This window comes from Delphinapterus leucas, chromosome 1 (genome assembly GCF_059928025.1).
Source record: "Delphinapterus leucas isolate spDelLeu-1000000601 "Yukka" chromosome 1, BTC_Dleu_Yukka2, whole genome shotgun sequence".
Classification (NCBI taxonomy): domain Eukaryota; kingdom Metazoa; phylum Chordata; class Mammalia; order Artiodactyla; family Monodontidae; genus Delphinapterus; species Delphinapterus leucas.
In genome coordinates this window covers 156919738-157407324 of record NC_143129.1, presented here as the reverse complement: position 1 = coordinate 157407324, position 487587 = coordinate 156919738, and the positions used below count along the sequence as shown (strand labels likewise).

The 487587-nt window shown below is 46.4% G+C and overlaps 5 protein-coding genes, 1 non-coding gene and 1 pseudogene across 23 annotated transcripts; 3 read left to right on the top strand and 4 right to left on the bottom strand.

Annotated features, from left to right (window-relative positions):
- The first annotated feature begins 425 nt into the window (after positions 1-425).
- On the top strand, positions 426-30658 carry CTPS1 (CTP synthase 1). Of its 7 annotated transcripts, none has more exons than XM_022575404.3 (19): positions 426-567; positions 3884-4062; positions 5995-6165; positions 8910-9010; positions 9780-9896; positions 12618-12701; positions 13183-13263; positions 16624-16775; positions 17875-18007; positions 20522-20610; positions 21425-21519; positions 22201-22263; positions 24125-24168; positions 25420-25516; positions 26457-26512; positions 26616-26712; positions 27268-27724; positions 27992-28083; positions 29771-30658. In XM_022575404.3, exons 1-18 carry the CDS (start codon positions 473-475, stop codon positions 28074-28076), a joined length of 2196 nt encoding a protein of 731 aa, XP_022431112.1. In that variant the 5' UTR covers positions 426-472; the 3' UTR covers positions 28077-28083; positions 29771-30658. The 7 variants fall into 7 exon arrangements, with proteins under 7 accessions (XP_022431112.1, XP_022431114.1, XP_089751253.1 ...); XM_022575406.3 differs by lacking the exon at positions 426-567 and adding an exon at positions 574-688; XM_089895113.1 differs by lacking the exon at positions 426-567 and adding an exon at positions 831-1292.
- Positions 30659-31703: 1045 nt separating this feature from the next.
- Positions 31704-37943, bottom strand: SLFNL1 (schlafen like 1). Its single transcript, XM_089895203.1, has 4 exons — positions 37402-37943; positions 35105-35611; positions 34852-34995; positions 31704-34210 (listed from the first exon to the last, which is right to left on the bottom strand). Exons 1-4 carry the CDS (start codon positions 37786-37788, stop codon positions 34088-34090), a joined length of 1161 nt encoding a protein of 386 aa, XP_089751329.1. The 5' UTR covers positions 37789-37943; the 3' UTR covers positions 31704-34087.
- A 6015-nt stretch (positions 37944-43958) lies between these two features.
- SCMH1 (Scm polycomb group protein homolog 1) lies at positions 43959-232102 on the bottom strand. Of its 10 annotated transcripts, XM_089895192.1 has the most exons (18): positions 231908-232102; positions 187945-188022; positions 177963-178031; positions 177499-177522; positions 168668-168738; positions 156579-156813; positions 138738-138826; positions 121281-121524; positions 114832-114835; positions 111342-111429; positions 92389-92404; positions 87188-87420; positions 83256-83382; positions 68205-68405; positions 65864-66055; positions 54250-54444; positions 46130-46260; positions 43959-45077 (listed from the first exon to the last, which is right to left on the bottom strand). In XM_089895192.1, the coding sequence occupies exons 2-18, from the start codon at positions 187967-187969 to the stop codon at positions 44952-44954; spliced, it is 2070 nt and encodes a 689-aa protein (XP_089751318.1). In that variant the 5' UTR covers positions 187970-188022; positions 231908-232102; the 3' UTR covers positions 43959-44951. The 10 variants fall into 10 exon arrangements, with proteins under 10 accessions (XP_089751318.1, XP_022431123.1, XP_022431124.1 ...); XM_022575415.3 differs by lacking the exons at positions 92389-92404; positions 111342-111429; positions 114832-114835 and adding an exon at positions 182352-182481 and having other exon boundaries at positions 231908-232097; XM_022575416.2 differs by lacking the exons at positions 92389-92404; positions 111342-111429; positions 114832-114835; positions 187945-188022; positions 231908-232102 and adding exons at positions 169678-169820; positions 176398-176595; positions 182352-182372.
- An 87186-nt stretch (positions 232103-319288) lies between these two features.
- TRNAG-UCC (transfer RNA glycine (anticodon UCC)) lies at positions 319289-319361 on the top strand. The gene has a single exon. It is a non-coding gene; the product is annotated as a tRNA-Gly (tRNA).
- Positions 319362-346081: 26720 nt separating this feature from the next.
- FOXO6 (forkhead box O6) lies at positions 346082-369578 on the top strand. Of its 2 annotated transcripts, none has more exons than XM_022575423.2 (2): positions 346082-346932; positions 365239-369578. In XM_022575423.2, exons 1-2 carry the CDS (start codon positions 346519-346521, stop codon positions 366502-366504), a joined length of 1680 nt encoding a protein of 559 aa, XP_022431131.1. In that variant the 5' UTR covers positions 346082-346518; the 3' UTR covers positions 366505-369578. The 2 variants fall into 2 exon arrangements, with proteins under 2 accessions (XP_022431131.1, XP_089751228.1); XM_089895102.1 differs by lacking the exon at positions 346082-346932 and adding an exon at positions 358304-359412.
- Positions 369579-459334: 89756 nt separating this feature from the next.
- Positions 459335-460908, bottom strand: LOC111175401 (large ribosomal subunit protein uL4 pseudogene; annotated as a pseudogene).
- A 10499-nt stretch (positions 460909-471407) lies between these two features.
- On the bottom strand, positions 471408-478863 carry EDN2 (endothelin 2). Of its 2 annotated transcripts, XM_030759995.2 has the most exons (5): positions 478729-478863; positions 478225-478387; positions 476510-476632; positions 475458-475556; positions 471409-473593 (listed from the first exon to the last, which is right to left on the bottom strand). In XM_030759995.2, exons 1-5 carry the CDS (start codon positions 478790-478792, stop codon positions 473500-473502), a joined length of 543 nt encoding a protein of 180 aa, XP_030615855.1. In that variant the 5' UTR covers positions 478793-478863; the 3' UTR covers positions 471409-473499. The 2 variants fall into 2 exon arrangements, with proteins under 2 accessions (XP_022430675.1, XP_030615855.1); XM_022574967.2 differs by lacking the exon at positions 475458-475556 and having other exon boundaries at positions 471408-473593.
- Between the last annotated feature and the right edge of the window lie 8724 nt (positions 478864-487587).

Here is a 487587-nt window from a genome sequence, read left to right as displayed (position 1 = left end):
CGCCGCGTGAGAGAGAGAGATGGGTTGGGGTCGCACCACCTTGCCCACAAGGTCGGACGGTTCAGGGACACGGTGTGATGGATCTCGCCTCTCCTAGAAGGCCTTTGCGGGGTAGGGGTGGGGGCTGGAGCCAGGCGATGGATTTGCCAGGTGTGAGTCAAAACATGGTCTCCTCCCCCTCAAAAGAGGAAGCCTGAACCACTGGCTGTGACAAAGGCTACAAGGCAAAGACGCCATGACCTGCCCCGTCTCGTACCTCTTGCGTCTGCCGGGCGACAGCAGCGCTGGGAAATTGATCCGGAGAAGCAGGCAGCACTACTAGCAAAGCACGCCGGCCTTGCGCCGGCGCACTCCGGACCCTGGCGCCGGCGCACCCAGGTCCCGCCCTGGGGCGGGCCCGCGCCCCCACCCCGCCCCCCGCCTCTGCGTGCGCACCGCCTAGAGCCCGCCTCCGTGAAAGACTGCCCGGCGCATGCGGTCGGGCTGGTGCACTGGCTGCCGGGGGCTCAGCGTGAGCGTCGCCCTCTCAGCTCTTAAGCCGACGGCAGGATTTAAAGCCGGCCTCAGGTAGGCTAACTCCAGGGATCCCGCGGGAGCTGTTCTTCCGTGCAGGAGTCGGAGGCAGGAGCAGAGCCCGGCGCGGGACAGCCCCACCGCCGGTGACAGACACAGCTCCCACCAATCAGGGGTGAGGTGGCCCGCCGGCCTGCCCAATGGGCTGCGTGCCTAAAGGGAGTGGGGCGGGCGGCCAGGCCGGCGAGGAGCCGGCTCCCGCGCACGGGGCCGCGTGGCCGGGCGCCGCCGGGGAGACCGGCCGTGGGGGGCGTGGGGCGGCGGGGGAAGGCCGCGCGTCCCGGGCTGCGGGTCCCGGCAGCGCCCATTTCAGCGCGGCCTGGCTCGCCTGACCAGGGTGCCAGGGTGGCTCGTGGGACGGAGAGGGCCGTAGAGGCTTGGGAGCCCCCTCTGCCCAGCCAGCCCCAAGCGGCTCGGCGGTCGCCGCTCCATTCGGACTGCCGCGGCCCTCGCCCTCCGGCGTTAAGGCACGGCCTTAGCTTCGTTGGAGGGGGATCAAGGTCCGAGCCACGCCCGCCGCGGTGGGGGATGGGCTCGGCGGCCTGGCTGCGGCCCCCTCCGGCGCGCCCGGACTTCGGCGGGCGGAGGGGGTCTGGGAGCTCGCGGAGCCGGACGGCCTCCAGGTGCTGGGGAAAGGTCGGCTTCTGCCCCACAGCTGGTCTCCTTACTTACCGGCCGCCCAGAACGAAGATGCTGCATTTTAAAGAACTTCACTACGTGTGCGTGGCGCACTTACGTCCACACTCATTATAAATTTGAATCCTCAGCAGTTATGTGACACAGGCGATGCGGAGATTCTCAACCCCGTTTAACGGATGTGAGGACTTGGGCTTCAGGCGGCTTCTGTGACTTGACAGGTCCCAGTACACAAGTGGTGGAGCTGGAACTGGATCTCGGCATTTAATAACAACATCTTTGTTGTTGTGTCATCTTTGATGAGTTCCTTTGATGCATCTTGATTTCTGTTACTTTTGTGCTTGAAAACCTTCCCATGTCTCTCATCACCTTCAGACTAAAGTTCGGATTGAGCACTCAAGTTGCCCCATGATTTGGACCCTTGCCTAAATTTCCTATTTATTTCCCACCATCTCCCCCTCACCCCCAGCCTCTTTCCTTGGCCCTCCCTCTGTGTTCTGTAGATAGCTGTACCTTCCTGTCCACTCTGTTCCCTTTCCCTTAAAGGCCGTTGCAAGTCTCAGGTCAACACAGCAGCAGCCATCTGGTTCCTCTCCTCCCTTCACTCCTCTCACCTTTCTCTGATGGGCCATGGTCCTTACCCTGGTCTTGCCACTGAAAGCTTTCTGCTCTCTCTTCTTTTCCATTTATACCTGTCACACATCATCCCTCTGCTTCCTACCATCACTGGATTACTCATTTATTTGTAAATGTTCTGTCTCTCTAAATGGACTGCAGCTTGAGCTGTGGGCCCAAATCTGAGTAATTTTTGTAGTCCCCGAAGTGTCTAGCACAGTAGCACTTATCTACAGGGTAGTCCATACTTGGGGGTGACTGGGTCCCATCAGCCTCTCCTGCCTGGCCTCTTGAGTACATTAGAATATTTATTGCAGGGCACTGTGGGGGACTGCAGGCATCTCCCCTAAAGAGAGGTGTTGTCTTCTTAGAGTAAAATTGGGGCCAATCAAATGCAAATGGATGAGATGAATCTTCTATAGAAGTAACCCACTCTATAACCCACGCAGGATGGCTGAGGAATTTCTGGAACATCCAAAATTTAGTCAGTGAGTCCAGGGTGTAGTCTCAGGGATATGCCTGATTAGGATGTCTCTAAAATGTAGCCAGGTCTGATGTTCACATGTCAGTAAGGCACTGTTCAGCTGTGAAGTGACAGAGCAGTGTTTCCCCCAAATATTAGGGACTTGGGGTCAAACAAGTTTAGGGAAACTGCTGACTGTATATCCCTTTTGGGAGATCACAGTGCACATTAGCTTATTAAAGGCTCCCAGAGGTCTTGCATTAAAGAAACCAGTTGACTGTTTAACCAGCATTTCTCTGATTTATTTGTCCATAGAGCCCTTTTTGGGTATCCCACATGCATTTTGACGAAACCGAGGAGCATGCTTTTGGGAGTGCTGCAACAGAGAATAGAAAGAGCAGGACCTGGTTGGGTCTTTTCCTTGCTGTCTGAGGGGGGAAGACATTCTGAGCATTCTCATCTCTATGCCAAGTATGTTTATTTCTGCCTTGGGGAGGAGCAGAGCGGAGCAGGGAGGTGGAATGCTTCAAGCAGAACTGCCCAGTTTCCTTGTTCCCTTCTTAGCTTATTTTTATTATAATTTGGCTTCACAAGAAGTGTTCCCAGAGGAGGAAAATGTCCCAGACCATATGCCAAAGCAAGCATTCTCTTCTCCTTGTGATTGTGTTTCTCATTTTGATCACATTTGGGTGTACTGACCAAATGCTATTTCTGAGCCTCCAAAACCGGGGCCAGTGATCAATTCTCCCTGGCGGGCCTGTCGCTGTCTGTCTGCTCACCTCTTGCCCCTGCTGTTCTTGCGTCCATCCATCTCTTTTATCTCTCATGAAGTCTGTTTCTTCCATTCCCTGCCACAACTGTCCGGTTCTTAGGATTTAATCTAATCTCCCCTCTCTTTGAGTCCTCTGCCCATTATGTGCTCAGACTGGTTTATTGTCGGATGTCCGTTTCCTCCAATATATATAGTCTCTCTTCATGGCATACCTGGGAGAGATTGCTGGCAAGGAGCAAGTTATTACATTTCAGAAGAGAGCTACCTTTAATTAAAAGATCTTTAGTTTTAACTGCTACTCCTTTTAAATGTTGAAGTTCTTTTATGCGGTCTTCCATAACCTAGAGGAGCTGTGTTTTCTTGGCGATAAATTTTAGTTTAGCCAAAGACATTATCTCTTTCATGGGGAATTGGAGTGCTCATCCAAGATTGAAATTTTTTTCTCCATGTAGGGAAAATAATGAAGCACCTGCCTGACAACCCAGTGTCTGGCGGCAGTGTCAGCCAGCATTGGGGGCATAATGTTCTATCAACAGAGCTGCCTTTTTTTTTAAATTATGTTGGCTCTCAAGGTTGTTAGCTGTCAAAGTTTTAAACAAAAGCTGCATTATTTAATTAGCAGTTGTTTTTCAAGTCATACTTGACTAAAGCCATTGAGTGATCCAAGAAACATTTGTTAGGATCCCATATAACAACCTTCCAAAGTCATGTGACAGATAGGGAAACCGAGGCTCCTAGAGGCTTCATAGCTGGTAAGTGGCAGAGCCAGGATTTGAACCCAGATCAGTTTGATTTGTTGAGGTATGTTTTTTTCTTTTTCCCAGGTCAACAAGTAAAATGAAGTACATTCTAGTTACTGGTGGTGTCATATCAGGAATTGGAAAAGGAATCATCGCCAGCAGTGTGGGCACAATACTCAAGTCGTGTGGTTTACATGTAACCTCCATTAAAATTGACCCGTATATTAACATTGATGCAGGAACGTTCTCTCCTTATGAGCATGGTAAGCAAAATGCATTTCTTTTTTCTTATTTAAAAATAATTATGTAATGTGTGAGAGAAAATCTCAGCCCCTGGAAATTGTGTGTATTTTGCATTCCATGACCTCCACTTCCTGCCTTCTGAGAGGGGTCCTTAGCATAGCGGAGTGATGCTTTTCTCAGTTGGACAGAGAAGAAGAAGAAATCTTAATAGGCAATGGAGTGATTAGAGTTCAGTGGTTTCTGTAATAGGAATGATATTTTAGGTAGCTGAATGAAAGTTTGTCTCTTCTCTTGAAGAAAGATATCTGGTGACACAGTAACTTTCTTCAGATATTTGAGAAGAGGGATTATGTTTATACTTTGTGGCCCCAATCTTTAGGAATAGGATGGGTGGATAGAAGTTGTAAGGCCATGGATTTTGGCCCAGTGTAAGATCTTTATAATAGTAAGTGCTCTCCAAAAGTGGGGTGAAGATTTTGTGAGTTCCCTTTGGTAGAGGTGTTCAGACAGAGGCCAAAGGACCACTTGCAGGGATTCAGGCAACAGATAGATGTTGAATTTCGATGATCTGCATGCTTGAGATTCTGTTTTGCTAACAGAGTTTGGATAGTAAAAACAAGCATCCTTCGAGGTGAGTGAAAAGGAGAAACCGTTAAGGTGGGGTAGGAAAACAGCACTATACTTCTTTGTTATTGCTGATTACTACCAACTGTGTGATGAGTAACTGTGTCTGAATCGCCTAAGAGTAATTTCTTAAAATTGGGGGTAGATGTACTATTGAGACATGTTAAAAAATACTTCTCAAGTATTTATTTATTTGTTTGTTTGTTTCTTTATTTTTGGCTGTGTTGGGTCCTCGTTGCTGTGCACGGGCTTCCTCTAGTTGCAGTGAGCGGGGGCTACTCTTCGTTGCGGTGCGCGGGCTTCTCGTGGTGGCTTCCCTTGTTGCGGAGCACAGGCTCTAGGTGCGCGGGCTTCAGTAGTTGTGGCACGTGGGCTCAGTAGCTATGGTTCGTGGGCTGTAGAGCTCAGGCTCAGCAGTTGTGGCGCACGGGCTTAGTTGCTCCGCGGCATGTGGGATCTTCCTGGACCAGGGCTCGAACCCGCATCCCCTGCCTTGGCAGGCGGATTCTTAACCACTGTGCCACCAGGGAAGTCCCTCAAGTTTTTAAATTGTTTTCATACTCCTACTTTCTAATGTGAAGTAAAAATCTATGAGTGTCATCAGAGCAGAAATCTTTATGTAATAAATAGTGTCAGGAAGGATGGAAAAAATTGGAGCAATATTTCAGCATTCCTGAGAGCAGAGGGTGAGGGAAAAACAAGACCATTTTTACTTTCCTATTTTGGGGCTTGTCTCCCATTGTGATGGTAGGAAGGCCCCGTTTGGGGCAGAATTTCTAGAATGACATTTCAAGGAATGATTGTTAAACAAAGGAATAGGAGGAAACTTGAGCAATTTCACACCTTTGTTTTGGACTAAAGTGTGGCCCAGAAGCCGGTTTTTATAATCAACACAACTGTAACATATATACCTTGTTTAAGTTTTTGGATCAAATCCTACTTTTATCACATTCAAACCTTTCTCTGCTCAGGTAGGAGACTTGAGACAAAAGTTCTTTTTCTTTAGGTGGCGGATGCCATACCATGTAAAGTTCCCTATGTCTTGCTTGGCTGTAGTTTCCTTCTGTTCATTCCATGCTGTTTCATGACAGAATCTTCTAATTCGGACTGAGTTTGGCGATAAACTGGAAGTATGGAGTTAACCTTTTGCAGAATGATTGGCGACTTTTCTTTCTTGTCATATTTACTTTTCTGGAAATAAATTTCCCTGCTTCCTGTCAAGTTAATGCAGACTTGGTTCTTTTCAAGTGTTTATATTTGGGAACTCAAGTTGTGCCGTGGTATTTGTATCTTTCACCCACCCTAACCATTATCACTGTTCACTGCAGGTGAGGTTTTTGTGCTGGATGATGGTGGGGAAGTAGACCTTGACCTGGGTAACTATGAACGTTTCCTTGACATCCGCCTCACCAAGGACAATAATCTGACTACTGGAAAGATCTATCAGTACGTCATTAACAAGGAACGCAAAGGAGATTACTTGGGGAAAACCGTCCAAGGTAACACTGGATTTGCCTTCAAGGTTTAAAAGTCTTAGCCAGTTTAATTTCTTTTGTGTATAAAAATGTGCCTTTTTTGCAATTTCATCATGAAAGTATCAAGGTATTGTTACTGAACTATGTCTTCAGTTGAAAATTCAGAGTTGCATGGCTGTTTAACTTGAGTAGGCTCCCGCCTCTCTGTGAATGGCACTGAAGCTGACAGTCCAGCTTCATGATTTGGGTAATGAGACAGGCGTTAATACCCGTGGATGAAGATGGCCTGGAGCCTCAAGTGTGTGTTATTGAGGTTTGTTGAGTCTGTTTGGAGCTCCGTGGTACCTGCGCATGTGACCAGGTGTACATTTTCTCCTCCTTCGTCACCCACCAGCAACTGATAAGCCAGTTGCCTGTGAAACCCTTGACCCTCCTAAGGGCAGCGTGGCAGGTAAGGGCACAGTCACCATCACGTGGAGTGGCTGCACCATCGAAAGCAATGCTTCGTTCATGCAGTTCTCCTTTTTCAGCATTTATACATTTGCTCAGTATGAATTGTACCGATAAGAGTGGCATGACGCAGTTTCGTCTGTCTCTTGAGAAAGTCAGGTGGCCCGACCTTCGGCTTTCCTCTGGCAGGGATGTTCATCCCTCTGAATGAGCCTGTTTTGGTTTTAGTTTCTGTTGTTTTCCACAGTGATGAGCGTGAAGTGATGACAGCAGCTAGGGGAGGGCAGTCAGCCAGACGGCGCATGTCGTGCATCTGGGACGTTCTGTGTATAGACAGGGAGAAGGAAAAGGACTCCCATTGTGTCCATTGGCCTTTGGGCTGGTCATGGGTTAGAGGGAGTCTGAGAAGCAGGTCTCTGGGTCCTCCTGAGCTTTCACCAGCGCAGCGCCTGTCTGTCTGCTGGGTGGAGGTTTTGCACAGCGATCATTTGAGGCTAGCGCTGCTTTTCAAAAGTGGGTGTTGGAAGGCCACAGGTCTAGTATGATGGCATAAGTCCAGATTTGGGGGCTTGCTGAAGAGTGGCTCTCATCTGAGTTATGAGAATAAATCTGCGTTTGACTTTGGACTTTACTGGACTGAAGGCTGAGGGTCACGCTGACAGCTGTCTCTCCCCTGGGGCCACCCTGGCCGGATTCTGGGCTAGGGGGTCATGTGTGGGTCTTAGCTCTGCCACTTAACCAGCTTTGTGAACATGGGCAGATTACTTTCCCTCTTTGAGGTCTAATTTCCTTTTCTGTGAAATGGGGATAATAACAGTACCTACCTATCCGGGTTGCTGGGAGAATTAAAGGAGCTCAGTCAGTCGAGTATTTCTCTTGAGTTCCCAACACACAGAACGGGATCAATTAGGAGTTGCAGTGATCTTGATCATACAGTTTGCTGTTCTAGGCCTCTAGTGTATTAATTCATTTATTCACTCATCAGTGATTTCTTGAGTGCCCAGTGTGGTCAGACCCTTGCTGATACTGGGAGTGTGCATGATGAACAAGCCCAGTGAGGCCGTTGTCCTCATGGAGGTTACCTTCTGGGAGAGAAAAAACCAAACTGGTGAAGTGAGTTGTCTGATAGGAGCTGAGAAGGAACTAAATAGAGTGAGGAGAGAGAGAGAGAGAGAGTGGTGTGGAAGGCAGTCTGGACAGGTGGTCAGGGAAAGCCTCCAAGAGAGGGCGTTTGAGCTGGGTGGCCAGCCCTGGGAAGAGCAGAAGGGGTGCTCGGCGCGGACCCAGGGCCCCGGCTGCAAGGGGGCTGGTCAGGGACCAGGAGGGAGATTTCCTGCACTGAGACCAAGGGGCAGGTGGGAGAGGTGGGCTGCAGCCAGGTTCCACGGGGCCCCCTGAAGGGCCACGGCATAGAGGTTGCATTTTACTCAGAGCCGTGGGAGGCCATTCGGGAGTTTAAGCCTGGGAGTGGTGAACCCTGAGTTGCATTTTAAAAGACCACTTGGGCTGCTGGGTGTGGAACAGGTGATATCCTGTGCTTGAGGCACTGCCGGTTCTATGCATAGCAAGTTAAACAGCAACCTCTGCCCCTCAGGAGCCGGCCTTCTGAGCCCACGACTGTGGTTTAAAAAGCGCTGAGCCATGGCTGGGGTTGATGAGCACCGTCACGCAGGGGCTCTGCTCAGCATCTCACCAGTGCTGTATCGCTACATTTCCATGACTTCAGGAAGTAGAAGCTCTTACCTCCAGTTAACGGATAGGGAGATCGAACTTACGAATAGTTAGGTAATTTGCCCAAAGACCCACACCTGACGAGTGGTGGAACTGAGACTTGAATCCAGGCATTCTGGCCCCAGATGCTGTGCTCCCGACCACTCTGCTGCACTTCCCTGTCTCTGCAGTAGATTATCTACCCTTGGGTAAACTGGAAATGTAATGGAACAGGGTCCTGGTGCTCTCTTGTCCTTGAAAAAGGGTGTGATATGCTCCCTCCCCCAGCACCCCCCCCGCCCCGCCCCCAGCCGTAAGCAGTAGGAGTGGCCAGAGTAGATTCTGCTTTGAGGCCACTGCTCTGGGGTGGCTCATGTCACCCCTCGAGTCCCTACTCTCCTGTGGGGCTTCTAGTCACAACCAGGAAATCTGGAAGGGAGGCCGGGGGTAGTGTGATTTGTTAAGGGCATTTGAGAGGGGTCTCGAAAATATTGTTACGACCCACTGCTACACTGCAGTTTGTTGTCACAAAGGGTGTGTCTGCCTCAATTGATGTGGATGGGACGGGATGGGACGTGTAGGTCACGTATGTCCTTTCTCTTCCTCAGTCGTCCCACACATCACAGATGCAATCCAGGAGTGGGTAATGAGACAGGCGTTAATACCCGTGGATGAAGATGGCCTGGAGCCTCAAGTGTGTGTTATTGAGGTTTGTTGAGTCTGTTTGGAGCTCCGTGGTACCTGCGCATGTGACCAGGTGTACATTTTCTCCTCCTTAGTCACCCACCAGCAACTGATAAGCCAGTTGCCTGTGAAACCCTTGACCCTCCTAAGGGCAGCATGGCAGGTAAGGGCACAGTCACCATCACGTGGAGTGGCTGCACCATCGAAAGCAATACTTCGTTCACGCAGATCATAAGAGTGGCATGACGCATTCTCGTCTGTCTCTTGAGAAAGTCAGGTGACCCGACCTTCAGCTTTCCTCTGGCAGGGATGTTCATCCCTCTGAATGAGCCTGTTTTGGTTTTAGTTTCTGTACTCCTGCTTTGCTGATCCTAGCTGTTGGATCTCCGTGTTCCTGTGAAAACAGGAGACTCAAAAGTTCCAGCAGTTGGTTTATAACTGCTTTTTAATATAGAAGTTATTTATGGCTAAGTAGATAAGATTTTGATTTCTTTGCTTTGTGACTCTTCATACAAATAAAATTCCTAGTGCGTCTTTCACCTGACCGTTTTCTTGAAATGATGTGGAAAGATCCATGATAACCTTGGGGAATGTTGAACCTATCATAAAAAGTAATCTTTTAGCACAAAGAAAAACGTCCAGTGTCAGTATGTTAAATGACATTTTATAGGCCCAGGGAGTCTGCATTACACTGTTACTGATCATTGAATTGAGATGACAGTATGGTTGTTAGACACCTGAACCACAAAAGGAAGGTTTAGTGCTTAACCTCTAAATTAACTTTGTTCTTCTAGCTTGGTGGGACAGTAGGAGATATAGAAAGCATGCCCTTTATTGAGGCCTTCCGTCAATTCCAGTTCAAGGTCAAAAGAGAGAACTTCTGTAACATTCATGTCAGTCTAGTTCCTCAGGTAAGGCATTCAGAGCTTTACTTTGGGGGATGGAGAGGAGGGAGGTGAGGATGGTTTTCATTCCTTATCTGTTTCAAATATTTGAGGTGCAGGAAGCAGGGAATAAAACACTTCTTTGTGAATTTTAAATTATTATAATCATACTTTTTGAAAAGATCAAATGGAAAACATTTGGAAAATTAATCAGGGAAATTACAGTTAAAGACAGTGGGTTGCATGTGTCCATTTGTCTTTACTACGTGATGAAACTCCACTACAACTGGAGTAGAGGGAATTTCTTTTTAAGGCAAAAATTCACAAAGATAAAATACTCTGAATGGAGTCAGTAGTGACAAAAATTAGGAAGGCAGAAAGCAGATGGACATGTAGAAATGGACTGAGCAGACCTGGGAGAGCTGGATTCTAAGCCTGCAGCGGAGAAAGCAGGGAAGCAACCCTGCTTGCCCTGCAGAACCCCAAAGACTCAGGAGTGGGCAGCACCGGGTACCTCTGGGGCTGGGGGTGGGACTCCTTATAACTGCCGTTTCAGAAGCACTTAGACCCTGGCATCCCCTTCCCTGTTATGCACAATTGGGCATCAGTCCCTCTCCCATCTTGGCAGAGAATGTAGGCTTTTTCTGGATGAGCAGGCACTAGGGACAGTGTGATTTCTGCTACTTGATTTGCAGAATCATCACAGCCAGGCAGGGACCGTCTACGTAGGAGATTGTAAGATTCTTCTTGGGGTATGCAACTAACCCAGGAGAAAACACACTGCCCTCAGAGGCTCCTCAGTGAAAACAGACCAGTCAGATTCCCGCAGTGAGGACCCTGGTGGACAAGGTCACCCACTCAGAGAACTTCCGGTTAGCTTTTAGAGTGAGCCGGCAGCCGGTGATCACCAGACATTTGGAGAAAGCATTTAGCGTGCAAGAGACCAGAACAACAGAAAAAACAGAGGAAATTGAGGCTCTGCAGGGAGTAGGAAAAGGAAACCTTAGAAAAAGAAAACAAAGCAACATATCATTAATATCCTCAGAATTAAGAGGAGATAAACTGCATCTGTTAAACAAGAGCTGGATACCTTAAGAAGAGAACATTCAGAGAATAGATAAGAATTCTTGGAAATTAAAAATTGGATAGCAGGAATGAAAAAGAAGTTTAAGGAAATACCCAGGAAGTAGAGAAGAAAGGTCAAGAGAGAGAAAATAGGAGAGAAAAGGCAAGAGAATTAGAGGCTGGTCTAGGAGTTCTGATCCAAATAATGGGATTTTCAAAAAAATAATAGAAATGGAGAGGGAAGTGTGATGTGAACCAGAGGTCAACAGACAGGCCAAATCAGCCCACCCACTGTTTTTGAAAATAAAACAGCTATGCCCATTTGTATTAAAACATTAATAAGAACCTACTGTATAGCACAGGGAACTCTACTCAATACTCTAATGACCTATATGGGAAAAGAATCTAAAAAAAAGTGGATATATATGTATATGTATAACTTTCACTTTGCTGTACAGCAGAAACTAACAACATTATAAATCAACTATACTCCAATAAAAATTAATTTAAAAAAAATCAGAGTTGGGTAGTTGTGACAGAGACTGTGGCCCACAAAACCTAAAATATTTATTGTCTGGCCCTTTATAGAAAAAGTTTTCTGATTCCTGATCTAAATAATTGAAGGAAATTTCCAGATAGGAGTTTCTAGATTGGAAGGGCCCACTGAACGCTCAGCCTATTAAATGAAAAATGACCCCCACCAAGGCACATTGTTGTGAAATTTTGGAATAATGGGGCAGAAATTCTAAAAAAACTCTAAAGAAAAAAACCAAGAGTCATTATGGCATTAGACTTCAACAGCAATCCTGAAAGCTAAAAGATAGTGAAGCTGTTTCCTTAAAAATTCTTAGGGAAAATGACTTCTAACTTAGAATTCTGTACCCAACAAATGTATCTTTAAGTGTGAGAGGAGAATAAAGATAATTTAGTACATAGAAAACTCAGCATATCAACAAAACAAAACCAAAAAACCAACCAAGGAAAACAAATAATTGGGCCAGAAAGGAAAAGTTATGGCACGTGGTTTTCATGGTACACAGTATGTAAATACTCAAAAGTATGTAAACACTGAAGAGGGATCATGAAATAGGGGTTGCATACACAGGGCAGGTGCGTGTAATGGGGGCAGGGGAATGAAAAGAGTGGATTCCTTACCCAACAGGAAGTCAATAGAAAATGCCTCAAACTGAATGTCAAAGAAGTAGCAGTAAAGCATGCTAGGAGGATCATCCAAGAGTGGGAAAGTGAAGGACCTACGGTATAGCACAGGGAACTACCTTCAATATCTTGTAATAACCTATAATGGAAAAGAATCTGAAAAAGATATATGTGTGTATATATATATATATATATATATATATCACTTTGCTGTACACCTGAAACTAACATAACATTGTAAATCAGCTGTACTTCAAATAAAAAAAAAAGTGAAAGAGTGGCTATCTCTAGGGTTTGGAAAGGGGAAAGGGTAGATAGGGCTGCTACTACTGCTTTTAGGACAAACCGTACAGAACTACTTGACTCTCAAATATATGCATGTGTAACTTTGACAAAAATAAAAACTAAACTAGGTAAATGGTCAAATTTTCTATTTCCCTATTATGAAAAGAGGTTTGGGGAAAAGTCACAGCTGAAAATTCCTTTTCATAGAGAAATTAACTTTTTTTTCCTTCTGTAAAATAGCCAAGTTCAACAGGGGAACAGAAGACTAAACCCACCCAGAACAGTGTTCGGGAACTCAGAGGGCTTGGGCTTTCCCCAGATCTGGTAAGATTTCCTGGTTACCTCATTTCAGAGTGATCTTATCTGTCTAATTAAGATCACGCCTCCATGGCAGCCAAAACCTTTTCTTGGCCCCCATTTAGTTAGCCGAGCCGATGGTGGAGAAGTAGGGTTAGTGCTGAGTGGACTGGGTTGTGGTTTGCAAAGATTTTCTTACCTGGTGTGTGTGAGGTCCTGTCTTCTCCTCCCAGCCAATCATTCATTCTCCTGTCCCTCCTATCCAAGAACATCGGTTGAGGAAAACTCCAGTTGGCTCATTAATCTGTCTGTCCTGCCACTCTCTCATGTTTCTCCAACTTGGGATTTAGGAATTTCAGTTTTGAAAACAAGTAACATTTTTACAGTTTATGTGCATTGTGCTAGGAGTTAACATTTTCATCCAGCTTGACAATGTGGTGTCTACTTTAATTTCAGTCACGAGAAAAAACCCAATTTTGTAACCCCTTGTGTCCATCCAAATGTCTAGGTTGTGTGCAGGTGCTCAAATCCTCTCGACACGTCAGTGAAAGAGAAAATATCAATGTTCTGCCATGTTGAACCTGAACAAGTAAGTAGAAATCCCATCTTCACATAACTTATTTTTTGCTGCTAATTATCCTAATGTCTCTTAGCCAGTTTCATGAGCCTTGTTGGTATTTCATAATTTGAGACAGTAGACTGTTCTGTAGAAGAACTGACACCCACCGGCCCTGTGATTCTCCATCACCTTATTTTCTGTGGTTCCATGAACATCTTTTACCTCTCCTGTCTGTCCCCGCTCCTCGTACTGTTTGCTCCAGCCATGCGGAGTGGGTGTTCCCCTCTCCCTGTAGTAGGCCTGGCAATCTCCTATTCATTTTCATCCTTTGGAGCCCAGCTAGGACACAGTATTGTCTGAGTAGCTTTACCTTCCAAACCTCCTCAAACCTCAGGGTTAATCTTCTCTGAGTGACCTGTGTGTCTCACAGGTCCTGGTGGTAAGCCTGTCATACTGCCCCTTAGTGTGTAAGTGTTCCTGTGTGTCTGTGTGTTCGTCCGTGTTTGTCTCTCCTCATAGACTGAGCTTCTTGAGGGCAAGGATCACTTCATTCAACTTTATATTCCTGTTGCCTGCTGTCTAAGGTGTTGTAGGTCCTAAACATATAGTCTTTTTTGTTACTTGTGCTAATGGAGGTTACCTATGGTACAGGAAATTCAACATTTTGGAACCTGTGATATTTCTAAGTGTGGTGCGTGTAATGGAAATTCCAGTGGTGGTAAGTTGGGATTGTGGCTTTGATCAGGTTTGGCTGAAGGAGAGTAGAAGGGAAGTTGAGGTCAAGGAACGTATGATTAGGTTATGGACGGTTTGTTCTACTGCTAGGTTATTTGAGGATCAGGAGACTAAGCGGGGAGCCCACCTGGCCTAGAGAGGAGTGGATGAGGGAGCAGGGTTAAAATAAGAGAAATCCGGGCTTCCCTGGTGGCGCAGTGGTTGAGAGGCCGCCTGCCGATGCAGGGGACACGGGTTTGTGCCCCGGTCCGGGAAGATCCCACATGCCGCGGAGCGGCTAGGCCTGTGAGCCATGGCCGCTGGGCCTGCGCGTCCGGAGCCTGTGCTCTGCAATGGGAGAGGCCACAACAGTGAGAGGCCGGCGTACCGCAAAAAAAAAAAAAAAAAAAAAAAAGATCTAAAATAAGAGAAATCCATTCACAAGGCTTCTAGGAGTATGGGAGAGAATATAAAACAATTAAAGTCATTGCCCTGGCATTAAAGTGAATAGAGCAAGAGGAAAGCCTTTGACTATTAGAAGCAGCTGTCCTCTCCATCTCCACGATGGCTCAAGCTTCAGGGTGTGAGGGTAGCCTGACACCTGAGATCAGTGTTCCTGGACACGATGCCTGAGCCAGGAGCCCATCAAAGGGATTCTGCTTCGTACTAAGTACATGGAACATCAGAATACTCTCATTGTTATGAACAGCCTTTTTTCATGCACTTCAGTTATTTTAGATATTTCTGTCCCAGCAAGTGAAGGTAATTCAATTCTATAATAGAATAGGTTATCATTAAAATTAGTTACTATTAAAAAATGTGACAGTTGTTTCTATATTTAAATTGGAACTTCACATCTTTTGCCTATTTTTAATTGGGTTGCTTATCCCATTGAGTGATAGGAGTTCTTTATATATTCTCAGTGCAAGTCTTTTATCAGATATATGATTTGCACACTTTTTTCTCCCAGCTTGTGGTTTGTCTTTTCATTTTCTTTTGTTTTTTTTGTCTTTTCTTTTTTTAATTGAAGTATAGTTGATTTATAATGTGCTAATTTCAGGTGTATGTCTTTTCATTTTCTTAATGGTGTCTTTGGGAGCATAAAAGCTTTTACATTTTGATGAACTCCCAATTTATTCATTTTTTTCTTTATAGGTTGTGCTTATGGTATCATATCTAAGAACTCTACTTAACCAAGGTCATGAAGATTTTCTTCTGAAGTTTGATAATTTTAGGGCTTAACACATAGGTCTAGGATTCATTATGAGTTAATTTTTATGGATAGTAACTTTTCAGTAAAATTTGCAATTCATCTTTTTGCATGTATAGATATCTAGCTCTTCCAGCTCCATGTGTTGAAAGAACTTTCAATAATATTCTACAATTTTCTTTTTAAAGGTGTTTTTTAGGCTTATATATCTTTGTGAATTGTGTTTTAAATTTATTTATAGGTATTCATAATTTTTGTTACTATGTGAATGGTGTATTTTTAAAAATTATATTTCCTGATTAAATAAGACCCATGTATAGGAAACCCTGCTGACTTCTGCCCATTGATCTCAAGCTTAGCAACCCTACTAAAATTGTTAGTTCTGATTAAAAAAATTTTTTTTTTACTTTTAATTTTTTTGGCTGTGTTGGGTCTTCGTTGCTGCGCAAGCTTTCTCCAGTTGTGTCGAGCGGGCTTCTCACTGCGGTGGCTTCTCTTGTTGCGGAGCATGGGCTCTAGGCCCGCGGGCTTCAATAGTTGTGGCTCACGGGCTCTAGAGCGCAGGCTCAGTAGTTGTAGCGCACGGGCTTAGTTGCTCTGCGGCATGTGGGATCTTCCTGGACCAGGGCTTAAACCCGTGTCCCCTCCATTGGCAGGCAGATTCTTAACCACTGTGCCACCAGGGAAGCCCCGTTAGTTCTGATTTTTTGCCTGTAAATTCCCGTGGTTTTTATGGGTGAGCAGTTATATTATATGCAATTAGTGGCAATTTTTTCTTATTTTCCAATTCTTGTACATTTTTTTCTTATCTAATTGTAATAGCTAATATCTCTAGTACACTGCTGAATAGAAGTAGTGATTAGTGACGAGTTTTGCCTTGTTTCAGACTTTAAATATTAAGCATTAATATTAAATATCAAACCAAATGATGTTTGCTGTGGGGTTTTTATATTTTCACATTTTCTCTAACACTCCTAATTTACCAGGAATTGTTATTATGAATTGGTTTTGAATTTTTATTAAATCTGCTTCCACTGAGGTGATTCCCCCCCCCCACTTTAATCTGTTCATGTAGTGAATTCCACTGTTAAATGTAAGTGGTGTGGGGTGCAGCATGGGCTTTTGAATTTTTAGAAGCTCTCCCAGGTGATGCCAGTGACAGCCAATTTTGAGAACCATTGTTCTTGGGACAGTTCCTACTTGGACATGATTTTTTTTTTTTAACTAATTTGTGGTTTGGTTTATGAACTTTTTTTTTTTTTAAGGATTTTTGCATCCATGTTCATAGGAGATTAGCCACTATGTATTCTATTCTTCTTGAGTTATATTTTTTAGAAAGTTGTTGTTTTCTTTGTTTTCAAATTAAAACAGTTATTTTTCCAAGGTCCTAAGAGCTGGTAGGAGTCCGTCAGCCCAGTTAGTTTTTGTTTGTTTTAATTAACTAACCTTTGCTCATTTTTAAACAGGTGATCTGTGTCCACGATGTCTCGTCCATCTACCGAGTCCCCTTGTTGTTAGAAGAGCAGGGGGTTGTAGATTATTTTCTCCGGAGACTTGACCTTCCTATTGAGAGGCAGCCACGGAAAATGCTGATGAAGTGGAAAGAGATGGCTGACAGGTTTGCTTCATAATAAGGAGCTGGGAGTTCGAGCCTTATTTCTTTTATTTTTGTAGGAGCTCAGGGAATTCAGCTCTTTCTTACTTGTGCTATCAACTCACACTAGAAAAGGCCTTCATGGTAAGGGGTGTAAAGAAAGGATCTTAGCCCTCATGTAGCTGCATCATGGATGAGGAAGTCCCAGTAGAGCTGGCCCGGGTCCCGGGTCTCAGGGAGTTCAGATCACACATCTATCACCCTTGTGTCCCACGCAAACAGGCCTCCTTGCGGTGGGTTGGCACTGGTATCCGAGGCCCACATGGATGGCTGGATGTGGCTGGAGCACTCCTGGCTGCTCCCAAATATCTGAGCTGTGTTTGGGAACATGCTGCTCACCCCATACTACAAAAGGATCGACAAGGGGGTCTGGTCTTTTCTTACTGCTGCTGTCAAAGCTCATCAGATTGAGAGCTGTCCCCACTCTGCTTGCCTCCTCGCTCTGTGATGCTTGCACAGCACCTCACAGATCTTCACACACCGCCTCGGAGCACTGGGCGTGTGGTGTCGTAGCTGCCGAGTCAGCTGGATGGCACTAACAAGCATTTGTAGAGGGAGCACGCGTGCTGTTGTTCAGCGATACTTATTTTCATTTTGACATTTTCCCTTTCAGTCTGTGTCCATTTGCTTGTATATCATTATGCAGCCACAGTTTTATTTTTGTGTTACTAATTATACTTTATAATGAAAAATTTTAATGAGTATGGACTCTTGTGTGGATGCCCCATAATTTGACTGTTCCCTTCATCACATTAACTCTTGTGAATTGTCTGTGTTTGTTAATTTTTTAACTTAAAAAAAAAAAAAAAGAAAACCAAATTTGGAACGGATTTTGAAGCTATCTCTTTGTAACAGGTTCCAAAATCCTACTTTCTTTACAAAGCCTGCCACGTTGATCTGAAAATTGCTTCCTCTTTACTGTTCAGTACATAGAACACAGACAGTAGTTGCTCCTATCATATTTTTCCCAGACATGTTTTTCTGCTCTTTAAAAGGTGATTTTGACCTCACGGGAGTATGTACCTTCTGAGTGATTTGGTGTCTCTTGACCTTTGTGTGATAGATATGATCGCCTGCTGGAGACCTGCTCTATTGCCCTCGTGGGCAAATACACCAAGTTCTCAGACTCGTACGCCTCCGTCATTAAAGCTCTGGAGCATTCTGCACTGGCCATAAACCACAAATTGGAAATCAAGGTGAGGAGGTGTCGCACAGGTACAGGGAGACCGTCTCTACTCTCATAGGTGCTGCGTGCACACCTGCTTTATATTATTGGAGCTTAGCATTTCTTTTTTAGGAGCCAAAAGGATTTGTGGTTGGCTCCTGGCTGGGAGAGAACAGCCGAGCATTTTCAGGAAATAAGAGAAGATGTAGTCAGAGTAGAACCCAAGAGAGTGAATCCTTGGATCTGAATGTCAGGTGACCCTGGGAATGGGGAGTCCTGGTGGCTAAGCATGCTGCACAATTGCTGGCACCTGTGCCAGTGTCCACCCCATGGAGCTGGGAGGTTTCTCAGGAATGTCCAGTCACCCAGCCGAGGCCGGGAACACGGGCAGCGCCTGGTGAACGGTAGTCACTGAGAAGAAGCTGAGCTGCTGGCATGTCAGGCTGGAGGCAGTGGAGTGTCGAGGTTCAGGGCAGGGGTTCCAGAGCCAGGCGGCCAGGCCTCCGAGGCTGTGTGATGCTGGGCAAGCTGCTTAGCCCTCTTTGGGCCTCAGTTTTCCCATCTTTAAAAAGGGTTGTCACAGGGCTCTTATGATAAGAATTGAATGAGTTCATATAAAGTGCTTAGAACTATACCTGGCAGGGAGGAAGTACCATATGTGTCAGCTCTTCCACTTGTCCCTTTATACCTTTTTCTCAGCAAGGTAGCTCCCTGATGGAGCTTATTAGGAAGAGATGGAAATTAGAAGTGAAGCTGGAGCTCAGTGCTGAGGGGTATTGACTGGGGGGGAGGGGGCAGAGCTGATGGCCCCGAGCAGCTGCCCTCGCTGTTGGCATTGGGGTTGGCCTCCTACTTTCCAGGGCTTCTCGGCATGAAAATGTAGCTTGCTTTATGCTGGTGAACAGGTGCCGAGAGGATGAGCTGTTATATGTGTTTTAAGAATCGTGGGATCTCATTACCCTGCCCTGACTTATTTTTTTGCTAGTTCTTTCGATCATTCATTTATTTTATCTCCTTGGAGGTAGCCTGTGCCGATCATGTGTTAGATGGTGGCGGCTGAGAGGGGAATCCGAGTCAGTGAGGTCTCTCAGGTGTGAAGGGAGCAGGCAGAAGAGGGGGCGAACCTGCCCTGGAAGACGTGTGAGGAGGGGCCCGTGGGCAGGTTGGGAAGATGGATAAGGCAGCAGGGAAGGGCATTCCCGACAGCAGGGAGCGCATATCCAAGGACTTGGAGGTGTGGAATGGTTGGGAACTCAGTGGATGGAAAAGTGTGAATTGGAGGGTGTCTGGAGACAGGCTGGCGAGGGCCTGGTCATGAATCCCCTCAACTGGGCCACTCCTGGATTTTGCCCTGGGGTTCAGGGAAGTCACCGCAGGGTATTAGTAAGGAGCAGGAAAAAAACGAACAACCTAATAAAAAAGTGGGCAGAAGATTTGAACAGACACTTCATAGAAGATGCACATGATATACACGAAAAGATGCTCAACGCCTTTAGTTGTCAGGGAGATAAATGCAGATTGAGTCTCAGTGAGATACCAACACCCACCCACCTGAGTGGCTGAGCGTGTCAGTGAGGGTGTGGGAGTGTAAACTGGTGCAGCTGCTTGAGGAAACAGTCTGGCGGTTTCATATGAAGGTAAACACACGCCTACTGTGTGTGACCCAGAAATCCCACTCCCAGATATTTACTCGAGAGAAATGAAAACATGTCCACCAAAAGAATCTATTTTTATACAAATGGACCAGTTAGTCATAACAGCCAAAATCTGGGGACAGCCCAGAAGTCCAGGACAAGTCGGTGGATAAACATGTCGTGTGGTGTATTCCTACAGTAGAAAAGTACCCAGCAGTAGAAAGGAATAAACTCCGTGGTGATACACAACAACACGGGTGAATCTCAGAGACATTGCACGGAGCTGAAGGCGGCAGACACAGAAGGCTGCACGCTGCATGGTTCCATTTGTCTGAAGTTCTAGAGGAGCTACAGCCTGCGGTGATGAAAGCAGAGCCAAGATTGTCTGAGGCAGGAAGCAGGGAGGACGGTGTTTGCAGGGGGCAGAGGGAACTGGTGGTGGTGGGGGTGACAGGAACTTTCTGGATCTTGATCGAAATGGTGGTCGTACCTTTGTGTGCGTGTGGGACAAAACTCATGAAGTGCACACTTAAAATGCTTGTGTTTCATTGTGTGTAAATTATACTTCAACACAGTTGAGAAAAGTGAGAAGTGACCTAGGGGGAAGATGGACTGGGGGAGACATCTTGAACAGAGAGGACTTCAGGGTCTGCGCTAGCGGACTGAGTGTAGAGTGGATGGACAGCCAGAGTTGGGAATTAAATGATTCGGGAAGGAAACTCATATTTTAAAATATAAGAAAGATCTTAAAGTTTATTTAAAAAAGATTAGTAAGTGTAAATACATTAAGGTTGTTTTTAAACTTTAGTTTAAAACTGGGAAAGATGGAGCGTTGGTAATACTGTTTAGAAATGGTGAGCGCTCAGGAGTCACGAGGCTGCTGCTTTTCTCTCCGCTCTGGCCGCTCCCAGTACATAGATTCCACGGACTTGGAGCCGAGCACCTTGCAGGAGGAGCCCGTGCGCTACCACGAGGCCTGGCAGAAGCTGTGCAGTGCTCAGTAAGCAGAACTCGCTACCTTTGCTTTCCAGGGGTTTGGGGTTTGTCTTAATGAACCAAGTGCTGTGCTTTCTTGTGCTGGTGGTAGGTAATCGGCTTGTTTCAATGTCTTTTAATTGCTGAAAGGACTACGTACATACTGGATGACTGAAGCCTCACAAAAATATGGCTTATCAGTTTCATTAAATGTGAAGAAGACGAGTTCTGATTTTATTGATAATGTTTACTGAATGCATCTGTGGATAAGGCTTATTATTTAAAGGTGTTTCACCCAGAACATTTGCTGAGTACCTGTCAGTCGAGTCTCATAAATAGTTCGTTTTGGGCAGCTCCTGTCTACAATAGTAAAAAATCAAGCCTGAATGTCTAGTTCACTAGAACAGCTGAATCTTACGGAGCCATACAGCCATGGTCAGTGTGGCATGCCGAACTGACCAGCAGAGGCCCCCTTCCTACTCAGGGGAGCACTTCAAGCCAAGAGGTAAAAAAAAATTGCAAACTTAAGGAAAGAATCCCTACCTGGGACAGATACTGTGCAGAGGTGGTATTACAATTATATACAACATCTTTTTTTTTTTTCTTAACTGGTTATAAGCATTTTCTGATGTTAGTAAGAAAGTGGATGGTTTTGTGTGCATTTTCTAAGTCCATAGTGTTTCTGCACAGCTCATTGGCAGTGTTGAAATCACAGTCCTAGCCCCAGCAGCCAAGTGTGTGGAGTGACTTCATGGCACCAGTGTCTTGGAAGTGACTCCTTGGAGGGTTATTGCGAGCTGGACTGGAAAGGGGTGCTTGTGGTATGCTCTCTTGCACAGTGGGGTGCTGGTTCCAGGAGGATTTGGTGTCCGAGGGACTGAAGGAAAAATCCAAGCGATCTCCTGGGCTCGGAAACAGAAGAAGCCTTTTTTGGGTAAGGAGTAGGAAAGACAAGAAAAGGTGCCCCGTGGGAGCCTGTAAATAAAACGGAGATCATCGAAACCAAACATAGATGCCATCTTTCCAGATAGCAACTCAAGTATAGGCCTTTTTGGTTCTGTTTTTTGAGAAATTCCAACTGGTCTTTAAAAGGAAAAATTTAAGCTTGAGCTCCACGTGGCTGTCATGGAATTTTGAGAGAATGAAATAGCAATTAGGAAATCTTGTCCATTTACTGAACCCAGCTGTTTGGCAGGACATGTGAGACTGCGTTTTATATGCTTATTTGGAACACCAGCTGTCTAATTGGGCAGAATGATTTTGGATGCTTCCTGGTGCTGTAAATTTTAGTCATTTCCAACACGACCAATCGTAACTGGGAACTTAATGAGAGAGGGTAAGAAGACTTGAATTTTAAAGTACTGAAGAGAATATTATTTATTTCTAAAATCGCATGACTTCTGAAACCTGGAATCATCATATACTCTTAGACCCCGTTTTTGAAATCTGGTACAGATAAAACATAGCAGGGGGTTGCATGTTTATAGCAGGGAATTACGAGAGTTTGTAATTGGAATTCTGGGAACAGTCAGGACACCAGGTCCACGTAGGCGGGTTGCAAATGTGGGAACTGACTTTTCAATGGAGTTTCATGTGTTTTTCCTCCACCTGCAAGGCGTGTGCTTAGGGATGCAGTTGGCAGTGGTTGAATTTTCAAGAAATGTGCTGGGGTGGCAAGGTAAGTAGGTGTCTACTTAAAAATTTGTTAAATTCTCACTTCAGTGTTTCTGGCAGCTGTCGGGTGAGGGGGAGCCATGGAGGCCAGGCCTGGTTTCTCAGTACCTCGCAGATGCAGCTAGGGGAGCTGCTGAATTTACCGAGGGAAAGCGCTGTCCTCCAAGGGAACCGCCGACCACCGGAGGAGGGGACACAGCTGAGCAAGTCGCCTGGCTCCGCCGCTGCAGCTGCTGCTCTGGCGATGCCCGCACTCCTGTCGTCACGGCCACCGTCCCTGAGCTGGTGTCCGGCAAGGAAACTAACTCTGGCTGGTGTGAGGCTGTGTGGTTATTATGAACTTGGGTGCTGGAGCTGGTCAGACCTGGGCTCAGATTTTGACTTTTATCACTCAGGATGGGTGATTTTAGGCAAGTTACTTACTTAGTCTTTCTGGACCTCTGTTTCTTCTGTAAGATGGGGGTCATAGTGGTACCTACCTCACATGGTTGTAGGAGTTGAATGAAATAGTGCCTATAAGTAGCCCCAGCACAGTGCCTGGCACTTGGGGAATACTCACTAATCTTGGCCCATGCTTCACGGACTGCATTACTGCGTCCAGACTGAGAACCCAGTGGTTTCCTGTTTCTCAGCACTCTGTGGGGTTGAGTGGACTGGCTGTGTGCTTTTCTGCTCCACGTGGTGTGTCTGAGCTTGTCCTGTCCAGCGGGGACAGGGGTTCGGTCTCATCGTTCACTAATTCAGCTGAGCTTCCTCACAGCGTGGCGACTGCCTGGCTCCCGAAATGACAGGCTTGCTCTGCCAGCTTTGACTGAGCCTGCTCGCGTCCCACGGCCGAGCCCAGCCAATGGGGCAGCGGGCCATACACGGCGTGAGCCCTGGGATGCAGTGGCCCCATCGGGGCCGCCAAGGGAAGGGCCTGCTACAGGACCCTTACGAGCTCTAAGAAAACTCAGCGGAGCAACCCGAGGAATAGAAAGACCGCCCAACTTTACCAGTATGATTCCCTGTGCCCAGCTGACCGTTAGGGCTGGGTTCACGTCACGTTTTTCACAGTAACCCTAAGGGAACGGTGGCTCAGTTCTGTAGGCATCATGCTCCCTGGTGCTGGCTTCTGAGCTCCTGGCAGGCACGGTCCTACCACCCGCCGCCCTAGAGGTGGCCCTTGGGCACCCTGGACCCCTTCACAGCCATGATCTCCTGCTGCTGCACCCACTGGGGTCCCCAGGTGGGTGAGTGACCTGGTGATGAGCTGACTCGCGTCTGAGGCCTGGCCCTCGTGTAGGCCCCAGAGGGGAACGATGTCCCGCGTGTCGCACAGAAAGAGCAAGCAGACGCGCAGTGCCAGGGACTTGGTTCTTTCCCTTTTAGTCTTCAGTGGTTTCCCTTATGGTTAGTCGGTAAATTCAGTAAAGGATAGAAAGGTTAATTTTTGATTTAGCTCTTGAGTGGGGCAGTTGGGTAGTGCTGAGGATGAAAGAAATGAAGAAACGGTATTTGCCCATTGAGGAGAGAGACAGTCTGAGACGAGAAGTGAAAAAACTGAGACAACGATATAAGCCGTCAAAGGGATGCACTGTCTAAATAAGGATTTGGAGGTTGTGCCGTTGGTTTTGACTTTCCGATTTCCCCGCTTTGTGCAGCTTGACTTCTCAGAGAGCTGCAGGTTTAATGGGAAAAAATTCACCTGTGTTTGTGTGCTGAGTATCTTATATCTTAAAAATGTCATCCCTGGTTTTGGTTCTAATCACTGAATAACTTTAAACTGAGGAGGGAAATTGTGATTTAGAGCTTAGGAATGAAACTTTAAAAAAAATCAGTTTTGTTGTAACTATTTTTATAACAAAGGTATTTTGGTTTCTCAGATGCCAATTCTACGGAGTTTGACCCTAACACCAATCATCCCGTGGTGAGTCCAGTGTCTGGAGCGTCTGGAAGGTGGTGAAGGGCCGTTGATGAAAGTGATTCAGGGTTGGAGGTGGGAAATGAGACCACTGGGTTCATTCCAAAGAACCCTGAGGTCCCGCGCTTTCAGACGTCCCAGATAGGGAGAACTTTTATTTTTCATCGTGTAGTCTCTCACTACTCTTCCCAGTCTGCCACAGAAAGTTTTTAAGACAGGTGCCACTGCAGCCTGATTAAAGTAATTCTCCACCCCTGCCCTCCTACCTCCCAGGAGCACTTTAGAACGATACTGTCATGAAACACTTAGGCAGGCACTTATTATGTACCAGGCACTGTGCTCACTGCTTTGTATATATTAATTCACTTAATCCCCAACAACCCTCCGAGATGGGTGTTTTTTTAAAGAACTGCTGGAATTTAGTACTGATTGTTTGACGTAGGCCCGAGCCCTAGGAGGCTGGAGCCCTAGGAGGCTGGCATTCCTCGTGTTATATTTCCCATCAGAGGAATGTGGCTCAGTTGGGGACAGACAATGCCTTTATTCATCTTTGAATCCCCAGCGCAGGCGTGACAGGCCTGTTCTTGATACTGAGGATGTTGTGATAAACAAGGTGGACAAGACTCTTGACCTCAGGGCACTTGAACAGCATTAGTATGTATTTATTGAGCCGAAATTGAACTTTGCTAATACTCAGACCTCAGGAAGAAAAGAGCAGAGGTTTTGAAGCGTGGGACCCTGGGGAGGTAGGGGAGCACAGAGAAGGTCTCCCAGGTCAGAAGGTGCTCGGGGGAGCGGGCAGTGGGCTGGGCTGTCACAGCTGGGGGGCCTCGGCCTCCGCGTCCCACAGATGTTCACCAGACTCTCCTGGTTCACAAACCCCAGATGAGCATCCCTTTCCTCTGAGCAGCTGTCAGTCTAGTGGAGGAAACGTGTGCGCACATGTCTGGTTTGGTATCCACGCTGCTGTGTTAGTCTTTATTAGAACAGGCACTTAGGATCCAAAGTGTCGGGGCAGGAACGGCCAGGGGAGGGGGCAGCTGTGTCTGGTCCTGCGGCTCAGGAGGACGGGCTGAGGATTAAACACTTACCCAACAAAGGTTTAAGAATGATCACTGGGAGGCCTTTTCCTCTGCAAGTGTCACTTCTGAGGAAAGGCTGGGCCCCCTCACGGGCTCACTTCGCTCAGTGCAGGCGGTCTGTCTCCTAACTGAAGCAGGGTTTGGTAGCACATGTTTGTTTTTGGAACGTCTCCAGGTCATAGACATGCCAGAGCACAACCCTGGCCAGATGGGCGGAACCATGAGGCTGGGCAAGAGGAGAACCCTGTTCCAGACCACGAACTCTGTCATGAGTAAGAGCTGCCTCCCACGGGCCCAGCCTGTGGCTGGCACGTCCAGGACACACGTCTTGGTGCTGTGGCCAGGCTGGCGTTTTTGGTTTTGTTCTTACTCTTGAAGTTCTTTTTTCCTCTCCTGGTGACACTCCTTAGGATGCACTGTAATAGCCAGAGAAAGCACTGTGGCTCTTAGAGAGGTCACAGGCAGTACAGCCGGGGACCTGGGGGACTTCGGGTGTGGACCCCTCAGCAGAATGAGGCGGTTAGGTGAAGTCCACTGCAGCCTTAACTCTCCTGTCCTGTCAGATGAAACTGCTGATCTCGGTGACTTTTGTCCCACAAAAATGGCAGTCTCATCCGGTTCAACCCAAATAGATTTTATTCTACAAGTACTAATATATGCCAAAGACGCAGGGGAAATTTGAGGAGGAAAATACTTAAAAGAACTCGATTGGATTTTCTTTTCTTCCCACTGGGAAAACTGTCATTGTTGGCAGGGCACCCGTGCATCTATCTGGGGTTTGGAGGCACCGTAGTTTGCATCACTTGAGCAGGTGGTCGTCCAGTCCTCCGGCTCTAACGTCCTGTGGTTTGGGGGTCTCACCTGGCTCAGGGAAGACACCCGCTGGCACGGGCCGCGCTGGGTCCCCAGGCACAGCAGGTGCCGTGCGGCTTTGGGTGCCGCCAGAGCGTTTTGTGCCTCTGTAGTCACGTGTGAGAGGTGGTGGTGAAAGTGTTTCTGTTAGTTTTCCTTGGTTGCAAAGAGTCAAGGCCCAAGAATTAGTTTGAACGGTGCTGCTAGAGCAGGCGGTGGGGTCGGTAGGAGAGTCATAGAAATAACCTTCAAAGGGCCTGGCCGGGTAGGATGAGAAGCAACCCGGGAAGCAAGATGTGGTTGTGAATAGCCTCCTTTGTGAAATCGGAAGCCTTTATGCCAGCCTGCTTCTTTTGCCAGGGAAACTCTACGGAGACGCAGATTACCTGGAAGAGAGGCACCGCCACAGATTTGAGGTGAGGATTTGAGCTCTGTGACCTTCCACATTTTCTCCTTTCTGTTACGCCGGAAACGCAGTCAGCTGAGAGCCCGGCAAAATTGTTCTTCATGCCTCGACAGGTGAATCCAGTCTTGAAAAAGTGTTTGGAGGAGCAAGGCTTGAAGTTTGTTGGCCAAGATGTTGAAGGAGAGAGAATGGAAATCGTGGAGTTGGAAGGTGATCGCTTGGGCCGTTGTGTTTAGTGGGGAACTTAGTCAGGCTTTCTTGGCATGTGGGGAGAACACAGCAGTATAAGTTGTTGTCCTTGACCTAACCACATCAGGCAGCAGCGCTGTCTGGGGGTCTTGGTGAGCGAGGTTCTGGGGCCCCGGGAGGCTCACCCTTGCGCTGCGGCCTTGCCATTTGACCTCTGGCTTCAGGTCCTCGTTCTCCAGAATGAGAGCTTGGACTTGGTTCTCAAGCCTAATCTCGCGTGACCTGCAGGACTCAATCCCGCGCAAGTCAGGGAGCTGGGGGTGGGGGGCGTGGCGAGGGGAAGGGTGGCAGGAACCTGGAGAGGAGGCGCCTTTGGCCACAGGGTGACAGCGTGCAGGTGGGAGAGCATCGGTTCTCCCGTGCTTTGGGGTTGCCTCTACCCAGGCTCCCAATAAGTTGTTTTCAAATCGTTTTAGGGTCTGCAGAAACGTGGAGCATTTAACCAGATTTTTTCCCCATCTTTCACATGTTATGCAGACACACAGTGAAGCTGGTTCTTTCGCATTTCTGTTTCAGATCATCCCTTTTTCGTTGGAGTTCAGTATCACCCTGAGTTCCTGTCCAGACCTATCAAGCCTTCCCCACCGTACTTTGGCCTCCTCCTGGCCTCCGTGGGGAGGCTCCCACATTACCTCCAGAAAGGCTGCAGGCTCTCGCCCAGGTGGGGTTACGCTCCCTTAGTCCCTCGAGTGGTCACTGATGCCTTCCAGCGGGCCATCATCACACCATCAGTGATGAGCAAAACCACAGGAACGGGGAGCCTTGCTGGGGCACTTCTCATGCTGACACGCAAGCTTCCTCTCCTTCTCTGGGGTTTTCTCAGGCTGCTTCTGTGCCACCCCTGGCCTTCCCCAGCCACCCGGCATGGTGGCCAGGTCTCCCCCTCTGCAGCATCTGGCGCCACGATCACATCCGGGACCCTGTGGTCAGTGGGGAACTGTGTTTCTTCATCGGGGTGTCGGCCACAGCCTGGGTGGGTTTCATGCCCTACTGCTACCTTTATCTGGAACCAGTCGGTTACCCTGTCTTGGTGGTTAGGGCATCATGACTGAAGTATAAAGCGAATGTGTATCTTTAACAAGAAGAAGAAAATGCCTCTGCAGCTTTCTGCTCAATATATAATGTCTCTGATTTCTGCTGTGTGCAGACAAGCATCCCTGTGGTAGTGGTGGCTATAGAATGAGGGAAGTGAAGCGAGTGTTTGGTGGGAGCTGATGGATAAACCATCTGAATTCTACAGGGACACCTACAGTGACAGAAGTGGGAGCAGCTCCCCTGACTCTGAAATCACTGAACTGAAGTTTCCATCAATAAATCATGACTGATGGTAACGTAAGTGATATTTTTAAGCTTTAGTTTTATTTTGTTTTCAATGGTGATAACAATAGAATTGTAAGGATATCATGAAAGTTTAGTGTTGAAAAGTTTCATCTGCCAGAGGATGTAAGTGGTCAGGTCAGCGTGGGCATCAAATGGGTGAGACCCCCCCCCCCCCCCACCGCCCCGTCCCAGTTACAGTACATCTACCCACCCTGCTTTGGGGACTCCAGCAGGGGGACACCAGGCACGGGGCAATTGTCTCCTTGCCGATTGCTACATTCAGGTGCCAATCTGACCAGATTTGGGGGAACTGGATTCTTAGAGCCATGTTATTTCATGTAGCTGTAAGCTTGGAGATCTTGAAGGAGGTGACAGGTATGAAAACATAGTGTCATTTCTGCAGACCCTCAAGCTTGCACCGGGAAGTGCTTTATTTTTAAAAGTAGTTTTAATTTTTGTTTTTTGTTTTTTTTGGCTGCATTGGGTCTTTGTTGCTGCGCATGGGCTTTCTCTAGTTGCGGTGAGCGGAGGCTACTCTTCATTGTGGTGCGCGGGCTTCTCATTGCGGTGGCTTCTCTTGTTGCAGAGCACGGGCTCTAGGCCCGTGGGCTTCAGTAGTTGCGGCATGCAGGCTCAGTAGTTGTGGCGCACGGGCTTAGTTGCTCCGCAGCATGCGGGATCTTCCCGGACCAGGGATCAAACGCATGCCCCCTGCATTGGCAGGCGGATTCTTAACCACTGTGCCACCAAGGAAGCCCCGGAAGTGCTTTAAAACCAATACATACAACACTTTTGTGTTGATTGCTGCTTATTCTTCAAATCCTTTAAAATCGGAGCAGTTATTGAACAAACTTGGAATATTTGTCTTTTGTGACCACGTAAGTTTATAAAGTGCAGTATCTGTGGGCGACTGCCGAGAATTGTATAAATTCCCATTAAGGTAACTGAGCGAACTGTCGGCAGAAATATACACTCAGAAGGGGGCTGGGGCATCAGCCGGAACTCTGTGGGGTCCAAGGGAGAACCAGGGGTGTGGGGGTCCCCCCACAGGTTAAGATGAGCTCCTGCCTCAGGCACGGGCAGGTGACCTCCCTGAATCCTGCACAGCTTGCCTTCTCCACCAGGGGGCCTCTTCACCCGCAGGTCTGCTCTCACGGGCCCATGGCCCCTAGCTGCCTGGCCTGTGATAAGCTTAAGCTTAGTCGGGTGGGCGACATGAAAAGTAGGTCTAAATCAGGAGGAGGGCGTTGGTTGCCTGCTCTGCCAGGTCAGCATTTAGCACTGATGTACTCATTAATCTTCACCAGATAGTTTGCTGTAGGCAGTTTGATAGTCTAAGTAACTGCAGTGGAGAGAAAGGAAACTTTGTAACAGTAAAGGGGTAGATATTTGGTCAATGATACGGAATTTCTAACTGCCTCCCCTGGAGCATGTATTCTCTGTCAGTGGCACTGTTAAGAGCCTGGTGCTGTGGAAAAGAACACTTGTATTGGGGTAGAGGTGGAGTCCATGTAAGATCTTGAAAATGTATAATTCCATAGGAATCAGAAATTTAGCTTCTCATTTATGTTAGGCTCCTACTACGACTGGTCCTCGATGAAAACCAGGCATAGTTTACCATAGCAGCTGACTACAAATCCTAACTTCTTTTACTTTAACATACATCATATAATTGCTCAATTTTTTTTTTTTTAAACAGGGATGATTCTTGAAGAGAGCCTTTGGACTTCAGGAGTTTACAGCTTTGATTTTACATTCAGCTTTTGACACTTCCTTTAAATTATGTTTTTATTAAGATGATTTTATTTTGAGGGAAGGTATTTGTGACTTGCATGTCCCGCCGTGTGTCCTGGCTCCCGCACGCTGTGCGGTCCGGTGTCCCGCACTCTCCTTTGCGGTCCTCCAGCCTCGGGCGAGAAGCAGGACATCCGGGCGGAGCGGGTGATGGCCAGGTGCCAGGGGAGCCCATCGGTCACCGCGCTTCTCCAGCCACCTTGCGTCACTGTGGCTTCGAGCGTGTAGCTGTTCCTTCCCCCGATGCCGATGCCATTATAAAAGGTGGGCCGTGCGGCCTGTGTGGGCAGAGAGGGGTGAGTCCAGCTGGTGCTCACAACCCAGTGCCGGAGCCCGAGAGCACTGCTTGAGCAAGAGCCGTGAAACCAGAAACAGAGTCGGCTCTGCCCTGTGCTGGAGGACTCGTTGTCCAAAAGGACGGTCAGTTTGGCGTCACACAGAACGGCAAGAACTCTGTCTCTCTGAAGTCTGAGTTTAGAATCCGCGTCCTCTTTAGAAGCCGCGCTTCTCTTCTCGGGAATCACTCCTTGCATCAAGGGGTCACTTAACAAAGAATCTTTTGGGGAAACTGCCTCTAAACCCCTCTCATATGGGGTTTTGCTCGAGGGAACTTTACAGCTTTGCTCAAGGGGACTTTTGCCTTCCAGAATGGTGTTACTACGGTTGAAATGCAATGTATGAAAAGCTATTTTCTTAATGTGGTATAACGACAGGCAGAGCTGCGTGCCCATTATATCCTGGCTGGACTCGGTGTATACTCTAACTTAAGAAATAAATAACGCAGAGCAAGAGACACACTTTGTTTGGAATGCTTGTGTCGCAGCCGGGTGGGCGCTGTCTGAGTGCGGGGCCGGCGTGTGTGCGTCCCCTGAGCCGTCAGTGCTGGGCTGTCCTCCCGGGGAGCAGTAGCTGAGGTGGGTGATCTGATTGTTTAAAAGCTAAGAGAGGAGCCTTTCTTTTTAATAGGAACCAGAATTTTCCAAAGAGGCTTCAAATTTAGGTTCTCAGCATGTAGAGGTACAAAGAAGCCTCACCGCCCCGTCCGCTCCCCGGCAGCCCTCCTGCACCCAGGCCTTCCGATTTCAGGTCATCGGCCTCGCTGGTTTTTCCTCCACAGTGAAATTCGAGATACTGAATCCACGCTCCTCGTGGCACGTTGGCAACATTGGGACCACCTGCCCGTGAGCCAGCTCCTCTGCAAAGTGTGTCTGAGGCCGAGGCTCAGGGCTCGGGCCGGGCTGTTTGTCAACGGTCGGCAGGCTTTGCTGGTTTTCATTTGGAAAGCGGGTGTTGGGAGAAAAATGTTTCTCACCATTTGGCGCAGGCCTTCCATCAGAGAGACCCAGAAAGGAGGCGGGCTCCCTCTTGTCCCTCCATGCACTGGTCCAAGGCCACCATCACGGCTGAGGCCCCAAAGCCCGTGTGGGAACACCGCTTCCTGACCCAGGGCAACCCAGCTGCCTCTGTCCGTGTTTCTCACGGGCTGAGTTACAATGTCTTCACTTACAGAGGTCTTCATACTTGTTTGGGTGCTTTGAATGTGGCTGACTGGGTGAATTCTAACCCCTTCTCCCATCTGGTGGTCCCATCAGACAGTCTTCAGTCATTTTTGTAAAAGCCATTCCCCAAACTGAGGACTCTTACGCCTGTTGGTGACAGCAGCTCCCTACGACAGTGGGTAGTTTTCAAAGCCTCACAGGGTCAGCTGTGCCCGCCCCTGCTTGGAGAAGGCCTCCGCTGACTGGTTGTGAAGTGCTGGCTGCTTGCATAACCTTTCTAGAAAAGGGACCCCCCCCCCGCCCCCCAGGATGGCTCTCCAGGGGCTGCAAAGCCCGACCAGCCTACCACCCTGGCTGTGGAGACAGGGCAGTAGCAGGGCCGAGGGCTGAAGCCGAGACTGCACGGAGGGTGGCCTTCACGCCCGGTGTTGGCTGCCCAGTGCCCGGAGGCTTCTCTTTGGGGAGTAAGCCTGGCCAAGTCCCCCCACCCTTCTCTTCAGCACTGGTGATCCGGATAGGTTCTGCCTTTGTAGAGCACCTCCGAGGGCTGCGGTGCCTGGGCATCCATGCGCCTGGCCCGAGGGGGGCGCTCAGCAGCGGGTCCCCTCTGACCTCTCGAGCTGCACATCCTCTGTGCAGTTTTTTTTTTTTTGTAATTTTACTTATTTATTTATTTTATTTATGGCTGCGTTGGGTCTTCGTTGCTGTATGTGGGCTTTCTCTAGTTGTGGCGAGGGGAGACTACTCTTCGTTGCGACGTGCGGGCTTCTCATTGTCGTGGCTTCTCGTTGCGGAGTACGGGCTCTAGGTGCGCAGGCTTCAGTAGTTGTGGCACGTGGGCTCAGTAGTTGTGGCTTGCGGGCTCTAGAGCACAGGCTCAGTAGTTGTGGTGCATGGGCTTAGTTGTTCCGTAGCATGTGGGATCTTCCTGGACCAGGGCTCGAACCCGTGTCTCCTTCATTGGCAGGCGGATTCTTAACCACTGCACCACCAGGGAAGCCCCTCTGTGCAGTTCTTAAGTGGCTTCTGAGAAGCTGGCTCAGGCCCTAAGGTCGGTGACCCCGAGCAGTTCAGTGGGTTGGTAATCCATCATGAGGTGGGCATCCATTACCACCTTAGGTCCCTATAACCAGTGTGTTTGGTAAATGGGAAAACCAAGTTTCAGAGCAGTTGTGATTGGCCCACGAGGGGTCCTCTGTTGTCTACTCCATGGATGTGGCCAAGGACCTCTAGGCTGGGGGAGGGAGAGGGGATCACTGAAGTGTGTTCCATGGACCCCCAGTCCTGTGAAATACCCTCTTCGACAAAGTTTCATGGTTTTCTAGTGCCTCAGGCCCCAAATTTAGGAGTATCCTTGATTCTTTCATCAGCAAATATTTACTGGGCATCTGCCACATGCCAGCTATGTTTTAGTTTCTAAACTTAAAGCAGTGGACAAAACAGACCAGAATCCCTGTCCCCATTAGCATGCATTCTAGTGAGGAGGAAACAACAAATAAAAGCTACAGTGTGACTGATAAGTGCTCTGCAGAAAGAAAAACATGGAAGCAGGGAAGAAGAGAGTAATTTGCAATAGAATGGGTAGGGAGGTTCCTTTCCTCTCCACTTGAGGGTGGAGCATTCCAGGCTTGGAAGCAGCCAGTGCAAAGGCCCTGAGGCCGGTGTACTCATGAAACAAGTTGGTCAGTGTAGCTGGAATGCAGTAGCAAGAGGCAGGAGGCCTTGAGGGCAGGTGAGCCAGGTCAGGGGGGGATTGTGTGGACTGTTAAGGCTTTGCTCTTGATGAGATGGGGAGCTCTTGGAGGTCTTTGAGCCCAGGCATGTTCTAGAAAGAACCATTCTTGCCTGGGTGCGGATGTTGGCTTTATAGAGCCTCTGGCTCCACTGGTGGAGATGACAGGGGAAATGGCCAGAGCAGGAATCCTCTCCAGTGGCTGGAGGGTGCATGGAATGGAAGTCAGACCCTCCCTGTGCAGGTGTTGGTGTGTGCTGGAGAGAAGCAGGGTGCCAGCTGTCCCCTGTTGTCCTGTAGATGAAGAAACTGAAGCAGGAGTATTGTGATTTGCCCTAAGGTACCCGTCTTCAAGGCGGAGATGGACTGGGACCCAACCATCCAGGCTCCTTACCCCACAGCTTTGTAGGGGGAGGAACTCAGGGCCCCCTGGACAGAAATGGGCTGGGCATGGGACTCTACCCAGCTGCATCCAACCAGCCAAGTGTTCTAGAAAGAACCATTCTTGCCTGGGGGCATGTGATTTATTACAGAGCTTTGACAGTCCCAAATCCCAGCAAGCCAGGGGTGGGTCTGCAGGGTGGCCTGTCCACCCTGTAACCACAGTTATCAATGTACTTTGCCATCTGCAGAGGGGCTTTCCCAAGGTGACAAGTCCCTTTCTGGACCTGCCTAGCCAACGGGAGTCAGAGACCCAGAGGGACGGTCCCTTACAGCTCAGCCCAAGGAGAGCGCTGGCCAAGTTTTTACACGTTCTTTCTGAAAGTAAGTTGCCTTGGGGATCGTGCTAAGTGCAATTTCTCAGCTACACAGATCGGGGTCTGCTCAGGACTGACACCACGTGGGGACCAGCCCGTGTGAGCACACTGTTGTAGAAGGAGCCAGCAAGTGCAGAGCTCCCATCCACCTCTGAGCAGCCCAGACTGGTTTTACTGGGGGGACGTAGGGTCAGTAGGACGGCCCTGCGTGTTCCAGGTAGAGCGCTGGGCCCTCACAGGACGCAGCAGGTGCAGGAGATGGGCTTGTACCGCTGGAGCTGCTGCTGGAGCTGCTCCTTCTCGGCTGTCAGCACCCGCAGCCTCTCCTCCAGCTTGCTCAGCTCAGCCGTCCACTTCTGAGGGGACATCAGAGAAGCGTGCCTAAGCTGACATCATCTCAGAACCGGGGCTGAACTGGTGGAGGAAGGGAAGGCCCAGAGAGCCTGGGGGACCTGCTTAAGGTCTCTGGGCACCGTACTGGCCCTGGTAGGTGGAGGAGCCAGGTCTCCTGACCAAGTCAGCCCTGGGGTCTCGGGGAGAGTCCTGCCAGCATCCCAGACGCTGGGGTGACCCGTCCTCCGCAGCCTGCACAGGTACCGGGGCGGGCTCAGGCTGGCAGCCCCCCGCCATGTCCTTCTCCCTCTCTGTCAGCCCCTTGGCCTCTTCTGTTTTTCTGTCACCTATGTTTCTCTCTTGAAAAGGCTTTTCCTTGGGACTGTGTCCAAGTGCTGTGTCCAGCACTCACTGCCTCCCCGTCTTGAGGGCCTCCGCCCAGTGCAGTACGCAGCCCTCTGGTTTGTCTTAGAACTTCAACATTCCACTCTGCCGGCGGCCCCAGCTACACCGCAGAGGAATACCGGAGGTAGCGGGGTTGTTGCAGTCCAGCCCCTGGGGAGCACCAGAGGAAACCCGACAGCTGCGAGCCTACCCAGTGGGTGGCCGAGGGGCCCAGGGCCAGCGTGGCCCCTACCCTGCCTGCCTGGCCTGGGCCACTTACCTGCCTGCCCCACTCCTGGATGGCGCGTACGGACAGGGGGCCCTGGATGCTCCCGTCCCGCCGCAGGAACACCTCCCCCTGGTCCGTCTCGTAGAGCTGCGGCTGGGCCTGGGCCTTGGGGGTGTGCACGCTCAGGCGGATCACCTGGGGAAGCGCAACGGCAGCTCTGCGGGCGCTGCACCGGACGGTGTGCAGCCCCAATCCCGTCTCTCTGGCTCCGGGGCAGCCTGGGGGCGCTGGGGGCAGGGCTCACCTTGAGGGGGGTGCCGGTGGCAGAGGTGCGGACCACAGGGATGAAGGTGAGTTTGTAAGCGTCAGGGAAGACCTGGGGGTTGAAGCCCTGCAGGATGGAGTCCACCAGCAGGCGCACGCGGTCCTCGTCACGGTGGCTGCAGCGGATGCCCTGCACCAGGCCACTGTCCTCCACGCCCACCAGCAGGCTGCCGCCCTCGCTGTTGAGGAAGGCGCACACGTAGCGGCGCAGGTGGTGCTTGAAGGCCTGGCTCAGGTACTCGCCGCCCCCCCTCTTGAACTCCACGTTGCGTGTCTCGCTGCCCAGGAAGGCGCCCTGGAAGAGGCGCTCCTGGCCCAGGATCTCTTGGTGCACGATGGCGCTGTCTGAGCGCGTGCCACTGGGCCGGCCTGGGGAGTCCTGCCGTGGGGTGGGGGCCTGGGTAGGAAGGGGTCTGGTGAGCCAGGCCAGCGGGGGGCTGGAGCCCAGGATGGGGCTGGGGCTGGGGCTCGGGCTGCTGTCTTCCTTCTGCTGGGGTGGGGGATAAGAGCGGGGCATATGGGCCCAGGCAAGAGCCGGGAGCCCTGACCTTGGCGGCCAAAGGAGGGACAGGCAGCCATAATCCCCCTGTCCACCCGCCCCATCCACCCAGGGCCCAGCCCACACGGGCGTCCTGACGCTCCTCCCAGGCAGAGGGGGCTAATTCTGCCCACCATCCCGAGGCCAATGTGGGAAACCCTGTTGGGTCAGGGGCTGGAACCAGCCAGTGCTCCCCTGAGGCTGCCCTCTGCCCAGGTGAACTATGGGATGCACATGGGTAGGAAGAACTGTCCTTCCCAGGTGGGACCTGGGACACCTGCAGCCATTCTTTTCCCACTTGGGTTACGGGTCGGCCTCTGAGGCGCAGGGTTGGATCATCCCAGGAGACACCTCGGCACCCTGAGGTCCCCTGTGACAGAGCTGCATGTCTCTGAATTGAGAGGGGCTCCCAGAGATGCCACCCTCTTCCTGATCTCCCTGAAAGCCTTGCTGAACCAGTCCTCCTGAATTTCCACTTTCCTCCGGCCCTCCTGAGTCCCTTTCACGGTTTCTGCTCTGTTCAAGGGCTCTGGGAGCAGCCAGCTCAGGGCCACTTCCCTGCTCTGGGCTTCACCATCGGACTCCCTGCCTCCAGGCTCTCCCCGTCCTATCCATCCTCTTCGCTGACCTCAGATGCAAGTCACACTGTCATTCCTCCCTTAAAACCCTTCCCTAGCTCCCTGCTGCCCTCCAGCCTCCAGAGGGGGCTTCCAGGGCTGGGAGCTCAGTGTGGGCTGGCGTGTAGTGATGAGAGGCACATCCCTACCAGCCCTGCAGCTCCCAGCGGAGACAAACTTAGCGGAGACTTGAGAAAACCACCAGCTATCATACAAACATGCCATCAGGCCACAGGTCTTGAGATGTAAGCCCCGTTTAGCTGTTTAGCTCTGCAACAGTTTAAATAGCGTGGAGTCTTCATCCCGAAGGAAAAGACAAACCAAGGTCACCCATCCTGCGGAGTGACTACCACCGCCTCAAAAGTGAGTTGACTCTTCCCTCCCACCCCCACAGAAGCCGACCTTTTGCTGCCTCTGCCCTGGTCTCACAGCCCTTGGTGGCCTGGCCCCTGCCCTCTGGCCTGGTTTTCTGCCTCAGTCCCCCGGCAGCCCGAGCTCCAGGGACAGCACCCGGCTTGCCACCCTGCAAATGCATCCATCCCCACCCTGTCCCCTCATATGCGCCACATCCCTCTGCTGGGGATATCCTTCCCCAAGTGCCTGTCCCATTGCCTAAGCCCCAGCCTGGATTTCACTCCCCGGGGAATTTGTCCCCAGAGAGCAGTGAGGACCCTCCTGGGCCCTCCTCCAGCTCCAGGTCTGCCCCCTCTTGGCTCATAGAAGCAGGGCTCCCAGAGGGCAGGGTGGAGCCTCTACTCTCTGCTGTACTGCCCGGCAGAGCAGGTGTTGGTTTTTGCAACTGAACCGATGAGGTCGGCCAAGGAGAAAGCCAGGACCCTTGCGTATCCTCGTGCCTGGGCTGACCCGGCCCAGAGGCCGGATGCAGACGGGCCCAGGGAGGGTTCGATACTCAGGTCTTCCTTCACGTGCTTCCAGGCTGGAGGCAAACTTTAAGGGTCAGTGTCCCTCCAGTGTCCCTCTGGGACCATAGTCATTTGAGTAGCAGCCCCCAAGTTTGCAGATTTGTCCCCAGTTTCTCCGAGACACCCCTCACCCCCACCCAGCACAGGCCATCCACACCCAGGCCTGCCGCGAGTGAGGCTCGGGGAAAGCCTCGCTCACCTCTCTGCGGTTTGAGGGCTCCCGGCCCTCACCCAGCACCAGCTCCTTCCCAGGGGCCACCAGCTCCTGGATGACCTGGTGCTCCTCCAAGGCCGTGTGTAGGCGCCAGGGCAGGGAGGCCAGGGTGTCCTCGTGGGCGGCCACCTGCACCAGTGCGTAGGCCTTGCGTGGCTGCCTCACCACCTGGATGTGCTCCCGCGCCACCGGCAGCTCCAGCCGCTCCAGGGCGTCTCGCAGCAGGCAGGTGAGCACGGGCACTGAGAACTGGGGGTTCAGGTGGCCCACGTAGAGAACATGCCTGCTGGGAGCCGCCTTGGTACTTGAGTCCTCGGACACGGACTCTTCTGCGGGGAGCTCCTGCAGGGGCCGCTTGCCTGGGGGCTCCATGAGGAGCTCCTGCACCTGTGTCGCGGTGATCTCTTCCTGGAGGTCTCTGGAGGGGTCTCCCTCGGAGGGGCTTCTGGGATTCCTCACCGCTGGCCACTCCTCCTGGGGCCCTGGGCTCTCGGGTCAGCCCAGGGCCTCCCAGGGGACTCGGAGGGGCCAAGGCTCCCGGGAGGTTCACAGATTGGCGGGGGCTGGGTGGAGCCAGAGAGCGAGGGTGGGCGGAGGGCCGGCAGGAAAGGGCTGCCACCCGCCCAAAGCCTCGGACAGGGAAGAGGAGAGTCAGACAGGGCTGAGCCAGAGAACAGAGCATGTGGACCTGCCGCTCCATCCCACAGGAGGGAGGACTGAGGGCCTGTGCTCCAAGTGGGGCAGAGGGGACCGGAACTCAGGTCTCTGAGGCACGCCTCCCCCCGTCCTTTCACGGGCCCCAGTGGGCCTGTCTTCCCTCACCAATCCACAGGCTGGGGCCTCCTAGATGCCTTCAGGGTTTCCTGCCCAGCCTCCAGGCACCAGAGAAACCTTTTCAAGGGGCCTTTGGAGAAGCAGCCTTAACCCAGGGCTTTGAGGACTGGTTGCGGCCCCCCTGTGCTTCTCCTTGCCTGCTCTGAAGCCGGGGTGAGCCCAGCAGAGGTCCTGAAGGGGTCAGGCTGGGTCAGCGGGTTTTAGAGCGAGGTTCTTCTGCTTTGGGCACACTGATGAAAGCTACAGCCCCTCCCCAGAACAATGGCCTTTGCATATATACGTATGTACAGTTCGACGAGGCTCATCTAGACCAGATCCTCTGGTTTGGGTCCAGAGAGCAGAAGTGAGGAGGGGCGGAATGAGGGTCAGAGCTGGACCCTCGTGTATGTCGCCCACCACCTCCCGCTAGGCCAGGGGTCCTCACTCCTGAGCTGAGCACACATGTGCACACACCAGCCCCTCCACTCGCCCCCATACACTCAGCCTCCAGTCTGCGCGGCAGGTACCGCTGGCCTGCATCTTTTCAGATTGGATACTTGAGGCAGTCAGGGCCTGGGTGCCACCACTGCTGGAGTGGGGACATTCAGGGCAAACGGGAATAGAAGGAATGGGGGGCCTGTGACCCTCATGTCCTGATGGTTCCTGGGGGAGAGTGGGAGGTGCCAGCCCTCCGCTCCCACAGACCCCTGCCCCCTGCCCAGCAGCTCCCCAGGGTGCTTGGGGGCTTGGCTCAGGGAGGGGGAACCAGGGCTGTAGGAAGTGGGTGGGGCCTGTGCAGCCACCTCTGTGATCTCAGGAGAGTCAACAATGCTTCTAGGCTTGGCAAGTGAGCCAGGAAAAGTCCTCCCTACTCCCCACCCCAGTGTAAACGGATATCTCATGCAGCTTCGTGTGGGGCTTCTTCGGGGCAGCTCCTAGAATCCAGGGACTGAAGACATACTTCCTCCCTCCGTCAGGTCTCTCCGGGCCCTCCTGCCCACGCAGGTCCCCACCTCAGTCACCAATCCCAGGCTCCCGTGAGCACGGACAGGGCCCAGCTGCTCCCAGAATGGATCAGAACGCAGCTGGTTCCACGGCTCCCCTGACACCAACCAGGCTCTTCTCTTTGCCAGAGATGGAGGTTGCTGTCCAGAAGCGCCCTGAGAAATAGGTCAGGCGCTGCCATGTCTTGAAGGACAGGGTTGTCACCTGCTGTTTGACCGGGGACCAGGACTCGGGTGATGCACAGCCTTTGTTAATGCAGAAATCTGTTCTTGGGTGGGTGGGGGCTTTGAAAGTGCTTTTCATGATGCAGATGTAGGTAGCACTTTCCCACACTGCTTCTGGAAGTCTCGATGGGGTGAGGGGATGGGGGGTGGTGTCCAGAAGCAGATACTGCAGACTGGGGAGGCTGCTTGACAGCATGGCGAGAAGGCCGCCTCTTTCTCTGAGCAGCCGTTCTGAAGATGCCGATGAGTTTGTTTCCCTGAGAGACGGAGGCAGAAGCTTGGGTGGGGAACTTGAGAAAGGAGACTGTGGCATGGAGGAAAGGAGGAGGCCCGAGGCCCCAGGTGGTGGCACTGAGGCTCGGGGGAGGGGCCCAGCAGCCAGGGCTGACCCGCCTCTGCATCCACAGCCGAGAGTTACGGAATAACGGCTCTAAGCTCTCCAGGCTTCCCCCTTTCTTTCAGGCCTCTCTGGACTCTGCCATCACGAGCTGCTCTCACAGTAACAAGTGGGGGCTGTGGCTGTCTTGGATGGTTAACTCGAGTCATGATGAGTTATGCAGAGACAGACAGCTGGCCGGGAGAGGCGCCCTGACAGATGAGCATACACGTGGCTGTACCAGAGAACATAGCGAACACGTGAACATAACATACTTCTCTAGGGGCCTCGCTATCAGGCAGCTGTTTGGCATGAAATTTCCCAGACTGATTTGAGTGCCAAATCTTTCCCCATTCTTGCTGGAAATCTCTTTAAACGATTGTATTACATATTTCCCTGGCTCTGTTAACAGCCTTACGTGAGCTGAACATCAGTTCCACTTCTTTTTTGGCGGGGGTAAAAACTGTCTTTCATTGTAAGCATTTACAAAATGATATTTCACATACTGAAACGCACCGCAGTGTAAACTGGGTTATTTACAGCATCTCAGGCTAACAGCCGGGTGATGGCGGACACGAGTTCAGCGTTGTGGAACAGCAGCCCCTTTTAGTCCTCTCGCTGGATGTCTGTGACCTTACTGACAACCCCTACTTGGCACTGGAGGAAGAAAACCTCTTGAATTTAAAGTTAAGAATGAAAGGTGGGTAGGAACTGCTGCACAGCACAGGGAGATCAGCTCGGTGGTGCTTTGTGACGACCTAGAGGGGTGGGATAGGGAGGGTGGGAGGGAGACGCAAGAGGCAGCGGATATGGGGATATATGTATACGTATAGCTGATTCACTTTGTTATACAGTAGAAACTAACACACCACTGTAAAGCAATTATACTCCAATAAAGATGTAAACAAATCTATAAAGTAAAAGAATGACAAAAAAAAAAAAAAAAAAAGAATGCAAGGTGGGCCCAAAGATGAGGGGCAGGGGGAGGCTGTGGATAGGGCTCTTCTCACGTTATCTGGAGAGTGTCCACTTGGTGGCGCCTGTGGCTGCGATCCTCCACACCGTAGCAAGCATGGGTGTCTGCGCAAACCAACCAGAGACCCCAGCTGAGGGGCAGGGGACGGGGCAGGGGGCGAGGGCTGAGCTCAGCCGTTAAGTGGGAGAGGACAGGCTGTCAGGAGAACAGACTGGAACTCAGGGGAAGAGTGGTGTGGACGCAGCCTTCGCCATCCGGGCCTCGGGACGCTCCAGCCTCAGTCTTGACTCCTCCCCTTGCCTACCAGCGGCTGCCTGTTGGTTCCTGCCCATCCTTTGACAGGACCAGCCCAGCTGCCCACAGATATCTCGGGCCTGGTGTCTGTACCCTGGGACCTGCTGGCCGCTGGCCCCTGGCAGCATCCTCGGTGGCTTTGGTGTTGGAGGACAAGCACACACACACACACAGTTCTCACGCTTGGCCTGGACGTTTCCAGCTTGGGAGCTTCCCTGATGGGATGGGGTGACTTGGGGCATTAAGGTAAGGAGGCTGCAAAAAAGCTGAGGGACGACAGGGGCGGGAGGGAGCGTCCGGAGTCTCCTAGGCAAGACAGTTTTCTGCGCTTTCAACTTTATCTGTAAGACAAGGGGCAAGTCACCTGTGGCTCTTCTGAGGAGGGGTCGTGGCATCGGGCACGAGGGCAGAAACTGTGTCCACTTGGCCCACCGGTGACACAGCCCAGAGAAGGGTCTCTGGGTTGTTCCACAAAGACGCTGAAGAGGGTGCTGTGGACACTTCCGCTTAGGACTAACAGCCTGGGCAACAGAGACACAGCAGGGCCCAGGGACACGGGCCACACAGCCGGCAGGTGGGGAGGGACCACAGGTGGGGACGGGGCAGAGAGGTTCCCCAAGGATTCAGCCCTGAGCGGAGCCTGCGCTCTTCTCTCCTGAAGTGCCTGGGTTTTTCCTTCCTGATGTTCCTCAGCACCGGAGTCCATGTCTCTCCTTGTCATGGCGATGAGGGTGGGCCCAGGAAGCTCTGTCCCCCAGTCCCACTTCCCCACACGCCTTCCCGCTTTGTGGGTGGCTGCCCTGTCGGGATCAGTGGTGTGGTCTCACCCACCGGACACCATTTCAGCTTCTTTGGATGACTCTGGGTCACTATTAGAAGGCTTGGCTTTGTGAAACAGTTTCAGAAGTCGAGGTTTTGGGTTTTTTTTTTTGCTTGTTCTCTTAAATGACGTTCAATTCTGACCCCAGAGGTTAGGGCAGCATGAGTGAAACGGTAACAAATCCTTTCCCCTTCTGCAGAATTTGACATCTGGTTACCCTTCTAGTTCTGTTCCCTTGGAAACCAGATAAAAATGGAATGTCAACCATTTCAAGGCAACAGTGCTTATGATAAAAATGACCCCTAATTGTAAATCACCTGGTCTAGGAGTGCTGTGCATAGACTGTAAATAGCCCTTCCTGCAGGGCTTCCCGAGCACAGGGACCCAGTAGGCACGTCCCTGATGGGGACCTGGAAGCTGTGCCTATGGCACTAGGGAGTTACTGGCTGCCCTGTGGCACGATGCTTCTAAACCAAGGTGAACCCCACTTCTCCCTAACATGTCTTATCCCCTTGCACCTGAGCTGTCACCTGGGCAACAAAGAATGGTCGTGGATGACTGTGGGCTCTGCGAGGACTGCCCCACCGGAAAGGCCTGCTTTATGCTGGCAGGGTGTCTGGTCTGTCTGCAGCGTGAGCGCCACCCCCAGTGTAGCCTGTGGGAGTCGAGTCCGCATGGTTAGCAGAACCCAAGACAAAGGCTGCCTGGTGGGTGTGGCAGGCAGTATGCTGTCTCGCACCCCTCATTAGCTGTGGAGTTTGGGGCAAGTATTATAACTTCACCTAAGCTTTAGTTTCCTCATCTTTAAAATGGGGGAACATGGTGGTTATCTCTGAGAGCTGTAAGCGAGGTTTAAGCGAGCTAACGTCCACAAACGACTTAGCGCCAAGAAGCCCTTAACGAGTGTTCCCTGGAAAGGTGAATGTGCCTGCTGACGAGGGACAGGGTGGGTGGGAGCCGTTTTGCTCCACAAGCCCGGCCTGGCAGCACACCTGGCCTGCCTGCATACGCCGGTGTCACCTTCACATCCAGAAGTTTGTCGCCAGGGTCCAATAAGGCCCTCTTTGGGAGTACCCTGAATGAACGGCACAGCCTACGGGACACAGGTCCAGGAGTCTGTGGAAAATGGGCTTCTTCTAGTTCGGCATCCCCCGACCCTGACTGCTTCACGGGGCCCGTGATTAGAACCTCACAGTGGCCAAGTGGAAAACACCACGTTGGAACTAGTCGCTGGTGAGAGCTGGCAGGATCCTTAGAGGTCTCCTCGTCGAACCCCCTCATAGCCAGACGGGCCCAAAGGAGGGAGATGACCCACCTGGAGCATCACATAAGGTAGCCGCACTGGCTGGAAGCTCGGCCCTGGCCTTGGAGTCAGATTCCTGGGCTTTAAATGCCTACTGTGGCAGTTCCTGGCTATTCGATCAGAGCTTCAGTTTCCTCATCTATAAAGTGGGTCTGCTGTGAAGATTACATGAGATCGTTCTAATTCAGATGGCGCAGCTGGTGGGGCACACGGCGATGTGTCCGTCGTGACCAGGTTATACTGCGCTGTACTGCTGCCCCACCCTTCTCCTCCTGGGGCCCTTTATAAACAGGGGAGTGAGGGTCTGGACTGGAGCCCTGGGCCCTGGACGGCGCACGAGGTGCCCTGCAGGCTGGCCTGCGTCTCTCCTCACCCCTGCCACTGAGGCTCCTTGGAGCTGTTGACCCCAATACTGTCCTTCCTGCTCGGCCTTCCTGTGGCTGCTTCCTCCACACTGCTGTCTGGCTGCACCAGAGCACAAAGCCCTTTGAGGGCAGAGAATGGATCTCATACCGTCTCCCCAGGGGCTACGCCATGCTGGGGCCCCAGTGGGCACGTGGCAGACAGCCTGTTCTCTAGGGATTGCTGGAGTCACGAGAACTCAGGGAGCATCTTGTCCAAGTTTCCTCATAGATAAAAACGAGGAGCAAAGACCAAGACAAGGGGAGTGACCTGCCCTTCGGAGGCACGCTGCTGATTATCTGTTGGCTGATTACAAAGACACTGGCATCTGTATTGTTTTTTATTTATAAACAAATTGACATAAAATAAGTCCAGATGGCAGCGGGGGCAGCTGTGCTGCTGACTTGCTTACAAAGGAAGCATGTGGACAGTGGAGTGGGTACAACCAGACTCCAGCCTAGAGACCCCTTTCTCCCATCCATTTTAGGGCCATATTGGCTTAAAATCATTGGGCCCAACCTTCTTCAGCAGAGATTCTGGCCAGGGCAAGGGAGCTGCGGTGGGGACAGTGCAGGGCAGGGTCTCCCATTCCCACAGATGAGGCCGAGGCTGCAGAGGGCCCAGTGGAGGAAGAGAGGCAAAGGGACAGGGACCCTAGGTAATGTCCTCTGAAAAGGGGCCACACCGCTCTGGAGAGGGCCTGTCTGGGGCCGGGGCAGGGCAGTCTCCCTCCTCCTGAAACCCAGTGTCTGGAGCGAGAGGGGTATGAACTGGAGGGCTTGCCCAAGTGCCAGAAACAATAAATTAATAAGAAAAGATCTTTTCTTAAAAAAGGTAGAGGTCTGCACCATGAGTTTGGAGTCCGCGGATCTCGTGAGAAGAAGGCAGGAGCCATGGGGTAATGGGGAGCCACACCAGGCCCAGCAGGTGGTGAGGGGACCGGGCACGAGTGTCACTTCAGGGCCCCATCTTCCGAGGCCTCAGGGGTCAGCCCCTTCCTCCATCACTTGGAAGGCGTTCAGTCTAAATTCCTGGGGAGAGGCCGGCCAGGCCTGAGCAATAAATACAGGAGACCTCAGAGCCGAGGCAGGGCTGAGGGGAAGAGCAGCGGTAACCCTGGGCCCCATGCCCGTCTCGGCCCTTCATGGAAGGACATACCATGGCAGGAGGGGCAGTGCTTGCAGCTCCACACAGCCTCCTGGAGTCCTGAGGCAGCCTCGGACCCCACTGAGGTGCCTGGGAGGGGGCCGATGGCCCTCCTTCCTGGGAGAAGGATGGCCCCTCTGCTCGATCCCTCGGTCGTCTAGGCTGCGTCTCCCTGTTCAGAACTTGCCCTGCTTCAGCCGGTCAATGTGGTAGCAGAGCTTGAGTGCAGGCCCCAGCTTCAGACCCATGTACTTCATCATCGTGTCGCTGCGCAGCAGAAGCAGGGCCTTGCCGTCGATCTCCTGCGGGGACGGAAGGAGGCGCCCTCAGAGGCCTGGGGGGTCCGACCGCCCCAGGTTCTGATTAAAGGCCACCCGGGGAGATGCCAGCCACGTGGCAGTGAACCTGCTGCGATGCTACAGCCTACCTGTTCTCCCCAGCTTCTGTCTCCAGCCACCCCTCCCCAGCGTCTACTACTGACCCCACCCCGCCACCCCGGGTTAAGCTCTTCACACACGTTTATAGGAATCTCCTTTCTCTGCTGCCCGAGAGGCAGTCTCCCCGGATCCCAAACCTCTGAGGTCAGCTCAATTCCGTCTCCTCCCAGGCGGCCTCCCCAGTCAGTGTACTTGTCACTCATCACGGACTATTTCTGTATCGCCCCTCAAGGTCTATCGGGTGAGTCACCTTCCTTCCTGAGCAGCAGGGACCCCTCCGTGTGAGCCAGGCACAGAGCAGGCACTCGCTGAGCAGCTGTGAGACCTTCAGGCCTGACCTAAGAGCACCCTCCAAACCCACCTGGCCTGAAGGAGTAAGTGACCAGTGAGAGTGTCCAAAGCACAGAGCAGCACCAGGCGGTAGGGGCTACAGGGAAGTGGGTTTGAGCCCCAGATGAGGAGTATGGTCACTGCAGGGGGGGTCAGCAGCAGCCCCTGGCCACAGGGCCAAATGGCCACTTGAAGAGATGGGGGAGGCTCAGAGTGGAGAAAGTAGAGGATGGGGTTCTGATGAGGTAGGAGAGTTGGGGGCCACTTGGCAAGAGACTCTTGAACTTGGCCTTAGACCACAGCAGGTAGCTAGGAGAGCAAGTGCTCCTAGGAGAGGACAGTCCTGCCCCTGGGACCCAGTAGGAGTGTGGCTGAATCAGATCCTACACTAAAGGAGTGAGCTGAATTCAGTGCCCAGGGGGGGCTGTTTGGGGCCCAAGATTCTGTCTCTAAGTTGGTATGGTGTCACCTGTGCTCAGTTTCAAGAGACCTAGAACAAGTATATAGCTCGTGCCCCTTTAAGAGTCTATAAGTTGTAGAAGCAGGACTCCCAGCGGACACAGGAGAGGTCAGGCAGGGGCACCTACGTGTTTGCGAAAGAGGTCAGCATGGGGTCCAAGCTGAGGATCAGCTTCCCGGACAAACTGCATCACGTCCTCGACTGTCCACGAGGAGGGGTCCCGGCCACTCTGTCGAGAGGCATCCCGGCGATCCGACCCTGCAGGACAGGAGGACACCAGCATAACGGGCGGGGACTGGTCTATAACTCCCCAGCACTCTCCTTGGCCTGTCCCAATGGCCCTGTGTGACCACTGAGGCTCAGCAGTGCCAGAGCAGAGGAACCAGAGGCAACCGGGGGAGGGAAGGGTTTTCAACAAAGGGACCAAAGGCCTGAGACCCTCTTCACTCAAATCTTAAGGGTAGGTCTGATTCTGGAAATGGTTTTTAAACTGAGGTTGTGATTCTGCCTGGACCTGAATCAGGGGTAGCAGTGAAGTAAGGGGATGACCTGGATTGCGGGCAGGCGTGGAGGAGCTGGCAGGTGAGGCTGCTTTTGCTTTGGCTCTGGGGACCATTTCTAGAGAGACCTCGGGAGCTGGGTTAGATTACAGCCAAGTCCTTGGGGCCCAGGAAGGGAAAAAAAGTGATGCCTCCTCCAAGGCTGTAGCAAAGTCAGCCAAACACTTGGAGGCAGAACAGTTTTGCCTTGGCTGCCAGGAATCTCAATGTTAAGTTAGTGGTCTGCTTAGAGCTTTTATCTCAATCTTGGCTCAAAAACAGCCCCTCCCATTTCCCCTGTGGGATCTGAGCTCTCTGTATGATCATCACCTGCACAGATCTCTGGCATGCTTCATCCCCTCTGCCTGGAATGTGCCCCCTTCTCTCCCTTCAATTTCTCCTTTTTTTTTTTTTCTGGCAAACTCTGACTTAGCTAAGCAAGGGTCGCCTTCAAGGATCAGCTCCTTTATGAAACTTTTCCTGTCTAATCCTGAAATAATTGGTCTCACAAAGCACTTCATGGATCTCTTGGTTACAGCTCAATCTCTAGACACTTTCCCCCATCACATCACTCTAATAATCTTTTCTCCGTAAGGCAGTCAAAACAACCTTTAAAAAGTAATTGGATTGGGCTTCCCTGGTGGCGCGGTGGTTGAGAGTCTGCCTGCCGATGCAGGGGACACGGGTTCGGGCCCCAGTCCGGGAGGATCCCACATGCCGCGGAGCGACTGGGTCCGTGAGCCATGGCCGCTGAGCCTGCACGTCCGGAGCCTGTGCTCCGCAACGGGAGATGCCACAACAGTGAGAGGCCCGCGTACCGCAAAAAAAAAAAAAAAAGTAATTGGATCATGTCAATAAATGCAATGGCCTCGAAATGCGTACCTGAAATAAAGTCGAACCCCTTACCATGGTCTAGAAGGTATCCCATCATCTGGCCCTTTCTATCTCCTCTCCCCCTTCCCCCCATCTTTTACTCACCAAGCTCCAGACACTCTGGCTTTCTTTCTGCCTCCTGAATAAGCCATGCTTTTATTCTTTGACCCAGACACACAACTTCCTCTGTCTAAAATTGTCTTTTCCCCACATCTTTGCACACCTGATTCCTTCTCAACACTTGGGTTTCATCTCAAATATTGATTCCTCTGAGAGGCCTTCCCTGATATCCTAATAAAAGTACTCAGTCCCCACATAATCACTCTCAATCCAGTTACTCTAGTTCCCTCCACCCCCAGCACATATCACAACCTACAGTAATTCCATGCATTTATGTTTATCTGTCTTCTCCTATTCCCTGCTATGTCCTTGTGATACTCTGATTAATAAGAAGAAACGTATGTATTTGTCTTCATCCCCTTTTCTGGCACAGAACTCCTAAAACTCTAGGAATTTCCTAAGTGGTCCGAGAAATAAAGGTGTCTTTTGCTAATCATAGCAAGTCCCTTTTATCCACACCTGGGTATGTTAATGAGGTGACTTTTAGAAAGCCCCTAAGGATGGAGGCCAGTTGCCAGAGGGACCAACCAGGTGACTAGAGGGTGGGAACTTTCAGCCCCACCCCCCAACCTCTGGGGAAGGGAGAGGGGCTAGAGATTGAGTTCAATCACCAACGGCCAACGACATAAGCAACCTTGCCTATATAATGAAGTCGCCATAAAAGCCCAAAGGACAGGGCTTCAGAGAGCTTCTGGGTTGGTGAACGTGTGGAGGTACTGGGAAAGCAGTGTACCCAGGAAAGGCACGGAAGCTCCATACCCCTTCCCCCATACCTTCCTCTACGCATCTCTTCCATTGGGCTGTTCCTGGATTGCATCCTTTTAATAAAAAACTGGTTATCTAGCAAGTAAACAGTTTTCCTGAGCTCTGTGAGATGCTCTAGCAGGTTAATCAAACCCGTGGAAGGGATCACAGGAACCTCTCATTTAGAGCCAGTCAGTCAGAAGCACAGGTAACAATGTGGACTTTGAACTGGCAGCTGAAGTATGTGTGTGGGGGGGTCAGTCTTGTGGGACGGAGCCCTTATCCTGTGGGATCTGACGCTTCCTCCAGGGAGCTAGTGTCAGAACTGAGTAAAACTGCAGGAGGCCCAGCTGGCATCGCAGAATTGCTTGGTGTGTGGAAACCCACACGTCTGCAGGGGAAGCGAAGCAGTGCTGAACAGAGTACTGAACGTAGGGAGACAGGCAGGAGGAGAGTGTTTTCCTTTCACGGCACATAAAAGAGTGCCCGCTCTGCCACAGCAGATGTTCAAACACGTTTGCTAAATGAATGAATGATCCTACGTGATAGTTCCATGTATATTTTTCTGTCTCCCCGCCAGACTAGGTCTGTCTTGAGGCAGGGACCCTGCCTTGCTCATGTCAGTATCCTCACCACCCAGGAGATGCCCAGTCAACAGCCAACTGTCAGAGGTGAAACACCAGTGAAAGTAGAAAGGCCCTACTCTTCAACCATGTCTTGCAAAGGCTAAAGATCTTCTCTCATATTCCTTCATTCCGGGTCCCAGGTCTAAAAGTCGAAGCACACTTGGCTTGGCACCCCTCCTGCTCCCTGGGGAAGAGACTGGAACATATTACCTCTCAAGCTTGTAGCTGGGCACTGACCAGACCAGAGAGAGGTGTGCTGGAGCAAGCAGGGTGATTAGCGCCATAGAAATTCCAAAGGCTTTTTAGAGGGGTGGTAGACAGGGAGTTGGAAAGGGCTGTGTGAGCCAGCCACTCCTCCCTGCCCTGAAAGTCCACTGTGATGCTGAGACAGAAACCAACTGCACAGATGATGGAGAGCAGGGAGCAGATACTACACATGAATATGTCCATCTTAGCTTCTTGGACCATCTTAGCTAATTCCTCTACCCAGGGGAGCTAGGAATCACACACACACAATTATACACATACTTATATAATGATATTATAAATACACACACATATATACTCATATATAATACTATTATATATTTACATGTTTGTCTGTTAGCCTACTCCATTAGAACATACACTCCATGAGGGCAGGAGGCAGGAAGTTGCTAATTTATACAGTGGTCAGGAGAGCATCTCTGAGATGACATTTGAGCAGAGGCCTTGAGCAGAAGACTGATTGGCATGTTTAAGGGTTAGCATGGAGGCCAGTGTGCTGGAGCAGAGTGAGTGAAGAGAACATGGCAGGAAATAACATCTGAGAGTATGTATGTATGTGGCGGGGCGGGACGAGTGGCAGGGCACATCACAGAGGACCTTGTAAGCCACTGACAAACCACTGGCTTTTCTGAAGGTTGGTTTTGAGCAGAGGAGTGACACGAACCAACTTATACTTTGAGTCTGTGTTGATAACAGTCATTAGGGGGGCAAGGACAGAAGCAAGGGAGACCAGTTGAAAAGGAGGCTACTATAATAGTCCAGGCAAGAGACGACTGGGAAGCACCGAATGTGGCGGAGAGTGGCCTGATACACCCAGAACTCCCAGCATCGTCAGCTCATTTGACCCTTAAAACAGTTTTTTTTTTTTTTTTGCGGCACGCGGGCCTCTCACTGTTGTGGCCTCTCCCGTTGCGGAGCACAGGCTCCGGACGCGCAGGCTCAGCAGCCACGGCTCACGGGCCTAGCCGCTCTGCGGCATGTGGGATCTTCCCGGACCGGGGCACAAACCCGTGTCCCCTGCATCGGCAGGCGGACTCCCAACCACTGCGCCACCAGGGAAGCCCTAAAACAGCTTTTGAAGGAAGTATCATCATCTTTAGTTTAGAGATGAGGCAACTGAGGCCCAGAGAAGTGAAGTGACTTGCCCAGGACCACACAGCTAGGAAGGAGAGAAGTTAGTGCCCTGTCTCTGTCTTTTCCTATGCCCGTTCCTGCAGACAGACTATACCAGGGGTCTCTCTCTCCACCCAATGGGTACAGCTGGTGGTCACTCTTCATGCAAGGCAGAGTGTCTCAGTCTGAGGATGACTAAGGAAGGTGGGGCGCATCCACAAGAGGCCAGACTGACAAACTGAGGCCCGACCATATGGATCAATGAAATAAGGAAGGGCATAGACTTGTCATCTAAATTCTTTGAGAGAAACAATGCTAGGGCCAACCAAAGAGAATTCTCTCGTAGCTTTATGAGGACCTTCAGGGTCAAGAGAGATTCAGACTGTGACTTGGCCAACAGACTCCCAGTGTATCCCAAGGGAAGAGTGGAGATGCCTGGGAGACAACAGTGGCATCTGAGGCCAGTGCCATGCGAGGCAGCCTATCAGTATGATGCCACGTACGTGTGGAATCTAAAATATGGCACAGATGAGCCCGTCTACAAAACAGAAACAGACTCACACACACAGAGATCACACTTGTGGTTGCAAGGGGAGGGGGCGGGGGAGGGAAGGACTGGGAGTTTGGGACTAGCAGACGCCAACTATTGTATATGTCAGTAGGGTTGGATAAACAACAAGGTCCTACTGTAGAGCACAGGGAACTCTATTCAATATCCTGGGATAAACCATAATGGGAAAGATTATATTAAAAAAGAAATGCCCATACGTGTAGAACTGAGTCACCCTGCTGTGCAGCAGGGACTGGCACTACGCTGTAAACCAACTGCGCTTCAGTAAAGAGAATAAAGTTAAAAAAGAAGGAAGCACTCCTAACAGAAACAGGGCTTTGGGGGAGAGAACACTAATAGCAACCCCCTCACACCTCGGGAATGATTTAGTTTCCAAAATGACCCCATATCCCTGCTTCCATCTGATCCATTTAACACGCCTGAGAAAAGAGCAGGTCAGTATCACCACCTCCTCTTTGTGTGTGAGGAGCACGAAGACCTGAGAGCTGAGGTGACTTAAGTCTCAAGGCAGGGCACCAACCCTCCGCTCTGCCTCTACTTCAGAGCTCCTTACGCTGCTCCACGTGGGGCCTTGCTGGGGTTAGGGTCGGGAGGGGCATCCCAGGCTTCTCTCCCTGTCTCGGCCTTCCTGAGAACCCCCTCTGCCACTGCAGGCCTTGCTTACTGGAGTCGTCTTATTCTTTCACACCTCATCCATCCCTGGACTGGGGGAGGCCACAGTGGGTGTGGAAATGGCATTCTCCTGTCTCCCCACTGCTGCTTTTAGACCATCTTCCGATGGAAGCTCGTGTCCTTCAGAGGCCAGACATGTACCGACCGTCTGCTCTTCCGGATCACTTTCATCTGCAGATCTCTGGGTTTCTGCTGTTTGTTAAATGAAGACTTTTGGGTACTTAACTCACCACCTTCTGTTCCACCCCAATTCCTGCCATAATCCTCAGAGGCAATCCATTCAACAGCTGCCTTGCCTCCAGAGACTTTCATCTCCACTGTACTTCAAATGCTTACTGCCAAGGTTACTGTCTGGTTCTTGCATCTCTTGGAACAAATCCACTTAGGAATTTTAAACATCCCCCTCTCTGACCCCAACATCCCACCTTTTCAGGTCTCTTGGGGGACCTATGTCCCCATAACCATTATGTCACAAAGACCTTTTTAGCACATCAAACTTACAGCCTCCCCATCCTTCAGCCTTCTCTCAGCCTTGCTTCTTCCCCACCCTGCCCAGATCCAGTGCTGATGATCTAAACTCCTCTTCTCCCAGCTCCACTGAGTACCTGCTCCCCCGCTCCCCGCCCCCTCCTGCTCTGCTAGCTCAACATAAAAACTTACCTCTCAAAATGTCTTTTTTCACCCCACATCTAGGTTTCTAAGAACCACACCAGAAAACCATAGCTCTTGTAAACTGGCAAACTAGCCTCCAAGCTCCAAGCATCGCTGGACCTTCGTGTTTCCTGCAAACCATCCCCTCCTCCTTGACCCATTTCCTCCTGTCTTCTTTATGGCTGGTCCAATCTCCTGGCACTCTGGAGCCCTTCCCTACTCAGCCCTCTCTCCATTCCCTCATGGCCACAGCCAATTTTCCCTCCAGTCTCAGGGAGCAAGGTGTGCCTCCTTCTGTCTTAAGACTGGTCCCTAATCCTTTCTACCACCCACAAGGCCTTACTTTCTCCTCTTTCCTATATTCTGAATTTCTTCTTCTTGAAAGGCTCAAGTTATCTGCTGATACACATGCCCAGCGTGCACCCACTCTAGAAGACCTTCTTTTGAAGGTCACCTCTTTTCTCATCAAACTCTCCTTGATATCCCCACCCACTGCAATCTGCCCTCACCACCCTCCAGCACCACTGAAGCTGCTCTTACTAAGATCACCAGTTACTCACTAATCACCATATCCAGAAGATATTTCTCAGTCCTATTTTACCGAACCTTTTTGGGTTGTACTCGTCTTCAAACACTCTCTGTACTCCCGGCCACCACAGTATCAAATTCTTATGTTCTTCCTCACATTTGACTACTCCTTTGTCCCCTTGGTGGGATCCTCTTCCTGTTCCCTCCTCCTGAACTTTGTTGGTCCCCAGAACTCCTTCTTTGGTCAACTGTTCTTTTCATTCTAGACATACTCCTGGGAGTTGGGGGTCATTCACCCTACAACTTCAACTTCCATCTATTTGCTGATGACTCCCAAATATTTAACTTCAGCTCAGTCTTCTTCCCTGAGCATCAGACCTGCACAACCACTGCCTGCTGGGTATCACCTAGATGACCCACGGGCTCCCTCCCCTTCTTTCTCTTCTATGGTTGGTTCCCTCTCTCAGTGAATGGCACTGGATAGATGGTCTATCCAGTCACCCCTTCTAGAAACCTGGGAGACATTCCCACTCCTTCCTCACAACCCTTGAATCTGACTCAATTTACCTCATGAAGAGTTTTCAAATCTATTCTCTCTTCTACAAACCTTCTACCACTGCCCTAATCTAGGCCTTTATCATTTCTGGTCTGGCCAGAAACCTAAGTAACCTCCTAAGCGGTCTCTCTACTCTTGTCCTGCCTCAGCTCCATCCACAACACAGTAGTCAATGATCTACTGGAAACACAAAACTGTTTAGGTCTTGCCTCTAAGTAGAAGTCTGCAGAGCTTCGCATTACCTACAAGATCAACTCCAAACTCTTTAACGTGGCATTTAAGGTCCTCTATGATACAACCCCTGACGCTTGCAGGCTTTTCCCTTTGAAGTCCCAGAATTACATTTTGTTTTTCAGCAATACCAAACTGCGTGTAGTTGCTGGTACAATCTGTGTTAGTTCTTATCCCTTTGCCCTTGTCCATGCTGTACTCTCTTCCCTGGAAAGCTCTCCCCCGCCTACCACTCCTAATACATTAATATAGTCAACATTTAAAATGTCAGACACTTTCTCAAGGAAGCTTCCCCTGGATACCAAGCTTGGGTTAGGTGTTCCTTCTTGCAGCTTTCATGCAACTCAAAGTGTATCTCTTTAGCCACACTCAAGATGTTGTTTTCAAGTTATCTATTTAAGTGTTTGTCTCTCCCACAAGACTTTGAGCTCTTTAAGGACAAGAAGTGATTGATTTTTGCGTCCCCATGACAAACACAGACGGTGTTCAAATAAATAGCTCATGAATGAATGAAGGACTCCTTCCCTGTCCCTTTGGCTCTAGGTCGCTGGCTCTTAGTTTCTGTTATTCTCAAGCTAATCCCAGAGCTTCAATTGCTCCCCAGGGGCCTGGTCAGGCACAATGGTAGCCCAGACCCCATTCCAACCTCCAGGCAGCAGGCAACAGAGTTAAGTCCTTTCTGGCCTCCCAGGGTTCAGGAAGGGAAGAAGGAAAGAATGAGAGAGGGCAGGAGAGCCAGAACTCTGAAAAGCTTACCCCTGGAGCAGAACCTGCGCACAGCCGAGGCAGTGCTCAGTGGGAGGCCACAGGATGGAAGCAAAGGCCGGTACCCAGGGTTTCGAAGATTTTGGGAGGTGCTGACAAGGTTGGTGGGATTCAAGGTGGAGTCCATTGAGTCTGAGTGTGGCTCCAAGGACCGGCCCAGACTATTTCCCAGGGCAAAGGTCTCACCTGGAAAACAGTAAAACCAGAGTTACAGCAGGGACTAGCCTGAAAGGGCTGCCAGGGCGCTGGCTCCCAGGAATCTGTTTGGGTGGAGTAAGAGGCAGCAAAGCAGAGAGCCCTGGGCTGGGTCACAGGGTGCCTGTGTACCAGTCATGGCTCTGGCTCTCACTAGGTGGCCTTAGTCAAGCCCAATGCCACTCTCTGGACATGGATCTCCTCAGAGACTTCCTTTTAGACTAGATGGTCTCTGAGTTTTCTTCTGGTTTGGATGTCTTAGGCTTTTTCTGACAAGGAGAACCTTAAAAAAAAAAAAAAAAAAAGAAAGCTATTCTGGGAAGAGTCTGCCCTAACACAAGATGCTAGAGCAGGGAATAGGGGTGCTGAAGAAGAGACACATTTGCTTAGAGGAGGGCACTTTAGAAGCTGACCCTCTTAGCCAGCAGGACACCTCAGAAATGCTTCTGGATGCCTGGCTAAAGGCCTGTCTGCAAAGGATCTGCTCCTATGTCTCCTCCCTCCTTTCACGTTTGCCTTGTGTTATGGAAACACTCCAAGGAAGCTGGGGTTGTACAGTAGTGAGAGCATGGGCGTGGAGCACAGAATCTGGGTTAGAATTTGACTCTGCCACTCAGCAGACAAGGTGCTTCCCTCAGGACCTCAGTCTCCTAACCTACAGCATGGGAGGCCCCTTTCTCCCAAGGGGTTTGTGAACATCAAAAGAGAATGGCTAGGAAAGCCTTCGTAAAGGGAACCCTCATCCTGACATTTCTACACCCAGGCCACGGCCCAACTCCACGCAGCAGCCCCTAATCCTTGCACTATAGAACCTGAAGCAGACTCCCTCTCATGGTTGGGTTCTACCCATACCAAGTCAGATCCTCTGGCCACTGCCTTCTCTGCTTCTGGGGGATGTCTTGGGTCCTGGACCACATCACACTGTCCTTTGTGGTTTTTCTTAAGAGATTAGGTGTTTAGGTAATGCTTGGGATTCATACAGGGCCTCTGATGAACGCTAAATTCAAGGAAATTGTCTGGTATACAATAAGACCTCTTTGGCAAGATGGTTTAGGATTTTAGGACTACTTTCTAATTCTCACCTAGAATTGCTTGGTAAACCATGGGATTACAGTCAAATCTAGCATGAGACAGCTATTCATCCATATCTCAGGAAATTTAACTGATGAAGCCCTTTCCTAGAAATGGTTCTGAAGAGAGAAGTCTCTGAGGCGCTCTAGGATACCTAAACCATATCCCACCCCATTTCTGCAGGTGAGGTTTCAGATTCCTATTTTCCAGGAGAGATGACTATAGCAATGTCCCGCTTTGAGACAAGGACAGGAATCCAATCCAGGAAACAGGATGCCTGGGTTCTACTTCTGGGCTCCTGCCTCTCACTAGGTATGTGATTCAAGGCAAGATATCTGTCTTTTCTGAGTACTAGTTTCCTCATCTGTAAAATGGGGAAAACTCACCCTCTGTCATGCTGAGAACATCAAATGAGAAAACAGAATGGGATGGACTTTACAAAGGTGGGGAGTTGTATTTTATTCTTCATTCAGAGTTAGAGTGTAAACCGAAGTTCTCTGCAATAATAGCTCAAGAAGAAAATGAACTCTAGTTTCTGTATTTATCAGCACAGTGATGACCTCACCTTTCTAGTACTCATTTTACTCAGCAAAGACCTACTTCACATGAGCTAACAGACGTGAAGAATAATTCTGATGACAATGCCAGGGGTTCACCAGATGCTGAGGCAAAATCAGTAAGTGTCTCTTCTCTTGCCAATGCTAAGGATGGTAAAAGAAATCTGGATTCTGGTTGAGAGGTCTGAAAATCTGGACTGGTGGCACCTGGACTAGGCAAGGTCATTAAATCTTATCCTAATGAGATGAAGAGGAAAAATGAAGCATCATGCCCAAGGCTCTGAGAGGTCCTAGTCAGCTTAAGGCTGATCAAATGAGGCCCTGGCTGCCTTCAGTAGGATGATGCCAGGGCAGAAGACTGCAGTGCTTTCCAACTGTGCTCCACAGAGCCCTGCAGAACTCCCAGCTCCTCGGTAGAGCCTCGGCCCCATCCCAGCTTCTATCGAAACAGCTCTGGTTTTAGCTTTTATATACCAGAGTTTCATATAATCTTACCTTTGCAAAAAAGGAGTTCTACTGCTAAAACAAAACAAACTTTGAAACCACTGGCCCAGGGATCAGAAGTTGGGGCTGGAACACTTGAGTTCTATTACTGGCATGATGATTAGTCAATGATCACCACGTTTTTTCTGGGATTCAGCTTGTGCATCTATAAAATGGAGATGAAATCCCTTAACCTCACAGGATCAACGTGAATTCACCAGTGAATGCTGGAGGCATGAGAACAATCAGCATGAGAGGGAGCTCGTTCATTCATTCAACAAACATTTGTTGAGCACCCTTTGTGTGCCAGCCACTGTGCTAGGTACGGGGTATGCAGAGGTAAACACAGACAAGGACCTTGCCCTTACACAGCTATTTTCAGTGAGAAGCAGATCTTCTGAGTATCACATTGCAAGGCTGACCTTAAAAACTAGAGTTCCCAGTGGAGGATGACCAGAACGGTGGTGAGAGGCCTAGAATTCATGGCAAAGGAGAAAGAGGATGGGCATATACAGGCTGGAGAAAAGTCAGAGGAGACAAAGACACCAAGGGCAGTCATGGGTAGAGAAGAGGGCTGGAGGTAGATTTGTTTTTTGGAAGGCAGAGAGTAGAGCAGGGGTAGGAGTTATAAGAAGGTAGATTTCAGCTCAAAAAGGAAGGCATTTGGTAATCAAAAGTATCGAACAATAAAACTGATTGCCAAAGGTGATTGTGAGCAACATATCATTAGGGGTATTTAAGCAGAAGTCAGATGAACACAACTGTCTGCTGGGTTAGATACTAGGTCATCTCTACAGCCATTTCTGCTTCTGAGATTCAAGGACTCTACACTCAGAAGCATGCTTTCCCCTTCATGGGGGTAAACTGAATGATCAAGAAACAACTACAGTTGTGGATCTAAGAAACGTCTTACACCAACACAGGACTCAGAGGCTAGCACAGTCCTTACGCATACTTAAGACAGACTTGTCTGTCCCATGTTAAAAAAATATCCTTCTCTGAACCACGTGTCCCACATCCTCTACTAAGTATCCTTTCATTCAACAAATACTATTAAATACTTACTATGTGACAGTTAGGGTGATGGATACTGAGAATGGTGAAAAAGATAGATTTCACCCTTCCCCTCATGGAATATTTAATTTAGTGGGAAGGATGACAAAATACAAGCTCATAAAAAACAGAAACTGTTGTAAGTATTCCTAAGAAAGGAATAGGGAATTAAGGCAGAAAATAACAGGGGGACCTTTTTAGATGAGGAGACCGAGAGGCCTCCCTGACAACTTGACAAGTTGTGCTCTGAAGAAGAGTCCAAGTGGAGGTGTGCCAGATAGTGTGCTTGGTTTTAGGGTTCAATGGAGGCCCTAAATGCATCCCAAAGCATTAGCTAAACAGTTGATTTCTAAGAAAAACTACAAAGGATAAGAATGTGGTCCGGGACTCAGGATACTCCCCACATGCAGAGAATTTTATGGGTCTGGGTAGATCACGGGAAAGGATCTGCTGTAGGTTCCCTGGTGCAATGGCTAGGGGCTGCTGCCTGGTCACATACAGAAAGACCCGGAGGTCTTTCTGAGCTTGGAATATTCAGGGAAATGGGGAAAAACAATGTAGCTAAAATGTAGGGAACAAAGAGATGAATTTGGAGAGGTAGGCAGGGGCCAGATCATGCAGGACACTGCAAACCAAAGTAAGACATCTGGATTTTATTAAAAGTGCATTAGAGGGACTTCCCTGGTGGTCCAGTGGTTAAGAATCTGCCTTCCAATGCAGGGGAAACAGGTTCGATCCCTGGCTGGGGAACTAAGATCCCACATGCCGTGGGGCAACTAAGCCCGCGCGCCTCAACCACTAAGCCCGTGCACTCTGGAGCCCACGTGCCACAACTGGAGAGAAGCCAGCGTGCCACAACGAAGAGCCCGCGCGCTGCAGTGAAAGACCCCGCATGCCACAGCAAAGATCCCGCATGCCGCAACTAAGACCCGATGCAGCCACATAAATAATAAAAGTGCACTAGAATACCACTAAGGAGTTTTAAGTGAGGGAGTGCCATAATCTCATTTATGCTTTAAGAAGACCATTTGGGCTATGAAGTAGATAATGGACCAGAGAGGAACAAGAGAGGTAGTAAGGGGACCAGATAGGCCAGAAAGGATCTCTCAGGCCAAGAGAGGGAGGATGATGGTGAAGGCAGTAGAGATGATAAGATATCCATGGATTCAAGATACATTCTGGATTTCCGCTGCTAGCTAAGGATCAGACATACCCTACTGCTTCAAACAGCTAAAAGAAAAGACAAAATATATAAAATAAGTTTTCAGACACTGGGCATTAGATAGTGCAGGATAGAGACTCCTGAAAGAAGGGAAACAAATGAGATGAGCCCTAGGCTTGCTCCCAGCTTACTGTGTGGAGAGCTTCCTGGCTACAGTGCAGGGAAGGGAAGATCAGACAGTGCCCAGTGATCTCCCTGAGTTGAGGAGTTGGAGCTGAGAGTCCAGGTAGAACGTGGCAGCTAAAGTTCATAGGCCAGAGTACTGGAGAGGTGATTATAACTGTATTTCATATGTTCAAGAAGGTAAAGCAAAGACTGAGTAGGTTAAGCAGACACTGAAGATATAAAAAGACCCATACTGAACTTCTAAAAATAAAAATACGTTTGAGATGAAAAATACATGGGGTGGATTAGCAGTAGATTAGACACTGCCAAAGAAAAGATAAGCTAACTTAACCATATCTGTAGAGTTTACCCAAAGTAAAACATAGAAAAAGGGCTAAAAAATATTTTAAAAGCATCAGTAAACTGTGGGAAAATTTCAGGAGGATTAATATATGTCTAATTGGAGTCCCCAAGGGAGATGTGACAAAATACATATGAAGAGCGAATGGCAGAAATTTTTTCAAATTCGATGTAAAAGACAAACCCTCATATCCAAGAAGCTCAGTTAACCCCAAGCACAAGAGGCATGAAGTAAACCTCACCAAAGTACAGCATCATCAAATTGCTTAAAACCAATGATAAACAGAAAACCTAAAAAGCATCCGGAGGGAAAAGACGAATGAATACAAGAGACCAAAGATATGAATGACAGAAGACTTCTCATCAGAGACAACGCTAACCAGAAGACAGTAGAGCCACATCTTTAGCATGCTGAGCAACAAAAAAGTCAACCTGGAATTCTAAACTCAACACAAGTGCCTGTCAAAAGCAAAGACAAGGGCTTCCCTGGTGGCGCAGCGGTTGAGAGACTACCTGCCGATGCAGGGGACACGGGTTCGTGTGCCCTGGTCACATGCCACGGAGTGGCTGGGCCTGGGAGCCATGGCTGCTGAGCCTGCGCGTCCAGAGCCTGTGCTCCACAACGGGAGAGGCCACAGCAGTGAGAGGCCCACATACCGCCAAAAAAAAACAAAAACAAAAAACAAAGACAAAAAAGACCTTTTTCAAAGCAACAAAAGCTGGAAGAACTCAACGACAGTAGACATGACTACGAGAAATGTTACAGAAAGCCCTTTAGGCAGACAGAAGATGATGGTATGAAATGGCTCTACACTAAAGAATGAAGAGTAGCAGAAATGGTAACTATAAAAGGGTAAATATAAAACAATTTTTTCTTATTTGAAAAAAATCTTCCAAAGGTAAAGACCTGTTTAAAGTAAAACAGTCACAATGTAAAGTGGGATTTATAAAATACGTAGAAGTAAATGGATAATAACAATAGCATAAAGGCCAGGAGGTGAGAAGCATACTGTTTTAAGGTTCTTATACTATATGTAAAGGGAGATGATTATTACTTTAAAGTAGATGGTGATATGTTAAAACAAATGTATAATACAAACTAAAGCAGCCACTAAAATAACAAAACAAAGAATTATAGCTGACAAACCAACAAAAGAAATAGAATAGAATCATTAAAAAACTGGATTAATCCACAGGAAGGCAGAAAAAAGGGAACATAGAACAGATGGAACAAATCTCTCCACCCACAGCTTTTCCCTTTGTTCTTTGAGTTGCTGAAAGTATAGATCTAGGCTAGCTAGTACTTTCTTTTAGATAATTACACTAATGGTTCTTTTGGTATGAAAGGCAAGGTCTGGGCATTGTGTAGAACGGGAAAGCTGAGACAAAAGCAAACAAAATTATTTTGCACCATAAATTAATTTGGAGTTGCCTGTTGATAGCTTGGAAGGGAGGAGGTATGGGATGGAGGGAACAGAGAAACCAGAGGGCAAAGGGAATTCCTCCAAATCTAGAATGGGTCGCAGAAAATGGCAATAGGCGGAGGCCTAAGGTGAAAGAGGCCAGTAAGGTATTTGCTGTAGCATCTGATAAACACTAAAACAAAAAGGTTAAACTGCTTCCTTTCCTTTGTGGTAAGTATCCTTCTTTCTACCCACGACTTCAGTACAAGTCTAGCACACCTAACAAACTTGTGTTGGTTTTTCCTTAGGGAAATGAAGGATGAGGAGCTGGATCAAACTGCTGGGGCAAAAACCACTGCAGGAGAGACCATCAACTACAGGAACTGACAGGGGAAAAAGGGATTAAGAACCGACTCAGAAGCAGGAATTCTGAGCTAGAAGTATGCACTACTACGAGGAAAACGTAACCTCATCCTGGGTTATGTGGGATGGGCGGGGGTGGTGGTGGTGTCATTTAATTTTATTTAGATTTGGATATCAAAGGAAAGGACAATCCCCAAATCTAGGAGGCCTTGCAGAATTCAAAAACCTCCAACTGGTCCCCCGGCCTACCTCTTGCTCTACTCCAACTATTCTCCCACACAGTAAGTACCCTGAGTGAGCTTTTGAAAACACAAATCTGATTATGTCATTTCCATAACACAGTCATGGCTTTAATACTTCAATGGGTCCTCACTGCTCAATGACATAAAGTCTGTAACCTGGTCAATTAGACCTTTTCTGCCTGGGCCTTTGCTACCACTCCAGCCTCACTGCTTACATTCTTTTCTACACTGTACTTCTGAAACAAGTCAGGTTTCCTCTTGCCCCTCACAGTCTCACACGCTCAGTCAGCAAGAACATCCTTCATCATCCCCTCTTCCATCTCTTTGGGTCTGTGGCACCTTTACGTCATTATCCTACTCCTTCAGGTCCAAGTGTATATATCATTTCTTCTGGAAGGTCTTCCCTGACACACCGGGTTTGAACTCTTGAACTCTGAACTTGTTCCATTAAAGCACTCATCACCATGAATTAATTTGTTTGCTTATTTGTTCATATTGTTTACCAGGCTGTAAGCTCTGTGGGTGTAACGACCTTGACTCCTAGTTTACAATGGAACCCTCTATACCCAAATCAGAGTTGTCAATAAATACTGGGTTGACTGACTGACTGACCGAATAATGGAATCACTACAGTTTCAATTAATTATAAACATTTGAGTGTTCTTAAAACTCTGACAGTTCTATGAGGAAACCTTGTGTGGGAATGAAGGGGCATCCTAAGAAATTATGAGTTCTTATCTGGCTTTTATTCCGTGATTTTTGGGGTTTTGTCAGGAGAACCACTTTATAACCAGCTTAGAAGACCTGGATGGAACTGGAAAGACAGGCACGAGGAACTCACTGTCATGGGACAAATGAACCACTTCCTTCAGCAGAGAGGAATCAGCAGGCCCAGAGGTGAATGCTAGGTGGATTTCAACTACAGCTAACATTAATAGTCACTGGGATCAGCTAAATTAATACAATCTCCTGTTTAATACCATTCTGGAGGACCAGAAAGAGCTCCTTCTCACTTAATCTTTATAGGCCTCGTACTTGATCCAGCCACGTGTGTAGTTCTTAAGAAGGGACCCTGAGCTGCCATTGCCTCCCTGAGGGATCCTTCCCTGACCTCTTCTTTCACCATACTCCCAGCTCATCACTCCTGGCTGGGCCAGAGTACCTTTGGTTCCATGCTCTTACCACATACATGTTTACCTGTATCTCCTCTCTGAGCTGGGAACTCTTTTAGAGTAGGGATTGAGTCTGTTTTCTCTCTGTCTCCCCAGAGCCCAGTATAGGATCTAGCACAGAGTAAGTATTTGATAAATGTTTGATGATCTGAACCAAAACAACTGGCCTGAATTCTTCAAAATGCCAATGTCATATCATGGAAGGTAGATAAAAAAGGCTGGATAACTGCTCTAGATAAAAGAAAACTAAAGAGACAGGACAACTAAACGCAGTGGATTACCCTTCACTGGATCTTGGATTAGGAAAAAAAAAAAAAAAGCTACAAAGGACATTACTGGGACAACTGGGGAAATCTGAATATGGACTATATATATCAGTTAGTAGATTTTATTAATGTTAAACTTCTCAAGAATGATAATAGTATTGTGTTCCTTGTTCTTAGGAGATACATACAAAAGTGTTTAAGGATCAAGTCTCTCATCTGCACTTAACTCTCAAATGGTTCAGTAAACAAACAAAAACTATACAGAAACGCATACATGTATATATACTTAGAGAAACAGATAAAGTAAATACTGCAAAAAGCTAAGTGGCAAATCTAGGTGAAGAGTACACGGCTGCTCACTGTACCACTGTACAACTTTTCTGTAAGTTTGACATTTTTCAAAATAAAACACTGGAGGAAAAAACTAAGTCTCAGCTTAGGTAAGGAAGCCTAATGGGATGTACACTTGGTGACTATTTGCTATACTGGAAATGTGTAGTCAGTTACCCTACTCAGAAATGGGTACAGGGCTGTAGGGAAGAAAGAGGGGGCTGGTAAGCTCCTGGATAAGAGAGGCGGTATCTTCAGATGTGGAACTAGCAGAAGCGTGTAGCCAGGCAGAAGGGTGGGAGTAATAAACACCAGATCCAAAGGGCAAAGCAAAAGAAAGCCCTTATGCACATCAAGCTCTTTGGCAGAGGTCTGAGTAACTAATCGGAAAACTGTAGGAAATGAAAAATGATCAGAGGTGGAGCAAAGGGTCAGTAAGGCAGGGAGGGAGGTAGGTAGGCAGGCAGAAAAGATAAGCGAGGGAGCACAGAAGAGTCAGAAATCTCGGCAAAGGTCTAGTTTGTCTGGGCAGAGTTAAAACATCTCAGGGAAGCAAACAGAAACTAGGGTGAGAGCAGCCAAGCTGCTGAGCACCCTCTATGAGAAACAGAGGTTAGAGATCATAGGAGAGCACAGAGAGCTGGCTGAATCTGTATGAAAAAGAGGGAAGGGAAGGGGGGCAGCCAATGCAGAAGGTGATAACCCTGGCCTTTGTCTCTTCTTAGTTGGTGAGGCAAGAAGGAAGAGTGGCTAAAGCCTGCTTCCTCTTGTCTGGTAGTTGAATCAGAGAGATGCAAACTGGAACAGAATTCCCAGGAAAGGTGACACGCCCCAATCCCAAACTATCATCACGACTGCAGGCCCATAATGTACACCCCTACCAGCCTCTGCATGCTGCTACCAGTGCGTTTCTCTTGGTTGTCAGCAGTGTTATTGCATTTAAGAATTCTGGGGCTTCCCTGGTGGCGCAGTGGTTAAGAATCCGCCTGCCAACTCAGGGGACACAGGTTCGAGCCCTGGTCCGGGAAGATCCCACATGCCGCGGAGCAACTAAGCCCATGCGCCACAACTACTGAGCCTGCGCTGTAGAGCCCGCAAGCCCCAACTACTGAGCCCGCATGCCATAACTACTGAAGCCCACGTGCCTAGAGCCAGTGCTCCACAACAAGAGAAGCCACCGCAATGAGAAGCCCGCACACTGCAACGAACAGTAGCTCCCGCTTACCACAACTAGAGAAAGCCTGTGCGCAGCAACGAAGACCCAACGCAGCCAAAAATAAAATAAATAAATAAATTACTTAAAAAAAAAGAAGAAATGCTTAAAAAAAAAAAGAATTCTGAGTTCCTATTTCTTTGAGAAATCTCTCTTTCTTTAGACTAGCAGCTACGCTCATGGACATGCTACCCTCTCTCGTGTATCTATTCTTCCAGAATCTCAGGTAGGGCTAATTTTAATTATTGAAGTGCAGCTCAGAGTTCCTGAATGCCAGCAACAGGGGATATGTAACAACCTGCCTTTGTGTGTACCAACTCCACCGTGCCCAGCCCAGACTCCCAGGGCAATATCCTAACTACAGGTAAGAATACCCTTTTCTGTTCTCAGAGTGTGACGCTGAAAGAAAGCAATCTAGAGTAGGTCAGATGAGAAGTTCCCTCTGAAGAAAAGGGTCAGTGAGAGAGTCACAGATATGTTTGCAAGGACCAGATGGTGGGGACCCCAGAAGGAGCGTCTGAAATTCAGGCATCTTTCTGCCCTGCCTGCAAGTCATATAAGCAATTCTCCTTTGGGTGCAGCAGTACAGATAGAGGCGATGGATGGGGGGTGATGGGTGAACAGTCACTTCCCCAGCACATTCTTCCACAAGTGGCACTTTTATCAGGAGTGATTCTGACAATGATGAAAAGACAACAGGGAAGACAGTGTGGGAACAAGACTTGTGCAGGTCAGAAGGGACCACCTCTTGGAGTTACGCTCCCCCGTCACCAGGCAGCACAGCCCCAGCGCTGACAGCACTGCCTCTCTATTCCTCTGGCCAGGGCAAGGTCCACAGGACTCTTTTAAAGAGCCTTTCCTCCCTCTCCCATAATGACCTACCTTGCTACGTTTAAGGCCAAGCTTCCCTTCCCTCCCTGTTCCGTGTCCTGTGCTCCAGATTAGAGATGCTGAGTTCCATTCACTCAAACCTCTCTCAGAAGTGCTTAGTCACTGATCCGGCCACGTGGCATCTGCTTTCCCGTTGTGGGTCTGGTATGTTAACTAAGAAAGTTATTTTCCAGCCTAGTTAGAAACAGCAGGAACTTGAATTGACTTGCTCGACTGGCGGTGCTGGAGGAGTTATGGCCATGTGCCAAAGGAAAGAGTGGATGGCCAATCACCGGGAGCAAATTTCTCAATCTGCAGCCTGAGACTAAACCTTCCCGCTGGCGAGGGAGTTCTATGTTAGGCCTTTGCTGCCAGATTCACACGGGGAGATGTCCTGTGACTTCACGGTGGCTCCACATGCAGATTCAGGAGAATCATGAACCACCATTTTTTTAGGGATAAAAATCCAGAGGAAAGAGGGTTAATCTTAAAGATAGCAGACAAGGTCCTGAAGAGACAGTAAAGATGAGAGGAGACCAAAAAGTGCTAGACACAGCAAAGTTAAGGGACAGAAAACCAGATCTTGGGGTAGTAGGTGCCAGGCTAGCAGGTCTGAGGGCTGGCCCTGGGCCCTCGCTGCTGCTGCTACTGCTACTACCCTGCCCCCCTTTCTTAGCCCAGACCCCGTCCCAGCTCCTACCTGGTAGGTACCTGTCGTGGCTGTGGCTGTACTCTGTGGTGGTGAGTGACAAGTGAGTCTGTGTAAAGGGCTGGTTGCCAAACAGATTGTCACTGCGAAGGTTGTGGCAGAGTTTCTCCAGGAAGCGGAGGACGTAGGTGATGCTGTTGACCGCTGGGAGGTTGAGGGTGTGCTGCTCACGGTCAAACACGGCTGTGGAGTTAAGCGGACAGGGCTGAGCGCGTCAGTTCCTCAGCTCAGCAGTGCAGGCAGGGCAGGAGGAGTCCAGCCCACTGCTTGCCTCAGGCTTCCCTGGTTACACAGAGGCAATCGGTGCCCAGGTTTCCTCCCTCCTTCCCCTCCCCTCCCTCCCTTGAGGGTTTGATTTTTGCCTCCAACTCCAGGGCTTGCAATGATGGGAGTGGCCAGGGCAGGTCTGTTGCACCTGGGGCTCTGGAATGATTTTACTTAGCCTGTGAAACAACTGTGAACATAATTCTATCTGCTCCATCAGTTGGCTGGGCCTCCCCCAGGAAATCTGTTCGTTTGGCGTTCCATTTCCATAAGAATTGCCCAAGAACAGAGAAGCTGGGCCGAAGAGGAGAATACAGCTATTGCCAGCAGTGGCTGAGGCATACAATCTGATCTGGATAAGGGCAACTAGAAGTTCGGCAACATTTGGAACTATTCCATGCCTGTTTTTCTTTTCAAGTCCCCACCTATTTCTATTCAAAATGTATCTGTATAATCCTTAACAAGCAAAAGGCCTCTACATCTGTCTCTGAGGGCAGGAAGGAAATGGGGAGATAGGTCATTCTCAGGAACCAATTTTGGGGCAGAGGAAGAACCCTAGAGAAGGTGTGGGTGAGAGCTGCTAAAGAAAAGTGGTAAAGAAAGCCGGGTCCCTGTAGACTGCTGCACAGAAGCAAAGGAGAGGCCAGGCAGAGGCCTCAGCCTCAGAAGGAAAGGGAGGCTTGATTTCCCATGCAGTTTTCAGCCTTTTATAGCAATTCCTTCCCTGCCTGCCCCCATCCTCCATGCAGCCAATTACTCCCTCGTCCGGGCTCCCACACCACCCTGCATGCATTTCTCACATATTATATAACACCTCCTACAGTTAGCTGTGAGCTAGTCTTTCTTTTCCATCAGGGCAGAGCCTGAACATGTCATCTTCTTTTCTTCCCTTCCCCTGGCCAGTGTCTGGCAATAACCTCTAACACAGAGTAAGGACTCAATGAATGTCTGCTAAAAGGTGGTATTTATGGGGTCTTCCATGTCAGCTGGGTTTCCTGAGGCTGGATACTGCAACTAGTTAGAGGGCAGGGGCAGGAGATTACGGAGTAGTGTACAGTTAAGACCGAAAGGCTGGGGCTTCCCTGGTGGCGCAGTGGTTAAGAATCCGCCTGCCAATCTCACTCTCTCACGGGTGAGAGCCCTGGTCCGGGAAGATCCCACATGCCGCGGAGCAACTACTGAGCCCGTGCGCCACAACTACTGAGCCTGTGCTCTAGAGCCTGAGAGCCACAGCTACTGAAGCCCGCATGCCTAGAGCCCGTGCTCCGCAACAAGAGAAGCCACCGCAGTGAGAAGCCCGTGCACCGCAATGAAGAGTAGCCCCCGCTCGCCGCAACTAGAGAAAGCCCGCGTGCAGCAATGAAGACCCAACGCAGCCAAAAATAAATAAATAAAATAAATAAATTTATTTAAAAAAAATAAAGATCGAAAGGCTCTAGATCAAGTCTTCACAGGTTTGGTGGGTAAGAATGGGGTTTTGGACTTAGGAAAACTGAAACAGAGCAGGGCACAGCAGAAAAAGTGACTATTCTCAGTGAAAACAAACGAACCAAAAAACCATACTCTGTGCAACTGACTCAAACTCTCATAGCAGGAAAGAGAGGGATGATTCTTCCCACTCTGCCCTGAGATTCAATTCCCCTGTATCAGGGCTGGCTTAGGACTGGGAAGCTAAGGAGTCAAAAGAATGAGTGCAGAGTTCTGTGGTTCCCTGAAGCCAGCTAGGAGGCTATGGCAGTCTGGAGGAACTCTACTGTTTCCACAATACAGCCTCCTCTGGATTTTTTCTTGTGATCATCTTTAAAGCAACGCAGCCATGTATTTTCTGTATGGGAGAGGCTAGGCAGGAAGACAGAGTCTGCGTGGGTATTCTACTTGGCAGCGATATGCAGAAGACCTGGAGGGGCTCTGGGAGTTGAAAATGAGGACTCTCTGAGAAATGGAATACTTTCATATTTCTCCAGAGCCTCCAGGTGTGAAGTAGAAACCAGGATGCCTTGCTAGAAATCAGCCAGTTGAAAAGGCCCGCTCCTCTGACTAGGAGCCATACCAGCCCAGGGGCGCTTACCTGAGATAACTGCACCACCGTGACCCTGTTTGAGGAAGCCGAAGACGGTTTTCTGGTGATAAGCACAGTCGATGCAAGCCTGCACAGCCTGCTGCAACACCACGGAGGCTTGGGCTGGCCCAAAATGGTCAGGGAGCTGCTGGACCTTCTTCTTATCTAAGTGGGGGCCTGTGCTGCCATTCTTGTTCAAGTAAATACAAACTGCAGGAGACAAAGAATCAAAGCAGCTTATAGAGTATCCAGGGTAGAGAAGTCAGACAACAGTGCTCTCGTCTTTCATACCCTGGCTCTGGTCTCTACAGGATTCCCAGCTGCTAAGCTGTGAAACGCCGTGGGAGGGGGTAGAGGGTGGCTGTACCCAGCTGCTGCCAGCCCAAACTGCATGACCAAAGCTCTGGGAACGCAGCCTGCTGGGAGAACAGCCCAGACCAGCCAAGGCACAGAACTTGCACTTTGTCTTCTGTACGCTGAAAAGAAGATCTAAGCAATTTTCCAGATGTATGTACTTTCACTTTCGGTCCTTGGTTGCCTTCCATATTCTTGGTCCCTCTTACATGCTCTCTGTGTATGGAGCTGGGGGCTCTGGCAATATTAGTGCTTGTGTGTGTTTGGCTTTGGACTTAGAGTGGTCAAACCACCAGTCACGTGCCTTGCCTTCCGTTCTGGGCCTTAGAGTCCCTTTGTTATCTTCTACATCAACACTCAGGCTCAAAGAAAGTAGTGAAAATAGAAGAAAACTGGAATAAAGAAAAACATGCAAAGGACCTGAGGGTCCCACCTATGTATTTCTCTGTTTCAGTACTTTCTCCTGTCAAGACAGCTGGGCACTCTCCTAACTGCAACCTCCCACCTGCCACTGTGCTAGGGCAGAGGCAGGGCGAGCACGGAAGAAAGAGGCAGTCCTACCCAGACTTGCTTCTTGGTCTCCAGAGAGGACCCGCAGCTGCCTGGCCAGCTACGGCATTCCTTCTGCTGACCTGACTTCTAGGCTTCCACTTGAGTAGGGGGTACTCTGCTTCTTCACACTGTCCTGGCTCACTAACTGAAGGGCAGGAGGGCAAAAAGTCTCTTTTGTTATTAAAGGCAAAAAGGTAAGAGCAGTAGCTGTGTGGGCTGTGGACGGACGGCTGTCCTCTTTGGGCCTCAGGTTTGCCATCCACAAAATGGAGGGGCTGAGCCAGATGCTGCCTGAGGATTCTTCCACCGTCGTCATTCTAAATCTAAGGGGAAGCAAGATGGAGAGAAGAAAACAAAAAGAGAGAGGCAGGATGTGGAAGGTGACGGCTGAAAAAGAAAGGAAGGAAAAAAAAGAAAAGGGTAAACAAGATGCATTGAAATATATATTTAACTCTTTTTTCTCTTAAAACCCACTAAAATGAGCCAGATAACAAGAAAGGAGACAAGTTAAAATTCTGGAAGCTGGAAAGCAGAGTGACAAAGTAGCAACTGACTCAGCAGACCCAAGAATGCTGAATCCTTAACCAAGAGTGCGGAATGATGAGAGCCAAGCTGCTCCATCTTTATAATTCACAAAAGGCCCAAGAATGGGCAGGGGCCCCTGCAGGTCAGTGTGAAGGTAGACTTAATAAAAGTCTATAAAGACAATAAAAAAGTCTATAAAGACAATAAAAGAATTGGCTGAAGCCTGTTAAGAAATGGTTAGAATTTCCATGTCATAATATGACTCTTTCATTGAAAACAAAACAAATAAAAATGAGGAACTCAAAGAGAAAAGAGTAATGAAAATAAGTGAAAACATTATGTCTGTGAGAAGACACTTATTAAAATGTTCATAGCAGGTTAGTCATAATAGCCCCAAACTAGAAGCAACCCAAATGTCCATCAACAAGAGAACAGATATACAAATTGTGGTATATTTATTTACTGGAATACCACTTGGCATTAAAAAAGAATGAACTATTGACGAATGCTTCTCAAAACATTATTTTGAGTGAAAGAAACCAAATACAAAATAGTACACACAATCTGATTCCATTTATACATGAATTTCAGGAACAGGAAAATCTAACCTATGGTGACAGAAATCAGAATAAAGGCGAGAGTGAAGGCTGACCGTAAGGAGGCATGAGGCAACATCCAGGTGGTGGAAATGACTCTTATCTTGACTGGCGCTGTGGCTACATGGCTGCTTACATTAATTAAAACTCATCAAATTGTATATTAAGATATGTACATTTCACTGTATGTAAATTTTACTTAATTAAAGCACATAAAAAGGAAAAAATATAACCAGTTCAGTGATGATTTAAAAAAAAAAATTCTATATGGATTAAAAGGGTGAAATACAAAAGCCAAAGGATAAAACCTTCCAAAGACTCTGGTTCCCAGATTCTTTGACATTCCTTCCACTGATCTCTGTGATACTTGACCAATAACCTATGGTGGAAATGACACTGTGCCAAGTTTCTGGACCCAGGCCTTAAGAAACTGGCAGTTTCCACTTCTTCTTTCTTGGGACGTTCACCCTTGGAACCCAACTGGCATATGTGAGGAGGCAAAGCCACATGTGGCGAGGTCCATATGGAGAGAAACCAACAGCCAGAGCCAACCTGTCAGCTCTGCGGTGGAAGTGGATCCTCCAGTCGGGGTCAAGCCACCACTGCTGACACTGCAGGGAAGAGAGACCAGCTGTCGCCACCCAGCACTGCCCACATTGTTGTTTTAAGCCATGAAGTTTCGTAGTGGTTTGTTATGTAGCAAAAGATTACTGGAACAGAATGTGGTATCAGATATAGGGTGCTACAGTAACAGGAGTCCAACACACATGACATTGGCTTTGGGACTTGGAAGCAGAAAGGAGCATAAAAGCCCACAAAAAGAATGTGAGTGAAGCTGAAAGGGCCTTAAATAGAAGCCTGTAAAACGTTGGGGTCTAAAGGATTCTGTACTAGTCTATTTTGCACTATCTCTGGCGCTATTAGTCTGAGGTGGCAATGCTTCCACCAGAATGAAACTTGGGGGGTTTTCTATGAACACTATTGAAATTTACTTCATTAGCTAAAAGCCGCAATCACAAATCTCTTGAAGATAAGACCTTCTCTACTTTGGGCTTCCTGTATAGCTGCTGTGAGACAATGCCCTTAAGATTCGTAAAAATCTTACTGTTTAAGAAAGAGTATCTGTGAGACTTGCCCTTACGATTTTTAGAGGGCCTTTTGGTCTGAAAGAGACTATGAAGCATAGTCTTAAATCATTCTGACATCTTAACAAAAGATTTTTATTGTCCCATTCTGGATTTGACCCTTTCTTAATTTAGGACTATTTGCCTTCTGGAGAGACTGGAAATGAGAAGCATTTCCAGACTGTGAGTCCTGGACTTTTTTATTTGCTATGTTTTTTTTTTTGAAGCTCATCTCTCTCATCTTACATTTTTATCATAGGCAGTGAGAAGCCAGGTGGCACTTCATTACTTTGTCTGGAAATCTCCTTACATTTCACTGAGTTCATCAGGTACATTTCCTAGTTCCATGTTACTGCAGGTGACAGTGTTATCAGACAGTGTTTCCATCACTACCTAGCAGGTGTCTCCTGTCCGCCATCTTCCAATAAGATTTTCCTCACTTTCCTTTAAGCCCTCACTGACAGCCTTCTTAAGACCTTTTAGGCTTCTATTCTCAAGTTTCTAAGAGAATCATTCTGGCAGAAGCATTGCTAGCTCAGATTAAAAGGGGCAGAGATGGTACAAAATGGAAAGAATTCTTTGAACCCCCAACCTTTTACAATCAGGAGGAAGACTGAGAAGGCAATCTCAGATTTCCTATGGAAAAGGAAGGATGATTCAGAGGACAAAACCAAAGAGCCATGGAAACAACTCCCAGAAAGTAGTATTGGATCTAACTAAGAAATTGGCAACATATGCCCAGCTGGATTTCAGAATTTCTATAAACCAGTGACTGTTATGTGCCTCCAGGTTTTTTCCCCTTTGAATGAATGTATCTATAAGTTATCCTATGCCTACCCCATCACCGTATGCTGGGTATGTGGGGAGTAGACAACATGTTTCTTTAGGTCACAGGTCTTTGGTCTGAGAAGAACTACACTCAAGGAGCTATATCTGAGAAACTGCACCTGAGAGGTCTCATTTGCACCTGGATCTGACTTAGATGATGAGATGCCAGATCTGGAGCCCAATGTTGTAAAGGGATGAGACCTTTAATGGGGAATCTTGCAAGGGGAAGAATAAATCTTCCAAGTGGTAAAAATGTAAATAACTTATGTCCAGAAAGTGGACTGATGTGGTTTTAAAATATGGTCCATAATTCTTTGACCCTCCTCCCAGCAAGATGTGGGGTCTACTCCCCTTCTCTTGAATCTGGGCTCTGTGACCGCTTGATCAATAGAATATGATATGGGAATGATGCTCTGTTGATTTGGGGGCTCAAGCCTTAAGAAAATGGTAGCCTCCACTTTCTGTTTCTTGAGACACTTGCTCTTGGAATCCAGTCACCCTGGGATGAGGAAGCCCAAGATACCTTTTGGAGGCATCCGTGCAGAGAAGAACCAACGGCCAGCACCAATTTTGTTAACCGCATGAATGGATCACCTTGGAAGTGGATCCAACAGCCCCAGCTGAACCACCTCAACTGATGCAATGTGGAAGAGAGATGAGCTGCCTCTGCTTTAATTATAGTACAGTCGAATATACTGATATTACCTTTTCCAGGAATATAAAGGTTATATACTTTTTCTAATTTATGCTTATTGTCTTATTTTAAAAATCCTTCCCAATCTTAAGGTCATAAAGATATTTCTGTATATTGTCATGTTTTGGTTTTCTACTACATCCATGATATCAGAATTAGAGGCTGAAGAAAAGATTCAGAGAAGGGTCCAGCGTGGAAGGAACTTGGAAGTAGCCACTTCATCCTGACAACAAGTAAAAAGCTGAACAACCTGCAAAATCAACTATCCTTTTTAGATCCATCAGAGAACTGAGGTCACAGGGCAAACTGCTGCCCCCCACCAAGAGACAGACAGGTGAACACAGAGACTCACAATTTACTAAAAAGAAACCGCCACAGGAACTCATGCAGAGGTAGGAAAATCTAAACTATAGAATTCCTACTGGAAGCTCTGTGTGAACAAGTCTAAGAGTTAAAAACTCCAGGGGGGATCCACTCATGGGGTGGGGGTGGTCCCACACTTTTGTGAGTTTTACCTCTAGAAGCTCGACCAGGTTCTCACAGTGAATATCGGAGAAAAATGCCCTCATGCTTCCAGCAGGGGGAGGGGAGAAAAGGAGCCATTTAAAAATATGCCAGAGCATTCTGTCCTTCTTAACAAGGCCTACCCTCAGGAGAACTTATTTTACCAGAACTTAATCTGCTGGGATTTGATCAGAGCTTAATCTACCTGGGGGAAGGGAAATAACCAACTGCAGCCCCCTCCAGCCATCCTGCCCCATCTAAGGGGCATGAGGGGGACTAAGAAACACTGGTAAAGTTCACAGTCCAAGAGCACAGTCTCATCGAAAGACTGAGACCTAATCATAGGACTATAGAATACTTCTCCTCCCCTCATATCTTACCATTATTACTAAAGGTCTATTTATAAGGTAAACTAAAAGGCAAAAAAATGAAGTTTGAAGAGACAGAGCAAGCATCAGAACTAGACTCAGGCATGGCAGGGATGTTGGAATTATTATTATTATTATTTTTTAAAATTTTATTTATTTATTTATTTATGGCTACGTTGGGTCTTCGTTGCTGCGCATGGGCTTTCTCTAGTTGCGGCGTGTGGTCTTCTTATTGCGGTGGCTTCTCTTGTTGTGGAGCGTGCGGGCTTTAGTAGTTGTGGCTCTCAGGCTCAGTAGTTGTGGCTCATGGGCTCTAGAGCGCAGGCTCAGTAATTGTGGCACACAGGCTTAGTTGCTCCACGGCATGTGGGATCTTCCCAGATCAGGGCTCAAACCCGTGTCCCCTGCATTGGCAGGCGGATTCTTAACCACTGCGCCACCAGGGAAGTCCCTGGAATTATTAGATTAAAAATTTAAAACAACTATGATTAATATGCTAAGTGTTCTAATAGACAAAGCAGACAGCATGCAAAAGAGATGGACAATGTATGCAGAAAGATGGAAATTCTAAGAAAATAAAAAAATCAATGCTAGAGATCAAAAACACTGTAACAGAAATGAAGAATGCCTTTGATGGGCTAATTAGTAGACTGGACACAGCCAAGGGAAGAATCACTGAACTTGAGGACATCTCAATAGAAACTTCCAAAACTGAACAGCAAAGAAAAAAGAAGACTGAAAAAAAAAAAGCCTCCACCCAGAATAGACTGGGTGTCCAAGAACTGTGGGACAACTACAAAAGGAGTAACATACACATAATGGGAATACCAGAAGGAGAAGAAAGAAAGGAATAAAAGAAATATTTGAAGCAATAATGACAGAGAATTTCCCCAAATTAATGTCAGACACCAAAGCACAGATTAGGAAGGTCAGAGAACACCAAACAGGATAAATGACACAAAAAAACTACATGTTAGGCATATTACATTCAAAAATGCAGAAAATCAAAGCTAAAAAATCTTGAAAGATTTCAGAGGAAAAAAACCATCTTACCTATAGAGGAGCAACAATAAAAAATTACGTCCTTAGAAACTATGTGAGCAAGAAGAGAAGGGAGTGAAATATTTAAAGTGTTGAGAGAAAATACCCACCCACTTAGAATTCTATCCCTTGAAAAATTAAAGTGAAGGAGAAACAAAAACTTTCTCAGGGACTTCCCTGGTGGCACAGTGATGCGCCTAGAGCCCATGCTCCGCGACAAGAGAAGCCACCGCAATGAGAAGCCCTCGCAACGCAACGAAGAGTAGCCCTTGCTCACCGCAACTACAGAAAGCCCGTGCGTGGCAACAAAGACCCAACACAGCCAAAAACAAATAAATAAATAAATTTATAAACAAAACAAAACAACTTTCTCAGACAAAGAAAAACTGATGGAGTTTGTTGCTTGTAGATCTGCCCTGCAAGAAATGTTAAAGGAATTCCTTAGAGAGAAGGAAAATAACATAGGTCAGAAACTTGGCTCTACACAAAAAAAAGAGCATCAGAGACAGAACAGGTGAAGGCAAAATAAGAACTTATTATTTTTTTTTAAAGATTTTTTTTTGACATGGACCATTTTTAAAGTTTTTATTGAATTTGTTACAATATTGCTTCTGTTTTATGTTTTGGTCTTTTGGTCACAAGGCATGTGGGATCTTAGACCCCCAACCAGGTATTGAACCTGCACCCTCTGCACTGGAAGGTGAAGTCTTAACCACTGGACAGCCAGGGAAGTCCCCTCATTCTTAGCTGATCTAACAGATAACAGTTTGTTCAAAATAAAAATAGCAATGATGTATTTGTGTATGCTTATGTATATATATATGTACATGCTTATACATACTTATGTCTAAGTGAAATGAATGACAGTAATCATACAAAGGATGGACAGGAGGAATTAGGATTCTTATTATATCTGTGAAGTGGTATAGTGTTATTTGAAAACAGACTTGGATTAGTTATAATATAACTATAAACTCAAGGATAATCATTTAAAAAAGTAAAAAAAGAAATATAACTGATATGCTAAGAAAGGAGAAAAAGTGGAATCATATAAAATGCTCAGTTAAAACCACAAAAGGCAGAAAAAGAGTGGAAGACAAATATAGGAACAAATTACAAAGGCAAAAAAATAGAAAACTAACAATTATGGTAGATATTTATCCAACTATATCAATAATCATTTTAGATGTCAATGGTCTAAATAAACTAGTTAAAAGAAAGAGATTTTCAAACTGGATCAAAAAACAAGACCCAACTCTATGTTGTTTATAAGAAACCCACTTTAAATATAAAGACACATATAGATTAAAAGTAAAGGGATGGAGAAAGATATGCCATGCTAACACTAATCAAAGGAAAGTGGGAGTAGCTGTATTAATTTCAGACAGAGCAGATTTCAGAGCAAGGAAAGTTATCACAGATAAAGAGGGGCATTACATGATATAAAGGTCAAATATCTAAGAAGACATGTCAGTCCTTACTGTGTATGCACCTAACAACAGAGTATCAAAATACAGGAGGCAAAAATTGATAGAACTGCAAGGAGAAACAGGTGAATCCACTATTACAGGTGGACACTTCAACATCCCTCTATCAGAAATGGACAGATTCAGCAGGCAGTAAGGACACTGTTAAACTCAATAGCACCATCAATAAACTGGATATAATTGATATTAGAGGCTACTTCACCCAACAACAGCAGAACACACATTCTTCTCAAGCTCACATGGAACATACACCAAGGTGGACCACATTCTGGGCCATAAAATACAACTTAACAAATTTAAAAGAGCAGAAATCATATAATATGTCTGTTCTTAGACCACCATGGAATAAAACCAGAAATCAGTAACAGAAAGATAAGTGAAAAATCCCTAAATACTTGGAGCTTAATCAACACATTTCTAAATAACACATGGGTCAAAGAAGAAATCTCAAGAGAAATTTAAAAATATTTTGAACTAAATGAAAATGAAACTATAACTTATCAAAATTTGTGGGATACAGCCAAAGCAGTGAATCGAGGGAAATTTATAGCACTGAATGCATACGCTATAAAAGAAGAAAGATCTAAAGTCAATAATCTAAGCTTCCACTTCAGGAAATTAGAAAAAGAAGAGCAAATTAAATCCAAAGTAAGCATAAGAAAAGAAATAATAAAAATGAGAGCACAAATCAATGAAATTGAAAACAGGAAGTCAACAGAGAAAAATCAAGGAAAGCTGCTTCCTTGAAAAGATCAATAAAATTGATCAGCCTTTAGACATGCTAATAAGAAAAAAGAGAGATGACACAAATTACTAATATCAGACATGAAAGAGATGGATCACTACAGGTCCATGGTCATTAAAAGGGTAATATAAAGAATACTGTGAATAATTCTATGCTGACAAATTTGATAATCTAGATGAAATGGACCAATTTGGTGAAAGACACAATCTACCAAAACTCACACAAAAAGAAAAAGACAATCTGAATAGACCTATATTTATTAAAGAACCTGAATCAGTAATTAATCACCTTCCAAAACAGAAAGCATCTGGCTCAGATGGATTCACTAGAATTCTACCAAACATTTAAAAATGCATTTTACCAATTCTCTCTAATCTCCTTCAGAAAACAGAAGCAGAGAAAATACTTCTTAACTCATTTTATGAGGCCAGCATTACCCTAATACCAAAACCAGACAATGACTTCACAAGAAAAGAAAATTAGAGACCGATATCTCTCATGAACATACACGCAAAAATCCTTAACAAAATACGAGCAAATTGAATTCAACAATATATAAAAAGAATTATACACTACAACCAAATGGCGTTTAACCCAGGTATGTAAAACTGATTCAACATTTGAAAATCAATGTAATCCATCACATCAACAAACTAAAGAAGAAATATCACATGATACCAATAGATGCAGAAAAAAACATCTGACAGAATCAAAGACCCATTCATGATGGAAACTCTCAGAAAACTAGGAAGAGAGGGAAACTTCCTCAACTTCATAAATAACGTCAACAAAAACCCTACAGCTAACATCATACTTAATGGTGAGAAACTAGAAGCTTTCCCACTAAGATCAGGAACAAGGTAAGGATGTTCCCTCTTACCACAAGTTTTCCACATTGTACTAGAAGTCCTAACTAATGTAATAAGACAAGAAAAGGAAATGAAAGGTGTACAGTTTGGGAAGGAAGAAATAAAACCCCCTTTATCTGTAGAAGACGTGATTGTCTATGTAGAGAATGCAAAAGCACTGACAAAAGAAAATTCCTGGAACTAATAAGCAGTTACAGCAAGACTGCAGAGTATAAGGTTAATACACAAAAGTCAATCACTTTCATATATAACAGCAATGAATAGGTGGAATTTGAAATTAAAAACAATACCATTTACCTTAGCACCTTCAAAAATAAAATGCTTAGGTATAAATCTAACAAAGTACGTACAAGATTTATATGAAGAAAACTACAAAACTACAAAACTCTGATAAACGAAATCAAGAAAGAACTAAATAAATGGAGAGATATCCCCATGTTCATGGATAAGAAAATACTGTCAAGATGTCCATTCTTCCCAACTTGATCTATAGATTCAAGGCAATCCCAATCAAAATCCCAGCAAGTTATTTTGTGGCTATCAACAAACTGATTCTAATGTTTATATGGAGAGGGAAAAACCCTGAAGAGCCAACACAATATTGAAGGGAAAGAACAAAGTTGGAGGACTGACACTACCCAACTTCAAGACAGTACGGTATTGGTAAAAGAATAGCCAAATCAATGGAACAGAATAGAGAGCCCAGAAATAGTCCCACACAAATACAGTCAACTGATCTTTGACAAAGGAGCAAAGGCAATACAATGGAGCAAAGACAGTCTTTTCAACAAATAGTACTGAAACAACTGGACAGCCACATGCAAAAAAAGGAACCTAGACATAGCGACTTTGCACCCCTCACAAAAATTAACTCAAAATAGATCACAGACCTAAATGTAAAATTCAAAACTATAAAACTCCTAGAAGATAATATAGGAGAAAACTAAGATGACCTTGGGTATGCCAGTGACTTCAGATATAACACCAAAGGCAGGATCCCTGAAAGAAATAATTGATAGGCTGGACTCATTAAAATTAAAACCTTCTGCTCTGTGAAAGCCAATGTCAAGAGAGTGAGAAGATAAGCTACAGATTGGGAGAAATTATTTGCAAAAGACAGATCTGATAAAGGACTGTTATCCAAATACACAAAGAACTCTTAAAACTCAGCAATAAGAAAACAAACAACCTGATTAAAATATGTGCCAAAGTTGTTAATAGACACCTCACCAAAGAAGATACACAACTGGAAAATAAGTATATGAAAAGATGCTCTACTCTACATGTCATTAGAGATATGCAAATTAAAACAACAATGAAATACTACTATACACCTATTAGAATGGCCCAAATCCAGAACACTGACACCATCAAATGCTGGCGAGAATGTGGAGCAACAAATGAACGCTCATTCACTGCTGGTTGGAACGCAAAATGATACAGCCACTTTGAAGACAGTTTGACAATTTCTTACATAACCAAATATACTCTTACTATGTGATCCAGAAATCGCATTCCTTGGTATTTACCCAAAGGAAGTGAAAACTTATGTTTTCACTAAAACCTGCACATGAATGTTTATAGCAGCGTAATTCATAGTTGCCAAAACTTGGAAACAACCAAGATGTCCTTCAGTAGGTGAACGGATAAATAAACTATTGGTATAGCCAGACAATGGTATGTTGTTATTTAGCACTAAAAAAAAAAAAAAAAGAACTATCAAGCCATGAAAAGGCACAGAGGAAATTTAAATGTATATTGCTAAGTGAAAAGGCCAATCTGAAAAGACTACATACGGAATGATTTCAACTTTATGACATTCTGGAAAAGGCAAAATTATAAAGACAGTAAAAAGGTCAGTAATTGCCAGAGATTAGTGGGGAGGAAAGAATGAATAGGCAGAGCAAAAACGATTTTTAGGGCAGTTAAATTATTTTGTAGGATCCTATCATGGTGGATACATGTCATTATATATTTGTCAAAATCCATAGCAAGTATAACACCAAGAGAGAACTCTAAGGTAAACTACGGACCTTGGGTGATAATGATGTGTCAGTGCAGGTTCATCAATTGAAACAAACATACTGCTCTGGTGGGGGATGTTGGTAATGGAGAAGGCCATGCATGTGTGGGAGCAGGGGGTATACGGGAAAGCTCTGTACCTCCTGTACTTAAAAAAAACAGTCCAGTAAAAAGTTCAGAAAACAAAAAAGAGTTCTTCATAGCCAATGCAAACATCCAAGAGCGGGTAAGCAGAGTGTAAGGCTTTCCTAAATGTATGTGACCAAGTTCCTAAATGTATGTAAAATCCTTTTATGCAGAGCATTTTGCAAGACTGGTTTTCTACCAAATACCCTTTGGAAAATGCCACTAGAGTAATAAATAATGACACTTTTACAAGCAAAATGCCAGGAACAAGAAACTCAATACAAAGTTTAGAGGACAGAGTTGAGGAAAGCTTGAAGAAAGTTGAGCAAAAAGACAAAGAGAATAGGAATAAGAATAAAGAGGGTCAAGAATATAGAGGACAACTTCAGGAGGGTCAACATCTGAATAACATGTATGCCAGGAACAGTGAATAGAGAAAAAGTGGGAGAAAATCATTGATGAATTTAAGAAAGTTTCAAGAAGTCAAATAATGGAATAGGCACATTATGTGTCCACATGGTAGGTAAAAATACATCCTAGGTGAAATTTCAGAATAATGGGGATGAAGAGAAGCTTCAAAGGGAATAAACAGGTTTCACACAAAACGAAAGATATAAATTTAAGAAAGATTACATGGGAAAATAAAGATGTGGGAAGGAGCAAACTGGGGATAACACAAAAGAGAGGTGAAGAGGTTGTCAAGGAACTCAGAAGGCTCCAGAAGAGATTTCTTTTAGAGTTTGAAATGGATAGAATATAAAACGTGCTTGAACATAAAGAAAGATGTATATGGCAGTAAGAGAGTTTAAGGCTGAGTTAATAAGTATATAGCAAAATAAACACATAACAAAGAAATCAAGATTTACTCTAAAACAAAATTTTGTACAATAAAGGAAAAGTAATCATAGTACTCTACAGTTCAACTGAAAATAGCCTATAACAAGTAACAATGCAAATGAATGAATTTCAATCTAATCACAATTATAATATCATAGTATTAAGATACACAAGCATGTGTGGGTGGGTAACGGGTAAGGAGATGAAGAGTTAAATCCTGGGTTGCCAAAAAAAAAAGAAAAGGAAGAGTTAAAGCGTGTTGTCAGTTGAAAATGCCTCAAGCTAAAAAAAAGAAAAAAAAAGCAATATAAACATTCCACTTACATATATGGAGATAAATAAAAGAATCAGCTAAATTAAAAGTGATTGCCTTTGGTGAGAAGTAAATGACAGGGGCATAGAGGGGACTGTTCATCTTGTTTTTGTAATAATTCTTGTAGGCCTATTGTTCCTTTAAACTATTAGCATGTATATAACTCTGATCAAAATAACTCTTAAAAAGTGTCGTGCAGTTAAAAGAACCCTGAAAGGTTGGTAATAAAGGATATAGTGTAGCACACAGCTTTCAATCTATGATAGCTTTTAAAAAAAATTAATTTTTGGCTGCATTGGGTCTTTGTGGCTGCACGTGGGCTTTCTCTAGTTGCGGTGAGCAGGGGCTACTTTTCATTGCAGTGCATGGGCTTGTCATTGCAGTGGCTTTTCTTGCTGCGGAGCAATGGGCTCTAGGCGCGCAGGCTCAGTAGTTGTGGCGCACGGGATTAGTTGCTCCCCAGCATGTGGGATCTTCCCGGACCAGGGCTCGAACCCATGTCCCCTGCCTTTGCAGGCAGATTCTTAACCACTGCGCCACCAGGGAAGTCCCTATAATAGCTTTTATTGTTAACATTTGAAGGGTCTATAAAGGTAACTTGGACTAATCATATCGTTGTATAGGTGTGGAAACTGAGGCTCAGAAAAGGAAGTGACATCAAGGTCACACAGAAAGAGCAAAGGTCCAACTGGGGTGGTGAAACAGTGATCAGTCAAGACTGTGATAGCCTGGCCAAGAACAGGAAACAGGGATACAAAGTCAAGTTGCCACTTTTCCTAGGCTATGAGATTCAGACCAAGGGAGGGATTGCCAGCTTCAAGACTGCCAGAAGAGATGGTCTACATCATTTAAACCGAAAAGTGAGGCACAGTCATGAAGCTCCCACTGCTATGAATCTTCTAGGTTTTGTTAAAAAGGCATCCAGGCACCTAAGTGATATTTAGAAGGATATGGAGTAAACCAAGCAGGTATGCAGGCACCTAGGGGGCGTGTCATGAGGCTGGAAAATGTAATCAGTATCTTCACCAAGGTGTTCATCTATCTTTACTTCCTCTTCCATGGAGCTTAGGGTCAAAGCTCCTAAGCTTTGTTCACTAATCTAATGACACTTTTGGACTAAGCAAACCCTGTAACTAGCTGGGGCTAGATGCATAAGATACATTTGGAGAAATCACATGATAGTACCCTGACTAGAGCTGGACATAAATGCCACTGCAGGCTCTGTTGTTTTCCAAAGGTTATTTGGGGAGGAAACTATAGCTGGCCTTCCCGTCAAGTGCTAACATTCTAGGATTTGGGTGGAGACAAATTCAGCTCCTAAGAAAAAGACTACCCTAACTTCCATGGGGATCATTCCAATTGCTTAGATTTCCCTAAGAAGATGGAGTATCTGCAGAGTAACAAAAGTAAGGTTTCACATATGTATCTTAGACATAAAAAATGAGTATTGTTCTTTTTAGTTACCCCACAGGGAGGCTGTATATCTATGTTTATCTATTCTAAAGGGGTAGCTCTTTTAGAGTTACCTCCATATATAGTTTACGAAATGGGAACAGGTACGCACAACCCAGGTGGTTACGCACCCACTTTAGTTACAAGATTTTGCTTTGAATCAAACGAGCACTGAAATACTTTCACAGCACCAAGATTTGCCACCATCAATGACGTTAAAAAAAAAACAGAGCAGTGTCATACATATATGAGTGGTGGCAGAATTATTATTGTGCTGGAAGGGTTCTGGAAGGGATCACTAAAGAGGGAGCACCCCAAACTGGAAAGGATGGGTATAATTACAAACTGGGCCAGGGAGCTCCTGGTGCTGGCCCCATGTCCACCCCACCCCCATGCCCCAGATCCCCAACACTGAGTTCACAGAACATCTACCCAAGTTTCTTTGATTGTTTTGACAGAATGGAGGTTTCTCTGAAGTTATTTCAAAGTTAAAAAAAATTTTTTTTTAAGATTCTGTTTAGATTTATAAATGGATAGGGGGCTAATTATTGGTGCAGTAAAAGAGAAAGTATAGACACTGGGGCCTGGGGCTTGTTGCAGCTAATACTGTGATCTGCTCTTACCTGTGGGGGCCTGCATGGCTGAGCTGGGGATGGTGGCAGCATCTTGGGGTACAGTGCTGGTATCCGGTTCAGGGGTGCTGGTTGTTGGTGAGGTGGGTGGTGGGTTCAGCAAAGTCCGAGGTTTCCTCTGTCAAAATGGATGGGGAAAAGTTTCTACCCATGATAGGTAACTTGTCTTCTCATTCCTCTATGCTTAGTACTTAATTCACGCGTGAAACTGAAATACATTTGTGGATGGGACTGTTTTAATCTTTTTTTTTGTTTACAGTTGATATATAGTTGATTTACAATGTTGTGTTAGTTTCTGGTGTACAGCAAAGTGATTCAGTTATATATTTATATATGTGTATTCTTTTTCAGTTTCTTTTCCATTACAGGTTATTACAAGATATTGAATATAGTTCCCTGTGCTATACAGTAGGACCCTGTTGTTTACCTATTTTATATATAGTTGTGTGTATCTGGTAATCTCAAGCTCCTAATTGACCTCTCCCTGCACTTCCCCCTTTGGTAACCATAAGTTTGTTTTCTATGTCTGTGTGTCTGTTTCCTAAAAGTGTTACAACTAAGTTCATTTGTAACATTTTTTCAGATTCCACCTATAAGTGATATCCTATGATATATATTTTTTTCCACACAGCGTCTTGCCCAAAGCTGCAAATACAGCAGATGTTTAATAAATATGTATAAGAGTCTGGGTTTCTGTATAGCCACAGCTTAATTCACTATCTTTTCTACTGTATTCAATATTATCATCTGAAGTCCAGGTTCTTTATTAGACAGAAAAAAGCAGAAAAAGGAAAAAAAATGCTGTGGCTTAAGTCTACTTTAACATTAGTTTGTTTCCCTCTGTTGAAAAATGGAAACCTCCCTTCCCCTAACTCCACAAACTACTTTCCCCTGCCTACCCCTTCAGCTTATTACCTGTCATTTCTTATCTTAAACCTTATACTCCAGTAATCTCTAACTATAGTAGTTCTCTCAAAACCTGCAGTTTTACCTGGTCCTTGCCTTTACAATAATAAACCATCCCTTTTGCCTGGAATACCCTTTCTTTTTTTTTTTTTCCTTATAAATATCTGTTTATCCAGGAAGCTTTTCTGGATAAGCTTTACTCTTTTGTGCTATTTCTGTACTTGGTATTGTTGCATTTATCACAGTGTATTGCCAATATATATTTACATACTGGTGTCCCCTATTAGCCTGGCGCTCCTTGAGGGTCTGATTCTGTTTGCCATTCCTACATGGTACTCGGCATATGATAAGTGTCAATAAATGTCTTTCAATGAAGCATACAGTATAGAATACCAATAATGGGGGAAGTAATAAAAATGATTTGAGAACAATCTAGTATCTCCTCTATGCTGGTCCAGGCAATCTCTGAGGGAGAGAGATCTCAGAAGGCTTTTTCCAAGAAACAATTTTTGTAAAAGCCTTTCTGAATGCAAGGAAAACATAACCATTTCTGAGATCCAGAAATCCCTTCCCACTGAATGTCACATGTAGGGTCCACTGTGGGAGCTGTATAAACCTGACTGACTTCTAGGATGGCTCTGCTTGTGAAAGCAGTCATGCAAACTCTTACAGAACATTCAACGCACACACAGGATATGGATATTTCCTCTCATTTTTTGATATTGCCACAAGTAAAAATCCAAATAAGCAATGAGTCAGGGAAGAAAGGAAATACCAGTTCAACTTCATTGAGTTGGTGGTAGGACTTCATGGGGTCCCTGAAGAAACAAACCTGGTGAGTTAGGTTCCCAAATATTGTAGAAAAAAGCAGAAAGATGTAAAGCTTTATTACCTTTTGAGATAGGTGCATTTACATGTATTATATCTGTTCATATGTTAACGCAACTCCATTTTAGTGGTGAGAAAGCTGGGGCTCACAGCCGTACTCAAAGCTTTCCCAAAGTCACACAGGTGGTAACAATTGGAGATGAGATATAAATCTAAGTTTGTCTGGCTTCAAAGCCTATGCTCTTGTCACAAGACCACTTGGCTTCAAAAATGAACATGAGGGTTATAAGTAAAGGTATATACACTTACAGGAATAGGCAAAAGGACAGGAAAGGGAATTAGGGAGTCAAATGCCATGCCATGAAGTACAGTATTAGATGAGAATTACTGCTATCAGGAGGATTGGAAAGAAAGAGGACTTGGGCTACTATGTTAGGACTTCCTGAGAAAGCAGAGCTGAGGCAATCAGAGAATCATAGTTCTTAGGTTTTGAAGGATCTTAAAGGTTACTTAATCCAACTATCCATCTAACACTTCTACTTTCCACTCCTTGAAAACATCCCTCCCAGTAGTCATCTGGTACCTGATGAAATACCTCTAGTGATGGGAGATCACTACTTGCATTTTGAAATAGATTTAACTGTTCCTTTTATGTTGAGACAAAGCCTGTCTGCTTGAGTTTCTGCTCATTGGTTCTCGTTCTGTCTTTGGAACCTCAGAGACAAGTTTTCTCTGTTTTTAATCTATCAAGGTGCCTTCACATCGTCAAAAGGATGACTTCTCTGGCCTTGGAATCTTTAGAGCCTTCAGCCTCTCCTCCACAACATGAGAATGAGAAGACCATAATGGACACAAAAATGAACACCTGGGTTTGGGGTTGGTGGTAATAGATCAGGAGCATTATGTGTTACATAGAAGGATTAGGATGTGACATCAAGAATTCAAAACCAATAAATAAGATAATCTCAATTGGAACATCATCACTAAAATCCATCCATCCATCCATCCATGCATGCATCCATCCATCCATCTTGCATATACTGAACATTTCCCAAGAGATTGGGATATAGGGCACTGCAGAAGAAAAAGAGAAAAAAAGACTAGATTCCTGACCTTGAAGAGCTTATATTCGAGAAGGACTGAGGTCAGCTGGAGCTAATAAAAAAAACAAACCCACCCAACCAACCAAACCTAGGGAGGAACTTATGAAATTAGAAAGGAATGCCTAGGGAGAACTGGGTATCATTTCTAAACTGGAACTCAGGTAGTCTAGTTTGGGAGGGAGTTGCAGAGAAATTCCCTGATAGTTAAGAAGTGAGTGGAGAAAGAAGGTGATGCCAAAGGAAGCCCTAGAGAAGCAGCTGAGTAGGTTTCATATCAATGGTTTCCCTAGGGAAGATACACATGGAGAACTGGTCATGACTAAAAGGTGATACTTTCAGTAACAGTGCTCAGTGAAGCTCGACCCAGCAGTCTTTTCCTACACCAGAGGTAAGTGTTAACCTCCCTCAGGAAATGTGAGAGAGTGAATATGTGGTAGGGCAGCAGTGACCTTAGAACTAGAAGATCTGGAGACCCATCTCTGTAGCCTTTGCCATTTATTAGCTATGTGACCATAGGGAAGTCATTTCACATCTTTAAGTCTCAACTTATTTGACTATTTAATAACATGAACACTACTCATCTCCAAGGGTTTTGTGAAGATCATGTGATATATAGTGGTGTCAGGTACAGAGCCTGATACTTACTAAATATTCAATAATTTTCTTTTTTTCTTCTTCTTTTCTTTTTTCTTTTTTTTTTTAAAAGAAGGTACAGGGACAGAAAAATAAATACATTTACAGAGTCACTTTTCTCTTTCTGTTCACATACCTGGGCATCCACTCTGGGTAGGTTAAAAACAATTAGGAGCAGGGCCTTCCATCTATGGAAGATATTAGACCAGAATTCCCATGAATGTAACTTTCAAAGTAAAAATTTATTTCTTATCCATACTATCTTATCTGTAACATTACCAACTCCCAGGTAAGTAGCTAAAGTAGGGATGACAATATAGGAGATTCTTCTTAAAAGCATACACAAGGTGGAGAATAGGGCCAGACACATCCCTTTCTAAGATGGATGGATATGGATGAGTTACCCCTTTAAAACCATTTATTCCGTGCTGGCAAACCCACATTTTTACCTACCTTACTGCCAGGTTTGGGACCCCTCTTCTTTGGGAATTTCAAAGGTTCAGCTGACTTGGACGGGGTAGAGATGGGATGGGGAATTAGGGGCTTGGGTGTCCGGCCCCGCTTCTTTCCTGGTTTACGCCCCCTCTGCCCTGGTTGAGGCTCCAAGGCAGTTTTGGTGTTGCTGTGGATGCTGGGCTTCTCAGTGTTCGCCTCGGATGCAGGATAGGGATTCTTTGGAATCACAACTGCAAGAAAAAGACTCATTCTAACACCCCCTCTTCCCACTTGCATTCCCATCCCAGCCAGAGGGAAAAAAAGACTTGCTACTTCTGCTTGGATAGTTTTATCCCAGGAAGCTAGTTTCTTGGCATCTGACCTAAATGTTAGAAAATCTCAGAGGAGAACTGAATTTTGATTGGCCAGAATTGGAAGTTTTAATTATTTCTGGCAGATGCAGAAAAAATTAAACTGTTCTCCCCAAGGAATCTAGTTAAAGCATATAAACACAGGCTCAGAGATGGAATGGATCTTACCTACAATCTTCTCCTGCTAAGAATGAAGATCTGAGGCCCAGAAGAGGAAATGATGCCTTCCCTAGGTTATACAGTGAGTTGGGATAAGGACTTACGTTTTGAAACTGGGCCCTGACAACCAAATCAGGGATTTTCTATATCAATCTACTTAAAGTTTTAGTGTGATTATTGCAGTGAAGAGTAGTGAAACACATGGAAATATATACATCTGATAGCATATTTCCTTACCTTAAAAATCTTTGCTCCATATTACCTTTAAGGTAAAGTCCAAATTCTTTATCCTGATATCCAAAGACTTTTGTGACTCTGCCCCTGCCTTGCTCTCCAGTTATGTCTGATGTCATTTCCTATCACCCACCCCCATGTTCTAGCTGCTCTGTTTTCTGAACACCAATTCGTTCATATATGTTGAGTTCTCTATTCTTCCTGGTCAGACATACATCAGTACTCAGTTTTCAACACTCAGCTCCAGGGCCACCTCCTTACTGAGGCCTTGTCTGACTATGTCCCAACTCCATGAGTATTCCACTTACTCCAAAACATTCTGTAGACACCTATGTTAGAGTACTTTCAGCTTTACTCCAATCATTCTTCTTCTCCTTAATTGAGAATTTTTCATGGTAAGGGGTATCTAATTCATTCCACAAAGTTATTAAGCACTTACTACAGCCTATGCACTAATCGAAGCACTGGGGGAGAACAGTGAACACAACAGACATAGTTTCCACTCTCACAGAGCTTACCTCCTGGTCGGAGGAGACAGAAAATAGGCAAGTAAGTATACAGTATAATGTTAGGTAAGTGCTATGATTGAAACTAAAGCAAGGTAAGGAGACAGAGGGGTGAGGAAAGTCCTCTTTGAGGAGGTGACATTTGCACAGAGCTCCCAAGTGAAATAAAGGCAAAGCCTTATGAAGATCTGAGGAACATCCAAGTAGAGGGTATATAACAAGTGCAAAGATTCTGAGATGGAAACATGTTAACGTGTTTGAGAAATGGAAAGGAGGTCAGTATAGCTGGAATTGAGTGAGCGAAGGGGAGAGTGGTGGGAGATAAGGTTAGAAAGGGAGTAGTAATAAGATTGTGTGCGATTTTGTAGACCATGAAAACGAATCCAAACTTATTTTAAGTCTAAAGGGAAGCCACTGGAGGGTTCTGAGCAGGGTGTGACTGGGTGTACTTAAAAGGAGCACTCTGGCTGTTCTGGGAGGGGACAAGTTAATAAACTATTTACAGTGGGTAGGTAGAAGATGGTATTTCTTGTGCTTCCAGGTAGGATGTTATAGATCATGACAGTGTAACATTGCTGATGCAACAACTAGACAAAGTCAGATAACTTATCTTTAAAAGACATTGCATTGTTGTAAAAATCGTGAGGGTTAGATGAACTGGAATTCCAGACCTGGGTGGAGAGGGTTCCTGAAGTAGCTGACACTGTTTACTTTCCTGAGGACATCTGCCAAATTTGGGCATGAACTGACAGTCAGGCTTGGCCTGTGCAGAGGAGCTCCACTGGAGGAAAGAAAAATCAGAGAGGCTCTGTGACAGATTGGAACTTGAGGAGTTCCATCTGTGTGGCCAGTTTTTCCCAAGGGACATTTCCTGAGTTCTGAGCCTGCACACTGGAGCTGCAAAGCTAGGCTGAGAGCTTCTAAAAAGGCAGAGTGAAAACTGCTATAATCTTGTGATTTCAGGAGACAAGGTTCCACTAGAAGGAGGAGGTCTACCTCTAGCACACCTGATCTCATCTTCAAGATAAATGCCATATTTTGAAATTGTAAGGACTGAAAAGTCAAAGAACCAAGCCCCAAACCTCTCAAGGGTAGGACAATCTCTTGCAGTTTTTCAGGACTATGAAGATGGAGACCCATTAGGTTCTCAGTCGAGAGCCCAAGAGGGCCCAGGTGCAAGGAACATGGATGTGAACCATAGGTACAATTCAGATCTGAACTAGCTCAATCCATGATTAGACTGAGGGGATCAGGCCCTTATCCTATTAGCCTAAAGGAAAGAGGAAAGGAAGAATTCTTTCTGATGGAAAATATCAGCTGGAGTCTCAACAGTTCTTTTATATAAAATATCCAGTGTGGGTGCATGCGTGTGCGTGTGTGTATGTATATACACATGACATCAAAAGAGGCAGAACAATGTGACTGGTAATCAAGAAAAATACAGACAATAGAAGACTTATGTATGATCCAGATAATGAAGCAGACTTTAAGATAACCATAATTAATATGGTTTTAAAAAGTAGAGGAAAAGATGAACAAAATGTAAGAAAAGATAAGTAATACTCACAGAAAACTGGAACCTATATAAAAAATTAAATGGACACACTAGAATAAAAGATACAATATTAAAAATTAAGAACTCATTGGATAGATTTAAGGGCAGACAAGACCCAGAAGAAGAATTACTGAATTTGAAGAAAAATCAATAGAAAACATGCAAAATGAAGCAAAAATATGGAAAAAACAGGTTACAGCAATAGAGACATGTGGACACAGTCAGTAGATCCAAAATATGAGTAACTATAATCCCAGTGAGAGAAGACAGAGAGAATGAGGTAAAAGCAATATTTGAAGACTAATGAAAAAAGAGCTCAGCAATCCACAAGCAGCAAAAATACAAAAAAAAAAAAAAACCCAAAATATACCAAAACACATCACTGTTAAACGGCTGAAAAAAAAATACATAAAATACAAGTGAAATGAAAGACAAAGATAAATTTTTAAAAGCAGTTAGAGAGAAAAGGATTACTCTTACAGAAGCAATTGACTTTTTAATAGAAACTATGAAAGTAAGAAGCGAGGTTTTTTTTTTTTTTTTTTTGCGATACGTGGGCCTCTCACTGTTGTGGCCTCTCCCGTTGCGGAGCACAGGCTCTGGACGCGCAGGCTCAGCAGCTATGGCTCACGGGCCTAGCCGCTCCACGGCATGTGGGATCTTCCTGGCCTGAGGCACGAACCCGTGTCCCCTGCATCGGCAGGCGGACTCTCAACCACTGCGCCACCAGGGAAGCCCAGAAGCGATAGTTTTAAATGATAGTTTTCAAGGGCTAAAATATAGAAATTGCCAACCTAGAGTTCTATGCTCAGTGAAAATACCCTTCAAAAATGAAGATGAAATAGTATGGAAACAATCTAAGTGTCTATCAACAGATGAATAGATAAAGAAGATGTGGTGTGTGTGTGTGTATATATATATATATATATATGGTATATATATATGTGGTATATATATATATGTGATATATATTCTATATATATATAGAACAGAATACTACTCAGCCATAAAAAAGTGAAATTTTTGCCATTTGCAGCAACATGGATAGACCTGGAGAGCATTATGCTAAGTGAAATAAAGTCAGACAGAGAAAGACAAATACTGTATGATATCACTTATATGTGGAATCTAAAAAATACAACAATCTACTGAATAAAACAAAAAAAGAAGCAGACTCACAGATATAGAGAACAAACTAGTGATTACCAGTAAGGGAGGGGAGGGGCAATATAGGGGTAGGGGGAAGAAACAGGGTTACCATGCAATTATAAAAAATCATCTGTGTGAAACTTTTGAAAATTGTAAAGCACTACAGAATTTAAAGAATCTTTCAAACAATTAAAATTTTTTAATAAAATGAAGGTGAAATAACTGTTTCAGAAAAATCAAAGCTGAGAGAATTTGTCACTAACAGACCTAAACTACAGGAAATAAAAACAAAGTTCTTCAGGATGAAGGAAAGTAATCACAGATGGAAAAAATACAACTGCAGGACGGAAGGAAGAGCATAAGAAAGGGTAAATATGTGGATAGATACAAGAGAATATTGACAATTTAGAAAAAGAATTTTAAAAATGGCTTGTAGGGTTTATAATATATGTATAGTTGACCCCTGAAAAACAAGGGTTTGAACTGTGTGTATCCACTTGTATGTGGATTTTTTTCAACAAACATGTACTACAGTACTGCATGATCCACAGTTGGTTAAATCCATGGATGTGGAACCACGGATAAGGAGGGCTGACTGTGAAGTTACATACAGATTTGACTGTACAAGGGGGTGGTGCCCCTAATCTGCGCATCGTTCAAAGGTCAACTGTATTAGTAAATTATATGAAAGCAACAGCACAAAAGATGGAAGTGGGAGGGTAAATGGAGCCAAAATTTGCTAAGAACTTTGCATTATTTGGGGAGTGTCTAGAGTGCTCATTAAAGATAAACTTTAATAAGTCCAGGATGTATAATTCTAACTAGTTAAAAAATTATAACAAGAATGTATCACTAAAAGCTAAGGAGAGAGGAATGGAATAATAAAATACACTCGATTAATCCAAAAGAAGGCAAGAAAGGAGGAACAAAGAAATGAGGGAGAACTTAGGCAAAGAGAAAACAAAAAGCAAAATGCAAAATGGTAGACTTAAACCCAAATAAATAATTACATTAAATACAAGTGGTTTGAATAAAACAATGAGAAAAAATTAACATACAGGACCAAAGCCCCCCTCACCGAACCCGATTATATCTGTTTATAAGATGGCATTGAAATAAGAAAACTTAAAATATGACGACACAGGAAGATAAAAAACAAACAGATGGAAAAATATACACCCTGTGAACATTAACCAAAGAAAGTGCAAGTGGCTATATTAATATCAGACAAGACAGTCCTAATACAAGAAGTATGACTAGACTAAAAGGGACATTTCCTCAAGAGAAAACAGTCAATTCATATCGCCAAAACGAAAAGGCAGTCTACTGAATGGGAGAAGATACTTGCAAATGATATATCCAATCAGGGGTTAACATCCAAAATATACAAATAACTCATAAAACTCAACATCAGAAAAACAACCCGGGCTTCCCTGGTGGTGCAGTGGTTGAGAATCTGCCTGCCAATACAGGGGACATGGGTTCGAGCCCTGGTCTGCGAAGATCCCACATGCCGCGGAGCAACTAGGCCTGTGAGCCACAATTACTGAGCCTGCACATCGGGAGCCTGTGCTCCACAACAAGAGAGGCCGCGATAGTGAGAGGCCCGTGCACCGCGATGAAGAGTGGCCCCCACTTGCCGCAACTAGAGAAAGCCCTCGCACAGAAACGAAGACCCAACACAGCCATAAATAAATAAATAAATAAAAATTAAAAAAAAAAACCAAAAAATAACCCAATTAACAAATAGGTAGAGGACCTGAATAGATATTTTTCCAAAGAAATATCACATGGAAAGATGCTCAACATCACTAATCATCAGGGCAATGCAAATCAAAACCACAATGAGATACCACCCACATTTGTCAGAATGGCTATTACCCATAAGAGAACAAATAACAGGTGTTGGCAAGGATGTGGAGAAAAGAGAACCCTCATTCACTGTTGGCGGGAATGTAAATTGGTGCAGCCATTGTGGAAAACAGCATGGAGGTTCTTCAAAAAATTAAAAATAGAACTGCCATACGATCCAGTAATTTCACTTCTGGGTATTTACCCAAAGAAAACAAAAACACTAATTCTAAAGGCATGTGCACACCAATGTTCACTGTATTATTGTTTACAGTAGACACGATATGGAAGCAACCTAAGTCCTCTGACAGATGAATGGCTAAAGAAAATGTGGTATATACGTGCAATGGAATATTTACTCAGCCATAAAAAAAAAATGAAATCTTGCCATGTGTGACAACATGGATGAATCTAGAAGCTATTATGCTAAGTGAAATAAATCAGACAGAGAAAGACAAATACTGGACGATCTCACTTATATATGGAATTTAAACAAAAGAAACAAAAGAAAACAAAAACAGACTCATAGATGCAGACAGCAAACTAGTGACTGAGAGATGGGAGGGCAGCGGAGGGTGTGGCAAAACAGGTGAAGGGGCTTAAGAGGCACAAAACCTCAGTTATAAAATAAGCCACGGGGATGTCACGCACGCATAAGAAATATGGTCAATAATGCTGTAATAACTTTGTATGGGGAAAGATGGTGGCCAGACTTATCATGGTCATCGTTTCCTAATGTCTGCAAATGTTAAATCACCATGTAGTTCACCTGAAATTAACATAATATTATACATCAACTATATTTCAATTAAAAAAAACTCCAGTTAAAGTGGAAATGAAATGAATTAAAATTACTTATAAATGATAATTATAGCAAAAAATAGTCAATTCAAAAGGAAGCTATAATAACCTTAAATTTATATGTACCTAATAATACAAAATATAAAAGCAAAAGTTTAAATAACTAAAAGCAGAAACAGAAAAATCCATAATTATGCAGTGGATATTTTAACACATTTCTCTCAGTAATTGATAAGTCAAGAATGTGAAAAACAATCAACAAGGATAGAAAATATTTGATAACACAATTAAACAACTAATAACATAAATAACTAATTAACATAGATAACCAAATAACAAATTAACCAACCAATGTAATTGACACATATAGGACACATTTTTATCAATAAAATGTTATATGGTTAGTAACCCTTTTGAAGGTCTATGAGATGAAAATTATTTTCATGATGCTAAAACATTATTTGCATTTTTCATTCTCATTCTCTCACAGTAGAGTTTTCAGGATGCTACAAGTGTGATATCACTCTGACAGCTAATGGTATGCGTGCCTGTATATTCTTATGTCTTAAAAAGTTCTAAGTGTTAATTTATAATATAGTGATATAGATAACCCACAAAATGAAAGCTCTTTTGGGTTAAGGATATAAAGGTTTCCTGATACCAAAAGGTTTGAGAACCACTGATCTATAATTATAATCACTTCCTTGCCCTTCTTTTTCCAACACATTTGCCTAGAAAAAACTCCAATCCAACTCTCTACCTGTTCCACACTTAAGACTGAGTAACTGAACATGCCAAATGTTTAACTTGATTAGTATAAACCCCAAGACTGCCCCATATACCTCCAGTAACAAACACGGAATCTGAGCTGAGCAGTGAGGAAGATGATTTACTTTGGAATTCCTAGCGTCACATGGTAAGGTGCTGAGATCTTAGTTGGTACCCAGCACATGTTTGTATAATAAGGAAGTCAACAGATGTAAAAGAAGAACTGAACAGGGCTTTAATTGGCTTTCTAAGTGTCGGAAAACAGTTTTTCTTCTTTTTTCCCTTAAGGCTAGAAATAAAAGTCCATGACACCAACGGGCAAAGGGGTTGCTCTCTCTGGCCTGAAAGATACAGACAGAAGAAACGAACCAATTATATTTAACGGTTCTGAAAAATCAGGGCATGCTGTTCATGTATGAGTAGCCAGCAGCGAGATTAAGCTTCATACTAATTTAAAAGCTTCTTAATAATGGATTTCTTAAGCTATCCTGAGGGATTCCAGGATTTTGAAGTTTTCCCTATCAGGGAGCCCTGTCCTGCCACATTCTAACTTAATTATCCTAGTTGGAAAAAAATTGAGTTGATGTCAGGGGACCAGGGGTCTAATTCTAGTTCTGTCCCTTATGGTGTGACATTGAGTTTGTCATTTAAACACAATCTTTTCTTATTTTTCCACATGCAAATAATTAAGTAATTTAATGTCTGTCCTACTTCAGAGAAAGATGAGAGATGGGAATATTCTCCAACACATTTTGATGCTACTAAGGTTGACGGAATTACTCTCTTAACCAACAATACTTAGACAAAATTCTTGTACACTTGTAATTTCATGTGGCCTTCATAATCTTGTGAAGGCAGACATTATCCTCTCCTTTGACAAGTAAGGAGAGCAAGCCTCAGAGAAGTTAAGAGTGGCAGAGCCAGGCATGATTCTAGTCTTAGGGGTCTTCTCTGCACACATTCTCTCATGTAGCTGAGGAGGAAGGAAGCAATCTCTCTTCCTTCAGGAGCCCAGGAAGTGGCAATTCAAATTATATTAATTAATTTGACCACATCAGTAAATTTCAGCTAAATTTTTCATTGAAAATTTAGAAAATGCTAAGTGTCAAGGCTAGCCAATTATCTAAGGTGAAAAAACCCAACATGATTCTTGTCCTGGAGGAGCACAATCTTGCCATGGTTAGGAGTAGATCTTTATACAATTAATCACAATTCATTGGGTATGGACCGGGATAGGGAAGATGAACCTGGAACACACTGGTCAGAAAACAATGATGGGGCCATGTCAAAAGGACACATGAGACAACTTCAAGGGGCTTCCACTGGCTACATCTGGGGCAATTTAAGCATCAAAACAAATAATGACAATAAAAAATTGTTACTGAATAAAATAAGAATCAAGAGTCCATAATTATGTAACTAAATGAATAAATTAAAAAAATAGAGAAGGAAAAACCCTTGCTTACAGTAGAACCCCAACTAACAAACGTAGAAGAAATGAGGGAATTATAAAATAGCCATTTGGGCAATAACTGATTCAAGCAACACCCATCAATGGATGCTAAAACTATCAGGTGAAAGTCTGAGGAGAAACAGGATCTTTATAGTCTCAGAGTATTTACCTGCAAGATTATTAACGAATTACAAAGGAATGAAGTGAAGAAACTTGGTAGATACTATGTGAACCAAGTAATCAAGGTTACTATCTGCAGTTAGGATAAGTGATATGTATCTCCAAATACAATGCTTTCAGAAGACTATCACTTGCAGAGCCTTCCTGTCAAAAATGTATAACCTGAATCTAATCATGAGGTAACATCAGACAAACCCAAATTGAGAACCAGTCTATAGAATAACTGGACAAATATTTATAAAGAAATATTAAGGTCATGAAAGACAAGGAAGAATGACAGAAAACAGTTCCAGATGAATGGAGACTAAAGAGACATGACAAGTACAACTCATGATCCAGAATTTTCTTTTCCTGAAAGGATATTATTGGGACAATTGGCAAAATATGAATAAGGTTTATTGATTAGCTATTGGTACTATACTGCCTTTAATTTTCTGGTTTTAATAACTAGAAGGTCTGTAGATTAGCTCTTAATACTATATCAATATTAATTTTCTGATTTTAACACTAGCACTATGTCTAGAGAAAAGTATGCCCTTGTTTTCAGAAAACATACACTAAAGTCTTTAATAGTAAAGGGACATTATGTATGCAAGTCATCGCCAAATGGTTCAGAAAAAATATGTATTATGTATTGAGAGAGACTAATAATGCAAATGTGATAAAATGTTAATAATTGGAGAATCTTGGTGAAGGGTATATGGCAATTCTTTGTACCACTGCTGCAATTTTTCTGTAAAGCTGAAATCATGTCAAAATAAAAAATTCCAGAAAAGATTCAAAATGTATACACACATCGGGTTATAAGAACCTGAAGGAGGGAGTGGCTAACTGCCAGGGAAGGACAGGGAGCAAAGGAGACAGGCAAGAGAGACTTGTCAGGTGTGATTTCAAATTAAGTGACATTTTAATTTTTTGGCTGCGCCATGTGGCTTGTAAAGTCTCAGTTCCCCGACCAGGGACTGAACCTGGGCCATGGCAGTGGAAGCCTGGAATCCTAACACTAGGCCACCAGTGAACTCCCTTAACTAATCTTTGAAGAATGAATGGTTCTTGCATTAGGAAAGGGCAAGGGTGGAGGGTGAGTAGGGTACTTCAGACAGAGGAGACAGTATGTAGAAAGGCATGGAACTAAAAAAGCATGGTTATATGAGGACTTGTGGGTACTTCTGTGTGCCTTAAGTCCACAGAAGTGAAACAGATGCTGGAGTCAGCTTGAGAAGAGTCCACGTGACATTTAAGGAACTTTCCAGCTCTAATACGTAAAGACTCTGCCAACAGACAAACGGTAGGTACCATGACTCTACATGTGGCAAAGGTAATGATGAGGTTCACTCTAAAGGCAGAAGCTCATCTAAGTTAGGGTAGTAGCACATAAAGATGTGTATAACTGATCTCCCCTCCTTGATAAACTTCTTCTGATACATGAGCATATGTGTATCTCTAATCTTATTTCCTTGGACACTATAATGATCAATAATGTCACTAAAGGGCAGACAGAAACTGTTAAGACCGAGAATGGAGAAAGGAAGTAGTTTACAAATGGGTGTCCCTTGATGATAGTTCCTTTAAGCAAAGTTACTCCAACATTTATTGAGCACCTACTATGAAGGTGGTGCCATACTATCTGCAATGGCAGTATGGACAATGATTACCGTTAATAAACTTTACTAGGGTGCATAAATAGTAGTATGTACTGGCAGTAAAACAATGAGCTCTGAAGTCCTTCCTATGAAGTGTATATTATCTCTACTTAACTGATGAGGCAACTTCAACTTGAGTAACTTGGCCAACGTCCCATAAGGAATGAGGCAGGTCTGAAACTTAAATCCAGAATGTCTAACTCTAAAGTCCTTGCTCTTTTCATCATATTAAGATTCCCTTTTACTAACTCAAGATCCATTCTTTCACTTACTTGTTCATTCATTCCTCCAACAAACATTCTAAATTGAGAATACATTATGTGGTAGGCTCTTCAGTATAATCCAGGAATATAAATAAATAAAAAGGTAATTTCAATGAATGGTAAGTGCTATGAAGAAAGTAAAAACAGCAGTGTGATAGAGAGTGACTGAGGGATGGTCAAGAAAGGCTCTTTGAGAGGTGACATTTGAACTGACTGGCATGACAAGAAGGCATTGGGCATGTGAGGATCTAGGGCAGAGTGCTCCAGGCAGAGGAGACAGCAGGTGTAAAGGTCCCAAGAAAATAATGAAATTGACTTGTTTAAGAAACAAAGAGACCAGAGAGACTGAAGCAGGGTGAAGAGAGGAAATAATGGCATAAGATGAAGTCATAAAAACAGGTGGGGTCAGATCATGTAGGGCCTTCTGAATCACAGAAAGAACATGATCTAATTTACTTTTGAAAAAGATCACCCTGGACGCTCTGTGGAGAATGGACTATAGGAGGGCAATAATGGAAGCAGAGATATCAGTTAGGATGCTGACTGTAGAAGTCCATGCAAGAGATGATGGTGTCTGAGATTAATGTGATAGACATGAGGGTAAAAGAGGTGAATAAATACAAGATACATTTTGTAAGTAGAGCTGACAGCACCACTAAACTAGATGGCAGAGGGAAGGGAAAGAGCAATTCAGGATGAATTTTAGGTTTTTGATCATTTACCAACATGGGGAAGACTAGAGGAATAGGAGGTTTGGGAGGCGGCAGGTTGGGTATCAAGAATCTGCTTTGGGGGCTTCCCTGGTGGCGCAGTGGTGGAGCGTCCACCTGCCGATGCAGGGGACACGGGTTTGTGCCCTGGTCCGGGAAGATCTCACATGCTGCGGAGCAGCTAGGCCCGTGAGTCATGGCCACTGAGCCTGCACGTCCGGAGCCTGTGCTCTGCAATGGGAGAGGCCACAACAGTGAGAGGCCCGCGTACCGCAAAAAAAAAAAAAAAAAGAATCTGCTTTGGCCCTATTATGTGCTAAATGACTTGTAGATATCTGGAGATAAGTAGGTAGCCAAATAAACGAGTCTAGAATTCGATAGAAAGGTCAAGGGTAGAGATATAATTTTGGTAGTAATTAGCATATAGACAGTAATATAAAGACATGGGACTGACTGAAATCATTTGGGAGGAGACAGAGCATATAGAAGAGTACAGGAGAGGGTCTAGGACTGAGCCCTGGAACACTCCAACAACTAGGGGCTAAAAAGTGGGGGAACCCAAGCCAAAGGAGACTGAGAAGGCATACTTAGTGAGACAGGAGTTGAAAATATACAGAGTGTAACATCCCAGAAACAAAGAGAAGGTAGTGTTTCAGGAAGGAGAGACTGATCAACTGTGCTGGAAGTTACGGAGAGACTGGGCAAAATGAGGGCAGAGCAGGCTTTGTCAACATGGAGGTTGCCGTGTTCTTCATAAGGGCAGTTCCTCTGGAACAGTGGGGCCTGAAGAGCAATTGGAGAGTTCTAAGGAGTGAATGGAAGATGGAAATAGAAATAGTGACTATAGGCCAGGTTTTTTTTTTTTTTTTTTAAGTTTTACTGCGTGGAATGGCCCTCCAAAGATGTCCACACACTAATCTCTGGAGCCTGTAAATATGTTACTTACATGGCAAAAGGGATTTTACAGATGTAATTAAGGTTGAACTCTTAAAATAGGGAGATTATCGTAGATTATTCAAGTGGGCTCAATCTAATCATGTGAATCTTTACAAACTGAGAACCTTCTCTAGCTGGAAGCCTGAGGGAAGCAGAAGCAGGAGAGCAGAGAGATTCAAAGTGTGAGAAGGACTCAACCTACTCTTACTGACTTTGCAGATGAAAGAGGCCACAAGCCAGGGAATGTGAGCAGCCTCTAGGAGTTGAGTATCCCCTGGCGAACAGCCAGCAAGAACATGGAGACCCAAGCCTACAATGGCATGGAACTGAATCCTCCTCCACCAACCTGAGTGAGCCTGAACGTGATTCTTCCTCAGAGCCTCCAGATAAAAGCTCAGGCTGGCTAACACCTTGATTTTGTCCCTGTAAAACTAGAACAGAGAAACGAATGATCTCACTCAGACTTCTGAGCTACAGAACTAATAAGTCTGTGTTGTTTTAAGCCACTAGGTTTGTTGTCGCTTGCTACAGCAACAACAGGAAATTAATACACTGTGAAATTCCAGAGACATGGGGCATTAGCTGGAAGAGAGATGCAAAGTCAAGGGAGAATTTTATCTTATTTTTTATTTATTTTATTTTTTTTGTGGTACGCGGGCCTCTCACTGTTGTGGCCTCTCCCGTTGCGGAGCACAGGCTCCGGACGCGCAGGCTCAGCGGCCATGGCTCACGGGCCCAGCCGCTCCGCGGCATGTGGGATCTTCCCGGACCTGGGCACGAACCCGTGTCCCCTGCATCGGCAGGCAGGCTCTCAACCACTGCGCCACCAGGGAAGCCCGTCAAGGGAGAATTTTGAAAGACTGGAGATAGAACATGTTTGTATGCTGACGAGGATGTTTCAGAAAGGAGAGGTTTGAGGAGGAAACTAGTGAGACAGATGAAAGAGAGGCAAGAGAGGATGAAATCAAGAGAAAAAGTGGAGGGGCTGGCCTTTGATAGGAGCAGGGACTTTTCATCTATTATAATAACAAGACTGGCACCATAAACTGTGCCACAGCCTCTGTATGCTGTTCTCCAAAACCTGCCTCTGGGCAATCAATGGCGATACTGGACCCTTCCCTTTGAATGTGTTCTGTTGGCCCCTTAAGTGCAATCCATTCAAATCCAAAGACCTGTTTGGAACATGGATGTGGGTGTGCACCTGATATTTTTTTAGAGCTTTCTTCACAGTTAATCATTCCAATTTAACCTGGGTCGATGGCTAATGCTTGTGCTTTGGAGTCATAAAGACTTGGATTTAAATCTCAGCTCTACCATATACTAGTTGCATGACACTGGGAAAGTCACAAACTCTCTGGGCATTTAAAAAAACTTGGGATTAATAATATTTACCCCAACACCGTAAGAAGCAGAATAATGTAAACTATCTTGCACAGTGCCTATCACATAGTAGATGCTCAGTAAATGGTAACTACCATAATTATTCTCCTACTCAGCCTGTTCTTCTATATGTTAGCAGCTCTCTTTTATGGTGCAAAAATATTGGCAAACAATAAATTGATGGATAGAGTCTAGTAAAAGACTGGCATGATTCAAAAGTCAGACTTAGTGAAAAGTTCGTGGGCTTTGGAATCAGAACAACCTGTTTTCCATCTTCAGTCTTGCCACCAGCAAGTGGTATGATTTTGTATAAATCATTTCACATTTCTGAGCCTACTGTCTCCTCTGGAAAATGGAGGTAATTTCATTCACAGTGTTGTCTGAAAATTATATGGGAAGTTATAGTAAAGTGCCCAAGACATATGAGCTCCACAACCAGTGTTTATTTCCTTCAGTTTTCTTAACCCTCAGAGCAATTAGACAAACATACACATGTTCTCATTAAATTTCTCTTGAGGTCTTGGACTTTTGATGAAATTAAATTGTTTTTTAAAAAAATTGCAAGCATTTCCTCTAGAAGAAAAGTGACAGCAGAGGTAGATAAAGAATTCAGGTCTCTTGATCCCTTGTCCAATACTCTTTCCCCACTCATGCAGGAGCATTCTCACTCAGACAAACACACTCTTTCCATCAGTATATTGGGTCTACATCTACTCTACTGCTTATTGTTTGACCTCTCAGTTCTGCCTGTTTCCTTTCAAACTCTTAGCTATTCCAAGTTTAATTTGCAGGATGGCCTCATGAATCTATTAGTATTTTGGCTGTATACTACATTAACATAACTTCACATCTTGGGGGACTAGGAGGGGAAGCTGTTCATTCTCTAATTATTTTCACTACTCTTAAGTCTTGTCTTTCCAACTAGCTATATAATTTAACGAGAGCATACTTTTTTAGTGCTAGGAGTACCATATCCATTTCAAACCTGCAATAGCAGGTCTGCTGGACCCATACTAGTAGAGCAATGTCTGGAAAACATCATCTGGGCTTCCTCCATGTGTTTTATATGTTCCTTGCAATTTGTCATTAGCCCTTGGTGGTTCTCATTTCTAACTGACTTTGGGTTCTAGGATTTGCTGATGCCTGATTCCTGTACTTGGCTTGCTCTGTGATCTACTCTCCAACACTTGGCTTTGGTGAGCAGCCTAGGGTTCCTAGGATCTGATCTTGGCTTGTATTTTGCTTTCAGCTATACCACTCTTTCGTCTATCTTGATATCCCAAAGGGACCCTATGCCCAAAGTTACATGGCATGTATCTCAGCACCAAAGTTCTGCCAAGCACGTATTAGTAGTTCGTGAAAACATATCAAATTGGTGGTGGTGGGAAGGAAGAAGAGAAGGTGTGTGTGTTAAAATGTGTGAAGTCAATGTGTGAAGTCAGCCCAAAGGTGGTCTGGAAACAGGGAAGCTAATCACAAATACTTTCCTGAGGAATAAGACATAAGGAATGAAAGCTTATAGCTGTTTCCATGGAAACATATGACAGCTCTCTCTGGCACTAAATAACCAGCAACAAATTAAATACAGCCAAGTATATTTGAGGAAAAGACCAAGAGACTTGGGGTCTTAGGAAAAATTATACATAAAGCCAGTCTTCTGGAAGATTCCCAAACCAAAAGATGAGAAGAAATCAGGGAAGGAAAGCATAAAATAAACCCCTAACATTCACATCCCAATGAACTGTGGTACAGTAAAAAGAACAGTGGCCCAGGATATAGCAAACATAATTCTGTTTCTGAAACTAAACTCTTATATCATTTTGGCAAATTTCTCTGTGCTCCATTTTTATGGTCTGCCATTCCTTCAACATGTATCTCTTCAGAATAATAAGGATACTATTCTATATAACCATAATACACCTGTCATACTAAGCTATAAATATTTCTGTACCCCCCCATAGTGATTAGTTATATTGGTAACAGGTCTTAGGAGAAAAATCATATGATGACTATCCCCATACATACTGAAAAAGCTTTTGACAAAATTTAACACTCAAGAAAATTAAGAAGAGCTGGTACTTCCTTAACAAGATAAAATACATATACCTAAAGCCAACATCTTTTTTTTTTTTTTGCAGTGCACGTGCCTCTCACTGCTGTGGCCTGTCCCGTTGTGGAGCACAGGCTCTGGACGCGCAGGCTCAGAGGCCATGGCTCACGGGCCCAACCGCTCCCTGGCATGTGGGATCCTCCCGGACCGGGGCACGAACCCGTGTCCCCTGCATCGGCAGGCGGACTCTCAACCACTGCGCCACCAGGGAAGCCCTACAAGTGCTTTTTCTCAAGGCAGCCACAGTACTTCAGTATGCAGCAGAACTGTTTTATCCATACTTCTCATTTCCTCACATAGAATATTAAAAAGATTGAAATTTGACAAAATGAATCAAACTTGATAAAACTGATCAAATTGCAACCTTTGAGTCTCCTCAAAGGTTGGAATATGATATAAACAAATTTTGCTGCTTTATCAAGGACATCTTTTTTTTTTTTTTTTTTTTGGCGGTACGCGGGCCTCTCACCGCTGCGGCCTCTCCCATTGCAGAGCACAGGCTCCGGATGCGCAGGCCCAGCGGCCACGGCTCACGGGCCCAGCCGCTCCGCGGCATGTGGAATCTTCCCGGACCGGGGCACGAACCCGCATCCCCTGCATCTGCAGGCGGACTCTCAACCACTGCGCCACCAGGGAAGCCCTATCAAGGACATCTTAAGCGAACCTGGCTTCTCTTTTCCCCCTGCAATGTATGCCAGTGAAAGATATTACTGTTACTACAGTTTAGTGTCATTGCTTTGATTTGTACCAAGTTGCCAGCAGTTTTACACACCATTGCTTTTATACCATCAATGTAAACAAAAACCCAGGGAAAAAGACAAATAGAATCAGTATTACTGTGAAAATTGTTTGACCTCAGATCCTGTGAAAGCGTCTTGGGGATGTGATCCAAGGACCACAGTTGGAGAACTGCTGCACTAAACACTCTATTGGTTTTGTGCACTTAAACTTGCATCTCCCTTTGCCAGGAAAGAACTTTTTTTTTCTCAGATATCCATATGGTACCATGGTACCTTTCAGCAATGCTTTTCCTGATCTCTCTGTATAAAATAATACCTCCACTTACCCCCTGCCTCCCATACCCCAACCCCTGGCACTTTCCATTTCCCTCTTTTTCCACAGAGAAATTATCACTGCTTACTTGATTATTTTCTGTCTCTCCCAACTAGCATAAAATGACAATGCTGTTATCTCCACCTCCTAGAATTTTCCTTTATACATGGTAGGTGCTCAATAAATCTTAATTGAGTGAATGAATGTAACCCATAATCTGGCATTTGATTCTAGAATTTTGGTTTGCTTAGATTGCTTTTTTAGTGGTTCATGTCTAAATTCCCTAGCAGGGTTAAAAACTCCAAGAACAGGCTAATCTACATTCCACATAGTCCCCAAAGTTTCTGGCACAGGCCTTGGACTACTATGTGCATTCCCTTCCCCAGGGAATACTTCAAGTTCCGTAGTCGACTCTGAGTAAAGCCTATTTCCAAAAGGCAGCACACATGTGGAATGGTAGAAAAGTGGCAAAATATTTTACCTACTTTTTTCTGGTTTGCAACAACTTCTATTGTAGGAACACTGTAATTGGTATATAAAAATGATGATCTCTTAGCTCCTTGGCTCTGGGTTTCCTATCCAAATACACGCTGGAAGAAAAAAAAAGTCATTCTGATGCTGTTTTCTGGTTGGTTTTAAGCAGAAGGTTCTTGGTTGAACACACAAATGTATATTTTAAAAATGAGCAGATTTGGCTCTGTGCAGCCAAGATCCTTAGAAGTATTCAATTTCTTTGACTTGTATTTCTGGGAACCTATCTTAAGGATAGGTTCCTCAGAATTGAAAAATGCTTAAATATTTTTTTCATAGCACTACTGTAAGAGAATTTTGGACTATCAAACTAAGGGAATAATTAGGCAAACAACTGTGTATCCATTCAACCAAATTATGTAATCACTAAAAATGATGGCCATAAGACTGTGGAACAGGGCAGATGATATAATGTTAAGTGACAAACAATATAAAATTTAACATATAGTGTAATTAAACTGTATTTCAAAGAACTATTTGTAAAGAATGAAAATCAGAATAAAATATACAAATTGCTAACAATGGCAAAGGAAACGGGGAAGGTGGGAAATTCAGATTAACTGACTAGGTCCAGTAACAATAGCAATTTTATGAACAAATAGACACTAACCTCTTATGCCTTTTCCAGTAGCTAACTGGATAATTTGCCCCAAACAGAATCTTAATATATTAAGAGCTGGAAGGGAGCTTACATTATCATCTAGTTTAATCTCCTTTTTTGGATAGATGGAGAAACTAAAGATTATAGGGAAAAAATACTTGCTTATGATCTTTCAGGAAGTTAATGGCTAAGCTAGAGCTGGAACCATGGACATTTGAACATAATGTGTGAGTCTGAGGAAGTTACTTCATTTCTTTGCAGTGCAGTTTCTTCATTTGTAAAACAGATAATAGTACTTACCTAATGTGTTACTGTCAAGATTATACGAAATAACAATATGGTGGGACCACTATGGTGCTGGCCACATAGTGGCCAACAAACATTAGAGCCTTTTCGCCTTTCTGCTGCTCTGTGGGAGGCAGAAGTGCAGAATAGATTGGGGAGGGTTAGAAAGAGAAAGGGAAAGAGGAAAGTGCCACGGGGTACCTAAGGCAGAACGATGTTTCTGATCCTGTTTGTTGTGGACCCTAAATCACTGTTCTAGTAGAAGATACAGCCAATGGGAATCCTGTCCTAAGACCAAAGTGAGCCCACTTGAGTCGCTAAAGAGTGTGGACAGGTCAGTGTCCTGTCTCCCCCTCCCCACATTTTGCTCATCCCTCTCATGCTAATAATTAGTATGAAACTACTCTGATGCTTTCCATTTCACAGGGGGTAATGTGGGCAGTATCTGGGACCAGCTGTGATAGGGGTTCCACACGTGAGTAGCAATTTCTAGCCTTTTAACCTAGTTTACAGTCTCTGTGATTAAAAAGAAATATGAAACTTTTCTTACTGAATTAGAATTAATATTTTTCTCTTGAAACATTTTCTAGTCATAGAATATATATATATATATACATATATATATATATATATTTATGGTGGTACTCTCTTAACATACATCTCTGCTACCCTTAGGATTCCTAAACAAATCATCTTTGTCATTTGATCATATTTGTTAAATAATTCCTTTGATTTTTCTTTATTAAAGAAAAATTTGAGCAACATTTAAAAAAAAGAAATGCCTATTTCTTCACTTGCTAGTTTTTAATCACTCTGAGAACCTTCAATTCTGCTCCAAAACTAGCAATGTGCAATATGTCTAAGTATACAAAAGGTAAGTATATATTAATTAAAATAATGGATGTGCAGTAGTTATTTCAGCCCTTGAAATAAACGGTGCTTGATCTGGAAATCAAGTTAGCTGTCAGAATCTGGCTCAGGGTACTGTGCCGTTTAAGGTTGGGAGAAAGTGTATCTTTCATCACAAATTCATCTGGACAACTGGTCTTCTTGATTTGCAGCTGTTGACTGATTTCAGATTTAGTTTCCTGGGTTTTATACCTTCCTATGTTTAGATATGGCACGTTCTGCTGATAATACAGTCTATCTCCAACTCTGCATTTATTCCATTTAGTTTATTCTAGTTTGACATCAAATCCATGGTTTCCTTAGCATCTCCCTAGCATTTTAGTCTGCTTGCAGTTCTAAGATTCTCTAACACTAAAAGCATAAAGGACTGTAGCTCAGAAAAGAAAATGCCTTTTCCCAGAGAATTGTCCTCTGAATGTCTCAAATTCATTTCTTTCACTCCAGCCCCACCTGCCACTACCTTAAGTCAGTAAGGTATAAATTGTACCTTATACAATTTTATAAGCACCTGTTTTTATAATACACAAAAACTTAAAACTTTTGAATACTACCAATGAAAAATTCACCTTACTTATCATCATACAAACAACATATCTGATAGCTAACCCAAATAAAACTTGATGAAGTGACTTACTCTTCCTGGGTCTCAATGTCTTTATTTATAAAATAACAGCTTTAGACTATAAAATGATACACATTTCTTGAGAGCTTAGTATGTGCTAGCTGTTGTTCTAATATACAAACTCATTTAACTCCTTACAACAACCATGTGTGTAGGAACTATTATTGCCTCCAACGCACAAATGAAGAAACTAAGGCTAAGAGAGGTTAAATAACTTGTTCAAAGTCACACAGCTAGCAGATCTCTAAAAAGGTCCTTCCATTTTGAAAGTTTTATGAGAATTCTATGGTTCTAAAAAATAAACAGGATGTAGAAGAAAGTCAAATGAGCAACTGCTTCTACCTTATATTTTATTTATCTATATCTCATCTCCTCTAATAAAATTATACTCCCTGCTGTACCTAGCATACTGGCCAACACACATTAGAAACTCAGTAAGTATTTTTGAATGAACTTACTGAATTCTCAATTTTTGGCATCATATATTTCACGGAAAGCCAGGTGTAGGCCAACAGATATTACTGGGAAAGATTAAAAAAAAATCCAATTACTCCTCAATGTTAATGTGGAAAATAAAATTAACAGTTTTTATTTGTTTTGACGGGGTTGGGGATTAGCTTCCGCCAAGTTAGTCAAGAGTGTTATTTTATTTGAGATACGTTAACATAATTTTGAAAACAAAAACACACATAAACAAATATGAGAAAAAAGAAAAAAAAAGGTGTGGTGATACATTGTCACTAAAAAGCACAAGTGACCAGACAGGCACCACAAGCCCCCAACCAAATAGGCTTCCAGGCCCGTATGAAGCAGAAAGCCAGACTACCAGTCGCTATACCAGCAGTAGGAAGAAAGGACAGAGAAACTTGCAGGTACTCCAACTATCCTTGGGGGGGGAGGGGTCCTACCAGTGCCCTTAGATGACTTTTCCAATCCCTTTTATTTCCATGAAGGTTAAATTTCCTACTAGGAATACCTCAACTGGCACAGTTGATTGAACAACTATATATACAGGTGTTTCCACTCAATTATGAATGACTTCTCCTGTGAGAACTATTGTATTTCATTTTCTATGACTGAACAGCTGGCAGTGACTAGCCTAGAAAACTGACTTTTCTTGTCCAGATGTACAGTAACTAGTTATTGGTGCTTTAAAGGATCTATTTCCCACTCTTGATCTTTCTCATTCTACTCCCAACACACATTTCAAACTCATCCAAATCCCCAGTTGCTGGGGTAAAGCACCCTGGAGTTTCTGGTAGATTTCATTATGCTTTTCCAAAATCACTGATGGAAACCCTTCACCTGAGAATCACACTTTAAAATTCTCAAAGTACCTTAACATTCATTAACTCACTCAATCTTATTCACAATTATCTCAGACTTATTTACCTACTGGTTATCTCTAAACCTCCTTTGAGGCATAGAGAAGTGAAGTGTGGTATAATAGAAAGAAAAGGACTTTGAAGTCAGAAACGATTAGGTTCAAATCCTTGCAAATCACTCAACCTCTCTGAGCTATGAGTTATTGTGAGGTTTAGCTGAGATAAAGTTTGAGGATATGGATGTGATAAGCACTGGTCTGATATGACCCAGGGACTCAACAAATTTTAGTTCTTATTCCTCCTGGGAAACTTCCTGAACCTCAGTCTCTTCATATGTAAAACAAAGTTAAATACTATAAACCCCACAGTGGGTTTGCGAGACTTACTAAGATAATGTATCAAAGTGTCTGCTGTATTTGAGACCTCGTATGGGTTTCCTTTCTCTTTTTTCAAAAATATTTATTTATTTATTTTTGTTTGTGTTTGGTCTTAGTTGCCGCACGCTGGATCTTTCCTTGCAGTGCGTGGGCTCTTCGTTGCAGTGCGTGGGCTTCTCTCTAGCTGTGGTGCGCGGGCTCCAGAGCGCGTGGGCTCTGTAGTTGCAGCGCGTGGACTTAGTTGCCCCTCAGCATGTGGGATATTAGTTCCCTGACCAGGGATCGAATCCACATCTCCTGCACTGGAAGACGGATTCTTAACCACTGGACCACCAGGGAAGTCCCTAACTTCTGTTCTTATTAAGATGGTGCTCATTAAACATCCTTCTAAAAAACATTATAAAAAGTAATTAGTTTAACATAGTACTAATACAAAAAAGCAGATACAAAAAAGGTTATATATTTTTGTGACCTATATTCCTTTTTTTGTAGAAAATTTACAATTGAGGTTATGATTTAAATCCAATCTTTAAAATTTTTAAAATTTTATATTGGAGTATAGTTGATTTACAATGCTGTGTTAGTTTCAGGTGTACAGCAAAGCAATTCAGCCATACATAGGCACATATCCATTCTTTTTCAGATTCTTTCCCCATTTAGGTTATTAAAGAATATTGAGTAGAGTTCCCTGTGCTATACAGTAGGTGTGACCTACATTCTTTTCCATGGAAAGTTCCAAATAATTCTGGCTATACAGTATACTGTGAATATTGACCACATGTACGTGAGTGAATTCAGCTCTAAAGGCAGGCTTCCATGTTTCTACAGAGTAGATACTATATGATTCTTACTGATTTTTTAAAAACTCAATTTAATTTAATTTAATTTTTTTTTTTGGCTGCGCTGCATGGCATGCAGGATCTTAGTTCCCCGACCAGGGACTGAACCCATGGCCCCTGCAGTGGAAGCGTGGAGTCCCAGCTTCTGGACCGCCAGGGAAGTCCCTTACTGATTTGAATGAAGAAAAATTATCATGGAGAAAAAAGAGGAATCCTCCTATCTGATGAAAACTTTTACTGAGGGAAATACTTGGTTTATCACAACTTGGGTACTGTCATAAAAGATAATTGTAAAAGCACTTTCTAAATCTTTTGAATTACCACCTTACCCCTCAGTACAAAAAAAAAAAAAAAGATTTACTAGAAAATCCCCTTACCTAACATGGCCATTATGTCCTGAAGTTTGGTTCAATTTGTGCTGAGACTAGATAAGGGGTAACATTAAACATCTACTGTGACCATTTGAGAATATAAAAATAAAAAAAATTGCAATCCCTTATCTTTAACAAGTTAAGTCACAGTATAGTTCCCTTTTAAGGGAAGCGGGAGTGCCACTCTATTCTGCACTAGCTGGACCATTCCCGACGTGTGGAGCTCGCTCTAGGAACAACACAGTCAACCAAAGCGGATCAAGAAGAGAGTCCAAGATGATGAGGACCTTAGAAACTATACAATCTCAGAAATACCTGAAGAAAAAAGACCTGGAGGAACAAGAGTATCAAGAGTCCTCTGAAAAGGTTTCAAGTGAAACGAGAAACAGAATTAGAGCCAACAGATAGATACTGGGGGAAAGCAGATTTCACCTCAAAATAAAAAAAAAAAAGAACACTTTTAGCCATTAGAGCTATCGCAAATGGAAGGAATATGCTCCTTTGGGAGGGTACATAGTCTCCCTGTCTCTGGAAGAATTCAAGTAAGGGATAGATGAGTATTTACAGGGGATGCTCTCAAGGAATTAGGTGGGAGGTTGAATTTGAGGACTTCTGAGGTTTCCTCTAACCCTGAGATTCTAGGATCCTGTGACTTTTTACTTTCCTGACATCTCATATTTAACACTAAGGCAACTAGCTGAATCTTAACCAAAGTCACTTCTAGATGGGAGAGGACATGGTAAAGAATGACTCTGAATTCTTTACATATTGGGAAGATGTTAAGCTCATGTTGGTGGATACAAGTTTTCCAAAATTCTAATATTCACTTGTAAGTTTAAATTTATCATTTACAGCAAATGCTTATATGTTGTCTTTTATATATATATATATATATATTTTTTTTTTTTTTTTTTTTTTTTGGGGGGCTGTGTCAGGTCTTAGTTGCGGCACGCAGGCTCTTTGTTGCAGTGTTTGGGCCTCTCCCTAGTTGTGGCGCATGGGCTCCAGAGCGTGTGGGCTCTCTAGTTTAGGTGCGCGAGCTCAATAGTTGTGGCGTGTGGGCTTAGTTGCCCCATGGCATGTGGGATTAGTTCCCCGACCAGGGATTGAACCGGCGTCCCTGAACTGCAAGACGGATTCTCAACCATTGGACCACCAGGGAAGTCCCAGGTTGTCTTTCTTAAAGTGACTGTCTCACTTAATTTTGGAGAGAGTGTCTGCCAAATATTCGAGTCAGTTGTTCTTTGAAGTAAAGATGATGTTCCATGAAAAACGTGGCTACTTCAGTTTGCAACTCAAAGAATCACAAAAGTGCCTCATCTCTTCCTGAAACAACCATTATATTTGGTTGTTTTAAGGATGGAGAAACTGAACTCATAGAGGTTAAAAGACTTGCAAAAGGACACACAGCTAAAGCTAGGATTTGAATCTAGATTTTTCAGTCTACAAAGTCCATGCTTTTTCCACTATGTTACTCTGAAACCAATAAACAAGAGAGTATCCCCAAATAAAGGAAAAGATAAAGAACTAAACATGCCTAGTTATAATAATGAAGGGCATCAGGGAACTGAGGACTTCTATGTCTCCAGTAATCCTTAGTTAGGAATCTTAACTGCCCCCAAAGAATTCATTATCAGATCTTTCCTCTCTGCAGCAACAACACAGCATATGGAGTTGGAAACTGATTCATAAAATATAAGTCCAGCTTGTGTGTGTGTGTGTGTGTGTGTGTGTGTGTGTGTGTGTGTGTCTACATGACACAGAACATGAACAATGGAAAAGAAAAAAAGAACAGGGGGAAATCCATTTGGTTTATCAGTTTCCTGGACTGGGATCTTGTTTCCATTCACAGCAGTGTATCCTTGGTCTTGGCATAGTAATTTAGAGGATGTGTTCCTTATTAGCTTTGCTCAACTTGGCTGGGTTCAGCTATGTATTGCCAGCTGGGCTGATGCCCAGGCTGAACTCCACTGCTCTAAATTCCAGTTCACGTAATAAAGCATGGGTTGCCTCCTGCTCCTATCCAGCTGAGTTAACACATTCAGTTCCCCATATCTAGCTCCTTCTTTCCCTCCTGACTCTTATTCCCACAGCATGGATAGAGGACCTCTGCAACTATAAAGGCATCTCATGTTTTCCTGGGGACTTCTCAGGCTGATAAATCTGTAGAGAGTGGGAAAAACAGAAGGATAAGAAAATCATGCATGATAGGACCAGAGCCACCTTCAAAAACCTCATATTACTGAAACTCAAGGGAGTGGCTGGGGCAATAGGTAAGAGGATTCAGGAACAATTTCAGCAAGTGGAGGGCTACACATTCTCAGAAGATGGTCTGCTAACGTGTCTGGTCAAGTCTAGGCCACTTGGATAGGTGGCATAAAAGCACATTGTGAGGAAGCACCTGCCAGTCAGCCATGCAGTCAAATGAATACACTCCAGCCTTCCTTAGCATAAGCCTATCTATCTAAAAAGCTTACAGTTAAACTCCTGCCTTCTTGCCATATGACCCTCATAATCTTCTGTTCTTCTCTGCTCTAAGAGTTTGCCCAGTTCCCCTCATCCTCCTGATATACATGAATGTTTACGTTTTGTTTGTCTCCTCGTAAGTCATAATCGAGATTCAGAAATTCTTATTTCTAACTGTAGTATCTCCTTAAAAAACCATCTAGCGAATTAAGGGGAAAAATGTTACACAAGGAGTTTACATTACTGGTTTCCAATATGACTTTATTAAGAACCACCTACACTTATTTAAAATAGGGAATTTTGCAAGTTGATATATATTGATGCTGGCACACAGTAGGTGTTAATAAAGGCTTGCCAAAGAAAACTACATGGGTCTAAGTATTCCCAAGAAAACAGCAGGTGTGGTCAAATTTATGAACTGCCTACATCACATCTCACTATTTCCAGGAGTTTGAGAGATGCCAGTTGTTTCATTATATGTGCCAGAAAATTGCTACCACTCTCAGGCATCTGTGGTTGGTGAAGGCAGGAGAGAGAACTGGGCAGAGCCAAGGGGCAGCTTAAGGAAGCTGGAAGAGAGACATGGGGTTTTACTGTCCCTTAAGCAGATGTAATTAGAATCAGTGAGAGAGCCCAGATCGCCTGCTTCATAACGTAGTGCCACTCATTCCATTTCCTCATATTCCCATTTCTAGCTATGTACCATCAGCATGCAATCAAGAGAAAAGCAGTTATGGGAGTACTAGTTCACCATACAAACCTCATCTCATAAATATTTTTCCTGACCAAAATAGAGCACTTAAGTGTCTCTCTGTGCAGTTCCCTTTTCTTGGGATGTCTAGACATCTAAATTCAGATATAACTAACAGAAAGGGGGCATCTACTCTGTGCTATATGGTTCTACACATTTGCACACCCACTTTCTCAGTTCAGTCACTCAATCAACCTGGGAAGTAGGTACTTCTCTAAAATCTCCACTGAACCTAGCACTGCTAATATGGGGCTGCTCTACAATTGTTGGGTAGATGGATGAATAAAGGCCAGAGTTTCTAAATGTGATTAGAATACAAGGCCAAAGCTAGAATAATGACAGAGAGACAGAGAGACAGAGAGACAGAAAGACAGAGAGAGAGAGAGAGAGAGAGAGTGTGTGTGTGCGTGTGTGTGTATGTGTATAGGGAGGGAATGGTATATTAAATAAAGGCAAGGCCTGGAACTAGTATGTCTGAGAGGGTAAAAGGAAAAATTGCCCAATAGCCAAGTGGCTGTCCTCATTAAGGGCACCAGAGAATTTGTTTCACTTATTAACCAACACCCCCCCCGCCTTTTCTGACATGGTTAGTACACAGCTTCTCAGGAGAGGAGAGGGGTATACTGGCCGCCAGAAGCTTCCTGCAGAGAGGACATTCTCCTGCTTGTTGTGGCTTAGCAGAAAAACAAGTTGGGTGGAAGAGCAGGGGGTAGTCCAGGTGTACATGTGTTTTGTGACAGAGACGTGAGTGAATATGGGTTCGAAGATATACCTTTCTGGCGATGGGAGCCCTCTGCCACTTTTATTTTTGGCCACAAGGTTTCCAAGATTTAAGAAACAGAAACAGTTTAAATAAATTTCAGTCTGCTGTTAAAATTGTAGTAGCACTCTCACTTTTGTACCTGAGTGAATAATGGCTTTAGATGATGAACAGAAATGGAATCAGAAAATACAGCATGACCTATTTTACTCAACAGATATTATTGAATAACTACCTATGTGCCAAGTGCTGGGGATATAAAGATGAAGTTAATAAATTAGTTCCACTTAACGAGGACTCCAAGCAGAAGTGAATCCTAACTTTCTAGACATGGTAGAAAGAAGAATTTTAGCTCCCTCATTAATCCTTATACTGAAAAACCAGTATTATTTTACAGGTTGCAGTGGTATAACTTTGTTAAATAAATAAAATAGTTGTGATAGGTGTTAAAATAAACTTTAAGAACTCACATTTTAGCTTCTTTATTCAAAGAATACTCCATGCCCCCCATCTTATCTTTTCACCACAATGTCTCTGCCTCAATTCTCCCTCTCACCTGAAATATAATAACAGCTTATTAACTGACACCTCTGACTCCAGCTTCTGGAAGCCACCCAGCCTTTTATTGCTATCAGAATGGTTCTTCTAAAACACAAATCTGACCTGTAACTCTACTGATTAAGTCCCATTCAATGGCTCTTACTGCTCTTAAGGAAAAGACTCAGATCCTTAAAATGGTCTATAAGGGAAGCTGTATATTTCCTGTGCCTTCCTTTCCAGCTTTCTTTCTTTCTACTCCTCTCCTTACATCCTACAATCTAATCATTTAAACATTTTTGAGGTCCTCAATCACACTTTATAAAAAATCTTGGGCTTCCACTCATCTTTCCCACTGCTAGCTACAACTCTTTTCTCAACCTCCCCATCCTTCATATTTCAGCTTAGATGTCACTTCATTTGAAAGCCTTCCCTGACCTTCAACTTCTAATCCTCCAATCTAGGTTAGGGGCCCTTCTGTACTTTATTACTGCAAAGTCATAATTCTCCATTGGTCTATATGCTCACAAAACTATAAACTCTAAAGGCAAAATTCCTTTCAATCGATCCAATGACTAGCACTTAGTCATGACTTTATATTTAGAACTTGAATGAACTGATGGCTGGCTGAAGAAAATCAGCGCATTAGTTGACCTCGTGACAGCCTTAGTTGTGTTATTCTTGCCTCTACCTAGTTTTTCCTTGCATAGTTTAGGATTACAATTTAACCAACCCTCTTTCTGACCCAAAATTCCAAAGTGATTACAGTATAGTTTCCTATGTAGTTTTCTAACAGAAAGAGACCATCCATCCATAAAGTACGGGACACACTTTTAAAAATGTTTCACAGAAGGGGCTTCCCTGGTGGCGCAGTGGTTGAGAGTCCACCTGCTGATGCAGGGGACGCAGGTTTGTGCCCCGGTCCGGGAAGACCCCACATGTCGCGGAGCGGCTGGGCCCGTGAGCCATGGCCACTGAGCCTGCGCGTCCAGAGCCTGCACGTCCGGAGCCTATGCTCCGCAACGGGAGAGGCCACAGCGGTGAGAGGCCCGCGTACCACAAAAAAAAAAAAAAAAAAAAATGTTTCACAGAAAAAAAAAATGGAAGAGATATTCTGAGTTTTGTTTTTAAGTATCAAATTCTTACTCTCCAGGTCAGAGAGAGTACTCTCCGGCATTTCAGCCACAGCAGTAAGTCAGATTTTGAAAATTTTCTCTTCGTATGATGCTGCAGGTAGAAAGGGTAGACTGAAAGGGTAAAGGAAGCCTGGCTGACCATTTACTCCAACAGGTGTGCTCAAGGGCTGCACCTCTACTGGACCATCATATTTGCAACAGCATAGAGAGCAGCCAGACCAAATTCACACTATGTGAAGACAAAAGAGACTGATGTATAATCCAGAATAATAATATATTAACACATAATAAAAATACAGGGACTTCCCTGGTGGTCCAGTGGGTAAGACTCCACGCTCCCAATGCAGGGTTCGATCACTGGTTGGGGAACCAGATCCCAGGTGCATGCTGCAACTAAGAGTTTGCATGCCACAAGGAAGATCCCACGTGCCTCAGCTAAGACCCAGCACAACCAATACATAAATAAATATTTTAAAAAAATGAAATAGCTTGGATCTCATTACACAGGAAGCTAAGCTATAATCTGAAACTGTCTTGCCCACCTGAACTCACAGCAAAGGAGGGGGCAGTTTAGTAGATTATTAGATGCCTAATTAACATTATAGTCATGCCAAGTGGACTGAACTCTTTATTTGGTTTTTTAATTTTAAAAAGTAAAGCTTGCCTCTGTTTTAGTTTTATTTTAAGTCACACACAAAAAAAGCGATCAGCTAAAAAAAAACCTTCAGCCTTTTATAACCAGTGCCCTGCATTAGTTGCAAGCTTGGCGTTTGCTGCTCATCAGAAGTGGCTTGGCCCAGGAGTTTAGGACCTAAAAAAGGATTCCTACTGGCTTAACAAAGGAGAAACAGCTAGCGTGCAGAGTCCCCTTAGAGAGGCAGAGCCCTGTGTGGGTGGAGTGCAGAGTTAGGTGGGAGGTGAGCTGATGGAACTGGAATCAAGTAGAAGACAGTCATAGGAGTCACCTGTTACCTATCCTCAAGGTCAGGAACCTGTACACTACACAGGGGTGGAAGGACCCTCAAGGATCATCTAGTTCAAACTAGATGACTTGCTCAAAGACAAGGAATGACTGGCTCAAAGACATAAAACAAGCTTGTGCCCTAGCTGGGGCTAGGCTTCATTTCAATTCTCTGATGTTACGCTACACTGCTTCTTTCCTATTTCATATCAGGATCTGGACGCCAAAACCCAGGGTCTCAAATGAAGCTTTGAAGAGAGCCCAAAGGAGAATGGGGAGAGTATACAGGAAGATGTGTGAAGGTAATATGGCTCAAAGTGATGGCCCTACTAAAAGATCTCCATGGCCTCTCCCTCTAGACTCAGCTATCAATAGAACCAAGTCACTTAATCTTTTGAACTTTGCTTTTCTCATAAATAAAATGTATCTGAAAATAATACCTAGTTCAGATTTAGCAGAAGATAAAAAGAAATAACGTGTGTAAAAGAACATCAAATGAATATTGGAATTTTTCCTACTTACTGTGGGCAAGAAACAATCGCATAATACTTGAATTTTTTAACATTTGCACACTAATGACCAGAAGGTAGAAAGGAAAGAGACAGTATGATTAGAAAGAGAACAGGCTTACACATAGAGAACATCTTGTTTTGTGAAATGAATTGAGTAATCACATTTTTTCCACGTTGTATCACTTGCTTCTTAGCCAGGACACTGAGATGGCCCAAGTTCTATTGCTGAAAGCTACATTATAAGCTCTACTGAGGGTACGAGGTGTGGGAGGAGGGAGTTGTTGCAGGAAACAACCCAGCTGCTGGAATGATGACCGAAGGACCTGGTCTGGAAATGCCAACTGGAAGAACCTCCTACCTTCTAAGCCTGGTCCTTCTGTTAAAAATCTAAGATCTCCAGAGATACACTGAAGAGAAGGAAAGAGCCAGCAAACACCTCTGCGATCGTCAGCCACATGGTGTGCCGTATTTCTTATCAGCATAGCATGCAGTCAGAAAAAAATACGTGTCCGGTAATTTCTGAACACAAAGATTCTCAAGCTCCTTTGGCTTTTGAGAACTGCCCAATTGCCCTAGGAGATTTACCAGTTAAAATAGCAGAGTTCTTTAAGCAAGAAAGTAAGAAAATCAACCTACTAACTGAATATACCCTGGAGCACCAAGGCTTATCCTGTTTTAGTCTCAAGAAAGCAAAAATGACTCCATTATCACTTTTAAGGCACTTCTCTTCCTGCTACTTCCACAGAGAGATTATCTCACAGAGTCTGCAGAGGGAGGGCAATGGATTTCTCACACTGACCCCAGGGCACTTGTTTCTGGAAGCATATAGAGGAGTAGCACTTTCCTGAGGCAGGAAGTCTGTCTTCTCTCCCCTACACTGCCCCCATCTCAAGTTCTCTCCACTCAGTGCCCCCAACCTAATCCAAGCAACCCTATCTTTTCCTCCTCTGCAGTTACCATGGCACAACCCATTCTCCATAAAGCAGCGCAAGTGATGTTTTACGTAACAGCTTTATTGACATGTAATTCACATACCATAAAATTCACCCTTTTAAAGTGCACAATTCAGTGTTTTTAGTAGATTCACAGAGTTGTGCAAACATCATCCCCATCTGACTTCAGAACATATTCATCATCACCCAAAGAAACCCCGTACCCATTAACAGCCACTTACCATTTCCTCCCCCTGCCCCGCAAGCCCCTAGAAACCACTAGTGTATTTTGTCTCTCTGTTTTTGCCTATTCTGGACATTTCATATAACTGCAAATGTGTGGTCTTTTGTGACTGGCTTTTTCACTTAGCATAATGTTTTTAAGGTACATCTATGTTATAGCATATATCAGTGCTTCACTCTTTTTTATTGCCAAATATTTCATATGGATGTAACACATTTTATTTATCTTTTTATCAGATGAACTCTTGGGCTATTTCAACTTTTTGGCTGTTATGAATAATGCTGCCGTGAAGTTCATGGTACATGTTTGTGTGGGCATATGATTTATATTCTCTTGGGTATATACCCACAAGTGGACTTGCTGGGTCACAGGTAACTCTATGTTTAACATTTTGAGTAACTTCCAAACTGCTTTCAAAGTGGCTGCAGCATTTTACAATCTCACCGGCAATGTATGAGAGTTCCAATTACTCCACATTTCTCGCCAACACTTGTTATGGTCTGTCTTTTGATTATATCCATACCCATGGGTGTTAAGTGGTATCTCATTGTGGCTTTGATTTGCATTTCCCTAATGACTAAAGATGCTGAGCATCTTTTCAAGTCCTTATTGGCCTTTTGTATATTTTCTTTGGAGAAATATTCAAGTCCTCTGCCCATCTTTTCAACTGCATTATTTATCTTTTTTATTGTTGAGTCCTAAGTTTCTTTTGTATTCTTGGATACAAGTACAAGTGATTTTTTAAAAAAGTAAATCAGATTTTGTTACTCCCTTACATAGTACCCTCTAATGATTCCCCACTATGTTTAGAATAAAATCCAAATTCTCACTCTGGCTTACAAGGTCCTACACGATTTTGCCACTTTGCCCCTCACACAGTGCATTGTAGTCAGAGCAGTGTTCTTTCTGCCCTTGAAACATAATAAACTCATTCGTGTCTCAACACCCTTGTAGGTTTGTCACATCTGCCTACTTGGAATTCTCTTTCCTTGGATGGCTTCTTCTTGTCATTGAATTCAAATATCTCTTTTCAGACAATTTTTCCTAAAAAAAAATTGTATCTAAAAAAGCTCCCCCTCCACAAAGAGGAACAAGGGAACTTTTGGGGATGATGGATATGTTCATTACCTTGATTATGGTAATGGTTTCATGGATATATACATATGTCAAAACTTTTTAAACTATATACTTTATGTGCCATTTATTTTACTTCAATTATGTTCAATAAAGCTGTTAAACAAGTAACTCTCTTCATAATCACACCTTTACTGTCACACTCTTATCATACTTTATTTCCTTAGGAGAAACTGTCTACCTGAAATCATCTTGTTTACTTCTTGACTTAAATGTTTATTGACTATCTCATCCCTCTAGAATGGAAGTGTCATGAGAGCACTTCATGAACGTTTTTCATCTTGTAACTGCTGTATCCTCAGCTAGGCTCACAGTTGGGTGCTACATAAATACCTGGCTAATTGAATGAGTGAATTTGATAGAGGTTTAGAAAAGAAACCCAAAGACGATAGGAAGGGTGACTTTCCATTCCCTGAGACTCACAAGTACTTGAGGGGATGAAATTCTTATTATTTATTTTCTTTATTAAGAGCTACCTCGGGCTTCCCTGGTGGCGCAGTGGTTAAGAATCCACCTGCCGATGCAGGGAACATGGATTCGAGCCCTGGTCTGGGAAGATCCCACATGCTGTGGAGCAACCAAGCCCATGCACCACAACTACTGAGCCTGCGCTCTAGAGCCCGTGAGCCACAACTACTGAGCCTGCGCTCTAAAGCCCATTCGCCACAACCACTGAGCTCGCGAGCCACAACCACTGAAGTCCACGTGCCTAGAGCCCGTGGTCCGCAACAAGAGAAGCCGCTGCAATGAGAAGCCAACGTACCACAACGAAGAGTAGCCCCCGCTCGCCACAACTAGGGAAAGCCCGCACTCAGCAACGAAGACCCAATGCAGCCAAAAAAAAAAAAAAAAAAAAAAGAGCCACCTCAAGCTCTATCCTGGATGATCTCCAACATCATGATCATTAGAAATATCACTGACTGTTCAGCTACTCTGTGGTACTATTCTAGTACTTTATATATACTCTCCCATAGGTAGTGGTTATTTTAATAATAGTATTATAATGATAATATAGCATATTATATAGTAGTTATAATAAATATATAATAACTATAATAATAGCAGCAGTAATACAGTAAAAACATTTGTTCAGCATTTGGTATTTGTCAGATATTATGTAAGCATTTTACCCATGTAATCTCATTTATTCTTCACAGTAACTTTATGAAGTAGGTATTCTTTTACAGACAAGGAATTTTGAAGTTTAGAGAGGTGAACTAACTGACCAAAGCCACACAACTGGCAAAAGGCAGAGCTGGACCTCAAATCTAAGTCTATCTTACTTCAAAGCACATGCTTTTTCCATTATGCTACCGTGCTTGTTAAGTATTTTTATATAATACAATGTTACTCCAGCTCATCTACAAAGCCAGATTGTGCACCTCAAGAATGATACTACTCAAACTCTGAAACAGGCTAGTAGTAAGAGTAAGAGAGATGAGAAGCTAGTTGCCTGAAAATAAGCCAAGATATTTAGAGCAAGGAATTTTTACTTTATGCCAAACTCCATGTCTAGCTTCACGTGACATTTAAATTCTTACTGTTTCTGATTACTCTTCAGTAGACATTGGTTTTTACCTAAGTTGCTGGCCCTTGCTCCTCCTACAGGTGAGGTTTATTGGTGAAGGTATGCTGACCATGAGAGATCTAGGTAGGCTCCCTTACCAACTTGGGTTCCAATTTTAAGAGCGTTTACCTTTAGTGCCAGGCGGCTGCAGGTTGTCTCCAGTCAAGGAACACCAGCCCACAGGGAAGATGTCCCGGGAGTCGAAGCGGCACCAGTAGTCAAAGGCCCCTCGCCACCCATCAAAAGTGACAAGCACCTCTGAGCCTCGCACCTCCCCAATAGTGGCTGGGCAAATGAAATGAGGGTTCTTCCTGTCCACAGCTTCCAGCTTCATTCCCATTTTGAAGAAGTTGTGAGAAGGTGATGGTGGTTCCTAAATGAGAGACAGAAATACACAGACCTAGACGCAAAGAGAGAGGCTATGTATGCCAAAAGACTATTTCATTTGGATGATTAAAAAATGACTGCTATATAGGATTTATAATGGAGCTTTAGTCTTTCTTTTAAATGAATTTCAAAGTATACCAAAGTATTACTTTGCTAATCCTATTATTTTGACATCTTTGCTTCAGATCCTTTTTTTTTTTTCAAGAAATAAAGGGTAACAGATAAGGCTGAATCCCCTTTTGTGCCCTTCCCCATGCATGTTTTTATACTTTATATGTACAAACCATTTGCATACTTTTAAATTTTATATAAATAGTATTATACTGAACATATCATTCTACAACTTGCTTTTTTTGTTCAACATTATGTTTTTGAAACATATCCATGTTGATAAATTTAGCTCTAGTTTATTTTAACTGCTAATAGTACTCCATTACATGTATATATCATAATTTATTCATTCTCTTTTGACAGACATTTAAGGTTGTTATGAATTGTTTACTATTTCAAAAGAGTTTTAATGGCCCTTCTTGCACTTGTTCCTTTGTTCACATGTGGCAGGATTTCTTCAGGGTGTATACCTAGGAGTAGAATTGGTGGGTTATAGGATAGATATATACATTTTCCACTTCATTAAATATTGTTAAATTGCCCTCCAAAGCAGTTGTAACATTGTACAGTCTCTCCAGTAGTGTAGCTAGTTCTTGGGTGCTGATCTGCAATGCAGTTGCATAGATAAAGTTTCCAAAAAAGTGTTGTAGACTCTATTCTGTTTCCCTTCGTCTTACTGTCCGATCGTGTACCAATAACGTCTTATTAAACGGATATCTGGCAGAAAAAGTCTCCCTACCTTGTTATTCTTCAGTATTGTTTTGGCTATTCTTTCTCCTTGACCTTTCATATGAATTTTAGGATCAGCTTTTCAAGTTCCACAGAAAAACCCTACTTGTATTTTGACTGGAATCCCAGTGAACTTCTAATTTGGGAAGAAATAACCTTTGTATGTATGATATTGAGCCTTTCCATCCAGGAACATGAGAGTATTTTCCATCTGTTAAGTATTCTTTAACGTAGATTTCTTCTTCAGTATAAGTTTAAAAATTCCTTTAAAAATGTCTCATGCTTTTTACAAACCATATTGTAATATTTTTTTCTGGCCGTATTGTAATTCTTTTGCTATCTTAAAGAGTACCTTTAAAAATTTTATTTTCAAACCACTTGCTGCTGTTAAATAGGAATGCAACTGATTTTCAAAAATTGATCAACATTTAATACTGATTAGCTTATGCTGATTGATATACCATTTTTTCTTGTCTGTTTGATTTATCAATTATTGAGAGATGTGTATTAAAATACTTCCTAATGATTGTGGATGTTCCAAATTTTCCATGTAATTCTGTCAAATTTTGCTTTTCCTACTTTGAGGCTATGTTTTTGAGGAGCATGTATATTTATAACTTTTATCTTCTTGGTGAAGTATATATTTTTTATCATTAGATACTAACCTCTTTAATGCTTTTTAGCACCAAAGCTTTGTCTAATTTCAGTATAGTTAACACCAGCTGTATTTTGATAAAGGTTTGCACGGTATACATTTTATATGCTTTTACTTTCAACGCCTTTCTGTCATTATTTCAGCAGTGTCTCTTGTAAACAGCATGTAGCTAGATTTAAAAACAATCTAATCTATGTCTGACTAAACTGATGAGTTTAAGCTAATTTCTTGTGATAACTGATGTATATAAATTTATTACAATTATCATACTGCCTACATTTCTATTTAACTTGATTTTTCAAGTTGTACCTTTAACTTCTTTTTTCTCCTTAAAAATCAACTGAATTTTCTTCCCTTTTTCCCTCTCCATTGATTCAGATTTAAAAAAAAAAAAAAATTTATTTATTTTTGGCTGCGTTGGGTCTTTCTGGCTGTGCGCGGGCATTCTCTAGTTGCGGTGAGCGGGCTCTAGAACGCAGGCTCAGTAATTGTGGTGCACGAGCTTAGTTGCTCTGTGGCATGTGGGATCTTCCTGGACCAGGGCTTGAACCCGTGTCTCCCGCACTGGCAGGTGGATTCTCCCTCCTCCCCTCCCTCCTCTCCTTCCTTCCTTTCTTTCTTTCTTTATTTTGGCTGCATTGGGTCTTCACTGCTGCACGTGGGCTTTCTTTAGGTGCAGCGAGCGGGGGGTACTCTTCATTGCGGTGCGTGGGCTTCTCACTGCGGTGGCTTCTCTTGTTGCGGATCACAGGCTCTAGGTGCGTGGGCTTCAGTGGCTGTGGCTCACTGGCTTTAGAGCGCAGGCTCAGTAGTTGTGGCGCATGCGCTTAGTTGCTCTGTGGCATGTGGGATCTTCCAGGACCAGGGCTCAAACCCGTGTCTCCTGCATTGGCAGGTGGATACTTAACCACTGCACCAGGAGGGAAGTCACTGGCAGGCAGATTCTCCTTTTTTTTTTTCAAATATCATGCCGTTACATAAGTGCATCTAAACATACAATAGCAATTTGCTTTCCTTTTTAGGTACAGGTATATAAAAAAGTTGAATGATCCGTCTCTTTTGTCTCAAACAGGAGTTTACAGATCTATTTTTTCTGTAAGAATGGCTTTTTAGGTGGTAACATTTGTACTTTTTTTTTTTAACATCTTTATTGGAGTATAATTGCTTTACATTGGTGTGTTAGTTTCTGCTTTTTAACAAACTGAATCAGTTATACACATACATATGTTCCCATATCTCTTCCCTCTTGTGTCTCCCTCCCACCACCCTCTCTACCCCACCCCTCTAGGTGGTCACAAAGCACTGAGCTGATCTCCCTGTGCTATGCGGCTGCTTCCCACTAGCTATCTACCTTATGTTTGGTAGTGTATATATGTCCACACCTCTCTCTTGCTTTGTCACAGCTTACACTTCCGCCTCCCCATATCCTCAAGTCCATTCTCTAGCTGGTCTGTGTCTTTATTCCCGTCTTGCCCCTAGGTTCTTCATGACCTTTGTTTTTTCTTAAATTCCATATATATGTGTTAGCATATGGTATTTCTTTTTTTCTTTCTGACTTAACTTCACTCAGTATGACAAACTCTAGGTCCATCCACCTCACTACAAATAACTCAATATTGTTTCTTTTTATGGCTGAGTAACATTCCATTGAATATATCTGCCACATCTTCTTTATCCATTCATCTGTCGATGGACACTTAGGTTGCTTCCATGTCCTGGCTATGGTAAAAAGAGCTGCAATGTACATTTTGGTACATGACTCTGTTTGAATTATGGTTTTCTCAGGGTATGTGCCCAGTAGTGGGATTGCTGGGTGGTATGGTAGTTCTATTTTTAGTTTTTTAAGGAACCTCCATACTGTTCTCCATAGTGGCTGTATCAATTTACATTCCCACCAACAGTGCAAGACAGCTCCCTTTACTTCACACCCTCTCCAGCATTTATTCTTTCTAGATTTTTTGATGATGGCCATTCTGACTGGTGTGAGATGATATCGCATTGTAGTTTTGATGTGCATTTTTCTAATGATTAATGATGTTGAGCATTCTTTCGTGTGTTTGTTGGCAATCTGTATATCTTCTTTGGAGAAATGTCTATTTAGGTCTTCTGCCCATTTTTGGATTGGATTGTTTGTTTTTTTGTTATTGAGCTGCATGAGCTGCTTGTAAATTTTGGAGATTAATCCTTTGTCAGTTGCTTCATTTGGTAATACTTTCTCCCATTCTAAGGGTTGTATTTTGGTCTTATTTATGGTTTCCTTTGCGGTGAAAAGCTTTGAAGTTTCATTAAGTCCCATTTGTTTATTTTTGTTTTTATTTCCATTTCTCTAGGAGGTGGGTCAAAAAGGATCTTGCTGTGATTTATGTCGTAGAGTGTTCTGCCTATGTTTTTCTCTAAGAGTTTGATAGTGTCTGGCCTTACATTTAGGTCTTTAATCCATTTTGAGTTTATTTTTGTGTATGGTGTTAGGGAGTGTTCTAATTTCATTCTTTTACATGTACCTGTCCAGTTTTCCCAGCACCACTTATTGAAGAGGCTGTCCTTTCCTGCCTCCTTTACCAAAGATAAGGTGACCATATGTGCATGGGTCTATCTCTGGGCTTTCTATCCTGTTCCGTTGATCTATATTTCTGATTTTGTGCCAGTACCATACTGTGTTGATTACTGTAGCTTTGTAGTATAGTCTGAAGTCAGGGAGCCTGATTCCTCCAGCTCCGTTTTTCGTTCTCAAGATTGCTTTGGCTATTCGGGGTCTTTTGTGTTTCCATACAAATTGTGAAATTTTTTGTTCTAGTTCTGTGAAAAATGCCAGTGGTAGTTTGATAGGGATTGCACTGAATCTGTAGATTGCTTTGGGTAGTAGAGTCATTTTCACAATGTTGATTCTTCCAATCTAAGAACATGGTATATCTCTCCATCTATTTGCATCATTTTTAATTTCTTTCATCAATGTCTTATAATTTTCTGCATACAGGTCTTTTGTCTCCTTAGGTAGGTTTATTCCTAGATATTTTATTCTTTTTGCTGCAGTGGTAAATGGGAGTGTTTTCTTGATTTCGCTTTCAGATTTTTCATCATTAGTGTACAGGAATGCAAGAGATTTCTGTGCATTCATTTTGTATCCTGTTACTTTACCAAATTCATTGATTAGCTCTGGTAGTTTTCTGGTAGCATCTTTAGGATTCTCTATGTATAGTATCATGTCATCTGCAAACAGTGACAGCTTTACTTCTTCTTTTCCGATTTGGATTCCTTTTCTTTTTCTTCTCTGATTGCTGTGGCTAAAACTTCCAAAACTATGTTGAATAAGAGTGGTGAGAGTGAGCAACCTTGTCTTGTTCCTGATCTTAGTGGAAATGCTTTCAGTTTTTCACCATTGAGGATGATGTTGGCTGTGGGTTTGTCATATATGGCCTTTATTATGTTGAGGAAAGTTCCCTCTATGCCTACTTTCTGCAGGGTTTTTATCATAAATGGGTGTTGAATTTTGTCGAAAGCTTTCTCTGCATCTATTGAGATGATCATATGGTTTTTCTCCTTCAATTTGTTAATATGGTGTATCACATTGATTGATTTGTGTATATTGAAGAATCCTTGCATTCCTGGGATCAACCGCACTTGATCATGGTGTATGATCCTTTTAATGTGCTGTTGGATTCTGTTTGCTAGTATTTTGTTGAGGATTTTTGCATCTATGTTCATCACTGATATTGGCCTGTAGTTTTCTTTTTTTGTGACATCTTTGTCTGGTTTTGGTATCAGGGTGATGGTGGCCTGATACAATGAGTTTGGGGGTGTTCCTCCCTCTGCTATATTTTGGAAGAGTTTGAGAAGTATAGGTGTTAGCTCTTCTCTATATGTTTGATAGAATTCTCCTGTGAAGCCACCTGGTCCTGGGCTTTTGTTTGTTGCGAGATTTTTAATCAGTTTCAATTTCAGTGCTTGTGATTGGTCTGTTCATATTTTCTATTTCTTGCTGATTCAGTCTTGGAAGGTTGTGCATTTCTAAGAATTTGTCCATTTCTTCCAGGTTGTCCATTTTATTGGCATAGAGTTGCTTGTAGTAGTCTCTTAGGATGCTTTGTATTTCTGTGGTGTCTGTTGTAACTTTTCCTTTGTCCTTTCTAATTTTGATTTGAGTCCTCTCCCTCTTTTTCTTGATGAGTCTGGCTAATGGTTTATCAATTTTGTTTATCTTCTCAAAGAAGCAGCTTTTAGTTTTATTGATCCTTGCTATCGTTTCCTTCATTTCTTTTTCATTAATTTCTGATCTGATCTTTATGATTTCTTTCCTTCTGCTAACTCTGGGGTTTTGTTGTTCTTCTTTCTCTAACTGCTTTAGGTGTAAGGTTAGGTTGTTTATTTGAGATGTTTCTTGTTTCTTAAGGTAGGATTTTATTGCTATAAACTTCCCTCCTAGAGCTGCTTTTGCTGCATCCCATAGGTTTTCGGTCGTCGTGTTTTCATTGTCATTTGTTTCTAGGTTTTTTTTTATTTCCTCTTTGATTTATTCAGTGATTTCTTGGTTATTAAGTAGTGTATTGTTTAGCCTCCAGGTGTTGGTATTTTTTACAGATTTTTTTCCTTTATTTGATATCTAGTCTCATAGCATTGTGGTCGGAAAAGATACTTGATATGATTTCAATTTTCTTAAATTTACCAACGCTTGATTTGTGACCCAAGATATGATCTATCCTGGAGAGTGTTCCATGGGCACTTGAGAAGAATGTGTATTCTGTTGTTTTTGGATGGAATGTCCTATAAATATCAATTAAGTCCATCTCGTTTAATGTATCATTTAAAGCTTGTGTTTCCTTTTTTTAATTTTAAAATTTTATTTACTTTTTTATACAGCAGGTTGTTATTAGTCATCAATTTTATACACATCAGTGTATACATGTCAATCTCAATCGCACAATCCATCATACCACCACTCCCACCACCCTGCCCCATTCCCTGCTTGGTGTCCATACGTTTGTTCTCCACATCTGTGTCTCAATTTCTGCCCTGCAAACTGGTTCATCTGTACCATTTTTCTAGGTTCCACATATATGTGTTAATATACGATATTTGTTTCTCTCTTTCTGACTTACTTCACTCTGTATGACAGTCTCTAGCTCATCCACGCCTCAACAAATGACCCAATTTCGTTCCTTTTTATGGCTGAGTAATATTCCATTGTATATATGTACCACATCTTCTTTATCCATGCATCTGTCAATGGGCATTTAGGTTGGTTCCATGTCCTGGCTATTGTAAATGGAGCTGCAATGAACATTGGGGTGCATGTGTCTTTTTTCAATTTTTATTTATTTTTATTTTTATTTTATTTATTATTATTTTTTAACATCTTTATTGGAGTATAATTGCTTTACAATGGTGTGTTAGTTTCCACTTTACAACAAAGTGAATCAGTTATACATATACATATGTTCCCATATCTCTTCCCTCTTTTGTCTCCTTCCCTCCCACCCTCCCTATCTCACCCCTCTAGGTGGTCACAAACCACCTAGCTGATCTCCCTGTGCTATGAGGCTACTTCCCACTAGCTATCTATTTTACATTTGGTAGTGTATATATGTCCATGCCACTCTCTCACTTTGTCACATCTTACCCTTCCCTCTCCCCATATTCTCAAGTCCATGTTCTAGTAGGTTTGTGTCTTTTTTTTTTTTTTTTTTTTTTGCAGTACGCAGGCCTCTCACTGCTGTGGCCTCTCCTGTTGTGGAGCACAGGCTCCGGACGTGCAGGCTCAGCGGCCATGGCTCACGGGCCCAGCCGCTGAGCGCCATGTGGGATCTTCCCGGACTGAGGCACGAACCCGTGTCCCCTGCATTGGCAGGCGGACCCTCAACCACTGCGCCACCAGGGAAGCCCGGTCTGTTTCTTTATTCCCGTCTTACCCCTAGGATCTTCATGAACTTTTTTTTTTCTTTTTTTCTTAGATTCCATATATATTTTAGCATATGGTATTTGTTTTTCTCTTTCTGACTTACTTCACTCTGTATAACAGACTCTACGTCCATCCACCTCACTGCAAATAACTAAATTTCATTTCTTTTTATCCATTAATCTGTTGATGGACACTTAGGTTGCTTCCATGTCCTGGCTATGGTAAAAAGAGCTGCATTGTACATTTTGGTACATGACTCTGTTTGAATTATGATTTTCCCAGGGTATATGCCCGGTAGTGGGATTGCTGGGTGGTATGGTAGTTCTATTTGTAGTGTTTTAAGGAACCTCCATACTGTTCTCCATAGTGGCTGTATCAATCTACATTCCCACCAACAGTGCAAGAGGGTTCCCTTTTCTCCACACCCTCTCCAGCATGTATTGTTTCTAGATTTTTTGATGGCCATTCTGACCGGTGTGAGATGATATCTCCTTGTAGTTTTGATTTGCATTTCTCTAATGATTAATGATGTTGAGCATTCTTTCATGTGTTTGCTGGCAATCTATATCTTCTTTGGAGAAATGTCTATTTAGGTCTTCTGCCCACTTTTGGACTGGGTTGTTTGTTTTATTGTTATTGAGCTGCATGAGCTGCTTGTAAATTTTGGAGATTAATCCTTTGTCAGTTGCTTCATTTGCAAATATTTTCTCCCATTCTGAGGGTTGTCTTTTGGTTTTGTTTATGGTTTCCTTTGCTGTGCAAAAGCTTTGAAGTTTCATTAAGTCCCATTTGTTTATTTTTGTTTTTATTTCCATTTCTCTAGGAGGTGGGTCAAAAAGGATCTTGCTGAGATTTATGTCATAGAGTGTTCTGCCTATGTTTTCCTCTAAGAGTTTGATAGTGTCTGGCCTTACATTTAGGTCTTTAATCCATTTTGAGTTTATTTTTGTGTATGGTGTTAGGGAGTGTTCTAATTTCATACTTCTACATGTACCTGTCCAGTTTTCCCAGCACCACTTATTAAAGAGGCTGTCTTTTCTCCACTGTATATTCTTGCCTCCTTTATCAAAGATAAGGTGACCATATGTGTGTGGGTTTATCTCTGGGCTTTCTATCCTGTTCTCCTGATCTATATTTCTGTTTTTGTGCCAGTACCATACTGTGTTGATTACTGTAGCTTTGTAGTATAATCTGAAGTCAGGGAGCCTGATTCCTCCAGCTCCGTTTTTCTTAAGATTGCTTTCACTATTCAGGGTCTTTTGTGTTTCCATACAAATTGTGAAATTTTTTGTTCTAGTTCTGTGAAAAATGCCAGTGGTAGTTTGATAGGGATTGCACTGAATCTGTAGATTGCTTTGGGTAGTAGAGTCATTTTCACAATGTTGATTCTTCCAATCTAAGAACATGGTATATCTCTCCATCTATTTGCATCATTTTTAATTTCTTTCATCAGTGTCTTATAATTTTCTGCAAACAGAACTTTTGTCTCCTTAGGTAGGTTTATTCCTAGATATTTTATTCTTTTTGCTGCAGTGGTAAATGGGAGTGTTTTCTTAATTTCACTTTCAGATTTTTCATCATTAGTGTATAGGAATGCAAGAGGTTTCTGTGCATTCATTTTGTATCCTGCTACTTTACTAAATTCACTGATTAGCTCTGGTAGTTTTCTGGTAGCATCTTGAGGATTCTCTATGTATAATGTCATGCCATCTGCAAACGGTGACAGCTTTACTTCTTCTTTTCCGATTTGGATTCCTTTTATTTCTTTTTCTTCTCTGATTGCTATGGCTAGAACTTCCAAAACTATGTTGAATACGAGTGGTGAGAATCAGCAACCTTGTCCTGTTCCTGATTTTAATGGAAATGCTTTCAGTTTTTCACCATTGAGGATGATGTTGGCTGTGGGTTTGTCATATATGGCCTTTATTATGTTGAGGAAAGTTCCCTCTATGCCTACTTTCTGCAGGGTTTTTATCATAAATGGGTGTTGAATTTTGTCGAAAGCTTTCTCTGCATCTATTGAGATGATCATATGGTTTTTCTCCTTCAATTTGTTAATATGGTGTATCACATTGATTGATTTGTGTATATTGAAGAATCCTTGCATTCCTGGGAATAACCGCACTTGATCATGGTGTATGATCCTTTTAATGTGCTGTTGGATTCTGTTTGCTAGTATTTTGTTGAGGATTTTTGCATCTATGTTCATCACTGATATTGGCCTGTACTTTTCTTTTTTTGTGACATCTTTGTTTGGTTTTGGTATCAGGATGATGGTGGCCTGATAGAATGAGTTTGGGGGTGTTCCTCCCTCTGCTATATTTTGGAAGAGTTTGAGAAGGATAGGTGTTAGCTGTTGTCTAAATGTTTGATAGAATTCGCCTGTGAAGCCACCTGGTCCTGGGCTTTTGTTTGTTGCGAGATTTTTAATCACAGTTTCAAATTCAGTGCTTGTGATTGGTCTGCTCATATTTTCTATTTCTTCCTGGTTCAGTGTCGGCAGGTTGTGCATTTCTAAGAATTTGTCCATTTCTTCTAGGTTGTCCATTTTATTGGCATAGAGTTGCTTGTAGTAATCTCTCATGATCTTTTGTATTTCTGCAGTGTCAGTTGTTACTTCTGCTTTTTCATTTCTAATTCTATCGATTTGCGTCTTCTCTGTTTTTTTCTTGATGAGTCTGGCTAATGGTTTGTCAATTTTGGTTATCTTCTCAAAGAACCAGCTTTTAGTTTTATTGATCTTTGCTATAGTTTCCTTCATTTCTTTTTCATTTATTTCTCATCTGATCTTTATGATTTCTTTCCTTCTGCTAAATTTGGGGCATTTTTGTTCTTCTTTCTCTAATTGCTTTAGGTGCAACGTTAGGTTGTTTATTTGAAGTGTTTCCTGTTTCTTAAGGTAGGATTGTATTGCTATAAACTTCCCTCTTAGAACTGCTTTTGCTGCATCTCATTGGTTTCGGGGCGTCGTGTCTCCATTGTCATTTTTTTCTAGGTATTTTTGGATCTCCTCTTTGATTTCTTCAGTGATCACTTCGTTATTAAGTAGTGTATTGTTTAGCCTCCATGTGTTTGTATTTTTTACAGATCTTTTCCTGTAATTGATATGTAGTCTCATAGCATTGTGGTTGTAAAAGATACTTGATATGATTTCAATTTTCTTAAATTTACCAAGGCTTGGTTTGTGACCCAAGATATGATCTATCCTGGAGAATGTTCCATGAGCACTTGAGAAGAATGTGTATTCTGTTGTTTTTGGATGGAATGTCCTATAAATATCAATTAAGTCCATCTTGTTTAATGTATCATTTAAAGCTTGTGTTTCCTTATTTATTTTCATTTTGGATGATCTGTCCATTGGTGAAAGTCGGGTGTTAAAGTCCCCTACTATGATTGTGTTACTGTCGATTTCCCCTTTTATGGCTGTTAGTATTTGCCTTTTGTATTGAGGTGCTCCTATGTTGGGTGCATATTTACAATTGTTATACTTCTTCTTGGATTGATCCCTTGATCATTATGTAGTGTCCATCTGTTTCTCTTGTAAGAGTCTTTGTTTTAAAGTCTATTTTGTCTGATATGAGAATCGCTACTCCAGCTTCCCTTTGCTTTCCATTTGCATGGAATATCTTTTTCCATCCCCTCACTTTCAGTCTGTATGTGTCCCTAGGTCTGAAGTGGGTCTCTTGCAGACAGCATATATATGGGTGTTGCTTTTGTATCCATTCAAGCCAGTCTATGTCTTTTGGTTGGAGCATTTAATCCATTTACATTTAAGGTAATTATTGATATGTACGTTCCTATTACCATTTTCTTAATTGTTTTGGGTTTGTTATTGTAGGTCCTTTCCTTCTCTTGTGTTTCCTGCCTAGAGAAGTTCCTTTAGCATTTGCTGTAAAGCTGGTTTGGTAGGACTGAATTCTCTTAGCTTTTGCTTTTCTGTAAAGGTTTTAGTTTCTCTGTCGAATCTGACTGAGATCCTTGCTGGGTAGAGTAATCTTGGTTGTAGGTTTTTCCCCTTCATCACTTTAAATATGTCCTGCTATTCCCTTCTGGCCTGCAGAGTTTCTGCTGAAAGATCAGCTGTTAACCTTATGGGGATTCCCTTGTGTGTTATTTGTTGTTTTTCCCTTGCTGCTTTTAATATGTTTTCTTTGTTTTTAATTTTTGACAGTTTGATTAATATGTGTCTTGGCGTGTTCCTCCTTGGATTTATCCTGTATGGGACTCTGTGCTTCCTGGACTTGATTAACTATTTCCTTTCCCATATTAGGGAAGTTTTCAAGTATAACCTCTTCAAATATTTTCTCAGTCCCTTTCTTTTTCTCCCCTTCTTCTTGGACCCCTATGATTCGAATGTTGGTGCGTTTAATGTTGTCCCAGAGGTGTCTGAGACTGTCCTCAATTCTTTTCTTTCTTTTTCTTTATTCTGCTCTGCAGTAGTTATTTCCACTATTTTATCTTCCAGGTCACTTATCCGTTCTTCTGCCTCAGTTATTCTGCTATTGATCCCTTCTAGAGAATTTTCAATTTCATTTATTGTGTTGTTCATCACTGTCTGTTTGCTCTTTAGTTCTTCTAGGTCCTTGTTAAACGTTTCTTGTATTCTCTCCATTCTACTTCCAAGATTTTGGATCATCTTTACTATCATTTTTCTGAATTCTTTTTCAGGTAGACTGCCTATTTTCTCTTCATTTGTTAGGTCTGGTGGGTTTTTGCCTTGCTCCTTCATCTGCTGTGTGTTTCTCTGTCTTCTCATTTTGCTTAACTTACTGTGTTTGGGGTCTCCTTTTCGCAGGCTGCAGGTTCGTAGTTCCCGTTGTTTTTTGTGTCTGTCCCCCAGTGGCTAAGGTTGGTTCAGTGGGTTGTGTAGGCTTCCTGGTGGAGGGGACTAGTGCCTGTGTTCTGGTGGATGAGGCTGGATGTTCTTTCTGGTGGGCAGGTCCACATCTGGTAGTGTGTCCTGGGGTGTCTGTGGCCTTATTATGATTTTAGGCAGCCTCTCTGCTAATGGGTGGGGCTGTGTTCCTGTCTTGCTAGTTGTCTGGCATAGGGTGTCCAGCACTGTAGCTTGCTGGTCATTGAGTGGAGCTGGGTCTTGGCATTGAGATGGAGATCACTGGGAGATTTTCACCGTTTGATATTATGTGGAGCTGGGAGGTCTTTTGTGGACCAGTGTCCTGAACTCGGCTCTCCCACCTCAGAGGCACAGCCCTGATGCCTGGCTGGAGCACCAAGGGCCTGTCATCCACACAGCTCAGAATAAAAGGCAGAAAACAAAGAAAGAAGAAGATAAAATAAAATAAAATAAAATAAACTTATTAAAAAATAATTTAAAAAATTTTTGAGAAAAGTATTTTAAAAAAAGAAAGAAACAAAGAAGAGAGGAACCGAACCAAAAAACAAGTCCACCAATGATAACAAGTGCTAAAAACTATACTAAAAACAAGCAAACAAAAATGGACAGACAGAACCCTAGGACAAATGGTAAAAGCAAAGCTATACAAAATCACACACAGAAGCATACCCATACACACTCACAAAATGAGAAAAAGGGGAAAAAATATATATATATTGTTGCTCCCAAAGTTCACCTCCTCAATTTGGGATGATTCGTTGTCTATTCAGGTATTCCACAGTTGCAGGGTACATCAAGTTGATTGTGGAGATTTAATCTGCTGCTCCTGAGGCTGCTGGGGAGATTTCCCTTTCTCTTCTTTGTTCGCACAGCTCCTGGGGTTCAGCTTTGGATCTGAACCCGCCTCTGTGTGTAAGTTGCCTGAGGGTGTCTGTTCTTCACTCAGACAGGACAGGGTTAAAGGAGCAGCTGATCTGGGGGCTCTGGCTCACTCAGGCCAGGGGAAGGGAGAGGTATGGAACGTGGGGTGAGTCTGCGGCGGCACAGGCCGGCATGACGTTGCACCAGCGTGAGGCGTGCCGTGTGTTCTCCCAGGGAAGTTGTCCCTGGATCACAGGACCCTGGCAGTGGTGGGCTGCACAGGTTCCCGGGAGGGGAGATGTGGAGAGTGACATGTGCTCGCACACAGGCTTCTTGGTCGCGGCAGCAGCAGCCTTAGCGTCTCATGCCCGTCTCTGGGGTCCGCGCTGACAGCCACAGCTCGCACCCGTCTCTGGAGCTCCTTTAAGCAGCTCTCTTAATCCCCTCTCCTCGCGCATCAGGAAACAAAGAGGCAAGAAAAAGTCTCTTGCCTCTTCGGCAGCTCCAGACTTTTTCCCAGACTCCCTACCGGCTAGCTGTGGCGCACTAGCCCCTTCAGGCTGTGTTCACGCAACCAACCCCAGTCCTCTCCCTGGGATCCACTGAAGCTGGAGCCTCAGCTCCCAGCCCCAGCCCGTCCCGGCGGGTCAGCTGACAAGCCTCTCGGGATGGTGAGTGTTGGTTGGCACCAATCCTCTGTGCGGGAACCTCTCCCCTTTGCCCTCCGCACCCCTGTTGCCGCGCTCTCCTCCGTGGCTCCGAAGCTTCCCCCCTCCGCCACCCACAGTCTCCGCCCGTGAAGGGGCTTCTAGTGTGTGGAAACCTTTCCTCCTTCACAGCTCTCTCCCACTGGCGCAGGTCCCGTCCCTATTCTTTTGTTTCTGTTTCTTCTTTTTTCTTTTGCCCTACCCAGGTACGTGGGGGAGTTTCTTGCCTTTTGGGAGGTCTGAGGTCTTCTGCCAGCATTCAGTAGGTGTTCTGTAGGAGTTGTTTCACATGTACATGTATTTCTGATGTATTTGTGGGGAGGAAGGTGATCTCCACGTCTTATTCTTTTGCCATCTTGAAGCTCCCCTGGCAGGCAGATTCTTAACCATTGTGCCACCAGGGAAGTCCCCAATTCATACGTTAACCATTCTATATTTAGTCTTTTGGTGGATCCCCTTCAGATCATAACTGTATAGTTGACATAATTAAGTCTAAAGCTCATCTTTAAACAATACAAGAACCTCAGAATATTTAAACTACTCCTGAGTTAATAGGTGTTTGATAATTTAGTTCCATATTGTTATACTGCCAATTGATCACTTCTGTTAGTATAACTGGTTTATACAGTTATAGGCAATGGTTGATTAGTTTTACTCACATGTTAAACAATCTTTCTTCAGCAGTACTCTTTGCATCTCATTCTTACTTTCCAGTTCAATTATCTTTATTTATTTATTTATGGCCACGCTGGGTCTTCATTGCTGCGCGCGGGCTTTCTCTAGTTGAGTCGAGCGGGGGCTACTCTTCGTCGTGATGCATGGGCTTATCATTGTGGTGGCTTCTCTTGTTGTGGAGCATGGGCTCTAGGTGTGTGGGCTTCATCAGTTGTGGCACATGGGCTCAGTAGTTGTGGCACACGGGCTTAGTTGCTCCCCAGCATGTGGGATCTTCCCGGACCAGGGATTGAACCCATGTCCCCTGCACTGGCAGGCGGATTGAAGTCCCCCGTTATCTTCTTCCTGAAATATACTATTCAATTGTTCTTTCAGCAGATATATTAGTATCTATTTGTATTAGTTTGCGGAAAATGTCTTGATTTTACATTCATTCTGAAATAATAGTATAAGTAGATATAAAATTCTAGGTGGACAACTATTTTTTCTTAGTTCTTTGAAGATATTATTCTGTTATCTTTTGGCTTGTACTGCTGCCGTCAAGAAATGTGCTGTCAGCCTAACTGTAATCCTTTTGAAGGTTCAGTCCACGTGGACATGGAAGCTGTGGATATGGAGGGCTGACTGTACTATGCCATTTTATATAAGGGAGTTGAGTATGTGTGGATTTTCATATTCAGGGGGTCCTCGAACCAGTCCCCCACAGGTGCAGAACCATCCCTCACAGAGGATGACTGTATTCTGTGTGATTACTTTGCTCAGGTCTTTTATTTTGACTTTAGTTATACCATGATGTTTTAAGGTATATATTTGTCTTCATTACACACTCTGGAAAATTCTGTCATTATCTTTTCAAATATTGACTTTTCTTTATTCTTTCTAATTAATCTTTCTAGAGTTCATGTTCAGCATATATTGGACCTTCTAATAGTATTCTCTTTGTCTTTTCTCTTTAATATATTTTCCATCTCTTTATCTCTCTGTACTGCACTCTGGGGAAAGTCCTTACACGTGGCTTTCAATTCTTTCTTCTCTATCTAGGTCTAAATTGCTTATATGCCTACCTAAGATTTAAAAATTTTAATGGTTAAGTTTCATTTCTAGATAGTCAATTTGTTGTTTTTTCAACTTTGTCTTTAAAAGAAATAGAGGTTTGTACTTTTCTCATCTTTGAATTCTTTCTTTTCATTCCTTACTCATTTTCAAATACTTAATTTATAATCTCTATCTGATAGTTCTATTATCTGAAAGTGCTTGAGGTTAGAGTCTTGCTGTTTGTTGTCTACTGAAGTCTCATCATGCAGGATTTGCTTTGTGAGTTTTGCGGGCTCTGTAATTATGAACTGAACTGAACTCATCTTCAGTGGTACTTCATTTTTGGGACTTCTATGACATCTGGGTTGAAAACAACCAAACCCTCTAGAGAGGTTTTGGGTTTGCTTCTGCCAGGCACTCAGAAATATCCCATACAATTTTGGAGTTCTGAAACAACACAGACACTATATCTGAACCCTGGACTTCCATGGGGAAAGACTGTCTTATCAGAAGAGATGACTCACTTCCTACCCCTACCCATGGCCCAGGCAGAGACTCTTCCTCATCAATGCAATAGTCTTTTCACTAAGGAGTAAACATTTGAGGGATCCAATCTGATTTTTTTATGTGGCAGTCCCAGGTACATCTTTTCTGCCTTGCATGGGCCCAAGGCCTCAACTTCTATCCTACTGTGGTTGTTAAAAGACAAGGTCCTTGGAAAGTAAGACTCGCAAAGCCCCTTACGGCACCTGCAGGTTCAGTGCACCTAACGCTCTGCTTTTCCTTCCTCATTTTGGCCTTGGAGTTATCTTACTTTCTAGTAAGGTCAGCAAAGCCTTTAAAAGAATACTTGTTGGCCCCTTACCCCCCATCATTTTTAGGTATTCTGCAGTGGAAGGGTTTCAAGTTGTCCAGTATACCGTATTCTGGGAACCAGGGTACTCTCAGGGTTTAGACTTAAATGGCAACATAGGCAACCCTAATTCAGTCCCCTTTACAGTAACTTTAATCTCATGAAAGATCAACTAAGAGCAGACTGATTGCTTCATCCCTCGAGAAATCAACAAGACTGAATACAGGTTTTGGATCCCTGTTCCACCACTTACCAGTCATGCGAACTTGGGCAAGTTCCTTATTGAAATGTATTTGTTTCCTTAACTACTAAATCGAAATAATAATTCTTGCTTCATAAAGTTAACTGTGGGTATTTAAATGAGATAGCGTAGATAAACTCCAAACATACTGTAGGCACTCAAAAACTAGTCTCCTTCCTTTCTCTCTGTTTAGAATATGGACCTTAGGGAACTGCATGATCTATAATAAGAATAGCTCCTTTAGATTTATACTACACTTTATATGTTTTACTAATAAAAAAAAATGTTTAACTTCTTAAAACCCTATGAGGTAGACAGAATCCCACTTAACAGATGAGGTCAAAACTTACTATTGGCAGAGCTAGGACCCAAAACGCAGAAATCCTAATTTACCAGTCTAATATTTCTCTGGGGATAATTGTGGCTTTTTAAGGTACTTAAAAAATCCGTCTGCTGAACTAGTTTCTGAGAAGGCATCCTCAGGCCACATACATAATGTAGACATCAGAGGCTCAGTAATTGAAAGAATGTAAGCATTTGACCTTAAGCAATTTGGAGCTGGTGATAGCTGAGGGACACTGTACCTTGTGGAAAATCCTGATGGGAGCCATCTCTGCTCCATTTAGCGTCTTCAAAAGGAACATGGGCCAAGAGGAAGCGTTCAGCCGAAATCCTGCAGCAAACATAATGGGCAACAGATAAAAAATATGTCTCAAAGGGAATTGCTATATCAAGTTTTCCCTTTGGAATCCAGCTACGCCTGCCACAACCTATGCTGTGATAGTTATAGAATCACAGATGGTTAGGGAAGGACTTAAAGGTTAAGTAGAAGAAATGCCTCATTAGACAGATGAGGAAATGAGGCATATAAGAGGGAATGTAACTTGCCCAAGGTAATGTTGCAAAGTAAGTAGTGGAGTAAAGTCCCCAACCAAGTTTCCTGAAGCCAAAACAAGTATTACACAACAAATATCATGCCTAAAAAGCTTCCTTGAAAAATACAAAATAGATTTGTGATAGGAATAACAAACACTTAGAAATGATCTAGACCACAGAGTGTGAACAGGGATATAATAATCTCTTAAGAAGAAACCAGATATGTCTGATAAATCCAATATACAAGTAAATCTTTTTGGTTTATCTCAATGTAAACACACTCTCACTTTTGCTCTCACTTTCTCTTTCTCGCTCTCTGTCTCTCTTTCCCTCTCTCTCTCACACATACACACATACACAGAGTACAAAACACTTTCTGATATTCACTTTTACTTAACGAAGGATCAGGCACTGATGAAAATGGAAGGGATCATCTTATCAAAAAAACCTCATTTTCCAAAAGAGTGAAAAGAAGCCTAGGGATGTTAATTGTCCATTGTCATTCTGCAATGACAAGTCAATAAGAATATACCATTTAATTAACAAACTGTAAAAATAAGATCATTATCATAGTTAAGTCTTCCAATTAGAGCTCCAAGTGCTTCCTTCAATTTGGCTTCAACCCTCTGTCCTGAGATACCAAAATCTAGTGCTTTCTGATCGTCTCCCAATCTACCTCAGCTTTCCCATTCCTGACAAAGAACAGATAGGCTGAACCAAAGCTGCAGAGAAACAGCAACAACAGTATCTGATATTACTGAGTACTTCACTGTGTGCTAGATACTGTGCCAGGCACCTTCTACCGACTATCTAATTTAATCCTCAAGACAACCCAGTAGGGGAGAAATTATCTTCATTTTATAGATGAGGAAAGAAGTATAAAGTAAACTGCTTGAGATTTCAAAGTGAGCAAATGACAAAGACAGGATTGAAATCCAGGCAATCTGACTGTTGAGCCCACACTCTTTACTACACTAAATTATCAATGTGCATGTGAAATGAAAAAGGAAGAACCAGCTTTTGGGATAAAGTATTAGTTAAGAACTATAATTAAATTAAAGGGGAGGATGTGAGAAGAGAGAAGAAAATGTAAATGAGAGAGGTACCACCCCCACATGATTTAAACTTTTAGTCTCAAAGCTGGCTAGCCTACCAAGTGAGGTTTCCCAGGGTCAGGAGACTTCTTGGGATAGCTCATTCATAAACAATGGAGATAGCAATTCACACAGGCCTGTCGAACTGCTACCACTTCTTTTTTGCTTGCCTAGCTCTTTTTCCTTCTGTAAAAAAACCCCAAAAGACAAGAAAACTCTAATTTTATGTGATTTGGTGGGGATGTCTACACTGGGCTCTACCTACCTGGCCATGGAATGCAAAATAATGCTATTTAAAAGCATCAGATTCCCCTAGACCAAAAGTGTACATGTATGTCCCAAGTTGGATCAACTGTTTTCTGATATGATGTGCATGTTGGAGAGAGCTTTTCTTTCTCTGAGATCATGGTTATAAGTAAGTTTGTAGATTTGGCACTGCTAAAATGGAGAACATAACTGAGAATAAGGCCAGTGTAGAGCAGGAGATGGAGACATGAGAGTGTTTAAAACCCTGTGTCCAGACACACTCAGCACCAGGTCTTGGGCTTCGCAGTTACATGAGTCACTAATTCCTGCCTCCTCCTATTGCCCTCCTCTAACCTGGTCTGGGTTGGGGTTTTACACTCCAAAAGAGTCTTGACTACTACTCTTCCTTTGACCACGGTACAAACAAACAGACAAACAAATTTCTCCAGAAATTCAGGTCTGGTTTGTGTGTGAGTAAAACAACTCTCTTTAGGTCAGAGAAGGGTCGAAGCAAGCCAAACCTAGTGCAGATTTGCCATGAATGATTCACTACACCTACAGGTAAGGCAAAGCTGCTCTAGAGAAATGCTCCCTACACCTTCGTATAAGAGGGGAGTGGGGAGGAATGACTGCACAATTAGAAAATTCTGATTCATGCCCTCAGTTCCCAACAACAAGAGTGCCTCACCATGTAATTCCCAATTCAATTCTTTGGAAGTGGGTTACTGAAAGGCTTCTATCTCATCTGGTACTTGAGGGAAAAAGAAATCCTCTCAGCTCTGGAAACCCTTATGATAATATTACGATAGTTAATATGTATTCAATGCTTCTCATGTATTAAGTACTTTACAGGCGCTTTCTCACAGGGTATTTCAAATAACGCCGTGAGGTGTGCACTGTCATCACCCCTAGTTTTCAGATGATGAAAGAGAAACTCAGAAGCAGTAGCTTGTCCAAGGTAGGAAGTGGTAGAAACAGATTCCACTACATGACAGTCTTACTCCAAACCTCATGGTTCTTAACTACGTTTCACTATCTCCTAGCAAGTTTCTTCAAGAGTAGAAGGGCAAAGTAGAAATGCTGTCAACCCAAGGAATTACTGAGCACCTTATTCCCCTACCAAATTCAGATGTATTCACAATCTGTCTTGGGGAGTCACAGATAGAATGTTTAAACACTGAAAGGGATTTCAGAGGCCATATAGTATGAAGGTTTTATATTGTAGATGACAAAACTGAAGTCCAGAGAGGCTAAGAAACTTGTTCATGATCACGTAAGTTGTTCCTGTAGTCAGGCTGGAGCCCCAGGACTTTCCATCGGATTCTCTTTCACTATGCTACGCTGCCGCCATAAGGAAACATTTATTACGCTCATATTATTTGCCAGCCTCCATGCGCTAAGCACTTTTAAGTGGGTTATCTCATTTAATCACTTCTACAACTCTGTGAATTTGATAAGAGAAAAGTAGCACTGGTTTTGGAGCCAGGCTCCCTAGATTCAAATCTAGCTCTGCTACTTACCTGGTGTGTGATGTTTAGCAAATTGTAAGACCTCTCTCTGGCTTTCATTTCCTCAACAATAAAATGGGTAAGAATAGTAACTACTTCAATGGGTTGTTCTAAGGGTTAAAATAGGTTAATACATGCGAAGCACTTAAAACGATGCCTGGTATATGATAAGTGTTAAATGAATGCTGGCTTTTACTTTGATTATCATAGATGAAAAGACTGAGATTAGAGAAATTAAGTAAAATACCCAAGGTCGCTAAGCTAGTAAATAGCAGAGGCAGGATTTAAACCGAACTCCTCTGTCTCCAGGGCCTTCATTATTAATCAGCACATTAATGCCTTCAAATATTTAATCACTCAGTTCTACCATGCTGTCTCTCTTGGTAAAAGAACTGGAGTTGTAAATTTGTGCAAAAAGGAAGAGAAGAGTTAAAACAATAATTTGAGGGTCTCCTCAAATTAAACAATGGCTTGCAAGGAAAAGGCCAGGTGGGTAAGAAATCCTAACCTCTAAAGTGGGAGTACCTCAGTGTCTGGCCACTGGTTCTCTCTTCTTGGTCCCCACTTTTTTCCCATTAACGATGACTGCCAATTTATATCTCTAACCCAAACCTCTGTCCTGAGTTTCATGCTCATATTTTCAACTGCCTTATTCTATAACTCTACTTGGATGCCAAGAGATCTCAAAATGAGTAAATCTAAAACAGAACTCTTGATTTTACTACCCCCTTTCCTCCAGTCATCTCATCTCAGTTAATGGAACCACTTATTTAAACCCAAGTGCTGAGACCAAAAAGCCTAGAAGTCACTCTTGGTTCCTCCCTTTCTATTGTCTCTCAAATACAATTAATCAGCAAGTGTTGATGGTTCTTACATCTAATATACCCTAAACCGAACCGTTCCTTACCATTCTGTATTTCTGCCCACTAACACCCTAATCTAAGTGACAGCCAAACTTTGCCCAGACTACTAAAACAGCCTTCTAACCCTTCTCTCTGCTTCTACTTTTGCCTCCCTACTGTCTATTCTCCACACAGCAACCAGAATATGGTTATGTTTTTAAAACTATAAATCAGATCACATCACTCTTATGCTTACATCCTATAACACAAAATAAATCTGAAGTCTTTATGTATTTAACAAAACTTACAAGATACGGAACTTGCTTACTTCTTATAACTCATCTCCTGCCACACCCCTGCCTTTCATTCACTGGTCTTTCTGTTTCCCAAGCACACCAAGCTGTGTCCCTCTGCCTCAAACACCCTTCACTTTTCTCAAACCTTTGATAGTTCTTTGCTGAAATATCACCTCCTCAGAGAGGCACTCCTAGACTACCCTACCTAAAATAGCCTCCTAGATCCTGCTCCCTTCTTATTATCCTTACCTGTTATCACTGCCTAAATTTTCTTTCTTTTTTCCATGTAATGTGTATGTCTTTTCCAACCAGACTATGAGCTCCATGAGAGTTTTACTGAACAAAGGAAAAATCTCCACTTATGAAATGGGCGTCAGGAATTGATAAATGCTTTATCATGTTACCCCATTTAATCCTCAACCACGTGTGGCAAAGTTTATTAATGATGTGGCAGGTGAGGCAACTGAAATTCACGGTTAAAAGTCAAGATAAAGCAACTTACCATTGGCCACACAACTAAACTAGTAAGTGCCTGGGCTAATATTATAAAACCAGGTCTCCAATTCTAAACCCAGGCATGCTGCAAGTGTTCTGTGCTTAGCTAAGATTTCTTTTTAAAGTATTTGTAAACAACGAGTCACAAAGATCTTTCATATGCTCCTAAGACTGTGGGACTACTGAATAGGTTAGGGTTCGTTTGTTTGAACTAACAGTGGTCTGAGCAAGCTCTGAACTTCAATGTAGATCAGCAGGTCTAGAATCTAATCATAGCTCATGCCCTCTGGTGGCAGGTAACAGAACAGCACTCATACCAGGAAGCACACGAATGGGCCCTACTCCTTACCCCGCCATTGTCCTATATAGTAATTCCAAGCTTTATGAAGTTATTAGACTCTATGGCTGTCAAGATGACTCCCAAATCATTCTCTCCTCCCAGAGGAGCTTTACATACATGTACACATACAAATACATGTACAGAAACATGCCACCAATTCACTGTACAACTCTGGACAGCTAACTTCCCTTTCCCTATCTCTGTATTTGTCAGATGACGACACTGAACTAAAGCAGTGCTTCCAAACTGAGGTTGGGCGGGCTATCTAAATTTTACCCCAAGAGGGACAGAAACAAGGACTGGAAGAGAGGTGCTGAACAAACTGTCTTCCCTGAGGAAGAAGTGTATGTTCAGTCAGGCTGTATTTGGGAAGGCCTGCTAGAGTTCCTTTTGCTTCGGCCAGGATGCTGTCACCACTTCAATGCTCCGCTCTTATATACACACTCAAACACAAGTTAATTCAGAGTTATTTAACTGGGGGTGGGGTTATGACTCGTCTTGAGATAGGTGTATGTATAGATGGGTCTGGCGTTACTCAATGTCAGGGGCCTTGCAGAGAAGAGAGTTTGGTGAATATTTTTAAAGTTACCTGTGTAAGATGAGTATTTAAGATACCATAGTTAAAAGTTACTTCTCTCTAAAATTTCATCCCCCCTCCCAAATTTTTATAAACAGAGTTTAAATTTCCATAACCATAAATGAGATACGCATCTTTTAAAATCCCCCTTTTTACTGACAGGCCCTGGAAGCTATTTAGCATAAGAGAAGACTGATCAGTGTCAGGAACATAAGAGGGTTCCTTTCAAGTCAATGTCCCACATAGACATCAGAGCACGTGACTAAGTTTGCTGAGTAGGCAGTTTATACTGGGATCCTGACACACTTGACTAGAGGCCTCACCAGAGGCCAGCTTTGCTCTAGCCTAGGGACTCTCAAACTTGGACACTGAAATCACCTGGGGAGCATTAAAGAATACATCATCCCACTCCCAGAAATTCAGATTTAATTGATCTGAGGTAAGGCCTAGGCACTGAAATTTTTGAGAGCTCTCTAGGTGATTCTAACTGGCAGCCATATTTGAGAATTAGTGATCCGGACAGCCCTGTTTAGAAGAAATAACCTCAGTCTAAGTATAGAATGGACCAGTAAAACAAGGGGATGTGAGGAAAAGGTTGACATCACCTGAGAATCATTCTACCTTTTCACCTTTTTTCTGGAGGACTCTGCAAAGTAGTAACCAATGTTCCTATGTGAACAGAACACACACACATACACACACACACAAACCACACAAGATTTTAATGGAGAAGAATGCTCTTTGGAGCAATGCTTCCCAAATACAGACCAACTGTGTTAGAGTCTCGGGAGAGCCATTTTACCATGCAGAATCCCAAGCCCCATTACCTAGAAATTCTGATTCAGCAACTCTGGGGAGAAGTCCAGAGGAGGGCTGGGTAACATGAACACACACACATATATATGTATAATCATATACATAAATTATTTAAAACTTTTTATCTTGAAAAATTTTAAACCTAGAGAAAAGTAGCAAAAAACAATACAAGAGCAAACTATGTACCCTTCACCTAAATTCAGCAACTAATAACACTTCACCACAATTGCTTTCCATCTGTCTACACACACTTTTTCCTCTGAACTATGTGAAAGTTAGAGACATCATGATATAGACTTCACCTCTACATACGTCAAGATATTTGTCCTCAGAACAAGGACATTCTCCTTTAGAACTGCAATATTATCATATCCAATACATTTAATTAAAAATATCTTCAGCTGTCCCCAAATCTTTATAGGTGTTTAATTTTTAAAATACATCACGGATGACATATTGCATTTGGTTGTCAAGTTTCTTTAGTCTCCTTTCATCTAGGATAGTCCAGTTGCCTTTTGTTTTTCATGAAATTGTTACTTTTGAAGAGTCTGGCCTGTTTTATAGAATGTCCCACAATTTGGATGTTTTCTGATTGTTTCCTTATGATTACATCCATGCTAAACAGTTTTGACAAAGATACTACACAAGGGATGTTGAGTACTTCTCATTTCATTGCTTCAAGCAGTACATAATGTTAGTGTGTCTAATTATTAATGATACTGAATTTGATCACTTATTAAGAAATGACTGACAGATTTCTTCATTGTAATTTCCCCTTGTAATTAATAGATAATCAGTGGGGAGAAACTTGGAGACTGTGTGAATATCCTATTCTCCAATAAGCTTTTTTTTTTTCTTTGTTTTAGCATTCATTGATTATCTTGGTCTGAATCCATTTAAATGGTGGTTGCCGAAATGATAATTTTCTATCATTCTTTATATTTGTTAGCTGATATTCTGTAAAGAAGAACTTTCTCTGCAACTTTAATTTTTTTTTCCTGTGTATCACTAGGGACCCATGAGGCTATTATTATTTTCTTCTATTTTTATTATTCTCTTTGATGGTCATATTTTTCCAATTTTGGCTAGTCAGAGTCCCTTTAAACTGGCTCCTGTATCCCTCTGATATGTACCCCTCAATCTTTGAGACTTCTTTGCTTTCTGGCATAATAAGATCTTCCAGACTCACCTTACATTTTCTCTGTTGCTCAGTCTTGGAATCAGCCATTGCTCCAAGGAGCCATGATTCCTTTTAGTGGAGAATGGGATTTAGAAATCAAATCAAGATGCTCCCATTGCTACTGAGGAGTCATTGTTTCCAGGCCTTTTCAAGAGAGCTTGGAATATATACATATATATACATACATATACATATACATGTATTACCTTAGAATATATACATATACATACATATATATTCTAAGTGAATAAGTATTATATTAATATATATTTATGTATATTTTAATACATATTAATATATACTTATAGACCTATTTTAAGTTAAGAGTTCATAACATATCTCCAATTCAAATCCTACACTCCAATTCTTCATCTTTTCCATCCCATACTTGTATCTTATTTACTCATTTGCTCTATCTTCAATACATGCAAAATAGTTTCAGATTATTAGGGCAAAACCACTAACATTATTAAGAAAAAGTCAGAATTTCTTTGCAGTTCCATTTTCCTTTGAAATATGTCCCATTGCGGGTGTACTGTGAAGGTTCTGTGTTCAAGTTGTTTGAACTCTTTTTTCAATGTGGTTATGATATCCATTTGATACAGAGTTCAGTTTGTTTCTGTTTATAGTCAATTTTAGGATATGGCTTGTTCATCTTTTTGTTTTTGGTTTAATTTTATGTATTAAATAAGACATTTATATAATTCAAAAGTCAAAAGAATATAAAAGAGTATTTTTAGAGAAGTCTCGCTCTCATTTCTATGCTTTCCACCCTATTCCCAGACACTCCCAATAGGGAACCTTTTCATTATTTTCTGGTTTTAACAGTTCTGTGTTTCTTTTTATAAAACTAAGTATACAAAATATATGTAAGTTCATGTACATTATATATATGTGCATGTGTGTGTATACACATATATTTCCCCTTCTTTCTCAAAAGTAAATGGCATTAAGTACATACACATCAATGTGTAACCATTACCACCATCCATCTCCAGAACTTTTTCATCTTCCCCAAATGAAACTCTGCCCATTAAACAGTAACTCCCCATTCCCCTCTCCCCTTTCCCAGCTCCTTGCAACCGCCATTCTATTTTCTGCCGCTATGAATTTGCCTATATTCGGTACCTTGTATAAGTGGAATCATACAGCATTTGTCATTTTGTGCCTGGCTTATTTCATTTATAATAGCATAATATCTTTAAGATTCATCCACATTGTAGCATGTGTCAGAATCTCCTTACTTTTTAAAGCTGAATAATATTCCACTGTGTGTATATACCACATTTTATTTATCCATTCTTCTGTCAATGGACACTTGGGTTGTTTTGACCTTCTGGATATTGTGAATAATGCTGCTAAATATAGGTATCCCAATATCTCCTTTAGTCCCTGCTTTCTATTCTTTTGCCTATCTACCCCAAAGTGGAATTGCTAGATCACATGTAATTCTGTTTTTAACTTCTTTGAGGAAACATATTGTTTTCCTTAGTGGCTGTACCATTTTACATTCCCAATACACAATACACATGGTTCCAACTTCTCCACATCCTCACCAACCCTTGCTATTTTCTATTTATTTGATAATAGCCATCCTAATGGGTGTGAAGTATTACCTCATTGTGTTTTTGATTTGTATTTCCCTAAATGATTACTGATGCTGAGCATTTTTTCATGTGCTTATTGGCCACGTGTATATCTTCTTTAGAGAAATGTCTATTCAAGTCCTTTGCCTATTTTTTAATCAGGTTGTTTATTTGCTGTTGTTCAACTGAAGGAGTTTTAAAAAATATATTCTGGATATTAACCCCTTACCAGATATATGATTTGCAAATATTTTCTCCCATTCCATGAGTTCCCTTTTCACTCCGTTAAAAGTGTCCTTTGATAAACAAAATTTTAAATTTTGATGCAGTCAAATTTAACTATTTTTTTTTTTGTTGCCTGTGCTTTTGGTCTCGTATCCAAAAATCACTGCCAATTCCAACATCATGAAGCTTTTCCCCTATGTTTTCTTCTAAGAGTTTTACAGTTTTAGCTCCTACATTTAGGTTGTTGATCCATTTTGAGTTAGTTATTGTATAATGGTATAAGGTAAAGGTCCAACTTCATTCTTTTGCATGTGGATATCCAGTTTTCCCAATACTATTTGTTGAATCGGACATGTGATTTTGAAAAAATAATAGCTTTAGTGAGATGTAACTCAATTTATGCTTTTAAATATCCGATTCAGTGGTTTGTAGAGTTATGAAACATCATTCTACCTAATTTAGAACATTTCCATCACTCCTCCAAAAAGAAAACCCGTATCTATTAGCTGTCACCCCCCATTGTCCCTTCAACCCAATCCCTGGAAACCACTAACCTACTCTCTGCCCTTTTGGATTTTCCTATTTTCTCCCATCGTGTGGGCTGTCTTTTCACTTCCTTGATAGTGTCTTTGGAAGCACAAAAGCTTTTAATTTTGAAGCCCATCTATCTAGTTTTTCTTCTGTTGTTTGTGCTTTCGGTGCCATATCTAAGAAACCACTGCCTAATCCAAGGTCGTGAAGATTTACTCCCATGTTTTCTTCTAAGAGTTTTATAGTCTTAGCTCTTACATTTAGGTCTATTATCCACTTGGAGTCAATTTTTGTATATGGTGTGGAGGTGGGGTCCAACTTCATTCTTTTGTATGTAGATATCCAGTTGTCCCTGTGCCAGCTGTTGAAAACCCCTACTGACTTATCTTGGCACCCTTGGTGAAAACCAACCGAGCATAAATGTATGGGTTTATTTCTGGACTCTCAAATCTAATCCTCTTATCTATAAGTCTATGTTCAATTTAAGACAGTACCACAATGTCTTGAGTACTGTTGCTTTGTAGTAAGTTTTGAAATCGAGAAATGTGAGCCCTCAGTAGTGTGCTGAATTTTGCTGAAGTTCATATGACTTTCTTCCTTAGCTATTTTAATATGGTGAAGTCCATTAATGATATCTCTGAAGTTAAATATTCTTTTCATTCCCAGAAAAAAAACACTACTTTGTCTTGATGAATTATTGTTGTAAATATGTTGAACTCTAATTCCTAATATTTTATTTAGGTGTTTTGTAATAATATTCACACGAGGCTGTGTGTGTGTGTTTAAATCAGGTTTAAGTATCCAAGTTCTACCTGCTTCATAAAAGAATTTGGATATTTTCCTTTTTCTATGATCTAGAAGTGCACTGTCTAGTATGGTAGCCACCAACCACATAGGTTTTTAACTTTAAATTATAATTAAAATAAAATATTCAGTTCTTTAGTTGCGGTAGACACATTTCAAGTGCTCTACAGACACATGTGGTTGGTGACTACCATACTGGACAGCAAAGACATAAAACATTTCCATCATCACAGAAAGTTCTGTTGGGTATCACTGACGTACAACAACTTAAGTAGCATTGAGATTATCTGGTCTTCAAGGTTTTGTAGGATTTCCCTCTAAAATAATCTGCATGCAGTACTTTGATGTAAGTGCTTTGAAAACATATGTGATGCTCCTAGGGTCAATTTTGACAAACAGTATTTTCTTATTTCATCTAGCTTTCCTAGTTTACATAGGGCTATTCCCCGCCTTTGTCATTTCTACTTTTGTATATCTGTGCTTATTCTTTTTTTTTCTTTATTAGGCTAACTAGTGGTTTGTTATTTTGTTGAGGTTTTCTCCAAAGACACAGTATTTTGATTTACTGCTTTTCTATTTTCTACCACATTAATCTCTTTCTATCTTTATTTTTTCTTCTACTTAGTTCTCCTTTGTATTTGCTTTGGAGTGTAACTTTTTCTAGCTGTTTTAATTGGGAATTTAAATCGTAATATTTATCCTTTCATTTTTCTTTATGTCAGGTATTTAAGGCTATAAATTTTCTTCCAACCACTGCTTTAATTATATCTCAAAATTCTGATGTGATGTTTATTATCATTATGTTTTAGGAATTTTAAAATTTTGGTTTATATTTCCATTTTTCAAACAAAAGTTGTTTAAAGAGTTTTAAATTTCAACGTGGAAGGGCATTTACCAGGGTATAAAGTTTGATATGCATACATATATACACACACACACATATGATCTATCTTATTCATTAAAGTCTTCAACCCTTTACTTTTTTTGTCCTCTTGGCCTGTCTTGTCTTGAGAGAGTTGTGTTAATTCTCCTATTAATGTGTTTGTCTATGTCTCCTTGCATCTACCATAATTTCTATTTTTATTAATTCTACTATGTCTAATAACAGAATTGTAACCTCTGCTATTATATTGTTTGAAGTTCCTTCATATATCCTTGATCATCCTTTTATTTTTAGCTGTTCTGACTCACTTTACTTTAGGTATGTCTCCTGTACAGAGTATAAAGTTGGGTTTGACTTTGAGCACCAATCTGAAATATTTTTCTTTTAATAGGTGAGTTTAAACCATTTACATTTATTAATATAAATTACACATTTGGTCTCAACTCTGTCACATTATGCTTTATTTACTGCGTTCTCCATATTAGTTCATCTCTTTGTGTCATCTGTTTCTTGATCTTTTTGTTCTTTTGGTATTTAGGAAGTTCTGGAATTTTGTTTTAGTAGTTACCTTTATACTAACATATGTTATAATGTCCTTAATTCCCTTATTTCCTCACTTAGCCTTCTACTATTTGGTTTATCAGTTTTAAGTGATACCCGGGACCCCATCTACAGATACGACAGGAGGAAAGGGGCTTGCTTTCTGGCTGCATCGTGTTGGCTTGGCAGGCTCCTGCAGCACCCCATCTTCCCTATGCCCCAGGTCCGGGAGCACAGGGCAGCCCGTAGCAGCACCACCCTCCCCATCTTAAGTGGTTCTGTAGAAGAGTTTCTCCAGAGACACACCTCTCCATGAACAGCTTTCTCAGCACCCTGGAGGACAGAGTTCTAGCAAGTTCCACTGCTGTGGCACCACAGTGATTTCTCTCATCCAGTGAGCCACAGCTGTGCCCCCTCCAACAAGGTCTACATCTCAGCCCTGAGATGGGGGAAGGGAGGCTCTTCCTTGGCCCCTCTATCTCTGCCCCAGTGTCGTGGCTTCTCCTTACGTCTGCTCTTCTTATATTCTTTAGAGTTCTCTTGCCTTTTGACTAGCCAATCCCTCACTCCAATCCTCTGTTACAGTTAACATGTATATTAAACTTTCTGTGTTTAAACTGCTGTGTGGGTTCTCTTTCTTTACTGGACCCAGACTGATACCATACTATTCTACTCTTGTCCCTACCTTTGTTTTTGTCTTAGATTGATCACCTGTTGTTTGGATGGAGCTCTTTCCATAATTGATTCCTTAGGAAGGGCTTGGGGTCACAGTATTTCCTGAGTTCTTGCATGCTGAAAACTCTTTCAGTATAATCTCAGGACTTGAAAAAACAGCTTGTCTAGATATAAAACCTGTCTTTTCATTTTCTTTCCTTGAATTTCTTAAAAATGCTGCTCCACTTAGTCTTGCTTTGTATTTTGCTGTTGAGAAGTATGATGCAAACCTGACTTTCTTTCCCTTGTGAGTAATTTGGCCTTGTTGCTGGAGGCTTAGATGAATTTTTCTTTATTCTTAGAGTATAATAGTTGTACTAGAATATGTCTTAGAGTTGACCAATCTACATCAATTTTTCCAGGAATAAGGTAGGCCCTTTCAATATGAAGGTTTAGGTGTTCCTTAATTTTTGGAAAATTTTCTTATGTTACAATTTTAAGTATTAATTCTGTTTATCTTCTTCAGGGACTCCAAATATATATGTACACATACATATACACATTGGATCTTTGTTATGTTCTATATCTAACAGTTCCTTTCTGATACTTGTAAACCTTCTCTAATATTTATTTTTATTTCTCTTCTCAATGTCCCTTATTATATTTCCAGTTGAATCTATTGTCCCAGTGGGTACCCTGGAATTGAGTCTTCAACTGAGATTATTTTTCTTTCAATTTTTTTCTTGAGTTTGAACAATTCTACTTTCACATCTTCCTGTCTATTGTGCATTTCTAGTCTGACTTAGAATTTTTGATTCAAGGTATTTTTTCATATCTGTCAATACTTATTTGAGATGGGTTATTGTACAACAGTTTTCCTCTGGCTACTCACTGATTTTGGCTGTAGAATTTTCAATAGTTAAAATGGTTTTATCCTCTATTTCTGTTTTTCTTCACGTAGAAGCTTTTTATAGATGTTGACTGCTGTTTCCTAATCCTTTGAAATGTCTTATATTTTCCTGGGCTTGCAAAATACAGGATGTTCCATTTTGGCAGGGATCTTGGGTCATGAGTTTTCTGTTGGCATAGTGAAATGCAGTTTCTTTAGTAGATGAGCCTATTTGGGATGGGACGGGAAGGTTTGTATGTCTTTTGATTTTATGATTCTCTTTTGTTCCTGCATAACTCTAAATCACTACCCATGGTTTCCTTCTTTTCCTTCAATATTATAGCTACCTCTCCCACAAAGGTAGTTGTCTTCCCAAGACTGCTATCTCTCGTCCCTCACTCTTTTAATTCACTCTCTTTCTTCTGATTCTCCAGTAGCCAAGGCTCTAATCAACTAGCTCTTACCTCTCTTTCAGTATTTCCCACTCTGGATGGGATTGTCTTTTTCTGGGGGTGATTTTGGCTGTGTTAGGCTCCCATTGCCCTCTCCCTTTTTAATGCAGTTTCTACCTACATAAAACTCTTCATTCTGGTATGGAGTGGGTACTAGCTCTAGTGCTTTCAGATCTTTATATCTGAACATGCAGACAACATGTTACTGAAATCTGTGGTATTCTGTGGTATTCTTTTTTTTTTTTTAACATCTTTATTGGAGTATAATTGCTTTACTATGGTGTGTTAGTTTCTGCTTTATAACAAAGTGAATCAGCTATACATATATATATATATATATATATATATATATATATCCCCATATCCCCTCCCTCTTGCGTCTCCCTCCCTCTCACCCTCCCTATCCCACCCCTCTAGGTGGTCACAAAGCACCGAGCTGATCTCCCTGTGCTATGCGGCTGCTTCCCACTACCTATTGGTTTTACATTTGGTAGTGTATATATGTCCATGCCACTCTCTCACTTTGTCCCAGCTTACCCCTTCCCCTCCCTGTGTCCTCAAGTCCATTCTCTAGTAGGTCTGCGTCTTTATTCCCATCCTGCCCCTAGGTTCTTCATGACCGTTTTTTTTTCTTTTAGATTCCATATATATGTGTTAGCATACGGTATTTGTTTTTCTCTTTCTGACTTCACTCTGTATGACAGACTCTAGGTCCATCCACCTTACTGCAAATAGCTCAATTTCGTTTCTTTTTATGAAACGGGGAAAACCCTTTTTATGGCTGAGTAATATTCCATTGTATATATGTGCCACATCTTCTTTATCCATTTATCTGTCGATGGACACTTAGGTTGCTTCCATGTCCTGGCTATTGAAAATACAACTGCAATAAACATTGTGGTACATGACTCATTTTGAATTATGGTTTTCTCAGGGTATATGCCTAGTAGTGGGATTGCTGGGTCGTATAGTAGTTCTATTTTTAGTTTTTTAAGGAACCTCCATACTGTTCTCCATAGTGGCTATATCAATTTACATTCCCATCTGTGGTATTCTTCACTCCTGGTTATGTTTAGGCATGAGTTATGGGTGGTTTGATTTTCTTTCCTTTTTGATCTGTATGTTTCTGGAGAATTTATGGAAAGATTTTGATTTAGATGGTCACCATTATCCCTGGGAACGTACATTTTTTAATAGCCTATCAAGATGCTTCTAAACAGTGATTCATAAAGTAGGTTGAGAATCTTACGGTACTATGCAGCTACAAAAAGGAATGAGGAACATCTTCATACAACTAAGAAGTCATCTTTAGGATATACTGCTAAATGAAAAAAGTAAGACTGAGGAAAGTATGTATAATATGCTGTCATTTATATAAGAAGACAGGGAATACACACACACTCACATGGATATATTTGCTTATTTTTTAAAAAATGGAGTATAAACTATTAAATTAAAAGAAAGTGGTTACCCTATAGCAGAAGAAAGGGATAAGGTGAAGGGGATTTCTCTGAATATACTGTTTTATAGATTTCACTTTAAGAATGATTTATATATATATGACACCAAAGATGGGATAATTCAAGAATCAATAAGGACAGTTAGTGCAAGGAGTGAAACACATCAGTTATATATGAATCTTTGAGTTTATGATACTAAACAACAACAACAACAATAACACTACCCATAAATAATTTTGGAGGATGATGGTAATCCAATTCATTATTTTGAAAATTGGTAAATAAAGAAAGGAATCAAGCATTTAAACTGTCTTTCCTGCATGAACTGTACTTTAGGATAACCAAATAGTTGATGAAAGTTTATTTTAATAGACATGTTCCATTTAATTTATGTGGACTGAATGATAATATTAAAATTTCCCATTTTTCAACCATAATGAAGTGATGGGTCTAAATCAGGGGTCAGCAAACTATAGCCAGATGGCTGGCCACCTGTTTTTGTAAATAAAGCTTTATTGGAGCACATCCTTGCCCATTTGTTTATGTATCATCTATGGCTGCTTTCACATTACAAGGACAAAGATGACTAGTTACAACAGAGAAGGTATGGCCCATAAGCCTGAAATATTTACTATCTGACTCTTTAAGAAAATCTGTCAACCCCTGCTCTAGACCACAAGCAGTAATGGCTACTACATAATAAAATGAGAGACAACAACCAGACCATATATGCTTCCTAATAAAGACCACCACCTATGAAATATTCTTATGAAAAAATTGAACCTTAACCTGATCAAGCCTCTAGATCTAGTTACCAATTTCTAGGAAGAGAGGACAGAGAAACATGTAAAATGATACCACAGAGATACAATCAGCAAAATCTAATTGTGGGAAAATTTAAAGACAAATGACTCAGGTTTTTCAACAAATAAATTGCAAGAAAAAATAAGAGAGAGAAGAAGAACCCATAGACTAAAAGAGACTTAAGGGACATATCAACCAACTGCAATATGTTGATTTTATTTGGATCCTGATTCAAAGAAAATGGAATAAAGAGAGAGAGAAAGAGGGAGACAGACAGACAGATAGACAGACAGTAGGGAAAATTTAAACATTGAGTAAATATTCATTGATATTAAGGAATTATCATTATTTACATGTGATAATGTTATTATGATTATGCTTTTAAAATATTAACTATGAGAGATACATACTAAATATTTAACAATAAAATACTATGTTTAGGCAATTGGGCAGGAGCAGGCAGGGAGTGTGTATAGGTACAAAGAAAACAAGATTGACTATCAAGGATAAGGGATACATGGACATTCACTGTGCTATTTTTCCTACTTTTGTACACATTTGAAAGTTTACATTACAAATAATTTTTTTTAATGGAGGAAAATGTTAAATAAGCACCTGGGGAGGTCTTTCAAATGATACTGTCCTCTAATGTTCATTTAATTTAGCACAGCCTCCTGAAGGGAACATAGCCTATAACCCATCTCTCTCTATCCTCTGTTGAGACTCACTGCAATAGTGATTAGTAGTAACTGATGAGATGGGCTAAATCATTCAGGTATATTGAGGCAAAAAAAGGTGAATCTGATCTTGAGGAGAAAAATACAGTGGGGTTATTAGTTTAAGTAAAATAATGCATTTTACTTAATAATTGACTCAAAGTGAGAAAATTCCAAGGACCGAGTAAAAATTTAGGGGAAAGGAGATAATGGATCTTTGTAATAGTCATCCTTTCTACTGGGAGATTTTTCTCTCACTTCCTGTTATCACTGTAGGATTTGGTGAAAAGTCTATGGTTTTTTGAGGCAAGTTAAACGTCAAGATCTCCTTCCATTCTTTTTCTCAGGGTAAAGGGGAAGTGACAAAGAAGGATGAAATGTGTGGTTTCTTGTCAGAAAAAGAAGAGCTTGAGAGAAGCTTGGATATCATAAGTTAATGTAGAATGGATAGGTCCAGATTTTTCAGGTCATTTCATTTTAGGTGGGCCTGTTCTTTTGGACCATATGAAAAAGAAGGGATAGGCAGAGGGCCCTATGTTTTCCTTTAACAGGATGTACAATTTGGGGAAGATAACTAATGGGCTAGGGAGAGCTTGGGTCTAGTTACTCACCCAGCGGAGGCTGCAGCATACCCCCATTCTTCTCACAATTCCCGATAGGCTGGATTTCAGCTGAGTCAACCAGACGCCAGAAGTCATTCTTGTTGTCGCTGCCATCAAGGCGAAGGCGGAGGCGAGCGCCTGTCAGTCCAACTACTGTGGCAATACAGGTAGATGTGGTGTTCCTGGGATCCTGTGCTTCCAATTTCATACTGATCTTGAACTCGTTGCTTGGAGGTGTGTAGGACTGAGGAGAACAAGCCATGGGGATTAGGCAAACTAAGAATAAACGGCATTTTCAGTAAGGATATTAAGAGATGGAACCTGAAAGTTTATGCTTTGGACTCAAACTGGTTACAGCTGGGTCAGGAACAACCCCCCTGAATTATTCCCTAATACTTAGGAAGGGCTTCATACAAAATAAACACTGAAATGTAAAATGGAAGGGAAAAAATTACTTTCCACTGAAGCATCAAATATTGACTCACCAGTAAGAAAAGGACAAGAATGTCTCAAGTGGCCCTTGCTTAAATGCTGTTTTTCATCCTATCGTCTCCAAATCCTTAACCCTCCAGGTGTTCTTAACATTTTCTTTTTAGAAATCATCCTATTAAACTATCATATCCTTAGTGTCTCTTCATGGAGCATTTCAGTGTATTGGTTTGTATGTCTACCACACAGACTAACCATTGGCAGTTGATTTTTTTTCTTACTTTGACATTAACTTATAAGTCAATTCCTATTTTTTAAAACAACTTTTAGTTATAATTGACATACAATAAACTACACATTTTGGTAAGTACCGACATATGTATACACTCATGACACCATATACATCACGTACACCCTGGAAAACATCACCACAATCAAGATAAGGAACATGGACGCACTCTCAAGTCTTGCATATCCTTTTATAATCTCTCTGTCTAGCTCTTCCCAGACCCCTCTTTCCAGGCAAACATTGCTTTACTTTCTATCAGTGTAGACTGGTTTGCATTTCTAGACTTAAATGGAACCACAGAGAATATACTTTTTGGGGGTCTACTTTCTTTCACTCAGCATTAACTATTCTGATATTCATCCATTTGTTGAATGTATCAATAATTCGTTACTTTTTTGTTAAGACCACATTTTTTTAGAGCAGTTTTAGGTTGAAAACTTAGCAAAATTGAGAGGAAGGTACAGAGCTTTCCCATAAACATCCTGCCGTAACAGGTGCAGAGTCTCCCCTATTATCAACATCCCCTACCACATTTGTTAAAACTGATGAACCTACACTGACACATCATAATCACCCAAAGTCCACAGTTTACATTAGGGTTCTCTCTTGGTGTTGTATATTCTATGAATTTGGTCTAATGGAGACATGCATCCATCATTATAGGATCATACAAAATAGTTTAACTGCACTAAAAATCCTCTGTACTTTGCCTATTCATCCACTCAGTCACTGGCAACAACTGATCTTTTTACTGTCTCCATAGTTTTGCCTTTTCCAGAATGTCATATGGTTGGAATCATACAGTACACAGCTTTTTCAGATTGGCTTCTTTCCCTTAGTAAGCTGCATTTAAGCTTCCTCTATGTCTTTTCATGGTTTGATAGCTCATTTCTTTTTAGGGCTGAATAATATTCCATTGTCTGGCTATACCACAGTTTATTTATCCATTCACCTACTGAAGAACATCTTGGTTGCTTCCAAGTTTGGGCAATTATGAATAAAGCTGCAATAAACATCCATATATATATACAAGTTTTTGTGTGGACATAAATATTCGACTCCTTTGGGTAAATACCAAGAAATGCAATTGCCAGATTGTACGGTAAGAGTATGTTTAGTTTATATAAGAGATCACCAAAATGTCTGCAACATTTTGCATTCCCACAAGCAATGAATGAGAATTCCTATTGCTCCACATCCTTGCCAGAACTTGGTGTTATCAGCGTTCTGGATTTTGGCATTACAATATGTATGCAGTGGTGTCTCACTGTTGTTTTAATTTGCATTTCTCTGATGACATATGATTTAGAACATCTTTTTAATGCTTTTTTGTCATCTGCCAATCTTCTTTGGTAAGGTGTCTGTTAACATCTTTGGCCCATTTTTTGAGTTATTTTTTTATTTCGAGTTTTTAAGTGTTCTTTGTATATTTTGGATAACAGTCCTTTGTCAGACATGTCTTTTGCAAATATTTTCTCCCAGTCTGTGGCTTGTCTCCTCATTCTCTTGACAGTGTCTTTCATAGCGCAGAAGATTTTATGTTAATGAAGTCCAGCTTATCAATTATTTTTTCATGAACTGTGCCTTTGGTGTTGTATCTAAAAAGTCATTGCCATAGCCAAGGTCATCTTGGTTTTCTCCTATGTTATCTTCTAGGAGCTTTATAGTTTTGTGTTCTACACTTAAGTGTGTGGTCTATTTTGAATTAATTTTTGTGAAGGGTGTAAGATCCATATATAAATTCCCTTTTTTTTTAGCATGCAGTTGTCCAGTTGTTAAGACCTTTGTTGAAAGGACAAACTTTGCTCCACTGTATTGGCATTGTTCCTTTGTCAAAGATAGGTTGACTATATTTTTATGAGACTATTTCTGGGCTCTCTATTCTGTTCCGTTTACCTATCTGTTTCTTCTTTTGCTAACACCACATTCCCTTTTTTTTTGAGAATTTTAAGCCTTTTAATTAAAACATTAGAAAACTTAAATGCATAATAAATACAACAACTATTTGATCATTTAAGGGGGTCTTAATTTCTATGAAAGAGCATTTCTTTAAACACAACTACTAAAATTTGTAGGCAAGGACATGTGTACTCCTTTCTACCCTAACCATCAAATCTGTGATATGTGAATAGGACAGTCTTTGGGAGGGAACATGTGTCAAAGGGAAAAACGCAACACAGGAAAAACAACAATAAAATAGGTCCAAATAACCTATGTTAGTACAGCTGATACTTTATATTTGCACTACATTTTATGGTTTATGAAGTGTTTTCCATTCATTAGATTATATAATCTTCACAACTCTTTAAGGTAAAATTGTATTGTCCCTGCTGTACCCTTAAGGAAACCACAGCTGGAAAAAATTAAGTAAACTATAGATTATTAAAAGTATTTATAAACAATTATTACTTCAATTATACTGTTAAGAACTTATGTTCTTAAAAGAAAATGCAAGAAGGCCAATGTCTCCTGTCAATCTATGAATTTTCAAAAAAAAAAAATTCAGTTAAACTTTCAGGGATAATAGCCCATTAAGGAAATGGTAAACATGTAGCTACTAATTACATCTTCCATTGGGATAACTGCTTCATTTTGTTTCACTGGCCAATATATTTGGCTTTTAAAGACAAGTTCTCAAACATAGAAGTCAAATAAACTCAATTTTCAGTAAACTGGGCTACTAAGATTTTTTTTTAATTAAAACATTTCCTTCCTATGATATAAAATGAACATTACATTTCTGAAAAGTACGACATTATGAAAAGCCATTTAAAATAGGTGACATTCAGAAAGTGTATAAAACTGAGCTTCCTAAGTACTATAGAAAATATGAATTAAAATATAACATGCATTCTGCTTTTTTTTTTTAACATCTATATTGGAGTATAATTGCTTTACAATGGTGTGTTAGTTTCTGCTGTATAACAAAGTGAAGCAGCTATATGTATACTTATATCCCCATATCCCCTCCCTCTTGCATCCCCCTCCCACCCTCCCTATCCCACCCCTCTAGGTAGTCACAAAGCACAGAGCTAATCTCCCTGTGCTATGCGGCTGCTTCCCACTAGCTATCTATTTTACATTTGTAGTATATATAAGTCCATGCCACTCTCTCACTTTGTCCCAGCTTACCTTTCCCCCTCCCCATGTCCTTAAGTCCCTTCTCTATGTCTGCATCTTTATTCCTCTCCTGCCCCTACTTTCTTAAGAACCACTTCTTTTGTTTTTTAGATTCCATATATATGCACCACATCGTCTTGATTACTATAGCTTTATCAATAAGTCTTGAAGCTGGGTAGTGTCAGCCCTCTGACTTTGTTCTTCTCCTTCAATACCGTTTTGGCTATTCTACATCTTTTATCTCTCCATGTGACCTTCAGAATCAGTTTGTCAATATCCATAAAATAATGTGCTGGAATTTTGATTTAGGCTTGTATTATGTATATTAACCTTGTATCCTGCAACCTTCTTACAACTGCTTATTACTTCTAGGTGTTTAGCTGTTGTTGTTGTTGATTATTTCAGATTTTCTACATAGACAATAATGTCACCTGCAAACAAAGCCAGTTTTATTTTTTCCTTCCCAATCTGTATATCTTTTATTTCCTTTTCTTGTCCTATTGCTACGTTTAGGACTTCCAGTATGATGTTGAAAAGGTGTGGTGAGAGGGAATATTCCTGTTCCTGATTTAGTGGGAAAGCTTCTAGTTTCTCACCATTAAGTATGATGTTGGCTTTAGGTTTTTTGTAGATATGATCACTCAGCATAACTACTCTAATACTCATCCATACTGCTGAAAGTATCAATAATTCACTTCCTTTCACTGCTGAGTAGTATAACATGCTGATGAACATTTGTCGTGTTTCTAGTTTTTAACTATTACAAATAAATCTATGAACATCCATCTATAAATCTTCGTCGGAAATACACTTTCTTTTCTCTTGGGTAAACATCTGAAGGTAGAATGGATGGGTCATATGGTAGGTATTTAACTCATATACCAGAAAATCTACCTTTTTACAGTGTATAATTCAGTGAGTTTCAGTATATCCACAGAGTTGTGCAAATATCACTCCATCTAAATTTGGAACATTTTCATCAATCCCCCCCGAAAGGAACCCCATACCTGTTAGCAGTCTCTCCCCATTCTCCCCTTAACCCAATGCCTGGAAACCACTAATCTACTTTCTGTTTCTGTGGATTTGCCTATTCTGGAGGTTTAATATAAATGAAATTACACAATATGTGAGTGGTTCCTTTCTTCACTTGGCACAATGTTTTCAGGTTGAATCTATGTTGTAGTGTTTATCAGTACTTCATTTATTTTCATTGCTGAATAACATTCCATTGTAATGGATATACTACATTTTTTGCTTATCCATTCATCAGTTCATGGACATTTGGATTGTTTCCTCTTTTTGGCTTTTATATATAATTATGCCACAAACACTTGTGTATCAATTTTTGTGTAATCATGTTTTTATTTCTCTTGGGTATACACCTAGGAGTGAGATTGCCGGGTCATATGCTAATTCTATGTTTAACATTCTGAATAACTTCCAAACTGTTCTCTAAAGTGGCCACAGAATGTTATAATCTCACCAGCAACATATGAGGGTTCCAATTCTCGATATCCTCATGAACACTTGTATTGTCTGCCTTTTTGATTTCAGCTATTCTAGTATTTGTGAAGTGATATCTCATTGCAGTTTTGATTTACATTCCCCTAAAGACTTATGATATTAAGCATCATTTATGTGTTTATAGGCCATTTGTATATATTTGGAAAATATCTATTCAAATTCTTTGCCAATTTAAAAATGAAACTGTTTTAACTGTTGAGTTGTTCATCATATCTTCTGGATACAAGTCCCTCATCAGATCCATGATTTGGAAATATTTTCTCCCAAAAGGCAGCTGGGTCTTTTCACTTTATTGATAGTGTCTTGGGAAGCATAAAACCTTTTAATTTTGATAAAATTTGAAGTTCAATCTATCTACAACACTTTTTCTTCTGTTTTATGCTTTTAGTGCCATATCAAACCATTGCCTAATCCAAGGTCACGAAGATTACTCCTGTGTTTTCTTCTAAGAGTTTTATAGTTTTAGCTCTTATGACTATCATCCACTTGGGAGTTAATTTTTGTATATGGTGTGGAGATAGGGTCGAACTCCATTCTTTTCTTTGTGGGTATCCAGTTTGTCCTTGCATTAGTTGTTGAAAATCCCACTGAACTGTCTTGGCATCCTTGTTCAAAATCAATTGAACATAAACGTAGGAGTTTATTTCTGGACTCTCAAACCAAATCCACTGATCTATATGTCTATCTTTATGCCAGTACCACACTGTCTTGAATACTGTAGCTTTGTAGTAAGTTTTGAAATCAGGAAATCCTCTACTTTCGTTGCCCTTTTCTGAGATTGTTCTGGCTACTCTGGGTTCTTTGTATTTCTATATGATTTTAGGATCAACTTGTCATTTTCTGCAAAATAGCCAGCTGGGACTTTGATAGGAATTACATCAAATCAATAGATAAATTTGGAGAGTATTACTATCAGTTGTGTGATTTGTCAATATTTTCTTTAAGTCTATGGCTTATATTTTCCTTCTCTTACCAGTGTCTTTTGAAGAGCAGAAACTATTAATTTTGACATTTACTTTATGAATTTTTTTAAATGAATCATGCTTTTAAGGTGTTTTCTAAAGTTTTCTTTATGTAAGTGTTTTGTATGTTTGTTAGTTTATTCCTAAATATTAATTTTTTGTTGCTTTTGTAAATGGGAGTCTCTCTTCCATTATATCTTCTATTGAGTTACTTTTAACCATTGAGTAAAATGCTGGCTTTAGTTCTGAGGTATACATATTTTTTCATGTTAAGGATGTATTACTCAGTTCCTAGTTTATTTAGTGTTTTCTTGGTTTGTTTGTTTTGCTCAATAGTGTGTTGAAGTTTTTCTGTCAAATTATTTTCTGAAGTAATTGATCCATTTTACATTTTTACCAGTATTTTATGAAAGTTCCATTTATTCCACATCCTTGCCACTATTAGGTATGGTCAGTCTTTTTTTTTTATGAGTGATATTTAAACAAATGTATAGAGATATCTCATTGTGATTTTACTTTGTATTTCCCTAATGAAATAATATTGACCATCAATTCACTTATTTGCCACTGATTTATTTTCTTTGGTGTTTGTTCTGGTCTTTCAATCTGGATTGCTTTTACTTCTTTTTTTGGCCTGGTGACATTGGTACTACAGCAATGAATAGAAGTGGTAAGGGCAGACATCCTTATCTTGTTCCTGACCTGAAGGGAAAACATTTACTCTTTCACCATTAAGTATGTTATTCCTAGATTTTTCACAGATACCCTTTAAGTTTAGGATTTAGGAAATTCCCTTCTATTTCTTGTTTGTTGAGTTTTTATTAGTAATGGACATTGGATTTTTTTAGATACTTTTTCTGCATCTATTGTGATGATCATAATTCTTCTTCATTAGTGTGTTCATATGGTGCATTATATTGATTGGTTTTTGAATGTTAAATCAACCTTGCATTATAGGAATTAAAACCCACTTGGTCATGAATTATTTTTATACATCGTTGGATTCAATTTCTTAAACTTTTGTATAACTGACTCCCTTTGCTATACACCTGAAACCAACACAACATTGTAAATCAACTATATGCCAATAAAATTGATTTAAAAAATCAAGATATAGTAGCAGAAAAAGGTAAGGATGTTTGATGCTGAGAGAATAAAAATTGAAACTGAAAAAAATTTTTGTTTAGAATTTTTACATGTATTTTCATACGGGATGTTGCTTTGTAGTTTTCTTTCCTTTCAATGTCTTTGCCTGGTTTTGGTATCAGAGTAATGCTTACCATATAGAATGAGTTGGGAGGTATTCCTTTCTCTTAAACTTTCTGGAAGAGTCTGTGTAGAATTTGCATTACTTTTTCCTTAAATGTTTGGAACAACTCACCAGCAAAGTTACCTAGGCCTGGAATTTTCTGTGTGGGAAAGTTTTTAACTACAAATTCAACTTCTGTAACAGAAATAGTGCTATTCAGATTTTCTATCTTCTTGAGTGAGCTTTGGTAATTTGTGTCATTCATAAGAATGATCTGTTTCATCTAATTTGTCAAATTTTTTTTTTTTTTTTTTTTTTCAGTACGCAGGCCTCTCACTGTTGTGGCCTCTCCCATTGCGGAGCACAAGCTCTGGACGCACAGGCTCAGCTGCCATGGCTCACGGGCCCAGCCGCTCCGTGGCACGTGGGATCTTCCCGGACCAGGGCACGAACCCGTGTCCCCTGCATCAGCAGGCGGACTCTCAACCACTGTGCCACCAGGGAAGCCCTAACTTGTCAAATTTTAAATGCATGAATTTGTTCCTAATATTCCTTTACTACCCTTCTAATATACGTAGAATTAATACTGATGTTATTTCTTTCAGTTCTGGTATTAGTAATTTGTGTTTTCTTTTATTGATTAATCTATCTAGAGGTTTATCACTTTTATTGATCATTGCAAAGAACCAGCTTTTGGTTTCAATAATTTTCTCTGTTGTTTTTCTGTTTTTTATTTCATTGACTTATGCTCTAATTTTTATTATTTTCTTGCTCTTTTTAAAAATTATTTTTAGGGCTTCCCTGGTGGCGCAGTGGTTGAGAGTCCGCCTGCGGATGCATGGGAAACAGGTTTGTGCCCCGGTCCAGGAAGATCCCATATGTCGCGGAGCGGCTGGTCCCATGAGCCATGGCCGCTTAGCCTGAGCGTCTGGAGCCTGTGCTCCACAACAGGAGAGGCCACAGCAGTGAGAGGCACGCGTACCGCAAAAAAAAATATATATATATATATTTTAAAATAATTATTTTTATTACTTTCTCTTTTTTTTCCCTAGTTTTATAAAGTGGAAGGTGAGGTCACTAAATTAAACTTCTCTTCTAATATAGGCATTTAGTGCTATAAGTTTCCCTCAAAGTACTGCTTTAGCAGTGTCCCAGATTCTGAAATGCTCTGCTTTCATTTCGTTTAGTTGAAAATACTTTCTAATGTCCCTTTTTGTGTTTCTAAATATCCATGAGGTGTTTAGAAATGTGTTAGTTTCCAAATATTTGGAGATTTTCTAGGTAACTTTCTGCTATTGATTTTTAATTTAATTCCAGTGTAATCAAAGAACATACTTTGTATTACTTAAATCCTTTTAAATTTATCAAGCCTTATTTTATGGTCTAGAATATGGTCTCACCTGGTAAATGCTCTGTATGCACTTGAAAAGAATGTATATTCTGTTACTGGGGAGTGTTCTATATATATCAATTAGGTTAAGTTGGTTGATAGCATTGCTCAAGTCTACTATATACTTGCTGATTTTCTATTTGTTCTTTAATTATAGAGAGCCCTACAGACAAATTTTAGATTTATCTCTCCTTATAGTTCTATCATTTTTTGCTTCGTGTAAGGACTGTGTGACCCCTTTTCATGATGAAATTATTGTATTTATACCTGATAATATCCTTTGCCTCTGGAATATACTCTGACATCAATATGCCATTTCAGTCTTATTATGGCTTGATGTCAGCATGGTAAAATTTTCCATTCTTTTACTTTTAAACTACTTGTGTCTTTACGTTTAAAGCATAATTTCTTGCAGGCAGTATATAATTGGGTCTTACTTTTTAGCCAATGTGACAATCTCAGCTTGTTAACTGGGCCATTTAGACCATTTATCATTAGATTATTGATATGGCTGGACTTAAATCCACCATCTTGCTATTTGTTTTCTACTATTTTAGTGGTTGCTTTGGGGTTTAGAGTAAACATATTTAAATTATCAGTCTATCTTCAAGTAATTTTATACTACTTCATGCATAAGAATTTTATAATAGTACACTTAAGATTTCTCCCCTCTTGGCTTTTATGCTATTGTTATTATACATTTTACTAATACATGTTATCACCTCTACAACACAATGTTATTATCATTGTTTATACAGTCAATTATCTTTACAGAGACTTAATAAGAACATCTTAAGTATTTACCCTTGTAATTACAATTTCTAGTGACTTTCATTCCTTTGTGTAGATCTGTAATTCTATCTGATAACATTTTCCTTCTGCAAGATGGACTACGTTTAACATTTCTTATAGTGAGTCTGCTAGTGATGAATTCCTTCAGTTTTTGTGTGTCTGAAAGTGTCTCTATTTGGCTTTCATTTTTGGAAGATATTTTTGCTGGATATAGAATTCTGGGTTGACAGTTTTTCTTCTGACACTTTGAAGACATTACTCAACTTTCTTCTTGTTTGCATTGTTTATGACAAGAAAATATAATGTCATTCTTATCTTGGTTCCCCTGTATATAAGGTGTCTTTTTTCCTCTGGCTGCTTTTAAGATGTTCTCTATCCCTAGTTTTGATAATTTATGACATGCCTTAGTATAGTTTTCTTCTTGTTTCTTTTTTTAGGGGATCATTTAACTTCTTGAATCTGTGGATTTACAGTTTTCCTCAATTGTGGATAATTTTTTGCCCTTTTATATTCAAGTACTTTTTCAGTCCCCCATCTCTTCTCTCCTTTGGGCACTCCAATTACATGGTCTATGAAGTTATCCCATGCCTCACTGACCTCTTTTTCATCTTTTTAAAATTCTTTTTTCTCTTTGTGTTTCATTTTGGATATCTTCTATTGCTAAGTTTTCACATTTATTAATCTTGTTTTCTACCATTAACTGTTTCCCATCTAGTGTATTTTTCATTTTGCACATAGGGGTTCAATGTGAGTCTTTTTATATCTTCCATGTCTCTGTTTAACTTTCAACCATATGGAACACAATTAAAATAATTAATTGTTTTAATGTTTTTATCTGCTATTCTAAGATTTGTATAGGTTCTGTTTCAATTGATTGACTATTCTGTTCATTAGTTATGCTTTCCTGCCTCCTTACATGCCTGATTATCTTTGACTGGATGCCAGACACTGTGATTTTTACCTGTTAGGTGCTGGATATTTTTGCATTCCCTTCTTGTGCTGTGTTCCTAGATGCAGTTACGTTACTTGGAAATAATTTGATCATTTTGAGTCTTGTTTTTAGTTAGGCAGGTTCAGAGCATGCTAATCCTGAGGTTAATCATTTCCCACTACTGAGCAGGATCCTCCCAAGTATTCCACCCAATGTCACATGAATTATGAGATTTTCCAGTCTAGCTGGTGGGATCAGGTACTATTCCCAGTCCTGTGTGAACACCAGGCTCTATCCTTTTACTATCCTTCTAATTCTTTCAGACGGTTTTTCCCTTGGCTTGGATGCTCACATGCATATACTGAACAACGGTACTTTGATGGACACTTGAAGGGGGGTTTCCACAGTTTTATTTCTGTGCAGCTTTCTCCTCTCTGGTACTCTGTTCTGAAAATTCTAGTCTCCCTGGGCTCTCAGTTCCATCTCCTAAACTTAGGGAATCTCCCAGGCTCAACCTGGGTTCCCCTTCCCTGGGCCATGGTCTCAAAACTATCTTAAGGCACTAAATATAAGGGGGATCAACTCATTTGTTTTCCATCACTCAGAGATCACTGTGCTTGGCTGCCTGATCTTCAGTAACTTGAAAACCATTATTTAATATATTTTGTCTTTTTAAATCATTTCAGGTGGGAGTATGAATTTAGTCCCTGTTATTTCAAATGAGCAAAAGTCTTAAATTTGTACTTTTATTTATTTTATTTAGAGCATAGACAAAATTAAAATTCAAAGTGAAACATTGACAGTTTGTGGAAATAACGATTGAATACTAAAGGGAGGGAGATATAAACAACTTCCTGATGCGTAGCTCTATTTAGCAACAGTACACTTCTTTATTTACTAGCCTATCCGTACTGATATAGTCAACATCATCTGTACATTGTATGGGGCACTTAATCCTATGTAGGAAGCTCTCAATGTCCTCTGATGAGGTCCTAACACACTCCCCCATGGGATTCAGTGGCAGTATCCTTATGGAAAGATAAGATTGTGGCAGGGGAGTTGAATACAGAGATAAGAATACTGCTCCACTTTCAAGAATTGTCTAAGGGCCATAACTCTGTTTCCTATCTGCCTGAACTAATAGCTGCAGTAAAAATTAGTGACTGTTTTCAGTAACACAGAATAGCCTCAAGGAGGTGAAGAGATGGAGAAGGTGTTACTTGGGATGAAGTTGGGGAGAATGTCTAAAACTCACAGTGAGTTTTGAGTCTTGAGTTGTATTCTTCCCATAGAATTTTATTCTGGGGACTTCAGGTGAGAAGCCCAAGGGCTCCCACCTCATGTTTTGCTTGTTTAAGGACCAGAAAAGACTACTTGCCTCCCACCTACTAAAGATGTTGAGAATCAATTACCTGCTTGAAGCAATGGACAGGCGCTGGGACTGAACATGTTTCTTTTAGGTATTTGTCCCAGGTAAAATGACCTGTAAAGGAAATAGAAATCTCTATCACAGTCAACCTCCTAAAAAATGCTTTCAGGTTGTAACCTACACTAAACATTAGGCTATTTTCAGACTCGTCTGGAGCGTAAGAAAACTTATTTTGCCCTGTTTGGGCTCAAAGGAGTATTAAGGGGAAGAATCAAGGTGACCTGAGTGGATCATTTTAGATCAATGTTTTTAAATCACAGTCTAAGATGACCTGAGGTGTTTTTCATGTTAGTCCCTAAAGTGATCCATAATGCTAGAGCAAGTCATACCAGTGTCTCAAAGAAGTATCCAGGAAGCTCATGGAAAACAGAGCAGAAGAGGCAGAAAGTGGGTGAGGAGATTCCTTCTGAACAATCTGACTCCTGTCAAGGTTCCTTATTGCCATCAAATGATTGCTTTTAACACCTAATGTGGTTGAATCCTACCATCTCAGATCAGAAAGAATAAAGAAGAGACTATCTTGAGACATTGGGTAAGACGAGTTGTCGAGGGCAGGAAAAGCCAGAATGAGTGAGATTATACTTGAATCTTCACTCTAAAAACTGTTTCTCTCTCACCCACCCTTAACCCATTCCTATCCCTGCCACTGTCGCATTGCTCTGAGGTGCAAAATGACAAAGATCTGTTAATTTAGAGAAAAGTAGATACTCAGAAGCATTTCTGATGACAGTAACTAAGAATAAGTTGGGAAATTTACAGAATCTTTTAGCCTCTTGAAGTGGCCTTAGGGCCTCTCAAAGTGTGTGGCCTTAGGGCCTCTCAAAGTTTGAGGAACACTGTGCTAGAGAAACAATCTTTAAGGTGACACTTATTGGGGTCAGGGAAAACATTTTAAGGGATAGGCTATTAAAGACATATCTTACTGGACCACAAAAGATTACCAAGTTCTTTATTAAAGGTTAAATCAATTACGAATCTCCCTCTAATACCCACCTAGAGGTGACCCCATGATGGAGCAGGGAAGGTCCCAGAGACTCTCACAAGCTAAAACACTGTAGCAAACCAGCATTTCTTGAAGCTTCCTCTGCAGTGGAGCAGCACAGGGCCCCTTTGGGCCATGCAAAAAGCACTAGATGCTGGGAATAAAAACGAGTCACTGAATGATGAAATCTAAATCACTGCAAAGATGATGCCAAGACTTTATACTCTATTGACTTTATAGCTTCTGTTTTAAAACTGGTTCCTTTCCCACCATCCTAACCAAGCCAAATAGATTTGGCCAGAAATCACAGTCAGTTCTGAACTATTTCATGCACTCGCCAATGATTAATCATCTTGAATAGACAGTTAGCCCATAGGGTAAATGAGATGGGTATTTCCTGGAGTCAAGATTAAAGAGCTTATCAGAATTTAATAAAGCGTTTGCTCTTAGCTGAGATGGCTCTAAAGCAAAGACTGAATACTTTCCTCACTATTGGCTGTTAGAAAAAGAAAACATTAAAAATTATTTTTCCATTCTTACAAATAAATAAGTCAAATAGTAAGTCTTGGGTCTGACTAGACTGTAGCTCTTGAACTCTGGCATCTATAGCAGCACTGCCCACTAAAACCTTCTGTGATAACAGAAATGTTCTGTATCTGTGCTGACCAATAAGGTAGCCACTAGACACATGTCACTACTGAACACTTGAAATGTGGCTAGTGTGAGTGAGGAATTAAATTTTAAATGTTATTTAATTTTAACTAATTTAAATTTAAATACCTACATGTGGGTAACAGCTACTGCATAAGGAAAGTGCAGGAAGAGGTTTGGTCAGTCCTGGGTTGCTTGTATAAGTTTGCGTTCTGACCAAAAGCATCCAAAAGACTTTGGCTTTAGGAATTAGAGCAGCATCGGGATACCAAAATAATTAGGGTATGAATTATAGTTCTCTATTACACATATCAACTATGGTAACCAATCCCTATTATATAGGTAAGAAATATCACATCTTATACCATTTAGGGAGCACCCTATTACCAACTGAATGAAAAGGAATCTCTTTGTTAAAAGCAGTTCACCCACTGTTGAGGGTTCACTTGCTTGAACCATACCTAGATTAGTATTTTTCTTAAATTTGACTGCTTAGGCTATTTATAGCTTAGTCCCTTATTATCAGGTAAATTGCCAAATAATTTTTATTGACTCAATAAGAATATCTGAGCACCTATTATACTGTCCCATAATGAAGCCAAACATCATGTCTACCACATCACCAAGCACTAAAATATCACAAAAGAAATAGGACAGGCAATAAAATATAGATCAGGGGTTGGCAAACTTTCTTTAAAGGGCAGACAGAAAAAATTTTATGCTTTTTGGGCCATTCAGTCTCTGTCACAAATACTCAACCTGTACGTTGCAGCATGAAAACAGCCACAGACAATATGTAATTGAATGAGCATGACTGCGTTCCACTAAAACTTTATTTATAAAAACTGGCAGTGGGCTGCATTTGGCCCCCAAATAGTTGTTTGCCGACCCCTAAGATATAATATTGATTCTCAAATGCTACTTACCATCAAAATCTCCTAAATAATTTTTCTTTAAATACAGTTCTGAGACCCATCTGCAGAGGTCCTCATTCAGTAGTCTCTGAGTGTGGTCTGAGAATCTGTATTTTCAAAGGCTCCCTACGTAGTACTGATTAACTTCTATGCCTAGAAACTAATAGCGTAATTGAAAGAATGATATTGAGAGTCAGAAGATGCTGGTTAAAGTCTTGTTTCTATAACTAACCATCTTGAATAAATTACTTAATCCTTCCAAGCATCAGTTTACTCATCTGAAAGACAGAGACAATATCCCACAAGATTGTACACACACTCATTCATTCAATAAACATTTATTCAACTCCTTCTAAGTGCAAAAGCACTGTGTTAAATGTTAGGGGAACAAGATAGACATGGTTCCGAAATTCATGGAGGCTGCAGTTTAGAGATAAACAGTAGTATTAAATAAATAATAACACAAAGAATCTGGCACAATTATGATAAATTTAAGTTAATGAGGTAGTACAGGTTGCCCTGAGAATGCAGAACAGGGAAATCTAATCCATACTTGGGTCAAGGATTATTGTGAAGATTAACATTATTAGCTGATATTTTATAATTTACAGAGTGATTTCAATTATTCATTCAACTGATGTTTGAGTATCCTCTATGTGCCAGACACTTTTTCTATGTGCTAGGATAAGGCAGGAGGTCCCTACCCTCATGGAATTTACATTCTGGTGCATGATGAGGCACAATTAATACACAAACAACTAAATAAGGTAATAAGTGATAAGTACTTGAAGGAAATAAAATAATGTGATGTGACAGATAGAGACTGGGAACCCTCTTAGGTGGTGAAGTTATGGACAGATGCTCTACACAGGAAACATCTGAGCTGACACCTTACAGATGAGAGAAAGTCAGTCATCTCATTTGTACTGCTGAATAATGCTTATGAAAGTGTTTTATAAACTATAACAAACATACCACATGATAGTTACATTTATTATTAGGAAATAAGATCCCTGCCCTGAGGAGACTTACAAGCTGCATAGAAGTACCTTAAAAAATTAGAAGTCCCCTAAAACGTAAAGCACAAGAGATCCACCAGCTGAACACATTAATCCCTTTCTCTAATATTCATTCATTCAACAAATATTTATTGTGCAACTACTACTATATGCCAAGCCCAGTTCTAGGCACAGGTGATACAGCGAAGAACAAAACAGCCAAAATCTCTGCCCACATGGAGCTTACATTGTAAGGGGGAAGAGAGACAATAAATAAATAAACAAATAAATACAATTCAATTGGTCCAGAAGGTAACAGGGACACCAGATAATAACTGTACAGTTTCTGGCCCTTTTCAAATAAAGAAAAAATAAAGCAAGGTAAGAGGGAAAAAGAGAGTGTGTGTGCTGTTTTAAGCAGGATGGTCAAGAAAGGCATCTTGATGAGGTGATATAAAAGCTGAGATGTGAATGGTCCCTCTAGCCTCTGCTTAAATAATTCCAATGATGAGAAACTCATTATTTGGCTATGGTTCAATAGCACAAATGGACAGATTTTTAACCGTTAGAATCAGCCAAAGTCTGCCATCTTCTAACTTTACCCACTGGTCCTAGACATAATATATCTAATCCCCTAAATATGTCCCAAATCCCTCAACTTTTCCTAATTTAACATGGTTATGTCAGGCACCTCCATTCATGCTGGCTATTGTTCTGTCCACATTCCTCTACAAGAATTCTACTTTGTTCCACCTAAAGTGTGGAACCCAAATTCTTAAGAGCAGTAAAGACAATCATAGTCTTTAGATCAGAAATTGGGCTCCAAGATTACTGCCTGAAAAGTGGTCCATTGTTTATGTGCACCATAATTTACATAACAAAAGTATTTGTTAAATACTATTGATGGTCATTTAAGTGTTTTCTAATTTGTTTTGTTTTGTTTTGTTTTGTTTTTTGTTTTTGCCGTATGTTGCGGAGCACAGGCTCCGTACGCACAGGCTCAGCGGCCATGGCTCACGGGCCCAGCCGCTCCACGGCATGTGGGATCTTCCCAGATCGGGGCACGAACCCGTGTCCCCTGCATCGGCAGGCGGACTCTCAACCACTGCGCCACCAGGGAAGCCCCACTGTTTTCTAATTTTTGATGTGCATCTTTGTGTACATATCGTTAACATCTTTAAGATTATGTCCTTAGGGCAAATTCCTAAGAGTTGGATTAATGGTCAAAGAGTATGCATATTTTATGTTTTGATACAACAGAATTCCTACCAATAGTGCATCAGAGTATGTTTCTTATATCCTTGCTAAAACTGTTTTAACAATTTCTATAATTTTGATAATCTTATCAGTGCAAAAAAAAACACACTGTTACACTTATATTTGCAATTCTTTGACTACTAATACAATTGAAGATCTTTTTAGCCTTATTAGTTTATATTCTGTTTTTGCCATTTTTCACTGAGGTATTCTTTTGTTTTCTCACAGATTCTAAGAGTTCTTTGTAGATTGAAGATATATTAGTCCTTTGTCATATATGTTGAAGACACTTGTCTCAGTCTGATAGGATTTGCCTTTAAATTTCTCAGTCTTTTATTTTATGACTTCTTGATTTCATATCATGCTTTCCTCACTTCAGTATTATAAAAATAGTAACCCATGTTTTCTTCTAGGATTTCTAAAGTTTCATTTTTTTACATTTAAATGTTTGATCTATTTGGAATTTATTTTGTGAGACAAATGAGGCAAAGATACAGCTTTCCTTTTCACTTTTGTTCAATAAATGTGCTTCAAATTCACTTATTGAACAAATCATCTTCTCCCCACGGATTTGAAATGTCACCTTGATTATACATTAATTTCTTATATACACTTGGATCTATTTCTAGACTCTGTATTCTGTTCCTCTCATCAGTTACTCTCTTCCAGCACCAGGAGCACTTTGTTTCATATAATTTTACAATCAATTTAAATAGAGCAAGTCCTTTTCATAACCCTCAACCCTAGGTTTTCTTGGCACTTTCAAATGATTACTTAGTTTTGGCATAACCAGCACTAATAAAACCCAGTTATTCTAAAATGTCCAAAGCTAAGTTTATAAGATATACAGTAGTTCATCCTTAAAACACGGTCCATAGGCCTTTTAGTTCAATAGCTTGACGTTTTTTAATGGATCATCTAAAGATAAAACAGCAAGCCAAAAAAAGAATTTTTACTTTACCCGTCTTCCCAAAACAAATCCCACCCTTCCCAATCTCCTGTAACATCCTATTCACACCTTTATTTCCAAACTCTCTATATCATATTATCATAATTATTTATGTAAGGTCTTTATGGATTGAGGATATCTTTTATGAACTTTAAAAAATCTTCACTGTTTAACCCAGTGCCTGAAACTTAATAGAGGCGCCATAAAAGTTTGAAAAGTGAGTGAATGAAAAGAAGCAAACCAGTAATAGTCTTACTCTTTTCTGGACTAGTAACATCACATCACACCTGGGAAATTAAATGTTCTGGGAGCTATACTTTGAGAGGGATAGAACAAAGCAAAGCCTAAATGGTGACCTAAGTGATGAAGAGACACAAAACCATGTCACATGAGGACCAGCTGAAGGAATAATGAACATTTAGCGTGAATAAGAAAGCAAAGTCTCAGAGCCGTTTCTTCATCCATCCATCCAACAAATATTTATATTGTGTATCAAAGCACTGTGCTGGAGATACAACCATGATCAAAATACTGTTCTTGCCCTCATAGAGCTTCAATCTATTGAGGGATAGAGATTAAACAGCCGACTGTAATAAACTGGGATAAGTGCTACCCTTGGAGATGGAGTGTGCTATAGGAGGGTTTGTGGAAGGATTCCCACAGGAAGTAACTGCTAAGCTTCTGGTTATAGTGTAAAAGGATATGCAGGGAGTCAGCCAAAGAGAGAGGGAATTCTTTTGTTGTTGTTGTTTCAGACAGAGAGAAAAGCATGTATGGAGGCCCAGAAGTGAGAAAAAGCAGTTCTAAACCTGAATCTTTTGGTATGGCTACTGGGTAGATAAAGACAGTTTAGAAAAGAGGCTGTCGATAAGAGCAGTGTTCAGGTTTCAGAGAGTCTCATATACCACACTACTGAGAAGAGGAAGCACAAAAGGGTTTGTGGGAGGAGTCACTCTGTCTGCAGTGTGAAGAATGGATTTGAGGAGGGTAAGGCTGCAGGCAGAAGACTAGTTAGGAAGATTTTCTAATAATCTAGGTATGAGGTGATGGTTGCTTGAACTAGGAAAAGTAACAGAGTGGCAGTGAGAAAGCAGTCCTTAGAGCTGCTTTCAAATAACTAGAGGCCGGTGAGTGAAAAACCGGCTAAACCTATACCGTAAGGCTCTAAAAGTTATAGGAAGGACTAATAGAATTGACAAAGAAACAGATTTTGGCCCAATAAATATTTGTCTAAATATGAAGTGAGTTGCTTGGGGAGTTTAAGACAAGACATTTTACAAGAAATACAAAATGCTGGAGTTTGAAATGTTGAGTCAAGTTGGATTATTTTAAGGCCTCTTCCAAACTCTGAGATTCTAAAAATCTACTGAATTTTCTTTCAGTTTGGTATTTGGGACTACTCTCTATGCTTGATGGACAAAATGAAATATGCAAGATTAATTTACCAGAGGCTATGCCTGGCTGTGCTACCTCTACTCTCACAAGGAAAAACATACTTTCAAATTTTAGTATCACTTTATGTACTTCATGTTGAATTGAGTATCCACTTTTCACAATTCCCTGTCAACAGAATAGGTTGCTCACAACATACCTTAAATGTCACTGAACTAAATTGTTATTATTGTTCACATTAGCAACAAACCCCAAAACAGCAGCAGCTATCACTGAGTGCCTTCTGTTTGCCTGCACCATGCCATACTATGTTCACTATTTCCCCTGTTAAGTATAACCTGAAAAGTAGGTTTAAGTAAGATGGGTTTTATTTAGGCTCAGAAAGATTAAGCATTTTTCCTGAAGTCACAAAACTGGTAAGCGGGGAAAAGGAATTTGAACCAAGGCCTGTCTGATTCTTATGTCCATGCTTTTTACCACACACCAGTACCTTAGAAAGCTTGAGGAAAGTTTTAAGGAATTATAAAAAGTGACTATCATTTATTGTTTATCAAGTGTCAGGCCCTTTACCTGCATTATTTCATTTCATTCATTTCTTCAGCTCATATTCATAGAATGCTTCACTTCAAAGAATGTCACAAGATTTGACTTAAAGTCTGAGGATAGTCGCTGAACAAATGAAAATAATAATCCTCCAAAGTTGAAAAGTATTTGAGAGTTTTTAAGATGTTTTCACATCCATTAGCTCATGTAATCTTCTTAACAACCCTGTGAAGTAGGTAGAATGGGATTATTATCCCCATTTACAAATCAGAAAACCAAGGATTAGTGTCACAAAGTTACTAAGTGGCAAAGGTGGCTTTCCTTGTCTAGTGTTCTACTACTTTACGTTACCTTCTTTGTCAGTGGGCAATGAAAGTAATATGTTACTGGAAGAAAAGGAAAGAGGGAGCAAACAGAAAATGATAATAATAGGGCTGAACACAGGAAGTTGCAATAACAAAATATAAAACAATACTTCAACAAAAGTTAATGAAGGTATCAGGATATTAACATTTAAGGAACATGCAGAATTTTAAAGGACTCTAAGAAGTTAAGACTGACATTTATATAGGAACCCTGAAAGCTGATTGAGAAATATTAACATTAGTTTCATTTCTAAAATCCTAGTGCGGAAGTACACTATTCAGGGATGAAAACCAAATGCAGTATCAGTCTGACTCCTGTTGTTTGATATTTTAATATTTCAGTTTTTATGTAGTTAAAAAATTTAGAAAATCTTTAGGTTTAATTTCAGTTCAATATATCTCATGAATAATTTCTTTTGGGAAAATCCCAACAAATTCTGATTTATGGACAATGGGGGTTTGTTTTGGCTCTGGATTTACTAAATTAAGAAGTAACTTCCAGTTTGGTTCAGTTCCCATTCCTTCTTGTACTCATGTAATTAACCACCTCTCTCCCTTTTTGTTAGCGTGGTCTGTGGCCTCCTGATAAGGAGAGTTTGTCATGGCAGCAAAGATGAATTATGTGGGCTCATTAGGCAGACAAGAGCACAGGATTCACTAGTTCATGAGACAGAGACACATGGAATTCTTTACCTAGTTACAATCTAATCCCTGGCTTAGTAATTCCCCATATTTAACAGAAACACACAAAAAAATATCTTACCTAGCTCCAGGATGTCAGTAGCTTCTATTAAAGAAAAAAATGTTACAGCATAAGTCATCATGACAAACACACCGAAATGACAGAACAGTGAAGTTCTGGGGTAAAATGAGGGCTTGAGAGTTTGTGTAGTTCAGTTCTCTCATTTTAAAAGATACTCAGTTCATTACTAGTAGTTATGGAAGTACACCACCCAATTCTGCCTTACTCTTAAAAACGATGGAAATCCAGAGAGGATAAATAACTGTTCTTAAAGCTATGAAGCTAATTTGAGATTGCCTGGACTCAGAATCTAAATTTCCTGATTTCACGCTCAACACAAAGCATATTGCATTTGACAGGTACCTCTACAAACTATATTTGCTTTAACCAGTGAGTTCTTGGTACACTCAGACCTCTAAAAACAAAGGTTTTATGGTAAGAGATGTCAAATTAAATTTTTCCATGCTAAATAGATTTATTCTTACCTTGATATTGGGATGCTGACTCTGATAGGTGACCATATTTATGTTTTCTAACATCATTCCAGTCTATTACTGCAGGAAGAGAGAAAACAGTCATGTAGAAAGAAAGTACAAGATTCAATACTTCTCCAATTCAGCAGTATGTTGCAATAGTCTTTGATAAAATAATCAACTTCTGAGATTCTAGTCTAAGGAAATAATCCAAAATACAGAAAGAGGTTTTATTTAAAAAGCTTTAATATTGTTTATAATAACAAAAAAATTGGGGTGGAGGGGGCACCTAAGTGTTCAAAACAGAAGACTGATTAGGATACTGCAATACATTTGTCACTTGACAAAGTATTTTGCAGCTGTTACATTTTTACAAAGCCTAAACAATAAAATGGGAAAGTGTTTAAGTTATAACATTATCTGGTAAAATATGGGATCAAAAATTATATTCAAGGAATAATCACAATTATGTAAAAAACTGAAACCAAAGAACGCCTATGTTACGGACTGAATTGTGTCCCCCCCAAAATTCATATTGAAGTCCTCATTCCTCAGTACCTCAGAACGCGACTGTATTTGGAGGTAGGGTCTATAAAGAAGTAATTAAGTTAAAATGAGATCTAAATTTAGGGTGGGCCCTAATCCAATATGACTGGTGTCCTCATAAGAAGAGGAAATTTGGACAGAGACAATGATAGAGAAAAGACTATGTGAAGACATAGGGAGAAGACAGACATTTACAAGCCGAGGAGAAAAAACCAACCCTGCTGAACCTTGATCTTGGACTTGTAGCATCCAGAACTTTAAGAAAATACATTTCTGTTGTTTAAATGACCCAATCTGTAGCCTTTGTTATGGAAGGTCTAGCAAACTTAACACAACCCTAAAAAGTTATCGCCAGGAAAAAAAAACAGAAGTAAATGCAGCAAATATAAACAAATGGTTATCTTTGGATGGTGGTACTGTTTTTCTCCCCTTTCTAACCTCAAATATTTTCAAATTTTCTATACAGAGTATATATTACTTCTATAATGGAAATACCTTTTCCTTGTTTGAAAATTTAGATTCACCTACTGACCCCACCACTTTCTCACCATTATTACCCATCATGTTTTCACTTCTCTTCTTACCCAGCTCAGTTTCCATGGTTCCTCACTAAAATCACTCCATGGCAAATACTCTTAACTCCTTCCCACCTCTTTTTTTGTGTGTGTGAAACTTGCCTAGTAAAGCCTCAACCCTAACTCTGGTTAAAACCACTCATCCACCTATATCATGCCTAGTCCAATAGCTCATGAGTGCTAAAGAAAAACAAGTGCAAGCTTACTGGTCTCACCTTAAACTCATGGCTACAATTCTCAAATGCTACTTACTTAACACTGTCCAGAAATCAAGGCACATTTCCCTAATATGTTTGCTTTTCTCCTTTCCAAAAAAATAAATTCATATATTTTTCTCTCTCCTCATACTACAAATATTCCCTCCTTCACCTTCACTCTTAGGAGATGACGTTAATTCAGCGTTCATTGAGAAAACAAAAATAATAGATGAGAACCTTCTATATGCCACTCATTTCAGGAAGATTCAGACTTGATCTTGTTTAGTGGTATATCCCCAAAGCATAGTATAGAAGCATGTGCTCAGTTAATATCTGGTGAAGGAATGAATCTACTTATTCATCATTCTTTCTGATTTTTCTTCTGCTGCTGTGGATGAAGCGTGTCTGTTTTTAATCAACAGTCCACCCTACAATTTTTCTCCAGATCCCATTTCCTCTCATCCTCTTAAGGACTTTGCAAGTATTTCACTTCTAACAGAGAGTTTGCATAAGTATTCTTACTGCTCCATCATCTCCTATCAAAAAAAAACACACAAAACCCCCAAACAAACATGCTCTCGCCCAACCTTCTCTTAATTCCACTTATATGCTTCCTGCTATATCTTTCAATTTCTCTGCTCTCCTTCATGGGAAATTAAGAGTCGTCTTAAAGGCAATAAGTTATTGCCTCCTCACTTACTCACATTATGTCCTCATTCAAATAGGGTTTTACTGCTCACCACTCCACTGTGCTTTGTTCCAAATTCATATTTCCAGCACTGGCCTCCTCTTGGAATTCTACGCTTACATATATGTACAACTACCTTTAGGCCACCTCTACATGGTTATCAATCAGATATCTCAAATTTAACATGGCTGAAACAGAACCCTATCTCTTGCCAAGCTGTTCTCCTTTTTGTCTTCCCCAAACCAGGAGATGGCATCTCTATCACCTAGCTCCTCAAGCTAAAAATCCTTGAAATTATCCTTGATGTCTCTATTTCCTCTACACTCAAATTCAATCCATCAGTAGTTTCTGTCGGGCCATATCCCAAATCCATCCACTGCTCTTAATTTCACCACTCACACTCTAGTTTAAGTCACTATTATCTCTTATCTGGACTGTTACAACAGCCTGCTAACTTGTATTCCTGCTTCTACTCTTGCCCTATTCCAACCTATTCTCCACAGAAAAGTCAGAGTGAGCATTTTAAAACACACGACAGATAATGTCATTTATCTGCTTAAGGACCTCAAATAACTTCCCACTGAGTGAAGGGTGCCTTACAAAGCTAGGCAGGATCTGGCTACTGCCATTTCTGTGATCTTGTCTGTTATGACTTTTCCCTTTTCCACTACACTCTAGTCACACTGGCCAGTGTCCCACTCCAAGTGTTTGCATTTTCTCCTGGTTTGATGTCGCCAGTCTTTCTAGTAAACTGCTAATGTTTGTTCTTCTCTAAATCATGAATAAAGATTACAAACTTGATCAGGCTTAAAAATTGCTGACAGAGACAAAAGATATTAGGGTATCATAACTGAATTTGTGTTTAAAATTTTTCATAATTATTTTAGGTAAGGAAAGAAATGATGCCGTGAAACACTATGTCAGACCTGCTCTGTCCAACATGGTAGCCACTCGCCATATGCAGCTGCTGAGCACTTGAAATGTGGCTAGTGTCATTTAGGAAGTAAATTTAATTTTGCTTTAATTTTTATTAACTTAACTTCAAAAACGGACATTTGGTGCAGTTATTGGGAAAAATTTTAAGTGTGTTTGGAACAAAACTGGGTACGAGAATCTAGTTTTTCAACGATAGATTTTTTTGAAATCTAAATACAGATCAAGTATTTCTGATAAAACTTTAGTGTCTGAATTGACATTTACTGTAACTGTAAAACATATACCAGATTCTGAAGACTGAGTATTAAAAAGGGAATATAAAATAGCTCATTATATATTTTTATATTGGTTACATGTCAAAATAGTATTTTAGATATAGTAGATTAAATAAAATATATTACTAAAATTAAATCCCCCCTTATTTTTTCACCTTTTGCAATGTGGCTATTAGAAAAATCTAAATTACATATGTGACTTACATTGTATTACTATTGGACAGTGCCATGTTGTCCAACTGTAGTTCAATGTGGCTGCAGCCGAAGGCATGCAAAGTGTATCATAAGAAAAGTGAAATGTGGTCAATGTCAGTGGCTATAATTTTTACTATATCTGAGAAAGCAGATCTACAAGCAAGAAGCCAATGGGCAAGAAGCAGAGGTGAGGGATGGAGGAGAGAATACACTAATGGCCCATGGGATCTTGGTTCTGGAGGCTCATTAAACCCTTGTTTTCCACATGGCTTGGTTGTTCAACCTGCTTAGTAATTAAAAGAATTCTAACTATTTCAGATGTAGAGGTAGAAGAAAAGGCTTTACAGAAAATATGATTTTAGTGTCAAGTGGAAGAGCAAGCTTGATTTAATCTCAGACAAAACAAGTCATCCCACCTAAGTAAAAACCAAGTAAGGGTTAAGACACAACAAACTAGAAAACTGTGCTTAAACATAAAGAGATCTTATCTTTAAAGATTTCTGATAAGGTTCTTAGTTTCTACAATACTAAAATTTTATTTAGAATCTAAACCCTGACGTTTGTAAGGTAGTTTTCTACTAAATTCAGCTAATACTATTAAAAAAGTGACTATAAAAAAAGGCAAGAATGCATACCTTCCAGAAATGACAAGTTTTAATGACATTTAAGAAATATCATACAAAATGTCTAGCACAGTGCCTAACACAGAGAACAAATTCATTAAATAATAAGTTTTCCTTTCTTTCCTTTCTTAATAATAATCTCTAGTCTGGCTGAACTGTTATAGAAATATTTTTAGGTATTTAAAAAGCAAAACTTCCAACCTCCTCTCACAACCTTGAAAACTGATGCTAATGACAAAAAAGACATCATGGTTAAAAGAAAAAGATAACGAGTGACATAATTAGTAGTGAGGAATTCCTTAAATTCACTCCTTGCCAAGTCTCTTAACCCCTCTTACCTCCAGGATGGGGTAAAAATATACTTACCGCTAGGTTGCATAGTCAATGGACTAAAAACTGGTCAGGGAGTTAAGAGGTTTGGGATTTACCCCTGGATCCACCAATACCTTGCTCTGACCTCTGACAAGTCAGTTTCTCTGTATGTTAATTTCTCCATCTGTAAAATGGGGGTGGGAGGAAGGGGGACACTTATTACCCTGTAAAGGACTGAGACTTTACTGGTACTAACAAATTGGACTACATTATAAGAAAAGTAGGACACTTAGATATAATGTTTTTGCTTATTAGAATATCTCAGGGTTGGATAGTACTTTATGCTAAGTACCACGGGTTAAATTGAACTAAGCCTCAATATTCACAGAAATAAAAAATATAGATATTTGAGAATGGACTTGAGGATATGGGGAGGGGGAAGGGTAAGATGTGACAAAGCGCAAGAGAGGCATGGACATATACACTACCAAACGTAAGGTAGATAGCTAGTGGGAAGCAGCCACATAGCACAGGGAGATCTGCTTGGTGCTTTGTGACCGCCTGGAGGGGTGGGATAGGGAGGGTGGGAGGGAGGGAGACGCAAGAGGGAAGAGATATGGGAACATATGTATATGTATAACTGATTCACTTTGTTATAAAGCAGAAACTAACACACCATTGTAAAGCAATTATACACCAATAAAGATGTAAAAAAAAAAAGAAATAAAAAATATAGATATTTGGTCCCATGCAAATCCCAAATTTCCAACTAACCAGGTTAGGCCAAAAAATCAAAAGATACTAAAAATACATTAACACGGCGTTATAAACTGAATTACGTACCACCCCCGCAAATTTGTATATTGAAGTCCTAATCCCCCAGTGTGACTGTATTTGGAGACAGGACTTTTAAGGAGGTAACTAAGGTAAAATGAGGTCATAAGGGTGGGGCCCTAATCTGATAGGACTGGTGTGCTAATGAAAAGGAAGCGGTACCAGAGACTGACTGGTCTCTGTCTCTGTCTCTCAACCACCCCTGCCACCAACACATACAGAGAAAATGGTCAGCTGAGGACACAGCCAGAAAGCCAGAGGTGCTCTGTCTATAAGCCGAGGAGGGAAGTCTCACCAGAAACCAACCCCGCTGGTATATTGATCTTGGACTTCTAGCCTCAGCAGCTGTGAGAAAATAAGCTTCTGCTGTTTAAACCACCCCACTTGTGGTATTTTGTTATGGCAGTCCAAACACACTAATACACATGGTCATAGGACAAATGAAGCTATAGCATTTCTTTGAGAGTATCTCATATAACGCTATTCAGTTTTCAAGTTGTCCTAAAGAATCCTCACTCTTCCTTTTACTACAGTCTGATTGGTGGTAAAATAGAGCATAACAAAATAAAAACAACAAAAGAAAACCAAACTGGAAGTTAAAATTTTATCCTGCTTTGAATCGCAAGACTATTTTCCCTTGACGATTTTAGGCAAGTTGTTAATTGCACTGAACCTGTTTTTTCTAAATCAGTAAAGTAGGGATGCTCATCCCAATGCTACTTGCTTCACTTGTATTTGCTTGTATTTGCTTTGCTTGCTCAATTACCCCAAGGGAGAGAACTAGGATCAGTGGGTGGAAGCTATAGGTAGACAGGTTTCAGCTCATTACTAGGAGGAACTTGCTGGCAGTCGGAGGTAATCAACAGTGGAATGAACTCTCTGGGAAGGGAAGGTATGAATCTGCCATCATTGAGGGCATAGAAGTAGAAGTAAGATAATCTCTTGGTGGAAATACTAAATCATGAGAAGGAGGAGGGAGGCTGGACTAGGTAACCTTTAAAGGTCCTGCCCAAATCTGACAGTCTATAATTTTATGAGGGTATGGAGCTCCTGCTTTCATCATTACAACACTGTGCAACTTTAGGTTTGCAGCATAGACAGTGTACATATCTACATTACCAGCTTTCTCTCTGAAGGCTTACAGAAGAGTGATGCAGGGGGGGCAGAAGAAATAACAATATCAGTACCATCACCATGATCTTATTTCCCTTCTGCATCTTCATCTACCATATACTTGGCACTGTGGCAGGCACTTTATATACTTTATCGCTAATCTTTAAGAGTCCAGCTAGGCTATTGTGAGACTCTGAGCTGGTAAGATATTGTCTACGGGTTTTATTTTCCTCATTTGGAAAAGGAAGGGGCTGAACTTTGCTATTCATTAAAGGGAACATTAAGGTCCCCTTTAATTTCCTTTATACTATGAGTCTGAAGGGGAAGTAGCACTAGGGACCCAGCTCAATTATTTCCTCCCTATGCAACACAGCTTAACCTGGCAGATACTTTGAAACATCTTCCTTCTTTGGAATAATGAACAATGTGTGCCACCTTCATTTTACACAGTAAATATAGTAGTGAAAGGTTAAGTGTAAACAGAATTTTTAATAAAAAATTAAGTACATTTTGAACACACCAAAATGGTTAGTTAAAAGAAATCTTTAAAAAAATAAGTTCAATGTTTGCTGCAAAGTAACTTGTTCTATAAATTTGGATTTTATATTTTGGATTTTCTCTTATCACTTTGTCCTCCACTCAGTCTGTTGAGGTAATCAGTCTGTTGGTATGAACACAGAACTATAGGTTTGAAAGGAATATTAAAAGTCATTTAGCTCAATGCCTCCTCCTCTCCCTGCCTCTAACTCCACTAACCCTAGCCAATGCTTGAATCTTCCTTCTAACATCCCTACCAAGTCTTTGCTTACTCTTCTAGTGATGAAGATCCCACATCTCCCCCGGAAGTTCCTTCCATTCTTGGCAGTGGACCTTGGCTTTAGGGACGTGATTCTCAATATTTTTTCTATCTCAGCAACCATGAGGGAATCCCAGAACACTTCCATCCATAACAGTAGTTTCACATACATCCAAATTTTAATAGAGGTTCTCTCTAGAGAGCAAGATGGTGATGGGAGGGAAACTTTCTCTTTGGTATACTTCTGTTGGTAATTTTTTTACACTGCATATATATTACTTTAATACATACATGCATACATTTTTGAAAAGTGGTCCAAGGGGGTAAATCTTTATCACAGTAGTGATGGGGGTTGGACAGGAACAAGTTCCCCTACAGGAATAACACAGAATGAGAGGCAATGGGGTGTTACGATTTGACACCTCCATCGGCTGTTAATATACTCAGGTGTAGAGTGGGCACTGAATTGACTGTAATATACTTGTTGTGGGGAGGCTGAATGCCCTCTAGCTCCTTGAAAACCATTGCTAATCTCTATCTCAACTGAGTAAGCCAGCTCTTCAGGCATTTTAAGACAGCTTTCATGTGTGCAAGGAAAGTTAACTGCCTTCTGGCCTCACCAAGGTTAAACTCAATGACTAACGGTATAACGTGTCTCACTGTGTAATGAATCTGCCTCTTTTTCCCTGCCATTCCGCCGAAGCCATAGTACACTCTTCTAATTGGACCCTCTGCCTTCCAGTATTATTCTTCTATAGTCCGTTCATTTTCTCTTTATCATGATGGGAGAGCACACTTCCTAATTACTAAGACTAGTTACCTTACTCCAGGCTTATGGTTGTTTTTTACCAAATATCCCCAGATTTCCCTCCTCTACTATGAAGACTCTGCAGACAGACTGCCTGGGTTCAGATTTGGTTCTCTCACTTACTAGCTGTATAACCTTGGCTAAGTAACTTTAATCCCCTGTGCCTCAGTTTCCTCATCTGCAAAATAAAGACAACAGCAGCAATTAGCTTATACAGTTGCAGAAGTCTAACTAGGATACATATAAAGCACATGGAACAGTACCTGGCATACAGTGGATGCTCAAATCAATATTAATTTGTACTGCTGCTTCCTTCTCCTTCATCATCACCATCATCATGCCCTACTACTACTTAGGGAACTTTCTTACTGTAGGCCCAGAGTATTTACTTGACAACTTCTTTTCATTAGATTTCTATGTTTCTTCTTTCTCAATCCAAAGCATTCTTGACATTTCATCTCTTCAACACAGTTCTCTCTGACAAACTGGATTACAGTCAAACTTTCCCATTTGGCATTCCTACTACTATGGCTGTTTTTGTTGCATTATGATGCACACTCATGCTTCATCAATTCACATTCCTCTTTTCATACCTCTATTCAAAACCTATCTTCTAGAGCAGGGAGTAGAAAACTTTCTGTAAAGAGCCAGATAGTAAATATTTTCAGTTTTATGGGACATATGGTTTCTGCTACAACTACTCATCTCTGCCATTGTAGCATGAAAGTAGCCATACACATTAACAAATGAACACGGCTATATTCCAGTAAACCTTTATTTACAAAAACAGGCAGCCAGCAGGATTTGGCCTATGGGCCATAGTTTACTGATCCCTGATCTAGAGGAATCCTTCCCTAAATAACTCCACCTGGCTGTGATCATTCCACTATTCTACTTCAAGTATGTACTATATTCATTTACAAATAGTTATAAACTTCTGAGTATTTTTTACGTGGTCAGTCTCCCACTTAGATTAGTGTACAGATCCTTTAAGGAAAGCTGTTATTTCATTCATTAAACAAAACGTAGCTAAGCCTAGGAGTAACACTGAGTGTTAAGAACATGAAGACAAATAAGTCCCAGTCTATGGTCACAAAAAACTCACAGATTAGTAGGATAGACAGCAACTCAAATAAACTATCATAATACAATGTGATTTTTGCTATAAGAGAGATTTGCTATACAAAGTGCTCTGAGAAAAGAGAAAGGAATGATTGACTTTGCTTGGGGAGAGGAGGAAAGCTTCACAGAGGACATGAAGTTAAGCTAGAATTGTCAGAAGAAAGATGAATAGGCATTTGAGGCAAAGGGAATATAGTATAAAGGTACTTAAGACATGGAAATGGACCATGTGTTTGGACAACAGCCAGCAGCTGCTGTAGAAGGAAAGTGGTAGGGTAAGCTACAGAGACAAATGACAGGAACTGAGGAAGATGAGAATACAAAGGTAAGTACCAGCAAATGAAGAGCCTCATTTGCCATAATAAGACAATGGTATGTACACAATAAGGAGTCTGGTATCATCCCAAAGATTATATTTAAACATTCAATAACAAGACCTGATTTATTAATTATATTTTACACTCATAAAGGGTTTTTAACTTTTTCATATATTATTTTAACTTTTACATATATTATTTCCAATGTTCATAGAGCATCCATACTTACATATCTACTAAATTCTGACTAATGATATGAACTAAATAATCTAAATAATGATTATGAACTTGTGATGTAGTGAGAAGGGTAAGATTTAGAAGCAAAAGATTCAGGACTAAATCTTGCAGTTTATAGTAACAACATTCGGAATAAGTCTCTTAACCCTTCATTGTTTCCATAAAAGAGGAATAGCAACAGTCCCTATTTCAAAAGCTTACAGTAAAGACTATTTGAGATAATTACATGAAGAGTACTTTGCAAACTAAAAAAGAGTTGTATAAATGATGTGCAGGATTTGTGAAAATTGCAGGGTAAGTTGGCAAGAAAGGGTGAGATTTTTTTATTTACTCAAACAGCTTGTTGTGACACATACACTCACACACAGCCTGACAGAAGGTAACTCTCCATTTCTATTACATATAAGAATAGGTTCTGACCTTTTCGAGGATCCGATTTTTGCATGGTACCATCAGCTATACCCAATAGGAATTTCCTCCTTAGCAAGATGGAGACATCTAGAAGCAAAAGATTAAAAAAAAAAAAATTAGAAATGTGAACTACTGTAGATTGAAGGAGACCTGCAGTGAAATTAGGTTTTAATCAGAAGAAACCAGCAGGCTGAACACCTAGAAGGGCTTCCCAAGGGCAGTAATATAGTTAGGTTTCCAGTTTCCAGGATCCTTCCCTCAGCTTTTTGAGTTCAGAACCCCAATTCTGTTAAAAATAGAACAGATTCTTCAGGGCATTAACAGGTCATGAAATAATAATGGATAAACCAGAACGTTACTCTATTAACTCACTGTGAGAAAGATAACAGTCACAAAACTAAAGTATTGCACACTGAAAACTACAAACATCACTGAAAGAATTAAAGAAAGAAGTAGAAAGACATTTACGTTCATGAATTAGAAGACTAATGTTAAGATGACAATACTACCCAAGGTGATCTACAGACTCAAGACAATCCCTATCAAAATCCCTTTTCTGTAGAAATAGAAAAAGCCACCCTAAAATTCACATGCTATCTCAAACAGCTTAAACAATCTTGAAAATGAAGAACAATGTTGGAAGACTCACACTTCCTGGTTTCAAAACCTCCTACAAAGCTACAGTAATTGAGACAGTGTGGTACTGGCATAAGGACAGGCATACAGACCAATGGAATAGAGAGCTCTGAAATAAACCCTAATATATATGGTCAAATGATTTTTGACAAAGGTGCCAACACCATTCAATGGGAAAAGGATACTCCTCAACAAATGATGCTAGGAAAACTGGATACCCTCATGCCAAAGAATGAAGATGAACCTTTATCTTACACCATATACAAAAATTGACTCAAAATGCATCAAAGACCAAAACTTAAGAGCTAAAATTATAAACCTCTTAGAAGAAAACATAGAGGAGAATCTTCATGACACTGGATTTGGCAATGATTCTGGAATGTGACATCTAAATTACAGGCAACAAAAGAAAAAAGATAAATCGGACTTCATCAAAATGAAAAACAATTTGTGCATCAAAGGGCACTATCACATGGATGAAAAGAAAACCTACAGAATGGGAGAAAATATTGGCAAATCGTTTATCTGATAAGGCACTAATATCTAGAATTTATAAAGAACTCCTACAATTCAATAACAAAAATACCTCAAACAACCCAGCTGAAAAATGGGCAAAGGACCTGAAGAGATATTTCTCCATTTATCTATATAGATGGCCAATAAGCACATGAAAAGATACTCAACATCATTAATCATTAGGGAAGTACAAGTGGAAGTCCCAATGAGATACCACTTCACACCCATTGGGATGATTGGGATGGTTATTATGAAGAAAAAAAAAAAGGAGCATCATAAGTGTCGGCAAGGACGTGGAGAAATTAGATCCCTTGTGAATTGCTAGTGGGACTAAAAAATGGTGCAGCTGCTGTGGAAAACTTTAAAAAGTTAAAAATAGAATTACCTTGCGATCCAGACATCACTGGATCGTTTTTTTCAAGAGGGTAGACAGAATGGAATCCAACAAGGAACCAGAACCTCTGCCATCAACGTCAGGCATGAATGAAATTGCAGGTTGCCCTCCGTCTCCTATTGCTGACAATCCTTCAGCTCTACTATCTCCCCTGTCCTCTCCCTCCTCCAGTCGGTAACTCTTCTTGCCTGTTCACTCGATGCCAGCCCCTGTATGCCAGCTGTTGTGCTGTACTACTGTACTTTTCAAGGTTCTGAAGGTGACCATTCTCTTGCTGTAATGCCCGGGCACCACGCTTTTTACCACCCATCAACACTTCTACTGCAGAGTGTCTGCACGTCATTGCTCGTGGAGTCGTGAGGCTTGATCCTCCAGGCCCATATTCCCTGGTAGGCTGGATTTGTCTGCCTTCAAAGATTTCTGCCCTTTCAAGCATTCCAGAATTTGCCTGTGTTTCAGTGGTGCCTCACATTATGGAATCCTTTTACTCTCAACATTATTAGGGTCTATCTTAGGGACAAGTGGTGCAATCCAATTTCCTTTTGGCCCGCGGTGCTATTTTGTATTTCCCAGTGCTTTCAGTGAAGCTTCAAGTAGACCTAAACTCCCGGCTACTAACTAGCCATGAATCGCACAATTGTTCATTGTTTGTTATTTGTGAGAAAATGACAGTAATTAGTAAAAAAAAAAAAAATAGAATTACCATATGACCCAGAAACTCCACTCCTAGGTATATACCCAAAAGAATTGAAAACAGGGACTAAAACAGATACCTGTATACTAATGTTCATAGCAGCATTATTCACAATAGCGAAAGGGTAGAAAAAATTCAAGTGTCCACCAATAAATGAATAAATAAACAAAATGTGGCATACACATAAAATGGAATACTATTCAGCCATAAAAAGGAATAAAATTCTGATACATGCTATAACATGGATCAATCTTGAAAATATTATGCTAAGTGAAATAAGCCAAATACAAAAGTATAACTACTGTCTGATTTCACTTATACTTGATAACCAGAATAGGGAAATTCATAGAGAAAGTAAGTAGAACAGAGGTTACTAGGGGCTGGGAAGAGGAGGGGGAATGATTTAATGTGTACAGAGTTTCTGTTTGAAATGATGAAAAAATTCTGGAGTTGGATAGCAGTGAAGGCTATACATCACTGTAAATGTACTTAATGCCTTAAAATGGTTAAAATGATAAATTTTATGTTATATATATATTTTTAACACAATTATAATAAAAAAAAAACCAAGCAACAGGTGGACCTGCATCAGGGTTTGACAGCTCCATTCAACAATCTCACAACAGGAACACAAATTGCTTCACAGGGACTTTCAAGAAACTAAGTCCTTGAGTCACAGCATTCCCTTTCCTGGGTGGTCCTAGATGGAACCTGCTATCAATTTTCTTTATGACCTCCCATTTAGCATGTTTCCAAGCTAGACTATCTTCTGATAAACACATCCTTTTATTTGGATAATGTTACTATCTGTATATAGCATGTAGTACAGATGGGCTCTGGATTTGAATATCAACTCTATCACTAGCTATGTAAACTTGAACAAGTTACTACATGTCTCTGGCCCTCAATTTCTGTATCTTTATTTTTTAATTTATTTTAAAAATTATTTATTTATTTATTTGGCTGTGTTGGGTCTTAGTTGCGGCACATGGGATCTTCACTGCCACACGTGGGATCTTTTTTTGCGGCACACGGGCTTCTCTCTAGTTGTAGTGCACAGGCTCCGGAGCACATGGGTCAGTAGTTGTGGCATGCAGGTTCTCTAGTTGTGGCGCGTGGGCTCTAGAGTGTGCAGGCTTAGCTGCCCCGTGGTATGTGGGATCTTAGTTCCCCAACCAGGGATTGAACCTGTGTCCTCTGCACTGGAAGGAGGATTCTTAACCACTGGACCAGCAGGGAAGTCCCAATTTCTGTATCTTTAAAGCAAAAATAGTAGTATCTACTCCAAAGGCTTTGTGATGGTTAAATGACATTCTCTATGTTAATGAATTAATACAAATTAAGTGTCGACAGACAGAAATTACTTCCCCACTTCCTTAACTCTTCGTAGTATTACTGATCACTGATGAAATCATAGTCAGTTCTCTGTCTCTTGGCTCCACTGGCATCCATACAATCATCACCACGACTCTCTGTAACTTGGAGGCTTGCTGGTATATCTATCAGAAACCTTCTCTCAAAGGCCAACATCCAAAAGAACAAACACAAATGTACACAAATTTTTCTGCCTACCTCACAAACCTCTCCTAGAGGAGTCTGCCCTCCCCGAGGGCAGGTGGGCTTACTTTGTATCCCACGTATTGCCTAGCAGAAAAAAATTATCAATTTTTAAAATTGAATTTTCAACAATTCTAGGTTTTTTATAACAGGATCTTGCATAAATATCCAAATACACAAGTTCTATTTCTATACTTGTATTACAAAAACAATAAGGTAAAAACAGTAAGTATGGTTCTCTGTCAGTGATAAGAACCTAAGCAAAATATATAAGGTGTTACAGGGTGTGGTAGTGACCATTTCAAAGCCTGCTACACTATGGTGGGCTTATATTAGAAGTGCCAGAAATAACAGAATAAGTTCAATATCCCACCATGAAAAAATTCAATAATAAAGCTGATCTACCAGATAAAATCATATTACACAAATCAGAAAAATCTCCATTTAATTTTCACTTAAAAGCAAAATATCAAATCATCTAAAGATCAGAAAATAGCATCAAATCAAATTTCATATTCCTGACTTATTTCTAGACCACAGTGGTCAGACATTCAATTTCACCTTGTCTGAATGACCTAAACTCCTTCAACTATGCCAATTAGAACTGCCATCAGTAGATATTTATTAAACATGCCTAGGTATAAAATTGGAATTAGGAGACAGAACCATAACAAAACAAAGCGACTGAACGGTTAGGAAAAAAAATGGAACCATCATAGGAGAAGGGAGCCAACTATGTGATAGGTTCTGTGCTGAATACTTTAAAAACAACTTTTTGTTAAAGTATAATATACATACTGAGAAGCACATGCATCATACAGTAGCCAAGATATGGAAACAACCTAGGTTGATGAATGGATAAAGAAGATGTGGTATATATACACAATGGAATACTATTCAGCCATAAAAAAAAAGAAAACTGGCCATTGTGACAACATAAATGGACCTGGAAAGTATTATGCTAGGTTTGAATAAGTCAGATGGAGAAAGACAGTTACCATGTGATTTTACTCATATGTGGAAGCTAAAAAAACAAATGAACAAACAAAATAAAACAAAAACAAACTCACAGATACAGAGATCAGATCAGTGGCTACCAGAAGGGAAGCAAGTTGCAGGGGGTGGGGCGGGCGTGCAAGATGGGTGAAGGAGGCCAACTGTATGGTGACAAATGGTAACTAGACTTGTAGTGGTAATCACTTTCTAGTACAAATAGCTGTTGAATTATTATGCTGTCCACCTGAAACTCATTATTTTAAAAAAGTAAATAAATCGTAAGTATGAAACTCAATGAACTTTTACAATGTGTTTCCAACCAAGAAAGAGATCATTACTAGCACAAAAGAAGTACTCCTTTGAGCCCTCTCCCAATCATTACTCCACCCAAGAGTAAGCACTATGTGGACTACTATTGTTAGGTTAGTTTTGCCTGTTTTGAACTTTATAGAAATGAAATTATATCTCATGTCCTCTTTTATGTCCACTTTGTTCCACTCAACATTTTGTTTATGAGATTCATCCACGGTGCCCTCACCCAATCATTACTCCACCCAAGAGTAAGCACTGTGTGGACTACTATTGTTAGGTTAGTTTTGCCTGTTTTGAACTTTATAGAAATGAAATTATATCTCATGTCCTCTTTTATGTCCACTTTGTTCCACTCAACATTTTGTTTATGAGTTTCATCCACGGTGCCCCTACTAAGGCACTTTTGTCTTCATTACTTGATTTAAAACACCCAACAATTCTGGCATTTCCCATTTAGGTTGGGGAAAAAAAAAAGAGCTGAGGCTCTGAAGTTAAACAAGATCAATTAAAGCATCCAAGGGCATATGAGTACTGTATGGAAAGGCTAAAATTAAAGACTAATTTCAAAGTCCATCCTCTCTTTGGTTCCATTATGCTTGCCTACTATAGTTTAAAAGCAACAAGAAATCAATCCCTTCCCTAGTTTACTTTTCATAGACCATATTATAGAGGGAAGTTTGGCAAACAGTCAAGTACTACGCAATGTAAGAAGTCATTATTAGCACAAGAAAAGAGTTTCCTAGGGCAGTGGCTTTCAAACCTTTCTGATTGTGACCCACAGACTTAAATCCAGGAGTTTTTACAACAATATGCATTGCTAAAAACCTTACACCTTGCAAAATTATGCACTAAACGTGGGCTTGTGGTTAAAACAGAGTTAGGAATATGCTACTAGAAGCCCATGAAAATTTGTATCCTTTATGCATATACACACATACCCCACAAGGATCTCAGTCACTAAGAAATGGTTAAACTGGACCCAACAAACTAAACAGAAGGAAGAAGGGTATAATCCACTTTAGGATAATTTCTAAGTAAAATGATTTTTTTTTTTTTGCGGTACGCGGGCCTCCCACTGTTGTGGCCTCTCCCGTTGCGGAGGCTCCAGACGCACAGGCTCAACGGCCATGGCTCATGGGCCCAGCCGCTCCGCAGCATGTGGGATCTTCCTGGACCGGGGCACGAACCCATGTCCCCTGCATCGGCAGGTGGGCTCTCAACCACTGCGCCACCAGGGAAGCCCTAAAATGATTTTTAAAAATAAAGTTTTAATGTGTAATGGAACAAACCTGTAGCAATCCAGAACACTAAGCTTCTAAGAGTGACTTAATTCTCCAAGGTTTTCTAGAGTGAAGATTTGAACGCATGTCACCATCTACAGACAGGAGCCACTTAATAAAAGCTTTTTTCATAGCGACAAAATTAAAACCTGAGGTCAGACTCATATGGCTTTGGGGACCAATAAGAGACTATTAACCTGTCAATTATTTTTTATCTATTCACACTGCCCAAGCAGACCTTTGAGAGATGTCTATGCTACACAGTACCAGAGATCTCAAGATCAACTTTATTCTGTGGGAGTGTAATAGGATAGAGTCCTACACAGGAAACTAACTCCTGAGATGTACAGCCCTGAGAATAAATTCTCACTGCTTAAACAAGAGAGACAGGTACATAAAGTAATTTGGGCTCATTAACAGAGCAGTATCCGTAAACCATTCTGTAAGTCACCCCCCACTCCCACCAAAGTCTCAGGTTCTTATCCTAAAAAAGTGAGTTATGAATCCTTGACATTATCCAGGATCTTGTAGGAATCTGACAGAATTACAAACTTGGGGCAAATACGGTTTCTCTGTACCAAGAAACTGAGATGCAACTTAGACCTAAACTTGGCCTGGTTCATTCTGTCACTGAGTAGTCACTTCGTCAGGGCTTCAAATTCTTCACTTTAAAACCAAAAGATAAGAACTCAGGCAGGTCCCATGTTTACTGCAAACTAGCTGCATGCCTCTGTTTCTTCATCAACCTCCTCTACAAGTGTGTGATTTTATGGTTTCATAGAAAATCCTATTGCTATTACAGAAACGGAAATTTATCAAATGAGATCAGCTGTCTTCCTGTGAGCTACTCAGGGAATTGCCCTGACACCCATATCTGGTTGGGAAACAGAGACAACTTCTTTCTTCATAGTAATAGGAAGGCTAGACAATACAAAGCGGCTTCCAGGGAAATGTGTCTTATGTGAGTCCGAAACAGCAACCTCAGGAAAGGGCTCTCTTCTCTAGAAAACTGACTTGACTGAGAGAGCATGGAATAATCTTTGAGATAGGTATTAAGCTAAGGCATATCGGATTAAAAAAAATTATTTGAGGGTGATACAGAAAGAATATATAATATGCATTCTAAACAGCTAAGGCAGAAGAGTGGTACCACTTGCTAGCAGACACTCAGCATTTACTAGAAACCTTCCTCATGCTAATTCCAGAGAATAACACCTTTTAAAGCAAGTCAGGAAATGTTTGTATGTAACCACAGAATCAGCAAGAACCAAGAGGCACGAGAAGAAAAAAACATGTCCAGTTTCACTTCAGAGACAGAAATTTATGGTTGTTTAGCTTTCTGAGTTGTTTTTTTTTAATCCCGGAAATTTAGCTTTTAGGACACAAGATGCCTTTCTCAACTTCCTCAGCTTTTGACCCAGCACTCATCCCTTAATTAAAATCTACTTTAATTCTTCTTCATTTTAAGTCTCTGGGGTTCACTAGACCAGGATTTAGTGGTATGTTATTTCAGAGAACAATTTTATTCGCTAGTATTAGTTAAGAGAACTCCAGAAATTTATTTCATCAAAATCACTGATAGGTGTTGAACCTGTGCGATACTCTTTAACATACAGCAGTGACTCATAACTTTTTCCCCCCGACATATCTGAAGAATACAAAACACTCCTATCAGTGAGGGCAGGCTCATTAAAGGCACTGATTTTCAGCAAAAGGTAGGAGGTAGGATTAATTTGACGGGGAGGAAGGCTCCACTGGGTGAAGGTGTTTTGGAATCTCCAGGGGTATTTGTGTAATGAGAAAAAACATTTCCCCCAGTCTATATTCCACTGCTCTTCCCCCTGACCCAGGGTCTAGAGCACTGCCATCCAACAGAAATATAATTGAAGCCACTCATGTCATTTTAAGTTTTCTAGTAGTCACATTATAAAAAGTAAAAAAAAAGGAACAGATGAAAATGATTTTAATAATGCATTCTATTCAACCCAATATATTGAAATATTATCACTTCAGCTGGTAATCATTATAAAAATCAATGGAAAATGGGACCTAATGAAACTTCAAAGCTTTTGCACAGCAAAGGAAACCATAAACAAGACCAAAAGACAACCCTCAGAATGGGAGAAAATATTTGCAAATGAAGCAACTGACAAAGGATTAATCTCCAAAATTTATAAGCAGCTCATGCAGCTCTATAACAAAAAAACAAACAACCCAATCCAAAAATGGGCAGAAGACCTAAATAGACATTTCTCCAAAGAAGATATACAGACTGCCAACAAACACATGAAAGAATGCTCAACATCATTAATCATTAGAGAAATGCAAATCAAAACTACAATGAGATATCATCTCACACCAGTCAGAATGGCCATCATCAAAAAATCTAGAAACAATAAATGCTGTAGAGAGTGTGGAGAAAAGGGAACACTCTTGCACTGGTGGTGGGAATGTGAATTGGTACAACCACTATAGAGAACAGTATGGAGGTTCCTTAAAAAACTAAAAATAGAACTACCATATAACCCAGCAATCCCACTACTGGGCATATACCCTGAGAAAACCGTAATTCAAAAAGAGTCATGTACCAAAATGTTCATTGCAGCTCTATTTACAATAGCCAGGACATGGAAACAACCTAAGTGTCCATCATCGGATGAATGGATAAAGAAGATGAGGCACATATATACAATGGAATATTACTCAGCCATAAAAAGAAACGAAATTGAGCTATTTGTAATGAGGTGGATGGACCTAGAGTCTGTCATACAGAGTGAAGTAAGTCAGAAAGAGAAAAACAAATACCATATGCTAACACATATATATGGAATCTAAGAAAGGAAGGAAAAAAAAAGGTCATGAAGAACCTAGGGGTAAGACGGGAATAAAGACACAGACCTACTAGAGCGTGGACTTTAGGATATGGGGAGGAGGAAGTGTAAGCTGTGACAAAGTGAGAGAGTGGCATGGACATATATACACTACCAAACGTAAAATAGATAGCTAGTGGGAAGTAGCCGCATAGCACAGGGAGATCAGCTAGGTGGTTTGTGACCACCTAGAGGGGTGGGATAGGGAGGGTGGGAGGGAGGGAGATTCAAGAGGGAAGAGACATGGGAACATATGTATAACTGATTCACTTTGTTATAAAGCAGAAACTAACACACCATTGTAAAGCAATTATACTCCAATAAAGATGTTAAAAAAAATTAACTGAAGGCGTTCTCAGGACAATGCAAATGGGATGAGATAAGGTTAGAAATGATAGTGTAGGAACACAGATATATCCAAGTAATGAATAAACTTGTAAATAACATTCTTTGCAGGTATAGAACAATGTAAATAGGAGAAATGTAATGTAATTACAAATATTTGAAATGCATTTGCACTCCTGGCCTCCAACCTAGTTTAAAAAACGTCTTTCAGAAAAGTCCTAAAGAATCACTGGAGAAAATTTAATATAGCTGGGTGGTAGAGGGATAGATAAACTGACATGTGATCTTTACAAGCAATGGTAAAATTTAGGATGTGGACATAAGGTTTTCCATGGCAAAATCCTTTCAAGTTTATCATATGTTTGAAATTTTTCATAAGTTTTAAAAAAAGAAACCTTAAAACATCTCAAAGAAGCTGCTGTCTCAGAGCTCAACATTGAGCAATAGTGAAAAGGTGGGTAGATTAGAGCAGAGACTGAAGGAATGAATGAACATGAATTTTTTTTGCACTTTTACATATAATTGCCATTTCATCACAACAAAGCTGAAAGGTAGGTGATATTATCTCTATTACACACACACACACAAACACACACACACGCCTGTGAGGCTCAGAGAGTACCGTAACCAAGTTACTTGAATATAAGTGAATATTAAGCCTGACCAAGCCTGGGATCAAAATATGCACGCAGGTTTAAAAATATCGAACTAAAATCTGAATCTACCTTTATCATTTATTTTCCACAGGTAACTGGAAAGTGACTGTCTCAGCTCTACTTGGAAAAGCACTTTAAATAATAAGAACATGTGAGATATATACTTTGTAAAACAGAACAATATATTTTAAAAATTAATTTAGTCTATCCTTGACCGTGTTGGGTCTTTGTTGCTGCATGTGGACTTTCTCTAGTTGCTGTGAGCGGGGGCTACTCTTCGTTGCGATGCGAGGGCTTCTCTTTGCGGTGGCTTCCCTTGCTGAGGAGCACAGGCTCTAGGTGCGCAGCCTTCAGTAGTTGTAGCATGTGGGCTTCAGCAGTTGTGGCTCTCGGGCTCTAGAACGCAGGCTCGGCAGTTGTGGCGCACAGGTTTAGTTACTCCGTGGCGTGTGGGATCTTCCCAGACCAGGGCTCAAACCCGTGTCCCCTGAATTGGCAGGTGGACTCTTAACCACTGTGCCACCCGGGAAATCTCAGGATATTTTGTATAATATGACTTCCAGCTTCAAAGTCCTTCTTAATTTTCAAAGTTAGCTGACTCACAATTATCCTATTTGTATTACAGTTATCTGTATACATCTTTTACAGTTCTTTTAGCACTGTGATTCCCTTGAAATTAGGATCCAGATCTGATTCATTTCTACATTCTTTATAACAGTACCTGAAATAGTTTAATGAGTATTTACTTAAGGAAAGAAGGTGATCCTCACAATAGAGACGCAAGGTAGCAAGGGCACCTATTCACATTATCCTTATTAATAACACTTGAAGAAACAGAGTCAGAGTAAACTCTGATGCTACTTCTCAGCTAAAAAGCACATTTATTCAGCCAGGGCTCCAGTCTTTTCCGATTACACCACTGACTAAACAAAGACACTAAGCCTGTTCTCCAGTGAGAGTCTGGCAGGGCATCCAAAGGCAAAAGCTTTAGTTATGTTGTTTTTCTAAATGTTTAGAAAATCCTGGAATGTAGATCTTAATGTGATATAAAATGTTTGTAAACGTTCTGAGTTCTTTGTTTTATTGGGACAGAGTGGTAGAAGGAAAGTGAAAATGCTTCTTAAAAACCCTAAACTAGGTTATAAGTTACCCCAAGCTCAACAAAAACAGAAGTTGAACTATAACAGCTAACATTTATTTATTTTTTAAAAATAAATCTATTTATTTACGGCTGCGTTGGATCTTCGTTGCTGCGTGCAGGGGCTATTCTTCACTGCAGTGCGCGAGCTTCTCACTACAGTGGCTTCTCTTGTGGAGCACGGACTCCAGGCACACGGGCTTCAGTAGTTATGGCATGTTGGGCTCAGTAGTTGTGGCTCACGGGCTCTAGAGTGCAGGCTCAGTAGTTGTGGCACATAGGCTTGGTGGCTCTGCGGCATGTGGGATCTTCCCAGACCAGGGATCGAACCCGTGTCCCCTGCATTGGCAGGCGGATTCTTAACAACTGCGCCACCAGGGAAGTCCACAGCTAACATTTATACTCAGCTCTTTGGAGCAATTCTACATATATATGTTATTTCATATGATTTTTCATAATATCCAGTGAGAGATTACTATTATTCCCATTTCACTGATGAGTAAATTTTAGGGTTAGTTTAGAAAGTCAGTAGGTGGTTGAACCGGGACTTGAAACAATCTGGGTCATGCTCTTTGTAGTACACAAGGCGTTACTCGCTTCCACAAAACTAGTCAATAGCCTTCTAATTAGTCTCTCTCTACTTCCATTCCATTGTGTGTATGGCAACCAGAGTAATCCTTCTAAAATAGAAATTCAATTATGTTTCATCTCTGCTTAAAATCCTTCAATGGACCCATGCAGCCTATAGAATGAAATCCACCAAAGTCCTTGGCATTGTATACATAGTCCTTCAAACCTAAATCCTTTAAGATTTGGCCCCTGACTACTTCTGCAGCCTCATCTACCCATCTTCTCCTCTTTACCTTCTTCCCCTAAGTTATTCTACATGATCTATAGTCCTTCAACTTATCTGCACTGAAATCCCTTTTCCCATTATACACTCTACTTGTCAACTTACAACTCATCTTTCAAATTTTAACTCAAAAATCAATGAATCTCCTCTTCCTCAGCCTTCTGAGTTCTCTTCCCTAGATAATCATTTCCTCTTCTATGCTATTATTTATATCTGGTTCATACTTACAGCATTTAAATACTGTATTACAATTATTTGTTTACATACTTCTCCCAATTTGATAGTGAAGCCCTAAGGGATGCCTTATTCATCTTTGCCTCTGGGGTCTAATACACTGCCTGACAGTAGTAGGCATCAGATACATCTTGTTGGGTTGAATTCAAATATACTCACTTAGAAAGTACACGAGTGATAAAACAGGATTTGGATTTTGCAAAATATATATGTTTCAAAGAAAAAAAAAGGCTAAAACCCTTTAACTGAACTGTGTATAACAATGGCAGTTGCCCTGAAGGTCCCTGTTAATGCTCTGTGACCCAGCTGGGCCTCCAGAAGGTTCATTACTTTCATATTACGACTGTGGCAATTTATTAATGAGCTCAGTGCAAGCAAAACAAATTGAAATGACAGCTTTGGCAACTAACATCTTTTATTTATCGCTGGAGCTAGTCTTTCACTAGCAGTGAGATGCATAAGCCTTCTTCAAGGCAAAACAATATTTATGGGGTATCTTCTAAGAGGCCTGCAAACACTGTGATTGGCTAAGAGGAATTCAAGAAAGTATAGGTCTTCATTAGGATAGGAAAAGCATGTGTTCTTGAAAAATAACTCAAAACTGAAAAACACAGATGTCCATTAGAAGTAGTGGTAAAGGACTTATTATGTGATTCATCATTTATGCATCAACTGCCTTTTCCAGGCATAACTGAAGTGCCATTGCAGCTCTTCTTGTTTCACCCTGATGGAGGCAGGTGTTACAACAGTATTCATGAGGAGGAAACCAAGAACCAGTACTCGGCATTCTGGCAGAAGGAAGGTCTATAAAACTAAAGCCCCTCTCCTTTCAAAAGTGTGTAGTCTTCTTGGTACCAAAGAATCCCTACCAACCACTTAAGTCTGCTCTCCTGAGATAAAACAGAGCCAAATCATAAGCTGTTAACATGACGAAAGTAAACTTTATAGTGCAGCTAGACACAAATATGGTTTAAAAGAGAGAAAGAGAAATAGCAAGAAACCCTGTGGATACAGGGAGATACCACATACTCACTGTCTTTCACTAATGACTACAGTACCTCCAAATAAAACCCTTGGTTTTGACTTCTTAGGACTGCCATAACAAAGAACCACAAGCTGAATGTAATAAACAACAGAAATTTATTCTCTCACTGAGTTAGAGGGCAGAAGTTCAAAATCAAGGTGTTGGCTGGGTCATGCTCTCTCTGAAGCCTGCAGGGAAAAATCCTTCCTTGCTTCTTCCAGCTTCTGGTATCCCCAGGAAACCAATACAGATTTTGGTACTGATGAGAGTGGGGTGCTGCTCTAACAAATATTTAAAAATGAAGTGGCTTTGGAACTGGATAATGAGTAGAGGCCTGACAGAAAAAAAAAAACTAAATTGCCTTAAAGAGATGGAAATATGAACATTAAAGGTGCTTTTAAGTGAGGCCTTAGAAGGAGATGAGGAACATGTTATTGGACACTGGAGAAAAGGTTGTTCTTGCTATAAAGTGGCAGAAAATTTGTCCGAATTGTGTTCAGCCATTGGATGAACTTATAACTGATGAACCTGGATATTTAACTGAGGAGATTTCTAAGCAAACTGTTGAAATGTGGCCTAGTTTCTCTTTGGTTTTTATGAATATGAGAAGAGGTAAATTGAGGATTGAACTGTTAAGCAAAAAGGAACCAGCACTTGATGATTTGGAAAATTCTCTGCCTATCCAAACAGCATGCTCTGGAAACAGGGCCAAGCGTATGGCTGGATCATTTGCCTGACTCTAGGACACAATCAAACACCTCAGAAGCTAGGAACAGAGACATGGTTATCCAGGAAAGATCTGTGCAGGACCCTCTTGTCAGATGGTTCGGACACCAGTAAATTGCATGGGAGACTGACAAGGTTTTTGAGAATTTCATATCAGCAGAAGTGCTGCCAGCCTGGACTGAAAGGAACAGAGATGGAATGAAATGAAGACTAACAACAGGGCAGAGCCACAGATGCAGATGCCTGGGCCAATGGGACCCTCTTGGGTTAAAAGGGTGGGCCTGCCCACACAGGCCAGAGGACAGAGCACTGGGCCACAGAGGATTATTCCCGGGCCTTGAAGTCTAATGGAGTTAGCCCTGTTGGGTTGTGAATTTGCTTTAGACTAGTGATCCTTTTATTCCTTCCATGTTCTCACTTTTGTAATAGAAATGTCTTTCCGAAGCCTGTCCTACCATTATATCTTGGAAGCAGATAACTTGTGTTCTAGATTTCACAGGTCCACAGATGGAGAGGAATTTTGTCCCAGGATGAATCATAGCAGAGTCTCACCCATACCTGATTTAGATGATTTAGAAGATGAGATTTGAGACTTTTTGAGTTGGTTATATTTAGGTGAGATTGTGGACTTGGATTGGATGCTGGAGTGGGTTAAGACTTTGGGGGATATTGGGATGGGGTGAATGTATTTTGCACTTGGAAAGGACATGAATTTTGAGGGGCCAGAGGGTAGACAGTTATGGGTTGAGTTATGTTCTCCAAATTGTATACTCCTGGTATCTGTGAATGTGACCTTATTTGGAAATAGGGTCTTTGTAGATATAATCAACTTAAATGAGGTCATTAGGGTGGGCCCTAATCCAATATGACTGGGGTCCCTATAAGAGAAAGAAAACACCATGTGAAGACAGACATACTCAGAGAGAACACCATGTGGCAAAAAAGGCAGAGATCAGAGAGATGCAGCTGCAAGCCAAGGACTGACAGCCACTACCAGAAACTAGGAAGAGATAAGTAAAGATTCTACCTAGCCTCAGAGGGAGCACGGCCCAGTTAACACCTTGATTTTGGAGTGCTTCCCTCCGGACTGTGAGAGAATAAATTGCCACCTAGTCTGTGATACAATTTGTTACGGCAGCCGTAAGAAACTAAAACACCCCTTAATAGTAGCTAATGTATATTCAAGACTTACTATGCACTGTGTAAAGTGCTTTACACTGATGATCACATTTAATCTTTACTATGACCTCATGAGGTAAAGAAATAAAATAACCTTCTGGAGCTAGGAATCTGCCAATGCTGGTGGGGGCTGAGTGCTAAAGCACGTTAAAACAGCGGATCCCTGGACAGGACCGTTGTTGGCTGCGTGGATACAACAAAGGGAATGGGAGTGAGGGGCTCTGTGGCTGGGAATGGCCCTAGAGGAAACGTGGTCTGCCTAGGAAAAGAACCATTGTTGAGCGGTGCGCAAGGGGTGGAGCCGCCACTGCCCCCTCATGCCAGCCCCTGCCTCTGCAGGCACTGGGAGGGACTCCCACCAAAGTGAGCACGCCCCAGTCTGTTACAACTGCCTGCTGGGCCCTGCAGGCCATCTGTGCACACCCCAGTTGTGGCTGCCATACCCCTCTCCGGCCTGAGGAAGCGTGCCCCTATCAGCCGCTGCTTCCTCCCGCCCGGGTGGGGAGCTGGCCTGAGAGTGGCGCACACACAGAGGCGGGGTGAAAACCAAAAGTAAGCCCCAGGGGCGGTGCGACTAAGGAAGAGGAACTTCTGTGCAGCTGCACAAGCCATGGATTAAATCCCTGTGATCGTGATTGGCTTGGCAAGTCCTGTGGAATACCTGAATAGACAAAAGAGCATTCCCACAACTGAGACGGGTCTAGCCTTAGCAGCAGTGCACTTTGGGGGCAAGAACACACGGGAGCTGGGCCAGGTCGGAGTCAGAGCTGGCCCTACAGGGCCCACAGCAGGTCTAGAGACCTGCCTAGAGGTATTGTAGGGCCTCTCAGGGAGGCGGGGATTGGCTGTGGCTCACTGTGGGAGCAAGGACACTGACAGAGGAGGCCCCAGGAAAATATTCTTATTCCTCTTATTATTTTTATGTCTGTTTTGTTTTGTTCAGTTGATGGTATTGTTGTTTTTATTATTTATTATTTTTATTTTTTTAATATATATATATTTTCTAGTTTTACTTTACTTTTTTGCTCTTTTGTGTTTTTCTTCTTGTTTTTGTTCTGTTTTTTATTTCATTTTCCTTTTTCTTTTTTTGATTGTTTCCATGTGTTTATTTTGTTTTCTTTGCTTTGTTTGCTTTCTGTTGTATTTTTCATTTTTTGTTTTGTTAGTTTAGTCCTTATTGATTGTTCTCATTTTTTAATTCTTTTCATTATTTCTTCTCTTGTGTTTGTTTGTTTTTTTCCTGTCTGCTTCTTTATTTGTTTCTATTAGTTTGGTTTTGTTGTTATCATTTGTCTTGGATATGGTGTGTCTGCTTTCTTTCTTCTTTTTTTCTTTTTGTGCATGTTGTGTTGTTGTTGTAGTTTGTTTGTTTTTGTTTTTGCTATTTGTCTTGGGTTTTGTTTGTTTTCTTTTCTTTTTCTTTTTTTTTCCTTTTTCTTTTCTTTCTTTTTACCCTGGCCATGCAGTGTGGCTTGTGGGCTCTCGGTTCCCTAGCCAGGGGTTGGGCCTGGGCCTTCAGGGTGGGAGCACCAAATCCATGATGCTGGACTGCCAGAGAATTCCTGGGCCCAGGAAATATTAATTGGTGTGTACTCTCCCAGAGGTATCCATCTCGACACCAAGACCTGGCTCCACCCAACTGCCTGCAGGCTCCAGTGCTGGACACCTCATGTCAAACAACCAGCAAGACAGGAACACAGCCCCACCCATCAGCAGACATGCTGCCTAAAGCCGTACTAAGCTCACAGACACCCCAAAACACACCATCTGACGCAGTCCTGCCCAATCAGAGGGAAAAGACTCAGCTCCACCCACCAGAACACAGGCACCAGTCCCTCCCACCAGGAAGTCCAAACAAGACCCTGCACCAACCTCACCCACCAGGGGCAGACAACGGAAGCAAAAGGAACTATGACCCTGCAGCCCGTGGAAAGGAGACCATAAACGCAGTAAATTAGACAAAATGAGATGACAGAGAAATGTTGCAGGCAAGGTAAAACCCACAAAATCAAATAAATGAAGAGGAAATAGGCTATCTACCTGAAAAAGAATTCAGAGTAATGATAGTAAAGATGATCCAAGACCTCGGAAACAGAATGGAGGCACGGATCGAGAAGACACAAGAAATGTTTAACAAGGACCTAGAAGAACTAAAGACAAACAATCAGTGATAAACAACACAACAACCGAAATGAAAAATACACTAGAAGGAATCAATAGCAGCATAACTGAGGCAGAAAAACATAAGTGAGCTAGAAGATAGAATGGTGGAAATAACTGCTGTGGAGCAGAATAAAAAAAGGAAGAATGACAAGAAATGAGGACAGTCTCAGAGACTTCTGGGACAACATTAAACACACCAACATTCAAATTATAGGGGTCCCAGAAGAAGAAGAGAAAGGGAAAGGGCCTGAGAAAATATCTGAAGAGATTATAGTTGAAAACTTCCCTAACATGGTAAAGGAAATAGTCAATCAAGTCCAGGAAGCGCAGAGAGTCCCAGACAGGATAAACCCAAGGAGAAACACACCAAGACACATATTAATCAAACTAATACAAATTAAATGCCAAGAAAAAAATATTAAAAGCAGCAAGGAGAAAGCAAAAAATAACATATTGGGGTGGCCAGAAAGTTCATTCAGGTTTTTCTGTAACATCTTATGGAAAAATCCAAACGAACTTTTTGGCCAACCCAGTACAAAGGAATCCCCATAAGGTTATCAGTTGATTTTTCAGCAGAAACTCTGCAGGCTAGAAAGGAGTGGCAGGACATATTTAAAGCGATGAAAGGGAAAAACCTGCAGCCAAGATTACTCTACCCAGGAAGTACCTCATTCAGATTCGATGGAGAAATCAAAAGCTTTACAGACAAGCAAAAGCTAAGAGAATTCAGCACCACCAAACCAGCTTTACAACAACTGCTAAAGGAGCTTCTCTAAGTGGGAAATGCAAGAGAAGAAAAAGACCCACAAAAACAAAACCAAAGCAATTAAGAAAATGATAACAGGAACATATTGATAATTACCTTAAATGTAAATGGATTAAATGATCCAACCAAAAGACACAGACTGGCAGAATGGATACAAAAACAAGACCAATATATATGTTGCCTACAAGAGGCCCACTTCAGACCTAGGGACACATACAGACTGAAAGTGAGGGTATGCAAAAAGATATTCTACGCAAATGGAAATCAAAAGAAAGCTGGAGTAGCAATACTCGTATCAGACAAAATAGACTTTAAAATAAAGACTGTCGGGACTTCCCGGAGGCACAGTGGTTAAGAATCCACCTGCCAATGCAGGGGACACGGGTTTGATCTCTGGTCTGGGAAGATCCCACGTGCTGTGGAGCAACTGAGCCCATGTGGCACAACTACTGAGCCTGCGCTCTAGACCCCACAAGCCACAACTACTGAAGCCCTCGCGTCCATGCGCCGCAACTACTGAAGCCCATGCACTCTAGGACCCATGTGCTGTAAGTACTGAAGCCCCCGCACCTAGAGCCCATGCTCCACAACAAGAGAAGCCACTGCAATGGGAAGCCCGTGCACCGCAACAAAGAGGAGCCCCTGTTTGCCACAACTAGAGAAAGCCCGCATACAGCAACAAAGACCCAACACAGCCAAAAAAATAAATACAAAAATAAGGATTGTTACAAGAGACAAAGAAGGACACTACATAATGATTAAGGGATCGATACAAGAAGAAGATATAACAGTTATAAACAATTATGCACCCAACACAGGAGCACCTCAACACATAAGGCAAATGTTAACAGCCGTAAAAGAGGAAATCAACAATAACACAATAATAGTGGGGGACTTTTAACACTCCACTTACACCTATGGATAGATCATCCAGACAGAAAATAAATAAGGAAACACAAGCCTTAAATGACACATTAGACCAGACAGACTTAATTGATATTTATAGGACATTCCATCTGAAAGCAGCCAAATACACTTTCTTCTCAAGTGCACACGAAACATTCTCCAGGTTAGAACACATCTTGGGTCACAAATCAAGCCTTGGTGAATTTAAGAAAATTGAAATCATATCAAGCATCTTTTCTGACCACAATACTATCAGATTAGAAATCATTTATAGGAAAAAAAAAAACCTGTTAACACAAACACATGGAGGCTAAACAATATGCTACTAAATAACCAAGAGATCACTGAATAAATCAAAGAGGAAATAAAAAAAAATACCTAGACACAATTGACAATGAAAACACGACGACCCAAAACCTATGCGATGCAGCAAAAGCAGTTCTAAGAGGGAAGTTTATAGCAATACAATCCTACCTCAAGAAACAAGAAACATCTCAAATAAACAACCTAAACTTACATCTAAAGCAACTAGAGAAAGAAGAACAAAAAAACCCCCAAAGTTAGTAAAAGTAATCAAAAAGATCAGAGCAGAAATGAATGAAATAGAAACGAAGAAAGTGCAGAACACTCTGGCATAAACTGCAGCAGGATCTTTTTTGACCCACCTCTTAGAGTAATGAAAATAAAACCAAAAATAAACAAATGGGACCTAAAGAAACCTCAAAGCTTTTGCACAGCAAAGGAAACCATAAACAAGACAAAAAGACAACCCTCAGAATGGGAAAAACTATTTGCAAATGAAGCAACTGACAAAGGATTAATCTCCAAAATATACAAATAGCTCATGCAGCTCAATAACAAAAAAACAAACAACCCAATCAAAAACTGGGCAGAAGACCTAAACAGACATTTCTCCAAAGAAGACAAACAGATGGCCAACAAACACATGAAAAGATGCTAGACATCACTAATCACTAGAGAAACGCAAATCAAAACTACAACGCGGTATCACCTCACACTGGTCAGAATGGCCATCATCAAAAAATCTACAAACAATAAATGTTGGAGAGGGTGTGGAGAAAAGGGAACTCTCTTGCACTGTTGGTGGGTATGTAAATTGATACAGCCACTATGGAGAACAGTATGGAGGTTCCTTAAAAAACTAAAAATAGAATTACCATACGACCCAGCAATCCCACTACTGGGCATATACCCTGAGAAAACCATAATTCAAAAAGACTCACGCACCTCAATGTTCATTGCAGCACTATTTACAACAGCCAGGACATGGAAGCAACCTAAGTGTCCATCAACAGAGGAATGGATAAAGAAGATGTGGTACATATATACAATGGAATATTACTCAGCCATAAAAAGGAACAAAACTGGGTCATTTGTAGAGATGTGGATGGACCTAGAGACTGTCATACAGAGTGAAGTAAGTCAGAAAGAGAAAAACAAATATCGTATATTAACGCATATATGTGGAATCTAGAAAACTGGTGTAGATCATCTTATTTGCAAAGCAGAAACAGAGACAAAGACGTAGAGAACAAACGTATGGATACCAAGGGGGAAGGCAGCAGGGGGATGAATTGGGAGATTGGGATTGACATATATACACTATTGACACTATGTATAAAATAGATAACTAATGAGAACCTACTGTATAGCGCAGTGAACTCTATTCCATGTTCTGTGGTGACCTAAATGGGAAGGAAATAAAGAAAAAGACAGGATATATGTATACATATAGCTGATTCACTTTGCTGTACAGTAGAAACTAATACAACATTGTAAAGCAACTACACTCCAATAAAACTTAATAAAATAACCTTCTACTACACTATTCCTAACTACTATGCTAAACTTTCTTTTATATGCCAGCTGCTGTATAATAAGGAACTTGTCTACTCTTTGTCCTAGGTTCCTGGCAAAGAGCTTCTAAAATCCCTGGAATTTTCCAAGTGATAGGAGTATCTTTGTTATACATTAGCCCCTTGGACACATGTGAGTTTATGCTAAAGAGATCGCTCAGGATGGGGGCTGGTTGCCAGAAAGACCAACCACATAGGCCTACATAATGAAACCCCAGCCAAAATCGAACACTGAAGCTCGGTGGAGTGAGCTAATTAGTAAATACATCAATGTGCCAGGAGGGTGATGTGCCCTGATTCTATGGAGAGAGGACAGGGAAGCTCTGTGTTCAGGACTCACTCAGACCTTGCCCTATGTGTCTCTTAATTTGGCCGTTCCTGATTTGCATCCTTTACAATAAACCTGTAGTCGTAAGTATGGCACTTTCCTGAGTCCTGTGAGTTGTTCTAGTAAATCACTGAACCTGAGGGGTCATAGGAACCTGCCAGATTTGTAGCCAATTGGTTGGAAGTGTAGGTGGTCTGAGGACCACACTTGAGGCTGGCATCTGAAGTGGGGGCAGTCTTTTGGGGATCATGTTCCCTTAAACCCACTGATGGTAGTACAGATGATATGAATAGATGAATAACCTTAAGCTGGCAGCATTAAATCAAAGAGATATACCTATATATGGCTTTAGGAAACATTATTTGCATCATCCGGACATATCTTACTTGGAAATATGAAGGGGAGAGAGAGGGAATGAGAGAAGGAAGGAGAGAAGGATGGGAGGAAGGGAGGGAGGGGGAAAGAGAGGGAAGAAAGAAAGGAAAGGGAAGGGAAGAGGGGATAAAGAAATGAAAGAAAGAAAAATACAAAGATATTGTTTAAGTGTAAAACAACTGCTTTGAGTGACTTAGTGCTTTGTCCTAACAATGGGCAATAAATGTTATAAAGTGATGCTAGAGGAGACAGGCAAGGAAAGATTCTTTTGCAAAAGTTAAACAAACACTGGATTTCCTCAAAATTTTAGATTTTATAGCCATATAGTTAGAGGTATATAAGCATCTTTAATTTCATATTGGAAAAAAAATCCCTTAAACAAGTATTGTCATACTAATTATCCGTGACATAAAGCTTCTTAGGAATGCACCTACTATATTACAGCAAAAGAGACTCTTCTAAAACCCATCACAGAGCTAATGGGGAAGACAGCATTACGCCAAGGAACACTGCAGAGGTAATGCTTAGAAAATCCAGACAGCTGACACCTAGGAGACTTTTTTAACATGGGCATTAGGGTCCAAACATCTAGGCTGATGGGTTTGGGGGCAGCGTTGTCATTTCTGGGAAGGGGTAATTCAAACACTTAAGTGTACTGGGCAGGTAATCTAAACAGAAAGTGAGAATGGGGACCAAGGTTGCACAATGGGACTTTATGACTCAGCCATTTTCCAAAGGACATTTCTGTTGAGATGAAGAATCACTTATTCATAACAACAGACTAGTAGAGAAAACTAGAGAAGATCCTGATCTACAGCAAATCTAGTCCAATCACACAATTTATCCCTAAATTTTATAATGTCTTTTATCAATCTGAATTTTTTGAGAATTAGTCTTAAATTCTATAAGGAAAAATAGTGAAAGGCTTTTTTTTCAATTTTAAAAATTTTATTTATTTTTGGCTGCGTTGGGTCTTCGTTGCTGCATGCTGGCTTTCTCTAGTTGCGGCGAGTGGGGTCTACTCTTCGTTGTGGCACACAGGCTTCTCATTGCAGTGTCTTCTCTTGCTGCATAGCATGGGCTGTAGGTCTGTGGGCTTCATTAGTTATGGCATGTGGGCTCAGCAGTTGTGGCTCGCGGGCTCTAGAGCGCAGGCTCAGTAGTTGTGGCACACAGGCTTAGCTGCTCCACTGCATGTGGGATCTTCCTGGACCAGGGATAGAAGTGTGCCCTGCATTGGCAGGCGGATTCTTAACCACTGTGCCACCAGGAAAGCCCCAGTGAAAGGTTTTGAAATGGCATGTTCTATCAATAGAAGGATGGAGGCTTCCAGATTCTCTGATCCTACAGAAATGTGTTACTTGGTCTATCTCTGACTAGGCAATTTTACAAGTTTGTTGTAAACTGATAGCTTTGCTGAAAATTGATATTAATGGAAATAATTCCTGTCCACTGAAATGCAAACTGTGTACAAGGAATTCACTTGATGTTGCTCTGTGAATATGGAGCACTTTTGCATTTGTTTTTAAACTAATTTCAGAATACCCTGACTATAAATATGTGGTACTTTGAGTCCTCTTTTGAACCATTTTTCGTACTCTTTCTGTTCACTACATTAACTAATGAATTAAATAAAATTTTTGTTCATTTTGTATTTGTGTGAGTTTACCTCCCCCCCAACCCTTTTACCAACCTCTCCCCATTTCTTCTACCCTCCAGCCCCTAGCAACCACCATTTTACTCTCTGTTTCTAAGAGTTCAATTTTTTTTTAAGAGTCCACATACTCTTAAAATACACCACACAGTATTTGTCTTTCTCTGTCTGACTTATTTCACCTAGCATAATGCCCTCCAGGTTCATCCATGTTGTCACAAATGGCAGGATTTCTTTCTTTTTTAACTGAATAATATTCCACTGTATGTATACACATTTTCTCTATCCATTCATCCATCGATGCACACTTAGGTTGTTTCCATATCTCGGCTATTGTGAATAAATGACTTTACTCTTTTAAAGAAATTACCCTTTAACATCCCCAACAAGTCTTCAATCTCACTTGGGAGCAGGGATTGTGAGTTTCAATGTATTGTAGTGAAATTAAAACTAGATTGGGAAAAGGCCTAGGTTTAGTCCTTGTTCAGTAAGTGCTGACCCTGACTAACTTCCAGTGTCATCTCTAATTCTCACTGGTTCATATGTCAAATGGGATTAATTCTTGCTTTGCCAACTTTCAAAGGCATGTTGGAAGAATCAGATGAGTGTGTAATCTGAAAGCATTTAGGTAGTCTGTAACGATCCCAGGTCCCATCATCCACAGTATCATCAAAGTGATTTTCCTATAACGTCTAAGAGATCCTCTTTGTAGTCTACTCCAAACTCTCACAGATTCCCTTTGTCTACAGGGTGACATTTAAACTCCTAAGGATGGTGTACAGATCTTTTGGATGATCCAGCCCTTGCCTACCCTCTCACTTCATCTTTTGTTTTTTTCAAAGTTACTTCATCTTTATTAATATTCTTTTTCCTTCTAGTACTTGCCTATCCTCAAAATTTTTCACTAAACCCCAGGTTGCCACCTCAAATGTGAACAGATTCACTTCATCTTTAGTCACCCCTTCTCAACCTTAATACCATAGTAGCACTCAACTTATATACGTAGTCCCAAACATTGCATATGCTGATACCTTCCATCTGGAATGCCCTCTCCTCCAGTGCTTTCAGTCCACCTGATAAACTTCCATGCATCCTTTAAACCTAATTCATATATTACCTCTTCTGAGAAGCCTTCCTCATACTCTCATACATAATCATTCTCTCTTCCTTGGAGTGTACACATTTATATTATAGCCCTATACTGTATTACAATTTATTTATTTGTCTAATATTATTTGTCTGCTAAATTATGAGCCTTGATGGGCGGGTTGCTTCATGTTTATTTCTTTATCCTCTGTATCTAGCACATGGTGAGTGAGTGCTAAATAAATACTGAATAGCTAAAATGAAATGAAAGGCATTGTTATTATATCTCCATTTTCCCCACAGCAACTAGCACAGAATTAAGTATAGACCAGCATTTAGTAAATAAATAATTAATCTCTGCTTGCTGTCATTTCTTACCATTATTATTATCCAATCCTAATTCAGGGTGGGGGATGAGAAAGGGTGTATGCTAAAGAAAATGTAAATTGACTGCTAGTCAAACACCCAAGTCAATCTGCTAGACATTTTTTTATGAATAACTTAATTCTCACAATAAACCTATGATACAGGTATTATTATTCCCATTTTATAAGAAAATAAGCTAAGGTACAAAGAATTTAACTTCTCTGAAGTCAAACAGCAAACAGTCAATAGTACACTTTCTGGGGTTTCATATACTCTCATATATACTTTCATATACTCTTACCTCATTTGGCCCTCACAATCTTGTGAGGTGCAAAGGGCTAATATTAGTATCCCTTCATTACAAATGAAGAAAACAAGATTTAGAGAGTTTAAATGACTGATAAAGTTTACAAAGCTAGTAATCACTAGGTCTAGGATTAGAATATCTAGGTCATGTGACTCCAAATCTTGTACTTTTTCCATAGGCCAAACAGTCTCACCATAGGAGATCACTTATAGGTCACTCATAAAACTGCAAGAACAGACAAAGTCAATTAGATAAAACAAAACAAGGGTGATATTTAAAGGATCAGATTTCTAAATTTTCAATCAAACCAATTTCAAGGCTATTCCAGTTTTAACCTCCTTCTCTATATACCCTATACACACAGAGCTTCAATGTAGGAGGATCATTACTTGTATTTTTCTAGGACCAATATTTCAAACTTTATTATATATGTCATACTCAACACCCAAGGATACGTCCCCTAGTGAAGAGAAAATCACACAGCTTGTCCAAGACCAAATAAGAAGCTTCTATGTCTGAAATATGCACCAAATATTGATGACTTTCCCAATTTACCCAGTCAATATTTATTGACTATGTGCTGGTCCCTGGGCTAGGGATATACAGATGGCTAGGACTTGAACAATATTAATCTATATGGAGATAGATAAGCAAATACATTATAACAGAATGTAATATGTAGTTATTAAAGGTATGTTAAAGGTGGAGACAAATTCTGTCTAAATGAAATGAAAAGGCTTCACAGAGGAGGTGATTTTTGAAGCAAAATTTAGGGCACGCATCTTATTCCAGACAGAGAAGGAAGTTTAGGAAATTCTAATTAAGTAAAGGGAAGTAGAAAAGTATAATACTAAGTAGTAAAAGGGCTTGTGTGATGTTCTGTGGAAAATGATAAATGATTCAAGCATAGGAATACACATCAGGAAGCAGTGACTGAAACAGAAAACTAGGTTAGAATCAGATAAAGATCAACGAACATATTCTGCAGATTAGAGGTTTTCAAACCTTTTTTAAAAAACTATCTTCAGGGACTTCCCTGGTGGCGCAGTGGTTAAGAATCCGTCTGCCAATGCAGGGGACACGGGTTTGAGCCCTGATCTGGGAAGATCCCACATGCCACGGAGCAACTAAGCCCGTGCACCACAACTACTGAGCCTGCGCTCTAGAGCCCGCGAGCCACAACTACTGAAGCCCACGTGCCTAGAGCCCATGCTCCGCAACAAGAGAATCCACGCAATGAGAAGCCCGCGCACCGCAACTCATCGCAATTAGAGAAAGCCCGTGCACAGCAACGAAGACCCAACACAGCCAAAAAAAAAAAAACGAACTATCTTCAAACACATTTTTATGCAAAACATAACAATAGTTACTCCAGAGCTTATCTGGTAGGACAGTAAGGAAGCAGAGTTTATACATTCTGCCTCACCTTGAGACCCCCTCCCTGGTGTTCCTTCATAGAGATCTAAAGCAGTTTAGTACTCTATGTACAGTTCTCATCAGCAAATGGTTACCAGCTTGCAATAAGCACAGAAATTGAGAGTAATCACTTAGAAACTCTGTATTATAATTTAAAAGAATAGCTTTATATTGTTAAACCTAATAAAATGTTGTGGTTTATACTTAGATTTTTTTTAAATTTCAGGTTTCTAACAATTCATTTTTATTACATTTATAAGATTATTAGTCTAAAATGAATGAAAAATACTCCTCCTTCAACATGCATAGTTTAAGAAGCACTGCCCTAAAGGTTTCACAACAGACCAGATTTGTAATTTACAAAGTCAAAAAAATAACTAGTGGCTGTTTAAAAGGGGAAGACAAATTGGCAAATACAAAGGATAAATAATATGAAAAAATAGAAGATTTAAGATGATATAAGGATTACTTGTGTAAATGTTAAGCATCTGGCAAACAATGAATAAGGATTTTCAAGTTCATAGAAAAGGGACATTTCTTCAAGTCAAGTAAGGCTCGCATAAGTAGTAGATTTTTATAGAAAGACCTTAAGCCATCAATCTCCAGAGCTAAATTCATTAAGTCAACAAATTTTAATATTATTATGTATGTAACATTATTTACTGAAACACCTACTACATACTTGGTGCCAGGGATACAATGTTGAACATAGGACATGGTCCCTGCCATCATGACAGACATTACTCAGCCAAAAAAACATAAATAGATGCTTCATTTAAAACTATTATAAGTACTACAAAGGAAAGTCACATAGTATTATGAAATCACGTAACATAGAGATTAAGTAGATTCTGGGAGATAAAGGAAGGATTCCCTGAAGAAGTTACGTCTTAGTTGAAATCCAAAGAATGAGCAGAAAGTAACCAGGCAAAGAAGGGGAAAGAACATTCTAGGCAGAGAGAACAGGCATGTAAGGGGGATGGGGCATGAATAGCCCACAAAACAGAAAAAAAGCAAGTATGACTGATGCACAGAAAGCAAGGAGAAAAGTGACAAGAGGTCAAAAAGGTAGATTGGGCTAGTTCATTAAAAGTTCTATAAGCAACAAAACAGATGAATCTTGAGGACATTATGCTCAGTGAAATAAACCAGTCACAAAAGGAAAAATACTGTGTGATTCCACTCATTTGAGAAACTTGGAGTAGTCAAAATCAGAGACAGAAAGAACGGTGGGGCAGGGGCTGGAGAGAGGGAGGAATGGGGAGTTACTGTTTAATGGGTACAGAGTTTCAGTTTAGCAAGATGAAAAGAGGTTGTGGATATGGATGGTGCCGATGGTTGCACAACAATGTGAATGTACATAACGCCACTGAATTGTACACTTAAACACAGTTAAAACTGTAAATTTTATGTTATGTTAACCAGAGTCAGCTTCTATTGCTTCTATCCAAAGACCCTTATGAGACAGAAATTGGTACGTGGAAGAGGGGTGGTATAAATGAGTCCCTAAGATGTAGAATTGACTGGATCAAGGTTGGGAACAGCACAGTGCAGACCTCTATCTCATGCTGAGGTTGGCCATCCTTATGCAGTAGGAGACGGCTTATCAAACTGTGGTCTTCTACCAGGACTCGCCACTACCGAGGCACACTGCAAAAACAAGATGTGGTAGGGAAAACACAGGATGTATTGGCTATGCAGACAGACTTCAATCAGTTCCTATAAAAAACAAACTGCTTAATATGAAATAGGGGAGATATTAAAAATATTTATAACCTGTCAGATCATACCAGTGCATAATGGAGAGTATCAGTCTTGAGTTAAACTGGTCAATCTGAAAGTATTTGGAAGAAAATATCACTTTTGTTAAAAAAAAAAAAAAAAAAAAAAAAAGATTCCTTCTGCCTAGAGCCTGCACACGAGCCTTGCTGAGTTCGGAAACTACCCGGGGCTAAAATAAAAATGGTACAAACAAAGGCAGAAAGGTAGGACCTACAGCTATGAAAAAATAAGAGAGTTCCCTTGAATCCCCTAGGGTCCCCCCAAGCACCTCTGTTATGCATTCCTTGCCTGATAGAGCTAGGATACAATCCAGAAGGAAGGATCAGATTAATACCTTCCTTCCCTAGGCCCTGTTTCAAAATAAGTGAGGCAATAAATTCCTTTTTTTTCCCCCTTTGTCTGCAATCCATTTATGTTGGATTTCTGCCCTTTACAACCAAAAAGTGTTAATACACTACCAATATTTAAAAATGCACTGCTTTTTTCAAAAGGATCACCAGGGCACTACCCCAAATCTAAAGAAACGATCTCCAGGTCAGGGTATCTGTTATTTCTTAATAAGTGTTCCAGATGATCAGGCAAATTGGGGAAATACTAGCTTAGACTAAAGTTTAACACTCAACAAAAGTCTAGTTGTCTCCTCCTACACTGTATCAAACAATAGTTGTTATTTCCCAGTAACACAGAAGAAGGCTATTATAACAATATTTATTTAGAACATACTATAAGTCCACCACTGTACCAGAATCCACCATGGTATACTGGGGGCACTAAAAGTTTAAGGTGTTGCCTTGCCTTCCAGAATCTTGTGTTCTTTAATCTGTAGAAAAGACAAGACCTACAAATACATCGGGGGCTGCTGAACCTGTCCAATCAACAGAATGATCTAAGGATCTTTTCGGTAGATTAGAGGTGGCAGACATGGGATTTAAACCCCTATCCATCAGACAACAAAGCTATTTCCAAAACGTGTTCAGGGCAAAATACAGTTCCTTCTCAATGTAAGGTATAGGAGCACGCAAAGAAAAAATTAGGCATAATGAATACAGTCCATTAATTCAAATTTGGATATAACTAATATGTATTAAGCACTTATTATTTAAACATTTACTGTATTAAGCACCTAAATATAGCTTTTCACTAATAACTAATAATCAGAAACAAATTAGTAGATTGCCTGAACTGACATTTCTCTTTCAGATGATTAATTTAAATGCCATCATTAGGGAACTTAACATATTAAAAGAATAAAGAAGTCAATAAAAACATTACTTTTTACCAAATTCAACTAGCTGTTCTCAAGAAGGCAACTTTGACACCTAACTGTCAAGGTCAGCATAAAAAAATCTATTTTTTGTTAAGGCAGTTAATATAATTCAGCCAAAACAAGCAATCCTTGCTTATTCATTAAGTAAAGTTGCATTAATTAAGTGGAGGTGTTGTGGAAATAAGATCATTAAGAGTTGGGGAGTCTGGAGAGTAAGTTCTGGATCAATAAAGAAGCAAGAGAATTGCTAGCTCTACTGGTTATCTGTTAGTATTATTTTCTAAGCTTTCTATAGAGACAGGACATCTAAATTCATTAAATAATTATTTACAGAATATATCCTTTGAAGATAAATTTCTGTGAGTGGTTTCCTTTAAATGTAGGCACAACTATAACTGATGAGGAAGATACACTTAGTAAAAGAACTGTAAACTCTGATTAAGTGATTTCTCAAGAAGTTTTTTCTTAAAACTAAGTCCAGGACTTTTAAATTGATCTCACTCCAAGAATCACACTAATCTTATAAAGCATTTTTAGAAAAAATAACTATCCAACTCACACTCATATACAGTGATAATAGGTATTAGCACCTTTTTATAGTGTCACACAAACAGATCAAATAAAATAACATTCCTATGTGAACTGAATCATTTTTGCTTACAAGCCAGCGTGGTAGGTACTTAGCCACAATCCCTCCAAATAAGTGTTCTGTACTTTCAATTAACAAGCGATATTATGTAGTAAGAATTTTTTTTACATTTGTGTGAGTCCTTTCTGTTGACTAGCACTTGGCATATTTCTGTCATCTGTATGTATAAGACACTGAGATAGAAAAAATTTATATGGCACGCACCTAGCATACACATGTAGCACATGCATCAATCAATAGACTGCAGCTTGTTGGTCCCATCAAATGAGTCAACCAAACTGGGAACATTTTATGAAGAAATGTGTTTTAATTAAATTCCAAAGAAATAGCATATAAAATTATTTTAACTTTATTATTACTTCAAAAAATAAGCTTTTATTTTGGAACAATTTTAGATTTACAGGAAGCCTGCAAAGATAGTTCAGAGTCCCCGTATACTCTGCACAGTTTCCCCTATTATTAGCATCTTACATTAGCATGGTACATTCGTTATAATTAATGAACCAATACTGATACAATATTAACTGAAGTCCACACTTCATTTAGACTTTCTTAGTTTCCACTTAATATCCTTTTTCTGTTTCAGGATCCCATTACCCTTCCCAGGATAACACATTACATTCGTAGTCATGTCTTCTTAGGCTCTTTTTGGCTGACTTTCCTTGCCTGATGACCTTGATAGTTTTGAGGAATACTGTTCAGGTATTTTTCAGAATGTCCCTCAACTGGGATTTGTCTAATGTTTTTCTCACGATTAGACTAGAGTTATAGGTTTTGGGGAGGAAGACCACAGAGGTAAAGTTATAATAACTTTTTATCCCAACTATCACCTGGATAGTAAGCTTACTAAGGGAAGGAATCTTATCTTATTCTCATCTTTGTATCCTTAGTACATAGCTGGCAAATATCTGTTGGTTAAGGAGGCAGTGGATATACACCAAGGGTTGAGGGGGCACAGAAACTTTGCTATTTATTTATTTATTTAATTTTGTGGGCTGCATCGGGTCTTGGTTGCAGCACGTGGGATCTTCATTGCAGCATGTGCGATCTTTCGTTGTGGTGCATGGGTTTCTCTCTAGTTGCGGTGCATGGGCTCCAGAGTGTGTGGGCTCTGTAATTTGCAGCATGCGGGCTCAGCAGTTGTGGTGCACAGGCTTAGTTGCCCCGCGGAATGTGGGATCTTAGTTCCCCGACCAGGGATTGAACCCGCGTCCCCTGCATTGGAAGGCGGATTCTTAACCACTGGACCACCAGGGAAGTCCCTGCAATTTATTAAAATATGAGCACTAACCCTAACAAGGAAATTGTTCATAAGTTTGCTCAAACTAAAAATAAGAATGACTGATTCACTAAAGTGTTTCATTCTTCTATTCAGGGATCCTTCTAGTTTACCTATTGTGGTGGAACAGGATATATTCAGCTAAAAAACAAGTTAATTCTTACAGGTAAACCTTGCCTCTTGTACTGATGAAGCCTCAGAGATATATAACACTGCTTGTGGGAAGTATACATGGTAAAATGGAAAGATGCATTAGGGCTAAAGTCAGGGTGGTCTGGGTTTGAAACTGAGTCCTATCACTAATAAATTGTATAATGTTGGCCAGATATCTTTGAGTCTCAGTTACTTTACATATACAATGGAGCTAATAATATTTATATGAGGGTGGGTGAGATCAACACATGTTTGCATTTTGCAGTGTGTCTGACAGACACTTAAGTTTAATCCCTTTCTAAGTATGGTTTGTTACACAGAATAGGTATGCTTTAAACACATTCTGGAATAAGGCAGGATATACATAAACAAACAAACACAGATGATCATGGTTGTTACTTTTACACTGGATGAATAAACTGTGAAATGATTCATGTGCAAGTATGTTTTTAGGTAGTTAACACTTGCCTGATATACAGCAGCCACTCAAATGTTCGATGATTCTTCCATCAGATTTCTTGGACCCAGTGTCAAGAGAATCAATTCCAGTTTTCATGACCCTGGACAAACCATGTCCCTCCTTCAGGCGTCATTTTCTTCACTGAATAGTTGACCTAATAGTCACAGAGCTTGAGAGTTGCAAGAAATCTTAGAGATCACCTACTGTCACCCCCTTGCCTAAATCATAAAGCCTGTGAGTGGCAGACTAGGACTTGAATGGGGACTCCTAACCACCAAGCCTTAATTCTTTCCACATACCATGGTACTTATAAGGTCTCTTTCACCTTTTCGTGTATGAAATATTGTAAATTGAACTACTGATCTTTAGAATATCACCTAATTCTCAAAATCCACTAATCAACATAGCTTAAGTTCTATCTTTATTAAAACCAGAAGATACAGAAGAATAAACAAAATTTTCAGTATTAATCCTAGTTTTAGAGAAACTATGATATAGACAGCAGAGGATGAAAATCCTTTCAACTGTGTTGATATATCAAATACTTAAATAGAGAGAGGATCTATTCCAAATAGTCTCCCTGACTCCATCTTCTTCATTATTAAATGGAATTATAATCATTTGTCCACAGAACTGGTGGACTGAATCACTACTATTCTGAGATACCCACATCTCTATTATCTTGGTATCCCTTACTGTAACTGTGAGAGCACAATGATTTTTTTTTTTTAATCCAATGGTCTCTTTGTAGTATTCCTACTTTACCTCCATAGGGCCTTGCACACTGCTGACTATTCCTTTCTTTCTGAAACTTACCGCTGTTCCTTTGGCATTCAAAACACTGGTTTCTCCTGATTTTGCTTATAATGTAGTGATTCAGAGAATAGCTTACTGGCCAAGAGCAGAGACCCTGGACCTAGGTCGCTGGAGTTCAAATCCTGGTTCCACCATCTGCTAGTCCTGTGACCTTGGACAGGTTACTTAACTGTTATGTGCCTGTTTCCCCATCTGGGAGGATTACATGAGTTTACAGGTATAGAAAATGCATAGTAAATGCTATACAGATATTTGCTGTTTTTGTTCTCCTCCTTAGTCTCTTCCTCTGCTACATTTCTGTGACCTCCACATATTCCACCTGGGGGATTCCATCCATGCAAAGGGGTCTTTACTTCTGTCTACCTGGAAGGCCTTCTTCTCTTCATTCTATCTAGTGAATTCCTTCCTAACTTTAAGATCCAGTTTAAATGTCATTCTCTCTCTCTCTCTCTCTCTCTGAAGCTTTTCCAAAGACCATCTCTCTCCTTCTGCCTTGGTAGTCAATTGTTCCTGCCCTTGTGTTCCCATATTACTTTGAATATATTTCAATGAGAGCCCATGTTACATTAGATTGAATGACGTTGAGCCATTTGAAGTTGCCTATTTTAGACCATTTCAGACCTGTAGAAAACAGTTACATGATTCATCCTAATAACATCTCTTTATATTTCTGCTGCTCCTTCCCTCCCTGCATTAAACTCATAACAAAAACTACATGTTATTATTCTTTAAAAATACATATATAATACAATGTTTCAGATATATAAAGAATAATGAATGGACACCCATATATCTACAGCCTAGTTGAAAAAATATTTACCAATACAATTTAAGGCTCCTGCGTGCTCTTCCCAGCAGTATTACTGGTCTTCACTCCCCACCTTACCCTTCAGGGATCCCCACTATCCTTACTTTGATATTTATCATTACCATGCATTTATTTAAACATTTATTATGTAAGTATGCTTCCCTAAATAATACATGAATGTAGGGCTTTATACAATATAAATGTGTTCTGCCATCTGCTTTATTTTCTTAACCTTTTACTTGTGAGATTCACCCAAGTTACTATATAGATCTAGTTCATTCATTTTCATTATTGTACGGGATTCCATTAGGTAAATATACTACAATATTTTCTTTCTTTTATAAATAGACATTTGGACTAGTTTGAACTTTCTGTTATAAAAATGTTGCATAACTATTTATACATGCATAGGAGAGTTTCTAAATGGTATCTGCCTAGGAGTGGAACTGCTGGATTGTAGGTTATGTGTGTTTTAGTTTTAACAAATATTGCTAAATTTTTCTTCACTATGGTTGTGCAATTTCTATTTCCATCAACAGTGTCCAAGAGCTCCCTTAACTCTACATTCCCACCATTATTTGGTATTATCAGACTTCTTAATTTTTGCCAATCTAATAGGTATGAAATGACATCTCATGAGAACTTTAATTTTCCTACAGGAACTAATTACCAGCGAATGGCTAATAAACTTTTAGGTTGCCTCTTTTATATCTTCTCATTCTTCTATTGATTTGTCTTTTTCTAACCTATTTGTAGGAATCCCTAGTTAATACAGACAGTAATATTTAGCTGTTATATGTACCATAAATATATTCTTTAACTCTGTGGCCTATCTGTGCATTTTTAAAATTATGGCATTCACCTTGGTCACTGTACAGAGCTGGAAGACAGAGTGGTGGAAATCACTGCCATGGAACAGAATAAAGAAAAAAGAATGAAGAAATGAGGACAGTTTAAGAGACCTCTGGGACAACGTCAAATGCACCAACATTTGCACCAGCATTATAGGAGTCCCAGGAGGAGAAAAGGGAGAGAAAGGGCCTGATAAAATATTTGAAGTGATAACAGCTGAAAACTTCCCTAACATGGGAAAGGAAACAGTCACCCAGGTCCAGGAAGCACAGAGTCCCATACAGAATTAACCCAAGGAGGAACACTCTAAGACACATAGTAATCAAATAGCAAAAATTAAAGACAAGGAGAAAATATTAAAACCAACAAGAGAAAAGCAACAAATAACATACAAGGCAATCCTCATAAGATTATCAGCTGATTTTTCAGCAGAAACTCTGCGGTTCAGAAGGGAGTGGCAGAGTGTATTTAAAGTGATGAAAGGGAAAACCCTACAACCAAGAGTACTCTACTCAGCAAGGCTCTCATTCAGATTTGACAGAGAAATCAGAAGCTTTACAGACAAATAAAAGCTAAAAAATTTCAGCACCACCAAACCAGCATTACAACAAATACTAAAGGAACTTCTCTAAGCAGAAAAGGCCACAACTAGAAACAATAAAATTATGAAAATGGGAAAGCTCACCGGCAAAGGTAAACATACAGGATAGGTAGGAAGTTGTCCACACACAAATATGATATCAAAACCAGTAACTGTGACAGGAGGGGAGTAAAAATGCAGGATATTTGAAATGCATTTGAAATTAAGAGATCAGCAACTTAAAACAATCATGTATACATATAGACTGCTATATTAAAACCTCATGGTAACCACAAATGAAAAATCTGTAATAGATATACACACAAAAAAGAAAGGAATCCAAACACAACCCTAAAGATAGTCATCAAATCACAAGAGAAGAGAACAAAAGAGGAAAGGAAGAAAAAAAACCTAAAAAAACAAACTAAAACAATTAAGAAAATGGCAATAAGAACATACACATCTATAACTACCTTAGATGTAAACAGATTAAATGTTCCAACCAAAAGACATAGACTGGCCAAATGGATACAAAAACAAGACCCATATATATGCTGTCTACAAGAGAACCACTTCAGACCTAGGGACACATAACAGGCTCAAAGTGAGGGGGTGGAAAAAGATATTCCATGTAAATGGAAATCAAAAGAAAGCTGGAGTAGCAATACTCATATCAGACAAATAGAATTTAATATAAAGACTGCTACAAGAGACAAAGAAGAACACTACATAATGATCAACGGATCAATCCAAGAAGAAGGTATAACAATTGTAAATATATATGCACCCAACACAGGAGCACCTCAATATACTATATAAGCAAATGTTAACAGACATAAAAGGAAAGTTGACAGTAATACAATAACAGTGGGGGACTTTAACACTACACTTACATCAATGGACAGATCATCCAGACAGGAAATCAATAAGGAAACACAGGACTTAAATGACACATTAGACCAGGTGGACTTAATGGATATTTATAGAGCATTCCATCCAAAAGCAGCAGAATACAGATTCTTTTCAAGTGCACATGGAACATTCTCCAGAATAGATCACATGCTGGGCCACAAAGGAAGTCTCAGTAAATTTAAGAAAACTGAAATCATATCAAGCATCTTTTACAACTACAGCTCTATGAGATTAGAAATCAACTACAAGAAAAAAATGCAAAAAACACAAACACGTGGAGGCTAAACAATATGCTACTAAACAACCAATGGATCACTGAAGAAACCAAAGAAGAAATCAAAAAATACCTAGAGACACATGAAAATGAAAACACGACAATCCAAAGCCTATGGGACATGGCCAAAGCAGTTCTAACAGGGAAGTTTAGAGTGATGCAAGCTTACCTCAGGAAATAAGAAAATCTCAAATAAAGAACCTAACCTTACACCTAAAGCAACTAGAGAAAGAACAACAAAACCCAAAGTTAGTAGAAGGAAAGAAATCATAAAAATCAGAGCAGAAATAGATGAAATAGAGATGAAGAAAACAATAGAAAAGATCAATGAAACAAAAAGCTGGTTCTTTGAAATGATAAACAAAATTGATAAACCTTTAGCCAGACTCATCAAGAAAAACAGGGAGAGGGCCCAAACAATAAAATTAGGAATGAAAAAGGAGAAGTTACAAATGACACCACTGAAATACAAAGGACCATAAGAGACTACTACAGGAAACTATATGCCAATAAAATGGACAACCTAGAAGAAATGAACAAATTCTTAGAAAGATACAATCTCCTAAGACTGAACCAGTAAGAAATAGAAAATATGAACAGACCAGTTACAAGCATTGAAATTTAATCTGTGATTTAAAAACTCCCAAAAAACAAAAGTCCAGGACCAGATGGCTTCACAGGTGAATTCCATCTTTGTCACTGTACACAGCACAGTGTCTGTCAGTTAGCAGACATTAATAAATATTTGCTGAATGAATAAATGAAAAACTGAAAAAACACACATAAAGAAATTAGACAATGTTTTAAGCTCTTATTTTGGAATTGTGACCCTCTATGCCTATTAGGTTTGTTTTTTTTTTTTTTTTTTTTTGCGGTACGCGGGCCTCTCACTGCTGCGGCCCCTCCCGCCGCGGAGCATAGGCCCTGGACATGCAGGCCCTGCGGCCACGGCCCACGGGCCCAGCCGCTCCGTGGCACGCGGGATCCCCCCGGACCGGGGCACGAACTCGCGTCCCCCGCATCGTTAGGTGGACTCTCAACCACTGTGCCACCAGGGAAGCCTGCCTATTAGGTTTTATAAGCTTTTATATTTAAAGAAATAAATTTAATTTAGCTTGGAGACTTTCCGGCAGTCCCTTGAGATAACTGGAGATAAGACAGAGCACCAAAAAATCAGGACTGGAAGTCCAAAATTTTAAATCACCTAAGACAAACAGTTGTCTGCTCTCTTCTTAAATATCTCCAAGAACAAGTATGCTGGCTCTCATGTTTTCTATTATACTTTGCAGAACATAATGACTAAAACAGCCTCTAGTTCCACCATGTTTGAATGCCCCAGAGGAAAGTCTACAAAAGTGAGTGCAAAGCAATTCTACTAAATAAGAAAACACTTAGAAATGTGCCCATAATACATCAATGAGCAATAGACATAGTGATTAAAATGAATATACAATATGTATACGCTTCAATTTTAAAAGCTAACAATGGTAACAACTATAGTAAATCAGAGGGGAAAATAATGCATCAGCCTTTATATAATTTAAAATGGAAGGAAATTAATATATTACAACTTACAACAGAACCAGCAGGAGGTTCAGACAGCACAGAGTCTTAAAAAGGAAGTCATAGGAAGCAATGAGTCATTCTGGACAAAACACAGAATCTGTAGTAAGAAGACCTGGTTTTGAGTTGTCATTCTGACATTTACTAGCTATTTGGCATTGGGCACATCATTTAATCCACCTACACCTCAGTTCCTTATCAGTAAATAGAGTTTATAATGATCTGGCATCCTCTCTAACAGGGTTATTGTATGTTTCAAATTAAGTAGAAAAATGTGTGACATACTTCAATAACATGCAGTTGTAATCACCTATCCTTCTTCATCTTCCCATCTCCCCAATGGCAGCAATCTGTATAACTGTGATGTTTTTTCCAGCAGGGCTCAGTAGAGCTAGTATAGGCAAGGAGAGAGAGATTAGTTCGGAATTTTGCCCAGACAGGGACAGAAGGACAAAAGCGCAAGGGAATAAAAGATAATGATGAGAGAGTGAATGAAATAGCAAGAGACTAAGAAAATTAAGCTGGATAGGGAAGGAAGTGAAGACAGGCCTTGGTGGGGTCAAAGAAAAGATCTAGTAGATCCTCAAAGGTCAGGCAGAAGAAGAAATTTTGAACAAATCTGCATGTCTCCATTTATAATTTCACAGGTGGGCCATCTTTGCATGAGAACAAAGCTCATGGTGTGACTATGGGAGCTGATTAGCTAAAATGATGATCACTTCAGTTGAAGAGGTCAATGTGTTGAAGAAACGATCATCCATGTGAGTACTGAAGTCACTCAGGGTAAGGCCAAAAATTGAGATGGAAAGGAAGACTGTGTGTGCTAGGTCCTAAATGATAGAGAAGATCTATTATATAAGAAGACAAGAGTGGTATAGCCCTTGTGCCAGAGAGCACAGGGATTTTAAGAAGGCAGAGAAGCAGCGGTCTGGAAATGTATGAAATAGTGGTGCATAAAAAATTAGTCATCCTTATCTCTCTCCTTTTGCAAGGAGTGGTCTGGGAGAATGAGCTGCACCCATTCAGAAGGGCTAGATTAAGCGATCTTACTCTCCTGGCTTCCATTTAAGGCTAGAACACACATTAAAACATCCCATAAAATGGTTAACAGTGCAGAGAACAGGAGTTTCAGAGAACAAGTGGAAAGGTTTGAAAGGGAGCAAAAAAGCAGGATTGGGAGAGAGGAAGAGGAAGCCAAGTCAGCACAGGAATAACAGTACAGAAGAAAGACATATGATTGGAGGAGCTGGGACAAAGGTAACAGAGGATAAGACTTGCTGGGTTTATATGGCCAAAGGTTATCAAAATAATTAGTTCTAGCAGTTCCCTGACAGCTACGGAGTTAGCACTAAGGCCTTGACAATGGTTTGGTTAAATTCCCTCATTTACAGATTGCAGGGGGTGGGGGCAACATCTGAGTATCTAGTATGTACTTATTCACATTATGTAAAGTGTTAAGCCCTACACCCACACCTTTCCTCATTTTATAAATGAGGGAACTGAAGATCACAGAAGCAAAATGACCAGCCCTGGGTTGTATTATTAATATTCAGTGACACTGAGGACCCAGGCTTATTTTTCAAATCTAAATCAGTATGGCAGTATAAGAAAGAATTTGAAATGAGAACATCTTTAGTCACTTTCTACCAGTGAGATCTTGTATGTTTTTTTAACTCCACTAAGCCTATCTACCAAACAAGGTTATTGCAAAAGATTAAGCTACAACTACAAAATAAATCCTAGTAGTTATTTTTTTAACTGAAAGCTGGTCTACATAGGAACTTACTTTCAAATGTGAATTTACTTGGTTTATTTCAAACACAAATCCAAAGTGTCTAAATTAATGCCTATAGATTTTACAGATAGGAAACTGAGGTAGAAAGGGAGGAGGTACAATCTATGGCTCCCTCGTATATCTAGAATCAAGTCCAAACTCCAAAGTTTCAGGTCTTTAATACTATGGCCCCAGCCCACCTCTCTAGTGGGCTTACTGACTTACACAAATACAATACTTGACCTCTGGCAACTATCAATTTTTAAAAACATATCCTATAATTTCCCCATTTTGGAGCTCCACCTAAATTATTTAATCTATTTAAATTTGTTCTCCAAGGCTCAAATAAAATTCATCTTGAGTGTAAAGCCTAACCTTGTTCCAACTGTTGAGAAATGATGGCTCCATCCTCTGAACTCCTATATCACTTTGCTTTACCTCCCTTAGAGTACTTATTGCCTTACAATTTAGGTAAGCATGAAAAAATTTCATTTCTTCCATCAGAGCTTAAGTCCCTTAAAGGTAGTTGGAAGAGAATTAACATTTACTTTGCATCTCTGAAGTGCCAATTGCTTCTCTAGTGTGTATACACACACACACACACACACACACGTTATTTCATGTAACCTCTGTGACACCCCATGAAGTAGAAATCTATTTTTTACACATAAGGACACTGAAAGTCACAGAGGTTAAACAATTTGCTTACAGTCCTAAGGCTAGCAAGTGACATAGCCTAGATTTGAATCCATCTTTCTAACCCAAAGCCTAGGCTCTTGCCACTATACTCTTCCCAGAAACCATGAGTATATCCTCACTACTGATTGTTTCCTATCTATCCACTGACCATCAGGGAAAAAAAACCTCCATGGACTTCATCATTAAGTATCAGCAGAAAGGATTTGATATAGGATATCTGCCCTCCTACTTTCCAAGAGTTAGAACAGATTCTTCAGAGCCAACAGAATGACTAATATGAGACCTGAATAAAGATGAAGAGATCAGAATCCTGCTTCTAGGAAGGAAAAGTCAAAAACCATTACTTCTCCATTCTTGTGTTTAAAAATTCCTCCTCCTCTGAGGTTTCCACCACCTGGCTATATCACTCCTTACCCCTCCTCCTCATCTGTCATCTACCACCCTCCTGATTAATCCCCTATATTCACTGCACCTGGGTCACAATCCCTCTCTTCCCTGCATCCTAGCATCCTAAATCATTTCACTATCCATGCAGAAGACTCGTTCAATACAATAGCCTCGCAGTTCCTTGTCATACTCAGCTTCACCCGACCTTCACCTCTGCTGTACTTCAGCATCTCACACACAGAGACCCAGCTGTCACCTAGAAGAGCTCCACATCAGACAATTTAACTCTAATATTCCACTTTCTGACCACAACCTTTTTTTTCTATCTTACTTCTACATTTGCTCATTGACCTAACTCAAGAAATCACAGAACCTCTAAGTCCCAAACTGAAATCATTATCCAGTGTTTCCTGTCTCAGTTAATGTCACCATCATTCCCCTAGTCACCCAAACCAAAAACATGAGCATCACCCTGGACTCCTCACCCTCTGATCTACACACGCAATCAATCATAAAGCCTCACAGATTCTCTCAACTTCATCCCTCTCTCCTCATCCCTATAACCACATTTAAAAAATGTTATTTAAGCATATCTATAAAAACCTTTCAGTGATAAAAAAAAAGTCACCCATTGAATTCATTTCAAGATACTTATGCATACAGGGTCTACCATGACATGGCCTCGGACTGTATTTCTGGCCTCACAACTTACCGCTTACATCTTCATTGTTATTTCTTAGCAGTCGCAAACTGCTTGTGGTTCTCTAGGCAAGCCATTCCTTTTCTCACACTGATGCCTTTACTCAAGCTATTCTCTCTGTTTGAAGCACATTTTTCTCATCTTTGCCTGACTTACTTCTACGTACCATTTAAGACTTGGGTCAGGTGTCATGTCTTCCTCAAGCCTTCCCTCAAGTCCCGGACTAGTCTAAGCACCCTCCCCTTGATGCAACCACAGCATCACAGGCATAGCTCTCACCTTTTATTCTGAGATGACCTATTTCAGCATCTAATTTACCAACTTCACAAGGATTGGAAATGTATCTTATTCATCTCTGTCTACCCAGCTAAACATAGTACATAGCATAGTGCCTGACACATAATAGACACATTAAGTATAGAGTAAATGTTAGATGTTGAGTTTACATTTTCAGTGGGATATTCAAACCAGTGCTTTCTCACAGAGTGTTTTAGTATTTCCTACCATTAACTCCAAGTCCTTTGAAGGGAAGGAACCAGAGCTTTTCCTGAGTCTGCACAGTTCTGTAAAGAATGATGCTATACAAAGTTTTACCCAACAAACATAACAGAAATCAAAACTTGACGTGTGCTAGAAACTTCAAAACCACTGACCAAGTGAAAAAAATGAAGATATAAGAATAAAGATCTAATTCTGACCGCTGTGTTGTCTATGTTATAAAAACAGTGAAATTTTGCTTAGAATATAAACAGCGTCCTGGATACAAGAGCTTGGCGCTTTATCTACAAGGTCATGACATCTCTGCTAAGCTTAAAATATTACTAACCTGCAGGGTTGCTTAGGCAGGGGTTTAAGTTGTTGGTAAAGACACTACTTAAAAACTTAACCCCACAAACCAAGGCTCAGTGATAAAAAGGCAAGTAAAAAATAATGCTGGTATATGAGCAACAACAACAAAATGTTCTTTTCATAGTAATTTTGGGCCTTGTGTTGGCAGTTAGAAAGAGAGCAAAGAGTTCAATGTAATAAAGCATTTCCCTCTCCAACTAAATATTAAATTGCAGTCTGGCATCAAACTAGGGATGCCAGACTCAATTCTTTCCCAGTGTAAAAAATAATAAGCTCTTCTATTTGCATGGTGCATTCCAACCGATATACATTTGCTCATTTGATAAAGTGTTTATAGACATTTTAAAAAATGAGGGAAACCCCCAAATTTTCCACAAAATAATAACTCTTTTAGTTGGTTTAAACAAACAGTACTAGATTTTTTTTTTTTTTTTAAGCTCAAAACACGGCACAGAAGTGAGAAACGGAATAGAGTACTTTATATTTAAGCAGGTCAATCCTTGGGGCCGAAAGAGCTTCTTGCAGAAACTTAATAGGTTTTGGGTTTCCTTGGGAAGAGATCGGTTTCCCATCACTGGAGGAGATGTTCAGACTTGTCAAATTATTAGGGTAGAGTTTGGGATTTTCAAAGCTACTTTGGTATGGGATGAGGGAAAGGGACCCTGGATGACTTTTAAATTCCCTTCCAGTCTGGAGATGTTTTGGGGTTCACTTATCTCCAGGAAACCCCTTTTCATTCCTCCGGGGCTGGCCCACAGCTGTGCCCACGTGTCCAGCCCTCCTGGCCGCTGGCTCACCTCGGTGCCCAACGGCTCCCGCCCCCGTCGGAGGTTGGAAACCTGCTTTCCGCGCCCGTTTCCGGCGGCACACGTGAGTTGTCTCGGCGCAGCTCCAGCCGCCGGAGCCAGCCCGGAGGACCGCTGCTGACAGCTCCCCGCCCTTCGCACCCCCGACCCTCGGATGGGCCACGCTGTCCGCCGACCTCGGTCCTCGCCCGCCCCGAACCGGATCCGGCCGGCGAGGATCCACAGGCATCTCTCAGCTCTCCTGTCCGAGCCGACTGACAGCCCCTCCGACTCCCGGCCCTCGGCCCAAAGCCAACACTCTCGGGCCGACCCAGCCCCGCCGGCCAGGACAGAGAGACCGCCGTTCGGACCGCCCGCGATGCGGACCCTCCAGAGGTCCCCGTGTCCTTGAGTTTCCCTCGCGGGGCCCCCGGGGCGCCTCTACTGAGTCAGGGCCGCGGGCCGGACACTGGGCCCCGCTGGCCCGGCCGCGGAAGCAGAACGAGCCGCCGGAGCTCCGGGCCCAAGAACACGGCGGGGGACGGCCGCGCTCGGACCCCAGACAGGCCGACCGGCCGGGACACACAGACGGACAGTCGGGCCCGAGGGGCGGGGGCAGCGGCCGGGCCGGTCCTGGCGCCTCCTTCTCACCCGGGGCGGCCCCTGGCGGCCCAGCCCCTCAGGGCGCGGGCTTTCCGGGAGAGCGGAGGCGGCCGCCGAGGCGCTTACCTGCGGGCGCAGCGACGACGCGGAGCGGCTCACTCCCTGCCCGCCGCCATGTTTCCGCTGCGCAGCGAGCTAGGGAGGACGCGCGGAGGGGGCGGGCGGGGGCGGCTCCGGAGAGCAGCGGCTGCCGGCCGGCCGGCGGGCTGGCGCGCGGCTGGGGGCTCGACCGAGGCGGCGGCGGCGTTGGCTGAGGCGGGGGCGGGGCGCAGGCTTCCCGGCCCCGCCCCCCGGGCCTCAGGCCGCAGGGTGGCGAGCGCCTCGGCAGTTGGGCCCGCGCGGGGGGGGGCGGTGCCGGGAGGGCGCCGCCGTGCGGCCAGGCCGCGCTAGCCTCCGCTGCCTCCCGCCTCCTGCCTTCGACCCCGGGGCCCAGACCCGCGTCCCCACCGGCCCTATGCGCTGCTTCTCACGGGTGGGTAAACTGAGGTCTGGAGAGGGCTCGGGTACTTGGGTTCGAGTCCCGCTGTCGCCGCTCCGAGCCCGCGCGTGGGCGGGTGGGGGAGATGGCGGACCCAAGAGGCGTCAGGTCAGGTTGGCTGACGCGCGTCGCCGCCTCGGGCGAAGAGCGGCGCTCTGGGGCTCGAATCCCTGCCCTGCTAAGAGTGATGGATGACCTTGAGCGAGTTACCTTGTATTTCTACCCCAGGACCCTCACCTCTAACGGGATAGCATTCAATCCAGAGGGTTGGTGTGAGGATAAATAAGTTAATGCTTGTGAAGCCCACGGAACAGTGCTGGAGACCTAGTAAGTAAATGCGTAGGAAATAGAAGCTCCCGCGGTCCCTTCATTGGTTCGTCCATCCATTCAACAACTACTTACGCATTGAGCCCCTCCATGTGCCTGGAGACAGGCTCATCCTGGTAGTGAACACTCTTTGCTACACTCCTATGGTTAAACGCCGCGTCCACCTGGATCATCCCTATTTTAGCAGGGAGGAAACTGAAGCTCAGGGAGGTGAAGCTACTTGTCCAAGGTCACCCAGCCAGTAAATGAGTGGAGATTCATCTCCAACCTGACTTCAAAGCCTGTGCTCTGCCAGCAGGGAGTCATCAGCTGTTTGGATGGGTCAAAGGAGGCTCCCTGAGAGTTAAACACTTTCAGGTTGGCTCTTGAAAGAGTCTGCAAGGAGGAAGCTCATTTCAGGCAGCGGGACGGATGTGTGCAAGGGCATAAAGACATATGATAGCAGATGGCTGGTTGGTGTGACTGGCAGGGTGGGAGTATGAGAGACAGTGTGAATGTGGTGATGACGGTGCTGAAGCTAGACAGGGAAAGGAAGCCAGAACGTGGAAGGAGGTCTTTGTGTGCCTAGAATGACATTTACTGTCCTTGTATGTCTACCTTAGAATTTATTTTGTAGGCCAGTGGTTTTCATAGTATGGTTCTGGGACTCCTGGGTGTCCCTGAGATCCTTTCAGGGGTCAGAGAGCTCAAAATTATTTTCATAATAATGCTAAATGCGATTTGCTTTTTTTTACTCTGATGAGCATACAGTGAAGTTTTCCATAGACTATAGGACAAATGATATTTCAACGCATTAAATGCGGGTACAGATTTGAGAATCCAGCTGTCTTCTTTAAGCCAGGTGTTAAAGAGATTTGTACAAATGTAAGACACCGCTTTTCTCATTAATATTTTGTCTTAGAAATAGTAGACATTTTTCACTAAAAATGTGTTTATATTAATAGGTAATGGATTTATTGTAATTTTAAATGAATTAATAAAATTTTAGAAATTTCTCAGTTTTAATTCCTAATATGGTAAGTATTGTTAGAAGTAACAAATGGCACATTAAAAAGCTCTTCGAGGTCCTCAGTAATATTTAAGAGTGGGAAGGGGTCCTGAGCCCAAAAGGTTTATGAATGCCTGCTATAGGCAGTAAGAAGCTATTGAAGTTTTAAGTAGGGGAGTGACTTAATTGGACTTTCATTTCAGAAAGAGTTTTCAAGACCCAAGGCCAGCCTTGAGGGATAAGTTTACAAGGCATGGGCATTCTAGGCAGAAGGATAGAAACAGGGAAGTGCAGGGCTGGTAAGCAACAGAGCTAGGACCCAGATGACTCTGGTCTTTTTATTCCTCATTTGGTATCACTTTACCACCTGACAAGCGACAGGATGAGTGTTTTATTCCTTCATTTCCACTGGGTGCTGTGTAGTGAGGCTTTTGCTCGCATTTGCTGTGGACGTTAGCACCCTTTCTGACCCCAGCACACTGCTACCTCTCCTCATTGCCCATTTTCTGAGAAGCAGTCCAGTGAGGAAAGCAGATGAGAGGAAAAGAGGAGGTTCAATGCTAGTGTGAGTAGGCATGGGAATCCTGGCAGAGGGTTCTCCAGAGCTACACAGCCAAGGTTATCCTTCACATACTTCTAGGGCTCACAAGTGAGAGGGAAAACAATTATATCAAAACCTCTGCTGTCAGGAAAGCCGCTTTTGAAGAGAAGTTCCCCAGAGTGCTGAGAGTCTGTTCCTTTAACATTAAAAAAAAAGTATCCATATCAGATGAAAATCTTTTAAAGGTATTTTATAAACTTCCTAGCCATCCTTATTTAAGAAATAGAAGTAAACTTAGTATTTTCTTGATTTATTATAAACATGAATTGGTAGCAATCAGGCTTTATTATTAAGCAATCCTCTTGGACTATTGAGTTAAGGACTCTACTCCACCTTAACAAATGGCCCCAGAATGCTGTGCTCTCATGGTGCTTCCACAAAGGTTCTGGTTTTTAGCTGCCACTTCTCCTGCTGTCATTATGCCTATCCCTTTTATACCTGCTTCTAATTTGCTAAAGCTGAGAAGGTACATAATCTAAGCTTACTGTAGTTGCATCAAATAGTCAGCCTCTAAGCAAGGGTCTGAGCGACTGTCCTGGGATGAAGCACTGGAAAGGGCAGCTGCAAAGTCAGTAGAAGGGTGGTTGATGATGAGCTGAGGAGTTAGCCTAAATTCCCCTGGTTTCAGTTTCTTCCTCTATAAAATGGGGATAGTCACATACCTATCATATCGAGTTGTTAAAAGGATTAACCCAAAGCATTTAGTCTATATCATCAGCTCTGTCTACAGACCTATTTATTCTTAGCTCCGGTTCCATTAGACAATTCCTATGGAGTCCTCAAACCCTGCGGGTTAAAGACCAAAATCATGATTCTCCATGCTAAACCTTCTCTTTCTATCTGTGTTCCCCATTTCAACAATGGCACCACCATACTTCTGGTCACCCAGTCTTAAAATCATGGTAGTGCTTCTTAAAATTCCTCCCTGTCCTCCACATCCAGTCAGTTGCCAAAGCACACTGCCTTTTCCCTAGTCAACGTCCTATTTCCTAGGCTATTGGAGATGTAACCTAACTCTTGACTCTCTTCTCTCAACTTGTCTTCCACAGCTGCCAGATCCTGGAAGCATCCTGTCAGTTCCCAGTTCATAAAACTTACTAAGTCCTTAGTGCCTACAGGACAAAGTCTAAACTTGTTAGCCTTGTGTTCAAGGCTCTTTATGATCTGGCCACAGCCTTCCTTTCTAAATTTATTTCTCTCTCTTCTTTATTTACCCTTTGATTCATGTGTAGTTTTCTACATTTGCCCTTTGCTTTCCTTTTCTACATATGCCCTTTGCTACTCTGGGCTTTTTTATATACTGCTCTATGTTCTAGAATGCCTTGCTCTTCACTTCTGTATGTCCAAACCGTAACAATCTTTTAAAACTCTGATTTAATGCTGCCTTTCCAAAGCCTCATATGATCCTCCAGCTTGAATAATAAAAACCAACATTTATGTAATGCTAAGTAAGAACCAGGAACTCTTCTGGGTGCTTTATGGGCACTATCTTATTTAATCTTTATGACAGTTTAATTTCCACAACAAACCTATGCAGTATTATTATGACCTGCATTTTAGAGATGAGAAAACTGAGGAACAGGGAGGTAAAGTAACTTGTCTAAGGTCACAGAGCTAGTAAATGGTGGAGCCGGAACGGGAATCCAGGCAGCCCGGCTCCACAGCCCACTTTCTCAACACTGTGCCAATGTGAAGTGAGCTCTCCTGCCTCACTCGTATTGGCTCTCACGGTAGGCCACGCAAACCTCTCTTAGGACCTTGGTCACTTTCTGCCTCCTTATTGGTTAACACGCCTTATCTTGTCTACTTACATAGTAGATTTTTTGAGAGTAGATCAGTGTCTGATCTACAGTAGTATCTACTGAATTTCTTGAACGTGGTAAATATTTAGTAAATTCATTTTTTATGAATGTGAAGTCAACAGAACACTATAGCAATAAAAATGAATGATCTAGAGCAGAATTGACAAACAATGGTCCTTGGGCTAAATCTGGCCCGACTTCCTTCGGGCCAAGAGCTAGGAATGATTTGTTTTGTTTTGGACATTTTTTAAATGGTTGAAAAAAATCAAAAGAAGAAGAATATATCATGACATGTGAAACTTACATGAAAATGAAGGTTTATTGGAATCCAGTCAGGCCTTCTGTGGCTGCTTTTGTGCCACAGTAGGCCTTCTGACCTGTAAAGCCTGCAATATTTACTCTCTGGCCATTTCTAGAAAAAATTGCCAACCCCTGATCTAGAGCTACATGTAATAACATGAAAATGTCTTTGAAACGGCACTGAACAAAAAAAGGATAAGCAGTATGATGTTACTTATATAAAGTTTAAAAATAAGCAAAACAATACCATTTTTTTAGGGACACACATACCCATGCAGTAAAAGTGTAAAGACATGCATGGAAACAGTAAACAATAAGTTCAGGGGAGAGGTTATCTCTAGGGTTTGGGGTGGGCATGCTATTGCGGGAGGAGTACACAGGGAATTTTAACTGTCTGTAAGCAAGGTGGAGAGTACATAGCATTCCTTGTGTTAAAGCATTAAAACAACATAAACGTAACAACAACATAAAAATGTTTCATAAGAAATGAATAAATGAGGCTCAAGGACTTTTTAACTTCTATTTTGGCTGGTTGAAAATATGTTTGGTTTTCACATATAGCTAAGGTGTTACAGTGAAAAATAAATGTGAAGACCCCTGTTGAGATGGTGTGGCGTGAGTATAGGTATGATTTAGAACTGACTCTCAAGTCACACAGAGATCCCCGATTAATGATCCTCTGGGAACAATGCTCCTTGAAGTCCACCTAAGCCAAGTCTGGGAGAAGGTCCCATCCCCACAAGGCTGGGGCCTCAGCTGGGGCAGCTAGGGCTAGGTGGCTTGCTTTGTCTCTGGAATAGACCTTGGAGTGCTGGACTGAAGGGGAGCCTCCTCTTTTTGTCTGGGCATTGGTCTCAGTATCAGTCTCCCCATCTTTGTGAGGAGAGAATGGACAGAGTGTATCCAGATCCTGATCTACATCCAGGTGCTCATTTTCATCCCTGTGTCTCATTTAAACACTCATTTGATGGAATTTTAGGGAGTACCTGTCTTATGAATAGCCTTCAGGCTACAAGGATAACTAGATGCAGCCTGAACCAAGGAGCCCACAGTTGGGGAAACTAGTTTGTAAACAATGAATGAGAGGAGAGTGTTGTAAGTGCCTATCGCTTCACAATGAATTACCACAAATTTAGCAATTTAAAACAATAGTCATTGATTAGCTCACAGTTCTGTAGGTTAGAAGTCTGGCATGGTGTAGCTGGGTTCTCTGCTTAGGGTATCTCATGGCTGAAATCAAAATGCCAGCCAGCCATCTTCTTAGCCAGAGGCTTGATTAGGGAAAGGTCCTCTCTAAGCTCCTCAGCTTCTTGGCAGAATTTGTTTCTCTGTGGTCACAGGGCTGAGATCCCCACTGTCTTGCTAGCTGTTAACTGGGGACCACTCTCAGGTCCTTGCCATCTCATTGACAGAGAGCCTCTCTCATATCTAATTGAAGAAGAGAATTCTTCGAATCTCTCTGATTTCTCCTTCTTCAACCAGAGAAAACTCTCAGCTTTTAAACGATTTGTAATTAGGTCAGGTCCATCCAGAAAATCTCCCTACTTAAGGGCAACTGTGACATATAACCTAATCACTGGAGTAAAATTCACCCTCTTTACGGTTGCAGGGATTAAGCAGGACGAATACACCAGGGGACCAGGAATCTTAGGGTCCATCTTAAAATTCTGCCTCCTATACCCAGCGAGAAATGTTCTCTTAAACGTTTCTCTGTGAACTCCCCTGGCAGTTTGTAACTCTTTCATAGCAAGATATGTATTGTATCACCATTATTAGGACACATTTTAAAACACCTTACCTAGGATGAAAACTTCTTGAGATCAGAAACCTTGTTCACACCTGTAGCTCTAATACCTCAGACGAGGCTTTGCATGAAGGAGAGATTCCTACATGTTTGCTGAAAAAATTAAAAGTGTACATATTATCTTTTGGATCCCTGCTTCTTTTTTAGATCCAGATCAAAACTCCTTCTGACACTTCTCAAGAAGGATTAATAGCTTCCTCCTCTGTGCTGTCACTTGGTAACATCTCTGTATGAAGTGTGTCACCTTGAAGTATCTTAAGTTAGACAGTAGTTTTCTTGAAGGTAGTACCTCACTTGTATTCCACTTAGTATCCCAGAGCACAGCACATCATAGATTTCATTAATTGCTTGATGTTTGAAATTTTTAAAAGGAGATGTAAGGGGTTTAAAAACCCAGAGGCAGGTGGAGAGTGGATTTGGGCTATGACCGGACCCTTGGAAAAGAGTCACAGCTGGTGGGAAGCCAAGAAGTACAGAGGCAATGGACAGGGAAGAAAACAGACAAATCAGGATGTAATTTTTTTTTAAGAAGGGATACTAGAAAACCCCAGGTCCGCTGTTTTATATATCACATTAAGGAATAAACCTGCAGAGCCCTCCGTAAAGGAGCGCAAGAAGGAGCAATTATTCCAGGATTGACAATCGAGGGAGCAGTGCCTTACTTTTACCATGTTGCTGGGTGGACAGTGACCCCGAGGGAGAGTTGTTGAGTGAAGAGGAAAAAATGGCTTCTGGTGCTTAAAGAAAGTGGGGATGGTGGTGATGGGGGGAGGCGCTGAAAAATGTGTGAGCTCTTAGCCTCCTCCTTGATTTGGATGTTTTCCCTTTCACATCTTCTCCTGGTTGTCGGCCTTTTGTGACTCCTTTTTTGCTTCAGGGCTGCCTAAGATCATTAAATGGGCAGTTTAAACAGATTTCACCTGGTTGCTAAGTTTGGGATCAGAAGAATGGTTGGACATTTTCTGACTGATTCATTGGGAGTCCTGAACCTTCTGGAAGCAATTAGGAGGATGGGATAACAAGGTCCACTGCTGGAACTAGAGGTGGGCTTGATACCACTGAAGCACATGCCTGAGTGTAGGGGAATAATGCTGGAGAACCGAAGGATGACAGAAGGACCCCAGTTCTCCTTAAATGATGGTCTAAGGACAGGTTCATTTAGACTATGCCTCTGATTGCTTTGCTCACAGCCCATGTGTTTACGGCTGGCTGGCCAGCTATTGAGTGCTCCCTGTGCAAGACCCTTGGGAGAGACCCCAACATGGCACAGCACTTCCCCTCAAGGAGCTTACAGTCCCATGAGGAAGAGTATTATAATACAAGGCAGGAAGTTATAAGTGCCATGAGGGAAATGCAATCAAAATGATGCAGTGTTTGGAAGAGATTCAGTTTCATAGAGAAGAAGGACTTGAATGATGGGTAGGGAAAATTGGAGGCAGCGGAAGGAGTATTAGGGGAATGGGGCATTGTATGGAGAAGGTATAATGAGCTAGGGACAGAAAACTGAAGGGCACATTTAAGAAATGGCAAGTAGTTTTGTGTGGCTGGAGCCAAGGGTCCATATTGGGGAGATATAGTCAATAAACTGGACAGAGGGAATGAGGGTTAGCTATGGCGAGTCTCAGCTATCAGCTAAGAATCCTGAGAGTGGGTTGGTAGGGTGAGCAGAGGATGTGCAGGGACGGAGGGGTGGAGAGGTCAGGAGGGGTGGAGAGGGCAGAAGGGTGGCGGGGATGGTGGGAGAGGGGGCAGGTGGAGGCAGCAGAAGTACAGTTTTTGGTTGCCTTTGTCAGGCTCTTGCTGTTTCTTTTGCCTGGAATACCTCTGCTCAGCCTCCCCCAACATTCTGTGTGCCCTGTGGCCCATCACAAAGCCATCTCTTCCAGTAAGCCTTGCTTTGACCCTCCAAGCTGACTGTGATCTCTCCCAACTCTGAGCTCCCCACAGCTCACCATCTGACCCTTTCCACAGACCTTTGTCACAGCCCACCCTGCCGGACAGCTATTTTAATCTGTATCTTTTTTTTTTAAAGATTTTTTTTAAAAAAAATTATTTATTTTATTTTTGGCTGCGTTGGGTCTTTGTTGCTGTGCGCAGGCTTTTCTCTGGTTGCAGTGAGCAGGGGCTACTCTTCGTTGTGGTGCACGGGCTTCTCATTGCAGTGGCTTCTCTTGTTGCGGAGCACGGGCTCTAGGTGCGCAGGCTTCAGTAGTTGTGGCATGGGGGCTTAGTAGTTGTGGCTTGCAGGCTCTAGAGTGCAGGCTCAATAGCTCAGTAGTTGTGGCTCACGGGCTTAGTTGCTCCGCAGCACGTGGGATCTTCCCGGACCAGGGCTCAAACCCGTGTCCCCTGCATTGGCAGGCGGATTCTGAACCACTGTGCCACCAGGGGAGCCCTAATCTGTATCTTTTTTGTATCCTACACACATTATATACTTGGTAAATGTTTTTAAGTCTGATAGAATTCACTTCCTCTTGAGTATTCAGACTGTAACTCGGGGAGGTAGGGCCATGAAGCTGGATCAACCTACCATTACTGTGAACATGGTGGGTAGACCATATATTAGAATGCCTTTCCACTCAGGCCAGAGGCTGAGATTAGACAGGACCTTGGAATTCATGTTGACCTCATTTTACTAGTGAGGCCCAGAGAGGTACAGTACAAGGTTGCACAGTGAGTTAGTGATCTGAAACAGTGTATGTGAAGGTTTTATCACAGGGCCTACCACACAACAGACAGTTAGTACCTTTGTCTATCTCTCCGCCTCTAGAGCTTTAATCAAACACCAAACTGCTTGTAATTCTTCCCATCCTTTATGGGAACTTTATGCTGTTTCTTGCATTTGAGGTTCTGCTTATACCTTCTACTTTTTCTTCTTCCTTTGTCTCTTCTTCCCACCTTCCCCAGGTTAACTCCTACTCATCAATTAAGATCACTCTGCCCAGGAAGCTTCCTCGGATCCCTTCTCTTCCATCCTCACCGCAGAATGGGCTAAATGCCTCTTGTCTTGCTCTCCCAGTAGCCTGGAGAGCATTGCCCTTGCTCGATTGCATATGTATCCTTTGTGTCTGTCTCTGCCACCGGATGATAAGCTCAGAAGGTTGGAACTCTCCCTGTGTTCTTTAGTACAGCGGTCCCCAACCTTTTTGGCACCAGGGACTGGTTTCATGGAAGAACAATTTTTCCACGGACAGGGACAGGGGATGGTTCAGGCGGTAACGCGAGCGATGGGGAGCGGCAGATGAAGCTTCGCTCACTTGCCCGCTGCTCACCTCCTGCTGTGCGGCCCGCACACCAGGGTGTTGGGGACCCCTGCTTTAGGACACACCCAGCTCCTCATACCATACCTGGAACACAGCAGCGCTCAGGAGATCTTTATGGAATGAATGTGCACAGTGGGGCCCTTCCAGGCCCAGGCCCCAGGCTGGAGACAGGCTCCTCATCGTCTCCTCTGTAACTCACAGGGCCCCAACTAGACTGGTTGCGCAGATTCTGATGGTGCAAGGGCTTTGCAGAGGAATGCTGAGCCTCAGACCTCACTGTTTATCTAAGACACTTCTGCTCTTGTTCCTCTTGTAAAATACCAAATAAAAATAGTTCCAGGAAGCTATGTGGCTGAGAAATGCCAGGCTCTGTCTGAGCTCCTAGATAAAGGCTGTTATTTTTAGGAAGTTGGTCATTAATCCAACCTGCCTTTTCTCTGTGCTTTGGTTCCACACCCTTCTATAGGCACTGATTCTTTTTGTCCTCAGTTGCCCTTAAACCCGGTAACTGGAAAAAAAATTAACTTGACAGCAGTTGTTGTAAAAATGATCTAAAGGTATCAGTTGGCCACAAGCTCACTTTGCGCTCTGGGCTTGTGACGTTAAACTTACTCTTGAAGTGCTTTACCAGATGGCTGGTATCCTCATCTAAAAGATGAGAGAAATAATACCTACCTTACCAGATTATTGCAAGAGTGAAAGAAAATAAGATAGACAGAAGCTCCTGGCACACAGCAATGGTTAAAGAAATGCTACATCTAAGTCAGAGGTTGTGACCCTCTTACTGTGTTCTGCTGTGGTCAGACTTCATCTGGGCTGTTAAGTTTTGTCGGTGGGACTCATATTTTACAAGAGTGATGTTGACAAGTTGTCACCCAGAAAGAAGCAAATGACCAAGGTGATAAAACTCTGGAAATCAGACTTTATAAGAAACAGCTGAAGGAGTTGGGAATACTTAGCCTAGAAAAGAAAAAACTAAGACTAGAATGTTATAGGTCAAGGCTGTAGATGGGTCTTCAAATAATGGAAGGATTAACATTTGGAAACGGATTACACCTCAGTTCTATTTCCTGAATATTTATGGAACATCTATAATGTGCCAGGAACTGGGAACGCAAAGAAATACCATTCCTGTCCTCAAGGATCTTAGACTACAAAGCACCATGACAATGCAAAAGAGGCTGTTACAAGAGGTGTACAATGTGCTGAGAGAAAGCAGGAAAGAGGCAAGCCTCTGATTCTTCAGAGAAACTAGGGAAGGATTCGCCAAGGAGGTGACATTTGAAGGGACCTTAAAAGGAAACTAGGAATTCTTTAGGCAGAGAAAGAGGGGAAGGGCATGCAGGCAGCAAGTACAGCATGTGCAGAGACAGAAAGGCATCCTCAGGGAGAAGCTGGGATGCGCTGGAAGAGTAGAGGGAAGTGAACCTGGAAAGTCCACTTGGAGCCAGATTGTTAAGGCCTTGGTTAGTAAATCTAAAGAGTTTGGACTGTTTACCTCGAGTGGTATTGAAGAGCCATCAAAGGCATTTAAGCAGGGGATTTTTATTTTAAAAGGAAAGCCCCAGAGTAGCGTGCTGAAAGGGCTTTGTGGAAGAGAGACAGAAGGCTGGGAGATGGGGGAATCTTGGCATTCTGGAGAGTTACATGCTGGCTTGAATCTTCCACTTATCATGGGTGAACTTGGGCACGTTATTTAAACTTTTTTCCCCAGTCTTATATTGGGATGATCACATAAATAAGTGAGCACCATTTCCTGCCTTCCCTTTCTCTTAAAGGACAGAGTAGGTAGAGAAACAGAATTCTGCTCAAGGAACCTTGGAGTCATGGCCAAACAACAGAATAAATTCCCTCAGGAGAAACGGATATGTTCACTGAATATGTTCAGAGGGTATTTCTTTGGTGGAAGGGGAGTTGAACCAGATAAACCTCTAAAATCCCTTTCTACTCTAAGATTCTGTGACTCTTAATTTTTTTTTTTTGCCGCGTCGCGTGGCACGTGGGATCTTAGTTCCCCAACCAGGGATCGAACCTGCACCCCCTGCACTGGAAGCACAGAGTCTTAACCAGTGGACCACCGGGGAAGTCCTAAGATTCTGTGATTCTATCACCTTCAGGGCCTAAGTACTTAAGGACACAGTCAAGAACCTGAGGTTTGATATAACCTTCTAGTATTGACCTTGTGGAAAGCAACCCATTGAACCCAAAGGAAATGAATCTTTAAAATGAACATCTATTAACTGAAGTGTGCAATTTGAAAAGACCCACCCTCAACTGACAACAGTCCCTCAGGAGTAAGTAACCATAGTACAGGAGAAAGAGCACTGGATTTGAAGCTTATAGGTCTATGTTCCAGTGTCAGAAATTAAGGATTTTGCTGTATGGTCTTTGCAGCTCATTCCCCATGTCTTGGCCTCAGCTTCTTCTTCAGGAAGGTGTAGAGGCTGAACTTCTGAGGGGTCTTCTATAACTAACATTCTGGGATTCTTGGAGTCTAAGTTATTAAGGCCATGAAAATCATGGAAGTAAAAATGTTAAGAGATTCCAAGGATTCCCACAGCAGCAGTATCACTCACAGGTTATACATATGTCTCATTTTAACAGCATCAAACTCCATAAAGTCTATTCAAAAATGTGTCACATGCACTGGGAGTGAGACTCAGGTAACATTCTCCTTAGAATCAGAACTTTGGAATTCAGTGCATTTTAATGCTCAGCATTAACTTAGTTGCAAATTGGATTATTTCGTATTTCTGGTTGAGACAAAAGGCACTTTCTCCAGTATGGCAACAGAAATAAAAACATCAGTCATCTGTCACAGAAGGAAGAGATTGTTTGATCTCTGTGTTACCTTCAGGGCTTAGATGCCGCCTTACCTGGGAACAGACAAAAATGTAGATCAGGTGCTAGGACAGCCCTGCTTTTGTACGTGCCATTCCCTCTGACCGGCATATCCTCCTGGCCAACCCCTGCTCATCCTGTTTGAAGCCTCTCCTTCCCCCTTCTCTGTTCAATAGAACAGGTCCCTCCACTCACTCTGCTCCCTCCCCCAGCACCTCATGTCTATCACTGACGGCACTCATCTCTGTATGGTGAGTGTTGCCCGCATGAACAATGGTTTTCTAGGAATGGGGATGGGGCATGTGCCAGGCATATATAGCCTCTCACATAATCCACAGAGGAACATTTACGGAGTAGGCACTGTTATCCGCACCTTAGCTGAGGAAACTGAGGTCAGAGAAGTTAAATAAGTTGCTCAAGATCGTACAGCTAGTAAGTAACCGAGTCTGGCTTTGAATCACGCCTTTTCTGTCTCCAAAGCCCAGGTGCTTTAGATTTGTCATGCCCGTTCCTTGCCTTATTCATCACTGTAACCTGAACTCTGAGTAGAGGACCAGCCTTGGGTGTACATCAGTTGCAATTGTCGAATGACTATTCAAGTCTGGTCAATCAGTAACTATTTACTGAATGGAGCAAAGTGCTGGGGGAGCTACAGAGGAGAATGTAATTGGCTGGGGATTGAGCTAGCCTTTCCTTGACTTGCCATGAGCTTCTGGAGACAACTGCTTTGAAAGAAATACTCTCATTAGCCTTGGTGGTTTCTCAGCTCAGCAGGAGAGGCTGTGGCAGTCTCTTGACAGGGCCAGCTGTCAGGATAGACTTGTTTAAACCAAATAAGTTTCACATCTTTCTAACAACCCTGCTTTAAGGTCCTAGTGTCACAGGAGAAACAGAACTCAAAAACAACTATAAGGCATGCAAAAAGGGCTGATGAGAGGCTGGTCAAGATTCTGAGAGAGCAGAATGGAGGGAGTGATTAATTCTGCCTACAAGAATTAAGGAGGGTGTCACAGAGAAGGTGGCATTTGAGCTGGGACTCAAAGGATAAGTAGTTGTATTTGTTTGTTGATTTGTTTTGTTTGTTTATTTCCTAGACATAGAAAGAGAAAGGCCTTCCTGATGGAGCATGTGCAAAGGGACTGAAGGACCCCCAGGTAGTTGCAAATGGTTCTTTGTGCGGGGAGTGGGGTTGGCAAGGGGTGAGACAGAAAAGCTTCACTGTGCCAGGTCGTCAAAGGGCCTTGAGTGCTGAGCTAAGGACTTGGATTTATTCTGTAGGTATTCCAACACATTCCAGTGGTCACTAAGCTACATCTTCAGAGTCACCTTAATTTTTGTCTTTTGTCCTCAAAGTTCTGACAATAAGCAGGAGAAAAGCAGTAGAGTATGGTGGAGATTAGGAGTCAGAGGGTTCAGTCTAGTCTGATTCTGCTGTATTCTTACTGGTGACTCTGTCTCTCTGGGCTTCTGTTTTCTCATATGTTAAGTGAAGTGGCTAGAAGATTTTTCAGAACTATACTATCCCACAAGTCTGTCTACCGACTTCACAAGGAAGGTCCTTCATGAGGTTCGTCTCAGCTCCTGTGATGGACAAACTCTTGAAGAGGTCACCCACCATCCTGCTGGCATTCATGACTTCATGTAATTCCCTCCCCTTGAGTGTGGGCAGGGCCGGCGACTTGCTTCTAACCGACAGAATATGGCGAGGGTGATCAGACTGATGGCAGGCATGTTATTACATAAGTGATTACATAGTTACATGACAAAATTATAGCACCCATCTTGCTGGAGCCTCTCTCATACTCACTCCCTGGATGGCTCTGAAGAAGCAAGCTGCCATGTTGGGGGATGCCTATTTTGGGGGACCCATGTGACAAAGGAACTGCAGGCAGCTCTAGGAGCTGAGGGGGCAACCTCCAACTGACAGCCAGTAAGAACGTGACAGTCCTACAACTACAAGGAACTGAACTCTGCCAACAACCTGAGTGAGCGTGGAAACAGATCCTTCCCCAGGTGAGCCTCACATGAGGCTGCAGCCCTGGCCAGCACCTTGACTGCAGTGTCGTGGGACTCTAGACAGAGGACTCAGCTGAGCTGGGCTTGGATTCCTGACCCATAGAACCTGTGGGGTAATAAATATGTGTTGTTTTAAGCCTGTAAGTTTGTGGTAGTTTACTGCACAGCAGTAGATACAGTTCCCCATCCTAACACTTGAAACTCCTGACCCCAGGTCCTGGGCTCTAGTCACAACTCCAGGCCACCTGTCTGCGAATAATCCCATACCAGTATCTACATGTATCTGTGTGGGGGCGGTCTTGTCTGTCTATATCTATATGTAGATCATTCATTCATATTCAATCACAGACCTTTAGGAAGTACCTATTATGTATGACGCACACACAGAGATGGGTAAGCCCAGGGCCTGCTCTGAGGTGCCCACAGCCTGGTTAGGGAGACAGGCCATGGTTCTAGAGCTGAGGAGGGCCCACCTGCAAGGGTGAGAGAGCTAAGGAAATAAATGTGCATCTAGCACTCTGTACATGAGTTTGCTTTCCCAGCGTTATCTCGTTTGAGTCTTGTAAACCTCTAAGGTAGATGCTAGTTTTACAGAGGAGGCAACTGAGCCCCAGAGAGGTCAAGGGACTTGCCTTAGGTCACTAACCTAGTGTGGATCAGATCCAGGACTCTAACCCAGTTCTTCTGACTTCAAATTGTTTAGATAATTAAGTATTAACTATACATTTCCTACGTGTTAATAAATTCTACTGGAACATCTAGTGGGCATGCTTACCTAGAACTCTCTGAGAGGTGACATGGTGGAATTTTGTCTGATTCCAATGTGGACGGACCAGTGAGCTCTCTACCATCAGCTCAGGGATGGGGAATGAGGACGGAAGCACACCTGGGCCTGTCTTCACTCACCCTCGGCAAACACACAGTGGGCATTCAAGAAATAGAGACTGGAGTGCATTTTCTATGAGGGCCTAAGCTTTGCCCTCTGTGTCTGAGGAGTCATTTTACAATGACGAGGATGCAGAGCAGTGATACTCAAACTCAGGAACCAAAAGAATCATCTGAGGAGACCTGGTAAAATACAGGTTATGGTCCTGCCTCCCGGGATTCTGCTTCAGTGGGGCCCAAGAAATATTTTCAACAAGACCCTCAGTGATTCTGACACAAACACATCACAGATCACATGGATGTTGATCATAAAATCACAGCCAAGGTAGGTTGAGGATCTGTTTGCCTGGACCCTGATGGGAGCTTTTCCTGACCATCCCCCCACTGACATTTATAATTCCTTTTCCTTACAGCAGAGAGGAAGCCAGTGGTGTTCTGGTAAATGTTTTAACAACTGGCTCTCTGGGGAAAAAAACAACAAACACACACACAAAAATCCCTGATTTATAGCATTTGCCAATTTTTTATGGTGTAAATAGTCACACCATGGCTGATATCAAGGACCAAAGGGACATCACTGAACACTGAATTGGGAGGAGATACATGCCATTGCCCTTGAAAGCTGGTAGGAGCCAGCTCCAGCAACCACTGGAGGAAGCCCAGATAGGACAGAGGACTTACCTCCATGAGCCTCAGTTTCCCCACTTATAAAGTGGTAACTCATCAAGGGCTTCTGATCTCTGATGGATTATACTTTGCTCACAACCAGTTATTAGGCCTTACCTGGGCTACTGGGGCTAGAGAGGCTGCATTCAGGTGGCCAGGTGCCAAGACACTCAAGGATGGAGCCAGAGCAGGCCCAGCACTGCTCATCCCTTCTTTCCCAGGAGGGTAAAGGAGCTCGTGGGCTGGGTGTAAGGAGCATGGGCTTTGGAGCTGTTACTGCTTCAAGTAATGGCCCAAACATTTATCAAACTTCTGTGACCCTCACTTTCCCTATCTGTCAACTAGGGGAAATAATGTACTTACCCCATAGAATGGTCATGAGGATTAAGTGAGATGAAGTCTGGCCTGTGGTTAGATTTATGTAAATATTAATCTGCATCCTTGTCTCCATTTCTTCCTTTGCCCATGAGAGTTATTTCCCAAATTTTACCAAAGCCCAGTTAGACCGAAGGGCCAATTTTGTTCGTAAGCAGAGTAGTAAGTCACCCAGACTGTATACTTGAAGGAAAGATGCTTCAGACAAGAATTTATATGTATAATGTATATGCATATACCTATACATACATATGTGTGAGTATGTGTGTGTGTCCCTCCACTATTCTATCATGGGGACTGAACTTCCACCATTTAAATCTTGATCGCTGCCCCACAGCAGAAGATCACCAGGAACACACCTGTAGTCAACAGGGTTGGGTTTATCACTTGCTGCACGAAGGCCATGGTGCTCCTTGTAGAAGCCTGCGGCATCTCAGACAGAAACTGGTAGGAGGGGCTTGCTATAAACAAGAGTTTGCTCTGGGTTAGGTGCTGTCAGAAGGCAGAGGCAATGGGGTGATTCGGTATCTTTATTTTTATCTGAGAGAGAGACTGGAGGAGGGCAAAGGCTGTGATTGGTGCAGAGGCCACCATCACTCGTGTTGCCCGGGAGAGGGAGATGTCGGTTACTCTTATGATTTTGTTTTTGTCTGTATTTGGATGTGGTGGTATACTTTTCGTCTCGCTGCATCACCATTACAGCGACCTTGTCTGGTGTCGGTGTTCTGTGAACTTGTTTATGTTTGCAGGAGAACGCCGTGGCCTAGCTGTGAGGGTCAGGCCAGCTGACCCCTCACAGGGCTGCTGTTGACTTTCTTATTTATTAACAAACATTTACTGATGTCTTTTGGGCATGGTCACACATATTATCTCATTTAAACCTTACAGCATAATCCTGTGAGGGATAATCTCCATTTTATAGGTGAGAAAACTGAAAGGTTGAGTGACTTTCCAAATTCACCCATTAAAAAACACACACACACAGATGTTTCTGGGGACTTGAATCCAGAACTGTCCAGCTCTGAGACCAGGGCTCATTCTATTAAGCTGCTCCACCAGGAGTGAGGCCCTGCGGAGGCCAAGGATCACCCCAAGGCCTCCTTTGCTATCTGGAAGAGGCTGCCGTTCCTGGCAGGACTGGCCCAAGGCCTTGACAACTCAAAGCGAGTGCTGGGCACACCAGGGAGGCACATGACTGGCGTTCAGTGGGCACAGTGGTTTGGCAGAGTGGAGAAGGTAGGCACCTGGGCTCTTTCCCATGTGACCTGGGATAAGTAATTTCCCCACTTTGGTCCTCAGTTTCTTTGTCTAATGATCTAAGAGCCCCCGAGTTCAGGAAATCTATGAATACATGTTTCTGAGTGAATGTGTGGAATGAATGAATGAATGAATGAATGAGAGTCTAACCAGAAATGGATTGGATTTTCTACAGTCAGTATTTTGTTGTGTTTCTCCATCTTTCTCCTTTGTCTTGTTTGGTTGGTTCCATCCTTTTCCTGTCCTCCCCTTTGGTTCCTACCTCTGCTGCTCTCCCAGCCCTCCCTCCACCGTGTCTACGGCTCCCCTGTACACTCCTGGCCTGGTGGCCCAGCAGCTTCTGACATGGCTGCATCTCCCAGCAGCACCTTAGCCTCAGCGACCTCAGGCCTCATTTCCAGCTGTTCCTTCCATGGTCTGTGGCCACCTCCAACCACCGTTCCCTGCAACCCCCTCCAGCCCTGCCCAAGTTGCTGAGCCAGGGGTCCCTCAGAGTCAGGCCCTTAGAGGAGGCTGGGACCCACCTTAGATTTGACCAAGTCCAACCTCCTCAGGCCCAGAGAGGGGGCACAATTTACCCATAGTCACACAGCAGCTGAGCATGAGTCGCAAACAGAACCCAGGCATCCTGATTGCTAGTTACAACTCCTTGTCTTCTGGGAAAGTTTGTTTTTATTTGAAACTTGCAAATTGTTGTACATTCAGTACGTTGATCCCACACACGTTTGCTGACCTGTCTCCTGTATTGGGTTCTGGAGATAGGAAGAAGAATAAAACACTGTCTGTACTTCCAGGGGATTCTAGTCAAGCAGGGAGACAAATAAATAGGTAACTACATCATGAGTGCTCTGGTAGCTAAGTAGACAAGATGCTGCAGGAAGATGGGGGAGGAAACAAGGAGCTGCCAGGGTTGGAAATAAGGTCATGATGTTTGAGTTGGGTCTTGAAGTATGGGTAGAAGTTTACCAAGCAGAGAGCAGGTGAGTGTGGAGAAGGGGAGCTACCTAACCTGAAGAAAGGCATGGAGCCATTGAAGAGCAATGGCCAAAGTCTCCAAGCATGATGTGGGGGAAAAAAATGGCCTAGAATAAGAAGGATTTAGGTTCTGGTTTCAGTCCTGCCAAGGAGTCACTGGATACCTTTAAGCACATCACTTTGTGTCTCAAGTACCTCCTCATCTCGCCAGGAGGATGCCCATGAGGCCTTATAGCTGTAGAGCTGCTCTATCTAATATGATAGCCACTAGCCACAAGATACTATTTAAACTTTAATTAATTTAAATAAAATGTGGTGTAAAATTCAGTTCCTCAGTTGCACTAGCCACAAGCTACTGGTGAAGTGGCCTCCATGTTGGGCAGCATAGATATCAAATACTTCCATCATCTCAGGAAGTTCTATTGGACAGAGCTGCTCCAGCGGCCTGGGATTCTGATGGGGGAAGGGAATTATCCCATCCCATCACACAGCAAGCTCTCCAGCCTCCCCACCTGCCTGTTCAGGAGGAGATCCCTAAGAAGAGGATGGAGAGGACACGCCATTCCACTGCCCAGCCCTGGTTCCTGCCTCACAGAGACTCAGCAGAGGGGACAGGGTCTTTGGTTCCTTTGTCAGTGCATGCTATTTTCTGATTTAGCTACAGGAAAACCTATCACAGTGCCTGACCTGTAACAGAGGCCTTTGTAAATGATCAGATAGTGTACTCCCACCCCCACCCCCATTCCCTCATGAGGAAACAGGTCCAGAGGAGCCCAGTTTAGGACATCTTGAGTGATGGAACTTGTGGTACAATAGTGGTCTTTGGGCTGAAGCATTTCAGGTTTTATTTAAGTTGTAGCCCACATGATCCTAGGAGGAACCTGTGTGTCAGACAAATGACATTGTCTTATCTGTGGCTATGTGTATGATCATGTCTTGGAGCTTGCAGGAATAAAACAGCGGAAAACCCTGTTTGTGATGCACAAGACTTTCATGTGATCTGGTTTAATGGTTTAGCAAAAATGAATTAGGTAGCGGATAGAATGGATATTTTTAAAAATAACATGAAAGTATTACCTATTCTCTACCAAGCACTGTTTTGAGAGAGTCTAAGAGATAACAACCCTGTGAGCTCGGGAGGTGAGCACTTTCATTATCCTCGCTTTACAGACAAGGAAATGGAGGCCAGGGTAAGTGGCTCACCCAAGACATCACAGCTATTGAGTGGCAAAGCAGGGGCTCACCAGCGCAGTGAGCTCAGAGCCCAGATTGTGAACCCTCATCTAGACCCCTCTCAACTTGGCACCTGTTGAACATCAGGACTTGAGGGAGGCTTCGGGACCACGTAGTCCTGTCCTTGTCTTTAATTATGGGGTTGCCGAAGACCACAGAGGGGCATTGATCTGCCCAAGGTGACCTGGCAAACTTCATGGCAAATCTTGAACCCCATTGTGGGGCCTGACTCCTGTTTAGTGTTCTCTTTGCTTCGGTACTTTAAAAGGGCCTAATAAATAAAATGATCCACCTGAGCATCTTCTGGCTGCCCAGCTTGTGCTGGATGCTTTTGTGGAAAAAACTTGCACTTGCAAAGAGAGGTCCTGGAATCAAATCTTACTTTGATTGTTTACCCAGTGACTTTAAGTGAGTCACCTTTTATGTCTTGGCCTCAGTTTCTTTAGATGAAGAATAAGGATGTAATTGCCTTAAGGGTTAAAGCAGAGTGCCTGGCACAAAATAATTGCTCAAGAAAGAGGAATGGATTCTGAAGACCTAGGGCCTGCCTTCTACAATCTGAATATGGAGTCAAGACTGTCATGCAAGGAGGGATTGAGGGACAGCAGAGAGCAAGCTTTGTTGGTAGATCAGACAATGAATGTTAGGACAATTAATGTGCCGTTGGCTCTGTCTGGCAAAGGAGTCTTTAACCTTGCGGGGATTGATTCATGATCAGGACACCATTCAGGAAAGGCTGGCCTGCAAGAACCAGACTAGACACTAGGTGGCGCTGGTGGCCCACCTGGGAACCAGGAAAGACCAGCTGACAGCCTGGGGAACTGGGTGACCAGTAGTTTTACTCTTTTTGCTTCAGTCCCATGTCCTACAGAGAGAGGGACCCTGGGGGACTGAGGGCCAGGGTGCTGTGCTCCGGAAAGAAGGGTAAACAGGAATTTCATACTCTTTGCCTCATTACTCATCACAGCCACCCTTTCAGGTATTATCTCTGTTCTACACACAAGGCACTATGACTCAGAGAGGTTAAGTAATTTCCCCAAGGAATACTATTAAGAAGTGGATCTAGGATCTAAATGCAGGCCCACTGATTCCAAAGCCCACCCTCCTTCTAGGAAAATCTGTTGCTCCCTGCCAGTGGAATCACTTTATCAACAGAGGCTAAACAGGATGTTAAGGGATATCACACCAGAAAACAGAGCAGGGAATTAAAACTGCTTCCTCCCCATGATCTGTAGACCAGTTCCCATCCCTTTTTCACCTGGTCACTGCACTTGCTTCCTAATCCATTTCCCTGCTTCACTTCTTGCACCCCTAGGGGCTGTTCTCCACACTGACCTTGTTTAAATGAAACCACATCACATCGTCCCGCAGTTCACAACCCGCTGATGGCTTCAATTCCAATTAGAACAAATTACTCACCACACCTACCAGCAGTGGTGTGCTGGTGAATGCTTAGCAATGGGCTCTCAGGGATGGGGAGCGCTGATTTGTAGCATGTGCTAATTGGGGTGTATGTTCTCCCTCCAAGGCCAACTTCAAGCTTACAACGTGACATCACTGAACAACAAGCACTCCAGAGCCAGTCTGAGTTGGCTCCAGCCCACCACTGCACCAAGGTCCTCCATGGAGGATTTGGCCCCAGACTACTTCTCCAGACAGATTGTTTATCCCTCTCCCCTGGCTCACTCTGCTGGATCCCTGGCCTTCTCTCTGTTTCTTGAACATAACAAGTGCTCTTCCACCTCAGGGCCTTTGCACTTGCTCTTCCCTGTTTGAGATGCTCTTCCCCCAGATCTGTGCATAACTTGCTGCGTCACTTCATTCAGTGTTCTGCTCAAATGCTACAGAGAGGCCTTCCCTGATTGACTTACCTAAGATATACTGACCCCCACCTTCCATCACTTTGACTCCCCTCACTCTGCTTCAGTTTTCTCTAAGGTCAGAAATCACTATCTGATAATAAATGATAGACTTATTTATATTAATGCTTACTTGTCTAGATCATCATTGTGTTCCCACCCCTAGGACAGGCCTGCCTCAAAGAAGGCGCTCAAAAAATATTTGTTAGATTAGCAAATGCGTAGTTACCTTTTCTCTACATGTAATGAGCCCCCTGTGAAGCCAGGCCAAGCCTCACACAGGTTCAGTGACGGGACATGTGAAACTCCTACCTTGAGTTAGGAGCATAAAACTGGTTCCAGAAGGGGTCCCAGGATTCCAGGGAGAACCAGCCGTCCGCTAGGCAGGGTGAGTAGGCAGAGAAAAATTGATCCCACTTGAGAAAAGCCTACAAACTAAAATTCCGAAACACACAAGGAAAATTAATGAATAAAGTCAGGAATAACATCCATCCATGAAAAGAGAATAATAAATTACAAATTAAAAACAAGCAGAAATGAAACAAAACCATTTAGAAACACTGGAAATGAGAAATATATTTATTGAAATAAACTAAAGAGACAGACTATGTCTAGATTGGACATGATAGAAGATAGGATTAATTATTCGGAAGAGAGAACTGGGGATTTCACCCAGGATGTAGCAAGAGATAAAGAGATGAATTATGGGCTTCCCTGGTGGCGCAGTGGTTGAGAGTCCATCTGCCGATGCAGGGGACACGGGTTCGTGCGCCGGTCCGGGCAGATCCCACATGCTACGGAGCGGCTGGGCCCGTGAGCCATAGCCACTGAGCCTGTGCGTCCGGAGCCTGTGCTCTGCAACGGGAGAGGCCACAACAGTGAAAGGCCCGCATACCACAAAAAAAAAAAAAAAAAAAAAAAAGAGAGATGAATTTTGAGAAAGAACAGTATAGAAGTTAGAGGGAATCTAATGCAGTAGATATGTTGCAGGCACTGTTGGTGCCCAGCCCACATTCCCTTAGCTGACACCAGCAGAGTACAGGATAACAGCTTCCTGCATCTCCATCCGAGTGCATTTTCTGGCTGCAGAAGCATGCTTAGCTTGCACAGGGGCAGTTAGAGTACTGGGGGAGTTAGCCCCAGGAAAGACCCTCAGCCAGAAGGGGACAGTAATTCATGGATAAATGCTCCAGCTTCCTTGTTCCTTGGTTGGATAATTATACAGCCTGTTTCACATAGTTTCCCATAGGTCCCACAGCAGGACAGAGCCTGTAGCTAAAAGGAAGACTGAGAAATGTAGTCTTTATTCCAAGTGGTCATGTGCCTAATTTAAAGCCAGAGATTCTATTACTAAGGAAAAAGGGAAAAATAGACCCTGAGAGATAACTGGCGTGCTATGCCCCGAACAGTTAAGAGACGTGGAGTATCAGTTGACAGACTGCTATGCAGGAGTTCCAGGAGAACAGAGGGAATGCCAAAGAAGCAAGATGAAAGAATAAAAGCCGAGAATTTTCCAGAGTAAAAGAAATATATGAGAGCTCAGATTCAGAGTGCATACTCCATGCTGAACAGAACAAATAAAAGTAAATTCACACCTAGCCATGCTGTAGTGAAACCACAGCACATCAAGGATAAAGAGAAAACATAAAAGCTACTACAACAGCCCCAGACTTCTGGGACCCCTTCCAGAACCAGGTTTCATGCCGATGACTCAGGCTCTCATCCTTGATGCTGGGGGGCCGCGGCGGGGGTGTGGTTTACATCCAGTCACTGAACCAGCGTGAAGCTTGGCCCTGGCCTCACACAGGCCGCATTTAGCCTCTTCTACCCGAGGGAGCCAAATTCCTAACTCCTCACTGCTCGCCCTGCTTCAGTGCCGGGACCCCTAGCTTCCATGCTACAAAGCCCTTTGCGTGCCTATTGCATTTCTGGTCCACGAAGATGTTTATCCTGGTTTGAACGTGGCTGTTCCTGCCTTGAATTTATCTTTTTATATTATCGCTCTGAGTTTAGTGCGTGGAGATGGGATTCAAAATGCGAACCTACAGTACCATCTTGACAAGAAGTTTCTGGACCTTTTGAATCTCTGTAGAGTGGAGACAGTCTGCCTGTGATAGGACTGTTTCCAGCAGCCAGACTTGTAGATACCGGAAAGGAAGGAGTCTGCCTTTCTAGAGGCTTCTGTTTTCTCTTCCAAGGAGACACAGGCCCTGGAGGACCCAAAAAGCCCCCTGAATAAAGCACATTGGGCCTCCTGGCCTCCCAGCCTCCTGGTTCATTGCACCTCGACTCTCCCAAGTCATTCCATCATGGGGCTTCCTGCCAACGCTCCACTTCAAAGGTCTCCACTGACGTGGGGCTTTAGGTGTTCACAGCTATATTTGAATTTCAACAAGGGACTCATAAAGATGTTTTCATCTTTGAAATGTACAGGAATGGAATTCAAATGGCGGAATGACAGGTTGTGTGTGGGGTCGATCGGCTGTGTCAGAGACATCACACCTGGCTGGCGGGGAGAGCTTTCTGACGACGGGAGCTGTCCAGCAAGGAGTGGGCTGCTGTCACTGAGGGAAGTCAAGCGGGAGACTGCTGACCTTCCACTGGGCACCGAGCGGGGATCTGGATGGAGGGAGTCTTAGAGCAGGAGGGAGGATTCTGGGAGAAGCAAAGGCAACAGCTCCACAGAAGCATCCTGTACATTGAAAAGTGTCACTAAAATGTTCTTCCTGTTCGAAGAGGCTACACTGCTACTCTGAAAGCCAGCCTCTCTCCTCATACTGATGTATTTCCAAAAGCATATCCTCCACTGCCACTTGTGGGCCCTGAGAATTGGGTACATTATCCCTCTTTTGGGGGGTCTCATCTGTGAATGGAAAGGATTAGATTCAACCCTAGCAACGCTCAGAATCTCCGTCAGCAGAGAGAGCTCAGGCGTCTCGGCGATGCGGGACTTCCCCACTGCTCCGGAGACCTCGGCTTCCTCCTCAGGTCACCGCATGCATGTTTATCCACCTCTGAGACCCCTTCGGAACAGGTGACCCCACCTACCAATACTATTGCACTTCAAAACCTGAATTAATATTAGTGTTTTACAGTTACCATAGCAGTGAGATTTATCTTCTCATTTTATAATTTAGAAATACTAACAGGATTGCTGTTCTTGTCTGTGTTTTAAAGCCATAGCATTTTTTCTCAATGCTACCACATTTGTGATGCCCTTAAAATTTACTCTAAAAGGTAAATATAAGGCCAGAAAGACTTTCTCGGAGAAAAATGGGTATTTTTTTCCTCCAAATTGTGGTGGGGCTCAAAAACTTTTATAGCATGATTGGTAGCATATAAGACATTTTATAGCATACTTGGTGGCATTTAAGGGATTTTCTTAATGGCGCTTTCAGCATTAATCTCCCTTGCTGGCTCCAGCAGTTGAAGGCAAGGTCCTTGCAGGCCAGTGTACTTGTGGCTGCTTCGAGAAAGGAAGGGACTTCATATTTATGGAGCACTATATGCTTCAGAGTGCTGTCTCTTTTAATCTGTATGGGAACCCATTTTACAGATGAGGAATCTAGGCTCAGAGAGGTGAAGTGACTTGCTCACAGCCACACAGCCAGGAAGAGGCAGACAGCACTACCCTCTTAGCCATGCTTTCTCCAAATCCTCCAACTGGTTTCTGTTCAGCCTTCTATTCTCCAGGAGGATTTCTGCTTAAGCAAGAATTTCTATGTGGATTATAACCCTTAGGTAATTACATATTGTCATAACTATTTTAGCTTTCATCTGCATGGCACTTAACATTTTGAGATAACTTTTCTGATTATAAGAATAATATGTGGGACTTCCCTGGTGGCGCAGTGGTTGGGAATCTGCCTGCCAATGCGGGGGACACTGGCTCGAGCCCTGGTCCGGGAAGATCCCACATGCCGCAGAGCAACTAAGCCAGGGCACCACCACTACTGAGCCTGCGCTCTAGAGCCCGTGAGCCACAACTACTGAGCCCACGTACTACAGCTACTGAAGCCCGTGTGCCTGGAGCCCGTGCTCCACAACAAGAGAAGCCACTGCAATGACGAGCCCGTGCACCGCAAAGAAGAGTAGCCCCAGCTCGCCGCAACTAGAGAAAGCCCACGCGCAGCAACGAAGACCCAGTGCAGCCAAAAATAAAAATAAATAAATAAGTAAATTTACTAAAAAAAAAAGATTAAGAATAATATGTGATCTGTTTCTTGCTAACTTTATTTGGGTAACTTTTATTTTCACAGGAAGAATGGAGAATTATAGATTCACAGGAAGTTGCAAAAATAGTACAGAGAGGTCACATGACCCTTCACCCAGTTTCCCCCAATGGTACCATATCAAAACCAGGAAACTGACATTGGTACGTGTGTATAGTTCGTGTCATTTTATCACAGGTACAGATTTGTGTAAGCACCACTGCACTCAAGACAGAGTGTACCACAAAGAGCTCTCTTGAGCTACCTGTATTGTCCCACCCATCCACTTTCCTCCCATGATCCCTCACCCCTGGCAATCACGAATCTTCTCCCCATTTCTACAATTTTGTCATTTCTGGGATGTCATATAAATGGAATCTTGCAGTACGTAACCTTTCGAGGCTGACTTTTTTCACTCAGTGTAATGCTTTGAGATCCATTGTTGCATGTAGCAATAGTTGGTTCCTTTTATGGTTAAGTAGTATTCCATCAGTGGTCAGTCTTGAAAAAAACTTGGAAATACAGAAAGTATATAAACATATATATAGAAAAAAAAATCCCAAGCCCCCAGACTGGGGGAGTGTGGGGTGGAGGTCTTTCAGTTTCCTTCTTGCCCAGGTCAGGACTAGTGTAGGCCCTGGGACCCATGGGGCCAACCCTCTGCAGACCCAGGCATCAAGACGGAAGATGAGACAGGGAGAAGACAAGCCATTTACCCCAAGCCCCGCTGCTCCCTCCCCTCTGCTCCGTGGGACTCCACCTGGCTGCTGCTGGCTCTCTCCTTGCATCTCTGTCTCTTTTCTTTTTTCCCCTCTTTCTCCTCACCCCATGTATCTGCATCTGTCTCGAGTCAGTCTATCTCTTTTTCTCAAACCACAAAACATGGCTAAATGCAGTTTCCATTGAGTGCAAAATCTTGTGTCTGTGCTTCATTATTCTGTCTGGAGTTGTACATGTTTTCAATTGCATAATTCCCCTCCTTCCTCATTTTCTCCCCAAGACTTTCTCCCACATAATATGAGCATTTGGGGGCCAGCTTTTTACAGTTCTGCCTTTGAATGCTGTAAAAAGTAGAGCGAGTGCTTCTTTCAGTCCTGCTCCACCAGGGAAGATTGGTTGGCAAATTCCCGGGGGTTCCTGCAGGGCTTTGTCCCTTAGGCCAGTCCTGGGGGAGGGAGAGCTCCTTTCCCAGCATGTGAGAAGGCCAAGGCTTTGGAGAAGCCTGCCTTGGGAGAGTTCAAAGAGCATTCTGGTGGCCGGTTCCAGACCTTCCACCTGCTGGCAACCACAGCATCAGATCCAAACTCCCCTCTCTGGCTTGTTCAGAGCCTTTAACTTCTGGACTGAACCTGTTCGTTTATTCTTTCAGTCAAAAAGACTGGGTAGTATATCTTCTTGCTGCAATAGCCATTGCAGGTTGGAAACGGGGTTGATAGAAAGTAACCTAAAGACCCAACAAGAAGAGAATAGCTCAGTATGTTGCAAGATGTCCCGAAGGAACAAACACTACAAAATCATTAAAAATCATAGTTTGGAGAGTTTTCAGAATGGGAAAATACTCATCATATCCTGTTACAGTCCAAATGATGTAAAGATACATAGGCATGGAAAAATGGCTTTGAGAAAAGGCACCGAAGTATTAACAGTTTTTATTTCTGGATTGTGAGGTTATAGATGACTTTTGAAATTTTTCTTAATGTTTGCAATAAGCATGTTTTGTTTTTATAATCAGAAACAAATATCCATTATTAAGACTACATGAACTTTGCTGGATAAAAAGTCATTTCCACAGTTCTCCACTCAAGAGTTGGAGGGCTTCAGCGTCTCCCCTCCCCTTGACTCCCCGGAGAGGTCAGACCCCATCCAGGCAACTTTCCTTGAGCTTAGAACCCCACTGCTGTGCCGGGGTGGGGGTGGGGGGTGGGGTTGGAAAGCACACTCTGCACTGCAACCACGTGGCTGCCCTGTCCCCCCTCCCCGGCTGTGGTTACAAACGGAGTTTGCAGCGTGGACAGGTCCTGCTTCATGTTCCTGCATCTCTGCATTGCACTTCCGAAGCCAGGTGCTGCTCCACTCCCTTGATGCAGTGTCCTTGGTCCTCCTCAGAGTGGATTAGATGATCGTTGTGCCCTCTGCGTACCCAAGACACACCCTTCAGAAGAGCGTCCATGCAGTCTGACCTGCTGGGAGCTGGCAGGGACACGAGCCTTCCAGATATATACACACCACCCAGAGCTCCCTAGTTCCAGTCCATTGTACTGGAGAGAGTACAAAGTCCTAGAAACCCCCCACTCTGCCATGAACTCCTGCCCGAGAGAAGAGAATCCAAGAGAAGGCTATCAGTCCCATTTGCCATATGGAAATTTACATACAGTGTGTGCCACCTTTTTTTTTGACCAAGGGATTTTTGAGCCAGTTCTGAGTGCAAGTGATTGTAGCCTGCAGTCTGGCTGCCATCGGGAATGGCTTAGGGCTGGAGCCAGGGAGCCAGTCTGCCTTGGTTCCAATCTCAGCCCCACCACCTTGGGCAAGTTTCTTCCCTCCTCTGTGCCTCAGTTTCCCCAACTGAAAATCGGGAGTAATAATAGCACCTGCTTCCTAGAATCATGGTAAAGGTTAAGAAGCTGATTCATCAAAGCCCGAGAACAGTGCCTGCCTGAGAGTAGGCCGCGGTGAATGTTAGCTATTATTATTCTGCCATGTGTTCATGGGAATGGGAAGGCAGGATATTTGACATTGGGGCCCTCCCAGGAAAGCCCAGATGTAGGTCTCTATGATGAATGCCAAATGAGGATTACCAGTTAGAAGCTCTGCCTCCAATTAATCCTGAGTGGGTATAAAGAAATACAGGCCGCTGTGGTTAGAGGGGCTGAGGCCAAGGAGCACAGCCTACTCTTGGCCTTGGAGAAGGGCAGGAGGTGGATAAAAGCGCTTGTCCGGGAAGGACAGTGGCGCGCCTGTGGGCAGAGGGGGATGGACCAGCCTTCTCTAGACATGGTGAAATTCTCAGAAACAGACTTACAGACTTAAAGAACGAACTTATGGTTACCAGGGGGAACGGTGGAAGGAAGGGATAGTTAGGGAGTTTGGGACTGACATGTACACACTGCTATATTTAAAACGGATAACCAGCAAGGACCTGCTGTATAGGACAGGAAACTCTGCTCAATGTTATGTGGCAGCATGGATGGGAGGGGAGTCTGGGGGAGAGTGGATACATGGATATGTATGGCTGAGTCCCTTTTCTGTGCACCTGAAACTATCACAACATTGTTAATTGGCTATATTCCAATATAAAGTGAAAAGTTAAAAAAAAAAAAAAGAAAGAAAGAAATGGTGAAATTCCAGCCAGGGCAGCGGGTCCACGGGTGGGGCTGGGATAAAGGATAATTCTGAATCTGTGCTTGCGATGCCCATCCATTTACAAATGCTGTCTTATACCACCCTGCAGGGCAGATTCCCATATAGGTGAGGAAACACAGAAGGCTCAGATTGGGCCATGACTTGCTCAGGACCCTGGGCCTGGGAGGTTTGGAGCTGATATTCGAATCCAGGGCTGTGCCGGTTTCTGTGGACCTCGGCTGGCCCTTCCCCAGGCCAAAGAAGCCTCTGCTCTGGGGTGGGGGTGGGGAGAACTGAGGTCTCAGAGGGGATACCTGGCTGCAGGGTGAGGGAGAGGCTGAGGAAACCCAGCCATGCTGGGCAGCCATGTGGGGAAAGAGCAGAAAGTAGGTCAGTCAAGCCGGAAACTGAGCGTGAAATTAACAAGCAGGTGGGACTGGAGTCGCCACCTTCCAGGAGGGCAAGAAGGTGGAATGCAGTCCCTTCGGGAGAGGTGGTGGAGCCTGCAGGGCTGGAGCAGGTAGGGGAAGGAGGTTGTCCTACCAGTGTTTTCTTTCCTTATCCCTGCACTGGGGGAGCATCAGTGGGGCAGGATGGGAAAATGATGGGGGAGTAGGAGGGGTAGAGGCTGGCAGGTGCAGCCATCAGATACAAGCTCCCTGAGGGCAGGACCATGTTTGCTTTCCTTACTACTGACTGATTCTTGCTGCTTTGGACAGTGGCCGCATATAAGGGCATATCTGAGTGAATAGGTGATAGAAACAGCTCTGCTATGTATATTACTGGGTGACCTGGGGAAGTGAGGCCTTTATTCCTTATTGGTATTGAGGAGCTTCAACTGAATTTGGTAACATTTGCTGAGTACCTGCCATATACCCAAAGCTACGTGCTGCGGACACTGGCATGTACACGATACAGCTCTTCCCTTACAAACTTCACCACCCTACGGAAAGACAGGTAGCAAACGATTGTAATACCATATGCTAAGCATGAAAATGGATAGTGGAGACACAGAGAAGAGACAGTTGTGTTGGGGGTGTGGCCGGGGTACAACTTCTTAGAGGAAGTGACTCAACAGCTGTGTTGAAAGGTTGAGGGCAGGCCCGCATTATGACTTTCGTGGGTCCTAGACACTTTTGCCTTCATGGACCTCTTCCTACACATACACACACACACACACACACACACACATATACACACACATGTGTGCGTGCACACATGCACAAGTGCAAGTATACACTATTAAAATTAAATGATGCACAAGTGATACCCACACACATACAATTAAAAAGTATATTTTGCTACCTCGCTGGTATAAAGACAAGTTATTAATAGTACATACAGTATTAAAACATTTTCTTTGACCTAAAAGTTAATTTGTTTCCTTCTGATTTGAAAAGAAATGAAAACATTTCCGTGGGTCCCTATAGGTGTTGCGAGCCCGACGCACCATGCCTGCCATGCCTAATGGATCGGCTGGTCCAGGTTGAGAAGGAATTTGCTAGGCTGACAAGACGAGCAAAGGCATACCCAGTAGAGGGAAAGGCACGTGCTCACAGAGGTGTGAGGGTGCCAGGAGGTTCCAGCAAGAGCACACCGTAGTGTGAGGTGGGACATCGCGTGTTTGAAGAGACAGGCAGGAGCTGGAATAGGAAATGCGGGGGGAGGTGCACAGCCTTGAACGCCCTGTTACGTGCATGTTTAGCTCAGGGGGTTAAACCATTGCAGAGGTTCTGGAATAGGGTTCAGAGGTTGCTGGTGAGAAGGGCAGATTCCTGGACCTCGATTCCAGAGGTTCTGCCAGGAATGGTGATGGGTGCTGGCTAGAGTCTCTCCCAGCTCCAGGAGCTCCCTGACACTGGTGAGGATGAGGCTGGTGGGGGGCTGGGACGGGGGAGGGGGAGAGGTGAGAGCCCAGCTGGCTCCTGGTTTCTCTCCACAATGCAACATGGAGTCTTTTGGGTTGGAGGGAACTTCTAGAACTGCTTCTCAAAAGAGCTTCTGACCCCTGGATAGAGGGTATGCGGGGTGTTTGGGAGAGAGGCTGTGGGCTTTGGCAAGAGATGGATCTGAGCTCAAATCACAGAGATGCCACTTATGAGCTAGATGACCCCGGGCACGAGGCTTCACCTTGTGAGCCTCGGCTCCTTTGTGAATAGAGGATGTAGCTCCTCCCTGTGGGGCTGTTATGGGGATTCAGTGGGATCTGTACAAGGCTAGGACGGGGCACAGACACAGAGGGGCTCCTTCAGGAGGAACAGTGAATATACACTTGTTCTGCCAGTGTTCACTGACAGCCTTCCAGGTGCCAGATGTTAGGGTGAGCACCAGGGACGTGCCAGCAAACAGCACAGGCACCTCCCTGCTCTCAAGGGGCTGCTTCTTTACCCCGCACGTCTTCTCCAATCACCACGGCTTGTTGCTGATCTGGGTCAGATCCTGCTCCTCTAGCATCCCACTGGCCATAGCCCAACTGGGGCCGTGGTTAACAGAGATTCTCCAAGAAGCCGTCCTCTCCAGGCAGGCCCCTGAAACTCAGGATTCTCCAACTGGAACCAGCCAACCTCTCACCTTCAGTAGGAAGATTTTTTCATGTCAGTCCAGTACTTTACACATACTCACAAAAGCCCAGTAGGGGCAGGTCAGGGATTGTGCTCCTGGTTTACAGTCGAGGGAGGGAGGAGAGGGGACACATCCAAGGGCACAGAGAGTGAGAGAGAAGAGAGCTAAGATTTGAACACACGTTGGTCTGATTCTAAAGCCCAGTGCCGGCTCTGAGACAGGTGTGACTTGGGGACAGAGCTGGGGGACTGTGAACCTCAGGGAGAAGTAGCACCACAGGCAAAGGTGATTTGAGCCCCTTCTCCCGGGGGCTTCTGGCCTCCAACCCCAGGCCCATTAGCCCAGCCAATGAGAAGCAGGGTGGGGCCTGCAGGGTAGAGTCAGGCGTTTTAAATCATATACTCCCAGAATCAGGGGGACTCAGAGGTTCCTGGTCTGGCCTTCATCCATCAGCAACCACTTCTGGATGGCTTCACACGTGCCACGGTGGACACTGGCTGTGTAGAGGAGAATCTGACCCTTCCTACCCCCCCAAGAGCTCACAGTCTAGAGCTAGGTTTCTCCACAGTGGTGCTCTTGACACCTGGGGCCAGTTAATTCTTGTGGGAGGCTGCGCATTATATGATGTATAGCGGCATCTCTGGCCTTTACCCACTAGGTGCCAGTAACATCCTTCCAACTGTGACAATCAAAAATGTCTTGACGTTGCCAAATGTCCCTTGGGGGCAAATCCTCACTGGTTGAGAACCACTGGCTTAAGGAGAGAGGGAGGTTGACATATCTTTTCTTTCTTTGTTTGACTGTGCGGGATGCGGTATCTTGGTTCCCCCACCAGGGATTGAACCTGTGACCCCTGCAGTGGAAGGACAGAGTCCTAACCACTGGACCGCCAGGGAATTCCCAAGGCTGATTTTTTTTTTTTTTTGCGGTATGCGGGCCTCTCACTGTTGTGGCCTCTCCCGTTGCGGAGCACAGGCTCCGGACGCGCAGGCCCAGTGGCCATGGCTCACGGGCCCAGCTGCTCCGCGGCATGTGGGATCTTCCCGGACCGGGGCACGAACCCGTGTCCCCTGCATTGGCAGGCAGACTCTCAACCACTGCGCCACCAGGGAAGCCCCAAGGCTGAACATCTTGACAGCGTATTGGGTGCCATGCCAGAGGTGGGCATGGATGCCTTGTGGCCCAGAAGACAGGAGAGATTTCTGGGAAACTGGACCCCAGGGTGGCAAGGTCAAGGTCGTGCAGCAAGTGCCCAAGATCCCTGTGTCCTGCTTTGTGCCTCCCTCCCGGACACGTCACTGATCCTCTCCGAGTCCATCCACTCCCCTGGGCTCCTCTGACAGAAGTGGCTTCTGCTCTGGGAAGGAGCCACACTGGTCTGAGTAGTCTGGCTTTCTCTGCCCCTGCTTGGTCTCATGGTCTTGCTGTAGAGTTGGTGCGCAATAATCTTTCACACACGTTAAGAAAGGCTCTGCTGTCCCCTGGGATAGCCCTCCGAAAGCTGGCTGGGTGGCCACTTAAGTGCTGTGCTTATGCTAAGAACAACCCTTCAACCAAGCGCTTCAGTGTAAGGACTTCCAGGTCCCCGGCTCCGTGGGAGCCGCTGCAGTGTGGTAAGGAGAAAGCTCTGCGGCCTTTGAGCCCGCAGACTGGGCTCTCCCAGCTCTCCCCCTTAGCAGCTGTGCGACCACCCAAACACAAGCCCTTGTGCCACAGAGCCTCTGCTTCCTCATCTATAAAGTGAGCACGGCCACTGCTCCCCAGGCTCCTCCCAGTGTCCTGGGGACAACACTGACTGTTTCCTAGGAAAAGGTTTTATAGACAGAAAAGTTTTATCCGTTCATTATTGTCTGAGCTTCCAAGATGCATTGCGGGGTCAGTGCCCTGGTTTTTCTTTCTTTTAAAAATTATGATCTGAACAGTCACCCACACATTTAACAAATATTTATTTTGCCCCGACTATATGCCAAGAACTCAGCATCCGATACATGGAATAGGGTAAAGGCTTAGAGGGGTAACTCAGGTCTAGATAGTATGCTAGATGGTAACAAATGCAAGAGGAGAAAAAACGAAATTGTGCAGGGAAGGTGGTGAGGGGGCATGTTGAAATTTTAGGTAGGGAAGAACGCCCCCCCCCCCGAAGGTGACATTTGAATAAAAACCCAAAGGCAGTGAGAGAGCAGGTTATGCCGATATCGTTCCAGACAGAGGGGACAGTGGCCCCGCACCCAGATGTTCGGAAAACAGCAAGGAGGCCGGGGGAGGGGTGGGGGAGGGGAGGAGAGGCAGCAAGTGGCCTCAAGGCTGCCGTGGGGACTTTGGCTCTTCCTCTGGGCTGGAGGGAGTGCCGGGTTCTGGTGGAGAAGAGACAGGATGGCTCTGACGGACTTGCTGAGACCAGACCTGCCATGTGTCAGGTGTTTCTCATACTTGGTTGCTAATCCCCTCAAGAACCCAGTTAAGAAAGTTAATTCCACCTCGCAGGTAGTTCAGAGATTCTCCCAGAAGTGGGCTCGGGACGGCCCAGCCGAGTCCTTGATAGAGCCAAGGCTTGACCCCTAGTCTGTCTGAGCCCCCAGTGTTTCCTCCAGGCCTCCCCACAGCCCGGACCCCGCTCCTCCCCAAATCCCTCTGAAAACAACCGAAAGAAGGGTCACAGCGATTTAAGGCTATTTCTGCCCCACTGAAGAGCAGTGGTTGAAGACGTACTCATCTCTTACGTGTTAACGGTCACTCCACCCAGAAATGCCCTTGGAATATGAAAAAGAAAAAAAAAAAAAAGGCAAAAAAAGCTTGCTAGAATCAGGAGGCCTGAGCTCTGGTTTGGACGCTGCCACATGGTTGCTGCTTGACCTTCTCAGTTTCCTGGTCTTCAAAATCCCTGACCTGCCCTCCTCAAGGTAGCAGCGAGGACAGGGAGACAAATAAAATGAAGAGCCAGCTCTGGTAGGCAGCCAGGGAAGCCCCCGTCCAGCCTTCTTCCCTCCACAAAGCTGCAGTGGAGGCCGAGTGCCCCTAGGTGGTGCAGTTTAACTCGTCTGAGCCCCAGCAGCAGCTGCCAAAGGGGGTCGGAAGATCTGGGGGGGACCGAGGGGCAAAGATAATACTGGAAACTAGTGAAGTGGGAGTCTGAGGTGGATTTCTGTAGCTGGTGATCTCTGCTGTTCCGCCAGAGGGCGCCACGGGAGTTAGTGGGGCAGGGCAGCCGGGCCACCCTGGCCGTCCCGTCCTGCTACGGGACCCTGGGGGCTGCAGCCCTTGGGGTCATGGGATGAAGAGCCAGGGGCGTATGCAGTGCAACACCCATTGTCTTTTCCAGATGAGGACGCTGAAGGCCAGAGAGGAGGGGGCTTGTCGGGTCACCCTGGGGGTCAGGGACAGAGCTGCTGCCCAGCTGGCTCCTCTGCTGATGAAATGCTCCCGGGCAAGACCTGTGATGAAAGCATGTAGTGCTGCCCACTTGGGTGGCCTCTACTCCTCCCAGCGTTTCTTCCTGGGCTGGCCCTCCTTCCTCTGCCTCTGTGGATGTTCTCAGGAAAGACTGGGAGAGCAGTCATTTGCTCCTCTGATAAAGAACTGTGTCCCTCGGTAGTAGAAGAACACTGGCCGAGGGGCAGGAGTCTTGGGCAGCGGTCCTGTCGCTGCCTTGGGCACATGGCTCTTCTCTGCCTGTCTTCCGTGCCCTTATCTGTAAAGTGGGGTGGGAAAGAGAGAGAACGTTGGGCTGGATATCACCAAGGTCAGTCTCTGAGTCGCACTGGAAGCTTCACTTCTGTCCATCAGGGAACAGGTGGGGGAGGGAAGGGCTTCAGTTCTCTCATTTAAAAAACATGGGGGAGTGGACTGAATGATGTGTCATCTTGGCTCTGACACGTGGCGCGGCGAGGAAGAGAGGCCGTCACAGAGGCCAGAATCATCCCCTCGGAGATGCCAACACATGCTGACCACCCCCATCCTGGGAGGTGTGGGCCTGCTTCCCTCGATGGCCTCCAGGAGTGGCCCTGCAGAGTGGGACTGCGGGCCCCCCAGCAAGGCCAGCCTCCTTCAGAGCTGGTTCTGGAGGCACTGGGGGAGAAGGTCTTCCTCCCCCTCGCAGAGCTGAAACCCATCGGCACATCCAAAGGGTGTTCCTTCCTGCGCTTGATAACTAACCATCTGCCTCTCTGGCCAGACAAGGCTCTCAGTGACCTCGGGCTCTTTCCAAAACCAAATCTTCCTTCAAAGGAAGCAGGAGGTTGGTCACCACTGAAGAAATTCAGAGAATGACAGCTGGAGGGAAGAGTTTGAGGGGGAAGTTGAGAAAACACTGACTTATTGTCAGGCAGCCATGTGCAGGCCCCTTCCCGTATATTACTTGTTTAATTAAGTATTATAATTCCCTGTTTTCAGATGAAGAACCATTGTGGACCTGAGTTATGTTCCCCACAGTTGCACAGTTAGTGAATGGAGGAGCTGGGGTCTGATCCAGGTCTCTGAGTCCACAAGCCACCCTCATCCCACTGGAACACACTGAGGAATGACAGAGCCAAGGTCAGGAAGCCTGGATTCTGGCTCCAGCTTTGCAGCTGAAGGGTTACATGATAGCTAACCTTAATAGCATTTTATAGTTTCCAAGTGTTAACCATGCAGTGTCTTATTTGATTCTCCATCAGCCCATTGTAGAGATGAGGACTGAAGCTCACATAGGTCTTGCCCAGTTGTGGTCACACAGTGGCCAGGCTGGCTTTGAATCAGGTCTTTGACCCCAGAGTTTGTACAACTCACAAAGAAAGCTGATCCTTTGACAAGCCAAGCCTCTTCTCTTGGATTCATTTTTCCAGTCTGTGAAAGTAAAGGATTGGATTAAATTAGTAGGCAATCAGTAGTTTCCAGACCCTTCTGTGTTTTAAAAACTTGTGGAATTCATAGAATTTGGCAACTTGAAATTTTTTCAAGTAAGGACACTAAAAAGAAAAGAACATTTTACCTTCAAAAAGCTAGGAAGGTATAATCTCAGTGTAGCAGGGAGAAAAAAAAATAGTAACTGAGAACAGAATTCCTCTAAGGAATTAACTAAGTTGTGTTTATAACACCTTCCTTGAGGAGCCATTGGAGTCGGACCCACTAGCTCTCTGGGCCTGGCTGGAGCAGGTCGGAAGGGAAAACAAGCAAGAACAATTCTCTGCGAAAGAATTGGTTTGCAATTGCGGGTTTGGAAGCATGTGCAAACTAGTGACACCAAGAGGAGAGGCTGAACAGAAAAGCCCAGACGCAGAGCAGGGGACTCGAGCTCCAGAGACCACTCATGAAAGCCCCCTACATGGGAGGCAGAGAATGACCAAAGGACCCTAAGGAGAGAGATGCCTAGTAATTGATTTCAACCAGCAGTTGTCTGCTTTCTTGCGCCAGTCGTCCAGCTGATACCCCAGATCTCCTATCAAAGTGCCCTTGCTCAGTTCATGGAACCCTGGCAGCTGAAGGTTAGGGGTCCCCTGGTTAGGGATCACTGGAGTCTGGCAGACCTGAGTTTGAGGCCTAGCTCCATCACTTGGCAGTTACATGAGCGCTCTAAGCTTCAGTTTCCTTCTCTGTGAAAGGAACATTCCCTGCCTTGGAGGTTGATATGAGGAATAAGTGGGATGGTGAACTTAGCCTAGTACTTGCTACTCCAGCCCTCAGTAATTAGCCGCTTAGCTGCCAATTATTAACCGTTGTTATCTGGATAGTCACAATTTTATTTACTGTTGGAGGTTTTTGTCTGGGGAGGCGGGTAGCTTTTGCTGCTCTTCAGTCCAGCCAGGATCAGGCAGGAGTATCATCTAGAAAGGGAGGGAGGGAGATGGGGTATCGCCTCCCACCTCAGCCCTTCCTGCTTTTTCAAGGCTGAGTGTTGTCTGTGTCTGAGAATCTGCTCCCTTGGAAATGACAGCATCTCCTTCCAGGGCTGAGCCCAGAGGGCAGGGCTCCTGCCAAGGGCAGGCTGAGGGCTGGGGGGAGCAGGGGAGAGACAGAGAAGAGGGAGAGTGAGCAGGAGATGTGAAGGGGACGGAGAGCAGTTTCCAGGACTGATGATCAGTCACAGAGGCGGAGAGAGGACATATGCTTGCACGCGTGCATGAATACGTGACCATGCTTGTGCATCAGGTAGCAGGTGCATGTGGTCTGCGTGTCTGGGAGTGCCTGTGTTTGAATGAGTGTGTGGACATGTCAAGGTATGAGCATATCAGTGTGTGACTCTGCGTGGGAGTGGCTGGCAGTGTGTGTGTGTGTGTGTGTGTGTGTGTGTAAGTAGTTCACATGCACGTGTGCCTCAGGTCAGCGTGGGTGGGCCGGGCCAGAGAGTGGGGTTGACTGCACGACCTCCCGAGTGGGTGTCTTCTCTGTTCTGGAAGAGAACCTGGGCAGGGCTCGGGGCAGGACGGGGCCCCTGACACACAGGAAGTCTAAAAGGAGGGACTTTCTGTAGTTTGCTGTGGGAGCCCCCAACTCCCTGCTCATCCCAGCCCCACAACTGTCTGTGTTCCCTCCGGGTCTATACCAGCGCCCCCGGCACCCCCACCACACCTCCTGCTGGCTGCTGGCCTCCATGGTGTGGGGTGGGAGGAGAAAGGAAGGGAGAGAGGAGGAGAGGAGTGACCGGCATCCTAGCCCCAACCCTTGGTGCTGCCAGGGAAACATCCTCTTCCCACCCCCACCCCCCAATCACTGAGTTTCCTGCTGTGAGGGAGAGAGGATCCCTCCGTCTCCATGGTAACATAGCAGCCCTGCTTCTCAGCCTGAGCCCAGGCTCCTCCGAGCCATGGAAGGAGTGGGAAGAAAGCCCCTCCTTGGGCTTTTGAGCTCCCACCAAGTGCCTCACCTCTACATTCCCCCACCTGTGAACATGGTGCTCCTCTGGTGTCCTGACCCCTCTGGGACTCCCGAAGCACCCACCTGCCCCCACACCACTCCCAGGGTCTGGGGACCTGTCTTGTCTGCACAGAACTGGATCTGAGCATGAGCTCTGGAGAGCGACAGGATGGGGCTGGATTCCAGTCTTCGCCTGTAAAATGGTACTAATGTTACCACCTCTCAGGGTTCTTGTGAGGAGCATTTACAATAGTGCTTGTGGAAGTGCTTTGTGAATTCGGAGCCTGGGGTCAGAGTGGGTCACTGTGGAGTACAGATGGGCCCAGCCTCTTTGAAGGGGCGGCCTTCCCCCTGCAACTCCACTCTAGTACTCCCTCCTGCAGAAACGCACACACGTACGTGGGCTTTGGGAGGTACTTACACACCGGCTGCCGGTGCGCAGGGTGAGGGCGGTGGCACTCTCCAGTAGGAAAAATTGCCCACAATCCCAACGTCCTTCAATAGAGAAGTGGTGAAATAAATCGTGGGGCATCCACCGTCTTACAGCTCTTTAGGAGGGAGTCTGTAAGTGCTGACGTGGCACAATCACTGGGACACATGACCAAGTCAAAAAAAATCAACTTGAAGAATAGGTGTGCTATGATCCCATCTATTCAGCATTGTTGTTAGCGTATGAGCTAGCGTTGGTGTGTAAATGCCTGGAAGGGGCTCCAGCGGTCAGGCCAGACTGTTGGCAGTGGTTACTTGGAAGAGGGGTGGGATTGGTGAGGGGGCAGCAGAGGGGAACTTCGACTTTTTCTTCTTTATCTCTCTGATCTCTTTGCCGATAGGGCAAACGTAATTTAAAAATCATGTGTCACTGCTCTTAGAATTGAAGAGAGAAAACACATAGGAGACCATCAGAGCACAGACTCCAGTACTAGAGAAGCTCCGAGGAGAAGAAGAAAGCCAGGAGGGCTTCCAGAAGAAGGCAAGCTGGATTTCAGAGCAAGAGTGGAACTGGGACTTGGAGCAGAGGAGAGGGCAGTCCAGGCATAGCTGAAAGGTCAGGAGTGAGGACGTGTGTTCAGGGGAGAGGCATCCTGAAACAGGAGAAACAGCAGGGGAGTCATCCTCATATGATGAGGGGCGATTCCTATCTTGGCCACGCCCTGAAGCTGCCTTGGTGGGTAAATCTCTCACACTGCTGGTATCCTCATCTGTAAATGGGCATACTGGTGCGAACTTCGCTGGATGGTTCAGAAGACTGATGTCGGTGTAGGAGAAACGGTAAAGTACCCTACAGATGGGTGTTTATTGTTGCAATTTCCTCCAGGGGACAGTGAGAAGGCAGACTGGTTGTAGTCGACCCTTGACCAAGCTAGGCTGGTCAAGGCTCACACTCAAAGTGGTAGGAAATATGGAGCCATCATGGATTCGTAAGCAAGGGAAGGAAGGTGAGCTCCAAAAATAACACAAATCTTGAGGATCCACATTATGCCAACCATGACCTATGTATTTTAACATATTTATTCAATTTTCACAGGTACTTTATAAGGTGAGCACACGTACTTTTACAGGTGGGGAAACAGAATTTCCCAGAAGTTCATTCATTCATTCAGCAAATACAGTTTGAGCAGCTCCCATGGCAGACACCTTTCAGGTTGCTGAGTAAACAAAAAGGCACTGTCGAGCTTCCCTGGTGGCGCAGTGGTTGAGAGCCCGCCTGCCGATGTAGGGGACATGGGTTCGAGCCCCGGTCCAGGAAGATCCCACATGCCGCGGAGCGGCTGGGCCCGTGAGCCATGGCTGCTGAGCCTGCGCGTCTGGAGCCTGTGCTCCGCAACGGGAGAGGCCACAACAGTGAGAGGCCTACACACCACAAAAAAAAAAAAAAAAGGCACTGTCCCCATGGAGCTTACAGCCTGGTAGGGGGGATAGACATTAAAACAAATAAATCTATGACATAATGAATGCTGTGCAGAAAACAAAACTGAGTAAATATCAGGTCGCTCTGGCTTTTAAGCAGAGAATTGAATGAAGCAATTGTATGAACATTCTGAGTGGATGCAACAGCCCGTGCAAAGGCCCTGAGGTGGGAGCATGCTTGCCGTAATCAAGGTGGGGCGATAAGGGTGGTGAGGTTGCGGTGTGACAGGCAGGTGTAGTGAGAGAGTGGATGAGGTTGGAGAAAAATGAGGGATGTGAAAGTGTAGATTGTATGGAGCTTTGGAGGTCAGGTAAGAACTAAGATTTAATTCTACATTGTTGGAAAGCTACTGGAGGGGTTTGACCTGGAAAGTGACATAACCTCAGATTTATGTTTAAAAGGACCACTCTGGCCACTGAGTGCGGATAAGACTGTAGGGGGCATAAGTGGGAATGACTGTATAAGTCCAGGCGAGAAGAGAAAGCCGGTTTGGACCTCAGAGGCAGATTTGGAGGTGGTCAACAGCAGTCAGATACGAAATATATTTTAAAAATAGAACCAACTGGATTTCCTATTGGTTTGGATGTGGGCTATGAAATAAAGAGAGGAGTAGAAGTTGACTCCAAGACTTTGGATTTCCTATTGGTTTGGATGTGGGCTATGAAATAAAGAGAGGAGTAGAAGTTGACTCCAAGACTTTGGGCCAGAGCAGCTGGGTCAACGTTGGTGCCATTCACTGAGATTGTGAAGCTGGGAAGGAGCAGGTTTGGGGACAATCATGATACACTTTAATTGTGAGATGTCATGAGCATCTAAATGGAGATGTCAGGTAGGTAGTGGGATGTATGAGATGGGGGTTCAGGGAGGATGTCAGGACTGAAGATACAAATTGGGAAGTTGTCAGTGTAGAGATGTCTAAAGCCAGGGGATAGGATGAGATCATGCAGAGAGAGCGTAGATGGAGGAGAGCAGGGGTCCCCGGGTGCTTCAGCATTTTCAGGGCTGGAAGAGCAGGAGGACCCAGGAGGCTCACCTGGCATCATCACCCTGGACGAGCTTTTCCCTTGGCCAAGACGGGAGTGCTGTATAGGGCAGTGGGTCTCAGAACCATGCAGGTTTGTTAAAACAGTCACTGCCCCACCCTCCTGTGGGTCTGGGATGGCACCCAAGAATTGCATTTCTAGTAAATTGCCAGGTGATGCTGCCACTGCTGCTGTTGCTGGTGTAGAGACTGCACTTTGAGGTTCTACTGGTCTAGGGGAAGGCAGACTTACAGCTCACAATGAGAGCATAGTTTTTGGAGCCAGGCACAACTGATTTGAAATCCAGCCTCTTCCACTAACTTGCTGTGTGATCTTGGGCAAGACAGTGTCTGTCCCTGAGCTTCAGTGTCCTTTTCTGTAAAATGGGTACAAGAATACCTATTACTCAGGGTTATTGGGAAGGTTAAACAAATTAGCATATTCTCAGCTTCTAGCATCGAGCCTAGACAAGCTGAGGTTCAGGAAATGTTATCTCTATGCTGGGGAGGCATGGGGACAGGCAGGAGTGAGCCAGGTTCCCTCACTCAGATGGCTCTGGGTGGTCGGCTGGGACCAGGGTAGAGGCAGCCTGGGCAGAGAGACTTCTCCACTTAGATGCTTTGCCTCAGGACAGTCCTGAGACGTGGGTCCCTTGGAAGTGAGGCAGTGAATTGAAGGCCACTTCATCCCCAGACTCTGCTGTCCTTCAAGCCCTTCCACTGTCCACTTTTTCTGAGCCTCCAGGTTACCACTGAGGGGCCCTCCCTGCCCTGCTTCTTGGAGAGCTCCTCTTTCCCTGTCTCCAGTGACAGTGACCACTTCTCCTCACCCTCCACCCCGCTCCCTGGGCCTTGTCACTCAGCTTCTCCTGAAAGGGAGTGTGGCCGGAAGCCAGAGACTGGCCTGGAGTCAGATGAACGCACAGCAGTCAGGGCCGGGCAAACTGTCATCCTCACGGCCCAGTGAAACGGGAGTGCTGATGCCGCCCGCCGAAGGCTGCACGGGGACCAGCACAAAAGAGCGCGGGGAAAGCACCAGATTCGCATGTTCATCGCCGGTCCTTCTCTCCACTCTCTCCCGCCTCGTGCCAAAGCCTCCCTCTCTGGTGGCTGCAAAGCCAGCCCAGGCCTGGATGTGCTGAGAGGAGGCCACCCCCCCCCCCGCCCCCCCGCCCCCGCCGTTGCTCTTTAATGCCGTTAACAATGGATTCATTAACTGGGATTAATCTCATATACCGGCTCTCTATCCCCTTGGCTATGAATCACTCACTTCATTAACAGGACAGACAGCATTAGCCAACCTGGGAGCGAGACATGGCGCCCATACCAAGTACCTGTGTCTGCACCTTCTCAGCTTCCCTCCTCACCGGCTCCTCTTCTCGGTGCCTGTCAGCTTCTGGCCAGTTTCTGTCTCAGTCAAGCAGAATGTATGCGTCTCTCTCCCCATCTTTCCCACTGTGGGCCTTGTCTCTGCCCCTGACACCTTCGAAGTGTCCATTTCTCTCTTTTTCCTCCCAATCCGGAGCCTAATGACTAGTAGGTTCTCATTACAGGTTGGCTGAACAAAGCGTGGAGAGGTACAAATAAGGATATGCCAATTCCGGGAGGCTCATTTTTGAAAATTGCCTTTTCTGTTTACAAAGATAATATACGCTCACTGTACAAAATCCAAACAACACAAGAAAGGAAGAAAGGAGATAATAAAAATTCCCCGAAGTCCCCACCATCTCAAGATAATAACCTTTAGCGTTTTGGTGAGCATCCTCTCAGATCTTGAGTGATATATATATAATTTTACCTAAATGGGATCCCACTATGCATGCTGTTTTGCAACCTGCTTTTCCACTCAACAATATGTTGTTGAAATCTTTCTGTATCAGTGGATATAAATATACATCATACTTTTTAATGGTTGCATAGCATTCTGTTTTATGGAAGTAACGTAATCTAGTCAACAGATCTCCTACTGATGGACATTTATATTGATCCCATTTTTTTCTCTAATGTATTTAACAAAGAGAGCCACATCCTTGTGTATACATCTCTGTGCACTTGCTTAATTAACTCCTTAAGATTGATTCCCAGGTGTGGAATTTCTAGGACAAAGGGTTTGCACAATTAACATTTCTGGTCTAGTATGACATAGCAGAGCTGGGTGTCTACGATTCAATATCAGTTTTGCCCTTTCCTAGTAAAGGGACGTTGGGAAAATTATTTAACCTTTCTGGGCTTCAGTTTCCTCATCTGTAAAATGGGCATAATAATAGGATTTACTTTGCAGGATTACTGTCTGGGTGAAGTGAGTTATTATATGCAAAGCACTTAGAATGATGCCTGGTAGTAAGGGCTGTGTATATTAGCTACTGCTATGGGTACATTGGCTCTCTGGCCTCCAGAAACTCTGAACCTGTTCACATCTTTGTCACCAGCAGTGTAAAGGGAGCCCCTTTCCTTACACAATTGCCACTGATAGACACCCTGCTCAGTTTTGTTTTTAGATTTTTTCCCAATTTTTAAATTATGATAAAATACATAGAGCATGAAATTTACCATCTTAATCATTTTAAGTGTACATTTCTGTGGCAGTAAGTACATTCACACTGTTGTGCAACCATCACCATCATCCATCTCCATAACGCTTTTCATCTTGTAAAACTGAAGCTCCACATCCTTTAAACAAGAACTCCCCATTCCCTCCTACCCCCAGCTCCTGCAACTACCATTCTACTTTCTTTCTTTTTTTTTTAAATCTTAGTTTATTTTATTTTGTATTCGAGTATAGTTGATTCAAAATGTTGTGTTAGTTTTAGGTGTATAGCAAAGTGATTCCGTTATGCATGTGCATATATCTTTTCTTTTTCAGATTCTTTTCCCATTTAGGTTATTACAGAATATTGAGTAGAGTTCCCTGTGCTATACAGTAGGTCCTTGTTGATCATCTACTTTATATACAGTAGTGTGTATATGTTAATCCCAAACTCCTAATTTATCCCTCCCCCTCCCCTACCATTCTACTTTCTGTCTTCATAATTTTGACTATTCTAAGTATCTCATATAAGTGGAATCATATGACATTTGTCTTTTTGTGACTGGCTTATTTCACTTAGTATAATGTCCTCAAGATTCATCCATGTTGTAGCACGTGTCAGAATTTCCTTCTTTTTAAGGCTGAATAATATTTTGTTTTATGTATATACAACTTTTTGCTTATCCATTCATCGGTAAATGAACACTTGTGTTGCTTGCACATTTTAGCTGTTGTAAATGATGCTGCTGTGAACATGAGTGTACCAATGTCTTTTTGAGACCTTGCTTTCTATTCTTTTGAGTAAATACCCAGAAGTGGAATGGCTGGATCATATGGTAATTCTACTTTTAATTTTTTGAGGAACCACCTTCCTGTTTTCCACAGTGGCTATACCATTTTACGTTCCCATCAACCGTGAACAAGGGTTCCAATTTATCTACATCCTTGTCGACACTTGTCATTTTCTGTTTTTTTGATAGTAACCATACTAAAGGGTGTAAAGAGGTATCACATTGTAGTTTTGATTTGCATTTCCCTGATGATCAGTGAGGCTGAGTATCTTTCCATGTGCTTATACATTCTTTAGAAAAATGTCTATTCAAGTCCTTTGTCCATTTTTGAATTGAGTTGCTTGTTTTTCTGTTGTTGAGTTTTAGGAGTTCTCTATATATTCTGGGTATTAATCTCATCAGATATACAATTTGCAAATATTTTGTCCTATTCTGTGGGTTGCCTTTTTACTCTGTTGACATTGTCTTTTTTTTTTTTTTTTTTTTTTTTTGCGGTACGCGGGCCTCTCACTGTTGTGGTCTCTCCCGTTGCGGAGCACAGGCTCCGGACGCGCAGGCTCAGCGGCCATGGCTCACAGGCCTAGCCGCTCCGTGGCATGTGGGATCTTCCTGGACCGGGGCACGAACCCGTGTCCCCTGCATCGGCAGGCAGACTCTCAACCACTGCACCACCAGGGAAGCCCAACATTGTCTTTTGACGTACAGAATTTTTAAATTTCATGAAGTCCAACTTATCTATTTTTTCCTTTGTTTGCCAGTGCCTTTGGTATCATATCCAAGAGATCATTGTTAAATCCAATGTCATGAAGTGTTGCCCTATGTTTTCTAAGAGTTTTAGGTCTTACACTTAGGCCTTTGACCCATTTTGAGTGAATTTTTATATATGATGTTCTTTTACATGTGGATATCCAGTTTTCACAATTTGTTGAAAAGACAGTTCATTCCCCATTAAATCATCTTGGCACCCTTGACCATATGTGTGGTCATTTGACCATATATGTGAGGGTTTATTTCTGGTCTTTCTACTCTATTCCATTTGTCCATATGTACATCTTTATGCCAGTACCACATTGTTTTGATTACTAAACCTTTGTAGTACGTTTTGAATTCAGGAAGTCTGAGTCCTCCAGCTTTGTTCTTCTTTTTCAAGATTGTTTTGGCTACCTGGGGTCCCATGAGATTCCATATGAATTTTAGGATGGCTTTTTCTATTTCTTCAAAAATGTCATCTGGATTTTGATAGGCATTGCATTGAATCTGTAGATTACTTTGAATAGCATTGACATTTTAACAATACTGTCTTCCAATCCGTGAACACAATGTAGGAGACAGCCTCTTTCCTTACATCATTGCCAACGATAGACCCTCTTGTCAGTTTAAAAAAGAAAAAACAACTTTTGTCCACCTTATAGGTGACAGTTCATGCTATTTTTCATTGGAAAGTCTTTGATCAGTATTAAACTAGAACATACGCTTAATTCTTAATGGGCATTCATATTTCTTTTGTGAGTTGTCTGATCGTGTTCTTTGCTTATTTCTCTACTGGAATAGTTATCTTTTTTTGTATTTGTAGGAACTCTTTTATATATTAGAGATAATATTCCTATTTTTTTTTACTTCATCGTGACTTTCAATCTTATTTATTTTTTTGTCCTTCATAAGTACTTGAGTTGTATGTGGTTAAGTCTACCAGGTTTTTCCTTTATAACTTTTGTATTTTATGTCATGCACAGAGAGGCCACTTTTCCTTTAAATAATAAAAATATTCACTTTGCTTTAGTAGTTGTGTTGTTTCACTTTTTACACTTTATGTTTTTATCCCTTCAAATTTATTTGTGTGTAAAGAGTGAAGTATGATGACTCCAGCTCTGTTGTTTTACAAATGGTTGGTCAGCTATCCCAACAGCACTTGATTATTCGATCTTTCCCCATATGCTGACCAGTGAGGGAACAAGAGTAAATAATGTTCCAGGACAGAAAGGGATGTCAATAGGTCAAACGGGCAGTTCTGACAAGATTCCCCAGAATCTGCTAGCAGCTAACCCCTAGGGAATCCAGTTAACTGTGGTCCTGCTTGCTCCTCACGGGCAGAGGCAGGATGTTAGACAGACTGAGCCAGAGCCTGCATTACTAGAAAGAACTCCTTCCAGAAGGCTCTACATGTGCAAGACAGCCTTGTTCCCAGCTCTCAGCAATTAAGAAAAAAAATCTTTCTTGTTTTGAAGTTAATAGAAGTTGTCTTGTAACTTCAGCTCTTTATCAACCTGGGTTCCCTCGGCCTCATCATCACCTCCAGCCACCTACCCAGGTCCTCCACACTACCTCATTAACACGTAAGTAATTCATCTTGTCGTCTTCATCCACACTGCCACTGCCCTGGCAGTAAGCATCAACCCCAGGACCGGCTTAGGAATTGCCCATCCTCAGGAAAGCAGACCCATAGCTGGGGCAGTCTGTGTGTGTGTTTGTGTGTGTGTGTGTGTGTGTGTGTGTGTGTGTGTGTGTGTTTGGGAGTGGGGGAACGGGAAGGCAGGTGATGGGGGCAGTAGCCTCCAGGTTGCCTGTATATCAAGAAGCCTGGATTCTAAGCACCGGTGCCTATACCCCAGGTTCAGGCTGCTGGGACCCTCTTTTCCAATTTGTTTAAGGCAGCTTGGATTTGACTGTGGTCCGGGAGCAGAGAGGCATTTGTCCTTGAGCCCCTGGCCAAGTGCTCAGCATAGGGGATCCTGGAAGACATAGGGGTGATAGAAACATCTTGTGGTCCTCTTTCCTGGGAGACTGAGTCCTTCTGTGACCTCCACTCCCCACATCTCATGGATGCAACTTGGCTCTGGGGCCAGGAGGACAGGCAGAGGCAGGCCTGGAGTGTGTAAGGCAACATGCCAGGTTGTGGGCACTGAGGGTGAGTAATGACACCAGGACCCATGGAGCAGGCACAAATCACGAGGCTGTCAGGCATAGGGGAAAGGCAACGCCTGCCCTCCTCCCCCAGCTGGACTGATGGGCTCGGTCTGGGTTCAAGATGGTTGGACTTCACGATGTTTCATTTCACCAGAATGCTCCCGGTGAAGAGCTTGTCACCCAGGACCACGTCTGTGTAGTCTTTGTCATTACACGTGACTTCACGTCACTTTGCAGGAAGGCTTGAGCTTCTGCATAACTCTCTGTGTGTTCTGATTTCATTTTTGTGTGACTGACCACGCCTCTGAATTTTGCGTGAGTTTTATAGGAGTATGTTTTGTGTGAGGTGACTGAGCAGCTGTTCACAGGGGGCAGCTCTCACGGAGCTGTGGGGTCTGTGAGTTTTGTTTGCGGCTGTAGGACAGCTTGCATGTGCTGCTGGGGAACAGATCAGGGGTCCTGAGTCTGTGTGCCTGGGTGGCTGCTGTGGTTACACACCCGGAATGGGGAAATAGGAAAGCAGGTTGGGAAGGATGGCTTTGGGTGTGATGAGTCTGAGGTCTTGGCAGAACATCAAGGAGAAACCTCTAGAAAAGCAGGACTGGGGCTCAGGGGAGAGTAAAGGGCAGGAGGGCCTTGGCTCAGGCTGGAGGCCTTCCAAATTTGTTCAGGTGACCACGTACTGGCGGACGTGGCTTTTGGCTAGAATGAGGTGAAAACACACACACACACACACACACACACACACACACACACACACACACACACATCCCCGTACCTCTCAAGGCTGAAAGGACACATACTGTGTTAATCCCAGCTAGACAGAGTTCAATAAGAAATTTCCAAGGGTTGCTGGAATGGCATAGAATGTGCCCAAAGGTGAGAGTGAGGGAAAACATCCTGGCAGAGGTGAATATTGAGTGAAATCATAAGGAAAAGAGAATACGGACAGAAGAGGATGCTGTTCTGGCTTTGGGGATGGGGGATAGGGACAGATTCTGCAAGACTAGGGGCGGGGACTGCAGACCATTTTGATGACAATGAGCTCCTGGAAAGCAGGAGGTGTCGTTTATCCATCATGGTATTTCCAGCACCCAGTGCAGGAGTAAGGGTGTTGAGTTGACTTGGAGTCAAAGTCTGAACCACCGTAATTAGGGAGAGTCCAGGTATTTTACTGCAGGGGAACTTGGAAATCTACACAAGACACTGGGTGAGGACTGATGTAATGGGGAGGGGGATGCTAGGTATCTAAAGGGGGTGCCCAGCCCTGCCCAACTCTTTCAAGCTGGCAGACCTGCCTCCATACCTTGCACTGTTTTTTATCCAAACAGGCCTCTGAGCTCTTGCTTCCTCCATGACCTGCCACCTGTGCTCTTGGTCCTAAGCCACCATCTTTCATTCCCCTTCCTCATGGTCCCAAACTCTGACCTGGACTCAGTTTCCGGATTACAGCCTTGCCAGTCTCAACATGTGTAACAGCTTCTGCCTGATCTTTTGCTGAAATAGGCCAGGGGACCAGACAAAGGGCAGCTTAGCTAGAGAACACCCAGGATGTAGGAAGGGCCTGTTTAGACTCAGTTATAAAGATGTGGATGCAATGCAAAAGGGTGCAAGTTATGTGTGAGGGATCCAAGGTCTAAGACATGGTACAAGGTCTAAAACTGGCCTCCTGGGGGCTAGAGGGAAAGAGGGCTACAGTGCCGTAACCAGATTGCCAACAAAGTGGGTGTCCTACTAGGTAAGAGGAGCACTGCACAGGTGCATATGGACAGAGGTCAGCCTCAGAGACACAGGCAGGGGAGCCTGGGGCCCGAGGTACAGCATGCTTTTGGATACTAGTAACAGAACACCTCAAACTCAGCAATGATAAGAAAATGCATTGTCTCACATAACAGGAACTCCCTCCAGAGAGGGAGGATGAGCTCCTATACAGTGGCTCAATGATATCATCAAGGACCCAGGTTCTTTCTATCTTTTGCTGCTACCCTGAGTGTGTTGATTTTGTCCTCAGGATGGCTCCCCTCATAGTCACAAAAAGGCTGCCTCAGATCCAGGCACTTCATCCAGACACCACAAAGTCCAGTGGAAGAAGAGACATGCTCCTCCTGGGTGTCTCTGAGTGAGAAGGCTTTCCCATCAGACTCCTCCTTACATGCCTGTGCCTAAGCCAACCGCTAGCAGGGGAGCGGGACTGCCAATACTGATTAATGGCAGCCAGGATTCTCCCCTGGGGCTGGGGCCAGCTGCTCTGAAGCACAGGCCCCATATAGGAAGGAGGATTCCTTGAACACAAGAAGACTTCTGTTAGGAATAATGGGCTGGGTGTTGGGTAGGCAACCAATTATCTCGGTTCCATCAGGTCTCCACCAGTTCCAGAGGATAATGGGTGCCAGAGAGAGCTGCAAGTAGTTGTCAAGGCAAAAGTTCCACATGAGAGGCCAAATCTAGGAAGTGGTTATTTCAGATGATGCCTTGTGTCCAAGTGGAATCAGCAGACACCTCAAGCTACTAATCAAAAACTCCTCATCACCGTTTCTGCTCCCGCACGTCCCATGCCCGCTTCAAAACCAAAATTCCTCATAAGGCCTGCAAAGCCCTACATGATCTAGTCTCTGCCTTTTAAGCCTCATCTGGAATTCCTGTCCTCTTTTTGCATTTACAGTGCTCCTTTCTGCCTCAGGGCCTTTGCACGTGCTGCTGTCCCTCAACTTTTCCCCTTTCATCCTGCTACCTCCTTCACCTTACTCTTAGGTTAGGTCATTCCCTCCTCTGTATACTCCCATAGCTCTCTACAAATCTCTTTTGTGCCCTTAGGGAACTTGTCCATATACACTTCTAGACTGCAGGCTCCTTGTGGTCCAGGAAGGTGTCTATCTTATTATACACTATGTTCTCCTCCCCAGCACAGTGCTTGGCACACAGCGGGCAATTGATACATATTTGTTGAATGTATGAACAAATGAATCCCTCCAACTAGGTATTGTCCTAAACTATGGGCAGGGTGGGTGGGTGGGGCACTGATGCGGAGCCTGGTCTACTGGAAGCCCCTGATGGTTTCTGAGCACAGAAACAGCATGACCACCATGAGCTCAAGGGCAGGGAGGATACCGGCGTGCACAGGAGGGGTGAGGAGGCCAGCCAGGACGCTGTGCTCATCATACAGGCACAAGATTCTAGCCACGGAATCAGCGTCCAGAGACCTGGTAATGACATTATAGAGACAAGACGGGTTGGAGTGGTAAGTGTTGGGCGTTACAGCTCTGAACGGTGGTGCCAGAGACCTGCGCAAAATGAGGAGGGAAACTGTATCCACCTCATGGGGTAATCAGAAAGAGTAAATAAGATGAGGTGTGTCAAGAACTTAGTCTAGTGCCAGTAGGTGCTCAGTAAATAATTAAGCCTTGACTTTGCCTTTACTAACTTCTTAAATAACTTATTGCCCCCCGTCCCCATCCCAAACCAGTTCTGATTTAGTCCTAGTTCTCTTTCTCATCCCAACAAGGGCTCCCGCATGAGATGTACCAGGGCTGTGCTCTCTACCACGCTTAAGCTTCCTGAGCCTTTGTGTCTTCTTCCATTTAAATGGGAGTAATAATGCCCCCTCACCAAGCTGGCATGAAGGTCAAATAAATAACACATTTTAGGGTGCTTTAGAAACCGTAAAGGACTGTGAACATGTAAGGAATTACTGTTCTTATTATTTTGTTGCAGTTGGGCTCATTCCTGGGCCTGGCATCTGCTTTGACTTTCCCAGTTCCTGTTTCTTGCTCAGTCTCCGTTTTCTTGTAGCCACCCACGATTCTGGCACTGACAGTGTAGGGATATAAGACAACATCCAGAGAGTCTGAATGTAGAAGCAAAAGAAGGAACGTGACAACAACCAGCAGCCCCCTTTCTCGTTCCCTGACTCGAGGATGACCTCACTGCCTTTCTAAGTCAGCCAGACCCCAAGCTGGGCATCATCCACGTTTTAGTTAGCTGTTGCTGTGTAACAAACTACGCCAATACTTAGTGACTTAAAACAGCAGTTTATATCTCATGGCTCCGAAGGTTGACTCGGATAGGTAGCTCTAACTTATGGACTCTGGGAGGATTGTAGCCAGAGGGGCTGACTACAGAGGGGCTGGAGTCATCCCAAGGCCTGACTAGATGGGACATCCAAGACGGCTTCCTTCACTCAACATGTCTGGTGCTTGGGCTGGAATGGCTGGAATAGCTGGGGGATGGACAGGCATCTCTCCCTCCATGCAGGCTCTCTACCTGGCTATCCTGGGCTTTCTCGTAGCAGAGTGGTCTTGGCATAGTTCGATTTTTTACATGGCAGCTGGCTCCTTCCAGACTGAACATTCTAAAGGACCAAGGCCGGAGCTTATGGCTTTTTCTGACCCAGCCACACAAGTCAGGAAGCGTCACTTTTATTTCATTTAACTGGTCACAGGGCCAGCCCAGATTGGGTGTGGGAGGGGCATACACAAGCGCCTGGATACTGGGGGGAGTGGCTTGTTGGGGAGCCATCTTTGAAGACTAGCTAGCAAGATCCTGGTCTGGATTGGAACATTGCAACGTGGAGTACTCTCAAAGGTCAGGGCTTTGGAGGGGGGACAAGGAGGGCAACAGTGAAGGAAACTAAGCAACTAGGACTCCTGGCCCCTAACTTTAGTATTTCATATTTATTTCTTACTTAATATTTTGGACTTTTGCAAACAATTAAATGTAAATTAAAAGTTTTGAGGCTCATTTGCCAAAGAAGAGATAGATAGTATATCAGCCTATGGAAATATGCTGAGCAGCATCAATCATTAGGGAAATGCACAATAAAACCACAATGAGATATTACCACACACCTATTAGAATGGCTTAGGTAATAATAATATATATATATATGTATTTAAAAACCTGTTAATATGAAGTACTTGCAAGAATGAGACCAACTGGAATTCATACACATTGCTGGTGGGAAAGCAAAATGGTACAGTTTGGAAAACTGTTAGATGGTAGTTTTTTTATGAAGTTAAGATGTTGCTATGAATCCAGCCATTTTACTTTGAGGTATTTACCCTGGAGAAATGAAAAAGTATATCCACACAAAGACCTGTGCATGAATTTTCTCAGAAGCTTTATTCATAATGGCCTCAAACCAGGAAAAAAAAAACCCAAATCCAGATGTCCATCAGTGAGTGACTGAATAAACTAATTGTGGTACATCTGTACAACGGATGTGATAAGACAGAGTGAACTACTTATACACACAATTGACGGATGAATCTCAAAAGCACTATGCTGAGTAAAGGAAACCAGCCAGAGAGGCTACATACTCTATGATTCCACGGTGATAATCTGGAAAAGGCAAAACTATTGTGACAGAAAGTGGATCAGTGGCTGCCGGGGGCTGGCGGTGGGAAAAAGGGGTGAGTACAAAGGGACACCAGGGAACTTTGTTGGGTGGTGGAAGTATTCTAAGACTTGATTGTGGTGGTGCTTACACAACTGTACACATTTGTCAGAATTCATCAAACTGCCAACCTAAAAAGTGCGAATTTTCCTGAACATAAATCATGCGGCCCTGAGGCTAGCAGTTTGAAAATGCAGAGACTCTTCTTTCTCCTGCATGTCCCCTCACGTCCAGTCAGTCCCCAAGCCCTTCCCTGAGCCTGTTTCTGGTTTCCAGTCACCTGTGCACTCCACCCCAGTCATATCCTCCACTTCCATGCCTTTTCATGAACACTCTTTCCCTGCTCATTGCCTGGGTAACTCTTGTTTAGCCGTGCAGCTTCCAGCTAAATCTCACTTTCCCCAAGAGGCCTTTTCTCCCTCTCCCATCTAAATCAAGCATCCTTTTTACCTGCAGGTGATGTACTCGCTCTTCCTTCTTTAACAGAAGGTACACTGTATGAGGACAGGGACAATGTTTTGTTCCTTTGGTGCATAATTAGCTTGTTTCAAGAATTAATAAATGTGGGGAGGATGTTCACACCTTCTGTAGTTCTGTATTGCACAAATTTGTTTTTTCAAAAGCATGCACTCCTTTTTTCATTTTCATGTACTTTTTAAAAATTAATTGATTAATTTAGTTTTGGCTGTGTTGGGTCTTCGTTTCTGTGCGAGGGCTTTCTCTAGTTGCGGCGAGCGGGGGCCACTCTTCATCACGGTGCGCGGGCCTCTCACTGTCGCAGCCTCTCTTGTTGCGGAGCACAGGCTCCAGACGCGCAGGCTCAGTAGTTGTGGCTCACGGGCCTAGTTGCTCCGCGGCGTGTGGGATCTTCCCAGACCAGGGCTTGAATCCGTGTCCCCTGCATTGGCAGGTGGATTCTTAACCACTGCGCCGCCAGGGAAGCCCCATTTTCATGTATTTTTAAACTACTTGTTAAGAAATGATATAATTCAAAAGTACATAGACTGAAAGATGGAAGTCTTCCATATACACAGAGTTTTTAAAAATAAAAATAAGGTTCTGCTTTTTTTCCCATTGGTACCTATAAATCTCATTTATTCTTTTTAGTAGCTATATAATATTCCACAGTGTGGTTATACCATTTTAAACATTATTTAATCATTAATGGTCTTTTCAGGATTTTCCCTCCCCATGTTTCAGTGTTCTCATATTTAAAGTGCTACATTATACAGTGATATATACATGTGAGTATTACTGAAGGATGGGTTCCTAGAAGTTTGAGTTGTTAGAAAAGAAGTTGTGTGCATTTTAGATGTAGAGAATATCTACTCTGTTCCAAAAGTATGCATACAAACACATATTGTCATCACAGTCTACAAGTGAGCCCATGTGTCTACACCCTCAACAGCTCTGGATAGTATCAACCTTGACAATTTTCACCAGTAAGGTGATAAAAAATTTTCACATATAGAGGTATGGGGAAGTCATTCTGGCTTATATATAACTTAACTTGAATTTTATGCTAACTAAAACAGCATGTTTGTGGCCTATCTGCTTTATATATCTACTTTAACTTGCATTATACATCTATCTGCTTTAACCATTAAAGAGCACATTGACCAGAAGTAAAGAATGTCCATGTTAAAAATAAAGATTAGATGTCTCCCTTCCTGGGACGCCAATACTGGTATTCCTTTGATGACAAGCCTCCCTTCCCAGGTGCCAAGGCCATAGTGACTCACTGTGTACGTGCTGGTCCTTTTTTTGAAGGAATATATCCCTGATTTGTTTAACATTCTTTGTTCTGACAAGGTATAAAACTGTGCTGAAAACCATGCTTCTCTAGAGCAGTTTCACAGAGTAATTTGGGAAGCTGGCTTCCAGACTGTAGTCCTAGTTTAGCTCAAATAAAACTCTTTTCTATTTTTATTATTGACTGTTTATCGATTATTGCTGTTGACACAGGTTAACATGCTATCTCATCACTTAAACTTACATTTCCTGCATCATTACTGAGGTTGTGCATATTTTCATATAATCACTACCTATTTGTAGCTCTTGTATTGTGAATTCCTGGTTTCGTCCTTTGCCCATTTTTATGGGGTTGTATGTTTTTGTCTCATTGATTTGTAGGAACTCCTTGTGTATGTATGTTATGGAAATAAACAGTTTTGAAAGTTATAAATAACTTTTGAGGGTGATGGAGAGGTTCATTCTTGATGGTGGTGATGGTTTCACAGGTGTATACTCATGTCAAAACTCATCAAATTGTATACTTTAAATATGTGCAGTTTATTGTATGTCAATCATACTTCAATAAAGCTGTTTAGAAAAGAAAGTTATATAATTTGTAATATATTTTCTTCGAGTTGTCCTTTTTCTTTAAATTTTATTTACTTTTTTGGTCATATATAAGTTTTATGTGTCAATTATTTATATTCTGTTCTGGAGTTATCTTAGCTGTGTGACTTAGGTAAGTTACCTAAACTTTCTGTACCTTAGTTTTCATATATAAAATGAGGCTAAGGGTACCTACTGCACAGGGTTGCTGTGAGGATTAAATGATTTAATACACATTAAAGATTCTTAGAATGGTAACCATCATAGGAGACCATGAAATAAATATTAATTATTACCATTGTTTGGGATCTCATATATTACTTAGAAAAGCCCCCTCCATCCCAATTTTATAAGAATACTCTCCTTTATTGTCTTCTAGTGGTTGTATAGTTTTTAATGTTCAGTCTTTTAATCCATTTAAAAGTTACTCTTGTAGGCAGGGGTAAATTTTTATTGTTTCCCCAGTGGATAGATAGTTGACCCAATACTGTTTAGCATAACCCATCTTTTCTGCACTAATCTGAAATATCATCTGACTTAAATAGTAAATTCACATGTACAAACAGTTCTGTTTCTCAACTCTAATCAGGCCCTTCTGCGCTATATGTTTATTCCTCTGCTAATACTTTCTACTGGCAAATTCTAATAACTTCTCCCCAACTTGGTGACTTCAACATTCAAATAAATCATTTTTCCAATACATTGGTCCCTCAATTCCTTGGTTTCTACTACGATCTGGTCCTCCACCTACCTCATCCACTCATGGCTGTGGTCATGCCATACACCTGATCATGACCAACAACGCTGACATCTCCATAACCCAGCTGAAGCCATTAACCTTTCTGATCACCATTTGGAACTTTTACAACTCACTCTTCATGTTCTTCTACTCTAACAATTCTTCAGCTCACCAGGACCTACAATCTATTGCCCGTCTATAACTTCACTGTCCTTACTTTCCACCCTACTCAGCTTAGAGCCTATGGTTCATCATCATAACTCTCTCAACTCCCTTGTCCCTCATTAGGGCAACTCTCAACCCTGACTAACTCCAGTTCTGCATATGCTCCCTCTTTCCCCTGTGCAATGTATGAGTCTGGAGAAAAACATAAGACATGCTGGCCAGTCTCATTTTAAATTCATGGCCACTAAGCTCAAGTGGACTCTTGGTGTTACAGGTAAAAGTGAATGTCCTAATCCATTCATTCTCTTACTATCCAATTTAACACCTCATTTCTCCTCAGAAGACTTGAACATAAAAGAAAGTATCCAAATAACCATTAAATGTATGGAAAGGTGCTCAGTCATATTAGTCATCAAGAGAGTGAAAATTAAAACATTGGTGGGGCACCATGACACACACATAAAAATGGCTAAAATTTAAAAACCTGGGCTTCCCTGGTGGCGCAGTGGTTGCGAGTCCGCCTGCCGATGCAGGGGACACGGGTTCGTGCCCCGGTCCGGGGAGATCCCACATGCCGCGGAGCGGCTGGGCCCGTGAGCCATGGCCGCTGAGCCTGCGCGTCCAGAGCCTGTGCTCCGCAACGGGAGAGGCCACAACAGTGAGAGGCCCGCGTACTGCAAAAAACAACAACAAAACAAAACAAAACAAAACAAAAAGACCTATGAGAGGGCAGACAGCAGAAGCAAGAAGAACTACAATCCTGCAGCCTGTGGAACAAAAACCACATTCACAGAAAGATAGACAAGATGAAAAGGCAGAGGGCTATGTACCAGATGAAGGAACAAGATAAAGCCCCAGAAAGACAACTAAATGAAATGGAGATAGGCAATCTTCCAAAAAAAGAATTCAGAATAATGATAGTGAAGATGATCCAGGACCTCGGAAAAAAATGGAGGCAAAGATCGAGAAGATGCAAGAAATGTTTAAAAAAGACCTAGAAGAATTAAAGAACAAACAAACAGAGATGAACAATGCAATAACTGAAATGAAAACTACACTAGAAGGAATCAATAGCAGAATAACTGAGGCAGAAGAACGGAGAAGTGACCTGGAAAACAGAATGGTGGAATTCACTGCTGCAGAACAGAATAAAGAAAAAAGAATGAAAAGAAATGAAGACAGCCTAAGAGACCTCTGGGACAACATTAAACGCAACCACATTCGCATGATAGGGGTCCCAGAAGGAGAAGAGAGAGAGAAAGGACCCGAGAAAATATTTGAAGAAATTATAGTCGAAAACTTCCCTAAAATGGGAAAGGAAATAGCCACCCAAGCCCAGGAAGCACACAGAGTCCCATACAGGATAAACCCGAGGAGAACACGCCGAGACACATAGGAATCAAACTGGCAAAAATTAAAGACAAAGAAAAATTATAGAAAGCAGCAAGGGAAAAATGACAAATAACATACAAGGGAACTCCCATAAGGTTAACAGCTGATTTCTCATCAGAAGCTCTACAAGGCAGAAGGGAGTGGCATGATATACACAAAGTGATGAAAAGGGAAGAACCTAAAACCAAGATTACTCTACCCAGCAAGGATCTCATTCAGATTTGATGGAGAAATCAAAAGCTTTACAGACAAAAGCTAAGAGAATTCAGCACCACCAAACCAGTTCTACAACAAATGCTCAAGGAAATTCTCTAAGTGGGAAACACAAGAAAAGAAAAGGACCTACAAAAACAAGCCCCCCAAAATTGAGAAAATAGTAATAGGAACATACATATCAATAATTACCTTAAACGTGAATGGATTAAATGTTCCAACCAAAAGACACGGGCTTGCTGAATGGATACAAAAACAAGACCCATATATATGCTGTCTACAAGAGACCCACTTCAGACCTAGGGACACATACAGACTGAAAGCGAGGGGATGGAAAAAGATATTCCATGAAAATGGAAATCAAAAGAAAGCTGGAGTAACAATACTCATATCAGATAAAATAGACTTTAAAATACAGAATGTTACAAGACACAAGGAAGGACACTGTGTAATGATCAAGGGATCAATCCAAGAAGAAGATATAAAAATTATAAATATATATGCACCCAACATAGGAGCACCTCAATACATAAGGCAACTGCTAACAGCTCTAAAAGAGGAAATCGACAGTAACACAATAATAGTGGGGGATTTTTAACACCTCACTTACACCAATGGACACATCATCCAAACAGAAAATTAATAAGGAAACACAAGCTTTAAATGACACAATAAACCAGATAGATTTAATTGATATTTATAGGACATTCCATCCAAAAACAGCAGATTACACTTTCTTCTCAAGTGCACATGGAACATTCACCAGGATATATCACATCTTGGGTCACAAATCAAGCCTCAGTAAATTTAAGAAAACTGAAATCATATCAAGCATCTTTTCTGACCACAACGCTATGAGATTAGAAATCAATTACAGGGAAAAAAATGTAAAAACACAAACACATGGAGGCTAAACAATACATTACTAAATAACCAAGAGATCACTGAAAAAGTCAAAGAGGAAATCAAAAAATACCTAGAGACAAATGACAGTGAAAACACAATGATCCAAAACTTATGGGATGCAGCAAAAGCAGTTCTAAGAGGGAAGTTTATAGCTATACAAGTCTACCTCAAGAAACAAGAAAAATCTCAAATAAACAATCTAACCTTACACCTAAAGGAACTGGAGAAAGAAGAACAAACAAAACCCAAAGTTAGTAGAAGGAAAGAAATCATAAAGATCAGAGCAGAAATAAATGAAATAGAAACAAAGAAAACAATAGCAAAGATCAATAAAACTAAAAGCTGGTTCTTTGAGAAGATAAACAAAACTGATAAACCATTAGCCAGAATCATCAATAAAAAGAGGGAGAGGACTCAAATCAGTAAAATTAGAAATGAAAAAGGAGAAGTTACAACAGACACCACAGAAATACAAAGCACCCTAAGAGACTACTACAAGCAACGGCTATGCCAATAAAATGGACAACCTGGAAGAAATGGACAAATTCTTAGAAAGGTATAACCTTCCAAGACTGAACTAGGAGAAACAAAATATGAACAGACCATTCACAAGTAATGAAATTGAAACTGTGATTAAAAATCTTCCAACAAACAAAAGTCCAGGACCAGATGGCTTCACAGGTGAATTCACTTAGAGAAGAGCTAACACCCATCCTTCTCAAACTCTTCCAAAAAATTGCAGAGGAAGGAACACTCCTAAACTCATTCTGGGAGGCCACCATCACCCTGATACCAAAACCAGACAAAGATACTACAAAGAAAGAAAATTACAGACCAATATCACCGATGAATATAGATGCAAAAATCCTCAACAAAATACTAGCAAACAGAATCCAACAACACATTAAAAGGATCATACACCATGATCAAGTGGGATTTATCCCAGAGATGCAAGCTTTCTTCAGTATATGCAAATCAATCACTGTGATACACCATATTAACAAATTGAAGAATAAAAACCATATGATCATCTCAATAGATGCAGAAAAAGCTTTTGACAAAATTCAACACCGGTTTATGATAAAAACTCTCCAGAAAGTGGGCATAGAGCGAACCTACTTCAACATAATAAAGGCCGTATACAACAAACCCACAGCAAACATCATTCCCAATGGTGAAAAACTGAAAGCATTTCCTCTAAGATCAGGAACAGGACAAGGATGTCCACTCTCACCACTATTATTCAACCTAGTTTTGGAAGCCCTAGCCATGGCAATCAGAGAAGAATGAGAAATAAAAGGAATACAAATTGGAAAAGAAGAAGTAAAACTGTCACTCTTTGCAGATGCCATGATACTATACATAGAGAATCCTGAAGATGTCACCAGAAAACTACTAGAGCTAATCAATGAATTTGGTAAAGTTGCAGGATACAAAATTAATGCACAGAAATCTCTTGCATTCCTATACGCTAATGATGAAAAATCTGAAAGAGAAATTAAGGAAACACTCCCACTTACCATTGCAACAAAAAGAATAAAGTACCTAGGAATAAACCTACCTAAGGAGACAAAAGACCTGTATGCAGAAAAGTATAAGGCACTGATGAAAGAAATTAAAGATGATACCAACAGATGGAGAGACATACCATGTTCTTGGATTGGAAGAATCAATATTGTGAAAATGACTATACTACCCAAAGCAATCTACAGATTCAATGCAATCCCTATCACCAATGGCATTTTTTACAGAGCTAGAACAAAAAATCTTAAAATTTGTATGGGGACACAAAAGACCCCGAATAGCCAAAGCAGTCTTGAGGGAAAAAAACGGAGCTGGAGGAATCAGACTCCCGGACTTCAGACTATACTACAAAGCTACAGTAATCAAGACAATATGGTACTGGCACAAAAACAGAAATATAAATCAGTGGAACAGGATAGAAAGCCCAGAGATAAACCCACACGCATATGGTCACCTTATCTTTCATAAAGGAGGCATGAATATACAATGAAGAAAAGACAGCCTCTTCAATAAGTGGTGCTGGGAAAACTGGACAGCTACATGTAAAAGAATGAAATTAGAACACTCCCTAACACCGTACACAAAACTAAACTCAAAATGGATTAGAGACCTAAATGTAAGACCAGACACTATAAAACTCTTAGAGGAAAACATAGGAAGGACACTCTTTGACATAAATCACAGCAAGATCTTTTTTGATCCATCTCCTAGAGTAATGGAAATAAAAACAAACAAACAAAAAAAACAAGTGGGAACTAATTAAACTTCAAAGCTTTTGCACAGCAAAAGAAACCATAAACAAGACGGAAAGACAACCCTCAGAATGGGAGAAAATATTTGCAAATGAATCATCGGACAAAGGGTTAATCTCCAAAATATATAAACAGCTCATGCAGCTCAATATTAAAAAAAACAAACAACCCAATCCAAAAATGGGCAGAAGACCTAAATAGACATTTTTCCAAAGAAGACATACAGATGGCCAAGAAGCACATGAAAAGCTGCTCAACATCACTAATTATTAGAGAAATGCAAATCAAAACAACAATGAGGTATCACCTCACACCAGTTAGAATGGGCATCATCAGAAAATCTACAAACAACAAATGCTGGAGAGGGTGTGGAGGAAAGGGAACCCACTTGCAGTGTTTGTGGGAATGTAAATTGATACAGCCGCTATGGAGAACAGTATGGAGGTTCCTTAAAAAACTAAAAATAGAATTACCATATGACCTAGCAATCCCACTACTGGGCATATACCCAGAGAAAACCATAATTCAAAAAGACACATGCACCCCAATGTTCATGGCAACACTATTTACAATAGCCAGGTCATAGAAGCAACCTAAATGCCCATCAACAGATGAGTGGATAAAGAAGATGTGGTACATATATACAATGGAGTATTACTCAGCCATAAAAAGGAACAAAATTGGGTCATTTGTAGATACGTGGATGGACCTAGAGACTTTCATACAGAGTGAAGTAAGTCAGAAAGAGAAAAACAAATATCGTATATTAACGCATATATGTGGAACCTAGAAAATGGTACAGATGAACCAGTTTGCAGGGCAGAAATTGGGACACAGATGTAGAGAACAAACGTATGGACACCAAGGGGGGAAAGTGGGGGTGGGGGTGGTGGTGGTGTGATGAATTGGGCGATTGGGATTGACATGTATACACTGATGTGTATAAAATGGATGACTAATAAGAAAATAAATAAATAAACATTAAAAAAAAAAAAAAAGACCTGTGACAGTACTAGGCATTGACAAGGATATGGGACAACAGGTTTGCCCTGCTGGTGGGGATGCAAACTGGTACAACCACTTTGGAAAAGCACTTGGCAATATCTACTAAAGCTGAGCATACACTTACCCTATGATCCAGCAATTCCACACCTACTGTATATACCAAACAGAAATGCTTACACTTGTGCACCAAAAGACATGCGCAAACATGTTCACAGTAACATTAAACAATCCAAATGCCCACCCATCAAGAATAGAATAGGTACAGAAATTGTGGACTAGTCATACAAGGGCATACTCTATGTCAATGAGAATGAATCAACTGTTGCTACATTCAACGTCTTGCAAACAATGTTGAGTGAAAGAAGCCATACTATGTGATTCTAGTATATAAATTTCAAAAACAGCAGAACAAAGTTATGGTTAGAATAGTGGTTACCTTGGAGAGGAAGGAGTGAGTGATGACAGGGCATGAGGTGCCTTCGGGGTGCTGGCAGTGTTCTCTTTCCTAATCTATGGATAAATAAACTCTTGACTATCCACTGAGTTTTACACTCATGATTTGCACACCACTTTTAACGTATGCTATACTTTAACAAAAAGTTAGCATGCTCTATGAAGAAAAAGCTGAGAAGGCAAATAGGGCATTGGGAGGCAGCCCTGAGGCTGTCAACAGCAGGAAGCTGTGATCACCTGCAGACTGTTAGGGAAGACAGGAAATGGTGGTATCCACACCCAGGGTCAAGAGTTACCTTGAAAGAAGCTGCAACCAATGTAGGCTTGTTTGTCAGGTGGTAGAGGTGCAGAGCAGAGGCTAGCGATGCTTCCAAAGGCGGGAGGAGGACTTGGTCTCTCCCTTCTTCCAGCCCACTCATCTCCCACCAGACCTTTCCTAGGCTGGATCCTGCCACAAGGCAGCTGACTCAGGATCCTTGGAGACAGTCTGCAGGGTCACTCCCTGCAGAGCATAGCAGGGCGGAGAGGAGAAAAGGATCTGAGACAAAGATGCCAAGGACTAGCTCAGTCCCGCCCCCTTGGCCTACTCACCCCCAGGGCAGATCCAGGTCCTGTGGGGCCTAAGGCATACGTAATCTGAGGGGTCTTCATTAAGAAGAAAATTAAAAGATGAAAAACTCTAAATGAGGAATGAAAGTAAATCTTTATTGAAATGAAAAAATCACATCAAATTACAAACTTTTAAAAGGCAGATAAATACCACAAACATCTGACATAATTCAGAAAAAATAACACAATCTTTTTTATTAATTAATTGCCTGGCATACCTCTATATTACCTTTTCCCCTATAGGTTTTGGCTTCATATTCTTCGTCATATCTTTTCATATGACAAGATTTTTTCATAGAAAGACTGCAAAAGTCTTCTCTACAACAGTTAATTATTTTTTAAAATTATTGTCAATAGTTTGGAAAAGCTTCCTCCACTTTTCATAACTTGTTATTGGTAAAACAGAGTAAATTTTTAGAATTGTCAAATTAGAGGAAGCTCTACCAAGTGTCTTTTATGTATGAACTCTAAGATTTCTGGGTCTTTCAAATTTTCTTGTGCAGTAACTAATTTTTAAAAATTCTGTGAGCTGACAACACTCAGTTAAAGCGCTCACATCACGATCTGGGTAAGTCAACACAGTGGGTGGTAATCTGATTCCTAGAAGCCATTCTCACTCCAGGACAGCTGGCAATAACTCCCAGTAACATGGAAAGAACTGTGAAACACACGAACATATTCCACTAAACTCAAACTAAAGGTATTCCCAACTCAATTTTCCCTAGCTGGCTCCCCCAAATTCCCATGGCCATTCTAGCACTGAGAATTGATACGGTAGAAAAATCAAGAAAGAGATCAAGTGGTCTCCACCACCACTGTGGTTACAGTATCTCACTTTTGTGAATTTACAAAGCATATGACCATGTGATGCATTGCTGGGGTCTTGGAAGGGGCCCGTGCATAGAGTGTAGAGTTCTGAAGTTTGAGCTCACTAGCTTTATGATAAAGCTGGTCACCTTGACCACATTCCTGGTCACCCATAGCAGACAGAGTGGTCATTTTAAAGTGTAAGTTGAATTGTGGACCCCTCTGATCTAGGCACTCAAGAGGTTCTACGTGTCAATCAGAGTAAAAGCTGAAGTCCTTACAATCTAAGGCCCCATCCTCGCTAACTCAACTCCTCACTGACCCTGTCTCCTGGCCCCCTCCCTGTGGCTTCTGCTGCCCAGAGCACCCTGGTTTTTTAAAATTTCCTCTAGCATTCCCACCACAGGGCCTCTGCTCTTGCCTTCCCTCTAACTGCAACTCAGTTCTCCCAGATACATGCTTGTTTTACCTCCTCTCTTCCCTCAGGTCTTTGTTCAAATATTACCTTCCTATTAGTTTCCTATTGTGCTTGTAAAAAATGACCACAAACTTAGTGGCTTAAAAAAACACAGATTTATTCTTACTATTCTGGAGGTCAAAAGTCCGAAACAGGTTGGCAGGGCTGCATTCCTTATGAAGGCTCTAGGGAAGAATTCATTTCCTGGGCTTTTACAGTTTCCAGAGGCCATCCACGTTCCGAGGCTCATGGTTCCATCACTCAGTTCTCTCTGACTCTGAATCTCCTGCCTCTTTCTTTTCCCTTATAAGCAGCCTTGTGACTACATCGGACACCCTTGGATAATCCAGAATCATCACCTCTCTCAAGACCCTTAACATAATCATACCAGCAAAGTCCCTTTTGCCACGTAACATACCATATTCACAGGTTCTGGCATTAGGACATGGATATCTTTAGGGGGAAGGGACATTGTTCTGCATACAACATCTTCCCAGTAAGACCTTCTCTGATCATCCTTTTAAAATGTTGGGCATAGTGGGCACCTTGTCTTGTCCCTCCTTGAGAAGGAATATTTCTTGTGGTCCACAGGTATGTATGATGTTTGCTTCAGTTAGAAACCTGTATCAGTCGGGGTTCTACCAGAGAAACAGAACTACTAAGAGGCATATAAATTTTAAGAAATTTATTGCAAGGAATTGGCTTATGTGATTGTGGGAGCTGGCTAGGCAAGGCCAAAATCTATAGGGCAGGCTGTCAGGAAGGGCAGGCTGGAACTGTCGGACATGAACAAAAGTTGTAGTGAACAGGTGGAATTTCTTCTGGAAAGTCTCAGTTCTGCTCTTAAAGCCTTTCAGGTGGTTGAATCAGTCCCACCCAGATTATCTAGGACAATCTCCCTTAAAGTCACTTGATTATGGTGTTTAGTCATCCTACAAAATACCTTCACAGCAACACCTAGATTAGTATTGGAAATAACTGGGGACCATAGCCTAGCCAATTAGACGCATAAAACTGACCATTGCAGGATTCTTTATCTGGTTAAGGCAGCTTACTACAAATTTTTATTATCTTATGGAGATGATCATTAATTTTCTTTCTTTAATGTACCACTATAGTGAATTAAAAACTAAAGTTTAGTTTACAATGTTAAAATCTATGCTTGATTCTTGGGGTAAAACTTATTTGGTCATGATTTATTGCTCTTATAAGATATTGGTCTTTAATATATAGCTAGATTAAATTTGCTACCATTTAATGTATGGGTTTTACATCTATATAATTGCGATTGGGCTATACTTTCTTGTGTGTGTTGTCTTCATTCAGTTTTGGTATGTCAGGGTTAGTGAGTTCAGCTAAAATTGATAGAAAATTCAACTCTAGCAGATTGAAACATTGGTTCAGAGAGCTGAAGGGTACAGGGGGAGGGTGTACCTGAAGACACAGCTGCATTCAGGGCTTAAATGCTATAATCAATGCTCCTTTTCTCTCCATCTCTTGGTTCTGCTTTCTCTTTGCCTCAGCTTTAATCTCAGGGTCCACATCGCAGGCATATGTCCACTCCAGGATCTATAGCCTTAGTGCCAAACACAACCTCTTCCCCCAGAAGTCACTGAAAAAATCTCTTGTTGTTTCCTTGTCCTTGACTGGGTCACATGGCTATCCCCGAGTCGTTCACAGCAGTTAGGGAAAAGCAAAGCTTGATGGCTTGTGGGCCCAGCCCTGGAATTAGGGATGATGTCACCTTCCCTGGAAATACATGGATTTAGAGTAGAGTGGAGAGGGCTCCCTCTGAGGAAAATCAGGATGTGGTTATTAGAAGGATGAATGAATTCTGAGGAGTAAAAACAACAGATGCCTACTCTATTTGTTGTGCTAGCTCAACAAAATGTATTGGGAAGTTTTCCATCTTTGTTTTATGCTTTATAATCATTTAAATAACAGAAGTTATTTGTTCCTTGAAGGTTTGATATAACTCATTGTTAAATCCATTCTGGGCCTGATGCCATTTTTAGAAGTATATCTTTGATGATCTGATTTCATCCATGAATATTAGCATTTTTACCTCTTCTTGAGCCATTAAGGGAATAAATAAATGAAAGACACAGCATTTGGCTTTATTTACCAAGTCTACATTTGTTTCTCATTTTATTAATTTCTGCTTTTATCTCTATTAATTCCTTATTCCTATAGAGGTTTTATTTTTTCCCCCTAGTTTTGCTTTTCCCAGCTGCTTGGATTCAATTCTCTTTCCTGTTTTCCAATAAATGTTTTCAAGGCTACACATTTTTCTATAAATACTGCATTGGCCTTGAGAATTCATTTCATTATATGATGCTCTCAGTGTCATTAACTTACAACAAATCACTCATTTCAATTTTGAGTTTCTCTTTAATCCAGGAGTTATATATAACAGTGTTTTAAAATTTCCAAGTTGTTGAGTTATTGTTATATTGTTTTGCTACCCTTTTGTCTTTGCCTCTTGTTTTTTTGACATTGTAGTCAGAAAATGTAGCCCAAATGACTTCCACTCTTTGGAATTAAGATTTTGCTTCTAAGCCAATTTTAATGAATCGTCAATTTTTGTAAATGTACCATAAAAAATGTACCAAAAAACGAATGTGTAAATGTGTATTCTCAGTTCAGTAAATTTTCTTATATAATTCTCAAATCAAAATCTCATTTCAGTAAATTCTCTTAAATAACTCTCAAGTCAAAATTTAAATTACGTTATTCAGATTCTCTTATAGCTTCACTTATTTTTACTTGATCTATCAATTTTTTTTTTTTTTTTTTTTTTTTGCGGTACGCAGGCCTCTCACTGCTGTGGCCTCTCCTGTTGTGGAGCACAGGCTCCGGACACGCAGGCTCAGAGGCCATGGCTCACGGGCCCAGCCACTCCGCGGCATGTGGGATCTTCCCGGACCGGGGCACGAACCCGTGTCCCCTGCATCGACAGGCGGACCCTCAACCACTGCGCCACCAGGGAAGCCCTGATCTATCAATTTTTGAAGAGGCATGTAAAAATCAAGTATCATTACAAGTTTGACAATTTCTCTTTGTAGTATTGAATTTTTTCTTTTTATATTTTGATACTCAATTATTTAGTACAAAATTTACTTGATTGTCATACCTTCTTGGTAGAGTATACCTTTTGTGAGTGCTTTTATTTTAAATTCTAATTAATCTGATACTAATATTTCTGTGCCTTCATTTTTGTTTTGTTTTATTAGCATATATTCATTTTCTATTACTTTATTTTAATCTTTTTGGTATTATATTTTTAAAATGTGACTCTTTAAAATAACTGCATTATGTGTGAACATGTGTGTATATACATTTATGTGTGTATGTTGTTGAGATTTCTTTCACCCATTTTGAGAGTCTCTGTCATTTAACAGGGGAGTTTAACCTATTCATATTTATTGTGGTTTTGATATGTTTGGATTTCTCCCCTGCTTTCTGTTTGATTGATCAACTTTCCTTTATTTCTATTTTTTCTCTGTTCTTTGCAAGTTATAAGTACTATTTTTGTTTTTCTAGTGTTCTAAATTTTTAATAAATTTATTTAAGCACTTTTTCTTCCAATAGTATTTTAAACCTCTGCCTATCTTTCATATTTTGCTGAAATTTTAGTTCCAAGTGTTATTAGTTTATTTTATTTCTATACTTTTAAAGTAAATCATTTCTTAAAAATTGTATGAAGTTTTATAGATTCATTTTCATTTATTATTCAGACTCAGACATTTACTGGTTTCTCTTCTCTAAAATTACAAAAAAAAACTTCTAACATTTTCTTTTTTGAGTTCCTTTTTTTGTTCTTCTGCAGTGTATAATTATTTCTTCAGAAGGAGTGAATGGATAGTAAATTTCCTTTGTCCTTTATTATCAGAAAATATCTTAGATTTGCTTTCATGCTTGATAATTTGGCTGGTGTAGAATTGCAGGTTCAAAATAATATAGAAGCATAGAGAATTTTCTTTTTACTTTGTAATTTAGAAATGTCACCAGGATGTGTGTTTTCTCCTTACCACTTGGTGGGTCTTTTTATAGTTTGAGGACTCAGATCTCAATTTTTCTGTAATCTAAAATATTTAAAAATTATACCATTAGTGATTACATCATCTCTAATCTCTCTGTTATCTCAGTCTAAAACTCTCATGAGATAAATATTAGGTCTATTATTTTCCTCATATTTTTCTTTATCTCTTTGTGTTTTCACTCTATCTTCCAGGAAATTTCCTTGACTTTACCTTCATGTTTTTAATTTTCAAGGATTATTTCTTTTTATTTGATTACTTGTTTTCTATCAAAATCTATTCTTATTTTATAAATGCAAATTCTTTTGGATCTCTCTGAGGATACAACCTAGAATTCTTTTAAAGTTCCCCTCTGTCTCCTACATTATCTCAAATTCCTCTAGGATGAATTATTTGTGTTTTTCATTTTGTTCTTCCTCATGCTCTTGGTTTGCCTCAAAGGTGATTCATGATGGTTATTTCAGATTTGTAAATTTAAAATTAGGTTGATTAATATATTCAGGAGGGGCTTCCCTGGTGGCGCAGTTGTTGAGAGTCCGCCTGCCGATGCAGGGGACGCGGGTTCGTGCCCCGGTCCGGGAAGATCCTACATACTGCGGAGTGGCTGGGCCCGTGAGCCATGGCCACTGAGCCTGCGTGTCCGGAGCCTGTGCTCTGCAACGGGAGAGGCCACAACAGTGAGAGGCCCGCGTACCACACACACACAAAAAAAGTATATATATATATATATATATATATATATATATATATATATATATATTCAGGAGACTAGTGTGAGTTTCTTTTGGCTGTGTAGTCTTGCTTCCAGGATGGGCCTTTCCTAAAAGGGAGACTGTCTGCAGCTCTGTGTATGTGAGAGAGTGGGAGAGGCTTGCACACTGTTGGATTCCCTTTAGGAAGAGTGAGAAGACCATGCACAGACAGGCTGGGGACCCTCTGGTTACTGAAGTAAGGAAGACTTTATTCTCTGCGTGAAGTACTTTAACAGACTTTATTGTTGAGCATGACTGCCTCATTGTCTTTTCTTTCTTTTCTCCTTCCCATGTCCATTGCAGAGATTCAACTCTGTTCTGCTTCTCTGGCCTCAACACCAACATAGTCATCCCTCCTGTATCAGTTATCTAGTGCCACATAACAAAACATCCCACAACTTAGTGCCTTAAAACAAAAAAGATTTGTTATTCCTCATGATTTTATGAGTTGTTTGGGATCATTCTTCTACTCCACATGGCATTGACTGGATCCACTCATATTGCTGCATTCAGCTGGCAGCTGGGCTGGGTTAGGACTAAGAAGGCTTTCCTCTCATGTCTGGGGCCTTGGCGCTGTGCTGGTTGTCTGCTGAAGCACCTAGTTTCTCCACCAGGTGGCCTCTTTCTCCAAGTGTTTTTTTATCCTCCAGAACCTCTTTTTCCAGGAGGATAGGGTGGACTTCCTTACAGAATGGTGGCAAGAGTCCAAGAGAGAGTATTCCAAGCAGACAAGCCCCAATAATTGCATCATGCTTGCTGATATCCCATTGGTGGAGGCAAGTTACCTTGCCAAGTCCAAAGTTAATGTACAGGGAACTCCACAAGGATGTGACTACTGAGATGGATGGCTCATTGCCACCAGTATAACAGTTTATCATACCTCCTAAGGTAGATCTTTCATGTTGTTTAGAAAGCAGTCCACCAGGCTTCCATATCAGAGGCAAATTCCACAGCCAATCATTCTATCAGTATATATAGAGAGAGGAAGGGGCTGTCTGGCCACTTGTTAATTCAACAGTTCTTTACCTTTTGTTTGCACTGTGGTCTGCTCCCTGCCCCCTGTACTTGGCGTCTCTCCAAGGCTCTGTTGGAAAGAATAGTTTACATCTCTTTAGCCAGTTTCTTCTGTGCTGATTTAACCACTCTGTTTTTCTCCATAAATCTGATTCTGTCTGCTTTTTATCTTCCAGAAAGCCTTCAAATTTGTTGATCTCCTATGATGCCATAATTTCTAGTTTTCTTGGGCTGTGTCGGGATGTATTCTTTTTACATATCTTTCTATTATTTCAATGAAACTTGAAGAAGAAGGGGAAGGTTTGCATGTGCTTCAAACACCATCTTGGACCACAAGAACAAGCAAAAAAGGAAAAGAAAGTAGTGAGATTCCTATCACTATGGGTGTGCACTCACACGACAGGAAGAGAAGTGGTGGTTGGATTACATGACCATTTTGCTTTTTGCCAGGTCTGAGATGTTGGAGATACGTCAGCCTTTTCTTCCTCAGGAATCCAGGTTGATGAGTTAATGCTGATTGCTGTGATTCAAGCCCCTGCTGGGGCTCGAACTGAGACCTTGGAGCTGGCTTTCTAGATGATCTAGTTCAGACTCCTGTTTTGCAGTTAAGGAAACAAAGCACAGAGATGGGACCAAAGTTCACCCCACAGATCAGCAGCAGAACGGGGGTTTGAACCTGGGCCCCCTGGCACTTAATCCTACAGTCTTTCCACCACACACTTCCCTGCATCTTGCCCCAATCTTGCACCCCTCAGAGAAGCCCAGGAGGTCCCCCACCCCAGGATACCCAAAGATGAAGGATTTGAGGCTAGAGGTGCCCCAAATGAGACAGATGTCTGTCTGGCTCCTCCCTTCAGAAAGGCGGTTATTTGAGCTGGAGATGACAGTGCCTTTGGGTCATACATCCTCCTTCCCCCTCCAGCTCCCTCTCTTCCCCACTTGGTTATCTATTTACCTATCTATTTACGTGAGACTTTTTTTTTTCCCAGTGAATTACGTCTGCAAGACAGTAAAATGTTATGTATTTGCAAGGCCCATAATCTTTAAAAGCCCAGTGATGCCATCTCCAGACAGCAGCAAGCTCCCTCCAGTATGTTAATAGATAGTATTAGGGCAATAATGAAAACACTTGAGACAAGTAAGCTCCTATCAAAAGCTGAGTAATAGGGCTTCTCCGAGTGAATCACAATGCAGAAGAGATTAAGACGTCTGCCGTTGTGCAGTGTCTATTCAGACTAACAGCTGCTCCGTTTCTGATTAAAATGGGGTTGGGGAGACCTTTTCGAGCAAGTCCCCTTTTTATCCTGCACTGTCCTCACCCTTCCCACCTTCACCCTCACGCATAGGCACCTTCATTTGCACTTAGCCACCACCATTCAGAGACACACAGACTCGCAGAAGAGACTCACAGACACACACTGCAGCATCACACACACACACTGAGCCACAGTTGCACACACAGCCACCGATGGTGACACACAGCTACATGGAGGCATCCAAGCACGTACATACACAACCACATCCTCGTGCACAGGCGCACATGGAACAGTCTCACATGCTCACAGTCCCAGCCAGTCTCTCAAACACATTAAATTACAATCTGTCACGAACATAGTCTCACATATGCATTAAATTCCAATTTGTCGCACACATGCTCTGCACACACAGAGTCACAACCAGACAGTCAGAGACAATCTAACCAGAGCCATGGACCCACAAATACCCGGCTGGACATGTCTACATAGAGTGCTAGCGAGTCCTCCGTGTGCAGAATCACACTTGTGATCACAGTTAGTCATACACACCCAACCCTTCATGGGCAGATGGCCACGAGCCCTCCTACCCACATACAGCCACGGTCATAAATACTCACACATGGTCAGGTGCTCACACACAACCCTAGCCCAGGCACGTATGAAGGGATGCTTTTCCTTACACACAGTTGCAGAGCTGGTTTGCACCCTTGCAAACACCCAGCCATAAGTGTACACGTAGTACTAGTCACATATACATCCAGGCGCACACTCAGGCATAGATGCTGTTCTGCACACTCCAGATAGTGACCTAAGATGCAAGACTACAAGCCCACAGGCTGGCTCCCAAGCTGGTTCAGCAACCTCATGAGAAAGAGAATCCGCAGGGGGAAGTCACCAGGTCCTGCCTTCCCCCATCCCTGCAGGGCTGCAGCGTGAAGGGAGAAATGGAATCATTTCTGTGGCATCTAAGACATAGAACTCTGACCTTGAGTGGAACTGAGGATTTACACTCAGGAAAACTCAGAGCTGACCAAGGAAAAAATGGCTACTTCAGGAGGTAGTGAGGGCTCTGTCAGTGGAGATGTGCATGTGGGGGTAGGCCAGGATGATGAGGAGGGACTCCTGCATTGCACAGGGGTGAACAGGATGCTCTGAAGGTCCATCCCAATCCTAATTCTGTGCCCCGAGTTTCCGCGTGTCTTCTTCCCCCAACCCCTGTCTCATCAGTGGCTCCTTTCCTCTACCCAGCTCTCCAGATAGGACCTTCTGCTTCTCTCCCTTTACATGATTTCTCTTCCGAGATATGATTTCAATCTCCTTCTTTAAACCTCTGACACCCTGACTCTAGGCTCCAGGGGAGATGCAGGTACAGTAAGCTGGGGAGTTATTCAGAGACTCAACCTGCATCTTACCCCAAGGGACCTGGCAGGGCCTTTGGAGCCTGACTTGGGTGTCTCCTGGATGGAAGGTGCTGGGTCACAGAGCCAGGAACACCAGGTCTGGGCAGCTTTGAGGATCTTAGGCAGCTGACCAGTCTCAGGGCAGGCTTTAGAAAAATCAGAGGACTTTCTGCCTACGCTGCACTTGGCAGCCTCCAGGCTGTAGCAGGTGGCTGTAGCCCACCCACCTTCCAGCCTACTCTCCCTAGGCACCCATCTCTACCCAGGGCAGTATCTCACTCTACCTTTTCCCCAAGAAGACCATTCCCTCATACCTCATGTTTTGCTCGTGCTCAACCCTCCATCCGGGATGCCTTCCCACAGACCCCACAGCGATACCTGCACTGCCCAAAACCCACCCAGCCAGCCTCGGTGTGCCGTATTCAGGAAAGGCCTCAGAACCCCTGGGCTAGAATCAAGTCTGCTCCCCTTCTGTGCTCCCGCAGCCATTGTTTTTCTCCTGTACCACCTGCCTTCCACCCGAGGGATGGGGTTAGGCAGAGTGGGTGTGCTGCTCAAAGGGGTGGAGGCCAGGAGGGCCCAGAGCTGAGTGGACACACCTCATAGCCAGGAAGGAGAATCAGTTCCTTGGTGAGCAGAGCCAAGGGCGTAGTTGGGAAAACGATGCCCAGACTCAGCCATGGTGTGATTTGGGGGCCTGGGAGTTGGACCTGAAGGGGCTTGGCTAGAGTGGGGCCCATTAGCTGAAGTTGCCTGAAGTGGAGGAGCTTGTATGTGACCCAGAAAGTCAAGATCCTGAGTCATCTACATAAAGGAAGCACGACTGCAATGGGACTGGTGTGCAGGCAGGTTCAGAACAAGCCAGGGGTGTCCAGGAGGCTGGCCAGGAGCTCTTTGGGGGTCTGCAGCCCTCCTTTAGGTGCCTATATGAATGGCTGCCTTAAAGGATCAGGGCTTAAGCAGACCCCACAGGTCAACTCCAGAGGGTGATGCCAAAAACAAGAGAATGAAGAAGTAACGTCCGAAATCAGAAACTCAAAACCTAGATGGCTCAGAAGAGCCTTTCAGAAGAAAGGAGATGTTCTTTTCATGGGGTCTGGTAAGATCTAAGTTCCAGGAGCTTGTCTGGGCCCTAAAAGGAGTCATGAAAGGTTGGCACTATCTATCATGCACCTGGGTCATCTGTCTACTTGTTTCTCTCCCCCATTATTTGGGAAATGTCTCCAGGAAAGACCATGTTTTATGCCTTTGGGTTCTCCCCACTGTGCTTTGCACAGTGCCTGGCATGTAACACGTTCTCAGTAGGCTTTTGTGGCATTTGAATTCTGCCTCTGCCACTGAATCTGTGGTCTGCACTTGACCTTCAGGCCCTGGCTGGCCTCTGAGGCCTCCCTCCCCCGATAGCTGTCATCACCTGATTTACCTGCAGTGGATCTCCTCCCGGTTTGCAGGACCAATCCTGTCTGACTTGAGGCTGGGAGGGTTTAGGGCTTCCAACCTGGTTTTCGTATGCTTGACCCCAAGCCTCCTTGACTACTGCTTAATTGGTATCATCACCTCGTTCACTATCCGTGAGGCCAGGTTCCATCCCAGAACCCAACCAGCACCCCAGTTTATTCATCCAAAAAATATTTACGCCACATTGTCATTGGCCAGTTCTCAGTCTTCATCTTACCCTCAATGCAGGTGATCACTTCCTCCTCCTTCCTTCTTCATTCGTCTTCCAGGGTACCACGCTGGCCTGGCTTTCCTCTTCCCAGACTGATCTCCCCTACTCAGTCTCCAGTGTTGGTTCCCCGCATCTCCTCAACTTCTTAACATTGCAGTTCTCCAAGGTTAGTCCTTGTACCTCTTCTCTTTCCCAGGGGATCTCCACCAAGCTCCTGGCTTTAGGTACTATCTATCTGCTGGTAACTCTCAAGTCTCAAGTGTATTTCTTCAGCCCACATCTCTGCCCTGAACTCCAGACGTGTGTATCCATCCACTTTGCTCAACGTTTCCACCTGGATATCTATTAGGCATCTTCAACTTTAAACCATCTCCTAGTTACCACTTTCGAGCTTCTTCCCAGACAGTTACTCAAACTTGATAAACGGTAACTCCATAAATGGTCACTTCTGGTTGCTCAGACCAAGGACCCTGGAGTCACCCCTCGACTCCTGCTTAAACTAAGACCGAGCACCCTCATCTCTTGCCTGGATCACTGCAATGGCCTCAGACTCGTCTCACTGCTTCTGCCTTTGCCGCCACCTCCCAAGGCTCTGGCCACCTGCCTGGTTCTTACCTACTCCCTCTCCTGACATGCCAACCATAGGGTGATGGCCTTAACCCATCAGTGCCTCTCTCTCTCTCCCTTGTGTCATCCCCGACCCCTCGTTAGCACTGGCCTGGCTCCTCTTCCTCCTGTGTCCAACTTCTGGATGGTGACATCATCTGAGCTGAGACAGAAACCACTCTTCTGTTCCCGCCTGCTCCGTCTTTTCTGTTTGCATTCCAGCGCTGCAGTCCCAGCTTTCTTGTGCCCCCGCTTAGCAGTCCTGAGCAAAGAAAGACCAGTCCTAAATCCAGTCCATTGACCAATACCTTGAATCCAAGAGCATAGGGATGGGTGCACTGAGAAGCTGAAACATTTCTTTTGTGCTAGGCCCTTACGTTCCCCTTCTCATTTCATCTTCACAGTAATCCTGTGAGGCATGAATAATTTCCCCTTCCTAGAGGTGAGGAGAATGAGAAAAGAGAACTTACTTGACCACGGCTGCACAGCTAGTCAGTATTTGAACCTAAGTCCTCTGACCCCTGGGCTCCTGCTTCTTTTCCCTCCACTATCCTTAGAGATCAAGTCATCTTCCTCCCTAACCCTCCCAGCCCCTCACATCCCATTTACAGAAGGGGGCACTGAAATCTAGAGGGGGGCACTGTCTTTCCCAAGGTCACAGACAGACTCAGTGACTGAGCTCGGAGGAGTCCCCAGGTCTCCAGGCTCTGCTGTCCCCAGCGGACCCACAGGCAGGAGGGGCACACACCACAAGGCCAGACCCTCCTCGCTCGTAGCTCGGCTCCTGACTCCCAGCCCGAGGTCCAGAGCCCTAAATAGCACCAGCAATTCTGTCTCCCTTCTTGGGGGGGGAAGGCAGCTGTGGTAGTTGTGGCGGGTGGAGAGAAATTTCCCCTTTCTGTAGATTGGATCAGTCACTCTCAGAATTGATGGCAACGGCTTCATCACGAAGATCTAATGCTTTAATTATGTTGTGACATGACCTGACACGGGGGTGGCATTTGATGGATTCTCTGATGTCATCAGCATGGCCCTGACATAGGGAAGTGGCAGAAGGCAGGGGGTGGGGGAAGAGGAAGGGCTCCCGGTGGGAGATGTGTCCTCTCAGGCTGCTTCTGTGTCTCCCTGCCCCTCGTCTTCCAGGGCAGTTCCAGCCACAGCGGGGACTCGGGAGAGGAGGGACAGCAGCTCTGTGCAGGAGACGGTTGACGTGCCCTTCTGGGCTGGACTGTATCTGGGAAAGCGGCCCAGTGGAGATGCACATATGTGTGTGTGCACGCGAGCACGTGCCTAGATACAGAGGGACATGTCTGAGCAGCTGAGAGGATTCAGACCCCTGTTACAGAAGCACCAGCCAAATTGCTGTCTGGCCTGCGAAGAAGGTCCAGGAGGTGAAGGGCAGTGGTGGGGCACCGGGTTGGTCGGCAGGTCCTGGGGCTGTCATGAGGCAGAAGGAGGGGATGCATTCATGCAGCCATGGAGGGCAGAGCTGGGACCAAGAGAGGGAATCTCCAGGGAGGCAGGCTTAGCTCAGCACGTGCCAGGCCACAGAACGGGCAGCCCTGGGAGGCAGTGAGCAACCTGTTCCGGGGGAAGCCTGCCAGGGCTGATAGGGAGGGCATCCCTTTTGTTGGTGGATGCTTTACGCTCATGACCTCCGGGACTTGGATTCCCTGTATCTGTGGGTGAGCCAGCGAGTGTGCATCTCCCTCCCGCTTCCCCCCAGACCAGCTGCCTGCTCAAGACTTTGCCGCTCCCTCGGTGTGGCAAGGATGAGAAGTAAGCTGCTCCGGTCAGCCCAAGCTCTGTCAGGATGCTGGCGAGCATGGCCCCTCCTCTGAGCACTCTCCCCACCGCGTTCCTGTGGTGAGCCTTCCTCTCTAAGCCTGGAGGGCTCCAGGGAGGCCCACTCCTAGTAGAGGCTAGGAGGGGAAGGGGGTGGGGATGCCTGTTGGTGGGGCCCCTCTAGGGCAGGTGCTGTCCCTTCTCATGCAGGGTCTTGCAGGGTCCTCATGACTACCTGTAACCAGGAGCGAGTGGTTATCCCCGTCTTAGAGTGGAAGACACTTAGAGAAAACTCAGAGACACCAAGTTGCCTGCCCAAGGCTACAGAGCTAGGAAGGAGTGGATTGGATTGGTTTTAGCAAACGTTGTTAAGTGAGTCCTGTATGCCACACCCTGCGGAAACTTCAGATCCAGTGGAAACCCCTGCCCTCAGGCACAGTGTGTGCCCACAGCTTTCTCTCTCTCATTCTCTTTCCGCTCTGCCTTTGCTAGGGGCCTGGGGTCAGAAGCCTGCCGTGTGGTGAGAACAATAGAGCAGGTGGCAGGAGATTAGGGTCCAGTCCTGGTTGCTTCAGTCACCAGCCCTGGCCCTTGGGGAAAGCAGAGTTCAAGAAATCTGAGACGAGAGAGGGCCTTTGAAGCTCTATTCAATGCTGTCCTCCTCATCCCACCCCATCCCATCCACCCTCTTGGTGCAGAAGGAGAAACTGAGGCCTAGAGGCAACAGATGGGCTCAGGGTCATTCAGCGTGTAAGCACAGGAGCCAGGATTGTGAACCTGGGCTCCTGACTCCTGGGTCAAGGCTTGACCATGCCAAGCACGGTCATGAAAGGTTTCTGGGGGAGCCTTGAGTTTCTTCCAAAAAGATGAGTTAAAGAAAGGCCAGCCAGGGCCTCCCTGGTGGCGCAGTGGTTGAGAGTCCGCCTGCCGATGCAGGGGACACGGATTTGTGCCCCGGTCCGGGAAGATCCCACATGCCGTGGGGCGGCTGGGCCCGTGAGCAATGGCCGCTGAGCCTGCGCGTCCGGAACCTATGCTCTGCAACGGGAGAGGCCACAACAGTGAGAGGCCCGCTTATAGCAAAAAAAAAAAAAAAAAAAAAAAGAAAGACCAGCCAAAGAGGAAATGCCCAAAGCCAGGGAGGATTTTCACAGCCTGGAGAAAGCTCTGAAAGTCCACGCCAGGCCTTAACCCCCCCAACCACAGCCTCTGTGAAGGACGTAGGATCCCTGACTGGCTCAGTCTGAGCTTGGCTGCTGCCTGGGCTGTGTCTCAGAGATGTCAAGGTGGCGAGGAGGCAGGAGCCATGGCTTGGCCTTTCTCGAAAATCCTGGATCTCTGAAGTGATGCCTGAGGAAGACATGAGAACAGCAGGACCTTACAGATACAGGAGCCGCAGCGATGTGTGTCTGTGCATGGGCAGAGGCAGGTGCTCACCTGTGCCTCCTGGAACCCGCTGCCTGAGGGTGGCGATAAGACTTTTCAGTAGCCCCATGGGTGTGGGATTGAGGGTCTGCACAGGTGAGGGTTTGTGAATAGGAGCTGGGTCAGAAAGGAGCCATGCATTCTCCCAGAGTGTCTGTGTCTAGATGTCACTGCTGGGTGACCACTACCCAGGACTTAGTTGTGGCTAGCTATTGTTAGGTGCCCCTAACAGTGTGTGAAGGTGTTACCAGGTGTAGCCGTATCTGGCCGTATCTTCCTGTCTGAGCACCCATGCGTGTAGCTGTGTGTGCCAGCCTGAGTGTGTGTCTGGGTGTAGCTATGTGTTAGTGAATGGAGCTCCAGGCAGTGCCTTGGCCCCCAACATAGCGCTGTGCCCCATTGTAGCCACATTTGCATGGAATTGTGTGGCCCAATTTGAGACTGTCTCTGGGGTAGCCTTGGCCCTATGGCCTGGGGCTCTGGGTTTCTGGGCTGTTCAACAGGTGGTCCCCCATCACAAGGGTACGGTGCATTTTCCCAAACTATCACCACCAACAGGTTTCCAGTGTGTGGGCAGGGGAGGCTGGGAACTGGCCCCAAGACCCCCTTGGGTAGGCCCGGACACTTCTGCCTTTAAGTCCCTGGCAAGACCCAGAGCTTCTCTCAGAGGGAGGGAATAGAAAAGATGTCATTAAAATCCTCCCTTCTGAGTTTCATTGGAGGAGCCCATAGTGATATCTCTTCCAACAGCCTCATGTGACAAATGGAGAAACTGAGGTTCAGACAGGAAGTAACCTGCCCTGGATCGAATCCCAGGACTGTATTCCAACCCTGAGATAAAATTGATGATACCTATGTGCACACCGCATTTTACAGTTTCCAGTGCAGGCCTTCAAGTGCCCATTTGACAGATGGGTACTAACAGTATGTATTAGAACTGCCCTGGCCTGGGATTCTGGTACTGACTATATCACTTACCTGATGTGTGACCTTGGGTCATTCACACCCTTCTTTGGGCTTCTTTTTCTCACCTGTAAACTGAGAGAATTGATGTCTTTGCACTTCAAGCACCCTATTCCAGCATGAACCTTCTCACTCCCGGAGGTTGGAGGTCAGTGCTATCTGGGGGATTGTGGGTACCTGCTGGGTGATGATTACTCAGGGTTTAATTATGTCTGTGTATTGGGTATGGCCCAGAGAGGAGAAGCGGTGAATTTGGGGTCACACAGTGAATTGGTGGCAGAGCCAGGATGAGAAGGAAGGTAGGCCTCCTGACCCCTCACCAGTGTCCCTCGTCCCCCCAGCAGCTGCCCCCACCCTCTCTCTGGGCCTGTAGGTTTCAGTGCCTCATTGATACAGCTCCCTCTCCCTGAAGCTGTCTTGCCATTTCCTGAGGTCGTGTGCCTCTCATGTCCATGCCAGGCAGATACTATGCTAGAGATTGTCTTCTCCATTCTTTTGTTTAGTCCTACTAGGAGCCCCATTTTACCGATGAGGAAACTGAGGCTTGACGGAGTTAAGAAGTAATAATTACTACAATTTTTGAGCTTTCCTTGACTGAATGCAAGATCCTATGCTGGACACTCATTGAGGTGAGCAGAAGGTGACTGGTCCAGCCTCCAAAATATCCCCTCAAAGAGCGCCGAGACCTGCCCAGGCGCTGCCAGCCTGATTTAGACAGCAATTTGCATACAATTTACCCAGAAAGCCGCACTGTGAAAAATATAATTACTTTTTTAATATTCTCACTCTGATGTGAATGCTTACCGCCTCGTAATGAATTACTTGCTTAATGAAGATAAACCTGAATTGGAGATGCACTTCGGAGAGCTGCTGGGGCAGCTGACTTGATGCCATCATTTGCAGCTGTTAATCTCTGAAATTGATGTCCTTGTTGGTGGGATCATAAATCGAGGGGGAAATCTGTGAGCTTCAGCACCTCCAGGAACTTACTCTGTGGCACTGGTAGGGCCATTTAGCCTCTCCATGTCTCAGTTTCCTCACCTGTAACAAGGGCACGGGGTAAGGTAGAATTGTAGAAATGTAGGCATGAAGTGGATCTTTATTCAGAAATGATCGAGTGTCTACAGTGTGTCGGGTGAAAGCCAGAGGGAGGAAGTGTTTTTTTCAAAGACACGTGGACTAAGGAGCTTCTAAACTAGAACTAGTAGCCACGTCTTTGAGCCCAGGTGCTGTACTTGGATCCTTCTCCTAAATGGCCTCTAAGCTACCTTCCAGCTGCTGGTGATGGAAGAGGGAGCCAGGTTGGAGTCAGACCCTGGTAGGAGAAAAAAAAAAAGCCTGTGGGCAAAGTGTGGCTCCTGAAAACTGCTTGTTCTTGCACTTGATGCTGGCCATTTCCAGGGACCAATCAGGGTAGAGGCCAAGACTCTTTCAAACCCCCATTTTCCAGCGTCTTCTCAACACCATACACCGAGGTCAGGACTGGGGATTCCAGGGCAACAAGTCAACAATTTCGTAAATATGTATTTACCATCTTCTATGACAAGGTGTCCTAGACTCTAAGGACACAGCTGTGAATAAGTCCTACAAGATCACTGCCACAAAAACCTGAAATTCTACATGGTAGAGACCATGTAGAAATCATGAGTTAAGTAATAATAATGTCAGATAGTGACGAATGCTATACATTTTGAATGGATAATATGATAGAGAATGATTGAGATTATTTTGATTTGTTGGTCAAAAAGGCCTCCCTAAGGAGGTGACACCTGGACTGAAATCTAAACGGCATTAAGGAATCATCCCTGTAAATATCAGGAATGTGGATCCAGGTGAGATCTGTAAAGCAGGCAGGAGCCAGATCATAAAGAGCCTTACAGATTATGAAAGTGACTTTGGATTTTATTCTTAGTGCAAGGAGAAGCCATTGGAGGTTTCCATAAGGGGAGTGATGTTATTTATTGGCATTTAAAAAGATCATTCTATAAGAAAAAACAGAAAATCTGGATAGCTCTATATCTATTAAAGAAATTGAATTCATAATATAAAAATTTCCCACCTAGATGGTTTCACTGATAAATTCTATCAAATATTTAAGGAATTAATAATACCAACTGTGCACAAACTCTTTCAGAAACTAGAAGGGGACATACCCCCATTCATTTATGAGCCCAGCATAAATGATTCTGCTAGTTATTTATTTCTGCACACCTATCCAAGAAGGTAGTGGCTTAAAACAATAGTTTATTATTATTATATCTCATGATTCTAGGGTGAGGAATTTGGACAGGCCACAGTGGGTTGGCTTATTCTATGTTCTACAATATCTGGGGTCTCAGCTGAGGTGACTCAAATGTCTGGTGGCTGTAACAACTGGAAATTGCTGGACATCTTTCTCTCCCGCCCCACGTGGCCCCCTGGTTAGCTTATGTTTCGCCACAGCATGGCGGCCTCAGGGTGGTTGGATTTCCTACATGGCAGCCTGAAGCTCGAAGTGTGAGTATTTCGGGAGACTTGGGAAGAAGCTGCAAAGCTTCTATGACTTAGCTTTGGAAGGGCATGTCTCTTGGTCAAGTAAGTCATTAAGGTAGTCCATATTCAAAAAGAAGAGAATCAGACTCTACCTCTCAAAGGAAAGTTGCAAAGAATTTGTAGCAGTCTTATCTGATACAACTCTGATGCAAAAACCTGACAAAGACATTACAAGAGCAGGAAATTATTGTTCAATATCATTCATAAACAAAGATGCAAAAAGCCTTAACAAAATATTATCAAATCAAGCCTAGCAATGTATAAAAAAGAGAATACATCATTACTAAGTGACGTTTATTCTAGGAATGCAAAGTTTAATATTTAAAAAACCAATCAGTTTAATTCACCACATTAACAGAATAAAGTAGAAAAACCATAACATCTTGAAAGATACAGAAAAAAGAGCATTTGACAAATTCAACATCCATTCATGATTTAAAAAGCAAAAACACCTCTCTGCAAACTGGGAATAGAAGGTAACTTTCTCAGCCTGATAAAGGACATCTATGATAAACCTACAGTTAATACTATACCTAACAGTGAAAGAATTAATGTTTTTCTCCTCTGCAGGAGTAAGGCAATGATGCTTGCTCTCATTACTTCTATCCAGCATTGTACTGGAAACCCTAGTGAGTGCAATAAGGTAAGAAAAGGAAATAAAAGGTATAAAGACTGGAAAGGAAGAAGTAAAACTATTTTTATTTGTAGATCCTAAGGGATTCTCAAAACAACTACCAAAGCTAATAAGAGAATTTAACATATCTGCAGGTTACAAAGTCAATATACAAAAACCAGTTGTATTTCTGTATCTTACCAGTAAGCACCTGGAAGAGAGACGTTTTAAAAGCTTATTTATAATAGTAAAAAAGCATAAAACACTTAGAAATAGATTTAGAAAAAGACATGCAAAACCTCTGTACTGAACACTATTATCCAGTATTTAAGTAAAGAAGACCTAAATCAAAGGACTGAGAGGATATATTCATGGACTGGAACACTTAATATTGTTAAGGTGTCTGTTATGCCTAAATCGATCTATATATTCAAAGTAATCTTAGTCAGAGCTCCGGCAGGTTTTTGTTTGTTTGTTTTTAAAATGACAAGCTCATTCCAAAAGTTGTGGGAACATACAAAGGAATTAGAATAGCCAAGGAAATTTTTGAAAAGAACCAAGCTGAAGGGCTCACCCTAACTGATCTAAAGATGTACTTTAAAAGCAGTCTTTTAAAGGAGTGAAAGTAAGTGCAGACACACCAGTTAGGATGTTACTGGTGTGAACCAGATGAGAGATGATGAGAAATCAGACTCCAGTGAGAGTAATGGAGATGGAGAGAAATGAAAAGTTTGGGCTATACTTTGGAGATAAGAGGCAGTGAGATTCGCTGCTGATTGTAGGTGAGGGGTGAGAGAGAAGAATCAAATGTGCTTTTGGCTTGAGCAACTGGGTAATAATGGTGTGACTTACTGAGATGAGAAAATTGGTGGAGGAATGGTTTAGGATGAGAAGAATCAAGCCTCTGTCTTATATGTATAAACTCCAAGAGACCCATGAGGTCTATACAGGGAGGTGCCTGTTGAACATACAGGTTTGGAGGTCTGGGGAGAGATGAGGACTGTAGATATAAAATTTGGAGTCAGTGTCTAGACGATACATAAAGCCATGGGACTGCATGATATCACCCAGCGAGGGAGAGGAGACAGAAGAGGGAGGAGGGCCAAAGATTGTTCCCTGGAGCTGACCTACTTTTAGAGGGAAGAAAAGCAGTAGGGTCTAACACAGGAGCCTGGAAAGAAATGTGGGAAGGCAGTCGGGAGAATGAGGTATAGGGAAAGTCACGGGATTGGGGTGTGGGGGGAGCCTGGGGACGTGGGAGGGAAGTAACTCACATTGTCCCGTGTCTTCCACGTGCCGGGTGCTGTCTTAGGAGCTCCACGTGCACTCCCTCAGGACAACATTGTGAAGTAGGAATTGTTGCTTCTCTTTCATCAATGATAAAGACTGAGACTCAGAGTGGTGAAGTGACTTGCCCCAATCATAAAACCAGGAAGCGGAGAGCCTGGATTTGCAGCCCAGACCTGCGTTTGCGGTTCTTTCCAAAGAAAGAACTGCTACCTTCTATCAGCTTCTCCAGCACGGGGTGCAGGATTGGGGGAAGATGCTTACGAAATATTCACCTTGCAGGGTTATGAGGATAAAATGAGATAATCCATGTTAAGCACCTGGTAGTGCTTAACTGTGTCGGCCCTTGGGAAACCATGACAATGTGGCTATAGTGACAGAACACAAGAGAGCCTGCTGGGCAGTGAGACCAACTCTGGGGGAGGGGTGGGAGAGGGGTCAGGTGGGGCAGGCCTCCTGGGGGAGGTGTCCTGTGAGCTGAGGACTTGGTGTTTCCAAACATGATCTGTGATGAAGTTTCCAGTGCTTCATGGGCGAAATGAGAAGAAGAAGGACAATGCTGTGGGTTTTACGTAAAGCTAATGTGTTCAAGGTAAAGGATTACCCTTTATCCTGAGATTAGGACCTGCCTACTTTGTTGGTATTAAAGCGTTCTTTTTATGAAACGATGGTGGATCGAGGATGGTAGTTACATTTTAAATATCCTTCCTAATGAAATGAAAACTTGGCAACCTTCTGTCATTTCCCAAACTTCCTTTTGAAGTTTTTAACTGGTCCATGAAATTCAAAAATATGAGGCGTACTGGCAGCTGGAGTCGGGAGGGCGCTCCAGGCGGAGCGAGCTGCTTGTACCAAGACAAAGGTGCAGGGAAAGCACAGTGTGTTCTGGAACTGCAAGCAGGCGGCCAGAGGAGCAGATGGGGGGCTGGGGGGAGGTTTCCAGTGGGCTGATCAAGGAACCAGGAGGCCAAGATCTGGGGTGAGGGGCAGCCACCTGCTGAAATCCCTACCCTCAGCCTGGCAGGTGATCCAAGTGACAGGGGAGCGCCCTCTGGCCCGAGACTGCTCCCCAGGGCACCCCATGACCTCACGGTGTGCACGCATCCATGAATCCTTGGCACAGAAAGGAGGCCAGGAATGGGGAAGTGTTAAGGACTGAAGGGTTCTGGCCTAATAAGTCCTGAAGAGACACACAGGATGGAAACAGAGACCAGCAAAAGCAGTGGGGAGAAAGGAAGAAGAACCCCAGAACTAGCGGAGAGGGGGGAGCAGTGTCGACATGTCCGGACATGTGTGTGTGTGTGTGTGTCCCTGAGATGATATATGTCTGTGTGCCTATGCCTTTGTGTCCTAAATAGTGTGCGCCTGGTTGTCAGTGTGGGCGGAGGGAACATCTCCGCCGGCTGTGTGGGGCTTTGGCTGGGGCGTGTGTCCAGTGAACCTTGGGATCTCAGCGCACTGCTGTGTCCGAGTGTACTGTGTGTATGTGGGTGTGTGAGCTGGGTGAGAGGTGTCTGCACAGTGCGGCTAAGCGTGGTGTACCCGTTGCCTTTGTCGAGCTGGGTTATGTCTCTGTGCTGTGTGTCTATATATCTGTGTCGGGTGTCCATGTTGAGTGTCCACGGAGGGTATTGAGTATGTGTTGGGGCCCGGAGCTCAGCCCCTCCCCTTCCCTTCCTGCTCTTCTGGTACCCAGGTCGCCATTCCTGTTTATTTCCATAGGTTGTCTGTCTGTCCCAGACCTGTCTGTCTCTGACTCTGTCCAAGGATCACGGTTCTTGCACATGACACTTGGGGGTGGAGCTGGGAGGAGGGCAAAGTCATTGATCTCCTCCCCTCTCACCCTCCCAGGCCCTTGTCAGCCTTGAGACCCATCAGGTGCAGGGTCCTGGTGCTGACCTGAGGTAGGAGAGGCCTTGTGGGTCAGCAATGGCCCTTCCAAACCCAAGCTCCCAGCTTAGGTTGGTCCTGTGGAGGCTCAATATGCCTCGTGCCACTTCCTCTGTCCCCCACGCCCAGTGTTGCTTTCAAAGGCTGGTCTCGGACTCAGACTTCTCACTTGAAAAGACTGAGGTGAGCCTGGCCCAGCCCTCCTCATCTCCCGCCTCCTTTCCCACCCTTCCTGCCAGCCTCCAGTCCCCTTCTCCAGGCTTCTCCACACTCAGGTCTCTGTGATGGGGCTGGCCACGGGAGCGAGCTTGTTCCCACCGCCCTGTGCTGGCCACTTGGCCTCTTGGCCCACGCACCGCAGCCTGCCGGGGGGAGTTCAGGACAGAGAGAAAATGGGGTGGGGTGGGAGGGTGTGTATGTGTGTGACATGAGTGCACCTGTGTGTGAGTGTGTGTGTGTGTGTGTGTGTGTGTGTGTAGTTGGAGGATGAGAGGTGTATCAGAAAGCGAACGGCACGTGGGAGTCCAAGCACCTGAAAGTGTGACAGTATATGGGGGATGGGGTGTGACTACAGGCATTTATCAAGGGCTCCCTGTTAGCCAGGCAGGATGCTAAGTGCTTTGCTCAGATTATCTCATTTAATAAGTGTGACAGGGACTTCCCTGGTGGCGCAGTGCTTAAGAATCTGCCTGCCAATGCAAGGGACATGTGCTCTATCCCTGGTCTGGGAAGATCCCACAAGCCGCGGAGCAACTAAGCCTGAGTGCCACAACTACTGAGCCTGTGTGCCACAACTACTGAAGCCCGCGTGCCTAGAGCCCCTGCTCTGCAGCAAGAGAAGCCACTGCAATAAGTCCGTGCACCGCAACGAAGAATAACCCCTGTTCGCCGCAACTAGAGAAAGCCTGCATGCAGCAACAAAGACCCAATGCAGCCAAAAGTAAAAAATAAATAAATTTATATTAAAAAAAAGTGTGACTGCATGGGAGAGGGTGAGGGAGGAGGGGCGCAGAAGGGTGGGTGTTTGGGAGACTGCTGCCTGGAAGCCCTGGAAGAGTGTTCCCTCACCCCCACCCACCCTGACAGAAGGCCCCCTGGGCCTCTCACCCCGTGAAGACTGTCGGAAGTAGGGGGTGTGGGAGTTGGGGGCTATTCCCCTGGTTCCCAGCCCACTTCCCTGCCCTGTCCTCAGCCCCCAGGGATGAGCTGTTTCTCTGATTCTTTTCTTTTTTCTTGGCTGTGCTTAGTACAGGGCCCAGCATTCCGTAGGTGCTTGATCAGTCCCTATTCCTTAGCAGAGAGCAAGGCAGACCCTAGGAGATCTGCTTTGGATCAGCCCGATTCTTACTCTGTAAAGCTCACATGGAGGAAATGAGAGCCCCTATGGGTCAGAAGCCAGGCCCCAGGAGTGAAGGATGCAGTGTCTGAAGGGGGCCGAGCTAAGGCTGAGACAGCAAACCGGGCCATTACCTGTGAGGGAGTGGGGCTCCTGTGCTCCACCCAAGTCTCAGAGGCCCACCTCTGACACTCTTTGCTTTACATCACTCCAATTTGTGACTGGGTTTTAGGAAAGCAAAGGTGTTTAGAAGTGAGACTGGGGTTTCTTGTCACCCAAGTGATCACGTTGCAGGGCCTGATGGCAAGGATGTCTCGGATTTCTAGAGGAAGAGTGACAAAGAAGGAGAGAAGCGGGACTTCCCTGGTGGTCCAGTGGTTAAGACAATGCACTTCCAATGCAGGGGGTGCAGGTTCGATCCCTGCTCAGGGAACTAAGATCCCACATGCCATGTGGTGTGGCAAAAAAAAAAAAAAAGAAGGGACGGAAGGAGGGAGACCATGGACATTGATGGAGTCCTTCCTATCCCCTGCTTCAGCAATGAACCAGGGCAGAACAGTTACTTGGAGACAAGTTATTGAAGTGTCAGAGGGCCCTGAGCAGTAGCAGTGGGGAGGGCTTCCAGGAGGAAGCAGGCCTGGGCCCTGAAGCACAGAAGGGTTGCCAGAGTGGGGTGGGGCGGGGAGAGCTCCAGGAAGCAGCAAGTATGTCTGGAGGTCAAATGCACTGCCCAAGAGTGCACAGCACTTCCCACATGCTCCCTGTGGTTATAATGGCAACAGTAGCTATGATTATTGAGAATTTTCAGAAAACACGAATGTTAGATATCATTTATAGAGTATTTTAAGATAGATATCACTATTATTCCCACATGAGGAAATCGAGTTTCAGAAAGGCCAAGGCCACATGTAGAAGCAGCACTGGGATCTGAACCCAGGTTTTTGGCTTCAAGTCTCATGTACTGACCTATTCATGTTACACTACCTCCCAAGCCTCAAGCCCACCCTCCCCCGGGTCTCAGAAGCCCGTGGCACTACCATCCACTGGGCACTTGGGCTCAAAACCCAACATTGTCTGCATCCTCCTCCACTACCCGCCACTTGAGGCAGGCACCAAATTCTAAGTATCCTTCCTCCTTAGGGCTGGAGTCAAATCAACCTGGGTTCTAATCCCAGCTTCATCACTCGTTGGCTGTGTGATCTTGGGCAAGTCACTTAACCTCTCTGTGCCTGAGTTTCTTTACTGTACCAAGGGGTGATAGCAGCACTTAGAGGACTGTAGTGAGAATTCAACCAGTGAATGCATGTAAAGAACTGAGCACAATGTCTGGCAAAATAGACGCTCAGGAAACATAAGCTCTTTTTATATCCACTAATCTACATACTTCCCAGATCAGAGTTGGGCTTGTAACTGTCCTGCTTAAGAACCTGTCACTCCTGCCTCACACCTTGTGGCCCAGGAAGAAATTCCTAAATGCATCATGCTGCCTGCATTGATCAGTTCATGCTGCCATAACAAAGATTGCAGGCTTGGGGGCTTAACATTGAAAATTAATTTTCTCACAGTTCCAGAGGCTAGAAGTCCAAGATAAGCAATAGGTGTTAGCAGATTTGGTTTCTCCTGAGACCTCTTTCCTTGGCTTGCAGACAGCTGCCTTCTTGTTGTGTCCTCACATGGTCTTCCCTCTGTTTGTGCACCCATCCCTGGTGTCCCTTTGTATGTCCAAATTTCCTCTTCTTTTAAAGAAACCAGTCAGATTGGATTAGGGCCCATCCTAATGGCCTCATTTTAACTTAATTACCTCTTTTAAAGCCCTATCTCCAAATATAGCCACATTCTGAGGTACTGAGGTTTAGGCCTTCAACATATAAATTTGGGGGGCACACAATTCAGCTCATAATACCATCTTCCTTCTTTGGTCTTTGCTCATGTTGCCTTTCCCTCTGCCTGGAACACTGTCCACATTCTTTCTTCCCCTTCCCTGAAGACATCCTGCTCCTCATCTAAAACTCAGCCAGAGCATCACCGCCTCCGAGAAGTCTTCCTGGCTAGACTGCTGCCTCCTCTGGGCTCTCACAGCACACTGTGCCCACCTATGTCATGGCATGCACCACATTCTAAGAATTGTCTTTTTATATTGCCTGTCTCCCCTGCTCAGGTAGATGCCTGCTTCTTTGATCTGTACAGTGTCCCTTGCCCCCTCTGTTAATAGAATCTTTCTTACTTTGAAGAAATGACATCCTCACTGTACTTCTACTCCTTGTGGTACTGATGGGGCATCAAACTGCAGTTCCTGCTTCTTGCCACGGGGATGAGCATGTGACTCAAGCAGAACCAAGCCGGGTCCTTCCTTGAGATTTTTATCTAAAAATGCTGGGTGAGAAAATGCTTCTCTTTCTTCTGGGATCCAGAATGATGTAAGCCAGGAACCTTGTGTGGCCATGCCCTACCCTCCTCCCATTTATGACGGACGTCCATCTGTAGGGAACAGAATGAGGCCTACATCTCGGGGAAACACCTGCTATACTTTACTGAAGTTTTAAACTCTTCGTATTTCAATCTTGAGTGTTTGGGATAAGTAACACATTTAAATGCTTCAAAAATCAAAATACTACATAAAACTATACAATAAGTCTCAGTTTTATCCCTGTTCTTGTCAACCTCATTACCTACCTTCTACCACATTAGTAATCACTTAAAAAATTCCTTGTGGATCCTTCCAATGGTTCTTTATTGCAATATAAGCTAATAATATACATATATATATTCTTATTTCTCCCTCTTTCTTTAAAAAAGGAAGAATACTATATATATTTTAATATATATTTTTTATTTTTACATTTTGTTTATTTTCTACATCTTGTTTATTTCTACATCTTGTTTATTTTCATTTAACAATATATCCTAGGGTACTTTTCATAAATTACTCTGTGACCTTCTCTTTCTTTTCTACAGCTGCATAATATTCCATAGTGTGGATGAACTACACAGTTCCCAATGACGGACACCCAGGTTATTTCCAATTTGTTGCAACAAACAGACTTCATATGCATCATTTTATATGAGTATAAGAGTAATTGTAGGTTTAACAATAAAATGATAACCAAATTGAAAAAATGGGCAAAGTATTTGAACAGACATTTCTCTAAAGAAGATATACAAATGGCTGATAAGCACCTGAAAAGATGTTTACCATCACTAGCTGTCAAAACCACAATGAGATACCACTTCACATTCACTAGGATAGTATAATAAAAAAAGACAGACAATAACAAGTGTTGGTGTTTTAGTCTGCTCAGGCTATTGTAACAGAATACTGCAGACTGGTTGGTTTAACAATAGAAATTATTTCTCAGGGTTCTAGAGGCTATGAAGTCCAAGATCAAGGTGTCAGGCCATTTGGTTTCTGGTGAGACCTCTCTTCCTGGCTTGTAGATGGCTGTCATCTTAATGTGTGCTCACATGGACTCTTTGTGTGTGTGCAGAGACACACGCACAGAGGATGCTCTGGTGTCTCTTCTTCTTATAAGAGTACCAGTCCTATAGAATTAGTGCCCCACCCTTATGACCTCATTTAACCTTTTACCTCCTCACAGGCCCTGTCTCCAAATATAGCCATACTGGGGGTTAGGGCTTCAACATACGAATTTAGGGGGGTGGGACACAAACATTTGATCCCTAACAGTTGGTGAGAATGTGAAGAAATTGGAGTTCTCATATATTGCTGGTGGGAATGTAAAATGGTACAGCCACTTTGGAAAACAGTTTGGAAGCTCCTCAAAATGCTAGAAATGGAATTATCATTTGACCCAGAAATTCTACTGCTACACATATACTAAAGAGAAATGAAAACATATGTCTACACAAAAACTTGTTACATGAATGTTCATAGCAGTGTTGTTTTAATAGCCCTAAATTAGAAACAATCCAAATGTCCATCAACTGATAATTGATTAATATGTAATATATCCATACAATGGAATATTATTCAGCAATAAACAGTAATAGAGTACCGATACATGTTATAGCATAGATGAAAACTGAAAGCATTATGGTAAGTGAAAGAAGCCAGTCACAGATGCTTATCTATTGTATGATTCCGTTTATATGAAATGTTCAGAACAGGCAAATCTATATAGAGAGAAATTAAATTAGTGGTTGCCTAGGGCTGAGGGAATTGGTAGGAAATGGGAGTGACTGGTAATAGGTATGGAGTTTCCTTTTGCGGGGGATAGAAATCTTTCAAAATAGATTGTGGTAATGGTTGTACAACTCTGTGAATAAACTAAAAGTCATTGAATTTTACATGTTAAATGGGTGAATTGTGTGCTAGGGGAATTATATCTCAAAAGACCTATTGAAAAAATAGAGTCCCAGAACTGGGACTGTTGGGCAAAAGGGTAAATGCATTTAAATTTTTGATAAATATTGACAAATTTGGCTCTATGGGGTTGCAGTCGTCCCTCTGTATAGGTGAGAGATTGACCCCAGGACCCCCCTCAGATACCAATATCCGATGATTCTCAAGTCCTACAGTCGACCCTCCTTATTCATAGGTTCTGCATCCGTGCGTTCAACCAACAACAGACTGTAAACATGAGACATGCTCTGCAGTTAGTTTAATCTGTGGATTGGAACTGTTGGATACAAAGGGCCAACTGTATTACATTTTCACCACCACTAGCAATACAGGTATATCTTGGAGATATTGCAGGTTTGGTTACAGATAACCACAGTAAAGTGAATATTGAAATAAAGCAAGTCACATGAATTTTTTTGGTTTCCCAGTGCATATAAAAGTTATGTTTACACTATACTGTAGTCTATGAAGTGTGCAATAACATTATGTCTAAAATAACAATATACATGCCTTAATTAAAAAATATTTTATTGCTAAAAATGCTAACCATTATCTGAGCCTTCATTAAGTCATGACAGTTTTTGTTGGGGGAGGCTTTGAAGTATTGTGAGAATTACCAAAATATGACACAGAAACATGAAACAAGCAAATGCTGTTGGAAAAATGGTGCCTGTAGGCTCACTCGATGCAGCATTGCCACAAATCTCAACTTGTAAAAAAAAAGAAGTAAATCAAAGCACAATGAAACAAGGTGTACTTGGATATGAAAGTGCAAGACAGGTACTATTAACTCTATTTTATGCATGAGGAAACTGTGACATGGACAATCCCAGATCACATAATTAATAATATCCAAGCTGTAACTGAAGTCTGGACTGTCAGACTCCAAAGTTTGTGCTCTGTTGCATCCTATTCATTTGGTATTTTTCCAACAGTCATTTGGAAGAATGATCTTCTAACAACAACAACAACAGCACCAGCTTTTGATTGTATAGATTTTCTCTATTGTTTTTCTGTTTTCTATTTCATTGATTTATGCCCTGTTCTTGTTATTTCTTTTCTTCTGCTGATTTGGGGTTAATTTACTCTTCTTTTTCTGGTTCTTAAGGTAGAAGATGATGACACTGATTTGAAACCTTTCTCTTTTTCTAATTATAGGTACTTAGTCCTATAAATTTCCCTCTAACTACTGTTTTAGTGTCATTCCACAAATTCTGATATGTTGTATTTTCGTTTTCATTTAGTTCAAGATATTAATGTCCCTTCTAATCTCTTCTTTGACCCAGAAGAGAAGTTATTTAGAAATATCTTACTGAGTTTCTAAATATTTGGGGGGGGTTTGCAGATGTCTTTTTGTTTACTGATCTTTAATTTAATTCCATTGTGGTCAGAAGGCATACTTTGACTAACGGTAAATTTATTGAAACTTATTGTATAGTCAGAATGTGGCCTATCTTGGTAAATGTTTTTTGTGCACTTTAAAAACGTGTAATTTACTGTTGTTGGGTGAAGTGTTTTACAAATGTCAGTTAAGCTAAATTGGTTATTCTAGTCTACTATATCCCTGCTGATTTTTTGCCTGCTTGTTCTATTCATTACTGAGAAAGGGATATTAAAATATTTCCAAGTATAATTGTGTATTTTCCTATTTATCCTTGCAAATCTATCAGTTTTTGATCGAATTTAAATTTATATTTTATTTAAATTTTACAAATGGGTTTCTGCGGGCAATATGTAGTTGATTCTTGCTTTGAATAAACAATCTGACAATCTTGGCCTCTTAATTGTGTTTTTTAGACCATTTACATTTAGTGTCATTCTTGATATGATTGAGTTTAAATCTATCTTCTTGCTATTTGTTTTCTATTTGTCCCATGTGTTCTTTGATCCCTTTCCCCTCTTTTTCTGATTGGGTATTTTTTTTAAAAAATTCATTTTATCTCCCTTATTGGCTTAATTAGCTGTATTTTTAAAGTAGTTACTTTAGGGTTTATAGTATACATCTTTAACTTATGCCAGTCTACCTTCAAGTAGTATTATACCACTTCATGTTTGGAATAAGAACTTTACAACACTATGCCTCCATTTTCCCCCTCCCAGCCTTTATGCTCTTTTTGTCACACATTTTACATTATATGCTATAAACCCAAAATACTTTTTTTTGTTTTAACCAATAAATTATCTTTTAAAGATTATTTTAAATAACAAAAAAGTATTTTCCCACAAAGTTACAATTTCCAGAGGTCTTTATTCTTTTGTGTTTCCCATTGTTTTGAAATTCTTCATAGTAAAGACTGAACAATGTGTATTTAAACCCATGACCTTAAATGGAACAGTGTATCTGGGATGTTACCTCTGTGGCAGAAATGAAGAGGAACAAAAATATTCATATTTGCATAAAGAAACCTTGGAAGGGTAAATTTTAAAATCTAATAAAGTGTTTAAAAGGGAGGAGAGAAGAGGGTGGGAACCATACTCTCAGTATATAACTTTTATATTGTTTTGCTTCTTTATGTAAATGTAATGTCTATTAAAAACATCAAATTAAATAAAATGTAATAAAATATAGAAGAAAGAAAAAAAAGATCCAGATTTCACTCTGGTATCATATTTCCTTTTGTCTCAGGGCTTCCTATAATATTTCTTATAGTGCAGGTCTGCTAGCGATTAATGATTTCAGTTTTTTTCATTTTGGAAAAAGTCTTTATTTTACCTTTGTTTTTAAATATATTTTCACTGTGTATAAAATTCTAGGTTAATGGGTTTGGTTTGATTTTGGTTTTTACATTCTGTACTTTAAAGACAGTTGTACCACTGTCTTCTGACTTGAATTCTTTCCAATGAGAAGTCTGCTGTCATTCTTATCTTTATTCCTTTGTACGTAACGTGTTTCTTTTTCTTTGGCTGCTTTTCAGATTTTCTCTTATCACTGGTTTTAAGCAACTTTATTACTGTAAAGTTACAACCATAAACTTTCCTTGGTGAAGTTTCATTCATGTTTCTTGTGCTTGATTTTCACTGAGATTTTTTAATTCATGGTTTATAGTTTTTATCAAATTTGGAAATTTAAAAATTATTTCTTCAAATATTCTCTGGCTCCCCTCCTCCTTTGGGGACTCCAATTACACATAGTGTAACTTCTCTTGGAGTTGTCCCACAGCTCATTAATAATGTCCATTAATTTTTTTTCTCTATTTCATTTTGGATACTTTCTATTGCCATGTCTTCAAATTTATTAATCCTTTCTTCTGTGTTATCAAATCTGTTGTTAATCCCATCCAGTGTATTTTTCATCTCAGATATTGTATTTTTTCATCTCTAGAAGTTTGATTTGGGCCATTTCCCCCAGTCTCTACTTAACACGGTCAATCTTTACTTTAGCTTCTTGAGCATATGGAATATAGTTATATTGTTAGATTGTATATAATGTCCTTGTATATTAATTCTACCTTCTGTTATTTTGGGGTCTGTTTCTGTTGATTAACTTTTTCCTCATTATATGTTGTGCTTTCCTGCTTTTTTGCATGCATGGTAGTTTTTGGCCGGTTGCCAGATGTGAATTTTACCTTGTTGTGTGCTGGGCATTTTAGTATTGTGTATTAAGTGTTTTTGAGCTTTGTTCTAGGATGCAGTTAAGTTACTTGAAAAGAGTTTGATTCTGCTGAGACTTGCTTTTCAACGTTATCAGGCAGGATGATTACCGTTTTTCCACTACTGAAGCGATACCCTTCTAAAGAATCAACTTGATGCCCCATGATGTATGAGGTTTTTCACTCTGCTTGGTAGGGATACAAAGCATTCCAGGTTTTGTGTGTACTTTGGAAATTGTTTCCTCTGCTTCTCTGAGATGTTCTTTCCTCAAACTTGGGTAGTTTCCTCACATACAAGTGCTATTAAATATTCAGTTGAAGGCTTGAGGGGAACTCTTTACAGATCATTGAAGCTCTCTCTCTCTGAGAAGATCTCTCCTCTGCAGTTCTCTGCCCTGTGAACTCTAGTTGCTTTGGCCTCCCCAGACCCCTTGCTCTACCTCCTCAAAGCAAGGAGACAGCTGGGACCTTGCTCCCTGTGCTTCAGCCTGGAAACTCTCCCCAGGAAGAAGCTGGCAATCGTAGGGCTCACCTCATTAGTTTCTCCTCTCTCAGGGATTGCTATTTTGTGCTGCCTGATGTTGTGTCTGAAAACTGCTGTTTCCTTTACTTTATCTAGCTTTTCAGTTGCTCGGGACAGAGGGCAAATCTACCCCCTGTTGTTTCATCTTCCCAGAAGCCCTATAACTACATCTTCACATTTAATTATCACTATAATCTTATATGTTAGGTATGATTATCCCCAGTTTATAGATTGGGAAGAATTGGGGCTTAGAAGAAAGAGTTATATTAAAGTTGAGAGGTAGAATAATGTAACAGATAAAAAGATGGGTCGTGTAGCCAGACTTCTGGGTTTGACTCTCAGATTCCCCATTTATTAATGTGTGACCTTGGACAAATTATTTAACCTCTCCGTGCCTCAGTTTCCTCACCTGTAAGAATGGAATGATAATAATAAAAACTACCTTATAGGGTTGTTATGAGAATTAAATGAGATAAAACTGACATAGTTACTATGTAAGTGTTAGCTATTATTATCCAGTAGAATAGTTGAAAATCTAGAGCTGAGTGACAGGCAAACATTTTGAACTCCAGCTCCATCAGTAACAAACTGTGGAATCTTTGCCATGTGTATCAGTCAGGGTTCAATTAGAGAAGCAGAACCACTAGGAGATTCTAACCAGGACCTTAGAGGAAAGGGAATTCTGGGAAATGTAGTCCAGCTGAGCCAAGTGGATGCACTGCAAAGCCACCACCCCTTGCTACTTAACTGCTCTGAGCATAAAGTTCCTCATCTGTGAAATGGGATAATACCCTTCATTGGATGAAATGAGATAATGCACATGCAGCACTTGGCATATTGTCTGGCACAGGGTAGGGTTCAAGAAATAACTCTTACCGTAGCTGCCCAGGATCTCACAGCTATTAACGGCCAGAGGCAGGATCTGTCCCCAAAGCCTGTTGCTCTTCAGCTTCACCTGTGCTGGGCCTGCGGCTGTGGGAATGAGTAGGACGGTTCCTGCTCACAGGATCCCACAGTTTAGGAGGGGGTAGGCCAGGGACAGAAAGAAGTATGATATGGGACAGGACAAGGAAAGCAGTCACTATTGTTGGGAGCCTTCTATGAGTCTGGCTCTGAGCTGGATTCCCTACATGGGGAAGGGGGGAGGAAGGATCCAGTGTTTACCGCATACCTACTGGGTGCCAGGCAGTTCATGTGATGATCACATTGAAACACCACAATTGGAATATGAGCTAGATGTTATTATTATCCCCATAATACAGATAAAGGAACTGAGACCGAGCTTAAGTCACCTGCCCTAGGTCACAGAGTGGTCCAATGACAGAGCCCCCAGCATTTCAGGAGATGGCAAGAATGGCAGTGGAAGCTGCAACTTAGGGAGTGTCCTGGGGCCATTCGGAGATGGGGACTCCCCTGAGCTCAGAAGCCAGGGCTGGCTGGGAGCCCCTCCCAGGCTCTCTTCTGCGCCTGTGTCTGCCTGTGGGCGGTGGGCTGGGTGGTGGCTGCAGTGCCGGTGGTGGTGGCGGCAGCGGGTGGCAGCAGGGAGACAGTCACACCTCGCTGTTTTGTAAACTGTTTCTCACAGCTTGTTTGCTCCGGGTTAGGGCTGGAGCGGCACCGTATGGGAGTGTGACTCATTGTTTAATGTGGCAGCTCATTAGCAGAGCTTGTTGCTGCCTCTGATTTCTCTGCTCTTACTAATTGGAGAGCCCAGTGGGGCCCTGGCTTCCCGTGAACCAGGAGCCAGTCCCCCGGCTCAGCTGGCCTTTGCCCCTCTGGCTCCCCAAGGAGGCTGCCCCATGCCTGAGGGTACTGCTATCGGCCAGACTGGGTTCAAATCCCAGCTCACCCAGGAGATGTATAACCTTGGACAAGGCTCCTGTCCGCTCCTCCTATCTCAGCCTCAGTTTCCCTATCTACCTAGTAGGGGAAGTAGTAACTGCCTCATCAGGGTGGGTGAGAGGAATCGTAGTAATATGTGTACAGTCCCTTGGCACCTAGTAGATGCTCAATAAGCCATTATTGTAGTGTTATTATTATTAGGCTGGAACCCCAGGAACCTCTCTGTCCTGACCTGCCTGGGGCAGCCACCCACCCAGAGGTGCTCCAGAGCCTCCAGGTGTGAGGACATTTCATTGTAGGTCATCGAACATTTCTTCCTTCCATGCTAACCCCTCCTAAGAAAAACTCACCAGGCTCCCTTCACCCTCCACTGAGGATGGTCCTGGCCTGTCCCGGAGCAGAAGTTTGCTTCCCTGAAGCTCCCCCTGAGACCTCAGCTCTCCTCTTTCAGGCCACACGGAACACATCTGCTCCCTTGGCCCCGTGACTGTCCTTTGCTATTTGGAGACAGGGATCACGTCCCCTCTCCAAGTCTTCTCTCCATATGGAACCAGTCCAGGTCCTTCAACTGTCTCTTCCATGACATAGTTGTGGGGTCACTGAATACAGCCTCACTGGACCATGATGTCAGCGGTGCCCCTGGCATTGTGCAAAGCTGTGGCCTCATTCCGCTTCCCCCGCTCTCTCTGGATACGCTCCTCCCTGCCTATGTGCCTCTTGAGATGAGCGGTCTAGAATTCAACTCAGGCCTCCTCTGCACAGAGAGGGGGAGCCCCATCTCCTCCTACATTTGAGACCTGCGCAGTCTGACAGCAATATAAGGTGAGTCACGTGGGCAATCTTAAATTTTCTAGTAGCCACCTTAAAAAAAGTAAGGGGTGGGAATTCCCTGGTGGTCCAGTTGTTAAGACTCCACACTTCCACTGCTGGAGGCCCGGGTTCAGTCCCTGGTTGGGGAACTAAGATCCCGCAAGCTGTGTGGCAAAAAAAAGAAAAAAAAAAGGAAGGGGAAATAGGTAACATGAACTTAAAACTATATTTTATTTAACCCAATATGTCCAAAATATTATTTCAACATAAATCCTTCAACATAAAAATCATTAATGAGATATCAAACTTTTTTTTCCATACAAAATCTTCAAAATCTGGTGTGTTTTCACACTTAGAGCACATCCTCTTTGGGAATAGCCACGTTTCAAGTACTTAGTAACCACCTGTGACTAGTGGCTATGGTGTTGGACACAGGTGTGAGGCAGGTCTAGACTCTACCTCTGTTAACGTGGTCTGAACGGGTAGGCTGTCGTGGCTAACACATCACCCCCATCCAGGAGGGAAGAATAATCTACTGCTTGAGGGTTAGGGCCCCTGGCTATTAGGAGATCTGGCTCCTAGGCTTGGTTCCATCACCAGCTCACTAGATATCTGACCGTGGACAAGTCACTGCCCCTCTCTGAGTCTCAGTTTCCTCATCTGACAAGTATGAAGTGAAAGAGAATCACATGCTCTATGTCAGGAACTCTCCAGGTGCCCTTTATGTGTTCTCTTACATATTTCTTGGGATAGCCCTGTGATGTAGGCTATCTTATCTCAGTTTCCGTCGTGAAGACACTTAAGCTCAGAGAGCTCTGACCCTTTCCCCCCTCCGGAGGGCCTGCGGTGGGCTGGTTGCTCCTGGCTTCTTGGCCACCACGGATACCAGTGGGGCTCATCTCAGGCAGGCAGCCCCCAAACCTGCCTCCTTCCTTGTCATGACCCCCTGCCTAAGTAGCAGACCAAGGACAGGTGATGGCAGTGTTTTGAGGTGTATTTGCAGGTGGCGGTCTGCTAGGTGGAAACACCTCCATCTGCTCAGGTGTCTGGTCTGTCTCTGAAAAGCTGTCTCATCAAGGTGGGTGGTTGTGTGGTCAGGTCCCTGCCCCTCCCTGTACTTATTCCCACTCCACCAGGATTTATTAGAGTAAAACCCAGACATCACATCGCCCAAGGTTCCCTCCCTTCATCTGCTTCCTTCCTAGCTTCTCAAATCCAGCTGGCTTCTCCTTCCTGGCCTTCCAATCCCAGAGCCATCATCTGTCACCTGTGGGACTTTGAGCAAATCACTTTATTTGACAGGATCTCAGTTTCCATGTCAGGGGTAGGGAGAATTCCCCCTTCCACACAAGCTGGTGGGAGTAACGACTGAGACAATATATGTGAACGTGACTCTCTCAGTACTTGGTGTAAATGTTGATTGTGACCGAATCTTGACAAGTCATTTTAAGAACAACTTAACTTACTTTCCTAAACTGGACCTCGCCTGGGCGTCTCTGTTACACTCTGCACAGCTTTCTTCCCTTCTCCCCAGGCATTGGGCTTTTTAGCCTGGCCAGTCAGGCTCCCCACTGTCCTCTGAATGGACAGATCATCCACAGGTGACCACCTCTCTCTGGGGAGAGCACGGGATGACGGGGCTGGAGGGGAGCTTGGCGGTCATGCCTGGGGTACCCCATCACCAAGTCTTCGGAAGTAAGACAGGTGTGACAGTGTGAATCTTTCTAAAGTATTCCCTGTGTTCCCCAAAAGAGGATACTTGACCTGAATTTAACTTTTCTTGCTTTGGAGTGAAAGCACTAGTTTTTGTTGAGTGCTCACTATGTACCAGGTATCTTATAAAAGGATGTCATCCAATTCTTACAACCCTGTTATAAAGTTTGCATATTACCCCCTTTTCATATTTGAGGAAACAGAGGCTCAGAGCTGTTTAGAGACATGGCAAGGCCTCATGCAGAGGGATTCAGCACCTCCCTCCTCTACATTGCCTCTCGAGGGCCTTTGGGCTCCACTTCGAGGCCCCTTGACTGCCTAGGATTTCTTTTTTCTTTTTTTAAAATTATTTTTAAAGTTTTTTTTTTTGATGTGGACCATTTTAAAAGTCTTTATTGAATTTGTTACAATATTGCTTCTGTTTTATGTTTTGGTTTTTTGGCCCCAAGGCCTATGGGATCTTAGCTCCCTGACCAGGGATCGAACCCACAGCCCCGCATTGGAAGCGCAGGATCTTAACCACTGACCACCAGGGAAGTGTGCTGGGATTTCCTATGTGAGCTTTAGAGGTTGGCCTCGCCCTCCCTGGGAGCAGCAGCTGCCTGACTTTTTGGCCTGCACGGGTCTGAGAAAACCTATACTGTAGCACATTCTTTTAAGCTTTGCTTTCTTGACCTGTCTGCAACATTCGCACTACTTACCAGTTCCTTCTTCTTTAACTGCTCTCTTCTCTTGGCTTTCACGAGTCCAGCATTTCTTAGCTCCCTTCCTGCTCCTTCCCAGGCTCCTTGAGCAGTTCCTGGAGCCCTTCACAGTCTGCCCTTTCTCTGCTCCCCCTAATACGCTGGCATCCTTCAGCTCTTTGCTGTCTTCACATCACTCCAGGGTCTTAACCCCCTCCCATGGTTTCTCCATCTTGGTGCCAAGGGCTCCCAAGTTCGCATCTCCTGTCCTCACCTCATCCCAGACCTTTAGGCTTTACATCAATGCCTGCCAGATGTCTTCCTTGGCTGTCCCACAGACACCTCCAACTCAGTGCCCCCAAACCAAATCTATCACTTCCTCTGAAGTTCCCACCCCTTCTTGTGATCGCTGGCTCAGCGAACCACCTCCCGGCTGCCCTATGCCTTATGATAATATGGGCTTCTATCTACCAAGAGCTCATGGAATACAGACTCCATGCTAAGTAATTCCATGGCTCTCACTGATCCTTAATCAACCCAGCAAAGTTGCCATTATTTTGCTGTCATCTCATTTCGCAGGTGAAGATGTAGTAACTGACGTTTCTGGCACACAGTAGGCACTTGACAAGTACTAGTTCTGTCTTATGGCTTTCATTTTTTTCCCAACAGTCTAAATTCGTAAACTAAATCAGCTATGCTCAAGCCAAGCCAGGGTACACAGCCGTTGTTCCCATCTGGGACATCTGCTTGTGTCCAGCTTGCTCTGTGACTCCGGCTTGGCAAACTGCATGCCCGGGCTGCTTCCTTGTTCTGAGATATCTCATCCTCAGACCCTACCAGCCAAACTCCAGACCTTGCTTCAAGAGACAGCTATTGTCTGCCGAGAGGCTGTGCCGAGAGTTACCTGGGAACCCAATATCATACTTGCAGCCCCCAAGCCTGCTCCCCCTCTCACCTGGAGTAACAGCTGAAGCACAGGTGATGGCAATGTTTTTAGGTGTGTTTGCAAGTGATGGTCTGCTCAGTGCAAACACCTCCATCTGCCTGGGTATCTGGTCTACCGCTCCAGAGCTGGCCTACCCTGGTGGGTGATTGTGAGGCCAAGTCCCAGCCCTCTCCTACATCTGTTGTTGTTATTATTATTATTGTCATTATCAGCCTCACAACAGCCCTGTGAAGTAGGTATTATTATTGCCTCTTTTTTTAAAAAAATAGTATATAATTGACATATAATATTGTATTAGTTGTAGGTGTGCAACATAATGATTTGATATATGGGTACATCACAAAGTGATTCCTGCAGTAAGTTTAGTTACCACCCACACCACACTAGTTAGAACTATTTTTTTCTTGTGATGAGAACTTTTAAGATCTACTCTGTTTGCAACTTTCAAATAGACAAGAGTATTGTTAGCTATAGTCATCATGCTGTACCTTACATGTCTCATAACTGGAAGTTTGTAGCTTGTGACCACCTTTATCCTTTTTGCCCACCCCCCACTCCCCACCTCTGGCAACCACCAATCTCTTCTCCATATCTATGAGTTAGTTTTTTCTTAGGTTCTACATATAAGCGAGTTCGTACAGTATTTGTTTCTCTCTGTCAGACTTATTTCGCTTAGCATAATACCCACAAGTTCCATCCATGTTGTCACAAATGGCAGGATTTCCTCCTTTTTATGGCTGAATAATATTCCTGTGTGTGTGTGTGTGCGCGCATGTGCACATCTCATTTTCTTTATCCTTTCTTCAATCTATGGACACTAAGCTTGCTTCCATGTCTTGGCTATTGTAAATAATACTGCAATGGACATGGGGGTGCAGATATCTTTTCGAAATAGTGTTTTGGTTTCCTTCAGATAAATTCAGCGCCTCTTTATAGCTAAGAGAACTAGGATTCAGGGAGATGAAGGGCCTTGGCCAAGGCTACGAGCTAGACCCAAGATCTAAGCCAGGCCCTGGACTCAATATACATGTTCTTTCCATGTTCAGTTTCAAGGTGATCATTTGGCTATGGAGAGTAAGATTAAGTTGTTCTTAAAATGACTTGTAAAATGTAAAAGTGGCCAAAAAAAATACTGTAAAGATTCAGTCATAGTGAACAGTGAACATTTATTCAAAGTACTGGGTGAGGCACGTTCGCATATGTTCATATTTATTGCCTCAGTTGTTACTCACAGTAACCTTGCGAGGATGGCGGAATCTCCCCATCCCAGACATGGAAACTGAGGTTCTGCCAAGCACAGTGATTTACTCAAAGTCCCACAGGTAACAGCTGATGTTCTGGGTCTGGAAAGCAAGTCTTTGAGACTCCAAGCCCAGTGCTCTGTTCTGGAGACTGTGAGATGGTGGTCCGGAGGGAGGAGCTGGGGAAGAAGGAGATGGAGGGAGGGAGGCTTGGGCAAAGTAATCTGGAGTTTTACTCTCATATGTTCTGGTCAAGCAGTAACAGGCACAGCAATCCGTTTTGGGGATAAGGAAACTGAAGCTTGGAGAAGTGCAAGTAACTTGTTAGAAGTCACACAGCTAAGATGGCGGTGCTAGTATTCATCTCGAATCTGTCTGACTCTTAGGCCTTTGCCCTCTGCACCACTCCACCTTGTGGTTGCCAAAGCCACACACCTCCTGTTTCTGATGGTCTATTCTTCCAGCCATAACCTGATGTCTATTAGGAACTCTGGATCCTTTTCTCTCAGGTAGAAAGGGCTTGAGGGCCTCTGCCTTATAACCCCAAATTGTGCCAGGCAGTGTACTAGGTAATTTACTAATACACGCATTACTTCATTTAATCTTCATGATAAGCCTGAAAGGTAGGAACTGCTATTATCCCCATTTTCATGATGAAGAATGTGAGGCCTAGAGATGGCACATGATTAGAAATGAACTAGAATTTGCATCAGGGACTTACTCCAGACCCGAGTTCTTAACTGCTACCCTCTTCCACCTTTTCTTGCCTGGACTGGGTGTAGATTTTACTCTCTAAGGTATATCAGGCCGTGAATCCTAAAGACTAGAGTCCAGCTCTCCAGCTACCCTTGTCCTTATCCATAAATTCCCATCTCTTCTTAAAGACACCACTCACCCCTAACACCACATATTAAGTCCTACTAAACTTGTCTTCAATTCTCACAATTACCCTCAGATAGGCAGTGTCGTCTCCATTTTCCTGAGGAGGCGGTTGAGGCTCTAGGGTCTCAAGGGTGGGCATCAAGGTCCAGAACCAGGTCTGTCTGTCTCCAAGATCCATACTCTTTCTACTCAACATGCCCCTCCTGCCTGGGAGGCTCTGAGGGAGCCTGGAAAAATCTCCCATTTAGAATCATGATGCCTCCATTCTGGCCAGCTCTGCCCCTACCCAGATGCCTTACACCGTCTCAGGGACTAAGTTCCCATCCAGATAATGGGACGAAGGGGCAATGGGCTTAATGATTTCTAAGGCTCCCGCCTGATCTGAGAGCATGGGGTCTTGTCCTCGTGACTCTGTCTCAAGGCCCACACAGAGAGAGCAGGGCTCAGCTCCAGCACAGGATCAGTCACCTAAGCTTGGGGCTGATACTCATGGATCTGACCTGACCCCTGTGTCTCCAGAGGGGTCACCAGTCACATCCCTCCTCAGTGGAGGGCAATTTACCTAACTGGTTTCCCTGGTTCCCTGGAACCTTTCCTATGGGCCTCCCCATCAGACTCAGTGTCTACCTACCCTCTGCACTCAGCAGAGGTGATGGAGGTGATGGAGGCATAGAGACCAGGCTGCTGGACCCCTTTGCCAACTCACTGGGGCTGTCAGCTGGACTCTTCCTGGGGCACTCATTATAGCATTTACTTCTTTTTTCCTTCACTGTTCTCAATTTGTTATAAAACTATTCAATAATGCAAGACTATATAAAGTAAAACGGAAGGCTCTCCCCAACCCCCAATATTGGCTCTTGATTGGAACTAACTAATCTTAACAATTTGGGAGAATCCTTTATATATATATATATATATAGCACTTTTTATATATGTGTATCCATACATGCAAATATGATGTACATGTGTAGAATTGATAGAAACAGAATCATAATATACACAGTGCCTGGCATGTTGTAGGCACTACTACTTTTTCCACTTAATGTCACATTATGGCCACCTTTCTGTGTTAGCACCTGGAGGTGCTATTTATTCTATTTAAGAGCTACATAGTTTTCCTCTGCGTGGCTGTGGCATAACGTAACCTCCTCCAGGTGGCCTCCAGTGTTTCCCTACTGTAACCATGGCTGTCACTTCTTGAGTGCCTATCATGTGCCTGTCTCTGTAGGAGGCCCTTTAGGTACATGTTTTTCTGGATATGTCATCCTTATTCTTGGAAAGCTCACTTGGCATCTAATAAGTGCTCAGGGAATTATCAGGAGACCCATGTCAAATGTTTCACCTTTGTGAAGCCTCTCTTATTCCCTTTCCCCACCTGCTCCCTCCCCCCATTCAGGTCCTGTGCAGGATCTGAGACATGAGTAGGATAAGACCCAGTGCTAGAGGACCTCACAGACCAGTAAACAGATGCGGGAACAGATAAGTACAGCCCAGCGTGAGCAGAACAAGAAACAGGCACCAGGAACAGAGGAGGAAGGACTGATATGTCCACAGGGGTCTGGGAATCTTCTCAGAGGAAGAAGGATGCTGGGAGTTTGTCGGGTGGGAGTGGATGATGCCTTGGTTCCATCTTTACCCTACATGTGACTTACTTCCTGCACCTGTGCTTCTCGCCCTCATCCATCCTTCATTCCACGTCCACTTCCAAAAAAGGGACTTGGGGGAGATTCCAGTTTATATAAAATGGCACATACGATAACAATAGCACAATCAACTGACGGAAAGGAGTAAGGGTTTTGTTTTAAAATGGGAGAAGAGATGAACCATAAACCTAAACTGAGGATACTTACTCCAATAGGATACAAGGGGTAACTATGCTTCCCAGCAGGCAAAGTGGGTTGCACCTGCTGCACCATGGGGACAAAGGGCCCGTCCAGCGCCACAAGTAGAGCCCATGCTCCCTTCTCTCCACACTTGACCCTTGGTTGGTTCCCTGTGTTTATGGCTCGCTTGTGTATTGGGCTGGTCAGTATTTTGGATTGATCTTTAACTCTGACTGATTCACATGACTAAATTGGATGGAGAGGCTGTGGACCAACAGTTTCGGAGCACCTGCTATCTACCACTCCTTTCCAACCACCCTCCCCTGAGACATAAACAAAGCAACTGAGGCACAGAAAGGTGCAGAGAAACATTAGCAGGGCTGGCCCTGGGGCCACGTCTCCTGATCCCAACGCAGCCTCTTCACAGGTTCAGCTGGGAGGGTCTGAGGATGAGATATCTCAGAACAAGGAACAGTCCAGGCATGCAGTTTGCCAGGTTGGAGTCACAGAGCAAGCTGGACACGTATAGATGCCCTAGGTGGGAACAACGGCTGTGTATCCCAGCATGGCTTGAACGTAGCTGATTTAGTTTATGAATTTTGACTGTTGAAAAAAACAAAAGCTGTAAGACAGAACTAATACTTGTCAAGTGCCTAATATATGCCGGAAACTTCTGTTAACTACATCTTCATCTGTGAAATGGGGATGACAATAAAATAATACCAATCTCTCCAGCTGATAAAGGATCAGTGAGAGCCACGGAATCACTTAGCATAGAGCTAGCACTTGTTAGGCCCTTGATAAGTATTGTTATTATCTTGGTCATTATTGTCATCAACCTCACAATAGTCCTGTGAAGTAGGTATTGCCAAAGCTGCCTAAGGATAAGGAACTGAGGCTCAGGGAGAAGAAGTGCCCGAGGTCACCGAGTTAGAGCCAGGAAGCTAACCTGGGCCTGTTGGGCTCAATTCCTGTGCTCTTTTGATGCTGAGCCATGAAGGGGAGTCCAGGAGATAAAATGAAGGCTAAGGACAAGCACACAGAAGACAGCCAGGCCTGGGGTGAGAGTATATGGCATTAGGTCCCTCCACTGGGTGAGGAGGTCTCCGAAAGGCAGCTGCAAAACGTGGATACATTCAGCTGGCCTGGGCCTGCAGCTAGAGTTGCAGTCATTGTAGTGTAGGCCATGCTTGGGCCATGCAGAGCACCCAGAGGAGCAGCAGAGAAGCAGCTGTGAGGAAGGCTGGGGCTGGACCCAGGTCCCAGGGTGCTGGGCAGGGCAGGGCGGGGCTACCTGAGGAGGCCATTTCTGGGCTCCTGGGTGATGAGAGCTTAGGAAAGTGGTATCATTTGCATGGACTACATTTTTGGCTTCTCCTCACTTAGTCCAAGTATCAAATTGCAATGATTAAAAAGTAGTAATTAAGGGTGTGGGCTGAGCATGTTTCACCCAACATGGATAGAAACGATGGCATATCCCATCCCTGCTACCCTGTCAGCTGCACTTGGCTTGGGCAGTCGGTGCCACCACTACGTGGCATTACTCACCTGTGTAGGCAGCAACGAGGTGAGAGAAAGCAGTTGCAGTGGTGAAAACATCAGGTTTGGGGTCGGAAAACTCTGTCTTAGCTCTTGGCTCTGTGACCTGGGAGAAGTTCTTTTACTTCTCTGAGCCTCTGCTGCCCCTTCCAACCTCTCAGGGTTAATTAAGGCTCAAGGCAGAACCATGGGATCAGTTAGCATAGAGGCTACACTTGATAAATAAGTAAGATAAGTAAGCTCTTGATAATGATGATTATGATATTTATTTACTTATTTATTTTTATACATTTACTTTATTTATTTATTTATTTTTGGCTGTGTTGGGTCTTCGTTGCTGTGCGCGGGCTTTCTCTCTAGTTGTGGCGAGCGGGGGCTACTCTTCGTTGCGGTGCACGGGCGTCTCATTGCGGTGGTTTCTCTTTGTTGTGGGCTCTAGGCACACGGGCTTCAGTCGTTATGGCACACGGGCTCAGTAGTTGTGGCTCGGGGGCTCTAGAGCGCAGGCTCAGTAGTTGCGGCGCACTGGCTTAGTTGCTCCGCGGCATGTGGCATCTTCCCAGACCAGCGCTCGAACCCGTGTCCCCTGTATTGGCAGGAGGATTCTTAACCACTGCGCCACCAGGGAAGTCCCCGATGATGACATTTATTAAATATTATTATTATATCATTTTCACAACCACCCTGTGAGGTTTCCTCAGCAGATGCTCTCAGTTTCCCCAACTGCAAAATGGGAATAGCGCCGATGGCTCCAGAGTGTGGCTGTCAGGACGAAATGAGTGAGAGCACATGGCCCGGTGCCCGGCACACAGGAGGCCTTCTGTCACTGTTGGCCTCCTCCCTCCTCCTATCAGCCGGTGTCTCAGGGGGGCTGGTTGCTCTGATTATCCTAATTCACTGGGATTCCACAGCCTCTCTTCCCAGCACGCCTCATGCTGTGGGTCCTCAGGCCGAGAGTCAGGCTGGGGAGGTGGTGATGTTTGCATGAGCCCAGGAGACAGAGGGCAAGGCCATGCTGAAGGCCAGAGAGAGACATCCTTACGACGCCCCAGAGGTTACGTAGCTCTTTCTCCACATGATTTCCTTTCATTCTCCTGCCCACTCTGGAGGTAGGTGTTGTGATCCCCATTTTGCAGATGGGGAAACTGAGGTAAGGGACCAGTCTAGGGTCACACAGGAAGTCCTTGATGGGGCTAGCACTTGCCTCTCTCCATAGCTACCTGTCATCCAGCAATGGGGCTGTGGCTGTGGCCGAGGGGAGAAGCAGCAAACCCAGCAGGCCGTGGGCGGCCCTCTGGGGGTTCCTCACAGGCAGAGTCTCACGGGCTTGGGCAAGTCTGCTGCCTCCATGGCCTGGTGGGCCGCAGGGAACCTGGCAAGACGGGGGCAGCTGGAAGAGGCAACCTTCTCCTAGAAACCTCACTCCCTTCCCTAGGACATCTTCTCTGAACAGGCACGGCTCTATAGAATTCCAGACTACTTTAATATTTTGTGAGGAGGTATCAGGGCTCTGCAAGCATCAACTTCAGATGGAACCTTTGAGATCATCTGTTCCAGGCCTCTCACCGGTTTGATCAGAAAACAGAGGCTCTGAGGAACAGAGAAGTGACTTAGCAGGGCCAGGAGCAGCAGCTCAGTGTTCTGACAGGATCACTGGATCAGGAAAATGACAGGCTAGGTCAGGACAATCCTGAGGAGAGGTCACGTGGGCAGGATGGGGCGGGCCAGGGCAGTGAGGCCACAGTGAGATGCGGGTCTTCTTCTGCTGGGCATGGCTGTCAAGCGTTCATTTCATCTTTTCCTTTCAACATTCCTGGGAGGTCAGAGTTGCTGTCCTCGCTCTACATGGGTAAGAAACAAGACTCAGAGAAGTCTACAGTCAAACAGCCTCCTAGTGAAGGAGGTGAAATTAGAACCCGGTCCTGTTGGTCTCCAAATCCTACACCTTTTCCATTTACACCCCTTGTACTGGGTTTGAATAGTGTCTCCCCGCCCCCCCAATCCACACCCTTCCTGGAACCTCAGCATTGGATCTTTTTTTGGAAATAAAGTCTTTGCTGATGTAATTAGTTAAGATTAGGTCACAGTGGAGTAGGGTGGGCCCTAAACCCAGTGTGGCTGGCGTCATCACGAGCAGGAGACAGACACAGAGAGGACAATGCCATGTGAAGACGTGGAGAAGAGGCGGAAAGGAATGCCGCGTGAAGACGGAGGCAGAGGAGTGATGTGTCTATCAGATGAGGAACGCCAGGATTGCCAGCAACCACCAGAAGCTAGAAGAGGGGAGGACGGATTCACCCCTAGAGGCTTCAGAGAGAGTGTGGCACTGCCAGCACCTTGATTTCAGGCTGCTAGTCTCCAGAACTGTGAGACAATAAATTCCTGTTCCTTTAAGCCACTTCGGTACTTTGTTACAGCAGCCCCAGCAAACTCATACGCCTACTTCCTGTTGTACAGAAAAAGGGGTGACTTACAGGCATCATGGATACCAGGTGTGGCTGTGTGGAAATTTAGGACATCAGGCAAGCCCAACATGGAGTAGGATGAGGGGGGCATACATTTGTCTGGCATTTGCTCTTTGCCGGCTCCGTGCTGTGCACTGTACACAGGTGGTCTTAATCATCCCCTACAGGTAAGTATAGCCATTCCCGTTTCACAGATGAGGAAAGTGAGGCTCAGAGAAGGGAAGTGATTTGCCCCGAAGCTCATTTTCCCCTACCTCTAGTGCTGTGCAAGGAGCAAACCCAGACTCCAGTTTGAGTCTCAGGGAAGCAGGCTACTCACTTCCCTACTCTGAGCCTCACTTTCTTCATCTAGAAAATGGGAATAATAGCGTCTGCCTCTTGGGTGGTTGTGAGAATACAACGCGTTTATCCTGCCATTCCACAAATGTGTATTGAAAGTCTCTGTGCCAGCCCCCGCTTTGGCTCCTGGGGACACAGCAGTGAACAAGATGGGTAGAGTTCTTGCTCCCAAGGAGTATCATGCCTGGCAGTTACTCTGCAGGGGCTGGCACTTAGCAAGTGCTCAATAAAACTTAGGGGGATAAGGATATAGCGTTAAGTGGGATGGTGGATGGGACAGGCTTGGCCTATAAGAGTAGCTCACTTCAGCACTACTTCTCTGCCACTGTCGGTGGCGGTACAGACTCCTGGCCCAGGGGGACACAAGGCCCTCTTGACCTGGGCCCCATGCTTTTGGGCACTGAGCAGCCACAGGTCTAAGCCGCCTCCCCGAGCCCGCAGGACTCCCTGGCCCAGGCCTGGACCGTGAAGGCAGTTGAAGGCGCCTCGGGCCTTGCCTCAGTGCCCTCCTCGGCTGCACTGTCCCCCTCAGCCAGCAGCCTCAGCTCAGCCCCGCCCACTCCCTGACACTGTCCCTGGGCCAGGCCTGAGCCTGCCTTGGAGGCTCTCCCAGCTGTCCTGATGTCCCCTCTGGCTTCTGCAGACGCTCCCCCTTCTACCCCTGGAGGCCTCCGCTGGGCACCAGCCCCTCCCCCTCCAGAGGCGTCCCCAGACATCACCCCTGTGCTGTTCTCTTCTCCTGACAACTGTGGCATCAAATGTCAACCAGGCTCTGCTCTCAGTACCGGCAGGCGGGGGCAGGGGGGTGGTTCTTGCTCTCTGTGCAGTTTAGGGGAGGGTCCCCTCAAGTCCCCCAGGAGGGTTAGGAATGGCTGGCCCTGGTCTGGCTCTGCTCCCAACTCACTGCCCTGCCTTAACCAAACCCCCCCGCCCAGGCCTCGGCTTATCTCAGCCACGAAGGAGAGGCAGCCCTCTCCGGGCTTTTGAGGACCAAAAGGGACACAGGCAAAGTCCTTTGGGGACTGGGAAAATGCTGGGCAAGTGGCAGTGGGCTCCCCCGAAAGCTGATTGTCTTCCAGGTGGGTTCTGGGAGGGGGTTCTTGGGGGTGCAGAGCAGCTACGCCCATCAGACCTCAGAGAAGCCTGTCCTCTGTCCTCACTTGCCCCGAGTGAGCCGAGACAGCTGGCACCGTGCTGGGGAAGCGGGCTCTGGCGGGCCCTGACAGCTCAGCAGTGGCAGCAGTGGAGGTGGCGGTGGCGACAGCGGCAGGGGCTATTCTGAGAGCTGGGAGGGGCTGGGGAGCTGAGACTGGAGGAGGGGAAGCAGCCGGGAGGATACAGTCCTGCGGGGCTGGGGGGGTCAGTGCGTGGCCCAGGAAGGGGTCTGCCGAGGGCAGTGTGCCTCAGGAGAGGTGGGTAGTGCCTGCTTGTCACTGGGAGGGATGGACAACTGAGGTACCGAGGCGTGCCCTGGGATCGTTCGGGTGTATGTGCTCAGGTTTTGTGATCCAAGTGTAAGTGTCTGTGTGTGAGTGAGCGAGTGTGTATGCATTGGAATGTGAGTGAGTTTAAGTACAAGGGAAGGTGTGAGCAGAAGCAAACGTGCCTGTGTGTGGAAGGGGGAGGAAAGTGAGGGTGAGCAAGTGGGGGCTTGTCTGTGAGCAGGAATGAATGTGGGAGTGGTAGGGAGGGTAACTGGGAGCTTGAGAGCTAGTGTGGAGGAGGGAAGGGGAGCGGGAGGGCCCTGGGGTTGGAACCACAGGAACTTGAGGGTCTGCAGAATTGGGACACACGTGTAAGGGACATAGGCAAGTGTGCATGCGAGTGAGCCCGAGTGTGTGAGTGGACACCAGTGCGTGCGTGGTGAGAGCAGGTGGGACAGTGTGACCTGGGACAAATAGGGAGGGAAGATATTACACCAACAGTAATAAAAACAGCTAGGATTATTGAGCACTTACTCTGAGCCTGGTGCTGACATTCACGATTTTACGGAATCCTTCAAATAGCCTCTGAAGCTCGTGCTATGATGATGCTCGTTTATAGATTAGGAAATAGTGGCTTTGGGCAATTAAGGAACTTGTCCATACACTTAATCCCTATGTTATACAGCCTCACAATGAACATGTGAGCAGGAACCAAGTTGTGAGTAGAGAAAAATGAGCGTTGGTGTGCATGGTAGGTGTGAGTGTGTGTGTGTGGCAGGGGGGGAGCGGGGGCTGAGTGTGCCAGTGTGGGTCCCAGAGAGATTCCAGGCAGCAGCTGTGGACACTGGGAGGGGCAGGGGCCGGAGCAGAGCCTGAGTCAGCCTCTAGGGCGTCTCGGCCAACCTGGCTTCCCAGCCCCGCAGTGGCAGCCTGTGCCAGGGCCCCCAGCTAAGGATCCTCCCAGCTCTGGTATGGCCCCCAGCAGGCCCTGTCTCACAGAGCAGGCTAAGCCAGGGCTGAAGACCAGCAGGAGGCCTGCCTGGCTTCCAGGGTACCTGAGGGGGCAGCCCTCAGCATGGGCTCCCCAGGCAGGGAGGGCATATGAGAACTGTGGGAGGGGGTCCAGCAGTGATTTCAGGGCCCTTCTGACTCTAAACAGAACCACCTGGAGGGTGTGTGTGTATATGTAAGCAGAAAGGGGACAGCCAATGGTTCCCATGCCCACTCTTGCCTTCGGGATGTGACTCAGGCAGATGCCACGCCAGGCATTTGCAAGCTGGACCTGCTCCCACCCTGGGGGGGGGTGGCGAGGAGGGGCCCCTCCAGCCCTGCCCGCACCCTCACCCTTGGCCCTACTCCTTGGGACCTAAGCTGAAAGGAAGGAATTTTTGAGAGAGGGGTGTCTCCTGTGGCCTGGGACCAGCCTTCCCACTGCCCAGAGAACTTTCTGCAAGTTGCAGTCTCCAACCTCTCCAGGAATGTGGTACTGGCTGGTGAGCTTAGATTCTAGTCCTGGCCATTCCATCTGGGCAAGACACCTGCCCACTCTGGGCCTCAGTTTCCTGACTGGCAAAAGAGAAATATTGGGCTAAAGGGACATAGATATTACTGGCAGAGCAGCAGTGGTCTGGGCAAGCAAGGGACAAGGGCAAGTGCTGGGAGCTGGGTTAAAGAAGGTGTCAGGGATAAGTTGAGCTGAGTTTTGAGGAATGGGAAAATCTTCGGAGGACCTTGAGGAGGGTAAAGGGTGTTTTAGGCAGAGGGGATGCACCAAGCAAAGGCTGGCAGGTGGAGTGTTGGCTGGAAACCTAGCCTAGGGCCCTGTGGGATGAGGTAATGGGCTGCCCAACTGCTCATCCGACCTCTTCCTTCTGAGGCTGTATGATGATCTGACTTACATCTGAGTTCTCCACTAGCCTATGAGGGAGGGACCTCATCTGTCTCTGCTGCTGCTCTTGCCTTAGTAGCCCCAACAGTGCCTGGTGCATCAAAGGTGCTCAATAAATAACTGTTAAATGAACGAGCAACTTCTCCCCAAACAGGATGAAATTTGGGGCAAGTGTTTGCTCCAACAGCCCCTGCAAGAGCCTCCCACAGACTCTAAAACAGTGGTTTGCAAAGTGTGGTCCAGGGTGCATCACCTGGGAACTTCTCAGAAATGCAGAGTCTCAAGCCCCAACCCAGACTTACCAGACTGGGGCACAGCAATATGTTTTAACAAGCTCGCCAGGTTGATTCTACTACACGTTAAACTTCAGGCACCCTGAAAGCCCACGAAAAACAACTTGCAGATGGAGAAGCCAAAACTGTGGCCAAGCCTGACCCAGAACACAGGTATTCTTGACCCTCTCCCTTTCTCCAGCCCAGGGCACAAAGAAGAGGAGAGCTCCATCATCCACCCCACCAGGTTTCTGGAATGAAGACTTGGAAACACCGGGGCGGGGTGGGGGTGGGGGTGATGGGGGGGGTGTCTAGAAACAGGGGCGGGGCATTCCTCCCAGGAATAGAAGGCGGAGCCAAGTGCTCTGAGCCCCGCCCCATCCCCGTTGCCCCGGGAAACCCCGGGTTGTAACAATAACCGGCTGACGCGCTTCGGGGAGGGATCCAGCCGAGTCCGTGGGCGGGACAGCCCTGCTGCGGACCAATGAGAGCGCTCGGGCCTCGCTCCCGCGCCCCCTCCCCCAGCTCAAAGTAGGGGGCGGGGTCGCATCCGCCGCTCCTCCCCTGCTCCGTAGGCGGCGCTGTTGCGTGCTGGGGCTGCGGCAGGGTCGCCCTCGGCCGGGAGCCCCGCCCCCCCGCCTCCAGCCCGCGGGCGGGGCACCCGGCCGGCCGAGGATTCCACGGCCGCGGGCGGGCACGCCCCGCCCTCTCCCGCGCCGGGCCCGCCCCCTCCCCGTCCCCCGCCCATCCGAGGTGCAGCCGGCGCTGAGCGCGGCAGGCGCGGGAGCTGGCGCTGGAGCCGGAGCGGCGGCGGCGGCGGCGGCATTCACGGGGCGGCGGCGGCGCGGGCTCCGGCACGGGCTCGGGCTCCGGCATGGTGCAATCCGGCCCCGTCCCGGGAGAGCAGGGCCCGCGTGCGGGGCCGGCGCCGGGGGAGCGGCGGCAAAGACGGTGGCGGTGGTGGCTGCAGGCGCAGGCAGGCGGCAGGTGCTAGAAGCGGGGCTGGGCGAGGTGTGTGCCCGCTGGGCTCCGGGGCCGCCGCTCCCTCACTGCCCCCATCTCTCCCTCCCTTCGGGCTTCCCAGCGCGTCCAGCCCCCTGTCTCCGCGACCCGGCCCATGGCGCCCCGCGGTTGAGCCGGCGCCGCCAGGGACCCCTCCCGCGGGCCTCCCCGGGGCGCGCAAATCCCAGAGCCGCCCGCCCACCATCCGAGGAGTCCCCCTCCCCTCCTCGCCCGAGCCGGGCGGGACCATGGCTGCGAAGCTGCGAGCGCATCAGGTGGACGTGGACCCGGACTTCGCGCCGCAGAGCCGGCCGCGCTCGTGTACCTGGCCCCTGCCGCAGCCAGACTTGGTCGGCGACGAGGACGGAGCGCTGGGTTCAGGGGTGGCCGAGGGCGCTGAGGACTGCGGGCCGGAGCGCCGAGCCACGGCCCCGCCGATGGCCCCAGCGCCGCCGCTGGGCGCGGAGGTCGGACCGCTGCGGAAAGCGAAGAGCTCCCGGCGGAACGCGTGGGGGAACCTGTCCTACGCCGACCTCATCACCAAAGCCATCGAGAGCGCCCCGGACAAGCGGCTCACGCTCTCGCAGATCTACGACTGGATGGTCCGTTACGTGCCCTACTTCAAGGATAAAGGCGACAGCAACAGCTCGGCCGGCTGGAAGGTGGGGGCGTCCGGCAGGGGAGGGGGTCTGGAGTCGTCGGCTGGGGCTTCCAGGGGCTGCTAGATGCGTCTGGGCTCCTGGCGGGCGGTCTAGAGGGAGGCCCTGGGGCACCCCCAGGAGTCACAGAGTGTGTGCCCAGGGCGTGGGGCCGGCCGGCAGACAGGCGGGGGCGTGCTGGGAGCAGCTGTGTGCATGCTCTGGATGCGAGGTGGGAGGTCTGGTGGGGTGACAAGGGACTGCCACTTTGAGGCACTCTCGAGGGACACCCTCACCCCATCCTTGGGGGCATAGCAGAAGAACCTATTCTCGGGCCTCAGACATTGGGGACCCCCCTCTTAACCCCACGAGTTTGCTTTGTGTTACTCTTGTTTTACCCTCTCCACCAGGGCACCCTCCTTGAAGAGCTGAAATAATGACTTGAGGCCAGTGGCTGCTTTCCTCCCAAATCTTTCCCACTGCCCTCCCTGGAGCTGGCCCCAGGGTGAGGAATGCGACCCTAGGCCCACAGTTCTTTCTGTGGTGCCAGGAGTTCACTCTAGGGCACCAGCCAGCCTAGGGTGGGGAACTGGTCAGGTGACCTGAGATCTGAGTTCTCCATGGGGCAGCTGCTGCCCCCCTTGCCTGGATCAGCGTGGTGGGCTGGTGATGATCCCTGCTGGTGTGAGGGCAAGGTACTGAGACCTGGGGATCTGTCCATGACCACCCCAGGCTGTCTTCCACTTCCCTGGCTTTCTGAGCCCAGATGCACTTGGGGGAGGGGGAGAGGGGAGGGGCACCCCAGGGAGGCCTCAGTACCAACCAATGGAAAGGGGGGAGCCATCTTGGGCGACGACAGGGTCTTGACGGGATTGTGGCCTCCAGACCCTCCCCTGGCCAACTTGTTGGGGCAGGGGGATAGTCAATGCCTTTGAGGGCGAGGAGACTGGGGTGGGGTGGGGGTCGGGCCATGCCTAGGGCCTGTGAGCTGTGAGACTCCCTGTGGGAGAGGGGAGTCTCTATGAGGGAGGCATGCCTGAATGGAGGGAAGGGGCTCTGGCTGGTGGTGCCTATAGGCAGGGTCAGAGGAAGGAGGTGTGCTGGGGGAGGCGGGGAGGCTTGCGGACATGGACAGCTCAAGATGCCCAGGGGCTGCACTGTAGGGGCCACGGTGCTCTGCCCCGGGAGCCCATGGCTCTCAGGCTTTTCGCTGGCAGCTTCTCTGTCTGTCTGTGGCCACTACTGGGTGGGGACACAGGCTGGAGGGGCGCACATGAGTCTCCTTCTCCATCCTCTCTCCGGTCCCCTTGGGCTCAGCCCCCTCCGGAACACTTGTTCCTCCTAAATGGGTCCTGCCCTTGTGCTTTGCTCCCTCCTCCCTCGCATGTACTGTCCCACCCTTCACTTCTCCCTGTAGATAGTCCCTGTCCTCAAGGGCACAGAGTTCAGATGCCTCTTCCAGGAAGCCTTCCCTAACCCTTTTTAGCTAGCTCAGGACTCCCTCTTCTCTGGCCCTCTCCCTACCTGTCATAGGTCTTAGTCTTTTGTGTCCTGTCTCATTTCCCTTCCCCACCCGCTTTGGAAGACAGTGGCAGTGTCAGAACAATCTCTGTACCCACGGCACCGAGCATAGAGCCTGGCACTGGGAACTACCAGTGCATGTCTGATAAAAGAGTGAAGAAATACGTGGATAGTGAAGAGGGTGCTGAGGCCAGGGAGGGTACTATGGGCCAGAATAAGCCAGGAGGGCTTCCTGCAGGAGGCAGAGCTCCAGCTGGGCTTGATGGGTGAGGGATGATGGGGAAGATGGCAAGAGGGAACATGAGGCTTGAAGCTGGGAGAGAACTGCAGTTCACTGAGGGTCTCAGGGCCAAGCCCCATGCCAGGCACCTTCAGGCATCTCTGCCAGGTGTCTCCTTTAATGCTCTCTGCACTCCCTGAGGTGGGTTTTACTGTCACTACTTATAGGGCTGGGCACTGAGGCAGGGAGTGGAGGAGTGAGCTGCCCAAGGTCACACAGTCAGTAGATGGGAAAACTGGATTCCAGTCCAGATGTGTCTCCCTCCAGGGACCCAGAGCCTCTGGAATAGTGTCCTGCTGGCACTGGATGTGGGAGGGGGACACTGACAGCTTTCAAACAGGGGCAGATCTAAATCCTAGACTGTGATTGGGAAGGTACTTGGAGATAATTTAGTCCCATGAGTTCATTTCTCAGACTGTGAGACTGAGGCCCTGGAAGGGAATGGGACTCTTCTCAGGTCATCAGTGAGCGGCAGGCCCTGGATGATGGCCCAGGCCTCCCGCCTGCCCATTGGATGCAGTTTCCACTGCACCACGCTGCTGGGGACACACTGGTTCTCCCTGCGCCTGGGCTCAGGAATGCTTGTCCTGGGCTAGGGCATTGGTGAGGGAGCCTCAGCCTTGGGCTCCTGACCTAGGCCCTGGCAGAGACCCCCAAGGCACTGGAGGAGGGCTGTTCAGAGAGGCCCCTGGCCTTTCCCATCTCATCCCCTCAGTGGCTGTCTTCCTTCTACCCCACCCCCCATCCAGCTCCCCAGGGAGCCTCCTTCCCCTCTCATTCCTGTCCCTCCTAATGCCTGTTCCCCCATTCCCAGTCAGCCCCTCCAGGGCCCTGGTGGCAGGCCGTTCCCAACTCCCAGCCACCCTCCGGTTAGCAGAGCCTGTGGTACACCGCAGGTGCCAGGGCTGGGGCCAGGGACCCCATTGTTCCTTCCTCCCTCCCCTCCCCCACGTAAGTGTTGCACTTGAGTCCCTGGAGTGTACCGAACCCTGTGTTAGATGGAGTGGGGGGACCGAAGGGGAAGGCGTTGCACCTGCTTTCAGGATGCATCAGGGCTCAGCCAGTTCCACACGCAAGCCCTCTGTCTTGCAGGCAGGACTGGGGGCCGGGGAGTGGGGGTGGGAGTAGGGGTGTGGGGAGAGTGGGGCAGGTCCCCTGGGGAGCCAGGCAAGCCCTCACAGAGAAGATGGCACTTGATCTGGTCTGTCTTCTCTGGGTGGGTGGGGGGGTAGAATTGGGGAGAAAGTCTTCCAAGGGATATTGACTGCGTACGCAAAGGCAAGGAGGTGGAATCGCATATGTTGGGTTTGGGAGACTGTTGGGTGTGCCAGGCTGGAACCAAGGGCTCCTAGGCAGGGCTAGGAGCGTGGGATGGCAGGGCTGTGGCGTAGGAAAGGCCGAGTGAGGGCCCTGTGCTTGGCCTTTGCTCTGTGGTCCCACCTGTGATGTGGGAAGATAGTTCAGAGGTGTTGCAGAGAGGAATTGGAGGAGGCAAGATCAACAGCAGGCCTAAGGCACCCAACAGGCTGAAGCCCGAAGAGAGTCTTGGCTTAGTGCTGGGAGCACCACCAGAGAGGCTGGTAGTGTTGCCGTCAGGGCAGAGGGTCTCCAGGCCTGGGACGAGGGCTTGGACAGGAGTCTCCCTCCCTCTCCAGTGTCCCAAAAGTGTGGATATCCCACATCCAGGTAGAGCCTCCTACTTCCTCTCAGACACTCTAGCCCCACCTGCCTCCTCCGGGAAGCCTTCCAGGCTGCTCTGCGTCCTGGTGCTCCTTCCACTTAGCGCCCTTGGAGTTATTCCGCCTGCTTTTGTATTTCCAGGCTGCCAGCTCCCCTGGGAGCTCCCAGGCCAGGCCTGGGTGCCTCCCATTCCTGTCCACGGGACTGGTGGGGGAGGAGCCCAGTGGATGGGGATTTCCCTTCTTCCTCAGTGCCTGGAGCAGCTTGGCTGTTGTGGGGGGGGATCAGGAGGGGGGGGTGTCCCCCCCCATCCGGCCCAGGCGGGCCAGTAGGTCCTAGGTGGGGTGGGGGCTAGAGGGGAGGGACTGATCTGAGAGGCCGGGAGGAGGGTCCTGCTACAGCCCGACTGAGCGGTGGTTGTGCGTGCAGGGGCTCCCCCTTCTCTCCTCCCCCCAGCCCGTTCCAGCAGGGCTCCCTCCTTCTTCTTTGTCCTCCGGGGATCCCCAGCCCCGAGGGCTGGTGGAGGTGCGGGAAGAGGCGGTGTGAGCCCGGGTTGGGGGGTGTCCTCACCCCCCGCGCTGCACGAGCGGGGGGCTGGCAGCTGCCCGCCTCCTGGGCACAAGCCCGTGCCAGCCGCTCCTGGCACAGTTGCTGGCACGCCCGGCAGACTCCCACGGCCACCTGCTCACACCCACCCACGAGCGCTGGCGCGCGGCGGGCCCTTCCGGCTTCCCGGGCCTCCCGGCGCCCCTCCCTCGCCACCGCGCCCCTCCCCCCCCAGTCCTCTGCTCCCCGAAGGCCCCACACTCTGCCCGCCGCGTGGCCCCGCCGGCGGCCCCCTCCCTAGAAACTTGGGGAGCTTGGGAGGCAGGGCCGCCGGGAGGCCCCTGGGGTGGCTGCGCCTCTGCGGGGAGAAGGGGGTGACCTGGAGGCAGACAGACAGACCGACAGACAGGGTGAGGGCCCCGCCTGCCACCTGGCGCCGCTCCAGCGGGACGATGGCGGGCAGCGCCGTGCCAGGCGGTAATTGCAGACAGACTAATTTAAAGAGATGAGACGGTTATTTTTAACTCCTGTTAAGGTAATGAACGGCGCTTGGGGGGGGAGGTGTGTGCGGGTTCGAAAGTTCAGCGCCCCCCAGCCGCCACTTTCTGCAGTTTGGGGCTCCCCTCTCTGCACGCCCTGAGGACCCAGCTCAGGACTGAGTGGAGTGGAGGGGCTCTGCCAGAGAGGGGGAAGGGCTCAGAGCGCCGGGCAGCAGGCGCCCACCACCCAAGCCCACATCCCCTCAAATCCTGTCCTCCATCCTTCCAGGTGGGTGTTAGCATCCCGGTTTCCCAGGTGGTGAAGTGACTTGTCTTAGGGTCACATCCCTAAGAAGTGGCAGACCTGGGAACTGAACCCCGTCCTGTCCCCCAAACTCAAGCATTTCCTCCTGTGCCATTGGGACTGGAGAGGAGGGATTTGGAAAGGGTGCAGGCTTGTTTCTTGCAGCCCACCTTCTCCCATCTTTGAGTGGCAGCTGGTGGTGGCCACTCCGTGGGGTCCTGGGGGCTATGGAAGCCCGTCTCTCTATGTCTTGTGAAGGGTGAGGGTGTGGTCGCGGGCTGCGTGTGTGGATGTGAGCCTCTGGGATATGAGTGCACCAGCTATAGCAGGGGGAGCCCCCTCCTCACCTCACTGTCTCCCTTAACTTGTGGCTGACTCCTCAGCACCCCTTTCCTATTTGCAGCCTGTGGCCTGCCTCCCAACTTGGGAGTGGGTACCTGAGAAACAGGTACACATTGGTGCCCACTCCTTCCACACCCGAGTCTGACTTTGGATCTCCAAGAGAGGTGGAGCCCATCACCCGCTTCCAAGCCTCCTTCCCAGGTCAATCCCTTTCTCACACACTCCCAGGGACCTGCAGCCCGCAAGCTCTGGGACTGCCCATTCTGTTGCTAGACAAGACCTTCAAGTTGTTAGGTCTTCCTTCCTTCTCCCTGGCAATGACCCATCTCTCTGGAGCATCACTCAGGGTGTCCTAGTTCAGCCCTTTGGGGTCTGTTGGAGCTGTGGAGTCGGGAGTTGGTGAGTGGTGGGCAGAGCACCTGTAGGGGACCCTGATCTAGCGTGTGTGAGCTGGAGCAAAGCTCTCTCCCCTTCTGGTCCGCAGTGCTCTCATCTGTGTCCAAAGGGCCTTAACTCACTCAGTCTGTGGCCCTTTCGGGGCTGTGACTGACAAACCCTCTGGTTCTAGGAGCCATGAGGGGTTAGTTGGGACTGAGAGCATAGAGTACCTAATGGGACTTATCATGGGTGGAAGAACGTGAGTACAGGTGTGGATGGACTCAAACTGGGAACTCCTGCTTGGGGCTGCCTACCCTGCCCCTGGCAGTACCCAGGTGGCAGACAAACTCAGGGCACAGTGAAGGGAGTGCTCCTGGCAGTCCCAGCTGGCTACCAGAGCAGGCAGATGGGGGGAGCAGGGTGTTAGGTGGGCATTAGCAGAGGCTCTGGGGCCCTGGTAGGGCGCTCAGGGGGACAGCTGGATCTGGAGCGCCCCCCTTCCTCCTGGCATCCTGGTTACCATGGAAACCAACTCCTGTTTGGGAGGGTTTGGCTGTCTGCTGCCTCTCCCCACCCCCCAACCCATATGTGGAGGTGGGAGGGGGGCCAGGTGGCGTGTGGGGGATGGGCCTCCCACACCCTCCCCACCCCCCCCCCCCCCCCCCCCCCGGGCCTCCCTCTTTGCAGAGAAGCCTTTCTGGTCTCTAAGAGGGATGCCTCTTTGGGGAAGGGGAACGAGAATTCAGGGGATTAACGCCTGGATGCTAGGCAGTCAGTTGGGCACTTCACATAAATCCTCTCATATCATCCTCCCTGCGTCCTGCCAGGTATGTGTTAATAGCCCCATTTTGCAGTTGAGGAAATGGAGGCTCAGAAAGATGAAGTCACTTGGCCAAGGTAGCATAGCTGAGACGAGGCTGAGCCTAGATTTAGATGCAGACCTGTTTCCTCCATGTTTCGCCATCTTCCAATGCCAGTGTAGTATCAGCCCACACCCCAGCCAGCCCTCCTGCCCCAGGGCTCACTCATGCTAGCTCCAGAGCCCTCCAGGGCTCCTCAGTTCCCCTGGGAGCCAACCAAGCCCAAACTGCTCTGTTTGGACCCCTGGGCCCTCTGCTGGCCTTGTCCAGGCCCTGCCCTCCCTCCCACTTTCCCTGCTGCCTCTGATCCCAGGCAACCTTCACACTGCCATCTTTATACCTGACACTGGAGTTCTCAACCCAAACCACTGCCATTGTTACATGTTCACCAAGGCTGCTATCGACTCTCATGGATTGAACCCTGGGGACACCCCTCAGAAACTAGGCGGGTGCTTGGGTAGTTTGAACAAAATCCTACCTCCCAGGTGATTCTGGAACCCAGTGTGTCTTTCTGAGAATCTGCCTTAAATCCTTAGTTGTTGGCAGAGCTGGCTGATTATCAGAGTCGCCTGGAAGCTTTTAGGTAGTGCAATCTGCAGCCCCGTCTCAGTTCCTCTGTATCAGACTGTCAGTGGGTGGGCTTTGGAATCTGTATTTTAACAGGTCTGTCTGATGACGGGTCGGATTCTGAACCGATGCCTTAGATGGTAGCTTCCTCTGCTTCTGCTTGTGGAATCTTAGTTCCCCAACCAGGGACTGAACCCGCAACCCCTGCAGTGGAAGCATGGACTCTTAACCACTGGACCTCCAGGGAAGTCCCCCTCCCGTCTTCCGCTCCCAGGGTGGACCACCTTCTTCTCTAAACAGGCTGCCCAGATTGAGCCCACATCTCTCCTCCTCACTCTTTTTCTGGTCCTCCAGGGAACTGAGCCCCATGCAGTCAGCTCCAAGGGACTGAAACACCACAATACATTTGCCCGCCCTCCGTGTCTGATGCGCTCTGCCACTGAGAGCCTTTGGCTGCCGGAGGGAGGGGAAACGTCATGTACTCAGCAGGCCCCTGGCGCTGGCCCACAGGGAAGTGGAAAGTCGCAGCCCCTGCTCTCTGCTAGCCCCCTGTCTGATGGGGGGGGCGAGACCATGTGTACAGCGCGGTGCCGGTCTTACAGGATCCAGTCCTGGGGCTGCAGCGTGCCACTCCAGGCCTTGGCTACCTGGCCCCAGTCAACCTGTACGGCCACATCACTCACCCCAGTGGTCTTCTGACCCTTGCCTCAGCCACACAGAACTCTTCCAGCTCAGGATGGAACAACCACATGCCATGTGAGGTGTGCTTCCGTTTAATTTTCACCGCAAACCGTGAAGCTGGTACTGCTACTATCCCCAGTTTGCAGGTGAGGAAAGTGAGGCTGAGAGAAACAGAGTGGCTCTCACAGTATCCCACTGGAAGGGACAGAAATGAAACTCCCCTGGGCTACTCCTCCCTAACTGAGTGTTCTGGCCAGGCCAGTCCAGGCTGGCCGCTACCCCCCTGCCCCCCAGCCCTAGCACTGTCTCTCTGATTTCCCTTAGAGCTTGGCCCTGGGGCTTCCAGCCTCGGGAGTGGCTCTGGGATCCCTGGTACCCTTTCTCAAATCCAGAGCTCCCAGAGGGAGGGAGCTGACATTGTCCGCCCCCCTCCATCTGCAGGCCCCAGGGCTGATGGCTGCTTCCTCTACTCACTTTAATCCAGGCCTACACCCACTGGGCACCCAGTGTGCAGCACTGCTCAGAGGAACCGGACTGGCTCCCCGCCCTCGAAATGCCTGCAGGTCCAGCTGGGGAGATAAGACGAGGATAAAAACTACCCAGGGTCATGATGGAGGGCCAGATAATGAGCTATGGGAATTTGGAGGTGAGGGGGGAGAACCAGGCAAAGGAGTCAAACCCTCAGGACTCTTTAGGAGCCCCACAGGGTCTGGCTGTGTTAACCGGAGCCCAGCAGGACTTGAGGCTGGGGAAGCAAGCAGGGGCTGGATGGCAAATGGCCTTGAATGCCACACCAAGGAGCTGGCACTCCAAGCTGTGGGGGATGAGGAATGCCATGGGCAGAAAGGATGGTATGGAGGGTTGGGGTGGGGGGAGAGACTGGCTCAGGTGCCCAATGTGGGCCCAATACTGGGGTCCAGGGGAGAAGGTGAGCCTGAGAGAGGGTGGAGGCCCCAAGATTCCAAGATGCCTGAGGTGCCAAGCAGCACCCTTTGGTGCCTTGAGGATCTCAGAGGTAAGACAGAGTGGTGTGGGTAGGAGTCTGGAGGCAAGCAGGGAGGAGCAGTCCTAGTTCTGCCACTTACCCTCTGTGTGGCCTTGGGCAACCTAGCTTCAGTTTCCCCCTCTGCAAAGTGGGATAATAATAAGACTTATGTCCAAGATTTGTTGTGAGAATTGCATGTAAGGAGAGTTACATGTAAAGTCCCCAGTGACATCTTAGCAAATACCATTATTGGTATTCATTGCTCTGGGGAAGGAAAGGAGATACCTCCACATGTGCTGTGTAGGGTAGGGGTCCTGGGCCCTGGCCCCTGAGAGACACTGACTTGTGTATGTGTTTGGGGTCAGGGGTAGGATTTCTTCTTCTAGTCCCTCCCGTTCTGTCCCTGGGGTGTCAGAAGATCAGGACGTCCAAGCTTCATCCTGCCCTTAGGTCCAACCACTGCTCTCTAGCCTACAGAGCCTTCCCCATGGCCTTGGGAAGCAAGCAGGCAGGTTTTAGGCACTGTGTTTTTACAGACGAGGCCAGTGATTTACTCAAGGTCACCCTCGAATCCGGGGCTGCCTGCCCCTGGACGCTGGCTCCTCTTTGCCCACTGGCGGGCTTTGTGACCTTGGGCATGCTCCTTCCCTCTCTGGCCCTCAGTCTCATCTCGGGATCCGAGTTCACCTCCCCCAACACTCTGGGAAGTTGTGATGCCTCCTCCACCCCTCCAGTCCCCTCCGCCTGTCCTCGGCTGGCCTTGCCTTCTTTTGTAACCTGAGCTGGGGCCGTGGGGGAAGGGGCTTGCCCTCAGCCAGAGGCACCTGTCAGCCGAGCAGCTCTGAGTGGATGGAGGCCCGCCCCCCCCAGCCCCTAGGGGGTCACCTGCTCCTGGCTCGGCAGGGCTGGTGCTGGGGCAGGCAGTGCTCAGCACACCCAGCCCTGGCCTCTGGCCTCTGCCCCCAGAGCTTACCCTGAGCACTTGTTCATTTTTCAGCGGACATTCGTGCTCCAACATGCCCTGCAAGGGCCTCCCGGGCTCCAAGAGGAAGACAGATGGCAGATGAGGGCTGGTGCCCCGGTCTGGGTGGGCTGCCCCGAGCTCCTGGAGCCCCTTGGCATGGGGACAGAGGGCCAAGGGCGGCCCCTGGGGACGAGGGCAGTGTCTATGCGGGTGGCCATGCCCCTGGGAGAGCAGATGGTCCTCTTGGCACCATGCCCACTCTTCCCCCCCTCTTCCCCTCCCCCCCCAGGAGCCAGCCTGTAGGGCTGGGGCACAGCTGCTGAGCCCTCCCCAGAGCCAGGCCCGGGGCAGGACTGGGTGAGGTCACCGCAGCTGCTCCCAGGGCCGGGGGCAGGGGTGTTGGATGTGCTGCCGGCAGAGGGAGGGAGGAGGCTCCGATGAGGAGAGGCTGGGAGAGGCCTGAATGGCCTGGCATTTAGGGATCCCCTTTAGTCCTGGAAGAGGGAGGGAAGAGTCTGTGGAGAGGTTGCTGAGCCAGTGTGGACAGCTCCTGGCACCCCCTCCCCAGGGGAGCTTCTGTCTGGCCTAGGCTCCTCCCTAGAGGCCTCTCAGGGTAGGAGGAAGAGCAAGGGCCCTGGGTGTGAATTCCTGCCTCAACACTTACCCACCTGGGCAGGTCAGTTGTCTCGTGAAGCCTCAGTTTCTCATCTGTAAAGTCAGGATAATAAACCAGCTCAGAGGTTTGTTACAGATACTCAGTAAGATTTTAATTGTTGAGTGCCAGCACAGTGCACCGAATGCTCAGCAAATGGTAGTTTCTTTCCTTTCTCACTTTGCTGAAGTCTCCTGAGAAGCCAGGGGAGAAGTAGGGAGGTGGCAGAGGCAGCAGGAACCGGAGGGGAAACCGGGAGGGAGGAGGCAAGGCCTGGAGCTCCGGCCTGAGGTCTTGTTGAACAGAAACGACACAGAGTTGCCCGGCCTGAGTGGTTCATGGCTGCTGAGAGTTCCAACCTATGTGTTGACTTGCTGTGAGCCAAGGACTGCCCCACAGAATTCAAGTGGGGAGGCAGACTCACCTAGAGTTATACTCCAGCGTGCAGGTAGATTTTTGCAGTGGCACTGAAGGGAGGAGCAGCTATCTTTGGGGCTTGCAGAGCGGGCTAGGAAAATGCTGCACAGCTAGCCCTGATGGAGCGGCAGGAACCACTTGAGCAGAGAGCGAGGGAAGGGCACAGGGAACAGAGTGTGTGAAGGCATGGAGGTGTGAGACATCCAGGGTGGCTGGAGTCCCAGATGGGTTTAAGGGAATGGAGGTAATGAAGCTGGAGAGCACCAGAGGGCCCTTGAATGTCAGTCTGGAGTTGGACGCAAGCGCTGGTGGCATGAGGAGCCATGGGCTTTTGAGTAGGGGCGAGCTGGGACTTCTGCTGCTGATCTGTGTACTGTCCAGGCTGGGTGTGTGGGTTCTGTTGTCTCTGCGGGGGCAGGGGTGGGGGACGCCAGGGCCCGTCCCTTGACCTCACGCCTTGCTTTGGACATTTGGTTCCTCCTGGCCCCTGGCTGCTCACTTCTGTTCCACTGCTGACCCCAAGCCCATTCACCTGTCAACACCTGTGGCTCTGATGCCCCCACCTGCCCTTCTACCCGTCCTTCACTACACACCCTAGTACCAAGGGTTTGCATGTGGCCTCAGGGCCCTGAGGTCATCCAGGTCACCCCTTCTGCCAGGAATGCTGTCTGGACTGAGTACTCCAGGCAGCAGAGCCAGTGACCCTCTCCCCCCCACCCCCCGCCCCGGCGCTGGCCACCCTCCCCCAGAGTCTGTTGCTCTCTCTGAGTCAGGTGTGTTCCTGGGCCAGAGCGGGTGGGGTGTTGTACGACAGCTGTGCCTGGGGCTGAGACAGGGAGTCAGGAAGACTCTTGACATGTGGGATCTCATCCAGTTCCCAGCCACGCTCCCTCCCCCACGGACGTTGCAATAGTTACCCTCTTTTACGGGGGAGGCCCAAGGTCACATGGATGAAGTTGGGATTCCAACTCTAGCCCTTAACCCTTCTTTATGCAGGAAAGGAGGGAAGGAAGCGGGGAGAAAGGAAATGGGAGTCATGGAGGGGATCAGAGCACTCATGCACCCCAGAGGTGATCTCTGCTCAGGAAGGCACTAGAGGGTGGAGCTGGATCACCATCCCCACTGGATAGTTGGGGTCAGCTTCCTGAGGCAGGGGCCGGGCTGAACCTTGGACAGCGATAGAACCTGGAGAGGAATCCATACCTGGTTTTGGATGCAAGACCCAGGACTGAACTGGGAGGGTCCTGGAATCCCCTTGGTGCCAGAGGCCAGGAGGTAGCAATAGCATGGGGCTTGTGGGTGGGGAGCACAAGACTTGAGTCTCCTGTCTCTGATGAAAGCCAGGAAGATTGGGCTTGAGAACCAGGGCAGGGATGGCCTCTGAGGTGGGCAGCAGGGCAGTGTTCCCCGCCCCATTGGCGGTGTGGGTAGGAAGAGCCTTAGCTTTGGAATCCAACAGCCCCGAGACCCAGACCTGGCTCCATCACTTCGCAGCTTCATGGCCTCAGGAGTCATTTAACCCACCTGAGCCTCAGTTCTCCCCCCCACCCCACTTTGTAAAATAGCATTACCTACTCACGGTTTGCATGGTTTTTAGGATTCAAAGAAGAAACGTATCTAGAGACTCTAGCTTAGGTCTGGCACATCGTAGGTGGTGCCCTTCTCCTGCCTCGGTATTTGAGCACGGGCCAGTGGTGTGCGAGAGCTGGCTTGCACTGGCTCGTGAGAGCTGATCATGCACACTTCTTCCCAGTTCTGCACTCAATGACATCATGCTGCCAGCTTAAAATTGGCTACGATGGGAGTATCCATGCCACAGAAATCAGCAAACGCTACAAATCGAATCAGGTGGGTTTTTTCCCTGTTGGAGAGCTGAAGGAAATCCATCCCGTGGGCCCTCTTTAGCTCTAGAGGGGACCAAATGGGAGGTGGGGCAATGGTCGAGGGCTGGCTGGGCCAAGCAACCTAGAACTCAAAGTCCATGGGCTCTTTAGGGCCTGGGGAGATTGGATATAGTCATCGTGCCATGCAGCCCTCTCTAGGCAGGGGACAGCAAATGGTGGGACCCTTCTTCTCTCTCCAAACTCCCCCTCTTTGCCCCTACTTTTCAGCCCTGAGATCTGGTGGGTTCTGGCTGGAGAAGTAAGATTGGATGAGCTTGAGCTATCAGGGAATGAAACTATGCTGGGAGGAGAAATGAGGTTGTGCTGGAAGATAAACGAGGTGTACTGTCAGGGAGTGAGGTGGTACTTGGAGGCAAGGTGAGGCTGCATTATGAGATAAATGAGGTTGTACTATCAGGGGATGAAGTGTACTTGTAGAAGAGATGGTGTCCCGCTGGATCAGTCGGGTTGCACCATCAGAGAACGCAGCCACACCACAGGAGGAAGGAGAGCCTCCGACTTGGAGGATAAATGAGGGTGTCCTGCTGGATAAATGAGGGGGCCCGTCAGGTGAATGGAGTGCTGTTAGCGAATGAGGTTGTACTTGCTGGATAAATGGGACTGGTGTGCTGGATAAATGGGGTTGTGCTGTCAGATGAATGCATTACCGCTCGTGGGCGAAGGGTGTCCTGGGAATAGATGAGGGTGTCCTCTTGGATAGATGAGGTGCCACTACCAAATGGCTCAGGCCCTGTCCACGAGGGAGGCACCGTCAGCAAGGGCGAGGTTATTCTGTTCCCACGGGGGCTGCTGCAGCGTCTTCTGGCCCACGTGGTCCAGGCTGTGAGAGAGCTTGGCCACAGCAAGCCTTGGGTTCCCCAAGTCTATCTGGGGAGCAGGAGCGAGCAGGTGGGGCTTGGGGTGGGCAGCCGCCTTGTTCACCCTGGGAGCCCTTCTTCCCCTTGCACAGAAGCCCCTCCTCCTCTCTGCGCTTCCTTCTGTGGCTCTGACCGCTCCTGCCTTTCTCCGCCCCATGCTTGCCTCCCATTCCGTCCTGTATTCCCCTCTCTCAGCCCAGTTTGGAGAAGCCCCTATCGTGTGCCAGCCACTCTGACAGTCTCATTAATTCTCCCTGCCATACAATGTTCCCCCCCTTTTCTGTCTCTCCTTCATTCAGCAAAAATTTATGAAATGCCTAGCGTATACCAAACACATGGGGTCCGGTTACAAGAAAAAAAGTGGGGACAAAAATCCCTCATGGAACTTATTTTCTAATATAAGGGAAACCAGACAATAAATAATAAACACAATATAAAGAAATTATATGGTACTTTAGAAAGTGCTAATTGCTTTAGAAAAATTCAGAGCAGGCTAAGGGGGCCAAGAAATGGCAAGGCAGAGAAGCACTTGTTAAGAAAGTGGGCGGGATGGGGCTTCTCACATAGGTGACATCTGAACAGAGACTTGAAGGAGATGAGAGATGGATGTGAGTATCTGGGTGAACAGTGTTGCCCCTGCGACCGAGGCCCCAAGGTGGGATGGTGCCCAGCAGGTTCCTGGCAGCAGGACAGGGTCAGGGCAGGAGCCTGGGAGGTCATGGAAGGGCTTGTGGGCTACGGCAAGGCCTTTGTTCTTTACTCTGAGTGAGATAGGGGCATCAGAGTGCTCTGGGCAGGACTGGATGTGGTCCACGTTATTTACAGGATCCCTCCAGCTGCTGCCTGGAGGGAAACAGGGTGCAAGCAGGTAGCTGTTTGAGGAAATGGAGGTTCAAAGCATCTTTTGCTCCATTGTTTGTGGGTGTTGAAGCCAAGACTGGAATCCCGTGCTCTTTGTCCTGTACCAGCCTCTTCTCCCTGGTGCCTGAGGCCCCAGGGGGCTGGCCTCTCGCCCAGGTTCTGAGGGAGAGTAGGATGGGCATGGGATGTAACCTACTGTCCCTTCCCTCTGCCCCTTGATGGTCTCTGAGGCACTGAGTCAGGGAGGTCCCATCTCCCCTGGGAACCTGCCCCAGGCCTGCATGGAGGTGTGGGAGGTGTGAGGCCCCAGAAGCCGGGCCCAGCTTGCGCACCAGGGGAACCGGGGCATGCCGGGGCCGTAGCTGTGGTGGCGGGTTGCTAGGTGACTCTGAGAGGGAGCCCTGGTTACTGCTGCCTGGTAGAGGCGTCTCCCTCACCTCCTCCGTGGCCTCTGGCCTCCCAGGAGGCCTTGTGGGCGAGATGTGATCGGCGCTTGCCACTGGATCTTGGCCGGGAGCTCTGATGGGTACCAGGTGGCTGGGACCTGAGTAGCCAGAATGGGCTGCAGGGCCTGGCCTTGCCTCCTGGGGCACAGCCCTGGTGCACACCTGGTGAAGAGCCTGGCTCAGCAGTCCAAGGCCTAGGTCCTCGCCCGGCTCTGGGCCACCTCCTTGGGTGACCCTGGGCAAGGCACGGCACCTTTCTAGGCCTCAACTGCCCCATCCATCTGGCCTGCAGAATCCCTCCCCAAGGGCCTCGTTTTCAGTGAGAGTGCCAAGGGAGGGTGCCGAGCAGACAGGGCTCCAGGTACCCCTGCCCCACCTCCGATGGCCTGAGTGTTGAACACTCAAGTTTTGCATTAGATTCCATTCACTAAAAAGGTTCCACTACTTTAAAAAAAAACAAAAGTTTGAAAACCTCTGGACTGAATGATTCCAAGAACTTTTTATTGTCAGACTGAAAAGGTGCCTAGAATCCAGTGGCCCATCTCATCAATTTATGGGGAGGGAAACAGGCCCAGAGAGGAGGAGGGACTGGCCCCAGGTCAGGCTTGCCGGGGAAGGAGGGCCACCAAGCTGGGGGTCAGGAGGCCTGGGCTCGAATCCCTGGGTGAACTGGGGCAAGTCCTTTTTTCTCTCTGGGTCCGACCAGCTGTGGTTTTGGGCTGGGGCTCAGGGGTACCTGGCTGGGCAGGGAACAGAGCGGGGAAGGATGCAGACCTTCATAGGCCTGGAACATGTGTTCTTGGTGGTAATCTAAAACATTTTTATTGATATTCAGAAAATTTGGAAGTATTATGGAGTACAGTGCAAGATTCCTTTGAATTCTACAAAGGAAGCACAAGACTTGTAGGAATTTTGACCTTGTAACATGCCCCCAGCTTCCCATACTGCCAGCTTCTAGGGTTGGTTACGTCATGGAAATTTTCAGAAGAAATGGAGGACTGGTTTCCTAAGATTCTTTGGAAGTTCTCTGACTTGTTCTCTCTGCCGTGGTGGAACGTGAGGTCCTTTAGACTCAGAACGAGACTAACCTGAAATCAATGCCTGGCTCTGCCACTTAAACTGTGTGATCTTTTCAACTTACTTAACCTCTCTGAGCCTCACTCGCCTCATCTTGAATAGGGCTCACAATCCCTGCGTGGTATGGAGACTGATAGAATGTATTCTATCAGTACTTCCAGTACTCAGGGCTGACCTGGCAGGTACTCAGGAGGTGCCCGTACTTGGCGGTGTCCTTCCTCCTCCCCCCCACCCCCAAGCACTCAGAACCGGGCTGGCACATGGTGACACTGATAAGGAGGTGTAGCCTGACTGACCTCCAGCTGGAGAAGCTGGGAGGTGGAGCCTCTGGTAAGGCAGATAATCCCCCAGGGGAGGAGAACTGAGGCCCCCCCCCCAACCAACACAGGTGTTGGGAAGGGGCTGGGGAGCCAGGTGCAGGGGTGGGAGCAGGAGAGGGGCTTTCTACTCCAGGGGGCACCACTCCCTGGGGGTCCAGCTCCCCTCCTCTCAGGGCCCCAGGAGAAGCCAGGCAGGACTATGCTGGGACGGGCCTTGAAGCCCTAGCTGTTATCTCCCAAGACCAGAACGTGCTAGAGATAGGGAGCCTGGGGCCCTGAAGAGTCAGGTGAGTACGTGGAACTGGGGGTGAGGGGTGGGAGGGTGCCCTGGGAAGCAGGGAGTACCCCTCCTTCTGGAGACAGGCGGGAAGGAGGCAGGAGGGAGAGCCCTCGCGGATCAGAGGTTCTGGAGCTGGGCGGATGAGAGCAGGTCCGTATGCCGGGCAGATCTGGAGTGGTACCTGGCATTGCCGCCTGTGGGACCGAGGGCAAGTTACATCATGCCTCTGGCCTCCATTCCCTGGTACATGAGATGGGGTAATGCCAGCTCCCCAAAGTTGTTCGGGCCCAGCGCAGTTACACTCAGGGCCTGATACTAAGGATTGTAGAGACAGAGCGGGTCTATGGAGTGATCTAAGAAGTGAGGTCTTCTGGCCAGAGTGAGGGATTTAACCAGCATTTATGGGCACCTGGTGTGTTCACCAAACACCCACACACGTTATCTCAGGTAATGATCTAACAGCCTTCTGAGGTGGTTACTGGATGTCGCCCATTTTTTTCAGAGGAGCTCACTGAGGCATGGGCTCCTAGAGATTGAGTCAATAGCCATGGTCCCATAGCTAGGTGGCTGAAAAGAGCCAGGCATCCTGCCCAGCCCTGCAGATACCCAAACCCCTGCTGTTTCCACAGCAGAACCTGAGCCAGGAGGTCCAGGCCACCAGCAGGGAGGCCTCAGAGGTGGGGCATGGTAGGCCCTGCAGAAGTTCTACTCCTCCAGGTTCTTGTGGGGAGCCAGGTCAGTGGAGCTGTGGACTCCCCAGCCTTCCTCTGTCCCCAGGACAGGCCTGGCAAACGCAGGCAGTGATATGGGGCCCAACAGAAATTTAGAAGAGGATATGTGTAGGTGTGCCTAAGGTGAAGCCCAGGGAAGGACCAGGGGCAGCCGAAGGGCTCTGTGGCCTTGGGCAAGCCACTTCACCTCTCTGAGCCTCGGTCTTCTTGTCTGTAAATGGGCCTGATGCCATGTGCTTTGTGGAGATTTTGTGAAGGTTCCACCAGGAAGGGGCTTTGAGGGCAGAGCTACTCTGCATCAGGTGGGTGGGGAGGGGAGGGGAGGGAGGGCTGCAGCCCAGAGGGGACCTGGGCTGACCTGAAGGTGGGCAGTGAGCAGAGGCGGGGTCTGGGGTCTTCATGGCCAGTGGATGTGCTTTGAGGGGCTTGCTGGGATCCAAGGCCTCTGTGGAGTTCACAGAAGCTCAGAGAAGTTGGGGGAAAGTCTGGGCCTCTACCCACCTTGGGGACACCCAGCCTATTCTGCTTTCCCTGGTCAGGCCCTCCCAGCAAAGGGTTAACAGTCTTCTCTACCTGCAGTTGCATTTTAAAGACACGAAATTAAAGCAGGTAATTTATTCTCCCCACACACGAAAGAGCAATTAGTTCTAAACAGGGCTTAATCAGTCACCGCGAGATGGATTTCTGGAGCCCTGGGTTTTCGGGCTCCTGGCGCCATGCCAGGCTGGCAGGGTGGTGGGGAGCGGACAAATGAGCCGCAGCGGCATGAGCCCTTACATAATCTGCTAGGGGGCCCTGGCAGCCTGGCTAGCCCCGGGCGGGGCTTGGCTGAGTTGGGGGTGGGGGGGTGTCTTTGCTCCCCTGCTGCAGGTCCCTTAGCAGTTGCCTCCCTGGAAAGGCTAGACCCAAAGCTCTGGCCTCACCCTACAGACAGTGCCTGTGTGGGGCAGGGGAGCGGGAAGGATGGGGCGGGTCTGGGGTAGAGGATGGATAGTCTGAGTTTGTCCGACCTGGTACTTACACCTGTTCCCCCCTTCTTCCCTTTACCCTTTCGTCTTCCCTATTTCCTCCCCCTCCGCCTTTTGGCTCCTCTCCCGTTCTCTTATACTCTCACTTCTCTATTTTCTCCCACTCCTCTTCCCATCAATTACCCCCTCACTTCCCACTCCCCCACCCCTATCCTTGTCTCTGGCCACAGAACTCCATCCGGCACAACCTGTCTCTGCACACCCGGTTCATCCGCGTGCAGAACGAGGGCACAGGCAAGAGCTCCTGGTGGATGCTGAACCCTGAGGGCGGAAAGACGGGCAAGACCCCGCGGCGCAGGGCCGTGTCCATGGACAACGGGGCCAAGTTCCTGCGCATTAAGGGCAAGGCCAGCAAGAAGAAGCAGCTGCAGGCACCGGAGCGAAGCCCCGACGACAGTCCCCAGGGCGCGCCAGCCCCGGGACCCGTGCCTGCCGCGGCCAAGTGGGCCACGAGCCCGGCCTCGCACGCCAGCGACGACTACGAGGCGTGGGCCGACTTCCGCGGCGGCGGGAGACCCCTGCTCGGGGAAGCGGCCGAACTGGAGGACGACGAGGCCCTGGAGGCCCTGGCGCCGTCGTCGCCGCTCATGTACCCGAGCCCGGCGAGCGCGTTGTCGCCCGCGCTGGGTGCGCGCTGCCCGGGGGAGCTGACCCGCCTGGCCGAGCTCGGGGGCCCGCTGGGCCTGCACGGCGGCGGCGGGGCGGGGCTGCCCGAGGCGCTGCTGGACGGCTCGCAGGATGCCTACGGGCCGCGGGCCCGCGCCGGGACGCCCGCCTACTTCGGCGGCTGCAAGGGCGGTGCCTACGGCGGGGGCGGGGGCTTCGGGCCGCCGGCGCTGGGCGCGCTGCGCCGCCTGCCCATGCAGACCATCCAGGAGAACAAGCAGGCCAGCTTTACGCCGGCCGCCGCGCCCTACCGCCCGGGGGCGCTGCCCGCGCTGCTGCCGCCACCGCCACCCGCGCCCAGGGCCGGCCCGGTGCTGGGCGCGCCCGGGGAGCTGGCACTGGCGGGCGCGGCCACCGCCTACCCGGGCAAGGGGGTGGCCCCGTACGCGCCGCCGGCGCCCTCGCGCAGTGCCTTAGCCCACCCCATCAGCCTTATGACGCTGCCCGGCGAGGCGGGCGCGGCGGGAGTGGCGCCGCCGGGCCACGCGGCCGTCTTCGGGGGCCCCCCCGGCGGCCTCCTGCTGGACGCGCTGCCGGGGCCGTACGCGGCCGCCGCCGCAGGGCCGCTGGGTGCCGCGCCCGACCGCTTCCCGGCCGACCTGGACCTCGACATGTTCAGCGGGAGCCTCGAGTGCGACGTCGAGTCCATCATCCTCAACGACTTCATGGACAGCGACGAAATGGACTTCAACTTCGACTCGGCCCTGCCGCCGCCGCCGCCCGGCCTGGCTGGGGCCCCGCCCCCCAACCAGAGCTGGGTGCCGGGCTGAGGGCCGCCTCCCGCGCCCTCGGTGCCCTGCCCCGCCCCCCCCCAGGGGCCTCTGTCTTCCCATCCTGATCCCCGGGTCCCCACTCCCATTCCCGCTCCACGGAGGGGATCCAGGAGGCAGCCCTATCCCAGCTAGAGACATCCCTCGGAAGCTGACCGCTGAGGGAAGTGGTAGGGAGGGGCTGGGGCACCCTGCCATTCTTGCCCAGACTCCTGAGACCCGCTCCCCCTACTCCCAAGGGCGGGAAGCCTGGGAGTGGAGGTTGGATTCCGGGCTGGGTGGGAGTAGGGAGGAATGAGGTGGGCCGTGCTAGTCTGGGAAGCCAACCGGGAGGCGGGGCGGGGTGGGGGGGCGTCTCCGAATCTTCAGTTTCCTTTGCGGGGCCCCCGCGTGACGAATCGCCCACCCCAAAGTCGAATCTGATTCCCAATTGACACGTTCCCACTGGTTTTAGCCTCACCCACCCCAAGCCAGGAACCCCTACCGGAAACACACTCACACCTACCTATTGGCTGTTCACCTTGAGCTGTCCTCCGGCCCTAAACCACTCTCCGACCTCCAGCCCCACAGTTCAGCCCCGCCCACCCTCCAGCCCCACAGTTCAGCCCCGCCCACCCATCCTTGCCCGCCTCAGTTTCTCCCCTCCCAGGTGGAAGTACCTCTCCCTTTCCGCCCGTCCCCATACCCCAGTACTGGTCTCAGCCTCCCCAGTGGGCCTCAGCTCCGGATCCACCCCCGCAACCCGACACCCCTTTCTCCGTGCCAGTCCTTGCTCCTCTCTCCCATATTTATAAGTGTCCGGTCGGGGCGGTCTGTGGGCGCGGCGTCCCCGGCGCATATCGTAGGCAGTGTACCGTGGCCGTGCCGTCAGCGTGTGCGTGTGCGTGTGTGCCGTGTCGAGGCCGTGTAGAGTGCATTGTACAGCATATTTTCATGAATAAAATTGTTTTAAATATTTCTCGCGCCTTGGGCTAGTAGGGGGAGCTGCGGAGGACGAGGATAATTGGTAGGGATCATGGAGGCGGGGGTCCCCGTGCCCGAGCCCATTGTGGCTTTGTGTCTGAGTCTGTGTCAGCATTCACTGATGTCTGTCTGCTCAACGCACTGGTTAAGCGCCTACTGAGTTTTGGATGCTGGAGATGTGCCTGTGTGGAGCTCTGCACCTGTTTCTGTGAACATGTGCATGCAGGAAGTTTCTGGCCTGGGGATATTCTGTCCTGAATAAGCTTCAGAGTTGGGAGAGAAGGCACAGATATTAACTGAGAACGTGTTCATGCCAGGTCCTGTATTAGGTATAATTTTTGTTCCCGTTGTACAGATGAGAAAACGGTCAGAGAGGGAAAATGGCTTAGGAAGGCAGGCAGCGATGGTGGAAAGGAGGCCTTTGAAGGCACACAGACTTCTGTTTGAATTTATTCCCTGCTTTTTCCAGCTGTGTGACCTTGGGCAAGTTTTCAGCCTCCACCTTGCTTTCCTGGTCTAGACCACAGGCTAGTACACCTATTGCATGGGTTTCTTGTGAGCAGTAAATGAGAAAACGTATGTAAACTGGCAGCACAGGTCCTGCAACCATTCATTCATCCATGGAAAATTTAGTGAGCACCTGCTATGTGCCAGGTCTTATACCAAGCACTGGGGCTACCATGGAGAGCAACAGAGGCACAACCTCTGCTCTCAAGGAATTTTGAGGCTCGAGGGGGACAGAGATGAGTAAATGGGCGATTTTAGATCAGAGATGTAAAGAATGGAGGAAGCAGGGGGCTGTTGTGGGAATGAATGAGACAGCTGCACCCATCCTGGGCTTGAGGAGTCAGGGAAGGGGCCCGGAGGGGGTGCTGTCTCAGCTGAGCCTTGAAGGATGAGTTGGCATTGGGAAGGGAAGGGATTCAGACAGAGGGAATGGCATGATCAGAGATCCAGAGTCAAGAGATCATTTGGGTTCCAGAACAAAAAGCAATTTAGCATGGCCAAAGCTCAGAGGTGGAAAGATGAACAATGATGGGGAGGCAAGTGGGCCAGAAGGGGCAACAATGGGAGAGGGTCAGTGGCCAAGCCAGAGATGCTGATGGTGACTCAAACCAGGAGGGACAGGGGAGGGAAGTGAGGCTGGAGGGGGAAGGATGGTTCACATGTATTTTGGCTGTAGAGTCACTGAGACGTGGTTGTGAATTGGATATGGGGAATGAGGATCAAATGATGCCTGATTCTGGTTGGGCACTTGGGCAGACAAGGCCATTCACTGAGATGGGGAACTTCAAGGCAGGAGGAGCCCTGGGGAAGATGGTGCGCTCAGCCTCAGACAAGCTCAATTTGAGTTATGCCTTATGGGACCCCTTGAGATTTGGAAGGGATGTTTGGGAGCATATGTACTGTGTGAATGGCATTCCCTGGCATTGGGCAACATGGTAGCCCAGAGATGTCCAGCTGGATAATGGGGTCAGAAGCCCAGGAAGGTGTCTGAGCTGGAGAAGGGAGGTCAGAGAAGTTAAGAGTACGGAGGTTGTCATGGAGGTGTCGGGAGTGGCTTGGCGGGTGGTGCAGAGTGGGACGAACAGGCGACCCAGGTCTGCTCAGAGGAACACCTTAGAGCACCTTGGCACAGGAAGAGAAATGCACTGGCTGAGTAGAAGCAGTGTAGGGACGGGAGGAAGACCAGGACACTGTGGGCTCCTAGGGTTTGTGAAAAGGGCCTGGTCCTAGAAAGGAGTGCCCAACAGTCTTCTTAGAGCCTCACTTTCTTGGTCTGAAAGATGGGGCAGTAGCACCAGTCTCAGATTTGTTTTGAGGAGCAAATAAAATTGGAATTATTCTCTGAGGTCACTCTCCTGGCGAGGGGCAGAGCTGGGGTTCCTGCCCGAATGTGTACCTCCAATGCCCAGGCTGCCCACCTCTGGGGAGGTGGCTGTGAGCAGAGGAACAAAGGAGATCAGAGCCAGCAGGACCTGTACTGGTTCTGGACTCAGTTGGCGGAGGGTGGCGAGACCTCCCTGCGGGGTGTGGTAGGTGTCCTCGCCGGGTGGTGAGCACAGAGATGAGCTCTCCCTTGGGAGTGATGCCCCAGCCCCACCCCACAGTCAGACTCAGGGCCAGCCCAGCTGGGTCTGGGCTCCATCTGGGCTGCAAAGCTGCCCCCACCCTAGGCTGATGGAGGGTGGGCTGCTGTTGTGTGTGCGTGCGTGTGTGCGCACATGCTGGGGGGGGGCAGGCGGAGTGACGGTTGGGGTCTCCTTGTCTGAGTGTACGCATGCCTGAGCATTTGTGTGTGTGTGTGTGTGTGTGTGTGTGTGTGTGTGGTGGGAATGACAGAGTTTGCATCTCCAAGTGTGCCCACGTGTGTTCCCGGGGCTGTGGAGACCATTCCTGTGTGAGCTGTGCGCGCTGCATCGCTGCATGCCTCCCTCTCTGGGTGTGTCTGCCTGTCTTGGCGCATCCCTCTCTCCGGGTGGACTAGAGCTGGTGTCCCCCTGCCAGGAGCATCTTCTGGGCAGATCTGCTGCGAGAGGGGAGGGGAGGGGAGGGGAACAGAGGAACACTCCCAACCCTGGGATGGGCCAGACTCTTGTGCAGGGAGCAGCGGGACCACCTCAGAGTAATGGCTGAGCTCCGCCTGGCTCAGGCCAGTGGTAATTCCAGAGACAGCTCTGTCCTGCTGGGACCCATCAGGAGAAAGGGGGCAATACCCCTGCAGCTGGGGGTCCGCAACTGGCCCTTCCCTGCCAGACTTGGAGCCCAGCAGACGCGCCCCCCTTCATGCCCACTCCCTGGGAGGCGTCTGACACATGATTTATTCATAAAAAGCCATTATTTGTGCCAAAGAAGAACCGAGCTGCTCGCTTTTTAAGTGCTGATAATGCTCTCAGACTCCTTGCCTCTCCTCCTCGCCCCTCCCCTCCCATCTTCTCTCTCCTCTTTTCTTCTCTCTCACCATCCTTTCTGCAACTTGCCTTTCTACCCCATTCCCCTCCTGTTCTCCATCCCTTTCTTGTTCTTCTCACATCTCCTCTTCTCCCTTTCTTCATTCCCCTCCCCTCTCACCACATTCACCTCTTCCCCAACCACTGCTCAACAATTCGGGGAGGGAGGCAGGGTCACCAGAGCCTCAGAATCAGTTGTGCCCAGATTGGGGAGGGCCTGGTCCAACCCGGAACCCAGTGCACCCCATCTTCCACCTCAGCCTCCACCTCTTCAGGACCAGGGCAAGGTTGGGAGGAAGGGGAGCAGGCTGAGAGAGGCTGGGGGTCTTCGGAGGCTGTCAGGATCAGCTCCACATACTACAGGGTGTGACTTTAGTGCCCCCGCATCCTGATTAACACCAGACTCCCAGACGGAACATTCAGTCTAAATTAAAATAGTGTACTTGCTACGCAAATGCAGGTTCAGGGCAACTCCCTAGGCCCGCTTTTCCCACCAAATGCCCCATGTAGAAATTATGGGGTCGCCATTATTTAGATGGTACCAGGGGAGTCTGGCTTCAAGGAAGGCACATGGGGCCCCATCACAGAGCACCCACAGAGCACAGGAGGCAGTGGAATGAATATCATAGACGTGAGTGTGCACACACACACAAGGTTCTTAGAAGCAGACAGCACAGATCCACACGTGTATGTGCCCTATGCCTGCACGCGCGCACGCACGCGTGCACAGCCACACACCTACTCCTGCAGACGGAGGGTCATTCCTCCCCGGATCATCTGCAGCGGGAGCTGAAGCTCTTCCCCGTTCAGATGCCCTTCTGGTCGTTCATTCATTTTCTCCATAAACTTTGTTTTCACACCCCCTCTGTGCCAACCCTCGTGCTGGGCATGGGGGTGGCAGAAATGAACACGACTGGGTCACGGGGAGGGGACTGCAGGCTTGGGCTGGGGGTTAGGCGCCCAGCAGGCAAGGGGTTAAGTCATTTGGCTTCCAGAGCTGGAGCCATTAGGCCTCCTAATTATGAAATTATCGAGGTCCTCAGGTGACTGCTAATTTCACACACACTGTTCCTCTCACGGCTAATGAACGCCCGCAGAACCCACGCCTTGTCTTTCCTGCTGAATGGTGACCTGCAGTTAATGAGCTCAGGAAGGCAGACAGGCCGCCGGCTGGATGGGTGGGGCACCAGCCCTGGGGAAGGGGGCGCTCGGCACTCCTGCCCCTCCTGGCTCCCTTGTTGGCCGCCAGCCCCCAGTGAGGACTTCAGGGCCAAAGCCCAGCCCGCAGTTTCTGCAGGACAGGCGAGGCCAGGGGCTCAGGGGAGCAGGGAGGGATGCAGATCTGGGGAGGGCTTCAGGTCAAATGATCCTGGAATGAGCCTGGGAGTGGGAGGAGAAATGAAATGCAAAGGGTGGCAGAAGACCAATTCCCAGTCATTAATGAAGGGCTGGGGGTAACGACAGCCTAAGGGGTGGGAATTGGTGGTGGGGGGGCACAGTCAGACTGGTGCTGGCGGTGGCGATGACTCCGGGGGATGGCGGTGTTAATGACAGTGGCGACGTCAACTGGCAAGGGTGCAGTGCCGCTACTGCTACTGGTGGTGATGGTTTTTTAAGTTTTCATGTTTGTTAAATTTAAAAAGTAACATAAAAAATCACCCTGCAAAATATGAGGGAAAAAAAGTAACACATAGTGGTTGCGGGAGCCCAGGTCTCGAGGCCATGTTCCCCCAAATGGGGACACAGTGGACTCTTGGGCTGACCGCCAGATGGGTTGGAAGGCCCTATGACCTGCCCGTGGGGACGTCTCTGCCCCAACCCATGATTCATCAGCCTGGTCAGTGCCAGTTGAGGCTGCATGGTGAATGAGGAGAGCAAGGCGTGAGAATCATGGCCTGCCTCCTGGGGGCTTCTGCTCTAGTTCTTTTCTGTCCTACGGGCTTGAGCAAACTCCTTCCCCTCTCTGGGCCTCAGTGTCTTGGTGAGTAAATGATATGGATCCACTGGAGCTGTGTTTACAGAAGGGACAGGGCTGGGCACCTTGGGGGTTGCCGTACTCAGCCTGAATCCCCAACAGGGATGCTCCCCTGGGGCAGGCTCCCCAGGCTGGGACAGGCAAGGAGACCCCTTAGCTCCGGGTTTGTGTATCGGTGCATGGGGTTCACGAAGGTGTGCATTACTCCACCCTCTTGAAGCCGCCCCCTCTCTCTTGGAAATGAGGGACGTCTTGGCTTCCCACAGCCCTGCTGTAGGCTGTGTCTTCTGACAGCAAGTCCCTGCTCTGCCACCAACTCCTACCTACTCCTGCACCTCAGTTTCCCACCTGTCAAAGGTAGGTAATAAAAGTGTGAACTCACTTTGGTTGTGACAAAGATCTCAGAGGTTGTAGTTGTTACTGTGTGGTCTGGGCCTGGCCATTTCTCTCCCCAGGTGCCTGCAGGGTCTCTCCTGGGCAGCCAGCTCCGTGTTGAGGCCAGACAAGGCTGGTGGGGGGGGCGGTCTCTACACACTGTGGGTGTTCCCAGCAGGCAGGGAAGATCGGACTAGCCCTCTGTGTGTATTATCTCATTTGATCCTCATAACAACAATATGAGATAGATGATTTTATTATCTCCATTGTACAGATGAGCAAACTGGTGATCAGAGAGGTTCTTTGATCATCCCAAAGTCACACAGCTAGAAAATGGCAGAGCCAGGCCTCAGACCCAAAGCCTGTGAGCCCTTGACTCCTGTGTTACACTTTTTCTCCACATGTCATATACAAATGCCCAAGCACATGCATGCCACGTAGATACCCCAACCAGAGATTCCCTCATCCCTGCATCCCACCTCTATGGACACAAATGCACATGTCTACCCTTCCCTGTGCTTAGGCATACAAGCCCACACAACTACAGATGCACTTGGGCATGAACGTATACCTTATTAGTTGACTTGCAAAAATTCGCATGAACATGCCTGCCTGTAAGCAGATGTCCACACACACACACACGCAAAGCACATAAGTGCACGCCTAAACACACACAAGCTCTATCACATAAGCACGCAAACACACCCACCCAGGGAACCGCGCACACACACAAGCGCATATCTCCATGTGCACAGATGATAGTGTTTGCCTGTGCACGCGCACTGACATACAAACACGTAGATACACAAGAGATATTCCAAAGGAGCATTTATACACACATGTGCACATAAGTGTGCCTGTGCAGACACGTCCTTCACATGTGAAACAAGGCACACGGGCACGCCCCCATGTGCACACAGGAGCAAAAGCACATAGGCTGGGCACCCTGATGCAGTGAGGTGAGCAACCTTCTGTACCGTGGGTGTGATGGATGGACCCACGTCCTAAGTGACAACCAAAGTTTCGTGGTGTGTGAGGTGCAAACACCAATTAGTGGGGCCTTTGAAAGCATCAGCTCGTTAGAGGGGAAGCAGAAGAGGCAGGAATTGGCATAAAACCCGGAGCTATTTAACTACCATGGGGCGGGGGTATATGTGCCGTGGAAAGGCCTTTGGGCAGAGCTCCCCCCTCCACTCGGCACTTGTTAGTGCAGAAGGACCCTCACGAGGGGCCTTGGCAGGCAGCTTTGATGCTCCTTGAGAGGGGGGGTGGGAGGGCAGCCTCCTGCCAGCGCTGGGCTGGCACTGAGTGAGCGGGAGCTGCGCCAACTGGCGATCAATCTCATGCACATCGTAAACCTAAGTGCTTTCTGGAGAGTCAGGCAGATTGCACATAAAGTCCCCCTTCTGTCCCTAGCGCACGGGTGGGCGGGTGAGGCAGAGGCTCACCCTGGCAGATAGACCTCTGCCAGGCTGCAGGAGACCTGGCTCCCAGTAGGAGGTATCCTTGGGGACATGGGGGGTTCTCTTAGGAGGGTTGGCACTTCTGAGCGTAGCTGGAGATGTGGACAGTCCCTGAGCCCTGGGGTCTGCCAGACACTGCTACCTAATGGCTGAATGACTTTGGGCAATTGGCTTCTCTGACCCTTGGTTTCTTCATCCGTGAAATGGGTTGATGTAAGAATTAAATGCGTTCTTGTCTGTGGCATGATGTGTCACAGAGCTGAAGAACCTACAAGCACATGGGAGGTCACATTTGCATTTATTATTTTATTATTATGCCCAAAGGATTCAGGCTCAGAGTTGGTCCTGCCCAAACTCCTGTTTATGCCCATCTGCCACCCTTGAACATGTTTGGAGAATTCTCCCCTCCATCCCTCGCATCATGAATTATCAATGCCAGGCCAAAGGGGTGGCCTCTGGATATTTCACATCCCCTGCCCTTTGGATGCCAAAGTGGTCCTGGGCTCTGCATCAAGGCCAAGGTAGCAGGGGATGGAGGTTGCAGGGATGGAAGATGTAAAGAGTGGAAGGGGCTGAGGAACCCCACACTGCCTTCATCCCAGGAACCCATATAGTAAAAGGGTTAAGAGCAATTCTGAAAACAAAATGCCCAGATTCAAATCTTAGCTTTGCTATTTATAAGCCACATGATGTTGGGTAATTTACCTATCTTATCTCTACCTCGATTTCCTCATCTGTAAGACGATATTTATCTCACAGGGCTGTTGTTGTGAGAAATAGATGAATAAATGTTAAGTAAAGGGCTTGGAGCAGTACCTGGCACATAGTAGCATGATGTGAAATTTTCCTGACATTATTATTATTATATTAATATTATGAAATTATAACCATTGTTCCTGTTTCTCCTGTGCCCTTTTCAAGCCCCCCTACCCCCAATTCTTCCTTTTGTAATAACAAAATTAGTCTCCATGTTTATCAGTGGGTTCAGAACAGCACTGGGACTGGGAATACGACAGGGTTACTACGGTTCACAGCTCCAGGGAGTGGCTTCCACATTATAATATTTGTCAGTGCCCCCGCCCCACCCCCAGAATTTTTCAGTACCCAACCTGAGCAGCTGAATGTAGCTAGCTTCTTTTCTCTCTGATAAATGGAACTCTGCTGTCGTAGTCTGCTTGGGCTCCTATAGCAAAATACCACAGACTGGGTACCTCAAACAACAAACATTTCTGACAGATCTGGAGGCTGGGAAGTCCAAGATCAAGGTGCTGGCAGGTTTGGTTCTTGGTGAGAACACTTCCTGGCTTGCAAATAGTTGATGTTTCCTCTTCTCATGAGGGCACTAATACCATCATGGAGGGCTCCACCCTTATGATCTCATATAAACCTAATTACCTCCCAAAGGCCCCCCACCTCCAAACACCATTGCATTGGGGATTAGGGCTTCAACATATGAATTTGGGGAGGATACAAACATTCAGTTCATAACACATGCCCAGCTAGGATATCTCATAGTCTGGCACTTACACTGAGTCTGGCTTGTAGCAGGAACTCAGGAGCTGAGTGTGGATCTTTCAATACTTTAATCCTCACAACCACCCTGTGAGGAGAAGAAGGTTATCCTCAGGCTAGAGATGGGGAAATAACACTCAGAAAGGGCTGTATTCGTCTGGATAGGAGAGGCTGTATGATGCGGTAACCAATAACCCCTCAATCTCAGTGGATAAACGCGATAAAAGTTTATTTTTTGCTTATGCAAAGTCTGCTGCAGGTCCAGGCATCTGAGGGCTCTTGTCCTTCATGGGGTGAGTCAGCTTTCCATGCTGCTTTGATCTTGAGGCTCCATCATCTCAAAAGAGGCTTTCTTGGTTGCTGTAGCAGCTAGAAGGTCGTGCACTAACTCCTGTATGCTTTGACCAGGAAGTGCCCATTTCACCTTTGTCCACAGCTCATTGGCCAGGATCAGTCACACGGCTCACTTACCATAAAGGAGTCTGGGAAATGTAGAAGTACACGTGTACAGGAGGAAGAGTGGAGATGATGCTGTGTGTCCAGGCGTGGACCAGACAAGAAGGGTCCAGGAGCTTAGGGTGAGAGAAGATCCTGCCAGCTGGGGCAGAGAGGAGAGACTTCCTTGCAGGGGGCTGGAGCTAGGCTTTCAAGAAGAGGGGCAAGATGGATTTGGCATGGGTTAGGCAAAGAAGCGAAAGTGGGCATTCCATGTGGGGATAAAGAGTAGTAAACACCTACAGATGGAGAAGCATAAGATGCCTCCAAGGGAATAATGAGAACATCTTGGCTTGAGCAGGTCTGCCTAGGGAGGATGGGAAAGGTGAGGGTGGACTTTCAAGGCCTTAGAGAAGAGAAATGTTTTGGAGGCAGACTTGATGACTCTGCTGTCCATCATCACCCCCTGTTTGGAAGTAGTGGGGGAAGGGGCTCTGGCTTGCCCTCCAGGTTTCTGACTTGGGAAACTGGGAGATGAAGGTGCTAGTCATCAAGCTGGGGAAGCCAAGAGGAGGAACAGGGTGCAGGGTCAGAGGAAAAGCTTGGTTTGGGCCGCCCTGGGTTTGGAAGAGCCATGGAACATGCAGGGAGGGACCAGGAGGCACAGGAAAAAGCGCTAGGCTAGAGCAGAAGGTCAGAGGTGTGGACACAGGTGGTGACTGAAGCCTGGGTGGGTGGTGAGGCATGGATTAAATTACTTAGGGGGTCATGTGAAGGATTAACAGAGAAGAGGATCTGGGACAGCTATGGAGAGCAGCCGTGAGAGGCCAGGGCAGAGGTGGAGTCCAAGAAGGGACAAGCCAAAGGGGTGGAGGCAAAGCCAGGAGGGTGTCTTGGGAGTTAGGGAGAGTCAAGAAGAAAGGAGAGGTCAGTTGTTCTGATGCCGTCCTGGCATCCAAGTGAGGTGTGATCGTGGGAATGAGTGACAAGAAAGTTGCTGGTGACCTTTGTGAGGACTGTTTCTAGGGCACGAGGGGTACCGAAGCCAGCTTGCAGTGGGTCAAGAAGCAACTGTAGATAACTCTCCCAGAAGCTTCCCTGGAGGGCAAGGAGAGAGATGGCCGTGGTGGAAGAGGTTGGGCTGTCAAGAAGAGTATTTCTTTAAAATGTATTTTATTATTATTATTGTTTTTAAGAAGGGAGAGACTTGAATGTGTTGACGGCTAAAAGGAAGAAGCCAGTAGGGTGGGAGATGTCAGAGACTCAGGGATCCCCGGGGACAGGGGCGTGGAGGGCAGTGGGGAGGAATCCAAGGCTGGAGAGGTGTTGGGATTTACCTAGAAGTTCAGTCTTAAGTGACCCCTTGGGGCAGGGTCAGCCATGGACAGGGATGGGGAATTATAGATAAGTAGCTGAGGCTAGAAGGTCCCAGGAGACCGAGGACACGATGAGGGATGGGGGGTGGGGGTGGGTATAAGACACAGAACAGGGAGAGTTTGGGAATAAAGGGATGAGACTGAGAAAAGAGGCAGAGAGAGGGAAGAGACCAGAGAAATAAAGATAACCAGAGAACTAAAGACAGAAGGAGTGGAAGTGAGACAGAACAGGGAGGATAAAAGGCCAGGCTGAAGCTCAGGAGAGGACTGCTGGCTCGGAGCCGGCATGGGCGGGCCGGGCAGGGCCTGTGGAAAGAATGTATGCTTTTCCCAGTGGACCCTGAACTAGCTCAGAGCTCGGATGGTCTCCCGATCCCAACTCGGGCCCAGCCCAGGAGCCCACCTGACTGTAGTCACACAGATGCCCAGGCCCCTTGCCGTCTGTGGCCTGGGGGTGGGGAGGGGCTTCTGCAAGTCCAGGGGCACCAGGTCCTGGGCAGAGGGGAGCCTGGTCTTCGCTGGGGCCGTCCAGGCAGCTGGCCACCCCACAGACTCTGGGCCAAGTATGGACAGGCCCCTAGGGAGACGAAGGTTGCAGCCAGGCCCCTGCCCCTCACCCCCCAGGGCCCCAGTCCCAGGCCCTGGTCGCCCCGTGGGGCCTAGGCCACCCTGACATTCACCTAATTGTCTTCCTGCTTTGATGAGTGGCTCCGCAGAGGCGCCGCCATGGATCAAATTAAATGTGAGCCAAGCAGGCAGCCCTGCTGATGAGACGGGAAATACCACATTTACATAGCCCAGCACTGGGGTAGGTGGGGAGACCCAGGCCCAGAGAGACGGAGATCCAGGGACCCAGCGACGGACAGAGGGAGTCAGAGAGACAGAGATGGAGAGATGGGAGAGGAGGGGGAAGACAGCACCGAAGGTGGGGGAAGGCGGGCGGGGTCACGTCACTGTTGCTGAATGAAGGGCGATAGGGGAGGGGGAGAGCAATACAGGCAGAGGCTCTTGCCACCTCCCGGCAGGTGACCTCCACCCTGCCAAGCCCAGCCAGCTGGCCCCAGAGGTGGGAAGGTGGCCTGGAGCCCAAGAGGCAGCTGAGAGCCCCTCCTGCCTGACGCCCAGCTGGGGCTCCCGGCAGCTCCCCTCACCCATGCCAGATCCTGCCGCCGGGCTGCAGCTGCCTGCCTCAGCACAGCCCTGGTGGGTGCGGCCGTGAGTTTCCCCTCAGTTCACTCCGGGACGTTCTGGCTGCCCCGGGAAGGGGGTGTGTGTGTGTGCCTGTGCGACGCATGTACAAACGTGACAGTGAGAGCGCCATCAGGTGTGGCGCGTGCATGGGCTCTTCTGCGTGCAGGTGTGTTGGCTGCCACCAGGCCTGGGCCCTGAGGACGTTAGTGAGCTGAGTTGCACGGAGGGCAGGGCCTGAAGGCCGGGGGTGGCCCAGAGGCTCCCACCCTCGCTCCCCGAGTCTGCGTGCAGGACACGGACACGGTGGTGGGGCGTGGGGGGAAGGGGCGACTGTGTTCGGGTCTAGGTGATTGTGCCACCAGCCCCTCCCTCCCCTAAAGCACGTTCCAGGAGCAAATTATTGTCACAGCCTCAAAGCAACTCCTTGAGGAGGCCACTGCTCTCTTCCCACTTTACAGAGGAGAAGACTGAGGTTCAGAGAGGGGAAGTAGATGCTGTCTGACTAGCTAGAAAGGGCACAGCTCAGACAGGAGCCCAGGACTGTCCTATCTGTTGGTGGGTCCTTCTCAGCTTGGTCTTCTGTCCGTCTCTCTGAGCATCTGGGCCCCCGATGAAGGCTGGGTCTGATGATCCCAGAACACTCCGAACAGAGCCCTGTGTGCAGCCTCACAGGCCTGGTCTGGCAGCCTTGGATAGTACTTTCACCATCAGCCGTGTTTACTGAGCATGTGCCCTGGGCCGGGCCTGAGGCTCACCCCCAGTGTCACTGAACCCTCACTTCACCCCAGGTGGGAGGCACCATCGGTAGCCTCATCTGAGAGATGTGGAGGAGGGAGGCTCACAGATCAGGGAGAGGAATTTGGCTGTGTGAGGCTCTCTTTGGGTTCAGTCCCCTTTTCCCTAAGAGCCCCCTCCCTGTGTCACAGACACAGGCCTTGCCATGCAGGGAGGCAGAGGAGGTGGAAGGAGAGGCTTCCCGTGTGGGGGTGAGTGTGTGAGCTTGCACGTCCACACACGTGTGTGTGAGCCGGAGCCGTGCCAATGTCTGCCAGGCGCTGTCGCCTCCTCACCTCCTTGACTCTTCACCACAATTCTGCTGCTTGGGAATGATGATTCCCCCATTTTGGAACGAGCAAACTAAGGCCATGGAGGCTGGCTCTGGGACCCACATGGCCAGATTCTTTGGCCTTTCCAGCCCCTGGCTGGGCAAGTCTTGCCCCTTCCTTCCTGCCTTGGGAGCTTCTATGAGACGCGCCCTGCCCAGGGGAGCGGGGGCCCACCAGAGTGCCTGTTGGCTCCACTGAGGAGCCCTTCCCCCTCACCCACCGGGTCCAGGGCGGCTTTTACTGGGAAAATAATTAGAAATCTAATTCTTATTTCTCCCACTCTGCTAATTGTCTGTGGACAATTTGATTGTAACAGTCGTCACTGAAGCAGAAAAACCACCTTATTTCTGCCAGACATCCTCCCTGCAATTAACACCAGCAACTACCCGGCTCCCCTCTCACCTGCAGAGACCCAGGGCCTCAGGCAGCCTCACCTCTCTGCCTCCCAGCTCTGGTGAAGGGACACCTGGGGGCCAGGGCAGGGGCAGGGGTGGGTGCCCAGAGACCTATAGGGCAAGGCAGAGGGAGGCGGGCAGGGATAGAATATGAGTATTTGCGCATTCAGGGAAGAGAAGGAGGGAGAGATGGAGACCCAGGCTCAGGGAGAGACGGGGGGGGGGGGCAGCGGGCCAGACCCAGTGCCGAGAGTGACGGGGGAGAAGGGGAGGCAAAGGAGGGGAGGAAATGCCCGCTGGGAGCCAAGCTGAGGAGGCAGCAGCCAGGACCCCCAGCCAGAGACCGTCTGTCTGCCAAGGCAGGGGACACACCTCTGAGACAAAACCAGACAGTGTTTCTAGGAGCCTGCTGCTGAGGGCTCCCCAGAGAGCCCAGCCTCCTGTGGGATGTGGCTGATTAAGAAAGGAAGGAGGGGAGGGGGCAGGAGGGGTGTGGGGGGATGGGAGGGGTGAAGGACCCTGGGACGGACAAGAATGCAGAGGGGATGGACTGAGCGGGAGACTGCCATGCAACCAGGACTGACCTGTTGATCAAAGCTGCGAGGGCTCTGACCTCCCACCTGCCACCCAGCCTTCCCTCCCTGGGAGCACATCCCCGGTTGAGGCCGGGTGGAAGGCACCCTCCACTTGTACCCCAGTCTCCCTACACATCTTATCGTCCCCGTCCCTGCCCCCCACCCTGTCCGCCTCTCTCCCTTTCTGGGCAGGAGCTCTGATTCCACGCGAACTGAGCCCTTTCTCTAGAGGTGCAGGCCAAAGAGCTCACGGGGACCCCCTTTGCCACACCGAAGCCTGATGGCGGTGGGGGGCAGGAGGGAGGGCCTGCTGGCTGTGTTGGCACCAAGCCGCTCTCGCTCTCAGATGTGCATCCCACGGCGTCTGCCCCAGGTGGCTTGCTGGGTGCTCCCTGGAGGGGTCGGGGAGGGCAGCCTCACCTCACCTCGTGGGGACCCCTGAGCAGCCACCTCTGCCAGTGCCCCAGGGCTCTGTCCCAGCCCCCTCTCCCTAAGCTGGGCCAGGAGGGAGAGTGCAGGGGGGCCAAGGGGCCGGCGGCCACGTGGAGGGGCCTGGGGCCTGCACAGGGTGGGGGAGGAGAGAGAGAGAGAAAGGGAAGCTTCAGCCCAGAGCCTCCTCCGCCTCTTCTTCCCTCTGCCGGTTCTCAACCCTCTCCACTCCCCCCTCCCAGGCCCGTCAGGGGAGGATGTAGGGGGGTGCCGGGGGCTCCTGTCAGTCTCGAGCTGGAAAGCTCCCGAGCTTCATTAACATGCAAATTAGCAAGTTCTGACTGGCTGTGGCAGCGACGGGCAGCCACCCCTCCCAGCCCCATGAGTGTGTGTGTGTGTGTGTGTGTGTGTGTGTCTTCTGCAGCAGGGCTGGAAGAGGGAGAAGCAGCTCTCATTGCCCTGGACTCCACAGACAGCAGTATACATGTGTCTCACACAGACACACACACACACACCCCTACACAAAGACACACACACACACTACCCCCCCCCACACACATGTGACATCTATGTATATATTCAATACATACACACACCTCACATAGAGACACTCCTGGTCACAGCCAGCCAGCTACATAGCTACAGCTTAGGGACACCCATGGACACACAATCACACACATACAACTTCCCCCACAGTGGTCACACCCTGAAGTGTCTCAAACAGGCATGCCAAGCTCTGCCCCACTTCTAAACACACTATTTCACACTCTCACACACAGTCCCTCACAGAAACAAACCCACAAACGCACCGTCCGCCACACAGCCACACACATACACATAACAGCCCCAGTCAATCACACAGAGTCACACCCAGGCACACAGTCTGGTGGGAGCTGCCACCCCCTGGGTCCTCCCCACCAACCTGTCTCCTGACCCACCCTCATGGTTGAGTTTCTTGTACTGTTGGCCCCTCTGCTTGGACCGCCACCCTGAGCCCCCTTCACCCAGTCCACTTGTACTGTCTTCCAGTTGTCGCCTGTCCCGCAGCAGGTCCTGGCCTCCCTCCTCGGGGTCGGGCCCCTCCTTGTGCACACTAACCACGCCCCCGGCAGGCTTCCCTAGAGAGTGGCCCTGGTCATGCTACACTGAAATTGCCTGTTGATGTGTGTGCCGCCACCAGGCAGGGAACTCGAGGAGGCTGAGGAGGCCGGGGGTGCGGCAGTCAGTCTGGGCACCGCTCTGTCCCCAGTGCTCAGCTCCCTCTTTACCATCCAAGCTACTTCCGCAGCTGGGTGGAGTGGGAGCCAGCAGAGAGAGAACTCGAATAGCTGCCACTTACACGGCCTGGCCACAGACACAGCGACCCCCATGGGGTGGTGCCTATTGTTAGCACGCCCATTGTTACAGATGAGGAAACGGGGGAGGCACAGAGGGGTTAAGGAACCTGACCGAGATCGCCCAGCCTTTAAGCGACAGGCAGAACTGGGATCTGCACTCTGGTGGTCCAGCTCTGCACAGCCCTGCATGCGCTCTTCCCTAGGACACCCGCCAGGCAGGGACTCAGAGGGTTGGGGAGCAGTCACAGGAGGTGGAGAGTCTGAAGTGGGGGATGGGCAGAGCAGCAGGAGGACTTTCCCAGTCCTGAGGAATAAAGGGGGGCTCTTGACCTCTGAGAGGAGGGTCTGTGCTCACTCACGCTTATCGTGCAGGCTCGGGGCCATGGGATCTTGGGACATCGGGGCTGGGGAGATGAACCTGGACACCCACCCGTTTTAGAGACAGCGTGACTGAGGCCAGAGAAATGACTTCCATTTCTTCAGTACCTGCTGTGTGAGAAGCACGGTCATCTGAATGATCTCCTTTAATCCTCAAGACAGCCCAGTGAGGCTGGCACTCTCATTAGATCCATTTTAGAGGTCAGAAGAGTGAGGCTCAATGTATCTCCACGTGCCCAAGGTCAGTGTGGTGGACATCGGTGGTTTTGTCTTCAGGGAACCATTTCCCCACTGTGCTCACCCTGCTTTTGGAATGGGAGCTGCCATCCTTTACAGATTCCCCCCTCCTGGGCAGTGCTGATTGGCTCAGTGATGGACTCATGATTCACACTGGGCCAGCTGGAGCCCTGGCTTGAGAGTTTTGAACTTGGGCCCAAGGTGAGTTTCTGGAGTTTTCAGCAGCCCAGATCCCCTTCTGCAGGAAGAAGGGAAACTGGCAAACACTGTAGGGGCAGGGAAGGGCAGCTCAGTGGCTTCAGCATGATCTTGTCTTGCTGGGCAGTCTCCAGCTCAGGCCTCTCCTCCCTTCCCCCATTGCTCCCGGCTTGTCTTGGGCCCACCTTCACCCAGGGGTCTCACAAGTGTCCTGGGGTACAGAAGCCAGGCAGGAAGGGGCTGTGTCCATTGGATGACGTGGGGGGTTGCTGAGACAAGACTCAGCGCACAGACGGCTTCACTCCTCCTGGACAGTAGGTGGGTAAATGGCTGAGTGCCATCACTGAGTGACTCTCACGTCCTCAGCCTCGCTCTGCCCAAGGCCAGGGCCCTTGTCACTTGTCCACTGTGCCCAGAACAGTGTCTGGAGTACAGAAGGCACTCACTGTCCATTTGTGAAATGAATGAACGAATGGGTGAACTGACATGTATCTCAGGCCTTGGCTGGGCCCAGAGCTCACTCTCCAGTGTCAGGGCTCGGTGGGTGGTCCTCCCTGCTGACCTGTCCTCTCTGGTCCCTTTCACCGCCCCCTTCCCAGCCTTTGGAGTCTTTTATCCAGTCTAGGGGGTGGGCGCAGATAGCTCTCTCCATGCAAGCTGCATTCAATTTTTTTCGGTCTGAACTTAGAATCTGAGTGTCTTTTGGTTGTAAAAGGCCAAGAGCACACGTCTACGTTTCTCTGTGACCCCAATGCCACAGCATATGGTGGATCAGGCTATGTGTGGCAGTCCCTGAATTGTGTAATGCAGTGGCTCAAGCCAAAGCCTGAGTGCTGAGGCGAGGCGCAAGGCTGGCAGGTGGGGTGGGGGTGGGGGGAAGGGAGTGGTGGCGGTGGTGGAAGACCCCTGGAGAATAAATAAAGACATTCGGTGAGAGGGGGTGGGAGAAAGAGTGGCCTATTGATTAATCATTCCAAACGTTGTCAGACCCCATGTCAGTTCTCAGGCTGGAACTTGAACCCAGCACTCCGGACAACCAGGCCACCACAGTGGCCTGTCTAAATTCCTCGGAGAGAATGCTTAGACTAACCATTTGTTTCTGAAGCTTGAGTTGTCAGGGCTTACAGAGTGCGGCCTGATGCGTCCTGCCCTGTCTCCTGAGCCCCTACCTTTCCCGGTGGGTTCCCCAGGTGAGGCTTGGCTGTGACCCACCCTCCTGGCCTGAACCTTCTTCTCAGGGGTTTTTCATCCAGGAGAGCGGCCCAGGTCTCTGGAGAGAAAAGAAAGGGCCAGGCCTGCCCTGTGGGCCAGAGCCCCTGAGTATCCTTGGAGACTGACCCCCAATTCCACCGAGGCTGAATGGAGGTTTCTGGCTCTGGTCCCTCAGCTTGGCAGCTGCTGCCAGCACTCGGCCCAGCCAAGGCAGGAGCACAGCATCCAGCTGGGGGCTCCAGGCCTGAGCGAGGTCGGCCAGCCAGGGCAGCCCTTCCCGGCCTTGGAAGAAAAGGGTTAACAGGCTGGGGAAGGAGGGAGCAGCAGTCATTTGGCTAAGGAGCCTTGTTAATTGATTCCCTCATTCCCATTTGTTCCTGGTAAAGAGAGACAGATGAGAGGGAGTCCGCCAGGCCCGGCTTGGCACCCGGCAGCTTGGCTGGGCACAGCTGTGCTCCTGGCACTGGGATCTCTGCGGGGGAGGGGCCGGTCACAGTGGAGGTGAGGAGGTGGGGCATCTCATGGCCAGCCCAGTACCCCTCTGCTCACACCTGGGCACGGACAGAGACCAGCTCAGTGTGCTCTCGGGAGGACAGAGCTCTACTTTCACCTGTGACGACTCTTCCATCTTCTGGCCGGCACTGTTGCCACCCGTGGTCTGGGAGGGAACTCAGTAGCAGACACCAGAGGCAGCTCCCTCACTGAGGACTCACGGTGGGCCCCTGCCAGCAAGAGGCCCAGGCAAGGTTTCTGCCTGGAAGACGGTCAGCTCCGGCCTGTCCTGTTGAGTTCTGTGGCTTTGTGAGGCAGGCTGAAGTCCATGTCACAAAACTGGCATCCTTGTCATGGCCACAGGCTCTGTCTGAATCTCCCGGTCTTGTCCTGCCTCAACTCAACTTATTTTGCTCCTGCGCCACCCTCATCTCAGTCAAGCTCTCTGGTGCCTGTTAGATTGGGCTGTTTGGATTGTGCCAGTTTCCCCTGAGAGAATGGAGTTTGAATGTCACAATGCAGTCGAGCATGGAGACCCCTGAGTTCAAATCCTGGCTCTGCCACGCTTACTTGCTGCATAATTTGGGCAAGACATTTTTACCTCTTTTAGTCTCAATTTTCTTATGTGTGAAATGGCAGTAATACTAGTCCCTATCTGTGGTAGACTGCAAGATTGGCCACAGTTCTCCACCCCTTTCTGAGCATGCCCCATGCAATAGAACTTTGGAGCTTCTCCCCGTCCCCTTGAATCTGGGATGACCTTATGACTTGCTTTGGCCAACAGAATGCAGTAGAAGTGCCAGTGCCAGTTCTGAGCCCAAGCCTCAAGAGGTCTTTCACACTTTCGTATGTTCTCTTGGAACCCTGCCCAGCTGCTGTGTGAAAAAGCTTGGGCTATCCTACTGGATGAATAGAGACACATGGCTCAGTCATCCCCATCACCCAGATGACAGCCAGGCAACTCTCAGAAGTGGAGCCACTTAACTAGCAGTGGACTGCAGATTCCTGTGTGGGCCCAGCCAAGACCAGAAGCATAGCCCAGCTGAATTTCCCAACCATAGAATCATGAGCTTTGTAAGTGGTTGTTGTCTTAAGCTATGAATGTGGGGCTGATTTATTATGCAGCAAAAGCTAACTGATACACTGTCTCATATCATTGCTGATAATGCTCAAAAATGAGATAATGGAAGTAAAGTTCCTAGCAGAGTGCCTGGCACACGGCAGGTGATCAGAGAGTAAAGCTGCTATTATAGTTGCCTGGGGTGGAGTCATGGCCACAAATTAAAGCCTCCTGTATTGAAACTGTCCTCTCAGAGGCACTTGAAAGTTAATGGAACGCTCTCTGACCTACCCCCTTCACACACCTCCTCTGTAGCAGTGATGAAAGTATTCGATAATATTATTGAGCACGTACTATGTGCTAGGCTCTGGAGCAGGTATTTAACCTGCATTCTATCATCTACTCTTCGCTTGACCTTATGAGAGAAGCACTCTCCTTCATACGTGATTTCAGTTTACACTTTGCATTTACACTTTACATTTTCCTTATTTATTTTTATTTTTTTACACATTCACCATTGAAAATCAGAGGAAACCAAGGCTCAGAGATGTGAAATCTGATTTATCCAAGGCTGCACAGCGAGTGAGCGGCTCCAGAGCCTGAAACTCATTAGAAAGCAATTGACTAACTTGCACTTTTGTCTGCTTTGCAGATTCAGCTTCCATCTGCAGCCCTTTTGCTGGCAGCCCCAGTCTCTGGGGGAGATAAAGGTCTTTCTCAAACTTTTACCAGATATTACAGTTATGCATCGTTAGATCGCTACCCAACCAGTCCAAGAGTCTGGACACTGTTCCTCTGGCTTCTCACACAGACAGACTCCATCGGGACAAGGTTTTTTATCCTCTGCTCTCAGTAGATGGCTTTGGGGCCATGGGCTTTTCTCTGGCTGCCCTTCCTGGGCCTCCAAGTAACAACTGCTCAGTTCTCCAAACTTTTGCAAATTTTTCCTTGTTCTCATGGTTCCCTTCCATCTCTCTGGTTGGGAATTCAGCTGACACATACCACGTAAAAGACATTGGGAGTATTATCTGCTCCGCACTGTCTCTTGGGCATCACAGCCCTTCCCTAGCCCCCTCCAGCCCTGCGGCCATAGTGTGAGCTGCCATGTTCTTATAGAAACCCAGCCCCTGGCATAGCTGATTGGCCCAAGTGTTGCACATAATGCAAGTCTCGCCAATTAAAATTCTCAGAGTTTTTCAGCTAGAAAGAGAGTCATTGGAAGTTATAGGATATAAAAATTGAGAGAATGCTATTATGAATTTTTTCATATTTTTCCTGTTATAGATTAATTTTATTGCTTTTGTATGTGAATCATTTTTAGAACAGCGAAAAAAATTTTTTTTTAATATATGTGCTTTTGGAGTAGTCTTTTCCCTCTACACACAGGTCATTGTCATATTTCTTAATATTTTTGGACCAAAGGTGGCCTATTGAAGAGAAAAAAATAAATAAATAAAAGTTGATTTCTCTTTTTAAAAACTCCGGAGGTTTCGGTGCTTCCTGCCTTGGGGAAGAAGTGGGTCTGCGGCTGGAATGGAAGAGCTGGCCTGTGGGGAGAGGCAGAGAGCAGAGCAGGTTCCCATGGGTTAATTCCTTGCATTCTGCGAGCCACTAAATCCTTCTTTGTGCCTATGGAAGTCGGAGTTACGTTTCTGTCACTTTCAAAACAGAGTTCAAACTGAGGCCCCTGGCCATGTAGGCTCTCCAAACACTTCTTCCAGAGAGGCTGGGGCAGCCCCCTGCGGACAGGGGGAGGGAAGTGGCCTGTCCGAAGGCTGCTCTGTTGTGAGTGTGGTTTTTCCCCTGGAGAGAGGACTTCAGTCCCTTGGACTTTTCTCATGAACTTAAGTCCCATCTTTGCAGATGTTTTACAAACGAATCAGCTTTCCTCATCTTAGAAATTGACATCACCAACCACCATATACTCAGACCAGAGGCCCAGGTGTTATCTTTCTTTCTCCCCTTTCCCTCACCTACCGTATCTGGACCAGGAACAAGTCCTGGTGAATCTATCTCCCACAATTGTCTTGAATCTGACCGCTTCTCTCCATCTCTGTTGCTACCCCCACCTGGTGCTCACGCCATCTTCCTCTCTTCTCCGGACCTCTGCAGCAGGCTTCTACCTGGGCTGGCTGCCGAAGGAAGGCCCATTCTCCACTTGGCAGCAAAAACATCCTTAGCGTGTACGTGGAAATCAAGTCACATTGCTTCTGTACTCAAAGCTCCTTGGCTTTCCACTGCCCATTGCATTTGGGATAAAATCCCTGTTCACACTTAACCTGTTTGCCCTGCTGTTGCCACAGTCGTCCTCCGCCTGTGCTTCAACCGTACCTCAGGATGCTTGCCTTGCTGTCCCTGGCCTGGAACACTCTCACTTCCATTTGAGAGTCCAGCCCCTTCTTTTCACTTAGGTCTCACCTGAGATGTCACCTTCTCAGAAAATCCATCCTGATCACCCTTCCTAAAATAAGCCCTCAGCCCATTTGCTCCGCAGCTCAGTTCCTCGCCTGCATTCTTCAGAGTCTCATCACAACCTGAGATATTTTGTTGGTCTGTGTGCTTGTTTAGGGTCTGCCCCTCCCACTAGAATGTAAGCTCAGTGAGGGCAGGAAATGGGTCTGCCTCATTTACTCTTGTGTCCCTAGGACATAACGCGGTGCTCGGTATGTAGATGGGGTTGATAAATATTAAATGGCTAAGTGAAAAGTTGAATCCAGTGAGGGAGGCAGTATTATCCCCATTCTACAGAACAGAAAGTTGGGGCTGGCATGGCGCCAGCAAGGAGCAGACGAGGGACTGAAGTCCAAGTCTGCACGAGAACCGAGCCTTTGAGCTCTCCCAAACAGCCGTTTGTGTCAGGTTTGAATTTACAAAGCAAGCCCCTGCTCATTATTTTATTTGATCTTTCCCATCCAGTCCATTCTCCCAATTTTACAAATAAGGAAATAGGGGCTTGGAGAGGATTCATGGCTGGTCCAAGGGCCAGCCTCACCTTCACTGGGGACCTCTAGGGTCTCGCGGGCTTCTGGAGCCCCTAAACCTGTCATGGTTGGAGAGATTCAGCCTGAGCTCCCCTGCCCACAGGGCACCACCTCCCTCCACCTCTGTGCAGGCCACCCGCCTGTGTCTGTCACATCAAGTTCAAGTGATTCATGTGGTAGCAGCTCCTGGTCTGCCTGTCGGCACGTCAGCTAGTCCTGGTTACCATGACAACGGGATACAAGGCACCAGGGCATCAGTGGGCTGTGGCTCTCAGAGGGCAGTGCCATAGCAAGGGAGGGGGCTTTTGCTTCCTTCTCCTGTGGGAAGCTTGGCAAGGGCTGGAGCTTCCGGGGGCTGGGGGGCCCCTCCCTACCTCCATGCCTTGGCATTTCCTTCCTGCCATCTGTGCTGGAGCTGGGGGAGGGGCTAGAGTGCCATCCCTGGTGGGAGGGGTCCGGGAGCTGATGGGTGGGAGGAACAGCCCTTCCCATCTGGGCTGTGCCCCTACCACCCCTAATTCTAAAGACTCTCTTCCAGAAGCCCCTCCTTAGCCTCTCAGGCCCCCACTATCTACCTCACCACACTGCAGGTTTTCTCTCCAGGACACAAATGGGAAGTTCAAGACCCAGTTTGGCCAGAAAATTGGTCTCCGGGTTTGAAGTAGAACCCCGGTGTCCTGACTGCAAGGGGGGAGTCCTAAGGGAACGAACCCACTTCGTGCCAGTGCCTGGCTAAGACCTCATCTCAACTCACCCTTCCTGGCAACCCTCTGGGTTCAGTATTATCATACCCATTTTACAGAGGGGGAAACCGAGGTGCAGAAATATGAGGTGACTTGCCTCAAATCAGCCAGCTGGAAAGTAGGAGAACTAGGGTTCAAACCCAAGTCTATCCAGCTCCCAAACTTGCTATTGCAGGAACCGTTGCTGCTGCCTTAGAAGGGAAGGGATTCCTCCCCGCCCCCGCCCCTCCATCAATAAGCTCATCCCTCCTGGAGAGCGATAGCTGGGGGCTGAGCTGGTGGAAGGAGCACCAGCCTGCTAGTTGGCGCCTGAGTTTGGGGCCTGGCTCTGCAGCTGGTCTGCTTGGGGCCACCGTCTCCACAGGCGCTGTAGGATGGCTGGAGTGAAGGTGCTGCTAACAGCGGACTTGAGGCTATGGGGTCCTGCCACAGGGAGAGGGTCGGGGCTGGGCCTGGGATAGGTGACAGGGATGGGGACATGGCCAAAGAAGGAGTCGGAACCAGCTGGAGGAGCTGGGGCTTGCTTTCATATGAGGCTGTCCGAACGGGACGTGGCGTGCTTGGGGTGCCTCTGAGAGTAATTTGTGTCCAGAACACCCACATTTTAAATCGAGATGTAGATCTCTTCAGGCCTTGCAAGGCCCAAGCTGGTTCTGTGATCCTCAGTACCCACTTCCATGCTATATAAAGGGAGGTGAGAGTGACAAGGGTGGGGTAGGTGGAGGTGGGCAGTGAAGATGCCTTTGGAGGGGTGGGGTGTGCCCCCCTACTCCCACTTTAATTGGGTGAGCAGGGGACCTTCAGGAGAAGCATTTGGAAAAGCTGATATGTGTCCCTAAGAATTTGGTTGGCACAGTGGCCGAGGCCTGACCCTGGCTTGAAAAGAGTCTAGAAGGAGGTGGTGACTTGGAACTGTCTATGACGGTGGGGAAGAGAGTCTGGCAAGCCCAGGCTCTTCTGTGGGTCGGAGAGGCTGTAGCAAGACATGTTGCATGAAGGGTCTGCCTGCCAAGGCCAGGTGACCTCTTGGAGACTGAGTGGGATGGGCCCCCAGAAGAAGGAGCTGGGGACAGTCGTGAGATCTCAGCTATAGACATCATTGCCCATGTCAGGGAAATACCAGCTGAAGGATTCCAGTGAGCGAAACTCCAAAGACCCACAAGAAATGCTCTACAGAGAGGGCCTGGTAGCCCCAATCTTCCTGGAGGACCAGGCCTCCCATCCCCTTTGAATGTTTCTTAGCTTGGGTTGGGCCTGAGCTTGAGAGGGAAAGGGTGAAATGTTTAGACTGAATGAGAAATTGAAATTCTGATGCTAGATTAGATTGGAAAATACCTATTTGCAGGGCAGGAATAGAGACACAGATGTAGAGAACAGACATGTGGACACGGTGCGGGGAAAGGGGTGGTGGGATGAATTGGGAGACTGGGATTGACATATATACACTACCACGTGTAAAATAGATAGCTGGTGGGAGCCTGCTGTATAGCACAGGGAGCTCAGCTTGGTGCTCTGTGGTGACCCAGATGGGTGGGAGGGAGGTCCAAGAGGGAGGGGATATAGGTATACACAGCTGATTCACTTCGTTGTATGGCAGAAACTAACATAACATTGTAAAGCAACTGTACCCCAATAAAAAAAATGAGACTAATAGTGCCTGAGAGTGTCCAGAAGCATTATGGGCTACGCTCAGATACGGTCCAGGAGCAGGGTAACAACAGAACAAGCTCTAGAAAGAGCCTCGGCAGTGCTAAGAATCAGTGCCCCTTGCTTTAGGCCCCACCAGACCTGGCCATTCCAGGCAACTGGCCCGTTGATTGGTTTCCGGAGGCAGGAATGGGGGTGAGTGGTTTGACTGCATTCCAGGCTCCTCTTCTTCCCTCCTCCCACCCCGACCCCAGTTCCCTCCCTGGACGGCCTCCCACCCACTGCCCACTGCAGGGCCCCTGGCTTCCTCCTGGTTCCTTTAGCCCAGCCCCAGAAGCTAGAACCCACAGCCCATACTCTGCTGGCTCTGGGACTTCCCTTGTCTATCTCCTCCCCCTGCCCACTCTAGAGCTGATCCTGGTTTCTTGGAACTGAGTTCACCATTGGAGCTGGGGTAGGGCTGGGTCCAGTATCCTCAAATGGACCCATATATCCACTGGCTCCATATCTACTATTACAGATAGGGAAACTGAGGTCCAGGAAAGCAAGGGAACTTGCCCAAGGCTATACGGCAACCCCAGCCATTCCTAGATTGGAATCTAGGTCATCAGCTCCCTAGTGGAGCATCTGGAGCTCCCAGGGAGAGAGAGCCAGGCCAGGCCCATGGCAGGTCCCACTTGCCACCCCTCCCTGGCCTGCAAAAGCATACCCAGAGGGATCAGAGGGGATGGAAGTCTAGAAAGATCCCTTCCCAGGGGACCTCAGGCCCAATTCCCATAGGCAGAGATGTCAGCACCTGGCAGTTACCCTTCCCCCCACACCCAGCCCTGAGATTCAGGGGGCCACTGAGATTCTCAGGGGGCTAGCAGTCAGAGCCACTTTTGCCAAGGGCATCTGCAGTGCCTACTGCTGTAGACCCCAGCAGGTGTGGGGTTGAAAAAGTACAGGTTCTGGAGTTAGACCCGAGTTCAAGTCCTGCCTCTATTAATTAGTAGTTGTGCATCTTTGGACAAGTCATGTGCCCTCTCCAAGCCTCATGCTCTCCTATGTAAAATGGGGATGAGGCACCAGGATTCAGTGTGAGAATGAGCTAATGCACCCAGGGCATGTATCCCAGTGTCTAGCCTGCCAGGCTGCTCACCATCCCCTGCAGAGAGCTCTGTCACCTCAGACTTTTCCCTCGAACAATGTGGTCAAGACCAGGGTGGTGACCCCCTCCATCCACCCCCCCACTCACCTGGCACGAGCCCCAGGGTCACCCCATCTATTTTTACAATTCTTTTCCTCCCTCTGGCACACCATTTCTATCCTTTTTATCCCCCTCCCCCTTTTTTAGGAATGACATAATTAGAGGGATTTAATGTTCTGCTGCTGAAATCTTCATTTTCTTGGGTAATTTCCACTATTTCATCAAGGAATAATTAATTGCATTGTCTTTAATCAATTGTTTTACAAATCCAGCAGCGGGAGGAATTCTCCCACCATCTCTGCAGCTGTTCTCCCCTCCTGGGTGAGGTGCCAGCTCCTGCCCACGAGAGAGCTTGGCTGACAGAGCTGGGGTAGTGGTGGGTGACTGAAGGGGAGGGACCCATAGTCTTCCCAGCCCCCCCAGGGTGGGTGGTGGAAAGCACAGGCAGCTAGTAATCCATCCAGCAGCCGTGCAGGAGCACCCACCTCCTGTGGGGCAGGGGGAGAGTCTGTGCTCACTGGGGAGCGCGGGGTCCCTCACCTGGACAGCAGGGGAGGATTGGTCCCACCTAGCAGATGCGGAAGCTGAGGAGAGCATCACAAGGACAGGGAGGTGGGGAAGGACTCAGGCCTCACAGGCTCTGGGACTCGAGAGAGGGGAGATGAGATCCCTGTTAGAGACGGGTGCTGGTGGTGACCGGGAGATGGGGTAAAGCGGAAGGGAGGGGCTTCTCCAGGCCGAGGAGGAAAGCGATTGCAATGATAGCCAGCGCTGCTGTGGTGCTCACAATGCGCTGGCCCTGTTTTAAGCACGTTATCATCACAGTAACCCTGAGGCAGGTCCTTTTATTGCCCTCAATTACTACGGAGAGGAAGCTGAGGCTCAGAGAGGTCAAGTAACTTGCCCAAGGTCTTATGCTAGCAGGGGATGGAGCTGGGCCTTGGCCTCAGGCACTCCGGCTCCGGGAACTGTTTACCCTTTATCCACTAAGGGTACTGCTTGCTGGCAGCCACCTGTAACATCTTATCTCTCTCAGGAAAGGCCAAACCCTGACCAACAAAGTGTGACCAACGATCCGCTTCCTTCTCTGAATGCCTCTCTCTCTCCAACCCTGCCCCTGGCTCCTGGCTCCAGCCCACTGGGCTCCTGGCTCTCCACCTGCCCCAGGACATTTGCTCCTCCTTCCCGTGTCCTGTGCTCTTCCTACAGGATTGCTCTGGACTTCATTTATGTATCTGTTCCAATGTGACCTCCTCAGAGGGCCTTTCTCAGACTCCCTCATCGCCACCCACCCAGCTCCTTACACTACTTTATTTTTTTCCTGGTACTTAGCCATGAATCTATCCATAGTGGGCATTAATGCTTTCCACCAAATATGCTGCACTTGTATCTTCTGGGTACAGAGTAGGACTGCACTTCCCCGCCCCTTGGAGAAGATGAATGTGACCATGTGACTTGCTGGTGGGAAGTAAAATGGGACAGAAGTGTCCTGTAGCACTTCCAGGACTGGGGATGCGGGCTTTGGGACTTTGGTGCAATTTGCCATGTTCCCTTTTGTGGAAGTTGGGAATGGAGCCTCCTTCAGCCTGCGTCCCCAGATGAGGACAGTGTGGAGTGGGCCTGCAGGGATTTCCTCCAAGAGCATCTAGTGTGAGTGAGAAATGATTCTTAGTGGCTTTAAGGCACTGACGGCAGCGTAACTGCGCCCATTCTGACTGAGACACCGCTTGGTAAATTATTACTCGTTCATGTGTCTCCCTCCGCAGTGTCAGCTCCGTGGGAACCGGGGCTTTGTCATGTTCACTGCTACATCCCCAGTTCCTGGAACTTTGCCTCACTGGCACATAGTAGGTGATCAGTAATTATCTGTGGAATGAATGAATGAAGGCCATATTCCCTTGTGCTGCACTTTAGAATTTACTAAGTTCTTACACGTTATTTTTGTTAATCCTACTACAGCCCCATGATGTGGGGAATATCCCCATGTCACACATTCTGAAACTGACACCCAGAGGGGTTAGTTGAGTTGCCCCTTGACATGCAGGGGCGTGCAGTTAATAGTGGAGCTGGACCAGAATCCACATCTCTTAGTTCATTGCTCCCCATTCTGCCCCCATCCGGTCGCTCCCAGGATAAAGCAGAGCTATTCCCACCCGTCCAGTCCCCCTCTCCCCACCCTGGCCCAGAGGTACTGTTTCCTTTTACCTCTCACACCAGGCGGTTTGCCTCTGATAGGGGAGTGTGGGAAGGCAGTTTCCTTTAGGTGGAGCCCAGGGTCCAGGAGTTGCCTCTTTTCCCTCCCCTGTGGAGTCACCTGCCCAAGGATGGGGTTGCCTGCAGGATCTCTTAGTTACGCTGACATTTCACTCAGCTAGAACCACCCCAACCCTTTCAGTCTTTTTTCTCGACAGCTGTCATATCTGGGGCACAGTGGAGGCAGGAAGGCATCACAAAGCCCCATCATCCCGCCACGCTCCCCAGGGGAGTGGTGCTCCCAGATTTCAGGCCAGGGCCATAACTCTTCCTTTCCATGTGGCTCCATCAAGCTTGGTTACGTGGTTCTCCTGCCTCCAGTGGATCAGAAGGAAAAAATTAGAAGGGTAAGGTGGGGAACAGGTACACTGGCACAGTGCTGAAATGGGAAGATTATAAAACATGCAAAAATCTCAAAGGACACTGAATTTGGGGCCATTTAGTGCAGGGGCGAGGCATGGGCTCAAAATCCTTCAGCAAAGCAGGGAGGTCACCATCTTGCAGGCCAGACATTCATTAACATTCATCACACAAGGTGCTTGGGCAAGTCACTTGATCTTTCCAGACCTGAGGTCCTTCCTCTACTGTGATCTCCAAGGCTCCTTCTGAAAAACGCTGTGTCTGTATTGACACAAATCATACACTTGAGCAAGGTTCAATCATGCCCCCAAAACTATTTTAAAAAAGGCAGGGGAGACTGTAATACCTTTTAGAGATATTCCCATCCAAAGTGGGTTTTAAATGTGTTGACCCTAAAGGTCAACCTAGAGTTCTTCCATTTTAAGAACTTTTAAGCACTCTGTATGCTGGACTCTGAGCAAGGTACTGGGAATATAGAGATGAAAAGGACACGTCCTACTTTTGAGGTTGCCACTCCGTGGGAGACGAGACATGTAAATGGATTGTTACAATCCAATAAAATGCAGCAGGCCGAGAGAGAGAGAGACCAGCTCTTCACGGAAGATCAGATGGCTGGGGCTTGATTAGTAAGTGTTTTCCAGGTAAAGGAGGGGCGGGGAGTCCAGGTGGAGAAAGCAGTGTAAGCAAAGGCCTGGAGGCATGAAACTCTTGTGTTCCAAGAATTGCAGGTGTTTCAGTATCAGTGGAACGTTAATTTGAAACAAAGTGGAATTAGAGATGAGCCTGGGGAGGTAAAGGGCAAGGGTAGATGATAAAAAGCCTTCGACACCAGGCCGAGGAGTCTGGACCGTAGGCCACGGGGGAGCCAGAGAAAGTCACAGAGCAGGTGAGCAACAGGGTCAGATCTGTGTTTTAGAAAGTCCCTCCGGCTAGCGGCCAGTGTGGGGGATGGCTGGCTGGTAGAAGCAGCAAGGATGGAGGCAGGGAAACCGGAGAGGGGCTGCTCAACAGGTGAGTGAGAGCGTGGCCTGAGCTGGGCCAGGGCACTTGGGCATGGCCAAGAGAGGGAAGATTCTAGGGATGTGCAGGAGATAAAAGAGACCAGGTTTGTCAGTGACTGGGTGCCGGGGATAAGGAAGTCACTAAGGTACACCCACGTGTCTGTCTTTGATTCTGGGGGAAGTAGGTTGGCAATGGCTAAGTGTGGAAGTAGAGACATGGGGGGATATGATGAGCCCCCCGCTGAACTTAGTTGAGTCTGACATTGGCGACATCAATCTGGGGCTTTTCTGAAAGGCCAGTGAGTCAGACCATCAGGGTAGGCAGCAAAGGGTGGAGGTTGGGAGGGGTATTCGTTACTTTATTCTGTGTAGCCAGTAACCTTAAAGCTTTGTGGCTTAAAACAATAAATATTTATTATCTCACAGAGCTTCTATGGATCAGGAATCTGGAATTGGCTTAGCTGAGCGGTTCTATCTCAGGGTCTCTCGTGCAGACAAGATCTTGGTGGGGGCTGGGGTTGTCTGCAGGTTTGTCTGAGACCGAAGGATCTGCTTCTAAGGTGACTAGCTCCCACACCCGGCTGGTTGGTGCTGGTTGTTGGTGGGAAGGCTCAGTTCCCCTCCACTGGGCTGCTTGAGTGTCCTCGCAACATGGTGGCCGGGTTCCTCAGAGAGAGTGATTCGAGAAGCAGCAGCTGAAGCCTCCCTGCCTTTCTGCCCCTCAGGAGCCACACTCTCATTTTCATGTTATCCCATTGTTTACACTGGTCAGCCCTCCTCAATGATTACCCGGGGCTGTGAACGCCAGGGGGTGACAGTTGGGGGCCTCTGTGGGAGCTGGTAGACTGAGGGACATCATCCTTTTCAACTCCCCTGCTCTGTGGGTGAGGAAGCCGAGGCTGAGATGGGCAGGGACGTGCCAGGGCCACACAGCAAGTTAGGGTCAGGGCCTGGGCTAGAATCAGAGTCTACGTGGGTCTAGGGGAAAGGGGCCTTGTCCCCTGGGGGGCCTGGAAGAAGGAGGAGAGCCCTGAGGAGGCAGATGTCAGGCATCCAACCCAGAACCGGGGGTGGAAGGTGGGGATGGGAGGCCGCGGGACTGGCCTACCCTTCTGAGAGCTGGCTGGGGTGTGTGTGTGTGTGTGTGTGTGTGTGTGTGTGTGTGTGTGTGTGTGAAACCTCCCCCCACCTCCCCTGGAAGTAGGGCTGCTTCTGCCAGGCCCGGGCAGCTCTCCCCACCCTCTCCACCACCCAGCTCTTCATTCACGCAGGCGTGGTGGGGGTACATCTTGCCTGTTCATCTCTCCACCCTTCATTTATTCACCCAATATTTACCCACACTCTACTATGTGCCTGGCTTCTTTATGACCTGTGTTGGACATACAGGGACATACGTGTCCCGTTGACCTCAGGCAAGGAGCTTATGCTCTAGTGGGGGAGACCGATACGAAGCAAATAAAGACGTAAAGGGATATACTCAGGCAAATGGTGAAACATGCCTGGAGACTGAATAACAGGGACGCTTAGTTTAGCTTGGGGAGTAAGGGAAGATTCTCTGAGGCAGGGACATTGAGGTCTAGAACTGAGGGGCCTGGTAGGCGAAGAGTTTAGGGAGGGGGCATTCTAGGCACAGGGATCCGAGGGGGCAAAGTCTACAAGGAGAGGAAAACCGTGGGAGTGATGAGAATTCAGAAAGGAACCAGGGTGGTCTGAGTGTCTGAGGGCCGTGAGTGACGAGAAGGCAGAGGGTGCTGACGTGGGTGGGTTGGTGGGGGGGGGCAGATGGGGTGTGGCTTGGGCAGTGCTGGCTCTCCCCGTGATCCCAACAGCAAGACCAGATTAATGCCAGCCTGACTGCTGTGTACCAAATGAGCCATTGCGGCTCTGGTAAGGCAACACATGGGAGACTGGCATGCAGGTTGGACTGTCACCACGGTGGTCCTGAGCAGGACCCACGGCCCCAGGGGATGGACGGAGGCAAGGTAGGTCTGCCAGGAGGTGCCTGCCAGGAACCTTGGGATGGTGGGTGGAGGCAAGAGGGAAGGAGAGGGGACTACCTTGGGGGTTTGGAGCCCCAGGAGCTCAGCAGAGATCTGGTAGGGAGGAGACCCCCAAGACGTCAGAGCCCTAGGATTTTGAGTGTCCCCCAGGGAGCACCCCAGTGCACTTCCCTGAGGCCTCAGGTATGGGAGTGGCCTGAGCAGAGCGAATTTTGCCACTGACCTTTTGTGTGACCTCAAGAAAGGCCCCCTCCCTCTCCAAGGACTCAATGCCCTTCACTGTCAAATGTGCAATTCAAATCCCCATCTCAAAAGAGGTTGTCGGGATCAAAGGGATCATGGCTAGGAAAGGGGCTTATTGACGGACAAGTGTCCCTCTCAACCCCCAGTGAGGATTTGGGGTTCATTGTTACCAATTAACCTGCTGAGGGCCGGCTTGGGAGTCCATTAGCCTCTGTCGTGTTGCCCCCAGGCCAGCTGAGTGTGGGCAGGGGCTGCTTCCACCTGGGGGCAGGGGGGTTAAGTGAGAGCGAAGAGGATTAGAGGGTCCTCGTGAGCGCACAGCGTGACCGTGGCTGCTGTCTGGATGCCGGGCAGCTGGGTCTCTGGGTCGGAAGGAAGCAAGCAGTGGCGGATGCTGAGGAAGAGGGATGGTGGGAAAAGGAGGCAAGGAATCAAAGCGGGGAGGGATTCAGGCGAGCCAGGGAGACCCGCCTGCTGCAGCCCCACATGTTCGTACGTGTGCACTCACACACGTGTGCACAGAGCACACACATGGTGTACTCATATGACACGTACACAAGCACATGTGCACACACTACGGTACACGCATGTGTGTACACACGCACACACGTGTGAGCATACACATGAGCAACGCACAGCACACGTGTGTGCACAGAGACACACATGCGAGCACACATGCACACATGTGCATACTCACATCTCCCCGCCCTCAGCTGACCTGGCCACACCCTCCCATGCTCTCTCACAGTCTCTCACACACAGTCTGAGACCCAAGACCTCACCGGTCTCCAGAACAGAACTGCAGCTCAGATGCTCCTTTATCTTACATCAGTCCCATGCACAGCCCTGTGACTTGCACAATGTCGCGTAGCCAGAAAGGGCCTGAGCTCACTTTGGAGGGGGTGGCTGTATGGGGGCAGGGAGGCCAAGTAGTGGAAGGGGAATCCAGGAGCCCCCAGAGGCCCACACACGGAGCGGGAGCTGCGGGGTGCCATGCTGGTAGAAAGTTCACCCAGGAAACTACCTAGACACACGGCTGGCATGTGTGTCCCCGCACTCCATGTAGCCCCACTCCCATCCCCATCCCACCCCATGTTCCTTCGGGCTCTCTCTCTATTCAGCTCCCTGGACCCATCTCTTGAAGCCCAGGCAAGGCGCTTCCTGCCAAGGGCCCAGTGTCCCTGGAAAAGTATGCAGAAGTCTCCTGACCAGCCTGACTCTGTGCCTAGTGCCAACGGGGGGATAGAGGCGGAACGGAAGGGAGCTGGCCTCAGTGGACGGGCTCCTACTGGGTGCCTGGCTCAATGCTGGCTTCTCTCATCTCATTACACTGTAAGTGAAAGGTTGGGGGTTTTGCAGTGTTCATGGGGCCAGAGTGGGAGAGGGCTGGCCTTAACGTCAGGCGTCTATCTCCACAAAGCCATGGGCCTGCCTTGGAAGGCATAGAGCCTGGAGTGGCCCCCCGTCCCCCAACCCACACACTGCCTCGGACTGACTCTGCTGAGGCCCGAGGCGACAAGGTGACACAGGCAGGGAACAGGCCCTGGGGAAGGGGCTTTGGGTCGGATGCCCCTTGTATGGCCACAGGTCCTGGAACCCCAGAGCATCCTGGTGAAGCGTGGCCTTAGCTGGTGGTAAGGGAGGCCTGGTTCTTAGATCTCCCCCAACAGGCAGCTCCAGGGCAGGCTGGGGAAGGGACTTCTCTGGGTGGCATGTTCTAACGCTCCCTGGAGTTGCCCCCTGCAGCCTGCCAGGGGCCAGGCCAGCACTGCAGCCACAGATTTATGGCTGAGGTGAGCAGCAGCCTTGAGACAGATGGTAAATCAAAGCTGGGTGGCCCAGGCTGCAGCCTGGCCTGGGGCTGGCCCTCCCCTGCTGCCTTCAAGGCTTCCTCACGGGCCCCGCCCAAGCCAGGCCCCAGAGCTGGGGTAGGGGCACCAGTGAGGAGCCCTGGCCCTCTGCCTTCCCTGGGGAGGCTGACACCCGGGCTGGAGGTTAAGAGCTGGGCTCTGGAAGCCGCCTGCCCGCTGCCAGCTCCCGCATACCTGTTTGTGGGAGTTTGGGCAAAGGCATGGCACTGTGCCTCTGTGTCTTCATCTGTAAAATGGAGATAATGGTCGTACCTGCACAGGGGCCCTTGTGGGTTTGCTAAGGTGCCTGGAACAGGGCCTGGGAGGTAAGTTGCTCTAACCTAAGGCCCCAAAGCAGCACACAAGGATGTGGGGATGGCTTTGCCTGGGCCCTGGGGTTCGTGCCTCCTGGTGTCTGTCTGAGTTCCCTGGGGGAGGGCTCAGCTCAGGGCAACCTCTTCCCCAGAGGCTGCTGTGAATCAGACTCCAGCCCGCCCAAAGGAGAACAAGAGCAGGGCCAACTGGGGACTGCAGGGAGGTGCTCCCAGCTGCAGCCCGGGCGGCTCAGGGACAGAGCTTGAAACCAGCCTCCCATCGCCCCCACTCTGTGCCTCCATTACGGCTCTTCCTCCTCTGGAGGACCCTATGAAATGGGTACTATTATGATCCTTGTTTAAAGATGAGAAGCTGAGACTCAGAGGGGGAGAGTGACTTGCCCAGGGGCACACAGCTGGTAAAAGGCAGGCTGAGATTTGAACAAGCCTTCCTGCAACCTGAACCGGAGCCGCGGAGTGCGGTGCTTCTTGGGAGCACAGCAGGCCTGAGGCTTGGGGCAGGAGCCAGGGAGGCCTGGCGAATGGTGGGGTCACCGAATGTGCATTCCCTCTGCCAAGAGAATGCAGGGCAGAGGTCTGCCAGCGCCAGGTGTCGTGAAAGCTGGGGGGACCCTGGCCCCCGCCCCGCCACCAGGTGAGTACTGAGCCTTACCCTGGGAGAGGCTCAGGAGACAGGCTGGGGCGCTCGGCTGGATCTCCTAGCAACACAGCCCCAGGGACCCTGCCTGTCTGCCTTAGCTGCCCTTGGGAACCGGCTCAACCACGACCCCCAAGAGGGGGTGTCTGGTGGGCAAGCCCTGCCCCGGTGGGCGGTGGGACAGAAGGGCGAGGGCTAAAGCTCTGGCTGAGTGCGCAGGGGGAGGGAACGGGGGCTTCTCGTGCTCCAGCCCAGAGTGAAGCTGCTTCGGGTGGTCTTGGAGGAGGATGGGTCTCTGCTTCCCTGCCCACAGCTCTTTCTTCCTGTGTCTGTCTCCCATCTCTCTCTGTCACCCGCCCCCCCACTTCTCTTTTCCTGCATCACTCTCTCTGCCTCTCTCTCCATCCTTCTGCCTCTGCATCTCTCTTTCTTCTCCATTCTTTCTTTCTGTCCCTCTCCTTCCCATGCCCATCTCTTTCTATCCCAGGCACTTTCTCTTATGTCTCTTTCAAATGTCTTTCCCACTTCTCCCCGTCTTCCATGCCCGCCTGTCCCCGTTTCCCCTCATATATGTTTGTCGCTCTCTGTGAACCTCCAGCACTTTTTCCAGCTCCCCATCCCTGAGGTCTCCCCACCATTAGATGTGCTTCTTCCCCTGGTGTGTCTCCCCTTGCCAAGGAGTGTCAGGTGGACATGGGTGCTGGCTCCCAGTCTTGATTGTGGGCGGGTGGGGGAGGTCACACCCATGATGTTCAGTGAGATGTACAGGGAGGTCAGTCTGAGCAGGGAGGCCAGAGGTCATCTCATGACCTGGAGCTGGCCTCTCTCTCTCTCAGGCTCCAGTTTCCCCATCTGTTGAATGGGTCTGACGACCCTGTTGGGAAGGTTTAGGTGCCATTTGGGTTGCTATTGGTCACAGACTGTGCTAGAAATGGACAGAATATCAAGCCAAGGTGGTGTGGGGCATCACCTGGAGAAAGGACTGCACGGGTCTCCGGGGCTCCGCCCTCGCCCTCCCAGCTGGCAGGCTTCTGGTGGGCACTGCCCAGCAGGATGTCAGGGAGCCCTTGGCGCACCTGGGCAGCTTTGGCTGCGTCATGGTGCCCTCTGGTGGCACCAGGTAGATACTGCTGCCACACTTGGCTCCACCCGCTGGTCGCTGATGTGGACCCCAGGGCCTTGCTGAGCGACAGTGGGCAGTGGGCGGTGGGCACACCAATGGGAGCTAAACCCTATTGAGCACTTAGTGAGTGCCAGGCGCTCTTCCAGCTGTTTCTATGCACTCTCTCATTTTATTCTCACCTGCCCTACTATGATCTCCACTTTACAGATGAGAAAGTTGAGACCCAAGATTTCCAACCCAGGCAGTCCGACTCCAGACTTAACCACCACACTTGGAATTCTGCCTCTAAATCACCTGCAGCTGTTGCCTACAATTCCACCATCAATGATGACTCATTCTTTGGGGCTACTTATTTGTCTAATAAGCATTTATTTACACTAATTGTGGGTGGTGGATCTGCAGGAAACATCAGAGCCAAAAGAGCGCATTGGGGGCTTCCCTGGTGGCGCCGCGGTTAAGAATCTGCCTGCCAATGCAGGGGACACGGGTTCGATCCCTGGTCCGGGAAGATCCCACATGCCGCGGAGCAACTAAGCCCGTGCGCCGCAACTACTGAGCCTGTGCTCTAGAGCCCGTGAGCCACAAATACTGAAGCCTGCGCGCCACAACTACTGAAGCCCGCGTGCCTAGAGCCCGTGCTCCACAACAAGAGAAGCCACTGCAATGAGAAGTCCGTGCACTGCAATGAAGAGTAGCCCCGACTTGCCGCAACTAGAGAAAGCCCCCATGCAGCAACAAACCCAATACAGCCAAAAATAATAAATAAATTAAAAAAAAATTAAAAAAAAAAGAGCACATTGAAGCCACCCAGCCTGATAGAGCCATTTTACAGACAGGGAAACTGAGGCTTGGAAAGGGAGCGTGCTCATCCCAAGGTCACACGTGTGAGAGTGTGGGCGTGTGGGAGAGCTGACTTTCCACGAGTAGCTCAGTGCGGTGGCTCCAGGTCGCTCTGCGGGCTGAGGCAGTGCTGGGACGGGGACAGAAGACAGCCTTCCAGGATGAGTGAGGCCACAGTGGATAGGGGCTGGAGGCACTGCAGAGAAAGTGCAGATCCTGGAATTCTGCAGATGTGTGATCCCGGAATTCTGGGAGCCAACGCATGGGGGTGAGGTGGGGGCTCTGCAGGATAGAGGAGTCTGAGCACGGATACAGGCATGGCTAGGGCAGGTAGGGGTGTTGTGTGCCCACCTTGTGTGCCCATGCGTCAAGGTGTCCTGCAGGGGGTGAGGGCTGCGGGAGTGGTGGATACTGAAGGAAGCTGGAATGATGGGTCAAGGAGCCTGGGCCTTATTATGGCAGCAGCTAGAGCAGGGGTGCAACCTCCAGCCACCTTGTCCTTCTTGCCACAGCCCTTCCCGAGCACCTGCCCTGTGCCGGGCACTGCCAGCCAACCGGACAGCCCAGCTGCTGTCCTCAGGGGGCCTTTGGTCCAGGCTGATGAGCACAAAAGATGAGCTTAGAAAGAGGCCTCTCCTTTCTAATGTGTGGTGCTAGAGGTCTGCATAGTGGGGCAGGGGAGATGCAGGGGGTGAGGGGCTTGACTGGGAGCTCTCTGAGGTGAAGGAAGTGTTCTAGAGCTTAACGGGGTGGTAGTTACATGGAGTCCACGCGGGGACTATGCATCGAGCTGTTCACTTAAAGCCAGTGTCCTTTACTGTATGCAACCTTGAGAAGAAGAAGAAAACAAAAAGCAGCCTCCTGCCCTGGGCGGGAGGGCCGGTTGGAAGGGCCAGTAGCTGTGGCCTCTCCTGGGTGAAGAGGACCAAGATAGAGAGAAGCTGGTGGAGAATTCTATGGAGGAGTTGCTGCTGGTAGTGAAGGCTGGAGCCCAGCTCTGGGCAGGGGGGTTCTCAGGAGACCCAGGGGATGAATCCTTAAAGATTTTGGGAGGCTTAGGGATCCCCGGGCATCTGGAAGACCCCCCATCCCCACCCCCCCACCCACCCAGAAGTCAGAAGTGAGAGGAGAGCATGGATCCAGGGCACTTGCTAAATCTGCAGACTCCCTGTTCCCCAGCTACTGATCTGCCAGGGATGGAAGGGAGCCCCCATATCTACATGTTCACACGTCCCCCCCGGGGACCCTGACTTTGTCAAGCTGCAGACCAGTATTAGGAAATAGCCCGAAGTTCTTTCCAACACTTGGCCTCTCTGATTCCAGATCCCGAGATTCTCTGGGTTGGAAGAGTTCTTTCAGTTTGCAGCTCACCCGTCCTTTGACCTGGAAAAGCTGTCCCAGGGACGGGAAGTCACTTGTCCTGGCCTCACAGCCAGCTTGCAGCCTGAGCTGTAACCAGAACCAAGTCTGGGCTGCCAGGCCAGGTTCCCAGCCCTGAGAGGATGACTGGGTCATGTGGCAGGAATTCCCAGCTGTCAGGGGTCTCAGGAGAGATGGGTGGGGCCTGTAGGCGGGGGCACGGAGCCTGGCAGCTGTGGGTGGGCCTGGGCACCACCCACCCTGCAGGTGCCCCCGGGTCTTGGGGTCCGTTGGAGGCCACCTTGGGCTGTTGGCTGCTCAGGGCTCAGGCTGGCCTCCCACCCCTGCAGCCCAGGACAGAGCCCCTGGGGGGGCGCTCCTGGCCACGGGGGAAGGGGCAGAATCCAGTTTCTGGCCCCAGCGATGGGAGGCTCTGCCGAACGCTGTCATGTGGATGTGCCACCCCCAAACCCCTGCCCTCAGGACCTCATTAGGATATGATCTGTAAAGGCCACTGGCCACCAGAGAACAGAGTGAAGGTGAGAGTGCCCGCTGCCAGCCCGGGCACTGCCCCCACTGACCCCTGTTGGCTCAGGCCCTCTGCCCAAGGCAGTAGCTTACATCTGGCCTTGCCTCTGCCCTGGCGTCCTCCTGTTTTCTCTCCTCCTTCCCTTCTCTTCCCTGCCAGTTCCTTCCCCCGCCCTGGGGGCTCTGGCTTGGTGACTCCTCTTCCATCCCGACCCCGATGGGGACAAGCAGACCTGGTTTGAGCCCCAGCTCCTGCTCCCCAGGCACCCCTCACCCCACCACCACAGCTCCAGAGCTCTGTGACCTTAGACAAGTTGCTAAACCTCTCTGAGTCTCTGTTTACTTAGCTGCAAAGTGAGAGTCATAGATCCTATCTCCAGAATGGATCTTTAAACTATCTAACGTTGGTTGAGCACTTACCCTGTGCCAAGCTGTGTTAGTTAACTGGCCGGGGCCGCTACCATCATCCTCCTCATTTTATAGATAAGGAAACTGAGGCTCAGAGAGAGGGTGCCTGCTCGTTCCTGATTGCCCACCTATACGTGCAGAGCTGAGCTTTGGGGCTCCAAGATCTTTGCCAGGCACTAGGGCACTGGGGGCGCAGGGCCATGGGCAGAGGTGTGACTTCAGCAAGCCAGAGGTAGGAAAGGCTGGGGCCTGGGTCACATGCTTGTGTACAAGATACTGAGTTTTGGAGTCAGGCCTCAGTCTCCTTATCTGTAGAATGGGAAAAGTGGGAACTCTCCCTTGGGGTGGCAGTGATTGGTAGAAGGGCAGAGTCTGGGATCAAATACAGCTTCACACACGCTCCCCTGCCTAAAGCAAGAAGGACTTTTGGGTTGCTTCCGTTGAGGTGGGGCATGACCTTGCTTTATGGAGACGGTCGTATACACGAGCAAATATTGGTGAATTTAATCCCATTTTTCCTGCAACCACTATTACAGATCCTGAGATCTCTGCCCAAGCAATGAGAACGGCTGCACACATCATTTGAAATCCCCACCCCAGGCCCTGAACTTCCCTCTCCCGAGTCATGCATCGTAACCCCACAGGAAGAAACTGTAGCTCAGTGTTGGGCCCAGGCTTGCCCCAGATCACACAGCCCAGGGTGGCAGAGGTCCTGTCCCGCCTCATCCCACGTGGCTTTCCCTCTCTCTGGGCCTGAAGGGAGGGCAAAGCTTGCTCGCCCACCTGGAACAGCTGCTTTCATTAGCATTCCGAAGTGTACCCACCCAGGTTGCCATTGTGTGCCTGGGGAGATTCACATCTGTAGGTTCTAATTCACCCTAATTGACCCTGCAGAGAATCCTCCCAACTCCTGGGTTTTTACAGCTTCTTGGAGTTTTATTTTGGCTTAAGAAAAATAGTGCATTTATGCCAAACATGCAGTGTCATAAATCGGTATTGCTTAGATTCAGTGCAAAAGAGTCCTTGTGCTGAGTAGCCAGGGCCGCAGTGCTCCCCCAAGTGGCCGGGCCCTGGGCCTGGATGTTCTCCAACAGCCCCATCTTATAGATGAGGAAGCAGAGGTTCGGAAAGGGCCGTGGTGACAATAGGAGCTGGCCTGTATTGGCCACTTACCGTGGTTGAGCTCTGTGCTGAGCACTTCACAGGCATTAAGTAAAATTGCCCACGGTCCAGATGCTTGTAACTGTCTGGTCCCAAAGCCAGCTTGGCCAGGAATAAGAAGTTCAGGGCAGAGCCAATGAACCTGTTTTGTTTACGGTGAGTTTGAGGTTCTTGTGGGATCTCCAGGAAGGAGAGATTAGCTCAGAGGCTTATCAGCTGTTCACCCTGGACAACTCACTTACCCTCTCTGTGCCTTAGTACCCCAGTCTGCAAAATGGGGATAATAATAGTACCTCCCTCATGGGGTTACTGTATCAGAATTAAGTGAGTTACGTGGGTGGGGTTGACCCACACTGAAGAGGCAGTTGGACCCCTGGGCATGGAGATTGGCAGTGGTGAGTTTGGGAGCATGGGTGCCTGGGAGGGTGCGGGATGAACAAGCAGGGTGAGGAGAGAGCCCAGTTCTCTGTGAAACAGGATGACAGAGGGCCCTACCAGGGGAGTAAGGAGCAGCCAGGAGGACCCTCACCAGGGCCTGGGGCCACGGAGCTGAGCAGGGCGCAGGGAGGACAGTGACAAGCAGAGTGCCGGCTGCCTGGCCCCAGGGTGAGAACCGAACCGCTCTCTGTCAGGATGTAGCACGAGTGATGGGTGAGAAGAGTTTTGGTGGGATACGGCATGGACGGCAGTGGGCTGAGGAGGCAGAGACGGGCACACAGGTCACATTTGAAGAGATGCCACCAGGCTGGGGAGAAGAAAGATGGGGCCCAGCTGGAGCCGAGTGTGGGGCTAAGGGGAGGGGTTTGAAAGATCGTTATCAAGAGGTAAGTGCGTTTGTTGATGGAGGGAAGGGGAAGGGAGGAGAGATGAGGTGGGGGAGGGGGAGCCCAGGGCTCGGGAACAGTTGGGTTCCTTGGCGAAGGGGGCCGCTGATCTGCCTCAGGCTGGGCCTTTGCAGAACAGGGTGGGAGATTTTTGAGGGCCAAGGTGCCCAAGACTCTGGGTGCAGAAAGGCCCCTTGGTGTCTAGGCTGGACAGGGAGGGAGCCCAGGAGGAGGAGAAAGGTGGTGAGATGAGGTCGAGAGCAGGGTCAGGAGAGTGAAGCTAGCCCGACAGGGAAGGATGGAGGGCAGTGGACAGAGAGGCCAGTCCTGGGGGGGAGGAAATATCAGGGGCAGTTCTGGGGGAGGACAACGTCCAGGGTGGGGATGGCTGGGAGAATGCAGAGGAGGAGAGGGTTGCTGGTGATGAGGGACCCCAGAACCGAGACGCAGGGCTTGGCTGGGTCACCAGGGTTGCTGGGAACATCACTCAGGGATACTTGAAGGGGGAAGTCTGAGTCTTATCACTGGAGGTGGGGATGGGGGTGGGGGTGGGAGGGAGCTCATGATGCAGGTCACTCGGCACTCAGTGACCCTCGGTGAAGGAGAACTCAGATCTAAAAGTCTTGGGACCACTCACGCAGCCTGAGGACATGTTCCTGCCCCCCTGCTGGCATGAGTGCTAGGGAGAAGCCTCCTTCACAGCCCCCAGGCCCCTTCCACACCCCACTCTCGGTGGCTGCTGTCTTGTCCAGAGTCCTGCTTCTAGAACCGTACAAGGTGCCCCAAGAGGCCAGGAGGGTCGGGGAGCACTGGGGCTGGCCTCTCACTGCCCCCATTAGGGGAATAGGCTCTCAGGGGGGTGGCAGTCAATTCCTCATTGTGCCCTGAGGCACAGGTGCAGGCCTCGGCTGGGCTCCAGGCTGCAGAGGGCAGCAGGCTTGGACGCGGGCTGGTGCCCTCACCTCCTCCGGCTAGGCTCTGCTCAGGCTCTGAGCTCTGGGCTCCAGGTGCTGGGCTGGTGGCTCAAGGCTCTGGGCTCCGTGTGCCTGGAGGGTGGTGCCTCTGTAACATCTATTTCTCGTGCCCACAGACCTAAGGAAGCAGCTACGGCACCCATCCTGAGAGAAAGGGCTGGAAGGCTGGTGGAGAGCTTGGCTCCAGAGCACCCATAGCCCGTCATGACCCAATGGCGATTTCTCAACGACCCCACCATGACTTTGTGATGACCAGGTGCTGGCTGCTGTCCGGGAACCAGTCTGGACTTGGCCTGCAGGGCGCCCACTCCCACCCACATGGGGCTAGTCTCTCCCAACTCAGGGGCTCCCCCTGGGCCCAGAATGGGAAGCCAGCAAGGGCCATTGTCTTCCATTTTCCTTGAGACTCAGCTCAGGGGTTACCTCCCTTGACACCTCTGGTTAGGGGCCCTCCTGCCCCGAATGAATCACATGCACATTGTCTGTCTCCCCTGGCTGGAGTGGGGTGCTGTCCATGGGGCCGGGCCTAGTGTTAAGTCACCTGTGCCCCAACTGAGCAGGTGGGAAATGGTGCTGGGTGAACAGCAGACGGAGGGAGGTGGCCAGAAGCTCCTTCAGGAAAAACAGTTTCCCCGAGACATAGTGAGGGGAGTGTGGATTCTGGGGCCAAAGTACTGGAAGTAAGATGTGTGCCCTCTGGCAAGTTCTTAACCTCTCTCATGCCTTCTTCCTTCATCTGGAAGTCAGAGGACGAGGAAGCTTCATCGTGGTGTAGGGTGCTCACAGCTGGGCCTTCTTCTTATTAATTATTGTTATTACTTGGTGCTATCGAGAGAAGGGCCTGGTCTCTGTGGCAAAAGGGGTACTGGAGGGAGCCAGGACCAGGGTTGGTCTCTGTTATGACGGCTTGAGTGCTGGTAACCCCTGTGAGCTGGTTCTAGCACTTTCTCCAAAGCTCTGCCAGCACCCAGCACCAGAGGGAATAACTCACTCCATACCTACTACTGTGTGACTTAGGCAAATCACTGAACCACTCTGAGCCACTCTCCTCATCTGTAAAACACCTCATCATCACCATCATCACCATCACCATCATCACCATCTTCACCATCATCACCATCATCACCATCATCACCACCATCACCACCATCACCACCATCACCATCACCATCATCACCATCATCACCATCATCACCATCACCATCATCACCATCACCATCATCACCATCATCATCACCATCATCACCATCATCACCATCATCACCATCACCATCATCACCATCATCATCACCATCTTCACCATCACCATCATCACCATCATCACCATCATCACCACCATCACCATCACCATCATCACCATCATCACCATCATCACCCCTCCTTTAATTACTGTATCCATGTGCTTACTCAGCAAACATTTACTGAAGCAGGTAGTGTTGCTGTCAGATGAAAAGAGCCTAAGTGTGGGTAGCACCTTGCTGGTGATGCACACAGGTGTCTGCACCACATCCCCCAAGATTCAGCTCCAGCTCCCAGGCCCCCTCCCAGGGGCAGCCCCACCAGAGGCTTCAGGCCTTGGCTCCCTGCTGAGTGAAGCTCTTATGGCCACAGTCCTCTGAGCATGGCCCCTCACAAGGGGTCAGAATCCCCACTGCTGGATGTTTTGCATGGAGGGAGCCCTGGGACCCCCCTCGATTACGCAGAAGAGGCACCTGAGGCCCTGAAAGTGCTGCAGCCTGTCCCGGGCCACACTGCGAGTGGAGGGCCTCCAGCCTGGCGTCCTCACCCTGCCCTGCCCCTCCCCTCCCCTCCCCGCTTTTAGGCCACCCTCCCAGAGGCTGCCTCTTCCTGGCAGGACTCCCCAGGGCAGCCCGGGGCCCAGCATGCCCGCTAACTCGTGGGCAGGCCCTGGAAACTAACGGCTGGTGCAAGTGGGCGTTTGGCGGCACTGCCAGGCCCAGGCACTTGCCAGCTGGCAACCACAACTCCGCCCCCCGCTTTAGGCGGTCCTGCCCAGTGGGCTTCTGTGCTTCCCTAGGCTGCCCCCTGCAGGCCTGAATGTCTTAGACTCAGATGCCCTGTGATGGAGGCAGGGCACACACCCTCTTGGAACCTCAGAAAACAGGTTCTGAGTTTTCTTCTAGGCTCAGGCTGAGTTGGGCTGTACCAAGGGGGGTGTGAGAAAAGATGGACCAACCTAGAGGCTCCCTCTGACCCTCAGCCCATCTGGGCCACAGATGGCAAAGAGGGTACCCTGTGTGAGTGTGTGTGTGTGTTGTGTGCTTCTCCATGTGACCGTGTCCCTCTGTAGGGATCTGTACTGCATTCATTCATTCATCAAATGTATTGATAATCCGAGTCTGTCCCAGGCTCTATTCCTGCTCACAGGTAGAGACAGGCCAGGGAGCAGACAGATGTAGAGTGAGGTGCTAAGGGGGCTGTTGGAGCCAGAAGAAGGACCAGCTGCAGGGGCAGGAAGCCTTGAGCATCGAAGGTGGGTATGGAGAGGCAGCTGGGAGCTAGCCAGTGCTGGTCAGTGCCAGGCGGTGAGACCGCTGCGAGCCAGGCACCCATCACGGCCCCAACCTGGTACCTCATGAAGTCTTCTTGGTGAAGGTCATGGCAGCCTTGTTTCCTAGGTGAGGAAAGGGCTCAGAGAGGTGGTGTGACTCATCCAAGATCACACAGTCACCAAGTGGCCCACCGAGGATGCAGACCCAGATCTGCCGTTGCAGAGCCCAAGTTTTAAACTGCTCTGTTCCGATCTCAGTGAGGTGAGCAGGAAAGTCCCCACAGCCTCGAAGCCCAGGTTGTGGAGGGCAATGGGGCTGACCTGTCGAATTTGAGTTTTGGAAGGATTCCTTTGACAGTTCATGGGGAATATGCGTGTGTGTGCACGCGCGTGTGTGTGTGGCAGGCAGAGCAGGGAAATGGGTGACAAGGGACTTGGCTGCAATTCAGAGGGACTGTGGCGGCGGCCTGGATTTGGTGGGATGGGGGTGTTGGATTCCAAGGGTTTGGGAGGTGACTTGGGCAGGACTGGGGGGTGAGCAGGAGGGAGGCAGCAAGTGTCTGGCTTGGGAAATTGGGTGGTTGATGGTGGGTCTTCTCTGAGGTGGGAGGAGGGAGCAGATGGGGGAGGTAGTGAGCTCAACCTTGGACCTGACAGGTGGGGCAGAGCTCCAGCTCACTGGGTGTCCTGTGTCCCTCTCTGTGCTGTCACACACACACACCCATCCTCCGCCCGTGTGCCTGGCGCAGTGCCCAGCCCGGCACTGATGGAGAAGGCTCAGGGTCTGGAGGGCAATGGCTGTGTCTGCTTCAGCCTGAGCCCGCCCTGATCACCGCAGTCCCCGATCACCTCTGCACCTGGGCTCCCAGTGTCCCTGGAGGTTGTGGGGAGCAGGGGACATTATCCTATCAGAGACTTAGCTCTGGCCAAGCTCCCTGAGGCGCAAGGATCCCTAGCGCTGGGCATGATGGTCCAAGCCCCTCAGGGTGGGTAGGAGCCCACCTCCCTCTATGCCTCATGCCACCCACTCCCTCCTTCTAGATTTGGCTCAGGTCCCTTCCTGCAGCCTAAAGTCCCTCCTGATGTCAACCTGGGATCCCTCTGTCTAGGTGGTTAAGTTGCTGGCACCTCAATCTCTCCCCTGCCAGCTTTTTGAGGGCTGGGTTCTTCCCGCCCCCAGCTAGCATCACCCCACTTTCAAAATGTCCATCTCCCATGAATACTACAGAGCAGATCCTGCCTGAGGCTGGGCCATCCTGGCCCCCTCTGAGCCTCAGTTTCTTCATCTGTGCAGTGGGGTTAGTTGGCAGGACCTGGCAGAGCCATGGTGGGTCGGGTCCCTATGACAGGGAATGGGCACATTCCTCAGAATCAGGGGTGATCTTGTCCTCCTGTCAAGGTCCCTCGCTGCAAGGTGTGGGAAGCTCCTCCTCTGGCTGCCCCCTACCCCGGCAGGCTGCCAACAGCTCTTTCAGGCTAATTAAGTTGTCTTGGAGCGGCTGTGGAGGGTGGATTAACAAGCAATCGGCTGTGGGCTGTGATTGGTACCAGCCCTTGGCCCCCATCCTGGCGTGCGGCAGCTCCGGAAATGCCAGTGAGCCCAGGCCTCCCTCTCAGGCTGAGCTGCGAGTCCCAGGCTGGGGCTGCCGTGGACGGGGCACCTGCTCGTGCCAGGTGGGGGCCTGCTGACCCATCTCATGTCCCGGAGCCCCCCCTCCCACCACCGCCCACAGCGCTCCTGGTTGGGATGGGGGCGAGTGGTGGCCCTCCTTACAGGCGGACTTAAAACTGAGACATTCCAGTGAGGAGGACCCCGGGCCCCTCTGTGGCCACCCCAGCTCTCTGCTCTGACATTCCCGTGTGCCTGAAATGGCAAGAAAAGCCCTGAGCCCTTGCTCGCCACAGCCAGCTCCACTCTGGGAGCGGCATGTGTCTGGGAGTCTGGTTCTCCTTTAACAGGAGCCGGAGCCGCTAGCCTTACAGGGCGGGGGGGAGGGCACACACCGACCCACAAGCTGGCCCATGGCAGACATGGTGAGGGGCTCTGTGTGCCACACTCAGTGTCACAGATGGGGCTCGAGGGCCAGCACCGGCCTGGAATAGTGGTTCTGTCACTTCTCTGGGGCTCAGGTTCCTCTTTTGTAAAATGGGGGTGATGATGGCACCCGCCTTGGGAGGTTGCTGTGAGGTTTCAGGTACAGTAGCTGCCAGGCCAGGAGGAAGCGTCCACAAATAGCATCGCCTAGCAGCCTGGTCCCTGAGGTTTCATACTTTCCTGCACGCCTGCCTGCTTGGACCTTCCCTCGGGTCGCCCTGTGGCCCTTGGCCGTGGGGTGTGGAGAGAGCTCACCTCACCTGACCACACTCCCAGGGCCCCACCCGGGCTCTGGTGAGATGGGGGTACCAGGGCTGGGAGGCAGGAGCAGGCCAAGGCCATGTGCTCTCGGCAAGTCTGGCTGCTCGTGAGGGAGCCTGGGATGCTGTGAGGGCAGAGCCCTTTCTGCTGGATTCTAGCTTCTGGCAGGCGCTATGCAGCTATGACCAAGGGGAGTGTCTGGGAAGGGGCTCCTCAGGGCTCCAGGAAGACACCCGCTCCCGTAGACAGGTACACCCTCCTCCAGAAGCCCACCTCCACCTTCACACCCTGCCCCCAGAGACAACTGCCCACACCTGAACATCTCCAACTGCATATGGCTTTATAATCTTGTACACACACACACACAGCCAACACATCCACACAGGATACACACTTCACACAGCCCTGGCAGTCTAGTACACCTACACACTCACACACCACCCATCTACCGTGAGGGCTCTCGTGCACACGCAGACGGCCCCCTGCACTTGCACTTCCCATTCCTGGGGCAGCCGGAAGGGGGTGGGGCAGCACTATGCTCTCTTCGCCCCCCACCACTGGGGGTCCTGGCAAACCGGCAGACAGCTGGGTTCCCCATTCTCTCTCCCCCTTCCCACGGCCCCCAAGCCCACCCACTGCCCATGACCCTCACAGACCAGAGCAGCCCTCACCCTGGTCATACCAGGGCAGTGGGGGCTCCACACCAGAAATGTGCCTTGTGATTTTAGATGCGCCCAGGCAGCTTGGGGAGGGGGCCCTGTGGCTTCCAGATCTGCAGGGAAAAGGAAATTTATATAAAATGAGCATCTCCTGGGCGCCCCGTGAGCTCTCTGCTCTAACTGTTCTGTGAGGCAGGATGGGAGTCCCCATGTTTCAGAGGAGGAGCCTGAGGTTCAGAGAAGCCCGTGGCCCAGGGTACGCAGCTGGAGTGATGAAGCCGGAACTGGACCCCAGCGCTGTGTGACCCCAGATCCTGGGGACTGGAATGGGAGGGGTTCTGTGGAAGTTGGAGCCGGCTTGTTGTGTAGAGCTAGAAACAGGCTTTGGCTCCCTGGAGGAAGAGGCTGTACCACCCAGAGCTGCCCCCAGGCCTCAGCCATAGGTAGTAAGTTCCGGATAGGATACCAACAGCACGCAAAGTAAATGACCGCAACGCCCTCTACAGTTGACAGGGGGCTCCTTCTCATCCAGGCAGGCTCATTTGCTCCCTGGCAACTCTGGGAGGCAGGAGTTTACCCCATTTACCCCTGGAGAAATGAAGGTAAATTCTCAGCCCCATTTACCCCTGGAGAAATGAAGACTTGGAGAAGTCAGAGGAAACCCTTAGGACTGAAAGGGCCCTGCAGCTAAAGTAGCCACCCAATGGTTCCACTGTGTTGGCCGCTTACAGTACTGTAGCCAACACTGGGCTGAGGGTGACACACGCATCATTTCACTTCATGTTTACAGCCACTCGAGGGAAGTAGGTGTCATTATCATCTCCACTCTCCAGATGAGGAAACAGGTTCACAGAGAGCAAGTAACTTGCCCTAGTCCGTGACAGAGACAGAAAGACACTCATGTGTCTGACTGTGAGCCCCAAAGAGAAATCTCCAGTCGATGGGCTGCTTTTTCATACATGAACCTCTGTCTCCTCAGGAGCCCCAGTCAGCTTTCCAGGGCCATCGGGGTGACACCCCCCTCCCATCCCTGTGGGCCTTGAGCAGAAGGGAAAGTCTCCCAGGGATATCCTCTGGCCATTTTGGGGACAAAGAATGTGGAGGGCTCCCAGGTTGGGGGGCATGGTCTCCAGCTCTCACAGGCTCAGAGAATCATCCTTTAAAGAGAGTCTTTGGATAGAGAGCCTTCAACACTCTTCTGCTGTATGACTGGCTACCCGCTTCTGAACACCAGTCCTAAGGGGGTATTTCAGAATCGGGGAAAACCTTCCGGCACACAGGTATTCATAGCAATTGTGTTTAGAATAGCAGAAATGGAAACAACCTTAAGATTGTGAACCAGGGAGCGGCCTCTGGGCAGAGAAAGGACTCAGAGCAAAAGGAAAGTGCTCAGGAAGTCTTAGCTGTGCTGCGGCAGACAGCCGAGAGTGTTCTAAAGCCTGGGGACAAAAGGAAGTCTCCAGAAGGCTGAAAGTGCTGGGGGAGACAGGGCTGTGTGGTTTTGCTTTGTTGTTTTTGTATTTTCCAAATTTATTTTATTAACCAGCGTTAATTTTATAGTGTGTGTGGGGGAAGTACAGAGAGAGAGAGAGAGAGAGAGAGAGACCTTCCTTTTAATGCAACTAAAACTGCTTCCGGATGCAAACACGTGGTGCCCTTGGGGCACCACTCTGGCGACAGCACAGGTTTTGCCACCGCCAGATCCTGCCAGGCAGAGAGGTGTTTAATTCCCGAATGCTGCCCTTCTCTGAGTCATGCTGGATGTCTTGGTGAAACACGAGGAACCAGGCTTGCCAGAAATTCCTTCCCCAGCACTTGCAGTCATACCTCAGGCTTGGCCGTGGGGTGTCTTGGCAGTTCTCTCGGAATATGACTCTTCCACGATCTCTCCAAAATGCAGAATCCTTTTTAATGGAAGTACCTTCCCCCTGTAGGATCATCCGTGCAGGCTGGGGAAGGGGAGCCATGCGTGTGACATTTTAGCTGACTGATTCCATGCTCATGTAAAGGCAATCCAGTTTATTTGATGGCTTGATCAGGGAATTTAATTATAATTTAGGCATCTCAGGTCTGGGGGTCCCTTCCAAGTCCGGATGAGCCTCCAAACTCCCCTAAGGCCAGGGGAACCCAGAAGTGCCCGAGACCATGGCAGGAGCCCAGAGCAGGCCAGGGCAGCCCTCAGTCCACTGCTTCCGCCCGCCCAGACCCTGCTCCCGGGTCTCTTAGACCCTCCAGATGCAGAACCTCCTTAGCTGGGCTGTCTGCTCCAAGGGCCTGCAGGAGATCCTCAGGGAAAACCCAGCGCATCAAGAGGGCATCTCAGCTGGGCTCCTGCAGCCCCAATCCCGGATGGGGACCATGCTTCTGAGAAGTTGAAGCACCCTTCAGCACAGCAGCTTCTTGCCTTGTTTGTGGGGGCTAATCTTAGGGGTTCCCTGGAGAGGGAAGCCTGGGGGTCAGTCTCTGGGATGGAGCAGGTAGAGGTGAGAAGCAAGGAAAGCAGAGGATGCCATATGTCCGATGCTTAAGTAACTCTTCCCCCCATTTAAGGAGGGGGAGACTGGGGCTTGGTACAAGCCTTGGACCTTGCCCTTGCCCGAGGTCATCCACTCTGCAGCACAGCCAGGATTATTACCCGGGACATTAGGCTTCTGATGGAGGGGGTCAGGACCCCAGAAGGGCCCCTCATCACTGACAGCTCTCTGCGAACTGTTCTTCCAGAGGACTTTTTTGGTCTCAGGTGAGTCCATTATAGAGAAGGGACAATCAATCTTCCCTTTGGTAGTATGTGCTCTAGAAAGAGCACAGGCTTTGGAGTTTGACGGCCCTGATTTATACTGTATGACATTGGGCAGTCACTTAACCTCTCTGAGCCTTTCCTTTGCTGTAGCTGGGTACCAATACCAACCTCACAGGGTTAGTTTGGAGCAGTGGAGCTTTCTCTATTAAAGGGAAAGACAAATCATATAGCATAAATCATTAAAAGTGTTTCCTGTATTCTCCTAGCAGGCCTAAGGGGTCCATTTCATAAGTGGGGCACCTGAGGCTGAGAGGGTGGGAACGACTTCCTCAGGGTTCCCGGGTACCAAGTAGCAAAGCCTGGATGTGAGGCAAGTCTTGTCAGCTCCAGAGTCTCTGCGAGCCACAGGCTTTGCAGGGGAGAGAGGTTGAGAACAGGAGCTGGCCTGGCTCTGCCACTAGCCCACTCCCTGACCTCCAGCCTTCAAGAACTTTTACTTGCTGAGTCACAGGTCACTTTATCTGGGGCAGTAGCAGGGCCTTGCGAGGTCAAGCGCTGGACCTGGCACCAGGAGGTGTCAACCAGTGTTATCCTGGGACAGGCAGCACCCGGCCCCACCTGGGGTCAGCAGGAGGTGTCCCTGCTCCGGTCTGGAGGGCAAGACAAGTGTGTCTTCTCTCCGGAAACCTCTGTGCCTGATACAAAGCCTGCCAGGGGGCAGGTGTGTCTTCTCTCCAGAAACCTCTGTGCCTGACACAAAGCCTGCCAGGGGGCAGGTGCTTGATAAATGCTCGATAAGCTTGTTAAACAAATGAAGCAAACCTGGCAAGTCGCCAAGGTCCCAGCCCCATCTCTGGTTCTTTGCCGGGCTCTCTGCCCCTGCAGCCCTTTCTTCCTGCTCTGAAGCCCCCTCCCCCTGCTCTGAAACAGCTGGGTACCCACCCTAACCTGTGTGGGAAGGTAAAGGACCCTGGGTGGGGGGAGGGGGCGTGGACATCCTCCTGCCCGTCCTGATGTCTGAATGTGTTCTGTGTTCCTTATGAAGGACTTTGTCCATTCACTGAGCACTTACTGCCCTCCAGGCACCATGCCTCACAACAACTCCAGTGGGGAAAGCGCGATGAGCATCTTCATTTTATAGAGGTGGAATCTGAAGATCAGAGAGGAAAAGACGTGCCCAGGGCCACACAGCAGCAACCAGGATTCTAACTCATCCATCCTTGTGGATTCTGAAGCCTGGGCTCTTATTCATGACACCATACTGGGTCCCTTGTGCTGTGGTCGCGCCTCGACAACCAGGTCTTACGAGCGGGTGCCTCTTCTTCCCTGCTCCAGAATCATGTTCTAGCCTTGGTAACCTCCAGACCCATGTCAAGGCCAGCAGGCTCCTTGCAAATCACCTGCTTGGATTTCTGCTGCACCAGAGCCCCCTGCTGGCCAGGACCCCTTCTGCTTTGTCCCTGCCCCCAGTACCCCACCCCCATATTTGGGCCTCTAAGCTCTGCCCCTTCCTTGTCTTCCCTTGGGGTCTGCAGGGCAGCAACCGCTTCTGTGCAGCTGGACCCTCCCACCACACCCCCAAATCCAAGGATTCACAGGACAGGGTTGGCCTTCTCCAGGGCTTGGCTTCTCCAGGCTGGGCTAGCGATCACCCTTCCATGGACCGTTCCCTCCCCACCTGAACTGGCTGCTGCTGCTTGGTCTTGGTCCCCTTTGTTCAGGTCTCTTCTGAGCAAAGGGGCCAGAAAGTCTAACACTGGCTGGACTGCCCCCAAAGTGCCGACAGGAGGAGAACTGAGTAGACAGCTCTGATGGGGATGAGAGGCTTCTATTAGCCTTCTCCCTTCCACTGCCTGGGCACAGGAGGCTGCCCTGGGCTCCGGGGGCTGGGGGGTGGGGGGTGGCAGGCAGAAGAGTGAAGAGATGCTAGTGGGGATGCTCAGGTGGCCGCAAAGGCTCTTAAAAGCTTCCTAGCGGACTCGCATCCCGTCCCTTTTCCCCCTTCCCTCCGGCCTGCACCCCAGAGGTCCAGGGCCCACTGAGGGGGTGTTGGTGGACAGGAGGGATTGGGCAGCCCTTGAGCCCAGGGTCTCTCTGTCTCTGCCTCTACCAGCTGCTCACTAAACCCCTCCAGCCCTTGGAGAGAGTGAGCTGAGATTCTGGAGCCAGACCTTCCTGGGTCCTTTCTGCATTCTGCCACTAACTCATCTGTGACTGTCCTCTCTCTGGGCCTCTCTTTCCTCAACTGAAAAATGGGAACAGTAGCAGTCCTTCTTGGGTATGAAGGGCGCAGCAGAGGGCTTAGCACAAAGTTGGCATCGGTATAAGTTTGTGCAATGCACAGAAGGGCCATGACGTTAGTGGCCTTGACCGTGAGGGTGGGGTCCCTGCTCACCTCCACGCTGCCTTCCCCACCCTTTTCTCCTCTGCAGGGGTAACCCTGCAGGGGGCGCTTCCCACCAAGAGCCCGTCAGATGCTAACAAGCTCCCTGCAGCCCCAGCTGCATATGTGCGTGGCCCTGCTTTCTCCTCTGGGCTAGGCTTGAGCCAGGGAGGCATCACAGCTTGAAGTGGGAAAAACTCAGGGAGGGCGGTCTGGTTCCAGCCTTGGTTCTGCCAGGTCCTCACCGTGGAACTCTGGGTAAATTGTTTTCCAGTCTGAGCCTCAGTTTCCTCTTCTGGAAAATGGGAGCAATGGCACCTGCCGTGTTAAAGGAGCTACAGAGAAGGTACAGCTCAGAGTAGCTGCCTCATGCCTGCACCCGCCACACGATCCCGGTGGCATCTCACTGTCCCCTCCCCTGTGGGTCTCCAGCTCCCCTGAGCCTCAGGCTCTCGAAAGCATCTTCAACGCAGCTTATCCTCCTCCTCCCACACTGCCCCCATCTCAGTGGCTCACCCCTACCTCAGTGCACAAACCAGAATCCTGGAGCGGGGCTACCTTGATTCCTTTCTCTCCCTCAACCCCTTTCCCCAGCCTGTCCCCCGCTCCCACCCCCTGCCCTGGACCTGCCCCAGGAGGTTCCATCCTCACACACCCCTTTCTCGACACTCCTTCCTTGACTGCCCGCAAGCACTGTGCGGTCCACACGAGCATCACCTGGACTGTTCAGGAGCCTTCTGGCAGGCCCCCCTTTCATTGGCTCCCTTCCGACCCTTCCGCCATACTGCAGCCAGTGACATTCACCAGAACACACAGCTCCCTTGATGGAAACTCTGCAGGGGCTTAACTGTGCTTTCAGGATAAAGATCAAATGTCCTAGCCAGAGGTCCTTCATTATCTGGGCCTTACGGCCTCCCTGCTGAACCTCAGGCCACCTTCTCCTCACTCCAAGCTCCCGCCATCCTGGACTTCCTCTGTTGGGCTGTGCACGTGCCAGTCCCCTTGTCTGGAACGTTCTTCCCTGCCCCACTTCATCACCGAGTTGCTGCCTTCCACTCTCCAGATTGCAGCCCGGGCACAGCATCTCCAGAGAGGCCTGTCTTGGGTCCCAGGGTGGGTTAAATGTCGTTGTCACAAGGTCCCGCAGCCTGGGGCCTCTTTTTTTTTTTGTGGTACACAGGCCTCTCACTGTTGTGGCCTCTCCCGTTGCGGAGCACAGGCTCCTGACGCGCAGGCTCAGCGGCCATGGCTCACAGACCTAACCGCTCCGCGGCATGTGGGATCTTCCCGGACCGGGGCACGAACCCGTGTCCCCTGCATCGGCAGGTGGGCTCTCAACCACTGCGCCACCAGGGAAGCCCTGGGGCCTCTTTTTTGAACCCTTTTCTTGGTTTACCATGGAACATACCTCTGGGTGATCCTGCGAAGTGTCCTCTGCCCACACAGACTGTAAGCTCCCTGAGGGCAGGGCCGTGTCACGTCTGCTTGTCACAGCATCTCTAGTCCCCAGCACAGAATCCAGAAGGAAGCAGATGCTGGACAAATACGATCGCGGCTCCTTGAAACCTCTGCGGCCCTCAGTCTGTGTCCCGGGTTTTGCACACGATGATACCCAGGTTGGCTGTTGGTTAATGAGCTCACAGTGTGGTGGATAAAAACTTAGTTCAAGATTCAGGAGTCTCAGGTTCTAGTCCTGGTTCTGCTGTGTGACCCTAGAGAAAACATTGCCCTTTCTGAGTCTGTTTCCTCACCATAACACAAAGGGGCTGTGTTATGTGAGCTCAGAACTGTCCCTTCCTATGTGACTGGTCCAGGAAAACTTGGAGGAGATAGGGTCTGTGCAGGGGCTGATGGGAGGGCAGGATTAAGTGAGGTAGAGTGGAGTGGGAAAGGCATTCCAGGTGGGAGGAACAGCATATGCAAAGACGGGAATGAGCAGAGCCTGTGAATCACATGTGGCTGGACAGAGGTGGGGGTGGGGCCTAAGGGAGACAGGAGTGGAAAGAGAAGGAAGGGAGGGATGCAAGGCTGAATCCCCCATCCCAGGGTCAGTGGGACCCCCAGCTGAGCATCATCTTCATCGCTTCCCTGAGAACCTGGCCCAGCTTGAAGGCGCAGTAATTGTAGGGCCCCTTAATTACCTACGCGGCCCAGCACCTCCTGTCTCTGGCTGGTGGGTTAATTTCCTGCTCCCTGGAGCTGTCCTGTTAACAGCCTTGCCTTCCTGTAACCGACAGCTCCCTCATCAGAGAGCAGGGAGGACGAGTCCTCTGGGGGAGTGGGAGGCTCCTGCTGCCGCACTCCATTGCCCGGGAGATGGCATGACCGCCCAGGAATGCCGAGCCCAGACCCCCTTCCTGTTCCCAGCAGCTCTATCTAGTCTGGGATCTCGTGTCTGGCTCTGCCATCTCCTGCCATGTGCAGCCCCTTGATACCCCCCGCTCCACACACTGTCCCCCAGAGCTGGCTCCTTGGGTGGTTTGGGTCTAAAGGGATGGCAGCTTGGTGACTGGAGCCCCTTTGGACCAGGGCTAGAACCCTGGCTCCTGGTTTGGGGTTGGGGTGTGTGCTGGGATCTTGGCTGGGGGATGGGCTGAGAGGCTGGGCTGCTTGTGCAGGATGCAGCAGGCTGAGTTCTCTGAGCTAAGATTGAGATGGGCAGGAACTTACTGCCAGAAAGAACCAGGATCCTTGAAGCAGTGGGGACTGGGGAGGAGGAGTGAGGGTCTTGCTCTGAACACTCAGCCTTCCCAGGAGGTCCAGCATCCAAGCAGAGGGGAGAGACTGGGGCAGGTGAGACCAGCCAAATATGGGGTGTGCTCCCCCTGCTCCCTACGCTTCAGCCACACTGGCCTCCTTGTGTTTCTCCGTAATCCCAAGTTTATTCCTGCCTCAGGGCCTTTGCACTTGCTGTTCCCTCTGTCTGGGAATTACTTCATCCTGCTCTTTGCATGACTATTTTCTTTGCTACTCTCAGATCTCAACTCACACATCACTTCCTCAGAGAGGAGGTCCCCGACCATTCTCCATTGTGTCACCCGGTTTTATTTTTTATAGCATGTGTAACCATCTGAAATGACTGCCCTCACTTATTTGTCTGTTTCTTATCTGCTCCCCCACTAGATTATAAATTCCATGAGCGTGGGGACTGTGTGTCTTGTTTGCAGCATCTTCCCAGGTCCTAGCCCAGTGTCTGTGCACAGTCTGTGTTCAGCAAATATTAGGCCCCCATGTTCTGGCTTTGAAAGTCAAGACTATTTGTCTTTTTTGCAAACATGTAGGTTGTTTTCTGTCTCCATGCCTTTTCATGTGCCGTTCCTTCTGCCTGCAATACACTTCCATTGGCTTTTACCTGGGAAAATGGCTTCACCACACAGCTCAAATGGACAGGGGAGAAGGTTCACCTAAGAGTGCTCCCATAAGTGCAATTGTGTTATAAAGACAGATCTCTCTGTGCACATTCCCACCATCAGGTGTTTACTACCTACTGAGTTAGCCTGCTCCCTTATTAGACCACCTCCATCAGAAAACTCTCTCTTCTTTTGGAAGTGGTGGGGTGGTCCCTGACTGCCGGCTCTGCAAAGTCACAGCCTCCTGAGAGAGGGGATAGTGGGATAGGTGAAGGGTGTGGATCGGAGACACAAGGACTGAGTGGACCCCGGTTGCTGCAGGAAGTTGGTAACAGAGGAGGCTGGCCCCGCAGGTAATGAGCTCCCTGCCAGTGAAGGTATGCTTTCCCAAGGATCTCACTTCCCTTCCCTAGTCCCCAACTTTTCTCCAGGAAGAAAGAAAGAATGTCTCTTCCCTCTTTCCCTCCCCTGCAAAGTTTAGTAAATGACATGGCCGGGGAATCTGTCAGGGTCTAACTTCAGTGCATCTTTCTGCAGGTTTAGGTCATTTCTTCAGACTCTGTCCTCAAGTAAAGACAGAGATTCGTTTTATAGTTTTGAAAACATTCATTCATCCATTCATTTCTAAGCCCCCACTGTGGGCTGGACCTTGGGTTGGGTCCTGCGGTTCCAGACGAGGGGGCATAACTGCAGCCCTGGAGTAAGTCCCGGAGTAGCTGGAGGGAGGGGATGGGGCAGACGACTCCCAGAAAGTCGTAGTGCAGTGGGCCAGTGCTGAGACTGGTGTGCAGGTGACAGCGGGGACTCACAGGGGACACTGGGCAGCTTCCCCCGAGTGCAGAGGATGAGAGGACACAAGAGTCGGGGGAGAGAGAAAGGGAAAGAGCATCTCAGGCAAAGACAGAGAGAGGAGAAGGGCACATTTATTGCGCTACAAAATAATTCAGCTTGTCTGAATATATACAATTCAGGGGTTATAATGACAACAACAATAATAGCAATAGTTAATATAAGGTCTCTTTGGCTCCAAAGCACCAGCACTTATACATGCACAGCCCTTGACAGTTTACAAAGCCCTTCCTGATCTGTTAGCTTATTCATTCTTTCATTCAACAAATATTTGTTGGGCCCATGGTACATTTCGTGCATTTTTCTAGGTGTTGGGGAAACAGCACCGAGTAGGTAGATGAAGTCCTTGACCTCACAGAGCCTACCATCTACTGGAGGAACGTGATTGTTTTCCTTCACAAATAAAGGTCTCATTACACATTGAGCTAAGTCCTACTCACGAGAAAAGGAGGCTGTGGAAGCACAATACCTCAGTGAGGCTGGAAGGATGGATATAGTCCCTATTCTCCAGATGATGAAACTGAGGCCCATGAAGAGAAGGTCAGGGATTTGCTCAAGGTCACACAGCTGGGTCCAGTGGATGGTAGAGCTGAGATTCCAGCCTGGCATAGGCCGCTTCTAATTTAGTGCTGTTTCCATTATCCCACAAATCCTGTAAGGCAGAGCAACTCACTGGTTTTCCTCTGCTTCCTACCAGCATGCGTGCGCGCGCGCGCACACACACACACACACACACACACACACGGATGTGACTCCCTGAAAGAAAGAGTGGCCTAAGGTGCAGGGTCAGCGAGGATTGTCGTGGTGGAACAGGGACGCTGGTGGGGATAGCACTGGAGCAGCTCCTGGGGCTGTCATTCCTGTAGCAAGCCCTGGTCTGCATCTCCCTGGATCCTGCTTGGTCCCCCTGCTTCTGCACAGGGCCAGTGAACTCTGATGCCTGTCTGTTAAATGTATTTTCAGTATAAGCCAACCAGCGTTTCTTTCTGTTGTTTGCCAACACGTACCCTGATTAGTACGGATCTTGGTGCCATAATTGGGGTACAGGCACAAACCCTGAGGGAATCCTGGGAATATTGGATTGGTTCCTGCCCTAGTTAGAGCTGAAGGCAGGGAAATAACAGCTAGTGTAAAGGGATGAGACCCAGAAGCTCATGGCCCCCAGTGATGAAACAGCTAATTAAAGTGTCCCTTGTGGTCACCTAAGAGGAAGTACCCATGGAAGGCAAAACATCAGGGGCTTGAACGACCCGTGCCATAGAACAGAATAAAGGGCAGGAGGAATTTGAGGACTGTGGAGCAGAATGTCTGTTTTTAATGGCATTGGATAGCTTAAGGAAAGAAAATAATGAACAAAAGTCCCTAGAGCCTTGGTTCAAGGCATGGACTGAAACGCAGGAGCTTTCTATGACTGGGAAAGAGTCTCATCTCTTATTGAGGCAGGGCTGGTTCGTTCTGGTGGATTGCTGAATTCTAATGCTTGAATCCTCAACCTTTGCAGGGTCCTTTCATAAAATTTAAAGAATTAATCCAGAAAGGGTGAGAACTGAGAATCAAAATGGGGTTATGCCTGAGAATGACAGACTCAACAATCCTGACTCCCAAACCCTATGCCGTCCACCATGTTGGCCAAACTGGCCTTGTTCCGCTAGTAGACAAGACTGTCTGGCCTAAGTTAAAAACTCCTTGCCTAGGGTTTTACCTTACAAAGGGAAACCAACATTCCTCACTGTTCCCTAGGCTTATGACTAGATCAGACTCCAGCATGTTCCTGGGGACCAATTATAAAGGCAAACCTTGGAGGAGAAAGTTTACTCACTGACAGAATTACAAGACTTTGCTAATTTATCTTGGCAAAATCCTAGAGAATACATGTGGGGATGAGTTCTCAGAAGGAGCAGCATTTTCAGTCTGGATGAATTTCCTGATGTTGCTGAGCTCTGGATTCAATGCTCTGGTTTGAGGCACTGACAGGACTTTCCTTTTTGTTGTTGTTGTTTTTTGCGGTACGCGGGCCTCTCACCGTTGTGACCTCTCCCGTTGTGGAGCACAGGCGCCGGACGCGCAGGCTCAGCGGCCATGGCTCACGGGCCCAGCCGCTCCGAGGCATGTGGGATCTTCCCGGACCGGGGCACGAACCCGTGTACCCTGCATCGGCAGGCGGACTCTCAACCACTGCGCCACGAGGGAAGCCCAGGACTTTCTTGATATACGAAATTCAGAAGAAAGAAGAATCCTCCCACTCCAAACTCTGACCCCTAAGAGAGCCCAAGGACTCCCTTCACCAAGACCTTGGAAAAAAATCACTGATGAGGGAAATGCTAAACCCCTTTGAAAAACCCCTCCAATGACGGTGCTCTGTGGTCCAGGCATGCTGATGGATGTTGCCACGGTTGAATGGGCCCCCGGTGTCAGTGGAAATGGGAGGATCCTGGCGTGACAGAGGCCATATGGTAGCACTTAAAAGTCAGAGGCTGGGTGTGTGTGGCGACCGCTACAGGGTGCAGAGCTTCATGGTGATTAGAACGGTCCAGACAGCAGGATGTTTTTTTGTACATGATTAACGATGATGGATTTAAGGCAGGAAGAGATGGGGAGCCCACTAAGGTCCTATATTGATTCATATAATAAAATAGATGTGCAGCTTATGAATAAAAAGTGACTTGAGCCATCACAATACAAACGTTTCAGGACCTCACCTAGTCAATATGCAAAACCACAGCCTGTTGAATGAAAGAGAAGGGAAGTATTTCTTGAGGAAACACTCTTCAATAATAATACAACAAATAGTCATTTAATTCCTTAAAGCTTCTCTTGTCCTTCCCGAAAGGGGTCTGTGGCCGCATTTCAAGGTAACAGAATACTGGCAAAGACCCTAGATCTTTGAGAATTATTAGATACTAGCCTTGAATGAGTGCTGACTCCTAAAGACTACCCAGATTACCCCTGAGATTGACCCGATTAGATTAGGGCTTTATCAGGATCAGATGATAAATGGAAGGTTGATCTGAGTCTGCTCCATCACACACAGCAGTACTATATGCGTTTACTTACGTAGGTTCTAAGTGTATTGTTAGAATAGATACACTCAGGATTGGCAGATTTACTATACTGGCTCCCTGACCCATGGAGCCTGGATAGGCCAAGTGAAAACCGCTGTAGGTTTCCAAACCACATCAAAATAGTAAGTCAGAACAATAACGCCTCTTCCGCGGACCACGAAGATTAACGCTACTATCAAGGAAAGATGCGGGGACGGTGATTCCATTTAACTTTCTAGTTTGGCTAGTGCATAAGTGGATGAGTTTTAAAAAATGAAAATGGATTATTATCATTAATATATATTGGTGACTCCTATTACAGTTCCATGATGTTCCAAATGTGGTCTTGTGACGGAACATGTTAATGCATATCTGACACCCAGAGAATACTTTCCCTCACCAATTCTAATAGTCAGAGGACACCAGAAGTACTTGGATTTCTCATGGCAAGGACAGCAGTACGCCTTCCATCTTGCCACGGTGCTGTGTCAACTCTCCAACTCCATGTCTGGTCCTCTAACAAGTTAGTTCATAAGGACCTTGATCATTTCATCATGCCACAGGACATCCCACTCACCTAGAACACTGGTGACCTAAAGATCACAAAATGGCAAGTATCTTGAAATACAATTGTGTTTGTGGGGGCGGGGTGAGGGAAGAATAGCCTGAGAAAATATAGGGGACTCAATTAAGCTTCTGGGAAAATATTAGCCTGGGAAATTCAGAATATCCCATTCAAAGTGAAGAACAGGTTGTTAAACTCTACATCCCGGATCACTAAGAAAGCGGCACATCAGTTTGTGGGCTACTTTGGATTTGAGAGGCAACATCTACCACATTTGTGTCTACTACTTCAAGCCAGTTCCTGAGTGATCGGAAAAGCTGCTGGCTTTAAATGGGATCTGAGCTGGTTAAGACTTCAAGCCAAGTTCTTATGATACACTAGATTCAATGGTGCTGAAAGTCTGTGGCAGGTCACGATGCTGTATGGAGTGTTTTGGCAAGACGAGATAGCAGCATCACAGTTAGAGACCCTTCATTTTTGGAGCAAGGCCATGCCTTCTCTGGCAAATACCTATTCACCTTTTGAGAAACAGCTCTTGGCTTGCCCCTTGGCACTGACGGAGGCTAAACACTGGCCATAGACTATGAAGTAATTGTTTAGTTCAAGAGACCTGCCATCTTATTGGGTCCACGTAGCCATTAAATTGAGCATGCCCAACAGAACTCCCTCATCGAGTGGAGATGGTATAAATTGTCTGGACCGAAGCAGGTCCTGAAAGCACAAGCATGTTGCATAAGAGGTGGCTCACACTTGCAGCATGCTACATCTTTCTCAGCCTACACCTTAGGCTCTCACAAGAATTCTCTATAGCCAACTTATGGAGGAGAAAACATTCTGAGCCTGGTTAACAAATGACTCTGCACGGTATGCTGGTACCAGCTCTAAGTGGGAGGCTGTGCTATTACAGCCCCATTTAGAGGCATCCCTGGAGAACAGAATAGAGGAATCTTCCCCGTGAGAAACACTTTGGTGTGTCTCATTGTCTTGGTCTGGAAGAACAGAGGCTTACGTTCTACAGTGATTCATGGGAAGTGGCTAATGACTTGGTCAGACGGACAGGGACTTGGAAGAGACAAGATTGAAGGGCTGGTGAAAGAGGAGCCTGGGAAAGAGGCATGCGATTGGACCCTCAGAATGGATCCAGTGCCATAGGCTTACTTTCGTCCTGGGAGAACACTCACCGAAAGTTCCTGAAGACCCTGGAATAAAGGGCTTTAAGAAACAGGTGAAAAAAAAAAAAGGGCTTCCCTGGTGGCGCAGTGGTTGAGAGTCCGCCTGCTGATGCAGGGGACGCGGGTTCGTGCCCCGGTCCGGGAAGATCCCACATGCCGCGGAGCGGCTGAGCCCGTGAGCCATGACCGCTGAGCCTGCGCATCTGGAGCCTGTGCTCCACAACGGGAGAGGCCAGCGTACCGAAAAAACAAACAAAAAAAAGAAACAGGTGGTCAAGATGACCTCCTTGTAGATGCCAGTTAATCTCTTTTCCTGGCCACCCCAGTGCTTGCTCAATGGACTCAGTGACAGAGCAGCTGTGGATGTCACCTGGTGATAGGTAGACGACATTGGATTCCTTCCTTCATGGGAGGAACAGCAATTTTTCTTCATTGGAACAGCTGTTTACTCTGAATTTGGGTTTGCTTTCCCTGCCTGCCATAAATCTGCCAGGAGAATCATCTACAGACTCACTGAATACCTCATCCACTGTCATGGTATCCCATACACATTGCGGTAGACCAAGAAATTCATTTTACAGAGAGGGGAGTAAGCCAGTGGATTGAAGCTAGTTGGATCCGTTGGTCATAACAGGTGCCCCATTGCCAAGAAATTGATGGGCCTATAGAATTATGGAACGACCTAATGAAAAACTTGGTTCCAGAGCCAGATGGAATTAAAAGGCACTATGATGTTGGGAGCCATCCTATAGGATGCTATATCCACTCTCAATCAGCTACCTGTACATGGTATTATTTCTCTCAGGGCTAGAATATATGACCAGGGGACCAAGGAACGAAGCAGGGGTGGCAGTGCTCACAATTCCACCTAATGACCTTCCCCCCAAACTTGGGGGTTAGAAGTTTTGGTACCCAAGGAAGGAATGTTTCCACTAGAGAATGCAAGAATATTTGCATTCAAGTGGAAGTTAAGAATGCCAGCTGGCCACTGGAAACTCCTTATGTCATTGGACAAACAAGTAGAAAAGAGGTTACAGTGTGACTGGGGTTATTGATTCTGTCATGAGGAAATCAGCTTTCTTACACTCAGTGGGAGCAGTGAGTAACAGGGATGGAAAATGCCTTAAGCTAAAAGTTAACTGAAGACCGCCGTAGCTCTAGATGGGCAGGACCTCCAAGGTCTCAGATCCATAGCAATGACTGGGTGACCTTCGTGGATAAAGAATTCTGCCCAGGGAAGGAAGAAATTGATCAATCCCAACTATTATCTCATGGTGAATAGCAGAAGCTGATCCGTAGCACTTGCCTATGTTCCCTTTGTCACTCCGTGTCACGCATATGTTAATATATTTTAACCCAGCGGTTTTAATCTCTGATGTGCGTGCGGATCCTCTAAGGATCTTGCTAAAATGCACATGCTGAATTAGGAGGTCTGGTTTGAGGCCCGAGGTTCTGCATTTCCAAGAAGTCTTTCCTGACCTCTTTAGATGAAATAATGCTTCCCAAGTCACGCTTTTCTAATTATCCTGCTTTTTTTCCCTTCATGGCAGTGATCACAATCTGAGATTATTTATTCAGATTATTTATTTATTCGCTCATTTATTGCCCATCTCTTATACTACATGAGGAAAGAGCCTTTGAATTTCTTAGTCATCTCTGTATTCCCAGCACCTAGGACAACACGTAGCATATTGTAGGCACTCTAGGAATATTTGTGGAATGAATATATATATATAACTCATGTAATCACTTGGACTCCCATGTATACCTAGAAACACGTACACACAAGGGCACATACATATGTGTGGGCACATACGAGATGGAATTAGACATAGAAACATACACACATAGGAGAGTGTAGAGATTCACATACACAAACGCACAAATATGTGATTCGCATGTATATATAAATACAGGTACACAAGAGCGTAATATAAATGAACAGAAATGTACACTTCCTCCAGGAAACCCAGGCATCGGAGTCCCAGGTGCTGCTGGCCAGTCTTGCAGAGCCTCAGGCTAGACCCTTCTTGAGCACCTTCCGATCTCCTCTAGGTGGTCCGAGTCTCCCAGACAAGGGCAGAGAAAGAGCTGAGAGTATGGATCTCCCAGCTTCTTTCCGGAAGCACTCTGCTGATCCCCACTACCCCCAACCCCCTGTTGGGTGCAGAGTGTGCCCTCCTTCCTGGCTGCCTGGGAGGCAGTGTCGATGGCTCCCTCTCCCCAGTGCTGGCCAGGTGCAGAGTGGGTGTCCAGTGGGTTCTCCGTCTGCCGAAGGGAAGCCTGTGGCCAGCGAGAGGCTGGGCCTTGCCCACCATCAACATCACTGAGAAAGTTTCTGAGGCCAGAATCCTAGTCGTTCTGAGTGTGACTGGTTCCTTCTATGGCTCAGGGCCTGCTCCTGCGTGCCCCATCCCAGGCGCCTCTCTGCACAGAGGGGTTGTAGCTGCTGCCCAGGCCCCAGTCTATTTTGTTTGCAATTACCTGACCAGGAAGCCTGGAAGCTGCTATGAGCAAGTTTCAGCAAACAGACCCATGTCTCTGCCCAGAGATCCCTGCCCCTGATAATCCCCCAGGAGACCCTGCAACTCATTTCTTCCTTAGGGCCCATTCACCTGCTTTGCTTTGAGTCCCTGAGCAGTCACGACTCAGGCCTGACAAATCTGAGTTTAGCCATCGTCAGAGTCCTGCCCAGGTAGGGGCAGGAAGGGGTAGTCAGAGCCTGCTTGTACCTACAGGGCAGGGAGCTCAGCTCCTCCCAGGGGAACCAGTTTCCCCAACCACGGAGCGTTCTGCTTTTAAGTGACCCTGCTTTTGTATTTCCCATCCTACCTGGTCCTATAGCTCCAGGACAGCCCTTTAGAATTCAGAGATGGGGCCTGTGTCTCACCTGGATCTTCTCCCCTCCCTTGTGATCATCTTGACTTTTCACTCCATCCCAAGAGGACATGCTTTCAAGTCTCCATTATCCATCTGTTCAATCATTCATTCAACCAATACATACTGGATTCCCACTATGTGCTGGGCTCTGTGCTGGGCCCTGGGCCTCAGTGGTGAGCGTAACATATAGCATGCTGCCTCGTGGGGCTAACGTTCTTGGAGAGAGACCAAACGAAGGGAATTTTATTTTATTTTATCTCGTTAAAGATTTTTTTTTGATGTGGACCATTTTTTTAAAGTCTTTATCGAATTTGTTGCAGTATTGCTTCTGTTTTACGTTTTGATTTTTTGGCTGTGAGGCATGTGGCATCCTAGCTCCCCAACCAGGGATCAGACCCACACCCGGTGCACTGGAAGGCGAAGTCTTAACCACTGGACCGCCAGGGAAGTCCCGGGAATTTTAAAACTACTAAAAAAAATGAGGTTATGATCATTATGATAATTTTCTAAGAAAGAAAGAAATATTGTCTGGATGTATAGATGTAATGGGAAGAAATACACTGTAGGTTCTGCAGTGCAGACGCCTCTTTGAGGAGGAGATGGGTAAGCTGTGATTTGAAGAATAAGAAAGAGCCACTATGAGAGGGGCTGATCCTGGTGTGCCCTCAAGTTTCTGTTCCATCTCGGGAGCACTAAGAGATCATTCCGGTCCCAGGTCCAACACTTACCAGCTGGGTGAACTTGCACATGTTTTCGACTCCTTGGAGCCTCAGTGCCCTCATATATTTAATGTGCATAGTTATGCCCACTTGATGGGCTGTTAGAAGGAACCAATGAGATAGTCAAGTTCTATGCTGAAACCAGAATCATGCACCTCACTAGTTTGGGAGTATTGGTCACAAGTCTCTTAATTTTGCAGTTAATTGCTCAAATACCCACCTGAACAACTTAATGGGAATCCAATATCTCCTGATTGAAGCCATTGCCTACCCTTGTCCAAAAGGACCCAGAAGGTTTCTCGGTCCAAAGGGAAATCCTGCTTCCAGTGTCAGGAAAAGAGAAACTAGTTCTCATCAGGCCATTAGTGTTACTGCTTCTGCTGCCACCACATGGGGGCGCTGTGGAAGACATGGTCTGCACACCCTCGTGGACCCTTGTCCTCCCTTGCAGTGGAGCCTGTGCTCCTGTGATCTCCACACTTTGGGTCCACGGTTATAGCTTTCTTAGACTCATATCCACATACTTGGCCACTGACCCCAAAGCAAGCCAGGGGCTTCTAGCCACATGGGAAATCAGAACCAGCTCTTCTACCAACATCCCAGACCCTGTGCTGAGCCAGGTCATCAGTTCAGACCTTCCCCTCCCTCATGGAGAGGGGGCCAGGTACTTGGGGTCTTTTCTGGACAATGGGTTATCTCAATGTTTAAGACACAACACTGAGCATGGAGGTTTTTTGGTCCCTATGCAGATTTGCCCACCAGTGCATCAGAGGTCAGCTCTGCAAGCCAATAGGAGTGGAAGAAGCCTTCGTCAGGCCACAAGGGCCTCCTGGCTTTGTGTCTGGGGAGTTAAGAGGGGAGTGCTTCCTCCACCCTGGCCTAGGGACTTGTACCTGAACAAGGAAGGTCTGTTCTAAGGGGGACCTCTGCACTTCAACAGAAAACTCGCTGGCATCTTCCCTCGCCGTGCAGCCCTAACGCAAATGCCTCCTTTCTAGGTACCCTGGTACAGATGCAGCTTCCCATTCCGTCCTCACAAACCACCCAGTGGAGAAGGAGCTGTTGCCAAGATTTTATTTATTTATTTATTTTATTTTTGGCTGTGTTGGGTCTTTGTTGCTGCACGTGGGTTTTTCTCTAGTTATGGCGAGCGGGGGGCTACTCTTCGTTGCGGTGTGCAGGCTCCTCATTGCGGTGGCTTCTCTTGTTGTGGAGCACGGGCTGTAGGCGCGTGGGCTTCAGTAGTTGTGGCACGCGGCCTTCAGTAGCGGCTTGCGGACTCTAGAGCACAGGTTCAGTAGTCGTGGCGCACGGGCTTAGTTGCTCTGCGGCATGTGGGATCTTCCTGGGCCAGGGCTAGAACCCGCATCCCCTGCATTGGCAGGCGGATTCTTCACCACGGTGCCACCAGGGAAGCCCTATTGCCAAGATTGACTGGAATGACATGTGATTTGAGCCAAGGAGAGAGTGGCTGCTTAACGGGTGGCAGGCCTTCCTGTTTTTGTTTTTCTCCAAGTGCAGCTTGGGGTCCCCTTCAGCCCTGAAAACACATCTCAGACCCCTCACCTACAGACTGCTTGAGATCTGCCTTCCTGACCCAGTGCAGTGACCTTCAACACCTCCCTGAGCAGTGGTTAAGATTGCTGAGCTCAGCGGGGGAAGGGGGAGCAGACAGGGCCTTGTCTCTCAAGATTTTTATCCCTGCAAAGTCCAGGCTGTGTCCACAGTGAACCCAGCCACAGTCCCCGCCTTCCGGAAGGACAGCAAGCAGGGACCACGATGTGCCCTGCAGCGTGGTGTCAGCAGGGTTTGGCCGCCCCCAGCTGGAGGGGCCCCACTTGTGAAAAAACGGCCTTTTGATCACAGGCCAGTTGTTGGCATGGACCTCGCTGCATGCCCCACTTCAAGTCACCCAGATCTGTGCTCTTCAAATCAAGGTAGGGGACCGTCTCCAAGTCTGGGGATAAGAGAGCAAACCCCTCTTGGTTCTCTGAAAGATGGCAGGAGAAGGGGACTCAGCCTCCCCTCTTAACACAGGGGTAGAGGAAAAAGCACTGATCTGCTCTATGTTTTAGCCAAATCAGGCCACCTCTGCAGGCTGCAGTGTCCTCTCCTCCCAAATGACCTTTGAGGTTCTTTCTGGACCTGATATTCAATGGTATAATAGTAATAAGAATAATAATAGCCAACCTTTTGATAACTCATCTAATTAAATCCTCCTGAGCTAGTACTAATATTGTCCCCGCTTTATAGACAAGGAAACTGAGCTTAGAAAGGGTAAGCTGGTTGTGCAGGGTCACCCAGTGGGTTAGGAGCAAAGCCTGGAATAAACACAAGACTCTCTGAGTGCAGGGTCCAACACGCTTAACCCTTCCACTATGCCACTGGGCCTGCCTTTTGGACCGTGCTGAGATGATCTGGTCAAAGCTGGTCCACGGCTGGCCTTTTGCTGGTGAGAGTTGATTCATCCCGTGCTCTGGTTTTGTGCCCTGTGGCTTTAAGAAAACTCTTCCTTTCTTTCTGCTGTAGTTTCTGAAGAAACTGGTCGAGCTGGCTCAGAACCTCCAGCCGAAAGAACTCTACGTGTGGAAGTCAAGCAGGCTCTTGCCTAAGAAAGCAGATGTGTGTGGAGGGGAGGGACCAGGGAGTAATTAGGGTGCTATCTCGGAGGGGGAAACATGCCTCCTCCTTGGGGAAGATGGCGGGCCCATCTGTCAACAAGGCCTCCTTGACTCCCTGCTCCGGGCTGGGCACCGTGGTGGGTACAGGGACGTCAGAAGCTCAGAGCTCCCTCCCAGCTCTGGATGCTCTGACCTGAAGACACCCCAGCTGTCCTTCCCCCATACCACCTCCCGCATACCCTGAAGCTCAAACTCTGTTAGGAGAGATAAGATTTATACACATGAAAGTGAAGAACAACGAGAAGATTTGTGTCAAGTGTGTGGTCTATCTACTCATTAATAAGCATTATTGAATCTTCTTGGGACCAGGCACTGAGCTAGGCAAGGGGGATACACAGGTGAAGGAGACTCAGCCTCCCCTCTTAACACAGGACCCATGGGAGGGACAGGCTCTTAACCAGTTAGGGCCACGATAGAGGAAAGAAGCTCAGAGCTTCTCGGTGCCAAGCAATGAGCTAAATACTTCTTGTGGACTTCCTTATTTAATTCCTACAAAATGTGATGAGGTGAGGCCTCTTAACTCTTCCCATCTTACATGGGAGGGAATTGGGGCTTAGCAAAGTACTTGCCCAAGATTCCGAAGTTTGTAAGAGGTAGAGGCAGGGCTTGAATCCAGGGAACATGGCTTTGAAGGCCAAGTCCTCCTGTGCTGTACTCTGAGGTGTCAGGTGTGGATGGTGGGGAGCTGAGAACGTAGGCTGGGGCCAACTGGGAAGAACCCCAAGTACCTTGTGATTTCATCCTGAAGCTAGGGAGAGATGCCTTTTAATCCAGCGGAAGATGGGCTGTGTGGTCAGGGAACAGATGCATCATTGAGGATGGTGGGCTTGAACTGTCTATTGCTGGATGAACATCATTAGAGAAAGAGGGAGGAGGGGGAAATGGGGGCAGCAAAGGGAGGAAGGGGGAGGCTCCCCAGTACGGATGGGGAAGGTATGTGTGTGGGGTTAAGGACTGGGAATGTTGGAAAGGTGAGTCTGTGAATTCCAGGCTGGAGTTGGTCTCTGGGGCAGTCAGCGCTGGCTGTGTGGACAGGGGGATGGCCTGGGCAGATGGGGCCCTGGGATGCTGTGGGCCATGCGCGGTGTGGCTGTAGGATGAGCAAGACAGACATGGTCCCTGGTCTTCACGGATTTGCAGTCCAGGAGCCGAGACAGGCATGAATCAATCAACCACAGGCACCCATGGGTGAGCGTAGACAACCTGGCAGCTGTTGAAATCCCAGAGGCCCCGGGGGGAAATGTGGGAAGCAACCCTTGGCCTGATCTCTTGAGGATGGGTCAGGGGGTGAAGGAAAACATTCTGGACAGAGAAAACAGCCAGAGCAAAGCCTAGAGGCAGGAAGAAATACAGCACATGGAAAGAAAAGCTAAAAGGCCAGAGTGGCTGGTGCTCAGAGATCTGGGGGAAGGGTGGCACCAGATGCCAAACACTTGGGGGTTTTACTGGAGAACGGTTGGCAGACGGTGATGAGTTTTAAGCAGGGAAATGACATAAAAAGATCTGTGTTCTAGAAAGACCCCTCTGGCTGCTGGAAGGAGAATGGAATGCAGGGTAAATGTGGCTTTAAAAGACCAGGGGAGAGGTGGGAAGTCTGGACTGAGGTCGCGGTCATGGGATCAGGAGGCCTGGATGGACGGCACAGGCATTTGGGAGGTGGCCTCAGCAGGACATGGTGACAGACTAGGTGTGGGAGTGAGAAAGAGGAAGGACCAGTGGCTCCCAGGTGTTCAACCTGAAAAACAGGGTGGATGGTGGGGCTGTATATAGAGATGGGGGCTCGGGAGGGGAAGCAGGTTTCACAAAAGAGATCACTAGATGGTTCTAGATGCGCTCGGTTGGAGTTGCCTTAGAGACACCCACAGGAGGCAGTAGGGTGTCCAGGCCTGGGGCTCAGGAAACAGGTTTGGGCTGGAGATGGGGCTCTAGGAATCACTGGCTAGAGATGGAAATTCAACCTGTAGGAGTGCCAAGTGAAGGAACCTGGGAGGAGAAGAGGGCCCAAGACAGAATGTCATGGTTTGGACAGAGGAAGAGCTGACACATGGGGACTGAGAAATTATGGGCAGAGCCGTGAGGAGACAGTGTCAGACAGCCCCCGGGAGAGAGTGCTCAGAGGGGAAACTGACGCAGACAGATCAGGCAGCTTGAAGGCTACTCAGAGCCCAGCGTATTTGGGGAAGCGGAGTCACCGTGGACTTGAACAGGAGGAGTCTGGGCAGAGGGTGGAGAGGCAGCAGAGACAGCCCCATGGGCTGAGGAGTGGGAGAGGAAGCCAAGGAGATGGAATCTGGGAAGAACAGGTTGTCACCAAGGAACAGGGCTGGAGAAGAGGGTAGAAGAAGGTTTGCTTTGTCTGTTCATTGATTTTTTTTTTTTTTTTACATCTTTATTGGAGTATAATTGCTTTACAATGATGTGTTAGTTTCTGCTTTACAACAAAGTGAATCAGTTATACACATACATTTGTTCCCATATCTCTTCCCTCTTGCATCTCCCTCCCTCCCACCCTCCCTATCCCACCCCTCTAGGTGGTCACAAAGCACCGAGCAAGATGGGAGGAACAGGAATGGATAAAGGCTGGAGAGAGGGAGGTTCCGGTTTTCTTTTACAGAGGAGACCCTTGAGGCTAAGAACAACAATAACTAAATCCAGGAAGGCCCTGGGAGAAAAGGAATTCAGCTTTTTAGCTGAGTAGCAAAAAGGCAAGCCAGCGTTTGCCCTTTGGCTCTACCAGGGAAGGTCAGAGAAAGGCCTCCCCAGGGATGGAGAAGGAAAGGAGGTGGGGGAAGAAAGAGCAGCTGGAGGAGTGAGCTTTGCCCAGGAGGAGGAGGGAGGGGAGTTCTCTGAAGGTGCATAGGAGTATTAAAGGGGGGACGTTAAAAATGAGAATAAATAATAAAGATTCTTATATGCAGCTAAGGTTTTCTCTCTATACATTGAAACTTCAATATAATTAAAGTTTGGTGTCTGAACTTGGCTCTTAGCAGTGGCAGCTTGTAGGGGAAGAGTTCTGGCTTGGAAAACAGGAGATGTGGCTTCTGGTCTGGCTCTGTGCTGTTAACTGGCTTTGGGCCCCTGGGCCTCAGCTTCCCATATTTAAGTTGAGCTGGAGGTGAGTGTTCCTAATATTTTCAGGTGAAGTGGTTTGACAGCCTTGCTACCTGCTGGTGGCCTGGTGCTTAGTATGTTTGCCGCATGGGACTGCGTGTAGTAATAACAGCACTGATCTTGATAATAATAGCTAAAGTGTCTTGAGAGCCATCCCTGTGATCTACACTGTGCCCAGAACTTTGAATCCTGTGGAGGGATCACCATTCCCATTTTACAGATGAGAAAACCAAGGCTCACTTCCCCAAGGTCACAATTCCAGGAGATGGTAGGGTTGGGATTCCCCTATACCATGGCTCTACTGATTGGGGCAGACACATGGGCCACCTGCCATTCACAGGAAAAGCAGGCCCACTAGCTGGGATCCCTCCTTTGACCACAAGGCTAAGGGCAAGCGCCAAACTGGGCTTGACAGACCAAATCCAGATTGAAATGAGCAGTTCGCATGGGGAGAGCACCACAAGACTGGGAGTTGTTTCTAGGGCAGAGGGGAGCAGTGGGGATTGACGTCAGAGACCAGATCATGGAGATGCTGAGGGGTCAAGTTGAGGGGTCTGAATGGCACCTTGTAGACACGGGGAGCCATGGAAGGTTTGGGAGGAAGGGTCAGCAAAACCCTTCCTGGAGTCCAGCAAGGAAGGAGGGCAGGCAATAAACCCAGAGGGGTTTTGTTGATGAGTTTGGATGGGGAAGGAACAGAAGGACTGGCCTCTGCAGATCCAAGGCTGAGTTGCCCCTTCCTTGGAAAGGGGTGGGGAATTTGAGCAGGCCAGCTCCGGCTCTGAGCCCATTGGAGAGATGGGTTAGGACACGTCTGAGGGTGTTTGTCTCTGTGAGATTTTGTTTTCTGTTTACAAGCTGATCTCCTGCCTTTGAGTGTAGCTCGAAGCTTGTAAAAGCTCTTAACATGCAGCTGGCCTGGCCTCCCTGCGTCTCTCAGTGACGACTGCCTCTGGGGTATCTTGGTGGGTCACCTGGCCTCTCCTCTTTCTGCCACCAGGCCTCAGTTCCAAGGATGCTGCCTGCCTCCCTGCCACTCACCCTGCAGGGCCTGGGGGTCACTCAGACCTCGGTGGAGGCTTGTCTTGGGCTCAGGTTCCCTGGAGCCCCCCAGATGCCACATCAGTGTGCTCCCTGCCACCACCCTCACCTACACAGGAGTCAAAGATGAGCATAATTGAGGCCCCATTTAATGCTCTTCCAACCTGGGGAGGTTGGCAGCTGAGCCATAGGCCCCGAGCCCGGTCTCGTGGCTGGTTATAAAACCAGACCCAGAGACAGGGACTCCTCCTGCTACCGCTCAGGGCAGAGGGACACTCCACTGCCGCACCGGAAAGAGGCCTGAGACACTGCACACTGGGTTACAGTTCTGGCCCTGACATCATTCACTGTGGGACCCCGAGCAAGTCCTTCCTCCCGTGCCGAGGGGCAGGTGAGGAAAGGTGGACTGGATGATGTTTACATTCTTTTCCACTCAGAGCCTTTGGGAGATTGAACCAAGTCCTTTATTCCGCAAACATCCCTCAGCCCTCCTATGTAGCCACCTGTGGGGCTGGGGCCACTGAGGCAGACCCACCCTCAGGGCCAGTGTAACCTGTATGAAAGGCCTGGCCCCCAGCATCATTGGACACAACGAGGGGCCACCCAAAGGCCACCAATGTTAGTAAAGGGGATTCTGCCTTCAGCCTGGGCCTCCAAAAAATGTCACAGAGACCTCCAATCCCCTCACATGGCTTCTTTTCCTCCCCACCTCACCCTGCCCCAAGCCTTGCTCTCATCCCCACCCCCACCTTCCTGTAAAACCATGCTCTTCACCCTCCTGCCCAGAGTGTTTTCTGGCTCTTCTCCTGGCCCTTCCAGGTTTTCTTTCCTTGCCTTCTGCTTTCTCTTCACCAAGATTTAGCATCTCCTCGGGGGGCTGGCAGGGAGGGGAGAGATTGAGGCCAAGGGGCAGAGAGGCACGCCCCCTATGCTGAGTTATGAGGGACCCAGAGCAGACAATATCTGAGTGACCCCTAGGCCAGGAGCCGGGGCTGTGTGGGAGGGACAGCGTGTTGGGTCCTCCCGGTTTAACAGCTATTTCCCTGTCCAAGGGCCTCTTGTCCTCCTCCAGTGCATGTGTCTTCAGGCCCAAACCCGCCGTGTCCCCTCACACCAGTGTGTGATGAGGGACCAGCAGGCAGAGCCCAAGGTTACTTCATGCACAGGGCAAACCTAAGACAACAGGGTTGAGGACCTTCAAGATGGCGGAGGAGTAAGACGTGGAGATCACCCTCCTCCCCACAAATACATCAAAAATACATCTACATGTGGAACAACTCCTACAGAACACTTACTGAACACTGGCAGAAGACGTCAGACTTCCCAAAATGGTACTGTACTTCAGCTGGGTGTTAGGCCTGAGCCTCTGAGGTGGGAGAGCCGAGTTCAGGACACTGGAGCACCAGAGACCTCCCGGCCCCCACATAATATCAATCGGTGAGAGCTCTCCCAGAGGTCTCTGTCTCAACGTTAAGACGCAGCTCCACTCAACGACCAGCAAGCTCCAGTCCTGGACACCCCATGCCAAACAACTAGCAAGACAGGAACACAACCCCACCCATTAGCAGAGAGGCTGCCTAAAATCATAATAAGTTCACAGACACCCCGAAACACACCACCAGACGTGGACCTGGCCACCAGAAACACAAGATCCAGCCTCATGCACCAGAACACAGGCACCAGTCCCCTCCACCAGGAAGCCTACACAACCCACTGAACCAACTTTAGCCACTGGGGACAGACACCAAAAACAATGGGAACTACGAATCTGCAGCCTGCGAAAAGGAGACCCCAAACACGGTAAGATAAGCAAAATGAGAAGACAGAGAAATATGCAGCAGATGAAGGAGCAAGGTAAAAACCCACCAGACCTAACAAATGAAGAGGAAATAGACCATCTACCTGAAAAAGAATTCAGAGTAATGATAGTAAAGATGATCCAAAATCTTGGAAATAGAATGGAGAAAATACAAGAAATGTTTAACAAGGACCTAGAAGAACTAAAGAGCAAACAAACAATGATAAACAACACAATAAATGAAATTAAAAATTCTCTAGAAGGAATCAATAGCAGAAAAATTGAGGCAGAAGAACAGAGAAGTAACTGGAAGATAAAATAGAGGAAATAACTACTGCAGAGTAGAATAAAGAAAAAAGAATGAAAAGAATTGAGGACAGTCTCAGAGACCTCTGGGACAACATTAAATGCACCAACATTCAAATTATAGGGATCCCAGAAGAAGAAGAGAAAAAGAAAGGGACTGAGAAAATATTTGAAGAGATTATAGTTGAAAACTTCCCTAATATGGGAAAGGGAATAGTCAATCAAGTCCAGGAAGCACAGAGAGTGACATACAGGATAAATCCAAGGAGAAAAACACCAAGAAACATATTAATCAAACTATCAAAAATTAAATACAAAGAAAAATATTAAAAGCAGCAAGGGAAAAACAACAATTAACATACAAGGGAATCCCCATAAAGTTAACAGCTGATCTTTCAGCAGAAACCCTGCAAGCCAGAGGGAGTGGCAGGATATATTTAAAGTGTTGAAAGGGAAAAACCTACAACCAGGATTACTCTACCTAACAAGGATCTCATTTCAATTTGACGGAGAAATTAAAACCTTTACAGACAAGCAAAAGCTAAGAGAATTCAGCACCACCAAACCAGCTCTACAACAAATGCTAAAGGAACTTCTCTAGGCAGGAATTCAAGAGAAGGAAAAGACCTACAAAAACAAACCTAAAGCAACTAAGAAAATGGTAATAGGAACATACATAATGATAATTACCTTAAATGTAAATGGATTAAATGCTCCAACCAAAAGACATAGACTGGCTGAATGGATACAAAAACAAGACCCATATATATGCTGTCTACAAGAGACCCACTTCAGACCTAGGGACACATACAGACTGAAAGTGAGGGGATGGAAAAAGATATTCCATGCAAATGGAAATCAGAAGAAAGCTGGAGTAGCAATTCTCATATCACAAAAAATAGACTTTAAAATAAAGACTATTACAAGAGACAAAGAAGGACACTACATAATGATCAAGGGATCAATCCAAGAAGAAGATATAACAATTGTAAATATTTATGCACCCAACATAGGAGCACCTCAGTACATAAGACAAATGCTAACAGCCATAAAAGGGGAAATCGACAGTAACACAATCATAGTAGGGTACTTTAACACCCCACTTTTACCAATGGACAGAGCATCCAAAATGAAAATAAATAAGCAAACACAAGCTTTAAATGACACATTAGACAAGATAGACTTATTTGATATTTATAGGACATTCCATCCAAAAACAACAGAATACACTTTCTTCTCAAGTGCTCATGGAACATTCTCCAGGATAGATCATATCTTGGGTCACAAACCAAGCCTTGGTAAATTTAAGAAAATTGAAATCGTATCAAGTATCTTTTACGACCACAATGCTATGAGACTAGATATCAGTTACAGGAAAAAAAACTGTAAAAAACACAAACACATGGAGGCTAAACAATACACTACTAAATAGCCAAGAGATCACTGAAGAAATCAAAGAGGAAATCAAAAAATACCTAGAAACAAATGACAATGAAAACACAACGACCCACAACCTATAGGATGCAGCAAAAGCAGTTCTGAGAGGGAATTTTATAGCAATACAATCCTACCTCAAGAAACAAGAAAAATCTCAAATAAACTACCTAATCTTACACCTAAAGCAATTAGAGAAAGAAGAACAAAAAAACCCCAAAGTTAGCAGAAGGAAAGAAATCATAAAGATCAGATCAGAAATAAATGAAAAAGAAATGAAGGAAACGATAGCAAAGATCAACAAAACTAAAAGCTGGTTTTTTGAGAAGATAAACAAAATTGATAAACCTTTAGCCAGACTCATCAAGAAAAAAAGGGAGAAGACTCAAATCAATAGAATTAGCAATGAAAAAGGAGAAGTAAAAACTGACACTGCAGAAGTACAAAGGATCACGAGAGATTACTACAAGCAACTATATGCCAATAAAATGGACAACCTGGAAGAAATGGACAAATCGTAGAAAAGCACAACCTTCTGAGACTGAACCAGGAAGAAATAGAAAATATAAACAGACCAATCACAAGCACTGAATTGAAACTGTGATTAAAAATCTTCCAACAAACAAAAGTCCAGGACCAGCAGGCTTCACAGGTGAGTTCTATCAAACATTTAGGGAAGAGTTAACACCTATCCTTCTCAAGCTCTTCGAAAATATAGCAGAGGGAGGAACACCCCCAAACTCATTCTACAAGGCCACCATCACCCTGATACCAAAACCAGACAAAGATGTCACAAAAAAAGAAAACTACAGGCCAATATCACTGATGAATATAGATGCAAAAGTTCTCAACAAAATAGTAGCAAACAGAATCCAACAGCACATTAAAAGGATCATACAGAATGATCAAGTGGGGTTTATCCCAGGAATGCAAGGATTCTTCAATATACACAAATCAATGTGATACACCATATTAACAAATTGAAGGATAAAAACCATATAATGATCTCAATAGATGCAGAAAAGGCTTTCAACAAAATTCAACACCATTTATGATAAAAACCCTCCAGAAAGTAGGCATAGAGGAAACTTACCTCAGCATAATAAAGGCCATATATGACAAACCCACAGCCAACACCATTCTCCATGGTGTAAAACTGAAACCATTTCCACTAAGATCAGGAACAAGACAAGGTTGCCCACTCTCACTGCTATTATTCAGCATAGTTTTGGAAGCTTTAGCCACAGCAATCAGAGAAAAAAAGAAATAAAAGGAATACAAATTGGAAAAGAAGAAGTAAAGCTGTCACTGTTTGCAGATGACAAGATACTGTAGAGAATCCTACAGATGCTACCAGAAAGTTACTAGAGCTAATCAATGAATTTGGTAAAGCAGCAGGATACAAAATTAATGCACAGAAATCTCCTGCATTCCTATACAACAATGATGAAAAATCTGAAAGAGAAATTAAGGAAACACTCCCATTTACCACTGCAACAAAAAGAATAAAATACCTAGGAATAAACCTACCTAAAGAGACAAAAGACCTGTATGCAGAAAACTATAAGACACTGATGGAAGAAGTTAAAGATGATACAAACAGATGGAGAGATATACCATGTTCTTGGATTGGAAGAATCAACATTGTGAAAATGACTGTACTACCCAAAGCAATCTACAGATTCAATGCAATCCCTATCAAACTACCAATGGCATTTTTCACAGAACTAGAACAAAAATTTCACAATTTGTATGGAAACACAAAAAACCCCAAATAGCAAGCAATTTTGAGAAATAAAAACGGAGTTGGAGGAATCAGGCTCCCTGACTTCAGACTATACTACAAAGCTACAGTAATCAACACAGTATGGTACTGTCACAAAAACAGAAATATAGATCAACAGAACAGGATAGAAAGCCCAGAGATAAACCCACACACATATGGTCACCTTATCTTTGATAAAGGAGGCATGAGTATACAATGGAGAAAAGACAGCCTCTTCAATAAGTGGTGCTGGGAAAACTGGATGGGTACATGTAAAAGAATGAAATTAGAACACTCCCTAACACCATACACAAAAATAAACTCAAAATGGATTAAAGACCTAAATGTAAGGCCAGACATTATAAAACTCTTAGAGGAAAACATAGGCAGAACACTCTATGAGATAAATCACAGCAAGATCCTTTTTGACCTACCTCCTAGAGAAAGGAAATAAAAACAAAAATAAACAAATGGGACCTAATGAAACTTAAAAGCTTTTGTATAGCAAAGGAAACCATAAACAAGATGAAAAGAGGACCCTCAGAATGGGAGAAAATATTTGCAAAAGAATCAACGGACAAAGGATTAATCTCCAAAATATACAAGCAGTTCATGCTGCTCAATATCGAAAAAACAAAAAACCCAATCCAAAAATGGGCAGAAGACCTAAACAGACACATCTCCAAAGAAGATATACAGATTGCCAACAAACACATGAAAGAATACTCAACATCATTAATCATTAGAGAAACGCAAATCAAAACTACAATGCGATATATCTCACACCAGTCAGAATGGCCATCATCAAAAAATCTAGAAACAATAAATGCTGGAGAGGGTGTGGAGAAAAGGGAACCCTCTTGCACTGTTGGTGGGAATGTAAATTGATACAGCCACTAGGGAGAACAGTGTGGAGGGTCCTTAAAAAACTACAAATAGAACTACCATATGACCCAGCAATCCCACTAGTGGGCATATATCCTGAGAAAACCATAATTCAAAAAGGGTCGTGTACCACAATGTTCATTGCAGCACTGTTTACAATAGCCAGGACATGGAAGCCACCTAAGTGTCCATTGACAGATGAGTGTATAAAGAAGATGTGACACATATATACAATGGAATATTACTCAGCCATAAAAAGAAACAAAATTGAGTTATTTGTAGTGAGGTGGATGGACCTAAAGACTGTCATACAGAGTCAGAAAGAGAAAAACAAATACCGTATGCTAACACATATATACGGAATCTAAAAAAAAAAAAAAAAAGGTCATGAAGAACCTAGGGGCAAGACGGGAATAAAGATGTAGACCAACTAGAGAATGGACTTGAGGATACGGGGAGGGGGAAGGGTAAGCTGTGACAAAGTGAGAGAGTGGCATGGACATATATACACTACCAAACGTAAAATAGATAGCTAGTGGGAAGCAGCCGCATAGCACAGGGAGATCAGCTAGGTGGTTTGTGACCACCTAGAGGGGTGGGATAGGGAGGGGATATGGGGATATATATATACATATAGTTGATTCACTTTGTTATAAAGCAGAAACTAACACAACAGTGTAAGGCAATTATACTCCAATAAAGATGTTAAAAAGAAAAGACAACAGGGTGCCCGAGCTCAGAGACCACCAGGTCAGGAAACATCTTCAAGTCTTCCCTTCCCCACATTTTATAGGTGGAGAAGCTGAGGCCCAGAGAGAAGAGGGATGTGTCCTAGCTGGGATTTGCAGCCAGTCCTTCTAACTTCCAGGCAAGTTTTCCTTTCTCAACATAATGCTGTGCCATTGGTGTAAACTATTAGTAGTAGTAGTATTACTGGTATTGTCATTTTTATTACTGTTATCGCTGCTTACGTGGTGACACTCCTTTTGGCCAGACGCTTATTTAATCCTCCCTCCAACCATCATAGGCAACAGACAATCTTAACCCCATTTTACAGATGAGGAGCTCAGGAAGCTTAGAGAGGTTAAATGACTCATCCCTAGTTTCCCAGTCAGTAGGTGGCAGTGTGGGGAAGTGGTCCCAGAGCTTGGAGTCCCAGTGCCTGAGGTCAAACTCCAGTTCTCTGCTTATCAGTTGTGTGGTGTTGTGTCACTTGCCCTCTCTGAGCCTTAGCTTCCTTTCTTGTAGAACAGAGCTGCCTGTTCCTACCTGGGACGGGGCTGTGAACAGGCCTGGGAGCAACACTAGTGCCTGGGCCCATCACTGGCTGTGTGCCCTCAGCCAAGCCTTCACACTCTGAACTTTGAGGCCTCATCCAGGGATGGGGAAAGCAACATCCACTTTGCAGGGTTGGTGAGGGCGTTCCAGTAGAGTAACCGGCAAGAGCTGGTCCCTCCTGTTCCTGGTGTCCTTTTTCCACCAGGCCCATCTCTGAGGTCCCTCTTCCTGAGGCTCTCCCAGACCCTTCCATCAGGCTCTGCCCTGCCTGCCCGAGGCTCCAGAGCCAACCCTGAGCTCACTTCTCTGCTGGAACACAAGTCTGCCCAGCATGGCATCGAGTTTATTTATGAGGCTGTCTGTCTGCCCCACCCCCGTCCCGGGAGCCCCTGGGCAGGGCCCTGTCTGATTCACGGCCCGGTGCAGCGTCTGGCCAGCGTCGGGGAGCGTGTGCTGCGCAGCGCTGATGGGAGCTGGTTCTGGGAGGAGGCATCGGAGGTCTGGCTGGCACAGATCTCAGGCCCAGGGGTAGTGGGGGCTGGCTGCTGCCAGGGCTGCTGGAGAAGGCTGGGAACCCTCATGGCTCTCCCTCCTTCGCAGGCTCGTTCACCCTTCCCTCCGCGCCACCCCTCAGTCACTGACTCATTCACTCAGTAACTTCTTCCTTCGCTCATTCATGCATCTGCCTGCGCCTTCACGTACCCCTCACTAATGCGGAGCTCATCCATTCATTTCTCCACACAGTCCTTTATTCATGCAACAGACAGTTCCTGAGCTCTGATATTATACCCAGTCCTGCCCTCTGCAGGAGCCCTAGACGCACACAGAGACTTGGGCCCCAGCCCAGCTCTGAAGATCTTCTATTCGGCAGTGGCGGGGAGGGAGGGCGAGGGGGCAGGAGGCACAGACTTATAAACAAATGACTGCGATGTGGAGTAAAAGGGGCCATGATCACGTACTATGCAACGTGCCCGCAGATGCATCTGAGCTGGCTTCACAGAGGAGGTGACATTTGAACCGGGCCTTGGAGATTAAGAAATACCGAGTAAGGGCTGGCGAGGCTGGGCTTAGAGTTTGGGGAGGGGGAGGAAGAGAGACGACAGAACAGGGGGAGAGACACTTTCTACAGGACTTGGGGACTGCTTGGCTAGGTGACTGGTGAGGCAGAGGGAGGGACAAGAATTGTGTTCAACCCCACCCTTCATGCAGATATACTGAATCCACAAATACAGAGTCAGTGCACAGGCAGCATCCCAGGGACTGGGGATGGAAGAACAACACAGACACCTGCCCTCAAAGAGCTTACGTTCCAGTGTGGGAAAAAGCAAACCGAGCATGTAATGCTAGATGGCGATACGATACGTGCTTTAAAGAACAGTGGAGCAGGGGATACTTGTGAACTCGTGTGCTCAGGGCGGACCTTCCTGAGGAGGCAACACTTGCGAGAGATGCTGCATCTGGCGAGGGTGTCCACGCAGATCGCTGCTGGGAACTTGACCTGCTTGTCGAGGAAGGGGCTGGCGTCCATTCAGCATCATGTCCACACCCTGCATTGGGCTGAGCAGCTGTGCAAACTATGGCAGCCACAGTGGATGCTTTCATGTGGGCATCCGTCCACCCGCTGCCCCCTTGCTGCCCTGCAGCAGGGACCCGCCTTCATCTCTGAACGTGATGCCCAGCACAGGGCCTGGTACATGTGGCTCCCTGGGGACCAGGAAGCCACAAAGAGGTCAGAGGTACCCAGAGACTCAGGGGTAGCTGCTGCCCATCCAGGCAGGGGTCAGAGGTGGATGAGGAAGTTCAGGGCCTCTGGAGGGGTCTGGGTACCCATGGGGAACAGGATATCTTCCAGCAGGTGCCCAGCCCTTCACGGAAGAGATGAGCATGGGGGAAATCCAGACCCACCCCACTCCCAGGCGGGGGTGGCAGGGGAGTGTTGAGTTCCCTATACTAGCCTTTCTGAGAATTGAGATTCTAGAATTGGGGCCCGCACTGAGGCTTTTTCTGATCCTGGAGCCAGAGGCTCTAGAGAGGGACAGAGTCCTGGAACGAGGTCCAGGGAAGAGAGGGTGGCGGGCAGGGGTGAGCAGGTGCTGGAAAACTGTCTCTTCTCGAGCTTTTTCATCTTTCTTCCTCCTCTCCCCAAGCTTTGAGCCCAGAGCCTAGCCTCTCCGGCCCTTACTGATGGGTATGGGGTCAGCCCTGGGGTTTCTCCTGGGGGGCAGAGGCTCCTTCCACTCACCCTGGGGCTCCTGGCTCCACCAGCCTGGGGGAATGCCAGAGACAGGCGCGTTGGGCTTGAACGCTGCATTAGGACTAAGCTTAGAAGAGGACCCTTAGGGAATGACGGGGACCCTGAGGCAGATCAGGGTGCTCCAGGGGCACTGGGGTCTGGGCTGTGGCCTCTGGTCCCCAGAGCCTGGAGACCTCTCCGGAGATGCTGAAGGTCCTCAGCTCTGTCCAAGGAGGATGCGGCATCCTTCCTGCGAGAGGAGCATGGGCCTGTGCTGGGAGTTTGCAAGGAGGACCTTCAGAGTTCAGAAAGGTGCATGTGCTTCCTGCCCTGAGACTCCGGGGTGGAAGGGAGAGAGGGGCCAGGCTGTGGACGACTCAGAGCTGCAGCCCCTCTCCTGACCCCAGAAGACACTGGAGTCCTGCCAGCTACCATTTGGCAAAGATTTGGTGAGGGTTTCCTGTGGCGGGGAATATTCACGCAGCTAGATCAGGCCAGTGTAAGCTGTCGAAAACAAAAAGCTAAATTTTAAAGAAATATTGTTACTACTCTTCTTGAGTCATTGCTTTGTCCTGCAAATAAACTTCCCGCAAAACTGACAGCTGAGCCCTAACAGGCACCTGGGGAATTCTGGATGCCTTGAATGACTTTTTAATCCTCAGGATTTTAAATTACAAATATAATTTATGCTTACTCTAAACATTCAAATGTTACAGTAATACCAAACTAGAAAGGGAGATCCATTTCCCCCAAGTTCTCTTCACCAGAGGTGACTACCGCTAACAGTTTAGAAGTTCTTCCCCCAGATTTTTGTGCGAATGTTAGGGTAACATGGATAATCTCTTTGCAATATAGTAATGTGCATTTTTTCTCATGCTTCCTTGTGCCGGAGGCATCCATTTGCCTCAGGGAGGGTTCAAATTGTTAGAACAGTGATACAAGAGGAATAAAGAACAATGCTTAGTTAGCTTTGACTCCCAAAAGAAGATCTCAAAGTCCATAATAAGACAATAGTCTTAAAAACTGGCTTTGGTAAGTGACATATTGGTTAAGATGCTTTGGGCTGCAGGTAATAGTAAGTCTAACATACACTGGCTTCAACAATGAAATGTACTGGCTTAGGTAACCAGATTCCAGAGATAGGGTGGGCTTCAGGGCTGGCTTAATCCAGCAACTCTGGCCCATCTTTCTGCAATCCCTTGACTATGCCCTCCTCTGCCTGATGGCTTCATCCATGGGTTAGTTTCCCTCAGAGTTGCCAGATGTCTGGCCCACACATTCACCACCAGGACACTTAAGGGAAAGGAGAGCACATCCCTTCTGGTGGTTCCTTCTTAAGAGCAAGGAAACACCTTTCACAGAAGCTCCCAGCACTTTCATCTTGGCTAAGGTCACATGCCTGTTCCTGTGGCCAGAAGTGCACCCTGCACTGGCATTTAGGCCTGAGTTTCTGGACCAAGTGGGATGGGATTCCATGACACCAGTTAGAGCTGTCCCTGGAACTGAGGTTGGGGTCAGTTTCCCCAGAAGCACGTGGGTGGCGGGAGGGTAAGACAGACTCCAGAAATGAAAACCAGGGTGTTTTTAAGAGGAGGAGCAGGGAAACAGAAGATAGGTAGAGAATCAGCACCACCTACTATAAGAGAGAGAAAGCCGAGTTCCCTGCTCCCAGAACTTTGTCAAGAGCTAACTTAGAGGACTGAACATGGAGTTTTATACTCTAAGGCACAGGTAGAAAGAATTTAGGGTACAATGCAGAGGAAACGCCTGCCCACCTTGGGAGGATGTGGGCAGTGCTTCCATTTCTCAGAGGAGCCACTAGAGAGTTGGATAAACAGATTTGGAGGAGGAAAGAGTGATGCGAAGAGGCTGCCTGAGGGATACTGTGCCCCACCCTTCCCTCTGAGCCCCAGCCTGGGAGAGGTTGTGGAAAAGATAGAACCCCAGAGTGGGACTTCTGCCCACTTCTAGAACTCTAGAACTCTGTAGATGCTATCTGGAGGGAAGTTTGGTCCACGCCCACAGTAGAATAGAAAGGGCAGCAGGAAATGTGTATTGGTTTCTTGGGCTGCCATAACAAGTGGTTTAAAACAATGGAAATTTATTCTTTCGCAGTTCGGGAGGCCAAAAGTCTGAAATCATGGTATTGGCAGGGCTGTGCTCCCTCTGAAGGCTCTAGGGGACAGTCTGTCCCTTGCGTCTTCTGGCTTCTAGTGGTTGTTGGCATTTCTTGTGACCCCCATCACTCCACCAGTCTTCGCCTCTTTCTTCACATGTCCTTCTCCTCCGTTTCTGAATCATCTCTTCTGCGTCAGACCTCCCTCTGACTTTCTCTTTAAAGGGCACTTGTCATTGGGTTTAGGGCCCACCTAGATAATGCGGGATGATCTCATCTTGAGACCCTCTACTTAATTATATTTGCAAAGCCCCTTTTGCCAAATCACATTTGCAAGTTCCGGGGGTTAGGATGTGGACATGTCTTTTGGGGGGTCAGCATTCAACCCATTACTAAGAGTGCAGGCAGAGGGAAGACCAGGGAAAGTGCCCCTAGTCACACTTGTCTTCTGCGTGATGTGGAAGGGATACCTCAATTTCCCAGTACCCCAACAATGGGAGGACACAGAAGCCCACAGAAGGTCACTCAGGGTTCTGGTGGGTCACTTGCCAGTCAGGACCCTGGACAGGGTCACAATGTCCTGGAAGTCCCAGCCAGGCTGCAGGGGTTCTGATCAGCCCCCCTCTTCTGGAGTCTCCACAGTCTTTTCCAAGTCAAAACCGGCCCTGGGCTCTGCCTGCTGCACAGGTAATGGCAGCTGGGAAGGAAACCAAGGCTCATAACCAACAGGAGGAGACATTCTGACAAGAGAAACATGAGGCCAAGGAGGGGCCTTTCCCTGATGCCTTGAGGACACCCAAGCTTCTAGTTCTTAGACCCTCATCTTGGGAGGGGGACCCCTTGTGAAGGGGAAATAGCTCTGATAGGAAACTGAAGTTTGCATGGACTGAATCCTCCAAAGAAACTGAGTTACTTTTAATTGCAAATAGCTTATTTTTTCCTTCCCTTCCCACCCCCCATCTAATTGTATAAATGACAAGCCTTCTGCAAGAGATAGGAGTGCCAGGTATTTTTTTTATTAATGGGCATATGCTATACATATTACTTTGCAAATCGCTTTTTAAAAAACCACTTTATTGAGGTGCGATTGTGCAAAGTGCATTTAACACTTCATACATTAGACATATTTTTATGATGGTATATTTTAGAGTTACCTTACTTCTTTTTAAATCCATGCATTATAATTTATTTAACTAACCCCCTCTGGTTAAATAAATTTGGGTGGATTATTGGGCTTCATTGAATTAACAAACAAATCAAGTCCAGCAAAGTGCAATATTGCCCATTCAAGCTGGAGTTGCAAAAATGCAATATTTTCTTTCCTCTCTCCTAAATCTATATAGCTCTGACCCCCACATTTCAGCAAATGAAAAAGTAATTAATTCTGACTGTTGGTCAGAAAGATGCACCTTCCAGAACACTCTGGGAAGTCAGGTGGAGGGCAGCTTGCCAGGACTAGGCCCTTCCAGTGGGAGTAGCATTCTGAACTCTTGAACATAAACTGCTGGCAGTGTTTACTCCGCTATGAGTTAGTCAATTGTCGCTTGGGAAAGAAGGGCAGCAGGACAGGGATCTTTGCCTCATTGCAACATGCCAATTGCAAAGGCCCTTTAAAGAAACTCCCTGGACATCTCTGTATATCTCTGAGGTATGAAGTGCAGAAAGGGCTTGGCTGTGTTCTCACCTAGTATTTTAATCAGAACATTTTAGACTGCAAGTAGCAGAAACCCTGATGAAACATAAGCACAGCAGGAAATGTGTTGGCTCATGCAAATGAGGAGCCTAGGAACTTCAGACATGCTGCATCCAGGTGTTTAACTGACACCATGAAGACTGTCTCTCTCTCCATCTCCCAGCTAGGGCTGCCTGCCCTTTTTTTTTTTTTTTTTCTTGGGCAGATTTTCTCCATGGTGCAAGTTGTCCACCAGCTGCTATAATCTCTTCTTTACAGCTCATGATCTCAGAAGATGAGAGAGTTCCCAGGAAGCTCTAACAAAAGTCTCAAGGAAGACTCCAATTGGCCTGGCTTGGGTCATGCGTTTATCCAGTCATGGTGTCTGGGGGTGGGGGCTCTGGCTGGCCAGACGTGGTTCACGAGTCCCCCTGTCTGGGTGTGGGGGGGCTGCCCAACTTAAGCCACACAGACAGAGCAGGATTAGTGGGGGAGATGCAACTTGCCAAAGAAAGGCTGGACTGACAAACAGATGTTCACGAGGCCTGGTCCCTGTCAGGGTTACACCTTTGTAGAGAAGATGCTTGTTATTTGGATACAGAATTGGATATGGCTGAACTCCAAACTGATAGCTTTGCAGAGCAAAGCAGACTTTGACTGCAGAGCGTCAAACCCTGCCCAGACCTGCCTTAGATTCCCACTTCCCAGTCCCCCTCAGGCCAAAACAGTGGTTGGGGGGTGCTCATCCAAGCCCACACCCCTGGGCCCAGTCTCTCCCTGACCCTCTGCCTTCCTTATGCAGGCTCCACAGACAGTGCAAACACACACAGCTTTCCTGACCCGTGAGAAGACCTTAGAGGAGCAGCACATTCTGAATTCAGGTAGCCTAAGGCTAGGTACTAAGTGGGTCCTTCTCAGTGTTTCAGGACCCTGTACCTTAGCTCAAGGTCCTTTGTTAAGGTCAACCTTGGGGTCAGCTCTTGACTCTCCTGATTCCCATGCTGTGGCCTAGGTCTCTGCTGGCCCCGGCTTGCAGCCTCTCTGCTGGGAGTTGCATCTGTGTCTCCGGCTATGGGAGGTATCCTGGGGTTTGGGGGTGCTTGTGGTGCATCGTCAGAGGACTGCGGGGGCCCTGGAAAACAGCATTTTGAGATGGTCTTAGGGACGCAGCCTAGCTTGGGTGTATGAGCAGATACACATATGGCTGGTGCATCTTCTCATTCGACCTTCATGGTAGAGTCTCTGCTGACCCCGCCTCAGTCTCATACCCCTCCGCTTCCCTATATAGCCTGAGCTGGACAATACAAACCCTTTCTCTAGGCCTTTGTCTACACTGTCCCCTCTGCTGGAATGCCCTCTCCTCCCTGGTCAATCAATACACATCCTTCAAAATCCAGCTTCAAAAGAGTAACCACTTCACACAAGTGAGAATTCGACCGTGACTAGCGTTCGTAGACGTGCTGTAGCGTGTGCGCCCACAGCTCTGAGCCTCGGGGCTTCTGTGAGCCTGGGAGATGCCAGGGAGCTGACACCCTCTCATGCCTTGACATAGCCCTCAACCAATGACTGACAGGCGTCGGTGTATAAAAACCCAGCTCCCTGGTCCCCTGAGTGGGATCATTCTCTGGGGTGTGGTTTATACGATTTCCCAGAGTCTCCCTGTGGGATTAAACTCCAGATGCCCGAGGTGGTAACCTGCTTGTGGACACACACTTCAGGAGCCTCCTCCCTGCCCCCTCTGTCGCTTCTTCACTCCCTTTTGAGTTTTTCTAGGATCGCCTGCTGTGATGGACTGAATTTTGTCCCCCTAACCTCCCATGTGACTGTATTTGGAGATCAGGCCTTTAGGGAGAGGATTAAGGTTAAATGAGGTCATAAGCGTGAGACCCTAATGTGGTAGACTTGGTGCCCTTATAGGAAGAGGAAGAAACACCAGAGATCTCTCCCCCCTCCGCACATGAGGCCATGTGAGGATGCGGTGAGAAGGTGACCATCTGCAAGGCAGGAAGAGAGACCTTGCCAGAAACAAACGCTGCTGGCACCTTGGTCTTGGACTTCCAGACTCCAGAACTGTGAGAGAGTAAATATCTGTTGTTTTGACACCCAGTCTACGGTATTTTGTTACGGCAGCCCTAGGAGGCGAACAACCTGCCAGTGAAGCTACTTGCTCTCCAATCCTTGTCCCAGGGTCAGCTCCTAGGGAACCCAAACTAAGACGGGTGCTCAGCTTCACTAGGCAGCAGGGAAATGCAAATTATTTCACACCTGCCGTAATGGCTAAAAGGCAAAGCGCAACCATGCTGGTGCTAGTGGTGATGTGAAGCTGTCACGTACAGCTGATGGAAGTGTGCAATTGTAAAGCATTTTGGAAAACTGTCAGGGTCTAACAAAGCTGAAGATGTGTATATCCTATGACCTAGCAGTCCCACCCCTAGGTATACCCCCAGTAGAAATACATACATACGTTCATCAAAACTCAGGTGCAAAAAAAAAATGTTCAAAGCAGCACTATTTGTAATAGCTTCCAGACTGGAAACGGCTCAACTTCCATCAACAGTGGAATGGATGAACACATTGCGGGCCATTCAGGTAATAGAATACTACACAGCAATGAAAAGGAAGAAATCCTGTTACATGTTGCAGCATGGATGAACGTCAAAAACAAAATGTTGCACAAAAGAGACCAGACACAGAAGAGGGCATACCATAAGATTCCGACATAAAGTTCAGGAGCATAATATTTGTACGTAAAAGTGTACAGATCATAGACGCCCAACTTGAAGAATTTTCACAAACTGAGAGCACCCATGCAGTCTGTAGCCTGAGCAAGAAATGGAACATTACTGCTACCCCAGAAGTCCCCTTTCTGTCCCCTTTCGGTCACTGCCTGACCCCATCCCCCCAAGGAAACCACCTTGCTGACTTCTAACACCACTAAAACTGTAGGTTTCTATCTATGGAATCTTATGGGATGGAGTCTTGTTTTATACATTTTGTTTGTGAGATCATCCATATTATTTTGTTAGCTGTAGTTCAATTTACTTATTCATTCTACTGTTGCTGGGCTTTTGCATAGTTTCTAGTTTGACACTATTATAAATAGTGCTGCTATGAACATTCTAGTATACAGCTTTTTAAAAAAAATTTATTTTATATTTATTTTTGCTGTGTTGGGTCTTCGTTTCTGTGCGAGGGCTTTCTCTAGTTGTGGCAAGCGGGGGCCACTCTTCACCGCGGTGCGCGGGCCTCTCACTGTCGCGGCCTCTCTTGTTGCGGAGCACAGGCTCCAGACGCGCAGGCTCAGTAGTTGTGGCGCACGGGCTTACTTGCTCCGCGGCATGTGGGATCTTCCCGGACCAGGGCTCGAACCCATGTCCCCTGCATTAGCAGGCGGATTCTCAACCACTGCGCCACCAGGGAAGCCCTAGTATACAGCTTTTAAAAAATTTTTTATTTTATATCGAAGTAAGTTAATTAACCATGTTGTGTTAGTTTGAGGTGTACAGCAAAGTGATTCAGTTACACATATTCATGTATCTATTCTTTCTCAAATTCTTTTCCCATTTAGGTTATTACAGAGCACTGAGCAGAGTTCCCTGTGCTATACAGTAGGTCCTTGGTGGTTATCTATTTTAAATATAGCAGTGTGTACATGTCAATCCCAAACTCCCAATTTATCCTTCCCCCCCCGAACTTTCCCCTTTGGTAACCATAAGTTTGTTCTCTAAGTCAGCAGTCCCCAGCCTTTTTGGCACCAGGTACCAGTTTCATGGAAGATAATTTTTCCACAAATCAGGGGGAGTGGATGGTTTTGGGATGTTTCAGAGCATTACATTTATTGTGCACTTTATTTCTATTGTTATTACATTGTAATATATAATGAAATAATTACACAACTCACCATAATGCAGAAACAGTGGGAGCCCTGAGAGTGTTTTCCTGCAACTAGATGGTCCCAGCTGGGGGTGATGGGAGACAGTGACACCCGAAGTGTGTTGCTTATGTCCAGTCTACTCCATGATCTTGTTTTGGTTGCTGTCACTGCAGAAAACCCAGCTTCACAAAGACAGGATGTTGGAAATGGAAGCAGGCTTTTCAGTGCTTTTGTGGCAATCTCAGGATATTCCACCTTGATTTTCATCCAGAATGTATGGAGATTTGAAGTTGCCTTAAACACACTTTTAAGGCCACTGTCATTTACGATCTCAAGCAGTTGATCCTCTTCCAGAACAAAGTCCATTCACCTGGCTTATTCACAAATGGGTTGCAGATCCATTCCTTCCCAGTTCTGGGGTCTTTTGTGGTTGGGAAGTAATGCTCAAACTCTTTTTTTTTTTTTTTTTGTGGTATGCGGGCCTCTCACTGCTGTGGCCTCTCCCATTGCGGAACACAGGCTCTGGATGTGCAGGCTCAGCGGCCATGGCTCACGGGCCCAGCCACTCCGCGGCGTGTGGGATCTTCCCGGACCGGGGCACGAACCCGTGTCCCCTGCATCGGCAGGCGGACTCCCAACCACTGCGCCACCAGGGAAGCCCGCTCAAACTCTTTTGAAAGCTGAGATAGGTGATCATGCACCAGCTGGGAGAAAGAAGGCCCTCGCTCAGTCTCTTTCAAAATCTCTGCTAATGTTTGAAACATGTCAAAGATCCCAATGTTCACTCCTCATCCCCATAATTCCAGTTTGACTTTGAAAGCAGCCACTTTATCTGCCGATTTGAACACAGTTGTCATTCTCCCCTGAAGTGACAGATTGAGTTCACTGAGCAGGTTGAATATGTCACACAAGTAAGCAAGTTTTGCAACCCATTCCTTGTCACTGAAGTGTGCTGCCAGTGGGGACTGTTCTTCTAAAAGAAACCTCTGGAGCGGCTCTTGTAGCTCAGAAACTCTGGCCGGTGATTCACCTTTAGAAGCCAGCTCACTTCTGTGTATGAGAAGATGTGTGTGCTCTGCATCCATCTCCTCACAGAGCTGCACGAACAGATGTGAGTTAAGGGCATGTCCTTTAATGTGGTTGATAATTTTAATCACCTCCCGCAAAACGTTAAGTTCAGGTGACATTTTTCGGCTAGCCAGCATTTCTCTATGGATGACACAGTGCGTAGACTCACATTCAGAAGTGACCTCTTTGACCCGAGTAGTGAAACCAGAAAGCCGTCCAGCCGTGGCAGCCGCTCTGTCCGTGCATATACCGACACAAAATGACCAATTCAGTTTTCCTGATATGTAATCGTTCAGAGACTTGAATAGTTCCGCAGCTGTGGTGCTGGTTGGCAACAAAAGTGCACATAACATATCCTCATGCACACCTTCCTGAAAAATATATCGCACAAAAACAAGCATTGTTGCCTTGTTGTCAACATCGGTAGGCTCGTCAACCTGGATTGCGTACCGTGGTGACTCATTAATGCTCTCTAACAATTGTGCCTCAGTATCCTCTGCTATTTCATCAATTCGTCTAGTTGTGGTGCTAGCCGAAAGAGGAACACGTGCCACCTTTTGAACTGCAGCCTCTCCTAAAAGTTCATGACAAATGTCCTGAGCAGCAGGCAGGATCAACTCTTCACCAGTAGTAAAGGGCTTCTTAGCTTTAGCCGTGCGGTTAGCCACTAAGAGTGATGCTCTCAGTGCAGACACATTTGATGAAGTGGTGGCCTTCAATAATTGCTTCTGTTCTTCGTGTTCATGGTTTTTTTCCTTTGAAAAACTCCAAACGCTTGTCTTTCAATGCAGGCGCTTGGTCTCCATGTGGCGAAGCAGTTTTGAAGGTTTCATGGCTTCGTTGGATAGCCGGTGGCCACGTATTATACAAAGCAGGCTTGGAGAGTGTGAATCCCCTGTTGCAATGAACCCGTAATTTAAGTAGGACTCTTGGTATTTTCTTTTAAAAGTAGCTTTCTTTTTGTTGGCAGTCTTAGAGTCTTCTGCTGTCTTATCACTGGGTCTTTCCCCCTTTTCAAAGAAGCTCTCCAGTGACGTTTGTGTTTTTACTCATCCTGGCTAGGGTTAGCTTGTGGGCTTACCAAAACTGTGACTGATGCAAGTGTGAAATGCAGGAAATGAGGATGGAAGTAAATAAAATAATGGGCGGGCCATACGCAGACTAAAACGTGTCGGATTCTGACTTAAAGCCTTCCACTAGATGCAGCTGTACAATTGATGTACATCAACTCACTTGCCACAATAAAGCCTGCCACCAGATGCTTAATTGTTGCTTGCCACTCACTGATAGGGTTTTGCTATGAGTCTGCAAGCAATTGATTTATCATGGTCTCTGTGCAGTCAAACCTCTCTGCTCATGATAATCTATATTTGCCGTTGTTCTCCACTGCTAGCATCACTGCCTCAGCTCCACCTCAGATCATCAGGCATTAGATTCTCATAAGGAGTGCACAGCCTAGAGCCCTCACATGCACAGTTCACAGTAAGGTTCACGCTCCTATGAGAATCTAATGCCGCCGCTGATCTGCCAGGAGGCAGAACTCAGGCAGTAATGCGAGCAATGGGGAGCAGTTGTAAATACATATGAAGCTTCGCTTGCTCACCTGCCACTCATCTCCTGCTGTGAGGCCTGGTTCCTAACAGGCCACGGACTGGTACCAGTCCATGGCGGGGGGGGTTGGGGATCCCTGCTCTAAGTCTGTGAGTCTGTTTCCATTTTGTAAATAAGTTCATCTGTATCATTTTTTTAGAATCCACATATAAGTGATATCATATATTTGTCTTTCTCTTTGTGACTTACTTCATTTAGTATGAGACTATTATAAATAGTGCTGCTATGAACATTTTCTAAATTATTATTTTATTTATTTTTGCCTGTGTTGGGTCTTTGTTGCTTCACCTGGGCTTTCTCTAGTTGTTGCGTGCGAACTTCTCTTGTTGCAGAGCATGGGCTTTAGGCGTGAGGGCTTCAGTAGTTGTGGCTCATGGGCTCTAGAGCTCAGGCTCAGTAGTTGTGGCGCAAGGGCTTAGTTGCTCCGCGGCATGTGGGATCCTCCCGGACCAGGGCTTGACCCCGTGTCCCCTGCATGGGCAGGCGGATTCTTAACCACTGCGCCACCAGGGCAGTCTGAGCACTTTTTTTTTTCCACTGTCTCTTTCATCAGGTCTTTATTCAAAATTAGCTGTCCAAAATGATTTGACCTTTACGAAATAAACAAATTTAAGTTTATGCAGCAGCCCTCTTTTCTTCTGTGGTGGGGTTTCTTTTCTGTGGGCTTCTTTTCAGCTGTTGGTTTCTTGGTCACTGCCACCTTTTTTCCCGCCAAACGCTTCTTCTGCTTTTTTTTTTCCTTTTTTTTTCTTTTCCTCTCTTTTTTTTCTTCTTTGTTTTCTTTTTTTTTTTTCTTCTTTTTTTTCTTCTGCTTCTTAATGCCAACAGCCTCCTTTCCTTTCTTTCCCACCACAGGCTTCTTGCCTGGAACCTCCTTCTCATCTGATTTGTCTTCTAGTGCTGCTGCAGCCCTATGCATCTGGATTTTGTGGTTCTTGGCCTGGAGAAGAATGGTGTTCCAGCTCATGGTCTTTGCATATGGGTTTAGCTTCAACACGATTCTCAGGTTTTTCAGTGGATTCTTCCTCAGGACTCTGAGATGATTCTTCTTGCGTGGTGCTCAGAGGGCTCTTTGGATCTCTGGGCTTTTCAAGATTCTGCTAAGGTCTGTACTGAGCACCTTGTGCATGGGGAGGTTGTATCAATAGTTAGTCTGGAGGGAGGCAGCTTTACGCCAAGTGCCATACAGCTCATCTAACCTGCGGAAAGCACTTTCAGCCCAAATGCAGGAACGTCCCACATGCCCACCAGGAGCAAGTTTCAAAACGTTCAGTTTGCTTACGTTAAGCAGAGTAATTCCAGGGATGTTTCTGAAGGCCTTGATGGTACCACTGTCCCCATTACAGATAGATGATGCAGTGTCTCCTGCTCTGGGTACAGCAACGGTTTCTCATTTTCCCTTTGCCAGCTCTCATTGGCTGAGAGGCGTAGACCTTTTTCACATCATTCCAGGCCTTAAGTTTCTTCAGAAGCAAAACAGCCTCCTTGGTCTTCTCGTAGCCTTCAACTTTATCTTCAGCTACCAAAGGAAGTTCAGGAACTTCCTCTATATGATGACCTCTAGACATGACCAGCACTGGTAAGGCCGAGGCAGCCAGTGCAGGGCGGATGGCATATTGCTTCTGCATTGCGTTCACTCTGCGGTGCCAACGTCGCCAGATCTTGGTTGGCGCAAACATGCGGCCTCCAAGACATATGTTTCCAAGACCATCCTGGCCAGAACGGTGAGTCCCGCCACCTCGAACCCTGCGAATTTGAGCCACAGCTCTGCCAGTACCCCAAGACTCGGCACTGGTTTGATGACCCGCTAATTCACTGATAGCATCGAGTTGTCTGTTGTTTTTGCACAAGTTGGCGTGAAGAAAGTTTACAATATCTGGTCGAATGGGAGTCTTGAACACAGCAGGCAAGGTGACATTTTTGTCAGATGGCTCCCCCTTTTTGGAGTACACTGATATCAGTGGACGAGCACACGCCATGGCCGGGAGAGGAGAAGACCACGCGCCTCGCAACCCGGTGGCTCCCATAGGAAAAGCTGAACATTCTAGCATACATTTTCTGATGAACATCTCTAGGCATTTCTTTGGGGGTATATACCCAGAAGTGGAATTGCCAGTCCATTGCTTGCTTTGATTTCATTTTTCATCTTCTGCTGTCCTGATCCTTACTGAGGATAACCACGGAGGCCTCTGGTTTCCTTTTCTGGATGAAGTCAGCGGCCCTCAGTTTCCCTCTGTGGCTGGGCCATGCCTGCCTCGCCCAGGTGCTGTGAGGCTTTAAGAGCGTCTCAGGGGAGTAGGATAAGGTCATGGCCCAGCTGGCCCAGCTCCCAGCATTCCTGAGGCCAAAGGTATTTATCCCAGAGGAATGCCGATACTGAAGACCCAGCCCTTGCTGCCCCAGGAACCGGGTTGTGCAGGAACCGGGCAGTAGGTGAGCCTCGGGTCAGGGCTGGGCCAAGCAGGGGAATGCTGGAATGGACAGGGCACAGCCCAGGCCTCAGGGGTCCCTGGGCAGGGGGCAGGCAGGTCCTGGACCACTGTGGACCCACGTGAGCAGGGGCTGGCCTCCTTAGCACCTGCTTCCTCTTCTCTGGGTCTCTACTGTATCAACTGGGGATCAGAGTTACTTCTTCACCAGACTGAGGACTAAAGGAGATTGAAGATGCTTACCTGGGTCAGTGGGCATTGTCAACCCATTTCACAGCCAACGAAGCTGAAGCTCAGAGAGGTTGAGGGGCTTTTCTGAGTCACCAAGGATTTGAGCCCAAGTCTGTCTGGCACTAAAGCCTGTGCTCTTTCCACTGCCTGCCTGGGGGTTCACATGGTGTGGTTTGAGGGGTGTAAGGAAGGCCAATCTGCAAAGTCAAGCTATGTCTTCTCCAATGCTTGAATTTCCACCATTAGAATTTAACTCCTCTGCATTAAGTAATACCCTCTTCTGAAAGGCTTAGGGGTGTAAGATGTGCCACATCTAATGTTTTGTGTGCAAATAATTTCCTGGCAGAATCAGAGAACAGGATCCTTCTGAGGTATGCTGGGATGCCTTCATTCACTTCCTCAGCCCCACCAGGGCCCTGTGCCATTTCATGAATGAAAAACTGAGGCACTGAGTTGCTCAGATCCCTGTCTAGGACCTTCCCCAGGCAGCGTCCCTGCTCTGCCAGGACCCAGACCAGAGGGGCTGAGCAGGAGAGGGTCAGCGGAGGGCCCTGGGGTTTTCTAGCCGGGATCTGCCCTGGGGCCTGCCAGGACATAGGTGTCCCTGGCCCAGTTCTGCAGAAGGGAGGGAGGTACGGGTGTGGTCTTGGGCACTAAGATAAGCACTGCTCCCATCAACTGCTGCGCTCACGCCCTGCTGTCCTCTTTACCCTGGGGCCCCCACAGCCCTGCACCCCGACCTGACACTGCACAGCGCTAGAGCTGCAGCTGCGCTGGCCTCCCGCCTGCCGGGGCTCCTCCCATGGCCCCAGACTTGTGCTGAGGTGCTTCTGGCCCTGCACGTGTCTCAGGGCCTCTGAGGCAGAGATCCCTTTGCAGCGAGGTCCTCTTGGCTTCCTAGGGACTCATGGCTGCTGCCCCTCAGTCTTGGGTTGGGGCCCTCGGAGAAGACCTGAGCTAGGATTTGAGGGCATGGATTTATTTTTGAGGTGATTCCAGGAAGCTATAAAGGACGTGGAAGTAAGACCGGAAGGGCAGCCAACACAGGCAAGTTAATGAGCAGCAGGTGGAAAGCGGGGCTCAGCCCCACTGGGGACCTCCGGGAGACGGCGTGGAACCAGTCTCAGGGTCACCCCACCCATGGCGTGAGGAAGCTGGGGTATCTATCCACCACCCCTATCCTTTATGATCAAGGGCTGCTCCTGAGGGCATTTTCCAAAGCCCCTGGGATAGAGCCACGGACTTCTGCTAAGTGTTGGGAATGTGGGTGGGGCTTGAGAAGGAGAGATGGAACATGACGGGAGAGCCTGGTGAAGGTGCTGAGTTAGGAGGGCTTGAGTCCCAGCTCTGCTGCTGATTCATCTTCTCTGAGGGTCAGTTTCTGCATCTATAAAATGGGAATAAAAATACTGCTTACCTCCCAGGTGTGTGGTGGGGATCAAGTGCATGGGTGATGCTGGCACCTGGTGGAGATTGATAAATGATGCTTTTCCTTCCGTCCTCCAGGCCAAGGGTCAGGCTGACTCATCCAGACTTGGGGCACCCAACGACCTGCCGTGTTTACCAAACATTGCTCCTCCCAGAGCCCTCCTCCCTCCCCTACCCTTATCTTCAGTTTCTAAAATCAAACCGTGCCTGATATCTAAGCTGTGCCAGGCTGGCGTGGGCTCTAGGGACCCAGGAATGCCTGAGCCTTTCTTACCCTGGGAGTTCACAGTCCAGCTGAGATGACAAATGTGTGGCTGGGTGGTGGCACGGGTGTGGGTTTGGACAGGCGGGTAGCAGTTCGTGGGTCAGGCCTGGGGCAAGGAGGCAGTTCAGGCTGAGAGAGAAGCGGAAGAGCTGGGGTGTGGGGATAGAAATTGTTCTGAGGGGAGGAACAATCTGAGGGCAGATATCAGAGCTTATATTTTGAGGTTCCTTGAGAAACCCCAAGTAGGTATGATTATCCCTGAGTTACAGAGGGAGGCTGAGAAGGGACCTGCCTTGCCTGGTTGCTGTCAGAGCAGGGGATGGTCTGACACCCTCACTCCCCCACTCCCACTCAAGCCAGAGTTGGGGGCATCTGGGCCCAGAACAATATCTCCCTTGGTGGGGGTGGGGAGGGAGGTCAGGGCTGGGCAGCCTTGGAAACAGAGGCAGGGGTTCTCTGCTCTGCCCCCTCCCTCTCCTGCCTTTCTGAGCCCTGCGTGTACTTATCCACCACTGCCATCCCAGATTGGGGTGGGAAATCCTTTACTTTCGTGTTCTTGTTCAGATTCCATATGCATTTTGCATCTATGATATATCCATGTTTGTACTTAAACTCAGTAAGGTTTATAACGACTTACTAATTACTAAAATAATCAATCTGCCTGTAATGAAAGCAATGACACTGTCCCTCTGTTGGTTCCTCAGTGTGCGTAGAGGAGAGAGGTCCAGGCCATGTGGGATGGGCCCTGGAGGAGATGTCATGGTTTGCAGACCCTGAGGTGGCACCTCCTGGGGTGCAAATGCACACTTGTGTGTATGTGCATTAGCAGAGAGACACACTGCAGTAGTTCCATACACAGCTGTGCCCACACGCACACAGAAACACCTCTAGATCCACACACGTGGATGCTCTCCATCCACACTTACGGACACTCTATGCATGTGTTCTGACACATGCTCAGACACAAATACACACATTAGCTTGTATGCTTGTGTCACCGGTGCGCCCACACACCTGTAATCCCTAATCATGGACTTGCACGCACATCCTGCAGGTACACCTGCACTCTCACGCATGCACACGGATGTAGGCACACGTATGCACACACATCTAGGCAGCCACAACCAGGCGAAGACTTACACTCTCAGGGACACTCAGGCATACATACTTGTACGTGTCGACGTGCACACAGGTGGATTGTGTATGGACAGCCATTATACGAGACACAAACCTGAATGCCTGGACACCAGCAGAAGGATCCCCAGTCGGCACACAAGAATACATTTCACACGTTGGTGTGCCCTGGGTGCGTGTGCTCACACTTGGTCTCACGTTAGCCAGGTGGGACTCCAGTGTGCCGAGCTCACCACGCAGCATCAAAGTTGCAGGGAGGGAGCCTCCCCTCCCCTGCCCTGAGTCTGCCAACTCCCAGCAGGAGCCATCCTTCCCCCTGCGGAGTGACTCATGCACGTGGCAAGTGTAGAGTCTCCAGCAGGAGCAGATTCAGCATCTACCCTGTGAGAGGGACTTCCCCGGCCTGGCAGCTGGGAGCTTGGAGCCCAGAAAGGACAGTGACCCGCCTGGGTCTACACAGCAAGGCCTGGGCAGAGGCAAGACCAGGATCCAGTCTTTTCTAAAAGGCTAGTTTGGATTGCAGGCTGAGGGGGAGGCAGGACTCCCCAGGATCCCCCTCTCCAAAACATCTGCGGGTTCAGGTGTCCACCGTCCCCCACCACACGTGCTTAGCCATGACAATGCTGTCGCCAGGAGCGCCCTACTCAAAGGCGCATCTATTTGGGAAGGGTGGAGTCAGCTGAGGAAGTAGACTGGCCAGCCCCTCCTCCATCCTTAGCTCCCTGCAGGGCCAAACCACTGGGCAGGACTGAGAGGCTGGGGGCTCACGCCAGCCTCAGACGGACAGGCCTGCAGCCAAACAGGATCCTGGAGAGCAGCGCTGGAAGACCCTAGGAGGGGTCCTCTGCAGCAGGGGATAGGGTGGGACATGGAGCGTCTCCAGGCCCCTCACCCTCCCCAATCCAGGTGGCATCAGGCGTATCTCTTTTGCATATCAGATTCCTTGTGAAGAAGTGGTTTCGCTATCAGAGTAGCAAACAATAAGAGATGGATAAAACCCTGTTCTGGAAGGCTTGTGAGGAAAGGGCACTTGCACCTAGGGGGGACAAGATTGCAAATTAGAACCTCATTCTTGGCAGAATATTTAAAATGTGCTTGTCTTTGGCCCAGCAATTTCATGTCTAAAAATCGGTTCTTTGAGGACAAAGATGTATAAACAAGGTGTCTACTGCAGCATGTTTATGAAAATGAGAAATGGAGGCCTTCCAAAAGCCATCAGCGGGTGATGGTCAAGTAACAACAGTCTGTCCATGCCAGGGACCACGTGGAGCTGTTAAAATTAAGATGGGGGTGGATCTCTGTGTACCGGTCTAGAAAGTGAGAGGCCTTTGGAGTGAGAAAAGAAGGTCTCAGAATAGGGAGACTTATGTCACCATTTATTATTTTAAACACCTCTAAAACATTAGAAAACATATACCTGAATCCATAGGAAAAGGCTACTTACCCCACTCTCAGAGTAGTTGCCTTGGAGAGGGAGGTCAGGAGGAAACTTTATTTCAGAAGCTCCCATATTCTTTTCATTTTTTTAAAGCCACAAGTTCTTGTGTATGTATTGTCCTAACTTTGTAATTTAAAAAAAGAGAAAGTATTAAGATTTCTTATCTCATTATTTAGTAGATGGAGGCCAGAGGAGGCAGCGACCCATCCACATGACCTCAACTGCAGCTCTGACCTTGACCTCACCCAAGGATCCTACCTCAGCTGCCCAGTGGCAGGGCCTTGGGTCCAGGAGAGGAGCCATGGCTGCATAGGTGGGGATGGGTGGAGAGATGGGCTCTGGGGTGCAGGCCAAAATGTGCTGCAGAGGGAGCAGCTCCCCCCAGGTGTGGAGAGATGTCCCCTGGGAGAACTACCCATGTGCCGAGATAGCAATCCTTTATCACTGGGTGTCCTGACACCCCTGTTCTAGCTTGGGGCTCTGCCTGGCAGACCCTGGCTCTGCCACCTTCAGAAATGCTGCTGAGAAAAGCCACCCTTCGCTACGTGCCCTATGGGTGCCACCTCTGGTGCAGTTGCTTGCTGTGGGTGCTGACCTACACTATCTTACTTTGACTGAGGAGACAGTGATGCTTAGTGGTTAAGGCCATGGTCTCTGTAGCCAGACTTCTGGGGCAAAGCCCACCACTGCTGCTCACTAGCTAAGTGACCTGGTGTGGGTTACTTAACCTTTCTGGACCTCAATCTTGTTGTCTATATGATGATAACACAGCATCTCCCCAGAGGGTCGCTGAGGGCTAAAATAACATGCTTAAACCAAAAAAGTGGAAACAACGCAGACAAATGGATTAACAAAATGTGGTCTGTCTCTACAAGGGAATATTATTCAGTCATGGAAAGGCATGACATACCGACACATGCTCCGACATAGATGAACCTTGAAAACATTATGCTAAGTGAAAGAAGGCAGACACAAAAGGCGACTTATTGTATGATTCCATTGATATAAAATGTCCGGAAGAGGCAAATCCATAGCGATAGAAAGTAGATTCCTAATTTATAGGGACCAGGGAAGTGGGATATGGGAAGTCACTGCTAAAGGGTGAGGTATTCTTTTTGGGGTGATGGAGATGTTCTGGAATTAGATAGTGGTGATGGTTGTATAACTGTGAATATATAAAAAAAACCCCACTGAATTGTACACTTTAAAACAGTGAATTTTATGGGGTGTGAATTAAGTCCCAATAAAAAATATGCAGCAAAAAAGAATTAGGAATGAATATAAAATTTACGTATAAATGTAGCACACGGTGTTTATTGGATTGGTGGGAAATGGGACAAACTTAAATACACACCTACAGAGTAACAAATACATGTGGTACAGCCTTATGGTGGTATGTTATATAGCCATGAATAAAATCTTGTTTTGGAAAATTTTTAAAAATTAAATAAAGTACTTCGGACAGTGCCTGACACAAGAAGTACCCATAGTGTGTGAGCTGTTATTAATGAATTCCAGGACAAGCCTATATGGTTGGTCCTCTTTTCCCCATACAGCGGATGAGAAACAGGGTCAGAGAAGGGATGGGATGTGGCTACACTGCCCTCCTTCTGGTCTGCTGTCGGGGAAGGGCAGAGTCTTGGCTTCAGGCCAGTCTGGGTGCCCATCTTGTCCTGGGTCTGCCACTTTCTAGCTGAAAGGCCCTGGTCCAGCCCGCCTCTGCATCACTCTGAGTCTCTCATGGCCATGGTGTACCCTCAACCCCCAGCCCATGGAGGGGGGATAGGGTCACTAGGAGGAGTCTTTGAGAACATGCCGCCCAGCCGGCGGTGCTGTTACCATGTCACTGGGACCAAATGAGTGGAGACTCCAGGAGACCTGATCGCTTCCTCCAGCCCCGCCTGCCTGGAGTAGCGAATCACAGGTCCCTGAGGGTGACCTATGGGCCAGGAGAGGAAGAGCCCCATAAGAAACCTCAGGGGAAGGCGACCCAAGCAGAGGACAGGGGCGTGGCCTTTCTCCCTGCAGGTGCATACCCCATTCACTCTCCCAGGGCCTTTTTTTAATCCACTGTCCTTGGGAAAGGCATCCTACCTCCCTGGGCCTTGATTTCCCCTGCTGAGCCAGCCCAGCATGGTGGTAATGACAACATGGTCTTGGGGCCCAGACTCCCTAGGTCCAAATCCCAGCTTCCCTGCGTGTGCTTTCTGATTGCAGGATCCTGGTCTGGGAAATTCACCCGTCTGAGCCTCAGTTTCCTTATCTGCAAAATGGAGATCATAACGGTACCCACCTCACTGGTTCCTTGTAATGATTAGATGAGAAGTGAGTACAACAGGCTTCACACAGGGCCTGGCACACTTTAAGCCCTCAAGCGCTGTTGCTATTACTGTTACTATTATTGCATTATTTACTGTGAAGGGGCTGGAGGACACGTGTGTGCCTGGAGGCAAGGGGCTGGCCCCCTGGGCCCCTGTCTCTGGGCCTCCCAGCCTGCTGTCCCTGCACACAGTGATAGACGGGCTGGGCCCGTGGCGTCCTGGCAGGCCTGTCCTGGCAGCTGCTCCCACAAGGCGAGGCCCTCTGAGCTTTGGAGAATTAATTAGGCCACATTCCTCTTCCAGAGTTCCTGGCGGGCCCGCACATGGCCCCCTTCTGAGCTGCTGAGGGCTCTTGGCTCAGGTCCCTGGCAGGCAGAGGAGAGGCCCACACTCTGCTCTCCCCTTTGAGGGGCTGGGAGGGCCCCTTTGAGCTGGAAGCACTGGCTGGGGAGGTGGGAAGGGCCAAGGGTAAGCCAGCCGCCCAAGGCCAGCTCCTGTCCTGGCTCTCTCCCCTGATTAGCCACCTTCGCTGGCTCCCCATCGCTCAAGTTCGAATTCCTGGCACTGGATGCTGTTCCCAGCCTGGCCCTTGCCGATCAGACTGGCTGCCTCCGTTCGGATTCTTCCATGCTCCAGCCCTTTCCCTCGTCCCAGCATGTGCAAACCCTACACCTTCTCCAAACCCTCCCTTCCACCCCCGCCCCCCCAGCTGGAAGGGCAGCCCATAACTTACCTACTTCCTGTCCCTTCACTTTGCCCTTGTCTGTCTTCCCTGCCAGCCTGTGAGACGTCAAGGGCAGCAAGTGTGGCTTGATCCAAAGGCATGTTTCAGGCATGGTAGTATTCTCCAGGGAGAAATTGTCTGAGGCTGTGGCAAGGTTGGGGCAGGTGGTGGTGACAGCTGCTTGTAGCCCCCCCCCCCCGCCAGGCGCTCAGGAGGGCACTGCCCATTCCTGCCTGCCCATCTCCAGCCTTCCCCATGCCCCTTCCTTGTTTTGCTCCCTGAGAGGGGCTGAGAATTGTTCTCTTCCCCACAGAGCCTTCACCTCTGCTGTTCCTTCCACCTGGAACACTCTTATCCACCCTCCTCCTTCCCTTGACTGATCTCCTCGATCTTGGTCTAGACATCACCTCCTTCAGGAAGCCTCCCGGGCTCCCCCACCAGGGGCTCCATCACACTGTGGATCTACCCTCTTAGAGCAGCAGGACAGCATACAAGCTGAGAGCCTGAGATTTAAATCCCCAGCTCAGCCACGTATTAGCTGTGAGATCTGCGTGAGTTACTTAACCTTTCAGTTATCTCTTCTCTAAAATGGGAATAATAATGACAGAACCTGCTGCGTAAGGTTGCTGCGAGGAACCAAGGAATTCACACGCAGTGAGAGCTTAATGAGCGCTCAATAAATGTTCGCTATCGCTTCTATCTTCATATTAACAGGGCTTTCTTGAAGGGTTCTTCTCTTGGCCTGTGAGGGCAGGGCCTGTGTCTGTCTTGTTCACGAGTCTCTGAACGGTGATTGTTCATAATTGTTGAATGTATGGATGGCCACATTCCAACGATTCATTGCTCTGATAGGCAGATGACTTTTCTCAACCCAAAACCCTGAGATTCAGAGAGTGAGAAAGCAAGAGTGAAACTAATTCCTTGGGGTTCTTGGCTGGGTGAGGGGGTGGAGGGAGAGGCAGCCCAGGGCAGGAAAGGGCCGGTTTGTAGCCTAGATATGTATCAGGCCGCATAGCCCAGGACATGGGACCGGACTCCCCTCTGCCTCTGCTTCCACGTGTGCATGTGACCCGCATAAATCTGGGTCACCCTGTGCCCCCTTCTGGCCTATCTCTGCCTGGTGTTCCAACCAAAAGGAACACAAACTTGGCTCAGAAAGCCTTGACAAAACTTGTGAGAGTTGATGGAAAAGGCAGAAAAAGGCAGGAAAAGGGGGAGATTTTGTCCCACAAAATCCAGACAAACTTTCTAAAATGTTGACGCCTTTCTTCCCAGGGTTCAATTTGACTTGACAGCTGCTCTTCGTAAATTTTCCTCTGCTTCTTCCAAACTCTATCCCACCTTCCCCCACACTTCTGGGGCCCTGGCTACCTGGAATGTGGTCTAGAAGCAGGCTCAGACTTTGAGTGCCCACGACCCTTGGCCCTGCACACTTCTCATCTCGGGAAAGAGGTATGGCTGGCGGCGGGCTAGAGCAGGGCTCTTTTTAGTGCAGGGCCCAAGCCAGGGGCCCCCGTTTCCTGGAAATCAGGATCCAGGGGATTGTGTTATCCTCTTGCCTTTCTTTACCTGCTTCCTGGGCCTCCTCTCCTCCCTTTAATCATCGCTGTCACTTAATCACTTGGGTCGCTGATCTCTGAACTCTGGCCAGGGCAGTGAATGCCTAATTCCCTGGGCCTCTGACACACCCTCAACCTACGTTGCTCATCCTGGGGTTGCCCCACACAGCTGCCTAGCCTTGCCTTTGGCTGTTGCTTTGGGATTTTCAAGGGAGCAGGGTCATTTTGAATGGGATGCTGGGCCTCTGGGGAGTGAGATTCCCCTGGCGTCAGGCTCAGTGAGATTTGAGAGGTGTGCTGGGATCCTGGGCTGCAGTAGGAAGTAAGTGACTAGGCCAGCTCCATCACACCAACCCTCACCACCCAGAATGGACCCCTAAGGGCCAGTAGTGAACTTGCTTCTCTGTCTTCTGTCTCCTCATTTGCTCTTGCCCTGTGCGGCCCTCTGGTGGCATTTTTCCAAAGCCGGGCTCTGACCAGGTCCCCGGTGCTGGTAGATCTTTCATGGGTCCCCAGGGCCCATGAAACAAGATCCAGCCTCCTTACTTTGGCCTCCAGGGTGTTCTGGCTTCATGTCCTGCTGCCATCTCCCCTGACCATGTTCTGGCCACATGGGGTCCTCCATGGGGAATGCCATTGTCACTCCCACTGCCAAACACTTACCCTTCCTGTCTCCTCTGTCTGGGGCTCCCTCTTCATTTTCTTTCTATTGATTTGAGTCTCACTGTTCTTTCAGGCCATGGCAGTAGCATCTTAGTCCTGAGTCTTTCTCTGACCACTCCTCTGCACCCCAGCCAGCCCCAATCTCCCTTCCCATCAGGTCCTGCAGCTCTGTGGCTGTCCCACGTGTTACATCATCACCACTGATGGCCTGACAAGCAGCTCCTGCCTCTTATCAGGCCCACGGCTGAGCCCAGCACCATAACTTATCCATTTAGGGTTCACACCAGCTCTACAAGGTGGAGATTATTGTTTTCCGTGCTATAGATTAAAAAACTGAGGCTCAGAAAGGGAAAGATTTGTTCAATGTCATATTACAGTGGTGATCCATGAATTCAATCAACAAATATTTTTTCAATAAGTACATGTGTACTATAGACTCTGGGTTCAAATCCTGATGCTGCCACTCACTTGCTGTGTGGCATTAGGCAAGTCAATCTCCTTCTCTGTGCATTAGTTTCCTCATCTGTAAAATGGGGATAATAAAGGTACCTATGTCATAGGGTTGTGGCAAGGACGAAGTGAGTTCATCTGGGTAAAGTGCCAGTATACAGTAGGAGTTTAATATGTGTCAACATGTTATTCTCCCATGAGGGGGTCGGGGCTGGCTTCATGGACAAGGCAGGCTTACAGTAGTGTGTAAAGAATTATTTTTCAATAGCTGGCCCAGGCCACAGCCTGCCATTCCCAGCAGAGGCCGGCCAGGGGAAAAGGGAAGAGCTTGCTTGCAGGGGGATTTGGCAGTAATGGAGGCTATGGGTCTAGACAGCTGCCAGCGGGGGTGGCCCTGGCTTCTGGCCATCCCTGGGACCCAGGTGTGCAGCTTCTTGGGCCTTGGCATGATTGGCCAGCCCAGTCCTAGAGCCCTGGGCTTCTTAAGTCAGAGCGGTGTTGAATGACCCCAGCAGGGTCTGTCCCAGGCCCAGGGTGAGGGACAAGGGCCACACTGTGACTCCATCACAACACCCATCACTGGCCAGTAGGGCTGCACACAGCCTTGGAATCCCTCCGACCCCAGCCCTCACTGGAGAGATTTGATCCAGACCTCAGGGGTGGCCCCTGGCAGGACAGGGCACCTAGAGCAGAAGTGGGTCCTGGCACCCTCACACTCTTGACTCCTTCCAAATATGCTTTTGGGAAAGGTCTGGCCATCGCTTACTGGCCTGATGGAAACATAGGTCTTGGAACCTTGGATGTCAATGTTGCAAATGGCTGATTAAAAAGAATGAAATAATGCCATTTGTAGCAACATGGATGGACCTGGAGATTATCATACTAAGTGAAGGGAGTCAGAGAAAGACAAATATCATATCATATCACTTATATGTGGAATCTAAAAATAATGATACAAATGAACTTATTTACAAAACAGAAACAGATTCACAGTCTTAGAAAATAAACTTATGGTTACCAAAGGAGAAAGGTGGAGGGAAGGGATAAATTGGGAGTTTGGGATTGACATATACACACCACTATATTTAAAATAGATAACCAACAAGGACACTGTATAGCACAGGAAACTCTGCTCAATATTCTGTAATAACCTATATGGGAAAAGAATTTGAAAAGACTAGATACATGTATATGTATAACTGAATCACTTTGCTGTACACCTGAAACTAGCATAACATTGTTAATCAACTATACCCCAGTATAAAATAAACTTAAAAAAAAAAACTGCAAATGGCTGTCCAGGCACATGATAGACAAAAGTCCAGAGAGGGTGGGTTAGCAACCAGAGATGCCCAGCCAGGGCAAAGGGGTGTGGAACTCAGGGCTTGAGCCACCTGTCCCAGGCTCTTTTCTTCCCCTTCCTGTGTTCCCTTCACTTCCAAGCAGCCCCTTGCTGAGAGATGCCTCCCACCCCCTCCTCAGCCAAGACAAAATACTAGAGTACCCTTTCATTGTTTATTACAAACACAAGTTCGCAGGTAAATAATTGAGAGTCTAAAAAAATACATTAAAATAAATAATCAGAATTTTCAAAGTTCTCAGAGCAAATAAGTTATATACAGACAGGTGAAGCAGACCAGGCCCTTCTCATCAGGAGTGTCCCCGGGTATGAGGGTACAAGGACTCTGGGGAGGGAGAGCTGGAGGGGACAGACGGGGCCCAACTGGGACTTCAGTCCTGGATAGACCCATCCAGCCTCTACAGCTGGCTTAGTTGTGAACGTCCACCACCACACATCATTCCTGGTTTGCAGCCACTAGACAGGACACCTCTTGGAATGTGGCCTCCAGGTTAGCGCACTCCTCACGCCGTTCCTTTCAGCAGGGCTGTCGGGCCAGAGCCAGCATGGGGGGCCGGGCTGCAGCCTGGGGGCTGATGGCTTTCCCGGGCAGTGTGAGGGCATGGAGCTGCCTTGAGGGAGGCCACCTCCACAGGGCGAGGAGGACAGAGCTTGTACCAACTCCAGCAGGTGGGTTTCCTGGCCCAGGAAACAGGCGGAGGGTCTCCCAGCCCTAGGATGCCCCTCTCCTCCCGGCTCCACACAGGCTTTCTTCCCAGAGTTCCTCCAGCTTCCAGAGCTATCTCTTCCTCCACCTGGAGTGTGTAGGCCTGGGCTCCCTTGTTGCTTTCTGCTGTTGCCTAGCAAAGCGGATCTGGGCTGCAGAAATGTCCCTGGAATCGAGAGGGGTCAATTAAGCATCTCAGGAAATATAGATCACTTGAGAGTTCCCTGTGAGAGGCAGTGGCCATAGGGGACGGATCCCTTACTCACAGCCATGGGGTCAGCGGGTGGCCACAGCTGACCCTGAAAACAAGGTCTGAACATCAAGGAGAGGCCAGACCAGGTTAGAAGCTGCTCTGCCCACAGGGAGCTTTGGCAAAACTGATGTTCAACATCGAGTGCAACCAGAGTGACTGGACGGCTAAGAGCAGCCCAGTGGATTCCCCCGACCGCCTTCCCACTTCCACAACTCTGTCCGCGTTGCTCCTTCCAGGCTGTTTACCTTCTGTCACCCAAACTCCACCCCCTAAAATTCCCATTCCTCAAGGTCCAGCTCAAGGTGGTCCAACCCAGAAAGGTATGGGTCCTAGCTGCCCTTTGAACTTGGCTGAGACGCTGGTGGGGACTCTGGTGTCATCCAAGTGGCCTCATCCTGGCTCAAGGCATTCTAGACTGGGAGCTAGGAGGCTGGCTTCGGTTCCCAGCTATGGGAACTTGGACAAGGGTCTCAACCTCTCTGAGCCCCTTTCTTGGTCTGTAAAATAAAATCAGGCCTCAACTTGTGTGAGACTGAGTACAGGTTGGCAAAGTAAACTCTTTGCTAATGACGGAGTGCCGAACACTTGCAAAGTCCTATTTTGAATTTTTTCATCCTAAGACAGTTCCTAAGTATAGGCTGGGTCCTACCTATCCCACCATCCTGCCTTTTCTCCTATGTTTCTGCTTCCCCACAGAAATGGGAGCCCCCGAGGGGCCAGGCTGCACCCCGGCACTGGCCAGCCACGAGGAGCCCTGAGGGACAGAGGTGGGGATGGCAAAGACCTCCAGAGCTCCCTCAGGCCAGGCCCTGTTTGAGTGTCTTCAGGTGTGTCAACCTGTCTAACCTACAACAAGCCCATGAGGTGGATGCACTGCTGTCCCCGCCTCACAGACAGGAATCGGAAGCACAGAGACGTTAAGTGATAAGACCAAGGTCACAAAGTTTGTTTGTGGTAGGGCTGGGGTTCAAGTCAGGAAGTTCTGGCTCAGAAGCTGCCCCTTTAGTCACTGCGCTGCATGGTTGCTGTGGGGTTTCTTTCTTTTTTTTTCTATTTTTCTTTTTGGCTGTGTTGTGTCTTCATTGCTGCGTGCAGGCTTTCTCTAGTTGCGGTGAGCAGGGGCTACTCTTCGTTGCAGTGCACGAGCTTCTCATTGCAGTGGCTTCTCTTGCTGCGGAGCACAGGGTATAGGCGCACGGGCTTCAGTAGTTGCAGCACGCGGGCTCAGTAGTTGTGGCTCATGGGCTTAGTTGCTCCGCGGCATGTGGGATCTTCCCTGACAAGGGCTCGAGCCTGTGTCCCCTGCATTGGCAGGCGGATTCTTAACCACTGTGCCACCAGGGAAGCCCGGCTGTGGGGTTTCTGTTCTCAAGTCAGTTTGGTTGGACAAACTTTCATGGGCACCTCCTGGGTGCCAAGCCTTGAGCTGAGCCATGCTGAGGCCGCCAGGGAGGCAATCCAGTCTGGGACACAGAGAGGGAGCAGGCCGGGTGGTTGGCCCCTCTGGACCCCAGCATGTGGGAGATGCTTGATTCAGACACAGCCTGAATGAATACCTGTGGACCTTCCACAGTCACAAGCCCTCGAACCCTCTATAAAAGTCCACTTCCAGGTCTGGTGGTAACAAAGAGCATAGTGGTTAAGAGCACAGGCTCTGGAGTTAGCCAGAGGACAGCTTGCTGTGTGACCTTGGGCAAACACCTTCACCTCTCTGAGCTTCTATTGGGAAATGTGCAAGGCATACAGAAGACGCTCAATCAGTGCAGGTGCCCCTCACCTCAGCTGCTGGAGGAGCTCTCCTGCTGTGGCCCATGTCTTGTCAGCCTGGAACACGGCTGCAGAGGACCCGCTGCCTGGGACTGCCACAGCTTCAGTCCTAAAAGAACAGCATTAGGGCCCAAGTGAGGGGCTGTTCAGAGCCCCAAGGCCACCTGGCTGCAAGCCTGGCCCAGCCGCCACCCACCGACCTGCCCTCAGGACCAGATCCATTTCCACCCTGTGCACCTGGCATCCTTCCTTTCCCCGGTGGGGTGGGGACTGAGGAAAACTGAGCTATGGGGAATGTGTCCTTAGCCTCAGAAAGAGGCAGCTGGGTGGCTGGCCTTCCCAGAATCCAGCCACCTGCAGCTGAGCCAGGCCCTTTGCAGGGGAAACTGAGGCAGGGGTGGAGACACAGCTGGAGTCTCAGGGGAGAAGTTTCTCGTAAACTGTCATGGGAATAGGAGGTTAGGGATGGTGAAGTCAGTTTCTACTTTCCCAAATGCTCCAAGTGGAGGAGGGAAGGAAGAAAGTCTCTCATCCCTTTTATAGACGGGAAAACTGAGGCCCAGAGGGTTCAGAGACTTGGCAAAGGCTCTCCCAGCAGCTCTGTGACAACTCTGGGATGGTGCCATGGCCTCCCAACTCCGAATGTTACTTCTCAACTGAGAAAGCTCCGAAGTTCCCTGAGCCTCAGGTCCGAACCCAGAACCCCTTTTCAGTGGACAAGGCCGAAGGCCCAGCTCTCCATCTGACTAGCTGTGTGGCCTGACAGGACCAGTCCTGTCCCCTCTCTGGGCCTAAGCTGCCTCAGCTGTCACCTAGGGAGAATCCCCCCTGCCCAGGAGTAGGGACGTAATGCTCTCAGAAGCCCCCAGAGCTGGGCAGTGAGAGGGGTTGGCACTCAGGGGTGACTGGTTCCCCACAGGAAGGTATGCTGCGCAACAACCCAGGGCAGCCTCTGGGCCCCTAGGACCCTGCTCCTCTGCTGGCCTCCCAGACACCCTGCCCTCCAGGGCAGATCCAGGCCAGCAGCCACCCCTGGGCCCTGCAGGCTGGGTGCCCACTTACCAGGGCCTTCGATGGCAGAAGGTGGCACAGGCGGGGTCCCTGGCGCTGTAGCATTCACAGCGCCTTGGCAGAGAGCGGCGCTGGCGTCTTGGCGGGTTTCCCAGGCCGTAAGGAGCTGTCTGTCTGTGGGCGGGCAGCCAGCAAGGTAGTGGTGTAGGGTGGAGAGAGAGAGAGAGAGAAATTGAGAGAGAGGATTAGATAAACCAGGACCGCTGGCAAGCTGAGACTGTCCACACTGCACACTGGGATGGCCACCCATGCCACCAGGGTGGCAGCAAAAGTAACCAGCTCCTGACCTCAAGAAGTCCCACCACAGGCTCCTCCTTAGGTGCCAGGTAGCCCAGGGCAAGACCCTTCCCCTCTCTGGGCCTTTGCTCCCCCTCAACTCCCACGGGTCCTGCTCAGTAGGACTCTCAACATGGGGAGGAGGGGGTGGAAGCCGTCCTTCCCGCCCCTCCCTGCCCGCCCGGACAGGAACGTGAGCTGATGCAACCAGGCTGGTCCCCCTGTCCTCAAAGAAGACCCTCAGCTTGTCCTGGAGGAGGGGAGGAAATGCCATCTCACAGAAGCAAACATGCAGGCTCAGAGCTAAGCTGCCCCCACCTGGTCACCACTTGTCTGGAAGGGTGATAAATGTTTCTTAGAGTCTGTTTTTCTGTTGTTGTTTTTTTAAAAGTTTTATTGGAGTATAGTTACTTCACAATGTTGTGTTAGTTTCTACTATACAGCAAAGTTGTTTCTTAGAATTTTGACTTAAAAATGGTGTGTGTGTGTGTGTGTGTGTGTGTGTGTGTGTGTGTGTGTGATCAGCTGAGACTGAGTTCAGATTCAGTCTGGCCAAGGCGGGCCAGGGGAGGGCAGGGACCCTGTGGCCGGTTGGACCAGCAACTTAGGTGCCAGTGCTAATTTTAGACGATGTGGTTGGAGCTGTAAAGACTCCAGGTAGACCCAGCACACAGGGACTGGCAGGGTTCCCGCCCTGAGCCAGTGTTTGGATGCGGATTAGCTCCACACACGCTTACGTGCCGGGCTTCTCTTGTCTTCTGTAATTTGGGTAAGGGAAAAAAAACACAAACACAGAGAAACTTCAACTTGAAGTATGCAGTGGCCCGGAGGCAGTGCGGGTGCAGACAGAACAGACAGCCCTGGGCCCGCACCCTGGCTCTGCCAGGTGACACAGAGCAGGTTTCTCATCTGTCATTTGGCGACAACAGCAGTACCTGCCTCATGGGGAGGATGGGGGTGGAGGGCGGCTCATGAGATGTTAATGCACAGCAGTGCTTGGCGTAGCAGTCAAGCAGTCAAGACATGGGTGCTGTCATTGATCGTATTATTCTTGGAACATTATTCAGAGGCAGCATGGTAGAGCCGCTGTGAGCTCTGGCATCCGCAGACCTAGGATGGAGCCTCCGCCTACCACTTACTCCTTCCTGTGTGATCTTGGGAGCGGCATCTAACCTCTCTGAGCCTCAGTACCCTGATCTGGAAAATGGAGCCAATACTTTCTTACCAGGCTATTGTGAGGATTCTCATGAGACAGCCCTCTATACTGTTCAGGCAGCCCCCACGTAGGAGTTGAAGCAAAAGCTGATTGATACTGATATTAGCCCAATACCCCCAGGGAGAGCTCTGTAGTGTGCCAGAGGTTCCCCGGCATGCCAGCACCCCCTACTCTTGCCCCCTGCAGCCCCACTTGGATCCCCACGGAAGCTCACCCGGGAGTGTTCACCCAGATGATGTCCAGGTGGCAAAAGTAGACGCACTCCTTGTCGAGCCAGGAGCTGCAGGAGCAACGGCGAGGCCGCGGGTGGGAGCCTCGGGCATGGGGCAAGGGCGCTGGCTGCTCTGGGGTGTGGGTGGCAGCGGCCTGGCTCTTGCCTGCATACACAGGAGGGAGAGAGAGGTGGAGAGGTGGGTCAGGGCGCCTGGCACAGCTGGGATAGGGGACCCGCCGGGCTCCTCCTCTTGCATAATTGAGGAAATTGGCATTCTCACTGCTCAGGAGCTCTGGGCCAACCCCGGGGAAGCCCCAGCAGCTCTGGGGGGGAAAGGCTAGTGGCTGCCCTGGGACTGCATCACCTCTAATTGCACAGCCCCATGCAGCCACCGTGCCTGCCCCTGTATGCCCTCAGCTGGCTTGGAGGGCACAGCAGCCCCAGGGGGAGACACAGACAAACAAACCCAGAGGCTGTTGCAGCAGCCGAGGCCAGGGAGCTCACCTTCGTGCAGGGCCACGAGCAGGGCTAGAGCGATGGAGCACCAGGCGGTGGGCATGGCGACCATGGTGGTGGCAGAGTGAGCAGGCTGGACCGGAGCAGGCAGCGCGCCTGTTGCCAGCAACTTGCTGCCAAGCTGAGCCGATAGCTCATTGCCTCGGTGCCCTGGCTGCCACTTATAACACCAGGCACGGCCCCGCCCCTGCCCGTCCGCCCTGCCCCGCTGCACCGGTGGGCCGGGAGCCAGGGACAACGCCTCCTCCCAGGGCGCCTGGCCCGCCCCAGCCCCCGCGGTGTGGGGAACGGGAGAGGGGAGGAAAGAGGGGGGAGGGAAGGCCCCTGCTCCTCCCTCTGAGCCTGGAGCACCTCCCAGAGTCCTGAGGCTCCCCTGCTGCCCCCAGGGACCACTCCCAGTCCCACTGGGCCTCCTCAGATAATCCCCCAAGTGTCCTGAGCCCCCTCCCTCACTCTCTGAGGCTGCTCCACAGGTCTTGCCCAGAGCTCAGAGTTTGGAGTGAAAGGTCCCATAAGCAAAAACCTCCCTCTCCTTGGAGGAGACCCTGCTTTCCTGCCTGCCTACTGCCAACCAGGTGGTGGGTGTCCCTTCGGTGGTGTGAGATCTGCTCAAGGCTGTGTGGCCTTGGGCGAGTCAGAGCCCTCTCTGGGCCTGCTTTCCCCAGTGAAGGACACAGCTCACCCCTGGCCTCCGACCAGCCTGGAGTTGCTTCCTCCCCCCTCCCCCCAGGAAGCACCCTTCTTCCCTTGTTCCCCAGCCCCCACCCCCACCCCCGGGGGCCTGGGAACAGGAATTCTGGTCCCCTCCAGAACCTATTCAGTTGAGCAGCCACCGCCTAGGACATCTCTCCTGGGCCTCAGTTACCTTGTTTGCAAAACAAAGCCAAAATCGTGGGTGCTTAACCTGTTTGGCTCATACATAGACTCCCTTGATACCAAGAAGGGGCCTTCAGGTGGCTTGTGGGCACACACATCCAGTGCCCCTTAGAAGGCCTCCCATCTCGGACATGACAGGAAGCCTTGGCTCACCTCTGTGACTTTCTGCAAAAAAGGCAAAGTGGTGGAGGGGCTCCCTGGGGGCCAGTGTTCTGCTCCTGCCCCTGTGCTGGCTCAGAACCCACCCTTCTCAGGGACCCTGTCTTCAGGCACAAGAGGAAAGGCCCTTTCATTTCTCGGAACTCCCAGAACCCGTGCTCTTATGCCTGACTCATGACATTGGGCTTATCTTCTCAATGATCTCGAGGTCCAGAGCTCCAGAGACGGCTGGGCCTGGAGCCTGCCTGCCACACAGTAGGAGCCTCTGAGTGAGTGCTCTCCGACGGAGGAGGAGGGAATGAATGAATAAAGGCCTGGATTTGAACTGTGGAAATTCAGGAACCCAGGCTGCCCAAGTCTTAGTTCCTGTGTTCAGCTGTTCTTTTACCATTAGACATTTAAGAAGGGAGAAATAGATGACCATGAGAAAACAGGCAGTTCTGTTTCTTCCCAGGGTTTGTGCATGTGTGTACACATGTATGTATGCGATCCTGGTAGAGCAGGGCAGAACGGAACAAAGAAGGGAGATACTTCCTTCCCCTAGGCTGGCTCAGGCTGCAGTGGAAGCAGAAACAAACATTTCTGAGCACCTACTGTGTGCTCAGGGCACTGCAGACCCCTCTCCTTCACAGCCCCGGACACAGCTCTTCTCATCTGGGTACCAGCTCCGCTGCTGCCCGGGAGAACATGGAGACTCTGACAAGAGCCCAGTCAGGCCAAGGTCACACAGCTGGTGGACGCAGAGCCCGGATGGGAACTTGGGTCTTGGTCTCTCCAGTAAAGCACAGTGACTCCGCACCCAGCGCTCACGCCCTACCCCGCCTGGTGCCTCTCTAAGTATTTAGAAGAGTATTTCTGGAATGAGGTGAGCAATGCTCTCAGTCATTTCTATGAGTCTCCAAGGGAATATAAATACGGAATTAAGCTAGGTTAGGCTTGGGGTCGGGGGTGGTGGGGGGGAAGAGGATTCGAAGTACTGAACCGTGAAGAGAAGACAGAGGAAAAGCAGGTCAGCGGGGAGAAGGAGGGGGTCAGGGAGGGGAAGAAAATAAACAGGGAGGCTGATAAAGACAGGTAGGGAGAGAGAGAGGGCAAGGAAGCTGAGTGTAGTGAGAAAGAAAGATCTCGGATTTGAGAAAGTAAAAGAGAAAAGACCATCGGAGTGAGAGCGAAGGTTCTAACGTGTCTAATCTTTGCACAAATGCAAAGTGCCTGCTCAGGACAATAGGCAACCAGAGGCTCCTAGTCTGGGAAGCATAACAGAAGAATTAAATGGACCAGGAGACAGGATCCTTCTCCGGTGTGAAAGGAGGATGACGACAGGGCAGGGGTCAACACCCGGCAACCAGGGTCAGCTCAGGAAGCTGTGCCCGACTCCAGTTTCCCTCTTTCCCTGCCCTCAGCTCGAGACGGGAAAGCAGGGCTCCTGTGAAATGGAGAGGCCGGACCTGGGAACCTGAGTGAGCCCAGGTCTTATGGGGTGAAAGAATTCCGGGAACAACGTTACCCCACTGGCAAGAGTTGGTTTCCAGGTAGAGAAAATTAAGCTGAGTTAAAAACAGCCAGACCTGGGCTTCCCTGGTGGTGCAGTGGTTGAGAGTCCACCTGCCGATGCAGGGGACACAGGTTCGTGCCCCGGTCCGGGAAGATCCCACATGCCGCGGAGCGGCTGGGCCCGTGAGCCATGGCCGCTGAGCCTGCGCGTCCGTAGCCTGTGCTCCGCAACGGGAGAGGCCACAACAGTGAGAGGCCCGTGTACGGCAAAAAAAAAAAAAAGCCAGACCCATCCCCCTATGTCTCTTGGCCTGGGCCCCGACAGTCACCTCTATGCCTCCTGGCTGGTGTGGCTGCACGGACCCCCAATCCCATTGCCCTGGCTCCTTCCAACTGCCCCAGCCAGCTGCTCTGCAGCACTGCCTCAACTCTCACCTGGCTCCGCTACCTGACTAGGCTGGTAAAGTCTACAGGTGGAGGGGCAGGGGTTCACGGAAGGTCACCCTGTCAGAAGTTGGAGGGAATTGTTTTGCACACAAAATAATTTGCTCCACGTATGCTTGGCACCAGCCTAATCCAAGAAGGAGAGGGCAGGCTGGCAGAAGAGGTGTATTTCTGGGTGAGACACCGTGCTAGGAACTGCCCTCTAGAAATCGTCTCTGCGCTTCACTCCCATTTGGCAGATGAGATAACTGAGGTCCAAGAGGAGGAGCAACTTGCTCAAGACAGTGATGGGCTGGACATGTTCTCTCGGCTGCTAATCCAGCCCCACCCTTTCCTGCATAGCAGTGAAGCTCCCAGGGGTCCAAGCAGAGCCCAAGACCCTGGGTCCCTTTGAGAAGGACTGTCAAGAAGGATCCCACTGGGATCTCAGGAAGACTGGAGCACTGGTACGGGTCTAGGCTACCTTCCTGTGGATCCCAAAGTTCCCTCGATCACCCCTGCGCTAGTAGTAAATTTGGTCCCATCAAATAGCTGTCCAGTTGAGTGGGATGGAGGATGCACAGGAGTGAGGTTTAAACGTCCTTGTGGTGACATCCAACAGGGCAGGAAAGGGCTGCAGCAGGTGCCTGGTGTTGCAGGAGCGGCCCCAGCTTTGCTCTTCATGCTGTGTGGGCAAGTCCTGTCCCTTCCCTGGCTTCCCTGGACAGCTTTCCTCCCTTCCCATTGACCGCGGGGTGCGTTCTCAGCTCTGACAGCCTACAACAGGCAGAATCAACCTGCGCTGAGTTTCCAGCTCCCCAAATGCAAGCCCTGCCGATGCTGTAACTGCATCACTATCGCTCTCGCTCCCAGCTTGGAACCCTTCGCTCTCTCGCCTTCTAGAAAACCGGCCACTCTCCTGTTGCCACCTGGTCCCACCAGGTTTCAGGAAGTTCTGTTTGCAGCCCCAGCAGAAGGGACACAGTGTCTCAGCTGCAGGCACATACCGTGCAGGCAGCTTAGCAGAGCGAGCAGCGGGGCAGAGGGGCTGGCCAGGGGGAGATGTCTGGAGCCTACAGGGAATGGGGGGCTGGGGAGGGTTTGGCTCTGGAGCCAACCTAAGTTGGGGATTTAGGGGCTGAGGGAAGTAAGACATTCCCATCATGACCTGCCCCCAAGCTGTGTTCCCTTGGCTGTGGGTCAGGACTGCCCCCACTTAAGCCTGGGGCCACTCAGCCTCAGGGCGTCTTTCCGGTGGGTGGTCTGGGCCTCCGGCCATAGACCAGAGCTCACCCTGAGCCAGCAGGGCCTGCCACCACCCACAGCATCGTCCCCATGCTCGGTCCCTGCAAGCGCGGCCTCGGCCCTGTGGGGCCAGCTCCCCTGGTCTCTGCCTCTTCCCTCAGAGGACACCCCCTTCCTAATTCTCCTCCTCCCTCCAGCTCAGCCCATTGGAAAGATTTATAGGTCCCACATAAACTACTTTTAAAGGAATAATTCATGTGCCCTGTCTGTTATTAATCTGAGGGTAATCAGAACAGGGTCAGCGAGGCCCATGGAACTGCTGGAATTTCAGCTAAAAACAGACACTGTTCAGTAAAGGCTCCCTTGTCAAGAGGCATGTGAGTCCAGCTGGACTTTCTGAAATAAGAAAACCAACCCAGGGACTCAGCATCCAGGATGGAAATCTTTGCACTTGAAGTTTTGGAGTTACCTCCAAAATGCTAAGGGCCCAATTCCCCACTGGGGTAGGTGTGCATTTCGTGAGCTTTTAATGTATTCCAGGCTCTGCACATAGCACAGGGAGATCAGCTCGGTGCTTTGTGACCACCTAGAGGGGCGGGATAGGGAGGGTGGGAGGGAGGGAGACGCAAGAGGGAGGGGATATGGGGATATATGTATACGTATAGCTGATTCACTTTGTTATACAGCAGAAACTAACACACCACTGTAAAGCAATTGTACTCCAATAAAGATGTAAAAAAATATATATATTCCAGGCTCTGTGTTAGGGGATTTACATACATTTATCTCCATTAATTGTCATAACATACCTAAGGGGTGGGTATTATAATTAGTTCCTATTTTATAACTGAGGAACCTGAGGCTCATGCTTTGCCCAACGTCACACAGCTAGGAAGTGGCAGAGCCAACACTGTGTAACTCCAAAGCCCTAACCCTCAGGCCTGTGTGCTCCCCTCGCGGACCCTGTTCTGTTTACACTTAGATTAATAACAAACAGGACACATCAATTATTCCTTTAAATATACAGCCCACGCGGAGCCCTCTGGCAGCAACTCTTCTCCAGAGGTCACCTCTTTTCTTCTAACCCGGCAGAGCGCCCTGTGCAGCCTGGGGAAGTGGGAAACCCAGGAACAGGCCTGCATCCATGGGGGGTGAAGGGTGCATCACTCCCACAGCTAAAACACAGCATGTTGCCTATGGCTGCGAGGCCAGTGGCCGAGGCCTGGTCACAGTCGCTAGGTAGGCGTGGGCAGTCCACACCTATTTCACTGGATACCTAAAACAGAACTGGGAGGCAGACTGGGCTCATGACTCTTCACTTGACAGATGAGGTCCTTCCAGACAAGATTCTCACTTTACAGATAAAGAAGTGACTTAGGGTCACACAATGAACAAGAGGCAGGGCTAGACCTTTTTCCCTTATACTCGTCTGCTATGGGATCAACAGCCTATATCACACATATGATCATCCCATCTATTCACCTACCCACCCATCCATCCATCCATCCATCCACCCACCCATCCTTCCACCCATCCTTCCTTGTATCCATCCGTTTATCCATTATCTAACCTTTTAGCCATCCTTCCATCCATACATCTACACAACCAATCTCCCACGCATCCATCTTCCTTCATGACAGATGTGGTTAGAGAAATTAGAAAGGTCAAAGAGCTTTGAATGGTGTGTTAAACTTGTCCTGGAAACATCTGGTTGTTTCCTGGGGAGAGGTGTCACCCCGCTGAGCCGATGAACTCACTGAGACATAGTCTGCTCTGGAATCCCCACCCCAGGGCCTAGCACACCGGCTTGGGCACATGGTCTGTGCCCAACGCTGGAGTGAATGTACAGGATGACTTTATCTCACCAGACAAACCCTGCTCTTGCAGAGACACCCTTTCTGATGAAGAAGATTTAGGTCCCTTTTTCTGCCTGATACCATCTTCAAAATGCGCTATGGATGAACACTTGTCATCATCTTTAAGAGAAAAAGACAGGCAGCCAGAGAGGGAAAGGCCCTTGGCCTATACCTAGGCGAGGAAACTGAGGTCCAGGGCGGAGGAACAGCCTGCCAGAGGTCACCCTACCAGACCTGGATCCTGGGAACTCAGAATGCCTGCACTCTTCTCTCTGAGGCCTAGGCCCTGCACTTGGAGGGGCTGGAACCCCAGTCTTCTCCTCCATCCACCACCACCAGCCAAGACATGTAGCTAATAGTTTTTCAGAGTCACACCCACCCTGTTGCCTGGAACCCATATTTTCCAGGGCACACCCAGTGCCTGACCAGGAGGCTGTCTTCCCTCTGGGAAGGGGTGAGCCACCAGGAGGCTGGTCCACGCAGAAATACAGTATTTTGTTCTTCCTTTAAATGTTAGCTAAATATAAGTGCCTAGTGCCTCTATCATCAGGCTGGCAAGGCCCGGGGTTCCCGCTGTGATTCTAGGCCGACATTCCTGAGCAGAGATGGGCCTGGGATACTGCCTTGCCTAAAGGCCTCGGCCTGCCTGCCCAGCTCTTGGGAATCCTGAGCCATGAACGACCCACTAGGGGCACAGCTGGGCTCCGGCCGGCAGGAGGGCGGCCAGGAGCTGAAGCTGCTCTCTGGGGCCGGCTCAGGGTATGGGGGTGAGTCAGGGGCCAGCCCACCCTGGAATCTCTGAGGTTCTGGCTGCCAGCTTCAAAGCCCTGTGACTCAGGCTCCAATCTCCCCCCTTCCCCCCGTGGACAAGTGCCCAGCACTGTGTCAGGCCAGAAGTAGTGCAGGGCAGGGGCAGCCAGTCTGGGCTCTGGTTTTGTTACTCACTAACCCTGTGACCGAGGGCACACCACTGTTTAATCTTCCTGAGTGTCAGAGGCCACATCCATCAGAGGCGTCTAAGAAGAAAAATCCTATCTTCCAGCTGCTGGGAGGCTTTGTGGCAGAGCCCGTGGAAGGTTGGGCCCGTTGCCTGGCGCGGGGTGTTCTCTTGGCCAACATCTGCCCTCCCTTCCTCACCCCGGGCTGCAGGGCGTGTGAGGCCCTCTTGGTGTGGACACACTCCTGGAAAGGAGTGGTGTGTGCGTGACTGTGTTGGCGGGATGTTAGTAGAAATTGTGCCATCTTCACGCCATGGGCCAGATGCAGCATGAGTGGCCCTTACTCTGCCGTGGGTCACACAGTACCTCCAAGCACCTGAGGCCAGCCTGGCTTGCTCCACTCACCCATGTTTGCTTTGGCACACCACATGGTACCACACCTGACATGAGGTGTGTTGAGATTTGGATCAATGCTGCCTTCCTGTGAAAACCAGGCTTCTGCAGCCAGGACCTGGCCTGGCATCAGGGTGAAGCGTCTTGTTAAGCCCAAATACCCACCCTGGCATCAGGCCCGCTTGGGATCTGACTTGGAGGTATCTTGCCTTCCTTCTCCCACCAGTGCTGACCTGAGTATCCACGGCTTTGGCCTACCAGCCCACTGGGCTTGTCACTCCCTGGATACGCTGCACACTTTCTTGCCTCCTTGCCTCAGTGCAAGGTGGGGCCTCCTCTCCTCCTTCCAGTCTTACTTGATCTATTCTGCCCATCCTCAAGGCCCATCACAAATGTTGCCTCCTCCAGGAAGCCTTCCCAAATCCAACCAAGACATGAGCCCTAACCCACCTTTGAACACCCACATTATTCACAACTATAGCCACCTCTGGCTAGGCCTTATCTTGTGTCTCCGAGGTCAGGCTAACGGCTAAGGGCTCTGATTCTGGTGTCAGGCCTGCCTCTCATCGCATGTGCCTTTCCTCCTTCTCTGAACCCCAGTTTCCTCATCTGTAAAATGGGTATAATCATGGTACCATGGCTATGTAAGGATTAAATGAGGAAGAACTCCATCAGTGGTCATCATAATTATTACTGACTACAGCTTTTTACAGAACCTGGTCAGGCTCTTGCTCTCACTTCATCCTTACACTATAACCTTTCCAGGTGTGTCAGTGTGTCCATTTTCAGATACAACTTCAGACTCTGAGAAGTTGGAGAGCTTGACCTGTAATGGTCAGGGTTCAAATCCAGGTCTGTCTGACCCCAGGGTCAGTGCTATTTCTACTCCCCCTGCCCTTCACTTACGTGACCTCCCTAGCCTCTGTCCCCTCCTTCAGATCACATGCTCAATAGATACCCATTGAATTGGAAATGAGGAGGTTAGAGAAGTTTTTCCTGGGTCCACTCTTCTTCCACTGTCTGCAGCCCAGCCTTGCTGGCTCCGCATGGCTCAGGCAGCTGCCTCTCAAGCATAATGGGAGAAGATAAAGACAAAGGCTTCCTGGGCTGACGGCTGCAGAACCCAGTTTCCTGCCATGCGTTCCAAGGAAAACACTGGTAGCAGGTGGGACTCTATTACCAAATGAGTTTGGGAAACTGGGTTTCCAGTAGGGCCACTAAGAGCCTCCAGTGCGCAGATGAGCTCTGTGAATCTCCCAGAGTGCTCTCTGAGACTGGGCGGTGAGGGTGTCCCTGGTCCAGGAGGCGGCTCCTGGGCTGGGAAGAGGGGGACATGGAGCTGCAGGCTGGGGCTCAGCTTCCAGCTGGGTGGCTGCAGACAAGCCCCTTTTCTCGTCTGAGCATCGGCTTCGCCCTCCATGAAATGAGGTGCTTCTTGGGTGCCCTGGACACTGTAAAGTGTG

Excerpts from the sequence above, each read along its gene's own strand:
- CTPS1 (XM_089895113.1), top strand. The coding sequence starts at position 1,102 with ATGGGCTCGGCGGCCTGGCTGCGGCCCCCTCCGGCGCGCCCGGACTTC. Across the intron at positions 4,063-5,994 it reads GTTCTCTCCTTATGAGCATG|GTGAGGTTTTTGTGCTGGAT; the intron begins GTAAGCAAAATG and ends TGTTCACTGCAG. Across the intron at positions 26,713-27,267 it reads GGAAATCGTGGAGTTGGAAG|ATCATCCCTTTTTCGTTGGA; the intron begins GTGATCGCTTGG and ends TTTCTGTTTCAG.
- SLFNL1 (XM_089895203.1), bottom strand. The coding sequence starts at position 37,788 with ATGGAGCCCCCAGGCAAGCGGCCCCTGCAGGAGCTCCCCGCAGAAGAG. Across the intron at positions 35,612-37,401 it reads AGCCCTCAAACCGCAGAGAG|AAGGAAGACAGCAGCCCGAG; the intron begins GTGAGCGAGGCT and ends CCACCCCAGCAG. Across the intron at positions 34,996-35,104 it reads CCACCGGCACCCCCCTCAAG|GTGATCCGCCTGAGCGTGCA; the intron begins GTGAGCCCTGCC and ends GCGCTTCCCCAG.
- SCMH1 (XM_089895192.1), bottom strand. The coding sequence starts at position 187,969 with ATGCAAAAATCGGATCCTCGAAAAG. Across the intron at positions 156,814-168,667 it reads CTGTCCATTGCTTCAAGCAG|TCCTACACACCTCCAAGCAA; the intron begins GTAATTGATTCT and ends TGTTCTCCTCAG. Across the intron at positions 68,406-83,255 it reads AGCCATGCAGGCCCCCACAG|TTTGTATTTACTTGAACAAG; the intron begins GTAAGAGCAGAT and ends TGTCTCCTGCAG.
- FOXO6 (XM_022575423.2), top strand. The coding sequence starts at position 346,519 with ATGGCTGCGAAGCTGCGAGCGCATCAGGTGGACGTGGACCCGGACTTC. Across the intron at positions 346,933-365,238 it reads ACAGCTCGGCCGGCTGGAAG|AACTCCATCCGGCACAACCT; the intron begins GTGGGGGCGTCC and ends CTCTGGCCACAG.
- EDN2 (XM_030759995.2), bottom strand. The coding sequence starts at position 478,792 with ATGGTCGCCATGCCCACCGCCTGGTGCTCCATCGCTCTAGCCCTGCTC. Across the intron at positions 478,388-478,728 it reads GCTCGTGGCCCTGCACGAAG|GCAAGAGCCAGGCCGCTGCC; the intron begins GTGAGCTCCCTG and ends CTGTGTATGCAG. Across the intron at positions 473,594-475,457 it reads GAGCTCCTCCAGCAGCTGAG|GGACATTTCTGCAGCCCAGA; the intron begins GTGAGGGGCACC and ends TCTCGATTCCAG.